General features: G+C 43.1%; 2 protein-coding genes, 1 long non-coding RNA gene, 206 other non-coding genes and 1 pseudogene across 216 annotated transcripts; 2 read left to right on the forward strand and 208 right to left on the reverse strand.

The window, feature by feature from the left end:
- Positions 1-5850: 5850 nt before the first annotated feature.
- LOC148325360 (uncharacterized) lies at positions 5851-15557 on the forward strand (annotated as a pseudogene).
- Positions 15558-21390: 5833 nt separating this feature from the next.
- trnal-uaa (transfer RNA leucine (anticodon UAA)) lies at positions 21391-21503 on the reverse strand. The gene is made up of 2 exons: positions 21466-21503; positions 21391-21436 (listed from the first exon to the last, which is right to left on the reverse strand). It is a non-coding gene; the product is annotated as a tRNA-Leu (tRNA).
- Positions 21504-22174: 671 nt separating this feature from the next.
- Positions 22175-22287, reverse strand: trnal-uaa (transfer RNA leucine (anticodon UAA)). Its single transcript has 2 exons — positions 22250-22287; positions 22175-22220 (listed from the first exon to the last, which is right to left on the reverse strand). It is a non-coding gene; the product is annotated as a tRNA-Leu (tRNA).
- A 1462-nt stretch (positions 22288-23749) lies between these two features.
- trnal-caa (transfer RNA leucine (anticodon CAA)) lies at positions 23750-23862 on the reverse strand. Its single transcript has 2 exons — positions 23825-23862; positions 23750-23795 (listed from the first exon to the last, which is right to left on the reverse strand). It is a non-coding gene; the product is annotated as a tRNA-Leu (tRNA).
- Positions 23863-24533: 671 nt separating this feature from the next.
- Positions 24534-24646, reverse strand: trnal-uaa (transfer RNA leucine (anticodon UAA)). Its single transcript has 2 exons — positions 24609-24646; positions 24534-24579 (listed from the first exon to the last, which is right to left on the reverse strand). It is a non-coding gene; the product is annotated as a tRNA-Leu (tRNA).
- A 671-nt stretch (positions 24647-25317) lies between these two features.
- On the reverse strand, positions 25318-25430 carry trnal-uaa (transfer RNA leucine (anticodon UAA)). The gene is made up of 2 exons: positions 25393-25430; positions 25318-25363 (listed from the first exon to the last, which is right to left on the reverse strand). It is a non-coding gene; the product is annotated as a tRNA-Leu (tRNA).
- A 672-nt stretch (positions 25431-26102) lies between these two features.
- Positions 26103-26214, reverse strand: trnal-caa (transfer RNA leucine (anticodon CAA)). Its single transcript has 2 exons — positions 26177-26214; positions 26103-26148 (listed from the first exon to the last, which is right to left on the reverse strand). It is a non-coding gene; the product is annotated as a tRNA-Leu (tRNA).
- A 671-nt stretch (positions 26215-26885) lies between these two features.
- trnal-uaa (transfer RNA leucine (anticodon UAA)) lies at positions 26886-26998 on the reverse strand. The gene is made up of 2 exons: positions 26961-26998; positions 26886-26931 (listed from the first exon to the last, which is right to left on the reverse strand). It is a non-coding gene; the product is annotated as a tRNA-Leu (tRNA).
- A 671-nt stretch (positions 26999-27669) lies between these two features.
- Positions 27670-27782, reverse strand: trnal-uaa (transfer RNA leucine (anticodon UAA)). The gene is made up of 2 exons: positions 27745-27782; positions 27670-27715 (listed from the first exon to the last, which is right to left on the reverse strand). It is a non-coding gene; the product is annotated as a tRNA-Leu (tRNA).
- Positions 27783-29238: 1456 nt separating this feature from the next.
- trnal-caa (transfer RNA leucine (anticodon CAA)) lies at positions 29239-29350 on the reverse strand. The gene is made up of 2 exons: positions 29313-29350; positions 29239-29284 (listed from the first exon to the last, which is right to left on the reverse strand). It is a non-coding gene; the product is annotated as a tRNA-Leu (tRNA).
- A 671-nt stretch (positions 29351-30021) lies between these two features.
- trnal-uaa (transfer RNA leucine (anticodon UAA)) lies at positions 30022-30134 on the reverse strand. The gene is made up of 2 exons: positions 30097-30134; positions 30022-30067 (listed from the first exon to the last, which is right to left on the reverse strand). It is a non-coding gene; the product is annotated as a tRNA-Leu (tRNA).
- A 1456-nt stretch (positions 30135-31590) lies between these two features.
- Positions 31591-31702, reverse strand: trnal-caa (transfer RNA leucine (anticodon CAA)). The gene is made up of 2 exons: positions 31665-31702; positions 31591-31636 (listed from the first exon to the last, which is right to left on the reverse strand). It is a non-coding gene; the product is annotated as a tRNA-Leu (tRNA).
- A 1456-nt stretch (positions 31703-33158) lies between these two features.
- trnal-caa (transfer RNA leucine (anticodon CAA)) lies at positions 33159-33270 on the reverse strand. Its single transcript has 2 exons — positions 33233-33270; positions 33159-33204 (listed from the first exon to the last, which is right to left on the reverse strand). It is a non-coding gene; the product is annotated as a tRNA-Leu (tRNA).
- A 671-nt stretch (positions 33271-33941) lies between these two features.
- Positions 33942-34054, reverse strand: trnal-uaa (transfer RNA leucine (anticodon UAA)). Its single transcript has 2 exons — positions 34017-34054; positions 33942-33987 (listed from the first exon to the last, which is right to left on the reverse strand). It is a non-coding gene; the product is annotated as a tRNA-Leu (tRNA).
- A 2241-nt stretch (positions 34055-36295) lies between these two features.
- Positions 36296-36408, reverse strand: trnal-caa (transfer RNA leucine (anticodon CAA)). The gene is made up of 2 exons: positions 36371-36408; positions 36296-36341 (listed from the first exon to the last, which is right to left on the reverse strand). It is a non-coding gene; the product is annotated as a tRNA-Leu (tRNA).
- Positions 36409-37080: 672 nt separating this feature from the next.
- Positions 37081-37192, reverse strand: trnal-caa (transfer RNA leucine (anticodon CAA)). The gene is made up of 2 exons: positions 37155-37192; positions 37081-37126 (listed from the first exon to the last, which is right to left on the reverse strand). It is a non-coding gene; the product is annotated as a tRNA-Leu (tRNA).
- Positions 37193-40217: 3025 nt separating this feature from the next.
- trnal-caa (transfer RNA leucine (anticodon CAA)) lies at positions 40218-40330 on the reverse strand. Its single transcript has 2 exons — positions 40293-40330; positions 40218-40263 (listed from the first exon to the last, which is right to left on the reverse strand). It is a non-coding gene; the product is annotated as a tRNA-Leu (tRNA).
- Positions 40331-42569: 2239 nt separating this feature from the next.
- trnal-uaa (transfer RNA leucine (anticodon UAA)) lies at positions 42570-42682 on the reverse strand. Its single transcript has 2 exons — positions 42645-42682; positions 42570-42615 (listed from the first exon to the last, which is right to left on the reverse strand). It is a non-coding gene; the product is annotated as a tRNA-Leu (tRNA).
- Positions 42683-43353: 671 nt separating this feature from the next.
- trnal-uaa (transfer RNA leucine (anticodon UAA)) lies at positions 43354-43466 on the reverse strand. The gene is made up of 2 exons: positions 43429-43466; positions 43354-43399 (listed from the first exon to the last, which is right to left on the reverse strand). It is a non-coding gene; the product is annotated as a tRNA-Leu (tRNA).
- A 1456-nt stretch (positions 43467-44922) lies between these two features.
- Positions 44923-45034, reverse strand: trnal-caa (transfer RNA leucine (anticodon CAA)). The gene is made up of 2 exons: positions 44997-45034; positions 44923-44968 (listed from the first exon to the last, which is right to left on the reverse strand). It is a non-coding gene; the product is annotated as a tRNA-Leu (tRNA).
- Positions 45035-45705: 671 nt separating this feature from the next.
- On the reverse strand, positions 45706-45818 carry trnal-uaa (transfer RNA leucine (anticodon UAA)). Its single transcript has 2 exons — positions 45781-45818; positions 45706-45751 (listed from the first exon to the last, which is right to left on the reverse strand). It is a non-coding gene; the product is annotated as a tRNA-Leu (tRNA).
- Positions 45819-46490: 672 nt separating this feature from the next.
- On the reverse strand, positions 46491-46602 carry trnal-caa (transfer RNA leucine (anticodon CAA)). The gene is made up of 2 exons: positions 46565-46602; positions 46491-46536 (listed from the first exon to the last, which is right to left on the reverse strand). It is a non-coding gene; the product is annotated as a tRNA-Leu (tRNA).
- Positions 46603-47273: 671 nt separating this feature from the next.
- trnal-caa (transfer RNA leucine (anticodon CAA)) lies at positions 47274-47386 on the reverse strand. The gene is made up of 2 exons: positions 47349-47386; positions 47274-47319 (listed from the first exon to the last, which is right to left on the reverse strand). It is a non-coding gene; the product is annotated as a tRNA-Leu (tRNA).
- A 2239-nt stretch (positions 47387-49625) lies between these two features.
- On the reverse strand, positions 49626-49738 carry trnal-uaa (transfer RNA leucine (anticodon UAA)). Its single transcript has 2 exons — positions 49701-49738; positions 49626-49671 (listed from the first exon to the last, which is right to left on the reverse strand). It is a non-coding gene; the product is annotated as a tRNA-Leu (tRNA).
- A 671-nt stretch (positions 49739-50409) lies between these two features.
- Positions 50410-50522, reverse strand: trnal-uaa (transfer RNA leucine (anticodon UAA)). Its single transcript has 2 exons — positions 50485-50522; positions 50410-50455 (listed from the first exon to the last, which is right to left on the reverse strand). It is a non-coding gene; the product is annotated as a tRNA-Leu (tRNA).
- A 1456-nt stretch (positions 50523-51978) lies between these two features.
- Positions 51979-52090, reverse strand: trnal-caa (transfer RNA leucine (anticodon CAA)). Its single transcript has 2 exons — positions 52053-52090; positions 51979-52024 (listed from the first exon to the last, which is right to left on the reverse strand). It is a non-coding gene; the product is annotated as a tRNA-Leu (tRNA).
- A 671-nt stretch (positions 52091-52761) lies between these two features.
- On the reverse strand, positions 52762-52874 carry trnal-uaa (transfer RNA leucine (anticodon UAA)). The gene is made up of 2 exons: positions 52837-52874; positions 52762-52807 (listed from the first exon to the last, which is right to left on the reverse strand). It is a non-coding gene; the product is annotated as a tRNA-Leu (tRNA).
- Positions 52875-54330: 1456 nt separating this feature from the next.
- Positions 54331-54442, reverse strand: trnal-caa (transfer RNA leucine (anticodon CAA)). The gene is made up of 2 exons: positions 54405-54442; positions 54331-54376 (listed from the first exon to the last, which is right to left on the reverse strand). It is a non-coding gene; the product is annotated as a tRNA-Leu (tRNA).
- A 671-nt stretch (positions 54443-55113) lies between these two features.
- On the reverse strand, positions 55114-55226 carry trnal-uaa (transfer RNA leucine (anticodon UAA)). The gene is made up of 2 exons: positions 55189-55226; positions 55114-55159 (listed from the first exon to the last, which is right to left on the reverse strand). It is a non-coding gene; the product is annotated as a tRNA-Leu (tRNA).
- Positions 55227-57467: 2241 nt separating this feature from the next.
- Positions 57468-57580, reverse strand: trnal-caa (transfer RNA leucine (anticodon CAA)). Its single transcript has 2 exons — positions 57543-57580; positions 57468-57513 (listed from the first exon to the last, which is right to left on the reverse strand). It is a non-coding gene; the product is annotated as a tRNA-Leu (tRNA).
- A 672-nt stretch (positions 57581-58252) lies between these two features.
- trnal-caa (transfer RNA leucine (anticodon CAA)) lies at positions 58253-58364 on the reverse strand. Its single transcript has 2 exons — positions 58327-58364; positions 58253-58298 (listed from the first exon to the last, which is right to left on the reverse strand). It is a non-coding gene; the product is annotated as a tRNA-Leu (tRNA).
- Positions 58365-61389: 3025 nt separating this feature from the next.
- Positions 61390-61502, reverse strand: trnal-caa (transfer RNA leucine (anticodon CAA)). Its single transcript has 2 exons — positions 61465-61502; positions 61390-61435 (listed from the first exon to the last, which is right to left on the reverse strand). It is a non-coding gene; the product is annotated as a tRNA-Leu (tRNA).
- A 2239-nt stretch (positions 61503-63741) lies between these two features.
- On the reverse strand, positions 63742-63854 carry trnal-uaa (transfer RNA leucine (anticodon UAA)). Its single transcript has 2 exons — positions 63817-63854; positions 63742-63787 (listed from the first exon to the last, which is right to left on the reverse strand). It is a non-coding gene; the product is annotated as a tRNA-Leu (tRNA).
- Positions 63855-64525: 671 nt separating this feature from the next.
- trnal-uaa (transfer RNA leucine (anticodon UAA)) lies at positions 64526-64638 on the reverse strand. The gene is made up of 2 exons: positions 64601-64638; positions 64526-64571 (listed from the first exon to the last, which is right to left on the reverse strand). It is a non-coding gene; the product is annotated as a tRNA-Leu (tRNA).
- Positions 64639-66094: 1456 nt separating this feature from the next.
- On the reverse strand, positions 66095-66206 carry trnal-caa (transfer RNA leucine (anticodon CAA)). Its single transcript has 2 exons — positions 66169-66206; positions 66095-66140 (listed from the first exon to the last, which is right to left on the reverse strand). It is a non-coding gene; the product is annotated as a tRNA-Leu (tRNA).
- Positions 66207-66877: 671 nt separating this feature from the next.
- On the reverse strand, positions 66878-66990 carry trnal-uaa (transfer RNA leucine (anticodon UAA)). The gene is made up of 2 exons: positions 66953-66990; positions 66878-66923 (listed from the first exon to the last, which is right to left on the reverse strand). It is a non-coding gene; the product is annotated as a tRNA-Leu (tRNA).
- Positions 66991-67662: 672 nt separating this feature from the next.
- trnal-caa (transfer RNA leucine (anticodon CAA)) lies at positions 67663-67774 on the reverse strand. The gene is made up of 2 exons: positions 67737-67774; positions 67663-67708 (listed from the first exon to the last, which is right to left on the reverse strand). It is a non-coding gene; the product is annotated as a tRNA-Leu (tRNA).
- A 671-nt stretch (positions 67775-68445) lies between these two features.
- On the reverse strand, positions 68446-68558 carry trnal-caa (transfer RNA leucine (anticodon CAA)). Its single transcript has 2 exons — positions 68521-68558; positions 68446-68491 (listed from the first exon to the last, which is right to left on the reverse strand). It is a non-coding gene; the product is annotated as a tRNA-Leu (tRNA).
- A 672-nt stretch (positions 68559-69230) lies between these two features.
- Positions 69231-69342, reverse strand: trnal-caa (transfer RNA leucine (anticodon CAA)). The gene is made up of 2 exons: positions 69305-69342; positions 69231-69276 (listed from the first exon to the last, which is right to left on the reverse strand). It is a non-coding gene; the product is annotated as a tRNA-Leu (tRNA).
- Positions 69343-70797: 1455 nt separating this feature from the next.
- Positions 70798-70910, reverse strand: trnal-caa (transfer RNA leucine (anticodon CAA)). The gene is made up of 2 exons: positions 70873-70910; positions 70798-70843 (listed from the first exon to the last, which is right to left on the reverse strand). It is a non-coding gene; the product is annotated as a tRNA-Leu (tRNA).
- A 2239-nt stretch (positions 70911-73149) lies between these two features.
- On the reverse strand, positions 73150-73262 carry trnal-uaa (transfer RNA leucine (anticodon UAA)). The gene is made up of 2 exons: positions 73225-73262; positions 73150-73195 (listed from the first exon to the last, which is right to left on the reverse strand). It is a non-coding gene; the product is annotated as a tRNA-Leu (tRNA).
- Positions 73263-73933: 671 nt separating this feature from the next.
- Positions 73934-74046, reverse strand: trnal-uaa (transfer RNA leucine (anticodon UAA)). The gene is made up of 2 exons: positions 74009-74046; positions 73934-73979 (listed from the first exon to the last, which is right to left on the reverse strand). It is a non-coding gene; the product is annotated as a tRNA-Leu (tRNA).
- A 1456-nt stretch (positions 74047-75502) lies between these two features.
- trnal-caa (transfer RNA leucine (anticodon CAA)) lies at positions 75503-75614 on the reverse strand. The gene is made up of 2 exons: positions 75577-75614; positions 75503-75548 (listed from the first exon to the last, which is right to left on the reverse strand). It is a non-coding gene; the product is annotated as a tRNA-Leu (tRNA).
- A 671-nt stretch (positions 75615-76285) lies between these two features.
- trnal-uaa (transfer RNA leucine (anticodon UAA)) lies at positions 76286-76398 on the reverse strand. The gene is made up of 2 exons: positions 76361-76398; positions 76286-76331 (listed from the first exon to the last, which is right to left on the reverse strand). It is a non-coding gene; the product is annotated as a tRNA-Leu (tRNA).
- A 672-nt stretch (positions 76399-77070) lies between these two features.
- On the reverse strand, positions 77071-77182 carry trnal-caa (transfer RNA leucine (anticodon CAA)). The gene is made up of 2 exons: positions 77145-77182; positions 77071-77116 (listed from the first exon to the last, which is right to left on the reverse strand). It is a non-coding gene; the product is annotated as a tRNA-Leu (tRNA).
- Positions 77183-77853: 671 nt separating this feature from the next.
- trnal-uaa (transfer RNA leucine (anticodon UAA)) lies at positions 77854-77966 on the reverse strand. Its single transcript has 2 exons — positions 77929-77966; positions 77854-77899 (listed from the first exon to the last, which is right to left on the reverse strand). It is a non-coding gene; the product is annotated as a tRNA-Leu (tRNA).
- A 2241-nt stretch (positions 77967-80207) lies between these two features.
- Positions 80208-80320, reverse strand: trnal-caa (transfer RNA leucine (anticodon CAA)). The gene is made up of 2 exons: positions 80283-80320; positions 80208-80253 (listed from the first exon to the last, which is right to left on the reverse strand). It is a non-coding gene; the product is annotated as a tRNA-Leu (tRNA).
- A 3025-nt stretch (positions 80321-83345) lies between these two features.
- Positions 83346-83458, reverse strand: trnal-caa (transfer RNA leucine (anticodon CAA)). The gene is made up of 2 exons: positions 83421-83458; positions 83346-83391 (listed from the first exon to the last, which is right to left on the reverse strand). It is a non-coding gene; the product is annotated as a tRNA-Leu (tRNA).
- A 3024-nt stretch (positions 83459-86482) lies between these two features.
- On the reverse strand, positions 86483-86594 carry trnal-caa (transfer RNA leucine (anticodon CAA)). Its single transcript has 2 exons — positions 86557-86594; positions 86483-86528 (listed from the first exon to the last, which is right to left on the reverse strand). It is a non-coding gene; the product is annotated as a tRNA-Leu (tRNA).
- A 671-nt stretch (positions 86595-87265) lies between these two features.
- On the reverse strand, positions 87266-87378 carry trnal-uaa (transfer RNA leucine (anticodon UAA)). Its single transcript has 2 exons — positions 87341-87378; positions 87266-87311 (listed from the first exon to the last, which is right to left on the reverse strand). It is a non-coding gene; the product is annotated as a tRNA-Leu (tRNA).
- Positions 87379-89623: 2245 nt separating this feature from the next.
- On the reverse strand, positions 89624-89736 carry trnal-caa (transfer RNA leucine (anticodon CAA)). The gene is made up of 2 exons: positions 89699-89736; positions 89624-89669 (listed from the first exon to the last, which is right to left on the reverse strand). It is a non-coding gene; the product is annotated as a tRNA-Leu (tRNA).
- A 2239-nt stretch (positions 89737-91975) lies between these two features.
- trnal-uaa (transfer RNA leucine (anticodon UAA)) lies at positions 91976-92088 on the reverse strand. The gene is made up of 2 exons: positions 92051-92088; positions 91976-92021 (listed from the first exon to the last, which is right to left on the reverse strand). It is a non-coding gene; the product is annotated as a tRNA-Leu (tRNA).
- A 671-nt stretch (positions 92089-92759) lies between these two features.
- On the reverse strand, positions 92760-92872 carry trnal-uaa (transfer RNA leucine (anticodon UAA)). The gene is made up of 2 exons: positions 92835-92872; positions 92760-92805 (listed from the first exon to the last, which is right to left on the reverse strand). It is a non-coding gene; the product is annotated as a tRNA-Leu (tRNA).
- A 1455-nt stretch (positions 92873-94327) lies between these two features.
- trnal-uaa (transfer RNA leucine (anticodon UAA)) lies at positions 94328-94440 on the reverse strand. Its single transcript has 2 exons — positions 94403-94440; positions 94328-94373 (listed from the first exon to the last, which is right to left on the reverse strand). It is a non-coding gene; the product is annotated as a tRNA-Leu (tRNA).
- A 1456-nt stretch (positions 94441-95896) lies between these two features.
- On the reverse strand, positions 95897-96008 carry trnal-caa (transfer RNA leucine (anticodon CAA)). The gene is made up of 2 exons: positions 95971-96008; positions 95897-95942 (listed from the first exon to the last, which is right to left on the reverse strand). It is a non-coding gene; the product is annotated as a tRNA-Leu (tRNA).
- Positions 96009-97464: 1456 nt separating this feature from the next.
- On the reverse strand, positions 97465-97576 carry trnal-caa (transfer RNA leucine (anticodon CAA)). The gene is made up of 2 exons: positions 97539-97576; positions 97465-97510 (listed from the first exon to the last, which is right to left on the reverse strand). It is a non-coding gene; the product is annotated as a tRNA-Leu (tRNA).
- A 673-nt stretch (positions 97577-98249) lies between these two features.
- Positions 98250-98362, reverse strand: trnal-caa (transfer RNA leucine (anticodon CAA)). Its single transcript has 2 exons — positions 98325-98362; positions 98250-98295 (listed from the first exon to the last, which is right to left on the reverse strand). It is a non-coding gene; the product is annotated as a tRNA-Leu (tRNA).
- Positions 98363-99033: 671 nt separating this feature from the next.
- On the reverse strand, positions 99034-99146 carry trnal-uaa (transfer RNA leucine (anticodon UAA)). Its single transcript has 2 exons — positions 99109-99146; positions 99034-99079 (listed from the first exon to the last, which is right to left on the reverse strand). It is a non-coding gene; the product is annotated as a tRNA-Leu (tRNA).
- Positions 99147-102169: 3023 nt separating this feature from the next.
- Positions 102170-102282, reverse strand: trnal-uaa (transfer RNA leucine (anticodon UAA)). Its single transcript has 2 exons — positions 102245-102282; positions 102170-102215 (listed from the first exon to the last, which is right to left on the reverse strand). It is a non-coding gene; the product is annotated as a tRNA-Leu (tRNA).
- A 670-nt stretch (positions 102283-102952) lies between these two features.
- Positions 102953-103065, reverse strand: trnal-uaa (transfer RNA leucine (anticodon UAA)). The gene is made up of 2 exons: positions 103028-103065; positions 102953-102998 (listed from the first exon to the last, which is right to left on the reverse strand). It is a non-coding gene; the product is annotated as a tRNA-Leu (tRNA).
- A 672-nt stretch (positions 103066-103737) lies between these two features.
- Positions 103738-103849, reverse strand: trnal-caa (transfer RNA leucine (anticodon CAA)). The gene is made up of 2 exons: positions 103812-103849; positions 103738-103783 (listed from the first exon to the last, which is right to left on the reverse strand). It is a non-coding gene; the product is annotated as a tRNA-Leu (tRNA).
- Positions 103850-104520: 671 nt separating this feature from the next.
- On the reverse strand, positions 104521-104633 carry trnal-uaa (transfer RNA leucine (anticodon UAA)). The gene is made up of 2 exons: positions 104596-104633; positions 104521-104566 (listed from the first exon to the last, which is right to left on the reverse strand). It is a non-coding gene; the product is annotated as a tRNA-Leu (tRNA).
- Positions 104634-105304: 671 nt separating this feature from the next.
- Positions 105305-105417, reverse strand: trnal-uaa (transfer RNA leucine (anticodon UAA)). Its single transcript has 2 exons — positions 105380-105417; positions 105305-105350 (listed from the first exon to the last, which is right to left on the reverse strand). It is a non-coding gene; the product is annotated as a tRNA-Leu (tRNA).
- A 1456-nt stretch (positions 105418-106873) lies between these two features.
- Positions 106874-106985, reverse strand: trnal-caa (transfer RNA leucine (anticodon CAA)). Its single transcript has 2 exons — positions 106948-106985; positions 106874-106919 (listed from the first exon to the last, which is right to left on the reverse strand). It is a non-coding gene; the product is annotated as a tRNA-Leu (tRNA).
- A 2240-nt stretch (positions 106986-109225) lies between these two features.
- trnal-caa (transfer RNA leucine (anticodon CAA)) lies at positions 109226-109337 on the reverse strand. The gene is made up of 2 exons: positions 109300-109337; positions 109226-109271 (listed from the first exon to the last, which is right to left on the reverse strand). It is a non-coding gene; the product is annotated as a tRNA-Leu (tRNA).
- A 671-nt stretch (positions 109338-110008) lies between these two features.
- On the reverse strand, positions 110009-110121 carry trnal-uaa (transfer RNA leucine (anticodon UAA)). Its single transcript has 2 exons — positions 110084-110121; positions 110009-110054 (listed from the first exon to the last, which is right to left on the reverse strand). It is a non-coding gene; the product is annotated as a tRNA-Leu (tRNA).
- Positions 110122-112361: 2240 nt separating this feature from the next.
- On the reverse strand, positions 112362-112474 carry trnal-uaa (transfer RNA leucine (anticodon UAA)). Its single transcript has 2 exons — positions 112437-112474; positions 112362-112407 (listed from the first exon to the last, which is right to left on the reverse strand). It is a non-coding gene; the product is annotated as a tRNA-Leu (tRNA).
- Positions 112475-113930: 1456 nt separating this feature from the next.
- Positions 113931-114042, reverse strand: trnal-caa (transfer RNA leucine (anticodon CAA)). Its single transcript has 2 exons — positions 114005-114042; positions 113931-113976 (listed from the first exon to the last, which is right to left on the reverse strand). It is a non-coding gene; the product is annotated as a tRNA-Leu (tRNA).
- Positions 114043-116282: 2240 nt separating this feature from the next.
- On the reverse strand, positions 116283-116394 carry trnal-caa (transfer RNA leucine (anticodon CAA)). Its single transcript has 2 exons — positions 116357-116394; positions 116283-116328 (listed from the first exon to the last, which is right to left on the reverse strand). It is a non-coding gene; the product is annotated as a tRNA-Leu (tRNA).
- A 671-nt stretch (positions 116395-117065) lies between these two features.
- On the reverse strand, positions 117066-117178 carry trnal-uaa (transfer RNA leucine (anticodon UAA)). Its single transcript has 2 exons — positions 117141-117178; positions 117066-117111 (listed from the first exon to the last, which is right to left on the reverse strand). It is a non-coding gene; the product is annotated as a tRNA-Leu (tRNA).
- Positions 117179-119419: 2241 nt separating this feature from the next.
- trnal-caa (transfer RNA leucine (anticodon CAA)) lies at positions 119420-119531 on the reverse strand. Its single transcript has 2 exons — positions 119494-119531; positions 119420-119465 (listed from the first exon to the last, which is right to left on the reverse strand). It is a non-coding gene; the product is annotated as a tRNA-Leu (tRNA).
- A 671-nt stretch (positions 119532-120202) lies between these two features.
- trnal-uaa (transfer RNA leucine (anticodon UAA)) lies at positions 120203-120315 on the reverse strand. Its single transcript has 2 exons — positions 120278-120315; positions 120203-120248 (listed from the first exon to the last, which is right to left on the reverse strand). It is a non-coding gene; the product is annotated as a tRNA-Leu (tRNA).
- Positions 120316-121771: 1456 nt separating this feature from the next.
- trnal-uaa (transfer RNA leucine (anticodon UAA)) lies at positions 121772-121884 on the reverse strand. The gene is made up of 2 exons: positions 121847-121884; positions 121772-121817 (listed from the first exon to the last, which is right to left on the reverse strand). It is a non-coding gene; the product is annotated as a tRNA-Leu (tRNA).
- Positions 121885-122556: 672 nt separating this feature from the next.
- trnal-caa (transfer RNA leucine (anticodon CAA)) lies at positions 122557-122668 on the reverse strand. Its single transcript has 2 exons — positions 122631-122668; positions 122557-122602 (listed from the first exon to the last, which is right to left on the reverse strand). It is a non-coding gene; the product is annotated as a tRNA-Leu (tRNA).
- A 671-nt stretch (positions 122669-123339) lies between these two features.
- On the reverse strand, positions 123340-123452 carry trnal-uaa (transfer RNA leucine (anticodon UAA)). Its single transcript has 2 exons — positions 123415-123452; positions 123340-123385 (listed from the first exon to the last, which is right to left on the reverse strand). It is a non-coding gene; the product is annotated as a tRNA-Leu (tRNA).
- A 672-nt stretch (positions 123453-124124) lies between these two features.
- trnal-caa (transfer RNA leucine (anticodon CAA)) lies at positions 124125-124236 on the reverse strand. Its single transcript has 2 exons — positions 124199-124236; positions 124125-124170 (listed from the first exon to the last, which is right to left on the reverse strand). It is a non-coding gene; the product is annotated as a tRNA-Leu (tRNA).
- A 1456-nt stretch (positions 124237-125692) lies between these two features.
- Positions 125693-125804, reverse strand: trnal-caa (transfer RNA leucine (anticodon CAA)). The gene is made up of 2 exons: positions 125767-125804; positions 125693-125738 (listed from the first exon to the last, which is right to left on the reverse strand). It is a non-coding gene; the product is annotated as a tRNA-Leu (tRNA).
- A 1457-nt stretch (positions 125805-127261) lies between these two features.
- On the reverse strand, positions 127262-127374 carry trnal-uaa (transfer RNA leucine (anticodon UAA)). The gene is made up of 2 exons: positions 127337-127374; positions 127262-127307 (listed from the first exon to the last, which is right to left on the reverse strand). It is a non-coding gene; the product is annotated as a tRNA-Leu (tRNA).
- Positions 127375-130397: 3023 nt separating this feature from the next.
- Positions 130398-130510, reverse strand: trnal-uaa (transfer RNA leucine (anticodon UAA)). Its single transcript has 2 exons — positions 130473-130510; positions 130398-130443 (listed from the first exon to the last, which is right to left on the reverse strand). It is a non-coding gene; the product is annotated as a tRNA-Leu (tRNA).
- A 671-nt stretch (positions 130511-131181) lies between these two features.
- trnal-uaa (transfer RNA leucine (anticodon UAA)) lies at positions 131182-131294 on the reverse strand. Its single transcript has 2 exons — positions 131257-131294; positions 131182-131227 (listed from the first exon to the last, which is right to left on the reverse strand). It is a non-coding gene; the product is annotated as a tRNA-Leu (tRNA).
- Positions 131295-131966: 672 nt separating this feature from the next.
- Positions 131967-132078, reverse strand: trnal-caa (transfer RNA leucine (anticodon CAA)). The gene is made up of 2 exons: positions 132041-132078; positions 131967-132012 (listed from the first exon to the last, which is right to left on the reverse strand). It is a non-coding gene; the product is annotated as a tRNA-Leu (tRNA).
- Positions 132079-132750: 672 nt separating this feature from the next.
- On the reverse strand, positions 132751-132862 carry trnal-caa (transfer RNA leucine (anticodon CAA)). The gene is made up of 2 exons: positions 132825-132862; positions 132751-132796 (listed from the first exon to the last, which is right to left on the reverse strand). It is a non-coding gene; the product is annotated as a tRNA-Leu (tRNA).
- A 1455-nt stretch (positions 132863-134317) lies between these two features.
- On the reverse strand, positions 134318-134430 carry trnal-uaa (transfer RNA leucine (anticodon UAA)). Its single transcript has 2 exons — positions 134393-134430; positions 134318-134363 (listed from the first exon to the last, which is right to left on the reverse strand). It is a non-coding gene; the product is annotated as a tRNA-Leu (tRNA).
- Positions 134431-135886: 1456 nt separating this feature from the next.
- On the reverse strand, positions 135887-135998 carry trnal-caa (transfer RNA leucine (anticodon CAA)). The gene is made up of 2 exons: positions 135961-135998; positions 135887-135932 (listed from the first exon to the last, which is right to left on the reverse strand). It is a non-coding gene; the product is annotated as a tRNA-Leu (tRNA).
- Positions 135999-138238: 2240 nt separating this feature from the next.
- On the reverse strand, positions 138239-138350 carry trnal-caa (transfer RNA leucine (anticodon CAA)). Its single transcript has 2 exons — positions 138313-138350; positions 138239-138284 (listed from the first exon to the last, which is right to left on the reverse strand). It is a non-coding gene; the product is annotated as a tRNA-Leu (tRNA).
- Positions 138351-139021: 671 nt separating this feature from the next.
- Positions 139022-139134, reverse strand: trnal-uaa (transfer RNA leucine (anticodon UAA)). The gene is made up of 2 exons: positions 139097-139134; positions 139022-139067 (listed from the first exon to the last, which is right to left on the reverse strand). It is a non-coding gene; the product is annotated as a tRNA-Leu (tRNA).
- A 2241-nt stretch (positions 139135-141375) lies between these two features.
- trnal-caa (transfer RNA leucine (anticodon CAA)) lies at positions 141376-141487 on the reverse strand. The gene is made up of 2 exons: positions 141450-141487; positions 141376-141421 (listed from the first exon to the last, which is right to left on the reverse strand). It is a non-coding gene; the product is annotated as a tRNA-Leu (tRNA).
- A 671-nt stretch (positions 141488-142158) lies between these two features.
- trnal-uaa (transfer RNA leucine (anticodon UAA)) lies at positions 142159-142271 on the reverse strand. The gene is made up of 2 exons: positions 142234-142271; positions 142159-142204 (listed from the first exon to the last, which is right to left on the reverse strand). It is a non-coding gene; the product is annotated as a tRNA-Leu (tRNA).
- Positions 142272-143727: 1456 nt separating this feature from the next.
- Positions 143728-143840, reverse strand: trnal-uaa (transfer RNA leucine (anticodon UAA)). The gene is made up of 2 exons: positions 143803-143840; positions 143728-143773 (listed from the first exon to the last, which is right to left on the reverse strand). It is a non-coding gene; the product is annotated as a tRNA-Leu (tRNA).
- A 672-nt stretch (positions 143841-144512) lies between these two features.
- trnal-caa (transfer RNA leucine (anticodon CAA)) lies at positions 144513-144624 on the reverse strand. Its single transcript has 2 exons — positions 144587-144624; positions 144513-144558 (listed from the first exon to the last, which is right to left on the reverse strand). It is a non-coding gene; the product is annotated as a tRNA-Leu (tRNA).
- Positions 144625-145295: 671 nt separating this feature from the next.
- Positions 145296-145408, reverse strand: trnal-uaa (transfer RNA leucine (anticodon UAA)). The gene is made up of 2 exons: positions 145371-145408; positions 145296-145341 (listed from the first exon to the last, which is right to left on the reverse strand). It is a non-coding gene; the product is annotated as a tRNA-Leu (tRNA).
- Positions 145409-146080: 672 nt separating this feature from the next.
- trnal-caa (transfer RNA leucine (anticodon CAA)) lies at positions 146081-146192 on the reverse strand. The gene is made up of 2 exons: positions 146155-146192; positions 146081-146126 (listed from the first exon to the last, which is right to left on the reverse strand). It is a non-coding gene; the product is annotated as a tRNA-Leu (tRNA).
- Positions 146193-147648: 1456 nt separating this feature from the next.
- Positions 147649-147760, reverse strand: trnal-caa (transfer RNA leucine (anticodon CAA)). The gene is made up of 2 exons: positions 147723-147760; positions 147649-147694 (listed from the first exon to the last, which is right to left on the reverse strand). It is a non-coding gene; the product is annotated as a tRNA-Leu (tRNA).
- A 3809-nt stretch (positions 147761-151569) lies between these two features.
- Positions 151570-151682, reverse strand: trnal-uaa (transfer RNA leucine (anticodon UAA)). Its single transcript has 2 exons — positions 151645-151682; positions 151570-151615 (listed from the first exon to the last, which is right to left on the reverse strand). It is a non-coding gene; the product is annotated as a tRNA-Leu (tRNA).
- A 671-nt stretch (positions 151683-152353) lies between these two features.
- trnal-uaa (transfer RNA leucine (anticodon UAA)) lies at positions 152354-152466 on the reverse strand. The gene is made up of 2 exons: positions 152429-152466; positions 152354-152399 (listed from the first exon to the last, which is right to left on the reverse strand). It is a non-coding gene; the product is annotated as a tRNA-Leu (tRNA).
- A 672-nt stretch (positions 152467-153138) lies between these two features.
- Positions 153139-153250, reverse strand: trnal-caa (transfer RNA leucine (anticodon CAA)). The gene is made up of 2 exons: positions 153213-153250; positions 153139-153184 (listed from the first exon to the last, which is right to left on the reverse strand). It is a non-coding gene; the product is annotated as a tRNA-Leu (tRNA).
- A 672-nt stretch (positions 153251-153922) lies between these two features.
- trnal-caa (transfer RNA leucine (anticodon CAA)) lies at positions 153923-154034 on the reverse strand. The gene is made up of 2 exons: positions 153997-154034; positions 153923-153968 (listed from the first exon to the last, which is right to left on the reverse strand). It is a non-coding gene; the product is annotated as a tRNA-Leu (tRNA).
- Positions 154035-156275: 2241 nt separating this feature from the next.
- On the reverse strand, positions 156276-156388 carry trnal-caa (transfer RNA leucine (anticodon CAA)). Its single transcript has 2 exons — positions 156351-156388; positions 156276-156321 (listed from the first exon to the last, which is right to left on the reverse strand). It is a non-coding gene; the product is annotated as a tRNA-Leu (tRNA).
- Positions 156389-157059: 671 nt separating this feature from the next.
- On the reverse strand, positions 157060-157172 carry trnal-uaa (transfer RNA leucine (anticodon UAA)). Its single transcript has 2 exons — positions 157135-157172; positions 157060-157105 (listed from the first exon to the last, which is right to left on the reverse strand). It is a non-coding gene; the product is annotated as a tRNA-Leu (tRNA).
- A 673-nt stretch (positions 157173-157845) lies between these two features.
- On the reverse strand, positions 157846-157958 carry trnal-caa (transfer RNA leucine (anticodon CAA)). Its single transcript has 2 exons — positions 157921-157958; positions 157846-157891 (listed from the first exon to the last, which is right to left on the reverse strand). It is a non-coding gene; the product is annotated as a tRNA-Leu (tRNA).
- A 1453-nt stretch (positions 157959-159411) lies between these two features.
- trnal-uaa (transfer RNA leucine (anticodon UAA)) lies at positions 159412-159524 on the reverse strand. Its single transcript has 2 exons — positions 159487-159524; positions 159412-159457 (listed from the first exon to the last, which is right to left on the reverse strand). It is a non-coding gene; the product is annotated as a tRNA-Leu (tRNA).
- Positions 159525-160195: 671 nt separating this feature from the next.
- Positions 160196-160308, reverse strand: trnal-uaa (transfer RNA leucine (anticodon UAA)). Its single transcript has 2 exons — positions 160271-160308; positions 160196-160241 (listed from the first exon to the last, which is right to left on the reverse strand). It is a non-coding gene; the product is annotated as a tRNA-Leu (tRNA).
- Positions 160309-160980: 672 nt separating this feature from the next.
- Positions 160981-161092, reverse strand: trnal-caa (transfer RNA leucine (anticodon CAA)). The gene is made up of 2 exons: positions 161055-161092; positions 160981-161026 (listed from the first exon to the last, which is right to left on the reverse strand). It is a non-coding gene; the product is annotated as a tRNA-Leu (tRNA).
- Positions 161093-161763: 671 nt separating this feature from the next.
- On the reverse strand, positions 161764-161876 carry trnal-uaa (transfer RNA leucine (anticodon UAA)). The gene is made up of 2 exons: positions 161839-161876; positions 161764-161809 (listed from the first exon to the last, which is right to left on the reverse strand). It is a non-coding gene; the product is annotated as a tRNA-Leu (tRNA).
- A 1455-nt stretch (positions 161877-163331) lies between these two features.
- trnal-uaa (transfer RNA leucine (anticodon UAA)) lies at positions 163332-163444 on the reverse strand. Its single transcript has 2 exons — positions 163407-163444; positions 163332-163377 (listed from the first exon to the last, which is right to left on the reverse strand). It is a non-coding gene; the product is annotated as a tRNA-Leu (tRNA).
- Positions 163445-165681: 2237 nt separating this feature from the next.
- On the reverse strand, positions 165682-165794 carry trnal-uaa (transfer RNA leucine (anticodon UAA)). Its single transcript has 2 exons — positions 165757-165794; positions 165682-165727 (listed from the first exon to the last, which is right to left on the reverse strand). It is a non-coding gene; the product is annotated as a tRNA-Leu (tRNA).
- A 2237-nt stretch (positions 165795-168031) lies between these two features.
- trnal-uaa (transfer RNA leucine (anticodon UAA)) lies at positions 168032-168144 on the reverse strand. Its single transcript has 2 exons — positions 168107-168144; positions 168032-168077 (listed from the first exon to the last, which is right to left on the reverse strand). It is a non-coding gene; the product is annotated as a tRNA-Leu (tRNA).
- Positions 168145-168815: 671 nt separating this feature from the next.
- Positions 168816-168928, reverse strand: trnal-uaa (transfer RNA leucine (anticodon UAA)). Its single transcript has 2 exons — positions 168891-168928; positions 168816-168861 (listed from the first exon to the last, which is right to left on the reverse strand). It is a non-coding gene; the product is annotated as a tRNA-Leu (tRNA).
- Positions 168929-169600: 672 nt separating this feature from the next.
- On the reverse strand, positions 169601-169712 carry trnal-caa (transfer RNA leucine (anticodon CAA)). The gene is made up of 2 exons: positions 169675-169712; positions 169601-169646 (listed from the first exon to the last, which is right to left on the reverse strand). It is a non-coding gene; the product is annotated as a tRNA-Leu (tRNA).
- A 672-nt stretch (positions 169713-170384) lies between these two features.
- Positions 170385-170496, reverse strand: trnal-caa (transfer RNA leucine (anticodon CAA)). Its single transcript has 2 exons — positions 170459-170496; positions 170385-170430 (listed from the first exon to the last, which is right to left on the reverse strand). It is a non-coding gene; the product is annotated as a tRNA-Leu (tRNA).
- A 2241-nt stretch (positions 170497-172737) lies between these two features.
- trnal-caa (transfer RNA leucine (anticodon CAA)) lies at positions 172738-172850 on the reverse strand. The gene is made up of 2 exons: positions 172813-172850; positions 172738-172783 (listed from the first exon to the last, which is right to left on the reverse strand). It is a non-coding gene; the product is annotated as a tRNA-Leu (tRNA).
- A 671-nt stretch (positions 172851-173521) lies between these two features.
- Positions 173522-173634, reverse strand: trnal-uaa (transfer RNA leucine (anticodon UAA)). The gene is made up of 2 exons: positions 173597-173634; positions 173522-173567 (listed from the first exon to the last, which is right to left on the reverse strand). It is a non-coding gene; the product is annotated as a tRNA-Leu (tRNA).
- A 673-nt stretch (positions 173635-174307) lies between these two features.
- trnal-caa (transfer RNA leucine (anticodon CAA)) lies at positions 174308-174420 on the reverse strand. Its single transcript has 2 exons — positions 174383-174420; positions 174308-174353 (listed from the first exon to the last, which is right to left on the reverse strand). It is a non-coding gene; the product is annotated as a tRNA-Leu (tRNA).
- A 1453-nt stretch (positions 174421-175873) lies between these two features.
- Positions 175874-175986, reverse strand: trnal-uaa (transfer RNA leucine (anticodon UAA)). The gene is made up of 2 exons: positions 175949-175986; positions 175874-175919 (listed from the first exon to the last, which is right to left on the reverse strand). It is a non-coding gene; the product is annotated as a tRNA-Leu (tRNA).
- Positions 175987-176657: 671 nt separating this feature from the next.
- Positions 176658-176770, reverse strand: trnal-uaa (transfer RNA leucine (anticodon UAA)). The gene is made up of 2 exons: positions 176733-176770; positions 176658-176703 (listed from the first exon to the last, which is right to left on the reverse strand). It is a non-coding gene; the product is annotated as a tRNA-Leu (tRNA).
- A 671-nt stretch (positions 176771-177441) lies between these two features.
- Positions 177442-177554, reverse strand: trnal-uaa (transfer RNA leucine (anticodon UAA)). Its single transcript has 2 exons — positions 177517-177554; positions 177442-177487 (listed from the first exon to the last, which is right to left on the reverse strand). It is a non-coding gene; the product is annotated as a tRNA-Leu (tRNA).
- A 672-nt stretch (positions 177555-178226) lies between these two features.
- On the reverse strand, positions 178227-178338 carry trnal-caa (transfer RNA leucine (anticodon CAA)). Its single transcript has 2 exons — positions 178301-178338; positions 178227-178272 (listed from the first exon to the last, which is right to left on the reverse strand). It is a non-coding gene; the product is annotated as a tRNA-Leu (tRNA).
- Positions 178339-179009: 671 nt separating this feature from the next.
- On the reverse strand, positions 179010-179122 carry trnal-uaa (transfer RNA leucine (anticodon UAA)). Its single transcript has 2 exons — positions 179085-179122; positions 179010-179055 (listed from the first exon to the last, which is right to left on the reverse strand). It is a non-coding gene; the product is annotated as a tRNA-Leu (tRNA).
- Positions 179123-181362: 2240 nt separating this feature from the next.
- Positions 181363-181474, reverse strand: trnal-caa (transfer RNA leucine (anticodon CAA)). The gene is made up of 2 exons: positions 181437-181474; positions 181363-181408 (listed from the first exon to the last, which is right to left on the reverse strand). It is a non-coding gene; the product is annotated as a tRNA-Leu (tRNA).
- A 1456-nt stretch (positions 181475-182930) lies between these two features.
- On the reverse strand, positions 182931-183042 carry trnal-caa (transfer RNA leucine (anticodon CAA)). Its single transcript has 2 exons — positions 183005-183042; positions 182931-182976 (listed from the first exon to the last, which is right to left on the reverse strand). It is a non-coding gene; the product is annotated as a tRNA-Leu (tRNA).
- Positions 183043-183715: 673 nt separating this feature from the next.
- trnal-caa (transfer RNA leucine (anticodon CAA)) lies at positions 183716-183828 on the reverse strand. Its single transcript has 2 exons — positions 183791-183828; positions 183716-183761 (listed from the first exon to the last, which is right to left on the reverse strand). It is a non-coding gene; the product is annotated as a tRNA-Leu (tRNA).
- Positions 183829-184499: 671 nt separating this feature from the next.
- Positions 184500-184612, reverse strand: trnal-uaa (transfer RNA leucine (anticodon UAA)). Its single transcript has 2 exons — positions 184575-184612; positions 184500-184545 (listed from the first exon to the last, which is right to left on the reverse strand). It is a non-coding gene; the product is annotated as a tRNA-Leu (tRNA).
- A 3024-nt stretch (positions 184613-187636) lies between these two features.
- trnal-caa (transfer RNA leucine (anticodon CAA)) lies at positions 187637-187749 on the reverse strand. The gene is made up of 2 exons: positions 187712-187749; positions 187637-187682 (listed from the first exon to the last, which is right to left on the reverse strand). It is a non-coding gene; the product is annotated as a tRNA-Leu (tRNA).
- A 671-nt stretch (positions 187750-188420) lies between these two features.
- Positions 188421-188533, reverse strand: trnal-uaa (transfer RNA leucine (anticodon UAA)). Its single transcript has 2 exons — positions 188496-188533; positions 188421-188466 (listed from the first exon to the last, which is right to left on the reverse strand). It is a non-coding gene; the product is annotated as a tRNA-Leu (tRNA).
- A 3023-nt stretch (positions 188534-191556) lies between these two features.
- On the reverse strand, positions 191557-191669 carry trnal-uaa (transfer RNA leucine (anticodon UAA)). The gene is made up of 2 exons: positions 191632-191669; positions 191557-191602 (listed from the first exon to the last, which is right to left on the reverse strand). It is a non-coding gene; the product is annotated as a tRNA-Leu (tRNA).
- Positions 191670-192340: 671 nt separating this feature from the next.
- Positions 192341-192453, reverse strand: trnal-uaa (transfer RNA leucine (anticodon UAA)). The gene is made up of 2 exons: positions 192416-192453; positions 192341-192386 (listed from the first exon to the last, which is right to left on the reverse strand). It is a non-coding gene; the product is annotated as a tRNA-Leu (tRNA).
- A 672-nt stretch (positions 192454-193125) lies between these two features.
- Positions 193126-193237, reverse strand: trnal-caa (transfer RNA leucine (anticodon CAA)). The gene is made up of 2 exons: positions 193200-193237; positions 193126-193171 (listed from the first exon to the last, which is right to left on the reverse strand). It is a non-coding gene; the product is annotated as a tRNA-Leu (tRNA).
- Positions 193238-193909: 672 nt separating this feature from the next.
- On the reverse strand, positions 193910-194021 carry trnal-caa (transfer RNA leucine (anticodon CAA)). Its single transcript has 2 exons — positions 193984-194021; positions 193910-193955 (listed from the first exon to the last, which is right to left on the reverse strand). It is a non-coding gene; the product is annotated as a tRNA-Leu (tRNA).
- Positions 194022-196262: 2241 nt separating this feature from the next.
- trnal-caa (transfer RNA leucine (anticodon CAA)) lies at positions 196263-196375 on the reverse strand. The gene is made up of 2 exons: positions 196338-196375; positions 196263-196308 (listed from the first exon to the last, which is right to left on the reverse strand). It is a non-coding gene; the product is annotated as a tRNA-Leu (tRNA).
- A 671-nt stretch (positions 196376-197046) lies between these two features.
- trnal-uaa (transfer RNA leucine (anticodon UAA)) lies at positions 197047-197159 on the reverse strand. The gene is made up of 2 exons: positions 197122-197159; positions 197047-197092 (listed from the first exon to the last, which is right to left on the reverse strand). It is a non-coding gene; the product is annotated as a tRNA-Leu (tRNA).
- A 673-nt stretch (positions 197160-197832) lies between these two features.
- trnal-caa (transfer RNA leucine (anticodon CAA)) lies at positions 197833-197945 on the reverse strand. The gene is made up of 2 exons: positions 197908-197945; positions 197833-197878 (listed from the first exon to the last, which is right to left on the reverse strand). It is a non-coding gene; the product is annotated as a tRNA-Leu (tRNA).
- A 1453-nt stretch (positions 197946-199398) lies between these two features.
- trnal-uaa (transfer RNA leucine (anticodon UAA)) lies at positions 199399-199511 on the reverse strand. Its single transcript has 2 exons — positions 199474-199511; positions 199399-199444 (listed from the first exon to the last, which is right to left on the reverse strand). It is a non-coding gene; the product is annotated as a tRNA-Leu (tRNA).
- A 671-nt stretch (positions 199512-200182) lies between these two features.
- On the reverse strand, positions 200183-200295 carry trnal-uaa (transfer RNA leucine (anticodon UAA)). Its single transcript has 2 exons — positions 200258-200295; positions 200183-200228 (listed from the first exon to the last, which is right to left on the reverse strand). It is a non-coding gene; the product is annotated as a tRNA-Leu (tRNA).
- A 672-nt stretch (positions 200296-200967) lies between these two features.
- trnal-caa (transfer RNA leucine (anticodon CAA)) lies at positions 200968-201079 on the reverse strand. Its single transcript has 2 exons — positions 201042-201079; positions 200968-201013 (listed from the first exon to the last, which is right to left on the reverse strand). It is a non-coding gene; the product is annotated as a tRNA-Leu (tRNA).
- Positions 201080-201750: 671 nt separating this feature from the next.
- trnal-uaa (transfer RNA leucine (anticodon UAA)) lies at positions 201751-201863 on the reverse strand. Its single transcript has 2 exons — positions 201826-201863; positions 201751-201796 (listed from the first exon to the last, which is right to left on the reverse strand). It is a non-coding gene; the product is annotated as a tRNA-Leu (tRNA).
- Positions 201864-202534: 671 nt separating this feature from the next.
- trnal-uaa (transfer RNA leucine (anticodon UAA)) lies at positions 202535-202647 on the reverse strand. Its single transcript has 2 exons — positions 202610-202647; positions 202535-202580 (listed from the first exon to the last, which is right to left on the reverse strand). It is a non-coding gene; the product is annotated as a tRNA-Leu (tRNA).
- Positions 202648-204103: 1456 nt separating this feature from the next.
- Positions 204104-204215, reverse strand: trnal-caa (transfer RNA leucine (anticodon CAA)). The gene is made up of 2 exons: positions 204178-204215; positions 204104-204149 (listed from the first exon to the last, which is right to left on the reverse strand). It is a non-coding gene; the product is annotated as a tRNA-Leu (tRNA).
- Positions 204216-206455: 2240 nt separating this feature from the next.
- trnal-caa (transfer RNA leucine (anticodon CAA)) lies at positions 206456-206567 on the reverse strand. Its single transcript has 2 exons — positions 206530-206567; positions 206456-206501 (listed from the first exon to the last, which is right to left on the reverse strand). It is a non-coding gene; the product is annotated as a tRNA-Leu (tRNA).
- A 671-nt stretch (positions 206568-207238) lies between these two features.
- trnal-uaa (transfer RNA leucine (anticodon UAA)) lies at positions 207239-207351 on the reverse strand. Its single transcript has 2 exons — positions 207314-207351; positions 207239-207284 (listed from the first exon to the last, which is right to left on the reverse strand). It is a non-coding gene; the product is annotated as a tRNA-Leu (tRNA).
- Positions 207352-208807: 1456 nt separating this feature from the next.
- trnal-uaa (transfer RNA leucine (anticodon UAA)) lies at positions 208808-208920 on the reverse strand. Its single transcript has 2 exons — positions 208883-208920; positions 208808-208853 (listed from the first exon to the last, which is right to left on the reverse strand). It is a non-coding gene; the product is annotated as a tRNA-Leu (tRNA).
- Positions 208921-209592: 672 nt separating this feature from the next.
- trnal-caa (transfer RNA leucine (anticodon CAA)) lies at positions 209593-209704 on the reverse strand. Its single transcript has 2 exons — positions 209667-209704; positions 209593-209638 (listed from the first exon to the last, which is right to left on the reverse strand). It is a non-coding gene; the product is annotated as a tRNA-Leu (tRNA).
- A 671-nt stretch (positions 209705-210375) lies between these two features.
- trnal-uaa (transfer RNA leucine (anticodon UAA)) lies at positions 210376-210488 on the reverse strand. Its single transcript has 2 exons — positions 210451-210488; positions 210376-210421 (listed from the first exon to the last, which is right to left on the reverse strand). It is a non-coding gene; the product is annotated as a tRNA-Leu (tRNA).
- A 672-nt stretch (positions 210489-211160) lies between these two features.
- On the reverse strand, positions 211161-211272 carry trnal-caa (transfer RNA leucine (anticodon CAA)). Its single transcript has 2 exons — positions 211235-211272; positions 211161-211206 (listed from the first exon to the last, which is right to left on the reverse strand). It is a non-coding gene; the product is annotated as a tRNA-Leu (tRNA).
- A 671-nt stretch (positions 211273-211943) lies between these two features.
- On the reverse strand, positions 211944-212056 carry trnal-uaa (transfer RNA leucine (anticodon UAA)). The gene is made up of 2 exons: positions 212019-212056; positions 211944-211989 (listed from the first exon to the last, which is right to left on the reverse strand). It is a non-coding gene; the product is annotated as a tRNA-Leu (tRNA).
- A 2242-nt stretch (positions 212057-214298) lies between these two features.
- On the reverse strand, positions 214299-214410 carry trnal-caa (transfer RNA leucine (anticodon CAA)). Its single transcript has 2 exons — positions 214373-214410; positions 214299-214344 (listed from the first exon to the last, which is right to left on the reverse strand). It is a non-coding gene; the product is annotated as a tRNA-Leu (tRNA).
- Positions 214411-215866: 1456 nt separating this feature from the next.
- Positions 215867-215978, reverse strand: trnal-caa (transfer RNA leucine (anticodon CAA)). Its single transcript has 2 exons — positions 215941-215978; positions 215867-215912 (listed from the first exon to the last, which is right to left on the reverse strand). It is a non-coding gene; the product is annotated as a tRNA-Leu (tRNA).
- A 671-nt stretch (positions 215979-216649) lies between these two features.
- Positions 216650-216762, reverse strand: trnal-uaa (transfer RNA leucine (anticodon UAA)). Its single transcript has 2 exons — positions 216725-216762; positions 216650-216695 (listed from the first exon to the last, which is right to left on the reverse strand). It is a non-coding gene; the product is annotated as a tRNA-Leu (tRNA).
- A 672-nt stretch (positions 216763-217434) lies between these two features.
- On the reverse strand, positions 217435-217546 carry trnal-caa (transfer RNA leucine (anticodon CAA)). The gene is made up of 2 exons: positions 217509-217546; positions 217435-217480 (listed from the first exon to the last, which is right to left on the reverse strand). It is a non-coding gene; the product is annotated as a tRNA-Leu (tRNA).
- A 3809-nt stretch (positions 217547-221355) lies between these two features.
- Positions 221356-221468, reverse strand: trnal-uaa (transfer RNA leucine (anticodon UAA)). The gene is made up of 2 exons: positions 221431-221468; positions 221356-221401 (listed from the first exon to the last, which is right to left on the reverse strand). It is a non-coding gene; the product is annotated as a tRNA-Leu (tRNA).
- Positions 221469-223710: 2242 nt separating this feature from the next.
- On the reverse strand, positions 223711-223822 carry trnal-caa (transfer RNA leucine (anticodon CAA)). The gene is made up of 2 exons: positions 223785-223822; positions 223711-223756 (listed from the first exon to the last, which is right to left on the reverse strand). It is a non-coding gene; the product is annotated as a tRNA-Leu (tRNA).
- A 2239-nt stretch (positions 223823-226061) lies between these two features.
- On the reverse strand, positions 226062-226174 carry trnal-uaa (transfer RNA leucine (anticodon UAA)). Its single transcript has 2 exons — positions 226137-226174; positions 226062-226107 (listed from the first exon to the last, which is right to left on the reverse strand). It is a non-coding gene; the product is annotated as a tRNA-Leu (tRNA).
- A 2241-nt stretch (positions 226175-228415) lies between these two features.
- On the reverse strand, positions 228416-228528 carry trnal-caa (transfer RNA leucine (anticodon CAA)). The gene is made up of 2 exons: positions 228491-228528; positions 228416-228461 (listed from the first exon to the last, which is right to left on the reverse strand). It is a non-coding gene; the product is annotated as a tRNA-Leu (tRNA).
- A 672-nt stretch (positions 228529-229200) lies between these two features.
- On the reverse strand, positions 229201-229312 carry trnal-caa (transfer RNA leucine (anticodon CAA)). Its single transcript has 2 exons — positions 229275-229312; positions 229201-229246 (listed from the first exon to the last, which is right to left on the reverse strand). It is a non-coding gene; the product is annotated as a tRNA-Leu (tRNA).
- Positions 229313-229983: 671 nt separating this feature from the next.
- On the reverse strand, positions 229984-230096 carry trnal-uaa (transfer RNA leucine (anticodon UAA)). The gene is made up of 2 exons: positions 230059-230096; positions 229984-230029 (listed from the first exon to the last, which is right to left on the reverse strand). It is a non-coding gene; the product is annotated as a tRNA-Leu (tRNA).
- Positions 230097-233121: 3025 nt separating this feature from the next.
- On the reverse strand, positions 233122-233234 carry trnal-uaa (transfer RNA leucine (anticodon UAA)). Its single transcript has 2 exons — positions 233197-233234; positions 233122-233167 (listed from the first exon to the last, which is right to left on the reverse strand). It is a non-coding gene; the product is annotated as a tRNA-Leu (tRNA).
- Positions 233235-235475: 2241 nt separating this feature from the next.
- On the reverse strand, positions 235476-235588 carry trnal-caa (transfer RNA leucine (anticodon CAA)). Its single transcript has 2 exons — positions 235551-235588; positions 235476-235521 (listed from the first exon to the last, which is right to left on the reverse strand). It is a non-coding gene; the product is annotated as a tRNA-Leu (tRNA).
- Positions 235589-236260: 672 nt separating this feature from the next.
- On the reverse strand, positions 236261-236372 carry trnal-caa (transfer RNA leucine (anticodon CAA)). The gene is made up of 2 exons: positions 236335-236372; positions 236261-236306 (listed from the first exon to the last, which is right to left on the reverse strand). It is a non-coding gene; the product is annotated as a tRNA-Leu (tRNA).
- Positions 236373-237043: 671 nt separating this feature from the next.
- Positions 237044-237156, reverse strand: trnal-uaa (transfer RNA leucine (anticodon UAA)). Its single transcript has 2 exons — positions 237119-237156; positions 237044-237089 (listed from the first exon to the last, which is right to left on the reverse strand). It is a non-coding gene; the product is annotated as a tRNA-Leu (tRNA).
- A 2241-nt stretch (positions 237157-239397) lies between these two features.
- Positions 239398-239510, reverse strand: trnal-uaa (transfer RNA leucine (anticodon UAA)). The gene is made up of 2 exons: positions 239473-239510; positions 239398-239443 (listed from the first exon to the last, which is right to left on the reverse strand). It is a non-coding gene; the product is annotated as a tRNA-Leu (tRNA).
- Positions 239511-242536: 3026 nt separating this feature from the next.
- trnal-caa (transfer RNA leucine (anticodon CAA)) lies at positions 242537-242649 on the reverse strand. The gene is made up of 2 exons: positions 242612-242649; positions 242537-242582 (listed from the first exon to the last, which is right to left on the reverse strand). It is a non-coding gene; the product is annotated as a tRNA-Leu (tRNA).
- A 3025-nt stretch (positions 242650-245674) lies between these two features.
- Positions 245675-245787, reverse strand: trnal-uaa (transfer RNA leucine (anticodon UAA)). Its single transcript has 2 exons — positions 245750-245787; positions 245675-245720 (listed from the first exon to the last, which is right to left on the reverse strand). It is a non-coding gene; the product is annotated as a tRNA-Leu (tRNA).
- A 672-nt stretch (positions 245788-246459) lies between these two features.
- On the reverse strand, positions 246460-246572 carry trnal-caa (transfer RNA leucine (anticodon CAA)). Its single transcript has 2 exons — positions 246535-246572; positions 246460-246505 (listed from the first exon to the last, which is right to left on the reverse strand). It is a non-coding gene; the product is annotated as a tRNA-Leu (tRNA).
- A 2240-nt stretch (positions 246573-248812) lies between these two features.
- trnal-uaa (transfer RNA leucine (anticodon UAA)) lies at positions 248813-248925 on the reverse strand. Its single transcript has 2 exons — positions 248888-248925; positions 248813-248858 (listed from the first exon to the last, which is right to left on the reverse strand). It is a non-coding gene; the product is annotated as a tRNA-Leu (tRNA).
- Positions 248926-251951: 3026 nt separating this feature from the next.
- Positions 251952-252064, reverse strand: trnal-caa (transfer RNA leucine (anticodon CAA)). The gene is made up of 2 exons: positions 252027-252064; positions 251952-251997 (listed from the first exon to the last, which is right to left on the reverse strand). It is a non-coding gene; the product is annotated as a tRNA-Leu (tRNA).
- A 3025-nt stretch (positions 252065-255089) lies between these two features.
- trnal-uaa (transfer RNA leucine (anticodon UAA)) lies at positions 255090-255202 on the reverse strand. Its single transcript has 2 exons — positions 255165-255202; positions 255090-255135 (listed from the first exon to the last, which is right to left on the reverse strand). It is a non-coding gene; the product is annotated as a tRNA-Leu (tRNA).
- Positions 255203-257443: 2241 nt separating this feature from the next.
- Positions 257444-257556, reverse strand: trnal-caa (transfer RNA leucine (anticodon CAA)). Its single transcript has 2 exons — positions 257519-257556; positions 257444-257489 (listed from the first exon to the last, which is right to left on the reverse strand). It is a non-coding gene; the product is annotated as a tRNA-Leu (tRNA).
- Positions 257557-258228: 672 nt separating this feature from the next.
- trnal-caa (transfer RNA leucine (anticodon CAA)) lies at positions 258229-258340 on the reverse strand. The gene is made up of 2 exons: positions 258303-258340; positions 258229-258274 (listed from the first exon to the last, which is right to left on the reverse strand). It is a non-coding gene; the product is annotated as a tRNA-Leu (tRNA).
- Positions 258341-259011: 671 nt separating this feature from the next.
- trnal-uaa (transfer RNA leucine (anticodon UAA)) lies at positions 259012-259124 on the reverse strand. The gene is made up of 2 exons: positions 259087-259124; positions 259012-259057 (listed from the first exon to the last, which is right to left on the reverse strand). It is a non-coding gene; the product is annotated as a tRNA-Leu (tRNA).
- A 2241-nt stretch (positions 259125-261365) lies between these two features.
- trnal-uaa (transfer RNA leucine (anticodon UAA)) lies at positions 261366-261478 on the reverse strand. The gene is made up of 2 exons: positions 261441-261478; positions 261366-261411 (listed from the first exon to the last, which is right to left on the reverse strand). It is a non-coding gene; the product is annotated as a tRNA-Leu (tRNA).
- A 3026-nt stretch (positions 261479-264504) lies between these two features.
- trnal-caa (transfer RNA leucine (anticodon CAA)) lies at positions 264505-264617 on the reverse strand. The gene is made up of 2 exons: positions 264580-264617; positions 264505-264550 (listed from the first exon to the last, which is right to left on the reverse strand). It is a non-coding gene; the product is annotated as a tRNA-Leu (tRNA).
- Positions 264618-267642: 3025 nt separating this feature from the next.
- trnal-uaa (transfer RNA leucine (anticodon UAA)) lies at positions 267643-267755 on the reverse strand. Its single transcript has 2 exons — positions 267718-267755; positions 267643-267688 (listed from the first exon to the last, which is right to left on the reverse strand). It is a non-coding gene; the product is annotated as a tRNA-Leu (tRNA).
- Positions 267756-270780: 3025 nt separating this feature from the next.
- Positions 270781-270893, reverse strand: trnal-uaa (transfer RNA leucine (anticodon UAA)). Its single transcript has 2 exons — positions 270856-270893; positions 270781-270826 (listed from the first exon to the last, which is right to left on the reverse strand). It is a non-coding gene; the product is annotated as a tRNA-Leu (tRNA).
- A 3026-nt stretch (positions 270894-273919) lies between these two features.
- trnal-caa (transfer RNA leucine (anticodon CAA)) lies at positions 273920-274032 on the reverse strand. Its single transcript has 2 exons — positions 273995-274032; positions 273920-273965 (listed from the first exon to the last, which is right to left on the reverse strand). It is a non-coding gene; the product is annotated as a tRNA-Leu (tRNA).
- A 3025-nt stretch (positions 274033-277057) lies between these two features.
- trnal-uaa (transfer RNA leucine (anticodon UAA)) lies at positions 277058-277170 on the reverse strand. The gene is made up of 2 exons: positions 277133-277170; positions 277058-277103 (listed from the first exon to the last, which is right to left on the reverse strand). It is a non-coding gene; the product is annotated as a tRNA-Leu (tRNA).
- Positions 277171-280196: 3026 nt separating this feature from the next.
- Positions 280197-280309, reverse strand: trnal-caa (transfer RNA leucine (anticodon CAA)). The gene is made up of 2 exons: positions 280272-280309; positions 280197-280242 (listed from the first exon to the last, which is right to left on the reverse strand). It is a non-coding gene; the product is annotated as a tRNA-Leu (tRNA).
- A 3025-nt stretch (positions 280310-283334) lies between these two features.
- On the reverse strand, positions 283335-283447 carry trnal-uaa (transfer RNA leucine (anticodon UAA)). Its single transcript has 2 exons — positions 283410-283447; positions 283335-283380 (listed from the first exon to the last, which is right to left on the reverse strand). It is a non-coding gene; the product is annotated as a tRNA-Leu (tRNA).
- Positions 283448-286473: 3026 nt separating this feature from the next.
- Positions 286474-286586, reverse strand: trnal-caa (transfer RNA leucine (anticodon CAA)). Its single transcript has 2 exons — positions 286549-286586; positions 286474-286519 (listed from the first exon to the last, which is right to left on the reverse strand). It is a non-coding gene; the product is annotated as a tRNA-Leu (tRNA).
- A 2240-nt stretch (positions 286587-288826) lies between these two features.
- trnal-uaa (transfer RNA leucine (anticodon UAA)) lies at positions 288827-288939 on the reverse strand. Its single transcript has 2 exons — positions 288902-288939; positions 288827-288872 (listed from the first exon to the last, which is right to left on the reverse strand). It is a non-coding gene; the product is annotated as a tRNA-Leu (tRNA).
- Positions 288940-291965: 3026 nt separating this feature from the next.
- Positions 291966-292078, reverse strand: trnal-caa (transfer RNA leucine (anticodon CAA)). The gene is made up of 2 exons: positions 292041-292078; positions 291966-292011 (listed from the first exon to the last, which is right to left on the reverse strand). It is a non-coding gene; the product is annotated as a tRNA-Leu (tRNA).
- Positions 292079-295103: 3025 nt separating this feature from the next.
- Positions 295104-295216, reverse strand: trnal-uaa (transfer RNA leucine (anticodon UAA)). The gene is made up of 2 exons: positions 295179-295216; positions 295104-295149 (listed from the first exon to the last, which is right to left on the reverse strand). It is a non-coding gene; the product is annotated as a tRNA-Leu (tRNA).
- Positions 295217-296673: 1457 nt separating this feature from the next.
- trnal-caa (transfer RNA leucine (anticodon CAA)) lies at positions 296674-296786 on the reverse strand. The gene is made up of 2 exons: positions 296749-296786; positions 296674-296719 (listed from the first exon to the last, which is right to left on the reverse strand). It is a non-coding gene; the product is annotated as a tRNA-Leu (tRNA).
- A 672-nt stretch (positions 296787-297458) lies between these two features.
- trnal-caa (transfer RNA leucine (anticodon CAA)) lies at positions 297459-297570 on the reverse strand. Its single transcript has 2 exons — positions 297533-297570; positions 297459-297504 (listed from the first exon to the last, which is right to left on the reverse strand). It is a non-coding gene; the product is annotated as a tRNA-Leu (tRNA).
- A 3024-nt stretch (positions 297571-300594) lies between these two features.
- Positions 300595-300706, reverse strand: trnal-caa (transfer RNA leucine (anticodon CAA)). Its single transcript has 2 exons — positions 300669-300706; positions 300595-300640 (listed from the first exon to the last, which is right to left on the reverse strand). It is a non-coding gene; the product is annotated as a tRNA-Leu (tRNA).
- A 671-nt stretch (positions 300707-301377) lies between these two features.
- trnal-uaa (transfer RNA leucine (anticodon UAA)) lies at positions 301378-301490 on the reverse strand. The gene is made up of 2 exons: positions 301453-301490; positions 301378-301423 (listed from the first exon to the last, which is right to left on the reverse strand). It is a non-coding gene; the product is annotated as a tRNA-Leu (tRNA).
- A 3023-nt stretch (positions 301491-304513) lies between these two features.
- trnal-caa (transfer RNA leucine (anticodon CAA)) lies at positions 304514-304626 on the reverse strand. Its single transcript has 2 exons — positions 304589-304626; positions 304514-304559 (listed from the first exon to the last, which is right to left on the reverse strand). It is a non-coding gene; the product is annotated as a tRNA-Leu (tRNA).
- Positions 304627-305298: 672 nt separating this feature from the next.
- trnal-caa (transfer RNA leucine (anticodon CAA)) lies at positions 305299-305410 on the reverse strand. The gene is made up of 2 exons: positions 305373-305410; positions 305299-305344 (listed from the first exon to the last, which is right to left on the reverse strand). It is a non-coding gene; the product is annotated as a tRNA-Leu (tRNA).
- Positions 305411-306081: 671 nt separating this feature from the next.
- trnal-uaa (transfer RNA leucine (anticodon UAA)) lies at positions 306082-306194 on the reverse strand. The gene is made up of 2 exons: positions 306157-306194; positions 306082-306127 (listed from the first exon to the last, which is right to left on the reverse strand). It is a non-coding gene; the product is annotated as a tRNA-Leu (tRNA).
- Positions 306195-307651: 1457 nt separating this feature from the next.
- trnal-uaa (transfer RNA leucine (anticodon UAA)) lies at positions 307652-307764 on the reverse strand. The gene is made up of 2 exons: positions 307727-307764; positions 307652-307697 (listed from the first exon to the last, which is right to left on the reverse strand). It is a non-coding gene; the product is annotated as a tRNA-Leu (tRNA).
- A 5258-nt stretch (positions 307765-313022) lies between these two features.
- On the reverse strand, positions 313023-313135 carry trnal-uaa (transfer RNA leucine (anticodon UAA)). Its single transcript has 2 exons — positions 313098-313135; positions 313023-313068 (listed from the first exon to the last, which is right to left on the reverse strand). It is a non-coding gene; the product is annotated as a tRNA-Leu (tRNA).
- Positions 313136-314590: 1455 nt separating this feature from the next.
- Positions 314591-314703, reverse strand: trnal-uaa (transfer RNA leucine (anticodon UAA)). The gene is made up of 2 exons: positions 314666-314703; positions 314591-314636 (listed from the first exon to the last, which is right to left on the reverse strand). It is a non-coding gene; the product is annotated as a tRNA-Leu (tRNA).
- A 672-nt stretch (positions 314704-315375) lies between these two features.
- trnal-caa (transfer RNA leucine (anticodon CAA)) lies at positions 315376-315487 on the reverse strand. Its single transcript has 2 exons — positions 315450-315487; positions 315376-315421 (listed from the first exon to the last, which is right to left on the reverse strand). It is a non-coding gene; the product is annotated as a tRNA-Leu (tRNA).
- Positions 315488-316158: 671 nt separating this feature from the next.
- trnal-uaa (transfer RNA leucine (anticodon UAA)) lies at positions 316159-316271 on the reverse strand. Its single transcript has 2 exons — positions 316234-316271; positions 316159-316204 (listed from the first exon to the last, which is right to left on the reverse strand). It is a non-coding gene; the product is annotated as a tRNA-Leu (tRNA).
- A 3025-nt stretch (positions 316272-319296) lies between these two features.
- On the reverse strand, positions 319297-319409 carry trnal-uaa (transfer RNA leucine (anticodon UAA)). Its single transcript has 2 exons — positions 319372-319409; positions 319297-319342 (listed from the first exon to the last, which is right to left on the reverse strand). It is a non-coding gene; the product is annotated as a tRNA-Leu (tRNA).
- Positions 319410-322434: 3025 nt separating this feature from the next.
- On the reverse strand, positions 322435-322547 carry trnal-uaa (transfer RNA leucine (anticodon UAA)). Its single transcript has 2 exons — positions 322510-322547; positions 322435-322480 (listed from the first exon to the last, which is right to left on the reverse strand). It is a non-coding gene; the product is annotated as a tRNA-Leu (tRNA).
- Positions 322548-324002: 1455 nt separating this feature from the next.
- trnal-uaa (transfer RNA leucine (anticodon UAA)) lies at positions 324003-324115 on the reverse strand. The gene is made up of 2 exons: positions 324078-324115; positions 324003-324048 (listed from the first exon to the last, which is right to left on the reverse strand). It is a non-coding gene; the product is annotated as a tRNA-Leu (tRNA).
- A 2241-nt stretch (positions 324116-326356) lies between these two features.
- Positions 326357-326469, reverse strand: trnal-caa (transfer RNA leucine (anticodon CAA)). The gene is made up of 2 exons: positions 326432-326469; positions 326357-326402 (listed from the first exon to the last, which is right to left on the reverse strand). It is a non-coding gene; the product is annotated as a tRNA-Leu (tRNA).
- A 672-nt stretch (positions 326470-327141) lies between these two features.
- On the reverse strand, positions 327142-327253 carry trnal-caa (transfer RNA leucine (anticodon CAA)). The gene is made up of 2 exons: positions 327216-327253; positions 327142-327187 (listed from the first exon to the last, which is right to left on the reverse strand). It is a non-coding gene; the product is annotated as a tRNA-Leu (tRNA).
- Positions 327254-330278: 3025 nt separating this feature from the next.
- On the reverse strand, positions 330279-330391 carry trnal-uaa (transfer RNA leucine (anticodon UAA)). Its single transcript has 2 exons — positions 330354-330391; positions 330279-330324 (listed from the first exon to the last, which is right to left on the reverse strand). It is a non-coding gene; the product is annotated as a tRNA-Leu (tRNA).
- A 2242-nt stretch (positions 330392-332633) lies between these two features.
- trnal-caa (transfer RNA leucine (anticodon CAA)) lies at positions 332634-332745 on the reverse strand. The gene is made up of 2 exons: positions 332708-332745; positions 332634-332679 (listed from the first exon to the last, which is right to left on the reverse strand). It is a non-coding gene; the product is annotated as a tRNA-Leu (tRNA).
- Positions 332746-335769: 3024 nt separating this feature from the next.
- Positions 335770-335881, reverse strand: trnal-caa (transfer RNA leucine (anticodon CAA)). The gene is made up of 2 exons: positions 335844-335881; positions 335770-335815 (listed from the first exon to the last, which is right to left on the reverse strand). It is a non-coding gene; the product is annotated as a tRNA-Leu (tRNA).
- A 671-nt stretch (positions 335882-336552) lies between these two features.
- On the reverse strand, positions 336553-336665 carry trnal-uaa (transfer RNA leucine (anticodon UAA)). The gene is made up of 2 exons: positions 336628-336665; positions 336553-336598 (listed from the first exon to the last, which is right to left on the reverse strand). It is a non-coding gene; the product is annotated as a tRNA-Leu (tRNA).
- A 3023-nt stretch (positions 336666-339688) lies between these two features.
- trnal-caa (transfer RNA leucine (anticodon CAA)) lies at positions 339689-339801 on the reverse strand. The gene is made up of 2 exons: positions 339764-339801; positions 339689-339734 (listed from the first exon to the last, which is right to left on the reverse strand). It is a non-coding gene; the product is annotated as a tRNA-Leu (tRNA).
- A 672-nt stretch (positions 339802-340473) lies between these two features.
- trnal-caa (transfer RNA leucine (anticodon CAA)) lies at positions 340474-340585 on the reverse strand. The gene is made up of 2 exons: positions 340548-340585; positions 340474-340519 (listed from the first exon to the last, which is right to left on the reverse strand). It is a non-coding gene; the product is annotated as a tRNA-Leu (tRNA).
- A 3958-nt stretch (positions 340586-344543) lies between these two features.
- On the reverse strand, positions 344544-344656 carry trnal-caa (transfer RNA leucine (anticodon CAA)). The gene is made up of 2 exons: positions 344619-344656; positions 344544-344589 (listed from the first exon to the last, which is right to left on the reverse strand). It is a non-coding gene; the product is annotated as a tRNA-Leu (tRNA).
- Positions 344657-345328: 672 nt separating this feature from the next.
- Positions 345329-345440, reverse strand: trnal-caa (transfer RNA leucine (anticodon CAA)). The gene is made up of 2 exons: positions 345403-345440; positions 345329-345374 (listed from the first exon to the last, which is right to left on the reverse strand). It is a non-coding gene; the product is annotated as a tRNA-Leu (tRNA).
- Positions 345441-349398: 3958 nt separating this feature from the next.
- trnal-caa (transfer RNA leucine (anticodon CAA)) lies at positions 349399-349511 on the reverse strand. Its single transcript has 2 exons — positions 349474-349511; positions 349399-349444 (listed from the first exon to the last, which is right to left on the reverse strand). It is a non-coding gene; the product is annotated as a tRNA-Leu (tRNA).
- A 1457-nt stretch (positions 349512-350968) lies between these two features.
- On the reverse strand, positions 350969-351081 carry trnal-caa (transfer RNA leucine (anticodon CAA)). The gene is made up of 2 exons: positions 351044-351081; positions 350969-351014 (listed from the first exon to the last, which is right to left on the reverse strand). It is a non-coding gene; the product is annotated as a tRNA-Leu (tRNA).
- Positions 351082-363448: 12367 nt separating this feature from the next.
- Positions 363449-378343, forward strand: LOC148325567 (uncharacterized). Its single transcript, XR_015846086.1, has 3 exons — positions 363449-363524; positions 376686-376849; positions 376934-378343. It is a non-coding gene; the product is annotated as an uncharacterized LOC148325567 (long non-coding RNA).
- LOC148325568 (sickle tail protein homolog) lies at positions 370118-458529 on the reverse strand. 8 transcript variants are annotated; one of them, XM_088310360.1, is made up of 24 exons: positions 457803-458529; positions 428198-428436; positions 415389-415557; positions 413403-413601; positions 411752-411845; positions 404455-404743; positions 402208-402478; positions 401571-401882; positions 401368-401472; positions 400448-400473; positions 398255-398424; positions 397792-397967; positions 390107-390243; positions 389119-389266; positions 388707-389019; positions 387629-387790; positions 386885-387149; positions 385699-385767; positions 385255-385417; positions 385107-385176; positions 381106-381270; positions 375315-377159; positions 373577-373693; positions 370118-372205 (listed from the first exon to the last, which is right to left on the reverse strand). In XM_088310360.1, the coding sequence occupies exons 1-24, from the start codon at positions 458077-458079 to the stop codon at positions 371327-371329; spliced, it is 6660 nt and encodes a 2219-aa protein (XP_088166486.1). In that variant the 5' UTR covers positions 458080-458529; the 3' UTR covers positions 370118-371326. The 8 variants fall into 8 exon arrangements, with proteins under 8 accessions (XP_088166486.1, XP_088166491.1, XP_088166488.1 ...); XM_088310363.1 differs by having other exon boundaries at positions 371547-371723; positions 428198-428475; XM_088310364.1 differs by having other exon boundaries at positions 372054-372538; positions 428198-428475.
- Positions 458530-544111: 85582 nt separating this feature from the next.
- ptf1a (pancreas associated transcription factor 1a) lies at positions 544112-545395 on the reverse strand. The gene is made up of 2 exons (XM_088311619.1): positions 544714-545395; positions 544112-544599 (listed from the first exon to the last, which is right to left on the reverse strand). The coding sequence occupies exons 1-2, from the start codon at positions 545321-545323 to the stop codon at positions 544397-544399; spliced, it is 813 nt and encodes a 270-aa protein (XP_088167745.1). The 5' UTR covers positions 545324-545395; the 3' UTR covers positions 544112-544396.
- Between the last annotated feature and the right edge of the window lie 11091 nt (positions 545396-556486).

Consider the following 556486-nt stretch of genomic DNA (forward strand, 5'->3'; position numbering starts at 1 on the left):
CTCCGTTTATTTGTTTAGGGTCATAGGCAGACTTCAGGTCAGAGGTGGGGTGCACCATGGATTGGTCGTCAACCTTTTGCAGAATTTAAAAATGCAACCATTCTCGCCTATGGAAAATTTAATCTTCAATGAACGGAACGTGCAAGTTTTGGGTAGATGGAATGAAGCTGGAGTATCTGCAAAAAAATAAAAAATGGAGAGAACATCCAAACTCCACACTGAAATTAGAATCCCAAATCTCACAACAATGAGGCAGACATGCAAACGCATAGTCCATTGCAGTTATAAATCAAATTTGAAATTAAAATGGTCGTCATAACATTGGGTTATTATTTAAAGCATTTATACTGTATGTAAAAGTGGAAATTGTGTATAGATCATGATTTATGATTTTCCAGTCACAATGTCCCACTGAGGGGGAAACCAATGTGATCGTCAAAGAGAATTAGGTTGACACCCCTGAGGAACACATCTCAGAAGGGACAGTTCACCTCAGGACATTTTACCCCATTTGAAACACAGCGTAAGGGTCAATTCAGTAGAAAATGGAATGAAGGAATGCATATTTAGTTGTCTTACAACCCAACAACCATAACATACACACAGTCAGAGTTTTTACCATTTTCCACATTTTTGATTGTCAAAGCCAAATATTGTTAAATATATTACAGACAAATATACAGTGCATTGGCAAATAAACCTCTAAGGCAAATCGGTAACAAGATTAAGAAGAATAAAAATCTGGGGACCACAGCTGAAAATGATTGTTCTATTTATATTATTGTGCAATACAATTAGGATGATCAAATTTGCGTGTGACTGCACCCCGTTTTAATGAGGTTTTTTTTAAATCAAACGCTGGTTTGAGTAGAGCAGAGAACACAGTGGATACTATCATCGGGGCCGATCGCGGGAAATGTGCGTGCGCGTGGGTGTTCGGGCGGGTTCTGCAAATCAAACAGCCGGGCGCACATAAAATGTTAGTTTTTTAGCACTTTTCTTTCATAAAATTCAGCTCAAAGTGTCATGTCATTATCCACACCGCTTATCCTGTACAGGGTCGCGGGAGGGTGCTGGAGCCTATCCCAGCTGACTACGGGCGAAAGGCACACTTACACCCTGAAATGGTCGCCAGCCAGTCACAGGGCAGACAGACACCGTCACTGAGTGGGAACTGAACCCACGCTGCCCACACACAACTCGGGCGAGTCTATCACTACACCATCAGTGACTCTCAGCTCAAAGTGCTTAACAATAAAAACATTCCAATTAGAACAAAAAATGTGAGGTGGGACTCACCGCTGGACACATTCACACGCACGCCTGAACACGCGTACTCACAAAACACGCGCATTCACACAACCTGATAAATGTGTCTTAACAGATAGACTGAAATAAATGGCAAGGCCCAGAGAAACCATATGAGGAAAGGGTACCCAGGGTAAGTCGTCAACGCTGAGAGGACCTGCAGCCAGGGGGGCAACTACCTACTTTCCCAAGGGGGGGGGGGGTGCAGACGCATAACAAGCTCCCGCCCCTCCCAAAAATAATGATATTGATACAAAATATTTCATTTTTTCTTATGTAGCCTGCAAATACAATTTATAGGGGAAGGTCACACTTTTGTTTAAAACTTTTATTGAATGTTTCATTGAGCCATTTGTTCTTACTATACGCTGCCACATCACAACAAACCTACCTTCTTTTAACCAATTTGAAAAGTTGGTTTTCATGCCCGCATAATCTTTCTATCTCGTTTTTGTGCCACTGAGCACTTTCTATTTTGCTTCTCCATCTTTAGCATCATCAGACGTTTGAATTGTAAATTTGTCGCTCGCGTAATCCAGTGCGCGCGCACTGGACTCTGTCTGTGTCTGTGTCTGTGTGTGCGCGCGGCGCGCAGGCGGGGGGGGGGCACCGGTGTCCGGGATTGAACCCACGACCGATGCTGTCTCTCACTGTGAGGCCATCGTGCTAACCAGTCGGGCCACCGTGCCGCCGCGTTTGTGAAATGCGCTATATAAATAAAATGGTATTGTATTGTATTGTATTGTGACAGGTGTCGTGCCAAAGTACTTACCCCCTGCCAAAATCTGTATCCCCTGTCGCGGGAGCGCGCACGCATTGAATGAAGGCGGTGCGATGTTATTACGTTTGTTTTCATTGAAAGGCACGAAGAATGTATGATTTTGTGTTTTTGATTTGCTGTAATTTAAACTAGGGTTTCCATAAAAGTGGTAGTCTTCGTCGGTGTGGTTTTCAGCACACCATTCGCTACAATTTAACACATAAAGTAAGCGTTTGACTGCGCCGAAATCGGGGGGGATTACCTGCATTTGCATTAGTTAGACCAAAGAAATTTCGCAATCAATGAAGCTACCATAAGGGAATTTCAGTGATCAAAAAACGATGGAAAGGGGAGAGGATGAGTGATTCCAGCGAGATCAAATTAAGTGGCAAAATACAGATAGGTGGTATCCTGTTAGAGAACACGTAATTGTCTTCCAATTGACCGATTTGTTTATTTTTTTTAAAACCACTGATAGCCGCGTCAAGAGTAGCAAAAGAATAAAAAAATAAATAAAGTCACTCGCGTTCTGCGTCGGACTCGAGGTGCATTCACTGACCACTTACGCAGTAGGAAAGTTACCAGGGGGGACTGATTCTGGCAGCACCTGCCAGAATAGGTACCCCCCCTCTAATCACAAAAATATTAACCCCAACCATCGAGTGACTTATTCTGTGTACTTATTGGATCATTTTGAGTATGTGTGGCAAATTTGAGCAGGATCCCTCTTTTCTAAGCAAAGTAGTAGTAGTAGTTTCGTGTGGTTTTCACACCTCCTGTCTCATCCCTGAAAGCCAATTCCATTTTTGAGGTGTGTAGTCGAGAGCAAGTTTTTACGCTTGGTTCGACCACCAGGGTGAGATTCCTCTTAGTCAGGCCCCCAGAGTTACCAGGGGGGACTGATTCTGGCAGCCCCTGCCACAATAAGTACCCCCCCCCTCTAAGCACTTTTTCACTCTCTCTCTCTACCCGTATATATATATATATTCATATATATATATATATATACGGTATATATATATATATATATATATATATATATATATATATATATATATATACGGTATATATATATATATATATATATATATATATATATATACGGGTAGAGAGAGAGAGGGAGTGAAATTCATGTTATAACAAAAAAACAAAACAAATTATTATTAAAACTTATTATTTTTTTATTCCCCAGCCATTATTTTTGTATTTATTCAATTACATATTTTTGTATTTATTTAATTACTTTGACTTTTACCTGCTGGTACGCCGTCCAGTGTGCCCTGTGAAATGAAAGGTGGCATTCTTCATTTATTTATTTATTCATTCATAACTGACAGCCTCGCGCTCCGCTCATGCCCGGGCGGAAGTTGTTCCTCTTCGGCTTAACTGCCACGCACGCCGGCCGGTCTCCTCCGGAGCTCTCGCACGGTCCCGAGCGAAGCGAAATGTCGCCGCGCTAGTGCCCGGGCGGAAGTTGTTCCTCTTCGGCTTAACTGCCACGCACGCCGGCCGGCCTCCTCCGGAGCTCTCGCACGGTCCCGAGCGAAGCGAAATGTAGCCGCGCTAGTGCCCGGGCGGAAGTTGTTCCTCTACGGCTTAACTGCCACGCACGCCGGCCTCCTCCGTAGCTCTGGTACGGTCCGAACCGCGCGAAACGTCGCCCCAAATCGTGCCCGGGGGAACGTGCTCTTCTTCGTCCACTCTCTTCTTCGTCCACTCTCCTCTTCGGCGCACGCCGACCGTCTAACCGCTCCAGCGCCCCCTCGTGCCGCTCGGCGAAACTACAATGCCCCCGAATATTTTTTAGACCAGCCAAGCACTGAAGCCGCGAAAGGTGAAGCGCAAAGTAGCGAGGGTTCACTGTACATGAGTTGTGATGGACATGACAGAAAGTGTTTCATCTGTGCTTTCCTGGAAGTGCATAGTGCTGCTACGGTGGAAACGTTCGAATTTACTGTAGTTGTTGTAGTTATACTTATTGTTTTGTTTTCTTTTTATGCTGTGGCTGTCTAATTTGAAGATAATTTGAATTGCAGTAGCCTGGCTTTTTTATAGAAGTATATTGTCTTTGCTACAGTAATAAATTATGATTGCACTTTATGCTCAACATCAGGAGTGTCAAACTAATTTTTGTGGACAGGCTTCATCGTAGTTAATGTTTCCCGCAGAGGTGATGAGTGTATTTGTGATTGATTGCATCTGCATTAATTTGATTACTGCATTTCTCAATGCACGTGCTGCCAGAATCAGTATCCCCTGGTAACTTTGCTTAGAAAAGAGGGATCCTGCTCAAATTTGCCACACATACTCAAGATGATCCAATAAGTGCACAGAATAAGTCACTTGATGGTTGGGGTTAATATTTTTGTGATTGGAGGGGGGTACTTATTGTGGCAGCACCTGCCAGAATCTGTATCCCCCAGTAACATTGCTTTGGAAAGAGGGATCCTGCTCAAATTTGCCACACTTACTCAAGAGGACCCAATAAGTACACAGAATAAGTCACTTGATGGGTTGGGTTAATATTTTTGTGATTGGAGGGGGGGTACCTATTCTGGCGTGTGCTGCCAGAATCAGTACCCCCTGGTAACCTTCCTACTGCGTAAGTGGTCAGTGAATGCACCTCGAGTCCGACGCAGAACGCGAGTGACTTTATTTATTTTTTTATTCTTTTGCTACTCTTGACGCGGCCATCAGCGGTTATAAAAAATAAACAAATCAGTCAATTGGAATACAATTACGTGTTCTCTAACAGGATACCACCTATCTGTATTTTGCCACTTAATTTGATCTCGCTGGAAACACAATAGCCCACTTCACTAATCCTCTCCCCTTTTCATTGTGTTTTGATCACTGAAATTAATTTATGGTAGCTTCATTGATTGGAAAATCTCTTTGGTCTAACAAATGCAAATGTGGGTAATTTCCTCCCCAATTTCGGCAGACTCAAACGCTCACTTTACGTGTTAAATTGTAGCGAATGGTGTGCTGAAAAACACACCGACGGATACTACCACTTTTATGCAAACCCTAGTTTAAATTACAGCAAATCAGAAACACAAAATTATACATTCTTCATGCCTTTCATGAAAACAAACGTAGTAACATCGCGCCGCCTTCAGTCAATGCGTGCGCGCTCCCACAAACAGGGGATACAGATTTTTTCGGGGTTAAGTACGTTGGCACGACACCTGTATATTGTGTCCAGTTGCCATCTCCCTGTGCGCATTTCGTATCAGAGGCCGGAATATTCTGTTACGAATATGTATTGTAGCACGGCGGACCCAAGAAAACAGACAGAGGCAGAAGTCAAACAAAATAGAGTTTTATTGAACAAAGGGAGCACGTCAGACGTGATTAGGAAAAACACACACAAAAAAACTACACTTAACCAAACGAGCCGCGATACGCAAAACAAACTAAAGGTGAACGAGTGGAAACGAGGAGCTTGCCGCCAAAAACAGGACTAACCAAAAAAAAAAAAAAAAACAAAGCGAATACTGTAAAGACAAAAAGAAAAACTCAGCCACCTGGGGAACACTAAATAACAATATATACAATAACAAATGACAACTAACCTAGGACTACCTCGAAAAACTATAGCCAGGAAAGACTACGTGGACGCTATCGACGAAACACAGGAAAATTCACTATACGAAATGCGCACTGGAAGATGGCACTGGACACAATATTCCAGTGACTAGCTCCTCTGTCTCCAGCGCTTAAGAAGCTCACTAACAATGATGACCATTAGGTGTGCGCTGGAGACTCCACCCATTCCAATGACTGAAAGAAAAAAAAAACAGATCTCACAACTAGCTGGATCACAACAGTATGGATATCACTTTGCAGTTCACACACACGCCCACGCACGCACACACATGTTCACTAATGTAAAATCCTAATTAATCCCAATTATAAATGCAAATCAGGAACATCTTTGATTAAGAAGTAGTCAGGTTCCTTGTTGGTTTGTAATGTCCTCCTCTGACGCAGCCCAGTTGTGGAGGAGGGAAGGCAAGACTAAAAAGTACTGGCACACAGCAAATGTTGTAATTAATATACAAGTGCTTCTTGTGAGATATTTCTAATTACTCCCCAGCCCCTCCCTCTGTTGCAACAGACACATTTTTGGCCCACCATCTTCCTCCCTAGTCCACAGGATGCAATGGAATTGCAGGCTAATTACACAGGCGGGAACTGGGATTCATCTGGCCTTACAATTTACATATGAACTAATTACGCTGTGATGGAACTAATTATTAATAATTTCGCCAATTATTGGTGCTTCCTCATTACATTTTTTAAAGGGAGTGTTATAGGAAAATGTATTGTTGTATGAAAGATAGAGACAAAGAAAAGATCAGAGGACTTATTTAACCTGGACCCGAAAATTATGTATTATATATATATATATATATATATATATATATATATATATATATACATATATATATACATATATACATATATACATATATATATATATATTAGTGCGGGGCGGCACGGTGGCCGACTGGTTAGCACGATGGCCTCGCAGTGAGAGACATCGGTGTGGGTTCAATCCTGGCTCCGGCCATCCTGTGTGGAGTTTGCATGTTCTCCCCGTGCTTGCGTGGGTTTCCTCCGGGTACTCCGGTTTCCTCCCACATTCCAAAAACATTCATGGCAGGCCGATCGAACACTCTAAATTGCCCCTAGGTATGAGTGTGAGCGCGGCTGGTTGTTCGTCTCTGTGTGCCCTGCAATTGGCTGGCAACCAGTTAAAGGTGTCCCCCGCCTACTGCCCGAAGATAGCTGGGATAGGCTCCAGCACCCCCCGCGACCCTAGTGAGGAGATGCGGTAGAGAAGATGGATGGATATATTAGTGCTGTCAAGTGATTAATTTTTTTAAACTAATTAATCACGAAAAATTCCATGATTAATTGTGACTAATATATATATATATATATATATGTATATGTATATATATATATGTATATATACATATATATATATATATATGTATATATATATATATATATATATATGTGTATATATATATATATATATATATATATATATATATATATATATATATATATATATATATATATATATCGAGAGAGAGAGAGAGAGAGATAGATTTGACCACCAGGCAGCCCGCGAGGGTCGTCTGTGGTCCTGTTGTAAAAAGGGCCCATCAGTGATTATTTTCTTCAATTATTGCACAAGTGATTTGAAGTGGTTCATATTATATTTGCTTCTTAATAATGAGAAATCATTAATATGTCCAATGCCTTTACCTGAATATTAATAATAACATATTAAGGTAATGTAAGCAAATTATTATGATTGTTATTTCAGAAGTGTGTAACAAACTGGTAGCCCTTCGCATTAGTCAGCTCACACTTTCATAAAGGTTGGTGACCCCTGGTTCTCAGCATGTGTTAGAAAGGTTCCTAGGTTGAATGTCGTCATTGTTTGTGTGCTTCTTGTGTGATTGGAGTCGCGTCGGTGCCGAGCTCTCGCGAGAAGCGCCCACATACGGGTTGTTGCTTGTTGCGCAGCAGTTGTTAGCCGACCACCACTAGTATGTGACGTGTTCGATGCCTCAGTGTCCGTGTGCGTTCCTGACCGCAAAACCACACACACACGAAAGCTCACTGCTTCCCACCCGCTCATTGCTTCACATGCTCACTCCTTCACGAGCTCACTGCCACAAGCTCACTACCCCATGTGCACTTGCACACTAGCCCACACTCTCACTAGCTCACATGCATCCCAGCATGCATGAGTACATCACCACCTCACTTTCATCTGTGCCCATGTTTGTTCGCCTGTTGCTTGTCCTGTTACATGTTGATTGAAGATACGCCATTAAACCCACATCTTGGACTCATCCTTGTGTTCTGACCGACACCCAGGGGTGAAAGGAGCATACCCCCTTTGAACCAAATAATCTATACAGTCCACCCCCTAGGCTCTCCAACAGCATGGTTTGATTGAACCTGATCATTTATGGCAGAGGTATTCAATTAAAAGTCACAGAGGTCCACGACTAAAATTTCTTCTAATTAAAAGGTCCGAACCAAAGTCCAACTTCCCTTAATGTCTAGCCTATGTTTACGTTTTTAGTTTCAATATTGAGTCATTTTCAACAGAGCGCACTTATATACTAAATATTTAGCAATGTTCACATTAAACACCTTTGCCAGTCAAACAAATATAAGGCGTGTATTTCACATTCAAGAAAATGTGGCTCCAGGAACCTAAGTTTGCCACTTCCAGAAAAAAAACAGTAAAATATCTCCTGCAGAAATATATCAAGTGCTGAGCATTGAGTTAACATCTTTTACCTTTTTTTTCTCAAATCGAAGAGTTATCAGGTAGATTATTTCACACATCTGGCCTTTGTGTTTTCCTTTAAATAATGTTTGTGCAACCGCATTTGGTTTTGAATCGGCTGCAGCCAGAACGAAACTAAATTTCTCCGTCCATTCATTTAAAACAATACGCATCGACCTTGCTAGCTTTTTAGCAAGGTATACTGTGAGCAGCACTCTCTTCTGGTCTGCTGCGCAATTGGCAGTGGATCGTAAACAAAAGATTTGATTGGCTCAAATCAGTGACGCCTTTTCCGTATTAACTAGAATTGCAACGCCAACGTTTGCGAATGCGCCCGGAAAAAAATTCATCGTAGATCGGTCATGGGTCCGGTCCGAACCATCGCGCGGTCCGGATGCCGACCGCGGTCCGCCATTTGGTGGTGCCTGATTTATGGTATCAAATCTTCTTCTTTTCAGTTTGGCTTTTCTTTTTAAGGGTCGCCACAGCGAATCAGTTGCCTCCATCTAACCCTGTCCTCTGCATCCTCTGCTCTCATCCCAACTACTTTCATGTTGTCTTTAACTACAGCCAAAAACCTCCTCTTTGGTCTTCCTCTAGACCTCTTGCCTGGCACTTGGAAACTCAGCATCCTTCTACCACTATACTCACTATTTCTTCTCTGGACATGTCCAAACCATCTCAGTCTGTCCTCTCTGACTTTATCTCCAAAGCCATCTGCTGTCCCTCTGATGTACTCATTCCTGACCCAATCCATTTTGGTCACTCCCAAAGAGAACCTCAGCATCTTCATCTCTGCCACTTCCAGCTCTCCCTCCTATCTTTTCTTCAGTGGCACTGTCTCCAGACCAGACAACATCGCTGGTCTCACCACATTTCTATAGATCTTTCCTTTCATTTTAGCTGAAACTCTTCTATTGCACACCACACCTGACACTTTTCTTCACCTGTTCCAGCCAACCTGCACACGCCTCTTCACTTCTTTGCCACACTCACCATTGCTCTGGACTGTTGATCCTAAATACTTAAACTCCTCCACGTTCTTGGTCTCTTCTCCCTGTAAGATCACTCTTCCTTTTGGGTCCCTCTCATTTACACACAGAAACTCCATCTTTCTTCGGCTAATCTTCATTCCCCTGCTTTCCAGGGCAAACCTCCATGCCTCCAGCTTCTCCTCCACCTGTTCCCTGCTCTCGCTACAGATCACAATGTCATCTGCAAACATCGTGGTCCATGGAGATTCCTGTCTAACCTCGTCTGTCTACCTGTCCATTACCATAGCGAACAAAAAGGGACTTAGAGCTGATCCCTGATGTAGTCCCACCTCCACCCTGAACTCCTCCGTCACACCTACAGCACACCTCACCACTGTCTTACAGTCCTCATACATGTCCTGCACTACCCGAACATACTTCTCCGCTACTCCAGACTTCCTCATACAAAAGTGCAGTACCTCTCTGGGCACCCTGCCATAAGCTTTCTCCAGATCCTCAAAGACACAATGCAGCTCGTTCTGACCTTCTCTGTACATCTCAATCAACATCCTCAAAGCATATATTGCATCTGTTGTACTTTTTTGTGTATAAATCCATAATGCTGCTCACAAATGTTCACCTTTTCCCTCAGTCTAGCTTGCCCCACTCTTTCCCACAGATTAATTGTGTGGCTCATTAGCTTTATTCCTCTGTAGTTGCCACAACTCTGCATGTCCCTTGTGTGCTTTCTGTAAATCAACAAATAGTCCTAAATTTCTTTTTGTCTATTGACTCCGGGATCGCTCTGGTGAGTTCTGCTAAAGCAAATACTCTTGACCGGTTTGCTCTAAATCCATATTGACTGTCAGAGAGTAGTTTTTGGTTTTCAATTAATTCATCGTGTCTATTATTGAAGAGTTTTTCAAGAATTTTGGAGAATTGTGGAAGAAGGAAGATGGGCCTATAATTTGTAAAGTTGTGTTTGTCAATAGTTTTGCAGATGCACTGAAAAAAGTGATTCAAAGAATATGTATCCTTTACATATGTTAAATTTGTAAACTTAAATAAAAATTTTAATTTGTATCTTTACATGAAAATGTCTTGTCTGCAAAAGATTTTTATTTGTATCAATTACTCCATATTTTGAGTTTGTTCTTTTACAAACACTATCCAATAGTACCAACTCATCTTTTCAAGTACAAATGGGCAATGAACAAGTAGTTTGTTACAGTTACGGTCTTCCAGTAACTTAACGTGCGTAATGCATTGATTCAAAGAATATGTATATTTTACATATGTTAAATTTGTAAACTTAACAATACAAATCTGAATTTGTATCTTTACATGAAAATGTCTTGTCTGCAAAAGATTTTTAGTTGTATCATTTACTCCATATTTTGAGTTTGTTCTTTTACAAACAGTATTTGATTGTACCAACTCATCTTTTCAAGTACAAACGCGCAACAAACAAGAAGCTTGTTACAGTTACGGTCTTCGAGTAACCTAACGTGCGCAGTGCATTATGGGTAGCGGCAACTGACAACATTTTCAAGCAGACTTCACCTACCAACTCTCCTTTTGGGTGAGCCACACTTTAAGGTAAGAATAATGTTTGCTCATAGTAAGAGACGTTTATAGGTTTTTGTTTTTACTATACTGGCTTTACAATATACAAAATGTACCTGCTTTTCAACTCTGGCTCGCAGCGACAACAGGACTGCCAGAAATTAGACGGCGCCACTATGCTAGTTTCTAACAGTTTTCATAAATGTATACTTAAAAAAATAATGCGAGTCTTTCCGTGTTCATTGTAAATAAACATTAGCAAGTAGCTGTATTCTAAGCCTCTTGTGTGACGATAACTTGTTCATGAATTTAAAGAATAAAATAGATGGGGTTTTTTCACGTGCGAAGGTCCAACAGTGTTAGACAGAGTCCATCTCTTGTGATGCCTGTTTGCAATGGAGCCCGTTCTCTCTTTTCTTTTTTTCCTTTTTGTATTTTGTTGCCGATTTCATAAAGTAATGTTTAGTAAGTAACATTCAACCATCACAATCAAGTTCATGAGTGTTACGTTATTGTGCGTTTAATTAATGAGAGCGAGAGAGAGGTTGACTTGCTTGTTAACTATTACTTTGACGACACTTATTTTCCTTACAACATCACGTTCCTGAAACAAGCCCTCTGATTGGCTGAGATAACAACATTAACTCTGATTGGTTACATTAACCTTTACACAACATCTCCCCCTTTTAAGTAAGAAACAACATGACTTCACTTCAAACATTTTTTTTTCACATAGGAACATTGATCATAACAGTCAGGAACTCTTTTCACACAATCACAAGTCCAGTCGTTTGGGTGGACGTAAATGTCTGCCTGAGCTTTTAACATAAGCAGCATTTGGCTCTGCTGCAGGTTGATTCATTCTAGGCAAGTCAGTTTCCTGCCTGTTGGTTGGAATGTATGCTGACTGCTGGATAGCTCGCAGGTGTGCACGGTTTCTCCTCAACAGTCCATCCTCTGTTCTGACTGGTATGATCTGGGGGTGTCTGTCTGCTGCACAACTGTCCCGTGAGTGCTTTCTGTAGTGGCCATACGTTCTGGCCACCAGACTGACTGACGGGCCCTAGCTCGGCACTTTCCTATCCCTTGATGACCCTGATGGAGGATGTTGAGCATGTCATCTCTGAAGAGCTGGGAATAACGATCCTTTGTCCTTTCAGGAGCAGGTCACCGGACATAGAAAGATAATTTCTCGCATACCAGTAAGGTCCGATATCAGCTGGAAAGTGAGCTTTGGTTTGACAGTACTGTCTCAAAGTACTGCAAAGTGGATCTTCTTTCTGCTTTTCTACGAGCTGTTGCAATCTTACTTCCATTGCTAGAAGACACTGTCTGATGGAGTCCACGAAGATTTGAACATCCGCCTCCATCTCTTTCTCTCTCTGTGTGGCTAAGTGACTCACTGGAGCTCTCGACAATGTGTCCGCCGTGATGAGTTGCTTCCCTGGCACATGCACAATGTCGTAGGTGAACCATAACAGTCTTAGTCGAAATCTCAAGACACGGGGGAGGAAACTCATCCAGCGCTTTGCAACTTAGCAAAGGGACCAATGGCTTGTGATCCGTCTCAATTGTTAAGTTCATCCCTAGCAAGTACGCCTGCAGGCGTTCACATGCCCAGGTTACAGCTCGTGCTTCCTTCTCAATCTGAGCATAACGTTTCTCTGCATCCGATAGCTGTCTAGTGATGAACACGACTGGTTTCCAGTCTCCACCCTCTGGCTGTTTCTGGATCAGGACTGCTCCAATCCCGAATGATGATGAATCAGCTAACACACGCGTCTCTGCATAAGGTGAGTATACAGCCAGGACTCTGGGTGAGCTCAGTTCTGATTTTAGCTTCTGAAAAGCTTCTCTTTGTGGTGTCCTTATTTACTTGTTTTTCTTTTTTTCCATAGATATCTCTACTGCGATACATTCTGCCATATTGTCCACCACTTGTGACGTTTTTTCTACGACCTAAAAACAAAGATTTCTGTCTATAAACAAAGCCACCCCATCTCCATACCTGTTTTCTCTATTCTTACAAACCATTTAATGAATAAATGCAATACATAAATAATGTATAAAGTACATAAAAACATGATCTGCCACAATACTCAGAAGCTGTTCGCAATGAGAGATAATTGTTACAACTTAAGGGGCACAAATTTGTATAAAAAAAACACACCAAGAACAAACATTACGCACAAGTGTGTTTCTCTAAAAGGTGTATTCTGTGGAATGATTTTGAAACGGACCTGAAAAGGTGTGAATCACTTGTTTGTGTTCAAAAACATGTTCAAAAGTAAAGTACAAAAAAACAATATAAATCAAATATGAGTAAATAAATTGCCTAAATCGTGAAATTTGCATTTTGTATAACACTGAGTGCAATGTAAATATTATTATATATTATTAGATTTTATATGGACGGTCTATTGTATTAATTTAAATTAAGTAAAAATGCACTGAGCACAGTGGGTAGGACTAGATAAGTTCTCTACTTCTTCCTACTCCCTATTGAACATGTAACTGTGCTTATGACATTTCTTTTTTTCTTCCATTTCCTTTTAAATCTTTTATTTATTACTATATTCATTTCTGTTCAGTTTGTATGTTCAATAAAAATCATCAAATCAAATCAATAATGTCCGTCCATTTTAAAGTCCATGCCTCTTTCATTGTTTATCCAAGATTCTAAGACTGCAATTATATTAAAGGGTTGTGTAACCTGGCATAAGTAAGATTTATTTTTATGGAAATTGGCATACAGGATGAATAATTTATATTTTTTTGTGCAGAGTCAATAGTGTTGTATTGTTCATCTGTGTAATACTTGCACATATTGTTGAAGGTAGCAAAAAAGTTGTTGTCTGGGTCAATGTCATTTTCTATGTTCTGTGAGTAGTGATCAATATATTGAAAATAATTTCGTTCTAGTTCTTTATAATTGTGTGTCACCGGTATGAGAATGTGATACGTTTGTCATTATCCGGAGAGTGAGAAACTAGTGTAGTCCATGAACAGGTCCTGGTTAATTTCCATGATGTGGTTTTGGTGTGCTGGTGTGGGCCCTGGTCTCTCCTATTGGAGGTAAGCACCTCTCTCTCTGGTCGCTTTCAGCTCAGGCATCAATTCCCTTTCACCTCCTAAAAGCCTCTGTATGGTTTTCATTTATATAAATGCTTGTACTTTTTAAATGTTTGGCTTGTTGGAGAATGTTTTTTGACTGGCGCTCGGAAGACAATTTTACCCTCTCTTCACTGGCTCCGAGTGCACTTTAGAGTTCGCTTTAAGATACTTCTATTCCTCTTCAAAGCTTTAAATGGCCTCGCCCCAGCGTACCTCTCTGAGCTCCTCCACCCCTGCGCACCTGTCCGCTGCCTCAGGTCTGTGGACCAAATGCTGCTGGAGGTGCCGAGGACTAAGCGGAGCCTCAGGGGGGATCGCGCCTTTTCTGTTGCCGGTCCTTTTCCTATGGAACAAATGTTAGGCAAGCCCCCTCTCTGTCCATTTTTAAAACCCTTTTGAAGACACATTTGTATTCTTCTCAACATGAGACTGTGACTGTTCTGCTGTTCTTCTGGTATCTATTGTAAATGTGTTTATGTGTTTTAATTTGTGTTCTTAATTCCTGCTAATTTATATTACACCATAAGGAAAGCACTTTGTTGCAGCTCCATCCATTGTGAAATGCGGTATAAAAATTGTATTGTATTGTATTATATTTAAGTAGTTTCATTACCAAACGCCTAGGTATATTCCCTTTCCTGGTTTCCCAATGCGATGTGCTCTATTTCCACTTCTTTCTGCAGCTTTCGCTATTCAGTCAGGATCCTCTTTACCTTCTCATCGGTTGTCATCCATGTCTCTCCTGGTGCCTCTGGAGTACCATCAAACATCAAATTGTTCCTCCTTGACTGGGTCTCCAGGTATTCCATTTTGTCTGTGACAGCCAGCAAGCTCTACACGAATGACTGCATCTCAACGCACCCAGCTGTCAAACTCCTGAAGACTGCATACAACACCACAGCCATCGGCCTCATTAAAGACGGTAACGAGTCTGCTTACAGACAGGAAGTGGAGCAGCTGGCGCACTGGTGCAGCCAACACAACCTGGAGCTGAACACGCTCAAGACTGTAGAGATGATCGTGGATTTCAGGAAAAATCCTTCGCTACAGTGGCTCCTCACATTGTCCAACTGCCCTGTGTTAACTGTCGACACCATCAAGTTCCTGTTAATTACAGTCTTTCTGGACCTGAAATTGGTCATCAACTCCATTCTGAAAAAGGCCCAGTAAATTATGAACTTCTTGAGGCTGCAAAGGAAGCAAGGCCTGCCAAAGGAGCTGTTGAGATAGTTCTACTCAGCAGTAATCGAATTAGTCCTTTTTTCTTCCATTGAGTCTGATCACGTTCCACCAAAAAGAAGGACAAGATCCGAATGCAACAGGTAGTACACCCACACCCACTCTTGAGGACACACTTCCAAAACCAAGACAAGAGTTCAGAAAATTCTCCTAGACCCGGGCCACCACCTCTTCCAGCTCCTATCCTCAGGTAGGCGCGATCGAAACATGCACACCAAAACCTGCAGATATTCAAATAGCCTCTTCCCTCGTGCCATTTACTCCTTAAACAGTCGATTCTAACTCTATAGTGGCACTACTCTAATGTTTGCCAACTTTGCACACCAGTGGGGCACAATTATCATTATTATTTTATTATTGTTATTACCGCATGAATCGTTGTAGCCTCAGCTTTCAACATACTCGATCAGCTGGTGTTGATCAATATTCCCCAGGACTGACACTTTAAAGCTCTCAAGGACCTTCTGTATAATTGCACAAACAAAGTTGCATTACATGTACTGGACCTGGACACTTAATTAAATAAGTATTTAAAGGATAATGTAATCATGGCAGTCAATCTAAACAGAACAAAGGGTAGACTGTTAGGAGCCACTTTTGTGATCCCGGCATGGAAGTCCATTGTTTCAGAGGGGTCTCGTTCACACCTCCTGTGTTGCAGCCTTGATCCAATCTTCCTGCATTCCTCTCCTGAGGGTCTTGTCATTAGCATGGTCCAAACTTCGGTTACACTTAAAGGATTTCATACATTTGACTATTAAAGGAAAATAAGAGTTTGAGCTTAACATAGTTCATTAGATGTTGCTGCATCCAGTGTATGAAAATGTGATACTGTAAAATGCTGAGAGTGTGTGTGGGGGTGAAACTGTGTGTGTGGGAGCATAAGCAACAGAATGGGGGTTGTGGGGGGTTGTGCAAGAATGGAATGTTGCAGGATCACCAGAAGGAGGGGAAAGCCGAGATGAACCAAGCACAACCAGGAGGAGCCACCACGGGATTCGGCGGGAGAAGAAAGACCAATAAGAGCAAGCTAAAGTTAACTGCAGGATACACATAGCCAATAGAATCATGCCAGGATGCCTTTGTCTCTGTGCCATTTGCATATTGTATAGTATGAATCATTACTGGGCAACTCGGGTAGTACATTCGCTGGTGGCAAGAGAGGTGTAGAGTTGTATTGAGAGGGACCCGAGACCCAGGTGCCATGTAGAAAATCTGAGTATTGGGAATAAATCCACTTGTGCGTGAAAATGCCGGCTTCCTGATACCTTTCTATTGCAGAACGAGCGCGCATATTGTTGGATGAGTGAGAGTTGGGTAAGGTCGCAAATTGGAGTCAGATTACTAATTTGAGGTTACATTGGTTTAAAATTAAATTCTAACATTAATTTAGAGCTAAATTCCAACATATTGCACCGCTGACCATCTCTGCTCTTATGACTTTCCTAATTGTTGCACGGCTTTCATTGAGGTAGTACTGAACAATGGTACCTCTACAATATGGAAAGATTTCTATACTTATATGTCATGTCTTTGTTTATTGTAGCTGCCCGATACTGTAATATGTGTGTAGCTCATACTGCCCGAGACAAATTCATTGTGTGTTTTACACAAAAAAAAGTTTGGCACTTTAGACCACTCTGGCGTCATGACAATATGTTGACGAATCTCTTTACTGGTAGGTGATTTAAAACATACCACAGAGATATGGAGGACTTGAAATTTATTGCATTTTATTTAGTATGTCCTTCTGACTATGTTCCAATCTTGAGACCAGAATTCCCAATTCACCATGGAAACTACACCTTGAATCTGGGGCCATGAACCACACTTTGCTGGTGAAGGTCTTTTCTGTGGTGAGAATTGAAAAATATATTACGGCAAACTGCCAAATACTTGAATTTTATATATTTTGTCTTTGTTACTCTGGTCCACAGTGGGCCTCAAACCTACAACTCTGCTGTCCCTAAGAAACTATCCCAAGAGTCAAGTCAATACCCATAATTTCAAACGAGCATACTTGTCAGGAGTGGGTTTGTATCCACAGGTGCATTCGGAGACCAGAAAGCCCAATTCATGGTGGAAAGATTTACACCAAGAGTCTGGTTCCTTAGATCACTTGGCCATCCCGACACATTGTTAATTAAACTCTTTACTGGCGGGTGGTTTAAAAACCTACTAAGGAGAACAAGGAATTAGATTTTATATAATTTGGCCTTTGGACTGTGCTCCAATCCTGAGCTCAGAAGCCCCAATTTGCTGTGGAAAGAAATAAAGCCTGACTCTGGGGCCTTAGACAGCTCGGCCATCCTAACAGTTATTGGTTGAAGGTCTTTATTGTTGGTTGGATTGAAACCTATAATACGACGAAGTGCAAAGCACTTGCATTCTATATATGTCTTCCTTGTTACTGTGGTACACAGTGGGGCTCAAAACTAAGACTGATCTGTCCCCAAGAAACTGTCCCAGCAGCCAACTCAATATCCATAGCGTCTAATGAGAGTACTTGTCCAAACTGGTATTTGAACCCACAAGTCCATTCGGAGACCAGAAGGCCTAATTCACCATGGAAAAGATTTACTCCTAAAGTCTGGCACCTTAGTGAACCACCATCCTAACAAGTTGTACCATCAAGAACTAAAGGGCTTATCCTATAAAATTTGTCCTTGTGACTGTGGTCCAATCTTGAGCCCAGAAGCCCAAATTCACTGCACTGAGCCCACTAATCCATTCTGACAGTTTTTGGATTCTGGTCTTTACTGTTTGTTGAATTGAAACCTATAATATGGTGAAGTGCCAAGCACTTGGATTTGATATATTTTGTCCTTGTTACTGTGGTACACAAACCTGGAACTGATCTGTCTTGAAGAAACTGGTGCAGCAGCCAACTCAATACCCATAACATCAAATGAGAGAAATTCTCAGGAGTGGGATTTGAACCAAGGGCTCCTTTCGAAGAGGAGAAGGCCTAATTCCTTTGCAGAAAGTTCCTGAGCCCGCTCATCCATCCTCACAGTTTTTGGTTGAAGGTTGTAACTGTTTGTTGGATTGAAACCTATACTATGGCGGAGTGACTGGGGCTTGAGCCACGTCAGCCGTCCTGACAGTTTTTGGTTTAGTGTCTTAACTGTTGGTTGGATTGAAACCTAAAAGAGGGCGCAATGCCAAGCACTTGTATTTTATATATTTTGTCCTTGTTACTGTGGAACACAAACGTGGAACTGATCAATCTTGAAGAAACTGTCACACAGCCAACTCCGTACACACAACATCAAATGAGAGAACTTGTCTGGAGTGGGATTTGAACCCACCGCTCCATTCAGAGACCAGAAGGACTAATTCCAAAGAGAAAGGGATACGTCCTAAGTCTGGCACATTAAAGCACTCGGCCATCCGGACACTCAATTTGGGTTTGTCTTCATTGTAGCTTGAATATACAAATTATACTCAGCAAACTGCCAAATAGATGCATCTTCTATATTTTGTCTTTTTTCCTATGGTCCACAGTGCGACTCAAACCTTCCACTGAGTTGTCCCCAAAAAGCCACCCCAACAGCCAAGATGTTACCCTTAAATTCAAACTAAGGTATCTGTCTGGAGTGGGATTTGAACTCACGCCTCAAACCGGAGACAAGATGCCACAATTTACCATTGGAAGATTAACTCCTTGAGTCTGGCGCCTTAGACAACTTGGCAATTCTGACTAGGCGTTAAGTAGTCTCTTTACATGAGGGTGGCTTAAAAATGGACCACGGAGAACTGAATGACTTGCATTTTACATAAATGATCCTTGTTACTGTGGTCCAATCTTGAGCCCAGAAGCCCCAATTCACCATGGAACGAATTACACCTTGTGTCTGGGGCCTGAGCCCACTCAGCCGTCCTGACAGTTTTTGGTCTAATGTATTAACTATTCGTTGGATTGAAACCTAAACGAGGGCGAAAGGCCAAGCACTTGCATTTGATCTATTTTGTCCTTGTTACTGCAACACAAACCTGGAACTAATCTATCTAGAAGAAACTGTCGCTGCAGCCAATTCAATACTCAGAACCTCAAATGAGAGAACTTGTCAGGAGTGTGATTTCAACCATGGTTCCATTCAAAGGCCTGTAGTGCTAATTCCCCAGAGAAAGGTAGACTTCTTAAGGCTGGCGCCTGCGACCACTCGGCCATCCTGACACATCATGGGTGAAGATCTTTATTGTAGGTTGAATATACAAATTATACTATGGCAAACTGCCAAATAGATGCATGTTCGATATTTTATCTTTTTTTCTATGGTCCACAGTGCCAAGATGATCCCCTTAAATTCAAACAAACGCATTTGTCAGGAGTGGGATTTGAACCCAAGCCTCAAACCGGAGACCAGAAGACCCAATTTACCATTGGAAGATTATCACCTTGAGTCTGGGCTCAAGATTGGTCTATCGTCACGAGGATAATTTATACGAAATGCAAGTCCTTCAGTACTCCGTGGTACATTTTTAAACCACCTAAATGTAAAGAATTTCATCAACACCTTGTCAGGATGGCCGAGTAAATTATAATACGGCAAACTGCCAAATAGATGCATCTTCTAGTGGGATTTGAACCCCCAGGTCCATTCAAAGACCAGAAGGCCTGATTCCTCAGAAAATGGGATACGTACCAAGTCTGGCACCATAGACCACTCGACCATCCTGACACTCAATTTGGGATGGTTTTTATTGTAGGTTGAATATACAAATTATACTACGGCAAACTACCAAATAGATGCATCTTCTATATTTTTTCTTTTTTTTCTATGGTCCACAGTGCGACTCAAACCTTCCACTGAGTTGCCCCCCAAAAATCTTCCAAACAGCCACGATGATCCCCTTAAATTCAAACAAATGTATTTGTCAGGAGTGGGATTAGAACCCATGGCTCCATTCGGAGACCAGAAGGCCTGATTCCTCAGAAAATGGGATACCTACCAAGTATGGCACCATAGACCACTCGACCATCCTGACACTCAATTTGGGGTGGTTTTCATTGTAGATTGAATATACAAATTACACTACGGCAAACTGCCAAATAGATGCATCTTCTATATTTTTTCTTTTTTTTCTATGGTCCATAGTGCGACTCAAACCTTCCACTGAGTTGTCCCCCAAAAAACTTCCAAACAGCCAAGATGATCCCCTTAAATTAAAAAAAATGCATTTGTCAGGAGTGGGATTGGCTGCCAGGATGGCCGAGTGGTATAAGGCGCCGCGTTCATGACCCAGTCTCCCCAGGAGGCCTGGGTTCGAATCTCGAATTTCCCCATTGTGGGACTAATAAAGGCAATATTATTATTATTATTATTATTTGAACCCACGCCTCCATCCGGAGACCAGAAGCCCCAATTTAATATTGGAAGATTAACACCTTGAGTCTGGCGCCTTAGACCGCTCGGCCATCCTGACAAGGTGTTGATTATGCTCTTTACATGTGGGTGGTTTAATAATGTACCACGGAGTATTGAAGGACTTGCACTTTATATAAATTATCCTCGTGACAGTCGTCCAATCTTTAGCCCAGAAGCCCCAATTCACTATGGAAAGAATTACAGCTTGTGACTGGGGCCTGAGCCAACTCAGTCGTCCTGTCAGTTTTTGGTTTTATGTCCTAACTGTTTGTTGGATTGAAAGCTAAAAGACGGCGCAATGCCAAACACTCGAATTTTATATATTTTGTACTTGTTATTATGGTACACAAACATGGAACTGATCAATATTGAAGAAACTGTCGCACAGCCAACACAGTACCCAAAACATCACATGAAAGAACTTGTTCGGAGTGGGATTTGAACCCACGGGTCCATTCAAAGACCAGAAGGCCTAATTCCTCAGAGAAAAGAGTACGTCTTGAGTCTGGCGACTTAGACCACTCGGGAAACCTGGCAGTCAATGGGAGTTGGTCTTTATTGTTGGTTGAATATACAAATTATACTTCGGCAAACTGCCAAATAGATGTATCTTCTATATTTTGTCTTTTTTTCTATGGTCCACAGTGCGACTCAAACCTTCCACTGAGTTGTCCCCAAAAAGCCATCCCAACAGCCAAGATGATCCCCTGAAATTCAAACTAAAGTATTTGTCAGGAGTGGGACTTGAACCCACGCCTCCATCTGGAGACCAGAAGCCCCAATTTAATGTTGGAAGATTAACACCTTAAGTCTGGCGCCTTAGACCGCTCGGCCATCCTGACAAGGTGTTGATTATGCTCTTCACATGTGGGTGGTTTAAAAATGGACCACGGAGTATTGAAGGACTTGCACTTTATATAAATTATCCTCGTGACAGTCGTCCAATCTTGAGCCCAGAAGCCCCAATTCACCATGGAAAGAATTACACCTTGTGACTGGGGCCTGAGCCAACTCAACCGTCCTGACAGTTTTTGGTTTAATGTCTTAACTGTTTGTTGGATTGAAAGCTAAAAGACGGCGCAATGCCAAACACTCGAATTTTATATATTTTGTACTTGTTATTATGGTACACAAACATGGAACTGATCAATATTGAAGAAACTGTCGCACAGCCAACACAGTACCCAAAACATCACATGAAAGAACTTGTCCGGAGTGGGATTTGAACCCACGGGTCCATTCAAAGACCAGAAGGCCTAATTCCTCAGAGAAAAGAGTACGTCTTGAGTCTGGCGACTTAGACCACTCGGGAAACCTGGCAGTCAATGGGAGTTGGTCTTTATTGTTGGTTGAATATACAAATTATACTTCGGCAAACTGCCAAATAGATGTATCTTCTATATTTTGTCTTTTTTTCTATGGTCCACAGTGCGACTCAAACCTTCCACTGAGTTGTCCCGAAAAAGCCATCCCAACAGCCAAGATGATCCCCTGAAATTCAAACTAAAGTATTTGTCAGGAGTGGGACTTGAACCCACACCTCCATCTGGAGACCAGAAGCCCCAATTTAATATTGGAAGATTAACACCTTAAGTCTGGCGCCTTAGACCGCTCGGCCATCCTGACAAGGTGTTGATTATGCTCTTCACATGTGGGTGGTTTAAAAATGTACCACGGAGTATTGAAGGACTTGCACTGCATATAAATTATCCTTGTGACAGTCGTCCAATCTTGAGCCCAGAAGCCCCAATTCACCATGGAAAGAATTACACCTTGTGACTGGGGCCTGAGCCAACTCAACCGTCCTGACAGTTTTTGGTTTAATGTCTTAACTGTTTGTTGGATTGAAAGCTAAAAGTCGGCGCAATGTCAAACACTCGAATTTTATATATTTTGTACTTGTTATTATGGTACACAAACATGGAACTGATCAATATTGAAGAAACTGTCGCACAGCCAACACAGTACCCAATACATCACATGAAAGAACTTGTCCGGAGTGGGATTTGAACCCACGGGTCCATTCAATGACCAGAAGGCCTAACCGCTCAGAGGAAGGGGATCGTCCTAAGTCCAGCGACTTAGACCACTCGACCATCCTGCCACTAAATCTTGGATGGTCTTCATTGTTGGTTGAATATACAAATTATACTACGGCAAACTGCCAAATTGATGTATCTTCTATATTTTGTCTTTTTTTCTATGGTCCACAGTGCGACTCAAACCTTCCACTGAGTTGTCCCCAAAAAGCCATCCCAACAGCCAAGATGATCCCCTTAAATTCAAACAAAAGTATTTGTCAGGAGTGGGACATGAACCCACGCCTCCATTTGGAGACCAGAAGATCCTATTTACCATTGCAAGATTACACCTTGAGTCTGGCGCCTTAGACCGCTCAGCCATCCTGACAAGATGTTCATGATCCTCTTTACATGTGGGTGGTTTAAAAATGTACCACGGAGTACTGAAGGACTTGCATTTTGTATAAATTATCCTCGTGACGACAGACCAATCTTGAGCCCAGAAGCCCATATTCACCATGGAAAGAATTACACCTTGTGACTGGGGCCTGAGCCAACTCAGCCGTCCTGACGGTTTTTGGTTAAATGTCTTTCCTGTTTGTTGGATTGAAACCTAAAAGGGGGTGCAATGCCAAGCACTTTTTTTCAAATATATTTTGTCCTTGTTCCTGTGGTACACAAACGTGGAACTGATCAATCTTGAAGAAACTGTCACACAGCCAACTCAGTTCCCAAAACATCAAATGAGCGAACTTGTCCGGAGTGGGATTTGAACCCATGGTTCCATTCGGAGACCTGAAGGCTTCATTCCTCAGAAAAAGGGATGCGTACTAAGTCTGCCACCTTAGACCACACGACCAGCTTACATTAAATTTGGGATGGTCTTCATTGTAGGTTGAATATACAAATTACACTACGGCAAACTGCCAAATAGATGCATCTTCTATATTTTTTCTTTTTTTTCTATGGTCCATAGTGCGACTCAAACCTTCCACTGAGTTGTCCCCCAAAAAACTACCAAACAGCCAAGATGATCCCCTTAAATTCAAAATTCAAACAAATGCATTTGTCAGGAGTGGGATTTGAACCCACGCCTCCATCCGGAGACCAGAAGCCCCAATTTAATATTGGAAGATTAACACCTTGAGTCTGGCGCCTTAGACCGCTCGGCCATCCTGACAAGGTGTTGACTATCCTCTTCACATGTGGGTGGTTTAAAAATGTACCACGGAGTATTGAAGGACTTGCACTTTATATAAATTATCCTCGTGACAGTCGTCCAATCTTGAGCCCAGAAGCCCCAATTCACCATGGAAAGAATTACACCTTGTGACTGGGGCCTGAGCCAACTCAGCCGTCCTGACAGTTTTTGGTTTAATGTCTTAACTGTTTGTTGGATTGAAAACTAGAAGACGGCGCAATGCCAAGTACTCGAATTTTATATATTTTGTACTTGTTATTATGGTACACAAACATGGAACTGATCAATATTGAAGAAACTGTCGCACAGCCAACACAGTACCCAAAACATCACATGAAAGAACTTGTTCGGAGTGGGATTTGAACCCACGGGTCCATTCAAAGACCAGAAGGCCTAATTCCTCAGAGAAAAGAGTACGTCTTGAGTCTGGCGACTTAGACCACTCGGGAAACCTGGCAGTCAATGGGAGTTGGTCTTTATTGTTGGTTGAATATACAAATTATACTTCGGCAAACTGCCAAATAGATGTATCTTCTATATTTTGTCTTTTTTTCTATGGTCCACAGTGCGACTCAAACCTTCCACTGAGTTGTCCCCAAAAAGCCATCCCAACAGCCAAGATGATCCCCTGAAATTCAAACTAAAGTATTTGTCAGGAGTGGGACTTGAACCCACGCCTCCATCTGGAGACCAGAAGCCCCAATTTAATGTTGGAAGATTAACACCTTAAGTCTGGCGCCTTAGACCGCTCGGCCATCCTGACAAGGTGTTGATTATGCTCTTCACATGTGGGTGGTTTAAAAATGGACCACGGAGTATTGAAGGACTTGCACTTTATATAAATTATCCTCGTGACAGTCGTCCAATCTTGAGCCCAGAAGCCCCAATTCACCATGGAAAGAATTACACCTTGTGACTGGGGCCTGAGCCAACTCAACCGTCCTGACAGTTTTTGGTTTAATGTCTTAACTGTTTGTTGGATTGAAAGCTAAAAGACGGCGCAATGCCAAACACTCGAATTTTATATATTTTGTACTTGTTATTATGGTACACAAACATGGAACTGATCAATATTGAAGAAACTGTCGCACAGCCAACACAGTACCCAAAACATCACATGAAAGAACTTGTCCGGAGTGGGATTTGAACCCACGGGTCCATTCAAAGACCAGAAGGCCTAATTCCTCAGAGAAAAGAGTACGTCTTGAGTCTGGCGACTTAGACCACTCGGGAAACCTGGCAGTCAATGGGAGTTGGTCTTTATTGTTGGTTGAATATACAAATTATACTTCGGCAAACTGCCAAATAGATGTATCTTCTATATTTTGTCTTTTTTTCTATGGTCCACAGTGCGACTCAAACCTTCCACTGAGTTGTCCCGAAAAAGCCATCCCAACAGCCAAGATGATCCCCTGAAATTCAAACTAAAGTATTTGTCAGGAGTGGGACTTGAACCCACACCTCCATCTGGAGACCAGAAGCCCCAATTTAATATTGGAAGATTAACACCTTAAGTCTGGCGCCTTAGACCGCTCGGCCATCCTGACAAGGTGTTGATTATGCTCTTCACATGTGGGTGGTTTAAAAATGTACCACGGAGTATTGAAGGACTTGCACTGCATATAAATTATCCTTGTGACAGTCGTCCAATCTTGAGCCCAGAAGCCCCAATTCACCATGGAAAGAATTACACCTTGTGACTGGGGCCTGAGCCAACTCAACCGTCCTGACAGTTTTTGGTTTAATGTCTTAACTGTTTGTTGGATTGAAAGCTAAAAGACGGCGCAATGCCAAACACTCGAATTTTATATATTTTGTACTTGTTATTATGGTACACAAACATGGAACTGATCAATATTGAAGAAACTGTCGCACAGCCAACACAGTACCCAAAACATCACATGAAAGAACTTGTCCGGAGTGGGATTAGAACCCACGGGTCCATTCAAAGACCAGAAGGCCTAACCGCTCAGAGGAAGGGGATCGTCCTAAGACCAGCGACTTAGACCACTCGACCATCCTGCCACTCAATTTGGGATGGTCTTCATTGTTGGTTGAATATACAAATTATACTACGGCAAACTGCCAAATTGATGTATCTTCTATATTTTGTCTTTTTTTTCTATGGTCCACAGTGCGACTCAAACCTTCCACTGAGTTGTCCCCAAAAAGCCATCCCAACAGCCAAGATGATCCCCTTAAATTCAAACAATAGTATTTGTCAGGAGTGGGACTTGAACCCACGCCTCCATTTGGAGACCAGAAGCCTCCATTTACCATTGGAAGATTACACCTTGAGTCTGGCGCCTTAGACCGCTCGGCCATCCTGACAAGATGTTGATGAGCCTCGTTACATGTGGGTGGTTTAAAAATGTACCACAGAGTACTGAAGGACTTGCATTTTGTATAAATTATCCTTGTGACGATAGACCAATCTTGAGCCCAGAAGCCCCAATTCACCATGGAAAGAATTACACCTTGTGACTGGGGCCTGAGCCAACTCAGCCGTCCTGACAGTTTTTGGTTTAATGTCTTAACTGTTTGTTGGATTGAAAGCTAGAAGACGGCGCAATGCCAAGCACTCGAATTTTATATATTTTGTACTTGTTATTATGGTACACAAACATGGAACTGATCAATATTGAAGAAACTGTCGCACAGCCAACACAGTACCCAAAACATCACATGAAAGAACTTGTCCGGAGTGGGATTTGAACCCACGGGTCCATTCAAAGACCAGAAGGCCTAATTCCTCAGAGAAAAGAGTACGTCTTGAGTCTGGCGACTTAGACCACTCGGGAAACCTGGCAGTCAATGGGAGTTGGTCTTTATTGTTGGTTGAATATACAAATTATACTTCGGCAAACTGCCAAATAGATGTATCTTCTATATTTTGTCTTTTTTTCTATGGTCCACAGTGCGACTCAAACCTTCCACTGAGTTGTCCCCAAAAAGCCATCCCAACAGCCAAGATGATCCCCTGAAATTCAAACTAAAGTATTTGTCAGGAGTGGGACTTGAACCCACGCCTCCATCTGGAGACCAGAAGCCCCAATTTAATATTGGAAGATTAACACCTTAAGTCTGGCGCCTTAGACCGCTCGGCCATCCTGACAAGGTGTTGATTATGCTCTTCACATGTGGGTGGTTTACAAATGTACCACGGAGTATTGAAGGACTTGCACTTTATATAAATTATCCTCGTGACAGTCGTCCAATCTTGAGCCCAGAAGCCCCAATTCACCATGGAAAGAATTACACCTTGTGACTGGGGCCTGAGCCAACTCAACCGTCCTGACAGTTTTTGGTTTAATGTCTTAACTGTTTGTTGGATTGAAAGCTAAAAGACGGCGCAATGCCAAACACTCGAATTTGATATATTTTGTACTTGTTATTGTGGTACACAAACATGGAACTGATCAATATTGAAGAAACTGTCGCACAGCCAACACAGTACCCAAAACATCACATGAAAGAACTTGTTCGGAGTGGGATTTGAACCCACGGGTCCATTCAAAGACCAGAAGGCCTAATTCCTCAGAGAAAAGAGTACGTCTTGAGTCTGGCGACTTAGACCACTCGGGAAACCTGGCAGTCAATGGGAGTTGGTCTTTATTGTTGGTTGAATATACAAATTATACTTCGGCAAACTGCCAAATAGATGTATCTTCTATATTTTGTCTTTTTTTCTATGGTCCACAGTGCGACTCAAACCTTCCACTGAGTTGTCCCCAAAAAGCCATCCCAACAGCCAAGATGATCCCCTGAAATTCAAACTAAAGTATTTGTCAGGAGTGGGACTCGAACCCACGCCTCCATCTGGAGACCAGAAGCCCCAATTTAATGTTGGAAGATTAACACCTTAAGTCTGGCGCCTTAGACCGCTCGGCCATCCTGACAAGGTGTTGATTATGCTCTTCACATGTGGGTGGTTTAAAAATGGACCACGGAGTATTGAAGGACTTGCACTTTATATAAATTATCCTCGTGACAGTCGTCCAATCTTGAGCCCAGAAGCCCCAATTCACCATGGAAAGAATTACACCTTGTGACTGGGGCCTGAGCCAACTCAACCGTCCTGACAATTTTTGGTTTAATGTCTTAACTGTTTGTTGGATTGAAAGCTAAAAGACGGCGCAATGCCAAACACTCAAATTTTATATATTTTGTACTTGTTATTATGGTACACAAACATGGAACTGATCAATATTGAAGAAACTGTCGCACAGCCAACACAGTACCCAAAACATCACATGAAAGAACTTGTCCGGAGTGGGATTTGAACCCACGGGTCCATTCAAAGACCAGAAGGCCTAATTCCTCAGAGAAAAGAGTACGTCTTGAGTCTGGCGACTTAGACCACTCGGGAAACCTGGCAGTCAATGGGAGTTGGTCTTTATTGTTGGTTGAATATACAAATTATACTTCGGCAAACTGCCAAATAGATGTATCTTCTATATTTTGTCTTTTTTTCTATGGTCCACAGTGCGACTCAAACCTTCCACTGAGTTGTCCCGAAAAAGCCATCCCAACAGCCAAGATGATCCCCTGAAATTCAAACTAAAGTATTTGTCAGGAGTGGGACTTGAACCCACACCTCCATCTGGAGACCAGAAGCCCCAATTTAATATTGGAAGATTAACACCTTAAGTCTGGCGCCTTAGACCGCTTGGCCATCCAGACAAGGTGTTGACTATGCTCTTCACATGTGGGTGGTTTAAAAATGTACCACGGAGTATTGAAGGACTTGCACTGCATATAAATTATCCTCGTGACAGTCGTCCAATCTTGAGCCCAGAAGCCCCAATTAACCATGGAAAGAATTACACCTTGTGACTGGGGCCTGAGCCAACTCAACCGTCCTGACAGTTTTTGGTTTAATGTCTTAACTGTTTGTTGGATTGAAAGCTAAAAGACGGCGCAATGCCAAACACTCGAATTTTATATATTTTGTACTTGTTATTATGGTACACAAACATGGAACTGATCAATATTGAAGAAACTGTCGCACAGCCAACACAGTACCCAAAACATCACATGAAAGAACTTGTCCGGAGTGGGATTTGAACCCACGGGTCCATTCAAAGACCAGAAGGCCTAACCGCTCAGAGGAAGGGGATCGTCCTAAGTCCAGCGACTTAGACCACTCGACCATCCTGCCACTCAATTTGGGATGGTCTTCATTGTTGGTTGAATATACAAATTATACTACGGCAAACTGCCAAATTGATGTATCTTCTATATTTTGTCTTTTTTTTCTATGGTCCACAGTGCGACTCAAACCTTCCACTGAGTTGTCCCCAAAAAGCCATCCCAACAGCCAAGATGATCCCCTTAAATTCAAACAATAGTATTTGTCAGGAGTGGGACTTGAACCCACGCCTCCATTTGGAGACCAGAAGCCTCCATTTACCATTGGAAGATTACACCTTGAGTCTGGCGCCTTAGACCGCTCGGCCATCCTGACAAGATGTTGATGAGCCTCGTTACATGTGGGTGGTTTAAAAATGTACCACAGAGTACTGAAGGACTTGCATTTTGTATAAATTATCCTTGTGACGATAGACCAATCTTGAGCCCAGAAGCCCCAATTCACCATGGAAAGAATTACACCTTGTGACTGGGGCCTGAGCCAACTCAGCCGTCCTGACAGTTTTTGGTTTAATGTCTTAACTGTTTGTTGGATTGAAAGCTAGAAGACGGCGCAATGCCAAGCACTCGAATTTTATATATTTTGTACTTCTTATTATGGTACACAAACATGGAACTGATCAATATTGAAGAAACTGTCGCACAGCCAACACAGTACCCAAAACATCACATGAAAGAATTTGTTCGGAGTGGGATTTGAACCGACGGGTCCATTCAAAGACCAGAAGGCCTAATTCCTCAGAGAAAAGAGTACGTCTTGAGTCTGGCGACTTAGACCACTCGGGAAACCTGGCAGTCAATGGGAGTTGGTCTTTATTGTTGGTTGAATATACAAATTATACTTCGGCAAACTGCCAAATAGATGTATCTTCTATATTTTGTCTTTTTTTCTATGGTCCACAGTGCTACTCAAACCTTCCACTGAGTTGTCCCCAAAAAGCCATCCCAACAGCCAAGATGATCCCCTGAAATTCAAACTAAAGTATTTGTCGGGAGTGGGACTTGAACCCACGCCTCCATCTGGAGACCAGAAGCCCCAATTTAATATTGGAAGATAAACACCTTAAGTCTGGCGCCTTAGACCGCTCGGCCATCCTGACAAGGTGTTGATTATGCTCTTCACATGTGGGTGGTTTAAAAATGTACCACGGAGTATTGAAGGACTTGCACTTTATATAAATTATCCTCGTGACAGTCGTCCAATCTTGAGCCCAGAAGCCCCAATTCACCATGGAAAGAATTACACCTTGTGACTGGGGCCTGAGCCAACTCAACCGTCCTGTCAGTTTTTGGTTTAATGTCTTAACTGTTTGTTGGATTGAAAGCTAAAAGACGGCGCAATGCCAAACACTCGAATTTTATATATTTTGTACTTGTTATTATGGTACACAAACATGGAACTGATCAATATTGAAGAAACTGTCGCACAGCCAACACAGTACCCAAAACATCACATGAAAGAACTTGTCCGGAGTGGGATTTGAACCCACGGGTCCATTCAAAGACCAGAAGGCCTAATTCCTCAGAGAAAAGAGTACGTCTTGAGTCTGGCGACTTAGACCACTCGGGAAACCTGGCAGTCAATGGGAGTTGGTCTTTATTGTTGGTTGAATATACAAATTATACTTCGGCAAACTGCCAAATAGATGTATCTTCTATATTTTGTCTTTTTTTCTATGGTCCACAGTGCGACTCAAACCTTCCACTGAGTTGTCCCGAAAAAGCCATCCCAACAGCCAAGATGATCCCCTGAAATTCAAACTAAAGTATTTGTCAGGAGTGGGACTTGAACCCACACCTCCATCTGGAGACCAGAAGCCCCAATTTAATATTGGAAGATTAACACCTTAAGTCTGGCGCCTTAGACCGCTTGGCCATCCAGACAAGGTGTTGACTATGCTCTTCACATGTGGGTGGTTTAAAAATGTACCACGGAGTATTGAAGGACTTGCACTGCATATAAATTATCCTCGTGACAGTCGTCCAATCTTGAGCCCAGAAGCCCCAATTAACCATGGAAAGAATTACACCTTGTGACTGGGGCCTGAGCCAACTCAACCGTCCTGACAGTTTTTGGTTTAATGTCTTAACTGTTTGTTGGATTGAAAGCTAAAAGACGGCGCAATGCCAAACACTCGAATTTTATATATTTTGTACTTGTTATTATGGTACACAAACATGGAACTGATCAATATTGAAGAAACTGTCGCACAGCCAACACAGTACCCAAAACATCACATGAAAGAACTTGTCCGGAGTGGGATTTGAACCCACGGGTCCATTCAAAGACCAGAAGGCCTAACCGCTCAGAGGAAGGGGATCGTCCTAAGTCCAGCGACTTAGACCACTCGACCATCCTGCCACTCAATTTGGGATGGTCTTCATTGTTGGTTGAATATACAAATTATACTACGGCAAACTGCCAAATTGATGTATCTTCTATATTTTGTCTTTTTTTTCTATGGTCCACAGTGCGACTCAAACCTTCCACTGAGTTGTCCCCAAAAAGCCATCCCAACAGCCAAGATGATCCCCTTAAATTCAAACAATAGTATTTGTCAGGAGTGGGACTTGAACCCACGCCTCCATTTGGAGACCAGAAGCCTCCATTTACCTTTGGAAGATTACACCTTGAGTCTGGCGCCTTAGACCGCTCGGCCATCCTGACAAGATGTTGATGAGCCTCGTTACATGTGGGTGGTTTAAAAATGTACCACAGAGTACTGAAGGACTTGCATTTTGTATAAATTATCCTTGTGACGATAGACCAATCTTGAGCCCAGAAGCCCCAATTCACCATGGAAAGAATTACACCTTGTGACTGGGGCCTGAGCCAACTCAGCCGTCCTGACAGTTTTTGGTTTAATGTCTTAACTGTTTGTTGGATTGAAAGCTAAAAGACGGCGCAATGCCAAACACTCGAATTTTATATATTTTGTACTTGTTATTATGGTACACAAACATGGAACTGATCAATATTGAAGAAACTGTCGCACAGCCAACACAGTACCCAAAACATCACATGAAAGAACTTGTCCGGAGTGGGATTTGAACCCACGGGTCCATTCAAAGACCAGAAGGCCTAATTCCTCAGAGAAAAGAGTACGTCTTGAGTCTGGCGACTTAGACCACTCGGGAAACCTGGCAGTCAATGGGAGTTGGTCTTTATTGTTGGTTGAATATACAAATTATACTTCGGCAAACTGCCAAATAGATGTATCTTCTATATTTTGTCTTTTTTTCTATGGTCCACAGTGCGACTCAAACCTTCCACTGAGTTGTCCCGAAAAAGCCATCCCAACAGCCAAGATGATCCCCTGAAATTCAAACTAAAGTATTTGTCAGGAGTGGGACTTGAACCCACACCTCCATCTGGAGACCAGAAGCCCCAATTTAATATTGGAAGATTAACACCTTAAGTCTGGCGCCTTAGACCGCTTGGCCATCCAGACAAGGTGTTGACTATGCTCTTCACATGTGGGTGGTTTAAAAATGTACCACGGAGTATTGAAGGACTTGCACTGCATATAAATTATCCTCGTGACAGTCGTCCAATCTTGAGCCCAGAAGCCCCAATTAACCATGGAAAGAATTACACCTTGTGACTGGGGCCTGAGCCAACTCAACCGTCCTGACAGTTTTTGGTTTAATGTCTTAACTGTTTGTTGGATTGAAAGCTAAAAGACGGCGCAATGCCAAACACTCGAATTTTATATATTTTGTACTTGTTATTATGGTACACAAACATGGAACTGATCAATATTGAAGAAACTGTCGCACAGCCAACACAGTACCCAAAACATCACATGAAAGAACTTGTCCGGAGTGGGATTTGAACCCACGGGTCCATTCAAAGACCAGAAGGCCTAACCGCTCAGAGGAAGGGGATCGTCCTAAGTCCAGCGACTTAGACCACTCGACCATCCTGCCACTCAATTTGGGATGGTCTTCATTGTTGGTTGAATATACAAATTATACTACGGCAAACTGCCAAATTGATGTATCTTCTATATTTTGTCTTTTTTTTCTATGGTCCACAGTGCGACTCAAACCTTCCACTGAGTTGTCCCCAAAAAGCCATCCCAACAGCCAAGATGATCCCCTTAAATTCAAACAATAGTATTTGTCAGGAGTGGGACTTGAACCCACGCCTCCATTTGGAGACCAGAAGCCTCCATTTACCATTGGAAGATTACACCTTGAGTCTGGCGCCTTAGACCGCTCGGCCATCCTGACAAGATGTTGATGAGCCTCGTTACATGTGGGTGGTTTAAAAATGTACCACAGAGTACTGAAGGACTTGCATTTTGTATAAATTATCCTTGTGACGATAGACCAATCTTGAGCCCAGAAGCCCCAATTCACCATGGAAAGAATTACACCTTGTGACTGGGGCCTGAGCCAACTCAGCCGTCCTGACAGTTTTTGGTTTAATGTCTTAACTGTTTGTTGGATTGAAAGCTAGAAGACGGCGCAATGCCAAGCACTCGAATTTTATATATTTTGTACTTCTTATTATGGTACACAAACATGGAACTGATCAATATTGAAGAAACTGTCGCACAGCCAACACAGTACCCAAAACATCACATGAAAGAATTTGTTCGGAGTGGGATTTGAACCGACGGGTCCATTCAAAGACCAGAAGGCCTAATTCCTCAGAGAAAAGAGTACGTCTTGAGTCTGGCGACTTAGACCACTCGGGAAACCTGGCAGTCAATGGGAGTTGGTCTTTATTGTTGGTTGAATATACAAATTATACTTCGGCAAACTGCCAAATAGATGTATCTTCTATATTTTGTCTTTTTTTCTATGGTCCACAGTGCTACTCAAACCTTCCACTGAGTTGTCCCCAAAAAGCCATCCCAACAGCCAAGATGATCCCCTGAAATTCAAACTAAAGTATTTGTCGGGAGTGGGACTTGAACCCACGCCTCCATCTGGAGACCAGAAGCCCCAATTTAATATTGGAAGATAAACACCTTAAGTCTGGCGCCTTAGACCGCTCGGCCATCCTGACAAGGTGTTGATTATGCTCTTCACATGTGGGTGGTTTAAAAATGTACCACGGAGTATTGAAGGACTTGCACTTTATATAAATTATCCTCGTGACAGTCGTCCAATCTTGAGCCCAGAAGCCCCAATTCACCATGGAAAGAATTACACCTTGTGACTGGGGCCTGAGCCAACTCAACCGTCCTGTCAGTTTTTGGTTTAATGTCTTAACTGTTTGTTGGATTGAAAGCTAAAAGACGGCGCAATGCCAAACACTCGAATTTTATATATTTTGTACTTGTTATTATGGTACACAAACATGGAACTGATCAATATTGAAGAAACTGTCGCACAGCCAACACAGTACCCAAAACATCACATGAAAGAACTTGTCCGGAGTGGGATTTGAACCCACGGGTCCATTCAAAGACCAGAAGGCCTAACCGCTCAGAGGAAGGGGATCGTCCTAAGTCCAGCGACTTAGACCACTCGACCATCCTGCCACTCAATTTGGGATGGTCTTCATTGTTGGTTGAATATACAAATTATACTACGGCAAACTGCCAAATTGATGTATCTTCTATATTTTGTCTTTTTTTTCTATGGTCCACAGTGCGACTCAAACCTTCCACTGAGTTGTCCCCAAAAAGCCATCCCAACAGCCAAGATGATCCCCTTAAATTCAAACAAAAGTATTTGTCAGGAGTGGGACATGAACCCACGCCTCCATTTGGAGACCAGAAGACCCTATTTACCATTGCAAGATTACACCTTGAGTCTGGCGCCTTAGACCGCTCGGCCATCCTGACAAGATGATCATGATCCTCTTTACATGTGGGTGGTTTAAAAATGTACCACGGAGTACTGAAGGACTTGCATTTTGTATAAATTATCCTCGTGACGACAGACCAATCTTGAGCCCAGAAGCCCATATTCACCATGGAAAGAATTACACCTTGTGACTGGGGCCTGAGCCAACTCAGCCGTCCTGACGGTTTTTGGTTAAATGTCTTAACTGTTTGTTGGATTGAAACCTAAAAGGGGGTGCAATGCCAAGCACTTTCTTTCAAATATATTTTGTCCTTGTTACTGTGGTACACAAACGTGGAACTGATCAATCTTGAAGAAACTGTCACACAGCCAACTCAATTCCCAAAACATCAAATGAGCGAACTTGTCCGGAGTGGGATTTGAACCCATGGTTCCATTCGGAGACCAGAAGGCCGAATTCCTCAGAAAAAGGGATGCGTACTAAGTCTGCCACCTTAGACCACACGACCAGGCTTACATTCAATTTGGGATGGTCTTCATTGTGGGTTGAATATACAAATTATCCTACGACAAACTGCCAAATAGATGCATCTTCTATATTTTTTCATTTTTTTCTATGGTCCACAGTGCGACTCAAACCTTCCACTGAGTTGTCCCCAAAAAACCTTCCAAACAGCCAAGATGATCCCCTTAAATTCAAACAAAAGAATTTGTCAGGAGTGGGATTTGAACCCACGCCTCCATCCGGAGACCAGAAGCCCCAATTTACTATTGGAAGATGAACGCCTTGAGTCTGGCGCCTCAGACCGCTCGGCCATCCTGACAAGGTGTTGATTGTCCTCTTCACATGTGGGTGGTTTAAAAATGTACCACGGAGTATTGAAGGATTTGCACTTTATATAAATTATCCTCGTGACAGTCGTCCAATCTTGAGCCCAGAAGCCCAAATTCACCATGGAAAGAATTACACCTTGTGACTGGGGCCTGAGCCAACTCAACCGTCCTGACAGTTTTTGGTTTAATGTCTTAACTGTTTGTTGGATTGAAAGCTAAAAGACGGCGCAATGCCAAGCACTTGAATTTTATATATTTTGTACTTGTTATGATGGTACACAAACATGGAACTGATCAATATTGAAGAAACTGTCGCACAGCCAACACAGTACCCAAAACATCACATGAAAGAACTTGTTCGGAGTGGGATTTGAGCCCACGGGTCCATTCAAAGACCAGAAGGCCAAATTCCTCAGAGAAAAGAGTACGTCTTGAGTCTGGCGACTTAGACCACTCGGGAAACCTGGCAGTCAATGGGAGTTGGTCTTTATTGTTGGTTGAATATACAAATTATACTTCGGCAAACTGCCAAATAGATGTATCTTCTATATTTTGTCTTTTTTTCTATGGTCCACAGTGCGACTCAAACCTTCCACTGAGTTGTCCCCAAAAAGCCATCCCAACAGCCAAGATGATCCCCTGAAATTCAAACTAAAGTATTTGTCAGGAGTGGGATTTGAACCCACGCCTCCATCCGGAGACCAGAAGTCCCAATTTAATATAGGAAGATTAACACCTTGAGTCTGGCGCCTTAGACCGCTCGGCCATCCTGACAAGGTGTTGACTATCCTCTTCACATGTGGGTGGTTTAAAAATGTACCACGGAGTATTGAAGGACTTGCACTTTATATAAATTATCCTCGTGATAGTCGTCCAATCTTGAGCCCAGAAGCCCCAATTCACCATGGAAAGAATTACACCTTGTGACTGGGGCCTGAGCCAACTCAACCGTCCTGACAGTTTTTGGTTTAATGTCTTAACTGTTTGTTGGATTGAAAGCTAAAAGACGGCGCAATGCCAAACACTCGAATTTTATATATTTAGTACTTGTTATTCTGGTACACAAACATGGAACTGATCAATATTGAAGAAACTGTCGCACAGCCAACACAGTACCCAAAACATCACATGAAAGAACTTGTCCGGAGTGGGATTTGAACCCACGGGTCCATTCAAAGACCAGAAGGCCTAACCGCTCAGAGGAAGGGGATCGTCCTAAGTCCAGCGACTTAGACCACTCGACCATCCTGCCACTCAATTTGGGATGGTCTTCATTGTTGGTTGAATATACAAATTATACTACGGCAAACTGCCAAATTGATGTATCTTCTATATTTTGTCTTTTTTTTCTATGGTCAACAGTGCGACTCAAACCTTCCACTGAGTTGTCCCCAAAAAGCCATCCCAACAGCCAAGATGATCCCCTTAAATTCAAACAATAGTATTTGTCAGGAGTGGGACTTGAACCCACGCCTCCATTTGGAGACCAGAAGCCTCCATTTACCATTGGAAGATTACACCTTGAGTCTGGCGCCTTAGACCGCTCGGCCATCCTGACAAGATGTTGATGAGCCTCGTTACATGTGGGTGGTTTAAAAATGTACCACAGAGTACTGAAGGACTTGCATTTTGTATAAATTATCCTTGTGACGATAGACCAATCTTGAGCCCAGAAGCCCCAATTCACCATGGAAAGAATTACACCTTGTGACTGGGGCCTGAGCCAACTCAGCCGTCCTGACGGTTTTTGGTTTAATGTCTTAACTGTTTGTTGGATTGAAAGCTAGAAGACGGCGCAATGCCGAGCACTCGAATTTTATATATTTTGTACTTGTTATTATGGTACACAAACATGGAACTGATCAATATTGAAGAAACTGTCGCACAGCCAACACAGTACCCAAAACATCACATGAAAGAACTTGTTCGGAGTGGGATTTGAACCCACGGGTCCATTCAAAGACCAGAAGGCCTAATTCCTCAGAGAAAAGAGTACGTCTTGAGTCTGGCGACTTAGACCACTCGGGAAACCTGGCAGTCAATGGGAGTTGGTCTTTATTGTTGGTTGAATATACAAATTATACTTCGGCAAACTGCCAAATAGATGTATCTTCTATATTTTGTCTTTTTTTCTATGGTCCACAGTGCGACTCAAACCTTCCACTGAGTTGTCCCCAAAAAGCCATCCCAACAGCCAAGATGATCCCCTGAAATTCAAACTAAAGTATTTGTCAGGAGTGGGACTTGAACCCACGCCTCCATCTAGAGACCAGAAGCCCCAATTTAATATTGGAAGATTAACACCTTAAGTCTGGCGCCTTAGACCGCTCCGCCATCCTGACAAGGTGTTGATTATGCTCTTCACATGTGGGTGGTTTAAAAATGGACCACGGAGTATTGAAGGACTTGCACTTTATATAAATTATCCTCGTGACAGTCGTCCAATCTTGAGCCCAGAAGCCCCAATTCACCATGGAAAGAATTACACCTTGTGACTGGGGCCTGAGCCAACTCAACCGTCCTGACAGTTTTTGGTTTAATGTCTTAACTGTTTGTTGGATTGAAAGCTAAAAGACGGCGCAATGCCAAACACTCGAATTTTATATATTTTGTACTTGTTATTATGGTACACAAACATGGAACTGATCAATATTGAAGAAACTGTCGCACAGCCAACACAGTACCCAAAACATCACATGAAAGAACTTGTCCGGAGTGGGATTTGAACCCACGGGTCCATTCAAAGACCAGAAGGCCTAACCGCTCAGAGGAAGGGGATCGTCCTAAGTCCAGCGACTTAGACCACTCGACCATCCTGCCACTCAATTTGGGATGGTCTTCATTGTTGGTTGAATATACAAATTATACTACGGCAAACTGCCAAATTGATGTATCTTCTATATTTTGTCTTTTTTTTCTATGGTCCACAGTGCGACTCAAACCTTCCACTGAGTTGTCCCCAAAAAGCCATCCCAACAGCCAAGATGATCCCCTTAAATTCAAACAAAAGTATTTGTCAGGAGTGGGACATGAACCCACGCCTCCATTTGGAGACCAGAAGACCCTATTTACCATTGCAAGATTACACCTTGAGTCTGGCGCCTTAGACCGCTCGGCCATCCTGACAAGATGTTCATGATCCTCTTTACATGTGGGTGGTTTAAAAATGTACCACGGAGTACTGAAGGACTTGCATTTTGTATAAATTATCCTCGTGACGACAGACCAATCTTGAGCCCAGAAGCCCATATTCACCATGGAAAGAATTACACCTTGTGACTGGGGCCTGAGCCAACTCAGCCGTCCTGACGGTTTTTGGTTAAATGTCTTAACTGTTTGTTGGATTGAAACCTAAAAGGGGGTGCAATGCCAAGCACTTTCTTTCAAATATATTTTGTCCTTGTTACTGTGGTACACAAACGTGGAACTGATCAATCTTGAAGAAACTGTCACACAGCCAACTCAATTCCCAAAACATCAAATGAGCGAACTTGTCCGGAGTGGGATTTGAACCCATGGTTCCATTCGGAGACCAGAAGGCCGAATTCCTCAGAAAAAGGGATGCGTACTAAGTCTGCCACCTTAGACCACACGACCAGGCTTACATTCAATTTGGGATGGTCTTCATTGTGGGTTGAATATACAAATTATCCTACGACAAACTGCCAAATAGATGCATCTTCTATATTTTTTCATTTTTTTCTATGGTCCACAGTGCGACTCAAACCTTCCACTGAGTTGTCCCCAAAAAACCTTCCAAACAGCCAAGATGATCCCCTTAAATTCAAACAAAAGAATTTGTCAGGAGTGGGATTTGAACCCACGCCTCCATCCGGAGACCAGAAGCCCCAATTTACTATTGGAAGATGAATGCCTTGAGTCTGGCGCCTCAGACCGCTCGGCCATCCTGACAAGGTGTTGATTGTCCTCTTCACATGTGGGTGGTTTAAAAATGTACCACGGAGTATTGAAGGACTTGCACTTTATATAAATTATCCTCGTGATAGTCGTCCAATCTTGAGCCCAGAAGCCCCAATTCACCATGGAAAGAATTACACCTTGTGACTGGGGCCTGAGCCAACTCAACCGTCCTGACAGTTTTTGGTTTAATGTCTTAACTGTTTGTTGGATTGAAAGCTAAAAGACGGCGCAATGCCAAGCACTTGAATTTTATATATTTTGTACTTGTTATGATGGTACACAAACATGGAACTGATCAATATTGAAGAAACTGTCGCACAGCCAACACAGTACCCAAAACATCACATGAAAGAACTTGTTCGGAGTGGGATTTGAGCCCACGGGTCCATTCAAAGACCAGAAGGCCAAATTCCTCAGAGAAAAGAGTACGTCTTGAGTCTGGCGACTTAGACCACTCGGGAAACCTGGCAGTCAATGGGAGTTGGTCTTTATTGTTGGTTGAATATACAAATTATACTTCGGCAAACTGCCAAATAGATGTATCTTCTATATTTTGTCTTTTTTTCTATGGTCCACAGTGCGACTCAAACCTTCCACTGAGTTGTCCCCAAAAAGCCATCCCAACAGCCAAGATGATCCCCTGAAATTCAAACTAAAGTATTTGTCAGGAGTGGGATTTGAACCCACGCCTCCATCCGGAGACCAGAAGTCCCAATTTAATATAGGAAGATTAACACCTTGAGTCTGGCGCCTTAGACCGCTCGGCCATCCTGACAAGGTGTTGACTATCCTCTTCACATGTGGGTGGTTTAAAAATGTACCACGGAGTATTGAAGGACTTGCACTTTATATAAATTATCCTCGTGATAGTCGTCCAATCTTGAGCCCAGAAGCCCCAATTCACCATGGAAAGAATTACACCTTGTGACTGGGGCCTGAGCCAACTCAACCGTCCTGACAGTTTTTGGTTTAATGTCTTAACTGTTTGTTGGATTGAAAGCTAAAAGACGGCGCAATGCCAAACACTCGAATTTTATATATTTAGTACTTGTTATTCTGGTACACAAACATGGAACTGATCAATATTGAAGAAACTGTCGCACAGCCAACACAGTACCCAAAACATCACATGAAAGAACTTGTCCGGAGTGGGATTTGAACCCACGGGTCCATTCAAAGACCAGAAGGCCTAACCGCTCAGAGGAAGGGGATCGTCCTAAGTCCAGTGACTTAGACCACTCGACCATCCTGCCACTCAATTTGGGATGGTCTTCTTTGTTGGTTGAATATACAAATTATACTACGGCAAACTGCCAAATTGATGTATCTTCTATATTTTGTCTTTTTTTTCTATGGTCAACAGTGCGACTCAAACCTTCCACTGAGTTGTCCCCAAAAAGCCATCCCAACAGCCAAGATGATCCCCTTAAATTCAAACAATAGTATTTGTCAGGAGTGGGACTTGAACCCACACCTCCATTTGGAGACCAGAAGCCTCCATTTACCATTGGAAGATTACACCTTGAGTCTGGCGCCTTAGACCGCTCGGCCATCCTGACAAGATGTTGATGAGCCTCGTTACATGTGGGTGGTTTAAAAATGTACCACAGAGTACTGAAGGACTTGCATTTTGTATAAATTATCCTTGTGACGATAGACCAATCTTGAGCCCAGAAGCCCCAATTCACCATGGAAAGAATTACACCTTGTGACTGGGGCCTGAGCCAACTCAGCCGTCCTGACGGTTTTTGGTTTAATGTCTTAACTGTTTGTTGGATTGAAAGCTAGAAGACGGCGCAATGCCGAGCACTCGAATTTTATATATTTTGTACTTGTTATTATGGTACACAAACATGGAACTGATCAATATTGAAGAAACTGTCGCACAGCCAACACAGTACCCAAAACATCACATGAAAGAACTTGTTCGGAGTGGGATTTGAACCCACGGGTCCATTCAAAGACCAGAAGGCCTAATTCCTCAGAGAAAAGAGTACGTCTTGAGTCTGGCGACTTAGACCACTCGGGAAACCTGGCAGTCAATGGGAGTTGGTCTTTATTGTTGGTTGAATATACAAATTATACTTCGGCAAACTGCCAAATAGATGTATCTTCTATATTATGTCTTTTTTTCTATGGTCCACAGTGCGACTCAAACCTTCCACTGAGTTGTCCCCAAAAAGCCATCCCAACAGCCAAGATGATCCCCTGAAATTCAAACTAAAGTATTTGTCAGGAGTGGGACTTGAACCCACGCCTCCATCTAGAGACCAGAAGCCCCAATTTAATATTGGAAGATTAACACCTTAAGTCTGGCGCCTTAGACCGCTCCGCCATCCTGACAAGGTGTTGATTATGCTCTTCACATGTGGGTGGTTTAAAAATGGACCACGGAGTATTGAAGGACTTGCACTTTATATAAATTATCCTCGTGACAGTCGTCCAATCTTGAGCCCAGAAGCCCCAATTCACCATGGAAAGAATTACACCTTGTGACTGGGGCCTGAGCCAACTCAACCGTCCTGACAGTTTTTGGTTTAATGTCTTAACTGTTTGTTGGATTGAAAGCTAAAAGACGGCGCAATGCCAAACACTCGAATTTTATATATTTTGTACTTGTTATTATGGTACACAAACATGGAACTGATCAATATTGAAGAAACTGTCGCACAGCCAACACAGTACCCAAAACATCACATGAAAGAACTTGTCCGGAGTGGGATTTGAACCCACGGGTCCATTCAAAGACCAGAAGGCCTAATTCCTCAGAGAAAAGAGTACGTCTTGAGTCTGGCGACTTAGACCACTCGGGAAACCTGGCAGTCAATGGGAGTTGGTCTTTATTGTTGGTTGAATATACAAATTATACTTCGGCAAACTGCCAAATAGATGTATCTTCTATATTTTGTCTTTTTTTCTATGGTCCACAGTGCGACTCAAACCTTCCACTGAGTTGTCCCCAAAAAGCCATCCCAACAGCCAAGATGATCCCCTGAAATTCAAACTAAAGTATTTGTCAGGAGTGGGACTTGAACCCACGCCTCCATCTGGAGACCAGAAGCCCCAATTTAATATTGGAAGATTAACACCTTAAGTCTGGCGCCTTAGACCGCTCGGCCATCCTGACAAGGTGTTGATTATGCTCTTCACATGTGGGTGGTTTACAAATGTACCACGGAGTATTGAAGGACTTGCACTTTATATAAATTATCCTCGTGACAGTCGTCCAATCTTGAGCCCAGAAGCCCCAATTCACCATGGAAAGAATTACACCTTGTGACTGGGGCCTGAGCCAACTCAACCGTCCTGACAGTTTTTGGTTTAATGTCTTAACTGTTTGTTGGATTGAAAGCTAAAAGACGGCGCAATGCCAAACACTCGAATTTGATATATTTTGTACTTGTTATTGTGGTACACAAACATGGAACTGATCAATATTGAAGAAACTGTCGCACAGCCAACACAGTACCCAAAACATCACATGAAAGAACTTGTTCGGAGTGGGATTTGAACCCACGGGTCCATTCAAAGACCAGAAGGCCTAATTCCTCAGAGAAAAGAGTACATCTTGAATCTGGCGACTTAGACCACTCGGGAAACCTGGCAGTCAATGGGAGCTGGTCTTTATTGTTGGTTGAATATACAAATTATACTTCGGCAAACTGCCAAATAGATGTATCTTCTATATTTTGTCTTTTTTTCTATGGTCCACAGTGCGACTCAAACCTTCCACTGAGTTGTCCCCAAAAAGCCATCCCAACAGCCAAGATGATCCCCTGAAATTCAAATTAAAGTATTTGTCAGGAGTGGGACTTGAACCCACGCCTCCATCTGGAGACAAGAAGCCCCAATTTAATGTTGGAAGATTAACACCTTAAGTCTGGCGCCTTAGACCGCTCGGCCATCCTGACAAGGTGTTGATTATGCTCTTCACATGTGGGTGGTTTAAAAATGGACCACGGAGTATTGAAGGACTTGCACTTTATATAAATTATCCTCGTGACAGTCGTCCAATCTTGAGCCCAGAAGCCCCAATTCACCATGGAAAGAATTACACCTTGTGACTGGGGCCTGAGCCAACTCAACCGTCCTGACAGTTTTTGGTTTAATGTCTTAACTGTTTGTTGGATTGAAAGCTAAAAGACGGCGCAATGCCAAACACTCGAATTTTATATATTTTGTACTTGTTATTATGGTACACAAACATGGAACTGATCAATATTGAAGAAACTGTCGCACAGCCAACACAGTACCCAAAACATCACATGAAAGAACTTGTCCGGAGTGGGATTTGAACCCACGGGTCCATTCAAAGACCAGAAGGCCTAATTCCTCAGAGAAAAGAGTACGTCTTGAGTCTGGCGACTTAGACCACTCGGGAAACCTGGCAGTCAATGGGAGTTGGTCTTTATTGTTGGTTGAATATACAAATTATACTTCGGCAAACTGCCAAATAGATGTATCTTCTATATTTTGTCTTTTTTTCTATGGTCCACAGTGCGACTCAAACCTTCCACTGAGTTGTCCCGAAAAAGCCATCCCAACAGCCAAGATGATCCCCTGAAATTCAAACTAAAGTATTTGTCAGGAGTGGGACTTGAACCCACACCTCCATCTGGAGACCAGAAGCCCCAATTTAATATTGGGAGATTAACACCTTAAGTCTGGCGCCTTAGACCGCTTGGCCATCCAGACAAGGTGTTGATTATGCTCTTCACATGTGGGTGGTTTAAAAATGTACCACGGAGTATTGAAGGACTTGCACTGCATATAAATTATCCTCGTGACAGTCGTCCAATCTTGAGCCCAGAAGCCCCAATTAACCATGGAAAGAATTACACCTTGTGACTGGGGCCTGAGCCAACTCAACCGTCCTGACAGTTTTTGGTTTAATGTCTTAACTGTTTGTTGGATTGAAAGCTAAAAGACGGCGCAATGCCAAACACTCGAATTTTATATATTTTGTACTTGTTATTATGGTACACAAACATGGAACTGATCAATATTGAAGAAACTGTCGCACAGCCAACACAGTACCCAAAACATCACATGAAAGAACTTGTCCGGAGTGGGATTTGAAGCCACGGGTCCATTCAAAGACCAGAAGGCCTAACCGCTCAGAGGAAGGGGATCGTCCTAAGTCCAGCGACTTAGACCACTCGACCATCCTGCCACTCAATTTGGGATGGTCTTCATTGTTGGTTGAATATACAAATTATACTACGGCAAACTGCCAAATTGATGTATCTTCTATATTTTGTCTTTTTTTTCTATGGTCCACAGTGCGACTCAAACCTTCCACTGAGTTGTCCCCAAAAAGCCATCCCAACAGCCAAGATGATCCCCTTAAATTCAAACAATAGTATTTGTCAGGAGTGGGACTTGAACCCACGCCTCCATTTGGAGACCAGAAGCCTCCATTTACCATTGGAAGATTACACCTTGAGTCTGGCGCCTTAGACCGCTCGGCCATCCTGACAAGATGTTGATGAGTCTCGTTACATGTGGGTGGTTTAAAAATGTACCACAGAGTACTGAAGGACTTGCATTTTGTATAAATTATCCTTGTGACGATAGACCAATCTTGAGCCCAGAAGCCCCAATTCACCATGGAAAGAATTACACCTTGTGACTGGGGCCTGAGCCAACTCAGCCGTCCTGACAGTTTTTGGTTTAATGTCTTAACTGTTTGTTGGATTGAAAGCTAGAAGACGGCGCAATGCCAAGCACTCGAATTTTATATATTTTGTACTTCTTATTATGGTACACAAACATGGAACTGATCAATATTGAAGAAACTGTCGCACAGCCAACACAGTACCCAAAACATCACATGAAAGAATTTGTTCGGAGTGGGATTTGAACCCACGGGTCCATTCAAAGACCAGAAGGCCTAATTCCTCAGAGAAAAGAGTACGTCTTGAGTCTGGCGACTTAGACCACTCGGGAAACCTGGCAGTCAATGGGAGTTGGTCTTTATTGTTGGTTGAATATACAAATTATACTTCGGCAAACTGCCAAATAGATGTATCTTCTATATTTTGTCTTTTTTTCTATGGTCCACAGTGCTACTCAAACCTTCCACTGAGTTGTCCCCAAAAAGCCATCCCAACAGCCAAGATGATCCCCTGAAATTCAAACTAAAGTATTTGTCGGGAGTGGGACTTGAACCCACGCCTCCATCTGGAGACCAGAAGCCCCAATTTAATATTGGAAGATAAACACCTTAAGTCTGGCGCCTTAGACCGCTCGGCCATCCTGACAAGGTGTTGATTATGCTCTTCACATGTGGGTGGTTTAAAAATGTACCACGGAGTATTGAAGGACTTGCACTTTATATAAATTATCCTCGTGACAGTCGTCCAATCTTGAGCCCAGAAGCCCCAATTAACCATGGAAAGAATTACACCTTGTGACTGGGGCCTGAGCCAACTCAACCGTCCTGACAGTTTTTGGTTTAATGTCTTAACTGTTTGTTGGATTGAAAGCTAAAAGACGGCGCAATGCCAAACACTCGAATTTTATATATTTTGTACTTGTTATTATGGTACACAAACATGGAACTGATCAATATTGAAGAAACTGTCGCACAGCCAACACAGTACCCAAAACATCACATGAAAGAACTTGTCCGGAGTGGGATTTGAACCCACGGGTCCATTCAAAGACCAGAAGGCCTAACCGCTCAGAGGAAGGGGATCGTCCTAAGTCCAGCGACTTAGACCACTCGACCATCCTGCCACTCAATTTGGGATGGTCTTCATTGTTGGTTGAATATACAAATTATACTACGGCAAACTGCCAAATTGATGTATCTTCTATATTTTGTCTTTTTTTTCTATGGTCCACAGTGCGACTCAAACCTTCCACTGAGTTGTCCCCAAAAAGCCATCCCAACAGCCAAGATGATCCCCTTAAATTCAAACAATAGTATTTGTCAGGAGTGGGACTTGAACCCACGCCTCCATTTGGAGACCAGAAGCCTCCATTTACCATTGGAAGATTACACCTTGAGTCTGGCGCCTTAGACCGCTCGGCCATCCTGACAAGATGTTGATGAGCCTCGTTACATGTGGGTGGTTTAAAAATGTACCACAGAGTACTGAAGGACTTGCATTTTGTATAAATTATCCTTGTGACGATAGACCAATCTTGAGCCCAGAAGCCCCAATTCACCATGGAAAGAATTACACCTTGTGACTGGGGCCTGAGCCAACTCAGCCGTCCTGACAGTTTTTGGTTTAATGTCTTAACTGTTTGTTGGATTGAAAGCTAGAAGACGGCGCAATGCCAAGCACTCGAATTTTATATATTTTGTACTTCTTATTATGGTACACAAACATGGAACTGATCAATATTGAAGAAACTGTCGCACAGCCAACACAGTACCCAAAACATCACATGAAAGAATTTGTTCGGAGTGGGATTTGAACCGACGGGTCCATTCAAAGACCAGAAGGCCTAATTCCTCAGAGAAAAGAGTACGTCTTGAGTCTGGCGACTTAGACCACTCGGGAAACCTGGCAGTCAATGGGAGTTGGTCTTTATTGTTGGTTGAATATACAAATTATACTTCGGCAAACTGCCAAATAGATGTATCTTCTATATTTTGTCTTTTTTTCTATGGTCCACAGTGCGACTCAAACCTTCCACTGAGTTGTCCCCAAAAAGCCATCCCAACAGCCAAGATGATCCCCTGAAATTCAAACTAAAGTATTTGTCAGGAGTGGGATTTGAACCCACGCCTCCATCCGGAGACCAGAAGTCCCAATTTAATATAGGAAGATTAACACCTTGAGTCTGGCGCCTTAGACCGCTCGGCCATCCTGACAAGGTGTTGACTATCCTCTTCACATGTGGGTGGTTTAAAAATGTACCACGGAGTATTGAAGGACTTGCACTTTATATAAATTATCCTCGTGATAGTCGTCCAATCTTGAGCCCAGAAGCCCCAATTCACCATGGAAAGAATTACACCTTGTGACTGGGGCCTGAGCCAACTCAACCGTCCTGACAGTTTTTGGTTTAATGTCTTAACTGTTTGTTGGATTGAAAGCTAAAAGACGGCGCAATGCCAAACACTCGAATTTTATATATTTAGTACTTGTTATTCTGGTACACAAACATGGAACTGATCAATATTGAAGAAACTGTCGCACAGCCAACACAGTACCCAAAACATCACATGAAAGAACTTGTCCGGAGTGGGATTTGAACCCACGGGTCCATTCAAAGACCAGAAGGCCTAACCGCTCAGAGGAAGGGGATCGTCCTAAGTCCAGTGACTTAGACCACTCGACCATCCTGCCACTCAATTTGGGATGGTCTTCATTGTTGGTTGAATATACAAATTATACTACGGCAAACTGCCAAATTGATGTATCTTCTATATTTTGTCTTTTTTTTCTATGGTCAACAGTGCGACTCAAACCTTCCACTGAGTTGTCCCCAAAAAGCCATCCCAACAGCCAAGATGATCCCCTTAAATTCAAACAATAGTATTTGTCAGGAGTGGGACTTGAACCCACACCTCCATTTGGAGACCAGAAGCCTCCATTTACCATTGGAAGATTACACCTTGAGTCTGGCGCCTTAGACCGCTCGGCCATCCTGACAAGATGTTGATGAGCCTCGTTACATGTGGGTGGTTTAAAAATGTACCACAGAGTACTGAAGGACTTGCATTTTGTATAAATTATCCTTGTGACGATAGACCAATCTTGAGCCCAGAAGCCCCAATTCACCATGGAAAGAATTACACCTTGTGACTGGGGCCTGAGCCAACTCAGCCGTCCTGACGGTTTTTGGTTTAATGTCTTAACTGTTTGTTGGATTGAAAGCTAGAAGACGGCGCAATGCCGAGCACTCGAATTTTATATATTTTGTACTTGTTATTATGGTACACAAACATGGAACTGATCAATATTGAAGAAACTGTCGCACAGCCAACACAGTACCCAAAACATCACATGAAAGAACTTGTTCGGAGTGGGATTTGAACCCACGGGTCCATTCAAAGACCAGAAGGCCTAATTCCTCAGAGAAAAGAGTACGTCTTGAGTCTGGCGACTTAGACCACTCGGGAAACCTGGCAGTCAATGGGAGTTGGTCTTTATTGTTGGTTGAATATACAAATTATACTTCGGCAAACTGCCAAATAGATGTATCTTCTATATTATGTCTTTTTTTCTATGGTCCACAGTGCGACTCAAACCTTCCACTGAGTTGTCCCCAAAAAGCCATCCCAACAGCCAAGATGATCCCCTGAAATTCAAACTAAAGTATTTGTCAGGAGTGGGACTTGAACCCACGCCTCCATCTAGAGACCAGAAGCCCCAATTTAATATTGGAAGATTAACACCTTAAGTCTGGCGCCTTAGACCGCTCCGCCATCCTGACAAGGTGTTGATTATGCTCTTCACATGTGGGTGGTTTAAAAATGGACCACGGAGTATTGAAGGACTTGCACTTTATATAAATTATCCTCGTGACAGTCGTCCAATCTTGAGCCCAGAAGCCCCAATTCACCATGGAAAGAATTACACCTTGTGACTGGGGCCTGAGCCAACTCAGCCGTCCTGACAGTTTTTGGTTTAATGTCTTAACTGTTTGTTGGATTGAAAGCTAAAAGACGGCGCAATGCCAAACACTCGAATTTTATATATTTTGTACTTGTTATTATGGTACACAAACATGGAACTGATCAATATTGAAGAAACTGTCGCACAGCCAACACAGTACCCAAAACATCACATGAAAGAACTTGTCCGGAGTGGGATTTGAACCCACGGGTCCATTCAAAGACCAGAAGGCCTAATTCCTCAGAGAAAAGAGTACGTCTTGAGTCTGGCGACTTAGACCACTCGGGAAACCTGGCAGTCAATGGGAGTTGGTCTTTATTGTTGGTTGAATATACAAATTATACTTCGGCAAACTGCCAAATAGATGTATCTTCTATATTTTGTCTTTTTTTCTATGGTCCACAGTGCGACTCAAACCTTCCACTGAGTTGTCCCCAAAAAGCCATCCCAACAGCCAAGATGATCCCCTGAAATTCAAACTAAAGTATTTGTCAGGAGTGGGACTTGAACCCACGCCTCCATCTGGAGACCAGAAGCCCCAATTTAATATTGGAAGATTAACACCTTAAGTCTGGCGCCTTAGACCGCTCGGCCATCCTGACAAGGTGTTGATTATGCTCTTCACATGTGGGTGGTTTACAAATGTACCACGGAGTATTGAAGGACTTGCACTTTATATAAATTATCCTCGTGACAGTCGTCCAATCTTGAGCCCAGAAGCCCCAATTCACCATGGAAAGAATTACACCTTGTGACTGGGGCCTGAGCCAACTCAACCGTCCTGACAGTTTTTGGTTTAATGTCTTAACTGTTTGTTGGATTGAAAGCTAAAAGACGGCGCAATGCCAAACACTCGAATTTGATATATTTTGTACTTGTTATTGTGGTACACAAACATGGAACTGATCAATATTGAAGAAACTGTCGCACAGCCAACACAGTACCCAAAACATCACATGAAAGAACTTGTTCGGAGTGGGATTTGAACCCACGGGTCCATTCAAAGACCAGAAGGCCTAATTCCTCAGAGAAAAGAGTACGTCTTGAGTCTGGCGACTTAGACCACTCGGGAAACCTGGCAGTCAATGGGAGTTGGTCTTTATTGTTGGTTGAATATACAAATTATACTTCGGCAAACTGCCAAATAGATGTATCTTCTATATTTTGTCTTTTTTTCTATGGTCCACAGTGCGACTCAAACCTTCCACTGAGTTGTCCCCAAAAAGCCATCTCAACAGCCAAGATGATCCCCTGAAATTCAAACTAAAGTATTTGTCAGGAGTGGGACTCGAACCCACGCCTCCATCTGGAGACCAGAAGCCCCAATTTAATGTTGGAAGATTAACACCTTAAGTCTGGCGCCTTAGACCGCTCGGCCATCCTGACAAGGTGTTGATTATGCTCTTCACATGTGGGTGGTTTAAAAATGGACCACGGAGTATTGAAGGACTTGCACTTTATATAAATTATCCTCGTGACAGTCGTCCAATCTTGAGCCCAGAAGCCCCAATTCACCATGGAAAGAATTACACCTTGTGACTGGGGCCTGAGCCAACTCAACCGTCCTGACAATTTTTGGTTTAATGTCTTAACTGTTTGTTGGATTGAAAGCTAAAAGACGGCGCAATGCCAAACACTCGAATTTTATATATTTTGTACTTGTTATTATGGTACACAAACATGGAACTGATCAATATTGAAGAAACTGTCGCACAGCCAACACAGTACCCAAAACATCACATGAAAGAACTTGTCCGGAGTGGGATTTGAACCCACGGGTCCATTCAAAGACCAGAAGGCCTAATTCCTCAGAGAAAAGAGTACGTCTTGAGTCTGGCGACTTAGACCACTCGGGAAACCTGGCAGTCAATGGGAGTTGGTCTTTATTGTTGGTTGAATATACAAATTATACTTCGGCAAACTGCCAAATAGATGTATCTTCTATATTTTGTCTTTTTTTCTATGGTCCACAGTGCGACTCAAACCTTCCACTGAGTTGTCCCGAAAAAGCCATCCCAACAGCCAAGATGATCCCCTGAAATTCAAACTAAAGTATTTGTCAGGAGTGGGACTTGAACCCACACCTCCATCTGGAGACCAGAAGCCCCAATTTAATATTGGAAGATTAACACCTTAAGTCTGGCGCCTTAGACCGCTTGGCCATCCAGACAAGGTGTTGACTATGCTCTTCACATGTGGGTGGTTTAAAAATGTACCACGGAGTATTGAAGGACTTGCACTGCATATAAATTATCCTCGTGACAGTCGTCCAATCTTGAGCCCAGAAGCCCCAATTAACCATGGAAAGAATTACACCTTGTGACTGGGGCCTGAGCCAACTCAACCGTCCTGACAGTTTTTGGTTTAATGTCTTAACTGTTTGTTGGATTGAAAGCTAAAAGACGGCGCAATGCCAAACACTCGAATTTTATATATTTTGTACTTGTTATTATGGTACACAAACATGGAACTGATCAATATTGAAGAAACTGTCGCACAGCCAACACAGTACCCAAAACATCACATGAAAGAACTTGTCCGGAGTGGGATTTGAACCCACGGGTCCATTCAAAGACCAGAAGGCCTAACCGCTCAGAGGAAGGGGATCGTCCTAAGTCCAGCGACTTAGACCACTCGACCATCCTGCCACTCAATTTGGGATGGTCTTCATTGTTGGTTGAATATACAAATTATACTACGGCAAACTGCCAAATTGATGTATCTTCTATATTTTGTCTTTTTTTTCTATGGTCCACAGTGCGACTCAAACCTTCCACTGAGTTGTCCCCAAAAAGCCATCCCAACAGCCAAGATGATCCCCTTAAATTCAAACAATAGTATTTGTCAGGAGTGGGACTTGAACCCACGCCTCCATTTGGAGACCAGAAGCCTCCATTTACCATTGGAAGATTACACCTTGAGTCTGGCGCCTTAGACCGCTCGGCCATCCTGACAAGATGTTGATGAGCCTCGTTACATGTGGGTGGTTTAAAAATGTACCACAGAGTACTGAAGGACTTGCATTTTGTATAAATTATCCTTGTGACGATAGACCAATCTTGAGCCCAGAAGCCCCAATTCACCATGGAAAGAATTACACCTTGTGACTGGGGCCTGAGCCAACTCAGCCGTCCTGACAGTTTTTGGTTTAATGTCTTAACTGTTTGTTGGATTGAAAGCTAGAAGACGGCGCAATGCCAAGCACTCGAATTTTATATATTTTGTACTTCTTATTATGGTACACAAACATGGAACTGATCAATATTGAAGAAACTGTCGCACAGCCAACACAGTACCCAAAACATCACATGAAAGAATTTGTTCGGAGTGGGATTTGAACCGACGGGTCCATTCAAAGACCAGAAGGCCTAATTCCTCAGAGAAAAGAGTACGTCTTGAGTCTGGCGACTTAGACCACTCGGGAAACCTGGCAGTCAATGGGAGTTGGTCTTTATTGTTGGTTGAATATACAAATTATACTTCGGCAAACTGCCAAATAGATGTATCTTCTATATTTTGTCTTTTTTTCTATGGTCCACAGTGCTACTCAAACCTTCCACTGAGTTGTCCCCAAAAAGCCATCCCAACAGCCAAGATGATCCCCTGAAATTCAAACTAAAGTATTTGTCGGGAGTGGGACTTGAACCCACGCCTCCATCTGGAGACCAGAAGCCCCAATTTAATATTGGAAGATAAACACCTTAAGTCTGGCGCCTTAGACCGCTCGGCCATCCTGACAAGGTGTTGATTATGCTCTTCACATGTGGGTGGTTTAAAAATGTACCACGGAGTATTGAAGGACTTGCACTTTATATAAATTATCCTCGTGACAGTCGTCCAATCTTGAGCCCAGAAGCCCCAATTCACCATGGAAAGAATTACACCTTGTGACTGGGGCCTGAGCCAACTCAACCGTCCTGTCAGTTTTTGGTTTAATGTCTTAACTGTTTGTTGGATTGAAAGCTAAAAGACGGCGCAATGCCAAACACTCGAATTTTATATATTTTGTACTTGTTATTATGGTACACAAACATGGAACTGATCAATATTGAAGAAACTGTCGCACAGCCAACACAGTACCCAAAACATCACATGAAAGAACTTGTCCGGAGTGGGATTTGAACCCACGGGTCCATTCAAAGACCAGAAGGCCTAATTCCTCAGAGAAAAGAGTACGTCTTGAGTCTGGCGACTTAGACCACTCGGGAAACCTGGCAGTCAATGGGAGTTGGTCTTTATTGTTGGTTGAATATACAAATTATACTTCGGCAAACTGCCAAATAGATGTATCTTCTATATTTTGTCTTTTTTTCTATGGTCCACAGTGCGACTCAAACCTTCCACTGAGTTGTCCCGAAAAAGCCATCCCAACAGCCAAGATGATCCCCTGAAATTCAAACTAAAGTATTTGTCAGGAGTGGGACTTGAACCCACACCTCCATCTGGAGACCAGAAGCCCCAATTTAATATTGGAAGATTAACACCTTAAGTCTGGCGCCTTAGACCGCTTGGCCATCCAGACAAGGTGTTGACTATGCTCTTCACATGTGGGTGGTTTAAAAATGTACCACGGAGTATTGAAGGACTTGCACTGCATATAAATTATCCTCGTGACAGTCGTCCAATCTTGAGCCCAGAAGCCCCAATTAACCATGGAAAGAATTACACCTTGTGACTGGGGCCTGAGCCAACTCAACCGTCCTGACAGTTTTTGGTTTAATGTCTTAACTGTTTGTTGGATTGAAAGCTAAAAGACGGCGCAATGCCAAACACTCGAATTTTATATATTTTGTACTTGTTATTATGGTACACAAACATGGAACTGATCAATATTGAAGAAACTGTCGCACAGCCAACACAGTACCCAAAACATCACATGAAAGAACTTGTCCGGAGTGGGATTTGAACCCACGGGTCCATTCAAAGACCAGAAGGCCTAACCGCTCAGAGGAAGGGGATCGTCCTAAGTCCAGCGACTTAGACCACTCGACCATCCTGCCACTCAATTTGGGATGGTCTTCATTGTTGGTTGAATATACAAATTATACTACGGCAAACTGCCAAATTGATGTATCTTCTATATTTTGTCTTTTTTTTCTATGGTCCACAGTGCGACTCAAACCTTCCACTGAGTTGTCCCCAAAAAGCCATCCCAACAGCCAAGATGATCCCCTTAAATTCAAACAATAGTATTTGTCAGGAGTGGGACTTGAACCCACGCCTCCATTTGGAGACCAGAAGCCTCCATTTACCATTGGAAGATTACACCTTGAGTCTGGCGCCTTAGACCGCTCGGCCATCCTGACAAGATGTTGATGAGCCTCGTTACATGTGGGTGGTTTAAAAATGTACCACAGAGTACTGAAGGACTTGCATTTTGTATAAATTATCCTTGTGACGATAGACCAATCTTGAGCCCAGAAGCCCCAATTCACCATGGAAAGAATTACACCTTGTGACTGGGGCCTGAGCCAACTCAGCCGTCCTGACAGTTTTTGGTTTAATGTCTTAACTGTTTGTTGGATTGAAAGCTAGAAGACGGCGCAATGCCAAGCACTCGAATTTTATATATTTTGTACTTCTTATTATGGTACACAAACATGGAACTGATCAATATTGAAGAAACTGTCGCACAGCCAACACAGTACCCAAAACATCACATGAAAGAATTTGTTCGGAGTGGGATTTGAACCGACGGGTCCATTCAAAGACCAGAAGGCCTAATTCCTCAGAGAAAAGAGTACGTCTTGAGTCTGGCGACTTAGACCACTCGGGAAACCTGGCAGTCAATGGGAGTTGGTCTTTATTGTTGGTTGAATATACAAATTATACTTCGGCAAACTGCCAAATAGATGTATCTTCTATATTTTGTCTTTTTTTCTATGGTCCACAGTGCTACTCAAACCTTCCACTGAGTTGTCCCCAAAAAGCCATCCCAACAGCCAAGATGATCCCCTGAAATTCAAACTAAAGTATTTGTCGGGAGTGGGACTTGAACCCACGCCTCCATCTGGAGACCAGAAGCCCCAATTTAATATTGGAAGATAAACACCTTAAGTCTGGCGCCTTAGACCGCTCGGCCATCCTGACAAGGTGTTGATTATGCTCTTCACATGTGGGTGGTTTAAAAATGTACCACGGAGTATTGAAGGACTTGCACTTTATATAAATTATCCTCGTGACAGTCGTCCAATCTTGAGCCCAGAAGCCCCAATTCACCATGGAAAGAATTACACCTTGTGACTGGGGCCTGAGCCAACTCAACCGTCCTGTCAGTTTTTGGTTTAATGTCTTAACTGTTTGTTGGATTGAAAGCTAAAAGACGGCGCAATGCCAAACACTCGAATTTTATATATTTTGTACTTGTTATTATGGTACACAAACATGGAACTGATCAATATTGAAGAAACTGTCGCACAGCCAACACAGTACCCAAAACATCACATGAAAGAACTTGTCCGGAGTGGGATTTGAACCCACGGGTCCATTCAAAGACCAGAAGGCCTAACCGCTCAGAGGAAGGGGATCGTCCTAAGTCCAGCGACTTAGACCACTCGACCATCCTGCCACTCAATTTGGGATGGTCTTCATTGTTGGTTGAATATACAAATTATACTACGGCAAACTGCCAAATTGATGTATCTTCTATATTTTGTCTTTTTTTTCTATGGTCCACAGTGCGACTCAAACCTTCCACTGAGTTGTCCCCAAAAAGCCATCCCAACAGCCAAGATGATCCCCTTAAATTCAAACAAAAGTATTTGTCAGGAGTGGGACATGAACCCACGCCTCCATTTGGAGACCAGAAGACCCTATTTACCATTGCAAGATTACACCTTGAGTCTGGCGCCTTAGACCGCTCGGCCATCCTGACAAGATGATCATGATCCTCTTTACATGTGGGTGGTTTAAAAATGTACCACGGAGTACTGAAGGACTTGCATTTTGTATAAATTATCCTCGTGACGACAGACCAATCTTGAGCCCAGAAGCCCATATTCACCATGGAAAGAATTACACCTTGTGACTGGGGCCTGAGCCAACTCAGCCGTCCTGACGGTTTTTGGTTAAATGTCTTAACTGTTTGTTGGATTGAAACCTAAAAGGGGGTGCAATGCCAAGCACTTTCTTTCAAATATATTTTGTCCTTGTTACTGTGGTACACAAACGTGGAACTGATCAATCTTGAAGAAACTGTCACACAGCCAACTCAATTCCCAAAACATCAAATGAGCGAACTTGTCCGGAGTGGGATTTGAACCCATGGTTCCATTCGGAGACCAGAAGGCCGAATTCCTCAGAAAAAGGGATGCGTACTAAGTCTGCCACCTTAGACCACACGACCAGGCTTACATTCAATTTGGGATGGTCTTCATTGTGGGTTGAATATACAAATTATCCTACGACAAACTGCCAAATAGATGCATCTTCTATATTTTTTCATTTTTTTCTATGGTCCACAGTGCGACTCAAACCTTCCACTGAGTTGTCCCCAAAAAACCTTCCAAACAGCCAAGATGATCCCCTTAAATTCAAACAAAAGAATTTGTCAGGAGTGGGATTTGAACCCACGCCTCCATCCGGAGACCAGAAGCCCCAATTTACTATTGGAAGATGAACGCCTTGAGTCTGGCGCCTCAGACCGCTCGGCCATCCTGACAAGGTGTTGATTGTCCTCTTCACATGTGGGTGGTTTAAAAATGTACCACGGAGTATTGAAGGATTTGCACTTTATATAAATTATCCTCGTGACAGTCGTCCAATCTTGAGCCCAGAAGCCCAAATTCACCATGGAAAGAATTACACCTTGTGACTGGGGCCTGAGCCAACTCAACCGTCCTGACAGTTTTTGGTTTAATGTCTTAACTGTTTGTTGGATTGAAAGCTAAAAGACGGCGCAATGCCAAGCACTTGAATTTTATATATTTTGTACTTGTTATGATGGTACACAAACATGGAACTGATCAATATTGAAGAAACTGTCGCACAGCCAACACAGTACCCAAAACATCACATGAAAGAACTTGTTCGGAGTGGGATTTGAGCCCACGGGTCCATTCAAAGACCAGAAGGCCAAATTCCTCAGAGAAAAGAGTACGTCTTGAGTCTGGCGACTTAGACCACTCGGGAAACCTGGCAGTCAATGGGAGTTGGTCTTTATTGTTGGTTGAATATACAAATTATACTTCGGCAAACTGCCAAATAGATGTATCTTCTATATTTTGTCTTTTTTTCTATGGTCCACAGTGCGACTCAAACCTTCCACTGAGTTGTCCCCAAAAAGCCATCCCAACAGCCAAGATGATCCCCTGAAATTCAAACTAAAGTATTTGTCAGGAGTGGGATTTGAACCCACGCCTCCATCCGGAGACCAGAAGTCCCAATTTAATATAGGAAGATTAACACCTTGAGTCTGGCGCCTTAGACCGCTCGGCCATCCTGACAAGGTGTTGACTATCCTCTTCACATGTGGGTGGTTTAAAAATGTACCACGGAGTATTGAAGGACTTGCACTTTATATAAATTATCCTCGTGATAGTCGTCCAATCTTGAGCCCAGAAGCCCCAATTCACCATGGAAAGAATTACACCTTGTGACTGGGGCCTGAGCCAACTCAACCGTCCTGACAGTTTTTGGTTTAATGTCTTAACTGTTTGTTGGATTGAAAGCTAAAAGACGGCGCAATGCCAAACACTCGAATTTTATATATTTAGTACTTGTTATTCTGGTACACAAACATGGAACTGATCAATATTGAAGAAACTGTCGCACAGCCAACACAGTACCCAAAACATCACATGAAAGAACTTGTCCGGAGTGGGATTTGAACCCACGGGTCCATTCAAAGACCAGAAGGCCTAACCGCTCAGAGGAAGGGGATCGTCCTAAGTCCAGCGACTTAGACCACTCGACCATCCTGCCACTCAATTTGGGATGGTCTTCATTGTTGGTTGAATATACAAATTATACTACGGCAAACTGCCAAATTGATGTATCTTCTATATTTTGTCTTTTTTTTCTATGGTCAACAGTGCGACTCAAACCTTCCACTGAGTTGTCCCCAAAAAGCCATCCCAACAGCCAAGATGATCCCCTTAAATTCAAACAATAGTATTTGTCAGGAGTGGGACTTGAACCCACGCCTCCATTTGGAGACCAGAAGCCTCCATTTACCATTGGAAGATTACACCTTGAGTCTGGCGCCTTAGACCGCTCGGCCATCCTGACAAGATGTTGATGAGCCTCGTTACATGTGGGTGGTTTAAAAATGTACCACAGAGTACTGAAGGACTTGCATTTTGTATAAATTATCCTTGTGACGATAGACCAATCTTGAGCCCAGAAGCCCCAATTCACCATGGAAAGAATTACACCTTGTGACTGGGGCCTGAGCCAACTCAGCCGTCCTGACGGTTTTTGGTTTAATGTCTTAACTGTTTGTTGGATTGAAAGCTAGAAGACGGCGCAATGCCGAGCACTCGAATTTTATATATTTTGTACTTGTTATTATGGTACACAAACATGGAACTGATCAATATTGAAGAAACTGTCGCACAGCCAACACAGTACCCAAAACATCACATGAAAGAACTTGTTCGGAGTGGGATTTGAACCCACGGGTCCATTCAAAGACCAGAAGGCCTAATTCCTCAGAGAAAAGAGTACGTCTTGAGTCTGGCGACTTAGACCACTCGGGAAACCTGGCAGTCAATGGGAGTTGGTCTTTATTGTTGGTTGAATATACAAATTATACTTCGGCAAACTGCCAAATAGATGTATCTTCTATATTTTGTCTTTTTTTCTATGGTCCACAGTGCGACTCAAACCTTCCACTGAGTTGTCCCCAAAAAGCCATCCCAACAGCCAAGATGATCCCCTGAAATTCAAACTAAAGTATTTGTCAGGAGTGGGACTTGAACCCACGCCTCCATCTAGAGACCAGAAGCCCCAATTTAATATTGGAAGATTAACACCTTAAGTCTGGCGCCTTAGACCGCTCCGCCATCCTGACAAGGTGTTGATTATGCTCTTCACATGTGGGTGGTTTAAAAATGGACCACGGAGTATTGAAGGACTTGCACTTTATATAAATTATCCTCGTGACAGTCGTCCAATCTTGAGCCCAGAAGCCCCAATTCACCATGGAAAGAATTACACCTTGTGACTGGGGCCTGAGCCAACTCAACCGTCCTGACAGTTTTTGGTTTAATGTCTTAACTGTTTGTTGGATTGAAAGCTAAAAGACGGCGCAATGCCAAACACTCGAATTTTATATATTTTGTACTTGTTATTATGGTACACAAACATGGAACTGATCAATATTGAAGAAACTGTCGCACAGCCAACACAGTACCCAAAACATCACATGAAAGAACTTGTCCGGAGTGGGATTTGAACCCACGGGTCCATTCAAAGACCAGAAGGCCTAACCGCTCAGAGGAAGGGGATCGTCCTAAGTCCAGCGACTTAGACCACTCGACCATCCTGCCACTCAATTTGGGATGGTCTTCATTGTTGGTTGAATATACAAATTATACTACGGCAAACTGCCAAATTGATGTATCTTCTATATTTTGTCTTTTTTTTCTATGGTCCACAGTGCGACTCAAACCTTCCACTGAGTTGTCCCCAAAAAGCCATCCCAACAGCCAAGATGATCCCCTTAAATTCAAACAAAAGTATTTGTCAGGAGTGGGACATGAACCCACGCCTCCATTTGGAGACCAGAAGACCCTATTTACCATTGCAAGATTACACCTTGAGTCTGGCGCCTTAGACCGCTCGGCCATCCTGACAAGATGTTCATGATCCTCTTTACATGTGGGTGGTTTAAAAATGTACCACGGAGTACTGAAGGACTTGCATTTTGTATAAATTATCCTCGTGACGACAGACCAATCTTGAGCCCAGAAGCCCATATTCACCATGGAAAGAATTACACCTTGTGACTGGGGCCTGAGCCAACTCAGCCGTCCTGACGGTTTTTGGTTAAATGTCTTAACTGTTTGTTGGATTGAAACCTAAAAGGGGGTGCAATGCCAAGCACTTTCTTTCAAATATATTTTGTCCTTGTTACTGTGGTACACAAACGTGGAACTGATCAATCTTGAAGAAACTGTCACACAGCCAACTCAATTCCCAAAACATCAAATGAGCGAACTTGTCCGGAGTGGGATTTGAACCCATGGTTCCATTCGGAGACCAGAAGGCCGAATTCCTCAGAAAAAGGGATGCGTACTAAGTCTGCCACCTTAGACCACACGACCAGGCTTACATTCAATTTGGGATGGTCTTCATTGTGGGTTGAATATACAAATTATCCTACGACAAACTGCCAAATAGATGCATCTTCTATATTTTTTCATTTTTTTCTATGGTCCACAGTGCGACTCAAACCTTCCACTGAGTTGTCCCCAAAAAACCTTCCAAACAGCCAAGATGATCCCCTTAAATTCAAACAAAAGAATTTGTCAGGAGTGGGATTTGAACCCACGCCTCCATCCGGAGACCAGAAGCCCCAATTTACTATTGGAAGATGAATGCCTTGAGTCTGGCGCCTCAGACCGCTCGGCCATCCTGACAAGGTGTTGATTGTCCTCTTCACATGTGGGTGGTTTAAAAATGTACCACGGAGTATTGAAGGATTTGCACTTTATATAAATTATCCTCGTGACAGTCGTCCAATCTTGAGCCCAGAAGCCCAAATTCACCATGGAAAGAATTACACCTTGTGACTGGGGCCTGAGCCAACTCAACCGTCCTGACAGTTTTTGGTTTAATGTCTTAACTGTTTGTTGGATTGAAAGCTAAAAGACGGCGCAATGCCAAGCACTTGAATTTTATATATTTTGTACTTGTTATGATGGTACACAAACATGGAACTGATCAATATTGAAGAAACTGTCGCACAGCCAACACAGTACCCAAAACATCACATGAAAGAACTTGTTCGGAGTGGGATTTGAGCCCACGGGTCCATTCAAAGACCAGAAGGCCAAATTCCTCAGAGAAAAGAGTACGTCTTGAGTCTGGCGACTTAGACCACTCGGGAAACCTGGCAGTCAATGGGAGTTGGTCTTTATTGTTGGTTGAATATACAAATTATACTTCGGCAAACTGCCAAATAGATGTATCTTCTATATTTTGTCTTTTTTTCTATGGTCCACAGTGCGACTCAAACCTTCCACTGAGTTGTCCCCAAAAAGCCATCCCAACAGCCAAGATGATCCCCTGAAATTCAAACTAAAGTATTTGTCAGGAGTGGGATTTGAACCCACGCCTCCATCCGGAGACCAGAAGTCCCAATTTAATATAGGAAGATTAACACCTTGAGTCTGGCGCCTTAGACCGCTCGGCCATCCTGACAAGGTGTTGACTATCCTCTTCACATGTGGGTGGTTTAAAAATGTACCACGGAGTATTGAAGGACTTGCACTTTATATAAATTATCCTCGTGATAGTCGTCCAATCTTGAGCCCAGAAGCCCCAATTCACCATGGAAAGAATTACACCTTGTGACTGGGGCCTGAGCCAACTCAACCGTCCTGACAGTTTTTGGTTTAATGTCTTAACTGTTTGTTGGATTGAAAGCTAAAAGACGGCGCAATGCCAAACACTCGAATTTTATATATTTAGTACTTGTTATTCTGGTACACAAACATGGAACTGATCAATATTGAAGAAACTGTCGCACAGCCAACACAGTACCCAAAACATCACATGAAAGAACTTGTCCGGAGTGGGATTTGAACCCACGGGTCCATTCAAAGACCAGAAGGCCTAACCGCTCAGAGGAAGGGGATCGTCCTAAGTCCAGTGACTTAGACCACTCGACCATCCTGCCACTCAATTTGGGATGGTCTTCATTGTTGGTTGAATATACAAATTATACTACGGCAAACTGCCAAATTGATGTATCTTCTATATTTTGTCTTTTTTTTCTATGGTCAACAGTGCGACTCAAACCTTCCACTGAGTTGTCCCCAAAAAGCCATCCCAACAGCCAAGATGATCCCCTTAAATTCAAACAATAGTATTTGTCAGGAGTGGGACTTGAACCCACACCTCCATTTGGAGACCAGAAGCCTCCATTTACCATTGGAAGATTACACCTTGAGTCTGGCGCCTTAGACCGCTCGGCCATCCTGACAAGATGTTGATGAGCCTCGTTACATGTGGGTGGTTTAAAAATGTACCACAGAGTACTGAAGGACTTGCATTTTGTATAAATTATCCTTGTGACGATAGACCAATCTTGAGCCCAGAAGCCCCAATTCACCATGGAAAGAATTACACCTTGTGACTGGGGCCTGAGCCAACTCAGCCGTCCTGACGGTTTTTGGTTTAATGTCTTAACTGTTTGTTGGATTGAAAGCTAGAAGACGGCGCAATGCCGAGCACTCGAATTTTATATATTTTGTACTTGTTATTATGGTACACAAACATGGAACTGATCAATATTGAAGAAACTGTCGCACAGCCAACACAGTACCCAAAACATCACATGAAAGAACTTGTTCGGAGTGGGATTTGAACCCACGGGTCCATTCAAAGACCAGAAGGCCTAATTCCTCAGAGAAAAGAGTACGTCTTGAGTCTGGCGACTTAGACCACTCGGGAAACCTGGCAGTCAATGGGAGTTGGTCTTTATTGTTGGTTGAATATACAAATTATACTTCGGCAAACTGCCAAATAGATGTATCTTCTATATTATGTCTTTTTTTCTATGGTCCACAGTGCGACTCAAACCTTCCACTGAGTTGTCCCCAAAAAGCCATCCCAACAGCCAAGATGATCCCCTGAAATTCAAACTAAAGTATTTGTCAGGAGTGGGACTTGAACCCACGCCTCCATCTAGAGACCAGAAGCCCCAATTTAATATTGGAAGATTAACACCTTAAGTCTGGCGCCTTAGACCGCTCCGCCATCCTGACAAGGTGTTGATTATGCTCTTCACATGTGGGTGGTTTAAAAATGGACCACGGAGTATTGAAGGACTTGCACTTTATATAAATTATCCTCGTGACAGTCGTCCAATCTTGAGCCCAGAAGCCCCAATTCACCATGGAAAGAATTACACCTTGTGACTGGGGCCTGAGCCAACTCAACCGTCCTGACAGTTTTTGGTTTAATGTCTTAACTGTTTGTTGGATTGAAAGCTAAAAGACGGCGCAATGCCAAACACTCGAATTTTATATATTTTGTACTTGTTATTATGGTACACAAACATGGAACTGATCAATATTGAAGAAACTGTCGCACAGCCAACACAGTACCCAAAACATCACATGAAAGAACTTGTCCGGAGTGGGATTTGAACCCACGGGTCCATTCAAAGACCAGAAGGCCTAATTCCTCAGAGAAAAGAGTACGTCTTGAGTCTGGCGACTTAGACCACTCGGGAAACCTGGCAGTCAATGGGAGTTGGTCTTTATTGTTGGTTGAATATACAAATTATACTTCGGCAAACTGCCAAATAGATGTATCTTCTATATTTTGTCTTTTTTTCTATGGTCCACAGTGCGACTCAAACCTTCCACTGAGTTGTCCCCAAAAAGCCATCCCAACAGCCAAGATGATCCCCTGAAATTCAAACTAAAGTATTTGTCAGGAGTGGGACTTGAACCCACGCCTCCATCTGGAGACCAGAAGCCCCAATTTAATATTGGAAGATTAACACCTTAAGTCTGGCGCCTTAGACCGCTCGGCCATCCTGACAAGGTGTTGATTATGCTCTTCACATGTGGGTGGTTTACAAATGTACCACGGAGTATTGAAGGACTTGCACTTTATATAAATTATCCTCGTGACAGTCGTCCAATCTTGAGCCCAGAAGCCCCAATTCACCATGGAAAGAATTACACCTTGTGACTGGGGCCTGAGCCAACTCAACCGTCCTGACAGTTTTTGGTTTAATGTCTTAACTGTTTGTTGGATTGAAAGCTAAAAGACGGCGCAATGCCAAACACTCGAATTTGATATATTTTGTACTTGTTATTGTGGTACACAAACATGGAACTGATCAATATTGAAGAAACTGTCGCACAGCCAACACAGTACCCAAAACATCACATGAAAGAACTTGTTCGGAGTGGGATTTGAACCCATGGGTCCATTCAAAGACCAGAAGGCCTAATTCCTCAGAGAAAAGAGTACGTCTTGAATCTGGCGACTTAGACCACTCGGGAAACCTGGCAGTCAATGGGAGCTGGTCTTTATTGTTGGTTGAATATACAAATTATACTTCGGCAAACTGCCAAATAGATGTATCTTCTATATTTTGTCTTTTTTTCTATGGTCCACAGTGCGACTCAAACCTTCCACTGAGTTGTCCCCAAAAAGCCATCCCAACAGCCAAGATGATCCCCTGAAATTCAAATTAAAGTATTTGTCAGGAGTGGGACTTGAACCCACGCCTCCATCTGGAGACAAGAAGCCCCAATTTAATGTTGGAAGATTAACACCTTAAGTCTGGCGCCTTAGACCGCTCGGCCATCCTGACAAGGTGTTGATTATGCTCTTCACATGTGGGTGGTTTAAAAATGGACCACGGAGTATTGAAGGACTTGCACTTTATATAAATTATCCTCGTGACAGTCGTCCAATCTTGAGCCCAGAAGCCCCAATTCACCATGGAAAGAATTACACCTTGTGACTGGGGCCTGAGCCAACTCAACCGTCCTGACAGTTTTTGGTTTAATGTCTTAACTGTTTGTTGGATTGCAAGCTAAAAGACGGCGCAATGCCAAACACTCGAATTTTATATATTTTGTACTTGTTATTATGGTACACAAACATGGAACTGATCAATATTGAAGAAACTGTCGCACAGCCAACACAGTACCCAAAACATCACATGAAAGAACTTGTCCGGAGTGGGATTTGAACCCACGGGTCCATTCAAAGACCAGAAGGCCTAATTCCTCAGAGAAAAGAGTACGTCTTGAGTCTGGCGACTTAGACCACTCGGGAAACCTGGCAGTCAATGGGAGTTGGTCTTTATTGTTGGTTGAATATACAAATTATACTTCGGCAAACTGCCAAATAGATGTATCTTCTATATTTTGTCTTTTTTTCTATGGTCCACAGTGCGACTCAAACCTTCCACTGAGTTGTCCCGAAAAAGCCATCCCAACAGCCAAGATGATCCCCTGAAATTCAAACTAAAGTATTTGTCAGGAGTGGGACTTGAACCCACACCTCCATCTGGAGACCAGAAGCCCCAATTTAATATTGGGAGATTAACACCTTAAGTCTGGCGCCTTAGACCGCTTGGCCATCCAGACAAGGTGTTGATTATGCTCTTCACATGTGGGTGGTTTAAAAATGTACCACGGAGTATTGAAGGACTTGCACTGCATATAAATTATCCTCGTGACAGTCGTCCAATCTTGAGCCCAGAAGCCCCAATTAACCATGGAAAGAATTACACCTTGTGACTGGGGCCTGAGCCAACTCAACCGTCCTGACAGTTTTTGGTTTAATGTCTTAACTGTTTGTTGGATTGAAAGCTAAAAGACGGCGCAATGCCAAACACTCGAATTTTATATATTTTGTACTTGTTATTATGGTACACAAACATGGAACTGATCAATATTGAAGAAACTGTCGCACAGCCAACACAGTACCCAAAACATCACATGAAAGAACTTGTCCGGAGTGGGATTTGAAGCCACGGGTCCATTCAAAGACCAGAAGGCCTAACCGCTCAGAGGAAGGGGATCGTCCTAAGTCCAGCGACTTAGACCACTCGACCATCCTGCCACTCAATTTGGGATGGTCTTCATTGTTGGTTGAATATACAAATTATACTACGGCAAACTGCCAAATTGATGTATCTTCTATATTTTGTCTTTTTTTTCTATGGTCCACAGTGCGACTCAAACCTTCCACTGAGTTGTCCCCAAAAAGCCATCCCAACAGCCAAGATGATCCCCTTAAATTCAAACAATAGTATTTGTCAGGAGTGGGACTTGAACCCACGCCTCCATTTGGAGACCAGAAGCCTCCATTTACCATTGGAAGATTACACCTTGAGTCTGGCGCCTTAGACCGCTCGGCCATCCTGACAAGATGTTGATGAGCCTCGTTACATGTGGGTGGTTTAAAAATGTACCACAGAGTACTGAAGGACTTGCATTTTGTATAAATTATCCTTGTGACGATAGACCAATCTTGAGCCCAGAAGCCCCAATTCACCATGGAAAGAATTACACCTTGTGACTGGGGCCTGAGCCAACTCAGCCGTCCTGACAGTTTTTGGTTTAATGTCTTAACTGTTTGTTGGATTGAAAGCTAGAAGACGGCGCAATGCCAAGCACTCGAATTTTATATATTTTGTACTTCTTATTATGGTACACAAACATGGAACTGATCAATATTGAAGAAACTGTCGCACAGCCAACACAGTACCCAAAACATCACATGAAAGAATTTGTTCGGAGTGGGATTTGAACCCACGGGTCCATTCAAAGACCAGAAGGCCTAATTCCTCAGAGAAAAGAGTACGTCTTGAGTCTGGCGACTTAGACCACTCGGGAAACCTGGCAGTCAATGGGAGTTGGTCTTTATTGTTGGTTGAATATACAAATTATACTTCGGCAAACTGCCAAATAGATGTATCTTCTATATTTTGTCTTTTTTTCTATGGTCCACAGTGCTACTCAAACCTTCCACTGAGTTGTCCCCAAAAAGCCATCCCAACAGCCAAGATGATCCCCTGAAATTCAAACTAAAGTATTTGTCGGGAGTGGGACTTGAACCCACGCCTCCATCTGGAGACCAGAAGCCCCAATTTAATATTGGAAGATAAACACCTTAAGTCTGGCGCCTTAGACCGCTCGGCCATCCTGACAAGGTGTTGATTATGCTCTTCACATGTGGGTGGTTTAAAAATGTACCACGGAGTATTGAAGGACTTGCACTTTATATAAATTATCCTCGTGACAGTCGTCCAATCTTGAGCCCAGAAGCCCCAATTAACCATGGAAAGAATTACACCTTGTGACTGGGGCCTGAGCCAACTCAACCGTCCTGACAGTTTTTGGTTTAATGTCTTAACTGTTTGTTGGATTGAAAGCTAAAAGACGGCGCAATGCCAAACACTCGAATTTTATATATTTTGTACTTGTTATTATGGTACACAAACATGGAACTGATCAATATTGAAGAAACTGTCGCACAGCCAACACAGTACCCAAAACATCACATGAAAGAACTTGTCCGGAGTGGGATTTGAACCCACGGGTCCATTCAAAGACCAGAAGGCCTAACCGCTCAGAGGAAGGGGATCGTCCTAAGTCCAGCGACTTAGACCACTCGACCATCCTGCCACTCAATTTGGGATGGTCTTCATTGTTGGTTGAATATACAAATTATACTACGGCAAACTGCCAAATTGATGTATCTTCTATATTTTGTCTTTTTTTTCTATGGTCCACAGTGCGACTCAAACCTTCCACTGAGTTGTCCCCAAAAAGCCATCCCAACAGCCAAGATGATCCCCTTAAATTCAAACAATAGTATTTGTCAGGAGTGGGACTTGAACCCACGCCTCCATTTGGAGACCAGAAGCCTCCATTTACCATTGGAAGATTACACCTTGAGTCTGGCGCCTTAGACCGCTCGGCCATCCTGACAAGATGTTGATGAGCCTCGTTACATGTGGGTGGTTTAAAAATGTACCACAGAGTACTGAAGGACTTGCATTTTGTATAAATTATCCTTGTGACGATAGACCAATCTTGAGCCCAGAAGCCCCAATTCACCATGGAAAGAATTACACCTTGTGACTGGGGCCTGAGCCAACTCAGCCGTCCTGACAGTTTTTGGTTTAATGTCTTAACTGTTTGTTGGATTGAAAGCTAGAAGACGGCGCAATGCCAAGCACTCGAATTTTATATATTTTGTACTTCTTATTATGGTACACAAACATGGAACTGATCAATATTGAAGAAACTGTCGCACAGCCAACACAGTACCCAAAACATCACATGAAAGAATTTGTTCGGAGTGGGATTTGAACCGACGGGTCCATTCAAAGACCAGAAGGCCTAATTCCTCAGAGAAAAGAGTACGTCTTGAGTCTGGCGACTTAGACCACTCGGGAAACCTGGCAGTCAATGGGAGTTGGTCTTTATTGTTGGTTGAATATACAAATTATACTTCGGCAAACTGCCAAATAGATGTATCTTCTATATTTTGTCTTTTTTTCTATGGTCCACAGTGCGACTCAAACCTTCCACTGAGTTGTCCCCAAAAAGCCATCCCAACAGCCAAGATGATCCCCTGAAATTCAAACTAAAGTATTTGTCAGGAGTGGGATTTGAACCCACGCCTCCATCCGGAGACCAGAAGTCCCAATTTAATATAGGAAGATTAACACCTTGAGTCTGGCGCCTTAGACCGCTCGGCCATCCTGACAAGGTGTTGACTATCCTCTTCACATGTGGGTGGTTTAAAAATGTACCACGGAGTATTGAAGGACTTGCACTTTATATAAATTATCCTCGTGATAGTCGTCCAATCTTGAGCCCAGAAGCCCCAATTCACCATGGAAAGAATTACACCTTGTGACTGGGGCCTGAGCCAACTCAACCGTCCTGACAGTTTTTGGTTTAATGTCTTAACTGTTTGTTGGATTGAAAGCTAAAAGACGGCGCAATGCCAAACACTCGAATTTTATATATTTAGTACTTGTTATTCTGGTACACAAACATGGAACTGATCAATATTGAAGAAACTGTCGCACAGCCAACACAGTACCCAAAACATCACATGAAAGAACTTGTCCGGAGTGGGATTTGAACCCACGGGTCCATTCAAAGACCAGAAGGCCTAACCGCTCAGAGGAAGGGGATCGTCCTAAGTCCAGCGACTTAGACCACTCGACCATCCTGCCACTCAATTTGGGATGGTCTTCATTGTTGGTTGAATATACAAATTATACTACGGCAAACTGCCAAATTGATGTATCTTCTATATTTTGTCTTTTTTTTCTATGGTCAACAGTGCGACTCAAACCTTCCACTGAGTTGTCCCCAAAAAGCCATCCCAACAGCCAAGATGATCCCCTTAAATTCAAACAATAGTATTTGTCAGGAGTGGGACTTGAACCCACGCCTCCATTTGGAGACCAGAAGCCTCCATTTACCATTGGAAGATTACACCTTGAGTCTGGCGCCTTAGACCGCTCGGCCATCCTGACAAGATGTTGATGAGCCTCGTTACATGTGGGTGGTTTAAAAATGTACCACAGAGTACTGAAGGACTTGCATTTTGTATAAATTATCCTTGTGACGATAGACCAATCTTGAGCCCAGAAGCCCCAATTCACCATGGAAAGAATTACACCTTGTGACTGGGGCCTGAGCCAACTCAGCCGTCCTGACGGTTTTTGGTTTAATGTCTTAACTGTTTGTTGGATTGAAAGCTAGAAGACGGCGCAATGCCGAGCACTCGAATTTTATATATTTTGTACTTGTTATTATGGTACACAAACATGGAACTGATCAATATTGAAGAAACTGTCGCACAGCCAACACAGTACCCAAAACATCACATGAAAGAATTTGTTCGGAGTGGGATTTGAACCGACGGGTCCATTCAAAGACCAGAAGGCCTAATTCCTCAGAGAAAAGAGTACGTCTTGAGTCTGGCGACTTAGACCACTCGGGAAACCTGGCAGTCAATGGGAGTTGGTCTTTATTGTTGGTTGAATATACAAATTATACTTCGGCAAACTGCCAAATAGATGTATCTTCTATATTTTGTCTTTTTTTCTATGGTCCACAGTGCTACTCAAACCTTCCACTGAGTTGTCCCCAAAAAGCCATCCCAACAGCCAAGATGATCCCCTGAAATTCAAACTAAAGTATTTGTCGGGAGTGGGACTTGAACCCACGCCTCCATCTGGAGACCAGAAGCCCCAATTTAATATTGGAAGATAAACACCTTAAGTCTGGCGCCTTAGACCGCTCCGCCATCCTGACAAGGTGTTGATTATGCTCTTCACATGTGGGTGGTTTAAAAATGTACCACGGAGTATTGAAGGACTTGCACTTTATATAAATTATCCTCGTGACAGTCGTCCAATCTTGAGCCCAGAAGCCCCAATTCACCATGGAAAGAATTACACCTTGTGACTGGGGCCTGAGCCAACTCAACCGTCCTGTCAGTTTTTGGTTTAATGTCTTAACTGTTTGTTGGATTGAAAGCTAAAAGACGGCGCAATGCCAAACACTCGAATTTTATATATTTTGTACTTGTTATTATGGTACACAAACATGGAACTGATCAATATTGAAGAAACTGTCGCACAGCCAACACAGTACCCAAAACATCACATGAAAGAACTTGTTCGGAGTGGGATTTGAACCCACGGGTCCATTCAAAGACCAGAAGGCCAAATTCCTCAGAGAAAAGAGTACGTCTTGAGTCTGGCGACTTAGACCACTCGGGAAACCTGGCAGTCAATGGGAGTTGGTCTTTATTGTTGGTTGAATATACAAATTATACTTCGGCAAACTGCCAAATAGATGTATCTTCTATATTTTGTCTTTTTTTCTATGGTCCACAGTGCGACTCAAACCTTCCACTGAGTTGTCCCCAAAAAGCCATCCCAACAGCCAAGATGATCCCCTGAAATTCAAACTAAAGTATTTGTCAGGAGTGGGATTTGAACCCACGCCTCCATCCGGAGACCAGAAGTCCCAATTTAATATAGGAAGATTAACACCTTGAGTCTGGCGCCTTAGACCGCTCGGCCATCCTGACAAGGTGTTGACTATCCTCTTCACATGTGGGTGGTTTAAAAATGTACCACGGAGTATTGAAGGACTTGCACTTTATATAAATTATCCTCGTGATAGTCGTCCAATCTTGAGCCCAGAAGCCCCAATTCACCATGGAAAGAATTACACCTTGTGACTGGGGCCTGAGCCAACTCAACCGTCCTGACAGTTTTTGGTTTAATGTCTTAACTGTTTGTTGGATTGAAAGCTAAAAGACGGTGCAATGCCAAACACTCGAATTTTATATATTTAGTACTTGTTATTCTGGTACACAAACATGGAACTGATCAATATTGAAGAAACTGTCGCACAGCCAACACAGTACCCAAAACATCACATGAAAGAACTTGTCCGGAGTGGGATTTGAACCCACGGGTCCATTCAAAGACCAGAAGGCCTAACCGCTCAGAGGAAGGGGATCGTCCTAAGTCCAGTGACTTAGACCACTCGACCATCCTGCCACTCAATTTGGGATGGTCTTCATTGTTGGTTGAATATACAAATTATACTACGGCAAACTGCCAAATTGATGTATCTTCTATATTTTGTCTTTTTTTTCTATGGTCAACAGTGCGACTCAAACCTTCCACTGAGTTGTCCCCAAAAAGCCATCCCAACAGCCAAGATGATCCCCTTAAATTCAAACAATAGTATTTGTCAGGAGTGGGACTTGAACCCACACCTCCATTTGGAGACCAGAAGCCTCCATTTACCATTGGAAGATTACACCTTGAGTCTGGCGCCTTAGACCGCTCGGCCATCCTGACAAGATGTTGATGAGCCTCGTTACATGTGGGTGGTTTAAAAATGTACCACAGAGTACTGAAGGACTTGCATTTTGTATAAATTATCCTTGTGACGATAGACCAATCTTGAGCCCAGAAGCCCCAATTCACCATGGAAAGAATTACACCTTGTGACTGGGGCCTGAGCCAACTCAGCCGTCCTGACGGTTTTTGGTTTAATGTCTTAACTGTTTGTTGGATTGAAAGCTAGAAGACGGCGCAATGCCGAGCACTCGAATTTTATATATTTTGTACTTGTTATTATGGTACACAAACATGGAACTGATCAATATTGAAGAAACTGTCGCACAGCCAACACAGTACCCAAAACATCACATGAAAGAACTTGTTCGGAGTGGGATTTGAACCCACGGGTCCATTCAAAGACCAGAAGGCCTAATTCCTCAGAGAAAAGAGTACGTCTTGAGTCTGGCGACTTAGACCACTCGGGAAACCTGGCAGTCAATGGGAGTTGGTCTTTATTGTTGGTTGAATATACAAATTATACTTCGGCAAACTGCCAAATAGATGTATCTTCTATATTATGTCTTTTTTTCTATGGTCCACAGTGCGACTCAAACCTTCCACTGAGTTGTCCCCAAAAAGCCATCCCAACAGCCAAGATGATCCCCTGAAATTCAAACTAAAGTATTTGTCAGGAGTGGGACTTGAACCCACGCCTCCATCTAGAGACCAGAAGCCCCAATTTAATATTGGAAGATTAACACCTTAAGTCTGGCGCCTTAGACCGCTCCGCCATCCTGACAAGGTGTTGATTATGCTCTTCACATGTGGGTGGTTTAAAAATGGACCACGGAGTATTGAAGGACTTGCACTTTATATAAATTATCCTCGTGACAGTCGTCCAATCTTGAGCCCAGAAGCCCCAATTCACCATGGAAAGAATTACACCTTGTGACTGGGGCCTGAGCCAACTCAACCGTCCTGACAGTTTTTGGTTTAATGTCTTAACTGTTTGTTGGATTGAAAGCTAAAAGACGGCGCAATGCCAAACACTCGAATTTTATATATTTTGTACTTGTTATTATGGTACACAAACATGGAACTGATCAATATTGAAGAAACTGTCGCACAGCCAACACAGTACCCAAAACATCACATGAAAGAACTTGTCCGGAGTGGGATTTGAACCCACGGGTCCATTCAAAGACCAGAAGGCCTAATTCCTCAGAGAAAAGAGTACGTCTTGAGTCTGGCGACTTAGACCACTCGGGAAACCTGGCAGTCAATGGGAGTTGGTCTTTATTGTTGGTTGAATATACAAATTATACTTCGGCAAACTGCCAAATAGATGTATCTTCTATATTTTGTCTTTTTTTCTATGGTCCACAGTGCGACTCAAACCTTCCACTGAGTTGTCCCCAAAAAGCCATCCCAACAGCCAAGATGATCCCCTGAAATTCAAACTAAAGTATTTGTCAGGAGTGGGACTTGAACCCACGCCTCCATCTGGAGACCAGAAGCCCCAATTTAATATTGGAAGATTAACACCTTAAGTCTGGCGCCTTAGACCGCTCGGCCATCCTGACAAGGTGTTGATTATGCTCTTCACATGTGGGTGGTTTACAAATGTACCACGGAGTATTGAAGGACTTGCACTTTATATAAATTATCCTCGTGACAGTCGTCCAATCTTGAGCCCAGAAGCCCCAATTCACCATGGAAAGAATTACACCTTGTGACTGGGGCCTGAGCCAACTCAACCGTCCTGACAGTTTTTGGTTTAATGTCTTAACTGTTTGTTGGATTGAAAGCTAAAAGACGGCGCAATGCCAAACACTCGAATTTGATATATTTTGTACTTGTTATTGTGGTACACAAACATGGAACTGATCAATATTGAAGAAACTGTCGCACAGCCAACACAGTACCCAAAACATCACATGAAAGAACTTGTTCGGAGTGGGATTTGAACCCACGGGTCCATTCAAAGACCAGAAGGCCTAATTCCTCAGAGAAAAGAGTACGTCTTGAATCTGGCGACTTAGACCACTCGGGAAACCTGGCAGTCAATGGGAGCTGGTCTTTATTGTTGGTTGAATATACAAATTATACTTCGGCAAACTGCCAAATAGATGTATCTTCTATATTTTGTCTTTTTTTCTATGGTCCACAGTGCGACTCAAACCTTCCACTGAGTTGTCCCCAAAAAGCCATCCCAACAGCCAAGATGATCCCCTGAAATTCAAACTAAAGTATTTGTCAGGAGTGGGACTTGAACCCACGCCTCCATCTGGAGACCAGAAGCCCCAATTTAATGTTGGAAGATTAACACCTTAAGTCTGGCGCCTTAGACCGCTCGGCCATCCTGACAAGGTGTTGATTATGCTCTTCACATGTGGGTGGTTTAAAAATGGACCACGGAGTATTGAAGGACTTGCACTTTATATAAATTATCCTCGTGACAGTCGTCCAATCTTGAGCCCAGAAGCCCCAATTCACCATGGAAAGAATTACACCTTGTGACTGGGGCCTGAGCCAACTCAACCGTCCTGACAGTTTTTGGTTTAATGTCTTAACTGTTTGTTGGATTGAAAGCTAAAAGACGGCGCAATGCCAAACACTCGAATTTTATATATTTTGTACTTGTTATTATGGTACACAAACATGGAACTGATCAATATTGAAGAAACTGTCGCACAGCCAACACAGTACCCAAAACATCACATGAAAGAACTTGTCCGGAGTGGGATTTGAACCCACGGGTCCATTCAAAGACCAGAAGGCCTAATTCCTCAGAGAAAAGAGTACGTCTTGAGTCTGGCGACTTAGACCACTCGGGAAACCTGGCAGTCAATGGGAGTTGGTCTTTATTGTTGGTTGAATATACAAATTATACTTCGGCAAACTGCCAAATAGATGTATCTTCTATATTTTGTCTTTTTTTCTATGGTCCACAGTGCGACTCAAACCTTCCACTGAGTTGTCCCGAAAAAGCCATCCCAACAGCCAAGATGATCCCCTGAAATTCAAACTAAAGTATTTGTCAGGAGTGGGACTTGAACCCACACCTCCATCTGGAGACCAGAAGCCCCAATTTAATATTGGGAGATTAACACCTTAAGTCTGGCGCCTTAGACCGCTTGGCCATCCAGACAAGGTGTTGATTATGCTCTTCACATGTGGGTGGTTTAAAAATGTACCACGGAGTATTGAAGGACTTGCACTGCATATAAATTATCCTCGTGACAGTCGTCCAATCTTGAGCCCAGAAGCCCCAATTAACCATGGAAAGAATTACACCTTGTGACTGGGGCCTGAGCCAACTCAACCGTCCTGACAGTTTTTGGTTTAATGTCTTAACTGTTTGTTGGATTGAAAGCTAAAAGACGGCGCAATGCCAAACACTCGAATTTTATATATTTTGTACTTGTTATTATGGTACACAAACATGGAACTGATCAATATTGAAGAAACTGTCGCACAGCCAACACAGTACCCAAAACATCACATGAAAGAACTTGTCCGGAGTGGGATTTGAACCCACGGGTCCATTCAAAGACCAGAAGGCCTAACCGCTCAGAGGAAGGGGATCGTCCTAAGTCCAGCGACTTAGACCACTCGACCATCCTGCCACTCAATTTGGGATGGTCTTCATTGTTGGTTGAATATACAAATTATACTACGGCAAACTGCCAAATTGATGTATCTTCTATATTTTGTCTTTTTTTTCTATGGTCCACAGTGCGACTCAAACCTTCCACTGAGTTGTCCCCAAAAAGCCATCCCAACAGCCAAGATGATCCCCTTAAATTCAAACAATAGTATTTGTCAGGAGTGGGACTTGAACCCACGCCTCCATTTGGAGACCAGAAGCCTCCATTTACCATTGGAAGATTACACCTTGAGTCTGGCGCCTTAGACCGCTCGGCCATCCTGACAAGATGTTGATGAGCCTCGTTACATGTGGGTGGTTTAAAAATGTACCACAGAGTACTGAAGGACTTGCATTTTGTATAAATTATCCTTGTGACGATAGACCAATCTTGAGCCCAGAAGCCCCAATTCACCATGGAAAGAATTACACCTTGTGACTGGGGCCTGAGCCAACTCAGCCGTCCTGACAGTTTTTGGTTTAATGTCTTAACTGTTTGTTGGATTGAAAGCTAGAAGACGGCGCAATGCCAAGCACTCGAATTGTATATATTTTGTACTTCTTATTATGGTACACAAACATGGAACTGATCAATATTGAAGAAACTGTCGCACAGCCAACACAGTACCCAAAACATCACATGAAAGAATTTGTTCGGAGTGGGATTTGAACCCACGGGTCCATTCAAAGACCAGAAGGCCTAATTCCTCAGAGAAAAGAGTACGTCTTGAGTCTGGCGACTTAGACCACTCGGGAAACCTGGCAGTCAATGGGAGTTGGTCTTTATTGTTGGTTGAATATACAAATTATACTTCGGCAAACTGCCAAATAGATGTATCTTCTATATTTTGTCTTTTTTTCTATGGTCCACAGTGCTACTCAAACCTTCCACTGAGTTGTCCCCAAAAAGCCATCCCAACAGCCAAGATGATCCCCTGAAATTCAAACTAAAGTATTTGTCGGGAGTGGGACTTGAACCCACGCCTCCATCTGGAGACCAGAAGCCCCAATTTAATATTGGAAGATAAACACCTTAAGTCTGGCGCCTTAGACCGCTCGGCCATCCTGACAAGGTGTTGATTATGCTCTTCACATGTGGGTGGTTTAAAAATGTACCACGGAGTATTGAAGGACTTGCACTTTATATAAATTATCCTCGTGACAGTCGTCCAATCTTGAGCCCAGAAGCCCCAATTAACCATGGAAAGAATTACACCTTGTGACTGGGGCCTGAGCCAACTCAACCGTCCTGACAGTTTTTGGTTTAATGTCTTAACTGTTTGTTGGATTGAAAGCTAAAAGACGGCGCAATGCCAAACACTCGAATTTTATATATTTTGTACTTGTTATTATGGTACACAAACATGGAACTGATCAATATTGAAGAAACTGTCGCACAGCCAACACAGTACCCAAAACATCACATGAAAGAACTTGTCCGGAGTGGGATTTGAACCCACGGGTCCATTCAAAGACCAGAAGGCCTAACCGCTCAGAGGAAGGGGATCGTCCTAAGTCCAGCGACTTAGACCACTCGACCATCCTGCCACTCAATTTGGGATGGTCTTCATTGTTGGTTGAATATACAAATTATACTACGGCAAACTGCCAAATTGATGTATCTTCTATATTTTGTCTTTTTTTTCTATGGTCCACAGTGCGACTCAAACCTTCCACTGAGTTGTCCCCAAAAAGCCATCCCAACAGCCAAGATGATCCCCTTAAATTCAAACAATAGTATTTGTCAGGAGTGGGACTTGAACCCACGCCTCCATTTGGAGACCAGAAGCCTCCATTTACCATTGGAAGATTACACCTTGAGTCTGGCGCCTTAGACCGCTCGGCCATCCTGACAAGATGTTGATGAGCCTCGTTACATGTGGGTGGTTTAAAAATGTACCACAGAGTACTGAAGGACTTGCATTTTGTATAAATTATCCTTGTGACGATAGACCAATCTTGAGCCCAGAAGCCCCAATTCACCATGGAAAGAATTACACCATGTGACTGGGGCCTGAGCCAACTCAGCCGTCCTGACAGTTTTTGGTTTAATGTCTTAACTGTTTGTTGGATTGAAAGCTAGAAGACGGCGCAATGCCAAGCACTCGAATTTTATATATTTTGTACTTCTTATTATGGTACACAAACATGGAACTGATCAATATTGAAGAAACTGTCGCACAGCCAACACAGTACCCAAAACATCACATGAAAGAATTTGTTCGGAGTGGGATTTGAACCGACGGGTCCATTCAAAGACCAGAAGGCCTAATTCCTCAGAGAAAAGAGTACGTCTTGAGTCTGGCGACTTAGACCACTCGGGAAACCTGGCAGTCAATGGGAGTTGGTCTTTATTGTTGGTTGAATATACAAATTATACTTCGGCAAACTGCCAAATAGATGTATCTTCTATATTTTGTCTTTTTTTCTATGGTCCACAGTGCTACTCAAACCTTCCACTGAGTTGTCCCCAAAAAGCCATCCCAACAGCCAAGATGATCCCCTGAAATTCAAACTAAAGTATTTGTCGGGAGTGGGACTTGAACCCACGCCTCCATCTGGAGACCAGAAGCCCCAATTTAATATTGGAAGATAAACACCTTAAGTCTGGCGCCTTAGACCGCTCGGCCATCCTGACAAGGTGTTGATTATGCTCTTCACATGTGGGTGGTTTAAAAATGTACCACGGAGTATTGAAGGACTTGCACTTTATATAAATTATCCTCGTGACAGTCGTCCAATCTTGAGCCCAGAAGCCCCAATTCACCATGGAAAGAATTACACCTTGTGACTGGGGCCTGAGCCAACTCAACCGTCCTGTCAGTTTTTGGTTTAATGTCTTAACTGTTTGTTGGATTGAAAGCTAAAAGACGGCGCAATGCCAAACACTCGAATTTTATATATTTTGTACTTGTTATTATGGTACACAAACATGGAACTGATCAATATTGAAGAAACTGTCGCACAGCCAACACAGTACCCAAAACATCACATGAAAGAACTTGTCCGGAGTGGGATTTGAACCCACGGGTCCATTCAAAGACCAGAAGGCCTAACCGCTCAGAGGAAGGGGATCGTCCTAAGTCCAGCGACTTAGACCACTCGACCATCCTGCCACTCAATTTGGGATGGTCTTCATTGTTGGTTGAATATACAAATTATACTACGGCAAACTGCCAAATTGATGTATCTTCTATATTTTGTCTTTTTTTTCTATGGTCCACAGTGCGACTCAAACCTTCCACTGAGTTGTCCCCAAAAAGCCATCCCAACAGCCAAGATGATCCCCTTAAATTCAAACAAAAGTATTTGTCAGGAGTGGGACATGAACCCACGCCTCCATTTGGAGACCAGAAGACCCTATTTACCATTGCAAGATTACACCTTGAGTCTGGCGCCTTAGACCGCTCGGCCATCCTGACAAGATGATCATGATCCTCTTTACATGTGGGTGGTTTAAAAATGTACCACGGAGTACTGAAGGACTTGCATTTTGTATAAATTATCCTCGTGACGACAGACCAATCTTGAGCCCAGAAGCCCATATTCACCATGGAAAGAATTACACCTTGTGACTGGGGCCTGAGCCAACTCAGCCGTCCTGACGGTTTTTGGTTAAATGTCTTAACTGTTTGTTGGATTGAAACCTAAAAGGGGGTGCAATGCCAAGCACTTTCTTTCAAATATATTTTGTCCTTGTTACTGTGGTACACAAACGTGGAACTGATCAATCTTGAAGAAACTGTCACACAGCCAACTCAATTCCCAAAACATCAAATGAGCGAACTTGTCCGGAGTGGGATTTGAACCCATGGTTCCATTCGGAGACCAGAAGGCCGAATTCCTCAGAAAAAGGGATGCGTACTAAGTCTGCCACCTTAGACCACACGACCAGGCTTACATTCAATTTGGGATGGTCTTCATTGTGGGTTGAATATACAAATTATCCTACGACAAACTGCCAAATAGATGCATCTTCTATATTTTTTCATTTTTTTCTATGGTCCACAGTGCGACTCAAACCTTCCACTGAGTTGTCCCCAAAAAACCTTCCAAACAGCCAAGATGATCCCCTTAAATTCAAACAAAAGAATTTGTCAGGAGTGGGATTTGAACCCACGCCTCCATCCGGAGACCAGAAGCCCCAATTTACTATTGGAAGATGAACGCCTTGAGTCTGGCGCCTCAGACCGCTCGGCCATCCTGACAAGGTGTTGATTGTCCTCTTCACATGTGGGTGGTTTAAAAATGTACCACGGAGTATTGAAGGATTTGCACTTTATATAAATTATCCTCGTGACAGTCGTCCAATCTTGAGCCCAGAAGCCCAAATTCACCATGGAAAGAATTACACCTTGTGACTGGGGCCTGAGCCAACTCAACCGTCCTGACAGTTTTTGGTTTAATGTCTTAACTGTTTGTTGGATTGAAAGCTAAAAGACGGCGCAATGCCAAGCACTTGAATTTTATATATTTTGTACTTGTTATGATGGTACACAAACATGGAACTGATCAATATTGAAGAAACTGTCGCACAGCCAACACAGTACCCAAAACATCACATGAAAGAACTTGTTCGGAGTGGGATTTGAGCCCACGGGTCCATTCAAAGACCAGAAGGCCAAATTCCTCAGAGAAAAGAGTACGTCTTGAGTCTGGCGACTTAGACCACTCGGGAAACCTGGCAGTCAATGGGAGTTGGTCTTTATTGTTGGTTGAATATACAAATTATACTTCGGCAAACTGCCAAATAGATGTATCTTCTATATTTTGTCTTTTTTTCTATGGTCCACAGTGCGACTCAAACCTTCCACTGAGTTGTCCCCAAAAAGCCATCCCAACAGCCAAGATGATCCCCTGAAATTCAAACTAAAGTATTTGTCAGGAGTGGGATTTGAACCCACGCCTCCATCCGGAGACCAGAAGTCCCAATTTAATATAGGAAGATTAACACCTTGAGTCTGGCGCCTTAGACCGCTCGGCCATCCTGACAAGGTGTTGACTATCCTCTTCACATGTGGGTGGTTTAAAAATGTACCACGGAGTATTGAAGGACTTGCACTTTATATAAATTATCCTCGTGATAGTCGTCCAATCTTGAGCCCAGAAGCCCCAATTCACCATGGAAAGAATTACACCTTGTGACTGGGGCCTGAGCCAACTCAACCGTCCTGACAGTTTTTGGTTTAATGTCTTAACTGTTTGTTGGATTGAAAGCTAAAAGACGGCGCAATGCCAAACACTCGAATTTTATATATTTAGTACTTGTTATTCTGGTACACAAACATGGAACTGATCAATATTGAAGAAACTGTCGCACAGCCAACACAGTACCCAAAACATCACATGAAAGAACTTGTCCGGAGTGGGATTTGAACCCACGGGTCCATTCAAAGACCAGAAGGCCTAACCGCTCAGAGGAAGGGGATCGTCCTAAGTCCAGCGACTTAGACCACTCGACCATCCTGCCACTCAATTTGGGATGGTCTTCATTGTTGGTTGAATATACAAATTATACTACGGCAAACTGCCAAATTGATGTATCTTCTATATTTTGTCTTTTTTTTCTATGGTCAACAGTGCGACTCAAACCTTCCACTGAGTTGTCCCCAAAAAGCCATCCCAACAGCCAAGATGATCCCCTTAAATTCAAACAATAGTATTTGTCAGGAGTGGGACTTGAACCCACACCTCCATTTGGAGACCAGAAGCCTCCATTTACCATTGGAAGATTACACCTTGAGTCTGGCGCCTTAGACCGCTCGGCCATCCTGACAAGATGTTGATGAGCCTCGTTACATGTGGGTGGTTTAAAAATGTACCACAGAGTACTGAAGGACTTGCATTTTGTATAAATTATCCTTGTGACGATAGACCAATCTTGAGCCCAGAAGCCCCAATTCACCATGGAAAGAATTACACCTTGTGACTGGGGCCTGAGCCAACTCAACCGTCCTGTCAGTTTTTGGTTTAATGTCTTAACTGTTTGTTGGATTGAAAGCTAAAAGACGGCGCAATGCCAAACACTCGAATTTTATATATTTTGTACTTGTTATTATGGTACACAAACATGGAACTGATCAATATTGAAGAAACTGTCGCACAGCCAACACAGTACCCAAAACATCACATGAAAGAACTTGTCCGGAGTGGGATTTGAACCCACGGGTCCATTCAAAGACCAGAAGGCCTAACCGCTCAGAGGAAGGGGATCGTCCTAAGTCCAGCGACTTAGACCACTCGACCATCCTGCCACTCAATTTGGGATGGTCTTCATTGTTGGTTGAATATACAAATTATACTACGGCAAACTGCCAAATTGATGTATCTTCTATATTTTGTCTTTTTTTTCTATGGTCCACAGTGCGACTCAAACCTTCCACTGAGTTGTCCCCAAAAAGCCATCCCAACAGCCAAGATGATCCCCTTAAATTCAAACAAAAGTATTTGTCAGGAGTGGGACATGAACCCACGCCTCCATTTGGAGACCAGAAGACCCTATTTACCATTGCAAGATTACACCTTGAGTCTGGCGCCTTAGACCGCTCGGCCATCCTGACAAGATGATCATGATCCTCTTTACATGTGGGTGGTTTAAAAATGTACCACGGAGTACTGAAGGACTTGCATTTTGTATAAATTATCCTCGTGACGACAGACCAATCTTGAGCCCAGAAGCCCATATTCACCATGGAAAGAATTACACCTTGTGACTGGGGCCTGAGCCAACTCAGCCGTCCTGACGGTTTTTGGTTAAATGTCTTAACTGTTTGTTGGATTGAAACCTAAAAGGGGGTGCAATGCCAAGCACTTTCTTTCAAATATATTTTGTCCTTGTTACTGTGGTACACAAACGTGGAACTGATCAATCTTGAAGAAACTGTCACACAGCCAACTCAATTCCCAAAACATCAAATGAGCGAACTTGTCCGGAGTGGGATTTGAACCCATGGTTCCATTCGGAGACCAGAAGGCCGAATTCCTCAGAAAAAGGGATGCGTACTAAGTCTGCCACCTTAGACCACACGACCAGGCTTACATTCAATTTGGGATGGTCTTCATTGTGGGTTGAATATACAAATTATCCTACGACAAACTGCCAAATAGATGCATCTTCTATATTTTTTCATTTTTTTCTATGGTCCACAGTGCGACTCAAACCTTCCACTGAGTTGTCCCCAAAAAACCTTCCAAACAGCCAAGATGATCCCCTTAAATTCAAACAAAAGAATTTGTCAGGAGTGGGATTTGAACCCACGCCTCCATCCGGAGACCAGAAGCCCCAATTTACTATTGGAAGATGAACGCCTTGAGTCTGGCGCCTCAGACCGCTCGGCCATCCTGACAAGGTGTTGATTGTCCTCTTCACATGTGGGTGGTTTAAAAATGTACCACGGAGTATTGAAGGATTTGCACTTTATATAAATTATCCTCGTGACAGTCGTCCAATCTTGAGCCCAGAAGCCCAAATTCACCATGGAAAGAATTACACCTTGTGACTGGGGCCTGAGCCAACTCAACCGTCCTGACAGTTTTTGGTTTAATGTCTTAACTGTTTGTTGGATTGAAAGCTAAAAGACGGCGCAATGCCAAGCACTTGAATTTTATATATTTTGTACTTGTTATGATGGTACACAAACATGGAACTGATCAATATTGAAGAAACTGTCGCACAGCCAACACAGTACCCAAAACATCACATGAAAGAACTTGTTCGGAGTGGGATTTGAGCCCACGGGTCCATTCAAAGACCAGAAGGCCAAATTCCTCAGAGAAAAGAGTACGTCTTGAGTCTGGCGACTTAGACCACTCGGGAAACCTGCCAGTCAATGGGAGTTGGTCTTTATTGTTGGTTGAATATACAAATTATACTTCGGCAAACTGCCAAATAGATGTATCTTCTATATTTTGTCTTTTTTTCTATGGTCCACAGTGCGACTCAAACCTTCCACTGAGTTGTCCCCAAAAAGCCATCCCAACAGCCAAGATGATCCCCTGAAATTCAAACTAAAGTATTTGTCAGGAGTGGGATTTGAACCCACGCCTCCATCCGGAGACCAGAAGTCCCAATTTAATATAGGAAGATTAACACCTTGAGTCTGGCGCCTTAGACCGCTCGGCCATCCTGACAAGGTGTTGACTATCCTCTTCACATGTGGGTGGTTTAAAAATGTACCACGGAGTATTGAAGGACTTGCACTTTATATAAATTATCCTCGTGATAGTCGTCCAATCTTGAGCCCAGAAGCCCCAATTCACCATGGAAAGAATTACACCTTGTGACTGGGGCCTGAGCCAACTCAACCGTCCTGACAGTTTTTGGTTTAATGTCTTAACTGTTTGTTGGATTGAAAGCTAAAAGACGGCGCAATGCCAAACACTCGAATTTTATATATTTAGTACTTGTTATTCTGGTACACAAACATGGAACTGATCAATATTGAAGAAACTGTCGCACAGCCAACACAGTACCCAAAACATCACATGAAAGAACTTGTCCGGAGTGGGATTTGAACCCACGGGTCCATTCAAAGACCAGAAGGCCTAACCGCTCAGAGGAAGGGGATCGTCCTAAGTCCAGTGACTTAGACCACTCGACCATCCTGCCACTCAATTTGGGATGGTCTTCATTGTTGGTTGAATATACAAATTATACTACGGCAAACTGCCAAATTGATGTATCTTCTATATTTTGTCTTTTTTTTCTATGGTCAACAGTGCGACTCAAACCTTCCACTGAGTTGTCCCCAAAAAGCCATCCCAACAGCCAAGATGATCCCCTTAAATTCAAACAATAGTATTTGTCAGGAGTGGGACTTGAACCCACACCTCCATTTGGAGACCAGAAGCCTCCATTTACCATTGGAAGATTACACCTTGAGTCTGGCGCCTTAGACCGCTCGGCCATCCTGACAAGATGTTGATGAGCCTCGTTACATGTGGGTGGTTTAAAAATGTACCACAGAGTACTGAAGGACTTGCATTTTGTATAAATTATCCTTGTGACGATAGACCAATCTTGAGCCCAGAAGCCCCAATTCACCATGGAAAGAATTACACCTTGTGACTGGGGCCTGAGCCAACTCAGCCGTCCTGACGGTTTTTGGTTTAATGTCTTAACTGTTTGTTGGATTGAAAGCTAGAAGACGGCGCAATGCCGAGCACTCGAATTTTATATATTTTGTACTTGTTATTATGGTACACAAACATGGAACTGATCAATATTGAAGAAACTGTCGCACAGCCAACACAGTACCCAAAACATCACATGAAAGAACTTGTTCGGAGTGGGATTTGAACCCACGGGTCCATTCAAAGACCAGAAGGCCTAATTCCTCAGAGAAAAGAGCACGTCTTGAGTCTGGCGACTTAGACCACTCGGGAAACCTGGCAGTCAATGGGAGTTGGTCTTTATTGTTGGTTGAATATACAAATTATACTTCGGCAAACTGCCAAATAGATGTATCTTCTATATTATGTCTTTTTTTCTATGGTCCACAGTGCGACTCAAACCTTCCACTGAGTTGTCCCCAAAAAGCCATCCCAACAGCCAAGATGATCCCCTGAAATTCAAACTAAAGTATTTGTCAGGAGTGGGACTTGAACCCACGCCTCCATCTAGAGACCAGAAGCCCCAAATTAATATTGGAAGATTAACACCTTAAGTCTGGCGCCTTAGACCGCTCCGCCATCCTGACAAGGTGTTGATTATGCTCTTCACATGTGGGTGGTTTAAAAATGGACCACGGAGTATTGAAGGACTTGCACTTTATATAAATTATCCTCGTGACAGTCGTCCAATCTTGAGCCCAGAAGCCCCAATTCACCATGGAAAGAATTACACCTTGTGACTGGGGCCTGAGCCAACTCAACCGTCCTGACAGTTTTTGGTTTAATGTCTTAACTGTTTGTTGGATTGAAAGCTAAAAGACGGCGCAATGCCAAACACTCGAATTTTATATATTTTGTACTTGTTATTATGGTACACAAACATGGAACTGATCAATATTGAAGAAACTGTCGCACAGCCAACACAGTACCCAAAACATCACATGAAAGAACTTGTCCGGAGTGGGATTTGAACCCACGGGTCCATTCAAAGACCAGAAGGCCTAATTCCTCAGAGAAAAGAGTACGTCTTGAGTCTGGCGACTTAGACCACTCGGGAAACCTGGCAGTCAATGGGAGTTGGTCTTTATTGTTGGTTGAATATACAAATTATACTTCGGCAAACTGCCAAATAGATGTATCTTCTATATTTTGTCTTTTTTTCTATGGTCCACAGTGCGACTCAAACCTTCCACTGAGTTGTCCCGAAAAAGCCATCCCAACAGCCAAGATGATCCCCTGAAATTCAAACTAAAGTATTTGTCAGGAGTGGGACTTGAACCCACACCTCCATCTGGAGACCAGAAGCCCCAATTTAATATTGGAAGATTAACACCTTAAGTCTGGCGCCTTAGACCGCTTGGCCATCCAGACAAGGTGTTGATTATGCTCTTCACATGTGGGTGGTTTAAAAATGTACCACGGAGTATTGAAGGACTTGCACTGCATATAAATTATCCTCGTGACAGTCGTCCAATCTTGAGCCCAGAAGCCCCAATTAACCATGGAAAGAATTACACCTTGTGACTGGGGCCTGAGCCAACTCAACCGTCCTGACAGTTTTTGGTTTAATGTCTTAACTGTTTGTTGGATTGAAAGCTAAAAGACGGCGCAATGCCAAACACTCGAATTTTATATATTTTGTACTTGTTATTATGGTACACAAACATGGAACTGATCAATATTGAAGAAACTGTCGCACAGCCAACACAGTACCCAAAACATCACATGAAAGAACTTGTCCGGAGTGGGATTTGAACCCACGGGTCCATTCAAAGACCAGAAGGCCTAACCGCTCAGAGGAAGGGGATCGTCCTAAGTTCAGCGACTTAGACCACTCGACCATCCTGCCACTCAATTTGGGATGGTCTTCATTGTTGGTTGAATATACAAATTATACTACGGCAAACTGCTAAATTGATGTATCTTCTATATTTTGTCTTTTTTTTCTATGGTCCACAGTGCGACTCAAACCTTCCACTGAGTTGTCCCCAAAAAGCCATCCCAACAGCCAAGATGATCCCCTTAAATTCAAACAATAGTATTTGTCAGGAGTGGGACTTGAACCCACGCCTCCATTTGGAGACCAGAAGCCTCCATTTACCATTGGAAGATTACACCTTGAGTCTGGCGCCTTAGACCGCTCGGCCATCCTGACAAGATGTTGATGAGCCTCGTTACATGTGGGTGGTTTAAAAATGTACCACAGAGTACTGAAGGACTTGCATTTTGTATAAATTATCCTTGTGACGATAGACCAATCTTGAGCCCAGAAGCCCCAATTCACCATGGAAAGAATTACACCTTGTGACTGGGGCCTGAGCCAACTCAGCCGTCCTGACAGTTTTTGGTTTAATGTCTTAACTGTTTGTTGGATTGAAAGCTAGAAGACGGCGCAATGCCAAGCACTCGAATTTTATATATTTTGTACTTCTTATTATGGTACACAAACATGGAACTGATCAATATTGAAGAAACTGTCGCACAGCCAACACAGTACCCAAAACATCACATGAAAGAATTTGTTCAGAGTGGGATTTGAACCCACGGGTCCATTCAAAGACCAGAAGGCCTAATTCCTCAGAGAAAAGAGTACGTCTTGAGTCTGGCGACTTAGACCACTCGGGAAACCTGGCAGTCAATGGGAGTTGGTCTTTATTGTTGGTTGAATATACAAATTATACTTCGGCAAACTGCCAAATAGATGTATCTTCTATATTTTGTCTTTTTTTCTATGGTCCACAGTGCTACTCAAACCTTCCACTGAGTTGTCCCCAAAAAGCCATCCCAACAGCCAAGATGATCCCCTGAAATTCAAACTAAAGTATTTGTCGGGAGTGGGACTTGAACCCACGCCTCCATCTGGAGACCAGAAGCCCCAATTTAATATTGGAAGATAAACACCTTAAGTCTGGCGCCTTAGACCGCTCGGCCATCCTGACAAGGTGTTGATTATGCTCTTCACATGTGGGTGGTTTAAAAATGTACCACGGAGTATTGAAGGACTTGCACTTTATATAAATTATCCTCGTGACAGTCGTCCAATCTTGAGCCCAGAAGCCCCAATTCACCATGGAAAGAATTACACCTTGTGACTGGGGCCTGAGCCAACTCAACCGTCCTGTCAGTTTTTGGTTTAATGTCTTAACTGTTTGTTGGATTGAAAGCTAAAAGACGGCGCAATGCCAAACACTCGAATTTTATATATTTTGTACTTGTTATTATGGTACACAAACATGGAACTGATCAATATTGAAGAAACTGTCGCACAGCCAACACAGTACCCAAAACATCACATGAAAGAACTTGTCCGGAGTGGGATTTGAACCCACGGGTCCATTCAAAGACCAGAAGGCCTAACCGCTCAGAGGAAGGGGATCGTCCTAAGTCCAGCGACTTAGACCACTCAACCATCCTGCCACTCAATTTGGGATGGTCTTCATTGTTGGTTGAATATACAAATTATACTACGGCAAACTGCCAAATTGATGTATCTTCTATATTTTGTCTTTTTTTTCTATGGTCCACAGTGCGACTCAAACCTTCCACTGAGTTGTCCCCAAAAAGCCATCCCAACAGCCAAGATGATCCCCTTAAATTCAAACAAAAGTATTTGTCAGGAGTGGGACATGAACCCACGCCTCCATTTGGAGACCAGAAGACCCTATTTACCATTGCAAGATTACACCTTGAGTCTGGCGCCTTAGACCGCTCGGCCATCCTGACAAGATGTTCATGATCCTCTTTACATGTGGGTGGTTTAAAAATGTACCACGGAGTACTGAAGGACTTGCATTTTGTATAAATTATCCTCGTGACGACAGACCAATCTTGAGCCCTGAAGCCCATATTCACCATGGAAAGAATTACACCTTGTGACTGGGGCCTGAGCCAACTCAGCCGTCCTGACGGTTTTTGGTTAAATGTCTTAACTGTTTGTTGGATTGAAACCTAAAAGGGGGTGCAATGCCAAGCACTTTCTTTCAAATATATTTTGTCCTTGTTTCTGTGGTACACAAACGTGGAACTGATCAATCTTGAAGAAACTGTCACACAGCCAACTCAATTCCCAATACATCAAATGAGCGAACTTGTCCGGAGTGGGATTTGAACCCATGGTTCCATTCGGAGACCAGAAGGCCGAATTCCTCAGAAAAAGGGATGCGTACTAAGTCTGCCACCTTAGACCACACGACCAGGCTTACATTCAATTTGGGATGGTCTTCATTGTGGGTTGAATATACAAATTATCCTACGACAAACTGCCAAATAGATGCATCTTCTATATTTTTTCATTTTTTTCTATGGTCCACAGTGCGACTCAAACCTTCCACTGAGTTGTCCCCAAAAAACCTTCCAAACAGCCAAGATGATCCCCTTAAATTCAAACAAAAGAATTTGTCAGGAGTGGGATTTGAACCCACGCCTCCATCCGGAGACCAGAAGCCCCAATTTACTATTGGAAGATGAACGCCTTGAGTCTGGCGCCTCAGACCGCTCGGCCATCCTGACAAGGTGTTGATTGTCCTCTTCACATGTGGGTGGTTTAAAAATGTACCACGGAGTATTGAAGGATTTGCACTTTATATAAATTATCCTCGTGACAGTCGTCCAATCTTGAGCCCAGAAGCCCAAATTCACCATGGAAAGAATTACACCTTGTGACTGGGGCCTGAGCCAACTCAACCGTCCTGACAGTTTTTGGTTTAATGTCTTAACTGTTTGTTGGATTGAAAGAAAGCTAAAAGACGGCGCAATGCCAAGCACTTGAATTTTATATATTTTGTACTTGTTATGATGGTACACAAACATGGAACTGATCAATATTGAAGAAACTGTCGCACAGCCAACACAGTACCCAAAACATCACATGAAAGAACTTGTTCGGAGTGGGATTTGAGCCCACGGGTCCATTCAAAGACCAGAAGGCCAAATTCCTCAGAGAAAAGAGTACGTCTTGAGTCTGGCGACTTAGACCACTCGGGAAACCTGGCAGTCAATGGGAGTTGGTCTTTATTGTTGGTTGAATATACAAATTATACTTCGGCAAACTGCCAAATAGATGTATCTTCTATATTTTGTCTTTTTTTCTATGGTCCACAGTGCGACTCAAACCTTCCACTGAGTTGTCCCCAAAAAGCCATCCCAACAGCCAAGATGATCCCCTGAAATTCAAACTAAAGTATTTGTCAGGAGTGGGATTTGAACCCACGCCTCCATCCGGAGACCAGAAGTCCCAATTTAATATAGGAAGATTAACACCTTGAGTCTGGCGCCTTAGACCGCTCGGCCATCCTGACAAGGTGTTGACTATCCTCTTCACATGTGGGTGGTTTAAAAATGTACCACGGAGTATTGAAGGACTTGCACTTTATATAAATTATCCTCGTGATAGTCGTCCAATCTTGAGCCCAGAAGCCCCAATTCACCATGGAAAGAATTACACCTTGTGACTGGGGCCTGAGCCAACTCAACCGTCCTGACAGTTTTTGGTTTAATGTCTTAACTGTTTGTTGGATTGAAAGCTAAAAGACGGCGCAATGCCAAACACTCGAATTTTATATATTTAGTACTTGTTATTCTGGTACACAAACATGGAACTGATCAATATTGAAGAAACTGTCGCACAGCCAACACAGTACCCAAAACATCACATGAAAGAACTTGTCCGGAGTGGGATTTGAACCCACGGGTCCATTCAAAGACCAGAAGGCCTAACCGCTCAGAGGAAGGGGATCGTCCTAAGTCCAGCGACTTAGACCACTCGACCATCCTGCCACTCAATTTGGGATGGTCTTCATTGTTGGTTGAATATACAAATTATACTACGGCAAACTGCCAAATTGATGTATCTTCTATATTTTGTCTTTTTTTTCTATGGTCAACAGTGCGACTCAAACCTTCCACTGAGTTGTCCCCAAAAAGCCATCCCAACAGCCAAGATGATCCCCTTAAATTCAAACAATAGTATTTGTCAGGAGTGGGACTTGAACCCACGCCTCCATTTGGAGACCAGAAGCCTCCATTTACCATTGGAAGATTACACCTTGAGTCTGGCGCCTTAGACCGCTCGGTCATCCTGACAAGATGTTGATGAGCCTCGTTACATGTGGGTGGTTTAAAAATGTACCACAGAGTACTGAAGGACTTGCATTTTGTATAAATTATCCTTGTGACGATAGACCAATCTTGAGCCCAGAAGCCCCAATTCACCATGGAAAGAATTACACCTTGTGACTGGGGCCTGAGCCAACTCAGCCGTCCTGACGGTTTTTGGTTTAATGTCTTAACTGTTTGTTGGATTGAAAGCTAGAAGACGGCGCAATGCCGAGCACTCGAATTTTATATATTTTGTACTTGTTATTATGGTACACAAACATGGAACTGATCAATATTGAAGAAACTGTCGCACAGCCAACACAGTACCCAAAACATCACATGAAAGAACTTGTTCGGAGTGGGATTTGAACCCATGGGTCCATTCAAAGACCAGAAGGCCTAATTCCTCAGAGAAAAGAGTACGTCTTGAGTCTGGCGACTTAGACCACTCGGGAAACCTGGCAGTCAATGGGAGTTGGTCTTTATTGTTGGTTGAATATACAAATTATACTTCGGCAAACTGCCAAATAGATGTATCTTCTATATTTTGTCTTTTTTTCTATGGTCCACAGTGCGACTCAAACCTTCCACTGAGTTGTCCCCAAAAAGCCATCCCAACAGCCAAGATGATCCCCTGAAATTCAAACTAAAGTATTTGTCAGGAGTGGGACTTGAACCCACGCCTCCATCTAGAGACCAGAAGCCCCAATTTAATATTGGAAGATTAACACCTTAAGTCAGGCGCCTTAGACCGCTCGGCCATCCTGACAAGGTGTTGATTATGCTCTTCACATGTGGGTGGTTTAAAAATGGACCACGGAGTATTGAAGGACTTGCACTTTATATAAATTATCCTCGTGACAGTCGTCCAATCTTGAGCCCAGAAGCCCCAATTCACCATGGAAAGAATTACACCTTGTGACTGGGGCCTGAGCCAACTCAACCGTCCTGACAGTTTTTGGTTTAATGTCTTAACTGTTTGTTGGATTGAAAGCTAAAAGACGGCGCAATGCCAAACACTCGAATTTTATATATTTTGTACTTGTTATTATGGTACACAAACATGGAACTGATCAATATTGAAGAAACTGTCGCACAGCCAACACAGTACCCAAAACATCACATGAAAGAACTTGTCCGGAGTGGGATTTGAACCCACGGGTCCATTCAAAGACCAGAAGGCCTAATTCCTCAGAGAAAAGAGTACGTCTTGAGTCTGGCGACTTAGACCACTCGGGAAACCTGGCAGTCAATGGGAGTTGGTCTTTATTGTTGGTTGAATATACAAATTATACTTCGGCAAACTGCCAAATAGATGTATCTTCTATATTTTGTCTTTTTTTCTATGGTCCACAGTGCGACTCAAACCTTCCACTGAGTTGTCCCCAAAAAGCCATCCCAACAGCCAAGATGATCCCCTGAAATTCAAACTAAAGTATTTGTCAGGAGTGGGACTTGAACCCACGCCTCCATCTGGAGACCAGAAGCCCCAATTTAATATTGGAAGATTAACACCTTAAGTCTGGCGCCTTAGACCGCTCGGCCATCCTGACAAGGTGTTGATTATGCTCTTCACATGTGGGTGGTTTACAAATGTACCACGGAGTATTGAAGGACTTGCACTTTATATAAATTATCCTCGTGACAGTCGTCCAATCTTGAGCCCAGAAGCCCCAATTCACCATGGAAAGAATTACACCTTGTGACTGGGGCCTGAGCCAACTCAACCGTCCTGACAGTTTTTGGTTTAATGTCTTAACTGTTTGTTGGATTGAAAGCTAAAAGACGGCGCAATGCCAAACACTCGAATTTGATATATTTTGTACTTGTTATTGTGGTACACAAACATGGAACTGATCAATATTGAAGAAACTGTCGCACAGCCAACACAGTACCCAAAACATCACATGAAAGAACTTGTTCGGAGTGGGATTTGAACCCACGGGTCCATTCAAAGACCAGAAGGCCTAATTCCTCAGAGAAAAGAGTACGTCTTGAATCTGGCGACTTAGACCACTCGGGAAACCTGGCAGTCAATGGGAGTTGGTCTTTATTGTTGGTTGAATATACAAATTATACTTCGGCAAACTGCCAAATAGATGTATCTTCTATATTTTGTCTTTTTTTCTATGGTCCACAGTGCGACTCAAACCTTCCACTGAGTTGTCCCCAAAAAGCCATCCCAACAGCCAAGATGATCCCCTGAAATTCAAACTAAAGTATTTGTCAGGAGTGGGACTTGAACCCACGCCTCCATCTGGAGACCAGAAGCCCCAATTTAATGTTGGAAGATTAACACCTTAAGTCTGGCGCCTTAGACCGCTCGGCCATCCTGACAAGGTGTTGATTATGCTCTTCACATGTGGGTGGTTTAAAAATGGACCACGGAGTATTGAAGGACTTGCACTTTATATAAATTATCCTCGTGACAGTCGTCCAATCTTGAGCCCAGAAGCCCCAATTCACCATGGAAAGAATTACACCTTGTGACTGGGGCCTGAGCCAACTCAACCGTCCTGACAGTTTTTGGTTTAATGTCTTAACTGTTTGTTGGATTGAAAGCTAAAAGACGGCGCAATGCCAAACACTCGAATTTTATATATTTTGTACTTGTTATTATGGTACACAAACATGGAACTGATCAATATTGAAGAAACTGTCGCACAGCCAACACAGTACCCAAAACATCACATGAAAGAACTTGTCCGGAGTGGGATTTGAACCCACGGGTCCATTCAAAGACCAGAAGGCCTAATTCCTCAGAGAAAAGAGTACGTCTTGAGTCTGGCGACTTAGACCACTCGGGAAACCTGGCAGTCAATGGGAGTTGGTCTTTATTGTTGGTTGAATATACAAATTATACTTCGGCAAACTGCCAAATAGATGTATCTTCTATATTTTGTCTTTTTTTCTATGGTCCACAGTGCGACTCAAACCTTCCACTGAGTTGTCCCGAAAAAGCCATCCCAACAGCCAAGATGATCCCCTGAAATTCAAACTAAAGTATTTGTCAGGAGTGGGACTTGAACCCACACCTCCATCTGGAGACCAGAAGCCCCAATTTAATATTGGAAGATTAACACCTTAAGCCTGGCGCCTTAGACCGCTTGGCCATCCAGACAAGGTGTTGATTATGCTCTTCACATGTGGGTGGTTTAAAAATGTACCACGGAGTATTGAAGGACTTGCACTGCATATAAATTATTCTCGTGACAGTCGTCCAATCTTGAGCCCAGAAGCCCCAATTCACCATGGAAAGAATTACACCTTGTGACTGGGGCCTGAGCCAACTCAACCGTCCTGACAGTTTTTGGTTTAATGTCTTAACTGTTTGTTGGATTGAAAGCTAAAAGACGGCGCAATGCCAAACACTCGAATTTTATATATTTTGTACTTGTTATTATGGTACACAAACATGGAACTGATCAATATTGAAGAAACTGTCGCACAGCCAACACAGTACCCAAAACATCACATGAAAGAACTTGTCCGGAGTGGGATTTGAACCCACGGGTCCATTCAAAGACCAGAAGGCCTCATTCCTCAGAGAAAAGAGTAGGTCTTGAGTCTGGCGACTTAGACCACTCGGGAAACCTGGCAGTCAATGGGAGTTGGTCTTTATTGTTGGTTGAATATACAAATTATACTTCGGCAAACTGCCAAATACATGTATCTTCTATATTTTGTCTTTTTTTCTATGGTCCACAGTGCGACTCAAACCTTCCACTGAGTTGTCCCGAAAAAGCCATCCCAACAGCCAAGATGATCCCCTGAAATTCAAACTAAAGTATTTGTCAGGAGTGGGACTTGAACCCACACCTCCATCTGGAGACCAAAAGCCCCAATTTAATATTGGAAGATTAACACCTTAAGTCTGGCGCCTTAGACCGCTCGGCCATCCTGACAAGGTGTTGATTATGCTCTTCACATGTGGGTGGTTTAAAAATGTACCACGGAGTATTGAAGGACTTGCACTGCATATAAATTATCCTTGTGACAGTCGTCCAATCTTGAGCCCAGAAGCCCCAATTCACCATGGAAAGAATTACACCTTGTGACTGGGGCCTGAGCCAACTCAACCGTCCTGACAGTTTTTGGTTTAATGTCTTAACTGTTTGTTGGATTGAAAGCTAAAAGACGGCGCAATGCCAAACACTCGAATTTTATATATTTTGTACTTGTTATTATGGTACACAAACATGGAACTGATCAATATTGAAGAAACTGTCGCACAGCCAACACAGTACCCAAAACATCACATGAAAGAACTTGTCCGGAGTGGGATTAGAACCCACGGGTCCATTCAAAGACCAGAAGGCCTAACCGCTCAGAGGAAGGGGATCGTCCTAAGTCCAGCGACTTAGACCACTCGACCATCCTGCCACTCAATTTGGGATGGTCTTCATTGTTGGTTGAATATACAAATTATACTACGGCAAACTGCCAAATTGATGTATCTTCTATATTTTGTCTTTTTTTTCTATGGTCCACAGTGCGACTCAAACCTTCCACTGAGTTGTCCCCAAAAAGCCATCCCAACAGCCAAGATGATCCCCTTAAATTCAAACAATAGTATTGGTCAGGAGTGGGACTTGAACCCACACCTCCATTTGGAGACCAGAAGCCTCCATTTACCATTGGAAGATTACACCTTGAGTCTGGCGCCTTAGACCGCTCGGCCATCCTGACAAGATGTTGATGAGCCTCGTTACATGTGGGTGGTTTAAAAATGTACCACAGAGTACTGAAGGACTTGCATTTTGTATAAATTATCCTTGTGACGATAGACCAATCTTGAGCCCAGAAGCCCCAATTCACCATGGAAAGAATTACACCTTGTGACTGGGGCCTGAGCCAACTCAACCGTCCTGACAGTTTTTGGTTTAATGTCTTAACTGTTTGTTGGATTGAAAGCTAAAAGACGGCGCAATGCCAAACACTCGAATTTTATATATTTTGTACTTGTTATTATGGTACACAAACATGGAACTGATCAATATTGAAGAAACTGTCGCACAGCCAACACAGTACCCAAAACATCACATGAAAGAACTTGTCCGGAGTGGGATTTGAACCCACGGGTCCATTCAAAGACCAGAAGGCCTAACCGCGCAGAGGAAGGGGATCGTCCTAAGTCCAGCGACTTAGACCACTCGACCATCCTGCCACTCAATTTGGGATGGTCTTCATTGTTGGTTGAATATACAAATTATACTACGGCAAACTGCCAAATTGATGTATCTTCTATATTTTGTCTTTTTTTTCTATGATCCACAGTGCGACTCAAACCTTCCACTGAGTTGTCCCCAAAAAGCCATCCCAACAGCCAAGATGATCCCCTTAAATTCAAACAATAGTATTTGTCAGGAGTGGGACTTGAACCCACGCCTCCATTTGGAGACCAGAAGCCTCCATTTACCATTGGAAGATTACACCTTGAGTCTGGCGCCTTAGACCGCTCGGCCATCCTGACAAGATGTTGATGACCCTCGTTACATGTGGGTGGTTTAAAAATGTACCACAGAGTACTGAAGGACTTGCACTTTATATAAATTATCCTCGTGACAGTCGTCCAATCTTGAGCCCAGAAGCCCCAATTCACCATGGAAAGAATTACACCTTGTGACTGGGGCCTGAGCCAACACAACCGTCCTGACAGTTTTTGGTTTAATGTCTTAACTGTTTGTTGGATTGAAAGCTAAAAGACGGCGCAATGCCAAACACTCGAATTTTATATATTTTGTACTTGTTATTATGGTACACAAACATGGAACTGATCAATATTGAAGAAACTGTCGCACAGCCAACACAGTACCCAAAACATCACATGAAAGAACTTGTCCGGAGTGGGATTTGAACCCACGGGTCCATTCAAAGACCAGAAGGCCTAATTCCTCAGAGAAAAGAGTACAACTTGAGTCTGGCGACTTAGACCACTCGGGAAACCTGGCAGTCAATGGGAGTTGGTCTTTATTGTTGGTTGAATATACAAATTATACTTCGGCAAACTGCCAAATAGATGTATCTTCTATATTTTGTCTTTTTTTCTATGGTCCACAGTGCGACTCAAACCTTCCACTGAGTTGTCCCCAAAAAGCCATCCCAACAGCCAAGATGATCCCCTGAAATTCAAACTAAAGTATTTGTCAGGAGTGGGACTTGAACCCACGCCTCCATCTGGAGACCAGAAGCCCCAATTTAATATAGGAAGATTAACACCTTAAGTCTGGCGCCTTAGACCGCTCGGCCATCCTGAGAAGGTGTTGATTATGCTCTTCACATGTGGGTGGTTTAAAAATGGACCACGGAGTATTGAAGGACTTGCACTTTATATAAATTATCCTCGTGACAGTCGTCCAATCTTGAGCCCAGAAGCCCCAATTCACCATGGAAAGAATTACACCTTGTGACTGGGGCCTGAGCCAACTCAACCGTCCTGACAGTTTTTGGTTTAATGTCTTAACTGTTTGTTGGATTGAAAGCTAAAAGACGGCGCAATGCCAAACACTCGAATTTTATATATTTTGTACTTGTTATTATGGTACACAAACATGGAACTGATCAATATTGAAGAAACTGTCGCACAGCCAACACAGTACCTAAAACATCACATGAAAGAACTTGTCCGGAGTGGGATTTGAACCCACGGGTCCATTCAAAGACCAGAAGGCCTAACCGCTCAGAGGAAGGGGATCGTCCTAAGTCCAGCGACTTAGACCACTCGACCATCCTGCCACTCAATTTGGGATGGTCTTCATTGTTGGTTGAATATACAAATTATACTACGGCAAACTGCCAAATTGATGTATCTTCTATATTTTGTCTTTTTTTTCTATGGTCCACAGTGCGACTCAAACCTTCCACTGAGTTGTCCCCAAAAAGCCATCCCAACAGCCAAGATGATCCCCTTAAATTCAAACAATAGTATTTGTCAGGAGTGGGACTTGAACCCACGCCTCCATTTGGAGACAAGAAGCCTCCATTTACCATTGGAAGATTACACCTTGAGTCTGGCGCCTTAGACCACTCGGCCATCCTGACAAGATGTCGATGAGCCTCGTTACATGTGGGTGGTTTAAAAATGTACCACAGAGTACTGAAGGACTTGCATTTTGTATAAATTATCCTTGTGACGATAGACCAATCTTGAGCCCAGAAGCCCATATTCATCATGGAAACAATTACACCTTGTGACTGGGGCCTGAGCCAACTCAGACGTCCTGACGGTTTTTGGTTAAATATCTTTACTGTTTGTTGGATTGAAACCTAAAAGGGGGTACAATGCCAAGCACTTTTTTTCAAATATATTTTATCCTTGTTACTGTGGTACACAAACGTGGAACTGATCAATCTTGAAGAAACTGTCACACAGCCAACTCAGTTCCCAAAACATCAAATGAGCGAACTTGTCCGGAGTGGGATTTGAACCCATGGTTCCATTTGGAGACCTGAAGGCTTAATTCCTCAGAAAAAGGGATGCGTACTAAGTCTGCCACCTTAGACCACACGACCAGGGTTACATTAAATTTGGGATGGTCTTCATTGTGGGTTGAATATACAAATGATCCTACGACAAACTGCCAAATAGATGCATCTTCTATATTTTTTCATTTTTTTCTATGGTCCACAGTGCGACTCAAACCTTCCACTGAGTTGTCCCCAAAAAACCTTCCAAACAGCCAAGATGATCCCCTTAAATTCAAACAAAAGAATTTGTCAGGAGTGGGATTTGAACCCACGCCTCCATCCGGAGACCAGAAGCCCCAATTTAATATTGGAAGATTAATGCCTTGAGTCTGGCGCCTTAGACCGCTCGGCCATCCTGACAAGGTGTTGATTGTCCTCTTCACATGTGGGTGGTTTAAAAATGTACCACGGAGTATTGAAGGATTTGCACTTTATATAAATTATCCTCGTGACAGTCGTCCAATCTTGAGCCCAGAAGCCCAAATTCACCATGGAAAGAATTACACCTTGTGACTGGGGCCTGAGCAAACTCAGCCGTCCTGACAGTTTTTGGTTTAATGTCTTAACTGTTTGTTGGATTGAAAGCTAAACGACGGCGCAATGCCAAGCACTTGAATTTGATATATTTTGTACTTGTTATGATGGTACACAAACATGGAACTGATCAATATTGAAGAAACTGTCGCACAGCCAACACAGTACCCAAAACATCACATGAAAGAACTTGTTCGGAGTGGGATTTGAACCCACGGGTCCATTCAAAGACCAGAAGGCCTAATTCCTCAGAGAAGAGAGTACGTCTTGAGTCTGGCGACTTAGACCACTCGGGAAACCTGGCAGTCAATGGGAGTTGGTCTTTATTGTTGGTTGAATATACAAATTATACTTCGGCAAACTGCCAAATAGATGTATCTTCTATATTTTGTCTTTTTTTCTATGGTCCACAGTGCGACTCAAACCTTCCACTGAGTTGTCCCCAAAAAGCCATCCCAACAGCCAAGAAGATCCCCTGAAATTCAAACTGAAGTATTTGTCAGGAGTGGGACTTGAACCCACGCCTCCATCTGGAGACCAGAAGCCACAATTTAATATTGGAAGATTAACACCTTAAGTCTGGCGCCTTAGACCGCTCGGCCATCCTGACAAGGTGTTGATTATGCTCTTCACATGTGGGTGGTTTAAAAATGTACCACGGAGTATTGAAGGACTTGCACTTTATATAAATTATCCTCGTGACAGTCGTCCAATCTTGAGCCCAGAAGCCCCAATTCACCATGGAAAGAATTACACCTTGTGACTGGGGCCTGAGCCAACTCAACCGTCCTGACGGTTTTTGGTTAAATGTCTTCACTGTTTGTTGGATTGAAACCTAAAAGGGGGTGCAATGCCAAGCACTTTCTTTCAAATATATTTTGTCCTTGTTACTGTGGTACACAAACGTGGAACTGATCAATCTTGAAGAAACTGTCACACAGCCAACTCAGTTCCCAAAACATCAAATGAACGAACTTGTCCGGAGTGGGATTTGAACCCATGGTTCCATTCGGAGACCAGAAGGCCTAATTCCTCAGAATAAGGGATGCGTACTAAGTCTGCCACCTTAGACCACACGACCATGCTTACATTCAATCTGGGATGGTCTTCATTGTGGGTTGAATATACAAATTATCCTACGACAAACTGCCAAATAGATGCATCTTCTATATTTTTTCATTTTTTTCTATGGTCCACAGTGCGACTCAAACCTTCCACTGAGTTGTCCCCAAAAAACCTTCCAAACAGCCAAGATGAACCCCTTAAATTCAAACAAAAGAATTTGTCAGGAGTGGGATTTGAACCCACGCCTCCACCCGGAGACCAGAAGCCCCAATTTACTATTGGAAGATGAACGCCTTGAGTCTGGCGGCTCAGACCGCTCGGCCATCCTGACAAGGTGTTGATTGTCCTCTTCACATGTGGGTGGTTTAAAAATGTACCACGGAGTATTGAAGGATTTGCACTTTATATAAATTATCCTCGTGACAGTCGTCCAATCTTGAGCCCAGAAGCCCAAATTCACCATGGAAAGAATTACACCTTGTGACTGGGGCCTGAGCCAACTCAACCGTCCTGACAGTTTTTGGTTTAATGTCTTAACTGTTTGTTGGATTGAAAGCTAAAAGACGGCGCAATGCCAAGCACTTGAATTTGATATATTTTGTACTTGTTATTATGGTACACAAACATGGAACTGATCAATATTGAAGAAACTGTCGCACAGCCAACACAGTACCCAAAACATTACATGAAAGAACTTGTTCGGAGTGGGATTTGAACCCACGGGTCCATTCAAAGACCAGAAGGCCAAATTCCTCAGAGAAAAGAGTACGCCTTGAGTCTGGCGACTTAGACCACTCGGGAAACCTGGCAGTCAATGGGAGTTGGTCTTTATTGTTGGTTGAATATACAAATTATACTTCGGCAAACTGCCAAATAGATGTATCTTCTATATTTTGTCTTTTTTTCTATGGTCCACAGTGCGACTCAAACCTTCCACTGAGTTGTCCCCAAAAAGCCATCCCAACAGCCAAGATGATCCCCTGAAATTCAAACTAAAGTATTTGTCAGGAGTGGGATTTGAACCCACGCCTCCATCCGGAGACCAGAAGTCCCAATTTAATATTGGAAGATTAACACCTTAAGCCTGGCGCCTTAGACCGCTTGGCCATCCAGACAAGGTGTTGATTATGCTCTTCACATGTGGGTGGTTTAAAAATGTACCACGGAGTATTGAAGGACTTGCACTGCATATAAATTATTCTCGTGACAGTCGTCCAATCTTGAGCCCAGAAGCCCCAATTCACCATGGAAAGAATTACACCTTGTGACTGGGGCCTGAGCCAACTCAACCGTCCTGACAGTTTTTGGTTTAATGTCTTAACTGTTTGTTGGATTGAAAGCTAAAAGACGGCGCAATGCCAAACACTCGAATTTTATATATTTTGTACTTGTTATTATGGTACACAAACATGGAACTGATCAATATTGAAGAAACTGTCGGACAGCCAACACAGTACCCAAAACATCACATGAAAGAACTTGTCCGGAGTGGGATTTGAACCCACGGGTCCATTCAAAGACTAGAAGGCCTAACCGCTCAGAGGAAGGGGATCATCCTAAGTCCAGCAACTTAGACCACTCGACCATCCTGCCACTCAATTTGGGATGGTCTTCATTGTTGGTTGAATATACAAATTATACTACGGCAAACTGCCAAATTGATGTATCTTCTATATTTTGTCTTTTTTTTCTATGGTCCACAGTGCGACTCAAACCTTCCACTGAGTTGTCCCCAAAAAGCCATCCCAACAGCCAAGATGATCCCCTGAAATTCAAACTAAAGTATTTGTCAGGAGTGGGACTTGAACCCACGCCTCCATTTGGAGACCAGAAGCCTCCATTTACCATTGGAAGATTACACCTTGAGTCTGGCGCCTTAGACCGCTCAGCCATCCTGACAAGATGTTGATGAGCCTCGTTACATGTGGGTGGTTTAAAAATGTACCACAGAGTACTGAAGAACGCATTTTGTATAAATTATCCTTGTGACGATAGACCAATCTTGAGCCCAGAAGCCCCAATTCACCATGGAAAGAATTACACCTTGTGACTGGGGCCTGAGCCAACTCAGCCGTCCTGACAGTTTTTGGTTTAATGTCTTAACTGTTTGTTGGATTGAAAGCTAGAAGACGGCGCAATGCCAAGCACTCGAATTTTATATATTTTGTACTTGTTATTATGGTACACAAACATGGAACTGATCAATATTGAAGAAACTGTCGCACAGCCAACACAGTACCCAAAACATCACATGAAAGAACTTGTTCGGAGTGGGATTTGAACCCACGGGTCCATTCAAAGACCAGAAGGCCTAATTCCTCAGAGAAAAGAGTACGTCTTGAGTCTGGCGACTTAGACCACTCGGGAAACCTGGCAGTCAATGGGAGTTGGTCTTTATTGTTGGTTGAATATACAAATTATACTTCGGCAAACTGCCAAATAGATGTATCTTCTATATTTTGTCTTTTTTTCTATGGTCCACAGTGCGACTCAAACCTTCCACTGAGTTGTCCCCAAAAAGCCATCCCAACAGCCAAGATGATCCCCTGAAATTCAAACTAAAGTATTTGTCGGGAGTGGGACTTGAACCCACGCCTCCATCTGGAGACCAGAAGCCCCAATTTAATATTGGAAGATTAACACCTTAAGTCTGGCGCCTTAGACCCCTCGGCCATCCTGACAAGGTGTTGATTATGCTCTTCACATGTGGGTGGTTAAAAATGTACCACGGAGTATTGAAGGACTTGCACTTTATATAAATTATCCTCGTGACAGTCGTCCAATCTTGAGCCCAGAAGCCCCAATTCACCATGGAAAGAATTACACCTTGTGACTGGGGCCTGAGCCAACTCAACCGTCCTGACAGTTTTTGGTTTAATGTCTTAACTGTTTGTTGGATTGAAAGCTAAAAGACGGCGCAATGCCAAACACTCGAATTTGATATATTTTGTACTTGTTATTGTGGTACACAAACATGGAACTGATCAATATTGAAGAAACTGTCGCACAGCCAACACAGTACCCAAAACATCACATGAAAGAACTTGTCCGGAGTGGGATTTGAACCCACGGGTCCATTCAAAGACCAGAAGGCCTAATTCCTCAGAGAAAAGAGTACGTCTTGAGTCTGGCGACTTAGACCACTCGGGAAACCTGGCAGTCAATGGGAGTTGGTCTTTATTGTTGGTTGAATATACAAATTATACTTCGGCAAACTGCCAAATAGATGTATCTTCTATATTTTGTCTTTTTTTCTATGGTCCACAGTGCGACTCAAACCTTCCACTGAGTTGTCCCGAAAAAGCCATCCCAACAGCCAAGATGATCCCCTGAAATTCAAACTAAAGTATTTGTCAGGAGTGGGACTTGAACCCACACCTCCATCTGGAGACCAGAAGCCCCAATTCAATATTGGAAGATTAACACCTTAAGTCTGGCGCCTTAGACCGCTCGGCCATCCTGACAAGGTGTTGATTATGCTCTTCACATGTGGGTGGTTTAAAAATGTACCACGGAGTATTGAAGGACTTGCACTGCATATAAATTATCCTTGTGACAGTCGTCCAATCTTGAGCCCAGAAGCCCCAATTCACCATGGAAAGAATTACACCTTGTGACTGGGGCCTGAGCCAACTCAACCGTCCTGACAGTTTTTGGTTTAATGTCTTAACTGTTTGTTGGATTGAAAGCTAAAAGACGGCGCAATGCCAAACACTCGAATTTTATATATTTTGTACTTGTTATTATGGTACACAAACATGGAACTGATCAATATTGAAGAAACTGTCGCACAGCCAACACAGTACCCAAAACATCACATGAAAGAACTTGTCCGGAGTGGGATTAGAACCCACGGGTCGATTCAAAGACCAGAAGGCCTAACCGCTCAGAGGAAGGGGATCGTCCTAAGTCCAGCGACTTAGACCACTCGACCATCCTGCCACTCAATTTGGGATGGTCTTCATTGTTGGTTGAATATACAAATTATACTACGGCAAACTGCCAAATTGATGTATCTTCTATATTTTGTCTTTTTTTTCTATGGTCCACAGTGCGACTCAAACCTTCCACTGAGTTGTCCTCAAAAAGCCATCCCAACAGCCAAGATGATCCCCTTAAATTCAAACAATAGTATTTGTCAGGAGTGGGACTTGAACCCACGCCTCCATTTGGAGACCAGAAGCCTCCATTTACCATTGGAAGATTACACCTTGAGTCTGGCGCCTTAGACCGCTCGGCCATCCTGACAAGATGTTGATGAGCCTCGTTACATGTGGGTGGTTTAAAAATGTACCACAGAGTACTGAAGGACTTGCATTTTGTATAAATTATCCTTGTGACGATAGACCAATCTTGAGCCCAGAAGCCCCAATTCACCATGGAAAGAATTACACCTTGTGACTGGGGCCTGAGCCAACTCAGCCGTCCTGACAGTTTTTGGTTTAATGTCTTAACTGTTTGTTGGATTGAAAGCTAGAAGACGGCGCAATGCCAAGCACTCGAATTTTATATATTTTGTACTTGTTATTATGGTACACAAACATGGAACTGATCAATATTGAAGAAACTGTCGCACAGCCAACACAGTACCCAAAACATCACATGAAAGAACTTGTCCGGAGTGGGATTTTAACCCACGGGTCCATTCAAAGACCAGAAGGCCTAATTCCTCAGAGAAAAGAGTACGTCTTGAGTCTGGCGACTTAGACCACTCGGGAAACCTGGCAGTCAATGGGAGTTGGTCTTTATTGTTGGTTGAATATACAAATTATACTTCGGCAAACTGCCAAATAGATGTATCTTCTATATTTTGTCTTTTTTTCTATGGTCCACAGTGCGACTCAAACCTTCCACTGAGTTGTCCCCAAAAAGCCATCCCAACAGCCAAGATGATCCCCTGAAATTCAAACTAAAGTATTTGTCAGGAGTGGGACTTGAACCCACGCCTCCATCTGGAGACCAGAAGCCCCAATTTAATATTGGAAGATTAACACCTTAAGTCTGGCGCCTTAGACCGCTCGGCCATCCTGACAAGGTGTTGATTATGCTCTTCACATGTGGGTGGTTTACAAATGTACCACGGAGTATTGAAGGACTTGCACTTTATATAAATTATCCTCGTGACAGTCGTCCAATCTTGAGCCCAGAAGCCCCAATTCACCATGGAAAGAATTACACCTTGTGACTGGGGCCTGAGCCAACTCAACCGTCCTGACAGTTTTTGGTTTAATGTCTTAACTGTTTGTTGGATTGAAAGCTAAAAGACGGCGCAATGCCAAACACTCGAATTTGATATATTTTGTACTTGTTATTGTGGTACACAAACATGGAACTGATCAATATTGAAGAAACTGTCGCACAGCCAACACAGTACCCAAAACATCACATGAAAGAACTTGTTCGGAGTGGGATTTGAACCCACGGGTCCATTCAAAGACCAGAAGGCCTAATTCCTCAGAGAAAAGAGTACGTCTTGAATCTGGCGACTTAGACCACTCGGGAAACCTGGCAGTCAATGGAAGTTGGTCTTTATTGTTGGTTGAATATACAAATTATACTTCGGCAAACTGCCAAATAGATGTATCTTCTATATTTTGTCTTTTTTTCTATGGTCCACAGTGCGACTCAAACCTTCCACTGAGTTGTCCCCAAAAAGCCATCCCAACAGCAAAGATGATCCCCTGAAATTCAAACTAAAGTATTTGTCAGGAGTGGGACTTGAACCCACGCCTCCATCTGGAGACCAGAAGCCCCAATTTAATGTTGGAAGATTAACACCTTAAGTCTGGCGCCTTAGACCGCTCGGCCATCCTGACAAGGTGTTGATTATGCTCTTCACATGTGGGTGGTTTAAAAATGGACCACGGAGTATTGAAGGACTTGCACTTTATATAAATTATCCTCGTGACAGTCGTCCAATCTTGAGCCCAGAAGCCCCAATTCACCATGGAAAGAATTACACCTTGTGACTGGGGCCTGAGCCAACTCAACCGTCCTGACAGTTTTTGGTTTAATGTCTTAACTGTTTGTTGGATTGAAAGCTAAAAGACGGCGCAATGCCAAACACTCGAATTTTATATATTTTGTACTTGTTATTATGGTACACAAACATGGAACTGATCAATATTGAAGAAACTGTCGCACAGCCAACACAGTACCCAAAACATCACATGAAAGAACTTGTCCGGAGTGGGATTTGAACCCACGGGTCCATTCAAAGACCAGAAGGCCTAATTCCTCAGAGAAAAGAGTACGTCTTGAGTCTGGCGACTTAGACCACTCGGGAAACCTGGCAGTCAATGGGAGTTGGTCTTTATTGTTGGTTGAATATACAAATTATACTTCGGCAAACTGCCAAATAGATGTATCTTCTACATTTTGTCTTTTTTTCTATGGTCCACAGTGCGACTCAAACCTTCCACTGAGTTGTCCCGAAAAAGCCATCCCAACAGCCAAGATGATCCCCTGAAATTCAAACTAAAGTATTTGTCAGGAGTGGGACTTGAACCCACACCTCCATCTGGAGACCAGAAGCCCCAATTTAATATTGGAAGATTAACACCTTAAGTCTGGCGCCTTAGACCGCTTGGCCATCCAGACAAGGTGTTGATTATGCTCTTCACATGTGGGTGGTTTAAAAATGTACCACGGAGTATTGAAGGACTTGCACTGCATATAAATTATTCTCGTGACAGTCGTCCAATCTTGAGCCCAGAAGCCCCAATTCACCATGGAAAGAATTACACCTTGTGACTGGGGCCTGAGCCAACTCAACCGTCCTGACAGTTTTTGGTTTAATGTCTTAACTGTTTGTTGGATTGAAAGCTAAAAGACGGCGCAATGCCAAACACTCGAATTTTATATATTTTGTACTTGTTATTATGGTACACAAACATGGAACTGATCAATATTGAAGAAACTGTCGCACAGCCAACACAGTACCCAAAACATCACATGAAAGAACTTGTCCGGAGTGGGATTTGAACCCACGGGTCCATTCAAAGACCAGAAGGCCTAACCGCTCTGAGGAAGGGGATCGTCCTAAGTCCAGCGACTTAGACCACTCGACCATCCTGCCACTCAACTTGGGATGGTCTTCATTGTTGGTTGAATATACAAATTATACTACGGCAAACTGCCAAATTGATGTATCTTCTATATTTTGTCTTTTTTTTCTATGGTCCACAGTGCGACTCAAACCTTCCACTGAGTTGTCCCCAAAAAGCCATCCCAACAGCCAAGATGATCCCCTTAAATTCAAACAATAGTATTTGTCAGGAGTGGGACTTGAACCCACGCCTCCATTTGGAGACCAGAAGCCTCCATTTACCATTGGAAGATTACACCTTGAGTCTGGCGCCTTAGACCGCTCGGCCATCCTGACAAGATGTTGATGAGCCTCGTTACATGTGGGTGGTTTAAAAATGTACCACAGAGTACTGAAGGACTTGCATTTTGTATAAATTATCCTTGTGACGATAGACCAATCTTGAGCCCAGAAGCCCCAATTCACCATGGAAAGAATTACACCTTGTGACTGGGGCCTGAGCCAACTCAGCCGTCCTGACAGTTTTTGGTTTAATGTCTTAACTGTTTGTTGGATTGAAAGCTAGAAGACGGCGCAATGCCAAGCACTCGAATTTTATATATTTTGTACTTCTTATTATGGTACACAAACATGGAACTGATCAATATTGAAGAAACTGTCGCACAGCCAACACAGTACCCAAAACATCACATGAAAGAACTTGTTCGGAGTGGGATTTGAACCCACGGGTCCATTCAAAGACCAGAAGGCCTAATTCCTCAGAGAAAAGAGTACGTCTTGAGTCTGGCGACTTAGACCACTCGGTAAACCTGGCAGTCAATGGGAGTTGGTCTTTATTGTTGGTTGAATATACAAATTATACTTCGGCAAACTGCCAAATAGATGTATCTTCTATATTTTGTCTTTTTTTCTATGGTCCACAGTGCTACTCAAACCTTCCACTGAGTTGTCCCCAAAAAGCCATCCCAACAGCCAAGATGATCCCCTGAAATTGAAACTAAAGTATTTGTCGGGAGTGGGACTTGAACCCACGCCTCCATCTGGAGACCAGAAGCCCCAATTTAATATTGGAAGATAAACACCTTAAGTCTGGCGCCTTAGAGCGCTCGGCCATCCTGACAAGGTGTTGATTATGCTCTTCACATGTGGGTGGTTTAAAAATGTACCACGGAGTATTGAAGGACTTGCACTTTATATAAATTATCCTCATGACAGTCGTCCAATCTTGAGCCCAGAAGCCCCAATTCACCATGGAAAGAATTACACCTTGTGACTGGGGCCTGAGCCAACTCAACCGTCCTGTCAGTTTTTGGTTTAATGTCTTAACTGTTTGTTGGATTGAAAGCTAAAAGACGGCGCAATGCCAAACACTCGAATTTTATATATTTTGTACTTGTTATTATGGTACACAAACATGGAACTGATCAATATTGAAGAAACTGTCGCACAGCCAACACAGTACCCAAAACATCACATGAAAGAACTTGTCTGGAGTGGGATTTGAACCCACGGGTCCATTCAAAGACCAGAAGGCCTAATTCCTCAGAGAAAAGAGTACGTCTTGAGTCTGGCGACTTAGACCACTCGGGAAACCTGGCAGTCAATGGGAGTTGGTCTTTATTGTTGGTTGAATATACAAATTATACTTCGGCAAACTGCCAAATAGATGTATCTTCTATATTTTGTCTTTTTTTCTATGGTCCACAGTGCGACTCAAACCTTCCACTGAGTTGTCCCGAAAAAGCCATCCCAACAGCCAAGATGATCCCCTGAAATTCAAACTAAAGTATTTGTCAGGAGTGGGACTTGAACCCACACCTCCATCTGGAGACCAGAAGCCCCAATTTAATATTGGAAGATTAACACCTTAAGTCTGGCGCCTTAGACCGCTTGGCCATCCAGACAAGGTGTTGATTATGCTCTTCACATGTGGGTGGTTTAAAAATGTACCACGGAGTATTGAAGGACTTGCACTGCATATAAATTATTCTCGTGACAGTCGTCCAATCTTGAGCCCAGAAGCCCCAATTCACCATGGAAAGAATTACACCTTGTGACTGGGGCCTGAGCCAACTCAACCGTCCTGACAGTTTTTGGTTTAATGTCTTAACTGTTTGTTGGATTGAAAGCTAAAAGACGGCGCAATGCCAAACACTCGAATTTTATATATTTTGTACTTGTTATTATGGTACACAAACATGGAACTGATCAATATTGAAGAAACTGTCGCACAGCCAACACAGTACCCAAAACATCACATGAAAGAACTTGTCCGGAGTGGGATTTGAACCCACGGGTCCATTCAAAGACCAGAAGGCCTAACCGCTCAGAGGAAGGGGATCGTCCTAAGTCCAGCGACTTAGACCACTCGACCATCCTGCCAGTCAATTTGGGATGGTCTTCATTGTTGGTTGAATATACAAATTATACTACGGCAAACTGCCAAATTGATGTATCTTCTATATTTTGTCTTTTTTTTCTATGGTCCACAGTGCGACTCAAACCTTCCACTGAGTTGTCCCCAAAAAGCCATCCCAACAGCCAAGATGATCCCCTTAAATTCAAACAATAGTATTTGTCAGGAGTGGGACTTGAACCCACGCCTCCATTTGGAGACCAGAAGCCTCCATTTACCATTGGAAGATTACACCTTGAGTCTGGCGCCTTAGACCGCTCGGCCATCCTGACAAGATGTTGATGAGCCTCGTTACATGTGGGTGGTTTAAAAATGTACCACAGAGTACTGAAGGACTTGCATTTTGTATAAATTATCCTTGTGACGATAGACCAATCTTGAGCCCAGAAGCCCCAATTCACCATGGAAAGAATTACACCTTGTGACTGGGGCCTGAGCCAACTCAGCCGTCCTGACAGTTTTTGGTTTAATGTCTTAACTGTTTGTTGGATTGAAAGCTAGAAGACGCCGCAATGCCAAGCACTCGAATTTTATATATTTTGTACTTGTTATTATGGTACACAAACATGGAACTGATCAATATTGAAGAAACTGTCGCACAGCCAACACAGTACCCAAAACATCACATGAAAGAACTTGTCCGGAGTGGGATTTGAACCCACGGGTCCATTCAAAGACCAGAAGGCCTAATTCCTCAGAGAAAAGAGTACGTCTTGAGTCTGGCGACTTAGACCACTCGGGAAACCTGGCAGTCAATGGGAGTTGGTCTTTATTGTTGGTTGAATATACAAATTATACTTCGGCAAACTGCCAAATAGATGTATCTTCTATATTTTGTCTTTTTTTCTATGGTCCACAGTGCGACTCAAACCTTCCACTGAGTTGTCCCCAAAAAGCCATCCCAACAGCCAAGATGATCCCCTGAAATTCAAACTAAAGTATTTGTCAGGAGTGGGACTTGAACCCACGCCTCCATCTGGAGACCAGAAGCCCCAATTTAATATTGGAAGATTAACACCTTAAGTCTGGCGCCTTAGACCGCTCGGCCATCCTGACAAGGTGTTGATTACGCTCTTCACATGTGGGTGGTTTAAAAATGTACCACGGAGTATTGAAGGACTTGCACTTTATATAAATTATCCTCGTGACAGTCGTCCAATCTTGAGCCCAGAAGCCCCAATTCACCATGGAAAGAATTACACCTTGTGACTGGGGCCTGAGCCAACTCAACCGTCCTGACAGTTTTTGGTTTAATGTCTTAACTGTTTGTTGGATTGAAAGCTAAAAGACGGCGCAATGCCAAACACTCGAATTTTATATATTTTGTACTTGTTATTATGGTACACAAACATGGAACTGATCAATATTGAAGAAACTGTCGCACAGCCAACACAGTACCCAAAACATCACATGAAAGAACTTGTCCGGAGTGGGATTTGAACCCACGGGTCCATTCAAAGACCAGAAGGCCTAACCGCTCAGAGGAAGGGGATCGTCCTAAGTCCAGCGACTTAGACCACTCGACCATCCTGCCAGTCAATTTGGGATGGTCTTCATTGTTGGTTGAATATACAAATTATACTACGGCAAACTGCCAAATTGATGTATCTTCTATATTTTGTCTTTTTTTTTCTATGGTCCACAGTGCGACTCAAACCTTCCACTGAGTTGTCCCCAAAAAGCCATCCCAACAGCCAAGATGATCCCCTTAAATTCAAACAATAGTATTTGTCAGGAGTGGGACTTGAACCCACGCCTCCATTTGGAGACCAGAAGCCTCCATTTACCATTGGAAGATTACACCTTGAGTCTGGCGCCTTAGACCGCTCGGCCATCCTGGCAAGATGTTGATGAGCCTCGTTACATGTGGGTGGTTTAAAAATGTACCACAGAGTACTGAAGGACTTGCATTTTGTATAAATTATCCTTGTGACGATAGACCAATCTTGAGCCCAGAAGCCCCAATTCACCATGGAAAGAATTACACCTTGTGACTGGGGCCTGAGCCAACTCAGCCGTCCTGACAGTTTTTGGTTTAATGTCTTAACTGTTTGTTGGATTGAAAGCTAGAAGACGCCGCAATGCCAAGCACTCGAATTTTATATATTTTGTACTTGTTATTATGGTACACAAACATGGAACTGATCAATATTGAAGAAACTGTCGCACAGCCAACACAGTACCCAAAACATCACATGAAAGAACTTGTCCGGAGTGGGATTTGAACCCACGGGTCCATTCAAAGACCAGAAGGCCTAATTCCTCAGAGAAAAGAGTACGTCTTGAGTCTGGCGACTTAGACCACTCGGGAAACCTGGCAGTCAATGGGAGTTGGTCTTTATTGTTGGTTGAATATACAAATTATACTTCGGCAAACTGCCAAATAGATGTATCTTCTATATTTTGTCTTTTTTTCTATGGTCCACAGTGCGACTCAAACCTTCCACTGAGTTGTCCCGAAAAAGCCATCCCAACAGCCAAGATGATCCCCTGAAATTCAAACTAAAGTATTTGTCAGGAGTGGGAATTGAACCCACACCTCCATCTGGAGACCAGAAGCCCCAATTTAATATTGGAAGATTAACACCTTAAGTCTGGCGCCTTAGACCGCTTGGCCATCCAGACAAGGTGTTGATTATGCTCTTCACATGTGGGTGGTTTAAAAATGTACCACGGAGTATTGAAGGACTTGCACTGCATATAAATTATTCTCGTGACAGTCGTCCAATCTTGAGCCCAGAAGCCCCAATTCACCATGGAAAGAATTACACCTTGTGACTGGGGCCTGAGCCAACTCAACCGTCCTGACAGTTTTTGGTTTAATGTCTTAACTGTTTGTTGGATTGAAAGCTAAAAGACGGCGCAATGCCAAACACTCGAATTTGATATATTTTGTACTTGTTATTGTGGTACACAAACATGGAACTGATCAATATTGAAGAAACTGTCGCACAGCCAACACAGTACCCAAAACATCACATGAAAGAACTTGTTCGGAGTGGGATTTGAACCCACGGGTCCATTCAAAGACCAGAAGGCCTAATTCCTCAGAGAAAAGAGTACGTCTTGAATCTGGCGACTTAGACCACTCGGGAAACCTGGCAGTCAATGGAAGTTGGTCTTTATTGTTGGTTGAATATACAAATTATACTTCGGCAAACTGCCAAATAGATGTATCTTCTATATTTTGTCTTTTTTTCTATGGTCCACAGTGCGACTCAAACCTTCCACTGAGTTGTCCCCAAAAAGCCATCCCAACAGCAAAGATGATCCCCTGAAATTCAAACTAAAGTATTTGTCAGGAGTGGGACTTGAACCCACGCCTCCATCTGGAGACCAGAAGCCCCAATTTAATGTTGGAAGATTAACACCTTAAGTCTGGCGCCTTAGACCGCTCGGCCATCCTGACAAGGTGTTGATTATGCTCTTCACATGTGGGTGGTTTAAAAATGGACCACGGAGTATTGAAGGACTTGCACTTTATATAAATTATCCTCGTGACAGTCGTCCAATCTTGAGCCCAGAAGCCCCAATTCACCATGGAAAGAATTACACCTTGTGACTGGGGCCTGAGCCAACTCAACCGTCCTGACAGTTTTTGGTTTAATGTCTTAACTGTTTGTTGGATTGAAAGCTAAAAGACGGCGCAATGCCAAACACTCGAATTTTATATATTTTGTACTTGTTATTATGGTACACAAACATGGAACTGATCAATATTGAAGAAACTGTCGCACAGCCAACACAGTACCCAAAACATCACATGAAAGAACTTGTCCGGAGTGGGATTTGAACCCACGGGTCCATTCAAAGACCAGAAGGCCTAATTCCTCAGAGAAAAGAGTACGTCTTGAGTCTGGCGACTTAGACCACTCGGGAAACCTGGCAGTCAATGGGAGTTGGTCTTTATTGTTGGTTGAATATACAAATTATACTTCGGCAAACTGCCAAATAGATGTATCTTCTACATTTTGTCTTTTTTTCTATGGTCCACAGTGCGACTCAAACCTTCCACTGAGTTGTCCCGAAAAAGCCATCCCAACAGCCAAGATGATCCCCTGAAATTCAAACTAAAGTATTTGTCAGGAGTGGGACTTGAACCCACACCTCCATCTGGAGACCAGAAGCCCCAATTTAATATTGGAAGATTAACACCTTAAGTCTGGCGCCTTAGACCGCTTGGCCATCCAGACAAGGTGTTGATTATGCTCTTCACATGTGGGTGGTTTAAAAATGTACCACGGAGTATTGAAGGACTTGCACTGCATATAAATTATTCTCGTGACAGTCGTCCAATCTTGAGCCCAGAAGCCCCAATTCACCATGGAAAGAATTACACCTTGTGACTGGGGCCTGAGCCAACTCAACCGTCCTGACAGTTTTTGGTTTAATGTCTTAACTGTTTGTTGGATTGAAAGCTAAAAGACGGCGCAATGCCAAACACTCGAATTTTATATATTTTGTACTTGTTATTATGGTACACAAACATGGAACTGATCAATATTGAAGAAACTGTCGCACAGCCAACACAGTACCCAAAACATCACATGAAAGAACTTGTCCGGAGTGGGATTTGAACCCACGGGTCCATTCAAAGACCAGAAGGCCTAACCGCTCTGAGGAAGGGGATCGTCCTAAGTCCAGCGACTTAGACCACTCGACCATCCTGCCACTCAACTTGGGATGGTCTTCATTGTTGGTTGAATATACAAATTATACTACGGCAAACTGCCAAATTGATGTATCTTCTATATTTTGTCTTTTTTTTCTATGGTCCACAGTGCGACTCAAACCTTCCACTGAGTTGTCCCCAAAAAGCCATCCCAACAGCCAAGATGATCCCCTTAAATTCAAACAATAGTATTTGTCAGGAGTGGGACTTGAACCCACGCCTCCATTTGGAGACCAGAAGCCTCCATTTACCATTGGAAGATTACACCTTGAGTCTGGCGCCTTAGACCGCTCGGCCATCCTGACAAGATGTTGATGAGCCTCGTTACATGTGGGTGGTTTAAAAATGTACCACAGAGTACTGAAGGACTTGCATTTTGTATAAATTATCCTTGTGACGATAGACCAATCTTGAGCCCAGAAGCCCCAATTCACCATGGAAAGAATTACACCTTGTGACTGGGGCCTGAGCCAACTCAGCCGTCCTGACAGTTTTTGGTTTAATGTCTTAACTGTTTGTTGGATTGAAAGCTAGAAGACGGCGCAATGCCAAGCACTCGAATTTTATATATTTTGTACTTCTTATTATGGTACACAAACATGGAACTGATCAATATTGAAGAAACTGTCGCACAGCCAACACAGTACCCAAAACATCACATGAAAGAACTTGTTCGGAGTGGGATTTGAACCCACGGGTCCATTCAAAGACCAGAAGGCCTAATTCCTCAGAGAAAAGAGTACGTCTTGAGTCTGGCGACTTAGACCACTCGGTAAACCTGGCAGTCAATGGGAGTTGGTCTTTATTGTTGGTTGAATATACAAATTATACTTCGGCAAACTGCCAAATAGATGTATCTTCTATATTTTGTCTTTTTTTCTATGGTCCACAGTGCTACTCAAACCTTCCACTGAGTTGTCCCCAAAAAGCCATCCCAACAGCCAAGATGATCCCCTGAAATTGAAACTAAAGTATTTGTCGGGAGTGGGACTTGAACCCACGCCTCCATCTGGAGACCAGAAGCCCCAATTTAATATTGGAAGATAAACACCTTAAGTCTGGCGCCTTAGAGCGCTCGGCCATCCTGACAAGGTGTTGATTATGCTCTTCACATGTGGGTGGTTTAAAAATGTACCACGGAGTATTGAAGGACTTGCACTTTATATAAATTATCCTCATGACAGTCGTCCAATCTTGAGCCCAGAAGCCCCAATTCACCATGGAAAGAATTACACCTTGTGACTGGGGCCTGAGCCAACTCAACCGTCCTGTCAGTTTTTGGTTTAATGTCTTAACTGTTTGTTGGATTGAAAGCTAAAAGACGGCGCAATGCCAAACACTCGAATTTTATATATTTTGTACTTGTTATTATGGTACACAAACATGGAACTGATCAATATTGAAGAAACTGTCGCACAGCCAACACAGTACCCAAAACATCACATGAAAGAACTTGTCTGGAGTGGGATTTGAACCCACGGGTCCATTCAAAGACCAGAAGGCCTAATTCCTCAGAGAAAAGAGTACGTCTTGAGTCTGGCGACTTAGACCACTCGGGAAACCTGGCAGTCAATGGGAGTTGGTCTTTATTGTTGGTTGAATATACAAATTATACTTCGGCAAACTGCCAAATAGATGTATCTTCTATATTTTGTCTTTTTTTCTATGGTCCACAGTGCGACTCAAACCTTCCACTGAGTTGTCCCGAAAAAGCCATCCCAACAGCCAAGATGATCCCCTGAAATTCAAACTAAAGTATTTGTCAGGAGTGGGACTTGAACCCACACCTCCATCTGGAGACCAGAAGCCCCAATTTAATATTGGAAGATTAACACCTTAAGTCTGGCGCCTTAGACCGCTTGGCCATCCAGACAAGGTGTTGATTATGCTCTTCACATGTGGGTGGTTTAAAAATGTACCACGGAGTATTGAAGGACTTGCACTGCATATAAATTATTCTCGTGACAGTCGTCCAATCTTGAGCCCAGAAGCCCCAATTCACCATGGAAAGAATTACACCTTGTGACTGGGGCCTGAGCCAACTCAACCGTCCTGACAGTTTTTGGTTTAATGTCTTAACTGTTTGTTGGATTGAAAGCTAAAAGACGGCGCAATGCCAAACACTCGAATTTTATATATTTTGTACTTGTTATTATGGTACACAAACATGGAACTGATCAATATTGAAGAAACTGTCGCACAGCCAACACAGTACCCAAAACATCACATGAAAGAACTTGTCCGGAGTGGGATTTGAACCCACGGGTCCATTCAAAGACCAGAAGGCCTAACCGCTCAGAGGAAGGGGATCGTCCTAAGTCCAGCGACTTAGACCACTCGACCATCCTGCCAGTCAATTTGGGATGGTCTTCATTGTTGGTTGAATATACAAATTATACTACGGCAAACTGCCAAATTGATGTATCTTCTATATTTTGTCTTTTTTTTCTATGGTCCACAGTGCGACTCAAACCTTCCACTGAGTTGTCCCCAAAAAGCCATCCCAACAGCCAAGATGATCCCCTTAAATTCAAACAATAGTATTTGTCAGGAGTGGGACTTGAACCCACGCCTCCATTTGGAGACCAGAAGCCTCCATTTACCATTGGAAGATTACACCTTGAGTCTGGCGCCTTAGACCGCTCGGCCATCCTGACAAGATGTTGATGAGCCTCGTTACATGTGGGTGGTTTAAAAATGTACCACAGAGTACTGAAGGACTTGCATTTTGTATAAATTATCCTTGTGACGATAGACCAATCTTGAGCCCAGAAGCCCCAATTCACCATGGAAAGAATTACACCTTGTGACTGGGGCCTGAGCCAACTCAGCCGTCCTGACAGTTTTTGGTTTAATGTCTTAACTGTTTGTTGGATTGAAAGCTAGAAGACGCCGCAATGCCAAGCACTCGAATTTTATATATTTTGTACTTGTTATTATGGTACACAAACATGGAACTGATCAATATTGAAGAAACTGTCGCACAGCCAACACAGTACCCAAAACATCACATGAAAGAACTTGTCCGGAGTGGGATTTGAACCCACGGGTCCATTCAAAGACCAGAAGGCCTAATTCCTCAGAGAAAAGAGTACGTCTTGAGTCTGGCGACTTAGACCACTCGGGAAACCTGGCAGTCAATGGGAGTTGGTCTTTATTGTTGGTTGAATATACAAATTATACTTCGGCAAACTGCCAAATAGATGTATCTTCTATATTTTGTCTTTTTTTCTATGGTCCACAGTGCGACTCAAACCTTCCACTGAGTTGTCCCCAAAAAGCCATCCCAACAGCCAAGATGATCCCCTGAAATTCAAACTAAAGTATTTGTCAGGAGTGGGACTTGAACCCACGCCTCCATCTGGAGACCAGAAGCCCCAATTTAATATTGGAAGATTAACACCTTAAGTCTGGCGCCTTAGACCGCTCGGCCATCCTGACAAGGTGTTGATTACGCTCTTCACATGTGGGTGGTTTAAAAATGTACCACGGAGTATTGAAGGACTTGCACTTTATATAAATTATCCTCGTGACAGTCGTCCAATCTTGAGCCCAGAAGCCCCAATTCACCATGGAAAGAATTACACCTTGTGACTGGGGCCTGAGCCAACTCAACCGTCCTGACAGTTTTTGGTTTAATGTCTTAACTGTTTGTTGGATTGAAAGCTAAAAGACGGCGCAATGCCAAACACTCGAATTTTATATATTTTGTACTTGTTATTATGGTACACAAACATGGAACTGATCAATATTGAAGAAACTGTCGCACAGCCAACACAGTACCCAAAACATCACATGAAAGAACTTGTCCGGAGTGGGATTTGAACCCACGGGTCCATTCAAAGACCAGAAGGCCTAACCGCTCAGAGGAAGGGGATCGTCCTAAGTCCAGCGACTTAGACCACTCGACCATCCTGCCAGTCAATTTGGGATGGTCTTCATTGTTGGTTGAATATACAAATTATACTACGGCAAACTGCCAAATTGATGTATCTTCTATATTTTGTCTTTTTTTTTCTATGGTCCACAGTGCGACTCAAACCTTCCACTGAGTTGTCCCCAAAAAGCCATCCCAACAGCCAAGATGATCCCCTTAAATTCAAACAATAGTATTTGTCAGGAGTGGGACTTGAACCCACGCCTCCATTTGGAGACCAGAAGCCTCCATTTACCATTGGAAGATTACACCTTGAGTCTGGCGCCTTAGACCGCTCGGCCATCCTGGCAAGATGTTGATGAGCCTCGTTACATGTGGGTGGTTTAAAAATGTACCACAGAGTACTGAAGGACTTGCATTTTGTATAAATTATCCTTGTGACGATAGACCAATCTTGAGCCCAGAAGCCCCAATTCACCATGGAAAGAATTACACCTTGTGACTGGGGCCTGAGCCAACTCAGCCGTCCTGACAGTTTTTGGTTTAATGTCTTAACTGTTTGTTGGATTGAAAGCTAGAAGACGCCGCAATGCCAAGCACTCGAATTTTATATATTTTGTACTTGTTATTATGGTACACAAACATGGAACTGATCAATATTGAAGAAACTGTCGCACAGCCAACACAGTACCCAAAACATCACATGAAAGAACTTGTCCGGAGTGGGATTTGAACCCACGGGTCCATTCAAAGACCAGAAGGCCTAATTCCTCAGAGAAAAGAGTACGTCTTGAGTCTGGCGACTTAGACCACTCGGGAAACCTGGCAGTCAATGGGAGTTGGTCTTTATTGTTGGTTGAATATACAAATTATACTTCGGCAAACTGCCAAATAGATGTATCTTCTATATTTTGTCTTTTTTTCTATGGTCCACAGTGCGACTCAAACCTTCCACTGAGTTGTCCCGAAAAAGCCATCCCAACAGCCAAGATGATCCCCTGAAATTCAAACTAAAGTATTTGTCAGGAGTGGGAATTGAACCCACACCTCCATCTGGAGACCAGAAGCCCCAATTTAATATTGGAAGATTAACACCTTAAGTCTGGCGCCTTAGACCGCTTGGCCATCCAGACAAGGTGTTGATTATGCTCTTCACATGTGGGTGGTTTAAAAATGTACCACGGAGTATTGAAGGACTTGCACTGCATATAAATTATTCTCGTGACAGTCGTCCAATCTTGAGCCCAGAAGCCCCAATTCACCATGGAAAGAATTACACCTTGTGACTGGGGCCTGAGCCAACTCAACCGTCCTGACAGTTTTTGGTTTAATGTCTTAACTGTTTGTTGGATTGAAAGCTAAAAGACGGCGCAATGCCAAACACTCGAATTTTATATATTTTGTACTTGTTATTATGGTACACAAACATGGAACTGATCAATATTGAAGAAACTGTCGCACAGCCAACACAGTACCCAAAACATCACATGAAAGAACTTGTCCGGAGTGGGATTTGAACCCACGGGTCCATTCAAAGACCAGAAGGCCTAACCGCTCAGAGGAAGGGGATCGTCCTAAGTCCAGCGACTTAGACCACTCGACCATCCTGCCAGTCAATTTGGGATGGTCTTCATTGTTGGTTGAATATACAAATTATACTACGGCAAACTGCCAAATTGATGTATCTTCTATATTTTGTCTTTTTTTTCTATGGTCCACAGTGCGACTCAAACCTTCCACTGAGTTGTCCCCAAAAAGCCATCCCAACAGCCAAGATGATCCCCTTAAATTCAAACAATAGTATTTGTCAGGAGTGGGACTTGAACCCACGCCTCCATTTGGAGACCAGAAGCCTCCATTTACCATTGGAAGATTACACCTTGAGTCTGGCGCCTTAGACCGCTCGGCCATCCTGACAAGATGTTGATGAGCCTCGTTACATGTGGGTGGTTTAAAAATGTACCACAGAGTACTGAAGGACTTGCATTTTGTATAAATTATCCTTGTGACGATAGACCAATCTTGAGCCCAGAAGCCCCAATTCACCATGGAAAGAATTACACCTTGTGACTGGGGCCTGAGCCAACTCAGCCGTCCTGACAGTTTTTGGTTTAATGTCTTAACTGTTTGTTGGATTGAAAGCTAGAAGACGCCGCAATGCCAAGCACTCGAATTTTATATATTTTGTACTTGTTATTATGGTACACAAACATGGAACTGATCAATATTGAAGAAACTGTCGCACAGCCAACACAGTACCCAAAACATCACATGAAAGAACTTGTCCGGAGTGGGATTTGAACCCACGGGTCCATTCAAAGACCAGAAGGCCTAATTCCTCAGAGAAAAGAGTACGTCTTGAGTCTGGCGACTTAGACCACTCGGGAAACCTGGCAGTCAATGGGAGTTGGTCTTTATTGTTGGTTGAATATACAAATTATACTTCGGCAAACTGCCAAATAGATGTATCTTCTATATTTTGTCTTTTTTTCTATGGTCCACAGTGCGACTCAAACCTTCCACTGAGTTGTCCCCAAAAAGCCATCCCAACAGCCAAGATGATCCCCTGAAATTCAAACTAAAGTATTTGTCAGGAGTGGGACTTGAACCCACGCCTCCATCTGGAGACCAGAAGCCCCAATTTAATATTGGAAGATTAACACCTTAAGTCTGGCGCCTTAGACCGCTCGGCCATCCTGACAAGGTGTTGATTACGCTCTTCACATGTGGGTGGTTTAAAAATGTACCACGGAGTATTGAAGGACTTGCACTTTATATAAATTATCCTCGTGACAGTCGTCCAATCTTGAGCCCAGAAGCCCCAATTCACCATGGAAAGAATTACACCTTGTGACTGGGGCCTGAGCCAACTCAACCGTCCTGACAGTTTTTGGTTTAATGTCTTAACTGTTTGTTGGATTGAAAGCTAAAAGACGGCGCAATGCCAAACACTCGAATTTTATATATTTTGTACTTGTTATTATGGTACACAAACATGGAACTGATCAATATTGAAGAAACTGTCGCACAGCCAACACAGTACCCAAAACATCACATGAAAGAACTTGTCCGGAGTGGGATTTGAACCCACGGGTCCATTCAAAGACCAGAAGGCCTAACCGCTCAGAGGAAGGGGATCGTCCTAAGTCCAGCGACTTAGACCACTCGACCATCCTGCCAGTCAATTTGGGATGGTCTTCATTGTTGGTTGAATATACAAATTATACTACGGCAAACTGCCAAATTGATGTATCTTCTATATTTTGTCTTTTTTTTTCTATGGTCCACAGTGCGACTCAAACCTTCCACTGAGTTGTCCCCAAAAAGCCATCCCAACAGCCAAGATGATCCCCTTAAATTCAAACAATAGTATTTGTCAGGAGTGGGACTTGAACCCACGCCTCCATTTGGAGACCAGAAGCCTCCATTTACCATTGGAAGATTACACCTTGAGTCTGGCGCCTTAGACCGCTCGGCCATCCTGGCAAGATGTTGATGAGCCTCGTTACATGTGGGTGGTTTAAAAATGTACCACAGAGTACTGAAGGACTTGCATTTTGTATAAATTATCCTTGTGACGATAGACCAATCTTGAGCCCAGAAGCCCCAATTCACCATGGAAAGAATTACACCTTGTGACTGGGGCCTGAGCCAACTCAGCCGTCCTGACAGTTTTTGGTTTAATGTCTTAACTGTTTGTTGGATTGAAAGCTAGAAGACGCCGCAATGCCAAGCACTCGAATTTTATATATTTTGTACTTGTTATTATGGTACACAAACATGGAACTGATCAATATTGAAGAAACTGTCGCACAGCCAACACAGTACCCAAAACATCACATGAAAGAACTTGTCCGGAGTGGGATTTGAACCCACGGGTCCATTCAAAGACCAGAAGGCCTAATTCCTCAGAGAAAAGAGTACGTCTTGAGTCTGGCGACTTAGACCACTCGGGAAACCTGGCAGTCAATGGGAGTTGGTCTTTATTGTTGGTTGAATATACAAATTATACTTCGGCAAACTGCCAAATAGATGTATCTTCTATATTTTGTCTTTTTTTCTATGGTCCACAGTGCGACTCAAACCTTCCACTGAGTTGTCCCCAAAAAGCCATCCCAACAGCCAAGATGATCCCCTGAAATTCAAACTAAAGTATTTGTCAGGAGTGGGACTTGAACCCACGCCTCCATCTGGAGACCAGAAGCCCCAATTTAATATTGGAAGATTAACACCTTAAGTCTGGCGCCTTAGACCGCTCGGCCATCCTGACAAGGTGTTGATTACGCTCTTCACATGTGGGTGGTTTAAAAATGTACCACGGAGTATTGAAGGACTTGCACTTTATATAAATTATCCTCGTGACAGTCGTCCAATCTTGAGCCCAGAAGCCCCAATTCACCATGGAAAGAATTACACCTTGTGACTGGGGCCTGAGCCAACTCAACCGTCCTGACAGTTTTTGGTTTAATGTCTTAACTGTTTGTTGGATTGAAAGCTAAAAGACGGCGCAATGCCAAACACTCGAATTTTATATATTTTGTACTTGTTATTATGGTACACAAACATGGAACTGATCAATATTGAAGAAACTGTCGCACAGCCAACACAGTACCCAAAACATCACATGAAAGAACTTGTCCGGAGTGGGATTTGAACCCACGGGTCCATTCAAAGACCAGAAGGCCTAACCGCTCAGAGGAAGGGGATCGTCCTAAGTCCAGCGACTTAGACCACTCGACCATCCTGCCACTCAATTTGGGATGGTCTTCATTGTTGGTTGAATATACAAATTATACTACGGCAAACTGCCAAATTGATGTATCTTCTATATTTTGTCTTTTTTTTCTATGGTCCACAGTGCGACTCAAACCTTCCACTGAGTTGTCCCCAAAAAGCCATCCCAACAGCCAAGATGATCCCCTTAAATTCAAACAATAGTATTTGTCAGGAGTGGGACTTGAACCCACGCCTCCATTTGGAGACCAGAGGCCTCCATTTACCATTGGAAGATTACACCTTGAGTCTGGCGCCTTAGACCGCTCGGCCATCCTGACAAGATGTTGATGAGCCTCGTTACATGTGGGTGGTTTAAAAATGTACCACAGAGTACTGAAGGACTTGCATTTTGTATAAATTATCCTTGTGACGATAGACCAATCTTGAGCCCAGAAGCCCCAATTCACCATGGAAAGAATTACACCTTGTGACTGGGGCCTGAGCCAACTCAGCCGTCCTGACAGTTTTTGGTTTAATGTCTTAACTGTTTGTTGGATTGAAAGCTAGAAGACGGCGCAATGCCAAGCACTCGAATTTTATATATTTTGTACTTGTTATTATGGTACACAAACATGGAACTGATCAATATTGAAGAAACTGTCGCACAGCCAACACAGTACCCAAAACATCACATGAAAGAACTTGTTCGGAGTGGGATTTGAACCCACGGGTCCATTCAAAGACCAGAAGGCCTAATTCCTCAGAGAAAAGAGTACGTCTTGAGTCTGGCGACTTAGACCACTCGGGAAACCTGGCAGTCAATGGGAGTTGGTCTTTATTGTTGGTTGAATATACAAATTATACTTCGGCAAACTGCCAAATAGATGTATCTTCTATATTTTGTCTTTTTTTCTATGGTCCACAGTGCGACTCAAACCTTCCACTGAGTTGTCCCCAAAAAGCCATCCCAACAGCCAAGATGATCCCCTGAAATTCAAACTAAAGTATTTGTCAGGAGTGGGACTTGAACCCACACCTCCATCTGGAGACCAGAAGCCCCAATTTAATATTGGAAGATTAACACCTTAAGTCTGGCGCCTTAGACCGCTCGGCCATCCTGACAAGGTGTTGATTATGCTCTTCACATGTGGGTGGTTTAAAAATGTACCACGGAGTATTGAAGGACTTGCACTTTATATAAATTATCCTTGTGACAGTCGTCCAATCTTGAGCCCAGAAGCCCCAATTCACCATGGAAAGAATTACACCTTGTGACTGGGGCCTGAGCCAACTCAACCGTCCTGACAGTTTTTGGTTTAATGTCTTAACTGTTTGTTGGATTGAAAGCTAAAAGACGGCGCAATGCCAAACACTCGAATTTTATATATTTCGTACTTGTTATTATGGTACACAAACATGGAACTGATCAATATTGAAGAAACTGTCGCACAGCCAACACAGTACCCAAAACATCACATGAAAGAACTTGTCCGGAGTGGGATTTGAACCCACGGGTCCATTCAAAGACCAGAAGGCCTAACCGCTCAGTGGAAGGGGATCGTCCTAAGTCCAGCGACTTAGACCACTCGACCATCCTGCCACTCAATTTGGGATGGTCTTCATTGTTGGTTGAATATACAAATTATACTACGGCAAACTGCCAAATTGATGTATCTTCTATATTTTGTCTTTTTTTTCTATGGTCCACAGTGCGACTCAAACCTTCCACTGAGTTGTCCCCAAAAAGCCATCCCAACAGCCAAGATGATCCCCTTAAATTCAAACAATAGTATTTGTCAGGAGTGGGACTTGAACCCACGCCTCCATTTGGAGACCAGAAGCCTCCATTTACCATTGGAAGATTACACCTTGAGTCTGGCGCCTTAGACCGCTCGGCCATCCTGACAAGATGTGGATGAGCCTCGTTACATGTGGGTGGTTTAAAAATGTACCACAGAGTACTGAAGGACTTGCATTTTGTATAAATTATCCTTGTGACGATAGACCAATCTTGAGCCCAGAAGCCCCAATTCACCATGGAAAGAATTACACCTTGTGACTGGGGCCTGAGCCAACTCAGCCGTCCTGACAGTTTTTGGTTTAATGTCTTAACTGTTTGTTGGATTGAAAGCTAGAAGACGGCGCAATGCCAAGCACTCGAATTTTATATATTTTGTACTTGTTATTATGGTACACAAACATGGAACTGATCAATATTGAAGAAACTGTCGCACAGCCAACACAGTACCCAAAACATCACATGAAAGAACTTGTCCGGAGTGGGATTTGAACCCACGGGTCCATTCAAAGACCAGAAGGCCTAATTCCTCAGAGATAAGAGTACAACTTGAGTCTGGCGACTTAGACCACTCGGGAAACCTGGCAGTCAATGGGAGTTGGTCTTTATTGTTGGTTGAATATACAAATTATACTTCGGCAAACTGCCAAATAGATGTATCTTCTATATTTTGTCTTTTTTTCTATGGTCCACAGTGCGACTCAAACCTTCCACTGAGTTGTCCCCAAAAAGCCATCCCAACAGCCAAGATGATCCCCTGAAATTCAAACTAAAGTATTTGTCAGGAGTGGGACTTGAACCCACGCCTCCATCTGGAGACCAGAAGCCCCAATTTAATATAGGAAGATTAACACCTTAAGTCTGGCGCCTTAGACCGCTCGGCCATCCTGAGAAGGTGTTGATTATGCTCTTCACATGTGGGTGGTTTAAAAATGGACCACGGAGTATTGAAGGACTTGCACTTTATATAAATTATCCTCGTGACAGTCGTCCAATCTTGAGCCCAGAAGCCCCAATTCACCATGGAAAGAATTACACCTTGTGACTGGGGCCTGAGCCAACTCAACCGTCCTGACAGTTTTTGGTTTAATGTCTTAACTGTTTGTTGGATTGAAAGCTAAAAGACGGCGCAATGCCAAACACTCGAATTTTATATATTTTGTACTTGTTATTATGGTACACAAACATGGAACTGATCAATATTGAAGAAACTGTCGCACAGCCAACACAGTACCTAAAACATCACATGAAAGAACTTGTCCGGAGTGGGATTTGAACCCACGGGTCCATTCAAAGACCAGAAGGCCTAACCGCTCAGAGGAAGGGGATCGTCCTAAGTCCAGCGACTTAGACCACTCGACCATCCTGCCACTCAATTTGGGATGGTCTTCATTGTTGGTTGAATATACAAATTATACTACGGCAAACTGCCAAATTGATGTATCTTCTATATTTTGTCTTTTTTTTCTATGGTCCACAGTGCGACTCAAACCTTCCACTGAGTTGTCCCCAAAAAGCCATCCCAACAGCCAAGATGATCCCCTTAAATTCAAACAATAGTATTTGTCAGGAGTGGGACTTGAACCCACGCCTCCATTTGGAGACAAGAAGCCTCCATTTACCATTGGAAGATTACACCTTGAGTCTGGCGCCTTAGACCACTCGGCCATCCTGACAAGATGTCGATGAGCCTCGTTACATGTGGGTGGTTTAAAAATGTACCACAGAGTACTGAAGGACTTGCATTTTGTATAAATTATCCTTGTGACGATAGACCAATCTTGAGCCCAGAAGCCCATATTCATCATGGAAACAATTACACCTTGTGACTGGGGCCTGAGCCAACTCAGACGTCCTGACGGTTTTTGGTTAAATATCTTTACTGTTTGTTGGATTGAAACCTAAAAGGGGGTACAATGCCAAGCACTTTTTTTCAAATATATTTTATCCTTGTTACTGTGGTACACAAACGTGGAACTGATCAATCTTGAAGAAACTGTCACACAGCCAACTCAGTTCCCAAAACATCAAATGAGCGAACTTGTCCGGAGTGGGATTTGAACCCATGGTTCCATTTGGAGACCTGAAGGCTTAATTCCTCAGAAAAAGGGATGCGTACTAAGTCTGCCACCTTAGACCACACGACCAGGGTTACATTAAATTTGGGATGGTCTTCATTGTGGGTTGAATATACAAATGATCCTACGACAAACTGCCAAATAGATGCATCTTCTATATTTTTTCATTTTTTTCTATGGTCCACAGTGCGACTCAAACCTTCCACTGAGTTGTCCCCAAAAAACCTTCCAAACAGCCAAGATGATCCCCTTAAATTCAAACAAAAGAATTTGTCAGGACTGGGATTTGAACCCACGCCTCCATCCGGAGACCAGAAGCCCCAATTTAATATTGGAAGATTAATGCCTTGAGTCTGGCGCCTTAGACCGCTCGGCCATCCTGACAAGGTGTTGATTGTCCTCTTCACATGTGGGTGGTTTAAAAATGTACCACGGAGTATTGAAGGATTTGCACTTTATATAAATTATCCTCGTGACAGTCGTCCAATCTTGAGCCCAGAAGCCCAAATTCACCATGGAAAGAATTACACCTTGTGACTGGGGCCTGAGCAAACTCAGCCGTCCTGACAGTTTTTGGTTTAATGTCTTAACTGTTTGTTGGATTGAAAGCTAAACGACGGCGCAATGCCAAGCACTTGAATTTGATATATTTTGTACTTGTTATGATGGTACACAAACATGGAACTGATCAATATTGAAGAAACTGTCGCACAGCCAACACAGTACCCAAAACATCACATGAAAGAATTTGTTCGGAGTGGGATTTGAACCCACGGGTCCATTCAAAGACCAGAAGGCCTAATTCCTCAGAGAAGAGAGTACGTCTTGAGTCTGGCGACTTAGACCACTCGGGAAACCTGGCAGTCAATGGGAGTTGGTCTTTATTGTTGGTTGAATATACAAATTATACTTCGGCAAACTGCCAAATAGATGTATCTTCTATATTTTGTCTTTTTTTCTATGGTCCACAGTGCGACTCAAACCTTCCACTGAGTTGTCCCCAAAAAGCCATCCCAACAGCCAAGAAGATCCCCTGAAATTCAAACTGAAGTATTTGTCAGGAGTGGGACTTGAACCCACGCCTCCATCTGGAGACCAGAAGCCACAATTTAATATTGGAAGATTAACACCTTAAGTCTGGCGCCTTAGACCGCTCGGCCATCCTGACAAGGTGTTGATTATGCTCTTCACATGTGGGTGGTTTAAAAATGTACCACGGAGTATTGAAGGACTTGCACTTTATATAAATTATCCTCGTGACAGTCGTCCAATCTTGAGCCCAGAAGCCCCAATTCACCATGGAAAGAATTACACCTTGTGACTGGGGCCTGAGCCAACTCAACCGTCCTGACGGTTTTTGGTTAAATGTCTTCACTGTTTGTTGGATTGAAACCTAAAAGGGGGTGCAATGCCAAGCACTTTCTTTCAAATATATTTTGTCCTTGTTACTGTGGTACACAAACGTGGAACTGATCAATCTTGAAGAAACTGTCACACAGCCAACTCAGTTCCCAAAACATCACATGAACGAACTTGTCCGGAGTGGGATTTGAACCCATGGTTCCATTCGGAGACCAGAAGGCCTAATTCCTCAGAATAAGGGATGCGTACTAAGTCTGCCACCTTAGACCACACGACCATGCTTACATTCAATCTGGGATGGTCTTCATTGTGGGTTGAATATACAAATTATCCTACGACAAACTGCCAAATAGATGCATCTTCTATATTTTTTCATTTTTTTCTATGGTCCACAGTGCGACTCAAACCTTCCACTGAGTTGTCCCCAAAAAACCTTCCAAACAGCCAAGATGAACCCCTTAAATTCAAACAAAAGAATTTGTCAGGAGTGGGATTTGAACCCACGCCTCCACCCGGAGACCAGAAGCCCCAATTTACTATTGGAAGATGAACGCCTTGAGTCTGGCGGCTCAGACCGCTCGGCCATCCTGACAAGGTGTTGATTGTCCTCTTCACATGTGGGTGGTTTAAAAATGTACCACAGAGTATTGAAGGATTTGCACTTTATATAAATTATCCTCGTGACAGTCGTCCAATCTTGAGCCCAGAAGCCCAAATTCACCATGGAAAGAATTACACCTTGTGACTGGGGCCTGAGCCAACTCAACCGTCCTGACAGTTTTTGGTTTAATGTCTTAACTGTTTGTTGGATTGAAAGCTAAAAGACGGCGCAATGCCAAGCACTTGAATTTGATATATTTTGTACTTGTTATTATGGTACACAAACATGGAACTGATCAATATTGAAGAAACTGTCGCACAGCCAACACAGTACCCAAAACATTACATGAAAGAACTTGTTCGGAGTGGGATTTGAACCCACGGGTCCATTCAAAGACCAGAAGGCCAAATTCCTCAGAGAAAAGAGTACGCCTTGAGTCTGGCGACTTAGACCACTCGGGAAACCTGGCAGTCAATGGGAGTTGGTCTTTATTGTTGGTTGAATATACAAATTATACTTCGGCAAACTGCCAAATAGATGTATCTTCTATATTTTGTCTTTTTTTCTATGGTCCACAGTGCGACTCAAACCTTCCACTGAGTTGTCCCCAAAAAGCCATCCCAACAGCCAAGATGATCCCCTGAAATTCAAACTAAAGTATTTGTCAGGAGTGGGATTTGAACCCACGCCTCCATCCGGAGACCAGAAGTCCCAATTTAATATTGGAAGATTAACACCTTAAGCCTGGCGCCTTAGACCGCTTGGCCATCCAGACAAGGTGTTGATTATGCTCTTCACATGTGGGTGGTTTAAAAATGTACCACGGAGTATTGAAGGACTTGCACTGCATATAAATTATTCTCGTGACAGTCGTCCAATCTTGAGCCCAGAAGCCCCAATTCACCATGGAAAGAATTACACCTTGTGACTGGGGCCTGAGCCAACTCAACCGTCCTGACAGTTTTTGGTTTAATGTCTTAACTGTTTGTTGGATTGAAAGCTAAAAGACGGCGCAATGCCAAACACTCGAATTTTATATATTTTGTACTTGTTATTATGGTACACAAACATGGAACTGATCAATATTGAAGAAACTGTCGGACAGCCAACACAGTACCCAAAACATCACATGAAAGAACTTGTCCGGAGTGGGATTTGAACCCACGGGTCCATTCAAAGACTAGAAGGCCTAACCGCTCAGAGGAAGGGGATCATCCTAAGTCCAGCGACTTAGACCACTCGACCATCCTGCCACTCAATTTGGGATGGTCTTCATTGTTGGTTGAATATACAAATTATACTACGGCAAACTGCCAAATTGATGTATCTTCTATATTTTGTCTTTTTTTTCTATGGTCCACAGTGCGACTCAAACCTTCCACTGAGTTGTCCCCAAAAAGCCATCCCAACAGCCAAGATGATCCCCTTAAATTCAAACAAAATTATTTGTCAGGAGTGGGACTTGAACCCACGCCTCCATTTGGAGACCAGAAGCCTCCATTTACCATTGGAAGATTACACCTTGAGTCTGGCGCCTTAGACCGCTCAGCCATCCTGACAAGATGTTGATGAGCCTCGTTACATGTGGGTGGTTTAAAAATGTACCACAGAGTACTGAAGAACGCATTTTGTATAAATTATCCTTGTGACGATAGACCAATCTTGAGCCCAGAAGCCCCAATTCACCATGGAAAGAATTACACCTTGTGACTGGGGCCTGAGCCAACTCAGCCGTCCTGACAGTTTTTGGTTTAATGTCTTAACTGTTTGTTGGATTGAAAGCTAGAAGACGGCGCAATGCCAAGCACTCGAATTTTATATATTTTGTACTTGTTATTATGGTACACAAACATGGAACTGATCAATATTGAAGAAACTGTCGCACAGCCAACACAGTACCCAAAACATCACATGAAAGAACTTGTTCGGAGTGGGATTTGAACCCACGGGTCCATTCAAAGACCAGAAGGCCTAATTCCTCAGAGAAAAGAGTACGTCTTGAGTCTGGCGACTTAGACCACTCGGGAAACCTGGCAGTCAATGGGAGTTGGTCTTTATTGTTGGTTGAATATACAAATTATACTTCGGCAAACTGCCAAATAGATGTATCTTCTATATTTTGTCTTTTTTTCTATGGTCCACAGTGCGACTCAAACCTTCCACTGAGTTGTCCCCAAAAAGCCATCCCAACAGCCAAGATGATCCCCTGAAATTCAAACTAAAGTATTTGTCGGGAGTGGGACTTGAACCCACGCCTCCATCTGGAGACCAGAAGCCCCAATTTAATATTGGAAGATTAACACCTTAAGTCTGGCGCCTTAGACCCCTCGGCCATCCTGACAAAGTGTTGATTATGCTCTTCACATGTGGGTGGTTTAAAAATGTACCACGGAGTATTGAAGGACTTGCACTTTATATAAATTATCCTCGTGACAGTCGTCCAATCTTGAGCCCAGAAGCCCCAATTCACCATGGAAAGAATTACACCTTGTGACTGGGGCCTGAGCCAACTCAACCGTCCTGACAGTTTTTGGTTTAATGTCTTAACTGTTTGTTGGATTGAAAGCTAAAAGACGGCGCAATGCCAAACACTCGAATTTGATATATTTTGTACTTGTTATTGTGGTACACAAACATGGAACTGATCAATATTGAAGAAACTGTCGCACAGCCAACACAGTACCCAAAACATCACATGAAAGAACTTGTCCGGAGTGGGATTTGAACCCACGGGTCCATTCAAAGACCAGAAGGCCTAATTCCTCAGAGAAAAGAGTACGTCTTGAGTCTGGCGACTTAGACCACTCGGGAAACCTGGCAGTCAATGGGAGTTGGTCTTTATTGTTGGTTGAATATACAAATTATACTTCGGCAAACTGCCAAATAGATGTATCTTCTATATTTTGTCTTTTTTTCTATGGTCCACAGTGCGACTCAAACCTTCCACTGAGTTGTCCCGAAAAAGCCATCCCAACAGCCAAGATGATCCCCTGAAATTCAAACTAAAGTATTTGTCAGGAGTGGGACTTGAACCCACACCTCCATCTGGAGACCAGAAGCCCCAATTCAATATTGGAAGATTAACACCTTAAGTCTGGCGCCTTAGACCGCTCGGCCATCCTGACAAGGTGTTGATTATGCTCTTCACATGTGGGTGGTTTAAAAATGTACCACGGAGTATTGAATGACTTGCACTGCATATAAATTATCCTTGTGACAGTCGTCCAATCTTGAGCCCAGAAGCCCCAATTCAACATGGAAAGAATTACACCTTGTGACTGGGGCCTGAGCCAACTCAACCGTCCTGACAGTTTTTGGTTTAATGTCTTAACTGTTTGTTGGATTGAAAGCTAAAAGACGGCGCAATGCCAAACACTCGAATTTTATATATTTTGTACTTGTTATTATGGTACACAAACATGGAACTGATCAATATTGAAGAAACTGTCGCACAGCCAACACAGTACCCAAAACATCACATGAAAGAACTTGTCCGGAGTGGGATTAGAACCCACGGGTCGATTCAAAGACCAGAAGGCCTAACCGCTCAGAGGAAGGGGATCGTCCTAAGTCCAGCGACTTAGACCACTCGACCATCCTGCCACTCAATTTGGGATGGTCTTCATTGTTGGTTGAATATACAAATTATACTACGGCAAACTGCCAAATTGATGTATCTTCTATATTTTGTCTTTTTTTTCTATGGTCCACAGTGCGACTCAAACCTTCCACTGAGTTGTCCCCAAAAAGCCATCCCAACAGCCAAGATGATCCCCTTAAATTCAAACAATAGTATTTGTCAGGAGTGGGACTTGAACCCACGCCTCCATTTGGAGACCAGAAGCCTCCATTTACCATTGGAAGATTACACCTTGAGTCTGGCGCCTTAGACCGCTCGGCCATCCTGACAAGATGTTGATGAGCCTCGTTACATGTGGGTGGTTTAAAAATGTACCACAGAGTACTGAAGGACTTGCATTTTGTATAAATTATCCTTGTGACGATAGACCAATCTTGAGCCCAGAAGCCCCAATTCACCATGGAAAGAATTACACCTTGTGACTGGGGCCTGAGCCAACTCAGCCGTCCTGACAGTTTTTGGTTTAATGTCTTAACTGTTTGTTGGATTGAAAGCTAGAAGACGGCGCAATGCCAAGCACTCGAATTTTATATATTTTGTACTTGTTATTATGGTACACAAACATGGAACTGATCAATATTGAAGAAACTGTCGCACAGCCAACACAGTACCCAAAACATCACATGAAAGAACTTGTCCGGAGTGGGATTTGAACCCACGGGTCCATTCAAAGACCAGAAGGCCTAACCGCGCAGAGGAAGGGGATCGTCCTAAGTCCAGCGACTTAGACCACTCGACCATCCTGCCACTCAATTTGGGATGGTCTTCATTGTTGGTTGAATATACAAATTATACTACGGCAAACTGCCAAATTGATGTATCTTCTATATTTTGTCTTTTTTTTCTATGATCCACAGTGCGACTCAAACCTTCCACTGAGTTGTCCCCAAAAAGCCATCCCAACAGCCAAGATGATCCCCTTAAATTCAAACAATAGTATTTGTCAGGAGTGGGACTTGAACCCACGCCTCCATTTGGAGACCAGAAGCCTCCATTTACCATTGGAAGATTACACCTTGAGTCTGGCGCCTTAGACCGCTCGGCCATCCTGACAAGATGTTGATGACCCTCGTTACATGTGGGTGGTTTAAAAATGTACCACAGAGTACTGAAGGACTTGCACTTTATATAAATTATCCTCGTGACAGTCGTCCAATCTTGAGCCCAGAAGCCCCAATTCACCATGGAAAGAATTACACCTTGTGACTGGGGCCTGAGCCAACTCAACCGTCCTGACAGTTTTTGGTTTAATGTCTTAACTGTTTGTTGGATTGAAAGCTAAAAGACGGCGCAATGCCAAACACTCGAATTTTATATATTTTGTACTTGTTATTATGGTACACAAACATGGAACTGATCAATATTGAAGAAACTGTCGCACAGCCAACACAGTACCCAAAACATCACATGAAAGAACTTGTCCGGAGTGGGATTTGAACCCACGGGTCCATTCAAAGACCAGAAGGCCTAATTCCTCAGAGAAAAGAGTACGTCTTGAGTCTGGCGACTTAGACCACTCGGGAAACCTGGCAGTCAATGGGAGTTGGTCTTTATTGTTGGTTGAATATACAAATTATACTTCGGCAAACTGCCAAATAGATGTATCTTCTATATTTTGTCTTTTTTTCTATGGTCCACAGTGCGACTCAAACCTTCCACTGAGTTGTCCCGAAAAAGCCATCCCAACAGCCAAGATGATCCCCTGAAATTCAAACTAAAGTATTTGTCAGGAGTGGGAATTGAACCCACACCTCCATCTGGAGACCAGAAGCCCCAATTTAATATTGGAAGATTAACACCTTAAGTCTGGCGCCTTAGACCGCTTGGCCATCCAGACAAGGTGTTGATTATGCTCTTCACATGTGGGTGGTTTAAAAATGTACCACGGAGTATTGAAGGACTTGCACTGCATATAAATTATTCTCGTGACAGTCGTCCAATCTTGAGCCCAGAAGCCCCAATTCACCATGGAAAGAATTACACCTTGTGACTGGGGCCTGAGCCAACTCAACCGTCCTGACAGTTTTTGGTTTAATGTCTTAACTGTTTGTTGGATTGAAAGCTAAAAGACGGCGCAATGCCAAACACTCGAATTTGATATATTTTGTACTTGTTATTGTGGTACACAAACATGGAACTGATCAATATTGAAGAAACTGTCGCACAGCCAACACAGTACCCAAAACATCACATGAAAGAACTTGTTCGGAGTGGGATTTGAACCCACGGGTCCATTCAAAGACCAGAAGGCCTAATTCCTCAGAGAAAAGAGTACGTCTTGAATCTGGCGACTTAGACCACTCGGGAAACCTGGCAGTCAATGGAAGTTGGTCTTTATTGTTGGTTGAATATACAAATTATACTTCGGCAAACTGCCAAATAGATGTATCTTCTATATTTTGTCTTTTTTTCTATGGTCCACAGTGCGACTCAAACCTTCCACTGAGTTGTCCCCAAAAAGCCATCCCAACAGCAAAGATGATCCCCTGAAATTCAAACTAAAGTATTTGTCAGGAGTGGGACTTGAACCCACACCTCCATCTGGAGACCAGAAGCCCCAATTTAATGTTGGAAGATCAACACCTTAAGTCTGGCGCCTTAGACCGCTCGGCCATCCTGACAAGGTGTTGATTATGCTCTTCACATGTGGGTGGTTTAAAAATGGACCACGGAGTATTGAAGGACTTGCACTTTATATAAATTATCCTCGTGACAGTCGTCCAATCTTGAGCCCAGAAGCCCCAATTCACCATGGAAAGAATTACACCTTGTGACTGGGGCCTGAGCCAACTCAACCGTCCTGACAGTTTTTGGTTTAATGTCTTAACTGTTTGTTGGATTGAAAGCTAAAAGACGGCGCAATGCCAAACACTCGAATTTTATATATTTTGTACTTGTTATTATGGTACACAAACATGGAACTGATCAATATTGAAGAAACTGTCGCACAGCCAACACAGTACCCAAAACATCACATGAAAGAACTTGTCCGGAGTGGGATTTGAACCCACGGGTCCATTCAAAGACCAGAAGGCCTAATTCCTCAGAGAAAAGAGTACGTCTTGAGTCTGGCGACTTAGACCACTCGGGAAACCTGGCAGTCAATGGGAGTTGGTCTTTATTGTTGGTTGAATATACAAATTATACTTCGGCAAACTGCCAAATAGATGTATCTTCTACATTTTGTCTTTTTTTCTATGGTCCACAGTGCGACTCAAACCTTCCACTGAGTTGTCCCGAAAAAGCCATCCCAACAGCCAAGATGATCCCCTGAAATTCAAACTAAAGTATTTGTCAGGAGTGGGACTTGAACCCACACCTCCATCTGGAGACCAGAAGCCCCAATTTAATATTGGAAGATTAACACCTTAAGTCTGGCGCCTTAGACCGCTTGGCCATCCAGACAAGGTGTTGATTATGCTCTTCACATGTGGGTGGTTTAAAAATGTACCACGGAGTATTGAAGGACTTGCACTGCATATAAATTATTCTCGTGACAGTCGTCCAATCTTGAGCCCAGAAGCCCCAATTCACCATGGAAAGAATTACACCTTGTGACTGGGGCCTGAGCCAACTCAACCGTCCTGACAGTTTTTGGTTTAATGTCTTAACTGTTTGTTGGATTGAAAGCTAAAAGACGGCGCAATGCCAAACACTCGAATTTTATATATTTTGTACTTGTTATTATGGTACACAAACATGGAACTGATCAATATTGAAGAAACTGTCGCACAGCCAACACAGTACCCAAAACATCACATGAAAGAACTTGTCCGGAGTGGGATTTGAACCCACGGGTCCATTCAAAGACCAGAAGGCCTAACCGCTCTGAGGAAGGGGATCGTCCTAAGTCCAGCGACTTAGACCACTCGACCATCCTGCCACTCAACTTGGGATGGTCTTCATTGTTGGTTGAATATACAAATTATACTACGGCAAACTGCCAAATTGATGTATCTTCTATATTTTGTCTTTTTTTTCTATGGTCCACAGTGCGACTCAAACCTTCCACTGAGTTGTCCCCAAAAAGCCATCCCAACAGCCAAGATGATCCCCTTAAATTCAAACAATAGTATTTGTCAGGAGTGGGACTTGAACCCACGCCTCCATTTGGAGACCAGAAGCCTCCATTTACCATTGGAAGATTACACCTTGAGTCTGGCGCCTTAGACCGCTCGGCCATCCTGACAAGATGTTGATGAGCCTCGTTACATGTGGGTGGTTTAAAAATGTACCACAGAGTACTGAAGGACTTGCATTTTGTATAAATTATCCTTGTGACGATAGACCAATCTTGAGCCCAGAAGCCCCAATTCACCATGGAAAGAATTACACCTTGTGACTGGGGCCTGAGCCAACTCAGCCGTCCTGACAGTTTTTGGTTTAATGTCTTAACTGTTTGTTGGATTGAAAGCTAGAAGACGGCGCAATGCCAAGCACTCGAATTTTATATATTTTGTACTTCTTATTATGGTACACAAACATGGAACTGATCAATATTGAAGAAACTGTCGCACAGCCAACACAGTACCCAAAACATCACATGAAAGAACTTGTTCGGAGTGGGATTTGAACCCACGGGTCCATTCAAAGACCAGAAGGCCTAATTCCTCAGAGAAAAGAGTACGTCTTGAGTCTGGCGACTTAGACCACTCGGTAAACCTGGCAGTCAATGGGAGTTGGTCTTTATTGTTGGTTGAATATACAAATTATACTTCGGCAAACTGCCAAATAGATGTATCTTCTATATTTTGTCTTTTTTTCTATGGTCCACAGTGCTACTCAAACCTTCCACTGAGTTGTCCCCAAAAAGCCATCCCAACAGCCAAGATGATCCCCTGAAATTGAAACTAAAGTATTTGTCGGGAGTGGGACTTGAACCCACGCCTCCATCTGGAGACCAGAAGCCCCAATTTAATATTGGAAGATAAACACCTTAAGTCTGGCGCCTTAGAGCGCTCGGCCATCCTGACAAGGTGTTGATTATGCTCTTCACATGTGGGTGGTTTAAAAATGTACCACGGAGTATTGAAGGACTTGCACTTTATATAAATTATCCTCATGACAGTCGTCCAATCTTGAGCCCAGAAGCCCCAATTCACCATGGAAAGAATTACACCTTGTGACTGGGGCCTGAGCCAACTCAACCGTCCTGTCAGTTTTTGGTTTAATGTCTTAACTGTTTGTTGGATTGAAAGCTAAAAGACGGCGCAATGCCAAACACTCGAATTTTATATATTTTGTACTTGTTATTATGGTACACAAACATGGAACTGATCAATATTGAAGAAACTGTCGCACAGCCAACACAGTACCCAAAACATCACATGAAAGAACTTGTCTGGAGTGGGATTTGAACCCACGGGTCCATTCAAAGACCAGAAGGCCTAATTCCTCAGAGAAAAGAGTACGTCTTGAGTCTGGCGACTTAGACCACTCGGGAAACCTGGCAGTCAATGGGAGTTGGTCTTTATTGTTGGTTGAATATACAAATTATACTTCGGCAAACTGCCAAATAGATGTATCTTCTATATTTTGTCTTTTTTTCTATGGTCCACAGTGCGACTCAAACCTTCCACTGAGTTGTCCCGAAAAAGCCATCCCAACAGCCAAGATGATCCCCTGAAATTCAAACTAAAGTATTTGTCAGGAGTGGGACTTGAACCCACACCTCCATCTGGAGACCAGAAGCCCCAATTTAATATTGGAAGATTAACACCTTAAGTCTGGCGCCTTAGACCGCTTGGCCATCCAGACAAGGTGTTGATTATGCTCTTCACATGTGGGTGGTTTAAAAATGTACCACGGAGTATTGAAGGACTTGCACTGCATATAAATTATTCTCGTGACAGTCGTCCAATCTTGAGCCCAGAAGCCCCAATTCACCATGGAAAGAATTACACCTTGTGACTGGGGCCTGAGCCAACTCAACCGTCCTGACAGTTTTTGGTTTAATGTCTTAACTGTTTGTTGGATTGAAAGCTAAAAGACGGCGCAATGCCAAACACTCGAATTTTATATATTTTGTACTTGTTATTATGGTACACAAACATGGAACTGATCAATATTGAAGAAACTGTCGCACAGCCAACACAGTACCCAAAACATCACATGAAAGAACTTGTCCGGAGTGGGATTTGAACCCACGGGTCCATTCAAAGACCAGAAGGCCTAACCGCTCAGAGGAAGGGGATCGTCCTAAGTCCAGCGACTTAGACCACTCGACCATCCTGCCAGTCAATTTGGGATGGTCTTCATTGTTGGTTGAATATACAAATTATACTACGGCAAACTGCCAAATTGATGTATCTTCTATATTTTGTCTTTTTTTTCTATGGTCCACAGTGCGACTCAAACCTTCCACTGAGTTGTCCCCAAAAAGCCATCCCAACAGCCAAGATGATCCCCTTAAATTCAAACAATAGTATTTGTCAGGAGTGGGACTTGAACCCACGCCTCCATTTGGAGACCAGAAGCCTCCATTTACCATTGGAAGATTACACCTTGAGTCTGGCGCCTTAGACCGCTCGGCCATCCTGACAAGATGTTGATGAGCCTCGTTACATGTGGGTGGTTTAAAAATGTACCACAGAGTACTGAAGGACTTGCATTTTGTATAAATTATCCTTGTGACGATAGACCAATCTTGAGCCCAGAAGCCCCAATTCACCATGGAAAGAATTACACCTTGTGACTGGGGCCTGAGCCAACTCAGCCGTCCTGACAGTTTTTGGTTTAATGTCTTAACTGTTTGTTGGATTGAAAGCTAGAAGACGCCGCAATGCCAAGCACTCGAATTTTATATATTTTGTACTTGTTATTATGGTACACAAACATGGAACTGATCAATATTGAAGAAACTGTCGCACAGCCAACACAGTACCCAAAACATCACATGAAAGAACTTGTCCGGAGTGGGATTTGAACCCACGGGTCCATTCAAAGACCAGAAGGCCTAATTCCTCAGAGAAAAGAGTACGTCTTGAGTCTGGCGACTTAGACCACTCGGGAAACCTGGCAGTCAATGGGAGTTGGTCTTTATTGTTGGTTGAATATACAAATTATACTTCGGCAAACTGCCAAATAGATGTATCTTCTATATTTTGTCTTTTTTTCTATGGTCCACAGTGCGACTCAAACCTTCCACTGAGTTGTCCCCAAAAAGCCATCCCAACAGCCAAGATGATCCCCTGAAATTCAAACTAAAGTATTTGTCAGGAGTGGGACTTGAACCCACGCCTCCATCTGGAGACCAGAAGCCCCAATTTAATATTGGAAGATTAACACCTTAAGTCTGGCGCCTTAGACCGCTCGGCCATCCTGACAAGGTGTTGATTACGCTCTTCACATGTGGGTGGTTTAAAAATGTACCACGGAGTATTGAAGGACTTGCACTTTATATAAATTATCCTCGTGACAGTCGTCCAATCTTGAGCCCAGAAGCCCCAATTCACCATGGAAAGAATTACACCTTGTGACTGGGGCCTGAGCCAACTCAACCGTCCTGACAGTTTTTGGTTTAATGTCTTAACTGTTTGTTGGATTGAAAGCTAAAAGACGGCGCAATGCCAAACACTCGAATTTTATATATTTTGTACTTGTTATTATGGTACACAAACATGGAACTGATCAATATTGAAGAAACTGTCGCACAGCCAACACAGTACCCAAAACATCACATGAAAGAACTTGTCCGGAGTGGGATTTGAACCCACGGGTCCATTCAAAGACCAGAAGGCCTAACCGCTCAGAGGAAGGGGATCGTCCTAAGTCCAGCGACTTAGACCACTCGACCATCCTGCCAGTCAATTTGGGATGGTCTTCATTGTTGGTTGAATATACAAATTATACTACGGCAAACTGCCAAATTGATGTATCTTCTATATTTTGTCTTTTTTTTTCTATGGTCCACAGTGCGACTCAAACCTTCCACTGAGTTGTCCCCAAAAAGCCATCCCAACAGCCAAGATGATCCCCTTAAATTCAAACAATAGTATTTGTCAGGAGTGGGACTTGAACCCACGCCTCCATTTGGAGACCAGAAGCCTCCATTTACCATTGGAAGATTACACCTTGAGTCTGGCGCCTTAGACCGCTCGGCCATCCTGGCAAGATGTTGATGAGCCTCGTTACATGTGGGTGGTTTAAAAATGTACCACAGAGTACTGAAGGACTTGCATTTTGTATAAATTATCCTTGTGACGATAGACCAATCTTGAGCCCAGAAGCCCCAATTCACCATGGAAAGAATTACACCTTGTGACTGGGGCCTGAGCCAACTCAGCCGTCCTGACAGTTTTTGGTTTAATGTCTTAACTGTTTGTTGGATTGAAAGCTAGAAGACGCCGCAATGCCAAGCACTCGAATTTTATATATTTTGTACTTGTTATTATGGTACACAAACATGGAACTGATCAATATTGAAGAAACTGTCGCACAGCCAACACAGTACCCAAAACATCACATGAAAGAACTTGTCCGGAGTGGGATTTGAACCCACGGGTCCATTCAAAGACCAGAAGGCCTAATTCCTCAGAGAAAAGAGTACGTCTTGAGTCTGGCGACTTAGACCACTCGGGAAACCTGGCAGTCAATGGGAGTTGGTCTTTATTGTTGGTTGAATATACAAATTATACTTCGGCAAACTGCCAAATAGATGTATCTTCTATATTTTGTCTTTTTTTCTATGGTCCACAGTGCGACTCAAACCTTCCACTGAGTTGTCCCGAAAAAGCCATCCCAACAGCCAAGATGATCCCCTGAAATTCAAACTAAAGTATTTGTCAGGAGTGGGAATTGAACCCACACCTCCATCTGGAGACCAGAAGCCCCAATTTAATATTGGAAGATTAACACCTTAAGTCTGGCGCCTTAGACCGCTTGGCCATCCAGACAAGGTGTTGATTATGCTCTTCACATGTGGGTGGTTTAAAAATGTACCACGGAGTATTGAAGGACTTGCACTGCATATAAATTATTCTCGTGACAGTCGTCCAATCTTGAGCCCAGAAGCCCCAATTCACCATGGAAAGAATTACACCTTGTGACTGGGGCCTGAGCCAACTCAACCGTCCTGACAGTTTTTGGTTTAATGTCTTAACTGTTTGTTGGATTGAAAGCTAAAAGACGGCGCAATGCCAAACACTCGAATTTTATATATTTTGTACTTGTTATTATGGTACACAAACATGGAACTGATCAATATTGAAGAAACTGTCGCACAGCCAACACAGTACCCAAAACATCACATGAAAGAACTTGTCCGGAGTGGGATTTGAACCCACGGGTCCATTCAAAGACCAGAAGGCCTAACCGCTCAGAGGAAGGGGATCGTCCTAAGTCCAGCGACTTAGACCACTCGACCATCCTGCCAGTCAATTTGGGATGGTCTTCATTGTTGGTTGAATATACAAATTATACTACGGCAAACTGCCAAATTGATGTATCTTCTATATTTTGTCTTTTTTTTCTATGGTCCACAGTGCGACTCAAACCTTCCACTGAGTTGTCCCCAAAAAGCCATCCCAACAGCCAAGATGATCCCCTTAAATTCAAACAATAGTATTTGTCAGGAGTGGGACTTGAACCCACGCCTCCATTTGGAGACCAGAAGCCTCCATTTACCATTGGAAGATTACACCTTGAGTCTGGCGCCTTAGACCGCTCGGCCATCCTGACAAGATGTTGATGAGCCTCGTTACATGTGGGTGGTTTAAAAATGTACCACAGAGTACTGAAGGACTTGCATTTTGTATAAATTATCCTTGTGACGATAGACCAATCTTGAGCCCAGAAGCCCCAATTCACCATGGAAAGAATTACACCTTGTGACTGGGGCCTGAGCCAACTCAGCCGTCCTGACAGTTTTTGGTTTAATGTCTTAACTGTTTGTTGGATTGAAAGCTAGAAGACGCCGCAATGCCAAGCACTCGAATTTTATATATTTTGTACTTGTTATTATGGTACACAAACATGGAACTGATCAATATTGAAGAAACTGTCGCACAGCCAACACAGTACCCAAAACATCACATGAAAGAACTTGTCCGGAGTGGGATTTGAACCCACGGGTCCATTCAAAGACCAGAAGGCCTAATTCCTCAGAGAAAAGAGTACGTCTTGAGTCTGGCGACTTAGACCACTCGGGAAACCTGGCAGTCAATGGGAGTTGGTCTTTATTGTTGGTTGAATATACAAATTATACTTCGGCAAACTGCCAAATAGATGTATCTTCTATATTTTGTCTTTTTTTCTATGGTCCACAGTGCGACTCAAACCTTCCACTGAGTTGTCCCCAAAAAGCCATCCCAACAGCCAAGATGATCCCCTGAAATTCAAACTAAAGTATTTGTCAGGAGTGGGACTTGAACCCACGCCTCCATCTGGAGACCAGAAGCCCCAATTTAATATTGGAAGATTAACACCTTAAGTCTGGCGCCTTAGACCGCTCGGCCATCCTGACAAGGTGTTGATTACGCTCTTCACATGTGGGTGGTTTAAAAATGTACCACGGAGTATTGAAGGACTTGCACTTTATATAAATTATCCTCGTGACAGTCGTCCAATCTTGAGCCCAGAAGCCCCAATTCACCATGGAAAGAATTACACCTTGTGACTGGGGCCTGAGCCAACTCAACCGTCCTGACAGTTTTTGGTTTAATGTCTTAACTGTTTGTTGGATTGAAAGCTAAAAGACGGCGCAATGCCAAACACTCGAATTTTATATATTTTGTACTTGTTATTATGGTACACAAACATGGAACTGATCAATATTGAAGAAACTGTCGCACAGCCAACACAGTACCCAAAACATCACATGAAAGAACTTGTCCGGAGTGGGATTTGAACCCACGGGTCCATTCAAAGACCAGAAGGCCTAACCGCTCAGAGGAAGGGGATCGTCCTAAGTCCAGCGACTTAGACCACTCGACCATCCTGCCAGTCAATTTGGGATGGTCTTCATTGTTGGTTGAATATACAAATTATACTACGGCAAACTGCCAAATTGATGTATCTTCTATATTTTGTCTTTTTTTTTCTATGGTCCACAGTGCGACTCAAACCTTCCACTGAGTTGTCCCCAAAAAGCCATCCCAACAGCCAAGATGATCCCCTTAAATTCAAACAATAGTATTTGTCAGGAGTGGGACTTGAACCCACGCCTCCATTTGGAGACCAGAAGCCTCCATTTACCATTGGAAGATTACACCTTGAGTCTGGCGCCTTAGACCGCTCGGCCATCCTGGCAAGATGTTGATGAGCCTCGTTACATGTGGGTGGTTTAAAAATGTACCACAGAGTACTGAAGGACTTGCATTTTGTATAAATTATCCTTGTGACGATAGACCAATCTTGAGCCCAGAAGCCCCAATTCACCATGGAAAGAATTACACCTTGTGACTGGGGCCTGAGCCAACTCAGCCGTCCTGACAGTTTTTGGTTTAATGTCTTAACTGTTTGTTGGATTGAAAGCTAGAAGACGCCGCAATGCCAAGCACTCGAATTTTATATATTTTGTACTTGTTATTATGGTACACAAACATGGAACTGATCAATATTGAAGAAACTGTCGCACAGCCAACACAGTACCCAAAACATCACATGAAAGAACTTGTCCGGAGTGGGATTTGAACCCACGGGTCCATTCAAAGACCAGAAGGCCTAATTCCTCAGAGAAAAGAGTACGTCTTGAGTCTGGCGACTTAGACCACTCGGGAAACCTGGCAGTCAATGGGAGTTGGTCTTTATTGTTGGTTGAATATACAAATTATACTTCGGCAAACTGCCAAATAGATGTATCTTCTATATTTTGTCTTTTTTTCTATGGTCCACAGTGCGACTCAAACCTTCCACTGAGTTGTCCCCAAAAAGCCATCCCAACAGCCAAGATGATCCCCTGAAATTCAAACTAAAGTATTTGTCAGGAGTGGGACTTGAACCCACGCCTCCATCTGGAGACCAGAAGCCCCAATTTAATATTGGAAGATTAACACCTTAAGTCTGGCGCCTTAGACCGCTCGGCCATCCTGACAAGGTGTTGATTACGCTCTTCACATGTGGGTGGTTTAAAAATGTACCACGGAGTATTGAAGGACTTGCACTTTATATAAATTATCCTCGTGACAGTCGTCCAATCTTGAGCCCAGAAGCCCCAATTCACCATGGAAAGAATTACACCTTGTGACTGGGGCCTGAGCCAACTCAACCGTCCTGACAGTTTTTGGTTTAATGTCTTAACTGTTTGTTGGATTGAAAGCTAAAAGACGGCGCAATGCCAAACACTCGAATTTTATATATTTTGTACTTGTTATTATGGTACACAAACATGGAACTGATCAATATTGAAGAAACTGTCGCACAGCCAACACAGTACCCAAAACATCACATGAAAGAACTTGTCCGGAGTGGGATTTGAACCCACGGGTCCATTCAAAGACCAGAAGGCCTAACCGCTCAGAGGAAGGGGATCGTCCTAAGTCCAGCGACTTAGACCACTCGACCATCCTGCCACTCAATTTGGGATGGTCTTCATTGTTGGTTGAATATACAAATTATACTACGGCAAACTGCCAAATTGATGTATCTTCTATATTTTGTCTTTTTTTTCTATGGTCCACAGTGCGACTCAAACCTTCCACTGAGTTGTCCCCAAAAAGCCATCCCAACAGCCAAGATGATCCCCTTAAATTCAAACAATAGTATTTGTCAGGAGTGGGACTTGAACCCACGCCTCCATTTGGAGACCAGAGGCCTCCATTTACCATTGGAAGATTACACCTTGAGTCTGGCGCCTTAGACCGCTCGGCCATCCTGACAAGATGTTGATGAGCCTCGTTACATGTGGGTGGTTTAAAAATGTACCACAGAGTACTGAAGGACTTGCATTTTGTATAAATTATCCTTGTGACGATAGACCAATCTTGAGCCCAGAAGCCCCAATTCACCATGGAAAGAATTACACCTTGTGACTGGGGCCTGAGCCAACTCAGCCGTCCTGACAGTTTTTGGTTTAATGTCTTAACTGTTTGTTGGATTGAAAGCTAGAAGACGGCGCAATGCCAAGCACTCGAATTTTATATATTTTGTACTTGTTATTATGGTACACAAACATGGAACTGATCAATATTGAAGAAACTGTCGCACAGCCAACACAGTACCCAAAACATCACATGAAAGAACTTGTTCGGAGTGGGATTTGAACCCACGGGTCCATTCAAAGACCAGAAGGCCTAATTCCTCAGAGAAAAGAGTACGTCTTGAGTCTGGCGACTTAGACCACTCGGGAAACCTGGCAGTCAATGGGAGTTGGTCTTTATTGTTGGTTGAATATACAAATTATACTTCGGCAAACTGCCAAATAGATGTATCTTCTATATTTTGTCTTTTTTTCTATGGTCCACAGTGCGACTCAAACCTTCCACTGAGTTGTCCCCAAAAAGCCATCCCAACAGCCAAGATGATCCCCTGAAATTCAAACTAAAGTATTTGTCAGGAGTGGGACTTGAACCCACACCTCCATCTGGAGACCAGAAGCCCCAATTTAATATTGGAAGATTAACACCTTAAGTCTGGCGCCTTAGACCGCTCGGCCATCCTGACAAGGTGTTGATTATGCTCTTCACATGTGGGTGGTTTAAAAATGTACCACGGAGTATTGAAGGACTTGCACTTTATATAAATTATCCTTGTGACAGTCGTCCAATCTTGAGCCCAGAAGCCCCAATTCACCATGGAAAGAATTACACCTTGTGACTGGGGCCTGAGCCAACTCAACCGTCCTGACAGTTTTTGGTTTAATGTCTTAACTGTTTGTTGGATTGAAAGCTAAAAGACGGCGCAATGCCAAACACTCGAATTTTATATATTTCGTACTTGTTATTATGGTACACAAACATGGAACTGATCAATATTGAAGAAACTGTCGCACAGCCAACACAGTACCCAAAACATCACATGAAAGAACTTGTCCGGAGTGGGATTTGAACCCACGGGTCCATTCAAAGACCAGAAGGCCTAACCGCTCAGTGGAAGGGGATCGTCCTAAGTCCAGCGACTTAGACCACTCGACCATCCTGCCACTCAATTTGGGATGGTCTTCATTGTTGGTTGAATATACAAATTATACTACGGCAAACTGCCAAATTGATGTATCTTCTATATTTTGTCTTTTTTTTCTATGGTCCACAGTGCGACTCAAACCTTCCACTGAGTTGTCCCCAAAAAGCCATCCCAACAGCCAAGATGATCCCCTTAAATTCAAACAATAGTATTTGTCAGGAGTGGGACTTGAACCCACGCCTCCATTTGGAGACCAGAAGCCTCCATTTACCATTGGAAGATTACACCTTGAGTCTGGCGCCTTAGACCGCTCGGCCATCCTGACAAGATGTTGATGAGCCTCGTTACATGTGGGTGGTTTAAAAATGTACCACAGAGTACTGAAGGACTTGCATTTTGTATAAATTATCCTTGTGACGATAGACCAATCTTGAGCCCAGAAGCCCCAATTCACCATGGAAAGAATTACACCTTGTGACTGGGGCCTGAGCCAACTCAGCCGTCCTGACAGTTTTTGGTTTAATGTCTTAACTGTTTGTTGGATTGAAAGCTAGAAGACGGCGCAATGCCAAGCACTCGAATTTTATATATTTTGTACTTGTTATTATGGTACACAAACATGGAACTGATCAATATTGAAGAAACTGTCGCACAGCCAACACAGTACCCAAAACATCACATGAAAGAACTTGTCCGGAGTGGGATTTGAACCCACGGGTCCATTCAAAGACCAGAAGGCCTAATTCCTCAGAGATAAGAGTACAACTTGAGTCTGGCGACTTAGACCACTCGGGAAACCTGGCAGTCAATGGGAGTTGGTCTTTATTGTTGGTTGAATATACAAATTATACTTCGGCAAACTGCCAAATAGATGTATCTTCTATATTTTGTCTTTTTTTCTATGGTCCACAGTGCGACTCAAACCTTCCACTGAGTTGTCCCCAAAAAGCCATCCCAACAGCCAAGATGATCCCCTGAAATTCAAACTAAAGTATTTGTCAGGAGTGGGACTTGAACCCACGCCTCCATCTGGAGACCAGAAGCCCCAATTTAATATAGGAAGATTAACACCTTAAGTCTGGCGCCTTAGACCGCTCGGCCATCCTGAGAAGGTGTTGATTATGCTCTTCACATGTGGGTGGTTTAAAAATGGACCACGGAGTATTGAAGGACTTGCACTTTATATAAATTATCCTCGTGACAGTCGTCCAATCTTGAGCCCAGAAGCCCCAATTCACCATGGAAAGAATTACACCTTGTGACTGGGGCCTGAGCCAACTCAACCGTCCTGACAGTTTTTGGTTTAATGTCTTAACTGTTTGTTGGATTGAAAGCTAAAAGACGGCGCAATGCCAAACACTCGAATTTTATATATTTTGTACTTGTTATTATGGTACACAAACATGGAACTGATCAATATTGAAGAAACTGTCGCACAGCCAACACAGTACCTAAAACATCACATGAAAGAACTTGTCCGGAGTGGGATTTGAACCCACGGGTCCATTCAAAGACCAGAAGGCCTAACCGCTCAGAGGAAGGGGATCGTCCTAAGTCCAGCGACTTAGACCACTCGACCATCCTGCCACTCAATTTGGGATGGTCTTCATTGTTGGTTGAATATACAAATTATACTACGGCAAACTGCCAAATTGATGTATCTTCTATATTTTGTCTTTTTTTTCTATGGTCCACAGTGCGACTCAAACCTTCCACTGAGTTGTCCCCAAAAAGCCATCCCAACAGCCAAGATGATCCCCTTAAATTCAAACAATAGTATTTGTCAGGAGTGGGACTTGAACCCACGCCTCCATTTGGAGACAAGAAGCCTCCATTTACCATTGGAAGATTACACCTTGAGTCTGGCGCCTTAGACCACTCGGCCATCCTGACAAGATGTCGATGAGCCTCGTTACATGTGGGTGGTTTAAAAATGTACCACAGAGTACTGAAGGACTTGCATTTTGTATAAATTATCCTTGTGACGATAGACCAATCTTGAGCCCAGAAGCCCATATTCATCATGGAAACAATTACACCTTGTGACTGGGGCCTGAGCCAACTCAGACGTCCTGACGGTTTTTGGTTAAATATCTTTACTGTTTGTTGGATTGAAACCTAAAAGGGGGTACAATGCCAAGCACTTTTTTTCAAATATATTTTATCCTTGTTACTGTGGTACACAAACGTGGAACTGATCAATCTTGAAGAAACTGTCACACAGCCAACTCAGTTCCCAAAACATCAAATGAGCGAACTTGTCCGGAGTGGGATTTGAACCCATGGTTCCATTTGGAGACCTGAAGGCTTAATTCCTCAGAAAAAGGGATGCGTACTAAGTCTGCCACCTTAGACCACACGACCAGGGTTACATTAAATTTGGGATGGTCTTCATTGTGGGTTGAATATACAAATGATCCTACGACAAACTGCCAAATAGATGCATCTTCTATATTTTTTCATTTTTTTCTATGGTCCACAGTGCGACTCAAACCTTCCACTGAGTTGTCCCCAAAAAACCTTCCAAACAGCCAAGATGATCCCCTTAAATTCAAACAAAAGAATTTGTCAGGACTGGGATTTGAACCCACGCCTCCATCCGGAGACCAGAAGCCCCAATTTAATATTGGAAGATTAATGCCTTGAGTCTGGCGCCTTAGACCGCTCGGCCATCCTGACAAGGTGTTGATTGTCCTCTTCACATGTGGGTGGTTTAAAAATGTACCACGGAGTATTGAAGGATTTGCACTTTATATAAATTATCCTCGTGACAGTCGTCCAATCTTGAGCCCAGAAGCCCCAATTCACCATGGAAAGAATTACACCTTGTGACTGGGGCCTGAGCCAACTCAACCGTCCTGACAGTTTTTGGTTTAATGTCTTCACTGTTTGTTGGATTGAAACCTAAAAGGGGGTGCAATGCCAAGCACTTTCTTTCAAATATATTTTGTCCTTGTTACTGTGGTACACAAACGTGGAACTGATCAATCTTGAAGAAACTGTCACACAGCCAACTCAGTTCCCAAAACATCACATGAACGAACTTGTCCGGAGTGGGATTTGAACCCATGGTTCCATTCGGAGACCAGAAGGCCTAATTCCTCAGAATAAGGGATGCGTACTAAGTCTGCCACCTTAGACCACACGACCATGCTTACATTCAATCTGGGATGGTCTTCATTGTGGGTTGAATATACAAATTATCCTACGACAAACTGCCAAATAGATGCATCTTCTATATTTTTTCATTTTTTTCTATGGTCCACAGTGCGACTCAAACCTTCCACTGAGTTGTCCCCAAAAAACCTTCCAAACAGCCAAGATGAACCCCTTAAATTCAAACAAAAGAATTTGTCAGGAGTGGGATTTGAACCCACGCCTCCACCCGGAGACCAGAAGCCCCAATTTACTATTGGAAGATGAACGCCTTGAGTCTGGCGGCTCAGACCGCTCGGCCATCCTGACAAGGTGTTGATTGTCCTCTTCACATGTGGGTGGTTTAAAAATGTACCACAGAGTATTGAAGGATTTGCACTTTATATAAATTATCCTCGTGACAGTCGTCCAATCTTGAGCCCAGAAGCCCAAATTCACCATGGAAAGAATTACACCTTGTGACTGGGGCCTGAGCCAACTCAACCGTCCTGACAGTTTTTGGTTTAATGTCTTAACTGTTTGTTGGATTGAAAGCTAAAAGACGGCGCAATGCCAAGCACTTGAATTTGATATATTTTGTACTTGTTATTATGGTACACAAACATGGAACTGATCAATATTGAAGAAACTGTCGCACAGCCAACACAGTACCCAAAACATTACATGAAAGAACTTGTTCGGAGTGGGATTTGAACCCACGGGTCCATTCAAAGACCAGAAGGCCAAATTCCTCAGAGAAAAGAGTACGCCTTGAGTCTGGCGACTTAGACCACTCGGGAAACCTGGCAGTCAATGGGAGTTGGTCTTTATTGTTGGTTGAATATACAAATTATACTTCGGCAAACTGCCAAATAGATGTATCTTCTATATTTTGTCTTTTTTTCTATGGTCCACAGTGCGACTCAAACCTTCCACTGAGTTGTCCCCAAAAAGCCATCCCAACAGCCAAGATGATCCCCTGAAATTCAAACTAAAGTATTTGTCAGGAGTGGGATTTGAACCCACGCCTCCATCCGGAGACCAGAAGTCCCAATTTAATATTGGAAGATTAACACCTTAAGCCTGGCGCCTTAGACCGCTTGGCCATCCAGACAAGGTGTTGATTATGCTCTTCACATGTGGGTGGTTTAAAAATGTACCACGGAGTATTGAAGGACTTGCACTGCATATAAATTATTCTCGTGACAGTCGTCCAATCTTGAGCCCAGAAGCCCCAATTCACCATGGAAAGAATTACACCTTGTGACTGGGGCCTGAGCCAACTCAACCGTCCTGACAGTTTTTGGTTTAATGTCTTAACTGTTTGTTGGATTGAAAGCTAAAAGACGGCGCAATGCCAAACACTCGAATTTTATATATTTTGTACTTGTTATTATGGTACACAAACATGGAACTGATCAATATTGAAGAAACTGTCGGACAGCCAACACAGTACCCAAAACATCACATGAAAGAACTTGTCCGGAGTGGGATTTGAACCCACGGGTCCATTCAAAGACTAGAAGGCCTAACCGCTCAGAGGAAGGGGATCATCCTAAGTCCAGCGACTTAGACCACTCGACCATCCTGCCACTCAATTTGGGATGGTCTTCATTGTTGGTTGAATATACAAATTATACTACGGCAAACTGCCAAATTGATGTATCTTCTATATTTTGTCTTTTTTTTCTATGGTCCACAGTGCGACTCAAACCTTCCACTGAGTTGTCCCCAAAAAGCCATCCCAACAGCCAAGATGATCCCCTTAAATTCAAACAAAATTATTTGTCAGGAGTGGGACTTGAACCCACGCCTCCATTTGGAGACCAGAAGCCTCCATTTACCATTGGAAGATTACACCTTGAGTCTGGCGCCTTAGACCGCTCAGCCATCCTGACAAGATGTTGATGAGCCTCGTTACATGTGGGTGGTTTAAAAATGTACCACAGAGTACTGAAGAACGCATTTTGTATAAATTATCCTTGTGACGATAGACCAATCTTGAGCCCAGAAGCCCCAATTCACCATGGAAAGAATTACACCTTGTGACTGGGGCCTGAGCCAACTCAGCCGTCCTGACAGTTTTTGGTTTAATGTCTTAACTGTTTGTTGGATTGAAAGCTAGAAGACGGCGCAATGCCAAGCACTCGAATTTTATATATTTTGTACTTGTTATTATGGTACACAAACATGGAACTGATCAATATTGAAGAAACTGTCGCACAGCCAACACAGTACCCAAAACATCACATGAAAGAACTTGTTCGGAGTGGGATTTGAACCCACGGGTCCATTCAAAGACCAGAAGGCCTAATTCCTCAGAGAAAAGAGTACGTCTTGAGTCTGGCGACTTAGACCACTCGGGAAACCTGGCAGTCAATGGGAGTTGGTCTTTATTGTTGGTTGAATATACAAATTATACTTCGGCAAACTGCCAAATAGATGTATCTTCTATATTTTGTCTTTTTTTCTATGGTCCACAGTGCGACTCAAACCTTCCACTGAGTTGTCCCCAAAAAGCCATCCCAACAGCCAAGATGATCCCCTGAAATTCAAACTAAAGTATTTGTCGGGAGTGGGACTTGAACCCACGCCTCCATCTGGAGACCAGAAGCCCCAATTTAATATTGGAAGATTAACACCTTAAGTCTGGCGCCTTAGACCCCTCGGCCATCCTGACAAAGTGTTGATTATGCTCTTCACATGTGGGTGGTTTAAAAATGTACCACGGAGTATTGAAGGACTTGCACTTTATATAAATTATCCTCGTGACAGTCGTCCAATCTTGAGCCCAGAAGCCCCAATTCACCATGGAAAGAATTACACCTTGTGACTGGGGCCTGAGCCAACTCAACCGTCCTGACAGTTTTTGGTTTAATGTCTTAACTGTTTGTTGGATTGAAAGCTAAAAGACGGCGCAATGCCAAACACTCGAATTTGATATATTTTGTACTTGTTATTGTGGTACACAAACATGGAACTGATCAATATTGAAGAAACTGTCGCACAGCCAACACAGTACCCAAAACATCACATGAAAGAACTTGTCCGGAGTGGGATTTGAACCCACGGGTCCATTCAAAGACCAGAAGGCCTAATTCCTCAGAGAAAAGAGTACGTCTTGAGTCTGGCGACTTAGACCACTCGGGAAACCTGGCAGTCAATGGGAGTTGGTCTTTATTGTTGGTTGAATATACAAATTATACTTCGGCAAACTGCCAAATAGATGTATCTTCTATATTTTGTCTTTTTTTCTATGGTCCACAGTGCGACTCAAACCTTCCACTGAGTTGTCCCGAAAAAGCCATCCCAACAGCCAAGATGATCCCCTGAAATTCAAACTAAAGTATTTGTCAGGAGTGGGACTTGAACCCACACCTCCATCTGGAGACCAGAAGCCCCAATTCAATATTGGAAGATTAACACCTTAAGTCTGGCGCCTTAGACCGCTCGGCCATCCTGACAAGGTGTTGATTATGCTCTTCACATGTGGGTGGTTTAAAAATGTACCACGGAGTATTGAATGACTTGCACTGCATATAAATTATCCTTGTGACAGTCGTCCAATCTTGAGCCCAGAAGCCCCAATTCAACATGGAAAGAATTACACCTTGTGACTGGGGCCTGAGCCAACTCAACCGTCCTGACAGTTTTTGGTTTAATGTCTTAACTGTTTGTTGGATTGAAAGCTAAAAGACGGCGCAATGCCAAACACTCGAATTTTATATATTTTGTACTTGTTATTATGGTACACAAACATGGAACTGATCAATATTGAAGAAACTGTCGCACAGCCAACACAGTACCCAAAACATCACATGAAAGAACTTGTCCGGAGTGGGATTAGAACCCACGGGTCGATTCAAAGACCAGAAGGCCTAACCGCTCAGAGGAAGGGGATCGTCCTAAGTCCAGCGACTTAGACCACTCGACCATCCTGCCACTCAATTTGGGATGGTCTTCATTGTTGGTTGAATATACAAATTATACTACGGCAAACTGCCAAATTGATGTATCTTCTATATTTTGTCTTTTTTTTCTATGGTCCACAGTGCGACTCAAACCTTCCACTGAGTTGTCCCCAAAAAGCCATCCCAACAGCCAAGATGATCCCCTTAAATTCAAACAATAGTATTTGTCAGGAGTGGGACTTGAACCCACGCCTCCATTTGGAGACCAGAAGCCTCCATTTACCATTGGAAGATTACACCTTGAGTCTGGCGCCTTAGACCGCTCGGCCATCCTGACAAGATGTTGATGAGCCTCGTTACATGTGGGTGGTTTAAAAATGTACCACAGAGTACTGAAGGACTTGCATTTTGTATAAATTATCCTTGTGACGATAGACCAATCTTGAGCCCAGAAGCCCCAATTCACCATGGAAAGAATTACACCTTGTGACTGGGGCCTGAGCCAACTCAGCCGTCCTGACAGTTTTTGGTTTAATGTCTTAACTGTTTGTTGGATTGAAAGCTAGAAGACGGCGCAATGCCAAGCACTCGAATTTTATATATTTTGTACTTGTTATTATGGTACACAAACATGGAACTGATCAATATTGAAGAAACTGTCGCACAGCCAACACAGTACCCAAAACATCACATGAAAGAACTTGTCCGGAGTGGGATTTGAACCCACGGGTCCATTCAAAGACCAGAAGGCCTAACCGCGCAGAGGAAGGGGATCGTCCTAAGTCCAGCGACTTAGACCACTCGACCATCCTGCCACTCAATTTGGGATGGTCTTCATTGTTGGTTGAATATACAAATTATACTACGGCAAACTGCCAAATTGATGTATCTTCTATATTTTGTCTTTTTTTTCTATGATCCACAGTGCGACTCAAACCTTCCACTGAGTTGTCCCCAAAAAGCCATCCCAACAGCCAAGATGATCCCCTTAAATTCAAACAATAGTATTTGTCAGGAGTGGGACTTGAACCCACGCCTCCATTTGGAGACCAGAAGCCTCCATTTACCATTGGAAGATTACACCTTGAGTCTGGCGCCTTAGACCGCTCGGCCATCCTGACAAGATGTTGATGACCCTCGTTACATGTGGGTGGTTTAAAAATGTACCACAGAGTACTGAAGGACTTGCACTTTATATAAATTATCCTCGTGACAGTCGTCCAATCTTGAGCCCAGAAGCCCCAATTCACCATGGAAAGAATTACACCTTGTGACTGGGGCCTGAGCCAACTCAACCGTCCTGACAGTTTTTGGTTTAATGTCTTAACTGTTTGTTGGATTGAAAGCTAAAAGACGGCGCAATGCCAAACACTCGAATTTTATATATTTTGTACTTGTTATTATGGTACACAAACATGGAACTGATCAATATTGAAGAAACTGTCGCACAGCCAACACAGTACCCAAAACATCACATGAAAGAACTTGTCCGGAGTGGGATTTGAACCCACGGGTCCATTCAAAGACCAGAAGGCCTAATTCCTCAGAGAAAAGAGTACGACTTGAGTCTGGCGACTTAGACCACTCGGGAAACCTGGCAGTCAATGGGAGTTGGTCTTTATTGTTGGTTGAATATACAAATTATACTTCGGCAAACTGCCAAATAGATGTATCTTCTATATTTTGTCTTTTTTTCTATGGTCCACAGTGCGACTCAAACCTTCCACTGAGTTGTCCCCAAAAAGCCATCCCAACAGCCAAGATGATCCCCTGAAATTCAAACTAAAGTATTTGTCAGGAGTGGGACTTGAACCCACGCCTCCATCTGGAGACCAGAAGCCCCAATTTAATATAGGAAGATTAACACCTTAAGTCTGGCGCCTTAGACCGCTCGGCCATCCTGAGAAGGTGTTGATTATGCTCTTCACATGTGGGTGGTTTAAAAATGGACCACGGAGTATTGAAGGACTTGCACTTTATATAAATTATCCTCGTGACAGTCGTCCAATCTTGAGCCCAGAAGCCCCAATTCACCATGGAAAGAATTACACCTTGTGACTGGGGCCTGAGCCAACTCAACCGTCCTGACAGTTTTTGGTTTAATGTCTTAACTGTTTGTTGGATTGAAAGCTAAAAGACGGCGCAATGCCAAACACTCGAATTTTATATATTTTGTACTTGTTATTATGGTACACAAACATGGAACTGATCAATATTGAAGAAACTGTCGCACAGCCAACACAGTACCTAAAACATCACATGAAAGAACTTGTCCGGAGTGGGATTTGAACCCACGGGTCCATTCAAAGACCAGAAGGCCTAACCGCTCAGAGGAAGGGGATCGTCCTAAGTCCAGCGACTTAGACCACTCGACCATCCTGCCACTCAATTTGGGATGGTCTTCATTGTTGGTTGAATATACAAATTATACTACGGCAAACTGCCAAATTGATGTATCTTCTATATTTTGTCTTTTTTTTCTATGGTCCACAGTGCGACTCAAACCTTCCACTGAGTTGTCCCCAAAAAGCCATCCCAACAGCCAAGATGATCCCCTTAAATTCAAACAATAGTATTTGTCAGGAGTGGGACTTGAACTCACGCCTCCATTTGGAGACAAGAAGCCTCCATTTACCATTGGAAGATTACACCTTGAGTCTGGCGCCTTAGACCACTCGGCCATCCTGACAAGATGTCGATGAGCCTCGTTACATGTGGGTGGTTTAAAAATGTACCACAGAGTACTGAAGGACTTGCATTTTGTATAAATTATCCTTGTGACGATAGACCAATCTTGAGCCCAGAAGCCCATATTCATCATGGAAACAATTACACCTTGTGACTGGGGCCTGAGCCAACTCAGACGTCCTGACGGTTTTTGGTTAAATATCTTTACTGTTTGTTGGATTGAAACCTAAAAGGGGGTACAATGCCAAGCACTTTTTTTCAAATATATTTTATCCTTGTTACTGTGGTACACAAACGTGGAACTGATCAATCTTGAAGAAACTGTCACACAGCCAACTCAGTTCCCAAAACATCAAATGAGCGAACTTGTCCGGAGTGGGATTTGAACCCATGGTTCCATTCGGAGACCTGAAGGCTTAATTCCTCAGAAAAAGGGATGCGTACTAAGTCTGCCACCTTAGACCACACGACCAGGGTTACATTAAATTTGGGATGGTCTTCATTGTGGGTTGAATATACAAATTATCCTACGACAAACTGCCAAATAGATGCATCTTCTATATTTTTTCATTTTTTTCTATGGTCCACAGTGCGACTCAAACCTTCCACTGAGTTGTCCCCAAAAAACCTTCCAAACAGCCAAGATGATCCCCTTAAATTCAAACAAAAGAATTTGTCAGGAGTGGGATTTGAACCCACGCCTCCATCCGGAGACCAGAAGCCCCAATTTAATATTGGAAGATTAATGCCTTGAGTCTGGCGCCTTAGACCGCTCGGCCATCCTGACAAGGTGTTGATTGTCCTCTTCACATGTGGGTGGTTTAAAAATGTACCACGGAGTATTGAAGGATTTGCACTTTATATAAATTATCCTCGTGACAGTCGTCCAATCTTGAGCCCAGAAGCCCAAATTCACCATGGAAAGAATTACACCTTGTGACTGGGGCCTGAGCAAACTCAGCCGTCCTGACAGTTTTTGGTTTAATGTCTTAACTGTTTGTTGGATTGAAAGCTAAACGACGGCGCAATGCCAAGCACTTGAATTTGATATATTTTGTACTTGTTATGATGGTACACAAACATGGAACTGATCAATATTGAAGAAACTGTCGCACAGCCAACACAGTACCCAAAACATCACATGAAAGAACTTGTTCGGAGTGGGATTTGAACCCACGGGTCCATTCAAAGACCAGAAGGCCTAATTCCTCAGAGAAGAGAGTACGTCTTGAGTCTGGCGACTTAGACCACTCGGGAAACCTGGCAGTCAATGGGAGTTGGTCTTTATTGTTGGTTGAATATACAAATTATACTTCGGCAAACTGCCAAATAGATGTATCTTCTATATTTTGTCTTTTTTTCTATGGTCCACAGTGCGACTCAAACCTTCCACTGAGTTGTCCCCAAAAAGCCATCCCAACAGCCAAGAAGATCCCCTGAAATTCAAACTGAAGTATTTGTCAGGAGTGGGACTTGAACCCACGCCTCCATCTGGAGACCAGAAGCCCCAATTTAATATTGGAAGATTAACACCTTAAGTCTGGCGCCTTAGACCGCTCGGCCATCCTGACAAGGTGTTGATTATGCTCTTCACATGTGGGTGGTTTAAAAATGTACCACGGAGTATTGAAGGACTTGCACTTTATATAAATTATCCTCGTGACAGTCGTCCAATCTTGAGCCCAGAAGCCCCAATTCACCATGGAAAGAATTACACCTTGTGACTGGGGCCTGAGCCAACTCAACCGTCCTGACGGTTTTTGGTTAAATGTCTTCACTGTTTGTTGGATTGAAACCTAAAAGGGGGTGCAATGCCAAGCACTTTCTTTCAAATATATTTTGTCCTTGTTACTGTGGTACACAAACGTGGAACTGATCAATCTTGAAGAAACTGTCACACAGCCAACTCAGTTCCCAAAACATCAAATGAGCGAACTTGTCCGGAGTGGGATTTGAACCCATGGTTCCATTCGGAGACCAGAAGGCCTAATTCCTCAGAATAAGGGATGCGTACTAAGTCTGCCACCTTAGACCACACGACCATGCTTACATTCAATCTGGGATGGTCTTCATTGTGGGTTGAATATACAAATTATCCTACGACAAACTGCCAAATAGATGCATCTTCTATATTTTTTCATTTTTTTCTATGGTCCACAGTGCGACTCAAACCTTCCACTGAGTTGTCCCCAAAAAACCTTCCAAACAGCCAAGATGAACCCCTTAAATTCAAACAAAAGAATTTGTCAGGAGTGGGATTTGAACCCACGCCTCCACCCGGAGACCAGAAGCCCCAATTTAATATTGGAAGATTAACACCTTGAGTCTGGCGCCTTAGACCGCTCGGCCATCCTGACAAGGTGTTGACTATCCTCTTCACATGTGGGTGGTTTAAAAATGTACCACGGAGTATTGAAGGACTTGCACTTTATATAAATTATCCTCGTGACAGTCGTCCAATCTTGAGCCCAGAAGCCCCAATTCACCATGGAAAGAATTACACCTTGTGACTGGGGCCTGAGCCAACTCAACCGTCCTGACAGTTTTTGGTTTAATGTCTTAACTGTTTGTTGGATTGAAAGCTAAAAGACGGCGCAATGCCAAACACTCGAATTTTATATATTTTGTACTTGTTATTATGGTACACAAACATGGAACTGATCAATATTGAAGAAACTGTCGGACAGCCAACACAGTACCCAAAACATCACATGAAAGAACTTGTCCGGAGTGGGATTTGAACCCACGGGTCCATTCAAAGACTAGAAGGCCTAACCGCTCAGAGGAAGGGGATCGTCCTAAGTCCAGCGACTTAGACCACTCGACCATCCTGCCACTCAATTTGGGATGGTCTTCATTGTTGGTTGAATATACAAATTATACTACGGCAAACTGCCAAATTGATGTATCTTCTATATTTTGTCTTTTTTTTCTATGGTCCACAGTGCGACTCAAACCTTCCACTGAGTTGTCCCCAAAAAGCCATCCCAACAGCCAAGATGATCCCCTGAAATTCAAACTAAAGTATTTGTCAGGAGTGGGACTTGAACCCACGCCTCCATTTGGAGACCAGAAGCCTCCATTTACCATTGGAAGATTACACCTTGAGTCTGGCGCCTTAGACCGCTCAGCCATCCTGACAAGATGTTGATGAGCCTCGTTACATGTGGGTGGTTTAAAAATGTACCACAGAGTACTGAAGAACGCATTTTGTATAAATTATCCTTGTGACGATAGACCAATCTTGAGCCCAGAAGCCCCAATTCACCATGGAAAGAATTACACCTTGTGACTGGGGCCTGAGCCAACTCAGCCGTCCTGACAGTTTTTGGTTTAATGTCTTAACTGTTTGTTGGATTGAAAGCTAGAAGACGGCGCAATGCCAAGCACTCGAATTTTATATATTTTGTACTTGTTATTATGGTACACAAACATGGAACTGATCAATATTGAAGAAACTGTCGCACAGCCAACACAGTACCCAAAACATCACATGAAAGAACTTGTTCGGAGTGGGATTTGAACCCACGGGTCCATTCAAAGACCAGAAGGCCTAATTCCTCAGAGAAAAGAGTACGTCTTGAGTCTGGCGACTTAGACCACTCGGGAAACCTGGCAGTCAATGGGAGTTGGTCTTTATTGTTGGTTGAATATACAAATTATACTTCGGCAAACTGCCAAATAGATGTATCTTCTATATTTTGTCTTTTTTTCTATGGTCCACAGTGCGACTCAAACCTTCCACTGAGTTGTCCCCAAAAAGCCATCCCAACAGCCAAGATGATCCCCTGAAATTCAAACTAAAGTATTTGTCAGGAGTGGGACTTGAACCCACGCCTCCATCTGGAGACCAGAAGCCCCAATTTAATATTGGAAGATTAACACCTTAAGTCTGGCGCCTTAGACCCCTCGGCCATCCTGACAAGGTGTTGATTATGCTCTTCACATGTGGGTGGTTTAAAAATGTACCACGGAGTATTGAAGGACTTGCACTTTATATAAATTATCCTCGTGACAGTCGTCCAATCTTGAGCCCAGAAGCCCCAATTCACCATGGAAAGAATTACACCTTGTGACTGGGGCCTGAGCCAACTCAACCGTCCTGACAGTTTTTGGTTTAATGTCTTAACTGTTTGTTGGATTGAAAGCTAAAAGACGGCGCAATGCCAAACACTCGAATTTGATATATTTTGTACTTGTTATTGTGGTACACAAACATGGAACTGATCAATATTGAAGAAACTGTCGCACAGCCAACACAGTACCCAAAACATCACATGAAAGAACTTGTCCGGAGTGGGATTTGAACCCACGGGTCCATTCAAAGACCAGAAGGCCTAATTCCTCAGAGAAAAGAGTACGTCTTGAGTCTGGCGACTTAGACCACTCGGGAAACCTGGCAGTCAATGGGAGTTGGTCTTTATTGTTGGTTGAATATACAAATTATACTTCGGCAAACTGCCAAATAGATGTATCTTCTATATTTTGTCTTTTTTTCTATGGTCCACAGTGCGACTCAAACCTTCCACTGAGTTGTCCCGAAAAAGCCATCCCAACAGCCAAGATGATCCCCTGAAATTCAAACTAAAGTATTTGTCAGGAGTGGGACTTGAACCCACACCTCCATCTGGAGACCAGAAGCCCCAATTCAATATTGGAAGATTAACACCTTAAGTCTGGCGCCTTAGACCGCTCGGCCATCCTGACAAGGTGTTGATTATGCTCTTCACATGTGGGTGGTTTAAAAATGTACCACGGAGTATTGAAGGACTTGCACTGCATATAAATTATCCTTGTGACAGTCGTCCAATCTTGAGCCCAGAAGCCCCAATTCACCATGGAAAGAATTACACCTTGTGACTGGGGCCTGAGCCAACTCAACCGTCCTGACAGTTTTTGGTTTAATGTCTTAACTGTTTGTTGGATTGAAAGCTAAAAGACGGCGCAATGCCAAACACTCGAATTTTATATATTTTGTACTTGTTATTATGGTACACAAACATGGAACTGATCAATATTGAAGAAACTGTCGCACAGCCAACACAGTACCCAAAACATCACATGAAAGAACTTGTCCGGAGTGGGATTAGAACCCACGGGTCGATTCAAAGACCAGAAGGCCTAACCGCTCAGAGGAAGGGGATCGTCCTAAGTCCAGCGACTTAGACCACTCGACCATCCTGCCACTCAATTTGGGATGGTCTTCATTGTTGGTTGAATATACAAATTATACTACGGCAAACTGCCAAATTGATGTATCTTCTATATTTTGTCTTTTTTTTCTATGGTCCACAGTGCGACTCAAACCTTCCACTGAGTTGTCCTCAAAAAGCCATCCCAACAGCCAAGATGATCCCCTTAAATTCAAACAATAGTATTTGTCAGGAGTGGGACTTGAACCCACGCCTCCATTTGGAGACCAGAAGCCTCCATTTACCATTGGAAGATTACACCTTGAGTCTGGCGCCTTAGACCGCTCGGCCATCCTGACAAGATGTTGATGAGCCTCGTTACATGTGGGTGGTTTAAAAATGTACCACAGAGTACTGAAGGACTTGCATTTTGTATAAATTATCCTTGTGACGATAGACCAATCTTGAGCCCAGAAGCCCCAATTCACCATGGAAAGAATTACACCTTGTGACTGGGGCCTGAGCCAACTCAGCCGTCCTGACAGTTTTTGGTTTAATGTCTTAACTGTTTGTTGGATTGAAAGCTAGAAGACGGCGCAATGCCAAGCACTCGAATTTTATATATTTTGTACTTGTTATTATGGTACACAAACATGGAACTGATCAATATTGAAGAAACTGTCGCACAGCCAACACAGTACCCAAAACATCACATGAAAGAACTTGTTCGGAGTGGGATTTGAACCCACGGGTCCATTCAAAGACCAGAAGGCCTAATTCCTCAGAGAAAAGAGTACGTCTTGAATCTGGCGACTTAGACCACTCGGGAAACCTGGCAGTCAATGGGAGTTGGTCTTTATTGTTGGTTGAATATACAAATTATACTTCGGCAAACTGCCAAATAGATGTATCTTCTATATTTTGTCTTTTTTTCTATGGTCCACAGTGCGACTCAAACCTTCCACTGAGTTGTCCCCAAAAAGCCATCCCAACAGCCAAGATGATCCCCTGAAATTCAAACTAAAGTATTTGTCAGGAGTGGGACTTGAACCCACGCCTCCATCTGGAGACCAGAAGCCCCAATTTAATGTTGGAAGATTAACACCTTAAGTCTGGCGCCTTAGACCGCTCGGCCATCCTGACAAGGTGTTGATTATGCTCTTCACATGTGGGTGGTTTAAAAATGGACCACGGAGTATTGAAGGACTTGCACTTTATATAAATTATCCTCGTGACAGTCGTCCAATCTTGAGCCCAGAAGCCCCAATTCACCATGGAAAGAATTACACCTTGTGACTGGGGCCTGAGCCAACTCAACCGTCCTGACAGTTTTTGGTTTAATGTCTTAACTGTTTGTTGGATTGAAAGCTAAAAGACGGCGCAATGCCAAACACTCGAATTTTATATATTTTGTACTTGTTATTATGGTACACAAACATGGAACTGATCAATATTGAAGAAACTGTCGCACAGCCAACACAGTACCCAAAACATCACATGAAAGAACTTGTCCGGAGTGGGATTTGAACCCACGGGTCCATTCAAAGACCAGAAGGCCTAATTCCTCAGAGAAAAGAGTACGTCTTGAGTCTGGCGACTTAGACCACTCGGGAAACCTGGCAGTCAATGGGAGTTGGTCTTTATTGTTGGTTGAATATACAAATTATACTTCGGCAAACTGCCAAATAGATGTATCTTCTATATTTTGTCTTTTTTTCTATGGTCCACAGTGCGACTCAAACCTTCCACTGAGTTGTCCCGAAAAAGCCATCCCAACAGCCAAGATGATCCCCTGAAATTCAAACTAAAGTATTTGTCAGGAGTGGGACTTGAACCCACACCTCCATCTGGAGACCAGAAGCCCCAATTTAATATTGGAAGATTAACACCTTAAGCCTGGCGCCTTAGACCGCTTGGCCATCCAGACAAGGTGTTGATTATGCTCTTCACATGTGGGTGGTTTAAAAATGTACCACGGAGTATTGAAGGACTTGCACTGCATATAAATTATTCTCGTGACAGTCGTCCAATCTTGAGCCCAGAAGCCCCAATTCACCATGGAAAGAATTACACCTTGTGACTGGGGCCTGAGCCAACTCAACCGTCCTGACAGTTTTTGGTTTAATGTCTTAACTGTTTGTTGGATTGAAAGCTAAAAGACGGCGCAATGCCAAACACTCGAATTTTATATATTTTGTACTTGTTATTATGGTACACAAACATGGAACTGATCAATATTGAAGAAACTGTCGCACAGCCAACACAGTACCCAAAACATCACATGAAAGAACTTGTCCGGAGTGGGATTTGAACCCACGGGTCCATTCAAAGACCAGAAGGCCTCATTCCTCAGAGAAAAGAGTACGTCTTGAGTCTGGCGACTTAGACCACTCGGGAAACCTGGCAGTCAATGGGAGTTGGTCTTTATTGTTGGTTGAATATACAAATTATACTTCGGCAAACTGCCAAATACATGTATCTTCTATATTTTGTCTTTTTTTCTATGGTCCACAGTGCGACTCAAACCTTCCACTGAGTTGTCCCGAAAAAGCCATCCCAACAGCCAAGATGATCCCCTGAAATTCAAACTAAAGTATTTGTCAGGAGTGGGACTTGAACCCACACCTCCATCTGGAGACCAAAAGCCCCAATTTAATATTGGAAGATTAACACCTTAAGTCTGGCGCCTTAGACCGCTCGGCCATCCTGACAAGGTGTTGATTATGCTCTTCACATGTGGGTGGTTTAAAAATGTACCACGGAGTATTGAAGGACTTGCACTGCATATAAATTATCCTTGTGACAGTCGTCCAATCTTGAGCCCAGAAGCCCCAATTCACCATGGAAAGAATTACACCTTGTGACTGGGGCCTGAGCCAACTCAACCGTCCTGACAGTTTTTGGTTTAATGTCTTAACTGTTTGTTGGATTGAAAGCTAAAAGACGGCGCAATGCCAAGCACTTGAATTTGATATATTTTGTACTTGTTATTATGGTACACAAACATGGAACTGATCAATATTGAAGAAACTGTCGCACAGCCAACACAGTACCCAAAACATTACATGAAAGAACTTGTTCGGAGTGGGATTTGAACCCACGGGTCCATTCAAAGACCAGAAGGCCAAATTCCTCAGAGAAAAGAGTACGCCTTGAGTCTGGCGACTTAGACCACTCGGGAAACCTGGCAGTCAATGGGAGTTGGTCTTTATTGTTGGTTGAATATACAAATTATACTTCGGCAAACTGCCAAATAGATGTATCTTCTATATTTTGTCTTTTTTTCTATGGTCCACAGTGCGACTCAAACCTTCCACTGAGTTGTCCCCAAAAAGCCATCCCAACAGCCAAGATGATCCCCTGAAATTCAAACTAAAGTATTTGTCAGGAGTGGGATTTGAACCCACGCCTCCATCCGGAGACCAGAAGTCCCAATTTAATATTGGAAGATTAACACCTTAAGCCTGGCGCCTTAGACCGCTTGGCCATCCAGACAAGGTGTTGATTATGCTCTTCACATGTGGGTGGTTTAAAAATGTACCACGGAGTATTGAAGGACTTGCACTGCATATAAATTATTCTCGTGACAGTCGTCCAATCTTGAGCCCAGAAGCCCCAATTCACCATGGAAAGAATTACACCTTGTGACTGGGGCCTGAGCCAACTCAACCGTCCTGACAGTTTTTGGTTTAATGTCTTAACTGTTTGTTGGATTGAAAGCTAAAAGACGGCGCAATGCCAAACACTCGAATTTTATATATTTTGTACTTGTTATTATGGTACACAAACATGGAACTGATCAATATTGAAGAAACTGTCGGACAGCCAACACAGTACCCAAAACATCACATGAAAGAACTTGTCCGGAGTGGGATTTGAACCCACGGGTCCATTCAAAGACTAGAAGGCCTAACCGCTCAGAGGAAGGGGATCATCCTAAGTCCAGCGACTTAGACCACTCGACCATCCTGCCACTCAATTTGGGATGGTCTTCATTGTTGGTTGAATATACAAATTATACTACGGCAAACTGCCAAATTGATGTATCTTCTATATTTTGTCTTTTTTTTCTATGGTCCACAGTGCGACTCAAACCTTCCACTGAGTTGTCCCCAAAAAGCCATCCCAACAGCCAAGATGATCCCCTTAAATTCAAACAAAATTATTTGTCAGGAGTGGGACTTGAACCCACGCCTCCATTTGGAGACCAGAAGCCTCCATTTACCATTGGAAGATTACACCTTGAGTCTGGCGCCTTAGACCGCTCAGCCATCCTGACAAGATGTTGATGAGCCTCGTTACATGTGGGTGGTTTAAAAATGTACCACAGAGTACTGAAGAACGCATTTTGTATAAATTATCCTTGTGACGATAGACCAATCTTGAGCCCAGAAGCCCCAATTCACCATGGAAAGAATTACACCTTGTGACTGGGGCCTGAGCCAACTCAGCCGTCCTGACAGTTTTTGGTTTAATGTCTTAACTGTTTGTTGGATTGAAAGCTAGAAGACGGCGCAATGCCAAGCACTCGAATTTTATATATTTTGTACTTGTTATTATGGTACACAAACATGGAACTGATCAATATTGAAGAAACTGTCGCACAGCCAACACAGTACCCAAAACATCACATGAAAGAACTTGTTCGGAGTGGGATTTGAACCCACGGGTCCATTCAAAGACCAGAAGGCCTAATTCCTCAGAGAAAAGAGTACGTCTTGAGTCTGGCGACTTAGACCACTCGGGAAACCTGGCAGTCAATGGGAGTTGGTCTTTATTGTTGGTTGAATATACAAATTATACTTCGGCAAACTGCCAAATAGATGTATCATCTATATTTTGTCTTTTTTTCTATGGTCCACAGTGCGACTCAAACCTTCCACTGAGTTGTCCCCAAAAAGCCATCCCAACAGCCAAGATGATCCCCTGAAATTCAAACTAAAGTATTTGTCGGGAGTGGGACTTGAACCCACGCCTCCATCTGGAGACCAGAAGCCCCAATTTAATATTGGAAGATTAACACCTTAAGTCTGGCGCCTTAGACCCCTCGGCCATCCTGACAAAGTGTTGATTATGCTCTTCACATGTGGGTGGTTTAAAAATGTACCACGGAGTATTGAAGGACTTGCACTTTATATAAATTATCCTCGTGACAGTCGTCCAATCTTGAGCCCAGAAGCCCCAATTCACCATGGAAAGAATTACACCTTGTGACTGGGGCCTGAGCCAACTCAACCGTCCTGACAGTTTTTGGTTTAATGTCTTAACTGTTTGTTGGATTGAAAGCTAAAAGACGGCGCAATGCCAAGCACTTGAATTTGATATATTTTGTACTTGTTATTATGGTACACAAACATGGAACTGATCAATATTGAAGAAACTGTCGCACAGCCAACACAGTACCCAAAACATTACATGAAAGAACTTGTTCGGAGTGGGATTTGAACCCACGGGTCCATTCAAAGACCAGAAGGCCAAATTCCTCAGAGAAAAGAGTACGCCTTGAGTCTGGCGACTTAGACCACTCGGGAAACCTGGCAGTCAATGGGAGTTGGTCTTTATTGTTGGTTGAATATACAAATTATACTTCGGCAAACTGCCAAATAGATGTATCTTCTATATTTTGTCTTTTTTTCTATGGTCCACAGTGCGACTCAAACCTTCCACTGAGTTGTCCCCAAAAAGCCATCCCAACAGCCAAGATGATCCCCTGAAATTCAAACTAAAGTATTTGTCAGGAGTGGGATTTGAACCCACGCCTCCATCCGGAGACCAGAAGTCCCAATTTAATATTGGAAGATTAACACCTTAAGCCTGGCGCCTTAGACCGCTTGGCCATCCAGACAAGGTGTTGATTATGCTCTTCACATGTGGGTGGTTTAAAAATGTACCACGGAGTATTGAAGGACTTGCACTGCATATAAATTATTCTCGTGACAGTCGTCCAATCTTGAGCCCAGAAGCCCCAATTCACCATGGAAAGAATTACACCTTGTGACTGGGGCCTGAGCCAACTCAACCGTCCTGACAGTTTTTGGTTTAATGTCTTAACTGTTTGTTGGATTGAAAGCTAAAAGACGGCGCAATGCCAAACACTCGAATTTTATATATTTTGTACTTGTTATTATGGTACACAAACATGGAACTGATCAATATTGAAGAAACTGTCGGACAGCCAACACAGTACCCAAAACATCACATGAAAGAACTTGTCCGGAGTGGGATTTGAACCCACGGGTCCATTCAAAGACTAGAAGGCCTAACCGCTCAGAGGAAGGGGATCATCCTAAGTCCAGCGACTTAGACCACTCGACCATCCTGCCACTCAATTTGGGATGGTCTTCATTGTTGGTTGAATATACAAATTATACTACGGCAAACTGCCAAATTGATGTATCTTCTATATTTTGTCTTTTTTTTCTATGGTCCACAGTGCGACTCAAACCTTCCACTGAGTTGTCCCCAAAAAGCCATCCCAACAGCCAAGATGATCCCCTTAAATTCAAACAAAATTATTTGTCAGGAGTGGGACTTGAACCCACGCCTCCATTTGGAGACCAGAAGCCTCCATTTACCATTGGAAGATTACACCTTGAGTCTGGCGCCTTAGACCGCTCAGCCATCCTGACAAGATGTTGATGAGCCTCGTTACATGTGGGTGGTTTAAAAATGTACCACAGAGTACTGAAGAACGCATTTTGTATAAATTATCCTTGTGACGATAGACCAATCTTGAGCCCAGAAGCCCCAATTCACCATGGAAAGAATTACACCTTGTGACTGGGGCCTGAGCCAACTCAGCCGTCCTGACAGTTTTTGGTTTAATGTCTTAACTGTTTGTTGGATTGAAAGCTAGAAGACGGCGCAATGCCAAGCACTCGAATTTTATATATTTTGTACTTGTTATTATGGTACACAAACATGGAACTGATCAATATTGAAGAAACTGTCGCACAGCCAACACAGTACCCAAAACATCACATGAAAGAACTTGTTCGGAGTGGGATTTGAACCCACGGGTCCATTCAAAGACCAGAAGGCCTAATTCCTCAGAGAAAAGAGTACGTCTTGAGTCTGGCGACTTAGACCACTCGGGAAACCTGGCAGTCAATGGGAGTTGGTCTTTATTGTTGGTTGAATATACAAATTATACTTCGGCAAACTGCCAAATAGATGTATCATCTATATTTTGTCTTTTTTTCTATGGTCCACAGTGCGACTCAAACCTTCCACTGAGTTGTCCCCAAAAAGCCATCCCAACAGCCAAGATGATCCCCTGAAATTCAAACTAAAGTATTTGTCGGGAGTGGGACTTGAACCCACGCCTCCATCTGGAGACCAGAAGCCCCAATTTAATATTGGAAGATTAACACCTTAAGTCTGGCGCCTTAGACCCCTCGGCCATCCTGACAAAGTGTTGATTATGCTCTTCACATGTGGGTGGTTTAAAAATGTACCACGGAGTATTGAAGGACTTGCACTTTATATAAATTATCCTCGTGACAGTCGTCCAATCTTGAGCCCAGAAGCCCCAATTCACCATGGAAAGAATTACACCTTGTGACTGGGGCCTGAGCCAACTCAACCGTCCTGACAGTTTTTGGTTTAATGTCTTAACTGTTTGTTGGATTGAAAGCTAAAAGACGGCGCAATGCCAAACACTCGAATTTGATATATTTTGTACTTGTTATTGTGGTACACAAACATGGAACTGATCAATATTGAAGAAACTGTCGCACAGCCAACACAGTACCCAAAACATCACATGAAAGAACTTGTCCGGAGTGGGATTTGAACCCACGGGTCCATTCAAAGACCAGAAGGCCTAATTCCTCAGAGAAAAGAGTACGTCTTGAGTCTGGCGACTTAGACCACTCGGGAAACCTGGCAGTCAATGGGAGTTGGTCTTTATTGTTGGTTGAATATACAAATTATACTTCGGCAAACTGCCAAATAGATGTATCTTCTATATTTTGTCTTTTTTTCTATGGTCCACAGTGCGACTCAAACCTTCCACTGAGTTGTCCCGAAAAAGCCATCCCAACAGCCAAGATGATCCCCTGAAATTCAAACTAAAGTATTTGTCAGGAGTGGGACTTGAACCCACACCTCCATCTGGAGACCAGAAGCCCCAATTCAATATTGGAAGATTAACACCTTAAGTCTGGCGCCTTAGACCGCTCGGCCATCCTGACAAGGTGTTGATTATGCTCTTCACATGTGGGTGGTTTAAAAATGTACCACGGAGTATTGAATGACTTGCACTGCATATAAATTATCCTTGTGACAGTCGTCCAATCTTGAGCCCAGAAGCCCCAATTCAACATGGAAAGAATTACACCTTGTGACTGGGGCCTGAGCCAACTCAACCGTCCTGACAGTTTTTGGTTTAATGTCTTAACTGTTTGTTGGATTGAAAGCTAAAAGACGGCGCAATGCCAAACACTCGAATTTTATATATTTTGTACTTGTTATTATGGTACACAAACATGGAACTGATCAATATTGAAGAAACTGTCGCACAGCCAACACAGTACCCAAAACATCACATGAAAGAACTTGTCCGGAGTGGGATTAGAACCCACGGGTCGATTCAAAGACCAGAAGGCCTAACCGCTCAGAGGAAGGGGATCGTCCTAAGTCCAGCGACTTAGACCACTCGACCATCCTGCCACTCAATTTGGGATGGTCTTCATTGTTGGTTGAATATACAAATTATACTACGGCAAACTGCCAAATTGATGTATCTTCTATATTTTGTCTTTTTTTTCTATGGTCCACAGTGCGACTCAAACCTTCCACTGAGTTGTCCCCAAAAAGCCATCCCAACAGCCAAGATGATCCCCTTAAATTCAAACAATAGTATTTGTCAGGAGTGGGACTTGAACCCACGCCTCCATTTGGAGACCAGAAGCCTCCATTTACCATTGGAAGATTACACCTTGAGTCTGGCGCCTTAGACCGCTCGGCCATCCTGACAAGATGTTGATGAGCCTCGTTACATGTGGGTGGTTTAAAAATGTACCACAGAGTACTGAAGGACTTGCATTTTGTATAAATTATCCTTGTGACGATAGACCAATCTTGAGCCCAGAAGCCCCAATTCACCATGGAAAGAATTACACCTTGTGACTGGGGCCTGAGCCAACTCAGCCGTCCTGACAGTTTTTGGTTTAATGTCTTAACTGTTTGTTGGATTGAAAGCTAGAAGACGGCGCAATGCCAAGCACTCGAATTTTATATATTTTGTACTTGTTATTATGGTACACAAACATGGAACTGATCAATATTGAAGAAACTGTCGCACAGCCAACACAGTACCCAAAACATCACATGAAAGAACTTGTCCGGAGTGGGATTTGAACCCACGGGTCCATTCAAAGACCAGAAGGCCTAACCGCGCAGAGGAAGGGGATCGTCCTAAGTCCAGCGACTTAGACCACTCGACCATCCTGCCACTCAATTTGGGATGGTCTTCATTGTTGGTTGAATATACAAATTATACTACGGCAAACTGCCAAATTGATGTATCTTCTATATTTTGTCTTTTTTTTCTATGATCCACAGTGCGACTCAAACCTTCCACTGAGTTGTCCCCAAAAAGCCATCCCAACAGCCAAGATGATCCCCTTAAATTCAAACAATAGTATTTGTCAGGAGTGGGACTTGAACCCACGCCTCCATTTGGAGACCAGAAGCCTCCATTTACCATTGGAAGATTACACCTTGAGTCTGGCGCCTTAGACCGCTCGGCCATCCTGACAAGATGTTGATGACCCTCGTTACATGTGGGTGGTTTAAAAATGTACCACAGAGTACTGAAGGACTTGCACTTTATATAAATTATCCTCGTGACAGTCGTCCAATCTTGAGCCCAGAAGCCCCAATTCACCATGGAAAGAATTACACCTTGTGACTGGGGCCTGAGCCAACTCAACCGTCCTGACAGTTTTTGGTTTAATGTCTTAACTGTTTGTTGGATTGAAAGCTAAAAGACGGCGCAATGCCAAACACTCGAATTTTATATATTTTGTACTTGTTATTATGGTACACAAACATGGAACTGATCAATATTGAAGAAACTGTCGCACAGCCAACACAGTACCCAAAACATCACATGAAAGAACTTGTCCGGAGTGGGATTTGAACCCACGGGTCCATTCAAAGACCAGAAGGCCTAATTCCTCAGAGAAAAGAGTACGACTTGAGTCTGGCGACTTAGACCACTCGGGAAACCTGGCAGTCAATGGGAGTTGGTCTTTATTGTTGGTTGAATATACAAATTATACTTCGGCAAACTGCCAAATAGATGTATCTTCTATATTTTGTCTTTTTTTCTATGGTCCACAGTGCGACTCAAACCTTCCACTGAGTTGTCCCCAAAAAGCCATCCCAACAGCCAAGATGATCCCCTGAAATTCAAACTAAAGTATTTGTCAGGAGTGGGACTTGAACCCACGCCTCCATCTGGAGACCAGAAGCCCCAATTTAATATAGGAAGATTAACACCTTAAGTCTGGCGCCTTAGACCGCTCGGCCATCCTGAGAAGGTGTTGATTATGCTCTTCACATGTGGGTGGTTTAAAAATGGACCACGGAGTATTGAAGGACTTGCACTTTATATAAATTATCCTCGTGACAGTCGTCCAATCTTGAGCCCAGAAGCCCCAATTCACCATGGAAAGAATTACACCTTGTGACTGGGGCCTGAGCCAACTCAACCGTCCTGACAGTTTTTGGTTTAATGTCTTAACTGTTTGTTGGATTGAAAGCTAAAAGACGGCGCAATGCCAAACACTCGAATTTTATATATTTTGTACTTGTTATTATGGTACACAAACATGGAACTGATCAATATTGAAGAAACTGTCGCACAGCCAACACAGTACCTAAAACATCACATGAAAGAACTTGTCCGGAGTGGGATTTGAACCCACGGGTCCATTCAAAGACCAGAAGGCCTAACCGCTCAGAGGAAGGGGATCGTCCTAAGTCCAGCGACTTAGACCACTCGACCATCCTGCCACTCAATTTGGGATGGTCTTCATTGTTGGTTGAATATACAAATTATACTACGGCAAACTGCCAAATTGATGTATCTTCTATATTTTGTCTTTTTTTTCTATGGTCCACAGTGCGACTCAAACCTTCCACTGAGTTGTCCCCAAAAAGCCATCCCAACAGCCAAGATGATCCCCTTAAATTCAAACAATAGTATTTGTCAGGAGTGGGACTTGAACTCACGCCTCCATTTGGAGACAAGAAGCCTCCATTTACCATTGGAAGATTACACCTTGAGTCTGGCGCCTTAGACCACTCGGCCATCCTGACAAGATGTCGATGAGCCTCGTTACATGTGGGTGGTTTAAAAATGTACCACAGAGTACTGAAGGACTTGCATTTTGTATAAATTATCCTTGTGACGATAGACCAATCTTGAGCCCAGAAGCCCATATTCATCATGGAAACAATTACACCTTGTGACTGGGGCCTGAGCCAACTCAGACGTCCTGACGGTTTTTGGTTAAATATCTTTACTGTTTGTTGGATTGAAACCTAAAAGGGGGTACAATGCCAAGCACTTTTTTTCAAATATATTTTATCCTTGTTACTGTGGTACACAAACGTGGAACTGATCAATCTTGAAGAAACTGTCACACAGCCAACTCAGTTCCCAAAACATCAAATGAGCGAACTTGTCCGGAGTGGGATTTGAACCCATGGTTCCATTCGGAGACCTGAAGGCTTAATTCCTCAGAAAAAGGGATGCGTACTAAGTCTGCCACCTTAGACCACACGACCAGGGTTACATTAAATTTGGGATGGTCTTCATTGTGGGTTGAATATACAAATTATCCTACGACAAACTGCCAAATAGATGCATCTTCTATATTTTTTCATTTTTTTCTATGGTCCACAGTGCGACTCAAACCTTCCACTGAGTTGTCCCCAAAAAACCTTCCAAACAGCCAAGATGATCCCCTTAAATTCAAACAAAAGAATTTGTCAGGAGTGGGATTTGAACCCACGCCTCCATCCGGAGACCAGAAGCCCCAATTTAATATTGGAAGATTAATGCCTTGAGTCTGGCGCCTTAGACCGCTCGGCCATCCTGACAAGGTGTTGATTGTCCTCTTCACATGTGGGTGGTTTAAAAATGTACCACGGAGTATTGAAGGATTTGCACTTTATATAAATTATCCTCGTGACAGTCGTCCAATCTTGAGCCCAGAAGCCCAAATTCACCATGGAAAGAATTACACCTTGTGACTGGGGCCTGAGCAAACTCAGCCGTCCTGACAGTTTTTGGTTTAATGTCTTAACTGTTTGTTGGATTGAAAGCTAAACGACGGCGCAATGCCAAGCACTTGAATTTGATATATTTTGTACTTGTTATGATGGTACACAAACATGGAACTGATCAATATTGAAGAAACTGTCGCACAGCCAACACAGTACCCAAAACATCACATGAAAGAACTTGTTCGGAGTGGGATTTGAACCCACGGGTCCATTCAAAGACCAGAAGGCCTAATTCCTCAGAGAAGAGAGTACGTCTTGAGTCTGGCGACTTAGACCACTCGGGAAACCTGGCAGTCAATGGGAGTTGGTCTTTATTGTTGGTTGAATATACAAATTATACTTCGGCAAACTGCCAAATAGATGTATCTTCTATATTTTGTCTTTTTTTCTATGGTCCACAGTGCGACTCAAACCTTCCACTGAGTTGTCCCCAAAAAGCCATCCCAACAGCCAAGAAGATCCCCTGAAATTCAAACTGAAGTATTTGTCAGGAGTGGGACTTGAACCCACGCCTCCATCTGGAGACCAGAAGCCCCAATTTAATATTGGAAGATTAACACCTTAAGTCTGGCGCCTTAGACCGCTCGGCCATCCTGACAAGGTGTTGATTATGCTCTTCACATGTGGGTGGTTTAAAAATGTACCACGGAGTATTGAAGGACTTGCACTTTATATAAATTATCCTCGTGACAGTCGTCCAATCTTGAGCCCAGAAGCCCCAATTCACCATGGAAAGAATTACACCTTGTGACTGGGGCCTGAGCCAACTCAACCGTCCTGACGGTTTTTGGTTAAATGTCTTCACTGTTTGTTGGATTGAAACCTAAAAGGGGGTGCAATGCCAAGCACTTTCTTTCAAATATATTTTGTCCTTGTTACTGTGGTACACAAACGTGGAACTGATCAATCTTGAAGAAACTGTCACACAGCCAACTCAGTTCCCAAAACATCAAATGAGCGAACTTGTCCGGAGTGGGATTTGAACCCATGGTTCCATTCGGAGACCAGAAGGCCTAATTCCTCAGAATAAGGGATGCGTACTAAGTCTGCCACCTTAGACCACACGACCATGCTTACATTCAATCTGGGATGGTCTTCATTGTGGGTTGAATATACAAATTATCCTACGACAAACTGCCAAATAGATGCATCTTCTATATTTTTTCATTTTTTTCTATGGTCCACAGTGCGACTCAAACCTTCCACTGAGTTGTCCCCAAAAAACCTTCCAAACAGCCAAGATGAACCCCTTAAATTCAAACAAAAGAATTTGTCAGGAGTGGGATTTGAACCCACGCCTCCACCCGGAGACCAGAAGCCCCAATTTAATATTGGAAGATTAACACCTTGAGTCTGGCGCCTTAGACCGCTCGGCCATCCTGACAAGGTGTTGACTATCCTCTTCACATGTGGGTGGTTTAAAAATGTACCACGGAGTATTGAAGGACTTGCACTTTATATAAATTATCCTCGTGACAGTCGTCCAATCTTGAGCCCAGAAGCCCCAATTCACCATGGAAAGAATTACACCTTGTGACTGGGGCCTGAGCCAACTCAACCGTCCTGACAGTTTTTGGTTTAATGTCTTAACTGTTTGTTGGATTGAAAGCTAAAAGACGGCGCAATGCCAAACACTCGAATTTTATATATTTTGTACTTGTTATTATGGTACACAAACATGGAACTGATCAATATTGAAGAAACTGTCGGACAGCCAACACAGTACCCAAAACATCACATGAAAGAACTTGTCCGGAGTGGGATTTGAACCCACGGGTCCATTCAAAGACTAGAAGGCCTAACCGCTCAGAGGAAGGGGATCGTCCTAAGTCCAGCGACTTAGACCACTCGACCATCCTGCCACTCAATTTGGGATGGTCTTCATTGTTGGTTGAATATACAAATTATACTACGGCAAACTGCCAAATTGATGTATCTTCTATATTTTGTCTTTTTTTTCTATGGTCCACAGTGCGACTCAAACCTTCCACTGAGTTGTCCCCAAAAAGCCATCCCAACAGCCAAGATGATCCCCTGAAATTCAAACTAAAGTATTTGTCAGGAGTGGGACTTGAACCCACGCCTCCATTTGGAGACCAGAAGCCTCCATTTACCATTGGAAGATTACACCTTGAGTCTGGCGCCTTAGACCGCTCAGCCATCCTGACAAGATGTTGATGAGCCTCGTTACATGTGGGTGGTTTAAAAATGTACCACAGAGTACTGAAGAACGCATTTTGTATAAATTATCCTTGTGACGATAGACCAATCTTGAGCCCAGAAGCCCCAATTCACCATGGAAAGAATTACACCTTGTGACTGGGGCCTGAGCCAACTCAGCCGTCCTGACAGTTTTTGGTTTAATGTCTTAACTGTTTGTTGGATTGAAAGCTAGAAGACGGCGCAATGCCAAGCACTCGAATTTTATATATTTTGTACTTGTTATTATGGTACACAAACATGGAACTGATCAATATTGAAGAAACTGTCGCACAGCCAACACAGTACCCAAAACATCACATGAAAGAACTTGTTCGGAGTGGGATTTGAACCCACGGGTCCATTCAAAGACCAGAAGGCCTAATTCCTCAGAGAAAAGAGTACGTCTTGAGTCTGGCGACTTAGACCACTCGGGAAACCTGGCAGTCAATGGGAGTTGGTCTTTATTGTTGGTTGAATATACAAATTATACTTCGGCAAACTGCCAAATAGATGTATCTTCTATATTTTGTCTTTTTTTCTATGGTCCACAGTGCGACTCAAACCTTCCACTGAGTTGTCCCCAAAAAGCCATCCCAACAGCCAAGATGATCCCCTGAAATTCAAACTAAAGTATTTGTCGGGAGTGGGACTTGAACCCACGCCTCCATCTGGAGACCAGAAGCCCCAATTTAATATTGGAAGATTAACACCTTAAGTCTGGCGCCTTAGACCCCTCGGCCATCCTGACAAGGTGTTGATTATGCTCTTCACATGTGGGTGGTTTAAAAATGTACCACGGAGTATTGAAGGACTTGCACTTTATATAAATTATCCTCGTGACAGTCGTCCAATCTTGAGCCCAGAAGCCCCAATTCACCATGGAAAGAATTACACCTTGTGACTGGGGCCTGAGCCAACTCAGCCGTCCTGACAGTTTTTGGTTTAATGTCTTAACTGTTTGTTGGATTGAAAGCTAGAAGACGGCGCAATGCCAAGCACTCGAATTTTATATATTTTGTACTTGTTATTATGGTACACAAACATGGAACTGATCAATATTGAAGAAACTGTCGCACAGCCAACACAGTACCCAAAACATCACATGAAAGAACTTGTTCGGAGTGGGATTTGAACCCACGGGTCCATTCAAAGACCAGAAGGCCTAATTCCTCAGAGAAAAGAGTACGTCTTGAGTCTGGCGACTTAGACCACTCGGGAAACCTGGCAGTCAATGGGAGTTGGTCTTTATTGTTGGTTGAATATACAAATTATACTTCGGCAAACTGCCAAATAGATGTATCTTCTATATTTTGTCTTTTTTTCTATGGTCCACAGTGCGACTCAAACCTTCCACTGAGTTGTCCCCAAAAAGCCATCCCAACAGCCAAGATGATCCCCTGAAATTCAAACTAAAGTATTTGTCGGGAGTGGGACTTGAACCCACGCCTCCATCTGGAGACCAGAAGCCCCAATTTAATATTGGAAGATTAACACCTTAAGTCTGGCGCCTTAGACCCCTCGGCCATCCTGACAAGGTGTTGATTATGCTCTTCACATGTGGGTGGTTTAAAAATGTACCACGGAGTATTGAAGGACTTGCACTTTATATAAATTATCCTCGTGACAGTCGTCCAATCTTGAGCCCAGAAGCCCCAATTCACCATGGAAAGAATTACACCTTGTGACTGGGGCCTGAGCCAACTCAACCGTCCTGACAGTTTTTGGTTTAATGTCTTAACTGTTTGTTGGATTGAAAGCTAAAAGACGGCGCAATGCCAAACACTCGAATTTGATATATTTTGTACTTGTTATTGTGGTACACAAACATGGAACTGATCAATATTGAAGAAACTGTCGCACAGCCAACACAGTACCCAAAACATCACATGAAAGAACTTGTCCGGAGTGGGATTTGAACCCACGGGTCCATTCAAAGACCAGAAGGCCTAATTCCTCAGAGAAAAGAGTACGTCTTGAGTCTGGCGACTTAGACCACTCGGGAAACCTGGCAGTCAATGGGAGTTGGTCTTTATTGTTGGTTGAATATACAAATTATACTTCGGCAAACTGCCAAATAGATGTATCTTCTATATTTTGTCTTTTTTTCTATGGTCCACAGTGCGACTCAAACCTTCCACTGAGTTGTCCCGAAAAAGCCATCCCAACAGCCAAGATGATCCCCTGAAATTCAAACTAAAGTATTTGTCAGGAGTGGGACTTGAACCCACACCTCCATCTGGAGACCAGAAGCCCCAATTCAATATTGGAAGATTAACACCTTAAGTCTGGCGCCTTAGACCGCTCGGCCATCCTGACAAGGTGTTGATTATGCTCTTCACATGTGGGTGGTTTAAAAATGTACCACGGAGTATTGAAGGACTTGCACTGCATATAAATTATCCTTGTGACAGTCGTCCAATCTTGAGCCCAGAAGCCCCAATTCACCATGGAAAGAATTACACCTTGTGACTGGGGCCTGAGCCAACTCAACCGTCCTGACAGTTTTTGGTTTAATGTCTTAACTGTTTGTTGGATTGAAAGCTAAAAGACGGCGCAATGCCAAACACTCGAATTTTATATATTTTGTACTTGTTATTATGGTACACAAACATGGAACTGATCAATATTGAAGAAACTGTCGCACAGCCAACACAGTACCCAAAACATCACATGAAAGAACTTGTCCGGAGTGGGATTAGAACCCACGGGTCGATTCAAAGACCAGAAGGCCTAACCGCTCAGAGGAAGGGGATCGTCCTAAGTCCAGCGACTTAGACCACTCGACCATCCTGCCACTCAATTTGGGATGGTCTTCATTGTTGGTTGAATATACAAATTATACTACGGCAAACTGCCAAATTGATGTATCTTCTATATTTTGTCTTTTTTTTCTATGGTCCACAGTGCGACTCAAACCTTCCACTGAGTTGTCCTCAAAAAGCCATCCCAACAGCCAAGATGATCCCCTTAAATTCAAACAATAGTATTTGTCAGGAGTGGGACTTGAACCCACGCCTCCATTTGGAGACCAGAAGCCTCCATTTACCATTGGAAGATTACACCTTGAGTCTGGCGCCTTAGACCGCTCGGCCATCCTGACAAGATGTTGATGAGCCTCGTTACATGTGGGTGGTTTAAAAATGTACCACAGAGTACTGAAGGACTTGCATTTTGTATAAATTATCCTTGTGACGATAGACCAATCTTGAGCCCAGAAGCCCCAATTCACCATGGAAAGAATTACACCTTGTGACTGGGGCCTGAGCCAACTCAGCCGTCCTGACAGTTTTTGGTTTAATGTCTTAACTGTTTGTTGGATTGAAAGCTAGAAGACGGCGCAATGCCAAGCACTCGAATTTTATATATTTTGTACTTGTTATTATGGTACACAAACATGGAACTGATCAATATTGAAGAAACTGTCGCACAGCCAACACAGTACCCAAAACATCACATGAAAGAACTTGTTCGGAGTGGGATTTGAACCCACGGGTCCATTCAAAGACCAGAAGGCCTAATTCCTCAGAGAAAAGAGTACGTCTTGAATCTGGCGACTTAGACCACTCGGGAAACCTGGCAGTCAATGGGAGTTGGTCTTTATTGTTGGTTGAATATACAAATTATACTTCGGCAAACTGCCAAATAGATGTATCTTCTATATTTTGTCTTTTTTTCTATGGTCCACAGTGCGACTCAAACCTTCCACTGAGTTGTCCCCAAAAAGCCATCCCAACAGCCAAGATGATCCCCTGAAATTCAAACTAAAGTATTTGTCAGGAGTGGGACTTGAACCCACGCCTCCATCTGGAGACCAGAAGCCCCAATTTAATGTTGGAAGATTAACACCTTAAGTCTGGCGCCTTAGACCGCTCGGCCATCCTGACAAGGTGTTGATTATGCTCTTCACATGTGGGTGGTTTAAAAATGGACCACGGAGTATTGAAGGACTTGCACTTTATATAAATTATCCTCGTGACAGTCGTCCAATCTTGAGCCCAGAAGCCCCAATTCACCATGGAAAGAATTACACCTTGTGACTGGGGCCTGAGCCAACTCAACCGTCCTGACAGTTTTTGGTTTAATGTCTTAACTGTTTGTTGGATTGAAAGCTAAAAGACGGCGCAATGCCAAACACTCGAATTTTATATATTTTGTACTTGTTATTATGGTACACAAACATGGAACTGATCAATATTGAAGAAACTGTCGCACAGCCAACACAGTACCCAAAACATCACATGAAAGAACTTGTCCGGAGTGGGATTTGAACCCACGGGTCCATTCAAAGACCAGAAGGCCTAATTCCTCAGAGAAAAGAGTACGTCTTGAGTCTGGCGACTTAGACCACTCGGGAAACCTGGCAGTCAATGGGAGTTGGTCTTTATTGTTGGTTGAATATACAAATTATACTTCGGCAAACTGCCAAATAGATGTATCTTCTATATTTTGTCTTTTTTTCTATGGTCCACAGTGCGACTCAAACCTTCCACTGAGTTGTCCCGAAAAAGCCATCCCAACAGCCAAGATGATCCCCTGAAATTCAAACTAAAGTATTTGTCAGGAGTGGGACTTGAACCCACACCTCCATCTGGAGACCAGAAGCCCCAATTTAATATTGGAAGATTAACACCTTAAGCCTGGCGCCTTAGACCGCTTGGCCATCCAGACAAGGTGTTGATTATGCTCTTCACATGTGGGTGGTTTAAAAATGTACCACGGAGTATTGAAGGACTTGCACTGCATATAAATTATTCTCGTGACAGTCGTCCAATCTTGAGCCCAGAAGCCCCAATTCACCATGGAAAGAATTACACCTTGTGACTGGGGCCTGAGCCAACTCAACCGTCCTGACAGTTTTTGGTTTAATGTCTTAACTGTTTGTTGGATTGAAAGCTAAAAGACGGCGCAATGCCAAACACTCGAATTTTATATATTTTGTACTTGTTATTATGGTACACAAACATGGAACTGATCAATATTGAAGAAACTGTCGCACAGCCAACACAGTACCCAAAACATCACATGAAAGAACTTGTCCGGAGTGGGATTTGAACCCACGGGTCCATTCAAAGACCAGAAGGCCTCATTCCTCAGAGAAAAGAGTACGTCTTGAGTCTGGCGACTTAGACCACTCGGGAAACCTGGCAGTCAATGGGAGTTGGTCTTTATTGTTGGTTGAATATACAAATTATACTTCGGCAAACTGCCAAATACATGTATCTTCTATATTTTGTCTTTTTTTCTATGGTCCACAGTGCGACTCAAACCTTCCACTGAGTTGTCCCGAAAAAGCCATCCCAACAGCCAAGATGATCCCCTGAAATTCAAACTAAAGTATTTGTCAGGAGTGGGACTTGAACCCACACCTCCATCTGGAGACCAGAAGCCCCAATTTAATATTGGAAGATTAACACCTTAAGCCTGGCGCCTTAGACCGCTTGGCCATCCAGACAAGGTGTTGATTATGCTCTTCACATGTGGGTGGTTTAAAAATGTACCACAGAGTACTGAAGGACTTGCATTTTGTATAAATTATCCTTGTGACGATAGACCAATCTTGAGCCCAGAAGCCCCAATTCACCATGGAAAGAATTACACCTTGTGACTGGGGCCTGAGCCAACTCAACCGTCCTGACAGTTTTTGGTTTAATGTCTTAACTGTTTGTTGGATTGAAAGCTAAAAGACGGCGCAATGCCAAACACTCGAATTTTATATATTTTGTACTTGTTATTATGGTACACAAACATGGAACTGATCAATATTGAAGAAACTGTCGCACAGCCAACACAGTACCCAAAACATCACATGAAAGAACTTGTCCGGAGTGGGATTTGAACCCACGGGTCCATTCAAAGACCAGAAGGCCTAACCGCGCAGAGGAAGGGGATCGTCCTAAGTCCAGCGACTTAGACCACTCGACCATCCTGCCACTCAATTTGGGATGGTCTTCATTGTTGGTTGAATATACAAATTATACTACGGCAAACTGCCAAATTGATGTATCTTCTATATTTTGTCTTTTTTTTCTATGATCCACAGTGCGACTCAAACCTTCCACTGAGTTGTCCCCAAAAAGCCATCCCAACAGCCAAGATGATCCCCTTAAATTCAAACAATAGTATTTGTCAGGAGTGGGACTTGAACCCACGCCTCCATTTGGAGACCAGAAGCCTCCATTTACCATTGGAAGATTACACCTTGAGTCTGGCGCCTTAGACCGCTCGGCCATCCTGACAAGATGTTGATGACCCTCGTTACATGTGGGTGGTTTAAAAATGTACCACAGAGTACTGAAGGACTTGCACTTTATATAAATTATCCTCGTGACAGTCGTCCAATCTTGAGCCCAGAAGCCCCAATTCACCATGGAAAGAATTACACCTTGTGACTGGGGCCTGAGCCAACACAACCGTCCTGACAGTTTTTGGTTTAATGTCTTAACTGTTTGTTGGATTGAAAGCTAAAAGACGGCGCAATGCCAAACACTCGAATTTTATATATTTTGTACTTGTTATTATGGTACACAAACATGGAACTGATCAATATTGAAGAAACTGTCGCACAGCCAACACAGTACCCAAAACATCACATGAAAGAACTTGTCCGGAGTGGGATTTGAACCCACGGGTCCATTCAAAGACCAGAAGGCCTAATTCCTCAGAGATAAGAGTACAACTTGAGTCTGGCGACTTAGACCACTCGGGAAACCTGGCAGTCAATGGGAGTTGGTCTTTATTGTTGGTTGAATATACAAATTATACTTCGGCAAACTGCCAAATAGATGTATCTTCTATATTTTGTCTTTTTTTCTATGGTCCACAGTGCGACTCAAACCTTCCACTGAGTTGTCCCCAAAAAGCCATCCCAACAGCCAAGATGATCCCCTGAAATTCAAACTAAAGTATTTGTCAGGAGTGGGACTTGAACCCACGCCTCCATCTGGAGACCAGAAGCCCCAATTTAATATAGGAAGATTAACACCTTAAGTCTGGCGCCTTAGACCGCTCGGCCATCCTGAGAAGGTGTTGATTATGCTCTTCACATGTGGGTGGTTTAAAAATGGACCACGGAGTATTGAAGGACTTGCACTTTATATAAATTATCCTCGTGACAGTCGTCCAATCTTGAGCCCAGAAGCCCCAATTCACCATGGAAAGAATTACACCTTGTGACTGGGGCCTGAGCCAACTCAACCGTCCTGACAGTTTTTGGTTTAATGTCTTAACTGTTTGTTGGATTGAAAGCTAAAAGACGGCGCAATGCCAAACACTCGAATTTTATATATTTTGTACTTGTTATTATGGTACACAAACATGGAACTGATCAATATTGAAGAAACTGTCGCACAGCCAACACAGTACCTAAAACATCACATGAAAGAACTTGTGCGGAGTGGGATTTGAACCCACGGGTCCATTCAAAGACCAGAAGGCCTAACCGCTCAGAGGAAGGGGATCGTCCTAAGTCCAGCGACTTAGACCACTCGACCATCCTGCCACTCAATTTGGGATGGTCTTCATTGTTGGTTGAATATACAAATTATACTACGGCAAACTGCCAAATTGATGTATCTTCTATATTTTGTCTTTTTTTTCTATGGTCCACAGTGCGACTCAAACCTTCCACTGAGTTGTCCCCAAAAAGCCATCCCAACAGCCAAGATGATCCCCTTAAATTCAAACAATAGTATTTGTCAGGAGTGGGACTTGAACCCACGCCTCCATTTGGAGACAAGAAGCCTCCATTTACCATTGGAAGATTACACCTTGAGTCTGGCGCCTTAGACCACTCGGCCATCCTGACAAGATGTCGATGAGCCTCGTTACATGTGGGTGGTTTAAAAATGTACCACAGAGTACTGAAGGACTTGCATTTTGTATAAATTATCCTTGTGACGATAGACCAATCTTGAGCCCAGAAGCCCATATTCATCATGGAAACAATTACACCTTGTGACTGGGGCCTGAGCCAACTCAGACGTCCTGACGGTTTTTGGTTAAATATCTTTACTGTTTGTTGGATTGAAACCTAAAAGGGGGTACAATGCCAAGCACTTTTTTTCAAATATATTTTATCCTTGTTACTGTGGTACACAAACGTGGAACTGATCAATCTTGAAGAAACTGTCACACAGCCAACTCAGTTCCCAAAACATCAAATGAGCGAACTTGTCCGGAGTGGGATTTGAACCCATGGTTCCATTTGGAGACCTGAAGGCTTAATTCCTCAGAAAAAGGGATGCGTACTAAGTCTGCCACCTTAGACCACACGACCAGGGTTACATTAAATTTGGGATGGTCTTCATTGTGGGTTGAATATACAAATGATCCTACGACAAACTGCCAAATAGATGCATCTTCTATATTTTTTCATTTTTTTCTATGGTCCACAGTGCGACTCAAACCTTCCACTGAGTTGTCCCCAAAAAACCTTCCAAACAGCCAAGATGATCCCCTTAAATTCAAACAAAAGAATTTGTCAGGAGTGGGATTTGAACCCACGCCTCCATCCGGAGACCAGAAGCCCCAATTTAATATTGGAAGATTAATGCCTTGAGTCTGGCGCCTTAGACCGCTCGGCCATCCTGACAAGGTGTTGATTGTCCTCTTCACATGTGGGTGGTTTAAAAATGTACCACGGAGTATTGAAGGATTTGCACTTTATATAAATTATCCTCGTGACAGTCGTCCAATCTTGAGCCCAGAAGCCCAAATTCACCATGGAAAGAATTACACCTTGTGACTGGGGCCTGAGCAAACTCAGCCGTCCTGACAGTTTTTGGTTTAATGTCTTAACTGTTTGTTGGATTGAAAGCTAAACGACGGCGCAATGCCAAGCACTTGAATTTGATATATTTTGTACTTGTTATGATGGTACACAAACATGGAACTGATCAATATTGAAGAAACTGTCGCACAGCCAACACAGTACCCAAAACATCACATGAAAGAATTTGTTCGGAGTGGGATTTGAACCCACGGGTCCATTCAAAGACCAGAAGGCCTAATTCCTCAGAGAAGAGAGTACGTCTTGAGTCTGGCGACTTAGACCACTCGGGAAACCTGGCAGTCAATGGGAGTTGGTCTTTATTGTTGGTTGAATATACAAATTATACTTCGGCAAACTGCCAAATAGATGTATCTTCTATATTTTGTCTTTTTTTCTATGGTCCACAGTGCGACTCAAACCTTCCACTGAGTTGTCCCCAAAAAGCCATCCCAACAGCCAAGAAGATCCCCTGAAATTCAAACTGAAGTATTTGTCAGGAGTGGGACTTGAACCCACGCCTCCATCTGGAGACCAGAAGCCACAATTTAATATTGGAAGATTAACACCTTAAGTCTGGCGCCTTAGACCGCTCGGCCATCCTGACAAGGTGTTGATTATGCTCTTCACATGTGGGTGGTTTAAAAATGTACCACGGAGTATTGAAGGACTTGCACTTTATATAAATTATCCTCGTGACAGTCGTCCAATCTTGAGCCCAGAAGCCCCAATTCACCATGGAAAGAATTACACCTTGTGACTGGGGCCTGAGCCAACTCAACCGTCCTGACGGTTTTTGGTTAAATGTCTTCACTGTTTGTTGGATTGAAACCTAAAAGGGGGTGCAATGCCAAGCACTTTCTTTCAAATATATTTTGTCCTTGTTACTGTGGTACACAAACGTGGAACTGATCAATCTTGAAGAAACTGTCACACAGCCAACTCAGTTCCCAAAACATCAAATGAACGAACTTGTCCGGAGTGGGATTTGAACCCATGGTTCCATTCGGAGACCAGAAGGCCTAATTCCTCAGAATAAGGGATGCGTACTAAGTCTGCCACCTTAGACCACACGACCATGCTTACATTCAATCTGGGATGGTCTTCATTGTGGGTTGAATATACAAATTATCCTACGACAAACTGCCAAATAGATGCATCTTCTATATTTTTTCATTTTTTTCTATGGTCCACAGTGCGACTCAAACCTTCCACTGAGTTGTCCCCAAAAAACCTTCCAAACAGCCAAGATGAACCCCTTAAATTCAAACAAAAGAATTTGTCAGGAGTGGGATTTGAACCCACGCCTCCACCCGGAGACCAGAAGCCCCAATTTACTATTGGAAGATGAACGCCTTGAGTCTGGCGGCTCAGACCGCTCGGCCATCCTGACAAGGTGTTGATTGTCCTCTTCACATGTGGGTGGTTTAAAAATGTACCACGGAGTATTGAAGGATTTGCACTTTATATAAATTATCCTCGTGACAGTCGTCCAATCTTGAGCCCAGAAGCCCAAATTCACCATGGAAAGAATTACACCTTGTGACTGGGGCCTGAGCCAACTCAACCGTCCTGACAGTTTTTGGTTTAATGTCTTAACTGTTTGTTGGATTGAAAGCTAAAAGACGGCGCAATGCCAAGCACTTGAATTTGATATATTTTGTACTTGTTATTATGGTACACAAACATGGAACTGATCAATATTGAAGAAACTGTCGCACAGCCAACACAGTACCCAAAACATTACATGAAAGAACTTGTTCGGAGTGGGATTTGAACCCACGGGTCCATTCAAAGACCAGAAGGCCAAATTCCTCAGAGAAAAGAGTACGCCTTGAGTCTGGCGACTTAGACCACTCGGGAAACCTGGCAGTCAATGGGAGTTGGTCTTTATTGTTGGTTGAATATACAAATTATACTTCGGCAAACTGCCAAATAGATGTATCTTCTATATTTTGTCTTTTTTTCTATGGTCCACAGTGCGACTCAAACCTTCCACTGAGTTGTCCCCAAAAAGCCATCCCAACAGCCAAGATGATCCCCTGAAATTCAAACTAAAGTATTTGTCAGGAGTGGGATTTGAACCCACGCCTCCATCCGGAGACCAGAAGTCCCAATTTAATATTGGAAGATTAACACCTTAAGCCTGGCGCCTTAGACCGCTTGGCCATCCAGACAAGGTGTTGATTATGCTCTTCACATGTGGGTGGTTTAAAAATGTACCACGGAGTATTGAAGGACTTGCACTGCATATAAATTATTCTCGTGACAGTCGTCCAATCTTGAGCCCAGAAGCCCCAATTCACCATGGAAAGAATTACACCTTGTGACTGGGGCCTGAGCCAACTCAACCGTCCTGACAGTTTTTGGTTTAATGTCTTAACTGTTTGTTGGATTGAAAGCTAAAAGACGGCGCAATGCCAAACACTCGAATTTTATATATTTTGTACTTGTTATTATGGTACACAAACATGGAACTGATCAATATTGAAGAAACTGTCGGACAGCCAACACAGTACCCAAAACATCACATGAAAGAACTTGTCCGGAGTGGGATTTGAACCCACGGGTCCATTCAAAGACTAGAAGGCCTAACCGCTCAGAGGAAGGGGATCATCCTAAGTCCAGCGACTTAGACCACTCGACCATCCTGCCACTCAATTTGGGATGGTCTTCATTGTTGGTTGAATATACAAATTATACTACGGCAAACTGCCAAATTGATGTATCTTCTATATTTTGTCTTTTTTTTCTATGGTCCACAGTGCGACTCAAACCTTCCACTGAGTTGTCCCCAAAAAGCCATCCCAACAGCCAAGATGATCCCCTTAAATTCAAACAAAATTATTTGTCAGGAGTGGGACTTGAACCCACGCCTCCATTTGGAGACCAGAAGCCTCCATTTACCATTGGAAGATTACACCTTGAGTCTGGCGCCTTAGACCGCTCAGCCATCCTGACAAGATGTTGATGAGCCTCGTTACATGTGGGTGGTTTAAAAATGTACCACAGAGTACTGAAGAACGCATTTTGTATAAATTATCCTTGTGACGATAGACCAATCTTGAGCCCAGAAGCCCCAATTCACCATGGAAAGAATTACACCTTGTGACTGGGGCCTGAGCCAACTCAGCCGTCCTGACAGTTTTTGGTTTAATGTCTTAACTGTTTGTTGGATTGAAAGCTAGAAGACGGCGCAATGCCAAGCACTCGAATTTTATATATTTTGTACTTGTTATTATGGTACACAAACATGGAACTGATCAATATTGAAGAAACTGTCGCACAGCCAACACAGTACCTAAAACATCACATGAAAGAACTTGTGCGGAGTGGGATTTGAACCCACGGGTCCATTCAAAGACCAGAAGGCCTAACCGCTCAGAGGAAGGGGATCGTCCTAAGTCCAGCGACTTAGACCACTCGACCATCCTGCCACTCAATTTGGGATGGTCTTCATTGTTGGTTGAATATACAAATTATACTACGGCAAACTGCCAAATTGATGTATCTTCTATATTTTGTCTTTTTTTTCTATGGTCCACAGTGCGACTCAAACCTTCCACTGAGTTGTCCCCAAAAAGCCATCCCAACAGCCAAGATGATCCCCTTAAATTCAAACAAAAGAATTTGTCAGGAGTGGGATTTGAACCCACGCCTCCATCCGGAGACCAGAAGCCCCAATTTAATATTGGAAGATTAATGCCTTGAGTCTGGCGCCTTAGACCGCTCGGCCATCCTGACAAGGTGTTGATTGTCCTCTTCACATGTGGGTGGTTTAAAAATGTACCACGGAGTATTGAAGGATTTGCACTTTATATAAATTATCCTCGTGACAGTCGTCCAATCTTGAGCCCAGAAGCCCAAATTCACCATGGAAAGAATTACACCTTGTGACTGGGGCCTGAGCAAACTCAGCCGTCCTGACAGTTTTTGGTTTAATGTCTTAACTGTTTGTTGGATTGAAAGCTAAACGACGGCGCAATGCCAAGCACTTGAATTTGATATATTTTGTACTTGTTATGATGGTACACAAACATGGAACTGATCAATATTGAAGAAACTGTCGCACAGCCAACACAGTACCCAAAACATCACATGAAAGAATTTGTTCGGAGTGGGATTTGAACCCACGGGTCCATTCAAAGACCAGAAGGCCTAATTCCTCAGAGAAGAGAGTACGTCTTGAGTCTGGCGACTTAGACCACTCGGGAAACCTGGCAGTCAATGGGAGTTGGTCTTTATTGTTGGTTGAATATACAAATTATACTTCGGCAAACTGCCAAATAGATGTATCTTCTATATTTTGTCTTTTTTTCTATGGTCCACAGTGCGACTCAAACCTTCCACTGAGTTGTCCCCAAAAAGCCATCCCAACAGCCAAGAAGATCCCCTGAAATTCAAACTGAAGTATTTGTCAGGAGTGGGACTTGAACCCACGCCTCCATCTGGAGACCAGAAGCCACAATTTAATATTGGAAGATTAACACCTTAAGTCTGGCGCCTTAGACCGCTCGGCCATCCTGACAAGGTGTTGATTATGCTCTTCACATGTGGGTGGTTTAAAAATGTACCACGGAGTATTGAAGGACTTGCACTTTATATAAATTATCCTCGTGACAGTCGTCCAATCTTGAGCCCAGAAGCCCCAATTCACCATGGAAAGAATTACACCTTGTGACTGGGGCCTGAGCCAACTCAACCGTCCTGACGGTTTTTGGTTAAATGTCTTCACTGTTTGTTGGATTGAAACCTAAAAGGGGGTGCAATGCCAAGCACTTTCTTTCAAATATATTTTGTCCTTGTTACTGTGGTACACAAACGTGGAACTGATCAATCTTGAAGAAACTGTCACACAGCCAACTCAGTTCCCAAAACATCAAATGAACGAACTTGTCCGGAGTGGGATTTGAACCCATGGTTCCATTCGGAGACCAGAAGGCCTAATTCCTCAGAATAAGGGATGCGTACTAAGTCTGCCACCTTAGACCACACGACCATGCTTACATTCAATCTGGGATGGTCTTCATTGTGGGTTGAATATACAAATTATCCTACGACAAACTGCCAAATAGATGCATCTTCTATATTTTTTCATTTTTTTCTATGGTCCACAGTGCGACTCAAACCTTCCACTGAGTTGTCCCCAAAAAACCTTCCAAACAGCCAAGATGAACCCCTTAAATTCAAACAAAAGAATTTGTCAGGAGTGGGATTTGAACCCACGCCTCCACCCGGAGACCAGAAGCCCCAATTTACTATTGGAAGATGAACGCCTTGAGTCTGGCGGCTCAGACCGCTCGGCCATCCTGACAAGGTGTTGATTGTCCTCTTCACATGTGGGTGGTTTAAAAATGTACCACGGAGTATTGAAGGATTTGCACTTTATATAAATTATCCTCGTGACAGTCGTCCAATCTTGAGCCCAGAAGCCCAAATTCACCATGGAAAGAATTACACCTTGTGACTGGGGCCTGAGCCAACTCAACCGTCCTGACAGTTTTTGGTTTAATGTCTTAACTGTTTGTTGGATTGAAAGCTAAAAGACGGCGCAATGCCAAGCACTTGAATTTGATATATTTTGTACTTGTTATTATGGTACACAAACATGGAACTGATCAATATTGAAGAAACTGTCGCACAGCCAACACAGTACCCAAAACATTACATGAAAGAACTTGTTCGGAGTGGGATTTGAACCCACGGGTCCATTCAAAGACCAGAAGGCCAAATTCCTCAGAGAAAAGAGTACGCCTTGAGTCTGGCGACTTAGACCACTCGGGAAACCTGGCAGTCAATGGGAGTTGGTCTTTATTGTTGGTTGAATATACAAATTATACTTCGGCAAACTGCCAAATAGATGTATCTTCTATATTTTGTCTTTTTTTCTATGGTCCACAGTGCGACTCAAACCTTCCACTGAGTTGTCCCCAAAAAGCCATCCCAACAGCCAAGATGATCCCCTGAAATTCAAACTAAAGTATTTGTCAGGAGTGGGATTTGAACCCACGCCTCCATCCGGAGACCAGAAGTCCCAATTTAATATTGGAAGATTAACACCTTAAGCCTGGCGCCTTAGACCGCTTGGCCATCCAGACAAGGTGTTGATTATGCTCTTCACATGTGGGTGGTTTAAAAATGTACCACGGAGTATTGAAGGACTTGCACTGCATATAAATTATTCTCGTGACAGTCGTCCAATCTTGAGCCCAGAAGCCCCAATTCACCATGGAAAGAATTACACCTTGTGACTGGGGCCTGAGCCAACTCAACCGTCCTGACAGTTTTTGGTTTAATGTCTTAACTGTTTGTTGGATTGAAAGCTAAAAGACGGCGCAATGCCAAACACTCGAATTTTATATATTTTGTACTTGTTATTATGGTACACAAACATGGAACTGATCAATATTGAAGAAACTGTCGGACAGCCAACACAGTACCCAAAACATCACATGAAAGAACTTGTCCGGAGTGGGATTTGAACCCACGGGTCCATTCAAAGACTAGAAGGCCTAACCGCTCAGAGGAAGGGGATCATCCTAAGTCCAGCGACTTAGACCACTCGACCATCCTGCCACTCAATTTGGGATGGTCTTCATTGTTGGTTGAATATACAAATTATACTACGGCAAACTGCCAAATTGATGTATCTTCTATATTTTGTCTTTTTTTTCTATGGTCCACAGTGCGACTCAAACCTTCCACTGAGTTGTCCCCAAAAAGCCATCCCAACAGCCAAGATGATCCCCTTAAATTCAAACAAAATTATTTGTCAGGAGTGGGACTTGAACCCACGCCTCCATTTGGAGACCAGAAGCCTCCATTTACCATTGGAAGATTACACCTTGAGTCTGGCGCCTTAGACCGCTCAGCCATCCTGACAAGATGTTGATGAGCCTCGTTACATGTGGGTGGTTTAAAAATGTACCACAGAGTACTGAAGAACGCATTTTGTATAAATTATCCTTGTGACGATAGACCAATCTTGAGCCCAGAAGCCCCAATTCACCATGGAAAGAATTACACCTTGTGACTGGGGCCTGAGCCAACTCAGCCGTCCTGACAGTTTTTGGTTTAATGTCTTAACTGTTTGTTGGATTGAAAGCTAGAAGACGGCGCAATGCCAAGCACTCGAATTTTATATATTTTGTACTTGTTATTATGGTACACAAACATGGAACTGATCAATATTGAAGAAACTGTCGCACAGCCAACACAGTACCCAAAACATCACATGAAAGAACTTGTTCGGAGTGGGATTTGAACCCACGGGTCCATTCAAAGACCAGAAGGCCTAATTCCTCAGAGAAAAGAGTACGTCTTGAGTCTGGCGACTTAGACCACTCGGGAAACCTGGCAGTCAATGGGAGTTGGTCTTTATTGTTGGTTGAATATACAAATTATACTTCGGCAAACTGCCAAATAGATGTATCTTCTATATTTTGTCTTTTTTTCTATGGTCCACAGTGCGACTCAAACCTTCCACTGAGTTGTCCCCAAAAAGCCATCCCAACAGCCAAGATGATCCCCTGAAATTCAAACTAAAGTATTTGTCGGGAGTGGGACTTGAACCCACGCCTCCATCTGGAGACCAGAAGCCCCAATTTAATATTGGAAGATTAACACCTTAAGTCTGGCGCCTTAGACCCCTCGGCCATCCTGACAAGGTGTTGATTATGCTCTTCACATGTGGGTGGTTTAAAAATGTACCACGGAGTATTGAAGGACTTGCACTTTATATAAATTATCCTCGTGACAGTCGTCCAATCTTGAGCCCAGAAGCCCCAATTCACCATGGAAAGAATTACACCTTGTGACTGGGGCCTGAGCCAACTCAACCGTCCTGACAGTTTTTGGTTTAATGTCTTAACTGTTTGTTGGATTGAAAGCTAAAAGACGGCGCAATGCCAAACACTCGAATTTGATATATTTTGTACTTGTTATTGTGGTACACAAACATGGAACTGATCAATATTGAAGAAACTGTCGCACAGCCAACACAGTACCCAAAACATCACATGAAAGAACTTGTCCGGAGTGGGATTTGAACCCACGGGTCCATTCAAAGACCAGAAGGCCTAATTCCTCAGAGAAAAGAGTACGTCTTGAGTCTGGCGACTTAGACCACTCGGGAAACCTGGCAGTCAATGGGAGTTGGTCTTTATTGTTGGTTGAATATACAAATTATACTTCGGCAAACTGCCAAATAGATGTATCTTCTATATTTTGTCTTTTTTTCTATGGTCCACAGTGCGACTCAAACCTTCCACTGAGTTGTCCCGAAAAAGCCATCCCAACAGCCAAGATGATCCCCTGAAATTCAAACTAAAGTATTTGTCAGGAGTGGGACTTGAACCCACACCTCCATCTGGAGACCAGAAGCCCCAATTCAATATTGGAAGATTAACACCTTAAGTCTGGCGCCTTAGACCGCTCGGCCATCCTGACAAGGTGTTGATTATGCTCTTCACATGTGGGTGGTTTAAAAATGTACCACGGAGTATTGAATGACTTGCACTGCATATAAATTATCCTTGTGACAGTCGTCCAATCTTGAGCCCAGAAGCCCCAATTCAACATGGAAAGAATTACACCTTGTGACTGGGGCCTGAGCCAACTCAACCGTCCTGACAGTTTTTGGTTTAATGTCTTAACTGTTTGTTGGATTGAAAGCTAAAAGACGGCGCAATGCCAAACACTCGAATTTTATATATTTTGTACTTGTTATTATGGTACACAAACATGGAACTGATCAATATTGAAGAAACTGTCGCACAGCCAACACAGTACCCAAAACATCACATGAAAGAACTTGTCCGGAGTGGGATTAGAACCCACGGGTCGATTCAAAGACCAGAAGGCCTAACCGCTCAGAGGAAGGGGATCGTCCTAAGTCCAGCGACTTAGACCACTCGACCATCCTGCCACTCAATTTGGGATGGTCTTCATTGTTGGTTGAATATACAAATTATACTACGGCAAACTGCCAAATTGATGTATCTTCTATATTTTGTCTTTTTTTTCTATGGTCCACAGTGCGACTCAAACCTTCCACTGAGTTGTCCCCAAAAAGCCATCCCAACAGCCAAGATGATCCCCTTAAATTCAAACAATAGTATTTGTCAGGAGTGGGACTTGAACCCACGCCTCCATTTGGAGACCAGAAGCCTCCATTTACCATTGGAAGATTACACCTTGAGTCTGGCGCCTTAGACCGCTCGGCCATCCTGACAAGATGTTGATGAGCCTCGTTACATGTGGGTGGTTTAAAAATGTACCACAGAGTACTGAAGGACTTGCATTTTGTATAAATTATCCTTGTGACGATAGACCAATCTTGAGCCCAGAAGCCCCAATTCACCATGGAAAGAATTACACCTTGTGACTGGGGCCTGAGCCAACTCAGCCGTCCTGACAGTTTTTGGTTTAATGTCTTAACTGTTTGTTGGATTGAAAGCTAGAAGACGGCGCAATGCCAAGCACTCGAATTTTATATATTTTGTACTTGTTATTATGGTACACAAACATGGAACTGATCAATATTGAAGAAACTGTCGCACAGCCAACACAGTACCCAAAACATCACATGAAAGAACTTGTCCGGAGTGGGATTTGAACCCACGGGTCCATTCAAAGACCAGAAGGCCTAACCGCGCAGAGGAAGGGGATCGTCCTAAGTCCAGCGACTTAGACCACTCGACCATCCTGCCACTCAATTTGGGATGGTCTTCATTGTTGGTTGAATATACAAATTATACTACGGCAAACTGCCAAATTGATGTATCTTCTATATTTTGTCTTTTTTTTCTATGATCCACAGTGCGACTCAAACCTTCCACTGAGTTGTCCCCAAAAAGCCATCCCAACAGCCAAGATGATCCCCTTAAATTCAAACAATAGTATTTGTCAGGAGTGGGACTTGAACCCACGCCTCCATTTGGAGACCAGAAGCCTCCATTTACCATTGGAAGATTACACCTTGAGTCTGGCGCCTTAGACCGCTCGGCCATCCTGACAAGATGTTGATGACCCTCGTTACATGTGGGTGGTTTAAAAATGTACCACAGAGTACTGAAGGACTTGCACTTTATATAAATTATCCTCGTGACAGTCGTCCAATCTTGAGCCCAGAAGCCCCAATTCACCATGGAAAGAATTACACCTTGTGACTGGGGCCTGAGCCAACTCAACCGTCCTGACAGTTTTTGGTTTAATGTCTTAACTGTTTGTTGGATTGAAAGCTAAAAGACGGCGCAATGCCAAACACTCGAATTTTATATATTTTGTACTTGTTATTATGGTACACAAACATGGAACTGATCAATATTGAAGAAACTGTCGCACAGCCAACACAGTACCCAAAACATCACATGAAAGAACTTGTCCGGAGTGGGATTTGAACCCACGGGTCCATTCAAAGACCAGAAGGCCTAATTCCTCAGAGAAAAGAGTACGACTTGAGTCTGGCGACTTAGACCACTCGGGAAACCTGGCAGTCAATGGGAGTTGGTCTTTATTGTTGGTTGAATATACAAATTATACTTCGGCAAACTGCCAAATAGATGTATCTTCTATATTTTGTCTTTTTTTCTATGGTCCACAGTGCGACTCAAACCTTCCACTGAGTTGTCCCCAAAAAGCCATCCCAACAGCCAAGATGATCCCCTGAAATTCAAACTAAAGTATTTGTCAGGAGTGGGACTTGAACCCACGCCTCCATCTGGAGACCAGAAGCCCCAATTTAATATAGGAAGATTAACACCTTAAGTCTGGCGCCTTAGACCGCTCGGCCATCCTGAGAAGGTGTTGATTATGCTCTTCACATGTGGGTGGTTTAAAAATGGACCACGGAGTATTGAAGGACTTGCACTTTATATAAATTATCCTCGTGACAGTCGTCCAATCTTGAGCCCAGAAGCCCCAATTCACCATGGAAAGAATTACACCTTGTGACTGGGGCCTGAGCCAACTCAACCGTCCTGACAGTTTTTGGTTTAATGTCTTAACTGTTTGTTGGATTGAAAGCTAAAAGACGGCGCAATGCCAAACACTCGAATTTTATATATTTTGTACTTGTTATTATGGTACACAAACATGGAACTGATCAATATTGAAGAAACTGTCGCACAGCCAACACAGTACCTAAAACATCACATGAAAGAACTTGTCCGGAGTGGGATTTGAACCCACGGGTCCATTCAAAGACCAGAAGGCCTAACCGCTCAGAGGAAGGGGATCGTCCTAAGTCCAGCGACTTAGACCACTCGACCATCCTGCCACTCAATTTGGGATGGTCTTCATTGTTGGTTGAATATACAAATTATACTACGGCAAACTGCCAAATTGATGTATCTTCTATATTTTGTCTTTTTTTTCTATGGTCCACAGTGCGACTCAAACCTTCCACTGAGTTGTCCCCAAAAAGCCATCCCAACAGCCAAGATGATCCCCTTAAATTCAAACAATAGTATTTGTCAGGAGTGGGACTTGAACTCACGCCTCCATTTGGAGACAAGAAGCCTCCATTTACCATTGGAAGATTACACCTTGAGTCTGGCGCCTTAGACCACTCGGCCATCCTGACAAGATGTCGATGAGCCTCGTTACATGTGGGTGGTTTAAAAATGTACCACAGAGTACTGAAGGACTTGCATTTTGTATAAATTATCCTTGTGACGATAGACCAATCTTGAGCCCAGAAGCCCATATTCATCATGGAAACAATTACACCTTGTGACTGGGGCCTGAGCCAACTCAGACGTCCTGACGGTTTTTGGTTAAATATCTTTACTGTTTGTTGGATTGAAACCTAAAAGGGGGTACAATGCCAAGCACTTTTTTTCAAATATATTTTATCCTTGTTACTGTGGTACACAAACGTGGAACTGATCAATCTTGAAGAAACTGTCACACAGCCAACTCAGTTCCCAAAACATCAAATGAGCGAACTTGTCCGGAGTGGGATTTGAACCCATGGTTCCATTCGGAGACCTGAAGGCTTAATTCCTCAGAAAAAGGGATGCGTACTAAGTCTGCCACCTTAGACCACACGACCAGGGTTACATTAAATTTGGGATGGTCTTCATTGTGGGTTGAATATACAAATTATCCTACGACAAACTGCCAAATAGATGCATCTTCTATATTTTTTCATTTTTTTCTATGGTCCACAGTGCGACTCAAACCTTCCACTGAGTTGTCCCCAAAAAACCTTCCAAACAGCCAAGATGATCCCCTTAAATTCAAACAAAAGAATTTGTCAGGAGTGGGATTTGAACCCACGCCTCCATCCGGAGACCAGAAGCCCCAATTTAATATTGGAAGATTAATGCCTTGAGTCTGGCGCCTTAGACCGCTCGGCCATCCTGACAAGGTGTTGATTGTCCTCTTCACATGTGGGTGGTTTAAAAATGTACCACGGAGTATTGAAGGATTTGCACTTTATATAAATTATCCTCGTGACAGTCGTCCAATCTTGAGCCCAGAAGCCCAAATTCACCATGGAAAGAATTACACCTTGTGACTGGGGCCTGAGCAAACTCAGCCGTCCTGACAGTTTTTGGTTTAATGTCTTAACTGTTTGTTGGATTGAAAGCTAAACGACGGCGCAATGCCAAGCACTTGAATTTGATATATTTTGTACTTGTTATGATGGTACACAAACATGGAACTGATCAATATTGAAGAAACTGTCGCACAGCCAACACAGTACCCAAAACATCACATGAAAGAACTTGTTCGGAGTGGGATTTGAACCCACGGGTCCATTCAAAGACCAGAAGGCCTAATTCCTCAGAGAAGAGAGTACGTCTTGAGTCTGGCGACTTAGACCACTCGGGAAACCTGGCAGTCAATGGGAGTTGGTCTTTATTGTTGGTTGAATATACAAATTATACTTCGGCAAACTGCCAAATAGATGTATCTTCTATATTTTGTCTTTTTTTCTATGGTCCACAGTGCGACTCAAACCTTCCACTGAGTTGTCCCCAAAAAGCCATCCCAACAGCCAAGAAGATCCCCTGAAATTCAAACTGAAGTATTTGTCAGGAGTGGGACTTGAACCCACGCCTCCATCTGGAGACCAGAAGCCCCAATTTAATATTGGAAGATTAACACCTTAAGTCTGGCGCCTTAGACCGCTCGGCCATCCTGACAAGGTGTTGATTATGCTCTTCACATGTGGGTGGTTTAAAAATGTACCACGGAGTATTGAAGGACTTGCACTTTATATAAATTATCCTCGTGACAGTCGTCCAATCTTGAGCCCAGAAGCCCCAATTCACCATGGAAAGAATTACACCTTGTGACTGGGGCCTGAGCCAACTCAACCGTCCTGACGGTTTTTGGTTAAATGTCTTCACTGTTTGTTGGATTGAAACCTAAAAGGGGGTGCAATGCCAAGCACTTTCTTTCAAATATATTTTGTCCTTGTTACTGTGGTACACAAACGTGGAACTGATCAATCTTGAAGAAACTGTCACACAGCCAACTCAGTTCCCAAAACATCAAATGAGCGAACTTGTCCGGAGTGGGATTTGAACCCATGGTTCCATTCGGAGACCAGAAGGCCTAATTCCTCAGAATAAGGGATGCGTACTAAGTCTGCCACCTTAGACCACACGACCATGCTTACATTCAATCTGGGATGGTCTTCATTGTGGGTTGAATATACAAATTATCCTACGACAAACTGCCAAATAGATGCATCTTCTATATTTTTTCATTTTTTTCTATGGTCCACAGTGCGACTCAAACCTTCCACTGAGTTGTCCCCAAAAAACCTTCCAAACAGCCAAGATGAACCCCTTAAATTCAAACAAAAGAATTTGTCAGGAGTGGGATTTGAACCCACGCCTCCACCCGGAGACCAGAAGCCCCAATTTAATATTGGAAGATTAACACCTTGAGTCTGGCGCCTTAGACCGCTCGGCCATCCTGACAAGGTGTTGACTATCCTCTTCACATGTGGGTGGTTTAAAAATGTACCACGGAGTATTGAAGGACTTGCACTTTATATAAATTATCCTCGTGACAGTCGTCCAATCTTGAGCCCAGAAGCCCCAATTCACCATGGAAAGAATTACACCTTGTGACTGGGGCCTGAGCCAACTCAACCGTCCTGACAGTTTTTGGTTTAATGTCTTAACTGTTTGTTGGATTGAAAGCTAAAAGACGGCGCAATGCCAAACACTCGAATTTTATATATTTTGTACTTGTTATTATGGTACACAAACATGGAACTGATCAATATTGAAGAAACTGTCGGACAGCCAACACAGTACCCAAAACATCACATGAAAGAACTTGTCCGGAGTGGGATTTGAACCCACGGGTCCATTCAAAGACTAGAAGGCCTAACCGCTCAGAGGAAGGGGATCGTCCTAAGTCCAGCGACTTAGACCACTCGACCATCCTGCCACTCAATTTGGGATGGTCTTCATTGTTGGTTGAATATACAAATTATACTACGGCAAACTGCCAAATTGATGTATCTTCTATATTTTGTCTTTTTTTTCTATGGTCCACAGTGCGACTCAAACCTTCCACTGAGTTGTCCCCAAAAAGCCATCCCAACAGCCAAGATGATCCCCTGAAATTCAAACTAAAGTATTTGTCAGGAGTGGGACTTGAACCCACGCCTCCATTTGGAGACCAGAAGCCTCCATTTACCATTGGAAGATTACACCTTGAGTCTGGCGCCTTAGACCGCTCAGCCATCCTGACAAGATGTTGATGAGCCTCGTTACATGTGGGTGGTTTAAAAATGTACCACAGAGTACTGAAGAACGCATTTTGTATAAATTATCCTTGTGACGATAGACCAATCTTGAGCCCAGAAGCCCCAATTCACCATGGAAAGAATTACACCTTGTGACTGGGGCCTGAGCCAACTCAGCCGTCCTGACAGTTTTTGGTTTAATGTCTTAACTGTTTGTTGGATTGAAAGCTAGAAGACGGCGCAATGCCAAGCACTCGAATTTTATATATTTTGTACTTGTTATTATGGTACACAAACATGGAACTGATCAATATTGAAGAAACTGTCGCACAGCCAACACAGTACCCAAAACATCACATGAAAGAACTTGTTCGGAGTGGGATTTGAACCCACGGGTCCATTCAAAGACCAGAAGGCCTAATTCCTCAGAGAAAAGAGTACGTCTTGAGTCTGGCGACTTAGACCACTCGGGAAACCTGGCAGTCAATGGGAGTTGGTCTTTATTGTTGGTTGAATATACAAATTATACTTCGGCAAACTGCCAAATAGATGTATCTTCTATATTTTGTCTTTTTTTCTATGGTCCACAGTGCGACTCAAACCTTCCACTGAGTTGTCCCCAAAAAGCCATCCCAACAGCCAAGATGATCCCCTGAAATTCAAACTAAAGTATTTGTCGGGAGTGGGACTTGAACCCACGCCTCCATCTGGAGACCAGAAGCCCCAATTTAATATTGGAAGATTAACACCTTAAGTCTGGCGCCTTAGACCCCTCGGCCATCCTGACAAGGTGTTGATTATGCTCTTCACATGTGGGTGGTTTAAAAATGTACCACGGAGTATTGAAGGACTTGCACTTTATATAAATTATCCTCGTGACAGTCGTCCAATCTTGAGCCCAGAAGCCCCAATTCACCATGGAAAGAATTACACCTTGTGACTGGGGCCTGAGCCAACTCAACCGTCCTGACAGTTTTTGGTTTAATGTCTTAACTGTTTGTTGGATTGAAAGCTAAAAGACGGCGCAATGCCAAACACTCGAATTTGATATATTTTGTACTTGTTATTGTGGTACACAAACATGGAACTGATCAATATTGAAGAAACTGTCGCACAGCCAACACAGTACCCAAAACATCACATGAAAGAACTTGTCCGGAGTGGGATTTGAACCCACGGGTCCATTCAAAGACCAGAAGGCCTAATTCCTCAGAGAAAAGAGTACGTCTTGAGTCTGGCGACTTAGACCACTCGGGAAACCTGGCAGTCAATGGGAGTTGGTCTTTATTGTTGGTTGAATATACAAATTATACTTCGGCAAACTGCCAAATAGATGTATCTTCTATATTTTGTCTTTTTTTCTATGGTCCACAGTGCGACTCAAACCTTCCACTGAGTTGTCCCGAAAAAGCCATCCCAACAGCCAAGATGATCCCCTGAAATTCAAACTAAAGTATTTGTCAGGAGTGGGACTTGAACCCACACCTCCATCTGGAGACCAGAAGCCCCAATTCAATATTGGAAGATTAACACCTTAAGTCTGGCGCCTTAGACCGCTCGGCCATCCTGACAAGGGGTTGATTATGCTCTTCACATGTGGGTGGTTTAAAAATGTACCACGGAGTATTGAAGGACTTGCACTGCATATAAATTATCCTTGTGACAGTCGTCCAATCTTGAGCCCAGAAGCCCCAATTCACCATGGAAAGAATTACACCTTGTGACTGGGGCCTGAGCCAACTCAACCGTCCTGACAGTTTTTGGTTTAATGTCTTAACTGTTTGTTGGATTGAAAGCTAAAAGACGGCGCAATGCCAAACACTCGAATTTTATATATTTTGTACTTGTTATTATGGTACACAAACATGGAACTGATCAATATTGAAGAAACTGTCGCACAGCCAACACAGTACCCAAAACATCACATGAAAGAACTTGTCCGGAGTGGGATTAGAACCCACGGGTCGATTCAAAGACCAGAAGGCCTAACCGCTCAGAGGAAGGGGATCGTCCTAAGTCCAGCGACTTAGACCACTCGACCATCCTGCCACTCAATTTGGGATGGTCTTCATTGTTGGTTGAATATACAAATTATACTACGGCAAACTGCCAAATTGATGTATCTTCTATATTTTGTCTTTTTTTTCTATTGTCCACAGTGCGACTCAAACCTTCCACTGAGTTGTCCTCAAAAAGCCATCCCAACAGCCAAGATGATCCCCTTAAATTCAAACAATAGTATTTGTCAGGAGTGGGACTTGAACCCACGCCTCCATTTGGAGACCAGAAGCCTCCATTTACCATTGGAAGATTACACCTTGAGTCTGGCGCCTTAGACCGCTCGGCCATCCTGACAAGATGTTGATGAGCCTCGTTACATGTGGGTGGTTTAAAAATGTACCACAGAGTACTGAAGGACTTGCATTTTGTATAAATTATCCTTGTGACGATAGACCAATCTTGAGCCCAGAAGCCCCAATTCACCATGGAAAGAATTACACCTTGTGACTGGGGCCTGAGCCAACTCAGCCGTCCTGACAGTTTTTGGTTTAATGTCTTAACTGTTTGTTGGATTGAAAGCTAGAAGACGGCGCAATGCCAAGCACTCGAATTTTATATATTTTGTACTTGTTATTATGGTACACAAACATGGAACTGATCAATATTGAAGAAACTGTCGCACAGCCAACACAGTACCCAAAACATCACATGAAAGAACTTGTCCGGAGTGGGATTTTAACCCACGGGTCCATTCAAAGACCAGAAGGCCTAATTCCTCAGAGAAAAGAGTACGTCTTGAGTCTGGCGACTTAGACCACTCGGGAAACCTGGCAGTCAATGGGAGTTGGTCTTTATTGTTGGTTGAATATACAAATTATACTTCGGCAAACTGCCAAATAGATGTATCTTCTATATTTTGTCTTTTTTTCTATGGTCCACAGTGCGACTCAAACCTTCCACTGAGTTGTCCCCAAAAAGCCATCCCAACAGCCAAGATGATCCCCTGAAATTCAAACTAAAGTATTTGTCAGGAGTGGGACTTGAACCCACGCCTCCATCTGGAGACCAGAAGCCCCAATTTAATATTGGAAGATTAACACCTTAAGTCTGGCGCCTTAGACCGCTCGGCCATCCTGACAAGGTGTTGATTATGCTCTTCACATGTGGGTGGTTTACAAATGTACCACGGAGTATTGAAGGACTTGCACTTTATATAAATTATCCTCGTGACAGTCGTCCAATCTTGAGCCCAGAAGCCCCAATTCACCATGGAAAGAATTACACCTTGTGACTGGGGCCTGAGCCAACTCAACCGTCCTGACAGTTTTTGGTTTAATGTCTTAACTGTTTGTTGGATTGAAAGCTAAAAGACGGCGCAATGCCAAACACTCGAATTTGATATATTTTGTACTTGTTATTGTGGTACACAAACATGGAACTGATCAATATTGAAGAAACTGTCGCACAGCCAACACAGTACCCAAAACATCACATGAAAGAACTTGTTCGGAGTGGGATTTGAACCCACGGGTCCATTCAAAGACCAGAAGGCCTAATTCCTCAGAGAAAAGAGTACGTCTTGAATCTGGCGACTTAGACCACTCGGGAAACCTGGCAGTCAATGGAAGTTGGTCTTTATTGTTGGTTGAATATACAAATTATACTTCGGCAAACTGCCAAATAGATGTATCTTCTATATTTTGTCTTTTTTTCTATGGTCCACAGTGCGACTCAAACCTTCCACTGAGTTGTCCCCAAAAAGCCATCCCAACAGCAAAGATGATCCCCTGAAATTCAAACTAAAGTATTTGTCAGGAGTGGGACTTGAACCCACGCCTCCATCTGGAGACCAGAAGCCCCAATTTAATGTTGGAAGATTAACACCTTAAGTCTGGCGCCTTAGACCGCTCGGCCATCCTGACAAGGTGTTGATTATGCTCTTCACATGTGGGTGGTTTAAAAATGGACCACGGAGTATTGAAGGACTTGCACTTTATATAAATTATCCTCGTGACAGTCGTCCAATCTTGAGCCCAGAAGCCCCAATTCACCATGGAAAGAATTACACCTTGTGACTGGGGCCTGAGCCAACTCAACCGTCCTGACAGTTTTTGGTTTAATGTCTTAACTGTTTGTTGGATTGAAAGCTAAAAGACGGCGCAATGCCAAACACTCGAATTTTATATATTTTGTACTTGTTATTATGGTACACAAACATGGAACTGATCAATATTGAAGAAACTGTCGCACAGCCAACACAGTACCCAAAACATCACATGAAAGAACTTGTCCGGAGTGGGATTTGAACCCACGGGTCCATTCAAAGACCAGAAGGCCTAATTCCTCAGAGAAAAGAGTACGTCTTGAGTCTGGCGACTTAGACCACTCGGGAAACCTGGCAGTCAATGGGAGTTGGTCTTTATTGTTGGTTGAATATACAAATTATACTTCGGCAAACTGCCAAATAGATGTATCTTCTACATTTTGTCTTTTTTTCTATGGTCCACAGTGCGACTCAAACCTTCCACTGAGTTGTCCCGAAAAAGCCATCCCAACAGCCAAGATGATCCCCTGAAATTCAAACTAAAGTATTTGTCAGGAGTGGGACTTGAACCCACACCTCCATCTGGAGACCAGAAGCCCCAATTTAATATTGGAAGATTAACACCTTAAGTCTGGCGCCTTAGACCGCTTGGCCATCCAGACAAGGTGTTGATTATGCTCTTCACATGTGGGTGGTTTAAAAATGTACCACGGAGTATTGAAGGACTTGCACTGCATATAAATTATTCTCGTGACAGTCGTCCAATCTTGAGCCCAGAAGCCCCAATTCACCATGGAAAGAATTACACCTTGTGACTGGGGCCTGAGCCAACTCAACCGTCCTGACAGTTTTTGGTTTAATGTCTTAACTGTTTGTTGGATTGAAAGCTAAAAGACGGCGCAATGCCAAACACTCGAATTTTATATATTTTGTACTTGTTATTATGGTACACAAACATGGAACTGATCAATATTGAAGAAACTGTCGCACAGCCAACACAGTACCCAAAACATCACATGAAAGAACTTGTCCGGAGTGGGATTTGAACCCACGGGTCCATTCAAAGACCAGAAGGCCTAACCGCTCTGAGGAAGGGGATCGTCCTAAGTCCAGCGACTTAGACCACTCGACCATCCTGCCACTCAACTTGGGATGGTCTTCATTGTTGGTTGAATATACAAATTATACTACGGCAAACTGCCAAATTGATGTATCTTCTATATTTTGTCTTTTTTTTCTATGGTCCACAGTGCGACTCAAACCTTCCACTGAGTTGTCCCCAAAAAGCCATCCCAACAGCCAAGATGATCCCCTTAAATTCAAACAATAGTATTTGTCAGGAGTGGGACTTGAACCCACGCCTCCATTTGGAGACCAGAAGCCTCCATTTACCATTGGAAGATTACACCTTGAGTCTGGCGCCTTAGACCGCTCGGCCATCCTGACAAGATGTTGATGAGCCTCGTTACATGTGGGTGGTTTAAAAATGTACCACAGAGTACTGAAGGACTTGCATTTTGTATAAATTATCCTTGTGACGATAGACCAATCTTGAGCCCAGAAGCCCCAATTCACCATGGAAAGAATTACACCTTGTGACTGGGGCCTGAGCCAACTCAGCCGTCCTGACAGTTTTTGGTTTAATGTCTTAACTGTTTGTTGGGTTGAAAGCTAGAAGACGGCGCAATGCCAAGCACTCGAATTTTATATATTTTGTACTTCTTATTATGGTACACAAACATGGAACTGATCAATATTGAAGAAACTGTCGCACAGCCAACACAGTACCCAAAACATCACATGAAAGAACTTGTTCGGAGTGGGATTTGAACCCACGGGTCCATTCAAAGACCAGAAGGCCTAATTCCTCAGAGAAAAGAGTACGTCTTGAGTCTGGCGACTTAGACCACTCGGTAAACCTGGCAGTCAATGGGAGTTGGTCTTTATTGTTGGTTGAATATACAAATTATACTTCGGCAAACTGCCAAATAGATGTATCTTCTATATTTTGTCTTTTTTTCTATGGTCCACAGTGCTACTCAAACCTTCCACTGAGTTGTCCCCAAAAAGCCATCCCAACAGCCAAGATGATCCCCTGAAATTCAAACTAAAGTATTTGTCGGGAGTGGGACTTGAACCCACGCCTCCATCTGGAGACCAGAAGCCCCAATTTAATATTGGAAGATAAACACCTTAAGTCTGGCGCCTTAGAGCGCTCGGCCATCCTGACAAGGTGTTGATTATGCTCTTCACATGTGGGTGGTTTAAAAATGTACCACGGAGTATTGAAGGACTTGCACTTTATATAAATTATCCTCATGACAGTCGTCCAATCTTGAGCCCAGAAGCCCCAATTCACCATGGAAAGAATTACACCTTGTGACTGGGGCCTGAGCCAACTCAACCGTCCTGTCAGTTTTTGGTTTAATGTCTTAACTGTTTGTTGGATTGAAAGCTAAAAGACGGCGCAATGCCAAACACTCGAATTTTATATATTTTGTACTTGTTATTATGGTACACAAACATGGAACTGATCAATATTGAAGAAACTGTCGCACAGCCAACACAGTACCCAAAACATCACATGAAAGAACTTGTCTGGAGTGGGATTTGAACCCACGGGTCCATTCAAAGACCAGAAGGCCTAATTCCTCAGAGAAAAGAGTACGTCTTGAGTCTGGCGACTTAGACCACTCGGGAAACCTGGCAGTCAATGGGAGTTGGTCTTTATTGTTGGTTGAATATACAAATTATACTTCGGCAAACTGCCAAATAGATGTATCTTCTATATTTTGTCTTTTTTTCTATGGTCCACAGTGCGACTCAAACCTTCCACTGAGTTGTCCCGAAAAAGCCATCCCAACAGCCAAGATGATCCCCTGAAATTCAAACTAAAGTATTTGTCAGGAGTGGGACTTGAACCCACACCTCCATCTGGAGACCAGAAGCCCCAATTTAATATTGGAAGATTAACACCTTAAGTCTGGCGCCTTAGACCGCTTGGCCATCCAGACAAGGTGTTGATTATGCTCTTCACATGTGGGTGGTTTAAAAATGTACCACGGAGTATTGAAGGACTTGCACTGCATATAAATTATTCTCGTGACAGTCGTCCAATCTTGAGCCCAGAAGCCCCAATTCACCATGGAAAGAATTACACCTTGTGACTGGGGCCTGAGCCAACTCAACCGTCCTGACAGTTTTTGGTTTAATGTCTTAACTGTTTGTTGGATTGAAAGCTAAAAGACGGCGCAATGCCAAACACTCGAATTTTATATATTTTGTACTTGTTATTATGGTACACAAACATGGAACTGATCAATATTGAAGAAACTGTCGCACAGCCAACACAGTACCCAAAACATCACATGAAAGAACTTGTCCGGAGTGGGATTTGAACCCACGGGTCCATTCAAAGACCAGAAGGCCTAACCGCTCAGACGAAGGGGATCGTCCTAAGTCCAGCGACTTAGACCACTCGACCATCCTGCCAGTCAATTTGGGATGGTCTTCATTGTTGGTTGAATATACAAATTATACTACGGCAAACTGCCAAATTGATGTATCTTCTATATTTTGTCTTTTTTTTCTATGGTCCACAGTGCGACTCAAACCTTCCACTGAGTTGTCCCCAAAAAGCCATCCCAACAGCCAAGATGATCCCCTTAAATTCAAACAATAGTATTTGTCAGGAGTGGGACTTGAACCCACGCCTCCATTTGGAGACCAGAAGCCTCCATTTACCATTGGAAGATTACACCTTGAGTCTGGCGCCTTAGACCGCTCGGCCATCCTGACAAGATGTTGATGAGCCTCGTTACATGTGGGTGGTTTAAAAATGTACCACAGAGTACTGAAGGACTTGCATTTTGTATAAATTATCCTTGTGACGATAGACCAATCTTGAGCCCAGAAGCCCCAATTCACCATGGAAAGAATTACACCTTGTGACTGGGGCCTGAGCCAACTCAGCCGTCCTGACAGTTTTTGGTTTAATGTCTTAACTGTTTGTTGGATTGAAAGCTAGAAGACGCCGCAATGCCAAGCACTCGAATTTTATATATTTTGTACTTGTTATTATGGTACACAAACATGGAACTGATCAATATTGAAGAAACTGTCGCACAGCCAACACAGTACCCAAAACATCACATGAAAGAACTTGTCCGGAGTGGGATTTGAACCCACGGGTCCATTCAAAGACCAGAAGGCCTAATTCCTCAGAGAAAAGAGTACGTCTTGAGTCTGGCGACTTAGACCACTCGGGAAACCTGGCAGTCAATGGGAGTTGGTCTTTATTGTTGGTTGAATATACAAATTATACTTCGGCAAACTGCCAAATAGATGTATCTTCTATATTTTGTCTTTTTTTCTATGGTCCACAGTGCGACTCAAACCTTCCACTGAGTTGTCCCCAAAAAGCCATCCCAACAGCCAAGATGATCCCCTGAAATTCAAACTAAAGTATTTGTCAGGAGTGGGACTTGAACCCACGCCTCCATCTGGAGACCAGAAGCCCCAATTTAATATTGGAAGATTAACACCTTAAGTCTGGCGCCTTAGACCGCTCGGCCATCCTGACAAGGTGTTGATTACGCTCTTCACATGTGGGTGGTTTAAAAATGTACCACGGAGTATTGAAGGACTTGCACTTTATATAAATTATCCTCGTGACAGTCGTCCAATCTTGAGCCCAGAAGCCCCAATTCACCATGGAAAGAATTACACCTTGTGACTGGGGCCTGAGCCAACTCAACCGTCCTGACAGTTTTTGGTTTAATGTCTTAACTGTTTGTTGGATTGAAAGCTAAAAGACGGCGCAATGCCAAACACTCGAATTTTATATATTTTGTACTTGTTATTATGGTACACAAACATGGAACTGATCAATATTGAAGAAACTGTCGCACAGCCAACACAGTACCCAAAACATCACATGAAAGAACTTGTCCGGAGTGGGATTTGAACCCACGGGTCCATTCAAAGACCAGAAGGCCTAACCGCTCAGAGGAAGGGGATCGTCCTAAGTCCAGCGACTTAGACCACTCGACCATCCTGCCAGTCAATTTGGGATGGTCTTCATTGTTGGTTGAATATACAAATTATACTACGGCAAACTGCCAAATTGATGTATCTTCTATATTTTGTCTTTTTTTTTCTATGGTCCACAGTGCGACTCAAACCTTCCACTGAGTTGTCCCCAAAAAGCCATCCCAACAGCCAAGATGATCCCCTTAAATTCAAACAATAGTATTTGTCAGGAGTGGGACTTGAACCCACGCCTCCATTTGGAGACCAGAAGCCTCCATTTACCATTGGAAGATTACACCTTGAGTCTGGCGCCTTAGACCGCTCGGCCATCCTGGCAAGATGTTGATGAGCCTCGTTACATGTGGGTGGTTTAAAAATGTACCACAGAGTACTGAAGGACTTGCATTTTGTATAAATTATCCTTGTGACGATAGACCAATCTTGAGCCCAGAAGCCCCAATTCACCATGGAAAGAATTACACCTTGTGACTGGGGCCTGAGCCAACTCAGCCGTCCTGACAGTTTTTGGTTTAATGTCTTAACTGTTTGTTGGATTGAAAGCTAGAAGACGCCGCAATGCCAAGCACTCGAATTTTATATATTTTGTACTTGTTATTATGGTACACAAACATGGAACTGATCAATATTGAAGAAACTGTCGCACAGCCAACACAGTACCCAAAACATCACATGAAAGAACTTGTCCGGAGTGGGATTTGAACCCACGGGTCCATTCAAAGACCAGAAGGCCTAATTCCTCAGAGAAAAGAGTACGTCTTGAGTCTGTCGACTTAGACCACTCGGGAAACCTGGCAGTCAATGGGAGTTGGTCTTTATTGTTGGTTGAATATACAAATTATACTTCGGCAAACTGCCAAATAGATGTATCTTCTATATTTTGTCTTTTTTTCTATGGTCCACAGTGCGACTCAAACCTTCCACTGAGTTGTCCCCAAAAAGCCATCCCAACAGCCAAGATGATCCCCTGAAATTCAAACTAAAGTATTTGTCAGGAGTGGGACTTGAACCCACGCCTCCATCTGGAGACCAGAAGCCCCAATTTAATATTGGAAGATTAACACCTTAAGTCTGGCGCCTTAGACCGCTCGGCCATCCTGACAAGGTGTTGATTACGCTCTTCACATGTGGGTGGTTTAAAAATGTACCACGGAGTATTGAAGGACTTGCACTTTATATAAATTATCCTCGTGACAGTCGTCCAATCTTGAGCCCAGAAGCCCCAATTCACCATGGAAAGAATTACACCTTGTGACTGGGGCCTGAGCCAACTCAACCGTCCTGACAGTTTTTGGTTTAATGTCTTAACTGTTTGTTGGATTGAAAGCTAAACGACGGCGCAATGCCAAACACTCGAATTTTATATATTTTGTACTTGTTATTATGGTACACAAACATGGAACTGATCAATATTGAAGAAACTGTCGCACAGCCAACACAGTACCCAAAACATCACATGAAAGAACTTGTCCGGAGTGGGATTTGAACCCACGGGTCCATTCAAAGACCAGAAGGCCTAACCGCTCAGAGGAAGGGGATCGTCCTAAGTCCAGCGACTTAGACCACTCGACCATCCTGCCACTCAATTTGGGATGGTCTTCATTGTTGGTTGAATATACAAATTATACTACGGCAAACTGCCAAATTGATGTATCTTCTATATTTTGTCTTTTTTTTCTATGGTCCACAGTGCGACTCAAACCTTCCACTGAGTTGTCCCCAAAAAGCCATCCCAACAGCCAAGATGATCCCCTTAAATTCAAACAATAGTATTTGTCAGGAGTGGGACTTGAACCCACGCCTCCATTTGGAGACCAGAGGCCTCCATTTACCATTGGAAGATTACACCTTGAGTCTGGCGCCTTAGACCGCTCGGCCATCCTGACAAGATGTTGATGAGCCTCGTTACATGTGGGTGGTTTAAAAATGTACCACAGAGTACTGAAGGACTTGCATTTTGTATAAATTATCCTTGTGACGATAGACCAATCTTGAGCCCAGAAGCCCCAATTCACCATGGAAAGAATTACACCTTGTGACTGGGGCCTGAGCCAACTCAGCCGTCCTGACAGTTTTTGGTTTAATGTCTTAACTGTTTGTTGGATTGAAAGCTAGAAGACGGCGCAATGCCAAGCACTCGAATTTTATATATTTTGTACTTGTTATTATGGTACACAAACATGGAACTGATCAATATTGAAGAAACTGTCGCACAGCCAACACAGTACCCAAAACATCACATGAAAGAACTTGTTCGGAGTGGGATTTGAACCCACGGGTCCATTCAAAGACCAGAAGGCCTAATTCCTCAGAGAAAAGAGTACGTCTTGAGTCTGGCGACTTAGACCACTCGGGAAACCTGGCAGTCAATGGGAGTTGGTCTTTATTGTTGGTTGAATATACAAATTATACTTCGGCAAACTGCCAAATAGATGTATCTTCTATATTTTGTCTTTTTTTCTATGGTCCACAGTGCGACTCAAACCTTCCACTGAGTTGTCCCCAAAAAGCCATCCCAACAGCCAAGATGATCCCCTGAAATTCAAACTAAAGTATTTGTCAGGAGTGGGACTTGAACCCACACCTCCATCTGGAGACCAGAAGCCCCAATTTAATATTGGAAGATTAACACCTTAAGTCTGGCGCCTTAGACCGCTCGGCCATCCTGACAAGGTGTTGATTATGCTCTTCACATGTGGGTGGTTTAAAAATGTACCACGGAGTATTGAAGGACTTGCACTTTATATAAATTATCCTTGTGACAGTCGTCCAATCTTGAGCCCAGAAGCCCCAATTCACCATGGAAAGAATTACACCTTGTGACTGGGGCCTGAGCCAACTCAACCGTCCTGACAGTTTTTGGTTTAATGTCTTAACTGTTTGTTGGATTGAAAGCTAAAAGACGGCGCAATGCCAAACACTCGAATTTTATATATTTCGTACTTGTTATTATGGTACACAAACATGGAACTGATCAATATTGAAGAAACTGTCGCACAGCCAACACAGTACCCAAAACATCACATGAAAGAACTTGTCCGGAGTGGGATTTGAACCCACGGGTCCATTCAAAGACCAGAAGGCCTAACCGCTCAGTGGAAGGGGATCGTCCTAAGTCCAGCGACTTAGACCACTCGACCATCCTGCCACTCAATTTGGGATGGTCTTCATTGTTGGTTGAATATACAAATTATACTACGGCAAACTGCCAAATTGATGTATCTTCTATATTTTGTCTTTTTTTTCTATGGTCCACAGTGCGACTCAAACCTTCCACTGAGTTGTCCCCAAAAAGCCATCCCAACAGCCAAGATGATCCCCTTAAATTCAAACAATAGTATTTGTCAGGAGTGGGACTTGAACCCACGCCTCCATTTGGAGACCAGAAGCCTCCATTTACCATTGGAAGATTACACCTTGAGTCTGGCGCCTTAGACCGCTCGGCCATCCTGACAAGATGTTGATGAGCCTCGTTACATGTGGGTGGTTTAAAAATGTACCACAGAGTACTGAAGGACTTGCATTTTGTATAAATTATCCTTGTGACGATAGACCAATCTTGAGCCCAGAAGCCCCAATTCACCATGGAAAGAATTACACCTTGTGACTGGGGCCTGAGCCAACTCAGCCGTCCTGACAGTTTTTGGTTTAATGTCTTAACTGTTTGTTGGATTGAAAGCTAGAAGACGGCGCAATGCCAAGCACTCGAATTTTATATATTTTGTACTTGTTATTATGGTACACAAACATGGAACTGATCATTATTGAAGAAACTGTCGCACAGCCAACCCAGTACCCAAAACATCAAATGAAAGAACTTGTTCGGAGTGGGATTTGAACCCACGGGTCCATTCAAAGACCAGAAGGCCTAATTCCTCAGAGAAAAGAGTACGTCTTGAGTCTGGCGACTTAGACCACTCGGGAAACCTGGCAGTCAATGGGAGTTGGTCTTTATTGTTGGTTGAATATACAAATTATACTTCGGCAAACTGCCAAATAGATGTATCTTCTATATTTTGTCTTTTTTTCTATGGTCCACAGTGCGACTCAAACCTTCCACTGAGTTGTCCCCAAAAAGCCATCCCAACAGCCAAGATGATCCCCTGAAATTCAAACTAAAGTATTTGTCAGGAGTGGGACTTGAACCCACGCCTCCATCTGGAGACCAGAAGCCCCAATTTAATATTGGAATATTAACACCTTAAGTCTGGCGCCTTAGACCGCTCGGCCATCCTGACAAGGTGTTGATTATGCTCTTCACATGTGGGTGGTTTAAAAATGTACCACGGAGTATTGAAGGACTTGCACTTTATATAAATTATCCTCGTGACAGTCGTCCAATCTTGAGCCCAGAAACCCCAATTCACCATGGAAAGAATTACACCTTGTGACTGGGGCCTGAGCCAACTCAACCGTCCTGACAGTTTTTGGTTTAATGTCTTAACTGTTTGTTGGATTGAAAGCTAAAAGACGGCGCAATGCCAAACACTCGAATTTTATATATTTTGTACTTGTTATTATGGTACACAAACATGGAACTGATCAATATTGAAGAAACTGTCGCACAGCCAACACAGTACCCAAAACATCACATGAAAGAACTTGTCCGGAGTGGGATTTGAACCCACGGGTCCATTCAAAGACCAGAAGGCCGAACCGCTCAGAGGAAGGGGATCGTCCTAAGTCCAGCGACTTAGACCACTCGACCATCCTGCCACTCAATTTGGGATGGTCTTCATTGTTGGTTGAATATACAAATTATACTACGGCAAACTGCCAAATTGATGTATCTTCTATATTTTGTCTTTTTTTTCTATGGTCCACAGTGCGACTCAAACCTTCCACTGAGTTGTCCCCAAAAAGCCATCCCAACAGCCAAGATGATCCCCTTAAATTCAAACAAAAGTATTTGTCAGGAGTGGGACATGAACCCACGCCTCCATTTGGAGACCAGAAGACCCTATTTACCATTGCAAGATTACACCTTGAGTCTGGCGCCTAAGACCGCTCGGCCATCCTGACAAGATGTTCATGATCCTCTTTACATGTGGGTGGTTTAAAAATGTACCACGGAGTACTGAAGGACTTGCATTTTGTATAAATTATCCTCGTGACGACAGACCAATCTTGAGCCCAGAAGCCCATATTCACCATGGAAAGAATTACACCTTGTGACTGGGGCCTGAGCCAACTCAGCCGTCCTGACGGTTTTTGGTTAAATGTCTTTACTATTTGTTGGATTGAAACCTAAAAGGGGGTGCAATGCCAAGAACTTTCTTTCAAATATATTTTGTCCTTGTTACTGTGGTACACAAACGTGGAACTGATCAATCTTGAAGAAACTGTCACACAGCCAACTCAGTTCCCAAAACATCAAATGAGCGAACTTGTCCGGAGTGGGATTTGAACCCATGGTTCCATTCGGAGACCAGAAGGCCTAATTCCTCAGAAAAAGGGATGCGTACTAAGTCTGCCACCTTAGACCACACGACCAGGCTTACATTCAATTTGGGATGGTCTTCATTGTGGGTTGAATATACAAATTATCCTACGACAAACTGCCAAATAGATGCATCTTCTATATTTTTTCATTTTTTTCTATGGTCCACAGTGCGACTCAAACCTTCCACTGAGTTGTCCCCAAAAAACCTTCCAAACAGCCAAGATGATCCCCTTAAATTCAAACAAAAGAATTTGTCAGGAGTGGGATTTGAACCCACGCCTCCATCCGGAGACCAGAAGCCCCAATTTACTATTGGAAGATGAACGCCTTGAGTCTGGCGCCTCAGACCGCTCGGCCATCCTGACAAGGTGTTGATTGTCCTCTTCACATGTGGGTGGTTTAAAAATGTACCACGGAGTATTGAAGGATTTGCACTTTATATAAATTATCCTCGTGACAGTCGTCCAATCTTGAGCCCAGAAGCCCAAATTCACCATGGAAAGAATTACACCTTGTGACTGGGGCCTGAGCCAACTCAACCGTCCTGACAGTTTTTGGTTTAATGTCTTAACTGTTTGTTGGATTGAAAGCTAAAAGACGGCGCAATGCCAAACACTCGAATTTTATATATTTTGTACTTGTTATTATGGTACACAAACATGGAACTGATCAATATTGAAGAAACTGTCGCACAGCCAACACAGTACCCAAAACATCACATGAAAGAACTTGTCCGGAGTGGGATTTGAACCCACGGGTCCATTCAAAGACCAGAAGGCCGAACCGCTCAGAGGAAGGGGATCGTCCTAAGTCCAGCGACTTAGACCACTCGACCATCCTGCCACTCAATTTGGGATGGTCTTCATTGTTGGTTGAATATACAAATTATACTACGGCAAACTGCCAAATTGATGTATCTTCTATATTTTGTCTTTTTTTTCTATGGTCCACAGTGCGACTCAAACCTTCCACTGAGTTGTCCCCAAAAAGCCATCCCAACAGCCAAGATGATCCCCTTAAATTCAAACAATAGTATTTGTCAGGAGTGGGACTTGAACCCACGCCTCCATTTGGAGACCAGAAGCCTCCATTTACCATTGGAAGATTACACCTTGAGTCTGGCGCCTTAGACCGCTCGGCCATCCTGACAAGATGTTGATGAGCCTCGTTACATGTGGGTGGTTTAAAAATGTACCACAGAGTACTGAAGGACTTGCATTTTGTATAAATTATCCTTGTGACGATAGACCAATCTTGAGCCCAGAAGCCCCAATTCACCATGGAAAGAATTACACCTTGTGACTGGGGCCTGAGCCAACTCAGCCGTCCTGACAGTTTTTGGTTTAATGTCTTAACTGTTTGTTGGATTGAAAGCTAGAAGACGGCGCAATGCCAAGCACTCGAATTTTATATATTTTGTACTTGTTATTATGGTACACAAACATGGAACTGATCAATATTGAAGAAACTGTCGCACAGCCAACACAGTACCCAAAACATCACATGAAAGAACTTGTTCGGAGTGGGATTTGAACCCACGGGTCCATTCAAAGACCAGAAGGCCTAATTCCTCAGAGAAAAGAGTACGTCTTGAGTCTGGCGACTTAGACCACTCGGGAAACCTGGCAGTCAATGGGAGTTGGTCTTTATTGTTGGTTGAATATACAAATTATACTTCGGCAAACTGCCAAATAGATGTATCTTCTATATTTTGTCTTTTTTTCTATGGTCCACAGTGCGACTCAAACCTTCCACTGAGTTGTCCCCAAAAAGCCATCCCAACAGCCAAGATGATCCCCTGAAATTCAAACTAAAGTATTTGTCAGGAGTGGGACTTGGACCCACACCTCCATCTGGAGACCAGAAGCCCCAATTTAATATTGGAAGATTAACACCTTAAGTCTGGCGCCTTAGACCGCTCGGCCATCCTGACAAGGTGTTGATTATGCTCTTCACATGTGGGTGGTTTAAAAATGTACCACGGAGTATTGAAGGACTTGCACTTTATATAAATTATCCTTGTGACAGTCGTCCAATCTTGAGCCCAGAAGCCCCAATTCACCATGGAAAGAATTACACCTTGTGACTGGGGCCTGAGCCAACTCAACCGTCCTGACAGTTTTTGGTTTAATGTCTTAACTGTTTGTTGGATTGAAAGCTAAAAGACGGCGCAATGCCAAACACTCGAATTTTATATATTTTGTACTTGTTATTATGGTACACAAACATGGAACTGATCAATATTGAAGAAACTGTCGCACAGCCAACACAGTACCCAAAACATCACATGAAAGAACTTGTCCGGAGTGGGATTAGAACCCACGGGTCCATTCAAAGACCAGAAGGCCTAACCGCTCAGAGGAAGGGGATCGTCCTAAGTCCAGCGACTTAGACCACTCGACCATCCTGCCACTCATTTTGGGATGGTCTTCATTGTTGGTTGAATATACAAATTATACTACAACAAACTGCCAAATTGATGTATCTTCTATATTTTGTCTTTTTTTTCTATGGTCCACAGTGCGACTCAAACCTTCCACTGAGTTGTCCCCAAAAAGCCATCCCAACAGCCAAGATGATCCCCTTAAATTCAAACAATAGTATTTGTCAGGAGTGGGACTTGAACCCACGCCTCCATTTGGAGACCAGAAGCCTCCATTTACCATTGGAAGATTACACCTTGAGTCTGGCGCCTTAGACCGCTCGGCCATCCTGACAAGATGTTGATGAGCCTCGTTACATGTGGGTGGTTTAAAAATGTACCACAGAGTACTGAAGGACTTGCATTTTGTATAAATTATCCTTGTGACGATAGACCAATCTTGAGCCCAGAAGCCCCAATTCACCATGGAAAGAATTACACCTTGTGACTGGGGCCTGAGCCAACTCAGCCGTCCTGACAGTTTTTGGTTTAATGTCTTAACTGTTTGTTGGATTGAAAGCTAGAAGACGGCGCAATGCCAAGCACTCGAATTTTATATATTTTGTACTTGTTATTATGGTACACAAACATGGAACTGATCAATATTGAAGAAACTGTCGCACAGCCAACACAGTACCCAAAACATCACATGAAAGAACTTGTTCGGAGTGGGATTTGAACCCACGGGTCCATTCAAAGACCAGAAGGCCTAATTCCTCAGAGAAAAGAGTACGTCTTGAGTCTGGCGACTTAGACCACTCGGGAAACCTGGCAGTCAATGGGAGTTGGTCTTTATTGTTGGTTGAATATACAAATTATACTTCGGCAAACTGCCAAATAGATGTATCTTCTATATTTTGTCTTTTTTTCTATGGTCCACAGTGCGACTCAAACCTTCCACTGAGTTGTCCCCAAAAAGCCATCCCAACAGCCAAGATGATCCCCTGAAATTCAAACTAAAGTATTTGTCAGGAGTGGGACTTGAACCCACGCCTCCATCTGGAGACCAGAAGCCCCAATTTAATATTGGAATATTAACACCTTAAGTCTGGCGCCTTAGACCGCTCGGCCATCCTGACAAGGTGTTGATTATGCTCTTCACATGTGGGTGGTTTAAAAATGTACCACGGAGTATTGAAGGACTTGCACTTTATATAAATTATCCTTGTGACAGTCGTCCAATCTTGAGCCCAGAAGCCCCAATTCACCATGGAAAGAATTACACCTTGTGACTGGGGCCTGAGCCAACTCAACCGTCCTGACAGTTTTTGGTTTAATGTCTTAACTGTTTGTTGGATTGAAAGCTAAAAGACGGCGCAATGCCAAACACTCGAATTTTATATATTTCGTACTTGTTATTATGGTACACAAACATGGAACTGATCAATATTGAAGAAACTGTCGCACAGCCAACACAGTACCCAAAGCATCACATGAAAGAACTTGTCCGGAGTGGGATTTGAACCCACGGGTCCATTCAAAGACCAGAAGGCCTAACCGCTCAGTGGAAGGGGATCGTCCTAAGTCCAGCAACTTAGACCACTCGACCATCCTGCCACTCAATTTGGGATGGTCTTCATTGTTGGTTGAATATACAAATTATACTACGGCAAACTGCCAAATTGATGTATCTTCTATATTTTGTCTTTTTTTTCTATGGTCCACAGTGCGACTCAAACCTTCCACTGAGTTGTCCCCAAAAAGCCATCCCAACAGCCAAGATGATCCCCTTAAATTCAAACAATAGTATTTGTCAGGAGTGGGACTTGAACCCACGCCTCCATTTGGAGACCAGAAGCCTCCATTTACCATTGGAAGATTACACCTTGAGTCTGGCGCCTTAGACCGCTCGGCCATCCTGACAAGATGTTGATGAGCCTCGTTACATGTGGGTGGTTTAAAAATGTACCACAGAGTACTGAAGGACTTGCATTTTGTATAAATTATCCTTGTGACGATAGACCAATCTTGAGCCCAGAAGCCCCAATTCACCATGGAAAGAATTACACCTTGTGACTGGGGCCTGAGCCAACTCAGCCGTCCTGACAGTTTTTGGTTTAATGTCTTAACTGTTTGTTGGATTGAAAGCTAGAAGACGGCGCAATGCCAAGCACTCGAATTTTATATATTTTGTACTTGTTATTATGGTACACAAACATGGAACTGATCAATATTGAAGAAACTGTCGCACAGCCAACACAGTACCCAAAACATCAAATGAAAGAACTTGTTTGGAGTGGGATTTGAACCCACGGGTCCATTCAAAGACCAGAAGGCCTAATTCCTCAGAGAAAAGAGTACGTCTTGAGTCTGGCGACTTAGACCAATCGGGAAACCTGGCAGTCAATGGGAGTTGGTCTTTATTGTTGGTTGAATATACAAATTATACTTCGGCAAACTGCCAAATAGATGTATCTTCTATATTTTGTCTTTTTTTCTATGGTCCACAGTGCGACTCAAACCTTCCACTGAGTTGTCCCCAAAAAGCCATCCCAACAGCCAAGATGATCCCCTGAAATTCAAACTAAAGTATTTGTCAGGAGTGGGACTTGAAACCACGCCTCCATCTGGAGACCAGAAGCCCCAATTTAATATTGGAATATTAACACCTTAAGTCTGGCGCCTTAGACCGCTCGGCCATCCTGACAAGGTGTTGATTATGCTCTTCACATGTGGGTGGTTTAAAAATGTACCACGGAGTATTGAAGGACTTGCACTTTATATAAATTATCCTCGTGACAGTCGTCCAATCTTGAGCCCAGAAGCCCCAATTCACCATGGAAAGAATTACACCTTGTGACTGGGGCCTGAGCCAACTCAACCGTCCTGACAGTTTTTGGTTTAATGTCTTAACTGTTTGTTGGATTGAAAGCTAAAAGACGGCGCAATGCCAAACACTCGAATTTTATATATTTTGTACTTGTTATTATGGTACACAAACATGGAACTGATCAATATTGAAGAAACTGTCGCACAGCCAACACAGTACCCAAAACATCACATGAAAGAACTTGTCCGGAGTGGGATTTGAACCCACGGGTCCATTCAAAGACCAGAAGGCCGAACCGCTCAGAGGAAGGGGATCGTCCTAAGTCCAGCGACTTAGACCACTCGACCATCCTGCCACTCAATTTGGGATGGTCTTCATTGTTGGTTGAATATACAAATTATACTACGGCAAACTGCCAAATTGATGTATCTTCTATATTTTGTCTTTTTTTTCTATGGTCCACAGTGCGACTCAAACCTTCCACTGAGTTGTCCCCAAAAAGCCATCCCAACAGCCAAGATGATCCCCTTAAATTCAAACATAAGTATTTGTCAGGAGTGGGACATGAACCCACGCCTCCATTTGGAGACCAGAAGACCCTATTTACCATTGCAAGATTACACCTTGAGTCTGGCGCCTAAGACCGCTCGGCCATCCTGACAAGATGTTCATGATCCTCTTTACATGTGGGTGGTTTAAAAATGTACCACGGAGTACTGAAGGACTTGCATTTTGTATAAATTATCCTCGTGACGACAGACCAATCTTGAGCCCAGAAGCCCATATTCACCATGGAAAGAATTACACCTTGTGACTGGGGCCTGAGCCAACTCAGCCGTCCTGACGGTTTTTGGTTAAATGTCTTTACTATTTGTTGGATTGAAACCTAAAAGGGGGTGCAATGCCAAGCACTTTCTTTCAAATATATTTTGTCCTTGTTACTGTGGTACACAAACGTGGAACTGATCAATCTTGAAGAAACTGTCACACAGCCAACTCAGTTCCCAAAACATCAAATGAGCGAACTTGTCCGGAGTGGGATTTGAACCCATGGTTCCATTCGGAGACCAGAAGGCCTAATTCCTCAGAAAAAGGGATGCGTACTAAGTCTGCCACCTTAGACCACACGACCAGGCTTACATTCAATTTGGGATGGTCTTCATTGTGGGTTGAATATACAAATTATCCTACGACAAACTGCCAAATAGATGCATCTTCTATATTTTTTCATTTTTTTCTATGGTCCACAGTGCGACTCAAACCTTCCACTGAGTTGTCCCCAAAAAACCTTCCAAACAGCCAAGATGATCCCCTTAAATTCAAACAAAAGAATTTGTCAGGAGTGGGATTTGAACCCACGCCTCCATCCGGAGACCAGAAGCCCCAATTTACTATTGGAAGATGAACGCCTTGAGTCTGGCACCTCAGACCGCTCGGCCATCCTGACAAGGTGTTGATTGTCCTCTTCACATGTGGGTGGTTTAAAAATGTACCACGGAGTATTGAAGGATTTGCACTTTATATAAATAATCCTCGTGACAGTCGTCCAATCTTGAGCCCAGAAGCCCAAATTCACCATGGAAAGAATTACACCTTGTGACTGGGGCCTGAGCCAACTCAACCGTCCTGACAGTTTTTGGTTTAATGTCTTAACTGTTTGTTGGATTGAAAGCTAAAAGACGGCGCAATGCCAAACACTCGAATTTTATATATTTTGTACTTGTTATTATGGTACACAAACATGGAACTGATCAATATTGAAGAAACTGTCGCACAGCCAACACAGTACCCAAAACATCACATGAAAGAACTTGTCCGGAGTGGGATTTGAACCCACGGGTCCATTCAAAGACCAGAAGGCCGAACCGCTCAGAGGAAGGGGATCGTCCTAAGTCCAGCGACTTAGACCACTCGACCATCCTGCCACTCAATTTGGGATGGTCTTCATTGTTGGTTGAATATACAAATTATACTACGGCAAACTGCCAAATTGATGTATCTTCTATATTTTGTCTTTTTTTTCTATGGTCCACAGTGCGACTCAAACCTTCCACTGAGTTGTCCCCAAAAAGCCATCCCAACAGCCAAGATGATCCCCTTAAATTCAAACAATAGTATTTGTCAGGAGTGGGACTTGAACCCACACCTCCATTTGGAGACCAGAAGCCTCCATTTACCATTGGAAGATTACACCTTGAGTCTGGCGCCTTAGACCGCTCGGCCATCCTGACAAGATGTTGATGAGCCTCGTTACATGTGGGTGGTTTAAAAATGTACCACAGAGTACTGAAGGACTTGCATTTTGTATAAATTATCCTTGTGACGATAGACCAATCTTGAGCCCAGAAGCCCCAATTCACCATGGAAAGAATTACACCTTGTGACTGGGGCCTGAGCCAACTCAGCCGTCCTGACAGTTTTTGGTTTAATGTCTTAACTGTTTGTTGGATTGAAAGCTAGAAGACGGCGCAATGCCAAGCACTCGAATTTTATATATTTTGTACTTGTTATTATGGTACACAAACATGGAACTGATCAATATTGAAGAAACTGTCGCACAGCCAACACAGTACCCAAAACATCACATGAAAGAACTTGTTCGGAGTGGGATTTGAACCCACGGGTCCATTCAAAGACCAGAAGGCCTAATTCCTCAGAGAAAAGAGTACGTCTTGAGTCTGGCGACTTAGACCACTCGGGAAACCTGGCAGTCAATGGGAGTTGGTCTTTATTGTTGGTTGAATATACAAATTATACTTCGGCAAACTGCCAAATAGATTTATCTTCTATATTTTGTCTTTTTTTCTATGGTCCACAGTGCGACTCAAACCTTCCACTGAGTTGTCCCCAAAAAGCCATCCCAACAGCCAAGATGATCCCCTGAAATTCAAACTAAAGTATTTGTCAGGAGTGGGACTTGAACCCACGCCTCCATCTGGAGACCAGAAGCCCCAATTTAATATTGGAATATTAACACCTTAAGTCTGGCGCCTTAGACCGCTCGGCCATCCTGACAAGGTGTTGATTATGCTCTTCACATGTGGGTGGTTTAAAAATGTACCACGGAGTATTGAAGGACTTGCACTTTATATAAATTATCCTCGTGACAGTCGTCCAATCTTGAGCCCAGAAGCCCCAATTCACCATGGAAAGAATTACACCTTGTGACTGGGGCCTGAGCCAACTCAACCGTCCTGACAGTTTTTGGTTTAATGTCTTAACTGTTTGTTGGATTGAAAGCTAAAAGACGGCGCAATGCCAAACACTCGAATTTTATATATTTTGTACTTGTTATTATGGTACACAAACATGGAACTGATCAATATTGAAGAAACTGTCGCACAGCCAACACAGTACCCAAAACATCACATGAAAGAACTTGTCCGGAGTGGGATTTGAACCCACGGGTCCATTCAAAGACCAGAAGGCCGAACCGCTCAGAGGAAGGGGATCGTCCTAAGTCCAGCGACTTAGACCACTCGACCATCCTGCCACTCAATTTGGGATGGTCTTCATTGTTGGTTGAATATACAAATTATACTACGGCAAACTGCCAAATTGATGTATCTTCTATATTTTGTCTTTTTTTTCTATGGTCCACAGTGCGACTCAAACCTTCCACTGAGTTGTCCCCAAAAAGCCATCCCAACAGCCAAGATGATCCCCTTAAATTCAAACAAAAGTATTTGTCAGGAGTGGGACATGAACCCACGCCTCCATTTGGAGACCAGAAGACCCTATTTACCATTGCAAGATTACACCTTGAGTCTGGCGCCTAAGACCGCTCGGCCATCCTGACAAGATGTTCATGATCCTCTTTACATGTGGGTGGTTTAAAAATGTACCACGGAGTACTGAAGGACTTGCATTTTGTATAAATTATCCTCGTGACGACAGACCAATCTTGAGCCCAGAAGCCCATATTCACCATGGAAAGAATTACACCTTGTGACTGGGGCCTGAGCCAACTCAGCCGTCCTGACGGTTTTTGGTTAAATGTCTTTACTATTTGTTGGATTGAAACCTAAAAGGGGGTGCAATGCCAAGAACTTTCTTTCAAATATATTTTGTCCTTGTTACTGTGGTACACAAACGTGGAACTGATCAATCTTGAAGAAACTGTCACACAGCCAACTCAGTTCCCAAAACATCAAATGAGCGAACTTGTCCGGAGTGGGATTTGAACCCATGGTTCCATTCGGAGACCAGAAGGCCTAATTCCTCAGAAAAAGGGATGCGTACTAAGTCTGCCACCTTAGACCACACGACCAGGCTTACATTCAATTTGGAATGGTCTTCATTGTGGGTTGAATATACAAATTATCCTACGACAAACTGCCAAATAGATGCATCTTCTATATTTTTTCATTTTTTTCTATGGTCCACAGTGCGACTCAAACCTTCCACTGAGTTGTCCCCAAAAAACCTTCCAAACAGCCAAGATGATCCCCTTAAATTCAAACAAAAGAATTTGTCAGGAGTGGGATTTGAACCCACGCCTCCATCCGGAGACCAGAAGCCCCAATTTACTATTGGAAGATGAACGCCTTGAGTCTGGCGCCTCAGACCGCTCGGCCATCCTGACAAGGTGTTGATTGTCCTCTTCACATGTGGGTGGTTTAAAAATGTACCACGGAGTATTGAAGGATTTGCACTTTATATAAATTATCCTCGTGACAGTCGTCCAATCTTGAGCCCAGAAGCCCAAATTCACCATGGAAAGAATTACACCTTGTGACTGGGGCCTGAGCCAACTCAACCGTCCTGACAGTTTTTGGTTTAATGTCTTAACTGTTTGTTGGATTGAAAGCTAAAAGACGGCGCAATGCCAAACACTCGAATTTTATATATTTTGTACTTGTTATTATGGTACACAAACATGGAACTGATCAATATTGAAGAAACTGTCGCACAGCCAACACAGTACCCAAAACATCACATGAAAGAACTTGTCCGGAGTGGGATTTGAACCCACGGGTCCATTCAAAGACCAGAAGGCCGAACCGCTCAGAGGAAGGGGATCGTCCTAAGTCCAGCGACTTAGACCACTCGACCATCCTGCCACTCAATTTGGGATGGTCTTCATTGTTGGTTGAATATACAAATTATACTACGGCAAACTGCCAAATTGATGTATCTTCTATATTTTGTCTTTTTTTTCTATGGTCCACAGTGCGACTCAAACCTTCCACTGAGTTGTCCCCAAAAAGCCATCCCAACAGCCAAGATGATCCCCTTAAATTCAAACAATAGTATTTGTCAGGAGTGGGACTTGAACCCACGCCTCCATTTGGAGACCAGAAGCCTCCATTTACCATTGGAAAATTACACCTTGAGTCTGGCGCCTTAGACCGCTCGGCCATCCTGACAAGATGTTGATGAGCCTCGTTACATGTGGGTGGTTTAAAAATGTACCACAGAGTACTGAAGGACTTGCATTTTGTATAAATTATCCTTGTGACGATAGACCAATCTTGAGCCCAGAAGCCCCAATTCACCATGGAAAGAATTACACCTTGTGACTGGGGCCTGAGCCAACTCAGCCGTCCTGACAGTTTTTGGTTTAATGTCTTAACTGTTTGTTGGATTGAAAGCTAGAAGACGGCGCAATGCCAAGCACTCGAATTTTATATATTTTGTACTTGTTATTATGGTACACAAACATGGAACTGATCAATATTGAAGAAACTGTCGCACAGCCAACACAGTACCCAAAACATCACATGAAAGAACTTGTTCGGAGTGGGATTTGAACCCACGGGTCCATTCAAAGACCAGAAGGCCTAATTCCTCAGAGAAAAGAGTACGTCTTGAGTCTGGCGACTTAGACCACTCGGGAAACCTGGCAGTCAATGGGAGTTGGTCTTTATTGTTGGTTGAATATACAAATTATACTTCGGCAAACTGCCAAATAGATGTATCTTCTATATTTTGTCTTTTTTTCTATGGTCCACAGTGCGACTCAAACCTTCCACTGAGTTGTCCCCAAAAAGCCATCCCAACAGCCAAGATGATCCCCTGAAATTCAAACTAAAGTATTTGTCAGGAGATGGACTTGAACCCACACCTCCATCTGGAGACCAGAAGCCCCAAATTAATATTGGAAGATTAACACCTTAAGTCTGGCGCCTTAGACCGCTCGGCCATCCTGACAAGGTGTTGACTATGCTCTTCACATGTGGGTGGTTTAAAAATGTACCACGGAGTATTGAAGGACTTGCACTTTATATAAATTATCCTTGTGACAGTCGTCCAATCTTGAGCCCAGAAGCCCCAATTCACCATGGAAAGAATTACACCTTGTGACTGGGGCCTGAGCCAACTCAACCGTCCTGACAGTTTTTGGTTTAATGTCTTAACTGTTTGTTGGATTGAAAGCTAAAAGACAGCGCAATGCCAAACACTCGAATTTTATATATTTTGTACTTGTTATTATGGTACACAAACATGGAACTGATCAATATTGAAGAAACTGTCGCACAGCCAACACAGTACCCAAAACATCACATGAAAGAACTTGTCCGGAGTGGGATTTGAACCCACGGGTCCATTCAAAGACCAGAAGGCCTAACCGCTCAGTGGAAGGGGATCGTCCTAAGTCCAGCGACTTAGACCACTCGACCATCCTGCCACTCAATTTGGGATGGTCTTCATTGTTGGTTGAATATACAAATTATACTACGGCAAACTGCCAAATTGATGTATCTTCTATATTTTGTCTTTTTTTTCTATGGTCCACAGTGCGACTCAAACCTTCCACTGAGTTGTCCCCAAAAAGCCATCCCAACAGCCAAGATGATCCCCTTAAATTCAAACAATAGTATTTGTCAGGAGTGGGACATGAACCCACGCCTCCATTTGGAGACCAGAAGCCTCCATTTACCATTGGAAGATTACACCTTGAGTCTGGCGCCTTAGACCGCTGGGCCATCCTTACAAGATGTTGATGAGCCTCGTTACATGTGGGTGGTTTAAAAATGTACCACAGAGTACTGAAGGACTTGCATTTTGTATAAATTATCCTTGTGACGATAGACCAATCTTGAGCCCAGAAGCCCCAATTCACCATGGAAAGAATTACACCTTGTGACTGGGGCCTGAGCCAACTCAGCCGTCCTGACAGTTTTTGGTTTAATGTCTTAACTGTTTGTTGGATTGAAAGCTAGAAGACGGCGCAATGCCAAGCACTCGAATTTTATATATTTTGTACTTGTTATTATGGTACACAAACATGGAACTGATCAATATTGAAGAAACTGTCGCACAGCCAACACAGTACCCAAAACATCAAATGAAAGAACTTGTTCGGAGTGGGATTTGAACCCACGGGTCCATTCAAAGACCAGAAGGCCTAATTCCTCAGAGAAAAGAGTACGTCTTGAGTCTGGCGACTTAGACCACTCGGGAAACCTGGCAGTCAATGGGAGTTGGTCTTTATTGTTGGTTGAATATACAAATTATACTTCGGCAAACTGCCAAATAGATGTATCTTCTATATTTTGTCTTTTTTTCTATGGTCCACAGTGCGACTCAAACCTTCCACTGAGTTGTCCCCAAAAAGCCATCCCAACAGCCAAGATGATCCCCTGAAATTCAAACTAAAGTATTTGTCAGGAGTGGGACTTGAACCCACGCCTCCATCTGGAGACCAGAAGCCCCAATTTAATATTGGAATATTAACACCTTAAGTCTGGCGCCTTAGACCGCTCGGCCATCCTGACAAGGTGTTGATTATGCTCTTCACATGTGGGTGGTTTAAAAATGTACCACGGAGTATTGAAGGACTTGCACTTTATATAAATTATCCTCGTGACAGTCGTCCAATCTTGAGCCCAGAAGCCCCAATTCACCATGGAAAGAATTACACCTTGTGACTGGGGCCTGAGCCAACTCAACCGTCCTGACAGTTTTTGGTTTAATGTCTTAACTGTTTGTTGGATTGAAAGCTAAAAGACGGCGCAATGCCAAACACTCGAATTTTATATATTTTGTACTTGTTATTATGGTACACAAACATGGAACTGATCAATATTGAAGAAACTGTCGCACAGCCAACACAGTACCCAAAACATCACATGAAAGAACTTGTCCGGAGTGGGATTTGAACCCACGGGTCCATTCAAAGACCAGAAGGCCTAACCGCTCAGAGGAAGGGGATCGTCCTAAGTCCAGCGACTTAGACCACTCGACCATCCTGCCACTCAATTTGGGATGGTCTTCATTGTTGGTTGAATATACAAATTATACTACGGCAAAGTGCCAAATTGATGTATCTTCTATATTTTGTCTTTTTTTTCTATGGTCCACAGTGCGACTCAAACCTTCCACTGAGTTGTCCCCAAAAAGCCATCCCAACAGCCAAGATGATCCCCTTAAATTCAAACAAAAGTATTTGTCAGGAGTGGGACATGAACCCACGCCTCCATTTGGAGACCAGAAGACCCTATTTACCATTGCAAGATTACACCTTGAGTCTGGCGCCTTAGACCGCTCGGCCATCCTGACAAGATGTTCATGATCCTCTTTGCATGTGGGTGGTTTAAAAATGTACCACGGAGTACTGAAGGACTTGCATTTTGTATAAATTATCCTCGTGACGACAGACCAATCTTGAGCCCAGAAGCCCATATTCACCATGGAAAGAATTACACCTTGTGACTGGGGCCTGAGCCAACTCAGCCGTCCTGACGGTTTTTGGTTAAATGTCTTTACTGTTTGTTGGATTGAAACCTAAAAGGGGGTGCAATGCCAAGCACTTTCTTTCAAATATATTTTGTCCTTGTTACTGTGGTACACAAACGTGGAACTGATCAATCTTGAAGAAACTGTCACACAGCCAACTCAGTTCCCAAAACATCAAATGAGCGAACTTGTCCGGAGTGGGATTTGAACCCATGGTTCCATTCGGAGACCAGAAGGCCTAATTCCTCAGAAAAAGGGATGCGTACTAAGTCTGCCACCTTAGACCACACGACCAGGCTTACATTCAATTTGGGATGGTCTTCATTGTGGGTTTAATATACAAATGATCCTACGACAAACTGCCAAATAGATGCATCTTCTATATTTTTTCATTTTTTTCTATGGTCCACAGTGCGACTCAAACCTTCCACTGAGTTGTCCCCAAAAAACCTTCCAAACAGCCAAGATGATCCCCTTAAATTCAAACAAAAGAATTTGTCAGGAGTGGGATTTGAACCCACGCCTCCATCCGGAGACCAGAAGCCCCAATTTACTATTGGAAGATGAACGCCTTGAGTCTGGCGCCTCAGACCGCTCGGCCATCCTGACAAGGTGTTGATTGTCCTCTTCACATGTGGGTGGTTTAAAAATGTACCACGGAGTATTGAAGGATTTGCACTTTATATAAATTATCCTCGTGACAGTCGTCCAATCTTGAGCCCAGAAGCCCAAATTCACCATGGAAAGAATTACACCTTGTGACTGGGGCCTGAGCCAACTCAACCGTCCTGACAGTTTTTGGTTTAATGTCTTAACTGTTTGTTGGATTGAAAGCTAAAAGACGGCGCAATGCCAAGCACTTGAAATTTATATATTTTGTACTTGTTATGATGGTACACAAACATGGAACTGATCAATATTGAAGAAACTGTCGCACAGCCAACACAGTACCCAAAACATCACATGAAAGAACTTGTTCGGAGTGGGATTTGAACCCACGGGTCCATGCAAAGACCAGAAGGCCAAATTCCTCAGAGAAAAGAGTACGTCTTGAGTCTGGCGACTTAGACCACTCGGGAAACCTGGCAGTCAATGGGAGTTGGTCTTTATTGTTGGTTGAATATACAAATTATACTTCGGCAAACTGCCAAATAGATGTATCTTCTATATTTTGTCTTTTTTTCTATGGTCCACAGTGCGACTCAAACCTTCCACTGAGTTGTCCCCAAAAAGCCATCCCAACAGCCAAGATGATCCCCTGAAATTCAAACTAAAGTATTTGTCAGGAGTGGGATTTGAACCCACGCCTCCATCCGGAGACCAGAAGTCCCAATTTAATATTGGAAGATTAACACCTTGAGTCTGGCGCCTTAGACCGCTCGGCCATCCTGACAAGGTGTTGACTATCCTCTTCACATGTGGGTGGTTTAAAAATGTACCACGGAGTATTGAAGGACTTGCACTTTATATAAATTATCCTCGTGACAGTCGTCCAATCTTGAGCCCTGAAGCCCCAATTCACCATGGAAAGAATTACACCTTGTGACTGGGGCCTGAGCCAACTCAACCGTCCTGACAGTTTTTGGTTTAATGTCTTAACTGTTTGTTGGATTGAAAGCTAAAAGACGGCGCAATGCCAAACACTCGAATTTTATATATTTTGTACTTGTTATTATGGTACACAAACATGGAACTGATCAATATTGAAGAAACTGTCGCACAGCCAACACAGTACCCAAAACATCACATGAAAGAACTTGTCCGGAGTGGGATTTGAACCCACGGGTCCATTCAAAGACCAGAAGGCCTAACCGCGCAGAGGAAGGGGATCGTCCTAAGTCCAGCGACTTAGACCACTCGACCATCCTGCCACTCAATTTGGGATGGTCTTCATTGTTGGTTGAATATACAAATTATACTACGGCAAACTGCCAAATTGATGTATCTTCTATATTTTGTCTTTTTTTTCTATGGTACACAGTGCGACTCAAATCTTCCACTGAGTTGTCCCCAAAAAGCCATCCCAACAGCCAAGATGATCCCCTTAAATTCAAACAATAGTATTTGTCAGGAGTGGGACTTGAACCCACGCCTCCATTTGGAGACCAGAAGCCTCCATTTACCATTGGAAGATTACACCTTGAGTCTGGCGCCTTAGACCGCTCGGCCATCCTGACAAGATGTTGATGAGCCTCGTTACATGTGGGTGGTTTAAAAATGTACCACAGAGTACTGAAGGACTTGCATTTTGTATAAATTATCCTTGTGACGATAGACCAATCTTGAGCCCAGAAGCCCCAATTCACCATGGAAAGAATTACACCTTGTGACTGGGGCCTGAGCCAACTCAGCCGTCCTGACAGTTTTTGGTTTAATGTCTTAACTGTTTGTTGGATTGAAAGCTAGAAGACGGCGCAATGCCAAGCACTCGAATTTTATATATTTTGTACTTGTTATTATGGTACACAAACATGGAACTGATCAATATTGAAGAAACTGTCGCACAGCCAACACAGTACCCAAAACATCACATGAAAGAACTTGTTCGGAGTGGGATTTGAACCCACAGGTCCATTCAAAGACCAGAAGGCCTAATTCCTCAGAGAAAAGAGTACGTCTTGAGTCTGGCGACTTAGACCACTCGGGAAACCTGGCAGTCAATGGGAGTTGGTCTTTATTGTTGGTTGAATATACAAATTATACTTCGGCAGACTGCCAAATAGATGTATCTTCTATATTTTGTCTTTTTTTCTATGGTCCACAGTGCGACTCAAACCTTCCACTGAGTTGTCCCCAAAAAGCCATCCCAACAGCCAAGATGATCCCCTGAAATTCAAACTAAAGTATTTGTCAGGAGTGGGACTTGAACCCACGCCTCCATCTGGAGACCAGAAGCCCCAATTTAATATTGGAAGATTAACACCTTAAGTCTGGCGCCTTAGACCGCTCGGCCATCCTGACAAGGTGTTGATTATGCTCTTCACATGTGGGTGGTTTAAAAATGTACCACGGAGTATTGAAGGACTTGCACTTTATATAAATTATCCTCGTGACAGTCGTCCAATCTTGAGCCCAGAAGCCCCAATTCACCATGGAAAGAATTACACCTTGTGACTGGGGCCTGAGCCAACTCAACCGTCCTGACAGTTTTTGGTTTAATGTCTTAACTGTTTGTTGGATTGAAAGCTAAAAGACGGCGCAATGCCAAACACTCGAATTTTATATATTTTGTACTTGTTATTATGGTACACAAACATGGAACTGATCAATATTGAAGAAACTGTCGCACAGCCAACACAGTACCCAAAACATCACATGAAAGAACTTGTCCGGAGTGGGATTTGAACCCACGGGTCCATTCAAAGACCAGAAGGCCTAACCGCTCAGAGGAAGGGGATCGTCCTAAGTCCAGCGACTTAGACCACTCGACCATCCTGCCACTCAATTTGGGATGGTCTTCATTGTTGGTTGAATATACAAATTATACTACGGCAAACTACCAAATTGATGTATCTTCTATATTTTGTCTTTTTTTTCTATGGTCCACAGTACGACTCAAACCTTCCACTGAGTTGTCCCCAAAAAGCCATCCCAACAGCCAAGATGATCCCCTTAAATTCAAACAAAAGTAATTGTCAGGAGTGGGACATGAACCCACGCCTCCATTTGGAGACCAGAAGACCCTATTTACCATTGCAAGAGTACACTTTGAGTCTGGCGCCTTAGACCGCTCGGCCATCCTGACAAGATGTTCATGATCCTCTTTACATGTGGGTGGTTTAAAAATGTACCACGGAGTACTGAAGGACTTGCATTTTGTATAAATTATCCTCGTGACGACAGACCAATCTTGAGCCCAGAAGCCCATATTCACCATGGAAAGAATTACACCTTGTGACTGGGGCCTGAGCCAACTCAGCCGTCCTGACGGTTTTTGGTTAAATGTCTTTACTGTTTGTTGGATTGAAACCTAAAAGGGGGTGCAATGCCAAGCACTTTCTTTCAAATATATTTTGTCCTTGTTACTGTGGTACACAAACGTGGAACTGATCAATCTTGAAGAAACTGTCACACAGCCAACTCAGTTCCCAAAACATCAAATGAGCGAACTTGTCCGGAGTGGGATTTGAACCCATGGTTCCATTCGGAGACCAGAAGGCCTAATTCCTCAGAAAAAGGGATGCGTACTAAGTCTGCCACCTTAGACCACACGACCAGGCTTACATTCAATTTGGGATGGTCTTCATTGTGGGTTGAATATACAAATTATCCTACGACAAACTGCCAAATAGATGCATCTTCTATATTTTTTCATTTTTTTCTATGGTCCACAGTGCGACTCAAACCTTCCACTGAGTTGTCCCCAAAAAACCTTCCAAACAGCCAAGATGATCCCCTTAAATTCAAACAAAAGAATTTGTCAGGAGTGGGATTTGAACCCACGCCTCCATCCGGAGACCAGAAGCCCCAATTTACTATTGGAAGATGAACGCCTTGAGTCTGGCGCCTCAGACCGCTCGGCCATCCTGACAAGGTGTTGATTGTCCTCTTCACATGTGGGTGGTTTAAAAATGTACCACGGAGTATTGAAGGATTTGCACTTTATATAAATTATCCTCGTGACAGTCGTCCAATCTTGAGCCCAGAAGCCCAAATTCACCATGGAAAGAATTACACCTTGTGACTGGGGCCTGAGCCAACTCAACCGTCCTGACAGTTTTTGGTTTAATGTCTTAACTGTTTGTTGGATTGAAAGCTAAAAGACGGCGCAATGCCAAGCACTTGAAATTTATATATTTTGTACTTGTTATGATGGTACACAAACATGGAACTGATCAATATTGAAGAAACTGTCGCACAGCCAACACAGTACCCAAAACATCACATGAAAGAACTTGTTCGGAGTGGGATTTGAACCCACGGGTCCATTCAAAGACCAGAAGGCCAAATTCCGCAGAGAAAAGAGTACGTCTTGAGTCTGGCGACTTAGACCACTCGGGAAACCTGGCAGTCAATGGGAGTTGGTCTTTATTGTTGGTTGAATATACAAATTATACTTCGGCAAACTGCCAAATAGATGTATCTTCTATATTTTGTCTTTTTTTCTATGGTCCACAGTGCGACTCAAACCTTCCACTGAGTTGTCCCCAAAAAGCCATCCCAACAGCCAAGATGATCCCCTGAAATTCAAACTAAAGTATTTGTCAGGAGTGGGATTTGAACCCACGCCTCCATCCAGAGACCAGAAGTCCCAATTTAATATTGGAAGATTAACACCTTGAGTCTGGCGCCTTAGACCGCTCGGCCATCCTGACAAGGTGTTGACTATCCTCTTCACATGTGGGTGGTTTAAAAATGTACCACGGAGTATTGAAGGACTTGCACTTTATATAAATTATCCTCGTGACAGTCGTCCAATCTTGAGCCCAGAAGCCCCAATTCACCATGGAAAGAATTACACCTTGTGACTGGGGCCTGAGCCAACTCAACCGTCCTGACAGTTTTTGGTTTAATGTCTTAACTGTTTGTTGGATTGAAAGCTAAAAGACGGCGCAATGCCAAACACTCGAATTTTATATATTTTGTACTTGTTATTATGGTACACAAACATGGAACTGATCAATATTGAAGAAACTGTTGCACAGCCAACACAGTACCCAAAACATCACATGAAAGAACTTGTCCGGAGTGGGATTTGAACCCACGGGTCCATTCAAAGACCAGAAGGCCAAATTCCTCAGAGAAAAGAGTACGTCTTGAGTCTGGCGACTTAGACCACTCGGGAAACCTGGCAGTCAATGGGAGTTGGTCTTTATTGTTGGTTGAATATACAAATTATACTTCGGCAAACTGCCAAATAGATGTATCTTCTATATTTTGTCTTTTTTTCTATGGTCCACAGTGCGACTCAAACCTTCCACTGAGTTGTCCCCAAAAAGCCATCCCAACAGCCAAGATGATCCCCTGAAATTCAAACTAAAGTATTTGTCAGGAGTGGGACTTGAACCCACGCCTCCATCTGGAGACCAGAAGCCCCAATTTAATATTGGAAGATTAACACCTTAAGTCTGGCGCCTTAGACCGCTCGGCCATCCTGACAAGGTGTTGATTATGCTCTTCACATGTGGGTGGTTTAAAAATGTACCACGGAGTATTGAAGGACTTGCACTTTATATAAATTATCCTCGTGACAGTCGTCCAATCTTGAGCCCAGAAGCCCCAATTCACCATGGAAAGAATTACACCTTGTGACTGGGGCCTGAGCCAACTCAACCGTCCTGACAGTTTTTGGTTTAATGTCTTAACTGTTTGTTGGATTGAAAGCTAAAAGACGGCGCAATGCCAAACACTCGATTTTTATATATTTTGTACTTGTTATTATGGTACACAAACATGGAACTGATCAATATTGAAGAAACTGTCGCACAGCCAACACAGTACCCAAAACATCACATGAAAGAACTTGTCCGGAGTGGGATTTGAACCCACGGGTCCATTCAAAGACCAGAAGGCCTAACCGCTCAGAGGAAGGGGATCGTCCTAAGTCCAGCGACTTAGACCACTCGACCATCCTGCCACTCAATTTGGGATGGTCTTCATTGTTGGTTGAATATACAAATTATACTACGGCAAACTGCCAAATTGATGTATCTTCTATATTTTGTCTTTTTTTTCTATGGTCCACAGTACGACTCAAACCTTCCACTGAGTTGTCCCCAAAAAGCCATCCCAACAGCCAAGATGATCCCCTTAAATTCAAACAAAAGTATTTGTCAGGAGTGGGACATGAACCCACGCCTCCATTTGGAGACCAGAAGACCCTATTTACCATTGCAAGAGTACACCTTGAGTCTGGCGCCTTAGACCGCTCGGCCATCCTGACAAGATGTTCATGATCCTCTTTACATGTGGGTGGTTTAAAAATGTACCACGGAGTACTGAAGGACTTGCATTTTGTATAAATTATCCTCGTGACGACAGACCAATCTTGAGCCCAGAAGCCCATATTCACCATGGAAAGAATTACACCTTGTGACTGGGGCCTGAGCCAACTCAGCCGTCCTGACGGTTTTTGGTTAAATGTCTTTACTGTTTGTTGGATTGAAACCTAAAAGGGGGTGCAATGCCAAGCACTTTCTTTCAAATATATTTTGTCCTTGTTACTGTGGTACACAAACGTGGAACTGATCAATCTTGAAGAAACTGTCACACAGCCAACTCAGTTCCCAAAACATCAAATGAGCGAACTTGTCCGGAGTGGGATTTGAACCCATGGTTCCATTCGGAGACCAGAAGGCCTAATTCCTCAGAAAAAGGGATGCGTACTAAGTCTGCCACCTTAGACCACACGACCAGGCTTACATTCAATTTGGGATGGTCTTCATTGTGGGTTGAATATACAAATGATCCTACGACAAACTGCCAAATAGATGCATCTTCTATATTTTTTCATTTTTTTCTATGGTCCACAGTGCGACTCAAACCTTCCACTGAGTTGTCCCCAAAAAACCTTCCAAACAGCCAAGATGATCCCCTTAAATTCAAACAAAAGAATTTGTCAGGAGTGGGATTTGAACCCACGCCTCCATCCGGAGACCAGAAGCCCCAATTTACTATTGGAAGATGAACGCCTTGAGTCTGGCGCCTCAGACCGCTCGGCCATCCTGACAAGGTGTTGATTGTCCTCTTCACATGTGGGTGGTTTAAAAATGTACCACGGAGTATTGAAGGATTTGCACTTTATATAAATTATCCTCGTGACAGTCGTCCAATCTTGAGCCCAGAAGCCCAAATTCACCATGGAAAGAATTACACCTTGTGACTGGGGCCTGAGCCAACTCAACCGTCCTGACAGTTTTTGGTTTAATGTCTTAACTGTTTGTTGGATTGAAAGCTAAAAGACGGCGCAATGCCAAGCACTTGAAATTTATATATTTTGTACTTGTTATGATGGTACACAAACATGGAACTGATCAATATTGAAGAAACTGTCGCACAGCCAACACAGTACCCAAAACATCACATGAAAGAACTTGTTCGGAGTGGGATTTGAACCCACGGGTCCATTCAAAGACCAGAAGGCCAAATTCCTCAGAGAAAAGAGTACGTCTTGAGTCTGGCGACTTAGACCACTCGGGAAACCTGGCAGTCAATGGGAGTTGGTCTTTATTGTTGGTTGAATATACAAATTATACTTCGGCAAACTGCCAAATAGATGTATCTTCTATATTTTGTCTTTTTTTCTATGGTCCACAGTGCGACTCAAACCTTCCACTGAGTTGTCCCCAAAAAGCCATCCCAACAGCCAAGATGATCCCCTGAAATTCAAACTAAAGTATTTGTCAGGAGTGGGATTTGAACCCACGCCTCCATCCGGAGACCAGAAGTCCCAATTTAATATTGGAAGATTAACACCTTGAGTCTGGCGCCTTAGACCGCTCGGCCATCCTGACAAGGTGTTGACTATCCTCTTCACATGTGGGTGGTTTAAAAATGTACCACGGAGTATTGAAGGACTTGCACTTTATATAAATTATCCTCGTGACAGTCGTCCAATCTTGAGCCCTGAAGCCCCAATTCACCATGGAAAGAATTACACCTTGTGACTGGGGCCTGAGCCAACTCAACCGTCCTGACAGTTTTTGGTTTAATGTCTTAACTGTTTGTTGGATTGAAAGCTAAAAGACGGCGCAATGCCAAACACTCGAATTTTATATATTTTGTACTTGTTATTATGGTACACAAACATGGAACTGATCAATATTGAAGAAACTGTCGCACAGCCAACACAGTACCCAAAACATCACATGAAAGAACTTGTCCGGAGTGGGATTTGAACCCACGGGTCCATTCAAAGACCAGAAGGCCTAACCGCGCAGAGGAAGGGGATCGTCCTAAGTCCAGCGACTTAGACCACTCGACCATCCTGCCACTCAATTTGGGATGGTCTTCATTGTTGGTTGAATATACAAATTATACTACGGCAAACTGCCAAATTGATGTATCTTCTATATTTTGTCTTTTTTTTCTATGGTACACAGTGCGACTCAAACCTTCCACTGAGTTGTCCCCAAAAAGCCATCCCAACAGCCAAGATGATCCCCTTAAATTCAAACAATAGTATTTGTCAGGAGTGGGACTTGAACCCACGCCTCCATTTGGAGACCAGAAGCCTCCATTTACCATTGGAAGATTACACCTTGAGTCTGGCGCCTTAGACCGCTCGGCCATCCTGACAAGATGTTGATGAGCCTCGTTACATGTGGGTGGTTTAAAAATGTACCACAGAGTACTGAAGGACTTGCATTTTGTATAAATTATCCTTGTGACGATAGACCAATCTTGAGCCCAGAAGCCCCAATTCACCATGGAAAGAATTACACCTTGTGACTGGGGCCTGAGCCAACTCAGCCGTCCTGACAGTTTTTGGTTTAATGTCTTAACTGTTTGTTGGATTGAAAGCTAGAAGACGGCGCAATGCCAAGCACTCGAATTTTATATATTTTGTACTTGTTATTATGGTACACAAACATGGAACTGATCAATATTGAAGAAACTGTCGCACAGCCAACACAGTACCCAAAACATCACATGAAAGAACTTGTTCGGAGTGGGATTTGAACCCACGGGTCCATTCAAAGACCAGAAGGCCTAATTCCTCAGAGAAAAGAGTACGTCTTGAGTCTGGCGACTTAGACCACTCGGGAAACCTGGCAGTCAATGGGAGTTGGTCTTTATTGTTGGTTGAATATACAAATTATACTTCGGCAGACTGCCAAATAGATGTATCTTCTATATTTTGTCTTTTTTTCTATGGTCCACAGTGCGACTCAAACCTTCCACTGAGTTGTCCCCAAAAAGCCATCCCAACAGCCAAGATGATCCCCTGAAATTCAAACTAAAGTATTTGTCAGGAGTGGGACTTGAACCCACGCCTCCATCTGGAGACCAGAAGCCCCAATTTAATATTGGAAGATTAACACCTTAAGTCTGGCGCCTTAGACCGCTCGGCCATCCTGACAAGGTGTTGATTATGCTCTTCACATGTGGGTGGTTTAAAAATGTACCACGGAGTATTGAAGGACTTGCACTTTATATAAATTATCCTCGTGACAGTCGTCCAATCTTGAGCCCAGAAGCCCCAATTCACCATGGAAAGAATTACACCTTGTGACTGGGGCCTGAGCCAACTCAACCGTCCTGACAGTTTTTGGTTTAATGTCTTAACTGTTTGTTGGATTGAAAGCTAAAAGACGGCGCAATGCCAAACACTCGAATTTTATATATTTTGTACTTGTTATTATGGTACACAAACATGGAACTGATCAATATTGAAGAAACTGTCGCACAGCCAACACAGTACCCAAAACATCACATGAAAGAACTTGTCCGGAGTGGGATTTGAACCCACGGGTCCATTCAAAGACCAGAAGGCCTAACCGCTCAGAGGAAGGGGATCGTCCTAAGTCCAGCGACTTAGACCACTCGACCATCCTGCCACTCAATTTGGGATGGTCTTCATTGTTGGTTGAATATACAAATTATACTACGGCAAACTACCAAATTGATGTATCTTCTATATTTTGTCTTTTTTTTCTATGGTCCACAGTACGACTCAAACCTTCCACTGAGTTGTCCCCAAAAAGCCATCCCAACAGCCAAGATGATCCCCTTAAATTCAAACAAAAGTAATTGTCAGGAGTGGGACATGAACCCACGCCTCCATTTGGAGACCAGAAGACCCTATTTACCATTGCAAGAGTACACTTTGAGTCTGGCGCCTTAGACCGCTCGGCCATCCTGACAAGATGTTCATGATCCTCTTTACATGTGGGTGGTTTAAAAATGTACCACGGAGTACTGAAGGACTTGCATTTTGTATAAATTATCCTCGTGACGACAGACCAATCTTGAGCCCAGAAGCCCATATTCACCATGGAAAGAATTACACCTTGTGACTGGGGCCTGAGCCAACTCAGCCGTCCTGACGGTTTTTGGTTAAATGTCTTTACTGTTTGTTGGATTGAAACCTAAAAGGGGGTGCAATGCCAAGCACTTTCTTTCAAATATATTTTGTCCTTGTTACTGTGGTACACAAACGTGGAACTGATCAATCTTGAAGAAACTGTCACACAGCCAACTCAGTTCCCAAAACATCAAATGAGCGAACTTGTCCGGAGTGGGATTTGAACCCATGGTTCCATTCGGAGACCAGAAGGCCTAATTCCTCAGAAAAAGGGATGCGTACTAAGTCTGCCACCTTAGACCACACGACCAGGCTTACATTCAATTTGGGATGGTCTTCATTGTGGGTTGAATATACAAATTATCCTACGACAAACTGCCAAATAGATGCATCTTCTATATTTTTTCATTTTTTTCTATGGTCCACAGTGCGACTCAAACCTTCCACTGAGTTGTCCCCAAAAAACCTTCCAAACAGCCAAGATGATCCCCTTAAATTCAAACAAAAGAATTTGTCAGGAGTGGGATTTGAACCCACGCCTCCATCCGGAGACCAGAAGCCCCAATTTACTATTGGAAGATGAACGCCTTGAGTCTGGCGCCTCAGACCGCTCGGCCATCCTGACAAGGTGTTGATTGTCCTCTTCACATGTGGGTGGTTTAAAAATGTACCACGGAGTATTGAAGGATTTGCACTTTATATAAATTATCCTCGTGACAGTCGTCCAATCTTGAGCCCAGAAGCCCAAATTCACCATGGAAAGAATTACACCTTGTGACTGGGGCCTGAGCCAACTCAACCGTCCTGACAGTTTTTGGTTTAATGTCTTAACTGTTTGTTGGATTGAAAGCTAAAAGACGGCGCAATGCCAAACACTCGAATTTTATATATTTTGTACTTGTTATTATGGTACACAAACATGGAACTGATCAATATTGAAGAAACTGTTGCACAGCCAACACAGTACCCAAAACATCACATGAAAGAACTTGTCCGGAGTGGGATTTGAACCCACGGGTCCATTCAAAGACCAGAAGGCCAAATTCCTCAGAGAAAAGAGTACGTCTTGAGTCTGGCGACTTAGACCACTCGGGAAACCTGGCAGTCAATGGGAGTTGGTCTTTATTGTTGGTTGAATATACAAATTATACTTCGGCAAACTGCCAAATAGATGTATCTTCTATATTTTGTCTTTTTTTCTATGGTCCACAGTGCGACTCAAACCTTCCACTGAGTTGTCCCCAAAAAGCCATCCCAACAGCCAAGATGATCCCCTGAAATTCAAACTAAAGTATTTGTCAGGAGTGGGACTTGAACCCACGCCTCCATCTGGAGACCAGAAGCCCCAATTTAATATTGGAAGATTAACACCTTAAGTCTGGCGCCTTAGACCGCTCGGCCATCCTGACAAGGTGTTGATTATGCTCTTCACATGTGGGTGGTTTAAAAATGTACCACGGAGTATTGAAGGACTTGCACTTTATATAAATTATCCTCGTGACAGTCGTCCAATCTTGAGCCCAGAAGCCCCAATTCACCATGGAAAGAATTACACCTTGTGACTGGGGCCTGAGCCAACTCAACCGTCCTGACAGTTTTTGGTTTAATGTCTTAACTGTTTGTTGGATTGAAAGCTAAAAGACGGCGCAATGCCAAACACTCGAATTTTATATATTTTGTACTTGTTATTATGGTACACAAACATGGAACTGATCAATATTGAAGAAACTGTCGCACAGCCAACACAGTACCCAAAACATCACATGAAAGAACTTGTCCGGAGTGGGATTTGAACCCACGGGTCCATTCAAAGACCAGAAGGCCTAACCGCTCAGAGGAAGGGGATCGTCCTAAGTCCAGCGACTTAGACCACTCGACCATCCTGCCACTCAATTTGGGATGGTCTTCATTGTTGGTTGAATATACAAATTATACTACGGCAAACTGCCAAATTGATGTATCTTCTATATTTTGTCTTTTTTTTCTATGGTCCACAGTACGACTCAAACCTTCCACTGAGTTGTCCCCAAAAAGCCATCCCAACAGCCAAGATGATCCCCTTAAATTCAAACAAAAGTATTTGTCAGGAGTGGGACATGAACCCACGCCTCCATTTGGAGACCAGAAGACCCTATTTACCATTGCAAGAGTACACCTTGAGTCTGGCGCCTTAGACCGCTCGGCCATCCTGACAAGATGTTCATGATCCTCTTTACATGTGGGTGGTTTAAAAATGTACCACGGAGTACTGAAGGACTTGCATTTTGTATAAATTATCCTCGTGACGACAGACCAATCTTGAGCCCAGAAGCCCATATTCACCATGGAAAGAATTACACCTTGTGACTGGGGCCTGAGCCAACTCAGCCGTCCTGACGGTTTTTGGTTAAATGTCTTTACTGTTTGTTGGATTGAAACCTAAAAGGGGGTGCAATGCCAAGCACTTTCTTTCAAATATATTTTGTCCTTGTTACTGTGGTACACAAACGTGGAACTGATCAATCTTGAAGAAACTGTCACACAGCCAACTCAGTTCCCAAAACATCAAATGAGCGAACTTGTCCGGAGTGGGATTTGAACCCATGGTTCCATTCGGAGACCAGAAGGCCTAATTCCTCAGAAAAAGGGATGCGTACTAAGTCTGCCACCTTAGACCACACGACCAGGCTTACATTCAATTTGGGATGGTCTTCATTGTGGGTTGAATATACAAATTATCCTACGACAAACTGCCAAATAGATGCATCTTCTATATTTTTTCATTTTTTTCTATGGTCCACAGTGCGACTCAAACCTTCCACTGAGTTGTCCCCAAAAAACCTTCCAAACAGCCAAGATGATCCCCTTAAATTCAAACAAAAGAATTTGTCAGGAGTGGGATTTGAACCCACGCCTCCATCCGGAGACCAGAAGCCCCAATTTACTATTGGAAGATGAACGCCTTGAGTCTGGCGCCTCAGACCGCTCGGCCATCCTGACAAGGTGTTGATTGTCCTCTTCACATGTGGGTGGTTTAAAAATGTACCACGGAGTATTGAAGGATTTGCACTTTATATAAATTATCCTCGTGACAGTCGTCCAATCTTGAGCCCAGAAGCCCAAATTCACCATGGAAAGAATTACACCTTGTGACTGGGGCCTGAGCCAACTCAACCGTCCTGACAGTTTTTGGTTTAATGTCTTAACTGTTTGTTGGATTGAAAGCTAAAAGACGGCGCAATGCCAAGCACTTGAAATTTATATATTTTGTACTTGTTATGATGGTACACAAACATGGAACTGATCAATATTGAAGAAACTGTCGCACAGCCAACACAGTACCCAAAACATCACATGAAAGAACTTGTTCGGAGTGGGATTTGAACCCACGGGTCCATTCAAAGACCAGAAGGCCAAATTCCTCAGAGAAAAGAGTACGTCTTGAGTCTGGCGACTTAGACCACTCGGGAAACCTGGCAGTCAATGGGAGTTGGTCTTTATTGTTGGTTGAATATACAAATTATACTTCGGCAAACTGCCAAATAGATGTATCTTCTATATTTTGTCTTTTTTTCTATGGTCCACAGTGCGACTCAAACCTTCCACTGAGTTGTCCCCAAAAAGCCATCCCAACAGCCAAGATGATCCCCTGAAATTCAAACTAAAGTATTTGTCAGGAGTGGGATTTGAACCCACGCCTCCATCCAGAGACCAGAAGTCCCAATTTAATATTGGAAGATTAACACCTTGAGTCTGGCGCCTTAGACCGCTCGGCCATCCTGACAAGGTGTTGACTATCCTCTTCACATGTGGGTGGTTTAAAAATGTACCACGGAGTATTGAAGGACTTGCACTTTATATAAATTATCCTCGTGACAGTCGTCCAATCTTGAGCCCAGAAGCCCCAATTCACCATGGAAAGAATTACACCTTGTGACTGGGGCCTGAGCCAACTCAACCGTCCTGACAGTTTTTGGTTTAATGTCTTAACTGTTTGTTGGATTGAAAGCTAAAAGACGGCGCAATGCCAAACACTCGAATTTTATATATTTTGTACTTGTTATTATGGTACACAAACATGGAACTGATCAATATTGAAGAAACTGTCGCACAGCCAACACAGTACCCAAAACATCACATGAAATAACTTGTCCGGAGTGGGATTTGAACCCACGGGTCCATTCAAAGACCAGAAGGCCTAACCGCGCAGAGGAAGGGGATCGTCCTAAGTCCAGCGACTTAGACCACTCGACCATCCTGCCACTCAATTTGGGATGGTCTTCATTGTTGGTTGAATATACAAATTATACTACGGCAAACTGCCAAATTGATGTATCTTCTATATTTTGTCTTTTTTTTCTATGATCCACAGTGCGACTCAAACCTTCCACTGAGTTGTCCCCAAAAAGCCATCCCAACAGCCAAGATGATCCCCTTAAATTCAAACAATAGTATTTGTCAGGAGTGGGACTTGAACCCACGCCTCCATTTGGAGACCAGAAGCCTCAAATTTACCATTGGAAGATTACACCTTGAGTCTGGCGCCTTAGACCGCTCGGCCATCCTGACAAGATGTTGATGAGCCTCGTTACATGTGGGTGGTTTAAAAATGTACCACAGAGTACTGAAGGACTTGCACTTTATATAAATTATCCTCGTGACAGTCGTCCAATCTTGAGCCCAGAAGCCCCAATTCACCATGGAAAGAATTTCACCTTGTGACTGGGGCCTGAGCCAACACAACCGTCCTGACAGTTTTTGGTTTAATGTCTTAACTGTTTGTTGGATTGAAAGCTAAAAGACGGCGCAATGCCAAACACTTGAATTTTATATATTTTGTACTTGTTATTATGGTACACAAACATGGAACTGATCAATATTGAAGAAACTGTCGCACAGCCAACACAGTACCCAAAACATCACATGAAAGAACTTGTCCGGAGTGGGATTTGAACCCACGGGTCCATTCAAAGACCAGAAGGCCTAATTCCTCAGAGAAAAGAGTACGACTTGAGTCTGGCGACTTAGACCACTCGGGAAACCTGGCAGTCAATGGGAGTTGGTCTTTATTGTTGGTTGAATATACAAATTATACTTCGGCAAACTGCCAAATAGATGTATCTTCTATATTTTGTCTTTTTTTCTATGGTCCACAGTGCGACTCAAACCTTCCACTGAGTTGTCCCCAAAAAGCCATCCCAACAGCCAAGATGATCCCCTGAAATTCAAACTAAAGTATTTGTCAGGAGTGGGACTTGAACCCACGCCTCCATCTGGAGACCAGAAGCCCCAATTTAATATAGGAAGATTAACACCTTAAGTCTGGCGCCTTAGACCGCTCGGCCATCCTGAGAAGGTGTTGATTATGCTCTTCACATGTGGGTGGTTTAAAAATGGACCACGGAGTATTGAAGGACTTGCACTTTATATAAATTATCCTCGTGACAGTCGTCCAATCTTGAGCCCAGAAGCCCCAATTCACCATGGAAAGAATTACACCTTGTGACTGGGGCCTGAGCCAACTCAACCGTCCTGACAGTTTTTGGTTTAATGTCTTAACTGTTTGTTGGATTGAAAGCTAAAAGACGGCGCAATGCCAAACACTCGAATTTTATATATTTTGTACTTGTTATTATGGTACACAAACATGGAACTGATCAATATTGAAGAAACTGTCGCACAGCCAACACAGTACCTAAAACATCACATGAAAGAACTTGTCCGGAGTGGGATTTGAACCCACGGGTCCATTCAAAGACCAGAAGGCCTCACCGCTCAGAGGAAGGGGATCGTCCTAAGTCCAGCGACTTAGACCACTCGACCATCCTGCCACTCAATTTGGGATGGTCTTCATTGTTGGTTGAATATACAAATTATACTACGGCAAACTGCCAAATTGATGTATCTTCTATATTTTGTCTTTTTTTTCTATGGTCCACAGTGCGACTCAAACCTTCCACTGAGTTGTCCCCAAAAAGCCATCCCAACAGCCAAGATGATCCCCTTAAATTCAAACAATAGTATTCGTCAGGAGTGGGACTTGAACCCACGCCTCCATTTGGAGACAAGAAGCCTCCATTTACCATTGGAAGATTACACCTTGAGTCTGGCGCCTTAGACCACTCGGCCATCCTGACAAGATGTCGATGAGCCTCGTTACATGTGGGTGGTTTAAAAATGTACCACAGAGTACTGAAGGACTTGCATTTTGTATAAATTATCCTTGTGACGATAGACCAATCTTGAGCCCAGAAGCCCATATTCATCATGGAAACAATTACACCTTGTGACTGGGGCCTGAGCCAACTCAGACGTCCTGACGGTTTTTGGTTAAATATCTTTACTGTTTGTTGGATTGAAACCTAAAAGGGGGTACAATGCCAAGCACTTTTTTTCAAATATATTTTATCCTTGTTACTGTGGTACACAAACGTGGAACTGATCAATCTTGAAGAAACTGTCACACAGCCAACTCAGTTCCCAAAACGTCAAATGAGCGAACTTGTCCGGAGTGGGATTTGAACCCATGGTTCCATTCGGAGACCTGAAGGCTTAATTCCTTAGAAAAAGGGATGCGTACTAAGTCTGCCACCTTAGACCACACGACCAGGGTTACATTAAATTTGGGATGGTCTTCATTGTGGGTTGAATATACAAATTATCCTACGACAAACTGCCAAATCGATGCATCTTCTATATTTTTTCATTTTTTTCTATGGTCCACAGTGCGACTCAAACCTTCCACTGAGTTGTCCCCAAAAAACCTTCCAAACAGCCAAGATGATCCCCTTAAATTCAAACAAAAGAATTTGTCAGGAGTGGGATTTGAACCCACGCCTCCATCCGGAGACCAGAAGCCCCAATTTACTATTGGAAGATGAACGCCTTGAGTCTGGCGCCTCAGACCGCTCGGCCATCCTGACAAGGTGTTGATTGTCCTCTTCACATGTGGGTGGTTTAAAAATGTACCACGGAGTATTGAAGGATTTGCACTTTATATAAATTATCCTCGTGACAGTCGTCCAATCTTGAGCCCAGAAGCCCAAATTCACCATGGAAAGAATTACACCTTGTGACTGGGGCCTGAGCAAACTCAGCCGTCCTGACAGTTTTTGGTTTAATGTCTTAACTGTTTGTTGGATTGAAAGCTAAACGACGGCGCAATGCCAAGCACTTGAATTTGATATATTTTGTACTTGTTATGATGGTACACAAACATGGAACTGATCAATATTGAAGAAACTGTCGCACAGCCAACACAGTACCCAAAACATCACATGAAAGAACTTGTTCGGAGTGGGATTTGAACCCACGGGTCCATTCAAAGACCAGAAGGCCTAATTCCTCAGAGAAGAGAGTACGTCTTGAGTCTGGCGACTTAGACCACTTGGGAAACCTGGCAGTCAATGGGAGTTGGTCTTTATTGTTGGTTGAATATACAAATTATACTTCGGCAAACTGCCAAATAGATGTATCTTCTATATTTTGTCTTTTTTTCTATGGTCCACAGTGCGACTCAAACCTTCCACTGAGTTGTCCCCAAAAAGCCATCCCAACAGCCAAGAAGATCCCCTGAAATTCAAACTAAAGTATTTGTCAGGAGTGGGACTTGAACCCACGCCTCCATCTGGAGACCAGAAGCCCCAATTTAATATTGGAAGATTAACACCTTAAGTCTGGCGCCTTAGACCGCTCGGCCATCCTGACAAGGTTTTGATTATGCTCTTCACATGTGGGTGGTTTAAAAATGTACCACGGAGTATTGAAGGACTTGCACTTTATATAAATTATCCTCGTGACAGTCGTCCAATCTTGAGCCCAGAAGCCCCAATTCACCATGGAAAGAATTACACCTTGTGACTGGGGCCTGAGCCAACTCAACCGTCCTGACAGTTTTTGGTTTAATGTCTTAACTGTTTGTTGGATTGAAAGCTAAAAGACGGCGCAATGCCAAACACTCGAATTTTATATATTTTGTACTTGTTATTATGGTACACAAACATGGAACTGATCAATATTGAAGAAACTGTCGCACAGCCAACACAGTACCCAAAACATCACATGAAAGAACTTGTCCGGAGTGGGATTTGAACCCACGGGTCCATTCAAAGACCAGAAGGCCTAACCGCTCAGAGGAAGGGGATCGTCCTAAGTCCAGCGACTTAGACCACTCGACCATCCTGCCACTCAATTTGGGATGGTCTTCATTGTTGGTTGAATATACAAATTATACTACGGCAAACTGCCAAATTGATGTATCTTCTATATTTTGTCTTTTTTTTCTATGATCCACAGTGCGACTCAAACCTTCCACTGAGTTGTCCCCAAAAAGCCATCCCAACAGCCAAGATGATCCCCTTAAATTCAAACAATAGTATTTGTCAGGAGTGGGACTTGAACCCACGCCTCCATTTGGAGACCAGAAGCCTCAAATTTACCATTGGAAGATTACACCTTGAGTCTGGCGCCTTAGACCGCTCGGCCATCCTGACAAGATGTTGATGAGCCTCGTTACATGTGGGTGGTTTAAAAATGTACCACAGAGTACTGAAGGACTTGCACTTTATATAAATTATCCTCGTGACAGTCGTCCAATCTTGAGCCCAGAAGCCCCAATTCACCATGGAAAGAATTTCACCTTGTGACTGGGGCCTGAGCCAACACAACCGTCCTGACAGTTTTTGGTTTAATGTCTTAACTGTTTGTTGGATTGAAAGCTAAAAGACGGCGCAATGCCAAACACTTGAATTTTATATATTTTGTACTTGTTATTATGGTACACAAACATGGAACTGATCAATATTGAAGAAACTGTCGCACAGCCAACACAGTACCCAAAACATCACATGAAAGAACTTGTCCGGAGTGGGATTTGAACCCACGGGTCCATTCAAAGACCAGAAGGCCTAATTCCTCAGAGAAAAGAGTACGACTTGAGTCTGGCGACTTAGACCACTCGGGAAACCTGGCAGTCAATGGGAGTTGGTCTTTATTGTTGGTTGAATATACAAATTATACTTCGGCAAACTGCCAAATAGATGTATCTTCTATATTTTGTCTTTTTTTCTATGGTCCACAGTGCGACTCAAACCTTCCACTGAGTTGTCCCCAAAAAGCCATCCCAACAGCCAAGATGATCCCCTGAAATTCAAACTAAAGTATTTGTCAGGAGTGGGACTTGAACCCACGCCTCCATCTGGAGACCAGAAGCCCCAATTTAATATAGGAAGATTAACACCTTAAGTCTGGCGCCTTAGACCGCTCGGCCATCCTGAGAAGGTGTTGATTATGCTCTTCACATGTGGGTGGTTTAAAAATGGACCACGGAGTATTGAAGGACTTGCACTTTATATAAATTATCCTCGTGACAGTCGTCCAATCTTGAGCCCAGAAGCCCCAATTCACCATGGAAAGAATTACACCTTGTGACTGGGGCCTGAGCCAACTCAACCGTCCTGACAGTTTTTGGTTTAATGTCTTAACTGTTTGTTGGATTGAAAGCTAAAAGACGGCGCAATGCCAAACACTCGAATTTTATATATTTTGTACTTGTTATTATGGTACACAAACATGGAACTGATCAATATTGAAGAAACTGTCGCACAGCCAACACAGTACCTAAAACATCACATGAAAGAACTTGTCCGGAGTGGGATTTGAACCCACGGGTCCATTCAAAGACCAGAAGGCCTAACCGCTCAGAGGAAGGGGATCGTCCTAAGTCCAGCGACTTAGACCACTCGACCATCCTGCCACTCAATTTGGGATGGTCTTCATTGTTGGTTGAATATACAAATTATACTACGGCAAACTGCCAAATTGATGTATCTTCTATATTTTGTCTTTTTTTTCTATGGTCCACAGTGCGACTCAAACCTTCCACTGAGTTGTCCCCAAAAAGCCATCCCAACAGCCAAGATGATCCCCTTAAATTCAAACAATAGTATTCGGCAGGAGTGGGACTTGAACCCACGCCTCCATTTGGAGACAAGAAGCCTCCATTTACCATTGGAAGATTACACCTTGAGTCTGGCGCCTTAGACCACTCGGCCATCCTGACAAGATGTCGATGAGCCTCGTTACATGTGGGTGGTTTAAAAATGTACCACAGAGTACTGAAGGACTTGCATTTTGTATAAATTATCCTTGTGACGATAGACCAATCTTGAGCCCAGAAGCCCATATTCATCATGGAAACAATTACACCTTGTGACTGGGGCCTGAGCCAACTCAGACGTCCTGACGGTTTTTGGTTAAATATCTTTACTGTTTGTTGGATTGAAACCTAAAAGGGGGTACAATGCCAAGCACTTTTTTTCAAATATATTTTATCCTTGTTACTGTGGTACACAAACGTGGAACTGATCAATCTTGAAGAAACTGTCACACAGCCAACTCAGTTCCCAAAACATCAAATGAGCGAACTTGTCCGGAGTGGGATTTGAACCCATGGTTCCATTCGGAGACCTGAAGGCTTAATTCCTCAGAAAAAGGGATGCGTACTAAGTCTGCCACCTTAGACCACACGACCAGGCTTACATTCAATTTGGGATGGTCTTCATTGTTGGTTGAATATACAAATTATACTTCGGCAAACTGCCAAATAGATGTATCTTCTATATTTTGTCTTTTTTTCTATGGTCCACAGTGCGACTCAAACCTTCCACTGAGTTGTCCCCAAAAAGCCATCCCAACAGCCAAGAAGATCCCCTGAAATTCAAACTAAAGTATTTGTCAGGAGTGGGACTTGAACCCACGCCTCCATCTGGAGACCAGAAGCCCCAATTTAATATTGGAAGATTAACACCTTAAGTCTGGCGCCTTAGACCGCTCGGCCATCCTGACAAGGTGTTGATTATGCTCTTCACATGTGGGTGGTTTAAAAATGTACCACGGAGTATTGAAGGACTTGCACTTTATATAAATTATCCTCGTGACAGTCGTCCAATCTTGAGCCCAGAAGCCCCAATTCACCATGGAAAGAATTACACCTTGTGACTGGGGCCTGAGCCAACTCAACCGTCCTGACAGTTTTTGGTTTAATGTCTTAACTGTTTGTTGGATTGAAAGCTAAAAGACGGCGCAATGCCAAACACTCGAATTTTATATATTTTGTACTTGTTATTATGGTACACAAACATGGAACTGATCAATATTGAAGAAACTGTCGCACAGCCAACACAGTACCCAAAACATCACATGAAAGAACTTGTCCGGAGTGGGATTTGAACCCACGGGTCCATTCAAAGACCAGAAGGCCTAACCGCTCAGAGGAAGGGGATCGTCCTAAGTCCAGCGACTTAGACCACTCGACCATCCTGCCACTCAATTTGGGATGGTCTTCATTGTTGGTTGAATATACAAATTATACTACGGCAAACTACCAAATTGATGTATCTTCTATATTTTGTCTTTTTTTTCTATGGTCCACAGTACGACTCAAACCTTCCACTGAGTTGTCCCCAAAAAGCCATCCCAACAGCCAAGATGATCCCCTTAAATTCAAACAAAAGTAATTGTCAGGAGTGGGACATGAACCCACGCCTCCATTTGGAGACCAGAAGACCCTATTTACCATTGCAAGAGTACACCTTGAGTCTGGCGCCTTAGACCGCTCGGCCATCCTGACAAGATGTTCATGATCCTCTTTACATGTGGGTGGTTTAAAAATGTACCACGGAGTACTGAAGGACTTGCATTTTGTATAAATTATCCTCGTGACGACAGACCAATCTTGAGCCCAGAAGCCCATATTCACCATGGAAAGAATTACACCTTGTGACTGGGGCCTGAGCCAACTCAGCCGTCCTGACGGTTTTTGGTTAAATGTCTTTACTGTTTGTTGGATTGAAACCTAAAAGGGGGTGCAATGCCAAGCACTTTCTTTCAAATATATTTTGTCCTTGTTACTGTGGTACACAAACGTGGAACTGATCAATCTTGAAGAAACTGTCACACAGCCAACTCAGTTCCCAAAACATCAAATGAGCGAACTTGTCCGGAGTGGGATTTGAACCCATGGTTCCATTCGGAGACCAGAAGGCCTAATTCCTCAGAAAAAGGGATGCGTACTAAGTCTGCCACCTTAGACCACACGACCAGGCTTACATTCAATTTGGGATGGTCTTCATTGTGGGTTGAATATACAAATTATCCTACGACAAACTGCCAAATAGATGCATCTTCTATATTTTTTCATTTTTTTCTATGGTCCACAGTGCGACTCAAACCTTCCACTGAGTTGTCCCCAAAAAACCTTCCAAACAGCCAAGATGATCCCCTTAAATTCAAACAAAAGAATTTGTCAGGAGTGGGATTTGAACCCACGCCTCCATCCGGAGACCAGAAGCCCCAATTTACTATTGGAAGATGAACGCCTTGAGTCTGGCGCCTCAGACCGCTCGGCCATCCTGACAAGGTGTTGATTGTCCTCTTCACATGTGGGTGGTTTAAAAATGTACCACGGAGTATTGAAGGATTTGCACTTTATATAAATGATCCTCGTGACAGTCGTCCAATCTTGAGCCCAGAAGCCCAAATTCACCATGGAAAGAATTACACCTTGTGACTGGGGCCTGAGCCAACTCAACCGTCCTGACAGTTTTTGGTTTAATGTCTTAACTGTTTGTTGGATTGAAAGCTAAAAGACGGCGCAATGCCAAGCACTTGAAATTTATATATTTTGTACTTGTTATGATGGTACACAAACATGGAACTGATCAATATTGAAGAAACTGTCGCACAGCCAACACAGTACCCAAAACATCACATGAAAGAACTTGTTTGGAGTGGGATTTGAACCCACGGGTCCATTCAAAGACCAGAAGGCCAAATTCCTCAGAGAAAAGAGTACGTCTTGAGTCTGGCGACTTAGACCACTCGGGAAACCTGGCAGTCAATGGGAGTTGGTCTTTATTGTTGGTTGAATATACAAATTATACTTCGGCAAACTGCCAAATAGATGTATCTTCTATATTTTGTCTTTTTTTCTATGGTCCACAGTGCGACTCAAACCTTCCACTGAGTTGTCCCCAAAAAGCCATCCCAACAGCCAAGATGATCCCCTGAAATTCAAACTAAAGTATTTGTCAGGAGTGGGATTTGAACCCACGCCTCCATCCAGAGACCAGAAGTCCCAATTTAATATTGGAAGATTAACACCTTGAGTCTGGCGCCTTAGACCGCTCGGCCATCCTGACAAGGTGTTGACTATCCTCTTCACATGTGGGTGGTTTAAAAATGTACCACGGAGTATTGAAGGACTTGCACTTTATATAAATTATCCTCGTGACAGTCGTCCAATCTTGAGCCCAGAAGCCCCAATTCACCATGGAAAGAATTACACCTTGTGACTGGGGCCTGAGCCAACTCAACCGTCCTGACAGTTTTTGGTTTAATGTCTTAACTGTTTGTTGGATTGAAAGCTAAAAGACGGCGCAATGCCAAACACTCGAATTTTATATATTTTGTACTTGTTATTATGGTACACAAACATGGAACTGATCAATATTGAAGAAACTGTCGCACAGCCAACACAGTACCCAAAACATCACATGAAAGAACTTGTCCGGAGTGGGATTTGAACCCACGGGTCCATTCAAAGACCAGAAGGCCTAACCGCGCAGAGGAAGGGGATCGTCCTAAGTCCAGCGACTTAGACCACTCGACCATCCTGCCACTCAATTTGGGATGGTCTTCATTGTTGGTTGAATATACAAATTATACTACGGCAAACTGCCAAATTGATGTATCTTCTATATTTTGTCTTTTTTTTCTATGATCCACAGTGCGACTCAAACCTTCCACTGAGTTGTCCCCAAAAAGCCATCCCAACAGCCAAGATGATCCCCTTAAATTCAAACAATAGTATTTGTCAGGAGTGGGACTTGAACCCACGCCTCCATTTGGAGACCAGAAGCCTCAAATTTACCATTGGAAGATTACACCTTGAGTCTGGCGCCTTAGACCGCTCGGCCATCCTGACAAGATGTTGATGAGCCTCGTTACATGTGGGTGGTTTAAAAATGTACCACAGAGTACTGAAGGACTTGCACTTTATATAAATTATCCTCGTGACAGTCGTCCAATCTTGAGCCCAGAAGCCCCAATTCACCATGGAAAGAATTTCACCTTGTGACTGGGGCCTGAGCCAACACAACCGTCCTGACAGTTTTTGGTTTAATGTCTTAACTGTTTGTTGGATTGAAAGCTAAAAGACGGCGCAATGCCAAACACTTGAATTTTATATATTTTGTACTTGTTATTATGGTACACAAACATGGAACTGATCAATATTGAAGAAACTGTCGCACAGCCAACACAGTACCCAAAACATCACATGAAAGAACTTGTCCGGAGTGGGATTTGAACCCACGGGTCCATTCAAAGACCAGAAGGCCTAATTCCTCAGAGAAAAGAGTACGACTTGAGTCTGGCGACTTAGACCACTCGGGAAACCTGGCAGTCAATGGGAGTTGGTCTTTATTGTTGGTTGAATATACAAATTATACTTCGGCAAACTGCCAAATAGATGTATCTTCTATATTTTGTCTTTTTTTCTATGGTCCACAGTGCGACTCAAACCTTCCACTGAGTTGTCCCCAAAAAGCCATCCCAACAGCCAAGATGATCCCCTGAAATTCAAACTAAAGTATTTGTCAGGAGTGGGACTTGAACCCACGCCTCCATCTGGAGACCAGAAGCCCCAATTTAATATAGGAAGATTAACACCTTAAGTCTGGCGCCTTAGACCGCTCGGCCATCCTGAGAAGGTGTTGATTATGCTCTTCACATGTGGGTGGTTTAAAAATGGACCACAGAGTATTGAAGGACTTGCACTTTATATAAATTATCCTCGTGACAGTCGTCCAATCTTGAGCCCAGAAGCCCCAATTCACCATGGAAAGAATTACACCTTGTGACTGGGGCCTGAGCCAACTCAACCGTCCTGACAGTTTTTGGTTTAATGTCTTAACTGTTTGTTGGATTGAAAGCTAAAAGACGGCGCAATGCCAAACACTCGAATTTTATATATTTTGTACTTGTTATTATGGTACACAAACATGGAACTGATCAATATTGAAGAAACTGTCGCACAGCCAACACAGTACCTAAAACATCACATGAAAGAACTTGTCCGGAGTGGGATTTGAACCCACGGGTCCATTCAAAGACCAGAAGGCCTCACCGCTCAGAGGAAGGGGATCGTCCTAAGTCCAGCGACTTAGACCACTCGACCATCCTGCCACTCAATTTGGGATGGTCTTCATTGTTGGTTGAATATACAAATTATACTACGGCAAACTGCCAAATTGATGTATCTTCTATATTTTGTCTTTTTTTTCTATGGTCCACAGTGCGACTCAAACCTTCCACTGAGTTGTCCCCAAAAAGCCATCCCAACAGCCAAGATGATCCCCTTAAATTCAAACAATAGTATTCGTCAGGAGTGGGACTTGAACCCACGCCTCCATTTGGAGACAAGAAGCCTCCATTTACCATTGGAAGATTACACCTTGAGTCTGGCGCCTTAGACCACTCGGCCATCCTGACAAGATGTCGATGAGCCTCGTTACATGTGGGTGGTTTAAAAATGTACCACAGAGTACTGAAGGACTTGCATTTTGTATAAATTATCCTTGTGACGATAGACCAATCTTGAGCCCAGAAGCCCATATTCATCATGGAAACAATTACACCTTGTGACTGGGGCCTGAGCCAACTCAGACGTCCTGACGGTTTTTGGTTAAATATCTTTACTGTTTGTTGGATTGAAACCTAAAAGGGGGTACAATGCCAAGCACTTTTTTTCAAATATATTTTATCCTTGTTACTGTGGTACACAAACGTGGAACTGATCAATCTTGAAGAAACTGTCACACAGCCAACTCAGTTCCCAAAACGTCAAATGAGCGAACTTGTCCGGAGTGGGATTTGAACCCATGGTTCCATTCGGAGACCTGAAGGCTTAATTCCTTAGAAAAAGGGATGCGTACTAAGTCTGCCACCTTAGACCACACGACCAGGGTTACATTAAATTTGGGATGGTCTTCATTGTGGGTTGAATATACAAATTATCCTACGACAAACTGCCAAATCGATGCATCTTCTATATTTTTTCATTTTTTTCTATGGTCCACAGTGCGACTCAAACCTTCCACTGAGTTGTCCCCAAAAAACCTTCCAAACAGCCAAGATGATCCCCTTAAATTCAAACAAAAGAATTTGTCAGGAGTGGGATTTGAACCCACGCCTCCATCCGGAGACCAGAAGCCCCAATTTACTATTGGAAGATGAACGCCTTGAGTCTGGCGCCTCAGACCGCTCGGCCATCCTGACAAGGTGTTGATTGTCCTCTTCACATGTGGGTGGTTTAAAAATGTACCACGGAGTATTGAAGGATTTGCACTTTATATAAATTATCCTCGTGACAGTCGTCCAATCTTGAGCCCAGAAGCCCAAATTCACCATGGAAAGAATTACACCTTGTGACTGGGGCCTGAGCAAACTCAGCCGTCCTGACAGTTTTTGGTTTAATGTCTTAACTGTTTGTTGGATTGAAAGCTAAACGACGGCGCAATGCCAAGCACTTGAATTTGATATATTTTGTACTTGTTATGATGGTACACAAACATGGAACTGATCAATATTGAAGAAACTGTCGCACAGCCAACACAGTACCCAAAACATCACATGAAAGAACTTGTTCGGAGTGGGATTTGAACCCACGGGTCCATTCAAAGACCAGAAGGCCTAATTCCTCAGAGAAGAGAGTACGTCTTGAGTCTGGCGACTTAGACCACTTGGGAAACCTGGCAGTCAATGGGAGTTGGTCTTTATTGTTGGTTGAATATACAAATTATACTTCGGCAAACTGCCAAATAGATGTATCTTCTATATTTTGTCTTTTTTTCTATGGTCCACAGTGCGACTCAAACCTTCCACTGAGTTGTCCCCAAAAAGCCATCCCAACAGCCAAGAAGATCCCCTGAAATTCAAACTAAAGTATTTGTCAGGAGTGGGACTTGAACCCACGCCTCCATCTGGAGACCAGAAGCCCCAATTTAATATTGGAAGATTAACACCTTAAGTCTGGCGCCTTAGACCGCTCGGCCATCCTGACAAGGTGTTGATTATGCTCTTCACATGTGGGTGGTTTAAAAATGTACCACGGAGTATTGAAGGACTTGCACTTTATATAAATTATCCTCGTGACAGTCGTCCAATCTTGAGCCCAGAAGCCCCAATTCACCATGGAAAGAATTACACCTTGTGACTGGGGCCTGAGCCAACTCAACCGTCCTGACAGTTTTTGGTTTAATGTCTTAACTGTTTGTTGGATTGAAAGCTAAAAGACGGCGCAATGCCAAACACTCGATTTTTATATATTTTGTACTTGTTATTATGGTACACAAACATGGAACTGATCAATATTGAAGAAACTGTCGCACAGCCAACACAGTACCCAAAACATCACATGAAAGAACTTGTCCGGAGTGGGATTTGAACCCACGGGTCCATTCAAAGACCAGAAGGCCTAACCGCTCAGAGGAAGGGGATCGTCCTAAGTCCAGCGACTTAGACCACTCGACCATCCTGCCACTCAATTTGGGATGGTCTTCATTGTTGGTTGAATATACAAATTATACTACGGCAAACTGCCAAATTGATGTATCTTCTATATTTTGTCTTTTTTTTCTATGGTCCACAGTACGACTCAAACCTTCCACTGAGTTGTCCCCAAAAAGCCATCCCAACAGCCAAGATGATCCCCTTAAATTCAAACAAAAGTATTTGTCAGGAGTGGGACATGAACCCACGCCTCCATTTGGAGACCAGAAGACCCTATTTACCATTGCAAGAGTACACCTTGAGTCTGGCGCCTTAGACCGCTCGGCCATCCTGACAAGATGTTCATGATCCTCTTTACATGTGGGTGGTTTAAAAATGTACCACGGAGTACTGAAGGACTTGCATTTTGTATAAATTATCCTCGTGACGACAGACCAATCTTGAGCCCAGAAGCCCATATTCACCATGGAAAGAATTACACCTTGTGACTGGGGCCTGAGCCAACTCAGCCGTCCTGACGGTTTTTGGTTAAATGTCTTTACTGTTTGTTGGATTGAAACCTAAAAGGGGGTGCAATGCCAAGCACTTTCTTTCAAATATATTTTGTCCTTGTTACTGTGGTACACAAACGTGGAACTGATCAATCTTGAAGAAACTGTCACACAGCCAACTCAGTTCCCAAAACATCAAATGAGCGAACTTGTCCGGAGTGGGATTTGAACCCATGGTTCCATTCGGAGACCAGAAGGCCTAATTCCTCAGAAAAAGGGATGCGTACTAAGTCTGCCACCTTAGACCACACGACCAGGCTTACATTCAATTTGGGATGGTCTTCATTGTGGGTTGAATATACAAATGATCCTACGACAAACTGCCAAATAGATGCATCTTCTATATTTTTTCATTTTTTTCTATGGTCCACAGTGCGACTCAAACCTTCCACTGAGTTGTCCCCAAAAAACCTTCCAAACAGCCAAGATGATCCCCTTAAATTCAAACAAAAGAATTTGTCAGGAGTGGGATTTGAACCCACGCCTCCATCCGGAGACCAGAAGCCCCAATTTACTATTGGAAGATGAACGCCTTGAGTCTGGCGCCTCAGACCGCTCGGCCATCCTGACAAGGTGTTGATTGTCCTCTTCACATGTGGGTGGTTTAAAAATGTACCACGGAGTATTGAAGGATTTGCACTTTATATAAATTATCCTCGTGACAGTCGTCCAATCTTGAGCCCAGAAGCCCAAATTCACCATGGAAAGAATTACACCTTGTGACTGGGGCCTGAGCCAACTCAACCGTCCTGACAGTTTTTGGTTTAATGTCTTAACTGTTTGTTGGATTGAAAGCTAAAAGACGGCGCAATGCCAAGCACTTGAAATTTATATATTTTGTACTTGTTATGATGGTACACAAACATGGAACTGATCAATATTGAAGAAACTGTCGCACAGCCAACACAGTACCCAAAACATCACATGAAAGAACTTGTTCGGAGTGGGATTTGAACCCACGGGTCCATTCAAAGACCAGAAGGCCAAATTCCTCAGAGAAAAGAGTACGTCTTGAGTCTGGCGACTTAGACCACTCGGGAAACCTGGCAGTCAATGGGAGTTGGTCTTTATTGTTGGTTGAATATACAAATTATACTTCGGCAAACTGCCAAATAGATGTATCTTCTATATTTTGTCTTTTTTTCTATGGTCCACAGTGCGACTCAAACCTTCCACTGAGTTGTCCCCAAAAAGCCATCCCAACAGCCAAGATGATCCCCTGAAATTCAAACTAAAGTATTTGTCAGGAGTGGGATTTGAACCCACGCCTCCATCCGGAGACCAGAAGTCCCAATTTAATATTGGAAGATTAACACCTTGAGTCTGGCGCCTTAGACCGCTCGGCCATCCTGACAAGGTGTTGACTATCCTCTTCACATGTGGGTGGTTTAAAAATGTACCACGGAGTATTGAAGGACTTGCACTTTATATAAATTATCCTCGTGACAGTCGTCCAATCTTGAGCCCTGAAGCCCCAATTCACCATGGAAAGAATTACACCTTGTGACTGGGGCCTGAGCCAACTCAACCGTCCTGACAGTTTTTGGTTTAATGTCTTAACTGTTTGTTGGATTGAAAGCTAAAAGACGGCGCAATGCCAAACACTCGAATTTTATATATTTTGTACTTGTTATTATGGTACACAAACATGGAACTGATCAATATTGAAGAAACTGTCGCACAGCCAACACAGTACCCAAAACATCACATGAAAGAACTTGTCCGGAGTGGGATTTGAACCCACGGGTCCATTCAAAGACCAGAAGGCCTAACCGCGCAGAGGAAGGGGATCGTCCTAAGTCCAGCGACTTAGACCACTCGACCATCCTGCCACTCAATTTGGGATGGTCTTCATTGTTGGTTGAATATACAAATTATACTACGGCAAACTGCCAAATTGATGTATCTTCTATATTTTGTCTTTTTTTTCTATGGTACACAGTGCGACTCAAACCTTCCACTGAGTTGTCCCCAAAAAGCCATCCCAACAGCCAAGATGATCCCCTTAAATTCAAACAATAGTATTTGTCAGGAGTGGGACTTGAACCCACGCCTCCATTTGGAGACCAGAAGCCTCCATTTACCATTGGAAGATTACACCTTGAGTCTGGCGCCTTAGACCGCTCGGCCATCCTGACAAGATGTTGATGAGCCTCGTTACATGTGGGTGGTTTAAAAATGTACCACAGAGTACTGAAGGACTTGCATTTTGTATAAATTATCCTTGTGACGATAGACCAATCTTGAGCCCAGAAGCCCCAATTCACCATGGAAAGAATTACACCTTGTGACTGGGGCCTGAGCCAACTCAGCCGTCCTGACAGTTTTTGGTTTAATGTCTTAACTGTTTGTTGGATTGAAAGCTAGAAGACGGCGCAATGCCAAGCACTCGAATTTTATATATTTTGTACTTGTTATTATGGTACACAAACATGGAACTGATCAATATTGAAGAAACTGTCGCACAGCCAACACAGTACCCAAAACATCACATGAAAGAACTTGTTCGGAGTGGGATTTGAACCCACGGGTCCATTCAAAGACCAGAAGGCCTAATTCCTCAGAGAAAAGAGTACGTCTTGAGTCTGGCGACTTAGACCACTCGGGAAACCTGGCAGTCAATGGGAGTTGGTCTTTATTGTTGGTTGAATATACAAATTATACTTCGGCAGACTGCCAAATAGATGTATCTTCTATATTTTGTCTTTTTTTCTATGGTCCACAGTGCGACTCAAACCTTCCACTGAGTTGTCCCCAAAAAGCCATCCCAACAGCCAAGATGATCCCCTGAAATTCAAACTAAAGTATTTGTCAGGAGTGGGACTTGAACCCACGCCTCCATCTGGAGACCAGAAGCCCCAATTTAATATTGGAAGATTAACACCTTAAGTCTGGCGCCTTAGACCGCTCGGCCATCCTGACAAGGTGTTGATTATGCTCTTCACATGTGGGTGGTTTAAAAATGTACCACGGAGTATTGAAGGACTTGCACTTTATATAAATTATCCTCGTGACAGTCGTCCAATCTTGAGCCCAGAAGCCCCAATTCACCATGGAAAGAATTACACCTTGTGACTGGGGCCTGAGCCAACTCAACCGTCCTGACAGTTTTTGGTTTAATGTCTTAACTGTTTGTTGGATTGAAAGCTAAAAGACGGCGCAATGCCAAACACTCGAATTTTATATATTTTGTACTTGTTATTATGGTACACAAACATGGAACTGATCAATATTGAAGAAACTGTCGCACAGCCAACACAGTACCCAAAACATCACATGAAAGAACTTGTCCGGAGTGGGATTTGAACCCACGGGTCCATTCAAAGACCAGAAGGCCTAACCGCTCAGAGGAAGGGGATCGTCCTAAGTCCAGCGACTTAGACCACTCGACCATCCTGCCACTCAATTTGGGATGGTCTTCATTGTTGGTTGAATATACAAATTATACTACGGCAAACTACCAAATTGATGTATCTTCTATATTTTGTCTTTTTTTTCTATGGTCCACAGTACGACTCAAACCTTCCACTGAGTTGTCCCCAAAAAGCCATCCCAACAGCCAAGATGATCCCCTTAAATTCAAACAAAAGTAATTGTCAGGAGTGGGACATGAACCCACGCCTCCATTTGGAGACCAGAAGACCCTATTTACCATTGCAAGAGTACACTTTGAGTCTGGCGCCTTAGACCGCTCGGCCATCCTGACAAGATGTTCATGATCCTCTTTACATGTGGGTGGTTTAAAAATGTACCACGGAGTACTGAAGGACTTGCATTTTGTATAAATTATCCTCGTGACGACAGACCAATCTTGAGCCCAGAAGCCCATATTCACCATGGAAAGAATTACACCTTGTGACTGGGGCCTGAGCCAACTCAGCCGTCCTGACGGTTTTTGGTTAAATGTCTTTACTGTTTGTTGGATTGAAACCTAAAAGGGGGTGCAATGCCAAGCACTTTCTTTCAAATATATTTTGTCCTTGTTACTGTGGTACACAAACGTGGAACTGATCAATCTTGAAGAAACTGTCACACAGCCAACTCAGTTCCCAAAACATCAAATGAGCGAACTTGTCCGGAGTGGGATTTGAACCCATGGTTCCATTCGGAGACCAGAAGGCCTAATTCCTCAGAAAAAGGGATGCGTACTAAGTCTGCCACCTTAGACCACACGACCAGGCTTACATTCAATTTGGGATGGTCTTCATTGTGGGTTGAATATACAAATTATCCTACGACAAACTGCCAAATAGATGCATCTTCTATATTTTTTCATTTTTTTCTATGGTCCACAGTGCGACTCAAACCTTCCACTGAGTTGTCCCCAAAAAACCTTCCAAACAGCCAAGATGATCCCCTTAAATTCAAACAAAAGAATTTGTCAGGAGTGGGATTTGAACCCACGCCTCCATCCGGAGACCAGAAGCCCCAATTTACTATTGGAAGATGAACGCCTTGAGTCTGGCGCCTCAGACCGCTCGGCCATCCTGACAAGGTGTTGATTGTCCTCTTCACATGTGGGTGGTTTAAAAATGTACCACGGAGTATTGAAGGATTTGCACTTTATATAAATTATCCTCGTGACAGTCGTCCAATCTTGAGCCCAGAAGCCCAAATTCACCATGGAAAGAATTACACCTTGTGACTGGGGCCTGAGCCAACTCAACCGTCCTGACAGTTTTTGGTTTAATGTCTTAACTGTTTGTTGGATTGAAAGCTAAAAGACGGCGCAATGCCAAACACTCGAATTTTATATATTTTGTACTTGTTATTATGGTACACAAACATGGAACTGATCAATATTGAAGAAACTGTTGCACAGCCAACACAGTACCCAAAACATCACATGAAAGAACTTGTCCGGAGTGGGATTTGAACCCACGGGTCCATTCAAAGACCAGAAGGCCAAATTCCTCAGAGAAAAGAGTACGTCTTGAGTCTGGCGACTTAGACCACTCGGGAAACCTGGCAGTCAATGGGAGTTGGTCTTTATTGTTGGTTGAATATACAAATTATACTTCGGCAAACTGCCAAATAGATGTATCTTCTATATTTTGTCTTTTTTTCTATGGTCCACAGTGCGACTCAAACCTTCCACTGAGTTGTCCCCAAAAAGCCATCCCAACAGCCAAGATGATCCCCTGAAATTCAAACTAAAGTATTTGTCAGGAGTGGGACTTGAACCCACGCCTCCATCTGGAGACCAGAAGCCCCAATTTAATATTGGAAGATTAACACCTTAAGTCTGGCGCCTTAGACCGCTCGGCCATCCTGACAAGGTGTTGATTATGCTCTTCACATGTGGGTGGTTTAAAAATGTACCACGGAGTATTGAAGGACTTGCACTTTATATAAATTATCCTCGTGACAGTCGTCCAATCTTGAGCCCAGAAGCCCCAATTCACCATGGAAAGAATTACACCTTGTGACTGGGGCCTGAGCCAACTCAACCGTCCTGACAGTTTTTGGTTTAATGTCTTAACTGTTTGTTGGATTGAAAGCTAAAAGACGGCGCAATGCCAAACACTCGAATTTTATATATTTTGTACTTGTTATTATGGTACACAAACATGGAACTGATCAATATTGAAGAAACTGTCGCACAGCCAACACAGTACCCAAAACATCACATGAAAGAACTTGTCCGGAGTGGGATTTGAACCCACGGGTCCATTCAAAGACCAGAAGGCCTAACCGCTCAGAGGAAGGGGATCGTCCTAAGTCCAGCGACTTAGACCACTCGACCATCCTGCCACTCAATTTGGGATGGTCTTCATTGTTGGTTGAATATACAAATTATACTACGGCAAACTGCCAAATTGATGTATCTTCTATATTTTGTCTTTTTTTTCTATGGTCCACAGTACGACTCAAACCTTCCACTGAGTTGTCCCCAAAAAGCCATCCCAACAGCCAAGATGATCCCCTTAAATTCAAACAAAAGTATTTGTCAGGAGTGGGACATGAACCCACGCCTCCATTTGGAGACCAGAAGACCCTATTTACCATTGCAAGAGTACACCTTGAGTCTGGCGCCTTAGACCGCTCGGCCATCCTGACAAGATGTTCATGATCCTCTTTACATGTGGGTGGTTTAAAAATGTACCACGGAGTACTGAAGGACTTGCATTTTGTATAAATTATCCTCGTGACGACAGACCAATCTTGAGCCCAGAAGCCCATATTCACCATGGAAAGAATTACACCTTGTGACTGGGGCCTGAGCCAACTCAGCCGTCCTGACGGTTTTTGGTTAAATGTCTTTACTGTTTGTTGGATTGAAACCTAAAAGGGGGTGCAATGCCAAGCACTTTCTTTCAAATATATTTTGTCCTTGTTACTGTGGTACACAAACGTGGAACTGATCAATCTTGAAGAAACTGTCACACAGCCAACTCAGTTCCCAAAACATCAAATGAGCGAACTTGTCCGGAGTGGGATTTGAACCCATGGTTCCATTCGGAGACCAGAAGGCCTAATTCCTCAGAAAAAGGGATGCGTACTAAGTCTGCCACCTTAGACCACACGACCAGGCTTACATTCAATTTGGGATGGTCTTCATTGTGGGTTGAATATACAAATTATCCTACGACAAACTGCCAAATAGATGCATCTTCTATATTTTTTCATTTTTTTCTATGGTCCACAGTGCGACTCAAACCTTCCACTGAGTTGTCCCCAAAAAACCTTCCAAACAGCCAAGATGATCCCCTTAAATTCAAACAAAAGAATTTGTCAGGAGTGGGATTTGAACCCACGCCTCCATCCGGAGACCAGAAGCCCCAATTTACTATTGGAAGATGAACGCCTTGAGTCTGGCGCCTCAGACCGCTCGGCCATCCTGACAAGGTGTTGATTGTCCTCTTCACATGTGGGTGGTTTAAAAATGTACCACGGAGTATTGAAGGATTTGCACTTTATATAAATTATCCTCGTGACAGTCGTCCAATCTTGAGCCCAGAAGCCCAAATTCACCATGGAAAGAATTACACCTTGTGACTGGGGCCTGAGCCAACTCAACCGTCCTGACAGTTTTTGGTTTAATGTCTTAACTGTTTGTTGGATTGAAAGCTAAAAGACGGCGCAATGCCAAGCACTTGAAATTTATATATTTTGTACTTGTTATGATGGTACACAAACATGGAACTGATCAATATTGAAGAAACTGTCGCACAGCCAACACAGTACCCAAAACATCACATGAAAGAACTTGTTCGGAGTGGGATTTGAACCCACGGGTCCATTCAAAGACCAGAAGGCCAAATTCCTCAGAGAAAAGAGTACGTCTTGAGTCTGGCGACTTAGACCACTCGGGAAACCTGGCAGTCAATGGGAGTTGGTCTTTATTGTTGGTTGAATATACAAATTATACTTCGGCAAACTGCCAAATAGATGTATCTTCTATATTTTGTCTTTTTTTCTATGGTCCACAGTGCGACTCAAACCTTCCACTGAGTTGTCCCCAAAAAGCCATCCCAACAGCCAAGATGATCCCCTGAAATTCAAACTAAAGTATTTGTCAGGAGTGGGATTTGAACCCACGCCTCCATCCAGAGACCAGAAGTCCCAATTTAATATTGGAAGATTAACACCTTGAGTCTGGCGCCTTAGACCGCTCGGCCATCCTGACAAGGTGTTGACTATCCTCTTCACATGTGGGTGGTTTAAAAATGTACCACGGAGTATTGAAGGACTTGCACTTTATATAAATTATCCTCGTGACAGTCGTCCAATCTTGAGCCCAGAAGCCCCAATTCACCATGGAAAGAATTACACCTTGTGACTGGGGCCTGAGCCAACTCAACCGTCCTGACAGTTTTTGGTTTAATGTCTTAACTGTTTGTTGGATTGAAAGCTAAAAGACGGCGCAATGCCAAACACTCGAATTTTATATATTTTGTACTTGTTATTATGGTACACAAACATGGAACTGATCAATATTGAAGAAACTGTCGCACAGCCAACACAGTACCCAAAACATCACATGAAATAACTTGTCCGGAGTGGGATTTGAACCCACGGGTCCATTCAAAGACCAGAAGGCCTAACCGCGCAGAGGAAGGGGATCGTCCTAAGTCCAGCGACTTAGACCACTCGACCATCCTGCCACTCAATTTGGGATGGTCTTCATTGTTGGTTGAATATACAAATTATACTACGGCAAACTGCCAAATTGATGTATCTTCTATATTTTGTCTTTTTTTTCTATGATCCACAGTGCGACTCAAACCTTCCACTGAGTTGTCCCCAAAAAGCCATCCCAACAGCCAAGATGATCCCCTTAAATTCAAACAATAGTATTTGTCAGGAGTGGGACTTGAACCCACGCCTCCATTTGGAGACCAGAAGCCTCAAATTTACCATTGGAAGATTACACCTTGAGTCTGGCGCCTTAGACCGCTCGGCCATCCTGACAAGATGTTGATGAGCCTCGTTACATGTGGGTGGTTTAAAAATGTACCACAGAGTACTGAAGGACTTGCACTTTATATAAATTATCCTCGTGACAGTCGTCCAATCTTGAGCCCAGAAGCCCCAATTCACCATGGAAAGAATTTCACCTTGTGACTGGGGCCTGAGCCAACACAACCGTCCTGACAGTTTTTGGTTTAATGTCTTAACTGTTTGTTGGATTGAAAGCTAAAAGACGGCGCAATGCCAAACACTTGAATTTTATATATTTTGTACTTGTTATTATGGTACACAAACATGGAACTGATCAATATTGAAGAAACTGTCGCACAGCCAACACAGTACCCAAAACATCACATGAAAGAACTTGTCCGGAGTGGGATTTGAACCCACGGGTCCATTCAAAGACCAGAAGGCCTAATTCCTCAGAGAAAAGAGTACGACTTGAGTCTGGCGACTTAGACCACTCGGGAAACCTGGCAGTCAATGGGAGTTGGTCTTTATTGTTGGTTGAATATACAAATTATACTTCGGCAAACTGCCAAATAGATGTATCTTCTATATTTTGTCTTTTTTTCTATGGTCCACAGTGCGACTCAAACCTTCCACTGAGTTGTCCCCAAAAAGCCATCCCAACAGCCAAGATGATCCCCTGAAATTCAAACTAAAGTATTTGTCAGGAGTGGGACTTGAACCCACGCCTCCATCTGGAGACCAGAAGCCCCAATTTAATATAGGAAGATTAACACCTTAAGTCTGGCGCCTTAGACCGCTCGGCCATCCTGAGAAGGTGTTGATTATGCTCTTCACATGTGGGTGGTTTAAAAATGGACCACGGAGTATTGAAGGACTTGCACTTTATATAAATTATCCTCGTGACAGTCGTCCAATCTTGAGCCCAGAAGCCCCAATTCACCATGGAAAGAATTACACCTTGTGACTGGGGCCTGAGCCAACTCAACCGTCCTGACAGTTTTTGGTTTAATGTCTTAACTGTTTGTTGGATTGAAAGCTAAAAGACGGCGCAATGCCAAACACTCGAATTTTATATATTTTGTACTTGTTATTATGGTACACAAACATGGAACTGATCAATATTGAAGAAACTGTCGCACAGCCAACACAGTACCTAAAACATCACATGAAAGAACTTGTCCGGAGTGGGATTTGAACCCACGGGTCCATTCAAAGACCAGAAGGCCTCACCGCTCAGAGGAAGGGGATCGTCCTAAGTCCAGCGACTTAGACCACTCGACCATCCTGCCACTCAATTTGGGATGGTCTTCATTGTTGGTTGAATATACAAATTATACTACGGCAAACTGCCAAATTGATGTATCTTCTATATTTTGTCTTTTTTTTCTATGGTCCACAGTGCGACTCAAACCTTCCACTGAGTTGTCCCCAAAAAGCCATCCCAACAGCCAAGATGATCCCCTTAAATTCAAACAATAGTATTCGTCAGGAGTGGGACTTGAACCCACGCCTCCATTTGGAGACAAGAAGCCTCCATTTACCATTGGAAGATTACACCTTGAGTCTGGCGCCTTAGACCACTCGGCCATCCTGACAAGATGTCGATGAGCCTCGTTACATGTGGGTGGTTTAAAAATGTACCACAGAGTACTGAAGGACTTGCATTTTGTATAAATTATCCTTGTGACGATAGACCAATCTTGAGCCCAGAAGCCCATATTCATCATGGAAACAATTACACCTTGTGACTGGGGCCTGAGCCAACTCAGACGTCCTGACGGTTTTTGGTTAAATATCTTTACTGTTTGTTGGATTGAAACCTAAAAGGGGGTACAATGCCAAGCACTTTTTTTCAAATATATTTTATCCTTGTTACTGTGGTACACAAACGTGGAACTGATCAATCTTGAAGAAACTGTCACACAGCCAACTCAGTTCCCAAAACGTCAAATGAGCGAACTTGTCCGGAGTGGGATTTGAACCCATGGTTCCATTCGGAGACCTGAAGGCTTAATTCCTTAGAAAAAGGGATGCGTACTAAGTCTGCCACCTTAGACCACACGACCAGGGTTACATTAAATTTGGGATGGTCTTCATTGTGGGTTGAATATACAAATTATCCTACGACAAACTGCCAAATCGATGCATCTTCTATATTTTTTCATTTTTTTCTATGGTCCACAGTGCGACTCAAACCTTCCACTGAGTTGTCCCCAAAAAACCTTCCAAACAGCCAAGATGATCCCCTTAAATTCAAACAAAAGAATTTGTCAGGAGTGGGATTTGAACCCACGCCTCCATCCGGAGACCAGAAGCCCCAATTTACTATTGGAAGATGAACGCCTTGAGTCTGGCGCCTCAGACCGCTCGGCCATCCTGACAAGGTGTTGATTGTCCTCTTCACATGTGGGTGGTTTAAAAATGTACCACGGAGTATTGAAGGATTTGCACTTTATATAAATTATCCTCGTGACAGTCGTCCAATCTTGAGCCCAGAAGCCCAAATTCACCATGGAAAGAATTACACCTTGTGACTGGGGCCTGAGCAAACTCAGCCGTCCTGACAGTTTTTGGTTTAATGTCTTAACTGTTTGTTGGATTGAAAGCTAAACGACGGCGCAATGCCAAGCACTTGAATTTGATATATTTTGTACTTGTTATGATGGTACACAAACATGGAACTGATCAATATTGAAGAAACTGTCGCACAGCCAACACAGTACCCAAAACATCACATGAAAGAACTTGTTCGGAGTGGGATTTGAACCCACGGGTCCATTCAAAGACCAGAAGGCCTAATTCCTCAGAGAAGAGAGTACGTCTTGAGTCTGGCGACTTAGACCACTTGGGAAACCTGGCAGTCAATGGGAGTTGGTCTTTATTGTTGGTTGAATATACAAATTATACTTCGGCAAACTGCCAAATAGATGTATCTTCTATATTTTGTCTTTTTTTCTATGGTCCACAGTGCGACTCAAACCTTCCACTGAGTTGTCCCCAAAAAGCCATCCCAACAGCCAAGAAGATCCCCTGAAATTCAAACTAAAGTATTTGTCAGGAGTGGGACTTGAACCCACGCCTCCATCTGGAGACCAGAAGCCCCAATTTAATATTGGAAGATTAACACCTTAAGTCTGGCGCCTTAGACCGCTCGGCCATCCTGACAAGGTTTTGATTATGCTCTTCACATGTGGGTGGTTTAAAAATGTACCACGGAGTATTGAAGGACTTGCACTTTATATAAATTATCCTCGTGACAGTCGTCCAATCTTGAGCCCAGAAGCCCCAATTCACCATGGAAAGAATTACACCTTGTGACTGGGGCCTGAGCCAACTCAACCGTCCTGACAGTTTTTGGTTTAATGTCTTAACTGTTTGTTGGATTGAAAGCTAAAAGACGGCGCAATGCCAAACACTCGAATTTTATATATTTTGTACTTGTTATTATGGTACACAAACATGGAACTGATCAATATTGAAGAAACTGTCGCACAGCCAACACAGTACCCAAAACATCACATGAAAGAACTTGTCCGGAGTGGGATTTGAACCCACGGGTCCATTCAAAGACCAGAAGGCCTAACCGCTCAGAGGAAGGGGATCGTCCTAAGTCCAGCGACTTAGACCACTCGACCATCCTGCCACTCAATTTGGGATGGTCTTCATTGTTGGTTGAATATACAAATTATACTACGGCAAACTGCCAAATTGATGTATCTTCTATATTTTGTCTTTTTTTTCTATGATCCACAGTGCGACTCAAACCTTCCACTGAGTTGTCCCCAAAAAGCCATCCCAACAGCCAAGATGATCCCCTTAAATTCAAACAATAGTATTTGTCAGGAGTGGGACTTGAACCCACGCCTCCATTTGGAGACCAGAAGCCTCAAATTTACCATTGGAAGATTACACCTTGAGTCTGGCACCTTAGACCGCTCGGCCATCCTGACAAGATGTTGATGAGCCTCGTTACATGTGGGTGGTTTAAAAATGTACCACAGAGTACTGAAGGACTTGCACTTTATATAAATTATCCTCGTGACAGTCGTCCAATCTTGAGCCCAGAAGCCCCAATTCACCATGGAAAGAATTTCACCTTGTGACTGGGGCCTGAGCCAACACAACCGTCCTGACAGTTTTTGGTTTAATGTCTTAACTGTTTGTTGGATTGAAAGCTAAAAGACGGCGCAATGCCAAACACTTGAATTTTATATATTTTGTACTTGTTATTATGGTACACAAACATGGAACTGATCAATATTGAAGAAACTGTCGCACAGCCAACACAGTACCCAAAACATCACATGAAAGAACTTGTCCGGAGTGGGATTTGAACCCACGGGTCCATTCAAAGACCAGAAGGCCTAATTCCTCAGAGAAAAGAGTACGACTTGAGTCTGGCGACTTAGACCACTCGGGAAACCTGGCAGTCAATGGGAGTTGGTCTTTATTGTTGGTTGAATATACAAATTATACTTCGGCAAACTGCCAAATAGATGTATCTTCTATATTTTGTCTTTTTTTCTATGGTCCACAGTGCGACTCAAACCTTCCACTGAGTTGTCCCCAAAAAGCCATCCCAACAGCCAAGATGATCCCCTGAAATTCAAACTAAAGTATTTGTCAGGAGTGGGACTTGAACCCACGCCTCCATCTGGAGACCAGAAGCCCCAATTTAATATAGGAAGATTAACACCTTAAGTCTGGCGCCTTAGACCGCTCGGCCATCCTGAGAAGGTGTTGATTATGCTCTTCACATGTGGGTGGTTTAAAAATGGACCACGGAGTATTGAAGGACTTGCACTTTATATAAATTATCCTCGTGACAGTCGTCCAATCTTGAGCCCAGAAGCCCCAATTCACCATGGAAAGAATTACACCTTGTGACTGGGGCCTGAGCCAACTCAACCGTCCTGACAGTTTTTGGTTTAATGTCTTAACTGTTTGTTGGATTGAAAGCTAAAAGACGGCGCAATGCCAAACACTCGAATTTTATATATTTTGTACTTGTTATTATGGTACACAAACATGGAACTGATCAATATTGAAGAAACTGTCGCACAGCCAACACAGTACCTAAAACATCACATGAAAGAACTTGTCCGGAGTGGGATTTGAACCCACGGGTCCATTCAAAGACCAGAAGGCCTAACCGCTCAGAGGAAGGGGATCGTCCTAAGTCCAGCGACTTAGACCACTCGACCATCCTGCCACTCAATTTGGGATGGTCTTCATTGTTGGTTGAATATACAAATTATACTACGGCAAACTGCCAAATTGATGTATCTTCTATATTTTGTCTTTTTTTTCTATGGTCCACAGTGCGACTCAAACCTTCCACTGAGTTGTCCCCAAAAAGCCATCCCAACAGCCAAGATGATCCCCTTAAATTCAAACAATAGTATTCGGCAGGAGTGGGACTTGAACCCACGCCTCCATTTGGAGACAAGAAGCCTCCATTTACCATTGGAAGATTACACCTTGAGTCTGGCGCCTTAGACCACTCGGCCATCCTGACAAGATGTCGATGAGCCTCGTTACATGTGGGTGGTTTAAAAATGTACCACAGAGTACTGAAGGACTTGCATTTTGTATAAATTATCCTTGTGACGATAGACCAATCTTGAGCCCAGAAGCCCATATTCATCATGGAAACAATTACACCTTGTGACTGGGGCCTGAGCCAACTCAGACGTCCTGACGGTTTTTGGTTAAATATCTTTACTGTTTGTTGGATTGAAACCTAAAAGGGGGTACAATGCCAAGCACTTTTTTTCAAATATATTTTATCCTTGTTACTGTGGTACACAAACGTGGAACTGATCAATCTTGAAGAAACTGTCACACAGCCAACTCAGTTCCCAAAACATCAAATGAGCGAACTTGTCCGGAGTGGGATTTGAACCCATGGTTCCATTCGGAGACCTGAAGGCTTAATTCCTCAGAAAAAGGGATGCGTACTAAGTCTGCCACCTTAGACCACACGACCAGGCTTACATTCAATTTGGGATGGTCTTCATTGTTGGTTGAATATACAAATTATACTTCGGCAAACTGCCAAATAGATGTATCTTCTATATTTTGTCTTTTTTTCTATGGTCCACAGTGCGACTCAAACCTTCCACTGAGTTGTCCCCAAAAAGCCATCCCAACAGCCAAGAAGATCCCCTGAAATTCAAACTAAAGTATTTGTCAGGAGTGGGACTTGAACCCACGCCTCCATCTGGAGACCAGAAGCCCCAATTTAATATTGGAAGATTAACACCTTAAGTCTGGCGCCTTAGACCGCTCGGCCATCCTGACAAGGTGTTGATTATGCTCTTCACATGTGGGTGGTTTAAAAATGTACCACGGAGTATTGAAGGACTTGCACTTTATATAAATTATCCTCGTGACAGTCGTCCAATCTTGAGCCCAGAAGCCCCAATTCACCATGGAAAGAATTACACCTTGTGACTGGGGCCTGAGCCAACTCAACCGTCCTGACAGTTTTTGGTTTAATGTCTTAACTGTTTGTTGGATTGAAAGCTAAAAGACGGCGCAATGCCAAACACTCGAATTTTATATATTTTGTACTTGTTATTATGGTACACAAACATGGAACTGATCAATATTGAAGAAACTGTCGCACAGCCAACACAGTACCCAAAACATCACATGAAAGAACTTGTCCGGAGTGGGATTTGAACCCACGGGTCCATTCAAAGACCAGAAGGCCTAACCGCTCAGAGGAAGGGGATCGTCCTAAGTCCAGCGACTTAGACCACTCGACCATCCTGCCACTCAATTTGGGATGGTCTTCATTGTTGGTTGAATATACAAATTATACTACGGCAAACTACCAAATTGATGTATCTTCTATATTTTGTCTTTTTTTTCTATGGTCCACAGTACGACTCAAACCTTCCACTGAGTTGTCCCCAAAAAGCCATCCCAACAGCCAAGATGATCCCCTTAAATTCAAACAAAAGTAATTGTCAGGAGTGGGACATGAACCCACGCCTCCATTTGGAGACCAGAAGACCCTATTTACCATTGCAAGAGTACACCTTGAGTCTGGCGCCTTAGACCGCTCGGCCATCCTGACAAGATGTTCATGATCCTCTTTACATGTGGGTGGTTTAAAAATGTACCACGGAGTACTGAAGGACTTGCATTTTGTATAAATTATCCTCGTGACGACAGACCAATCTTGAGCCCAGAAGCCCATATTCACCATGGAAAGAATTACACCTTGTGACTGGGGCCTGAGCCAACTCAGCCGTCCTGACGGTTTTTGGTTAAATGTCTTTACTGTTTGTTGGATTGAAACCTAAAAGGGGGTGCAATGCCAAGCACTTTCTTTCAAATATATTTTGTCCTTGTTACTGTGGTACACAAACGTGGAACTGATCAATCTTGAAGAAACTGTCACACAGCCAACTCAGTTCCCAAAACATCAAATGAGCGAACTTGTCCGGAGTGGGATTTGAACCCATGGTTCCATTCGGAGACCAGAAGGCCTAATTCCTCAGAAAAAGGGATGCGTACTAAGTCTGCCACCTTAGACCACACGACCAGGCTTACATTCAATTTGGGATGGTCTTCATTGTGGGTTGAATATACAAATTATCCTACGACAAACTGCCAAATAGATGCATCTTCTATATTTTTTCATTTTTTTCTATGGTCCACAGTGCGACTCAAACCTTCCACTGAGTTGTCCCCAAAAAACCTTCCAAACAGCCAAGATGATCCCCTTAAATTCAAACAAAAGAATTTGTCAGGAGTGGGATTTGAACCCACGCCTCCATCCGGAGACCAGAAGCCCCAATTTACTATTGGAAGATGAACGCCTTGAGTCTGGCGCCTCAGACCGCTCGGCCATCCTGACAAGGTGTTGATTGTCCTCTTCACATGTGGGTGGTTTAAAAATGTACCACGGAGTATTGAAGGATTTGCACTTTATATAAATGATCCTCGTGACAGTCGTCCAATCTTGAGCCCAGAAGCCCAAATTCACCATGGAAAGAATTACACCTTGTGACTGGGGCCTGAGCCAACTCAACCGTCCTGACAGTTTTTGGTTTAATGTCTTAACTGTTTGTTGGATTGAAAGCTAAAAGACGGCGCAATGCCAAGCACTTGAAATTTATATATTTTGTACTTGTTATGATGGTACACAAACATGGAACTGATCAATATTGAAGAAACTGTCGCACAGCCAACACAGTACCCAAAACATCACATGAAAGAACTTGTTTGGAGTGGGATTTGAACCCACGGGTCCATTCAAAGACCAGAAGGCCAAATTCCTCAGAGAAAAGAGTACGTCTTGAGTCTGGCGACTTAGACCACTCGGGAAACCTGGCAGTCAATGGGAGTTGGTCTTTATTGTTGGTTGAATATACAAATTATACTTCGGCAAACTGCCAAATAGATGTATCTTCTATATTTTGTCTTTTTTTCTATGGTCCACAGTGCGACTCAAACCTTCCACTGAGTTGTCCCCAAAAAGCCATCCCAACAGCCAAGATGATCCCCTGAAATTCAAACTAAAGTATTTGTCAGGAGTGGGATTTGAACCCACGCCTCCATCCAGAGACCAGAAGTCCCAATTTAATATTGGAAGATTAACACCTTGAGTCTGGCGCCTTAGACCGCTCGGCCATCCTGACAAGGTGTTGACTATCCTCTTCACATGTGGGTGGTTTAAAAATGTACCACGGAGTATTGAAGGACTTGCACTTTATATAAATTATCCTCGTGACAGTCGTCCAATCTTGAGCCCAGAAGCCCCAATTCACCATGGAAAGAATTACACCTTGTGACTGGGGCCTGAGCCAACTCAACCGTCCTGACAGTTTTTGGTTTAATGTCTTAACTGTTTGTTGGATTGAAAGCTAAAAGACGGCGCAATGCCAAACACTCGAATTTTATATATTTTGTACTTGTTATTATGGTACACAAACATGGAACTGATCAATATTGAAGAAACTGTCGCACAGCCAACACAGTACCCAAAACATCACATGAAAGAACTTGTCCGGAGTGGGATTTGAACCCACGGGTCCATTCAAAGACCAGAAGGCCTAACCGCGCAGAGGAAGGGGATCGTCCTAAGTCCAGCGACTTAGACCACTCGACCATCCTGCCACTCAATTTGGGATGGTCTTCATTGTTGGTTGAATATACAAATTATACTACGGCAAACTGCCAAATTGATGTATCTTCTATATTTTGTCTTTTTTTTCTATGATCCACAGTGCGACTCAAACCTTCCACTGAGTTGTCCCCAAAAAGCCATCCCAACAGCCAAGATGATCCCCTTAAATTCAAACAATAGTATTTGTCAGGAGTGGGACTTGAACCCACGCCTCCATTTGGAGACCAGAAGCCTCAAATTTACCATTGGAAGATTACACCTTGAGTCTGGCGCCTTAGACCGCTCGGCCATCCTGACAAGATGTTGATGAGCCTCGTTACATGTGGGTGGTTTAAAAATGTACCACAGAGTACTGAAGGACTTGCACTTTATATAAATTATCCTCGTGACAGTCGTCCAATCTTGAGCCCAGAAGCCCCAATTCACCATGGAAAGAATTTCACCTTGTGACTGGGGCCTGAGCCAACACAACCGTCCTGACAGTTTTTGGTTTAATGTCTTAACTGTTTGTTGGATTGAAAGCTAAAAGACGGCGCAATGCCAAACACTTGAATTTTATATATTTTGTACTTGTTATTATGGTACACAAACATGGAACTGATCAATATTGAAGAAACTGTCGCACAGCCAACACAGTACCCAAAACATCACATGAAAGAACTTGTCCGGAGTGGGATTTGAACCCACGGGTCCATTCAAAGACCAGAAGGCCTAATTCCTCAGAGAAAAGAGTACGACTTGAGTCTGGCGACTTAGACCACTCGGGAAACCTGGCAGTCAATGGGAGTTGGTCTTTATTGTTGGTTGAATATACAAATTATACTTCGGCAAACTGCCAAATAGATGTATCTTCTATATTTTGTCTTTTTTTCTATGGTCCACAGTGCGACTCAAACCTTCCACTGAGTTGTCCCCAAAAAGCCATCCCAACAGCCAAGATGATCCCCTGAAATTCAAACTAAAGTATTTGTCAGGAGTGGGACTTGAACCCACGCCTCCATCTGGAGACCAGAAGCCCCAATTTAATATAGGAAGATTAACACCTTAAGTCTGGCGCCTTAGACCGCTCGGCCATCCTGAGAAGGTGTTGATTATGCTCTTCACATGTGGGTGGTTTAAAAATGGACCACAGAGTATTGAAGGACTTGCACTTTATATAAATTATCCTCGTGACAGTCGTCCAATCTTGAGCCCAGAAGCCCCAATTCACCATGGAAAGAATTACACCTTGTGACTGGGGCCTGAGCCAACTCAACCGTCCTGACAGTTTTTGGTTTAATGTCTTAACTGTTTGTTGGATTGAAAGCTAAAAGACGGCGCAATGCCAAACACTCGAATTTTATATATTTTGTACTTGTTATTATGGTACACAAACATGGAACTGATCAATATTGAAGAAACTGTCGCACAGCCAACACAGTACCTAAAACATCACATGAAAGAACTTGTCCGGAGTGGGATTTGAACCCACGGGTCCATTCAAAGACCAGAAGGCCTCACCGCTCAGAGGAAGGGGATCGTCCTAAGTCCAGCGACTTAGACCACTCGACCATCCTGCCACTCAATTTGGGATGGTCTTCATTGTTGGTTGAATATACAAATTATACTACGGCAAACTGCCAAATTGATGTATCTTCTATATTTTGTCTTTTTTTTCTATGGTCCACAGTGCGACTCAAACCTTCCACTGAGTTGTCCCCAAAAAGCCATCCCAACAGCCAAGATGATCCCCTTAAATTCAAACAATAGTATTCGTCAGGAGTGGGACTTGAACCCACGCCTCCATTTGGAGACAAGAAGCCTCCATTTACCATTGGAAGATTACACCTTGAGTCTGGCGCCTTAGACCACTCGGCCATCCTGACAAGATGTCGATGAGCCTCGTTACATGTGGGTGGTTTAAAAATGTACCACAGAGTACTGAAGGACTTGCATTTTGTATAAATTATCCTTGTGACGATAGACCAATCTTGAGCCCAGAAGCCCATATTCATCATGGAAACAATTACACCTTGTGACTGGGGCCTGAGCCAACTCAGACGTCCTGACGGTTTTTGGTTAAATATCTTTACTGTTTGTTGGATTGAAACCTAAAAGGGGGTACAATGCCAAGCACTTTTTTTCAAATATATTTTATCCTTGTTACTGTGGTACACAAACGTGGAACTGATCAATCTTGAAGAAACTGTCACACAGCCAACTCAGTTCCCAAAACGTCAAATGAGCGAACTTGTCCGGAGTGGGATTTGAACCCATGGTTCCATTCGGAGACCTGAAGGCTTAATTCCTTAGAAAAAGGGATGCGTACTAAGTCTGCCACCTTAGACCACACGACCAGGGTTACATTAAATTTGGGATGGTCTTCATTGTGGGTTGAATATACAAATTATCCTACGACAAACTGCCAAATCGATGCATCTTCTATATTTTTTCATTTTTTTCTATGGTCCACAGTGCGACTCAAACCTTCCACTGAGTTGTCCCCAAAAAACCTTCCAAACAGCCAAGATGATCCCCTTAAATTCAAACAAAAGAATTTGTCAGGAGTGGGATTTGAACCCACGCCTCCATCCGGAGACCAGAAGCCCCAATTTACTATTGGAAGATGAACGCCTTGAGTCTGGCGCCTCAGACCGCTCGGCCATCCTGACAAGGTGTTGATTGTCCTCTTCACATGTGGGTGGTTTAAAAATGTACCACGGAGTATTGAAGGATTTGCACTTTATATAAATTATCCTCGTGACAGTCGTCCAATCTTGAGCCCAGAAGCCCAAATTCACCATGGAAAGAATTACACCTTGTGACTGGGGCCTGAGCAAACTCAGCCGTCCTGACAGTTTTTGGTTTAATGTCTTAACTGTTTGTTGGATTGAAAGCTAAACGACGGCGCAATGCCAAGCACTTGAATTTGATATATTTTGTACTTGTTATGATGGTACACAAACATGGAACTGATCAATATTGAAGAAACTGTCGCACAGCCAACACAGTACCCAAAACATCACATGAAAGAACTTGTTCGGAGTGGGATTTGAACCCACGGGTCCATTCAAAGACCAGAAGGCCTAATTCCTCAGAGAAGAGAGTACGTCTTGAGTCTGGCGACTTAGACCACTTGGGAAACCTGGCAGTCAATGGGAGTTGGTCTTTATTGTTGGTTGAATATACAAATTATACTTCGGCAAACTGCCAAATAGATGTATCTTCTATATTTTGTCTTTTTTTCTATGGTCCACAGTGCGACTCAAACCTTCCACTGAGTTGTCCCCAAAAAGCCATCCCAACAGCCAAGAAGATCCCCTGAAATTCAAACTAAAGTATTTGTCAGGAGTGGGACTTGAACCCACGCCTCCATCTGGAGACCAGAAGCCCCAATTTAATATTGGAAGATTAACACCTTAAGTCTGGCGCCTTAGACCGCTCGGCCATCCTGACAAGGTGTTGATTATGCTCTTCACATGTGGGTGGTTTAAAAATGTACCACGGAGTATTGAAGGACTTGCACTTTATATAAATTATCCTCGTGACAGTCGTCCAATCTTGAGCCCAGAAGCCCCAATTCACCATGGAAAGAATTACACCTTGTGACTGGGGCCTGAGCCAACTCAACCGTCCTGACAGTTTTTGGTTTAATGTCTTAACTGTTTGTTGGATTGAAAGCTAAAAGACGGCGCAATGCCAAACACTCGAATTTTATATATTTTGTACTTGTTATTATGGTACACAAACATGGAACTGATCAATATTGAAGAAACTGTCGCACAGCCAACACAGTACCCAAAACATCACATGAAAGAACTTGTCCGGAGTGGGATTTGAACCCACGGGTCCATTCAAAGACCAGAAGGCCTAACCGCTCAGAGGAAGGGGATCGTCCTAAGTCCAGCGACTTAGACCACTCGACCATCCTGCCACTCAATTTGGGATGGTCTTCATTGTTGGTTGAATATACAAATTATACTACGGCAAACTACCAAATTGATGTATCTTCTATATTTTGTCTTTTTTTTCTATGGTCCACAGTACGACTCAAACCTTCCACTGAGTTGTCCCCAAAAAGCCATCCCAACAGCCAAGATGATCCCCTTAAATTCAAACAAAAGTAATTGTCAGGAGTGGGACATGAACCCACGCCTCCATTTGGAGACCAGAAGACCCTATTTACCATTGCAAGAGTACACCTTGAGTCTGGCGCCTTAGACCGCTCGGCCATCCTGACAAGATGTTCATGATCCTCTTTACATGTGGGTGGTTTAAAAATGTACCACGGAGTACTGAAGGACTTGCATTTTGTATAAATTATCCTCGTGACGACAGACCAATCTTGAGCCCAGAAGCCCATATTCACCATGGAAAGAATTACACCTTGTGACTGGGGCCTGAGCCAACTCAGCCGTCCTGACGGTTTTTGGTTAAATGTCTTTACTGTTTGTTGGATTGAAACCTAAAAGGGGGTGCAATGCCAAGCACTTTCTTTCAAATATATTTTGTCCTTGTTACTGTGGTACACAAACGTGGAACTGATCAATCTTGAAGAAACTGTCACACAGCCAACTCAGTTCCCAAAACATCAAATGAGCGAACTTGTCCGGAGTGGGATTTGAACCCATGGTTCCATTCGGAGACCAGAAGGCCTAATTCCTCAGAAAAAGGGATGCGTACTAAGTCTGCCACCTTAGACCACACGACCAGGCTTACATTCAATTTGGGATGGTCTTCATTGTGGGTTGAATATACAAATTATCCTACGACAAACTGCCAAATAGATGCATCTTCTATATTTTTTCATTTTTTTCTATGGTCCACAGTGCGACTCAAACCTTCCACTGAGTTGTCCCCAAAAAACCTTCCAAACAGCCAAGATGATCCCCTTAAATTCAAACAAAAGAATTTGTCAGGAGTGGGATTTGAACCCACGCCTCCATCCGGAGACCAGAAGCCCCAATTTACTATTGGAAGATGAACGCCTTGAGTCTGGCGCCTCAGACCGCTCGGCCATCCTGACAAGGTGTTGATTGTCCTCTTCACATGTGGGTGGTTTAAAAATGTACCACGGAGTATTGAAGGATTTGCACTTTATATAAATTATCCTCGTGACAGTCGTCCAATCTTGAGCCCAGAAGCCCAAATTCACCATGGAAAGAATTACACCTTGTGACTGGGGCCTGAGCCAACTCAACCGTCCTGACAGTTTTTGGTTTAATGTCTTAACTGTTTGTTGGATTGAAAGCTAAAAGACGGCGCAATGCCAAGCACTTGAAATTTATATATTTTGTACTTGTTATGATGGTACACAAACATGGAACTGATCAATATTGAAGAAACTGTCGCACAGCCAACACAGTACCCAAAACATCACATGAAAGAACTTGTTCGGAGTGGGATTTGAACCCACGGGTCCATTCAAAGACCAGAAGGCCAAATTCCTCAGAGAAAAGAGTACATCTTGAGTCTGGCGACTTAGACCACTCGGGAAACCTGGCAGTCAATGGGAGTTGGTCTTTATTGTTGGTTGAATATACAAATTATACTTCGGCAAACTGCCAAATAGATGTATCTTCTATATTTTGTCTTTTTTTCTATGGTCCACAGTGCGACTCAAACCTTCCACTGAGTTGTCCCCAAAAAGCCATCCCAACAGCCAAGATGATCCCCTGAAATTCAAACTAAAGTATTTGTCAGGAGTGGGATTTGAACCCACGCCTCCATCCAGAGACCAGAAGTCCCAATTTAATATTGGAAGATTAACACCTTGAGTCTGGCGCCTTAGACCGCTCGGCCATCCTGACAAGGTGTTGACTATCCTCTTCACATGTGGGTGGTTTAAAAATGTACCACGGAGTATTGAAGGACTTGCACTTTATATAAATTATCCTCGTGACAGTCGTCCAATCTTGAGCCCAGAAGCCCCAATTCACCATGGAAAGAATTACACCTTGTGACTGGGGCCTGAGCCAACTCAACCGTCCTGACAGTTTTTGGTTTAATGTCTTAACTGTTTGTTGGATTGAAAGCTAAAAGACGGCGCAATGCCAAACACTCGAATTTTATATATTTTGTACTTGTTATTATGGTACACAAACATGGAACTGATCAATATTGAAGAAACTGTCGCACAGCCAACACAGTACCCAAAACATCACATGAAAGAACTTGTCCGGAGTGGGATTTGAACCCACGGGTCCATTCAAAGACCAGAAGGCCTAACCGCGCAGAGGAAGGGGATCGTCCTAAGTCCAGCGACTTAGACCACTCGACCATCCTGCCACTCAATTTGGGATGGTCTTCATTGTTGGTTGAATATACAAATTATACTACGGCAAACTGCCAAATTGATGTATCTTCTATATTTTGTCTTTTTTTTCTATGATCCACAGTGCGACTCAAACCTTCCACTGAGTTGTCCCCAAAAAGCCATCCCAACAGCCAAGATGATCCCCTTAAATTCAAACAATAGTATTTGTCAGGAGTGGGACTTGAACCCACGCCTCCATTTGGAGACCAGAAGCCTCAAATTTACCATTGGAAGATTACACCTTGAGTCTGGCGCCTTAGACCGCTCGGCCATCCTGACAAGATGTTGATGAGCCTCGTTACATGTGGGTGGTTTAAAAATGTACCACAGAGTACTGAAGGACTTGCACTTTATATAAATTATCCTCGTGACAGTCGTCCAATCTTGAGCCCAGAAGCCCCAATTCACCATGGAAAGAATTTCACCTTGTGACTGGGGCCTGAGCCAACACAACCGTCCTGACAGTTTTTGGTTTAATGTCTTAACTGTTTGTTGGATTGAAAGCTAAAAGACGGCGCAATGCCAAACACTTGAATTTTATATATTTTGTACTTGTTATTATGGTACACAAACATGGAACTGATCAATATTGAAGAAACTGTCGCACAGCCAACACAGTACCCAAAACATCACATGAAAGAACTTGTCCGGAGTGGGATTTGAACCCACGGGTCCATTCAAAGACCAGAAGGCCTAATTCCTCAGAGAAAAGAGTACGACTTGAGTCTGGCGACTTAGACCACTCGGGAAACCTGGCAGTCAATGGGAGTTGGTCTTTATTGTTGGTTGAATATACAAATTATACTTCGGCAAACTGCCAAATAGATGTATCTTCTATATTTTGTCTTTTTTTCTATGGTCCACAGTGCGACTCAAACCTTCCACTGAGTTGTCCCCAAAAAGCCATCCCAACAGCCAAGATGATCCCCTGAAATTCAAACTAAAGTATTTGTCAGGAGTGGGACTTGAACCCACGCCTCCATCTGGAGACCAGAAGCCCCAATTTAATATAGGAAGATTAACACCTTAAGTCTGGCGCCTTAGACCGCTCGGCCATCCTGAGAAGGTGTTGATTATGCTCTTCACATGTGGGTGGTTTAAAAATGGACCACAGAGTATTGAAGGACTTGCACTTTATATAAATTATCCTCGTGACAGTCGTCCAATCTTGAGCCCAGAAGCCCCAATTCACCATGGAAAGAATTACACCTTGTGACTGGGGCCTGAGCCAACTCAACCGTCCTGACAGTTTTTGGTTTAATGTCTTAACTGTTTGTTGGATTGAAAGCTAAAAGACGGCGCAATGCCAAACACTCGAATTTTATATATTTTGTACTTGTTATTATGGTACACAAACATGGAACTGATCAATATTGAAGAAACTGTCGCACAGCCAACACAGTACCTAAAACATCACATGAAAGAACTTGTCCGGAGTGGGATTTGAACCCACGGGTCCATTCAAAGACCAGAAGGCCTCACCGCTCAGAGGAAGGGGATCGTCCTAAGTCCAGCGACTTAGACCACTCGACCATCCTGCCACTCAATTTGGGATGGTCTTCATTGTTGGTTGAATATACAAATTATACTACGGCAAACTGCCAAATTGATGTATCTTCTATATTTTGTCTTTTTTTTCTATGGTCCACAGTGCGACTCAAACCTTCCACTGAGTTGTCCCCAAAAAGCCATCCCAACAGCCAAGATGATCCCCTTAAATTCAAACAATAGTATTCGTCAGGAGTGGGACTTGAACCCACGCCTCCATTTGGAGACAAGAAGCCTCCATTTACCATTGGAAGATTACACCTTGAGTCTGGCGCCTTAGACCACTCGGCCATCCTGACAAGATGTCGATGAGCCTCGTTACATGTGGGTGGTTTAAAAATGTACCACAGAGTACTGAAGGACTTGCATTTTGTATAAATTATCCTTGTGACGATAGACCAATCTTGAGCCCAGAAGCCCATATTCATCATGGAAACAATTACACCTTGTGACTGGGGCCTGAGCCAACTCAGACGTCCTGACGGTTTTTGGTTAAATATCTTTACTGTTTGTTGGATTGAAACCTAAAAGGGGGTACAATGCCAAGCACTTTTTTTCAAATATATTTTATCCTTGTTACTGTGGTACACAAACGTGGAACTGATCAATCTTGAAGAAACTGTCACACAGCCAACTCAGTTCCCAAAACGTCAAATGAGCGAACTTGTCCGGAGTGGGATTTGAACCCATGGTTCCATTCGGAGACCTGAAGGCTTAATTCCTTAGAAAAAGGGATGCGTACTAAGTCTGCCACCTTAGACCACACGACCAGGGTTACATTAAATTTGGGATGGTCTTCATTGTGGGTTGAATATACAAATTATCCTACGACAAACTGCCAAATCGATGCATCTTCTATATTTTTTCATTTTTTTCTATGGTCCACAGTGCGACTCAAACCTTCCACTGAGTTGTCCCCAAAAAACCTTCCAAACAGCCAAGATGATCCCCTTAAATTCAAACAAAAGAATTTGTCAGGAGTGGGATTTGAACCCACGCCTCCATCCGGAGACCAGAAGCCCCAATTTACTATTGGAAGATGAACGCCTTGAGTCTGGCGCCTCAGACCGCTCGGCCATCCTGACAAGGTGTTGATTGTCCTCTTCACATGTGGGTGGTTTAAAAATGTACCACGGAGTATTGAAGGATTTGCACTTTATATAAATTATCCTCGTGACAGTCGTCCAATCTTGAGCCCAGAAGCCCAAATTCACCATGGAAAGAATTACACCTTGTGACTGGGGCCTGAGCAAACTCAGCCGTCCTGACAGTTTTTGGTTTAATGTCTTAACTGTTTGTTGGATTGAAAGCTAAACGACGGCGCAATGCCAAGCACTTGAATTTGATATATTTTGTACTTGTTATGATGGTACACAAACATGGAACTGATCAATATTGAAGAAACTGTCGCACAGCCAACACAGTACCCAAAACATCACATGAAAGAACTTGTTCGGAGTGGGATTTGAACCCACGGGTCCATTCAAAGACCAGAAGGCCTAATTCCTCAGAGAAGAGAGTACGTCTTGAGTCTGGCGACTTAGACCACTTGGGAAACCTGGCAGTCAATGGGAGTTGGTCTTTATTGTTGGTTGAATATACAAATTATACTTCGGCAAACTGCCAAATAGATGTATCTTCTATATTTTGTCTTTTTTTCTATGGTCCACAGTGCGACTCAAACCTTCCACTGAGTTGTCCCCAAAAAGCCATCCCAACAGCCAAGAAGATCCCCTGAAATTCAAACTAAAGTATTTGTCAGGAGTGGGACTTGAACCCACGCCTCCATCTGGAGACCAGAAGCCCCAATTTAATATTGGAAGATTAACACCTTAAGTCTGGCGCCTTAGACCGCTCGGCCATCCTGACAAGGTGTTGATTATGCTCTTCACATGTGGGTGGTTTAAAAATGTACCACGGAGTATTGAAGGACTTGCACTTTATATAAATTATCCTCGTGACAGTCGTCCAATCTTGAGCCCAGAAGCCCCAATTCACCATGGAAAGAATTACACCTTGTGACTGGGGCCTGAGCCAACTCAACCGTCCTGACAGTTTTTGGTTTAATGTCTTAACTGTTTGTTGGATTGAAAGCTAAAAGACGGCGCAATGCCAAACACTCGAATTTTATATATTTTGTACTTGTTATTATGGTACACAAACATGGAACTGATCAATATTGAAGAAACTGTCGCACAGCCAACACAGTACCCAAAACATCACATGAAAGAACTTGTCCGGAGTGGGATTTGAACCCACGGGTCCATTCAAAGACCAGAAGGCCTAACCGCTCAGAGGAAGGGGATCGTCCTAAGTCCAGCGACTTAGACCACTCGACCATCCTGCCACTCAATTTGGGATGGTCTTCATTGTTGGTTGAATATACAAATTATACTACGGCAAACTACCAAATTGATGTATCTTCTATATTTTGTCTTTTTTTTCTATGGTCCACAGTACGACTCAAACCTTCCACTGAGTTGTCCCCAAAAAGCCATCCCAACAGCCAAGATGATCCCCTTAAATTCAAACAAAAGTAATTGTCAGGAGTGGGACATGAACCCACGCCTCCATTTGGAGACCAGAAGACCCTATTTACCATTGCAAGAGTACACCTTGAGTCTGGCGCCTTAGACCGCTCGGCCATCCTGACAAGATGTTCATGATCCTCTTTACATGTGGGTGGTTTAAAAATGTACCACGGAGTACTGAAGGACTTGCATTTTGTATAAATTATCCTCGTGACGACAGACCAATCTTGAGCCCAGAAGCCCATATTCACCATGGAAAGAATTACACCTTGTGACTGGGGCCTGAGCCAACTCAGCCGTCCTGACGGTTTTTGGTTAAATGTCTTTACTGTTTGTTGGATTGAAACCTAAAAGGGGGTGCAATGCCAAGCACTTTCTTTCAAATATATTTTGTCCTTGTTACTGTGGTACACAAACGTGGAACTGATCAATCTTGAAGAAACTGTCACACAGCCAACTCAGTTCCCAAAACATCAAATGAGCGAACTTGTCCGGAGTGGGATTTGAACCCATGGTTCCATTCGGAGACCAGAAGGCCTAATTCCTCAGAAAAAGGGATGCGTACTAAGTCTGCCACCTTAGACCACACGACCAGGCTTACATTCAATTTGGGATGGTCTTCATTGTGGGTTGAATATACAAATTATCCTACGACAAACTGCCAAATAGATGCATCTTCTATATTTTTTCATTTTTTTCTATGGTCCACAGTGCGACTCAAACCTTCCACTGAGTTGTCCCCAAAAAACCTTCCAAACAGCCAAGATGATCCCCTTAAATTCAAACAAAAGAATTTGTCAGGAGTGGGATTTGAACCCACGCCTCCATCCGGAGACCAGAAGCCCCAATTTCCTATTGGAAGATGAACGCCTTGAGTCTGGCGCCTCAGACCGCTCGGCCATCCTGACAAGGTGTTGATTGTCCTCTTCACATGTGGGTGGTTTAAAAATGTACCACGGAGTATTGAAGGATTTGCACTTTATATAAATTATCCTCGTGACAGTCGTCCAATCTTGAGCCCAGAAGCCCAAATTCACCATGGAAAGAATTACACCTTGTGACTGGGGCCTGAGCCAACTCAACCGTCCTGACAGTTTTTGGTTTAATGTCTTAACTGTTTGTTGGATTGAAAGCTAAAAGACGGCGCAATGCCAAGCACTTGAAATTTATATATTTTGTACTTGTTATGATGGTACACAAACATGGAACTGATCAATATTGAAGAAACTGTCGCACAGCCAACACAGTACCCAAAACATCACATGAAAGAACTTGTTCGGAGTGGGATTTGAACCCACGGGTCCATTCAAAGACCAGAAGGCCAAATTCCTCAGAGAAAAGAGTACATCTTGAGTCTGGCGACTTAGACCACTCGGGAAACCTGGCAGTCAATGGGAGTTGGTCTTTATTGTTGGTTGAATATACAAATTATACTTCGGCAAACTGCCAAATAGATGTATCTTCTATATTTTGTCTTTTTTTCTATGGTCCACAGTGCGACTCAAACCTTCCACTGAGTTGTCCCCAAAAAGCCATCCCAACAGCCAAGATGATCCCCTGAAATTCAAACTAAAGTATTTGTCAGGAGTGGGATTTGAACCCACGCCTCCATCCAGAGACCAGAAGTCCCAATTTAATATTGGAAGATTAACACCTTGAGTCTGGCGCCTTAGACCGCTCGGCCATCCTGACAAGGTGTTGACTATCCTCTTCACATGTGGGTGGTTTAAAAATGTACCACGGAGTATTGAAGGACTTGCACTTTATATAAATTATCCTCGTGACAGTCGTCCAATCTTGAGCCCAGAAGCCCCAATTCACCATGGAAAGAATTACACCTTGTGACTGGGGCCTGAGCCAACTCAACCGTCCTGACAGTTTTTGGTTTAATGTCTTAACTGTTTGTTGGATTGAAAGCTAAAAGACGGCGCAATGCCAAACACTCGAATTTTATATATTTTGTACTTGTTATTATGGTACACAAACATGGAACTGATCAATATTGAAGAAACTGTCGCACAGCCAACACAGTACCCAAAACATCACATGAAAGAACTTGTCCGGAGTGGGATTTGAACCCACGGGTCCATTCAAAGACCAGAAGGCCTAACCGCGCAGAGGAAGGGGATCGTCCTAAGTCCAGCGACTTAGACCACTCGACCATCCTGCCACTCAATTTGGGATGGTCTTCATTGTTGGTTGAATATACAAATTATACTACGGCAAACTGCCAAATTGATGTATCTTCTATATTTTGTCTTTTTTTTCTATGATCCACAGTGCGACTCAAACCTTCCACTGAGTTGTCCCCAAAAAGCCATCCCAACAGCCAAGATGATCCCCTTAAATTCAAACAATAGTATTTGTCAGGAGTGGGACTTGAACCCACGCCTCCATTTGGAGACCAGAAGCCTCAAATTTACCATTGGAAGATTACACCTTGAGTCTGGCGCCTTAGACCGCTCGGCCATCCTGACAAGATGTTGATGAGCCTCGTTACATGTGGGTGGTTTAAAAATGTACCACAGAGTACTGAAGGACTTGCACTTTATATAAATTATCCTCGTGACAGTCGTCCAATCTTGAGCCCAGAAGCCCCAATTCACCATGGAAAGAATTTCACCTTGTGACTGGGGCCTGAGCCAACACAACCGTCCTGACAGTTTTTGGTTTAATGTCTTAACTGTTTGTTGGATTGAAAGCTAAAAGACGGCGCAATGCCAAACACTTGAATTTTATATATTTTGTACTTGTTATTATGGTACACAAACATGGAACTGATCAATATTGAAGAAACTGTCGCACAGCCAACACAGTACCCAAAACATCACATGAAAGAACTTGTCCGGAGTGGGATTTGAACCCACGGGTCCATTCAAAGACCAGAAGGCCTAATTCCTCAGAGAAAAGAGTACGACTTGAGTCTGGCGACTTAGACCACTCGGGAAACCTGGCAGTCAATGGGAGTTGGTCTTTATTGTTGGTTGAATATACAAATTATACTTCGGCAAACTGCCAAATAGATGTATCTTCTATATTTTGTCTTTTTTTCTATGGTCCACAGTGCGACTCAAACCTTCCACTGAGTTGTCCCCAAAAAGCCATCCCAACAGCCAAGATGATCCCCTGAAATTCAAACTAAAGTATTTGTCAGGAGTGGGACTTGAACCCACGCCTCCATCTGGAGACCAGAAGCCCCAATTTAATATAGGAAGATTAACACCTTAAGTCTGGCGCCTTAGACCGCTCGGCCATCCTGAGAAGGTGTTGATTATGCTCTTCACATGTGGGTGGTTTAAAAATGGACCACGGAGTATTGAAGGACTTGCACTTTATATAAATTATCCTCGTGACAGTCGTCCAATCTTGAGCCCAGAAGCCCCAATTCACCATGGAAAGAATTACACCTTGTGACTGGGGCCTGAGCCAACTCAACCGTCCTGACAGTTTTTGGTTTAATGTCTTAACTGTTTGTTGGATTGAAAGCTAAAAGACGGCGCAATGCCAAACACTCGAATTTTATATATTTTGTACTTGTTATTATGGTACACAAACATGGAACTGATCAATATTGAAGAAACTGTCGCACAGCCAACACAGTACCTAAAACATCACATGAAAGAACTTGTCCGGAGTGGGATTTGAACCCACGGGTCCATTCAAAGACCAGAAGGCCTAACCGCTCAGAGGAAGGGGATCGTCCTAAGTCCAGCGACTTAGACCACTCGACCATCCTGCCACTCAATTTGGGATGGTCTTCATTGTTGGTTGAATATACAAATTATACTACGGCAAACTGCCAAATTGATGTATCTTCTATATTTTGTCTTTTTTTTCTATGGTCCACAGTGCGACTCAAACCTTCCACTGAGTTGTCCCCAAAAAGCCATCCCAACAGCCAAGATGATCCCCTTAAATTCAAACAATAGTATTCGTCAGGAGTGGGACTTGAACCCACGCCTCCATTTGGAGACAAGAAGCCTCCATTTACCATTGGAAGATTACACCTTGAGTCTGGCGCCTTAGACCACTCGGCCATCCTGACAAGATGTCGATGAGCCTCGTTACATGTGGGTGGTTTAAAAATGTACCACAGAGTACTGAAGGACTTGCATTTTGTATAAATTATCCTTGTGACGATAGACCAATCTTGAGCCCAGAAGCCCATATTCATCATGGAAACAATTACACCTTGTGACTGGGGCCTGAGCCAACTCAGACGTCCTGACGGTTTTTGGTTAAATATCTTTACTGTTTGTTGGATTGAAACCTAAAAGGGGGTACAATGCCAAGCACTTTTTTTCAAATATATTTTATCCTTGTTACTGTGGTACACAAACGTGGAACTGATCAATCTTGAAGAAACTGTCACACAGCCAACTCAGTTCCCAAAACATCAAATGAGCGAACTTGTCCGGAGTGGGATTTGAACCCATGGTTCCATTCGGAGACCTGAAGGCTTAATTCCTCAGAAAAAGGGATGCGTACTAAGTCTGCCACCTTAGACCACACGACCAGGCTTACATTCAATTTGGGATGGTCTTCATTGTTGGTTGAATATACAAATTATACTTCGGCAAACTGCCAAATAGATGTATCTTCTATATTTTGTCTTTTTTTCTATGGTCCACAGTGCGACTCAAACCTTCCACTGAGTTGTCCCCAAAAAGCCATCCCAACAGCCAAGAAGATCCCCTGAAATTCAAACTAAAGTATTTGTCAGGAGTGGGACTTGAACCCACGCCTCCATCTGGAGACCAGAAGCCCCAATTTAATATTGGAAGATTAACACCTTAAGTCTGGCGCCTTAGACCGCTCGGCCATCCTGACAAGGTGTTGATTATGCTCTTCACATGTGGGTGGTTTAAAAATGTACCACGGAGTATTGAAGGACTTGCACTTTATATAAATTATCCTCGTGACAGTCGTCCAATCTTGAGCCCAGAAGCCCCAATTCACCATGGAAAGAATTACACCTTGTGACTGGGGCCTGAGCCAACTCAACCGTCCTGACAGTTTTTGGTTTAATGTCTTAACTGTTTGTTGGATTGAAAGCTAAAAGACGGCGCAATGCCAAACACTCGAATTTTATATATTTTGTACTTGTTATTATGGTACACAAACATGGAACTGATCAATATTGAAGAAACTGTCGCACAGCCAACACAGTACCCAAAACATCACATGAAAGAACTTGTCCGGAGTGGGATTTGAACCCACGGGTCCATTCAAAGACCAGAAGGCCTAACCGCTCAGAGGAAGGGGATCGTCCTAAGTCCAGCGACTTAGACCACTCGACCATCCTGCCACTCAATTTGGGATGGTCTTCATTGTTGGTTGAATATACAAATTATACTACGGCAAACTACCAAATTGATGTATCTTCTATATTTTGTCTTTTTTTTCTATGGTCCACAGTACGACTCAAACCTTCCACTGAGTTGTCCCCAAAAAGCCATCCCAACAGCCAAGATGATCCCCTTAAATTCAAACAAAAGTAATTGTCAGGAGTGGGACATGAACCCACGCCTCCATTTGGAGACCAGAAGACCCTATTTACCATTGCAAGAGTACACCTTGAGTCTGGCGCCTTAGACCGCTCGGCCATCCTGACAAGATGTTCATGATCCTCTTTACATGTGGGTGGTTTAAAAATGTACCACGGAGTACTGAAGGACTTGCATTTTGTATAAATTATCCTCGTGACGACAGACCAATCTTGAGCCCAGAAGCCCATATTCACCATGGAAAGAATTACACCTTGTGACTGGGGCCTGAGCCAACTCAGCCGTCCTGACGGTTTTTGGTTAAATGTCTTTACTGTTTGTTGGATTGAAACCTAAAAGGGGGTGCAATGCCAAGCACTTTCTTTCAAATATATTTTGTCCTTGTTACTGTGGTACACAAACGTGGAACTGATCAATCTTGAAGAAACTGTCACACAGCCAACTCAGTTCCCAAAACATCAAATGAGCGAACTTGTCCGGAGTGGGATTTGAACCCATGGTTCCATTCGGAGACCAGAAGGCCTAATTCCTCAGAAAAAGGGATGCGTACTAAGTCTGCCACCTTAGACCACACGACCAGGCTTACATTCAATTTGGGATGGTCTTCATTGTGGGTTGAATATACAAATTATCCTACGACAAACTGCCAAATAGATGCATCTTCTATATTTTTTCATTTTTTTCTATGGTCCACAGTGCGACTCAAACCTTCCACTGAGTTGTCCCCAAAAAACCTTCCAAACAGCCAAGATGATCCCCTTAAATTCAAACAAAAGAATTTGTCAGGAGTGGGATTTGAACCCACGCCTCCATCCGGAGACCAGAAGCCCCAATTTACTATTGGAAGATGAACGCCTTGAGTCTGGCGCCTCAGACCGCTCGGCCATCCTGACAAGGTGTTGATTGTCCTCTTCACATGTGGGTGGTTTAAAAATGTACCACGGAGTATTGAAGGATTTGCACTTTATATAAATGATCCTCGTGACAGTCGTCCAATCTTGAGCCCAGAAGCCCAAATTCACCATGGAAAGAATTACACCTTGTGACTGGGGCCTGAGCCAACTCAACCGTCCTGACAGTTTTTGGTTTAATGTCTTAACTGTTTGTTGGATTGAAAGCTAAAAGACGGCGCAATGCCAAGCACTTGAAATTTATATATTTTGTACTTGTTATGATGGTACACAAACATGGAACTGATCAATATTGAAGAAACTGTCGCACAGCCAACACAGTACCCAAAACATCACATGAAAGAACTTGTTCGGAGTGGGATTTGAACCCACGGGTCCATTCAAAGACCAGAAGGCCAAATTCCTCAGAGAAAAGAGTACGTCTTGAGTCTGGCGACTTAGACCACTCGGGAAACCTGGCAGTCAATGGGAGTTGGTCTTTATTGTTGGTTGAATATACAAATTATACTTCGGCAAACTGCCAAATAGATGTATCTTCTATATTTTGTCTTTTTTTCTATGGTCCACAGTGCGACTCAAACCTTCCACTGAGTTGTCCCCAAAAAGCCATCCCAACAGCCAAGATGATCCCCTGAAATTCAAACTAAAGTATTTGTCAGGAGTGGGATTTGAACCCACGCCTCCATCCAGAGACCAGAAGTCCCAATTTAATATTGGAAGATTAACACCTTGAGTCTGGCGCCTTAGACCGCTCGGCCATCCTGACAAGGTGTTGACTATCCTCTTCACATGTGGGTGGTTTAAAAATGTACCACGGAGTATTGAAGGACTTGCACTTTATATAAATTATCCTCGTGACAGTCGTCCAATCTTGAGCCCAGAAGCCCCAATTCACCATGGAAAGAATTACACCTTGTGACTGGGGCCTGAGCCAACTCAACCGTCCTGACAGTTTTTGGTTTAATGTCTTAACTGTTTGTTGGATTGAAAGCTAAAAGACGGCGCAATGCCAAACACTCGAATTTTATATATTTTGTACTTGTTATTATGGTACACAAACATGGAACTGATCAATATTGAAGAAACTGTCGCACAGCCAACACAGTACCCAAAACATCACATGAAAGAACTTGTCCGGAGTGGGATTTGAACCCACGGGTCCATTCAAAGACCAGAAGGCCTAACCGCGCAGAGGAAGGGGATCGTCCTAAGTCCAGCGACTTAGACCACTCGACCATCCTGCCACTCAATTTGGGATGGTCTTCATTGTTGGTTGAATATACAAATTATACTACGGCAAACTGCCAAATTGATGTATCTTCTATATTTTGTCTTTTTTTTCTATGATCCACAGTGCGACTCAAACCTTCCACTGAGTTGTCCCCAAAAAGCCATCCCAACAGCCAAGATGATCCCCTTAAATTCAAACAATAGTATTTGTCAGGAGTGGGACTTGAACCCACGCCTCCATTTGGAGACCAGAAGCCTCAAATTTACCATTGGAAGATTACACCTTGAGTCTGGCGCCTTAGACCGCTCGGCCATCCTGACAAGATGTTGATGAGCCTCGTTACATGTGGGTGGTTTAAAAATGTACCACAGAGTACTGAAGGACTTGCACTTTATATAAATTATCCTCGTGACAGTCGTCCAATCTTGAGCCCAGAAGCCCCAATTCACCATGGAAAGAATTTCACCTTGTGACTGGGGCCTGAGCCAACACAACCGTCCTGACAGTTTTTGGTTTAATGTCTTAACTGTTTGTTGGATTGAAAGCTAAAAGACGGCGCAATGCCAAACACTTGAATTTTATATATTTTGTACTTGTTATTATGGTACACAAACATGGAACTGATCAATATTGAAGAAACTGTCGCACAGCCAACACAGTACCCAAAACATCACATGAAAGAACTTGTCCGGAGTGGGATTTGAACCCACGGGTCCATTCAAAGACCAGAAGGCCTAATTCCTCAGAGAAAAGAGTACGACTTGAGTCTGGCGACTTAGACCACTCGGGAAACCTGGCAGTCAATGGGAGTTGGTCTTTATTGTTGGTTGAATATACAAATTATACTTCGGCAAACTGCCAAATAGATGTATCTTCTATATTTTGTCTTTTTTTCTATGGTCCACAGTGCGACTCAAACCTTCCACTGAGTTGTCCCCAAAAAGCCATCCCAACAGCCAAGATGATCCCCTGAAATTCAAACTAAAGTATTTGTCAGGAGTGGGACTTGAACCCACGCCTCCATCTGGAGACCAGAAGCCCCAATTTAATATAGGAAGATTAACACCTTAAGTCTGGCGCCTTAGACCGCTCGGCCATCCTGAGAAGGTGTTGATTATGCTCTTCACATGTGGGTGGTTTAAAAATGGACCACGGAGTATTGAAGGACTTGCACTTTATATAAATTATCCTCGTGACAGTCGTCCAATCTTGAGCCCAGAAGCCCCAATTCACCATGGAAAGAATTACACCTTGTGACTGGGGCCTGAGCCAACTCAACCGTCCTGACAGTTTTTGGTTTAATGTCTTAACTGTTTGTTGGATTGAAAGCTAAAAGACGGCGCAATGCCAAACACTCGAATTTTATATATTTTGTACTTGTTATTATGGTACACAAACATGGAACTGATCAATATTGAAGAAACTGTCGCACAGCCAACACAGTACCTAAAACATCACATGAAAGAACTTGTCCGGAGTGGGATTTGAACCCACGGGTCCATTCAAAGACCAGAAGGCCTAACCGCTCAGAGGAAGGGGATCGTCCTAAGTCCAGCGACTTAGACCACTCGACCATCCTGCCACTCAATTTGGGATGGTCTTCATTGTTGGTTGAATATACAAATTATACTACGGCAAACTGCCAAATTGATGTATCTTCTATATTTTGTCTTTTTTTTCTATGGTCCACAGTGCGACTCAAACCTTCCACTGAGTTGTCCCCAAAAAGCCATCCCAACAGCCAAGATGATCCCCTTAAATTCAAACAATAGTATTCGTCAGGAGTGGGACTTGAACCCACGCCTCCATTTGGAGACAAGAAGCCTCCATTTACCATTGGAAGATTACACCTTGAGTCTGGCGCCTTAGACCACTCGGCCATCCTGACAAGATGTCGATGAGCCTCGTTACATGTGGGTGGTTTAAAAATGTACCACAGAGTACTGAAGGACTTGCATTTTGTATAAATTATCCTTGTGACGATAGACCAATCTTGAGCCCAGAAGCCCATATTCATCATGGAAACAATTACACCTTGTGACTGGGGCCTGAGCCAACTCAGACGTCCTGACGGTTTTTGGTTAAATATCTTTACTGTTTGTTGGATTGAAACCTAAAAGGGGGTACAATGCCAAGCACTTTTTTTCAAATATATTTTATCCTTGTTACTGTGGTACACAAACGTGGAACTGATCAATCTTGAAGAAACTGTCACACAGCCAACTCAGTTCCCAAAACGTCAAATGAGCGAACTTGTCCGGAGTGGGATTTGAACCCATGGTTCCATTCGGAGACCTGAAGGCTTAATTCCTTAGAAAAAGGGATGCGTACTAAGTCTGCCACCTTAGACCACACGACCAGGGTTACATTAAATTTGGGATGGTCTTCATTGTGGGTTGAATATACAAATTATCCTACGACAAACTGCCAAATCGATGCATCTTCTATATTTTTTCATTTTTTTCTATGGTCCACAGTGCGACTCAAACCTTCCACTGAGTTGTCCCCAAAAAACCTTCCAAACAGCCAAGATGATCCCCTTAAATTCAAACAAAAGAATTTGTCAGGAGTGGGATTTGAACCCACGCCTCCATCCGGAGACCAGAAGCCCCAATTTACTATTGGAAGATGAACGCCTTGAGTCTGGCGCCTCAGACCGCTCGGCCATCCTGACAAGGTGTTGATTGTCCTCTTCACATGTGGGTGGTTTAAAAATGTACCACGGAGTATTGAAGGATTTGCACTTTATATAAATTATCCTCGTGACAGTCGTCCAATCTTGAGCCCAGAAGCCCAAATTCACCATGGAAAGAATTACACCTTGTGACTGGGGCCTGAGCAAACTCAGCCGTCCTGACAGTTTTTGGTTTAATGTCTTAACTGTTTGTTGGATTGAAAGCTAAACGACGGCGCAATGCCAAGCACTTGAATTTGATATATTTTGTACTTGTTATGATGGTACACAAACATGGAACTGATCAATATTGAAGAAACTGTCGCACAGCCAACACAGTACCCAAAACATCACATGAAAGAACTTGTTCGGAGTGGGATTTGAACCCACGGGTCCATTCAAAGACCAGAAGGCCTAATTCCTCAGAGAAGAGAGTACGTCTTGAGTCTGGCGACTTAGACCACTTGGGAAACCTGGCAGTCAATGGGAGTTGGTCTTTATTGTTGGTTGAATATACAAATTATACTTCGGCAAACTGCCAAATAGATGTATCTTCTATATTTTGTCTTTTTTTCTATGGTCCACAGTGCGACTCAAACCTTCCACTGAGTTGTCCCCAAAAAGCCATCCCAACAGCCAAGAAGATCCCCTGAAATTCAAACTAAAGTATTTGTCAGGAGTGGGACTTGAACCCACGCCTCCATCTGGAGACCAGAAGCCCCAATTTAATATTGGAAGATTAACACCTTAAGTCTGGCGCCTTAGACCGCTCGGCCATCCTGACAAGGTGTTGATTATGCTCTTCACATGTGGGTGGTTTAAAAATGTACCACGGAGTATTGAAGGACTTGCACTTTATATAAATTATCCTCGTGACAGTCGTCCAATCTTGAGCCCAGAAGCCCCAATTCACCATGGAAAGAATTACACCTTGTGACTGGGGCCTGAGCCAACTCAACCGTCCTGACGGTTTTTGGTTAAATGTCTTCACTGTTTGTTGGATTGAAACCTAAAAGGGGGTGCAATGCCAAGCACTTTCTTTCAAATATATTTTGTCCTTGTTACTGTGGTACACAAACGTGGAACTGATCAATCTTGAAGAAACTGTCACACAGCCAACTCAGTTCCCAAAACATCAAATGAGCGAACTTGTCTGGAGTGGGATTTGAACCCATGGTTCCATTCGGAGACCAGAAGGCCTAATTCCTCAGAATAAGGGATGCGTACTAAGTCTGCCACCTTAGACCACACGACCATGCTTACATTCAATCTGGGATGGTCTTCATTGTGGGTTGAATATACAAATTATCCTACGACAAACTGCCAAATAGATGCATCTTCTATATTTTTTCATTTTTTTCTATGGTCCACAGTGCGACTCAAACCTTCCACTGAGTTGTCCCCCAAAAACCTTCCAAACAGCCAAGATGAACCCCTTAAATTCAAACAAAAGAATTTGTCAGGAGTGGGATTTGAACCCACGCCTCCACCCGGAGACCAGAAGCCCCAATTTACTATTGGAAGATGAACGCCTTGAGTCTGGCGGCTCAGACCGCTCGGCCATCCTGACAAGGTGTTGATTGTCCTCTTCACATGTGGGTGGTTTAAAAATGTACCACGGAGTATTGAAGGATTTGCACTTTATATAAATTATCCTCGTGACAGTCGTCCAATCATGAGCCCAGAAGCCCAAATTCACCATGGAAAGAATTACACCTTGTGACTGGGGCCTGAGCCAACTCAACCGTCCTGACAGTTTTTGGTTTAATGTCTTAACTGTTTGTTGGATTGAAAGCTAAAAGACGGCGCAATGCCAAGCACTTGAATTTGATATATTTTGTACTTGTTATTATGGTACACAAACATGGAACTGATCAATATTGAAGAAACTGTCGCACAGCCAACACAGTACCCAAAACATCACATGAAAGAACTTGTTCGGAGTGGGATTTGAACCCACGGGTCCATTCAAAGACCAGAAGGCCAAATTCCTCAGAGAAAAGAGTACGTCTTGAGTCTGGCGACTTAGACCACTCGGGAAACCTGGCAGTCAATGGGAGTTGGTCTTTATTGTTGGTTGAATATACAAATTATACTTCGGCAAACTGCCAAATAGATGTATCTTCTATATTTTGTCTTTTTTTCTATGGTCCACAGTGCGACTCAAACCTTCCACTGAGTTGTCCCCAAAAAGCCATCCCAACAGCCAAGATGATCCCCTGAAATTCAAACTAAAGTATTTGTCAGGAGTGGGATTTGAACCCACGCCTCCATCCGGAGACCAGAAGTCCCAATTTAATATTGGAAGATTAACACCTTGAGTCTGGCGCCTTAGACCGCTCGGCCATCCTGACAAGGTGTTGACTATCCTCTTCACATGTGGGTGGTTTAAAAATGTACCACGGAGTATTGAAGGACTTGCAATTTATATAAATTATCCTCGTGACAGTCGTCCAATCTTGAGCCCAGAAGCCCCAATTCACCATGGAAAGAATTACACCTTGTGACTGGGGCCTGAGCCAACTCAACCGTCCTGACAGTTTTTGGTTTAATGTCTTAACTGTTTGTTGGATTGAAAGCTAAAAGACGGCGCAATGCCAAACACTCGAATTTTATATATTTTGTACTTGTTATTATGGTACACAAACATGGAACTGATCAATATTGAAGAAACTGTCGGACAGCCAACACAGTACCCAAAACATCACATGAAAGAACTTGTCCGGAGTGGGATTTGAACCCACGGGTCCATTCAAAGACTAGAAGGACTAACCGCTCAGAGGAAGGGGATCGTCCTAAGTCCAGCGACTTAGACCACTCGACCATCCTGCCACTCAATTTGTGATGGTCTTCATTGTTGGTTGAATATACAAATTATACTACGGCAAACTGCCAAATTGATGTATCTTCTATATTTTGTCTTTTTTTTCTATGGTCCACAGTGCGACTCAAACCTTCCACTGAGTTGTCCCCAAAAAGCCATCCCAACAGCCAAGATGATCCCCTTAAATTCAAACAAAAGTATTTGTCAGGAGTGGGACTTGAACCCACGCCTCCATTTGGAGACCAGAAGCCTCCATTTACCATTAGAAGATTACACCTTGAGTCTGGCGCCTTAGACCGCTCGGCCATCCTGACAAGATGTTGATGAGCCTCGTTACATGTGGGTGGTTTAAAAATGTACCACAGAGTACTGAAGAACGCATTTTGTATAAATTATCCTTGTGACGATAGACCAATCTTGAGCCCAGAAGCCCCAATTCACCATGGAAAGAATTACACCTTGTGACTGGGGCCTGAGCCAACTCTGCCGTCCTGACAGTTTTTGGTTTAATGTCTTAACTGTTTGTTGGATTGAAAGCTAGAAGACGGCGCAATGCCAAGCACTCGAATTTTATATATTTTGTACTTGTTATTATGGTACACAAACATGGAACTGATCAATATTGAAGAAACTGTCGCACAGCCAACACAGTACCCAAAACATCACATGAAAGAACTTGTTCGGAGTGGGATTTGAACCCATGGGTCCATTCAAAGACCAGAAGGCCCAATTCCTCAGAGAAAAGAGTACGTCTTGAGTCTGGCGACTTAGACCACTCGGGAAACCTGGCAGTCAATGGGAGTTGGTCTTTATTGTTGGTTGAATATACAAATTATACTTCGGCAAACTGCCAAATAGATGTATCTTCTATATTTTGTCTTTTTTTCTATGGTCCACAGTGCGACTCAAACCTTCCACTGAGTTGTCCCCAAAAAGCCATCCCAACAGCCAAGAAGATCCCCTGAAATTCAAACTAAAGTATTTGTCAGGAGTGGGACTTGAACCCACGCCTCCATCTGGAGACCAGAAGCCCCAATTTAATATTGGAAGATTAACACCTTAAGTCTGGCGCCTCAGACCGCTCGGCCATCCTGACAAGGTGTTGATTATGCTCTTCACATGTGGGTGGTTTAAAAATGTACCACGGAGTATTGAAGGACTTGCACTTTATATAAATTATCCTCGTGACAGTCGTCCAATCTTGAGCCCAGAAGCCCCAATTCACCATGGAAAGAATTACATCTTGTGACTGGGGCCTGAGCCAACTCAACCGTCCTGACGGTTTTTGGTTAAATGTCTTCACTGTTTGTTGGATTGAAACCTAAAAGGGGGTGCAATGCCAAGCACTTTCTTTCAAATATATTTTGTCCTTGTTACTGTGGTACACAAACGTGGAACTGATCAATCTTGAAGAAACTGTCACACAGCCAACTCAGTTCCCAAAACATCAAATGAGCGAACTTGTCCGGAGTGGGATTTGAACCCATGGTTCCATTCGGAGACCAGAAGGCCTAATTCCTCAGAATAAGGGATGCGTACTAAGTCTGCCACCTTAGACCACACGACCATGCTTACATTCAATCTGGGATGGTCTTCATTGTGGGTTGAATATACAAATTATCCTACGACAAACTGCCAAATAGATGCATCTTCTATATTTTTTCATTTTTTTCTATGGTCCACAGTGCGACTCAAACCTTCCACTGAGTTGTCCCCAAAAAACCTTCCAAACAGCCAAGATGAACCCCTTAAATTCAAACAAAAGAATTTGTCAGGAGTGGGATTTGAACCCACGCCTCCACCCGGAGACCAGAAGCCCCAATTTACTATTGGAAGATGAACGCCTTGAGTCTGGCGGCTCAGACCGCTCGGCCATCCTGACAAGGTGTTGATTGTCCTCTTCACATGTGGGTGGTTTAAAAATGTACCACGGAGTATTGAAGGATTTGCACTTTATATAAATTATCCTCGTGACAGTCGTCCAATCTTGAGCCCAGAAGCCCAAATTCACCATGGAAAGAATTACACCTTGTGACTGGGGCCTGAGCCAACTCAACCGTCCTGACAGTTTTTGGTTTAATGTCTTAACTGTTTGTTGGATTGAAAGCTAAAAGACGGCGCAATGCCAAGCACTTGAATTTGATATATTTTGTACTTGTTATTATGGTACACAAACATGGAACTGATCAATATTGAAGAAACTGTCGCACAGCCAACACAGTACCCAAAACATCACATGAAAGAACTTGTTCGGAGTGGGATTTGAACCCACGGGTCCATTCAAAGACCAGAAGGCCAAATTCCTCAGAGAAAAGAGTACGTCTTGAGTCTGGCGACTTAGACCACTCGGGAAACCTGGCAGTCAATGGGAGTTGGTCTTTATTGTTGGTTGAATATACAAATTATACTTCGGCAAACTGCCACATAGATGTATCTTCTATATTTTGTCTTTTTTTCTATGGTCCACAGTGCGACTCAAACCTTCCACTGAGTTGTCCCCAAAAAGCAATCCCAACAGCCAAGATGATCCCCTGAAATTCAAACTAAAGTATTTGTCTGGAGTGGGATTTGAACCCACGCCTCCATCCGGAGACCAGAAGTCCCAATTTAATATTGGAAGATTAACACCTTGAGTCTGGCGCCTTAGACCGCTCGGCCATCCTGACAAGGTGTTGACTATCCTCTTCACATGTGGGTGGTTTAAAAATGTACCACGGAGTATTGAAGGACTTGCAATTTATATAAATTATCCTCGTGACAGTCGTCCAATCTTGAGCCCAGAAGCCCCAATTCACCATGGAAAGAATTACACCTTGTGACTGGGGCCTGAGCCAACTCAACCGTCCTGACAGTTTTTGGTTTAATGTCTAAACTGTTTGTTGGATTGAAAGCTAAAAGACGGCGCAATGCCAAACACTCGAATTTTATATATTTTGTACTTGTTATTATGGTACACAAACATGGAACTAATCAATATTGAAAAAACTGTCGGACAGCCAACACAGTACCCAAAACATCACATGAAAGAACTTGTCCGGAGTGGGATTTGAACCCACGGGTCCATTCAAAGACTAGAAGGCCTAACCGCTCAGAGGAAGGGGATCGTCCTAAGTCCAGCGACTTAGACCACTCGACCATCCTGCCACTCAATTTGGGGTGGTCTTCATTGTTGGTTGAATATACAAATTATACTACGGCAAACTGCCAAATTGATGTATCTTCTATATTTTGTCTTTTTTTTCTATGGTCCACAGTGCGACTCAAACCTTCCACTGAGTTGTCCCCAAAAAGCCATCCCAACAGCCAAGATGATCCCCTTAAATTCAAACAAAAGTATTTGTCAGGAGTGGGACTTGAACCCACGCCTCCATTTGGAGACCAGAAGCCTCCATTTACCATTGGAAGATTACACCTTGAGTCTGGCGCCTTAGACCACTCGGCCATCCTGACAAGATGTTGATGAGCCTCGTTACATGTGGGTGGTTTAAAAATGTACCACAGAGTACTGAAGGACTTGCATTTTGTATAAATTATCCTTGTGACGATAGACCAATCTTGAGCCCAGAAGCCCCAATTCACCATGGAAAGAATTACACCTTGTGACTGGGGCCTGAGCCAACTCAGCCGTCCTGACAGTTTTTGGTTTAATGTCTTAACTGTTTGTTGGATTGAAAGCTAGAAGACGGCGCAATGCCAAGCACTCGAATTTTATATATTTTGTACTTGTTATTATGGTACACAAACATGGAACTGATCAATATTGAAGAAACTGTCGCACAGCCAACACAGTACCCAAAACATCACATGAAAGAACTTGTTCGGAGTGGGATTTGAACCCACGGGTCCATTCAAAGACCAGAAGGCCTAATTCCTCAGAGAAAAGAGTACGTCTTGAGTCTGGCGACTTAGACCACTCGGGAAACCTGGCAGTCAATGGGAGTTGGTCTTTATTGTTGGTTGAATATACAAATTATACTTCGGCAAACTGCCAAATAGATGTATCTTCTATATTTTGTCTTTTTTTCTATGGTCCACAGTGCGACTCAAACCTTCCACTGAGTTGTCCCCAAAAAGCCATCCCAACAGCCAAGAAGATCCCCTGAAATTCAAACTAAAGTATTTGTCAGGAGTGGGACTTGAACCCACGCCTCCATCTGGAGACCAGAAGCCCCAATTTAATATTGGAAGATTAACACCTTAAGTCTGGCGCCTTAGACCGCTCGGCCATCCTGACAAGGTGTTGATTATGCTCTTCACATGTGGGTGGTTTAAAAATGTACCACGGAGTATTGAAGGACTTGCACTTTATATAAATTATCCTCGTGACAGTCGTCCAATCTTGAGCCCAGAAGCCCCAATTCACCATGGAAAGAATTACACCTTGTGACTGGGGCCTGAGCCAACTCAACCGTCCTGACGGTTTTTGGCTAAATGTCTTCACTGTTTGTTGGATTGAAACCTAAAAGGGGGTGCAATGCCAAGCACTTTCTTTCAAATATATTTTGTCCTTGTTACTGTGGTACACAAACGTGGAACTGATCAATCTTGAAGAAACTGTCACACAGCCAACTCAGTTCCCAAAACATCAAATGAGCGAACTTGTCCGGAGTGGGATTTGAACCCATGGTTCCATTCGGAGACCAGAAGGCCTAATTCCTCAGAATAAGGGATGCGTACTAAGTCTGCCACCTTAGACCACATGACCATGCTTACATTCAATCTGGGATGGTCTTCATTGTGGGTTGAATATACAAATTATCCTACGACAAACTGCCAAATAGATGCATCTTCTATATTTTTTCATTTTTTTCTATGGTCCACAGTGCGACTCAAACCTTCCACTGAGTTGTCCCCAAAAAACCTTCCAAACAGCCAAGATGAACCCCTTAAATTCAAACAAAAGAATTTGTCAGGAGTGGGATTTGAACCCACGCCTCCATCCGGAGACCAGAAGCCCCAATTTACTATTGGAAGATGCACGCCTTGAGTCTGGCGGCTCAGACCGCTCGGCCATCCTGACAAGGTGTTGATTGTCCTCTTCACATGTGGGTGGTTTAAAAATGTACCACGGAGTATTGAAGGATTTGCACTTTATATAAATTATCCTCGTGACAGTCGTCCAATCTTGAGCCCAGAAGCCCAAATTCACCATGGAAAGAATTACACCTTGTGACTGGGGCCTGAGCGAACTCAACCGTCCTGACAGTTTTTGGTTTAATGTCTTAACTGTTTGTTGGATTGAAAGCTAAAAGACGGCGCAATGCCAAGCACTTGAATTTTATATATTTTGTACTTGTTATTATGGTACACAAACATGGAACTGATCAATATTGAAGAAACTGTCGCACAGCCAACACAGTACCCAAAACATCACATGAAAGAACTTGTTCGGAGTGGGATTTGAACCCACGGGTCCATTCAAAGACCAGAAGGCCAAATTCCTCAGAGAAAAGAGAACGTCTTGAGTCTGGCGACTTAGACCACTCGGGAAACCTGACAGTCAATGGGAGTTGGTCTTTATTGTTGGTTGAATATACAAATTATACTTCGGCAAACTGCCAAATAGATGTATCTTCTATATTTTGTCTTTTTTTCTATGGTCCACAGTGCGACTCAAACCTTCCACTGAGTTGTCCCCAAAAAGCCATCCCAACAGCCAAGATGATCCCCTGAAATTCAAACTAAAGTATTTGTCAGGAGTGGGATTTGAACCCACGCCTCCATCCGGAGACCAGAAGTCCCAATTTAATATTGGAAGATTAACACCTTGAGTCTGGCGCCTTAGACCGCTCGGCCATCCTGAGAAGGTGTTGACTATCCTCTTCACATGTGGGTGGTTTAAAAATGTACCACGGAGTATTGAAGGACTTGCAATTTATATAAATTATCCTCGTGACAGTCGTCCAATCTTGAGCCCAGAAGCCCCAATTCACCATGGAAAGAATTACACCTTGTGACTGGGGCCTGAGCCAACTCAACCGTCCTGACAGTTTTTGGTTTAATGTCTTAACTGTTTGTTGGATTGAAAGCTAAAAGACGGCGCAATGCCAAACACTCGAATTTTATATATTTTGTACTTGTTATTATGGTACACAAACATGGAACTGATCGATATTGAAGAAACTGTCGGACAGCCAACACAGTACCCAAAACATCACATGAAAGAACTTGTCCGGAGTGGGATTTGAACCCACGGGTCCATTCAAAGACTAGAAGGCCTAACCACTCAGAGGAAGGGGATCGTCCTAAGTCCAGCGACTTAGACCACTCGACCATCCTGCCACTCAATTTGGGATGGTCTTCATTGTTGGTTGAATATACAAATTATACTACGGCAAACTGCCAAATTGATGTATCTTCTATATTTTGTCTTTTTTTTCTATGGTCCACAGTGCGACTCAAACCTTCCACTGAGTTGTCCCCAAAAAGCCATCCCAACAGCCAAGATGATCCCCTTAAATTCAAACAAAAGTATTTGTCAGGAGTGGGACTTGAACCCACGCCTCCATTTGGAGACCAGAAGCCTCCATTTACCATTGGAAGATTACACCTTGAGTCTGGCGCCTTAGACCGCTCAGCCATCCTGACAAGATGTTGATGAGCCTCGTTACATGTGGGTGGTTTAAAAATGTACCACAGAGTACTGAAGAACGCATTTTGTATAAATTATCCTTGTGACGATAGACCAATCTTGAGCCCAGAAGCCCCAATTCACCATGGAAAGAATTACACCTTGTGACTGGGGCCTGAGCCAACTCTGCCGTCCTGACAGTTTTTGGTTTAATGTCTTAACTGTTTGTTGGATTGAAAGCTAGAAGACGGCGCAATGCCAAGCACTTGAATTTTATATATTTTGTACTTCTTATTATGGTACACAAACATGGAACTGATCAATTTTAAAGAAACTGTCGCACAGCCAACACAGTACCCAAAACATCACATGAAAGAACTTGTTCGGAGTGGGATTTGAACCCATGGGTCCATTCAAAGACCAGAAGGCCTAATTCCTCAGAGAAAAGAGTACGTCTTGAGTCTGGCGACTTAGACCACTCGGGAAACCTGGCAGTCAATGGGAGTTGGTCTTTATTGTTGGTTGAATATACAAATTATACTTCGGCAAACTGCCAAATAGATGTATCTTCTATATTTTTTCTTTTTTTCTATGGTCCACAGTGCGACTCAAACCTTCCACTGAGTTGTCCCCAAAAAGCCATCCCAACAGCCAAGATGATCCCCTGAAATTCAAACTAAAGTATTTGTCAGGAGTGGGATTTGAACCCACGCCTCCATCCGGAGACCAGAAGTCCCAGTTTAATATTGGAAGATTAACACCTTGAGTCTGGCGCCTTAGACCGCTCGGCCATCCTGACAAGGTGTTGACTATCCTCTTCACATGTGGGTGGTTTAAAAATGTACCACGGAGTATTGAAGGACTTGCACTTTATATAAATTATCCTCGTGACAGTCGTCCAATCTTGAGCCCAGAAGCCCCAATTCACCATGGAAAGAATTACACCTTGTGATTGGGGACTGAGCCAACTCAACCGTCCTGACAGTTTTTGGTTTAATGTCTTAACTGTTTGTTGGATTGAAAGCTAAAAGACGGCGCAATGCCAAACACTCGAATTTTATATATTTTGTACTTGTTATTATGGTACACAAACATGGAACTGATCTATATTGAAGAAACTGTCGCACAGCCAACACAGTACCCAAAACATCACATGAAAGAACTTGTCCGGAGTGGGATTTGAACCCACGGGTCCATTCAAAGACCAGAAGGCCTAACCGCTCAGAGGAAGGGGATCGTCCTAAGTCCAGCGACTTAGACCACTCGACCATCCTGCCACTCAATTTGGGATGGTCTTCATTGTTGGTTGAATATACAAATTATACTACGGCAAACTGCCAAATTGATGTATCTTCTATATTTTGTCTTTTTTTTCTATGGTCCACAGTGCGACTCAAACCTTCCACTGAGTTGTCCCCAAAAAGCCATCCCAACAGCCAAGATGATCCCCTTAAATTCAAACAATAGTATTTGTCAGGAGTGGGACTTGAACCCACGCCTCCATTTGGAGACCAGAAGCCTCCATTTACCATTGGAAGATTACACCTTGAGTCTGGCGCCTTAGACCACTCGGCCATCCTGACAAGATGTTGATGAGCCTCGTTACATGTGGGTGGTTTAAAAATGTACCACAGAGTACTGAAGGACTTGCATTTTGTATAAATTATCCTTGTGACGATAGACCAATCTTGAGCCCAGAAGCCCCAATTCACCATGGAAAGAATTACACCTTGTGACTGGGGCCTGAGCCAACTCAGCCGTCCTGACAGTTTTTGGTTTAATGTCTTAACTGTTTGTTGGATTGAAAGCTAGAAGACGGCGCAATGCCAAGCACTCGAATTTTATATATTTTGTACTTGTTATTATGGTACACAAACATGGAACTGATCAATATTGAAGAAACTGTCGCACAGCCAACACAGTACCCAAAACATCACATGAAAGAACTTGTTCGGAGTGGGATTTGAACCCACGGGTCCATTCAAAGACCAGAAGGCCTAATTCCTCAGAGAAAAGAGTACGTCTTGAGTCTGGCGACTTAGACCACTCGGGAAACCTGGCAGTCAATGGGAGTTGGTCTTTATTGTTGGTTGAATATACAAATTATACTTCGGCAAACTGCCAAATAGATGTATCTTCTATATTTTGTCTTTTTTTCTATGGTCCACAGTGCGACTCAAACCTTCCACTGAGTTGTCCCCAAAAAGCCATCCCAACAGCCAAGAAGATCCCCTGAAATTCAAACTAAAGTATTTGTCAGGAGTGGGACTTGAACCCACGCCTCCATCTGGAGACCAGAAGCCCCAATTTAATATTGGAAGATTAACACCTTAAGTCTGGCGCCTTAGACCGCTCGGCCATCCTGACAAGGTGTTGATTATGCTCTTCACATGTGGGTGGTTTAAAAATTTACCACGGAGTATTGAAGGACTTGCACTTTATATAAATTATCCTCGTGACAGTCGTCCAATCTTGAGCCCAGAAGCCCCAATTCACCATGGAAAGAATTACACCTTGTGACTGGGGCCTGAGCCAACTCAACCGTCCTGACGGTTTTTGGCTAAATGTCTTCACTGTTTGTTGGATTGAAACCTAAAAGGGGGTGCAATGCCAAGCACTTTCTTTCAAATATATTTTGTCCTTGTTACTGTGGTACACAAACGTGGAACTGATCAATCTTGAAGAAACTGTCACACAGCCAACTCAGTTCCCAAAACATCAAATGAGCGAACTTGTCCGGAGTGGGATTTGAACCCATGGTTCCATTCGGAGACCAGAAGGCCTAATTCCTCAGAATAAGGGATGCGTACTAAGTCTGCCACCTTAGACCACACGACCATGCTTACATTCAATCTGGGATGGTCTTCATTGTGGGTTGAATATACAAATTATCCTACGACAAACTGCCAAATAGATGCATCTTCTATATTTTTTCATTTTTTTCTATGGTCCACAGTGCGACTCAAACCTTCCACTGAGTTGTCCCCAAAAAACCTTCCAAACAGCCAAGATGAACCCCTTAAATTCAAACAAAAGAATTTGTCAGGAGTGGGATTTGAACCCACGCCTCCATCCGGAGACCAGAAGCCCCAATTTACTATTGGAAGATGAACGCCTTGAGTCTGGCGGCTCAGACCGCTCGGCCATCCTGACAAGGTGTTGATTGTCCTCTTCACATGTGGGTGGTTTAAAAATGTACCACGGAGTATTGAAGGATTTGCACTTTATATAAATTATCCTCGTGACAGTCGTCCAATCTTGAGCCCAGAAGCCCAAATTCACCATGGAAAGAATTACACCTTGTGACTGGGGCCTGAGCCAACTCAACCGTCCTGACAGTTTTTGGTTTAATGTCTTAACTGTTTGTTGGATTGAAAGCTAAAAGACGGCGCAATGCCAAGCACTTGAATTTTATATATTTTGTACTTGTTATTATGGTACACAAACATGGAACTGATCAATATTGAAGAAACTGTCGCACAGCCAACACAGTACCCAAAACATCACATGAAAGAACTTGTTCGGAGTGGGATTTGAACCCACGGGATCATTCAAAGACCAGAAGGCCAAATTCCTCAGAGAAAAGAGAACGTCTTGAGTCTGGCGACTTAGACCACTCGGGAAACCTGACAGTCAATGGGAGTTGGTCTTTATTGTTGGTTGAATATACAAATTATACTTCGGCAAACTGCCAAATAGATGTATCTTCTATATTTTGTCTTTTTTTCTATGGTCCACAGTGCGACTCAAACCTTCCACTGAGTTGTCCCCAAAAAGCCATCCCAACAGCCAAGATGATCCCCTGAAATTCAAACTAAAGTATTTGTCAGGAGTGGGATTTGAACCCACGCCTCCATCCGGAGACCAGAAGTCCCAATTTAATATTGGAAGATTAACACCTTAAGTCTGGCGCCTTAGACCGCTCGGCCATCCTGACAAGGTGTCGATTATGCTCTTCACATGTGGGCGGTTTAAAAATGGACCACGGAGTATTGAAGGACTTGCACTTTATATAAATTATCCTCGTGACAGTCGTCCAATCTTGAGCCCAGAAGCCCCAATTCACCATGGAAAGAATTTACCCCTTGTGACTGGGGCCTGAGCCAACTCAACCGTCCTGACAGTTTTTGGTTTAATGTCTTAACTGTTTGTTGGATTGAAAGCTAAAAGACGGCGCAATGCCAAACACTCGAATTTTATATATTTTGTACTTGTTATGATGGTACACAAACATGGAACTGATCAATATCGAAGAAACTGTCGCACAGCCAACACAGTACCCAAAATATCACATGAAAGAACTTGTCCGGAGTGGGATTTGAACCCACGGGTCCATTCAAAGACCAGAAGGCCTAACCGCTCAGAGGAAGGGGATCGTCCTAAGTCCAGCGACTTAGACCGCTCGACCATCCTGCCACTCAATTTGGGATGGTCTTCATTGTTTGTTGAATATACAAATTATACTACGGCAAACTGCCAAATTGATGTATCTTCTATATTTTGTCTTTTTTTTCTATGGTCCACAGTGCGACTCAAACCTTCCACTGAGTTGTCCCCAAAAAGCCATCCCAACAGCCAAGATGATCCCCTTAAATTCAAACAAAAGTATTTGTCAGGAGTGAGACATGAACCCACGCCTCCATTTGGAGACCAGAAGACCCTATTTACCATTGCAAGATTACACCTTGAGTCTGGCGCCTTAGACCGCTCGGCCATCCTGACAAGATGTTCACGATCCTCTTTACATGTGGGTGGTCTAAAAATGTACCACGGAGTACTGAAGGACTTGCATTTTGTATAAATTATCCTCGTGACGACAGACCAATCTTGAGCCCAGAAGCCCCAATTCACCATGGAAAGAATTTACCCCTTGTGACTGGGGCCTGAGCCAACTCAACCGTCCTGACAGTTTTTGGTTTAATGTCTTAACTGTTTGTTGGATTGAAAGCTAAAAGACGGCGCAATGCCAAACACTCGAATTTTATATATTTTGTACTTGTTATTATGGTACACAAACATGGAACTGATCAATATTGAAGAAACTGTCGCACAGCCAACACAGTACCCAAAACATCACATGAAAGAACTTGTCCGGAGTGGGATTTGAACCCACGGGTCCATTCAAAGACCAGAAGGCCTAACCGCTCAGTGGAAGGGGATCGTCCTAAGTCCAGCGACTTAGACCACTCGACCATCCTGCCACACAATTTGGGATGGTCTTCATTGTTGGTTGAATATACAAATTATACTACGGCAAACTGCCAAATTGATGTATCTTCTATATTTTGTCTTTTTTTTCTATGGTCCACAGTGCGACTCAAACCTTCCACTGAGTTGTCCCCAAAAAGCCATCCCAACAGCCAAGATGATCCCCTTAAATTCAAACAATAGTATTTGTCAGGAGTGGGAGTTGAACCCACGCCTCCATTTGGAGACCAGAAGCCTCCATTTACCATTGGAAGATTACACCTTGAGTCTGGCGCCTTAGACCGCTCGGCCATCCTGACAAGATGTTGGTGAGCCTCGTTACATGTGGGTGGTTTAAAAATGTACCACAGAGTACTGAAGGACTTGCATTTTGTATAAATTATCCTTGTGACGATAGACCAATCTTGAGCCCAGAAGCCCATATTCACCATGGAAACAATTACACCTTGTGACTGGGGCCTGAGCCAACTCAGACGTCCTGACGGTTTTTGGTTAAATGTCTTTACTGTTTGTTGGATTGAAACCTAAAAGGGGGTGCAATGCCAAGCACTTTTTTTCAAATATATTTTGTCCTTGTTACTGTGGTACACAAACGTGTAACTGATCAATCTTGAAGAAACTGTCACACAGCCAACTCAGTTCCCAAAACATCAAATGAGCGAACTTGTCCGGAGTGGGATTTTAACCCATGGTTCCATTCGGAGACCAGAAGGCCTAATTCCTCAGAAAAAGGGATGCTTACTAAGTCTGCCACCTTAGACCACACGACCAGGCTTACATTAAATTTGGGATGGTCTTCATTGTAGATTGAATATACAAATTATCCTACGACAAACTGCCAAATAGATGCATCTTCTATATTTTTTCATTTTTTTCTATGGTCCACAGTGCGACTCAAACCTTCCACTGAGTTGTCCCCAAAAAACCTTCCAAACAGCCAAGATGATCCCCTTAAATTCAAACAAGAGAATTTGTCCGGAGTGGGATTTGAACCCACGCCTCCATCCAGAGAGCAGAAGCCCCAATTTAATATTGGAAGATTAATGCCTTGAGTCTGGCGCCTTAGACCGCTCGGCCATCCTGACAAGGTGTTGATTGTCCTCTTCACATGTGGGTGGTTTAAAAATGTACCACGGAGTATTGAAGGACTTGCACTTTATATAAATTATCCTCGTGACAGTCGTCCAATCTTGAGCCCAGAAGCCCAAATTCACCATGGAAAGAATTACACCTTGTGACTGGGGCCTGAGCCAACTCAACCGTCCTGACAGTTTTTGGTTTAATGTCTTAACTGTTTGTTGGATTGAAAGCTAAAAGACGGCGCAATGCCAAGCACTTGAATTTTATATATTTTGTACTTGTTATGATGGTACACAAACATGGAACTGATCAATATTGAAGAAACTGTCGCACAGCCAACACAGTACCCAAAACATCACATGAAAGAACTTGTTCGGAGTGGGATTTGAACCCACGGGTCCATTCAAAGACCAGAAGGCCTAATTCCTCAGAGAAAAGAGTACGTCTTGAGTCTGGCGACTTAGACCACTCGGGAAACCTGGCAGTCAATGGGAGTTGGTCTTTATTGTTGGTTGAATATACAAATTATACTTCGGCAAACTGCCAAATAGATTTATCTTCTATATTTTGTCTTTTTTTCTATGGTCCACAGTGCGACTCAAACCTTCCACTGAGTTGTCCCCAAAAAACCTTCCAAACAGCCAAGATGATCCCCTTAAATTCAAACAAAAGAATTTGTCAGGAGTGGGATTTGAACCCACGTCTCCATCCAGAGACCAGAAGCCCCAATTTAATATTGGAAGATTAACGCCTTGAGTCTGGCGCCTTAGACCGCTCGGCCATCCTGACAAGGTGTTGATTGTCCTCTTCACTTGTGGGTGGTTTAAAAATGTACCACGGAGTACTGAAGGACTTGCATTTTGTATAAATCATCCTCGTGACGACAGACCAATCTTGGGCCCAGAAGCCCATATTCACCATGGAAAGAATTACACCTTGTGACTGGGGCCTGAGCCAACTCAGCCGTCCTGACGGTTTTTGGTTAAATTTCTTTAGTGTTTGTTGGATTGAAACCTAAAAGGGGGTGCAATGCCAAGCACTTTTTTTCAAATATATTTTGTTCTTGTTACTGTGGTACACAAACGTGGAACTGATCAATCTTGAAGAAACTGTCACACAGCCAACTCAGTTCCCAAAACATCCAATGAGCGAACTTGTCCGGAGTGGGATTTGAACCCATGGTTCCATTCGGAGACCAGAAGGACTAATTCCTCTGAAAAAGGGATGCGTACTAAGTCTGCCACTTTAGACCACACGACCAGGCTGTCATTCAATTTGAGATGGTCTTCATTGTAGGTTGAATATACAAATTATCCTACGACAAACTGCCAAATAGATGCATCTTCTATATTTTTTCTTTTTTTTTCTATGGTCCACAGTGCGACTCAAACCTTCCACTGAGTTGTCCCCAAAAAACCTTCCAAACAGCCAAGATGATCCCCTTAAATTCAAACAAAAGAATTTGTCAGGAGTGGGATTTGAACCCACGCCTCCATCCAGAGACCAGAAGGACTTGCACTTTATATAAATTATCCTCGTGACAGTCGTCCAATCTTGAGCCCAGCAGCCCAAATTCACCATGGAAAGAATTACACCTTGTGACTGGGGCCTGAGCCAACTCAACCGTCCTGACAGTTTTTGGTTTAATGTTTTAACTGTTTGTTGGATTGAAAGCTAAAAGACAGCGCAATGCCAAGCACTTGAATTTTATATATTTTGTACTTGTCATGATGGTACACAAACATGGAACTGATCAATATTGAAGAAACTGTCGCACAGCCAACACAGTACCCAAAACATCACATGAAAGAACTTGTCCGGAGTGCAATTTGAACCCATGGGTCCATTCAAAGACCAGAAGGCCTAATTCCTCAAAGAAAGGGGCACGTCCTACGTCTGGCGACTTAGACCACTTGACCATCCTGCCACTCAATTTGCGATGGTCTTCATTGTTGGTTGAATATACAAATTATACTTCGGCAAACTGCCAAATAGATGTATCTTCTAGATTTTGTCTTTTTTTCTATGGTCCACAGTGCGACTCAAACCTTCCACTGAGTTGTCCCCAAAAAACCTTCCAAACAGCCAAGATGATCCCCTTAAATTCAAACAAAAGAATTTGTCAGGAGTGGGATTTGAACCCACGCCTCCATGCGGAGACCAGAAGCCCCAATTTAATATTGGCAGATTAACACCTTGAGTCTGGAGCCTTAGACCGCTCGGCCATCCAGACAAGGGGTTTAATATCCTCTTTACATGTGGGTGGTTTAAAAATGTACCACGGAGTATTGAAGGACTTGCATTTTATATAAATTATCCTCGTGACAGTGGTCCAATCTTGATCCCAGAAGCCCCAATTCATCATGGAAAGAATTACACCTTGTGACTGGGGCCTGAGCCAACTCAGCCGTGCTGACAGTTTTTTGTTAAATGTCTTAACTGTTTGTTGGATTGAAACCTGAAAGAGGGCGCAATGCTAAGCAGTTTTTTTTTCATATATTTTGTCCTTGTTACTGTGGTACACAAACGTGGAACTGATAAATCTTGAAGAAACTGTCACACAGCCAACTCAGTACCCAAAACATCCAATGAGAGAACTTGTCCGGAGTGGGATTTGGACCCATGGCTCCATTCCGAGACCAGAAGGCCTCATTCCTCAGAAAAAGTGATACGTAATAAGTCTGGCACCTTAGACCACTCGACCATCCTGACACTCAACTGGGGATGGTCTTCATTGTAGGTTGAATATACAAATTATACTACGACAAACTGCCAAATAGATGCATCTTCTATATTTTTTCTTTTTTTTTCTATGGTCCACAGTGCGACTCAAACCTTCCACTGAGTTGTCCCCAAAAAGCCATCCCAACAGCCAAGATGATCCCCTGAAATTCAAACTAAAGTATTTGTCGGGAGTGGGACTTGAACCCACGCCTCCATCTGGAGACCAGAAGCCCCAATTTAATATTGGAAGATAAACACCTTAAGTCTGGCGCCTTAGACCGCTCGGCCATCCTGACAAGATGTTGATGAGCCCCGTTACATGTGGGTGGTTTAAAAATGTACCACAGAGTACTGAAGGACTTGCATTTTGTATAAATTATCCTTGTGACGATAGACCAATCTTGAGCCCAGAAGCCCCAATTCACCATGGAAAGAATTACACCTTGTGACTGGGGCCTGAGCCAACTCAGCCGTCCTGACAGTTTTTGGTTTAATGTCTTAACTGTTTGTTGGATTGAAAGCTCGAAGACGGCGCAATGCCAAGCACTCGAATTTTATATATTTTGTACTTCTTATTATGGTACACAAACATGGAACTGATCAATATTGAAGAAACTGTCGCACAGCCAACACAGTACCCAAAACATCACATGAAAGAACTTGTTCGGAGTGGGATTTGAACCCACGGGTCCATTCAAAGACCAGAAGGCCTAATTCCTCAGAGAATAGAGTACGTCTTGAGTCTGGCGACTTAGACCACTCGGGAAACCTGGCAGTCAATGGGAGTTGGTCTTTATTGTTGGTTGAATATACAAATTATACTTCGGCAAACTGCCAAATAGATGTATCTTCTATATTTTGTCTTTTTTTCTATGGTCCACAGTGCTACTCAAACCTTCCACTGAGTTGTCCCCAAAAAGCCATCCCAACAGCCAAGATGATCCCCTGAAATTCAAACTAAAGTATTTGTCGGGAGTGGGACTTGAACCCACGCCTCCATCTGGAGACCAGAAGCCCCAATTTAATATTGGAAGATAAACACCTTAAGTCTGGCGCCTTAGAGCGCTAGGCCATCCTGACAAGGTGTTGATTATGCTCTTCACATGTGGGTGGTTTAAAAATGTACCACGGAGTATTGAAGGACTTGCACTTTATATAAATTATCCTCATGACAGTCGTCCAATCTTGAGCCCAGAAGCCCCAATTCACCATGGAAAGAATTACACCTTGTGACTGGGGCCTGAGCCAACTCAACCGTTCTGTCAGTTTTTGGTTTAATGTCTTAACTGTTTGTTGGATTGAAAGCTAAAAGACGGCGCAATGCCAAACACTCGAATTTTATATATTTTGTACTTGTTATTATGGTACACAAACATGGAACTGATCAATATTGAAGAAACTGTCGCACAGCCAACACAGTACCCAAAACATCACATGAAAGAACTTGTCCGGAGTGGGATTTGAACCCACGGGTCCATTCAAAGACCAGAAGGCCTAATTCCTCAGAGAAAAGAGTACGTCTTGAGTCTGGCGACTCAGACCACTCGGGAAACCTGGCAGTCAATGGGAGTTGGTCTTTATTGTTGGTTGAATATACAAATTATACTTCGGCAAACTGCCAAATAGATGTATCTTCTATATTTTGTCTTTTTTTCTATGGTCCACAGTGCGACTCAAACCTTCCACTGAGTTGTCCCGAAAAAGCCATCCCAACAGCCAAGATGATCCCCTGAAATTCAAACTAAAGTATTTGTCAGGAGTGGGACTTGAACCCACACCTCCATCTGGAGACCAAAAGCCCCAATTTAATATTGGAAGATTAACACCTTAAGTCTGGCGCCTTAGACCGCTCGGCCATCCTGACAAGGTGTTGATTATGCTCTTCACATGTGGGTGGTTTAAAAATGTACCACGGAGTATTGAAGGACTTGCACTGCATATAAATTATCCTTGTGACAGTCGTCCAATCTTGAGCCCAGAAGCCCCAATTCACCATGGAAAGAATTACACCTTGTGACTGGGGCCTGAGCCAACTCAACCGTCCTGACAGTTTTTGGTTTAATGTCTTAACTGTTTGTTGGATTGAAAGCTAAAAGACGGCGCAATGCCAAACACTCGAATTTTATATATTTTGTACTTGTTATTATGGTACACAAACATGGAACTGATCAATATTGAAGAAACTGTCGCACAGCCAACACAGTACCCAAAACATCACATGAAAGAACTTGTCCGGAGTGGGATTAGAACCCACGGGTCCATTCAAAGACCAGAAGGCCTAACCGCTCAGAGGAAGGGGATCGTCCTAAGTCCAGCGACTTAGACCACTCGACCATCCTGCCACTCATTTTGGGATGGTCTTCATTGTTGGTTGAATATACAAATTATACTACAACAAACTGCCAAATTGATGTATCTTCTATATTTTGTCTTTTTTTTCTATGGTCCACAGTGCGACTCAAACCTTCCACTGAGTTGTCCCCAAAAAGCCATCCCAACAGCCAAGATGATCCCCTTAAATTCAAACAATAGTATTTGTCAGGAGTGGGACTTGAACCCACGCCTCCATTTGGAGACCAGAAGCCTCCATTTACCATTGGAAGATTACACCTTGAGTCTGGCGCCTTAGACCGCTCGGCCATCCTGACAAGATGTTGATGAGCCTCGTTACATGTGGGTGGTTTAAAAATGTACCACAGAGTACTGAAGGACTTGCATTTTGTATAAATTATCCTTGTGACGATAGACCAATCTTGAGCCCAGAAGCCCCAATTCACCATGGAAAGAATTACACCTTGTGACTGGGGCCTGAGCCAACTCAGCCGTCCTGACAGTTTTTGGTTTAATGTCTTAACTGTTTGTTGGATTGAAAGCTAGAAGACGGCGCAATGCCAAGCACTCGAATTTTATATATTTTGTACTTGTTATTATGGTACACAAACATGGAACTGATCAATATTGAAGAAACTGTCGCACAGCCAACACAGTACCCAAAACATCACATGAAAGAACTTGTTCGGAGTGGGATTTGAACCCACGGGTCCATTCAAAGACCAGAAGGCCTAATTCCTCAGAGAAAAGAGTACGTCTTGAGTCTGGCGACTTAGACCACTCGGGAAACCTGGCAGTCAATGGGAGTTGGTCTTTATTGTTGGTTGAATATACAAATTATACTTCGGCAAACTGCCAAATAGATGTATCTTCTATATTTTGTCTTTTTTTCTATGGTCCACAGTGCGACTCAAACCTTCCACTGAGTTGTCCCCAAAAAGCCATCCCAACAGCCAAGATGATCCCCTGAAATTCAAACTAAAGTATTTGTCAGGAGTGGGACTTGAACCCACACCTCCATCTGAAGACCAGAAGCCCCAATTTAATATTGGAAGATTAACACCTTAAGTCTGGCGCCTTAGACCGCTCGGCCATCCTGACAAGGTGTTGATTATGCTCTTCACATGTGGGTGGTTTAAAAATGTACCACGGAGTATTGAAGGACTTGCACTTTATATAAATTATCCTCGTGACAGTCGTCCAATCTTGAGCCCAGAAGCCCCAATTCACCATGGAAAGAATTACACCTTGTGACTGGGGCCTGAGCCAACTCAACCGTCCTGACAGTTTTTGGTTTAATGTCTTAACTGTTTGTTGGATTGAAAGCTAAAAGACGGCGCAATGCCAAACACTCGAATTTTATATATTTTGTACTTGTTATTATGGTACACAAACATGGAACTGATCAATATTGAAGAAACTGTCGCACAGCCAACACAGTACCCAAAACATCACATGAAAGAACTTGTCCGGAGTGGGATTTGAACCCACGGGTCCATTCAAAGACCAGAAGGCCGAACCGCTCAGAGGAAGGGGATCGTCCTAAGTCCAGCGACTTAGACCACTCGACCATCCTGCCATTCAATTTGGGATGGTCTTCATTGTTGGTTGAATATACAAATTATACTACGGCAAACTGCCAAATTGATGTATCTTCTATATTTTGTCTTTTTTTTCTATGGTCCACAGTGCGACTCAAACCTTCCACTGAGTTGTCCCCAAAAAGCCATCCCAACAGCCAAGATGATCCCCTTAAATTCAAACAAAAGTATTTGTCAGGAGTGGGACATGAACCCACGCCTCCATTTGGAGACCAGAAGACCCTATTTACCATTGCAAGATTACACCTTGAGTCTGGCGCCTAAGACCGCTCGGCCATCCTGACAAGATGTTCATGATCCTCTTTACATGTGGGTGGTTTAAAAATGTACCACGGAGTACTGAAGGACTTGCATTTTGTATAAATTATCCTCGTGACGACAGACCAATCTTGAGCCCAGAAGCCCATATTCACCATGGAAAGAATTACACCTTGTGACTGGGGCCTGAGCCAACTCAGCCGTCCTGACGGTTTTTGGTTAAATGTCTTTACTATTTGTTGGATTGAAACCTAAAAGGGGGTGCAATGTCAAGCACTTTCTTTCAAATATATTTTGTCCTTGTTACTGTGGTACACAAACGTGGAACTGATCAATCTTGAAGAAACTGTCACACAGCCAACTCAGTTCCCAAAACATCAAATGAGCGAACTTGTCCGGAGTGGGATTTGAACCCATGGTTCCATTCGGAGACCAGAAGGCCTAATTCCTCAGAAAAAGGGATGCGTACTAAGTCTGCCACCTTAGACCACACGACCAGGCTTACATTCAATTTGGGATGGTCTTCATTGTGGGTTGAATATACAAATTATCCTACGACAAACTGCCAAATAGATGCATCTTCTATATTTTTTCATTTTTTTCTATGGTCCACAGTGCGACTCAAACCTTCCACTGAGTTGTCCCCAAAAAACCTTCCAAACAGCCAAGATGATCCCCTTAAATTCAAACAAAAGAATTTGTCAGGAGTGGGATTTGAACCCACGCCTCCATCCGGAGACCAGAAGCCCCAATTTACTATTGGAAGATGAACGCCTTGAGTCTGGCGCCTCAGACCGCTCGGCCATCCTGACAAGGTGTTGATTGTCCTCTTCACATGTGGGTGGTTTAAAAATGTACCACGGAGTATTGAAGGATTTGCACTTTATATAAATAATCCTCGTGACAGTCGTCCAATCTTGAGCCCAGAAGCCCAAATTCACCATGGAAAGAATTACACCTTGTGACTGGGGCCTGAGCCAACTCAACCGTCCTGACAGTTTTTGGTTTAATGTCTTAACTGTTTGTTGGATTGAAAGCTAAAAGACGGCGCAATGCCAAACACTCGAATTTTATATATTTTGTACTTGTTATTATGGTACACAAACATGGAACTGATCAATATTGAAGAAACTGTCGCACAGCCAACACAGTACCCAAAACATCACATGAAAGAACTTGTCCGGAGTGGGATTTGAACCCACGGGTCCATTCAAAGACCAGAAGGCCGAACCGCTCAGAGGAAGGGGATCGTCCTAAGTCCAGCGACTTAGACCACTCGACCATCCTGCCACTCAATTTGGGATGGTCTTCATTGTTGGTTGAATATACAAATTATACTACGGCAAACTGCCAAATTGATGTATCTTCTATATTTTGTCTTTTTTTTCTATGGTCCACAGTGCGACTCAAACCTTCCACTGAGTTGTCCCCAAAAAGCCATCCCAACAGCCAAGATGATCCCCTTAAATTCAAACAATAGTATTTGTCAGGAGTGGGACTTGAACCCACACCTCCATTTGGAGACCAGAAGCCTCCATTTACCATTGGAAGATTACACCTTGAGTCTGGCGCCTTAGACCGCTCGGCCATCCTGACAAGATGTTGATGAGCCTTGTTACATGTGGGTGGTTTAAAAATGTACCACAGAGTACTGAAGGACTTGCATTTTGTATAAATTATCCTTGTGACGATAGACCAATCTTGAGCCCAGAAGCCCCAATTCACCATGGAAAGAATTACACCTTGTGACTGGGGCCTGAGCCAACTCAGCCGTCCTGACAGTTTTTGGTTTAATGTCTTAACTGTTTGTTGGATTGAAAGCTAGAAGACGGCGCAATGCCAAGCACTCGAATTTTATATATTTTGTACTTGTTATTATGGTACACAAACATGGAACTGATCAATATTGAAGAAACTGTCGCACAGCCAACACAGTACCCAAAACATCACATGAAAGAACTTGTTCGGAGTGGGATTTGAACCCACGGGTCCATTCAAAGACCAGAAGGCCTAATTCCTCAGAGAAAAGAGTACGTCTTGAGTCTGGCGACTTAGACCACTCGGGAAACCTGGCAGTCAATGGGAGTTGGTCTTTATTGTTGGTTGAATATACAAATTATACTTCGGCAAACTGCCAAATAGATTTATCTTCTATATTTTGTCTTTTTTTCTATGGTCCACAGTGCGACTCAAACCTTCCACTGAGTTGTCCCCAAAAAGCCATCCCAACAGCCAAGATGATCCCCTGAAATTCAAACTAAAGTATTTGTCAGGAGTGGGACTTGAACCCACGCCTCCATCTGGAGACCAGAAGCCCCAATTTAATATTGGAATATTAACACCTTAAGTCTGGCGCCTTAGACCGCTCGGCCATCCTGACAAGGTGTTGATTATGCTCTTCACATGTGGGTGGTTTAAAAATGTACCACGGAGTATTGAAGGACTTGCACTTTATATAAATTATCCTCGTGACAGTCGTCCAATCTTGAGCCCAGAAGCCCCAATTCACCATGGAAAGAATTACACCTTGTGACTGGGGCCTGAGCCAACTCAACCGTCCTGACAGTTTTTGGTTTAATGTCTTAACTGTTTGTTGGATTGAAAGCTAAAAGACGGCGCAATGCCAAACACTCGAATTTTATATATTTTGTACTTGTTATTATGGTACACAAACATGGAACTGATCAATATTGAAGAAACTGTCGCACAGCCAACACAGTACCCAAAACATCACATGAAAGAACTTGTCCGGAGTGGGATTTGAACCCACGGGTCCATTCAAAGACCAGAAGGCCGAACCGCTCAGAGGAAGGGGATCGTCCTAAGTCCAGCGACTTAGACCACTCGACCATCCTGCCACTCAATTTGGGATGGTCTTCATTGTTGGTTGAATATACAAATTATACTACGGCAAACTGCCAAATTGATGTATCTTCTATATTTTGTCTTTTTTTTCTATGGTCCACAGTGCGACTCAAACCTTCCACTGAGTTGTCCCCAAAAAGCCATCCCAACAGCCAAGATGATCCCCTTAAATTCAAACAAAAGTATTTGTCAGGAGTGGGACATGAACCCACGCCTCCATTTGGAGACCAGAAGACCCTATTTACCATTGCAAGATTACACCTTGAGTCTGGCGCCTAAGACCGCTCGGCCATCCTGACAAGATGTTCATGATCCTCTTTACATGTGGGTGGTTTAAAAATGTACCACGGAGTACTGAAGGACTTGCATTTTGTATAAATTATCCTCGTGACGACAGACCAATCTTGAGCCCAGAAGCCCATATTCACCATGGAAAGAATTACACCTTGTGACTGGGGCCTGAGCCAACTCAGCCGTCCTGACGGTTTTTGGTTAAATGTCTTTACTATTTGTTGGATTGAAACCTAAAAGGGGGTGCAATGCCAAGCACTTTCTTTCAAATATATTTTGTCCTTGTTACTGTGGTACACAAACGTGGAACTGATCAATCTTGAAGAAACTGTCACACAGCCAACTCAGTTCCCAAAACATCAAATGAGCGAACTTGTCCGGAGTGGGATTTGAACCCATGGTTCCATTCGGAGACCAGAAGGCCTAATTCCTCAGAAAAAGGGATGCGTACTAAGTCTGCCACCTTAGACCACACGACCAGGCTTACATTCAATTTGGGATGGTCTTCATTGTGGGTTGAATATACAAATTATCCTACGACAAACTGCCAAATAGATGCATCTTCTATATTTTTTCATTTTTTTCTATGGTCCACAGTGCGACTCAAACCTTCCACTGAGTTGTCCCCAAAAAACCTTCCAAACAGCCAAGATGATCCCCTTAAATTCAAACAAAAGAATTTGTCAGGAGTGGGATTTGAACCCACGCCTCCATCCGGAGACCAGAAGCCCCAATTTACTATTGGAAGATGAACGCCTTGAGTCTGGCGCCTCAGACCGCTCGGCCATCCTGACAAGGTGTTGATTGTCCTCTTCACATGTGGGTGGTTTAAAAATGTACCACGGAGTATTGAAGGATTTGCACTTTATATAAATTATCCTCGTGACAGTCGTCCAATCTTGAGCCCAGAAGCCCAAATTCACCATGGAAAGAATTACACCTTGTGACTGGGGCCTGAGCCAACTCAACCGTCCTGACAGTTTTTGGTTTAATGTCTTAACTGTTTGTTGGATTGAAAGCTAAAAGACGGCGCAATGCCAAACACTCGAATTTGATATATTTTGTACTTGTTATTATGGTACACAAACATGGAACTGATCAATATTGAAGAAACTGTCGCACAGCCAACACAGTACCCAAAACATCACATGAAAGAACTTGTCCGGAGTGGGATTTGAACCCACGGGTCCATTCAAAGACCAGAAGGCCGAACCGCTCAGAGGAAGGGGATCGTCCTAAGTCCAGCGACTTAGACCACTCGACCATCCTGCCACTCAATTTGGGATGGTCTTCATTGTTGGTTGAATATACAAATTATACTACGGCAAACTGCCAAATTGATGTATCTTCTATATTTTGTCTTTTTTTTCTATGGTCCACAGTGCGACTCAAACCTTCCACTGAGTTGTCCCCAAAAAGCCATCCCAACAGCCAAGATGATCCCCTTAAATTCAAACAATAGTATTTGTCAGGAGTGGGACTTGAACCCACACCTCCATTTGGAGACCAGAAGCCTCCATTTACCATTGGAAAATTACACCTTGAGTCTGGCGCCTTAGACCGCTCGGCCATCCTGACAAGATGTTGATGAGCCTCGTTACATGTGGGTGGTTTAAAAATGTACCACAGAGTACTGAAGGACTTGCATTTTGTATAAATTATCCTTGTGACGATAGACCAATCTTGAGCCCAGAAGCCCCAATTCACCATGGAAAGAATTACACCTTGTGACTGGGGCCTGAGCCAACTCAGCCGTCCTGACAGTTTTTGGTTTAATGTCTTAACTGTTTGTTGGATTGAAAGCTAGAAGACGGCGCAATGCCAAGCACTCGAATTTTATATATTTTGTACTTGTTATTATGGTACACAAACATGGAACTGATCAATATTGAAGAAACTGTCGCACAGCCAACACAGTACCCAAAACATCACATGAAAGAACTTGTTCGGAGTGGGATTTGAACCCACGGGTCCATTCAAAGACCAGAAGGCCTAATTCCTCAGAGAAAAGAGTACGTCTTGAGTCTGGCGACTTAGACCACTCGGGAAACCTGGCAGTCAATGGGAGTTGGTCTTTATTGTTGGTTGAATATACAAATTATACTTCGGCAAACTGCCAAATAGATGTATCTTCTATATTTTGTCTTTTTTTCTATGGTCCACAGTGCGACTCAAACCTTCCACTGAGTTGTCCCCAAAAAGCCATCCCAACAGCCAAGATGATCCCCTGAAATTCAAACTAAAGTATTTGTCAGGAGTGGGACTTGAACCCACACCTCCATCTGGAGACCAGAAGCCCCAAATTAATATTGGAAGATTAACACCTTAAGTCTGGCGCCTTAGACCGCTCGGCCATCCTGACAAGGTGTTGATTATGCTCTTCACATGTGGGTGGTTTAAAAATGTACCACGGAGTATTGAAGGACTTGCACTTTATATAAATTATCCTTGTGACAGTCGTCCAATCTTGAGCCCAGAAGCCCCAATTCACCATGGAAAGAATTACACCTTGTGACTGGGGCCTGAGCCAACTCAACCGTCCTGACAGTTTTTGGTTTAATGTCTTAACTGTTTGTTGGATTGAAAGCTAAAAGACAGCGCAATGCCAAACACTCGAATTTTATATATTTTGTACTTGTTATTATGGTACACAAACATGGAACTGATCAATATTGAAGAAACTGTCGCACAGCCAACACAGTACCCGAAACATCACATGAAAGAACTTGTCCGGAGTGGGATTTGAACCCACGGGTCCATTCAAAGACCAGAAGGCCTAACCGCTCAGTGGAAGGGGATCGTCCTAAGTCCAGCGACTTAGACCACTCGACCATCCTGCCACTCAATTTGGGATGGTCTTCATTGTTGGTTGAATATACAAATTATACTACGGCAAACTGCCAAATTGATGTATCTTCTATATTTTGTCTTTTTTTTCTATGGTCCACAGTGCGACTCAAACCTTCCACTGAGTTGTCCCCAAAAAGCCATCCCAACAGCCAAGATGATCCCCTTAAATTCAAACAATAGTATTTGTCAGGAGTGGGACATGAACCCACGCCTCCATTTGGAGACCAGAAGCCTCCATTTACCATTGGAAGATTACACCTTGAGTCTGGCGCCTTAGACCGCTGGGCCATCCTTACAAGATGTTGATGAGCCTCGTTACATGTGGGTGGTTTAAAAATGTACCACAGAGTACTGAAGGACTTGCATTTTGTATAAATTATCCTTGTGACGATAGACCAATCTTGAGCCCAGAAGCCCCAATTCACCATGGAAAGAATTACACCTTGTGACTGGGGCCTGAGCCAACTCAGCCGTCCTGACAGTTTTTGGTTTAATGTCTTAACTGTTTGTTGGATTGAAAGCTAGAAGACGGCGCAATGCCAAGCACTCGAATTTTATATATTTTGTACTTGTTATTATGGTACACAAACATGGAACTGATCAATATTGAAGAAACTGTCGCACAGCCAACACAGTACCCAAAACATCAAATGAAAGAACTTGTTCGGAGTGGGATTTGAACCCACGGGTCCATTCAAAGACCAGAAGGCCTAATTCCTCAGAGAAAAGAGTACGTCTTGAGTCTGGCGACTTAGACCACTCGGGAAACCTGGCAGTCAATGGGAGTTGGTCTTTATTGTTGGTTGAATATACAAATTATACTTCGGCAAACTGCCAAATAGATGTATCTTCTATATTTTGTCTTTTTTTCTATGGTCCACAGTGCGACTCAAACCTTCCACTGAGTTGTCCCCAAAAAGCCATCCCAACAGCCAAGATGATCCCCTGAAATTCAAACTAAAGTATTTGTCAGGAGTGGGACTTGAACCCACGCCTCCATCTGGAGACCAGAAGCCCCAATTTAATATTGGAATATTAACACCTTAAATCTGGCGCCTTAGACCGCTCGGCCATCCTGACAAGGTGTTGATTATGCTCTTCACATGTGGGTGGTTTAAAAATGTACCACGGAGTATTGAAGGACTTGCACTTTATATAAATTATCCTCGTGACAGTCGTCCAATCTTGAGCCCAGAAGCCCCAATTCACCATGGAAAGAATTACACCTTGTGACTGGGGCCTGAGCCAACTCAACCGTCCTGACAGTTTTTGGTTTAATGTCTTAACTGTTTGTTGGATTGAAAGCTAAAAGACGGCGCAATGCCAAACACTCGAATTTTATATATTTTGTACTTGTTATTATGGTACACAAACATGGAACTGATCAATATTGAAGAAACTGTCGCACAGCCAACACAGTACCCAAAACATCACATGAAAGAACTTGTCCGGAGTGGGATTTGAACCCACGGGTCCATTCAAAGACCAGAAGGCCTAACCGCTCAGAGGAAGGGGATCGTCCTAAGTCCAGCGACTTAGACCACTCGACCATCCTGCCACTCAATTTGGGATGGTCTTCATTGTTGGTTGAATATACAAATTATACTACGGCAAACTGCCAAATTGATGTATCTTCTATATTTTGTCTTTTTTTTCTATGGTCCACAGTGCGACTCAAACCTTCCACTGAGTTGTCCCCAAAAAGCCATCCCAACAGCCAAGATGATCCCCTTAAATTCAAACAAAAGTATTTGTCAGGAGTGGGACATGAACCCACGCCTCCATTTGGAGACCAGAAGACCCTATTTACCATTGCAAGATTACACCTTGAGTCTGGCGCCTTAGACCGCTCGGCCATCCTGACAAGATGTTCATGATCCTCTTTGCATGTGGGTGGTTTAAAAATGTACCACGGAGTACTGAAGGACTTGCATTTTGTATAAATTATCCTCGTGACGACAGACCAATCTTGAGCCCAGAAGCCCATATTCACCATGGAAAGAATTACACCTTGTGACTGGGGCCTGAGCCAACTCAGCCGTCCTGACGGTTTTTGGTTAAATGTCTTTACTGTTTGTTGGATTGAAACCTAAAAGGGGGTGCAATGCCAAGCACTTTCTTTCAAATATATTTTGTCCTTGTTACTGTGGTACACAAACGTGGAACTGATCAATCTTGAAGAAACTGTCACACAGCCAACTCAGTTCCCAAAACATCAAATGAGCGAACTTGTCCGGAGTGGGATTTGAACCCATGGTTCCATTCGGAGACCAGAAGGCCTAATTCCTCAGAAAAAGGGATGCGTACTAAGTCTGCCACCTTAGACCACACGACCAGGCTTACATTCAATTTGGGATGGTCTTCATTGTGGGTTTAATATACAAATGATCCTACGACAAACTGCCAAATAGATGCATCTTCTATATTTTTTCATTTTTTTCTATGGTCCACAGTGCGACTCAAACCTTCCACTGAGTTGTCCCCAAAAAACCTTCCAAACAGCCAAGATGATCCCCTTAAATTCAAACAAAAGAATTTGTCAGGAGTGGGATTTGAACCCACGCCTCCATCCGGAGACCAGAAGCCCCAATTTACTATTGGAAGATGAACGCCTTGAGTCTGGCGCCTCAGACCGCTCGGCCATCCTGACAAGGTGTTGATTGTCCTCTTCACATGTGGGTGGTTTAAAAATGTACCACGGAGTATTGAAGGATTTGCACTTTATATAAATTATCCTCGTGACAGTCGTCCAATCTTGAGCCCAGAAGCCCAAATTCACCATGGAAAGAATTACACCTTGTGACTGGGGCCTGAGCCAACTCAACCGTCCTGACAGTTTTTGGTTTAATGTCTTAACTGTTTGTTGGATTGAAAGCTAAAAGACGGCGCAATGCCAAGCACTTGAAATTTATATATTTTGTACTTGTTATGATGGTACACAAACATGGAACTGATCAATATTGAAGAAACTGTCGCACAGCCAACACAGTACCCAAAACATCACATGAAAGAACTTGTTCGGAGTGGGATTTGAACCCACGGGTCCATTCAAAGACCAGAAGGCCAAATTCCTCAGAGAAAAGAGTACGTCTTGAGTCTGGCGACTTAGACCACTCGGGAAACCTGGCAGTCAATGGGAGTTGGTCTTTATTGTTGGTTGAATATACAAATTATACTTCGGCAAACTGCCAAATAGATGTGTCTTCTATATTTTGTCTTTTTTTCTATGGTCCACAGTGCAACTCAAACCTTCCACTGAGTTGTCCCCAAAAAGCCATCCCAACAGCCAAGATGATCCCCTGAAATTCAAACTAAAGTATTTGTCAGGAGTGGGATTTGAACCCACGCCTCCATCCGGAGACCAGAAGTCCCAATTTAATATTGGAAGATTAACACCTTGAGTCTGGCGCCTTAGACCGCTCGGCCATCCTGACAAGGTGTTGACTATCCTCTTCACATGTGGGTGGTTTAAAAATGTACCACGGAGTATTGAAGGACTTGCACTTTATATAAATTATCCTCGTGACAGTCGTCCAATCTTGAGCCCTGAAGCCCCAATTCACCATGGAAAGAATTACACCTTGTGACTGGGGCCTGAGCCAACTCAACCGTCCTGACAGTTTTTGGTTTAATGTCTTAACTGTTTGTTGGATTGAAAGCTAAAAGACGGCGCAATGCCAAACACTCGAATTTTATATATTTTGTACTTGTTATTATGGTACACAAACATGGAACTGATCAATATTGAAGAAACTGTCGCACAGCCAACACAGTACCCAAAACATCACATGAAAGAACTTGTCCGGAGTGGGATTTGAACCCACGGGTCCATTCAAAGACCAGAAGGCCTAACCGCGCAGAGGAAGGGGATCGTCCTAAGTCCAGCGACTTAGACCACTCGACCATCCTGCCACTCAATTTGGGATGGTCTTCATTGTTGGTTGAATATACAAATTATACTACGGCAAACTGCCAAATTGATGTATCTTCTATATTTTGTCTTTTTTTTCTATGGTACACAGTGCGACTCAAACCTTCCACTGAGTTGTCCCCAAAAAGCCATCCCAACAGCCAAGATGATCCCCTTAAATTCAAACAATAGTATTTGTCAGGAGTGGGACTTGAACCCACGCCTCCATTTGGAGACCAGAAGCCTCCATTTACCATTGGAAGATTACACCTTGAGTCTGGCGCCTTAGACCGCTCGGCCATCCTGACAAGATGTTGATGAGCCTCGTTACATGTGGGTGGTTTAAAAATGTACCACAGAGTACTGAAGGACTTGCACTTTATATAAATTATCCTCGTGACAGTCGTCCAATCTTGAGCCCAGAAGCCCCAATTCACCATGGAAAGAATTTCACCTTGTGACTGGGGCCTGAGCCAACACAACCGTCCTGACAGTTTTTGGTTTAATGTCTTAACTGTTTGTTGGATTGAAAGCTAAAAGACGGCGCAATGCCAAACACTTGAATTTTATATATTTTGTACTTGTTATTATGGTACACAAACATGGAACTGATCAATATTGAAGAAACTGTCGCACAGCCAACACAGTACCCAAAACATCACATGAAAGAACTTGTCCGGAGTGGGATTTGAACCCACGGGTCCATTCAAAGACCAGAAGGCCTAATTCCTCAGAGAAAAGAGTACGACTTGAGTCTGGCGACTTAGACCACTCGGGAAACCTGGCAGTCAATGGGAGTTGGTCTTTATTGTTGGTTGAATATACAAATTATACTTCGGCAAACTGCCAAATAGATGTATCTTCTATATTTTGTCTTTTTTTCTATGGTCCACAGTGCGACTCAAACCTTCCACTGAGTTGTCCCCAAAAAGCCATCCCAACAGCCAAGATGATCCCCTGAAATTCAAACTAAAGTATTTGTCAGGAGTGGGACTTGAACCCACGCCTCCATCTGGAGACCAGAAGCCCCAATTTAATATAGGAAGATTAAGACCTTAAGTCTGGCGCCTTAGACCGCTCGGCCATCCTGAGAAGGTGTTGATTATGCTCTTCACATGTGGGTGGTTTAAAAATGGACCACGGAGTATTGAAGGACTTGCACTTTATATAAATTATCCTCGTGACAGTCGTCCAATCTTGAGCCCAGAAGCCCCAATTCACCATGGAAAGAATTACACCTTGTGACTGGGGCCTGAGCCAACTCAACCGTCCTGACAGTTTTTGGTTTAATGTCTTAACTGTTTGTTGGATTGAAAGCTAAAAGACGGCGCAATGCCAAACACTCGAATTTTATATATTTTGTACTTGTTATTATGGTACACAAACATGGAACTGATCAATATTGAAGAAACTGTCGCACAGCCAACACAGTACCTAAAACATCACATGAAAGAACTTGTCCGGAGTGGGATTTGAACCCACGGGTCCATTCAAAGACCAGAAGGCCTAACCGCTCAGAGGAAGGGGATCGTCCTAAGTCCAGCGACTTAGACCACTCGACCATCCTGCCACTCAATTTGGGATGGTCTTCATTGTTGGTTGAATATACAAATTATACTACGGCAAACTGCCAAATTGATGTATCTTCTATATTTTGTCTTTTTTTTCTATGGTCCACAGTGCGACTCAAACCTTCCACTGAGTTGTCCCCAAAAAGCCATCCCAACAGCCAAGATGATCCCCTTAAATTCAAACAATAGTATTCGTCAGGAGTGGGACTTGAACCCACGCCTCCATTTGGAGACAAGAAGCCTCCATTTACCATTGGAAGATTACACCTTGAGTCTGGCGCCTTAGACCACTCGGCCATCCTGACAAGATGTCGATGAGCCTCGTTACATGTGGGTGGTTTAAAAATGTACCACAGAGTACTGAAGGACTTGCATTTTGTATAAATTATCCTTGTGACGATAGACCAATCTTGAGCCCAGAAGCCCATATTCATCATGGAAACAATTACACCTTGTGACTGGGACCTGAGCCAACTCAGACGTCCTGACGGTTTTTGGTTAAATATCTTTACTGTTTGTTGGATTGAAACCTAAAAGGGGGTACAATGCCAAGCACTTTTTTTCAAATATATTTTATCCTTGTTACTGTGGTACACAAACGTGGAACTGATCAATCTTGAAGAAACTGTCACACAGCCAACTCAGTTCCCAAAACGTCAAATGAGCGAACTTGTCCGGAGTGGGATTTGAACCCATGGTTCCATTCGGAGACCTGAAGGCTTAATTCCTTAGAAAAAGGGATGCGTACTAAGTCTGCCACCTTAGACCACACGACCAGGGTTACATTCAATCTGGGATGGTCTTCATTGTGGGTTGAATATACAAATTATCCTACGACAAACTGCCAAATCGATGCATCTTCTATATTTTTTCATTTTTTTCTATGGTCCACAGTGCGACTCAAACCTTCCACTGAGTTGTCCCCAAAAAACCTTCCAAACAGCCAAGATGATCCCCTTAAATTCAAACAAAAGAATTTGTCAGGAGTGGGATTTGAACCCACGCCTCCATCCGGAGACCAGAAGCCCCAATTTACTATTGGAAGATGAACGCCTTGAGTCTGGCGCCTCAGACCGCTCGGCCATCCTGACAAGGTGTTGATTGTCCTCTTCACATGTGGGTGGTTTAAAAATGTACCACGGAGTATTGAAGGATTTGCACTTTATATAAATTATCCTCGTGACAGTCGTCCAATCTTGAGCCCAGAAGCCCAAATTCACCATGGAAAGAATTACACCTTGTGACTGGGGCCTGAGCAAACTCAGCCGTCCTGACAGTTTTTGGTTTAATGTCTTAACTGTTTGTTGGATTGAAAGCTAAACGACGGCGCAATGCCAAGCACTTGAATTTGATATATTTTGTACTTGTTATGATGGTACACAAACATGGAACTGATCAATATTGAAGAAACTGTCGCACAGCCAACACAGTACCCAAAACATCACATGAAAGAACTTGTTCGGAGTGGGATTTGAACCCACGGGTCCATTCAAAGACCAGAAGGCCTAATTCCTCAGAGAAGAGAGTACGTCTTGAGTCTGGCGACTTAGACCACTTGGGAAACCTGGCAGTCAATGGGAGTTGGTCTTTATTGTTGGTTGAATATACAAATTATACTTCGGCAAACTGCCAAATAGATGTATCTTCTATATTTTGTCTTTTTTTCTATGGTCCACAGTGCGACTCAAACCTTCCACTGAGTTGTCCCCAAAAAGCCATCCCAACAGCCAAGAAGATCCCCTGAAATTCAAACTAAAGTATTTGTCAGGAGTGGGACTTGAACCCACGCCTCCATCTGGAGACCAGAAGCCCCAATTTAATATTGGAAGATTAACACCTTAAGTCTGGCGCCTTAGACCGCTCGGCCATCCTGACAAGGTGTTGATTATGCTCTTCACATGTGGGTGGTTTAAAAATGTACCACGGAGTATTGAAGGACTTGCACTTTATATAAATTATCCTCGTGACAGTCGTCCAATCTTGAGCCCAGAAGCCCCAATTCACCATGGAAAGAATTACACCTTGTGACTGGGGCCTGAGCCAACTCAACCGTCCTGACGGTTTTTGGTTAAATGTCTTCACTGTTTGTTGGATTGAAACCTAAAAGGGGGTGCAATGCCAAGCACTTTCTTTCAAATATATTTTGTCCTTGTTACTGTGGTACACAAACGTGGAACTGATCAATCTTGAAGAAACTGTCACACAGCCAACTCAGTTCCCAAAACATCAAATGAGCGAACTTGTCCGGAGTGGGATTTGAACCCATGGTTCCATTCGGAGACCAGAAGGCCTAATTCCTCAGAATAAGGGATGCGTACTAAGTCTGCCACCTTAGACCACACGACCATGCTTACATTCAATCTGGGATGGTCTTCATTGTGGGTTGAATATACAAATTATCCTACGACAAACTGCCAAATAGATGCATCTTCTATATTTTTTCATTTTTTTCTATGGTCCACAGTGCGACTCAAACCTTCCACTGAGTTGTCCCCCAAAAACCTTCCAAACAGCCAAGATGAACCCCTTAAATTCAAACAAAGGAATTTGTCAGGAGTGGGATTTGAACCCACGCCTCCACCCGGAGACCAGAAGCCCCAATTTACTATTGGAAGATGAACGCCTTGAGTCTGGCGGCTCAGACCGCTCGGCCATCCTGACAAGGTGTTGATTGTCCTCTTCACATGTGGGTGGTTTAAAAATGTACCACGGAGTATTGAAGGATTTGCACTTTATATAAATTATCCTCGTGACAGTCGTCCAATCTTGAGCCCAGAAGCCCAAATTCACCATGGAAAGAATTACACCTTGTGACTGGGGCCTGAGCCAACTCAACCGTCCTGACAGTTTTTGGTTTAATGTCTTAACTGTTTGTTGGATTGAAAGCTAAACGACGGCGCAATGCCAAGCACTTGAATTTGATATATTTTGTACTTGTTATTATGGTACACAAACATGGAACTGATCAATATTGAAGAAACTGTCGCACAGCCAACACAGTACCCAAAACATCACATGAAAGAACTTGTTCGGAGTGGGATTTGAACCCACGGGTCCATTCAAAGACCAGAAGGCCAAATTCCTCAGAGAAAAGAGTACGTCTTGAGTCTGGCGACTTAGACCACTCGGGAAACCTGGCAGTCAATGGGAGTTGGTCTTTATTGTTGGTTGAATATACAAATTATACTTCGGCAAACTGCCAAATAGATGTATCTTCTATATTTTGTCTTTTTTTCTATGGTCCACAGTGCGACTCAAACCTTCCACTGAGTTGTCCCCAAAAAGCCATCCCAACAGCCAAGATGATCCCCTGAAATTCAAACTAAAGTATTTGTCAGGAGTGGGATTTGAACCCACGCCTCCATCCGGAGACCAGAAGTCCCAATTTAATATTGGAAGATTAACACCTTGAGTCTGGCGCCTTAGACTGCTCGGCCATCCTGACAAGGTGTTGACTATCCTCTTCACATGTGGGTGGTTTAAAAATGTACCACGGAGTATTGAAGGACTTGCAATTTATATAAATTATCCTCGTGACAGTCGTCCAATCTTGAGCCCAGAAGCCCCAATTCACCATGGAAAGAATTACACCTTGTGACTGGGGCCTGAGCCAACTCAACCGTCCTGACAGTTTTTGGTTTAATGTCTTAACTGTTTGTTGGATTGAAAGCTAAAAGACGGCGCAATGCCAAACACTCGAATTTTATATATTTTGTACTTGTTATTATGGTACACAAACATGGAACTGATCAATATTGAAGAAACTGTCGGACAGCCAACACAGTACCCAAAACATCACATGAAAGAACTTGTCCGGAGTGGGATTTGAACCCACGGGTCCATTCAAAGACTAGAAGGACTAACCGCTCAGAGGAAGGGGATCGTCCTAAGTCCAGCGACTTAGACCACTCGACCATCCTGCCACTCAATTTGTGATGGTCTTCATTGTTGGTTGAATATACAAATTATACTACGGCAAACTGCCAAATTGATGTATCTTCTATATTTTGTCTTTTTTTTCTATGGTCCACAGTGCGACTCAAACCTTCCACTGAGTTGTCCCCAAAAAGCCATCCCAACAGCCAAGATGATCCCCTTAAATTCAAACAAAAGTATTTGTCAGGAGTGGGACTTGAACCCACGCCTCCATTTGGAGACCAGAAGCCTCCATTTACCATTAGAAGATTACACCTTGAGTCTGGCGCCTTAGACCGCTCGGCCATCCTGACAAGATGTTGATGAGCCTCGTTACATGTGGGTGGTTTAAAAATGTACCACAGAGTACTGAAGAACGCATTTTGTATAAATTATCCTTGTGACGATAGACCAATCTTGAGCCCAGAAGCCCCAATTCACCATGGAAAGAATTACACCTTGTGACTGGGGCCTGAGCCAACTCTGCCGTCCTGACAGTTTTTGGTTTAATGTCTTAACTGTTTGTTGGATTGAAAGCTAGAAGACGGCGCAATGCCAAGCACTCGAATTTTATATATTTTGTACTTGTTATTATGGTACACAAACATGGAACTGATCAATATTGAAGAAACTGTCGCACAGCCAACACAGTACCCAAAACATCACATGAAAGAACTTGTTCGGAGTGGGATTTGAACCCATGGGTCCATTCAAAGACCAGAAGGCCCAATTCCTCAGAGAAAAGAGTACGTCTTGAGTCTGGCGACTTAGACCACTCGGGAAACCTGGCAGTCAATGGGAGTTGGTCTTTATTGTTGGTTGAATATACAAATTATACTTCGGCAAACTGCCAAATAGATGTATCTTCTATATTTTGTCTTTTTTTCTATGGTCCACAGTGCGACTCAAACCTTCCACTGAGTTGTCCCCAAAAAGCCATCCCAACAGCCAAGAAGATCCCCTGAAATTCAAACTAAAGTATTTGTCAGGAGTGGGACTTGAACCCACGCCTCCATCTGGAGACCAGAAGCCCCAATTTAATATTGGAAGATTAACACCTTAAGTCTGGCGCCTCAGACCGCTCGGCCATCCTGACAAGGTGTTGATTATGCTCTTCACATGTGGGTGGTTTAAAAATGTACCACGGAGTATTGAAGGACTTGCACTTTATATAAATTATCCTCGTGACAGTCGTCCAATCTTGAGCCCAGAAGCCCCAATTCACCATGGAAAGAATTACATCTTGTGACTGGGGCCTGAGCCAACTCAACCGTCCTGACGGTTTTTGGTTAAATGTCTTCACTGTTTGTTGGATTGAAACCTAAAAGGGGGTGCAATGCCAAGCACTTTCTTTCAAATATATTTTGTCCTTGTTACTGTGGTACACAAACGTGGAACTGATCAATCTTGAAGAAACTGTCACACAGCCAACTCAGTTCCCAAAACATCAAATGAGCGAACTTGTCCGGAGTGGGATTTGAACCCATGGTTCCATTCGGAGACCAGAAGGCCTAATTCCTCAGAATAAGGGATGCGTACTAAGTCTGCCACCTTAGACCACACGACCATGCTTACATTCAATCTGGGATGGTCTTCATTGTGGGTTGAATATACAAATTATCCTACGACAAACTGCCAAATAGATGCATCTTCTATATTTTTTCATTTTTTTCTATGGTCCACAGTGCGACTCAAACCTTCCACTGAGTTGTCCCCAAAAAACCTTCCAAACAGCCAAGATGAACCCCTTAAATTCAAACAAAAGAATTTGTCAGGAGTGGGATTTGAACCCACGCCTCCACCCGGAGACCAGAAGCCCCAATTTACTATTGGAAGATGAACGCCTTGAGTCTGGCGGCTCAGACCGCTCGGCCATCCTGACAAGGTGTTGATTGTCCTCTTCACATGTGGGTGGTTTAAAAATGTACCACGGAGTATTGAAGGATTTGCACTTTATATAAATTATCCTCGTGACAGTCGTCCAATCTTGAGCCCAGAAGCCCAAATTCACCATGGAAAGAATTACACCTTGTGACTGGGGCCTGAGCCAACTCAACCGTCCTGACAGTTTTTGGTTTAATGTCTTAACTGTTTGTTGGATTGAAAGCTAAAAGACGGCGCAATGCCAAGCACTTGAATTTGATATATTTTGTACTTGTTATTATGGTACACAAACATGGAACTGATCAATATTGAAGAAACTGTCGCACAGCCAACACAGTACCCAAAACATCACATGAAAGAACTTGTTCGGAGTGGGATTTGAACCCACGGGTCCATTCAAAGACCAGAAGGCCAAATTCCTCAGAGAAAAGAGTACGTCTTGAGTCTGGCGACTTAGACCACTCGGGAAACCTGGCAGTCAATGGGAGTTGGTCTTTATTGTTGGTTGAATATACAAATTATACTTCGGCAAACTGCCACATAGATGTATCTTCTATATTTTGTCTTTTTTTCTATGGTCCACAGTGCGACTCAAACCTTCCACTGAGTTGTCCCCAAAAAGCAATCCCAACAGCCAAGATGATCCCCTGAAATTCAAACTAAAGTATTTGTCTGGAGTGGGATTTGAACCCACGCCTCCATCCGGAGACCAGAAGTCCCAATTTAATATTGGAAGATTAACACCTTGAGTCTGGCGCCTTAGACCGCTCGGCCATCCTGACAAGGTGTTTACTATCCTCTTCACATGTGGGTGGTTTAAAAATGTACCACGGAGTATTGAAGGACTTGCAATTTATATAAATTATCCTCGTGACAGTCGTCCAATCTTGAGCCCAGAAGCCCCAATTCACCATGGAAAGAATTACACCTTGTGACTGGGGCCTGAGCCAACTCAACCGTCCTGACAGTTTTTGGTTTAATGTCTAAACTGTTTGTTGGATTGAAAGCTAAAAGACGGCGCAATGCCAAACACTCGAATTTTATATATTTTGTACTTGTTATTATGGTACACAAACATGGAACTAATCAATATTGAAAAAACTGTCGGACAGCCAACACAGTACCCAAAACATCACATGAAAGAACTTGTCCGGAGTGGGATTTGAACCCACGGGTCCATTCAAAGACTAGAAGGCCTAACCGCTCAGAGGAAGGGGATCGTCCTAAGTCCAGCGACTTAGACCACTCGACCATCCTGCCACTCAATTTGGGGTGGTCTTCATTGTTGGTTGAATATACAAATTATACTACGGCAAACTGCCAAATTGATGTATCTTCTATATTTTGTCTTTTTTTTCTATGGTCCACAGTGCGACTCAAACCTTCCACTGAGTTGTCCCCAAAAAGCCATCCCAACAGCCAAGATGATCCCCTTAAATTCAAACAAAAGTATTTGTCAGGAGTGGGACTTGAACCCACGCCTCCATTTGGAGACCAGAAGCCTCCATTTACCATTGGAAGATTACACCTTGAGTCTGGCGCCTTAGACCACTCGGCCATCCTGACAAGATGTTGATGAGCCTCGTTACATGTGGGTGGTTTAAAAATGTACCACAGAGTACTGAAGGACTTGCATTTTGTATAAATTATCCTTGTGACGATAGACCAATCTTGAGCCCAGAAGCCCCAATTCACCATGGAAAGAATTACACCTTGTGACTGGGGCCTGAGCCAACTCAGCCGTCCTGACAGTTTTTGGTTTAATGTCTTAACTGTTTGTTGGATTGAAAGCTAGAAGACGGCGCAATGCCAAGCACTCGAATTTTATATATTTTGTACTTGTTATTATGGTACACAAACATGGAACTGATCAATATTGAAGAAACTGTCGCACAGCCAACACAGTACCCAAAACATCACATGAAAGAACTTGTTCGGAGTGGGATTTGAACCCACGGGTCCATTCAAAGACCAGAAGGCCTAATTCCTCAGAGAAAAGAGTACGTCTTGAGTCTGGCGACTTAGACCACTCGGGAAACCTGGCAGTCAATGGGAGTTGGTCTTTATTGTTGGTTGAATATACAAATTATACTTCGGCAAACTGCCAAATAGATGTATCTTCTATATTTTGTCTTTTTTTCTATGGTCCACAGTGCGACTCAAACCTTCCACTGAGTTGTCCCCAAAAAGCCATCCCAACAGCCAAGAAGATCCCCTGAAATTCAAACTAAAGTATTTGTCAGGAGTGGGACTTGAACCCACGCCTCCATCTGGAGACCAGAAGCCCCAATTTAATATTGGAAGATTAACACCTTAAGTCTGGCGCCTTAGACCGCTCGGCCATCCTGACAAGGTGTTGATTATGCTCTTCGCATGTGGGTGGTTTAAAAATGTACCACGGAGTATTGAAGGACTTGCACTTTATATAAATTATCCTCGTGACAGTCGTCCAATCTTGAGCCCAGAAGCCCCAATTCACCATGGAAAGAATTACACCTTGTGACTGGGGCCTGAGCCAACTCAACCGTCCTGACGGTTTTTGGCTAAATGTCTTCACTGTTTGTTGGATTGAAACCTAAAAGGGGGTGCAATGCCAAGCACTTTCTTTCAAATATATTTTGTCCTTGTTACTGTGGTACACAAACGTGGAACTGATCAATCTTGAAGAAACTGTCACACAGCCAACTCAGTTCCCAAAACATCAAATGAGCGAACTTGTCCGGAGTGGGATTTGAACCCATGGTTCCATTCGGAGACCAGAAGGCCTAATTCCTCAGAATAAGGGATGCGTACTAAGTCTGCCACCTTAGACCACACGACCATGCTTACATTCAATCTGGGATGGTCTTCATTGTGGGTTGAATATACAAATTATCCTACGACAAACTGCCAAATAGATGCATCTTCTATATTTTTTCATTTTTTTCTATGGTCCACAGTGCGACTCAAACCTTCCACTGAGTTGTCCCCAAAAAACCTTCCAAACAGCCAAGATGAACCCCTTAAATTCAAACAAAAGAATTTGTCAGGAGTGGGATTTGAACCCACGCCTCCATCCGGAGACCAGAAGCCCCAATTTACTATTGGAAGATGAACGCCTTGAGTCTGGCGGCTCAGACCGCTCTGCCATCCTGACAAGGTGTTGATTGTCCTCTTCACATGTGGGTGGTTTAAAAATGTACCACGGAGTATTGAAGGATTTGCACTTTATATAAATTATCCTCGTGACAGTCGTCCAATCTTGAGCCCAGAAGCCCAAATTCACCATGGAAAGAATTACACCTTGTGACTGGGGCCTGAGCCAACTCAACCGTCCTGACAGTTTTTGGTTTAATGTCTTAACTGTTTGTTGGATTGAAAGCTAAAAGACGGCGCAATGCCAAGCACTTGAATTTTATATATTTTGTACTTGTTATTATGGTACACAAACATGGAACTGATCAATATTGAAGAAACTGTCGCACAGCCAACACAGTACCCAAAACATCACATGAAAGAACTTGTTCGGAGTGGGATTTGAACCCACGGGTCCATTCAAAGACCAGAAGGCCAAATTCCTCAGAGAAAAGAGAACGTCTTGAGTCTGGCGACTTAGACCACTCGGGAAACCTGACAGTCAATGGGAGTTGGTCTTTATTGTTGGTTGAATATACAAATTATACTTCGGCAAACTGCCAAATAGATGTATCTTCTATATTTTGTCTTTTTTTCTATGGTCCACAGTGCGACTCAAACCTTCCACTGAGTTGTCCCCAAAAAGCCATCCCAACAGCCAAGATGATCCCCTGAAATTCAAACTAAAGTATTTGTCAGGAGTGGGATTTGAACCCACGCCTCCATCCGGAGACCAGAAGTCCCAATTTAATATTGGAAGATTAACACCTTGAGTCTGGCGCCTTAGACCGCTCGGCCATCCTGAGAAGGTGTTGACTATCCTCTTCACATGTGGGTGGTTTAAAAATGTACCACGGAGTATTGAAGGACTTGCAATTTATATAAATTATCCTCGTGACAGTCGTCCAATCTTGAGCCCAGAAGCCCCAATTCACCATGGAAAGAATTACACCTTGTGACTGGGGCCTGAGCCAACTCAACCGTCCTGACAGTTTTTGGTTTAATGTCTTAACTGTTTGTTGGATTGAAAGCTAAAAGACGGCGCAATGCCAAACACTCGAATTTTATATATTTTGTACTTGTTATTATGGTACACAAACATGGAACTGATCGATATTGAAGAAACTGTCGGACAGCCAACACAGTACCCAAAACATCACATGAAAGAACTTGTCCGGAGTGGGATTTGAACCCACGGGTCCATTCAAAGACTAGAAGGCCTAACCGCTCAGAGGAAGGGGATCGTCCTAAGTCCAGCGACTTAGACCACTCGACCATCCTGCCACTCAATTTGGGATGGTCTTCATTGTTGGTTGAATATACAAATTATACTACGGCAAACTGCCAAATTGATGTATCTTCTATATTTTGTCTTTTTTTTCTATGGTCCACAGTGCGACTCAAACCTTCCACTGAGTTGTCCCCAAAAAGCCATCCCAACAGCCAAGATGATCCCCTTAAATTCAAACAAAAGTATTTGTCAGGAGTGGGACTTGAACCCACGCCTCCATTTGGAGACCAGAAGCCTCCATTTACCATTGGAAGATTACACCTTGAGTCTGGCGCCTTAGACCGCTCAGCCATCCTGACAAGATGTTGATGAGCCTCGTTACATGTGGGTGGTTTAAAAATGTACCACAGAGTACTGAAGAACGCATTTTGTATAAATTATCCTTGTGACGATAGACCAATCTTGAGCCCAGAAGCCCCAATTCACCATGGAAAGAATTACACCTTGTGACTGGGGCCTGAGCCAACTCTGCCGTCCTGACAGTTTTTGGTTTAATGTCTTAACTGTTTGTTGGATTGAAAGCTAGAAGACGGCGCAATGCCAAGCACTTGAATTTTATATATTTTGTACTTGTTATTATGGTACACAAACATGGAACTGATCAATTTTAAAGAAACTGTCGCACAGCCAACACAGTACCCAAAACATCACATGAAAGAACTTGTTCGGAGTGGGATTTGAACCCATGGGTCCATTCAAAGACCAGAAGGCCTAATTCCTCAGAGAAAAGAGTACGTCTTGAGTCTGGCGACTTAGACCACTCGGGAAACCTGGCAGTCAATGGGAGTTGGTCTTTATTGTTGGTTGAATATACAAATTATACTTCGGCAAACTGCCAAATAGATGTATCTTCTATATTTTTTCTTTTTTTCTATGGTCCACAGTGCGACTCAAACCTTCCACTGAGTTGTCCCCAAAAAGCCATCCCAACAGCCAAGATGATCCCCTGAAATTCAAACTAAAGTATTTGTCAGGAGTGGGATTTGAACCCACGCCTCCATCCGGAGACCAGAAGTCCCAGTTTAATATTGGAAGATTAACACCTTGAGTCTGGCGCCTTAGACCGCTCGGCCATCCTGACAAGGTGTTGACTATCCTCTTCACATGTGGGTGGTTTAAAAATGTACCACGGAGTATTGAAGGACTTGCACTTTATATAAATTATCCTCGTGACAGTCGTCCAATCTTGAGCCCAGAAGCCCCAATTCACCATGGAAAGAATTACACCTTGTGATTGGGGACTGAGCCAACTCAACCGTCCTGACAGTTTTTGGTTTAATGTCTTAACTGTTTGTTGGATTGAAAGCTAAAAGACGGCGCAATGCCAAACACTCGAATTTTATATATTTTGTACTTGTTATTATGGTACACAAACATGGAACTGATCTATATTGAAGAAACTGTCGCACAGCCAACACAGTACCCAAAACATCACATGAAAGAACTTGTCCGGAGTGGGATTTGAACCCACGGGTCCATTCAAAGACCAGAAGGCCTAACCGCTCAGAGGAAGGGGATCGTCCTAAGTCCAGCGACTTAGACCACTCGACCATCCTGCCACTCAATTTGGGATGGTCTTCATTGTTGGTTGAATATACAAATTATACTACGGCAAACTGCCAAATTGATGTATCTTCTATATTTTGTCTTTTTTTTCTATGGTCCACAGTGCGACTCAAACCTTCCACTGAGTTGTCCCCAAAAAGCCATCCCAACAGCCAAGATGATCCCCTTAAATTCAAACAATAGTATTTGTCAGGAGTGGGACTTGAACCCACGCCTCCATTTGGAGACCAGAAGCCTCCATTTACCATTGGAAGATTACACCTTGAGTCTGGCGCCTTAGACCACTCGGCCATCCTGACAAGATGTTGATGAGCCTCGTTACATGTGGGTGGTTTAAAAATGTACCACAGAGTACTGAAGGACTTGCATTTTGTATAAATTATCCTTGTGACGATAGACCAATCTTGAGCCCAGAAGCCCCAATTCACCATGGAAAGAATTACACCTTGTGACTGGGGCCTGAGCCAACTCAGCCGTCCTGACAGTTTTTGGTTTAATGTCTTAACTGTTTGTTGGATTGAAAGCTAGAAGACGGCGCAATGCCAAGCACTCGAATTTTATATATTTTGTACTTGTTATTATGGTACACAAACATGGAACTGATCAATATTGAAGAAACTGTCGCACAGCCAACACAGTACCCAAAACATCACATGAAAGAACTTGTTCGGAGTGGGATTTGAACCCACGGGTCCATTCAAAGACCAGAAGGCCTAATTCCTCAGAGAAAAGAGTACGTCTTGAGTCTGGCGACTTAGACCACTCGGGAAACCTGGCAGTCAATGGGAGTTGGTCTTTATTGTTGGTTGAATATACAAATTATACTTCGGCAAACTGCCAAATAGATGTATCTTCTATATTTTGTCTTTTTTTCTATGGTCCACAGTGCGACTCAAACCTTCCACTGAGTTGTCCCCAAAAAGCCATCCCAACAGCCAAGAAGATCCCCTGAAATTCAAACTAAAGTATTTGTCAGGAGTGGGACTTGAACCCACGCCTCCATCTGGAGACCAGAAGCCCCAATTTAATGGTCCACAGTGCGACTCAAACCTTCCACTGAGTTGTCCCCAAAAAGCCATCCCAACAGCCAAGATGATCCCCTTAAATTCAAACAATAGTATTTGTCAGGAGTGGGAGTTGAACCCACGCCTCCATTTGGAGACCAGAAGCCTCCATTTACCATTGGAAGATTACACCTTGAGTCTGGCGCCTTAGACCGCTCGGCCATCCTGACAAGATGTTGGTGAGCCTCGTTACATGTGGGTGGTTTAAAAATGTACCACAGAGTACTGAAGGACTTGCATTTTGTATAAATTATCCTTGTGACGATAGACCAATCTTGAGCCCAGAAGCCCATATTCACCATGGAAACAATTACACCTTGTGACTGGGGCCTGAGCCAACTCAGACGTCCTGACGGTTTTTGGTTAAATGTCTTTACTGTTTGTTGGATTGAAACCTAAAAGGGGGTGCAATGCCAAGCACTTTTTTTCAAATATATTTTGTCCTTGTTACTGTGGTACACAAACGTGTAACTGATCAATCTTGAAGAAACTGTCACACAGCCAACTCAGTTCCCAAAACATCAAATGAGCGAACTTGTCCGGAGTGGGATTTTAACCCATGGTTCCATTCGGAGACCAGAAGGCCTAATTCCTCAGAAAAAGGGATGCTTACTAAGTCTGCCACCTTAGACCACACGACCAGGCTTACATTAAATTTGGGATGATCTTCATTGTAGATTGAATATACAAATTATCCTACGACAAACTGCCAAATAGATGCATCTTCTATATTTTTTCATTTTTTTCTATGGTCCACAGTGCGACTCAAACCTTCCACTGAGTTGTCCCCAAAAAACCTTCCAAACAGCCAAGATGATCCCCTTAAATTCAAACAAGAGAATTTGTCCGGAGTGGGATTTGAACCCACGCCTCCATCCAGAGAGCAGAAGCCCCAATTTAATATTGGAAGATTAATGCCTTGAGTCTGGCGCCTTAGACCGCTCGGCCATCCTGACAAGGTGTTGATTGTCCTCTTCACATGTGGGTGGTTTAAAAATGTACCACGGAGTATTGAAGGACTTGCACTTTATATAAATTATCCTCGTGACAGTCGTCCAATCTTGAGCCCAGAAGCCCAAATTCACCATGGAAAGAATTACACCTTGTGACTGGGGCCTGAGCCAACTCAACCGTCCTGACAGTTTTTGGTTTAATGTCTTAACTGTTTGTTGGATTGAAAGCTAAAAGACGGCGCAATGCCAAGCACTTGAATTTTATATATTTTGTACTTGTTATTATGGTACACAAACATGGAACTGATCAATATTGAAGAAACTGTCGCACAGCCAACACAGTACCCAAAACATCACATGAAAGAACTTGTTCGGAGTGGGATTTGAACCCACGGGTCCATTCAAAGACCAGAAGGCCAAATTCCTCAGAGAAAAGAGAACGTCTTGAGTCTGGCGACTTAGACCACTCGGGAAACCTGACAGTCAATGGGAGTTGGTCTTTATTGTTGGTTGAATATACAAATTATACTTCGGCAAACTGCCAAATAGATGTATCTTCTATATTTTGTCTTTTTTTCTATGGTCCACAGTGCGACTCAAACCTTCCACTGAGTTGTCCCCAAAAAGCCATCCCAACAGCCAAGATGATCCCCTGAAATTCAAACTAAAGTATTTGTCAGGAGTGGGATTTGAACCCACGCCTCCATCCGGAGACCAGAAGTCCCAATTTAATATTGGAAGATTAACACCTTGAGTCTGGCGCCTTAGACCGCTCGGCCATCCTGAGAAGGTGTTGACTATCCTCTTCACATGTGGGTGGTTTAAAAATGTACCACGGAGTATTGAAGGACTTGCAATTTATATAAATTATCCTCGTGACAGTCGTCCAATCTTGAGCCCAGAAGCCCCAATTCACCATGGAAAGAATTACACCTTGTGACTGGGGCCTGAGCCAACTCAACCGTCCTGACAGTTTTTGGTTTAATGTCTTAACTGTTTGTTGGATTGAAAGCTAAAAGACGGCGCAATGCCAAACACTCGAATTTTATATATTTTGTACTTGTTATTATGGTACACAAACATGGAACTGATCGATATTGAAGAAACTGTCGGACAGCCAACACAGTACCCAAAACATCACATGAAAGAACTTGTCCGGAGTGGGATTTGAACCCACGGGTCCATTCAAAGACTAGAAGGCCTAACCGCTCAGAGGAAGGGGATCGTCCTAAGTCCAGCGACTTAGACCACTCGACCATCCTGCCACTCAATTTGGGATGGTCTTCATTGTTGGTTGAATATACAAATTATACTACGGCAAACTGCCAAATTGATGTATCTTCTATATTTTGTCTTTTTTTTCTATGGTCCACAGTGCGACTCAAACCTTCCACTGAGTTGTCCCCAAAAAGCCATCCCAACAGCCAAGATGATCCCCTTAAATTCAAACAAAAGTATTTGTCAGGAGTGGGACTTGAACCCACGCCTCCATTTGGAGACCAGAAGCCTCCATTTACCATTGGAAGATTACACCTTGAGTCTGGCGCCTTAGACCGCTCAGCCATCCTGACAAGATGTTGATGAGCCTCGTTACATGTGGGTGGTTTAAAAATGTACCACAGAGTACTGAAGAACGCATTTTGTATAAATTATCCTTGTGACGATAGACCAATCTTGAGCCCAGAAGCCCCAATTCACCATGGAAAGAATTACACCTTGTGACTGGGGCCTGAGCCAACTCTGCCGTCCTGACAGTTTTTGGTTTAATGTCTTAACTGTTTGTTGGATTGAAAGCTAGAAGACGGCGCAATGCCAAGCACTTGAATTTTATATATTTTGTACTTGTTATTATGGTACACAAACATGGAACTGATCAATTTTAAAGAAACTGTCGCACAGCCAACACAGTACCCAAAACATCACATGAAAGAACTTGTTCGGAGTGGGATTTGAACCCATGGGTCCATTCAAAGACCAGAAGGCCTAATTCCTCAGAGAAAAGAGTACGTCTTGAGTCTGGCGACTTAGACCACTCGGGAAACCTGGCAGTCAATGGGAGTTGGTCTTTATTGTTGGTTGAATATACAAATTATACTTCGGCAAACTGCCAAATAGATGTATCTTCTATATTTTTTCTTTTTTTCTATGGTCCACAGTGCGACTCAAACCTTCCACTGAGTTGTCCCCAAAAAGCCATCCCAACAGCCAAGATGATCCCCTGAAATTCAAACTAAAGTATTTGTCAGGAGTGGGATTTGAACCCACGCCTCCATCCGGAGACCAGAAGTCCCAGTTTAATATTGGAAGATTAACACCTTGAGTCTGGCGCCTTAGACCGCTCGGCCATCCTGACAAGGTGTTGACTATCCTCTTCACATGTGGGTGGTTTAAAAATGTACCACGGAGTATTGAAGGACTTGCACTTTATATAAATTATCCTCGTGACAGTCGTCCAATCTTGAGCCCAGAAGCCCCAATTCACCATGGAAAGAATTACACCTTGTGATTGGGGACTGAGCCAACTCAACCGTCCTGACAGTTTTTGGTTTAATGTCTTAACTGTTTGTTGGATTGAAAGCTAAAAGACGGCGCAATGCCAAACACTCGAATTTTATATATTTTGTACTTGTTATTATGGTACACAAACATGGAACTGATCTATATTGAAGAAACTGTCGCACAGCCAACACAGTACCCAAAACATCACATGAAAGAACTTGTCCGGAGTGGGATTTGAACCCACGGGTCCATTCAAAGACCAGAAGGCCTAACCGCTCAGAGGAAGGGGATCGTCCTAAGTCCAGCGACTTAGACCACTCGACCATCCTGCCACTCAATTTGGGATGGTCTTCATTGTTGGTTGAATATACAAATTATACTACGGCAAACTGCCAAATTGATGTATCTTCTATATTTTGTCTTTTTTTTCTATGGTCCACAGTGCGACTCAAACCTTCCACTGAGTTGTCCCCAAAAAGCCATCCCAACAGCCAAGATGATCCCCTTAAATTCAAACAATAGTATTTGTCAGGAGTGGGACTTGAACCCACGCCTCCATTTGGAGACCAGAAGCCTCCATTTACCATTGGAAGATTACACCTTGAGTCTGGCGCCTTAGACCACTCGGCCATCCTGACAAGATGTTGATGAGCCTCGTTACATGTGGGTGGTTTAAAAATGTACCACAGAGTACTGAAGGACTTGCATTTTGTATAAATTATCCTTGTGACGATAGACCAATCTTGAGCCCAGAAGCCCCAATTCACCATGGAAAGAATTACACCTTGTGACTGGGGCCTGAGCCAACTCAGCCGTCCTGACAGTTTTTGGTTTAATGTCTTAACTGTTTGTTGGATTGAAAGCTAGAAGACGGCGCAATGCCAAGCACTCGAATTTTATATATTTTGTACTTGTTATTATGGTACACAAACATGGAACTGATCAATATTGAAGAAACTGTCGCACAGCCAACACAGTACCCAAAACATCACATGAAAGAACTTGTTCGGAGTGGGATTTGAACCCACGGGTCCATTCAAAGACCAGAAGGCCTAATTCCTCAGAGAAAAGAGTACGTCTTGAGTCTGGCGACTTAGACCACTCGGGAAACCTGGCAGTCAATGGGAGTTGGTCTTTATTGTTGGTTGAATATACAAATTATACTTCGGCAAACTGCCAAATAGATGTATCTTCTATATTTTGTCTTTTTTTCTATGGTCCACAGTGCGACTCAAACCTTCCACTGAGTTGTCCCCAAAAAGCCATCCCAACAGCCAAGAAGATCCCCTGAAATTCAAACTAAAGTATTTGTCAGGAGTGGGACTTGAACCCACGCCTCCATCTGGAGACCAGAAGCCCCAATTTAATGGTCCACAGTGCGACTCAAACCTTCCACTGAGTTGTCCCCAAAAAGCCATCCCAACAGCCAAGATGATCCCCTTAAATTCAAACAATAGTATTTGTCAGGAGTGGGAGTTGAACCCACGCCTCCATTTGGAGACCAGAAGCCTCCATTTACCATTGGAAGATTACACCTTGAGTCTGGCGCCTTAGACCGCTCGGCCATCCTGACAAGATGTTGGTGAGCCTCGTTACATGTGGGTGGTTTAAAAATGTACCACAGAGTACTGAAGGACTTGCATTTTGTATAAATTATCCTTGTGACGATAGACCAATCTTGAGCCCAGAAGCCCATATTCACCATGGAAACAATTACACCTTGTGACTGGGGCCTGAGCCAACTCAGACGTCCTGACGGTTTTTGGTTAAATGTCTTTACTGTTTGTTGGATTGAAACCTAAAAGGGGGTGCAATGCCAAGCACTTTTTTTCAAATATATTTTGTCCTTGTTACTGTGGTACACAAACGTGTAACTGATCAATCTTGAAGAAACTGTCACACAGCCAACTCAGTTCCCAAAACATCAAATGAGCGAACTTGTCCGGAGTGGGATTTTAACCCATGGTTCCATTCGGAGACCAGAAGGCCTAATTCCTCAGAAAAAGGGATGCTTACTAAGTCTGCCACCTTAGACCACACGACCAGGCTTACATTAAATTTGGGATGATCTTCATTGTAGATTGAATATACAAATTATCCTACGACAAACTGCCAAATAGATGCATCTTCTATATTTTTTCATTTTTTTCTATGGTCCACAGTGCGACTCAAACCTTCCACTGAGTTGTCCCCAAAAAACCTTCCAAACAGCCAAGATGATCCCCTTAAATTCAAACAAGAGAATTTGTCCGGAGTGGGATTTGAACCCACGCCTCCATCCAGAGAGCAGAAGCCCCAATTTAATATTGGAAGATTAATGCCTTGAGTCTGGCGCCTTAGACCGCTCGGCCATCCTGACAAGGTGTTGATTGTCCTCTTCACATGTGGGTGGTTTAAAAATGTACCACGGAGTATTGAAGGACTTGCACTTTATATAAATTATCCTCGTGACAGTCGTCCAATCTTGAGCCCAGAAGCCCAAATTCACCATGGAAAGAATTACACCTTGTGACTGGGGCCTGAGCCAACTCAACCGTCCTGACAGTTTTTGGTTTAATGTCTTAACTGTTTGTTGGATTGAAAGCTAAAAGACGGCGCAATGCCAAGCACTTGAATTTTATATATTTTGTACTTGTTATTATGGTACACAAACATGGAACTGATCAATATTGAAGAAACTGTCGCACAGCCAACACAGTACCCAAAACATCACATGAAAGAACTTGTTCGGAGTGGGATTTGAACCCACGGGTCCATTCAAAGACCAGAAGGCCAAATTCCTCAGAGAAAAGAGAACGTCTTGAGTCTGGCGACTTAGACCACTCGGGAAACCTGACAGTCAATGGGAGTTGGTCTTTATTGTTGGTTGAATATACAAATTATACTTCGGCAAACTGCCAAATAGATGTATCTTCTATATTTTGTCTTTTTTTCTATGGTCCACAGTGCGACTCAAACCTTCCACTGAGTTGTCCCCAAAAAGCCATCCCAACAGCCAAGATGATCCCCTGAAATTCAAACTAAAGTATTTGTCAGGAGTGGGATTTGAACCCACGCCTCCATCCGGAGACCAGAAGTCCCAATTTAATATTGGAAGATTAACACCTTGAGTCTGGCGCCTTAGACCGCTCGGCCATCCTGAGAAGGTGTTGACTATCCTCTTCACATGTGGGTGGTTTAAAAATGTACCACGGAGTATTGAAGGACTTGCAATTTATATAAATTATCCTCGTGACAGTCGTCCAATCTTGAGCCCAGAAGCCCCAATTCACCATGGAAAGAATTACACCTTGTGACTGGGGCCTGAGCCAACTCAACCGTCCTGACAGTTTTTGGTTTAATGTCTTAACTGTTTGTTGGATTGAAAGCTAAAAGACGGCGCAATGCCAAACACTCGAATTTTATATATTTTGTACTTGTTATTATGGTACACAAACATGGAACTGATCGATATTGAAGAAACTGTCGGACAGCCAACACAGTACCCAAAACATCACATGAAAGAACTTGTCCGGAGTGGGATTTGAACCCACGGGTCCATTCAAAGACTAGAAGGCCTAACCGCTCAGAGGAAGGGGATCGTCCTAAGTCCAGCGACTTAGACCACTCGACCATCCTGCCACTCAATTTGGGATGGTCTTCATTGTTGGTTGAATATACAAATTATACTACGGCAAACTGCCAAATTGATGTATCTTCTATATTTTGTCTTTTTTTTCTATGGTCCACAGTGCGACTCAAACCTTCCACTGAGTTGTCCCCAAAAAGCCATCCCAACAGCCAAGATGATCCCCTTAAATTCAAACAAAAGTATTTGTCAGGAGTGGGACTTGAACCCACGCCTCCATTTGGAGACCAGAAGCCTCCATTTACCATTGGAAGATTACACCTTGAGTCTGGCGCCTTAGACCGCTCAGCCATCCTGACAAGATGTTGATGAGCCTCGTTACATGTGGGTGGTTTAAAAATGTACCACAGAGTACTGAAGAACGCATTTTGTATAAATTATCCTTGTGACGATAGACCAATCTTGAGCCCAGAAGCCCCAATTCACCATGGAAAGAATTACACCTTGTGACTGGGGCCTGAGCCAACTCTGCCGTCCTGACAGTTTTTGGTTTAATGTCTTAACTGTTTGTTGGATTGAAAGCTAGAAGACGGCGCAATGCCAAGCACTTGAATTTTATATATTTTGTACTTGTTATTATGGTACACAAACATGGAACTGATCAATTTTAAAGAAACTGTCGCACAGCCAACACAGTACCCAAAACATCACATGAAAGAACTTGTTCGGAGTGGGATTTGAACCCATGGGTCCATTCAAAGACCAGAAGGCCTAATTCCTCAGAGAAAAGAGTACGTCTTGAGTCTGGCGACTTAGACCACTCGGGAAACCTGGCAGTCAATGGGAGTTGGTCTTTATTGTTGGTTGAATATACAAATTATACTTCGGCAAACTGCCAAATAGATGTATCTTCTATATTTTGTCTTTTTTTCTATGGTCCACAGTGCGACTCAAACCTTCCACTGAGTTGTCCCCAAAAAGCCATCCCAACAGCCAAGATGATCCCCTGAAATTCAAACTAAAGTATTTGTCAGGAGTGGGATTTGAACCCACGCCTCCATCCGGAGACCAGAAGTCCCAGTTTAATATTGGAAGATTAACACCTTGAGTCTGGCGCCTTAGACCGCTCGGCCATCCTGACAAGGTGTTGACTATCCTCTTCACATGTGGGTGGTTTAAAAATGTACCACGGAGTATTGAAGGACTTGCACTTTATATAAATTATCCTCGTGACAGTCGTCCAATCTTGAGCCCAGAAGCCCCAATTCACCATGGAAAGAATTACACCTTGTGACTGGGGCCTGAGCCAACTCAACCGTCCTGACGGTTTTTGGCTAAATGTCTTCACTGTTTGTTGGATTGAAACCTAAAAGGGGGTGCAATGCCAAGCACTTTCTTTCAAATATATTTTGTCCTTGTTACTGTGGTACACAAACGTGGAACTGATCAATCTTGAAGAAACTGTCACACAGCCAACTCAGTTCCCAAAACATCAAATGAGCGAACTTGTCCGGAGTGGGATTTGAACCCATGGTTCCATTCGGAGACCAGAAGGCCTAATTCCTCAGAATAAGGGATGCGTACTAAGTCTGCCACCTTAGACCACACGACCATGCTTACATTCAATCTGGGATGGTCTTCATTGTGGGTTGAATATACAAATTATCCTACGACAAACTGCCAAATAGATGCATCTTCTATATTTTTTCATTTTTTTCTATGGTCCACAGTGCGACTCAAACCTTCCACTGAGTTGTCCCCAAAAAACCTTCCAAACAGCCAAGATGAACCCCTTAAATTCAAACAAAAGAATTTGTCAGGAGTGGGATTTGAACCCACGCCTCCATCCGGAGACCAGAAGCCCCAATTTACTATTGGAAGATGAACGCCTTGAGTCTGGCGGCTCAGACCGCTCGGCCATCCTGACAAGGTGTTGATTGTCCTCTTCACATGTGGGTGGTTTAAAAATGTACCACGGAGTATTGAAGGATTTGCACTTTATATAAATTATCCTCGTGACAGTCGTCCAATCTTGAGCCCAGAAGCCCAAATTCACCATGGAAAGAATTACACCTTGTGACTGGGGCCTGAGCCAACTCAACCGTCCTGACAGTTTTTGGTTTAATGTCTTAACTGTTTGTTGGATTGAAAGCTAAAAGACGGCGCAATGCCAAGCACTTGAATTTTATATATTTTGTACTTGTTATTATGGTACACAAACATGGAACTGATCAATATTGAAGAAACTGTCGCACAGCCAACACAGTACCCAAAACATCACATGAAAGAACTTGTTCGGAGTGGGATTTGAACCCACGGGTCCATTCAAAGACCAGAAGGCCAAATTCCTCAGAGAAAAGAGAACGTCTTGAGTCTGGCGACTTAGACCACTCGGGAAACCTGACAGTCAATGGGAGTTGGTCTTTATTGTTGGTTGAATATACAAATTATACTTCGGCAAACTGCCAAATAGATGTATCTTCTATATTTTGTCTTTTTTTCTATGGTCCACAGTGCGACTCAAACCTTCCACTGAGTTGTCCCCAAAAAGCCATCCCAACAGCCAAGATGATCCCCTGAAATTCAAACTAAAGTATTTGTCAGGAGTGGGATTTGAACCCACGCCTCCATCCGGAGACCAGAAGTCCCAATTTAATATTGGAAGATTAACACCTTGAGTCTGGCGCCTTAGACCGCTCGGCCATCCTGACAAGGTGTTGACTATCCTCTTCACATGTGGGTGGTTTAAAAATGTACCACGGAGTATTGAAGGACTTGCAATTTATATAAATTATCCTCGTGACAGTCGTCCAATCTTGAGCCCAGAAGCCCCAATTCACCATGGAAAGAATTACACCTTGTGACTGGGGCCTGAGCCAACTCAACCGTCCTGACAGTTTTTGGTTTAATGTCTTAACTGTTTGTTGGATTGAAAGCTAAAAGACGGCGCAATGCCAAACACTCGAATTTTATATATTTTGTACTTGTTATTATGGTACACAAACATGGAACTGATCAATATCGAAGAAACTGTCGCACAGCCAACACAGTACCCAAAATATCACATGAAAGAACTTGTCCGGAGTGGGATTTGAACCCACGGGTCCATTCAAAGACCAGAAGGCCTAACCGCTCAGAGGAAGGGGATCGTCCTAAGTCCAGCGACTTAGACCGCTCGACCATCCTGCCACTCAATTTGGGATGGTCTTCATTGTTTGTTGAATATACAAATTATACTACGGCAAACTGCCAAATTGATGTATCTTCTATATTTTGTCTTTTTTTTCTATGGTCCACAGTGCGACTCAAACCTTCCACTGAGTTGTCCCCAAAAAGCCATCCCAACAGCCAAGATGATCCCCTTAAATTCAAACAAAAGTATTTGTCAGGAGTGAGACATGAACCCACGCCTCCATTTGGAGACCAGAAGACCCTATTTACCATTGCAAGATTACACCTTGAGTCTGGCGCCTTAGACCGCTCGGCCATCCTGACAAGATGTTCACGATCCTCTTTACATGTGGGTGGTCTAAAAATGTACCACGGAGTACTGAAGGACTTGCATTTTGTATAAATTATCCTCGTGACGACAGACCAATCTTGAGCCCAGAAGCCCCAATTCACCATGGAAAGAATTTACCCCTTGTGACTGGGGCCTGAGCCAACTCAACCGTCCTGACAGTTTTTGGTTTAATGTCTTAACTGTTTGTTGGATTGAAAGCTAAAAGACGGCGCAATGCCAAACACTCGAATTTTATATATTTTGTACTTGTTATTATGGTACACAAACATGGAACTGATCAATATTGAAGAAACTGTCGCACAGCCAACACAGTACCCAAAACATCACATGAAAGAACTTGTCCGGAGTGGGATTTGAACCCACGGGTCCATTCAAAGACCAGAAGGCCTAACCGCTCAGTGGAAGGGGATCGTCCTAAGTCCAGCGACTTAGACCACTCGACCATCCTGCCACACAATTTGGGATGGTCTTCATTGTTGGTTGAATATACAAATTATACTACGGCAAACTGCCAAATTGATGTATCTTCTATATTTTGTCTTTTTTTTCTATGGTCCACAGTGCGACTCAAACCTTCCACTGAGTTGTCCCCAAAAAGCCATCCCAACAGCCAAGATGATCCCCTTAAATTCAAACAACAGTATTTGTCAGGAGTGGGAGTTGAACCCACGCCTCCATTTGGAGACCAGAAGCCTCCATTTACCATTGGAAGATTACACCTTGAGTCTGGCGCCTTAGACCGCTCGGCCATCCTGACAAGATGTTGGTGAGCCTCGTTACATGTGGGTGGTTTAAAAATGTACCACAGAGTACTGAAGGACTTGCATTTTGTATAAATTATCCTTGTGACGATAGACCAATCTTGAGCCCAGAAGCCCATATTCACCATGGAAACAATTACACCTTGTGACTGGGGCCTGAGCCAACTCAGACGTCCTGACGGTTTTTGGTTAAATGTCTTTACTGTTTGTTGGATTGAAACCTAAAAGGGGGTGCAATGCCAAGCACTTTTTTTCAAATATATTTTGTCCTTGTTACTGTGGTACACAAACGTGTAACTGATCAATCTTGAAGAAACTGTCACACAGCCAACTCAGTTCCCAAAACATCAAATGAGCGAACTTGTCCGGAGTGGGATTTTAACCCATGGTTCCATTCGGAGACCAGAAGGCCTAATTCCTCAGAAAAAGGGATGCTTACTAAGTCTGCCACCTTAGACCACACGACCAGGCTTACATTAAATTTGGGATGGTCTTCATTGTAGATTGAATATACAAATTATCCTACGACAAACTGCCAAATAGATGCATCTTCTATATTTTTTCATTTTTTTCTATGGTCCACAGTGCGACTCAAACCTTCCACTGAGTTGTCCCCAAAAAACCTTCCAAACAGCCAAGATGATCCCCTTAAATTCAAACAAGAGAATTTGTCCGGAGTGGGATTTGAACCCACGCCTCCATCCAGAGAGCAGAAGCCCCAATTTAATATTGGAAGATTAATGCCTTGAGTCTGGCGCCTTAGACCGCTCGGCCATCCTGACAAGGTGTTGATTGTTCTCTTCACATGTGGGTGGTTTAAAAATGTACCACGGAGTATTGAAGGACTTGCACTTTATATAAATTATCCTCGTGACAGTCGTCCAATCTTGAGCCCAGAAGCCCCAATTCACCATGGAAAGAATTACACCTTGTGACTGGGGCCTGAGCCAACTCAACCGTCCTGACAGTTTTTGGTTTAATGTCTTAACTGTTTGTTGGATTGAAAGCTAAAAGACGGCGCAATGCCAAGCACTTGAATTTTATATATTTTGTACTTGTTATGATGGTACACAAACATGGAACTGATCAATATTGAAGAAACTGTCGCACAGCCAACACAGTACCCAAAACATCACATGAAAGAACTTGTTCGGAGTGGGATTTGAACCCACGGGTCCATTCAAAGACCAGAAGGCCTAATTCCTCAGAGAAAAGAGTACGTCTTGAGTCTGGCGACTTAGACCACTCGGGAAACCTGGCAGTCAATGGGAGTTGGTCTTTATTGTTGGTTGAATATACAAATTATACTTCGGCAAACTGCCAAATAGATTTATCTTCTATATTTTGTCTTTTTTTCTATGGTCCACAGTGCGACTCAAACCTTCCACTGAGTTGTCCCCAAAAAACCTTCCAAACAGCCAAGATGATCCCCTTAAATTCAAACAAAAGAATTTGTCAGGAGTGGGATTTGAACCCACGTCTCCATCCAGAGACCAGAAGCCCCAATTTAATATTGGAAGATTAACGCCTTGAGTCTGGCGCCTTAGACCGCTCGGCCATCCTGACAAGGTGTTGATTGTCCTCTTCACTTGTGGGTGGTTTAAAAATGTACCACGGAGTACTGAAGGACTTGCATTTTGTATAAATCATCCTCGTGACGACAGACCAATCTTGGGCCCAGAAGCCCATATTCACCATGGAAAGAATTACACCTTGTGACTGGGGCCTGAGCCAACTCAGCCGTCCTGACGGTTTTTGGTTAAATTTCTTTAGTGTTTGTTGGATTGAAACCTAAAAGGGGGTGCAATGCCAAGCACTTTTTTTCAAATATATTTTGTTCTTGTTACTGTGGTACACAAACGTGGAACTGATCAATCTTGAAGAAACTGTCACACAGCCAACTCAGTTCCCAAAACATCCAATGAGCGAACTTGTCCGGAGTGGGATTTGAACCCATGGTTCCATTCGGAGACCAGAAGGACTAATTCCTCTGAAAAAGGGATGCGTACTAAGTCTGCCACTTTAGACCACACGACCAGGCTGTCATTCAATTTGAGATGGTCTTCATTGTAGGTTGAATATACAAATTATCCTACGACAAACTGCCAAATAGATGCATCTTCTATATTTTTTCTTTTTTTTTCTATGGTCCACAGTGCGACTCAAACCTTCCACTGAGTTGTCCCCAAAAAACCTTCCAAACAGCCAAGATGATCCCCTTAAATTCAAACAAAAGAATTTGTCAGGAGTGGGATTTGAACCCACGCCTCCATCCAGAGACCAGAAGGACTTGCACTTTATATAAATTATCCTCGTGACAGTCGTCCAATCTTGAGCCCAGCAGCCCAAATTCACCATGGAAAGAATTACACCTTGTGACTGGGGCCTGAGCCAACTCAACCGTCCTGACAGTTTTTGGTTTAATGTTTTAACTGTTTGTTGGATTGAAAGCTAAAAGACAGCGCAATGCCAAGCACTTGAATTTTATATATTTTGTACTTGTCATGATGGTACACAAACATGGAACTGATCAATATTGAAGAAACTGTCGCACAGCCAACACAGTACCCAAAACATCACATGAAAGAACTTGTCCGGAGTGCAATTTGAACCCATGGGTCCATTCAAAGACCAGAAGGCCTAATTCCTCAAAGAAAGGGGCACGTCCTACGTCTGGCGACTTAGACCACTTGACCATCCTGCCACTCAATTTGCGATGGTCTTCATTGTTGGTTGAATATACAAATTATACTTCGGCAAACTGCCAAATAGATGTATCTTCTAGATTTTTTCTTTTTTTTTCTATGGTCCACAGTGCGACTCAAACCTTCCACTGAGTTGTCCCCAAAAAACCTTCCCAACAGCCAAGATGATCCCCTTAAATTCAAACAAAAGGTTATGTCAGGAGTGGGATTTGAACACACATCACCATTCGGAGAACAGAATGCCTAAATCCACAGAGAAAGGGATACGTCTTAAGTCAGTTGACTCAGACCACTCGGCCATCCTGACACTCAATGGGTGCTGGGGTTAATTGTAGGTTGAATATATAAATTATACTACGGCAATCTGCCAAATTGATGCATCTTCTATATTTTGTCTTTTTTTTCCATGGTCCACAGTGCGGCTCAAACCTTCCACTTAGTTGTCCCCAAAAAAAACATACCAACAGCCAAGACGATCCCCTTAAATTCAAACAAATGTAAATGTAAATCTCCCCCCCCCCAAGATGTAGAGGTTTGACAGGCTATTTATATTACCATACCTGGGATTTGGGAACCATTATGTTCTTAATCTTTCTTCCTTGAGCACCACCTTTTTTGCCAAGCATCCTTATCAAGTCTTGTGAGCAACCATCCAGTCCAGAGAAGAACTTTGACACCAAACTAACTGTTGTGATCCTCTTGAATTCTGCAGTTACCTTCGCACAAAAGCAAGTTCAACCATTAATAAACATTGTAAATGACATTTAAATTGTAATCTTTCACCAAATCAAATCTTGAAACACTTTACCAGTTATTCTCCTGACATGCTGATATGTAGCACATTGTACATTCGACCTGAAGGTAATGTAAATGATCATAATCCAAACATGAACACGCATGATAAACTCACTGCAAATGACACCAAACAGGAAATTAAGTGAAACAAATACACTCTCACCTGAGCTATACTTTTGGCAGGCTAGTTAACAAAGACGTGATTTATTTCCCACTCGGTCATCCATCAATCCATCCATCCATCTTCTGTACCGCTTCTCCCCACTAGGGTCGCAGGGGGGGGGGGCCTGGAGCCTATCCCAGCTATCTTCAGGTTGTAGGCGGGGGACACCCTGAACTGGTTGCCAGCCAATTGCAGAGCACAGAGAGACGGACAACCATCCACACTCACACTCATACCTAGGGGCAATTTAGAGTGTTCAATCGGCCTGCCATGCATGTTTTTGGAATGTGGGAGGAAACCGGATTATCCGGAGGAAACCCACGCTGGAACGAGGAGAACATGCAAACTCCACACAGGATGGACTGAACCCACACCCGATGCTGTCCCTCACTGTGAGACCATCATGCTAACCAGTCGGCCACCGTGTCGCCCCCCCATTCGGTCAAATAATATTAAATATGTCTATAAACTATTAGGCTAGTAGAACTTGCCTATTATACACTCATGCTGAGTTGTTAAGACAAAATGATCAACTCTTTTTGTGCACTTAAACTGTACATGACCACGTTGGCTTCAGTTGTTTTTAACCTAACATGTAATTCTCAAGTTATTCTTACAGGCATGTCAACAACAAATTGTTGTTAAATTATTAATGTACCTTAGTACCGATAAAATTACTTCCATCGGTCTATTTTACGCACCGTGTTTAACAGGTGACAGCTTGTGTTGTTGCCTTTTAGCTAAACATAGGTTTAGCTAAAAGGCAACAACACTCAGCTAAAACTAGTGGACATAAATCTTAAATAATTTTCCAAAACAAAAATAAACATCACAGAGAATAAAAAGTGAAAATGAACTTACTGATTTAGATGTTTCTTCCTATAGATGGTTTAATTATTGATTGATGCAAGCGGATTCAATCGGTGTGAGTGAAATGTCAGCCCTTTCTGTCATGGGTCTTCTTTCCACAATGGCGCGAATTCTTACCTGATGAAAAGGGTCTGTTGCACATTCCTGCCACATTCTGCACTGAAGAGGTATTGCATATCTAAACCCATTAGGTTGCATTGACATAAAGCAATCATGCAGTTTTCATGATTTTGCCTGTTATGTTGAAACTACATGATTAGAAAATGTTTAACCAGACTTTCGGGCGGACTTAAGGCAGCTTAAAGAACAAACTCTCCGACATTTGAACCAAGAAAGCCTGATGGTCAAGTCGATTTGAGAAATTGATAACTAATATAAGAGTGTGATAGTAAGGGCGATGAGAAATAATAAGGAAAGAAGTCGAAGGTAAAAAAAAAAACATGGATTTCATCTTTGAGGAGAACGAGTCGGCTAAGCTAACAGGCCAGCTAGCGAAGTCAACTAGCGAGGCAGCCAAACTCGTAGGAGAGGGCATTAAGCTAGCTGGAGAACAGACTGAGTCTACAGGTGCGGAAAAGGTAGCCAAGAGGAAAACGCGAGCAATCCAAGAAATAGAAGAAACGCGGCGACCTTTGGAGAATATGGCAAACATGGGCACTATTCTGCAGGAAATACGGGAATTTCGCCGGGAGAACTCTGAGAGTTTGCAAGAAATAAAGGAGGACATTGAGAAGACAAACAACAGAATCGATGACATTCAGAGGCGGGTTGTGGAAGCGGAGGCGCACACTCAAAGTCTGGGGGAAGCTATGATGGAGCTCGTCGAGATGCAGAGGCGAGATTGACGCATTTGGAGGGCCGCGAACGCAGGGAGAATGTCCGGATTCACGGAGTGAACGAAGGAGCAGAGAGAAGCGCTGAATCAATGATTGTTTTTGTCGAGAAACTCCTCCAAGAGAGACTGGACCTGCCTTCTTCGTTTGAGATGAGGATAGAAAGAGCACAAGGAGTGCTTGTGTCCCAGCCCCCCAAAGATTCACCGCCAAGGTCCATCGTGATGAAGTTACAAAGTTACCGGAGTAAAGAGGAACTTATCAAGATAGCATGGCAGAAAAGGGGAGTCGTCTACGAGGGGAGAAAGGTGTTTCTTGATCACGATAATGCTCCTGAGGTACTGAAAAGATAAAATACACGGAGGCAAAGAGGGCACAACGAGGGAAACAGATCCGCTTCCAGACGCCTTTTCTGGCAAACCTCTGGGTGTTCTAGGAGGAAGAAACACGCGTCTACAACAAGGCGGCGGAGGCGACGAAAGATCTGGTGGCGTGAGGTCGTGAAGACACCGGAGACTTGTACGGAGCGGATCAAACGACTTATGTAGACGAAGACCCGTACGGCGGAAGCAAGTGGAACAACGGCGATTCCGATTGGATATAAACAGAAACTGCAAGCTTTTCGAAAAAAGCGGGACACTACATGAAAAGGTGAACATTTGATTATGTCAAGGGATTGAGGAGAGATAAACCGTTCGGGACGATAGAGGTGAGAGACGTGTATTCAATTTTCTTCTGGATGCCGCGTTTTGTTCTGGTGTTTTTCTTTCTTTCATGTGTGTGTTCTTTCATGTGTATATCATTACAAGCAATGTGCTTTCAGTTTTCTTCAGGTTGCGACGATCTATACGAGTGTTTTTTTTTTCTCGTAGGCGTGTTTTTTTCAAATCCCCACAAGCAATGTGCTTTCAGTTCTCTTAATGTTGCAGCGTTTTATACGGGGTCTTCTCGTGTGTTTTGCTTTCTTCTCTAATGTTTATCCTCACAAGCAAAGGACGTAGGAGTAGCACTTTAGCTGCAGATTTATGGACAGGGCTGTTCTTAACAGCAAGGGCCCTCTGCACCCCGGGGGCAGAGGACATCCCTCTGAGCGGACTGAAAATCAAAGCTTAGATAAGGTCAACATTCAGACCTCACTTGAGGAAGTTCGTTTTGTGAATGTTTTGTTATATATTTGTTCAACATTGTATATAGTTCAACATTGTGTCTGTAGCGAAAGGGGGTTAAATATGACAGGGAGAACGAGTCAAATGTCACTTGGTCCGAAGGACAATGGCGTCCAAAAATAGCATTAGAGTAGTCTCATATAATGTGAATGGTGTACTCAACCCAACAAAAAAGAGTAAGATATTGAATAAGATGAAAAAAAGATGAAGCTGGGGTGGTATTTTAGCAGGTGACCCAACTGAAAGAGAAGGAACATGCTAAACTTAAAAGAAATGTTTATACCCAAATATTTTCCTCTTCTTACAAATTAGGGCACCGGAGAGGGGTGGCTATTTTGATTTCGGGGAAAATCTCATTTGAAAAAGTATCAGTGATTGGTGATGGTTAAAAGGAAACTTGAAGGTGAGATGGGGTCTCTTCTTAATATATGTGCACCACCGGGCTCAGAGTGGAATTTTTACTGTTTGATTTGATGAAGCCCTCTGATTGCTGGAGGGGATTTGAACCCAAGACTACACCCGCAGCTAGACTCCTCGGGAAAAGCAACACAAAAAAACTTGACTAGCAAAAAAAATAAAGGGTCTATAAAGTGAACTGGGAATGGTGGATGTATGGAGAGATATACATCCCTCCAGTAAGGACTACACTTATTAGTCATCGCCGCACAATGTATATTCAAGGATTGATTATTTCTTCATGTATTCTAAGGATATGAATTGAGTTGAAACATGTGATATTGGGGCAATGGATCTTTCAGACCACAGTCCTCTTTATTTAACATTTTGCCTGGCCAGTGAGAAAAAAACAACAATCTGGAGATTAAACCCAAATATATTAAAAGGACAAACAAAGAATGAAATTGAGAAAGAACTTGAGATGTATATAAAAGAAAACGATAATGGGGAGGTTTCCGCGGCGATGATATGGGATGCATGTAAGGCTGTTATGAGGGAAAATAATAGCTAAATCTGCTTATCTTAAAAAGTTAAGGCAAGTAAAACTAGACACTCTGAGGTCAGATTTAAAGCTGCTAGAGAGTAAGCATGAGGAGAATTTCAACACAGCACAAATCAAGAAATTAAAAAAGTGAGAGTGGAAATAAATGAAATTTATACGCAGGAGATTCAAAAAAAGTTTTTTTTTATAAAACAAAGCTATTATGAAATTGGGGGTAAATCAACAAAATGGTTGGCATATAAATGGAAGAAAGAGGAGGCAAAGAACTCCATTTACAAAATAAGAGACACACAAACAAGGTCAGTGGTTTCTAAAACTAAGGAAATACAAAGATGTTTTGAAAGTTATTATACAAATGTATATGCTCAAACAAAAACGGGTAGTGAAATCCAGATGGACCAATTTTTTGAAAACTTAAATTTACCCCAAGTGACAAGAGAAGAGAATGAGTCTTTGATGGCTGAAATTACAGTTGAGATAAACAGAGCAATTTCTAATCTTAAACTCAATAAATCTCCTGGAACTGATGGGTATACTGAAGTGTGGTATAAATCGCTGAGGCTAACATTGATACCACTTTTACACAAAACATTTAACTGGGTGTTAAAGGAGGGAGAAATTCCCTACTCACGAAGAGAGGCTATTATATCGGTGATTCCACAGGAGGGAAAGGATGGAAAGGAATACTCCAATTACAGGCCCATCAGTGTTCTTAACCAAGACTATAGATTGTTCACAGCTATTTTAGCCAGACGTCTCGAAAACATTTTGCCAGGCATAATCCAGTTGGACCAGATAGATTTATGTTTTATAAAACGGAGACAGATGCAGGATAATATCAGGCGCACCCTCCACATGCTTCACTATTTGGTAAAAGATCGGATGGAAGCAATAGTGGTAGGGATAGACGGGGAAAAAGCGTTTGATTCAGTCCGGTGGGATTTTCTATATAAAGTACTGGAAAAGTTTTAGTTCCACCATACAGCCTTTATACAACACACCTATAGCTAGGATTAGGGTTAACGGGAGTCTGTCGAACTTTATTACACTGGAACGAGGATGTCGACAAGGATGTGCGGCGAGTCCTTTACTCTTTGCCATCTTTCTTGAACCTCTGAGTAGTTGGATAAAATAAAATGAGAATATAACCGGTATTGCTATGGGGGGAGGAGTACAAAAAAATAGCCCTTTTTGCAGACGATGTTTTATTGTACTTATCCAGCCGGGACACATCCTTTCCTGCACTCATGTCAACCCTTATAGATTATGGGCATCTTTCAGGATATAAAATTAATATACAAAAAACCCAAGTCATCGCCTTCAATTATAGACTATCCCAGGAGATTATGGGCAAATCTGAGTTAAAATGGGACTCCGAAGCAATCAAATATCAGGGCGTAAATCTTCCCCAAAATTTAGGACAATTGAAAGCCATTAACTTTGATCCATTGATTAGAAGGATTAAATTAGATATTTCCAGATCTAATCTGTTACCCTATAGGACCATATCACAAAGGGTAGAGGCGATTAAAATCAATATATTGCCAAGGTTTCTGTACCTGTTTCAGAGTCTGCCAGTGGAGGTAACAGGAGGGGAATTTAGGGAATGGGATAAAATGATTTCAAGATTCGTCTGGCAGGGGCAGAGACCGAGGATTAGGTACAGAACGTTGCAGTTACCTAAAAATAAAGGAGGGCTGGGACTCCCATGCTTGGAGAGCTACTATCAGGCGGCCCAATGAAAGATATTATTGACTCAGCTAGATGGAAAGATATTGAAGAAAGTACAACCGATGGTGTTCCTGTACAAGCTATAATAGTGGACACCGACCTGAAAAAACATATTATGGAAGGGTCAAACCCATGGCTGAATTTATCACTCAAGATTTGGTCTGACATCCTTACCAGAAACAATTTGAAAACCCAAAGAAAATTTCAAAGATGGATTGTGTATGCTTCAGACTTTATTTCCAACAGAACGGACGGGAGTTTTAGAAACTGGAAAAGTGGACCTATAATATTTTGGGAACTCTTAAATAAGGAAGTCATTAAGAGTTTTCAAGAGCTAAAAGAGCAATATGGTTGATCAAATCAGGATCATTTCAGATACTTGCAAATGCGGCATTATCTAACTCAAACAAGGGGGAGAACCTCGGAGGTTAGCTGGCCCAATATTATTGTGCTGTTCACTTCAGCACAGCAGTGCAGACTGGGGAAACAGCTCATTTCAAAGCTTTATAAGGGAATTGATGACCTAAAGGGGACTGATACATTGTTTAAAAAGGAGAAGTGGGAGAGAGACGCGAATGTTGTCATATTGGTAGAAGAATGGGAAGAGATGAATAAACAGCAGTGGAGTACAACTTCTTCTTTGTCTTGCTGGCAATTCAGGTGGAAAAATGTTGTGAGATTTTTTAGGACACCGTCACAGACGAAATACTGTGATACAAAGTGTTGGCGATTGTGTGGTGCGGAAAAAGCAGACCAATATTATGTGTTTTGGGGGTGTCCCTACATTGGCAATTATTGGCAAGAGCTGAAGAAACATATGGATATAATACTGATGATAGAGCTCCCACTTACATTTAAAGCATTTTATTTGGAAAAACCTGGAATTGATTTGACCAGATTTGGGGATAAATGTATGTATAAAATAATGTTGGTGGCAAGTAAAAAAGCGATTACCAGAAAGTGGAAGAACAATGAGATACCAAGGTTTGAAGATTGGGTTGAAGTGATACATAATATATATGTGATGGAAAGGTTGACATTTACACTGAGATTAGAGGAGGATAAATTTAACAGAATTTGGGAATGTTGGAAGGACTACATAGCACCAATCAGATTGGATTTTATTTGACTGATCCCTAATTAAAAGCTACAGAAGTTGACAGGTTCACTGTTCATTTTGTTACAGTTATCTTTGGGTGTGTGTTGTCTGTCTTTTTTTTTCCTTTTTGTTTTTCCTCCAAATATCAATTGGTGAAAATTTGGTTGGACTGTCTGTACAAACGGGCATTGGTTTTGAAATGTAGGAAGGTGGAAATACCATGTCTTTTTTGTTTGTATTCTTATTTATTTATTTAGAATTTTTACATTAGTATTTGTTTGGGTGGGAGATTATATATATATATATATATATATATATATATATATATATGTGTTTTGGCCGTTATTATCTTTTCAATTGTTTATAGGTAAGAGACTGTTGCATGCCATTCCCCTTTAAGTCCCAGTTTGGTGGTGCACTGTCCCTTTAAGAGAGTGTCAAAAGTCAGCGCGAGAACAAGCGCTTCCTGCTCACACAAAGTCTGTTATACACGAAGCCAAGTAGCAGTTAGGTTGTGTCTGATGCTTAAGTCCATAAAACGGCATTCCTTGTAAGTGCTTTCCAAATATTTAACCATTGATTGATGCTAATTAGTAGAGTTTGTAAATCGCAAATTAGGATGTGAACTATTTCCATTGCCGACCGTGCCGCCATTTTATTTATTGTTGTGATGTATTTGTTACAGTTTCACACCTGCCATATAAAGAGAAGGTCTAAACCCATCCTGGCGTCAGTGACTGATTGTGTGGAGGTGTTTAACTAACTGGTTAGCAGAAAGGTTCTGTGAGGCCAGTACAATATGTTTTAAAAAAAGGAAATATACTGTCAGATATTATGTTTGTTAGACTGAGGTATGTGTTCAATCAAGAAAAAGTTACAAAAAAAAGAAAATGTTTAACCGCTAAACATCAATAAATTAAATAGAAGCTACATGTTACGCTTTTGTTGTTATAACAGACACTCATGTTGCTTTTTTTGAGTGTAGATGGTATACGTTGCACGGGGTTCGTGGGCCGACAGTGCCCCCTCCTGAAAAGCCTTTGTAGAAGCAGCTATAGTTGCAATAGTCTGGAAGACCTTTTATATGAAAGCAAACCTTACGCCTTACAGCCTTCAATGACAAATAAATATTTACACCTATTTCAGATCTTATATTTCAAAGAAAAAGTGAAACACTCAACAGGCATGCAGAGGTTCCGCTATCGCAGCAAATCAACCAAAGTATACTGAATTGTATATATAAAAGTGTATTTCACATTGAACACAGTAAAAGGTCCATGCAGTGTGTTTTACAAAGAGGCGTCTGTCCAGCACAACTGTGTTTCATTGTATTCTACTGAAAATTATTCTTTTATAGGCAAAAACTGTCAAATGTGTTATTACCCACTAAATTGTACTAAAAGGAGGACGGTTGAAAGCAATTCTGATCATGTCTCATACACGTTAATCTTCCACTAATCATCAACCATCAGACTTTATTTTTCAACAGATGAATGAAATGTTAGATTATGTATAATCGTAATAAAAATATCACTGATTGAACTGTTATTCATTCCGAAGTTAAAAAGGTGTATCTTGGCTGTAAAGGCTTCATTTAAATTTTTAGCAGTAGAGTCAAGATTAGTTTCCACTGTGGGTTCCCCAATCTATTTTAAACCACCCTACAAAATAAATGTGTCACAGTTATTTCGACAAATCATGATTGCAGCATGAACATGATTTTAAGCTTCTTACATATTGCATTTATTCCATGGTCATAACAAGTCATGAATGGACATAAACTGAGTAAGGTATAAACATTTGGGGAATTTTACAGTGGAAATTAACTGAAATACATGGAATGTATTGGAGTCAATGAGAATAAATTGAAAATTACTTATGTGAACCAGCAACATGTAGAATTACAGATGAAAATGATTGCATTGTAGTTCACAAGCAAAAAATAAAGCAAATAATCAACAGTAACACCAAAAACATTTATTTATTTCAGCTCAATGTTTTTCAGTTCAATTATTATTATTTTTTTTTTTAAAGTCAACAATATCTTAAAATGGCCACTACACCCCAGATTATAAATTTGCGTGCATGTCTTCCTGGTCATCTTAGTTTATGATTTCCCATCAAATTTCCTTATTTCCTTCCATTTTTTTTTTTTATAATAATCAGCAAATCATTAAAGATTTTTCCCTCAAAGCTGGGTGGGTTACACATCGCCAAATGTCACATCAACTCGATACTATACAAGCAATCAACTGAGTGAACACAATAGCTATTATATATTTTATATACAGGAGTACTAAAAAAATGGAGACATGATGTCATGACCCGTGTCTGCCACGTCAGTGTTTTTGTTGTTATTTTCTTCCCTCCTTCCTGCCATGTGCCTTTTGTTATTGTTTTCATCACCTCCCTGCCATGTGCCTTTGTTATTGTTTTCGTTCTCACCAGCTACGCACCTGTTCCTAGTCATCATCACGCACCTGTTCCTAGTCATCATCACGCACCTGCTTCCCATCTGCTCCCCTAAGTACCCGGACTATTTAAACCTTCCAGACCGACAACGCAGTGTCGGGTCATTACCCTGTTTGCCTCCTGTTGCCACGTCACCTCGGACTCTCACGACTTGCTCCCGTTGTTGCACTTGTCTTCGTTCCCTGTCCGCCTGGCTCGTTCCCGTCTCGTGTTTGGTCCTTGTCATCGTCCAGTTAGTCTCGTTCAGTTGCCTGTGTTGTTTCTTTGCCCACGCCCCGTTGTTCGTCCCCACCAAGCTCCACAATAAATTTCCTTAAAGCTTCACCTACCCCTGCTTCCTCGCTTCTTGGGTCCACCTCCTCATCGCCGCAAGGCGACTCCTGACAGAATGACCCGACCCCGAAAAAAGGACCCAGCGAGGGGCTCGCGGCGGCGTCATGGACACCGCCGCACGGACCCCCCCCACCAACCCGCCGATCAGCTCAGCGCCACGTCTGCCACGCTACCCGCTTCCCCAGATTACGAGGACTTGTTCGAAAAGACCGGCTACCTTTTGGACTCCCGCCGCGCTGAGCTGGGCGCACGACTGGCCCAGATAGCGGAGCAGGTAGCCTCGATCGCGGAGAAGGGCGCCGCCGCGGTACCACCCCGGGAGACTATCATGGAGCTGACAGCTCAGATGGTGGAGCTGGAGGTCAAGATGGTGGAGAGCATGAGGCTGGCACAGCTGGCCGACCGACAGCTGGCTGAAAGGCGTCCCGCCTCCACGTCATCTGCAGCAACCCACGTCGCCTCCACGTCCGTAGCAGCAACCCCCGTCGCCTCCACGTCAGCTGCAGCAACCCATGCAGCCCCCACGTCAGCTGCACCGACCGTGCAGCCTCCGGTGCCTGCCCCTCACCAGCCTGCCGACCAGCCCCGTACCTCGTCTTCCTTTCACGGTAACGCCCTCGTCTTCCTTCCCGACCTTCCTCCACACTGTACCATTGATTCCGATTACGACGACAATTTTGATCACCAGGCCAATTCACCCACTCACGCTTTAGTTGATAATGATTTAGCAGATGATTCTGAGCACTATGCCCCGCACGTTTTTGTCGACTCGGATCACGAGTACGATGCAGACCACATCTACGCCTTGTTAGACGCTCAGCGCCACCCGGACACAGTTAGTACCAGTCACTTTTCCCCCCCCGAACCATTCCTGACACCCTTTTCGTTTGAGTCTTCCAAGACCACCTCCCAATCCACCTCGCGCACTTCACGTCCCAAATCACGTAGATCACGGCCACGTCGTTCCCCTCGTTCACCATCGGTTTTAGTACCTGCTCACGTCCCCCTGGCACCCCCTAGCTCGCGTTCACCAGCCCCTGTAACCTTGGTCCCGCGTGTTCCCCATTCCCCTGATTCCCTATGGCGGCAGGCTGATAGGGATCAGGGCCCCCGGTTCGGCTGTGCCCGGACCGACTGCTGCATCCGGCCCTCTGTCGCCCCCCCGCCAGCTACTGAGCTTTGTCCCGGCTCCTCTCCAGCCGCAGCGTCCCATCCCGGCTCTCTGCCAGCTGCTGAGCCCCGTCTCAGCTCCCCGCTAGCTGCTGAGCCCCGTTCCGGTTCCTCCCCAGCTGCTGAGCCCCTTTTCGGCTCCCCGCCAGCTGCTGAGTCCCGTCCCGGCTCCTTGCCAGCCGCAGCGTCCCGTCCGGGCTCCCTGTCAGCTGCTGAGCCCCGTCTCAGCTCCCCGCTAGCTGCTGAGCCCCGTTCCGGCTCCTCCCCAGCTGCTGAGCGCCTTCCCGGCTCCCCGCCAGCTGCTGAGCCCCTTCCCGGCTCCCCGCCAGCTGCCGAGCCCCGTTCCGGTTCCCCGCCAGCTGCCGCGCCCCGTGCCGGCTCCCCGCCAGCAGATGAGTCCCGTTCCGGCTCCCCGCCAGATGATAAGCCCCGTCCCGGTTCCCCCCGAGCTGCTGGGGCCTGTTCTGGCCTCCCGAGAGCTGCTGACCCCCGCTCCGGCGCCTCGCCAGCGCTTCAAGTTCCTGTTCCGGCGGAGCACGTCCTGTGTCCGCCACCGGTCCCTGTTCCGGCGGAGCACGTCCTGCGTCCGCCACAAGTCCCTGTTCCGGCGGAGCACGTCCTGCGTCCGCCACAAGTCCCTATCCCGGCGGAGCACGCCCTGTGTCCGCCATCAGTCCCTGTTCCGGCGGAGCACGCCCTGCGTCCGCCACCAGTCCCTGTTCCGGCGGAGCACGCCCTGCGTCCGCCACCAGTCCCTGTTCCGGCGGAGCACGCCATGCGTCCGCCACAAGTCCCAGTTCTGGCGGAGCACGTTCGGCGTCCGCCACAAGTCCCTGGTCCGGCGGAGCACGCCCTGCGTCCGCCACCAGTCCCTGTTCCGGCGGAGCACGTCCTGCGTCCGCCACAAGTCCCTATCCCGGCGGAGCACGCCCTGTGTCCGCCATCAGTCCCTGTTCCTGCGGAGCACGCCATGCGTCCGCCACAAGTCCCTGTTCTGGCGGAGCACGTTCTGTGTCCGCCACAAGTCCCTGTTCTGGCGGAGCACGTCCTGCGTCCGCCACCAGTCCCTGTTCCGGCGGAGCACTCCATGCGTCCGCCCCAAGTCCCTGTTCCGGCGGAGCACGCCATGCCTCCGCCACAAGTCCCTGTTCCGGCGGAGCACGTCCTGCGTCCGCCACAAGTCCCTGTTCCGGCGGAGCACGCCATGCGTCCGCCACAAGTCCCTATCCCGGCGGAGCACGTTCTGCGTCCGTCCCCAGTCCCTGTTCCGGCGGAGCAGGCCCCGCGTCTGCCACAAGTCCCAGTTCTGGCGGAGCACGCCTTGCGTCCGTCACAAGTCCCTGTCGCGGCGGAGCACGCCCTGCGTCCGCTACCAGTCCCGGTCCCCGCTGCGCCCGGCCCGCCGCGGCTCCAAGTCCCGTTCTCGGCGGCGTCCGATGAACCGCCGTCGCCTCTCGCCTCTGGCCCTGCGGTGCCAGATGAACCACCGCCACTTCTCGCCTCCGTGTCGGCGGCGTCCGACGATCCACTACCGCTCCAGATTCCTGCCTCAGCGGTGGACGATGACCAGCCGCCGCCTGCCGCCCTTGCCTCGGCGGCATCCGACGAACCGCCGCCACTCCACGTTCCTGTCTCAGCGGGGTTGGAGGACCAGCCGCCGTGCCACGTTCCGGTCTCGGCGGGGTTCGAGGACCAGCCGCCGCTCCACGTTCCTGTCTCGGCGGGGTTCGAGGACCAGCCGCCGCTCCACGTTCCTGTCCCGGCGGGGTGCGATGACCTGCCGCCGCTCCACGTTCCTGTCTCAGCGGGGTTCGAGGACCAGCCGCCGTGCCACGTTCCGGTCTCGGCGGGGTTCGAGGACCAGCCGCCACTCCACGTTCCTGTCTCGGCGGGGTTCGAGGACCAGCCGCCGCTCCACGTTCCTGTCTCGGCGGGGTTCGAGGACCAGCCGCCGCTCCACGTTCCTGTCCCGCGGGCACTCGACGATCATCCGCCGCTCCAAGTTCCCGTCCCGCCGGCGTTCGACGACCAGCCACAGCTCCACGTTCCTGCTTCGGCGGGGCTCGACGACCTGCCGCCGCTCCACGTTCCTGTCTCGGCGGGGTTCGACGACCAGCCGCCGCTCCACGTTCCTGACTCGGCGGGGCTGGACGACCAGCCGCCGCTCCACGTTCCGGTCTCGGGTGCGCCCGGACGTCCGCCTGAGTGTTCACGGGTGGACTTGTTGATCGGGCCTCCCGGACGCCCGCCTGAATGGCCCCGTCGGGACTCGCTGGTCTGGCCCCCTGGACATCCGCCAGACTGGCCTAGTTCGCGGGCCTTGGTCCCGCCTCCCGGACGTCCGCCCGAATGGCCCCGTCGGGACTCGCTGGTCTGGCCCCCTGGACATCCGCCAGACCAGCCTAGTTCGCGGGCCTTGGTCCCGCCTCCCGGACGTCCGCCCGAATGGCCCCGTCGGGGCTCGCTGGTCTGGCCCCCTGGACATCCGCCAGACCGGCCTAGTTCGCGGGCCTTGGTCCCACCTACCGGCCCCCTTCCGCCCACCCTCGTTCTTGGACTTGGTTTCATTTTTGACTGTTTTCGTTTGGGACGTCTGGAAGCCGTCCCTTGAGGGGGGGGTACTGTCATGACCCGTGTCTGCCACGTCAGTGTTTTTGTTGTTATTTTCTTCCCTCCTTCCTGCCATGTGCCTTTTGTTATTGTTTTCATCACCTCCCTGCCATGTGCCTTTGTTATTGTTTTCGTTCTCACCAGCTACGCACCTGTTCCTAGTCATCATCACGCACCTGTTCCTAGTCATCATCACGCACCTGCTTCCCATCTGCTCCCCTAAGTACCCGGACTATTTAAACCTTCCAGACCGACAACGCAGTGTCGGGTCATTACCCTGTTTGCCTCCTGTTGCCACGTCACCTCGGACTCTCACGACTTGCTCCCGTTGTTGCACTTGTCTTCGTTCCCTGTCCGCCTGGCTCGTTCCCGTCTCGTGTTTGGTCCTTGTCATCGTCCAGTTAGTCTCGTTCAGTTGCCTGTGTTGTTTCTTTGCCCACGCCCCGTTGTTCGTCCCCACCAAGCTCCACAATAAATTTCCTTAAAGCTTCACCTACCCCTGCTTCCTCGCTTCTTGGGTCCACCTCCTCATCGCCGCAAGGCGACTCCTGACACATGAACTTTACACATTTTTAATCATAAGTCATTAGGATTGTAATCGGACCTACTCTGTATGTCCAAGACAGTAAACAGTGTATACTCATCATCCCAATAAGAACATTTAAATATTTTTTTATAGAAATACAATACGTCACACACTGATGTTACACAAAAAAGTAGGATGAAGAAAACACACTGTGCTCACATAATAGTTTATCATTTTTCACCAGGACCTGTGGTATTAGCATAAAAAAAAAAAAAAAACATATAATAGGCCATTTCATCCTTGGTCCATTGTAAAGCTTCAAATTCTTTATGTTATAGATGACGGGGAGAAAATGAGGAAAATAAAAGGACAGTTTGGAAAAGGAGGTTCTTAAATGTTCTTTTTGTTAAGGTTGCTTATTGCTCTAATACTATAGTGGCCCAAACTATCAGAGACAAATTACTTGTCGATTTTTACGTACTTAGCCTATAAAGACAATTCTGTTTCTGAATAAGGAACAAGATCTACATGATACTAACTAAATACTGAGTGCTGTAGAAATATTTTAGTAACAATACAATACATTCTCTGAGTTGCCAATTATTAAATGAACCTCGCCAACTGTAACAAATTCTTCAGTCGCAAAACATACTGAAGAGGAATTTAGGTTTCACCTATCAATACCAACCAAAAAGGGAAAGACTGTCATCGTGCATCAGGGCTGGAAAATTTTTAATTTTAAATAAAAGACAATTTGTGTTGCTGAGATTTGATCGCAATTGTGCTTTAAGTAACAGACAAGCAAATGCTAATCAATTACAAAAAAGAATACAAAGACAATAGGATTGCTGGTGGACATAAACTATGTAATGCGATGTCTCGTGTGATGGCAAAAAAAAATTCAAAACAGTTGTACAAGTCAGCTTTAGCTGATCCCAACAATAATGGTGACAGCCAATGATGACTGTTTCGCACACTTTGAAATTGAACTGAAAATATCTACAGGCAAAACGTGGCTTCAACTCCTTTAACTTTAGTGGCAAACAGCACCAATTGCTAACAAATGAATTGTATTATCATAGTGGTTAAAATAGTGTTATTATGTATTATAGAAGTTTTTTAGATTATTATATTAGATAAAATTGCCAAACAAATCATGCAAGTCCTGCATTGATATTTTTTGCATGCAACAATGCGCTAGCATTGTGTCGGATACCTTGTGTTTTATCATAAGTTAACTGTCACCCTATCTCTTTTGTAGCTACCACCACTGTGTGTTGGGTGTGGCTGCTTTGGGTCTGACTGAATTTCTTGCTGCAATTGGGAGAACCGGGGTTGGACATGGATGTTTGGCTGCTCCTCCCACCATGACTTAGTCCTGGGTGGTGGAAGGAGGAAGATGGGGACAGTGGAGACGATGAAGAGGAGGTGGGCGAAAGGGAGGAGGAAGTTGAGGAAGAGGACGGTGATGACGAGGAGTATGATGATGAAGAGTAGGATGTGAGCTGAGACATGGCGGCGGTGGCAGTGGCGAGCGTGAGGCCGTGATGCTGCCTTTTGCTGCTGCTGCGAGACCCTCTTTGGGGGGGGGCTGGGGTCGCCGGGTCGCCACTAGCGAGGGATGCTGACGTGACTTTGCTAGATGAGGGGAGCAGATGACTCAAATTCAGAGAAGGGATTAGAGACTTGTGAGGAGGCTGGAAGGATGCATGTGAAGAGGAGGACACTGACGAGATACAATGTAGGGAGTTTACTGAGTTTTTAAGCACTGAGGAGCAGGATGGAGGGCAAAAGCACGCCTGCTTGGGGCGTTGAGTGCAGGAAGGAGAAGACAAACCGGAGGTGCACATGGAGGCTTTGGAAGGAGGAGGCGAAAGAAGTAAGTGTTTTCCAGAGGATGAAGTGGACATAGCTGCGGGTGATGAAGCAGAAGAAGTGAAGGAGGAAGAGGTGAAGGTCTGGAGGCTATCTGTAGCATCTGTGCAGTGAGGAGTGGACAAAGAGGTGGAAGACGAAGGGTGTTTTCCAGAATTTTGGCACAAGGCTGGAATCTTAGAGGCACGCAAAGCAACTACGGAATGGTTAATATCCCCGGCTGCTTTTGTGCCTCTGCTGTCAGCCTGAAAACAGGAATATTGGATGTCAACACCAGCATAAAGTCCACACTCAAGGGGAATAACAATAACGTATTGCCGTTGTCGAATTAAAAATACTGTTTTTCGTGTACATACGTGCACACACGCACACGCACACACACGCCCCCCCCCCTCCCTCCCCCACACACACATACACATACACACACATTCTTACATACATACATACAACCAGTTCAGGGTGTACCCTGCCAACTGCCCGAAGACAGCTGGGATAGCTCCAGCATCCCCGCGACTCCCTTGAGTAGAAGCGGTATGGTATAATGGATGGATGGATTACCACTCCACAGTTGAAGTGTACTGCAAATTCAAATGACACTATGTATTTAAAAACTGACAGATGGCTTAGCCTTTCAGACTTAATGCTAAGCAAGGTGGTGCTAAGCAAGACACACAATATGACAATACTGGCAGTCATGTACTGTAATCTTGCCTCTATGCGAGGGCTGAAAAATATTACTGCTGTACTGATGAACTGCGTGAACTTTCGGCTCAATTAACATTTGTCTTTTTGTCTGTCTTAAACTGCCCTCAGCTGGCCAATAAATGTAATGTGACAAAAACTTTTTTTTTTTTTAACTTCATTGGAGATACAAGTGTTTTGAGCTATGAGCATGGTCATGGAATACATTAAAGTAAACCTATAACTAAATGCATCCAGTAACTATAATAATTTCACCATTTGCGCAAAATGAGGCAAGAAATATCATTTACACTTTGGCCCTGATGCCTTTTTAGGTGTACACTGAATGATTAAGAAGTGTATGTTTAATATTAATTTAAACAAATGAAATTAAAATTATATTGAAATGGACCATTATCAAAAAACATGCGTGCAGTACTGACTGGCATTGATATTAGTGATACATTTAGATTATTTTGTTCAAAATACTTTTGACACAGACATATCCACAACTCACTAGATGCTGCTAGATAGAGAAAGAATTGCCATTTCCAGTGATCATGCAGGATTACAAAGATTCAGTAGATACACTCTGTTACGTGACGGCAAAATCACTGAGTGTATCTTAGGAGAGGAATGCCAGAATGAAAATTTCGTGCAAATAAAGACAGAAAAAGATGACATAAACAATCAATATCTTATAAGATTGATGGATAAACATGCAAAATATAAAACATTGAATAGCATACTAAAATGAATCTGTACAAACTCACGAATAGGGTTCCACTTTTAATGGGTGAGCATCAATTATTTTTGCTTCTGGTGTACAGATTCATAATACCTGTCTTTCCCAAGATTCTTGGGAAATGGCTGCAATTTCTCTCTTGCCTGTGCTTTTTCTGAGTTACTAAAGTCTCATGGGGCCAAATCTTTACCTGGCTGGGTTTCTTGGGGGAAGCTTGTTGCAGCACTTTGGTTATCTCAGGTGAGCCAGAAGAGGGAGAAGAGTGACGTAACCTGGTGTGAGTTCGCTGAGTACAAGAGCTGGAAGTCTGGGGAGGATTTATAAACAAAAGGAGACACGTTTAGGCAAATCCAAACAATGTAAGGAAAGATGCAATGTAAACAGAAGGGAAGTAATGACGACTAATAAGTTATAAAGTAGAGCAAAAATGAAACAAAAACAAACAAAAAAAACTGTTGAAAGAAACTCGTGAAAACCAAAAGGAAAGACTTTGTCCTGTAAAACACCAAATAGTTAGAAGTGCAGTACAGATTTAGTGGCATTACCATATTGATTGAAACTTGATTGAAATCCCATAAAGCACCTTTTACATCATGATTCTGAAATTTAAAAAAAGGGTTCGATTAACTAATTCACTGCCAGCCCAGGTTAAAATGAATGGACAGTTTGACTTCTAATCCCGTCAATGGCACTGAATTAGTTAACAAAGGCCGGAGCTTGATTTTAGTCCAGCCCATGAACCAGCCCTCGTGCGTGTGATGAACCTACTCACAAAATGACCAAACAACAAAAATTGACTCCAAACGCGTCAAAAGCTACCAACTGTTTGTGTATGAAGACATGTGAGACAGCAGTGTGGGTTCAAGCATGCCTGTATTTCCTGATTGTGACATCACGTAACCCGTGGCTCCTACAGCCTACTCGGGCATACTATTACAAGTGGGTTTGCGGGGGGTGGGGTGGGGGGGGGTGCAATAACTCAATCGTGCAAATTTACTTGGATTGGGCACTTTTATGCAGAATAAGAAAATAGAAAAATGATACGAAGGAGACAAATAATAAGAAGACGCATAAGACCATGATAGGCCCATAATTAGGTAAGCAGATCTGAATTGTAAATCAGCCAGCTAATGATGTTTATATAAAACTCTGCCATTAGCATCTCTCCCGGCGACAATTTTAATGAATAAGGATGGAGGGTTGAGGCCAGAGCAGTACCAGGATTGCGGCCGGAGTGCGGAGGACTGATGAAAAAAAAAAGGGTCAAGGGCCCAGCTCTGCCAATACATATGAACATTACATCCCTATAATCACAACATGAATAAAACATGTTCACAGTGAGCATCACATACAATCGAAACCTTTAGTGTGTTAATATTTTCAGCAGCAAATGCTAACTAAACTTAGTTAGAGCTTCCCATGTGATAACATCCGGTCCACCCATGTGCACTTACCACATACAAACACACAAAACAATTACAAGTCAAGAGACTTTGAATACAAAAGCACAGCTTTCAAAATAAAAGCACTGCAGCAAATTAATTTAGTTTCATTTTGACTTCATAATAATCCAGTGATAGCTGGTTAGGGACTGATCTCTGGCTGGATCTGACTCGCTGGCCAAACAATGCACAGCTTCGTTCTAAAGGCACCGAAGGTTTTACTTTGATGAAGGGATCTTTTTCTCTTGACTGGTTGAAAATTCACACCAATGGCCTTTCATACAATGTAGTTCTCTGGCAGTACACCTAACCTACTTATTGACAGATGAAAAATAATGAATGTTGTTGACAGAAATCTATTTGGCTTGTCTGGTTAAAAAAATAAATAAGAAACTCACAAAACCACTAAGTAAAATGACTGCACAGTCAGAGTAAAAAAGCCCATCACCAATGAAGCAAAGCAGCTATATGCAGTAGATGTCAGACCTGTTTCTTGGTGGAGGATTTCACACAGTTAGGTGGTGGCTGTGCTTTGACTCTCTTGCTCTGGGGTGAATTTAAGTTCTTGAGGATCTGAGAGGCTGGTCTCTTTGACGGGCTTCCCTCTCGCTGTTGCTTGAGCTCGTCTGAAAGATGAGCTCTGTCACTGTTCTCGGGAGGAGGTGAAGATTTAATGGAGAAGGAAGAAGGAGGACTTTTTTCACGGTCCATGCTGATTTCCAACAGTTTGATTGACTCATCTAAACTGCCAATTGGGTGATGTGCTCTCTTGCGCAGATCTTCTACATCCACTACTGGGCTATGTGACTTGGCGTTGGATATTTGTTTCACGGCAACAGGAGAAGATGGACTTATTTCAATGAGATTTCCTTTGTTGCCCTCATTTTGGTTTTGTTTGGTACTGTGGCTCCTAAAGATGCTTGATTGCTTATTTTGCTTCTTGGGTGCTTTTATTGGGTCTTGGTCAAGTATCTTCTTTTCCTCTTCTTTAAGGACCACCACTTCAACAGTCTTCGTTGCAGTTTTTGTTGTCCCTGAGTGTATCGCTTGGCTAATTGCTAACAATTTGTTTTTGGGGAATTTAAAATTTAATTTACGGTTTGACTCTGTTTTATTGGGTAATTCCGATTCAGTCTTTTCTTGTTTTTTATCAAGTGAATCATTACTATGAGATAAATTATGCTGCGAATGTTGACCACTGTCTGAAATGTTGTTGAGGTGTAAGCCTTTATTTTCTTCCATTATTTCCTGTGTCGCTGCCTTCTCTTCCACAATACCCTCTGGAGAAACAATCCGGTGAAGATCCTCCTCATGCTCATAGATAGTTGACAGGCGCTTGAAGTCTGACTCTGAATGCACAGGCTCATTCAAGTTAATGATGGGTTCCCTGTCGCAGGAATCATTGTCCTCAAAACCTTGGTTCTCATAAGCCTGACACACTGGTTGGTCTGTTGTCTCCTCAGCTGCCATTTTTATGTCAGAGCATTTCATTTTGTCCAGATCTTGTTTACACTGTGTTTTCATTCTAATCTTTGTGAGTTGTTGTGCAATCTTACCAGCTGGAAGTGGTGGGGGAGGAGGTCCCCCATCATCAAAAATATCAGGACTCAAACTACCTTCTTCTTCCGGGCATTGCTCTTTGTTGCTAGATCGCTGTAACTTCCCCTCTTGGATTTGACATAAATCTGTATTTGTTCTTGGATCCTGCTTGCCATTTAGTAATTCTTGTTTAGAAGACTCAGAAGTGTTTTCTATTGGTAATGTTTTATTAAAATTTGACTCTTTAGTTGGCACCTGTTTGGCATCATTTGTGTCCATCTGACCAGTGTCATTTGATTGGATATTGTCTTTTTGCAGAGAGGTGATGGTTGTCAACATCTTATTTTCTTTTGCGGGAGGTGAATATCGGAATTCCTGATTACAGCTGAGAGCGAAGCTGGAAGATTCATCTTTATCTGGGCTTGTAATTCCTTCAGTTGTCTCTCTATGTAAGAGCACACTGTCACAGATCTGAATATATTGTGAGTCGACATTTGGAGAATTCTCACTATTTAAGTTTGCTATTGATTGATTTTTAACCATCTTCCCTTTTTCTTTCCATTCAGGAGCCACCAGACCATGTTGAGATTCACCCAATTCTTCTGGTAGGAGAGACATTGAATGGTTAGCAAGACAACCGTTAGTCGGTCCTAAATGAGGCGCTGACGGGGCAGTAATTGTAAGGATGGGCTTCTGGCCAGCCACCGCAGATTTTGGAGGTGTCTTTTGTTGTCCTTCGAATAGTTTTTTTTCAATATGCAACTTATCACTGCTTGATGCCTCTACTGTCACCTAAAAAAGGAAATGGAGATTGAATAACTCATATCTATTAATATTCATGGTTTTTTTTGTATGTTATATCCAACACAGTTTGAAAGTAGCTGAGATTTTTATGTTGCTTGGGTGAATGAACAGACGGCTTAGGCTATGTCCACAAACCAATATTTCTTTCTTTCTTGTACACCTGTACAGTTATATGGTCATTCAGAATGGTGTATCAATTTGCTCTTTTCTGCTGGAATAGTTTTGCTATGTAACAAGGGTATTTGGAATACTCCGTTGGTGGCTGTTTACATTGTGAAGTTTACGGAGAAGACAGCCCAACAGAAAATGGTTTGAGCAGACAGAAAGCCAGAACAGAACAGACATGGGAAATATATAGAAAATCACAGCATGACTAATATGTTACACAGGGATGGTGTTCTTATCTGTGAATTAAATGTGAGGAAGGAATTCAACAAGAGGACAGCACGGCAGAGAACTGGAAAGGAGGAGGCAGGAGAGGATGGTACAAGCTGTGTCAATTGTTCGTGGTCTCAGGACCAGCGACTCAGCGAATTATTAGTGAATAAACACCACCAAACATGTATGGTAGACATCTAGTGTAATTGCCCCACATGCACACCAGCGAAGGGCGGACTCAGACTCGCCCACCTGAACGGGAGCCAGGACGGCAAGCACAGTGTGACGGATCCAGTTGAAACAACATCACCCACGTCACGGGACCCAAGGCAGTCTGCCAGTTCCACCGTGGTGCCCTGACCAAGCCTGAGAGAGAGAAAATGGGGCCAGACCACCGCTGACCCCAGGTCACCCATGCGCTACCACCATCCCACTAGGAGAGCAGGGGGGCCCGACCACCAACAGGGCCTGATTTGGGCGGGAGGCACCACCTGGGACTGTGACAACCCATCACTGGCAAGTATATGCCTTGCACCAGCGGTAATTGAGGACAGGCAAGGGCACCCAGAGAGAGGATACTAAGCTGTGGGCCCAAGGAGGCACAGCCAGCTAACCAGAATGTTATTGTAGGGCAAACATAAAGAGCGATCTCCATCTACCTGGGTCATTTGTTTGAGTATGTTTACATCACACTGGCTTTTTATTTTCTGTTTTTGGTGAGCTATTTGGTTCTGCGTCTCTTACAATTGCACTCCTACCTGGCATACTGTATGTATAAAAGCAATTCAACCATTTGGTGTGGACAGACATTTCTTGAAACGATTCCATGTTCATGAGAAATGAAAAAAAAAAATAAGAAAAGAAAGAAACTAGCTCAAATGAATTCACCATGCATCTCCCTCAAAACATAAAATGACTTTTTTTTACTGGATTGTATTGCCCTTTAATGGATTTGAACGGGTAGAGTTGAATAGACTGTTTAGGGGATTCATAATAAGTTCACATAGCTTGTGCAAGAAAAAAAGGTCTAGCTAGTTGTCGTGAGTATGATGAAAAGTTAGTATTTTTGGAAAATAATCATGATTAATTTGATTGAGAATGAAACCACGATTATTAAAACAGTTCTTCATTGATTTCAAAACTTAATATTCAACATCTTCCTTTTAATATTCAAAACTCAAAACAATCATCAAAGCCTCCATTCATCCCTGCACTGTGAAGACTATATTCTTGAACATTCTATGTAAGCAAAATTGTGTATTCAGGGTTCTTTCAACAGGAACTAGTAAACGTAGCAAGCTATTCCACACTTGAATCGATTTTAAAGATCAAGAAAAGCCAAAATCTGAATCACGATTTAAATTTTGATTTATTGAACAGGCCAACTTTGGTAACTGTGGTGGTGCTCTGCTGTCTATTTTGAAACATGGATATTACGAACATTGTTTCCCATGAAACCTTTTCTTAACTGTAAATTGAGCAACAGCATTTATATTTGATTGTCACCAAGTTCTATTAAATTTTTTTTTTATCTGAATTTCTTTATATCATACGTACTGACTGCATATCTTTGTTATTTAGGGTGTCAGTAGAAGTCACAATAATTTAATACGAAAAGTAACATTATTCAATACATGTCTAAAGCAACACATTATGTCACTATATTACACCTTGCCTGTCCATTTACATGCATTTGTATAATGTTCTTGGGTGAGTTTAGTTCGAGTAACTTGCGCATGCTCAGTGGCACGTGTGAAGCAGTCAGAATCTGAGGGTGGCTGTCATGGATTTATTGTATAGGGGCAATCCCGATACTTGCACTTCCACTCCGGTGCCCCTCAATTGCGCGATCTCGTTGAGGGTGCAAGTGTCTCTTCAGTGATCTGTTGCCCTGGCCCTTTTGCGCCCTTAAACCACACTTGGGTTGATCCCACATTCACGGTAGCTCAGCCAAAACATTTTATCCACTATTCATGGCAGATTTGACGAAAATAGCAGGAAACTGGGGGCTTTCGGTGGAATGCCTGTGTCGAAAAATTGTTGTGTAAATATTGAATTATTACATTCTTTATCATTTGTACATCTGTAATTTGAATGTATGTTTTTTTGTCCAAGTATAGTTTCAACACATAGCAACTAGTGCATATGAAAGCCTGAGCCAGAGTTATTACTGCATTACTACTTTACTGCGGTTTTAATATGATTTTAAGCAAAAGAACAACCGGTGCCACCATGATGTATGATGACAGATCCAACATAGTGACGTCAATCGATGACGTAACGCACTGTCCCAATTCTGCAATCCAACACTACGTGCACATCTACTACATCTACACTTCATTGAGGGTGTAGTGTGGACATTTTTTATTCTTCCATATATGAACGGACTAAATTTTAGCCAGTATCCCACTAAGTGGAAAACGTTTGCGAGTGCTGGCGAAGGTAGCCAATATTCACGTTAGGGTTCATTCAAGGTTGCAATACTTCACTAAATCCTCTCCAGAATTCCACCAACAGTTTTCATGTTTTTTATTGTTGCAAGGAAATGCAGAATTCAAAATTGCGACACGAGAAGTATAGGCGGCCTTTGCAAACACAATGTTCACCCCTCAGTGGGATACGGTACTCTATGCCGCTTCAGCGCCATAGCGAGACGTGAAGCCAGTGGCGGCCATCTGACCACTCGCCTAACTCAAATACATTTTTTACATTATTTACTTTCTCTACGGCAAAAATACCACAGCGTGTAGGCTACGGTTGTACTAATAAGTCAGGGAGAAGCGCTACATGCGCATTTCATCAGTAAGAATGCGATGAATGATATATATTCTCTCAGAGCGCTACTCAAATATTTATCTGCATTATGATATCAATAATGAAATAAAACAAAGCCCTTGGCTTCAGCAACAAGGGGCCAATTGTTCCATTCATATTTAAATCCCTGGTAGCTATGCACACACTGTTGTGACTTTGTTCTGCGTCATAGACCAGTAAGTTGTGTCCATGTAATTCACGCGCATGAAAAAAATTCATACATAAATAAATATAATTAATTGAGAAGTCAGCCTTAGTGAGCAACAGTAAGGAGCGCGCTGGAAGTGGTATTAATTGGTTTCAAATGAGAGCGCAAACAGTACAAGTTAGCGGCCTATATTATGCTGGCTTCACGTAAATAAATCAAAAAGAATCATCAAGAAGGAAGAAATTGGAGGTATCCAAGTTAAAAAACTTTTTGCAATAAAAAATATGAAAAAAAAAACAAACCATGACAATAACCTTATCTCTCTCTCTCTCTCTCTCTCTCTCTCTATATATATATATATATATGTATATATATATATATAAATATATATATATATGTTTTCTGAATTTGTGACATTTGCAAGATGAGTCATGATTAGTCGTGACCTGAGCCCTGAGCAACTGTAATGTCATTTTCAGTCAATAACAAGTGGCAAAATGGCTTGTTGCTCAATTCATATTACACAAATGCAAAGGCACATATTCAAAAGGAACATGTGAGGTTCAATTGACAAACTCAATGAAGTGAACATACCTGGAGTTCTTTGAGTAATCTATTATTGTCATCTTTCTCTTCATCCATATTTTCTGAGGCAGTAGATGGAGTGGTGCCTGAAGGTTTAGGTTTGGGTTTGACCTCCGGTGGTTGTCTCAGAGGTTTGGGTTGAGGAATAACAGATGGGTCTTTCTCACTGACACCCTTACAATGATTAAACAGACAAAACAGAATGAATTGTTATTTTTTTTGTATAATACATTATTTATTAACCGATCATATCCACAGTGAAATTTAAGCTTGAAAAAAACATGGGCTCTCAAAATAAAAGCGTTCGCTCAAGATTATTTTTTTTTTAAATTCACGTGATTAAGTATTTTAAGTCAGTTAACACAGTTTTATTTCCTTCAAAATTTTATTTCCATATCTTGCAAAGCCAAATTTGAACACTGTACCTTATTAGCTGGACAGCTTTAGCAAGTGTTTTAAGTTTGGAGAATTGTTTCTCAGTAAAATTCCTGTCAAGATGACTCCATTTAGATTGTATACAAAGATCAAAGAAAACTATTGGAAAAGTCTTGGATTTAAAATACACTTCATATTTGGTGATTTTACATTAATTAAAATATATTATTCAAGTAAATACCTGTTAAAAGCTTCACAAAAAATAAAAGTGCAAAAAATTTGATTAATCACAATTAACATATGACTTTTTTGCAATTAATTAGTTTAAAAAAATAATCACTTGACAGCACAAAAACAACATATACAATTTAGAGGCGCCTTGTCATGCGACGCACCTATTCTATAGACTGAACAATTCTCTCGGCCTATTCTATAGACCAGGCATCACCAAATGGCGGACCGCGTTCGGACCGGACCCATGACCAATCTATGATGAATTTTTTTCAGGGCGCATTCGCAAACGTTGACGCTGCAATTCTAGTTAATACGGAAAAGGCGTCACTGATATGAGCCAATCAAATCTTTTGTTTACGATCCACTGCCAATTGCGCAGCAGACCGGAAGAGAGTGCTGCTGACAGTATGCCTTGCTAAAAAGTTAGCGAGGTTGATGCGTCTTGTTTTAAATGAATGGATGGAGAAATGTAATTTCGTTCTGGCTGCAGCCGATTCAAAGCCAGTGTGCATCATATGCTCCGAAACCGTCGCAACATTGCGAAGCGCCACTACGAAACAAAGCACCGCCCTTTTTTGCAAAGTTATCCGCAGAAGTTTGAGGTGAGCGCACGCAAAAACATCGAACTTCGAGTTCAGTATAACAGATTTTTACATTTTTGTTTACAGCCCAGCGGCATGCAAACGAATATTCAGTAAAAGTATCATGAATTTTGGGGAAACATAAAAAACGTTCAAGTGATGGGAAGTTGTGAAGGAGTGCTTAAATGCGGTTGCACAAACATTATTTAAAGGAAAACACTAAGCCCAGATGTGTGAAATAATCTACCAAATCCCAATGGCCCTGACTCTGTTCCAACCCAGATTTAAGTCACTGGCAGGGCAGTCACAAACTCATTTTTCTCATTAAGAGAAGTTGAAAAAATGTTCAAAAGAAAAGGTGGTGTCAAAGCTCATTTTGAATTAGTTTTTCATGAGGACAGCCATTTTTATTGATTGCGTACTGAACACGTTGACCTGTTTTACTTGAATAATTGGGCTTTCCGTTTTTATTAGGCTGATAACTCTTTGATTTAAGAAAAAAAGGTAAAAGATGTTAACTCATTAGCACTTGATATATTTCTGCAGGAGATATTTTACTGTTTTTTTCTGGAAGCGGCACCCTTAAATTCCTGGAGCCACATTTTCTTGAATGTGAAATAAACGCCTTATATTTGTTTGACTGGCAAAGGTGTTTAATGGGAACATTGCTAAATATTTAGTATATAAGTGTGCTCTGTTGAAAATGACTAATTATTGAAACTATATAATAATGTGAACATAGGTGTCAGGATTGCCTTACGGCAAGGAGGAGGTGGACCCAATAGGCGAGGAGGCAGGGAGGTGGATAGGGTTAAGGGAATTTATTGAAGGGATCGAACATGGACAAACAACGTGGCAGGATACAAAACAACAAGGGCAAAGTGAACACGACTAACTGGGACAAGGATAAAGGGCATGAACGAGAGCGGGGGAGTGAACGAGAGCGGAACGAGAATCAGAGCATGAACGAGAACAAGGAACGAGGAACGAGAACAAACGTGGTCGTGGAAGTCCGTAAGGTAGCGGCAAGAAGGAACAATGACCCGACACTGCGTTGTCGGTCTGGGAGGTTTAAGTAGTCCGAGAATTAGGGGAGCAGATATAAATCAGGTGCGTGATGAGGGTAACGGGGAACAGGTGCGTGGCTGGTGAGGACGAGTGCTGAGGGGAAACGCTATCACAGCAGACAAAACAATAACAGAAAGCACATGGCAGGAAGGAGGGAAGAAAATATCAACACAAACACTGACATGCCCGACGCGGGTCATGACAATAGGCTAAACATTAAGGGAAGTTGGACTTTGGTTTGGACCTTTTAATTGGAAGAAATTTTAGTCGTGGACCTCTGCTACAGAATTAACAATTCTCTCGGCCGTTGAGCCTGTCCCTTTGGGGTATTGCAGAGTACATGTTAGCACACCCTGCTGGCCAAAGTCTGAGAGGTCTATGCTACAAATTGAGTGTGACAAATTACGCGACATCACGCGAGTATGTTTTTTCGGTGATGGTGCAAGAGAAAGCTGGAAAAAAAGGGCAGCTGTCCACAATGTGGTAGTCTGTCTTATCATTCATGTTATTGCAAGCAAGAAACATCACAGGTTTAGACAACAGACACACTAGAAAAAAAAAATAGAAAAAAAAAAAAAATAAAAATAACACCACTCACATCTCTCTAACAAAGGGGTGCTCACACTTTTTCAGCATACGAGCTACTTATAAAATGACCAAGGCAAAATGATCTACCTACTATAAAAATGCAAAGGTATATATATATATATATATATATATAGAGAGAGAGAGAGAGAGAGAGAGAGAGACTGCGAGAGAGAGAGAAAGAGAGAGCGGATTTTTTTTTGTACAATGTATGTAGATGTAGCCAATCTCGGTGGCGGCTTTCGCTTTTCAAGTAAGTTGTCTGAAAAATGAAACTGGCTTTTTAATTCCTTCACCTTTCTCTTCCTCAGCTCGCTTTTTGGCGGAAAGTTGATATCATATTTTCCATGAACAGTCCGAAAATCTTTGGTATTGCGATGGTAGACTGGCAAAATGTCATTGTGAAAAACAACTCCTCCCCCCAATCCGCGATCTACCCAAACTACCTTTGCGATCGTCTGGTCGAACGTGATCAACGTAATGAGCACCCCAGCTCTAACCTGATAAGGCTGATAATCTCCCAGAATGCCTCAGTGTGATAATTTCCCTGAATGCCTCAGTACTGTTTTGTGTTAATTTCATTTCTTTGTTTCATTATTTGCTTGTATGCTGTTCAGAGATATTTATGGTTTTGATTTGAAACCATGACTCTAAGGAGTATGGTGACCAGTGACATCCCTCCCCTGACATAGTTAATTAGAGTTAGAACCTGCTTTTCAACTGATTGAAGATTTAGTCTATTTTCTGTAATTAAAATGTCAGGTATACTGGTGGTGTGAAAGAAAACAACCTTGGTCCACTGGATGGCCCATCATGGCGCAGCGCGGTCTGCCAAATGTGTAAAAACGTAAATTAAGATGTGCCAGTTTATGCTGAGCGCAATTGAGTCCGTCTATGAAAATAGAGCCTTTCATGTATTTTGATTTATTTATTTTACAAGTACCTTCATTCAATGGATAATGTATTATGAAAACTGAAGAAACTATTCCTTTGAACATCACAACATGCTGGTGCCCCTGAAAATAAATTCTGCAATATTAGGGATTCTTTCAGCAGGAATTAACTCAATTGTTTCTGAACACTATTGCCCTATTTGATGTGAGAATCATGGACAATTCTGTTAAAAAGTATAATACACACACAGACACCACCCCTGCGTGCACACACCTGTTCGCCACCAGATTCTTTCCTGGTAGTATAGATTACCTCTCCAGTCCTTTCAGTGGCTGAATGGGATCTGAGAATATAATGAACAATTTCACAATGGAGTCGCCAGTTTGGAGACTGTAAATGAATATGTTACAGTGATAAACACCTTCTTGAGAGAGCTGGAGGAGACTGGCCACTCCTATCAGGACCCTGTTTCTTTTCCACACTGGAGCGTCTAGGTTTTTCCATCTGTGGACGAGTGCTCCATTTTGCACACGGAGAGGCTGATGGAGAAGCTGATGGTGGCGGTTCCACTGTTGCTTGAGAAGCTAAATGCAATCAAGAGCAGATTTCATGGCTGAGATATTATATACCGTATTTTAATAGATTGGGCTGTTCAATTGTAATGTGGTTTAATACAGCTGTAATAATATTAAATGTGTGTTTGAAGTCCAGGATTTTAACTAAATAATGAAGAAAAGAAAATCATTGAAAAAAAGTCTGGGTACACCAATTCTTTGAAATATTGTACTTTATTAGGTAATCACAAAGACAGCATATTGTTGGTCTAAAGCAAAAAACAAAACAAAAATATTATCAGATTTATTACCAGAGGGCTGCAGCAGGCAGAAATCCTTTTGCCATGCCTGTTTTTGATCCTGAGTTCCAGACACAGAAGCTGCAGAAAAGAAACACAAGATGTCATCGCTACTACAAGTGTAACATACAATTAGGGCATCAAAATTTAACATTAGATTAAACGAATGGTTATCTGCAAAAGGGAATCCCTTTTAAAAATGAAAGATTTTTTTTGTTATGCTACCAATACTGCTCTTTTCATGCACCGTATGTGTTTGTGCACCAAGCAACGCTCAATATGCTTTATTAGAGTTGGTCTTTTTGCATATGTTCACACTTAAAAGTCATACATTGTACAAATAGCACAGATAAAAAGTCTGTGCACCCCAGTTTTTTTTTTTAATCGAAAAGGAGACCAAGATAACAGTATTTTTTCAAATGAGATAATGTGGTGGCACAGTGTGCACGCCATGTTATAAGTGGGGATGCGGTTATGTCCACAATTAACCAATCATATTTAAATTCATCTAAATAATGCCAAATCAAGTTCAGCTGTTGAAATCAGCTTTTCCTGGCATTTTCTGTCATCAAATGTTAGGACACAAGCCACTGTCTGCATCTTCCATTGATATAAAGGCAAGAAGAGCTGCAGGGTTTTTTGGCAAGTACAGGGGCTGTACAATTGATCAATCTACCTTCCGTCTGCATATGTATCGGCTATGGCGGCGAGATACATTATGCAAAAACACACATGAAATCTCAGCCAAATTTACATGTGAAAAGTCGAGCAAAATATGAAACCCCCCAAAAAAAGTCCACCCATGCGCGCAGTTACATTGCTTGCGCTGGGAGGGAAAATAGGATCAATTATCTCGGTTGTTTATTTGTACACCCCGCTCTTAAAGATTCCCCCACCTCCATTTGATTTGAAGATGTTTTAGATCACATTAATGGGCGATGGTTTTCATTATTTTATAATACAAAATATTTATATTCGAACAAGGGTGTTTGATTTTTTTTTTTAATATCCACTGTTTACAAATACATTATTATTACTGTGGGGTAGAAATACAGAAGACAAGTTCCTGTCCTATAACATTTGTTAACCTAATTGGTGACAAATTCACACAGCTCAAAATTCCCTTTCCAGTCCATCCAATAAGCATTTGTGCTACTTCAGGTTACGTGCTTATGACTTTAATATAATCAAAATCAACCTTGCAGTGTGTCCCGAGGTTTCTCCACGTCTGCCTTGGAAGTACAGGGATTTGTCTCTTCGGAAGCCAAATCTGAGTGACCGACTTTTGTATCTGACAGATCCAGATCAGGAATGGAATTTATCTGACTGTCCTGGGCTTCCTGCAAGACCTGGTCTAAATTTTGAGTGGCAGTTGAGGGCTGGTTTGTTTGATGGGTGCTTGGCTGGCATACATTGCTGGCTTCTTGACTCAAACTTCCTTCCGGAGATTGTCGTTCAGTATTCTGTCAAAGAGTCACACTGAGTTAATTGACACTTCACTTAATAGCGCACATTATTAAGACTTTAGGATTAATTACAATTAGATGACAATATTTAATACAGAATTGATTTGGTATGTGAAGATTGTATTTTTGAAGAAAATTATTCTCCTTTATAAAAATGGGCCAGAGTGTTTTTAAATTATATTTAAAAAAATTCAAATATTTTGAAATGTGAAATAACAAACCCACAAAAACAATTCACAAACATTGGTAATTACGTGGTCAATCTAATAATGTACAACTTGAAAATTACAACAGAACAAAACTGCTCATAATAGGCTTATTAAAAAATGATTACCATACCATTCTTGAAATTCAAAGGACCTTCATTACCTAAACATAAAAATGCAATCTGTCCAGTAAGTATTATATAAAAACAAAGACTACTATAATCTACATGTACCTGTAATCATCTTCAGCTCAGTGAAATTCATGCTCACCTCAATTGGTTTGGCAGGTGCTTTCAATAAGGTTTTGACTTGGTTTGTTGTGTGATTCTCTTGAGTTGATTCTGGCACACCCGATCTGTGAAGTGCATTCGACTGGAGAGGAGCCGGTCGCTTCTGCGGGGCAGGGCTGCCCTCTCTGCTACGAGGACTCACCTTCACAACACATGATATTTGCAACAGTATATTCAATCCAAATGTCTTAAACCATGAATACAATACAGTAGAACCTTGGTTTACAATTGCCGATGTTCACAAATAGGTTTTCAGAGAAATACTGCTTCCGTTGATGAACGATACTTCAGTTCGTGAACACTCACTGCAACTAATCAGAGAACTTCGCAGTGCTTTCACTTGAACAGAGTGAATGTCGTTTCTGTATCTCACATACAAGGACAAAGCTTTCTGATTTTTTATGTAAAATTAGGCCTCTGTATGGTTTTCAAAAAGTGAAAAGCACTAATTATTCTCCTACTTGGAAGCGCTAAAAAGTAGGGTGGTTGAGCATGTGCCACAACTGGGGGGGCAGCTGACTAGTCTTGCTTCCATTCTTTTTAAAGGGAAAATATTTTGGTTCAAATTCCTTTTCAAATCGTGCATCTTCCATCTATCCATCCATTATCTGCACTGCTTTTCCTCACAAGGGTCGCGGGGATGCTGGAGCCTATCCCAGCTATTTTCGGGCAGTAGGCGGGGTACACCCTGAACTGGTTGCCAGACAAACGACCATCCGCGCTCACACTCATACCTAGGGGCAATTTAGAGTGTTCAATCGACCTGCCATACATGTTTTTTTGGGGGGGGGAATGTGGGAGGAAACCGGAGTATCCGGAGGAAACCCACGCAGGCATGGGTGGTAACGGGTAAATCCACACAGGAAGGCCGGAGCCGGAATCGAACCCACAACCCACCCAAAAAATATGACACTAGAGTGGGACAATCCCTCTGAAACACTGTAGAATTCAACTGAATGGATTATAGCCATCATTATTTTTAAAAATAATTCAATAGCACCCCTGGGCATCCATCTGGGAGTGGGCATCCACAGCCCCGCACCCTCTGGCGATAGTACCTTGGCCACAGTTGGTAGGTCTCTTCCATGGGTTGGGTTCAGCGGTGGGCTGTGTTGGTGGGCCTGGATCACAGTGGCTTGCATCGACTTAACTCTGCGTGCCGTGGCTGGGGATGCTGAGGCTGCATATTTGAGCTCATGCTGAGTTAAAGCGGATGATGGAACGGGTTGAGGGCCTCTGACTGAGGATCGAGTCTGTGGTTGTGGTGATGACTGAGGACTCTGGGTCACCAGGGACTCTTGATCTGCTTCAGAGACTTTTAGAGATTCCACTTGGGTACCTTTGTATGGGGAAGTTGATTCTGAGACACATCTGTTAACCACAGATGTACAATATGACAGCTGTATGTTGCAACTTATCTAACGTTTTACTGTGTTGCGCGTGAAAAAATAAGTTGAAGCAGTACAGTACCTGCGGAGAGAGCTAAGAGCTTCAGTTAGGGCTTTGACTCTTTTTAACATACAGTCCATTTTATGAGGCTCCTCCTTCAGAAAGCGAACTGCATCCATCTCCAGCCTAAGCACGGCACGCATCTTTACCTGCAGTTCTGGAAACTCGCCTGGGGGAAAACCAGACACCTCATCATTGCAACAAACATTAATACTGTTTATCTCCATTTCACATGTACATGTACACTGCAATGTGAAGGCCGTTTCACACTGCACTTAGCACCATTGACCAATCTCTTCATTGTGTATGTGTTGCTGCGTGCCGCAACCACTTGCTTGCACAATTATGTGACCCAAGATTTTAGAAAATACCTGGAACAATCAACATTATCGGTGTAACGCAAACTTGGGATCAAAACTAGGGACAGAAATTTTAAAACTAGTACAGGAGACTTAGATTATTTCCTGTTTCAATCAGTACCCAATGCCCCACCTACCAACAACCATGGAAAAAATTATGAGACCACCATGTTTTCTTAAATTTCATGTTTATTTTAAGGTCAGATTCCACTAAAAGTGTATCAAATGACTAACTGGCAAAAGAAAGGATGGAATGCCTCAAACCACCGCTTTTGTCAGTAGAATGCCTTGGCTATTAATGCAAGAACTTGATTGCAATTTTTAATATCAAGAAAAGTTTTAGAAATGTCTCCATCGGCCGATAAATTCAACTCTTATGAGCTATTTTGGTTGTAATTAGCAAGTTCCTTTAGTTGTACTAGGCCTTTAAAATGAACAGGACACTTAAGAAACAAGGGTGGTCTCCCATTTTTTCCCATGGCAGTATACTGTATGTCCCCGTCACTGACTGTCAACCAGTCCAAGGTGTACTCCGCTTTTAGCCCTACGAAAGCTAGAATAGGCTCAAGCTCCATTTGATTCTAATCCGGATAAGCGGTATTAATAAAATAAAAAATAAATTTAAGATGAATGGATATCCTATCACTGACCTTTAAGGATGGCCAGAGTCTCCCCAACTCTGCGCAAGTTCACAGCTCCCTCTTCTACATCACTCAGATTGATTGGCAACTGGCCAGGGAGAGATGCAGTAGTTGTTCGTAAATGATTCACGTAATCCTCCAGTTCACTGGGACATGCAGAGAAAGAACAGTCAGAGACGTACAGTACACTGGCACACAAGACACATCAGAAGCAGCAGAGAATGAATGAGGAGAACTTTGTTATAGATACCACAAACACGGTTCGCTTCTTAAACAGTAGAACATACTACCTGACCTGCAGTTTGACAGACTCTTAGGCCCTATACACACCGAGCGACAAAACCAAATGGGGCAACCGCAAACAAATTAGTTGGCGACTGAACTTGCACACCCAGTGGTTGACGCTTAACTCACTTGCTGCAAATGAAAAAAAACCCTCACTCTCTTATCTTGATATATTTTGAAGCGTCACATACTGTATTATTATCATATACTGTTAGAATAATATTTAGAGGTTATTATACATTTGCCATGACGCAGCATTATTTCAATACATGTTGCAAATTAGTGGAGTGGACTATGCTTGAGTGTTTACAGTCAGAGTGGAGGTACAGGAGGACATCTCTACTGCAGAGAGGTGTCTGCAATTGGCAGGGTGGTGGCACTTCTTCAGAAGTGAGGATGAAGTAAACAACATCGTGAGGAGCCCTGATAAGTTGGCATCGAAGTCTGAAGCAAGCAACATCGTGCTGGGTCCTGATAAAAGATGTTGACGTCAAAGTCAGCTGCGACCCATGGCGGCACGCCAATGATAAACCGGACTAAACCAGCTTTTGAGAAGACGAACTGTACCACCCTTGAATGTAATCTGATTCCTCGATGTTATAAAGGGGAATGTGTGAAAAACATCGAGGAACAGAAGGGAGATGAAGTTGCCAAATAAACTTTATTGACCTCTCTGTATCCACTTGAGCTGAGTGCCTCTCTTCTTTCAGCTATGAACCCTATATGTCAAATTGGCGAACCTGACATATACAACATGGCGCAATCGTCAAGGAAGAAGCAACTTGCCCTCGCTGCTCTGGCTTCTATATATTATCATAGTACAGAGAGAGGACAGTCATTGTTATCGTTGGAACTTTTGGCTTATCCTATCAGGGTACACCACTTCAAGTTACTCATGTGATTTGTTTGACACAGTTTTATGCACGTTACTCACGTGATTTGTTTGACACCATTTTCACGCTATTGGTGAGAGTGAAGGAAGGTGTATATTTGAGGGTAAAAAAGAAGTAGAGGCATTGGTGAGCCATTTGCAGCAGTCAGGAAGGGTTTTGCCTCCTAGTAAGGTCCTCGGAAAGGTGTAACCCAAGGTACTTGTAGCCGGAGATCACTTCCACTAATGCTTCTTCACTGTGCAAGGGTCAGGAGGCGTCTGTTCCTCCTGAATTCCATCACCACCTCCTTCATCTCTTTCACATCAATGCAGAGGTTATCTTTGTGATAAATGGTGTTGAAGGCTGAGGGGGAAATCCACGAAGAGCAGGTGGACGAAGGAGATCCTGCGTTCCAGGTGGATGAAGGTTGTGTGGACCACTGATGGAATGGCTTCAGCAGAGGAGCGGTTCTTCCTGTCAGCGTACTGATGAGTCCTGAATTCCATCACCACCTCCTTCATCTCTTTCACATCAATGCAGAGGTTATCTTTGTGATAAATGGTGTTGAAGGCTGAGGGGGAAATCCACGAAGAGCAGGTGGACGAAGGAGATCCTGCGTTCCAGGTGGATGAAGGTTGTGTGGACCACTGATGGAATGGCTTCAGCAGAGGAGCGGTTCTTCCTGTCAGCGTACTGATGAGTGTCCAGAGTGATGTTGGTGGAGTTTTTGATCTGCGCCATTCTCAAAGCACTTCATGATTATCAGAATGAGGGCTAATGGAAAATAGTCATTCACTTTGGAGGTCTTGGATATGGGGATGATGTCTTTAGACAGGTTGGGACAGTTCCTAGTTGGAGTGAGCGTTTGAAAATGTCTGTTACCTTGGTCAGCAGGTGGGCACAGTCCACATTACACACCCTGGGGTACTGTCAGGGCCTTCAGTTTTGCGGTGGTTAATCCCTTGCAGCGTTCTCGTCATGTCTGCTAGGGATAAACTGAGGGGCATGTTAAAAGATAGTGGTGTGAGTCTGATGTAGGAGATGTCATTGTAGGGGTTACCAAAGTGGCCATCGAACTTTTTGAGGGTATCTGGTAGGAAGGGGTCTTTTGAGCACTGTGCACCCTTGATGATTTGTGATGGATTTGTTGCGTTTCCACATACTCCGAGGGCGACTGGAGGTAAAGTGGCCCTGGATTTTCTGAGCATAGGAGTACTTTGCCTTCCTGATGCCCACAGCCAGCTCTCTTCTTGCTGGCATGAATGCTGATGCTTCTTGCGGCCTGAAGGCAGCATACCTAGCCTTCATCAAACTGGTGAGGAGGGCCAGCTCTGTCCTGGGCTGCTCCCTGGACTCTGTGGACTCAGTGGGGGGCAGGAGGATGACAGCAAAACTGTCATCAATGCTGGACAAACCAGCCCACCCATTCAATGACACTCTGAGAACACTTTACAGCTCCTTCAGTGACAGACTTTTACACCCTCGCTGTACCAAAGAGAGATTTCGCCGCTCCTTCCTGCCGACTGCTGTCAGACTTTTTAACAAGAACATTGGGTCAGGCCTACAAACAGGAGGGCATTAGTGCAATTGTGCAGTCCTAGGATGCAATATACACTACTACTGTACTTTCAGCCAAGGGTGTACTTAAACATCGACCAATGATGTATTTTGTTTACCATTACAGTATTCTTATTACAATACTTCTATCACTGTATATTTCTACCACTGCAGGATGTTCACTATTACAGTACTTTTATCATTGCAGTACTTTTATAATTCCGGTATTTCCTACCATTGCGGTACTTTTACTATTACAATACTTTCATCATTGCAGTATTTTTCCATCGTTGCAGTACTTCTACCATTATAGTACTTTTATCATTGCAGTACTTTTACCATTACAGTACTTTATCATTGCAGTATTTTCTATCATTGCAGTACTTTCCTGTCATTTCAGTACTCTCACCATTACAGTACTTTTATCAGTGTAATATCTTTATCATTGCAGTATTTTCAATCATTCAGTAGTTTTTATCATTACAGTGTTTCCCCCTCTGTATAATGGACAGGCATTAGGAGTGTTTCCTTACACTTAGATACGTTTATACTGTGTATATTTGCATGCTTTTTATGAATGTCTGCTGCTAATGTTATACATTAACGGCTACATTACGCCGCCGACTCTGTGTGATCTATATCTTTGCTGCTGTAACACTTCAAATTTCCCCATTGTGGGACTAATAAAGGACATCTTTATCTTTATCTTTATCAGTGCTACCACCTGTGCATTCAGCCAGGGCCTCTGGTTCAAGTATATAGTGACAGGCTTATTGGTAGAGACATCATCAGCAGATTGGATGGATGAAGGGTGCCTCTCCAGGTGCACTTCTCTTTCCTGAGTAGCTCTTCACTGAACATTTGCCAGTTTGCACACTGAAAACAGTCTTGAAGCAGTCACTAGGCCACGCCTTGATGCTCCTGACTGTGGGCTTGGACTGTTTCCCCATTGGCTTATAGGGTGGTAGTGGGCTATAGAGTGGCAAGCAATTCGCCTTGTGATTGGGTGTTTCCCCAAAGTAATGGCTTCCAATAAGTACACTGTTTGTGCACTAACCTTTGTGGGACAGAGCCCTCTCTCGCCTTTCTTCTCGAAATGGGAGTCATGGTCGGTACAATATAGCTGTGGGCCATCAATGTCGAAGGCTGAGTTGGGAATGTTGTCCTTTATCTACATGTCCACCAAACACATCATGGAACTGGTCCTCATCTCGCTCGAACTACCCGACCTCAGGCGAAGTCCATTTTATTGTCCAGTGAGTGAACGTTGACTAGCAATAGTGATAGTAATGGTGGCTTACTGGCCTTTAGCTGAGTTAGGCATACTGCAACCACGCTTTCGTCTTTGCGAGGAACCAGAGCCACTGGCTGACCGTACTGTGTACTGTTCTGTTCAGAGGATCTACAGCCTGCCGAATGTACTTTTCAACATAGATGATAATGGAAGGATGAAATAGCTGTCATTGAACTCTCTGAGCTGGGATGGTACTACAAGATGCGTTATAAGCATTGAAATGTCACTAAAATTGGCTTCAAAGTTATTGTAAAGGCGCTTAAGCATGGGAGCTGCTGCACTACGAAGCACCGACATCTTAAGTGTCCATGTGTCTACATGTGCGTGATCACTTGCCTTTTTCTTGTTGATATTTTTAATGGGAAAGGAACAAAATAAAAAACTAATCGATGTATTTTAAACGGTGACACTGGTACACTACTTGTTAACATTTGAAGCGATATGTTTTGACATTTGCTGATGCTAATGTACGGAGCCCGCCAGGGGACATCGGGAAAATATTTAAGATTGCGTTATAATGCATTATAATATATTGCAATAGTTAAGGCAAAAAAACGCAATACTATTGCATTATAATTAGTTTTCCATTTTTATTGCATGATATTGCAATTAAAAATAATAATTGCAATATAACGCAATGTTGTTTTACGAGGGAAAGACGTACACTTCCGGGTCCTAGACTTGTACAGTGGCAATGTTGGGAGCATGGATGCCGGTGTTGTGCCAAAGTACTTACCCCCCAAAAAATCTGTATCCCCTGACGCGGGAGCGCGCACGCATTGACTGAAGGCGGCACAATGTTAGTACGTTTGTTTTCATTGAAAGGCGTGAGGAATGCATAATTTTGTGTTTTTGATTTTCTGTAATTTAAACTAGGTTTTGCATAAAAGTGGTAGTATCCGTCGGTATGGTTTTCAGCACACCATTCGCTACAATTTAACACATAAAGTAAGCGTTTGACTCCGCCGAAATTGGGGGGAAATTACTTGCTTTTGCATTTGTTTGGCCAAAGAAGTTTTGCAATCAATGAAGCGACTTTAATGAATTTCAGTGATCGAACACAATAAAAAAGGGAGAGGATAAGTGAAGTGGGCTATCATGTTTCCAGATTGATCAAATTTAAGTGGGAAGATACATCCAGGTGGTCTCCTGGTAGAGAACATGTAATTGTATTCCAATTGCCAGTTTGATTTTTTTGTAACCATCGACAGCCGCGTCAAGAGTAGCAAAAGAAAAACAAAATAGTCACTTGCGTCATGCGTCGGACTCGAGATGCATTCAAAGACCACTTACACAGTAGGACATCCATATACGTCTTCAAAGCATCAAACAACTACACAACTCAAAACAATATGGATATGATAGCAGGCAGTAACCTCATAGGTGATCAAACAGGTGAAGCCCAACAATCAAAGGACTAACTGTGTATTCCTGAGATCATTTTGAGGAACTGCAGCAAGTATGAGCAGGATCCCTCTTTCTTAGGCAAAGTTACCAGGGGATACTGATTCTGGCAGGTGCTGCCAGAATAAGTACCCCCCCTTCCAATCACAAAATTTTTAACCCCAACCATCAAGTGACTTATTCTGTGTATTTCTAGGATCATTTAGAGCACATGTGTCAAACCCAAGGCCCGGGGGCCAGATCTGGCCCGCAACCTCATTTTGTGTGGCCCGCAAAGGGCAAATCATCTGCATCAACTTCCTGTTTCTAGCATATTTTCTTCACTTTGAACAACACTGAGATATGAGATATTGCCATTTATTTGTTACCAATCCTCCCCTTTTAAAATAAATTGAAAAATTGTTGAACAATTACTTACTAGCTTCTGATTTCAAAACTGGCTTTCCAATCAATTTATATAGGTTCACGTCATACCGGCCCTCTGAGGGAAACCACAACTACGATGTGGCCCGTCCACAAAAATTAGTTTGACACACCTGATTTAGAATAAGTGTAGCAAATTTGAGCAGGATCCCTTTTTTCTAAGCTAAGTTACTAGGGGTAGGCAACCCGGAAGTGGAATCTCTCGTTCCATCACAAATGGTTTGCGTTATTTTGCAATTAAAAAAAAAATCATTGCAATATAACGCAAAGCTATTGCGTTATATTTTAATAGTATTGCGTTATAACGCAATTAGTATTGCAATATAACGCAATAGTATTGCTTTTTTTTGCATTAACTATTGCAATATATTGCAAGGTATTGCATTATAACGCAATCTTACAGCGGTGTCCGCCTGCATCTCCACTCAAACTGCAAACACTCAAGCATAGTCCAATATATAATATTTTCCCGATGTCCCCTGGCGGACTCCGTACTAATGACGTACTGCATGCAATTTGAATTGGTGGTTTGAGAAATCACAAATACATTATGAAATGTACGAAAGTTTTTGACAAACGCCATCCACTGGGGTATGAACTATGTCATCTTCACTGACATATATGTCAAGTTTGGGAACTGTTGGCTTTTCAGAACAAATCACTTTCTGTTGTCCTGACTCAACTAAAAACTGTATGTTACTTCACATTTTCTTTCTCTCTGGCTTGTTAGAGCATTGTGTCATGTTTGCCACCCAAGATTAACTATAGCTGTGGGCATATAGCATTGGGCATCAAGTCTGTGTGGGTGTAAGAATTTATAAAAGGCTAAATAACCACTTCAGAAATAATCAAATCAAAGCCTGCCCCGGTCCTGGTATAACGGATTTGATTTACAATTTCAATTTCACTTTGTAACTTAAATAGCTTATTACATTTTTTGGGGGATGGTGTACTGGATTAAGATGGCATATATTTTTGCCCTTTGTAAAATATATCTTTTGCATGCAAAGACAAAATGTACAGGAATAGAATAGGCATCTTTTTTCATGAAATATTTAGAAGAGATTGTGTGTTGAATATCCACTACAGCAGTGGTTCTCAGCCTTATTTCAGTGATGTACCCCCTGTGAAATATTTTTTTCAGCCAATTACCCCTTAACCAGCGCAAAGCATTTTTGGGTAAAAAAAAAAAAGCTTTAAAATATGCCATCAGTGTCTCACTTATTAAACTTTATAACCGTTCAAACTTCATTAGTCCACAAAAATAATCAACATAAAGTGTCCTCTTTTGGATCATAGAAGAGACCTGCAACTTGTGGGCGTAAATCCAAATAAAACGTAATCTTCAATTTACAACTGGAATTTTGCCGACTCTGGTTTGGCCTTCTTTTGCACTTGTGCTTAAGTTTTACAAAAGGCTTAAGCTTTTACCACGACTCCATTGTTAGCGTCTTCAAGTGATTGACAGGTAAACATGGCACGTGACAAGTTAGGTCGAACCATTATAGTGTGGGGGAGAATCAGAGTTTTTAAAATAATGAAATTGAATATAAAATTTGTTTTAGGAACTTGCTTTTCCTTAAACATTAATTCAATAATTATTTTGAAAGGATTTTTGTATGTTTGTTTCTTGTATTTAAGATGCCGCGTACCCCCTGGAGTTCCTCCAAGTATGTTCAAAGTGTGAGGTTGTGTTGTGCAAAAGTTTGCTAAGGACGTGTCTTGGCCAAAAGAACAAACATTCAGTTTTGGTAGAGCTAAGGATAATGGAGCCAGAATAATGCTTGAGTTGTTTGTCAGCTGTCAACGACACATTTAAACAATTTTGTTCAAGTGATGAACAATTGTAGAAATATCACCTGAGCTGTTTGCATATTTTCTCTTCTGTAGCAAGGTATAGAATCCGTTCCTCCTCAATCTCTGCTCTTCGGCCACATGCCCTCTCCTCAGACTGAACCAGGCGATCACACATCAACAACACCAGCTCCTGACCAGCCATGCGAAACATGGACCTCATGGTTTGCTGGTGTGATACCTGTGATTACAACAGTAATGGGTTAATTGTGAGGCATGTGGACAGGTTCCCCATCCAACATGACTACTATGTTCTGTTTCCTTAGAATGATTATGTAATTTACATAGATGTACTTTAATGGCTTCTCAACCAATACTTTAAAATATTCAAAACAGAGATGTCTTGGTATTAAATTAATTTTCTGTATTGAAAAAACATACATTTAACAAACCATAAGTATGATAATTAGTGATTAATGCTTTATTTGACATACAGCTGATTATACACCAACCATGATGGACAGTTACCTGTAAATTTCTGAGTTGATTTAATTGCAGTCTTAGTTCAGACACACTGCTCTTAACTTGTACTAAGCGATGGTGCAGCTCACTTTCAGCAGTCGGAGCCTGAAGAGCTAGGGAGGCAGAGCTGATCAGATCATCTACTGTACTTGTCACCTGTGACTCAGACAGAACTGCTGGAAATCGAAGACAGACAATATTTACAATTTGCTAAAATGGGACAAATGTAGCAATTTTCTTTTATAACAACATAATGAAATAATGCAGTACTTTTACTGGACAGTGGTACCTTGAAGGTCGAACAAATGTACAATTTGGATTTCAAGTTTCATAAAGAAAATTGTCCTCAGCATAACACGTGAACCACAAGAACAATAAGAGAAGAGAAGAATGCACGACTCTCAAGATTAGAAGTGTATTGGCCCCTGCGTCTTCCTGAGGAGAGGGAAGACGGTGATGTGGTGCTCTGAGCCGTGGATAGGGGTGGTGGTCACCTCTGGGGGTGGCTAGATAGTAGCCAACTATGATGGGGCTGGAGGAAACCATGGGACCTTGAGCGCGGATGGTGTCTTCTTGATCTGGCTTTTGCTTTCCCCTTTTGGATTGAGTCCAAGTATGACTGTCGTCATTGTGTCAGCACAGCAACGCCAGACACTAAATAGCTAATGTGTAACGTTGTTAATTCACTAATTTATCTCCATATAAATGCCTGTAGGATTTAGTTGCTTGAAGTGGGGGTGGGGCACAGAAAACGACAGACTAAGCACTGTTAGTGTAATCGTCACTAACTCGGTCAAGTACCGATGGACCTCTCAATCTGTCATTGATTGGCACCCCAATTGAGATCTACCACTCTGCCTGCATGACCTGACGGATTGAGGTAATTCTACTGTAGACTGAAAATATTTGTGTTGGACATCAAAAGATGATATCAGATAAGAGATCATCATCTGAGTTTTTATTTCCAGATGTTCCTAATTTTCACAGAGGGGCATTGAGGCTGACGAACGCCTGTTTTGCTGCCTTTCTACAATAGACGGGAAACTTTAAAATAATAAATAAATAAATAAAAAAGACGGACTAAGCACTGACTGAAGTGGGTTTTCTTCTGTCAGTGTAATCGTCACAAACCGGGTCAAGTACCGACAGACCTCTCAGTCTCTCAATGATGGATGCCTGTTTTGCTCACGACTGACAGAAACACACCCCGCTTGTCCTGTGTGTTTGCGTGCGGGGACTGCATTGACTATACCAGGGTCACTGATGGTGTAGTGGTACATTCGCCTGACTTGTGTGCGGGCAGCGTGGGTTTCTTTTCCCACTCAGTGACGATGTCTATGTCTGCCCTGTGACTGGCTGGAGACCAGTTCAGGGTGTGGTGCGCCTTTCGCCCGCTGTCAGCTGGGATAGGCTGCGGCACCCTCCCGCGACCCTGTACAGGATAAGCGGTGTGAATAATGACATGACATGACATTGTCTATACCATATGTGTGAGTGAGTGCTCCTGTTTTCACTAGAATATCAGCGAGGACTGTGATTGGATAAAGAGACGGAACCAGAAGAAGTCAGTTCAATTTGCTATGACAACACAGAATGTTTGATTGAGTCCAATACTTTATGTATGTGTATTTGCAATGCGTAGCAGTTTTCAGGTTAAGGTAAGCCATTTTAAACTGTTTGGCATTTTAAGAGTCAAAACAGCTGCAGGCAGCCATCAGATCACTAAATTAGTCAATAAGTACATGTGAAATTTGAGTGTAAGCGTGTGTGTCGCTCTTTGGCTGCATTTACCATTTTAATCACATTTAATTTTTTACCTGTTGGACTTTGAAATATATTTTTTTAAATGAGGTGGAGTAACAGAGCGACGAACCAACTGACTATTACTAAGCGGTTCAGCTAGAAAGAAATGACAGATGACAGACAGGTACCCAGGCCAGTGATGTACTGCGAATAACGGCCTGGCAAAATTTTGTAAAATATCCACCTCTGAACATTTACAACAGTTACGATAGTGATGGAATGATGGTTAGGACGCTGCATCAAAAATATTCCCAAAATGATTGTCAATGAGACCATGTTAAACATTGTTTTGAAAGTCAACCAAATCGACGTTAGACCATTATCACAGAATGGCTTGCGTTCAATCTTCAAGGTATTATTGTAATGTGGATTGAGATTACATCATCAAAAACTCACCAGGGTGACTTTTCCCAGAGCTTCCACTGCAAACACACATGTTGAGGAGTTAATTAATATTTGAAAGCTACAGAACTATATGGTTAATTAACTCAGATTTGAAATTATCGTAATTTACTGACTATAGGCAGCTACTTTTTGTCACACGCTTTGAACCCTGCTTCTTGAACAATGATGGAGCTAATTTCGGTATTTTTACGGGCTAACAAGCTAACGAAGGGGTGTCCCATTTCTCAGAGGGCTTGGTCTCACATCAGTAAGCTGCGACAGTTCTGAGATACAGCCGACTCGTGACCAAGGTTCAGCCCGATGCAGGACCAAGCCTTCTCTTTTCGTGTGATGCTACATGAAAAGAACTGAATACCTCAGATGTTTGTGAAAGGGCGCTGTGCTTTGGAAAATACTTATCGCCACCTGGGGAATTCATTTTTATATAAAACACATCATCAGGTAAGATAGTTTTACTTTTATTTACAGCCATATCCTTGTTCCTCACACCTGCCCGTTTTGGGACAAATTGACTCATGAGCTTTAATGATTCTTGGTGAGCTGCAAAAAAAGTGAAAAGTGTTGGCACGATAACAGAACATTTCATTCCGCAAGAAACTCCAATCGATCTATCTATCTCATAACTTGCTGTGGGTGATTTATGTGTGCATCTGAACGAAATGTTTTTAAAAACTTCGTGAAATTTCTTTCAGATTAAATAGCTCACATTACAAAGTGGAAATTTGCCACTTACAGTCCAAAATCTTATTCTTTTTAAAATGTAATGAGTGCAGCTTATTGCGGTCCGTTAAATAGCAGTAATTCTTTTTTTTTCAAATGCGCAAGAAAGTCGATTGTAAAAGGTATTTGTATTTCTGTGTATATTACATTCGTAGTTCTGCAAGAATGTGTGTGTGTCTGTGTGTGCAGACCTGATAAATCCTTTATCCCTTGGAATATCTCCTCCGACAGACAACGCATGGTGAACCAGCCCTGCCAGATTGGCTATTTGCTCCTCCATTGTTTTCATTCTTTCACTGAAAAACAACATTCATAGAAATACATGAACTAATCAAATTTAACAAAAAAACCCAGATGGAATCATGAAATTCCATTTCTCTTTATCTGCATTCACCTCTGAGCATCAAAGGCAGTCATGTGACCATGAATCAGCATTTCTGGCTGTGTCAGGGGGCTGTCCACAAACACGGACGAAGTGGACGATGATGAACCACTCCCTCTGCTTCTGTTTATAATCTCCACATTTGCCCCATTATTTTCCCGCCGCAGGGATCGATGAATCGGAGACATTCGCTCAGAGGAGATCAGGCCCATGCCGCCAATAATGTGTCCCTCATTCATTCTGGCTTCATTTAATCTGTGTGGGGAGGGAGGCGGGGTTGCTAGTTGAGGAAGTTGGCTGTCACCATATTTCCTACTTTTTTGTCTGTAGGAACAAAAAGAACAGATCAGGCGGACAAGTTAATTCATATATTGTCTACTGTATCTCTGTCAAGCCATTGATGCCGAACATTTTAATTGTTGAACTTCTACTTGTTTTATATACATTAATTTGGTAAAATATTTTTATACAACCGCATATTTTGATTTTTAAATATTTTTCTTCTCATTCGATTAAAAGATGCATAGGGAGCCATTTATTGTATCAGGGTTGAGGCATTTAATTATCCATGTAAGCCATTAGAAAACCTTTGAACACCTTTTAAAGTATCTCTCGGACCTTATAAACAAAATTGCTTAAGTCTGCATACCTGTGCAAGGATTGTGTGTGATGCTCCATGATGTCCCCATAGCCCATCAGAGGCTTGATGGATGCGCGGTACTGCTTTAAGCCCCCAGGAATCCCAGAGACCCCATCATCTACCATTTCTGCAGCATGGTCCAAAGAACCACTACACTGGGAGGATGCAAAACTGCTCCTCCCTCTTTCTTGTATTGAGGAGCAGTAGGAGTCTGGGTAACGTGGGACACCCTCTCCGTGGACCACAAGGGTCAAGCTCTTGCAGCTGCCAGCATCTTCATCTAAGGCACACATTAATAGACTTGTAAATGTCTAATTCTGTCCAAAACATCACAGAGAATACATGCAACACCATCATTGCAATTGGCCAAGTTGTGACTGCAAATAATTTCTTGGTTGACGTTACCATTTTAAAGAAAACATCCATCCATCCATCAAAACATTGATTATCTATGCCACTTATGCTCACAGTTTGAGTTGAGTGGGAGCCTATCCCAGCTGACTTTGGGGCAGAGGCGGGGTACACGTTGAATTCGTTACCATCCATTCTCAAGGCACGTAAAAACAAGAATTCACACTTAAATTCATTCATAAGGGCAATTTAGAGTCTATAATAAACCACATGCAAGAACAGGGAGGACAAGCAAACTCCACACAGGAAGGTTGAGCCCGGATTCGAAACCAAATCCCTAATCAGTATCAAATGAGTTGCAGCAAATAATCAACTGTTCACCATCAGTGATGTGCGTTTTCTAAACCCCTGAAATTAGCTGTCGCCCAGTCAACTCTAAAAAGGAGAATGTTGGATTCTTCAAATTATAGAGTCATCTCAAACCTTTTCATCTTAACCAAGAACGTCGAGAAAGTTGTTTTTAATTAATTCAACAAATTATATGTATTTTTTTTAACTCAAATGGATTCCTTGATGAACTTCAATCGGGTTTCAAACCTCATCACAGTCCAAAAAGAGATTTTTTTTCAAGTACTAAATGATATAGAATTAAAGACTGATGCAGGGAAGTTGTCAGCAGTCTAAGAGTAGAGTTTGATACATTTGCTCATAAAATACTCTTGAACAGGTTGGAAACATGGTTAGAATTAAAAGGAACACTCCTAAAATAGTTCAGGTCCTACTTGGAGGATGGGAGTAATTTCTGACAATTTTTTGGAAGTTTGGAATCTGATCGAATGGCCATGACATATGGGTTTCCTCAAAGGTCAATCCTTAGACCCCTTTTGTTCAGTCTATATGTTACTCTTGTGTCAATTGATTCAGAACGCTAATGTTTGCCATCATGGCTATGTAAATGACACACAGTTCTATTGAGAAATTTCCCCCAATGACAGCAGTCCAATAATGTGTTGTGTCACTGTCGAATGAAAATTAACAAATGCAACAACAGAAATTTTCTTCAGCCAAATCAAAACTAAGGCTGAGGTAAATGTTTTTGAAATGAAGAAATGTCGGTTGCTGTTAGTTAACACTTGGCGTCACTGTCTTTAAAAAAAACAAAGACCAGTCTGAAATTGTGGGGTACTGATAAACTCAGACCGGACTTACAGCAACCATGTGAAATTAATCACTTAAACAGCCTTTTATGAGCTGAAAAACATACTGAATGCAATTGAAAGTTTGCATGGTCCGATGAGAAGCTTATCTTAGCTTGGGATGCGGGTGTACGAACTTGTGTTTGTACGAACGTCTGCCTGGAAATAGTATCATTGTCTTTACAGGCACTCGCTTTTCTCATGCAAATAGAGTAGAGGGCACAGCGCACACTCGCCGGCTCTGTCTCATCTTCTCATTGGTGAGATCCAACCTGCTGTTACACATGCACTGCCTGGTGAGATCAGCCTGCAATGTTGCATACACTTGCCAGTGAGATGACAGGGGGCAAAGGCTCTCTCGTCGCAAAGCTCAACCTTCATTCACCCCTGGTCCAAATAGTAACAAAAGCCTGACATTGACACAGCACTATATGTGGATGTTTAAAGGCTGGCTAACTCACATGAGAAGGGAAAGCAAAAATCTGGGCTGTCTTTCAGCAAGACAAGAAATTGGGATTTTTGTTAAAGTATGTCACGTTTTAAATTATGCCAGTAATGAAGCAAAATGTTATAGTGTTCATATACAATGTTGGATATTATATAATCTTTTCTAACCAATGATTACACTTTGAGTTTACAGATAGTGATGAGGGAATTGTGGGTGTGTATATGTGGATGTATTAATACATTTTTTATTTATTTATTTTACCAGGCTTGACATCTCTCCTCTCCAGTATGGCACTGCTGCTGGTGCATAAACTGCTGGAACGTCCTACGCCTGATAGCCGATCTCGGGGTAATGTGGTGCTGCCTGCATCCATCAGTCCCACTAAGCCTTGGGTGCTCTTTCCACTGTATGCCATCCTGGATGGAGAGGAGGGCATGGAACGCACCATGGGTGGGGACATAGAGCCTTGCAAGCTCTGAAGGGTGCCACGACTGGACGATGACAGTCTGTGGACTGGACTGTGGCTGCCATAGAGTACTTCTTTGGAGATCTGCCAAAACAAAATAGCAGGCTTTGAAATGTTTCTAGTAATAATAAAGACATAATAAACTAGGACATATTTTAATTATCAAAACTAGAATTTATTAATTCAGTTTGTCAAAATGACACTGCAAGGTTTTAGTCATGCTATAGTACTCATTTTTATTTATGTACTGTACTTGTTTCGACCCCAACAGATAGCAGGTAATTTCATGTTCTTTTATTTTGTTAGTATCGTTATGTCACTCCCCAGCCTCCACTAATTCGGATCGGTTTGGTACATGGGAACTCAGTCAGAAAAATAATAAGGTAATAATATAGGTAATAATAATAGGTAACAAAAAAGATGAGGCAAAAAGAAAAGGTCAAGTGATCTGGTTGCGAGACAGAATGAAACGCGTTTAAATAAATACGATAACCAGGAGTGACAAGGTGAGTGCAAGGCACGCACGGACACACACGCACACGTGCACACGCATGCACGCACACACGCACATGCACGAACACATGCGCACACACACACACACGCGGACACACACCCGCACTTACATGATTGCCTGAAACAACTATGGACAAAACTGGCTGCTGTGGCCGCTGGGAATATAGAGCTATATTCTTCCGTTATTTTATTTTCTTCTTTGCTTTTGCTTTTCCAAACCCAGTGCTTGACAATTTCTACCGGAAGTCTCCCTTAAATACACAGAAGTATTTCATTATGTTAGCTTGGCCATATCTAATGTGATTCATCTTCTTTTGCTCTAATAATCTTGTTAACAGGCATTCAAACATCACTGTGCAAATTTAACCCAACAGCACATGGTAATTGAGTATATTTCATTTGGCACTTGCTCATTCCTATTCATTTCAACATTAACAGAAAAGACATGGGCTATAAAGCTGAAAAACAACTGTAAAATTAATTGCATATATTTTTGGTTCAATTTTGAGCCACTGCCCAACTTACTATAATTTTGTATATTAGCTTCATTTGTGACATTTAAGAACCTACGACTGTTTAGCAATAAAAAGAAGAATGTACAGGATTTATCCAGTGCCTTTCAAGGGTGACCCAAGAACGCTTAAGAGTACAGTGTTACAGCACTAAAGAGGGTAAAAGGGGAGGACTACAGCTTCGTCAATGAAAGGAGTATTCTTCCATGATAACAACGAAAATGGTCTGTTTCTATAAAACAAAAATCATTACGTGGTATATGAGGGTGTCGTTTAAAACATTTGATAAGAATTTCTTTTGAACATTTTTATACATTTTTGATTGCCTCGGTTACGCCATCACCAGTGACTGCTTTCTCATCTGTCTGTTTAATAAAAAAAATCTCAACTACAACAGTTCCGTAGTCTGGTTACAAAACATCTTTAGTCCTTTATTTACGTGTTCGGCAAAAGTTCAACGTGTCTGTTAACACATGACAAGCTTCAGTATTCATTCAGCACGGCCGCTTCTGGCATCTGTGATTGGGTATTGCATGTAGGTTGTGCCTCGCGACAACATGCGGACACGGGGATATACTGTGATCCCACAGACTTTAACTGTTTGCTCTTGTAATTACACACTTCATTTAAATAAATAACATACACGCTGGACATATTTTTTTATTATTTCATGCAATGCAATGAAGTGATTTCTTTAACCACATCATTCATAAGCAGAATGGCTATTAGATTGTGATTGGATGATCAAAGATGCAGAGGTGGAAATTCCACCTACATATCCAACGGCGTATGACCAAGTCTCTCCTTGTATCAAAAATACTACGTAAATAGAGGTCATTTTTCTACGAAGATTTGGTGCATATCTTGAATTTTATGTAAAAAGGGGCATTCGTAACTCGAGGTCACACTGTATCCATCCATCCATCCATTATCCACGCCGCTTCGCCTCACAAGAGTCGCGGGGGTGCTGGAGCCTATCCCAGCTATCTTCGTCTTTCGGGGGAGAGGGGGCATTTTAGGACTGATGCCATTTTTACATGCAAACCTATTATATAAGTACCAATGTTAAGGTCAATGAAGCGTCCCTTTAATATTTGTCAACTGTGGTTGTGGCACTTTGAGACTCTATGGTGATTAAGAAAATTTGACTTGACTACTTTCAAAACACGCAACACAAAAAATTACAACTAAATATGAATTATATAAATTATACACACACACACGCACGTGCACACCCATGCACACACACCCCCACGCGCACACACATACACGATTACATGAATGAATGGAAAGAACCAAGGTTTAAATCAAGTCCCAACTGTGCGGCATGTGTAAGACACTGCAATTGCATGCTGCTCATCAAGTCCATAATGTAGTAATTTGTTTAGGAAGCCTTAGGTGTAAAAATCCGCCAAGAAAAAAAAGCCGTCAGTGTCAAGCATGATAAGTTACTTGAGGAGAACAGGCTGTCAATCATGTTTGTTCTAGCAGGGAGTTATTTCCTCACAAAATCTGAATCTAGACTCTTGGTGGTTTTTGACGGGTTTAAAAAAAAATCTTACCTAAGATTTTTAAAGACCATTTGGAAAGAATTCAAGACCTACAATATATCCCGATATAAAACTAGACAAATATGTTAAGAAAATGAAGTACTTGCAAAGAAAATGTATTCAAATTGAATGCATTATTTAAGTAGGTCAGTTGTCCTGCTAAACAAACTCAAATTCCTTGTAATATTTTTTACTTAAAAGCAAACCTATTAGGAATACTGTAGTCTAAATCATAACGTGAAATATGTGGTCTTGCTTTCAGTTATAAAACAATAATACATAATTGCATGAAATATTAATAGAATAAAAATGACTAACATTATGGCAATATTATGTTAAAGATGGATATATTTCAAATGTGCCTTCCATCAAATGGCGCAAACTTGTCTCAATACTTAATTCATGAATTAAACAAGGCTTAGTATTGTCACGGTTCGCCTTACGGCGAGGAGGAGGTGGACCCAAAAGGCGAGGAGGCAGAGAGGTGAGTAACGTGAAGGGAATTTATTAACTGAAACAAACAAGGACAAACAACGTGGCATGGGGCTAGGGAACAAGGGCAACCAGAACGTGACTAACAGAAAAGGAGGACGAGGAACAGAAGCCGGGGCAAAACGCTGAGGGACGTAACGGGAACGAGAGCATGAACTTGACAGTAACAAACGTGGTCGTGGAAGTCCGGAAAGTGCGGCAATGACCCGACACTGCGTTGTCGGTATGGGAAGCTTAAATAGTCCGAGTGATCAGGGGAGCAGATGGGAAACAGGTGTGTGATGAGGGTAACGGGGAACAGGTGCGTGGCTGGTGAGGACGAGTGCTGAGGGGAGGCGCTATCACAGCTGACCAAAACAAAAACAAAGTGCACATGGCAGGGAGGTGACGAAAACAATAACAAAACCGCATGACACGAAAACAATACAAAAACCCCTGTCATGCCTGACGCGGATCATGACAGTACCCCCCCCTTAAGGGACGGATTCCAGACGTCCCACAAAAAGAACAAAAAGAAAAACCATGTCCAAAAACGAGGGTGGGCGGAAGGGGTCGGGCGGTGGGTCAACGACCCGTGATCGAAGCCGGTCTGGCGGATGTCCGGGAGGCCAGACCAGCGCGTCCTTTCGTGGCCATTCAGGCGGCCGTCCGGGTGGCCGAACCCGCAAGTCCAGTCGTGGCCATTCGGGCGGGCGTCCGGGAGGCCAAACCAGGGAGTCCGACTGTGGCCATTCAGGCGGGCGTCCGGGAGGCCCAGATCGCCTCATCGAGTGCGCCGCCGAGGCTAAGACGAGAAGCGGCGGCGGGTCGAGGGGCTCAGCCGAGGCAGAGGCTTGGAGCGGCGGCGGACCGGGCGCAGCCGAGACAGGAACTTGGAGCGACGGCTGGTCGTCCAGCCCCGCCGAGTCAGGGACGTGGAGCGGCGGCTGGTCGTCGAGCGTCGATGAGACCGGAACGTGGATCGGCGGCTGGTCGTCGAGCGTCGACGAGACAGGAACGTGGATCGGCGGCAGGTCGTCGAGCGTTGCCGAGACAGGAACGTGGAGTGGCGGCTGGCCGTCGAGCCCCGCCGAGACAGGAACGTGGATCGGCGGCTGGTCGTCGAGCCTCGACGAGACAGGAACTTGCGACGGGTGCAGGACGTGCTCCGCCGGGACATGAGCTTGAGGCGGACGCAGGACGTGCTCCGCCGGGACGTGAACTTGGGACGGACGCAGGGAGTGCTCCGCCTGAACCTGGACTTGAAACGGACACACAGCGTGCTCCGCTGGATCGGGTACTTGGGACTCGGCCGAGGCGCCGGAAGGGGGCTCGGCCGCTGGTGAGGAGCTGGTACAGGACTCTGGAGGTTGCAGCTGGTGAGGAAGCGGCGTAGATTGCTGCAGCTGACGTGGAGGCGGCATGGTCTGCGCAGCTGACGTGGCGGCGACATGGGTTGCTGCAGCTGACGTGGAGGTGATTGCGGGCCGGGCGCAGCCACGACGGGGGACCTGATCAGCGTCAGCCCTCTTCATGTCGATCAGCTGGGCTTGAAGTGAGGAGAGCTGCTTCTCCGCGTTCCTCTTGCCCTCCTCTGCCTCAGCCAGCATCTTCCGCAGAGCGTTCCGCTCATCCTCCTGCTGCCGCAAGCGAGTGGAGAGGCTCAGCTTTTGGCGGGTCTCCTCTTGAAGCAATTCCTGTGCATCCTGCAGCTGCGACTCCATTGAACACAGGTCTTGGCTGACTTTGATGTTTCTGCCCTCGGCTTCAGTCAGCAGACTGTTGGTATTGTCCAGCTCCGACTGCATCTTGGCCAACTTGTCAGCCATCTCCCGCCTCTGCTGTTCGCTCTCTCCAAATTTGACCTGTAGCTCTTGCTGTGCTGCAGTTGAGTCTAAAACGTCCTCCAACTCAGTCTTGAGAGCTTCCAGCTCCTCTCCAAGGTCTCTGCGCCCCTCATCTGCCTTGTTGCGAGCCTGTCTCTCCGCTTCCAGATCCTCCTGCAGCTCCGAGATCTGAGCTTCCAGTTCCCGGGTCCTCTTCTGGGCGAGGTTCTCCTCCTCCCTCCTTGCCAGTACAGTCAGCAGCTCCTCCTCTTTCTGGGCCATGCGAGCTTCCAGTTTAGCAAGGTGGGCCTGAAGTTCAGAAATCTGGTCACTGATTGAGTCCGGGTTGCGCTGGGCGTCTGGAAGACGGTAGAAATACTCGAGATCGTCCTCGTGATCCGAGTCGATGATCAGATGGGGTGGAATGACGGGTAAACCATCGATGACGTAACCTGGAGACGAGGGGAGTGTAGCAGACGTGGCGCTGAGGTGATCGGCAGGTTGAGGGAGGTTGTCCGTGCGGTGGTGTCCATGACGCCGCCGCGAGCCCCTCGCTGGGTCCTTCTTTCTCGGTCGGGTCATTCTGTCACGGTTCGCCTTACGGCGAGGAGGAGGTGGACCCAAAAGGCGAGGAGGCAGAGAGGTGAGTAACGTGAAGGGAATTTATTAACTGAAACAAACAAGGACAAACAACGTGGCATGGGGCTAGGGAACAAGGGCAACCAGAACGTGACTAACAGAAAAGGAGGACGAGGAACAGAAGCCGGGGCAAAACGCTGAGGGACGTAACGGGAACGAGAGCATGAACTTGACAGTAACAAACGTGGTCGTGGAAGTCCGGAAAGTGCGGCAATGACCCGACACTGCGTTGTCGGTATGGGAAGCTTAAATAGTCCGAGTGATCAGGGGAGCAGATGGGAAACAGGTGTGTGATGAGGGTAACGGGGAACAGGTGCGTGGCTGGTGAGGACGAGTGCTGAGGGGAGGCGCTATCACAGCTGACCAAAACAAAAACAAAGTGCACATGGCAGGGAGGTGACGAAAACAATAACAAAACCGCATGACACGAAAACAATACAAAAACCCCTGTCATGCCTGACGCGGATCATGACAAGTATGTCACAACACATACGATATACATGTATTCTCTGTAACGAAAATAATACAAAAAAATGAGTAGATGATTCCATTAAATGAGATTGATGATGATGATGTTATACTGAATTTGCAAAATGCAGAGATAAACAAATCATACTGGATAGTGGAGGAAACCGACAATGAGGCTGCTTTCTTTCAATGTCTGTCAGATGAGTTGGCATAAAAAAGCTTGGAACGGAAAGTGACAAAGAATTAGACCTCCTTTCTGACAGAAATTCTCAGTAATCCCAACAACTGGCTCCAAGTGATAGCGTATAACTGAGCATTTTGTAAACATTTATAATTCAGCAGCCCTGAGGACATGTACAAAAAGTAGCTTGCCCTCTTACAGCGACTGTGGGAGGCTCAAACAGAAAATGTAACTTTAATTCACCCCAGTTTTCTTTAATGATGAAATATGGACTCATTAATGGGGACATTTGGTGTTGTGTTCACACTCGCAGATGCAATATTCTGTGTTCGCTAACCCCATTCGACCAACTGCTCTGAAAATGTTCACCTGAGCTTGCTACATTGAGATGCTAATGGTTTAATGCTGTCCTGGGTTTGACTTAAAAAGGATTAGATACACTCACCAGCCACAGGGCCGGTTTTGGATATCACACTCAAGTGTGGGCCTGTTTTTGCATGTGAAAACCTTTAGTAAATTAGGTTAGTGGACTCTTAAAGTAACAGTATTGTTATAATCCTTTTTTAATAACTCACAACAGGTTAATGTCTCTTTTTGATTGTGGATTGTTTTAGAAAAAGAATTAAGCCAATCTTTTAATGAACACAAACCCACTCAAAAGGGAAATATTGTTGTCAAAGCTGCCGTAATTAGACATCACTGGTAGAATGAGGCATGCAGTCAGATTCGTAAATTTACCATGATCAATTCTATATTGCACTTAACTGAAGAAGTCATTGTTCAGATTGTCATTAATCATGTTAGTTACGTGTGAAACAGACAGAAAAGCCTTAAGAATTAAGTGACGGGAAATAATTAGGTACAAGTTAAAAAAAATATCGTAAAATGCAGGGATGTGAACAAAAATATGGAGCATGTATGGAGGGACTCACCCTTCCTTCTGTGTTGGGAGGCCTAGTGTGGTGGTTGAACACATGTGATGGATCTTTATGATAGACCTTCAGACAGGAGTGGGTTGTAATATTTCTGAAAGCAGATAACACATGATGTGACATGCATGTGTGATGCCAAGGGTGCAATGTCAAAGTTTTTCGGCATTGGATTTGTGCAGCAGCTGCCACTTCAAAGCTTGTTTTGTCTCACTAAGTACAAAACAAAACAGATCCATCATGCACATAAATCACACAGGCTTAGATGTTTTTATTTTGAGGTTGTATAAAATTCACAAAAATGAGAGAACAGACTGACAGGACTTTTGAGGGACACATTTGTATATATATATATATATATATATAAATCTATATATCTATATCTATATATATTATTTTTTTTCTCCTGGCATTCCAGTATCTTCCAAGGTATATGAGTTTCAGCTCACCCAAGTCCTAAATGCACATAGTATTGAAAATGGATTGAGTTTTCCTTCTGTAAATCAGTGGCGGGTGGTAGATTTTAGACATGGGCCTTCAGTGGGGACTTAAAGTGTAACAAATGTAATATTTTGTATTAAACAATAATGTTGCAATGAATGGTTTCTCAAATTAAGGCACCATAACCGAGTATGAACTTAGCGTTATCGATCACACCTAGGGACAATTTGCATGTTTGTGGAATGTGGGAGGAAGATGGAGCACCCGGGCAAAACCACACGGGCAAACCCCACACAGGAAGGCTGGAACCCAGATTTGAACCCTGCACCTCTAAACTGTGAGGCGGACATGTCAGTCAGCCGCCCGGCACCTGTATATGTGCCCAAATTTTATTTTAAAATAATACTGTGTTTTAACATCTTTGTTTTTTTTCTCTATTATAAAGCAACAAAATGCTTTTGGACAAAAGTCAAGAACAGTGGCAGTCGTTATTTGATTAAAAGGACATAGTAAGGGTAACACTAATTCATTTTCTTTTTTCAACGTTTTTGCAGCCAACAATACAATAAGGTAAAAATAAGAATACCATTTGTTGCTTTTTTTTTAAATTCAGAGCTATATTCATCAATGTTATAATTTTGTTATTTTAATGATTTAATTACATGTTCATGTAATATAAGTTACCATCATCTTCAACAAAATACTAGGCATGATAAATATTTTCAAATTACACCCTAAACTGGTTGTCAGCCAATCGCAGGGAACACATAGATGAACAACCACCCACGCTTACACTCATATAGGGGCAATTTAGAGTGTCCAATTGACCTGCCATGCATGTTTTTGGAATGTGGGAGGAAACTAAAGCACCCGGAGGAAACCCACGCAGGCATGGAGAGAACATGTAAACTCCATCCACAGGAAAGCCGGAGCCGGAATCGAACCCACGACCTCTCCACTGTGAGGTGGAAAAGTCGTTATGATTGTTTATATATCATGGGCCAGTATATACAGCATTGAATGCCCTGCACAGATTCCAACGACATAGCAACACTGCGGGTGAAATTCGATTGGACCAAAAAAACAAACAAAGGGCAGCCAATACATACTATGATGGTAATATACTGTTGGAAATAATGGAATACTATTTCATGTAAGTTGTACATGGAGCTCAGAACCTTTCATTATGTTAAGGATATCCTGATCCCCTCACCTTATGTCCTCCAGGTCAAAATAAACATTGCGACGTGTGTCTTTGATGTAAATAGCCATGTTTGGAGATTGAAGCTTCTTCATGCTGAGCTGCTGAGGAAAAGCAGTGACAAAGAGAGCCCGCAGCGTATCCTCACTGCTGATCTCTGCAGGCATTCGGATCTGCTTTGTCTCATCTCCATATTGTAGGTACAGCACACCTGGAAAGGAAATTAATAGAGTCATATTCAAAGTCCTTGATGAACTAAAATTATTGTTACAGTGAAACACTCTTCACAAACAAAGACCATTTACAAACACCATTTTTGGATGTGCTTCTGTTAGGAATCGGCGGGTAGAGGTAGAGGAGGACCCAAAATGCAGGGAAGCCGGGCAAGGGTGACTTAAAGGGAATTTAATTAACCAAAAAAAACGAAAGGCAAACAAGGTACTTGGAACAAACAAACATAACAAAGTGCAAAACAACGACTACTAAGAAAACTAGTGATGGGTCCAGTGACACTGAGGCGTCGATGCGCGCGCCGAGCTTCCAGGGCAAACCCCATGTCGGTGCGTGTACCGCTTTAAGAAAGTCACGTGACCACTACCAGAATCGTGTCGACACAGCGGTCGCGCGCCAAACTGTGTTCATAAGGAAGCGCATCTGTCAACAGGATGGACGCTCAAAACAAGCATTGAGTTATTGGCGCGTTACTTTGCGTTAAATATCCGCAAGATGGAAGACGTCACTGTTGATGCGCACTCAGAGGTGCAGCGCTATATGTCAGCAGGACACGTTGCACGTACGGAAGACCCGCTCTTATACTGGAAGTCCATGGAGGCAACGTTCCCTCACCTATTTATATTAGCCACACAGGCGTTGTGCACACCGGCCTCTTCAGTGCCTTGTGAGAGGATTTTCTCAAAGGCGGGGGAAATTGCCTAAAAAAAACCTAATAAACTGAATAACAAAACGTTGGAGAAACAATTTTTCTTTAATAAAAATCTTTAATTACAATGAGCCCATTGTCATTCACAACACTTTTACTTGGGCATTCAGACAGATGTTCACTTAATTTATCAACTGCGTCTCGAATATCAAAGATTTTTTTAATGAAATTGCATGTATGTAAAAATAATGTGAAAGCAAATGCCTAATCAGAATCAGAAATCACTTTGTCATTGTACTCAAGTGTGCAACGAGATGAGAGAGCTCCCCTCTCCAGTGCAATACAACTATAATTCAGTTAAATATATAAATTAGATAAATAAGAGAATAATTAGTGCGATGGAAAGTAATACGAAATAGGATATATAAAAACACATCACGTCGCTAATCAATGGAATTGGATAAAATTAGTTTGACAGATCAGTGTCAGATGACCCTGTCAAATGTTTCCTGCAAGTCCACCAGGTGTCAGTATTCAGCAACACAGTGTCAACACAGTGTCAATACATTGTGTCACTGTGTCGAAACGATACAGGATGCCTCCTCTACCCATCACTAAAGAAAACACGGCTGGGCAGAACTAAACTTGACTAAGACACAGGGACAGGAACCAGGGATAAGCGACCGTGACAATGACGCATGAACCATGAGCTAGGACGATGAACAAGGGGCAACACTGACATCCAACAAAGGGGTAATGCACCGAAACCGAGTAGTCAGCGCGGGGTGTTTAAGTAGCGAGGTAATCAGTAGAGTCAATGAGAAACAGGTGCGTGGCAGGTGGGCTCGTCTCTCCAGCAGCGAGGTAATCAAGGAGTCAACGAGTAACAGGTGCGTGGCTGGTGGGCGCGTCTCTCCAGCCAAAACGACACGACAGGACACGCGCTGGAAGGAAACGCCCCCACGCCAGTTGAGCAAACATAAACAAAAACAAGACATGACGGAAACGGACCATGACAGCTTCAGTCACACCATCCATGCAGAACACTCTGTTTTGCTTTCTGTCACATATGGAGGAATGGATGAATGCAATCATTTGAAATTTAGTTAAGGACGTACCAACTGATTCTCTAGTCTGACTGCTGGACCGTCCAATTGGTAAACTTGATCGAGCTTTACAACCCCTCGAGAAAGGAACTGTCATGTTCAGCAACTCTCCATCAGACATATTCTCTGCAGCCAACACACCTTCACAGATGGTGCTATCAGTAGGTCGAGAGCTTCTCAACTAGATGGAACACAGAAGCACACAGATGGATGAAAATGTATTCAATCACAGTGCGAAAATGCTAGATCTGTATAGATTAATTGTTTCTATGTTTTAAAAAGCCTAACAAATGACAGTACTGCCTTGTCAATTTATGTCAGCAGGGAGGGTAAATTCTGGCCAACCTCCAATCAGAAGAACTGGCCCAGTGTGTGTGTATGCATGCTTACTTTAAAAATCCATATCGTAACACAGCAGATATTTCCCAAACAGCTAAATTGTGTTGTGTCTTCAATCTGGAGCACCTTGAAGGCTCACCTCTCACCGTGAAAACAGCTGATTTAGGTTACACCGAAAGGTAACATTCCATTCTCCAGTACGTGCTATACAACAAATGTAAAATATGCATTACATTTCTGCATCTGACCAAAAAATGTGATGCTATAATTGAAATACCTGCCAAGACATTTTTCAATCAAATGCAAGACAGCTGTCACTTATGATTACTCAAACAATTGTGATTGCGTTTGGGCTTGGAGACCAGGGTGCCATGTTTAATTTGTCGGATAAAATGAGTTGTCTTGGTACTCATAACTGCTGACATCGGGCAAATATATTCTCACAGACAAAAATTTGAGGGAAGGGCTGTGTCAGATACAAGTTTACCGAAAAAATATGTCATGAGAAATTTCACAGTTCCACAAAATTTCTAAAACCACAATCATCACTTCATTAAAATTGGATATTTATTTCAGTCTAATAGCAAATCTGTACAAATGGCTTTACCTTCTTTTTAGAGCCCCTCTGGGATTCATCTGTTTTCAGGACGCAATCCCGTGTTATATCAACGAGCCACTATTTACACGCCTACCCCGCTTTATTGTGCTGATAAAAGTTTAACTTTGCATGAAAACAACCATTGAGCAAAGGGGTAGCTATCTTCAAACTCGCCCAGGTCAGAAGAAAAAAACCTAATCATCACTAATCCATTGAATCAGATCAGCTCCAGCGAGCATGGCCTCATCATCGATCCAGCCATGCGCTAGTTTGGGTTGTCAGTAACTACATTCCTTGGCCACCATGTCACACACCCCTTCCCGCCACTATGGAAGCAGTTTTCCACGCCACTCCACAATGACGTCGCTGCAGAAGTTCTTGGGCATGGTGAACATTTATAACATGTTCATTCACCATGCAGCTAACATCATGTGGCCCTTGTATAAGGACCAGCGGTTAAAGGGCCCAAGCAGGAAGTAGACGGACCCCTAGGGATGGACCGAGCTTTCAACTCTCCCAAGGCTGCTTTGGCCAATGCGGCTCTGCTAGTGCCACTGCTTCGGTCGCCCTCACAACCGAAGCATCAGACCTTGCAGAGGGCGCAATAGTTGCGGCCTGCCAATTCATGGCCTTATTCAGCAGCCAGCTCCATGACAACGAAAGGAAGTACAGAACCTTTGACAGAATGGCTCCTGGATGAGTTGTCGCTTTGCTATTGGGGTAATTTCTGTAGACTGGCCACTCCAGGGAAGGTTCACCACTGTTACATGATTTCTCAATTTGTGTATAATAGTCAGTCTAGAGAAGTCAAATTTATCTATATAGGCCTTAATCACAAGAAAGTCTCAAAGGGCTTCACATGTGCACAGTTGACAAATAACTAATGACATCCCTTGATCTTAACCCCCAGGAGGGCAAAGAAAAACTAAAAAACAAAAATGTCTTTCACCATGATTAACTAAAGTCCTATAGCTTTAAGAACGGCGTAACCCTTTCCAGACTGATGGATGTCAATTTATTTAATTCTCATCCTTTGTTGTTTGAAAATGAATGTTTTTTTTTAATTGATCTAGTTTGAGAGATATTGATGTATATATTTTTTAAATGATTCATAGTTCATTCGGGGGATATCAAAAAGGCTTATTGTTTACTGCTAACATTTGAAAATGTTCAAATTATTATCATTATTTTTAGATTTTCACATGAAAGATAATTTCCATATAGAAGGCTCTCTGTTGTAACGATTGCCGTCTTTCACAATGTTGCATCAAAAATAAAAAAATACTGTATGGACATGTATGAAAAGACAAAAACAACCTCAGACATTTAGCATAAAGAGAATGTGTGTATTTTTATCCCCTTTGTAAAACAAAAACATTGAATAGGCTGCACGGTGGTGGAAACTGGCTATCACATCCGCCTCACAGTACAGAGGAGCAGGGTTCGACTCGGGCTCCAGACTTCCTGTGTGGAATTTGCATGTTCTCCCTGTGTCTGTGTGGGTTTTCTCCTGGTACTCCCATTTCCTCCCACTGACTGTGAGTGTGTCTGGTTCCTATTTCTTTGTGTGCCCTGCGATTGGCTGGCAACCAGTTCATGGTGTTCCACGCCTACTACCCGAAGATAGGTGGGATAGGATCCAGCACCCCCCACAACCCTTGTGAGAAACAGGACAGATAATGGATGTGTCAGGATTTTAGCAAGTCATTTTTGTTCTTTTAAACTTCCTTCGAAAAATAATCTGACGTCTCTCACAGTCTTGCGTGCTTAGCCGGTAGCTGCTAACGATGGTACTGCAAACACTGAAGCCTCTAATGCTGGAACTGACGCTAAATGATGGCAAAAGGCACTGTATAATTCAATGTCAGCATAATTGACTGTTATTTTTAGCATCCTTAACATATTTTTTTCTTTACATCTCGCTACCAGTATTATCGATCATCTTCCATTATCTACCACTTCTCCTCACGAGGGTCGCGGGGGGTGATGGAGCCTATCCCAGCTTTCGGGCAGTAGGTGGGGTAAGCCCTGAACTGTTGTCCAGCCAATCGCAGGGCTCTATATAATTTTAAAATATATATAATATATATAAATATTCATTTTTTTCTCAAATTTTTATGAATCCATGTATAATATGGTGGGACAATTTCAGATCATTTTATATGATTACAAATCCATGTTATTGACATGATTTTGCAGTACTTTTCCAGTCAGGGGTCAGATATATTTTAATATTTTTGGAAAATTTGATTGAAAATTTTGATTGACCATCCATACGTCTGTTTTCTGTTTGATATCATGCTGGGGTCACATTAAGGTGTATTTCAACTTCTGTTGATTGCTCTGTCCATTCATATATAAATAATTGATGAAGTGACCTTGGAGGCAAGGAACTACGGGGCAGTTTTAGGCAGCTAGCTATTATCAGTCAAATACAAGCACTAGCGTTCTTATTTACGGCGCACGTCTACTAATGTCTACTAATTCTCATAAACTTCGACTACGATTTTAACCTTTGGGCTGCAGGAAAATGGAAAAAAAAAAGACTGCAAGGAGGGTATTTAAATTTCTTTTTTTAAAAAAGTAAAAATGGATATTTTTGACCAAACTATTTTTGTTAATGACTCAAAACTGATCTCCACAACATACACCTGAATAAAACTGCACCTTCTGTGTGCTTTGTGTCAAGAGAGCTTATTCATCTATCCATCCATTCTCCGAACCGCTTATCTTCAAGACTGTCACGGTCGGGCTAGTGCCTACTGTCTTCAGGCAGTAGGCAGGATACACTCTGAATTGGTTGCCAGCCAATTGCAGGGCACACAAAAATTGCCAAAACTACAAAAACAGTCTTTCAATCTCACATAGGGAAAATTTCAAATGTTCAAATTACCTACCCTGCATGTTCTTTTTGGGAATGTGGGAAAAAAACAGAGCACCCACAGAAAACCCGCGCAGGCCCAGGGAGAACAAGCAAACTCCACACAGGAAGGTCGGAGCCCGGAATCAAACCCTGAACCTCTACTCTGGGAGGCCAATACGCAGTCGGCCACTGTGCCGCCCCAAGAGAGCTATTGTATATTATAATTAGACAATATTTTAATTAGCTATGTGCAATAGCATTACTGGGAAACTATTAATAATGTGAAACAAGTTATTTCTCAGAGTGACATTTACATAAGAAATATTGAGATGAACAATTAACACAAGAAGGTGTTTGAAATTGGATGAGCGGTTTTAAAGGATTGCATAAATTCACAGATGATGTGTATAGAAGTGAATAGAAGCGTGTGCATGAGGCTTACACACTCTGACACTCTCTTTTCTTGTTTGTTGTTGACAAGCATGCCCAAAAAAATGAATACAAAAAAATTTTAGTAATGCTTTGACTTTCTTTACCAGCATTGTGAAGTTCCTCCTTATTGATATGTGACTCAATGTTTGACAACATGATTATCTGATCATTTAGAGTGAGGAATTCCCACCTGCAGGTCCTTTTACAGTACACTAATTTGTATATTGACAGTATATGGAGGCATGGAGAGAGCGGAGCCTGGAACTCCAACAAGTGCAATCAATTCCGCATTGATAGAGAAGTGCAAAAGGAATGTGTTTCGTAAATCTGGATATTTGTTGTGTGTGCGACATTTTGTGGATTTGGCCGTACGGCGTGTTTAAGTATGACACAGGTGAGCTGTTGCCATTTCCAGCTCACTTTGGGTACAGAAACGGGACACCCTGGATTGGTTAACAGTCATTTGCAGGGGATAAAAAAAAAACCTGTGCAATTCATAGAACTAAATTAAGCTAAGAAACAAGCATCGGAAATGTGGGAAGAAGCCAACACACACATACATGGTGAAAATTCACAAAATCCCCCAAGAGTAAAACAGCTATCCATGACTTCTTCAAATACTGCAAATTATTACAGCAAGACATAATGCTTAAGCCATATTTACATTTGGGGAAAAATAAATCAAACATGTTTGTTCATTCAATTTAAATATTATTATTAACCAATCATGACACAGGTTTCTGTGCCATGATTGGTTAAAGAAAAAAAATTAAGGATGTTCGTTAAAAATCTATGGAAGAGAGCAGAAAATCATATCTTGTTCCAACAGCTTACCAAATGCGTGATGTGACGTCACTTCCAATTGTTAGTCGTCAGGTAACACTAGTATGAGTTAAAAGAATTATTATCTTGGGTTCCAGCGCGCTGTATTCTAAACAGCGGTATGTATGCGTAGGTTTTGTGTCCGCATTCGATGCATTGACAAACCCCACCTCTTCTCTGTGACAACAAACCTCCCCTTGGTTAAATAATGCTGGCTTTTCCAGTTTGACTAGCAGCGCAACTGTCATATTTCATGTTATGGCATGACAAGACTCAGAAACGAGTCATTGAGAAATCTTCAGATTGGAGCAGCGGCACACGCGACACTCGTGCAAACGCACTTACGCACGCAGCACCAACACACACGCACACAGAGGAATACACACAGAAACTCACACGAGTACGCTTAATTCAAATTTCCCGTAAATTTGAAAAATAATTGTTGCAATTACTAATTTTCTGTTCATAAATCTGAAAACTCTGCAGTCTATCATTGACAGTGTCATGTTCAGTGACTAACTGTTGTTTTTTTCCAGTCCTTGGGCCTGGTGGATGGGCGGAGCCTCCAGTACACATCTGCTTATCATCCCAGGGGATAAATCTTGTGGAATGGCCTTAAATCAGTAACTAACTACAGGCAACCATTCCATCAAGCAGTGAACAATAAGACCCTAGTTGACGATCTCAGTATGTTCTACTGCAGATTTGGAAAAAAAACAAAACAAAACTACACCCAGCCACCGCCAAAACCAACAGAAACACCACATTCTCACCCCAGACTCCTTTCCCAGCCCTGAATATCCACAAACAGGATGTGAGACGGCTGTTCAAGCAGCAGAAAATCAAGACGGCTGCACGGCTGGATGGGGTGTTGACCCCCTGCCTTAAAATTTGCCCTCATCAGCTGGCTCTGTCCGGTCTTCACTCAGTTCTTCAACCTCAATAACATGCACCACCAACACTGGGGTCCCTCAAGCATGCATGCATGCTCTCTCCGATGCTCTTCTCCTTCTACATGAACGACTCCACCTCAACACACCTGGCTGTCAAACTCCTGAAGTTTGCAGACGACAGCACAGTCATCGGCCTCAGCAAAGTCGGTGACCAGTCTGCGTACCAAAAGGAAGTGGAGCAGCAGCCGCACTGCTGCAGCCAACACAACCTGGAGCTGCGCTCAAGACTGTAGAGATGATCCTGGACTTCAGAAAACATCCTTTACAACAGCGGCCCCTCACGTTGTCCAACTGCCCTTTGTCAACTGTCGAGACCTTCAAATTTTCGGGAATTACAGTCTCTCAGACCTAAAATGGGAGGCCAACTTCAACTCCATCCTGAAAAAGGCCCGGCAAAGAACATACTTCCTCAGGCTGCTGAGGATGCCACAGGAACTGTTAAGATGGTTCTGAACAGAAGTGTATCCCTCGCTATATCGCGCTTCTCCTATCGCTGCTTCGCGGATTTTTTTTTACAGTGGTATTGTGCTCTGTGTAGCGGCCCCTTGGATTTCGAATAAGGACGCAGAGAGTTTCAAACGGGTGTCGATAATCTTTTGTCTCTGAACCAGCATGTTCAGCATTCTGCACCGTGAAAACTACAGAACAACAGAAAAACACAAATTGTAATAGTAGTTTCACAAATAATTCACACATCAATCATGTATACACAACGCTCCTGTAACGAAAGAAATTCACCTTTCTCGTGAGCTTCGTTAATCAGTGCGGGCAGTCGAAGGTCGTTCTGACGCATCCGTAGGGCACATCATTTTATCCACAGCTTTCACTTTCATTCAAGTACTCACTCAGACCCAAAGGAACTCTTTTGTCTTCTTGTATTAAAAGTTTCACAACCCAGTACAGTGAGCAATGTCATTCAGCACAACGAATGGATAACATTTGCTTGAACTATGAGAACGCTACGGGAACGGTCAAAAGCTGTTTCGCTTCCACAACTACCAGCACTGTGGTGTATTGTATTGTTTTGTGAACGACAGTGCTGTAGATGGGACTGGTTCATCTTGTCTACAACTGATCTTTGGTTTCGTAATGGACAGGATATATTGCGCAAGCGCTGTTGCTTTGTATGTGATGTGTAGCAGAGACAAGTAAAAGCCACCGACAAGCTAGCAGTTGTCCCACGTTTATTTTGTTCCACTGCAGAACACGACAAGCACATCGTCTAATCTTTCTCTGTATGCACTGGGGAGATCTCGCCACGCGCACGTGTGCAGTCAATCACGAATCAGAATTCATCATTATTTACAACACAGTAAATTCTAAATTCTAAATCCCATAGTTTACTTATAAGCACTAAACATGAATCTTTGTAAATTCCTAACATAAAATAAAATATAGCACAATAAGAACTGGCTCTTGCAGCTCCTATCAACTCAATACAAAGGAATGAAGAAACATGAATGAATCAAATGACACCATTTCAATTTGCCATCCAACAAATAATTTACATTTACATTAATATATTTAACATTTTATACACTACTGTACCTCATTCCGCTCTCCAAGGGCGCTAGTTAACAGTTCCGACAGTCAGCTATTTTGCATTAACTTAGGATACACATCGAGATTCTGAGCTACGGACAATGTAAAATAACAAAAAATCACAATGTCAATTCTTTCCCAAAACAATCGAATTAGTGCTCTATACCTAGTGTGTGTTAGTATAGAAGGCTCTGTCAACATATGTGCACACGTCTCAAAGTGAAGCAACCCGGAAGTTGAATAACAAAAAAAAAGATAGAAGAAGAAATAACACCCTTAAAACGAACGCAGCAATGCCACAAGGTGGCAATGCAGGACCACAACTTCCCATTTACACGTATAAACAAACCACAACAATGCATCATATCAGATGCATTGTAAAATAATAAAATAAAAATAAAGCGGACGACTTCGTGGATCTCACCTATCGCCGGTTATTTTTGGAATGTATCCCCCGTGATAAATGAGGGATTACTGTATATATATTTATATATATATATATATATATATATATATAGATATATATATATATATAGGTATATATATATATATAGATATAGGGTGACCCCCACCCTCCAAAAAAATGGGCCCCAACTCTAATTATAATAATTTCTTAGTGTGTTTTGTCCGAATGAAAACTTTGGTCATAACTAGTTTATCAAAACATCACATCAAAACACTGGGGTCTTTGGATGTTTTTTCTCCGTTCTACAGCATATGTTCTAGATGGCCTCCATCAAGCTCCGTGCATTCATTGAGGTGCAGCACATGACGTTCTAACAGACTGAATTTGTAATGGCTCTCATCTCCTCCCTGATGGCTTTCTTGAGTTCTGTGGTGGTTCTGGGTTTCCCTGTGTAGACTCTGTCCTTAAGATAGCCCCAAAGAAAAAAATCAGGTGGGCTTAGATCTGGGCTATGAGGTGCTTACTCAAAATCAGTCTTGAGACTGATCACTCGGTTTCCGAAGTTCTCTTTCAGCCAATCTCGGGACAGGTTTTAGGTGTGAGAACTTGCTCCGTCTTGCTGGAACCAGAACTTGCTCATGAGCGACGGGTAGATGATCTGGAGCTCATTCTTGAAGGCTTTGAGGACCTCCACATACTGCTCCTTGGTGACTGTCACTGCTGCGCCAGATTCTTCGATGAAGATTGGTCCAATGATGCCTCTGGCCGAGATTGCAGCCCACACCGTGCACTTGGGAGAAAGCAGGGGCTCGGTGGCTTCTTCATTGGGTCTGGAGGACCCCCAGAAGACATTTGTCTTGGAGTTCGCCTTTCCATCAAGATGGAAGTGGGCTTCATCTGAGTTCCAAAGGAGGTTAAGGAAACTTGGTATCGCCTCGATCTTCTCGAGCATCTTGACTGCCATTGTCATGATCCGTGTCGGTCATGGCAGGGCTTTGTTGTCATTTTTCACGTCCCATGCCTTGTCCTTGGTTTTGTTTACCCCTGTCAGCTGAGTAGGGGCGTTTCCCCTCAGCACTCCGTCCCCACCAGCAACGCACCTGTTCCCCGTTAGCCCCGCACACCTGACTCCCATCTGCTCCCCTCATCAATGGACTACTTAACCACCCCGTGCCGACAGCTCAGCGTCGGTGCATTGCCCCATTTGCGGACATCACTGCCCTCGCTGTTTGCGATCCTTCATTCCACTGCTACTCTCGCTCCCGTTCATGTCCCCAGCTCATGTTCTCGTTTACGATCCCGTCTCATAGCCTCGTTAAGTTTATCCCTAGTGTTTGTCACGGTCCGCTTTGCTGATCATTTTTGTTCAGTTTGGTCACGTTTAGTTTGTCATTGTTATTTTGCACCCTGCCACGTTTGTTTGTCCACGCCACGTTGTTTGTCCTCGTCTGAGTAATTTAATAAATTCCCTTTACGTTACACCATTCCCTGCTTCCTCGCCTTTTGGATCCACCTCCTTCTCGCCGTCTGGCGCACCCTGACAGCCATAGCCCTCTGGTTCTTGTCTGTGGCTGTAAGGGTCTGCAGCGTCTGTATTCTGTATGGGTAAGCCCTGATATCGTTCACCAGCACGCTCCTGCAAGTCTCATGGGACATAACGAGGGACTGACTTCGCTTACGCGGAGAGCGTTTTGGACTCTGCTGGAGAGACTCTCTCACGCTTTCAAACAGCTCGGCTGTTCGCTTCTTGGGACGTCCCAAGCAGCTTGGACAGTTCTCACTGGCAGCGTTGAGGTTCTCCACAGTCCCATACTTCTCGAAGTGGTCCACCCAGTTCTGAATTCTGCTTTTGGATGGAGCCTTTTCACATTCGAACTAACACTTAAACAAGCCTGTCTTGTAGTAAAATTTGTCTTGGTGTACTCACGGTCGTTGATTCTGCCATGTCCTTTAAAATTAGGGCAATCGGTGAATAAGTAAAGGATATAGCACACAAAGTGTGTTTTTTTGGGGTCACCCTATATATATCTATATATCTATATATATATCTATATATATATATATGTATATGTATGTATGTATATATATATATATGTATATATATATATATATACATATATGTGTGGGCGGCACGGTGGTCCGACTGGTTAGCACGATGGCCTCACAGTGAGAGACAGCAGCGGTCGTGGGTTCGATCCCGGCTCCGGACTTCCTGTGTGGAGTTTGCATGTTCTCCCCGTGCTTCGTGGGTTTCCTCCGAGTACTCCGGTTTCCTCCCACTTTTCAAAAACATGGCAGGTCGATTGAACACTCTAAATTGCCCCTAGGTATGAGTGTGAGCACGGATGGTTGTTCGAGAGCAAAGTCGCAAGGGAACACAGTAATGTTTATTTTGTGATATTTACTACTCACACAGAGGAGATATAATTTAAATTAGGGCTGTACAATATATTGACATTGTGATAATGGCACACAGTGTACAGTGTTGTGTAATAAATTCATATGGCATTGTATGCTTTAATCTAACTTTGAACAATCAGATGCAACCTTAAATGTGCATCGCCATCCAATAGGAAAGCAGTATCTAATGGCGTAACGTACACTAAATAATAGCGTCATAGCGTTCATCTTGTCTTCTTTGAAGTAGGTTTGAAATTTTTCTTTCATTCCAGACAAAAATACTTTTTTCTCAGTGAAGAGCAAAAACACTTACCTGGCTGACAGTTTCAGCTATTACTTCCGTGCGACGTGTCTAAAAAACAGCTGATCGGGTTGGGGGACCTTCAAAATAAGGCTTTTCATACAACATGTTCTCACCCGCTGCCAATACCCCAAATGGGCCATCAACAAAGGGAACATAAACTCGCCAGGAAAAATTAACAAAAGGAAAGCTAAGAACAACCAACTACATATGTCAGAATATTAAGGGAACCCATACACAGGCTCATGAGTGTGCACCTAAATACACCACACCAAAAACTCAGACAACAAAGGGTGCTCCCACAAGACCGGATAACACCGGAAAACAAATGCAACAAAATTCCATGCAAATCCGGTCATAAACATACATTGGGAAACACATCAGAAACAAATAAATTCTAAAGATGGGTTATGGAGGTCATGGAAATAAGAATACTTGGAGACAGGACCATCAACAGGGACCCTCAAGAACCTGCACACCTGGGACACCATCCTTCAGCGGCAGCGGGGGGATGTAACGTAGTTTTGATCGTGTCTTGAAGGTTCCAAAACCCGTTCAGTTGTTTTTTTAGACATGGCACACACAAGTGTGACAGCTCTGACAAAGGGTGAAATGACAGCTGAAACTGTCAGCAAAGTAAGTTTTTGCTCTTCACAAGAAAAAAAAAATATCTGGGGGAAAGAAAAGTATCTAACACTAAATAACTTAAATAAATAAGAATGCATTAATATTTTTCTGCAAGAAAAAATGTTGGAAAATGATTCTTCATAATATCCATAGTGCAAAACATTTAAAATTCAGGAGGATTTGTTCACGTTATTGATGTGTCAGAAGTGATTTTATTATTGCCACCACGGTGGACAGTTTTGACTTGAAAATTATTTAAGGACATGCACTACATACATTGTGCCCTATTGTTCTCTATGAACTGTCTTTTTTAATTAACACCTTGTAATGTTTGTTTTGTAACATTTAGAAGTGTCATTACTGTCACGATCCGCCGGGGCGCGAGTTGGAGGTGGATCCAAAAGGCGAGGAAGCAGGGAAATGGGTAACTTAAAGGGAATTTATTAAGGGAATCAAAACAAGGATAACCAACGTAGCAGGGTGCAAAATAACAGAGGCAAACCAAACGTGACTTAACTGAACCACGGTCAAAGAACAAAACAAGACGGGAACAAACTAAGTGGGGATATGAAACGGGACAGGGACAGGTGACAAGAGCTGGGGGCATGAACGAGGCAAGGATATTAGAGGCGTGCAGAATCGCTAAAGCGAGGGCAGCGATGTCGGGAAAGGAAGGCAATGCACCGACGCTGAGCTGTCGGCATGGGGTGGTTAAATAGTCCGTAATTATGGGAGCAGATGGGAGTCAGGTGTGCGAGGCTAACGGGGAACAGGTGCGTGGCTGGTGGGGACGGAGTGCTGAGGGGAAAACGCCCCACTCAGCTGACAAAGTAAACAAAACGAAGACATGGCAGGAAGGTCCATCCATCCATCATCTATACCGCTTCTCCTCACTAGGGTCGCGGGGGTGCTGGAGCCTATCCCAGCTATCTTTGGGCAGTAGGCGGGGGACACCCTGAATTGGTTGCCAGCCAATTGCAGGGCACACAAAGACCAACAACCATCGGCGCTCACACTCATACCTAGGGGCAATTTAGAGTGTTCAATCGGCCTACAATGGCAGGAAGGTGACAAATAATAACAAAACCACCTGTCATGACCGACACGGGTCATGACAATTACTGCACTTTCAACATTACATTTTGTTGCTATAAACATACTAGTGGGTGGTGAACATTTCATTCTTTTGTAAATGTTACTTTAACACCAGGTAGTGTGGATGATTATAGACATATAGTGTTAAGTCAACAACCTTGGTGCTGAATCAACACCAGCTTATTTGCGGCGTGGCAACACTGATTAGGACTCAGCAGGAGGAGCAAATAGAGACTTTATATATTAGTAGTCAAACTTCAAGAAAGCCTATCTTAATGTGTTTAGACGTTGTCCAGGTCCAGTTTTTATTATTTTTCGTACTTCAGAGTAAAGTCATGGCTCAAAAACAACATACAATAATAGCGACTATTTTTTTATCAGGGCACATACATCACAAATTTAGACTTAATTCTTAGATAATAGATAATTAATCAAGACCTTACCTGGTCTTTCATGATGGCAGCATGTTGTGGATACTTCTGTCTCAGGTGATCCAGGAAGACTTCCTTCTTTCTCTCAACTTCAGAGTGCTGCATTAACAGGCTCTCCAGGTCACAGTCTCTACTGTTGGCAGCATGGCTTCGGGGTATGGTGCAAGGAGAGTGTGGTGTTCCATCCGGGTTGCACAGAAGGTTGTTGTTCGTATGATGTTTCTTCAGGAGTTGGTACTCAGTTTTTCTGTCTACAGTGGAAGAGGATTGGGTAGTTGATGGTGCATGCCCTTTGATGAATAGGGTTGATGGCAGGATGAGACAAGAACAATGAGAATACAAAAAAAATGAAAAGGACAAAAGAGATGAAATGTTATAATGATTGTGCGAGAGGGTAAACTAAATCACAATTAACATTTTTGCTGGATGTCTCAGGGTGCAACTAATTTAATAACTATGTGCGATATAACTAATGGATTTGTAATATATACATAACGAAAAGTAAAATTATAATTCCATTGACATGGACATTTGGAGATGCATCACATATATGATAAATGGGTAGCTCAGTGGCCATTTTTTTGTAGATGTACCAACAATCTTGTGCCATAGAAATCTTTTCTGTATTTAACTTTATCCACCCATCCATTACCTAAGCCGCGTGTCCTCTCAAGGTCACGGGGGTGCTGGAGCCAAGATGGCGGCGCGCATGGACGCAGCGGCTAACAGCTCTCCCTCCCAGTGCTCCTTATTGCTTTTTATTAGTGTTTGCTTGCTCTTATTGGCACCAACTGAGGCACAGCATCGATATACCCGCCAGGACATCGGATATCGATGCGAAATAACCATCACAGAGGAATTTTGCTATGATCGCAAAATTCCGGACGAACTGGCGAGGCCACCCGGCTCACCGTGGCGTGTCATCGGGACCGGGAGGCGGCGCAGGCGACGCAGAGAGAGGAAGCAGAAGCGGGGCTGCAGGTCCGGTGTCTTGCTACGGCTGCGACGGCGGCCCCACAGGCAACCACTGCCGAGTCTCTACCTCACCAACGCCAGATCCGTGGTCCACGAAATCGTCGAGCTGGGATTACAAATCCTGGGAAACCGCTATGTGCGAGACAGCAGTGTGATCGTTGTCACGGAATCCTGGCTGCACGCCGACGTCCCTGACGCTAGCATCCAGCTGACTGGGCGCTCGCTACATCGCGCGGATCGGACGAGGGCCACCGGTAAGAGAAGGGGCGGGGAGCTCTGTGTTTACGTGCATGAGAACTGGTGCGGCGATAGCACGATCGTCGAGAAGCACTCTTCCCCGACATCGAGTTCATGTCCGTTAAATGCCGGCCTTATTTTCTCCCGAGGGAGCTAACGGTAGTGATCGTCACAGCTCTTTACATCCCTCCCGACGCTAGCATTAGCACGGCGCTCTCGCTGCTCGCGTGCGTCATCAATAAACATCAGCGGGCCCACCCTGATGGCGTTCACATTGTAGCGGGAGACTTTAATAAGGCCAATTTAAAGACTGGACTCCCAGAGTTTCACCAGCATGTCAAGTGCCCAACGAGGGGAGACAACATTCTCAACCATGTGTACTCGAACATCAAGCACGCATACAGGGCCCTCCCACTCGCCCCCCTCGGCCAGTCAGACCACCTGTCCTTGCAGCTCGCACCTGCGTACACCCCTCTCAGGCGCAGATTCAGGCCCACCACAAACACTGTGAAAACCTGGCGTGATGACGCCATGAATGAGTTACAGGACTGCTTTCAAGACACCAACTGGGACCTCTTTGATCATCAGGACCTTGATGTCTACGCGCACTGTACTGGACTACATCAAGTTCTGCATGGAAACTGTGTGAAACTTCCCAAATGCGAAGCTCTGGATGTCCAGCAGGGTCCGCTCTCTCCTCAAGGCCCGTGACGCTGCCTTCAGGTCGGGCGACAAAGCCCAGTACAGGGTGGCTCGTGCTGACCTGAGCAAAGGCATCAAGCTAGCCAAGGCAATCTACAAGGGGAGGCTGGAGGCCCACCTTGCCAGCAACAGACCACGGGAGGTGTGGCAGGGTCTACGGAGCATCACCAACTTCCGTGGCAGCAGCACGACCTCTGTAGACCCAAGTGCATCGCTGGCAGAGGAGCTTAACTGCTTCTTCGCTCGCTTTGACTCGCCCCAACCGTCACACCCCTGCAATTCATGCTCCAACTCCCCCCCACTCACCGTAGAGGAACACGATGTGAGGCGCGCGCTCCTGGCTGTTAACCCCAGGAAAGCTACTGGACCCGACGGAATACCAGGCAAGGTCCTCAGAGCATGTGCCCACCAACTGTCACATGTTTTCTGCAGGATCTTGAACCGCTCCCTGGCTCAAGCAGTCATCCCCTCCTGCTTGAAAACTTCCACCATTATTCCTGTCCCCAAAAAGTCACCCGCCGTCCACCTGACTGACTACCGTCCTGTTGCTCTCACACCAGTCATCATGAAGTGCTTCGAGAGGCTGGTTCTCCAGCACATCAGGGACTGCCTTCCTCCCACTCTGGACCCCTACCAGTTTGCATACCGGGCTAACAGATCCACTGAGGACGCCATCGACACTGCTCTGCATGTTGTGCTGGGCCACCTGGAACCACAGCAGAGCTATGCAAGGATGCTCTTTGTGGACTACAGCTTGGCATTCAACACGATCATCCCAGACATCCTCGTCGCCAAACTAGACATTCTCGGCCTCCCTGCCCTCACAAGCATCTGGATTAAGGACTTTCTGACCAACAGACCCCAGACTGTGTTGCTCGGCCCCTACACGTCCTCCACCCGCACGCTAAGCACCGGTTCCCCTCAAGGATGCGTGCTGAGCCCTCTCCTATACGCCCTCTACACCTACGACTGCAGCCCGGCCCACGGTAACAACACCATCGTCAAGTTTGCTGACGACACGACAGTGGTCGGTCTGATCTCGGAAGGTGACGAGACAGCCTACAGAGAGGAGGTAAAGACGCTGACGGCTTGGTGCGAGGACAACAGACTGCAACTCAACATTGCAAAAACAAAGGAGATCGTCGTCGACTTCAGGAGGAACAAGAGTTCAGATCTCCGATGACCTTTCCTGGACTCACAACACCACAGCAGTGGTAAAGACAACCTGGACAGGAAGCTGCTGCTGGCCTTCTACCACTCGTCCATCGAGAGCCTGTTGACGTACTGTGTCTCCACCTGGTACAGCGGCTGCACTGAGGCGGAAAGAGCGAGGCTCCAGAGGACGGTCAAAACAGCGCAAAGGATTATTGGCTGCCCTCTCCCCTCACTGTCGGACATCTACACCGCCCGGTGCCTCAGAAGGGCTCTCAACATCGTCAAAGACAATACCCACCCAAACTCACACCTGTTCGACCTGATGCCCTCTGGCAGGCGCTACAGATGCATCAAATCGAGGACCAATAGACTGAGAAACAGTTTCTTTCCGAGAGCCATCTCTATTCTGAACTCTCACACACACACACGAGACCACCCTTACCTTGCAGAACAGCATCGTGATGTGTTTTTATATACCCTATTCAGTATTATTTTCCATTGCACTCTCTTATTTATCTAATTTATATATTTGTCTGTATTATTGTTGTATTGCACTGGAGAGGGGAGCTCTCTAATCTCGTTGCACTCTTGAGTACAATGACAATAAAGGGATTTCTAATTCTAATTCTTCAGGCACTAGACAGGGTATACCCTGAAATGATTGCCAGCCAATCTCAGGGCACACAAAGACAAAGAACCATCTGCACACTGGGAGAACATGCAAACTCCACACAGAAAGGCCGGAATCAAACCCACAACCTCTGTACTGTGAGGCCATCATGCCAACCAGTCATTCACCGTGCCGCCTTGCATTTAACGTTATGTCTGTCATTAAAGTATGAGTCATTTTTACTATTACATGAAAAAACACCCCAAACAGGCATTAGATTGCATGTACCTTCATTAAGATTGAAAATTAAAAAAAACACCATCATGAAGTACAACTATGACCACATAGTCTCTCCAGTGTGTCCTGGGTCATCCCCGGGGATCATCTGACTCCTATCAATGTGGAGGAACATTGTGGCCTGATGAAGCCAAGAGTAAGCAACATCTGCAAAAAGCAGAGATACAGAACTGAGACCATCAAATTGACCCCCCCATTATTTGGCTGTGTCGAGAAATTCTGTCTAAAGAGGTTATGAACAGCGTCAAAGACAAAGGACAGGCTTGGTAGAGTCCAACCATCACTGAAAAAAAAAATCAGATGTACCGCGGAACAAACTCTGACATTGGCCGTACAGGGACCAAACAGCCTGTATCAGAGGGCTTGGGACACTATACTCCCGAAGCACCCCCCACAGACCTCCCCAAAGGACAGGGTGGAATGCCTTCTACTATTCCACAAAATACATGCAGCCTGACTGGCCAAACTTGAGTACCCTGGTGAGGGTGTCGAGCTGGTCCTTCGTTCCATGATAAGGATGAAAGCAACACTGCTCCTTCAGGATCTAAGATTCAACTTCTTGACGGACCCTCCGTTCCATCACCCCTGAATAGACCTTCTCAGGGAGGATGAAGAGTGCGATCCCCCAATAGTTGGAACACACCCTCCGGTCCCCCTTCTTAAAATATGAGACCACTATCCTGGTCTGTCAATCTGCCAGTTCCAGATGTCTGTGCAATGTCAGCTGCCTCCAGTGCATCACACGCCAGAAAGGTCTGATGGTACTCCGTCTTCAGCTTGATGGCATATTGCACACATATTTGAAGGGCTCTTTTCCAAATGCAGCTGGGACATTTTTCAAACCTGTTCATATGACTTAATGGCACTGTTGGTATTTTGTAATTTTTTTTTGTATTTTTTGTTTGTCTTTTTGAAAAGAGTAGCACACATGGTTGGTATTGTCAACCTTTTTCGCACTGTGAGGTGTACAAGTTTACAATACAACTTCATTTATGCAGCGCAGTTCACAACAGCTGGAGCTGTAGTGAAGTGCTTTCCGTATGGTGTAATATAAATTAGAAAAACACAAACACATATACAGTAGACACCAGAAGAACAACAGAACAGCATCTGCCTGCACATGTGATGGGATTATGTGCTGATAGTTTGTCCAGAATGTATACTGTATTGTAGTGTGAATTATCATCTATGAATGCAGATTACTATAAATTAAATTTAATTACGACAACTTTCCGGAGTGTAAAACGCCTGTATGTAGTCCGCAAGAGCTGGTGCGACAAGAACAAAGTTTTTCTTGACAGGAAATGTCATGCTTCATGGGCAACTCGAAGCTTTGACAGCTCCCAAAACAGGACTGAAAGAAAAGAATGACAATTCTTTTAGCTATGATGATTAAGGTAAGGTAAGGTAAATTAAATTAAATTAAATAAATACAAAAATGTGCCATTTGTGGTGGCATTTAGAGAACCAATACAGTATTATGTTCTCTTCTATTCTAACACACATGAGGCAAGGCAATTCTGCCATGCTATAGAATATGCTGCCCCAGGAAATTCAGACTCAACCTTTGGTCTTTTCACATTCTAACACAAGCTGCAGTGACTGAATACACATTGTTCAAATCAGAATTCTCTAGCACATGCATGCAAGAAAGGGAAGATCCAGAAGTTGATGTTTGGAATCAACTCCTTTTACTGTCATTATTCATCTGTTTTGATGTTTGTTGTTGTATGACTTACTTTTGTGCCATATAGAGCAATTTGTATACACTGGTGGTTGTCTGAAAGTGCTTTATAAATACAGTTGAGTTGAGTTTTGTCCGTACATTGTACAGGAGTTAGTATTGACTGCGACACAGATGGCTAAATTTTGTAGGGGAATTTGAAGTCAAAACCCCCCCCAAAAACTACCAGCAGAAGTGCTAGTGCAGGACCATTGCGGCACTGAATTTACATCATGTAACATCTGGTGTGTATTTCTAAATAGCTCTTGTCTTGTTGGCACCGGTCTTCCTTTGGGAATGTTTAAAAAAAAAACAGAAAATACACAGATAATTCTTCGTACCATTCTAATAATTCAGATCACATCAAATATGCTGAAGGATAGTATGTAACACACTATTCCCCCAAACTCTCAGGATTAACAACTCCGACTGTCCTTTTCACACCTTTCCATTGACTTTAGAAAACACACTTAAAATTCAGGGAGAGCTGCAGAGGAAAGGGAATATACACATTGCTCCATAAGTAATCCTTAAATGTTACTCCTCTTCTTCACATGATCCCCAAAGGCTTAAACCGCCCTATACTACGCATTTATAGACTACATCTTGCCATGTGTAAAGCCAATATAAATTTCTGCTGATGTGGGTGGATTAAAAAGAAGGTGCGCCTGCTGATGTCAAGGGCCCGTAACATAGAAAATCAATATTTTGTGAACTTTTAGCCATGTTAAAGTGGCAATTCCTAACAAAAAAAACTAAATTGTGTTTTGCTCAATTTAGCCATTTCTGAGCCCGGTGCCTCAGAAGGGCTCTCAACATCGTCAAAGACAATACCCACCCAAACTCACACCTGTTCGACCTGATGCCCTCTGGCAGGCGCTACAGATGCATCAAATCGAGGACCAATAGACTGAGAAACAGTTTCTTTCCGAGAGCCATCTCCATTCTGAACTCTCACACACACACGAGAACACCCTTACCTTGCAGAACAGCATTGTGATGTGTTTTTATATACCCTATTCAGTACTAAATTCCATTGCACTCTCTTATTTATTTATCTAATTTATATATTTGTCTGTATTATTGTTGTATTGCACTGGAGGGGGGAGCCCTCTAATCTCGTTGCACACTTGAGTACAATGACAATAAAGGGATTTCTAATTCTAATTTTAATTCTAAATGTGGAAACCATAAATGTTTATACCAATAAAAATAAATCATCAATAATAAACTGATGGCTCAGAAATTCTAGTGCATGAAGTACACGTTCCTTTGCAAAAACAAACTTGTGGGCTTCAGTGACATTTGAAAAAGAAATTCAGGCCCAGCAGTGTTTGATGCACTCAACAGAGACTTCTCATGACTGCCTTGTCACGTTCAGTTCTTTGCTGCAAAGGTCATATAGTGAGATCTTGTCTTAATGTTGTCACTTCTGCTTGTTATGTCCTCAGTTCAACCACCAAGTCTCACAACACATCAATTTGATAAGAACACAAAGCTGAATTAGAACATGTAATGTAATCTGTAATAATGGGACATTATTTTGTATCACCATCTCATTCACTTATTGTAAGTAATATAGAGTAATTCGCCAAAACTATAACACGATAAAACTTACATAAAAACAGTTATAAGCAGTGTCAGGGAAGTTTCTATTAAACAAGCCAGGACAAATGAGTCAACCAGCCAAGATTGTCTTTGTGTCTCGCGCAGAGCAGCCCCCTGAAGTCAGAGGTGAAGCTCCTGCTTCCTGTTCCTGCAAGGCTTTTATTGTATCGCAGCAAAGCAATTTGAATATGCAACTCATACAGAAAAGAAACACCCCTTGCATAACGGTCAGTGTGACTTCAGTTTGCGTCCTTGGATCTCAGACACTTTTACTTCGTATCATTCTGGAATGAGCGCCTGGCTTGTCTCTTTCTATCAGTACAGGCACTTCTGTCAACACTGGATAACAAGGGTACACTGTTCACTTGAAAATCAAATGACCTGAAAGCATAGTTTGGAACTTGATAATATGACAACCTAATTTCTTTGACAAGCAGTAAAATAGAAACTGTAATAATAGTGTGCTCCCCTTCTTTTAGTCCTTATTTTATTTCCCACCCTCACTAAGGTAGTGGGTGAGCATGAGGCTATCCCATCTGACTTTGGGCGGCAAGCAGGTAAAACTATAGACTTATCGCCAGCCAATTGAAGAGACTGTGCAAACAACCTTTCACAGTTTTCCACCTATCCACAATGACAAATTCAAGTCTTGAGTTAACTTTTACAGTACATGTTTGTCAGGGACATGGACAAGAAACTGACTATCCAAAACTTTTACTTTTGTTGAATTTATTAAATTTTGCTCCAGATAAATATTTTAAGTAGATGTGTCGTTTACTTAAAAAGTGTATCTGGATCCAAATGATTTGATTTTGTGCAACCATTTAAGAAAATGAAATTGGGTAAATTCAACACACCATTTTTTTTTCAGTGCACCTGGAAATAACCTTAGAAAGCTCAGGAATAATGTGTAAACTCCACAAGAGTTGAAATCTACGGATAGAATGAAACAACTTTTTTTGTTACTTAATATGTGAATGAGTTTTCTCCTGTTTCATTTTAAGCGACACTGAAAAAATAGTATGTTAAAGTTATCAATTTTATTTCGTCAAGTCGTTCCACGAAATAAAATGTTTTGGAGGCATTTTTTTAAGTAGACCATCCATCCATTATCTGAACCGCTTCTCCTCACTAGGGTCACGGGTGGTGCTGGAGCCTATCCCAGCTATCTTCAGGCAGTAGGCGGGGGACACCCTGAACTGGTTGCCAGCCAATCGCAGGGCACACAAAGACGAATAACCATCCGCGCTCACACTCACACCTAGGAGCAATTTAGAGTGTCCAATCAACCTGCCATGCATGTTTTTGGAATGTGGGAGGAAACCGTAGTACCCGAAGGAAACCCACGCAGGCACGGGGATAACATGCAAACTCCACACAGGAAGGCCGGAGCCGGAATCAAACCCACAACCTCTGCACCTGTGAGGCCATTGTGCTCACCAGTCATCCACCGTGCCGCTCAGACCATACATCTACTTAAAAATTGTATCTGGATTTAGTGATTTTACAAAGTTTTTCATACAATCACGATGAAATAAAATGGAGTGAACTTAACAAAAAAATATTTTTAGTGTGTACAATATTCAAATTTAAAGTGCATGAATGCAAATGAGTGAAATTCTGGTGTGCTTCTCAAAGTTGATTACTAAAATATAGATTACAATAGTCAATTGCTTCCTTGACCCACCATGAGACTTGTTCATCTCAAAGATATTTTGAAAAGGGAACAAGGGAGTGGGCATCAAACCTGCAACCTTCAATTTGAGAGCTCAACCTGATCCAAGCTGGCCCCTTTGGCAAAGTATAGACGTGCAAGACCTGAGCAAACACAGTATATATATATATATATATATTATGTATATATATATATATATATATTATGTGTATATATATATATATATATACACATAATATATATATATTATATATATATATACATAATATATATATATTATATATATATATATATACATAATATATATATATATATATGTGTTTGTTCTTTTTTTTTTTTTGGGCCCACATCCTTACCAGAAATGTACCCGTATGATTTTCCATGAAGATAAAAATGAAAAGTGACAAAGGATCCTTGACAATCTTGATGCTGCATGTACCATCCCAATTGTCCATCCCCTTCCTCTCATTCCCTCCTCCCCAATCCTTGACAAAGTAGATTTGATTGATCTAGTTCAGTGAAGGCCTGGAGGGAAATTGTAGCTTTTTACTGTGATGGCCAGCACTGTGTGGATATGTGGCACACAATTTGCCATTCCATCAATTAGCCAGTTAGTTTGCTGACATTGTCCAATTAGACTGTTCTGGTACTAAACCAAAAAAGAGTGGTCAGTAGTCTATGTGTTGCTGTGAGTCCTCACAAATAGTGCAACATTACCACCCTATATATGTGGGAATATACCCAATTAAATACTATATCTTGTATATAAGCGAAAGAAATATACTAGATTTCCATAATACATGTCACATCGGCCTTCAATATTTTCAACAAACAAGTACGACCCTCTCCAGATGTTTAGAAAGTTTAAGGCAAATACATTTTTATTTTTTCTGTAGACCTGAAACATTTGGGTTTGGCAAGATAAATATGATAAGTGTAAAAGTAGTGTTTCTGATTCAAACAAGTCTCTGCACGTTCTTGATCTTCTCTACATACATTGCCCTGATGACTTGCGTGTCATGCTGAAAGACATGCACACGCACAACATTTTTTTGTATTAAAACTCTTGGTATTACCTGACTGAGTAGAATATTGTTTTAATGCAATCATCTTAATTGTCCTTATTATTAATTACTATATAGCTTACAAAATTTGGGCTGTAAGATAATGATGGTTATATAAGCGCCCCTGCTTGTTGGAACTAAATCCTCAGATTTACATATGCAAATATATTTACATTTGTAAATATGTAAATATACTTACTTATGTATGTATATATATATATATATATATATATATTAGTCGACTAATTGCAACTACTATCTGTGGCTATTCAACTAGCAAAATAATCATCCGTCGCAGTCCTAGTTCAGGAGGTTTAATTTGCATCGCAGGTGATCGAACGCAATTTCGATATATTTGATCAAGGCACAAGCAGACAAATTTGGTGCTGCCCAGTGCAAAGTCTCGCAAGATACCATTAGAAATAAGACTCCACCATTGCACACAATTACTTTGCATATGACTTGTGCCTAAAACAAAAATAGGGCCCTTAGTATTTTGTCACACTCCATCAGTAAATAATTAAGTAAGTGGCTTTGGTCAGAGACTCAAGGGATGTGGGGGTGTAAACTGACACTATAGTCAAATCTTGAGAGCAGTTTCAAAATGATGCAGGGTAGGAATGACCTAACAAATTAACAGTGGAACCTGAGAAAATATTGTATTAACTTATTTATTTCTGAAGCATTTGCCTTCAGTTTCCACTGATGAACCACAATAAATTCTTAGAATTAAAAATCATTGATGATGGTCATTTAAACATAGGAAGGTTTAATATAAGGAGCATGACCGAAGAAATTATAGTGTAAATAAAAGCAATAAATATGTAGGCCTGAGTACCAAATGAGCTTGGCCTCCATAGTGTACATAAAAACAAAACCTCTCTTCCAGGAAAAACTTTAAAATCTTGTTTATCACTCCAAATTTACCGAAATCGCACAGACAGTATTTCAAACACTTAATGAAGTGCAAGCTGAAGTTGCCGTTTTCTTCTTCTTCTTCACTGGGACAATACATTTCATCATTTCCACCAGAAACATGTAAAACATAGCCACACTGTGGGTATGCCTAAAAATAAGTGTATGAGTTTTATCTAAAGAGACAGCTCAATGCATTGCCTGGATTATAAAAAAAAAAAAATGCTCTCCGAAGATGTTTCCAGACCAAGCAGCTGTTTCCCAGGGCACTCATTGCTCAGTGATGTGGAGTGTACCAGATTTGGACAATAATACACAAAAAACCCAACGTTCTTTGGAATAGGACTTAGGAATGGAAAGATGTCCCATATGAAATTGTACAACTGCTGCTGTCGAGTCAAATTAGGAAGATGGTAAAGCAGTATCCACTGGCATATTTAAAAAGTGTACAAGAGAAAGAAATTGTGCTTTGAGAGCAGTGTTGGGCAAGTTACACCCATTATGTCATATATTTCTTGGTACTTGCATTTGAAAGTAATATAGGGTTTCTTTATAATAGCGCCATCTGTGTAGAGCATGGATAGGCAATTGAAATGCTTTGGCGTCACAATTTGTCACCAGTGTTAATTTTCTTCTTACCAGTCTAAGGTGATTTTGTTTCTCGTATCAACGGTCTAACACTAATTACAGCCCTGACAGCGACAGTGGTTCGAGGGGGGCTAAATGCTGCCTGCCTGCTTAAGGAGTCTAACAAAACTTGAAAGTATTTCTCCAGCCAAGATGGCCCATTTTTCACTATCTAGCTCAGGTTATATATTTTTGAAAAAGTAAAGATACATGCCCCCCTGCTGCCTGCTGTCAGCCGTTGTCTGCCTCCTGAGAGTTGACTCGACTTTACCGTACCTAAATGTCTGAAATATGACCAGTTGAGGTTTGTGTGCTCATTCATGCTCTTGTCTGCTTCAGTCTGTGTAAGTGGAGAATTGTAAAAGTAAAAGTATTTTTGATTTTGTGGAGGTGATCACATATGAGCTCACATTTGATGTCAATGAATCCAAACTATTGTGCAAAACTTTATACTTCCACAGGTTGAAGAGGACACAAATAGTAATGTGCATTTGCATTTCGGTGGCGATTGGTCGTTTAAAACAACAGAACTGACAATTCGAGCTATATTACCTTGCTTACCTCCTTGGTGGGACCTAGACGCTGAAACAAAAAAAACAAAAACAAAACAGCCGAGCTCCAAAAGGACCGTCCCAATTTGTCGTAAATCTTATCACAAAGAAAAAAAAACCTTAAATCACTACAGAGTCTTTTAGGTGGGGACATTTTAGGACTGATGTCATTTTTACACGCAAACCTAGTATATAAGTGCCAATTTTAACATCAATCAAGTGTCGCTTTAAATAAAAAAATGTCTAACCAATCACCGCAAAAATGCAAATGAACATTCCCACGCTTGTCCACTTAAACCTGTAAAAATACATTTCATTTTCAATTTTGTGTCATGACCCGTTTGCTCTTGCCATGCCTCACGTGTTCTTTGTTTGTGTTTTCCCAACTGACGTGGGGGCGTTTCTCCAGCGCTCTTCCCCGGGCATGCCGCCACGCCTGGAGAGGCGCGCCCACCAGCCACGCACCTGATCCTGATCATGTCATGATTACGTTCCCCTTCTTAAACCCTCCGCGCTGACGGTTCAGCGTCGGATTATTCCCTTGCTCACGACTCATGTGCCAAGTGTTTATTCTCGCAATCCTTGTTATGTGCTTCACGTGTTTTTCGGCACCTCGTTTCATTCCTGATTGTTTTCCCTTTGTAAATACTGATCTCTGCCGGAATAATAAATTCCTTGTTAACATCTTGGGCTTGTCCTTGTCTGCGCTTAAAGAGTCCACCTCGGCGTTTCCGGCACTGCCGGCGACGCCATCCTTACAGAATAATCCGACCATGGACTCTGCAGACTCGGAGAGGCTATTTAGAGCTGTGGCCAGCCAAGGGCAGCTCGTGGGACAGCAGTCGACGGAGCTCGCGGAGCTTCGCAGCGCCGTCGGCCAGCTGTCCCACCGCCTGGCACATCTTGATGCGCACCTTGGTAGCCTCCAGCCCGGCACCGTTCCGGGTTCCGTCCCGCCGGTTACTACAACCGGTCCTTCCCCACCTGTACCTCTCGTGCGGGAGCCAAATTTGCCACACCCCGCCCGCTACGGGGGCGAGCCAGACCAGTGCGGCCAGTTCATTCATCAGTGCCGCTTAATCCTAGACCAGCAGCCACTTACCTACGCTCATGACAGTTCCAGGGTGGCGTTTGTGATGAGCCTTTTGACTGGTCAAGCTAGCGCTTGGGCCATGGCCGTGAGCAATGCCCGACCGGACCTCCGATCGTCGTTCCCGGCGTTCTTGGCGGAATTCGAGCGCGTGTTTCACCACCCGACTCAGGGGAAGGAGTTGGGGGGCGAACTACTTGATTGTGTCCAAGGCGACCGTTCTGTGGCCGATTACTCCATCGACTTCCGCATTCGCGCCGCCGAGAGCGGTTTCAATGACTGTGCCCTACGGACATTGTTCCGCCGTGGACTCAGCTTGGCACTCAAAGACGAGCTAGCCGTCCGCGAGGATTCGGCGTCCCTGGAGGAACTCATCGGGTTGGCCATTCGTCTCGACAATCGTCAGCGCGAAAGGCATCGGGAGAAGGGAGTGGAGCGGTCGCGCCGCGTGCCGGAACGACAGCTGGTGCCAGTTCCCCGCACCGTCGACGAGCCCATGCAACTAGGCGGTGGACGGCTCGACAGGACTGAACGACAGCGGAGATTCCAGACCGGTGCCTGCTTCTACTGCGGCTCACCAGGCCACCGGCTCTCCTCCTGCCCTACACGTCCGCCAGGCCGGTCGCTACCCGACCGGTCCCACGAACACTGTAAGTCCACTACCGACCATCCCGGCCACCCTGAGCTCCGCACGGAGGTTCCGGAAGCCGAGCATCCGGATCCCGGAGACCATCGGGCTGAGACCCCAAAGAGACTTGAGGTGGACGGCGAGGTAGTGGGAGTGGGGGGTAGTTTTCGAATTCGGGCTCTGGTTGATTCGGGGGCGGACGACTGCTTTATCGATCCCGGAATGGTCGCCAAATTAGGATGCGAGGCTCGGGAGCTCGAGAAGTCCGAGCCGGTCTGCGATTTAGACGGGCGGCTTCTGGCCGACGTAAGACTTGTTACGCAGCCCCTTACGTTAAGGTTGTCGGGCAACCACGTGGAAATGCGGTCGTTCTTTGTTATGCCCTCGCGAGCAGCCCCGATCGTTCTCGGACTTCCCTGGTTAAAGTTCCACCAACCGGCGATTGACTGGGGTAGGATGTGCGTAGAAAACTGGAGTCCTCACTGCCACGTGCATTGCCTACGCTCGGCCGAGGGGGGGGTAAGTCCTCGGGTCGCTCCACCCGAGAAGATTTGCCTAGACGGTGTGCCACTGATATACCACGACCTCCGCGCCGTTTTTAGTAAGGACAGGGCCCAGTCTTTGCCGCCCCACCGGCCTTACGATTGCGCGATCGAGCTCGTTCCGGGCTCCCCCTTACCGGCCGCCCGCCTGTATAAGATCTCCCAGCCTGAGCAGGAGGCCATGAACAAATATATCTCAGAGTCCCTCGCGGCGGGGTTGATTAAGCCGTCAAAGTCCCCAGTAGGCTCGGGGTTTTTCTTTGTCCCAAAGAAAGATAAGACCTTACGCCCGTGCGTGGATTATAAGGGGCTGAACGCTATCACAGTTAAGAATCGTTACCCGCTCGCGTTACTCGACTCCGCCTTCGCCCCGCTGCAAACGGCAGCAGTCTTTTCTAAACTCGACCTGAGATCCGCCTACCACCTGGTAAGAATTCAGGAGGGAGACGAGTGGAAGACCGCGTTCAAGACTCCCCTAGGGCATTTCGAATACCTGGTCATGCCAGTCGGACTGACCAACGCACCCGCAGTTTTTCAGAGCCTAATCAATGACGTACTCCGCGACATGCTCAACGTCTGTTGCTTTGTTTATCTTGACGACATTTTAATTTTCTCGCGGTCGATAGAGGAGCACCACCGACACGTCCGGACGATATTACAACGCCTATTAGAGAATCGACTCTACGTCAAAACAGAGAAGTGCGAGTTTCACACGAGCTCGGTTCAGTTTTTGGGGTTCATCGTAGAGAAGGGACAAATCAAGGCCGATCCGGCCAAGACGCGCGCCGTATTAGAGTGGCCTACGCCTACTACCCGTAAGCACCTACAGCGCTTTCTAGGGTTCGCGAATTTTTACCGGCGCTTCATCAAGGATTATAGCCGCTGCGCTTTGCCCCTTACTCGCCTCACGTCTGTCAAGACCCGTTTCGCGTGGGACCCAGAGGCAGAAGCGGCCTTTGGCGATCTCAAGCGCGCGTTCATAAGTCCGCCTGTGTTGCGCCATCCTGACCCTGAGTTATCCTTTTCCGTAGAGGTCGACGCATCCGATTCAGGAGTGGGGGCGGTGCTGTCCCAGCTGTCTCCGGTCGACCAGAAGCTCCACCCTTGCGCCTTCTTCTCCCGCCGCCTCACTCCGGCCGAGGCCAACTACGATGTGGGAAACCGGGAGCTGCTGGCAGTCGTCCTCGCACTACAGGAATGGAGACACTGGCTGGAGGGCACCCGCGAGCCGTTCACCGTGTACACCGACCACAAGAACCTGGCCTACATCCGGACCATCAAGAGACTCAACCCCAGACAGGCCCGGTGGGTCTTGTTCCTCAGTCGGTTCGAGTACACACTGACTTACCGGCCGGGGGCCAGGAACACTAAGCCCGATGCCCTGTCACGAATTCATGACCCGGTCGAGGAGGAGCCGGGCCCCGACAACGTGGTTCCCGACCACCGCCTGGTGGGGGCCGTTCGGTGGGAGGTCGAGCAGCGGGTCCAGGAGGCCCAGGAGGAGGCGGGCACCCCATCCGGCTGTCCCGAGGGCCGGTTATATGTGCCGGTCCAGTTGCGCCCTGAGGTGCTCAAGTGGGGGCACTCCTCTCGAGTGGCGTGTCATCCCGGCGTTCGCCGCACCCTCGGTCTCGTTGCTCAACGCTTCTGGTGGCCGGAGATGACGAAGGATATCACCGACTTCGTCAAGGCCTGTCCCGCCTGCGCGTCAAGTAAGGCCTCGCACCAACCGCCAGCGGGACTATTACACCCCTTGCCGATACCACCACGACCCTGGTCTCACATAGCCCTGGACTTCATCACGGGCTTGCCCGTCTCAAGGGGCAAGTCTGTCATACTAACCATTGTCGACCGCTTCTCCAAGTCCACTCACTTCATCGCTCTGCCTAAGCTCCCGTCAGCCCTTGAGACTGCCAATCTCCTTGTCATTCATGTTTTCAGGCTCCATGGACTGCCGATCGATGTAGTGTCCGACCGAGGCCCGCAGTTCGTATCACGTGTTTGGAAGCGCTTCTGCCGGTCCCTGGGGGCCACGTCGAGCCTGTCCTCGGGTTACCATCCGCAATCCAATGGGCAGTCTGAAAGGGCGAACCAGGACCTGGAGGCCGTCCTACGGTGCGTGTGCGCTGATCAACCGGCCACTTGGGCTGACCATCTTCCTTGGGCGGTGTACGCGCAAAACACCTTGGTATCCTCGGCCACCGGTCAGTCCCCATTCATGATTGCTTATGGCTACCAGCCGCCGCTGTTCCCATCGCAGGAGGGGCTGGTTGAGGTCCCGTCCGTCCAGCTGCACCTGAAGCGGGCGCATCGCGTTTGGCCAGGTCGGCCTTGTCCCGCACATCTGAACGCAACCGACGGATCGCCGACCGTCGCCGCCGCCCGGCTCCGACGTACCAACCCGGGGACAAGGTATGGTTGTCCACCCGCGATCTTAACCTGGCGGGAACCTCCCGCAAGCTGGGTCCACGCTTCGTGGGCCCTCTGGAGGTGGACTCCATCGTCAACCCTGTGGCCGTCAAGCTCAAGCTCCCGCCCACCATGAAGGTCCATCCCGTTTTCCACGTGTCCTTGCTCAAGCCGGCCTCATCGTCGCCTCTGGTTCCGCCATCCACCCCGCCTCCGCCACCACAGATCGTCGAGGGCGGTCCGGTGTACACGGTGCGGGAGATCTTGGACTCCAGACGCAGGGGCAGGGGCTTCCAGTATCTGGTCGACTGGGAGGGCTACGGACCGGAGGAGCGCCAGTGGATCCCCCGCTCCTGGATCCTTTGTACCGATCTCATCTGGGATTTTTACGCCGCACACCCGGGCAAGCCTGGTGGTCCGCCAGGAGGCGTCCATTAAAGGGGGGGGTACTGTCATGACCCGTTTGCTCTTGCCATGCCTCACGTGTTCTTTGTTTGTGTTTTCCCAGCTGACGTGGGGGCGTTTCTCCAGCGCTCTTCCCCGGGCATGCCGCCACGCCTGGAGAGGCGCGCCCACCAGCCACGCACCTGATCCTGATCATGTCATGATTACGTTCCCCTTCTTAAACCCTCCGCGCTGACGGTTCAGCGTCGAATTATTCCCTTGCTCACGACTCATGTGCCAAGTGTTTATACTCGCAATCCTTGTTCTGTGCTTCACGTGTTTTTCGGCACCTCGTTTCATTCCTGATTGTTTTCCCTTTGTAAATACTGATCTCTGCCGGAATAATAAATTCCTTGTTAACATTTTGGGCTTGTCCTTGTCTGCGCTTAAAGAGTCCACCTCGGAGTTTCCGGCACTGCCGGCGACGCCATCCTTACATTTTGTGGAAGTTAGACTGGCTTTCCCTCGTTGGAGCGCAATAAAATCTCAAATATGCTGCCGTACGCTTTTTTTATTTTCACAGGTTGAAGCAACATGAGGAGAGCTGTGCATATGATTTTGATGCCAATTGGTCACCATTTTAAGACACTAAGTGACAACAGAATGTGACAATAAAAGCCAGCAAACGCATTACAATGCTTGCCTCCTTCCTTCACTGTTTGAGATGAAAAAAAACCTAAAGCATCCCATGGCCATAAAAATTGGCATCATTAACATGTGTTGAATGTAGTCATAAAAAATGCATTGAATCACTACTGATGTGCTGATGTTAAGTGTTGACATCATTTTGCCATACAGACCTATTATATGAGTATCAATGTTCAGCAAAATCACCTTAATGCACATGACAGCCAGATATATTATTTTTTTACAATAGTTTTATTTAAGTTCTTAAATCTATCCATTATCTGAACCGCTTGTCCTCACAAGGGTCACGGGGGGTGCTGGAGCTTATCCCAGCTGTCTTTGGGCAGTAGGCGGGGGACATCCTGAACTGGTTACTAGCCAATCGCAGGCCAAACAATCATCAAGAACAATCATCTGCTCTCACACTCATACCTAGGGGCAATTTAGAGTGTCCAATCAACCCCGCGATGCATGTTTTTCGATTGTGGGAGGAAACCGGAGTTCCCGGAGGAAATCCACAGAGGCACGAGGAGAACATACAAACTCCACACAGGAAGGCCGGAGCTGGAATCGATCCCTCGACCTCTGCAAGTTATTAAACGTACATGAAAAATAATGAAGTTATCAAATTAATTACAGGCAAATATTTATTTACTGGTTTGCATGTTCTCCCCGTGCCATGATTTTGAATGGTACAGACAAAAATAATTAAAAGACAAGAAAACTAAATAAAAACTATGTAAACTATCTATCTATATATATATATATATTTATATATCTATATATATATATATATATATATGTATTTATAAATCTGATTTTGATTTCTTTATATATATAAATATATATATAGGTGAGGTGCAGGGTTTGATTCCTGCTGCGGCTTTCCTGTGTGGAGTAGGCATGTTCTCCCTGTGCCTGCGTGGGTTTCCTCCGGGTACTCCAGTTTCCTCCCACATTCCAAAGACAAGCATGGCAGGTTGATTGGAAATTCTAAAATTGCCCCTAGCTGTGAGTGTGAGCGCGCAAGGTTGTTCGTCTGTGTGATTGGCTGGCAACCAGTTCAGGGTGTACCCCGCCTACTGCCAGAAGACAGCGAGGACAGGCTCCAGCATACCCGTGACCCTCGTAAGGAGAGGCGGTACAGATGATGGATGAATGGACTTTAGTCTCAAGTTTTGCCTTGTGTGGGTGTCTCATCAAGCTAATTCTGTCCACCTGTGTTCAGTGACCCAACACTTATCTTTGCCAATCACCTCCATCAAACCGTTTGAGTCTTGTCCATGTGTTTATCATTCTCTCGTTAATTTGACTGTATTTAGTTCCCTGCTTTCTTTTCGTCATTGTTGGTTCATTCTACTAACTATGGCATTAGTCAAGTTGTTACTTTGATTCCTGCTATTTTGAGCTTTTGTACTTTTTTTCCCAGTAACTTGTTTGCCTTTTTTTCCCCCCTTAAATTAAATACCCTTTAAATGACCCCTGCCTTGCTTATTTTCATTTGGGTCCTCCACTCCACTTTGCCGTGACAGACAAGAAATTAAAAAAAGTAAATTAATAAAATACAAATCAGAGAAAACATTGGTGCATTGCACAAATGAAAATACAAAATTTTACACATGTATCTACAAAAAATGTTATTTGCTTGTTAGCAAAATAGAGTCGTTTTACTTTTGACTCTTGAAATTTATGTGATTTAGTAGACTTTCTTTTTCTTTACTACAATTAAAAACAAAATTATAAAAGTCTAATTCATCCATATACAAGGTTCGTATGAGTGCTTAAAACGTTGAAAGTGCTTTTAATGCTGAGTTTTAAATGTTTGAAAAGTGCTTGAATTGTGGGTGAGATGGTTGTAAATGCTTGAAAGTGTTCATATTTCTCGGCAGTCTGACTCAGTAAGCTAATTACAAAATGCAAAAAAATAAAAGAGGTTTCCTTCCAAATGAAAACTACACGCTTGATCTGTTGGCACGAGCCTTTGTTAGGCTATACAGCTCTGTCATGCAGCCCAGAAGGCATTAATCGTAACGGATTCTGGCGTCACCTTCTTATCTAAATGAATAAAAACTACATAGTAATGTTTGATCACTTGGCAGTTTGATTAGTCGTTGCTAAAAAACATGCACAGTTTGGAATAATGCATTCTTTGGTAAGTGTAATCAGTGATTTACAGAAAGAATAATCAACATAAAAAACATTTCCCCCCCCAAAACAAAAACTGAAATATTTAACTTCAGTACTACATGCATTTTAATTAAATAATAATTAAATAAATGGAGTGAGTGGAACATGGCGGCGAGTGAGTAAGACGGCAGTAACTCTCTCCATTCAAAACTTTGCCTAAAGCTATTTTATCGCCAACCCACCGCACTGAAGCCTGAACTCCAAGCAGCTAACTAAAGACTTTCCTCACAATGCCTCCAAAACAACTAAAGCAATCAAACAAGGACCGCAATAGAGCAGAATTTTCATCATTCTCATCTTAACGCCTGTCCCAACTTGGGCAACGACAGTGCAAATGCTCATGCTAGGCCTTCAACTACCGCTGTTCCGATAACGGAGACTTTGCTTAAAAGTATTTCAGCGGCTGTGGCCGAGCAAGGGCAGAGTATTCTAAAAGCTGTGAATGAGACAATGGGGAAGCTCGAAGCGAAAATAGATGACATGGTGAAGCGCATTGACGATGCTGTTGCCACTACAGCGGCACTTGTTGCGCGCCAAATGGAGGCTGAAACACGCGTTTCTCGCTTGGAAGACGATATGGTTCCGATAAAAAAGCAAATTGATGCTTTGGAGAAAACTAACAAGGATCTCCGGGCCAAAGTAACTGACCTGGAAGGTCGACAAAGACAGAAGAACATCAGGCTGCTAAACCTAAACGAGTCAATCGAAGGGGGAGACCTGCTTGAATTTTTCGAGGGGTTTATTCCCAATCTACTGCAGCTACCTGTTGCGTCTGTGGCCATCGAGAGTGCCCATCGGGCTTTTGGAATACCTGGTGATGGTCGTCCACGCCCCGTTGTGGTGAAACCTCAGCGCTCTCGAGATGTCTCCATTGTGTTTGCGGCTGTGAAACGCCTTGGGAATCTTCAGCATGAGGGGCGACCAGTGCGAATTACCCGTGACATTCCACCTGATGTCCAGGCTGCGAGGCGAGCCTTCAATACCGTGTGCGCGAAGCTCATCAAAAAAAAATACTCGCTTCAGAATGGCATATCCTGCAATCCTGTCCTTCAAAACAAATGGAGTACTGAAGACATTTAAGGATCCGAACGAGGCTGAAGCTTTCCTCTTAACCATCCCGTAACTGGTAGAGTAGCCTATGTCTCTGTGAATATTGTCCCCGGTGTTGAGTGCTCATTTGCCCCTCAGAACTGATTGAACTGTGATATTGTATATTATGGGCTAAACTTTCTTTGTTGTATGGCGACACAATATATGGAGAGTATGACAACAACTAAGTTTTGAGTGGTAGTTAGAGGTTATGTTTTGTGTAATTTTATTTTTATCTTAATTCACATGGTGCTCAAATATACAATAGAAAGGTCCTAGGCTCAATTAATTGTAATGTTCTGAATAGGTTAAAAAAAAAAAAAATATATATATATATATATTAAAAAAAAGGTATGGGATTAATTGATATAAATTGTAGTAGAGAGTATGAGAAATTTGAACAGTACCATCATGACACTACAAATTGTACCTGTGAATACTATAACCCTGAAGATCTAAAACAAAATGATTTTTCATTTTCAGTCATGCACCTAAATATACAAAGTCTTAAAAAACAACATGATGAGCTGGTTTCGTTGCTTGCTAATACAGCCACAAATTTTGATGTTATTGCATGCAGCGAAACTTGGATGAATGACCGAACATATATAGATATTTATAACTTAGATGTATACATATCGCATTACAAGAATAGAATTGGTAAAATAGGTGGGGGGGTTGTCTTTATGTAAATTCAAATTACTTAGTAAAAGTGCGAAATGATATGACTATTGATGATGGTTACTCTGATTCATTATTTCTCGAAATAAAAATGACAAAGGGGAAAAGTCTCATTATCGGAGCAACATACCGGCCACCCAATTCTGACTATGGTTCATTTAGAGTTCACCTTGAAAGTCTTCTCCATCTTCTAAATCAGACAAATATAAACTGCATTATTATGCAAGACTTTAATATCAACATATCAAATAAGGATACAATAGGAATGGACTTTCAAAATATTCTCTTCTCCTCATCCTTTTATGCAACTATTGATAAATATACCCGAGTAACAGAGAAAAGTGGGTCCATTATTGACAACATTATTACCAATATACAAAACTCTGGAGGTAAATCTGGTGTATTATATTCAGATATAACAGATCATTATCCCATTGTGTTTTTTATGAACTGGACCAAAAGGCCATTTGTCCCATGTACCAAGAGAAAAGTCCAGAGTCTAACTGACAAAACCCTTAAAAACCTAACTCAACATCTCCAAACAAAAAACTGGGATGCTATTTATTGTTCTAATGATCCAAACAAGGCATTTGACTACCTAACTCATGAAATAAGAGCTTCTATTAATTAAACTATTCCAGAAAGGATATAAAACAAAATGAAATAAAAAATCCCTGGATTACAGAAGGAATTCTACAGTTTATTGAAAAGAAGACTAAACTTTATAAACAGTATAAAAGTCCAAATAATATAAATAAATGCAAATACACAAGATATAAAAATAAATGAACAAATCTAATACGAGTTAGTAAGCAAAACTATTTTTCTGGCCGATTTAAAAATGCTTCTGGCGATCAGAAGAAATCTTGGAAGGTGCTGAATGAGGTAATTGGCCGAAATGCAAAATCACCAGTTTTTCCTGAAGTCGTAATGCAGACCCAATCAAATAAAACGACTAAGGCAGATAATTTACCAGACAATTTTAACATTTTTTTTTGCCTCTGTTGGAAAAAATCTATCAAAACAAATTTCTACCACAGGAGGCTCACATTACAAATATGATCTAAAAAAGAATTACCCCAACTCATGCTATTTTACTCCTACTTGTAAAATAGAAATAACCAATATTATAAACAAGATGAAATGTTCACACACAACTGGTGCTGATGGTATTAGTAGTAAGATTCTTAAAACTATTGTGCATGTGATAGCTGAGCCACTTGCTCATATAATAAATTTCTCTCTCCAGCTCAGCGTTGTTCCAAAGCAAATGAAGGTGTCAAAAATAATACCTGTATATAAGTCTGGGAACATAAATGAAATGCAAAATTATAGGCCCATATCAATATTACCAACCCTTTCCAAAGTACTAGAAAGAGCAATCCACTTGTGACTGGTAGCCTACTTAAAAAACAAAATATACTGTTTTTTTTTCACAGTATGGCTTCAGGGAACAGAGCAATACATGCATGGCGACTTTGTATTTGCTTGAGAAAGTAAATGATGCTTTTGAGAAGGGAGAAATTGGTATTGGCGTTTTTCTCGATCTCACAAAGGCATTTGATACGATTGATCACTCTACTTTACTTGGGAAGTTGGAGCATTATGGTGTCAGGGGTATAGCACTACAGTGGTTCAAGGACTATCTTCAGGATAGACTACAATATGTAAATGGAATATGGAATGAATTGGATAATGAAATAAAACAATCTGTTACGCTTTCTATATTTAAAAGAAATCTGAAACACAAGCTACTGGAGAAATATGTATCTAAAGATTTTGCAGCCAAATGAACTCAGAGTTAAACTTTTCTCTTTTACATGGATTACTGAGTTATCATTGGTTATCATTTAAGTTGAAATCTACATGAACTGGTCCATCATATCTGTTTTAGCACCACACAGAAATCTTGATGTTTTTTTTTTTATAAACTATGAGCCGTTGCCCAGCACTGTAAACATCTTGTAAATTACATTTATATTGAATTGATTACGTCAGTACAAGATAAATCTTTTGTTTGGTGGTGGTGTGCTGGATCCCTGTTCATAAGCTTTTAGCTTCAGAGGGAGTCCATTTTTCACATTGTAAACGCAGTATTTTGTTTGCATACATTATGTGTGTGTGAAAATAAACACTTCAAATCAAATCAAATATAGAACCATTACATGTATTCCTGTTGTGACTTAAATCTCTACGATTTTTTTTTTTCATTCCAATTCAGACCCTTACTAATCTGTAGCCTCTGATACAATGAGAGTGACAATAGAACAGGGAGGGCAAACTTTTGATTGGTGGGCCACAATGGGTTCCAAAATTTGAGAGAGGGGCCGGACCAGGAGCAGATGGATGGAGTGTTTTGGTAACCTCACCTCATCAGAGAAACAAAATACATTTAATTTAAAATGAAAATGAACAAAATGTCAGGATACGTGGTGAAGTGGAGGATGAGGAGGACCCAAACGGATTGGGTAACTTAAAGGGTATTTAATTAACAAAAACAAAAGGCAAACCAGGAACTGAGAAAAACTAACATATCAAAAGTTCAAAACAACATCCATCCATCTTGTGTAACGCTTCTCCTCACTGGGGTCGCAGGGGGTGCTGGAGCCTATCCCAGCTATCTTCGGGCAGTAGGCGGGGGACACCCTGAACTGGTTGCCAGCCAATTGCAGGGCACACAGAGACGAACAACTATCTGCGCTCACACTCATACCTAGGGGCAATTTAGAGTGTCCAATCAACCTGCCATGCATGTTTTTGGAATGTGGGAGGAAACCGGAGTACCCGGAGGAAACCCACGGAAGCACGGGGAGAACATGCAAACTCCACACAGGATGGCCGGAGCCAGGATTGAACCCACACCAATGCGGTCTCTCACTGTGAGGCCATCGCGCTAACCAGTCGTCCACCGTGCCGCCCTTCAAAGCAACAGAGAAGAAGAAAGCACAATGACTTGACTTAACTAAACTTGACTGTGAGACAGGTCTGAAGACATGGACATGAACATCTGACACTGGCAGCGACGATGGACCAACAAGGACTGAAAGCAATCAGGGAACTAATTACAAACAAAGTAAAGAGATAATGAGGAGCACCTGGACAAGACACAAAGGATTGGAGGGAGCTGATTGGTTCACACTAGGGAGTGAGACGACAAGCACAGGTGAACACAATCAGAGCACAAGACTCACACTAAACAAGGAAAAATATTAAGCTAAATACTAAATCAAAAACAACAAAATACAGACCATGACACAAAAGCATTCCAACAAAAGATCTGTGTTTGACATACGAGACTATTTAGAAAATAAAACATTAAGAATTCAGGTTTATTCATTTAATTTGTTTGAAGTTTGGTTGTCCGGATTAAAACTTTTAATCGGCCGCAAGTGGCCCCCGGGCCGTTGTTTGCCTGCAATAGATGCAACCCTGGCTGCTCTAATTACCGTTGACATCACTGTTGCCTTCACTTTTAGTGTACACTCTCACATTGCTGACGCTGCATTGGGAAGAATTTCGTTTTTTAACGTTCATGTCTTTTATGTCACCATTTAGGCATCTTATTAGACTAGCATTTTTTCTGATGACGAGCATTTCAATTCTATTTCGATGGTGCGAAATCACAACCGAAGTTGTCTTTGGACATTTAACACATGGACCAGGTTTTGAACCACACGTCTCATTTATTAAGAAAAAAAGCCAACAGAATCCAGAAGGCGTGCGTGCGTGCGAGCAAGCAGGGGGCGAATGAGCAGGGGGCGAGAAAGAGAGAGAGAGTTATGGTTGCAGCCTTCACTTAACCAACTGTATCAGTAACAGCAATGGTACAATGACCAGCAGCAACAATAGTATTAGCAGCAAAAGTGTTTTTCACTGCACTTGTGGAAACACAGTTGACTACAATTACTGGGAGGGAAAGAGAGAGGTTAGTGGCATCAAGGCAGAACTAGAGGCAAACAATGCAGGCATACAACAGTCAAGCAGTTCAACTAGGGACTGGAGAGCAACCTAGAAACCAGCAAAAGAGAACCAAGATCAATAAGAAACTAAAATAGGAACATCAACACTCGGATATGGTGCATCGTTAACAGCGAGCTCCCACATCAGTCTGACACGCGGAACATTAAGACAAAACAGTAGAATGTGGTGGTATAGTCACAGCGGTCTATTCAACATTCTACACCTGGAACAGTAAGCCAGGAGGCCTCTAACTACAGAATTGCATCATATAAGTCATATTTTAGAGAAGTTGGAAAAGTAAAACACATTTTACATATATATATATATATACATATATATATATATACATATATATATATATACATATATATATGTATATATACATATATATGTATATATATATATATATATATATATATACATATAGATATATACATATTATAAATATATATACACATATATATACATACATTATAAATATATATACATTTTATATATATACACATATATATAGATATACATATATATATATATTATAATATATATATTATAATATATATATTATAATATATATATATATATACATAAAACCAATCCATGAATGGCACTGAGCCAGTGGTCCACTGTAATGCAGGAAGTATGTTTAGAATTTTTTTGTTGTTGTTTAAAATGTGTTTATAACTAATTAGGGCAGCACGGTGGCCTCACAGTGCAGAGGCGCACGACTCGATTCCAGCTCTGGCCTCCTTGTGTGGTGTTTGCGTTTTTCCCTGCGTGGGTTTTCTCCGGGTGCTCCAGTTTCCTCTCACCTTCCAAAGACATGTGTGGTAGGTTTAATTGAAAACACCAAATCATTCCCAGGTGTGAGCGTAAGTGGCTGCTCGTCCATGTGTACCCTGCAGTTGGCTTGCAACCAGTTCGGGTTATAGCCCGCCTACTGCACGGAGGCAGCTGGGATTGGCTCCAGCATGTGGAATAGATAATTGATGGATGGCCATTTTTAATTATCAAGGTGCCACCCCATTTGTGGTCACGGGGAAAATGCAGCCAGGCCCACTGGGAGCAATTCGAGTTTAGAATCTCGCCAAAGGACATGATAATCATGTGCAGTCTTAGCCAGGATTTGAGCAAGCAATCCTTATGGACAACCTGCTTTACCTACTGAGCCACAGCCATCCCTGTGAAATTAACTAGCTTTGGTTAGTAAAGCCAAGAAGGAAAAATATTTTAATTGCATTCCTAGTGTAAACATTCCCTCATTACTGAAAATATTTTGTAGAATACATTCAGCATTTTTAGAACAATGTTATCATTCATTTGATGTACATCACTCATCCGTGTTTGTTGTGTATAATAATATTCTTTGTATGATTTGCCAAAGTTTGCAGTGTTGTAATACTATTATTATTAGTAGTAAATGTGATCGTATTTAGCTGACAGAACATATCCAAAGATAAGAAAGAGGTTAGGAAAACATTTGATCACCCAGCTGCATGTTCATCGTCTATCTGGACCTTGATGTAATGAGTAACATTTTAAAATGTGTATTCACCACTTCCAAATGCCCCCAGTGACCTCATAAAGTCAGCATAATCAGTGAACCCTGGGACATGTCATGCATTAATTCAAACCTTTAATAACTCTTGACTTCATCTGCAAAGTCCTGCACGTAGCAACACATTAGCATATGACTTAGTCATGTTACCTAATTACTGTAAAACGTGCTGCTGGAGAAGTCTATTTGTGCACCCAAACAAATCTCCACCACCACAGAAATACACACATGCACATATTGCTCTGGGCTGTTTGACTCATGGGCGCGTGTTTGTAAGTTACATACGCTGACTGCTTCAAGAAGAACAGGAATGCGATTGAAAAAGAACACTGAAAAACATGAACTTCGACAAATGCTAACGTCAGTGAGAGGCAAACACTTTTGATTCCAATGCTAATGCAGATAAGCGCATTATATAACATCTAGTCATTACTTTTTCCATCTCATTTACAGTATATATGTGGATATTTACATATAATACTTTGCCTCCGTCATAGTTTTTTTGGTGAACATACAACAATACAACGACTGTGGCAATTCTGGTGCGATAAATACTCATGGGTTGTCCTGGTCTGTGTTTGTTGTTTTTGGTTTAGTAATTGATTTCATGTTTTTCCTTGTGTTCTTCTAGTGTTGACCAATCAGCTCCCTCCAACCCTTTGTATCTTGTCCAAGTGTTCCTTGTTGTCTTGTCAATCTGTTTGTATTTAGTTCCCCGGTTCCTTTCAGTCTTAGTTGATTCATTGTCTTCTGTCGCATGTCCTCTGTCCTGTCTCCCTTAGTCAATTCAAGTTAAGTCAAGTCCTTGTGTTTTGGTGATGCCTAGTATTTTGTACTTTAGTATTCTGTTCATCCAAGTATCTAGTTTGCCTTTTTTTTCTTTACATTTATAATATTTTGACATATTATTTGCTTACTATTATTGAAAATGATCGCACACAAAAAGATAAATAAATCAAATACATTTATGATACTTTTTCAAAGAAACACTACTTTCGAGAGATGTGAAACAGTATTTGTGCTGTGCCGTGTCAGGGATGACAATAAGCCAAACCACTTCAGTTAGTGAGGTTATCACTCACTTTCCACTTGTCCAGGATGAAGAATTATAAACAGACAGTGATGGGCATTCTGGCCCAGGGACGGAATGGGATCGACAGATGACCATTTTGGGGATGGAGGAATTTTTTATTTTTTTTTAAGAACGATGGAATAAGCTAGGATGTAAGTGCATTTTTGTCCATCCCTGTGACCATCGCTAACCGGGACAAGTAACATGTGTATAGAATTCAAATATTTGCACTTGGAGTACAATGAAATCTTGTAATGCTGTTGCATGTAATGACCCTTTAACTGAGAGAGAGAGAGAGAGAAAGAGAGAGAGAGAAAGAGTAAGAAAGAGAAAGAGCGGGAGAGAGAGAGAGATAGACTCGAAATGGGCAAAAACAAGCAGAAATAAGCATAAGCATTTAGTCCCTGGGACGGAACGGTCATGGCAAAGGAAAAAAATTGTTTTGGCATCTTCTGTTCTAATAGCACATACTTGAACAAAAAGTACAGTAAAACTCCTGAAAGTTAGTTGACAAATGGCAAGGTCTGAATTATTTTCAATATATAGACATCAAGATGTTTTTTTTTTTTGCATATAATTATAGTCATTGACCAAATTCACTCAGTCACTAAGTTCGTCTTATGAACTGAGATTCATTGTAAATCTTTAAATAAGCAGATTCATGTTTTAAAAGAGTCCCACCATGTGGGGGCCGTGATACCACTCCCACCGCCTCAAATGAGTTACTGTGCCACCCGTGGAGGGCAGCCTTTTCATGCCAAACTTTACTGTACTACATGTGTTGATAATTTGCATATGGTCATATCATAAGTGAGTGTTGTGTCATGTTTCTATTAAAGGTGCATACATTTCTTTTTTTATTTTTTGTAAAAGAGCAATCTTGAAGTCAGAGTTCATGACTACTAAATCATAAGGGTCAACAAACTGGAGCTAAATGAATGAGACTGATTTATAGAACTTAATTTACTTGACAAAAACATTTTATTGGTACTGACAATAAACCGGACTTTTGAACTCTCTGCGTTGTTGACACACAGGATGTGAGGAAATACTATATTTCCAACATCAATTGTTTGTCACCATTTCTAACAGTAGTTTAACTTCAAATATAATAAATAAGCGTACAAAAGTGACTTGCCCTATATTGGCCGTCACACTTTGTTGCATTATACTAATTTGTTTGTGCGAGCTTACCTTCATTGCAATACTTCTCAGCAGGCTCAGGGACTTTGTCCTCACCGTCAACTTTGGTTGCTCCGTTTCGTCCTTGTCCTAATACAGACACCTTGCTTTGGTTCTGGCTCTGGACTGGTAAGGGTCTTTGGACCAAGTTTCCCTCACTGCCTGCTCTCATTAGCCTCTCTCCGATGCGCAGCATGCATGAGCGGTTACCTTGGAGGTCCTTTCTTAAATTGCAGTTCTGGGTTCCGGCTGATCCGGGTCGACCCAAACGGGATGAGGACTTGGACATCTTGCCCACTGGGTTGTGGAGAACGCTTGTTAGTTACTCCAGGATTTATCGGTCTTCCTCCTTTCTGGAGCTTTTCTGAGAAAAACTGCTTTTACATTGGCTTTATAGCTACACTTTCTTCTTGTACTTGTCTTTTTCTTCACATCCCCTGCAATTTTCTCATTTCTGTCCCGGTCAGTCAGTTTCTTATCCAGTCTTCTGTCACCTCTCTTTGGGATGATGCTTGTCCCAATATTTGTATCAACTTGCGCCCACTCTTGCCTCACTGAGATTCCTGATTAATGTCTTGCAGCTGTAAATTCTGTACCACCGAATCGTCTTCATTCAAAAATGGTGTGTTTTTTTTTTTTGCTTCCTTCCTAGCATGGCCTCTGAATCTGAACTCCTCTGAGAGAGCTCTGTGTCTCCCTACACTCTGTCTCCCTCGTTCTCAGTCATCTCCTGCTCCCTCCCACCAATCTTTCCTGCTTTTAATCTTTCCCCCCTTTAATCCCCGTCATGTACTTGACTCGCTCTCACTCTCTCTCTTTCTCGCTCTCACACTCTCACGGTCTTTCTTTCGTCGTATTCAGGCTATGTTGGCAATTTATGTGACACTATAAATTCATGCTGATATCTCTATTGTCACATTGTACAAGAAACAATTTCTGCCTTTTAGCCATTCCTTATTATTACTCAGAAAGAAACTCCCTTTTTTATGTTTGCACTGGGCAATCTTGGTGTTATTCCCTGCAGCTTTTGCAGAAGATGCTTTTTATCACTTGTTCATTGAAGCATAACAACAGTGAGTTGCATGTTTGTGGGAGATCTTATGGATTGAATGAGTCATTGGTCAGAAACAAAATTGTTATAATGCCAGAGCAAATTTTATGCATTCTGATCTCAACATAGACCATTGAACCAAAATTTTAATTGATTCTGGAATAACCAGTTTGGGGTGCAGCATCACATTTTCAAGGGTGTTCCAAAATCACACACACAGCGTTGATAACATAAACAGCATTACAGAACAAAACATGAATATTACGAATAAAAGAAAACGACAAAGTGGGAAATTAAAATCATACTTAAACTAGAGTTGCGAGCTGCTATGAAGGACCCTGACGGCGTGGGCCACTTTGGGGTACTGACACATTAGAATTGGAATTTTGCAAAAATGGCATAATAAAACTTTAAAATATGGATTTTTTTTTGCCTGGCCTGATGAGAGTTTATGTGCATTTATAAACCTACAAAACAACTGTTTTCTTGTCAAACAACAACCGCATTTCATGAAAAATGTTAACATCATGAAGGCCTAATCACTCTTACGACCAAATTTCCCCATTGTGGGACTAATAAAGGACATCTTTATCTTTATCTTTAAATATGAGATGTCTCATTAAGCCTCAAGGAAATCAGATTAAATCTTTTGGGGTAGTTCATATATATTAGTGCTGTCAAGCGATTAAAATATTTAATATTTTTCATAGTTAACTCAATTAATCGCACATTTTATTAATTGTAAAAAATCCCTTTATTCTGTCATGATTTGTATTTGTTATTTTTGGTTTAGTATTTAGTTTCATGTTTTGGCCTTGTGTTTCTGTGTCTTGTCTATTGTGTCCACCTGTGTTCGTTTACCCAAGCCCTTGTGTTACCCAATCCGGTTTTTCCAACCCTCCATGTGCTCCTCTTTGTCTCGTCAATTTGTGTGTATTTAGTTCCCTGGTTGCTTTCAGTTCTTGTTGGTCCATTGTCATTGTTGCTTGTCCCTGTCGTCGGTTTCCTGTCGTTGTCCAGTTTTTCCAAGTTCCTCGTTTGTCTTTTGTTTTCTGTTTATTAGTGATGGGTAGATGAGGCATCCTGTATCGTTTCGACACAGTGACACAATGTATTGACACTGTGTTGCTGAATACGGACACCTGGTGGACTTGCAGGAACCATTTGACAGGGTCATCTGACACTGATATGTCAAACTAATTTTATCCAATTCCATTGATTAGCGACGTGATGTGTTTTTATATATCCTATTTCGTATTACTTTCCATCGCACTAATTATTCTCTTATTTATCTAATTTATATATTTAACTGAATTATTGTTGTATTGCACTGGAGAGGGGAGCTCTCTAATCTCGTTGCACACTTGAGTACAATGACAAAGGGATTTCTGATTCTGATTAGGCATTTGCTTTCACATTATTTTTACATACACGCAATTTCATAAAAAAAATCTTTGATATTCGAGACGCAGTTGATAAATTAAGTGAACATCTGTCTGAATGCCCAAGTAAAAGTGTTGTGACTGACAATGGACTCAATGTAATTAAAGATTTTTATTTAAAAAAATTAGTTTCTTCAGCATTTTGTTATTCAGTGTCTTTCTTTTTTGAGGCAATTTCCCCCGCCTTTGAGAAGATCCTCTCACAAGGCACTGAAGAGGCCGGTGTGCACAACGCCTGTGTGGCTAATATAAATAGGTGAGGGAACGTTGCCTCCATGGACTTCCAGTATAAGAGCGGGTCTACCGTACGTGCAACGTGTCCTGCTGACATATAGCGCTGCACCTCTGCGCATCAACAGTGACGTCTTCCATCTTGCGGATATTTAATGCAAAGTAACGCGCCAATAACTCAATGCTTGTTTTGAGCGTCCATCCTGTTGACAGATGCGCTTCCTTATGAACACAGTTTGGCGCGCGACAGCTGTGTCGACACGATTCTGGTAGTGGTCACGTGACTTTTTTAAAGCGGTACGCGCACCGACACAGGGTTTGCCCTGGAAGCTCGGCGCGCGCATCAACGCCTCAGTGTCGCTGGACCCATCACTACTGTTTATTAAATGCCCTTTAAGTTACCCCTGCCTGGCTTCCCTGTGTTTGGGTCCTCACCAAGCTCAACCCGGTACGTGACAGAATGGACCAACCTGTCATGGACCCAGCGGGAAGCTCACGGCGGCGTGTTCGACGTCGCCGCTCGGCCTTCTACCCCCCTCAGCCTGCCGACCAACCCCAAACTCTTCACGTAGGTTCTGCTTTTTGTTTCAAGCCTGTTTCTCCCTATTTTTAGCTGTCCTGCAGATCTGCTATGGTGCCTTTCGGTATCCCTTCTCTCGCCTAGATCTCATTCAGCCACACTTATCTTGTCCTAATGACAATCCAATGTCATTGCTGTATATCCTTGTGAGGTGAGTTAGGGAGTCGATGTCACGCTTGTTCTAACAATACAACTTGATGTCATGTAGAGGAAGTGGCTGATCTTTCTTTCACTTTTGGACCAGTACCAGAAACCACTCTTGGTTGTAAGGTGACTGAGCGGGTTCAGACTACTAGGAATATGCCACAGTCGATATATATACAGTGCTTTACAGTGTCTCTTCTTGATTTCTGTGTTTTTTGCATATTCATCACTCATAATGGTTTCAGTTCATCAAACTAATGATAATACCACACTGTAACAATACAGAGCTATCTGGTCCAATGTGAAAATGCAATTGCCCCCTTTTGATAAATCACCGTCGTGTGACTTACCACAGTTTTGGGAAAGCTGAGTTCAATTTCACAGGTACCATCCAACCACCTTCTTTGTTGAATCAAGAAATCACTTCAATAGAAACTGTTCGACAAAGTGATTTTTGTTTTAAAAGAGTGATTCAAATAGATCAATCTGGATAAGCTTAGAAAGCCATTACCAAGGCCGTGGGGCTGCAGCAAACCACTGTCAGAGCCATTATTCATAAATGGAGAAAACTGAATAGTGGCAAACCTTCTCAGGAGTGATCAACCAACGAAGATTACTTCAAGAGTGGAATGACGACTCATGCAGGAGGTCACAAAACAACCTAGAAAACCATCCAAAGAACTGCAGGCCTCGCTGGCCTCAGTTAAGGTCAGTGTTCACAACTCCACAACAAGAAACGACTCCACAACAAGAAAGACACTGGTCAAAAATGGCATCCATGGGAGGGTTCCCTGGCAAAAACCAATTCTGTCACAAAAGGACACAAAGCTATGTCTCACATTTGCGAAAAAGCATCCTGATGATCCTCAAGATTTGTGGAGAAATATTCTGTTGACTGTTGAGTGAAAAATTTTACTTTTTGGTGGGGTGCAGTCCGTTACATCTGCCGTAAAATTGCCACAGCATCTGAGGAAAAGAGCATGATGCCATCAGGAAAGCATGGTGGTGGTAGTGTGATGTTCTGGGGCTGCCTAGCTTCCTCAGGAGCGTGTCAACTTGCTGTGATTGGCGGAAAAATTAATTATGCCGTTTACCATACGTTCCTGAAGGAGAACGTACGACCATAGGTTGTGCCCTCAAATTTAAGCGCTCTTGGATTATGCAGCAGGACAACGATCCAAAATAGCCAACAAGTCCACCAAAGAAGGGCTCAAAAAGAAAAAAATTAACATTGTAAAGTCCAGATTTAAATCCAATTGAGATACTGTGGTGTGATATTCAATGAAGAGTTTGTGCTAGAAAACCCTCCAATATGGTAGGTTGAAACTATTCTGCAAAGAAGAGGGATGCAAAATTCCTCCACAGCGGCGCAAAAGACTCATCTGCAATTATTGCAAATGTTTGAGTTCAGTTATTGCTGAAGTATAAGGTGGCAAATCTCGCTATGTTGAGGGGGAAATTACTTTTTCACATAGGGCCAGATAGGTTTGTGTTGTTTTCCCCCCTTGGTAAATCATTTGTGGACAATGACTCTCACAGATGTTCACTGGAGTCACAAAGCTTTAGAAACACTTTATAATCTTTACCAGACTGATAGATCTCAATTGTTATTTCTCATTTGTGCTTGAATTTCTTTTGATTTTGGCATGTTGTCTAGCTTTTGAGAATCTTTTCGTCTAATTCACTTTGTCAGGCAGGCCCCATTTAAATGATGTTTTTTATTGTGAACAGGTGTGGCAGTAATCAAGCCTGGGTGTGGCTAGATAAATTGAACTCTAGTATGATCAAGAACAGTTATGTTTAACACGGTTTTGTCAGGTTTTGCGTGATGGTTGAGGAAGAGGAGGACCCAAAATGCAGGTGTGGCAGGAGAAACTTAAAGGGGTATTTCATTTAAAAAACCAAGAAGGCAAGCAAGGGAATCAAAAAAAGTTAAAATTAACAAAGATCAAGTTAACAAAATAAATGCTGGAAAAATAACTATGACTGAAAACTGGACAGGAGTCATCGAGATGGATGCTGACAAGAACATCTGACAGGGACAATGCACCAACAAGAACTGAACGTAAACAGGGAACTAAATACAAACTAATTAATGAGACAACAAGGAGCACCTGGACAAGACACAAAAGGTTGGAAGGCCTTCATTGGTCAACACTGGAGCTTGAGTCAATGAACACAGGTGGACACAATAAACATGACGAGACACACCAAAGACAAGGAAAAAACATGTAACTAAATATAAAACCAAAAACAACCAAGACAAATCATGACACTTTTCACACAGGGCCATGTAGGGTTGGATTTTTTTTCTTCTTCAGTAATGATGACCTTCCTTTAAAAACTACATTTTGCGTTTTCTTGTGTGATCTTTGACTATATATATATGTGTGTGTATATATATATATATATATATATGTGTGTATATATATATATAGATATATGTGTATATATATATATAGATATATATATGTGTATACAGTAATACCCCGCTACTTCGCGGTTCACCTTTCGCGGGTTCAGTGCTTCGCGGGTCTAAAAAATATTCGGGGGCATTGTAGTTTCGCCGAGCGGCACGAGGGGGCGCTGGAGCGGTTAGACGGCCGGCGTGCGCCCAAGAAGAGCATGGGCGAAGAGGAGAGTGGACGAAGAAGAGCACGTTCCCCCGGGCACGATCCGGGGCGACGTTTCCCGCGGTTCGGACCGTACGAGAGCTCCGGAGGAGGCCGGCCGGCGTGCGTGACAGTTACGCCGAATAGGAGCACCTTCCCCGGGCACGGGCGGTGTCAAGCGGCCCCTAAGTTTAACCGAATGGAAGCTCCGGAGGAGGAGGGCATGCTCGCGTCACAGTAAGCCGAAGAGGAGCACCTTCCCCGGGCACGGGCGGTGTCAAGCGGCCCCTAAGTTTAACCGAATGGAAGCTCCGGAGGAGGAGGGCATGCTCGCGTCACAGTAAGCCGAAGAGGAGCACCTTCCCCGGGCACGGGCGGTGTCAAGCGGCCCCTAAGTTGAACCGAATGGAAGCTCCGGGGGAGGAGGGCGGGCATGTGTCACAGTTAAGCCAAATAGGAGCACCTTCCCCGGGCACGGGCGGGGCGAAATGAAACCGAGTTCAACCGAACGGAGACACGCTTCGGGGGAGCAGGTCCGGCGTGCGTGACAATTAAGGCGGAGAGGAGCACCTCTTCCGCCCGGGCACGAGCGCAGCTGTCAGTTCTGAAAGAATTTTGTTTGTTTTTGTTTTTATTTTTTTGAGAGTATACAGGGACAGTGCATATTAATAAAACAGTTTCCTGTAAATATGCCAGATTATAGCCAATGGCTAATTTGCATCCGTTGTCCCTGTAGCAGGTTGATGTTAGACTGTACAATAGAAAACATATAACTTTAAAATACAGTACAGTTTCAAGAAACACACTAATGGACATATAAATACATTGAATGCAACCAAGTATGAGTATGAGTTGTAAAGTGCTGCAGTGCTAGCTTTCATGCTTGTTAAAGTGTTGTAGTGCAAAAGTGCTTGACTGTTAAAATGCTACAAGTCAGATGATGTCTCAAGTAGTAAAAACCAAAAACAGATAACAGCGCGACAGACAATTCCAAAAAACATATTCACAAACATAAATTACAAACAGAGGGTTTCCTACTCAATGGTAATCATGTAAACTGAGAACAAATATGATTACAGACTTGATTCTCTAGAAGCCAGGTTTTTAGGTGTTTACCAAAGGAAGTGAGAGTGGGTAAGTCTCGTACGGCATTTGGTATTGTGTTCCAGGTGTGAGATGCTCTGTATGAGAACACTGACTGGCCAAAGGTACTTTTTCTGAATGGAACTGTACAGTCACCTCTAGACCCTGCTCTGGTTGACCTGTTCATATTCTTCTGCACATATTTATTTAGTGGAGGTGGAGCCAAACCATTGAGAATTTTATACATAAGAATACAATCAGAATATTTTTGTATGTTTTCCCAGCTCAGGAGTTCATATTTCTTCAGAATTTGACAGTGGTGGTATGTGTTCGGCTTTTTATCCAAGATTTTCAAGGACTGTTTGTATGCAATTTCAACAGGCTTTAGTGTGGCTTTACATGCCATTGCCCAACTAGTTAGACAATAAGTCATATGTGATATTATTATGGCATTTAAAAATAGTTTTGATGAATCGAGAGTTAAATTATTCCTAATATTGTCTTTTTATTCCTAAAAAGTTAGAGAGATTAAGTTTCATGTGATTCATTAATCTTTCTATTTGTTGCCTAAACTGTAACTGCGAGTCCAACATGATTCCTAGATATTTAAACTCTTGTACAACCTCAATTTTTGTTCCTTGCACATATACGTTCGGATTTGTATCAGCACACCTCCTAATTGAAAAGAACATACAGACAGTCTTTGATACATTAAGATGTAAGTGAGAACGTTCTTGCCAATTTGACACATCAGACATGGCTGCTGATAGATATTGTGCAGCTTGATATTTTGTTTTTGCATGTACATAAATAACTGCATCGTCAGCGTACATCTGACAAGTAACATAAGATGGACAATGTTGTGGAAGGTCGTTTATGAACAGGCTAAACAGCAGCGGTCCCAAAACCGACCCTTGAGGTACACCGGATGAATTCTCTATTGTTGCAGATGTAATATTGTGTATTTTAACACACTGTTTTCTGTTTTTAAGGTATGATTCAATCCATTTCATCAAGTCGGAGGAGAAATTAAAGTATGACAGTTTAGTCATTAAAATGCTATGATTTACAGTGTCAAATGCTTTGTGCAAGTCAAGAAACACTGCTCCTATTACACCACCTGTATCTAATTTTGATTTAAAGTTTTCCAATAGATAGCAGATGGCCGTCTCCGTAGAGTGATTTTTTTCTGAAGCCAAACTGCATTTCATGGAGGGAATATGGACTGTTATTCAAATACCTAATGAGTTGTTCAGCCACCAATTTTTCGGCTATTTTGGAGACTACAGGGAGAATACTTATCGGTCTATAGTTACTCATCATTGTAGGATCTCCAGATTTCAAAACAGGAGTAATGATTGCAGATTTCCAAGAAACAGGGAAGATACCTGTCTTTATCAATTGATTAATGATGCGAGCAATTGGGGCAATAAGAGGTTGTTTGAGACTTTTTAATAACACAGTATCCATATGAAAAATATCTTTGGCTCTGGAATTCCTCAGACCACATATGATTCTGTCAACTTCCAGATGCGTAACTTCGTTCAAATTAAAAGCTCCAACATGGGTATTTGCAGTCCTATTTTTTTTTGTGTCAGGTGAGAATATTTTTGAGTAAGACTGTTTATAGAATCTATAAAGTATGTGTTTAGGGCTGTTGCAATCTCATTTGAATCTTGAGTCGTATTTCCATTTAGCTGGAGTTCCTTAATATCTCTATTTGCAGCATTCTGTCCTGTTAGTTTCTTTATGTTTGTCCATATTTCCTTGGCATTACCTCTTGCATTTCTTATTACCTCAATGAAGAACTTTGCCTTTGCATTCCTCAGAGCTTTAGTGACTTTATTTCTTAGGGAAGTGAATATTTGTCGATCATGTGTCATTTTTGTCTTTTGGAATATTTTAAGTGCGTGATCCCGCTGTTTCATCATCAACCAAATTCCACTGTTTAGCCAAGGAAGATTTCCTTTTCTTGGTTTCAATTTCACCTTTCTCAAGAAACTGTTCATAGTTTGCTGCACTATTGTCATGAATATATGACAGTTATTGTCAATGTGTTCATGATTTAGATGATCGGACCAACTTATTTGATTTAAGGCATTTTCTAAATTGTTCATTTCATTCTTAGGTATCCTTAATTGTGCTGTAGTTTTACAGTTGGAGTAATTAAACCTATTTTTGGACAGTTTTCTTGAGAAGAGTATTATGTTATGATCAGATAGACCTGTTATCATATTATATATTTTTTGTATTCTTTCACTTTTGTTACTAAAGACCAGATCTATGCATGTTTCTGTTGATGTCCTTATTCTAGTAGGCTCTTTAACAACTTGTAAGAGGTCGAGGCTGTCTGTCAATGACTTAAGTTGTTTTCGATTTACTCTGTCATTCCAGTTAACATTAAAATCCCCAAGTAAAATTATTTATTTTTTAAGATCGAGTTCTTTAAGAATGGCCAGCAAATGCTCATAAAAAATACTGTGAGCTGATGGAGGTCTATAGATTCCAATCAATATGAAGGACATTTGTGGGGAAACTGTTATGTTTAACCCCACACATTCCAGATTGTTCACAAATGACCAATGAATCTGTTTACATTTAATATGATCCCGAATGTAAAACATAACCCCTCCTCCCCTACCCTCCTGCCTATCTTTTTTGAAGATGTTGTAGCCCGGTACATGTATCACAGAAGTTGGTGAGCTGGCTTGCAGCCACGTTTCAGACAGACATAAGAAATCTAGATTTGACTCACTCAATAGATGCTGCACTTGAATATGTTTTGATATAATACTTCTAATATTCAAGTGTCCACCCAATAGCCCCTTTGGTTTAGCTTTTGGGTCCCATACAACACGAGCATGGTTAATAAATGAATGAATAAATGAAGAATGCCACCTTTCATTTAACAGGGCACACCGGACGGCGTACCAGCAGGTAAAAGTCGAAGTAATTAAATAAATACAAAAAGAAGTAATTGAATAAATACAAAAATAATGGCTGGGGAATAAAAAAATAATAAGTTTTAATAATAATTTTTTTTTTTTTGTTATAACATGAATTTCACTCTTTCTCTCTCTCTCTACCCATATATATATATATATATATATATATATATATATATATATTTTTTTTAAAGCATTTTTGAAGTTGCGCCGCTACTTCGCACTTTATTTTTTTTTTAAGCATTTTTGAAGGTGCGCCGCTACTTCGCGGATTTTCAGTTTTCGCGGGTGGTCTCGGTCCCCATTAACCGCGATAACCGGGGTATTACTGTATATAGCGGCACGGTGGCCGATTGGTTAGCACGATGGCCTCACAGTGAGAGACAGCATCGGGCGTGGGTTTGATCCCGGTTCCGGCCATCCTGTGTGGAGTTTGCATGTTCTCCCCGTGCTTGCGTGGGTTTCCTCCGGGTACTCGGTTTCCTCCCACATTCCAAAAACATGCATGGCAGGTTGATTGGACACTCTAAATTGCCCCTAGGTGTGAGTGTGAGCGCGGATGGTTGTTCGTCTCTGTGTGCCCTGCGATTGGCTGGCAACCAGTTCAGGGTGTCCCCCGCCTACTGCCCGAAGATAGCTGGGATAGGCTCCAGCACCCCCCGCGACCCTAGTGAGGAGAAGCGGTACAGAAGATGGATGTGTATACAGTGAACCCCCGCTACTTCGCGGTTCACCTTTCGCGGGTTCAGTGCTTCGCGGGTCTAAAAAATATTCGGGGGCATTGTAGTTTCGCCGAGCGGCACAAGGGGGCGCTGAAGCGGTTAAACGGTCGGCGTGCGCCGAAGAGGAGAGTGGACGAAGAAGAGAGTGGTCGAAGAAGAGCAGGTTCCCCCGGACACGATTGGTGGCGACGGACACGATTGGTGGCGACGTTTCGCGCGGTTCGGACCGTATCAGAGCTCCGGCCGGCGTGCGTGGCAGTTAAGCCGTAGATGAGCAGCTTCCCCGGGCACGGGCGGTGCCAAACGGCCCCTAAGTTTAACCGAATGGAAGCTCCCAAGGAGGAGGGCATGCTCGCGTCACAGTAAGCCGAAGAGGAGCACCTTCTCCGGGCACCGGCGGAGCGCGAGGCTGTCAGTTATGAATGAATAAATAAATAAATAAATGAAGAATGCCACCTTTCATTTCACTGTCATGATCCGTGCCTGTCATGCCGCGTGTGTTTTTGTTTTTTCAGCTGTGTGTGCGTTCCTCCAGCGATCGTCTCGTGCTGCGAGACGCGCTGATTACACTGACTATATTGTGATTATAATAAATATCTTTGTTTCACCACCTTTTTTCCCGGGTCTGCGTTTGGAGAGTCCTGTTCAATCCTCCAGCTCTGCTGGAGGATCATAACATTCACAGGGCACACTGGACGGCGTACCAGCAGGTAAAAGTCGAAGTAATTAAATAAATACAAAAAGAAGTAATTGAATAAATACAAAAACAATGGCTGGGGAATAAAAAAATAATAAGTTTGAATAATAATTAGTTTTTTTGTTATAACATGAATTTCACTCTCTCTCTCTCTACCCGTATTCTATATGGTGTACTGTATACAGGGGGGTATATAATTGCATCATTTTGCAAAATTTTAAAACGCAAAGAAATGCACATACAATACGGTAAGCACCACGGGCAATTGGTCAATTGGCCAATTCACTACAGTAGCCCAAGCTTCTCCCGATGCCCATCAGTCCACGCTCATCTCGTATACGTATGTACAATACGCTTCTGGCCATAGATCGCGGTTAGTTAGTCTTTGTCTCGCAGTAATTTTTTAAGTGTAAAGGTTTTGTGGAGCCATTCGTGATGCCTCCCAAACGCTCTTTATCCCTTGGTGCATCTAGTGAACCGAAGAGGAGCAGTAAAGCTCTTAATGCCCCTGCGCAAAACGACGGACTAATTATGTTAGTGTTTGCTTGTTTTTGTATGTTTGTTTTGTTTTTGATTGGTTGTTTGTAAGTAAATTGTTTGGTAGAACAGTGTTCTAGTGTGTTCACTCTCTCTCTCTCTACCCGTATATTTTTTTTTAATATATATTTTTTTAAGCATTTTTGAAGGTGCGCCGCTATATATAATTTATTTATTTATTTTTTTTTTTTTTAAGGTGCGACGCTACTTCGCGGATTTTCAGTTTCGCGGGTGGTCTCGGTCCCCATTAACCGCGAAAACCGTTTTTTTTTTTTTTTTTTTTTGAAGGTGCGACGCTACTTCGCGGATTTTCAGTTTTCGCGGGTGGTCTCGGTCCCCATTAACCGCGATAACCGGGGGTTCACTGTATATATATATATATATATATATATATGTGTATATATGTATATATGCATATATATGTATATATGCGTATATGTATGTATATATGTATATATATATATATATGTGTGTGTATATATATATATGTATATATATATGTATATATATGTGTATATATATATATATATGTGTATATATGTATATATATGTGTATATATATATATATATATATATGTGTGTGTATATATGTATATATATGTGTATATATGCATCTATATATATATGTATGTATATATATATATATATATATATATGTATGTATATATATATATATGTATCAGAATCAGAAATCCCTTTATTGTCATTGTACTCAAGTGTGCAACAAGATTAGAGAGCTCCCCTCTCCAGTGCAATACAACAATAATTCAGATAAATATATAAATAAGAGAATAGTTAGTGCAATGGAAAATAATACTGAATAGAATATATAAAAACACATCACGTTGCTGTTCTGCAAGGTAAGGGTGGTCGTGTGTGTGTGTGAGAGTTTAGAATGGAGATGGCTCTTGGAAAGAAACTGTTTCTCAGTCTATTGGTCCTTGATTTGATGCACCTGTAGCGCCTGCCAGAGGGCATCAGGTCGAACAGGTGTGAGTTTGGGTGGGTATTGTCTTTGACGATGTTGAGAGCCCTTCTCAGGCACCGGGCGGTGTAGATGTCCGACAGTGAGGGGAGAGGGCAGCCAATAATCCTTTGCGTTGTTTTGACCGTCCTCTGGAACCTCACTCTGTCCGCCTCAGTGCAGCCGCTGTACCAGGTGGAGACACAGTACGTCAGCAGGCTCTCGATGGACGAGTGGTAGAAGGCCAGCAGCAGCTTCCTGCCCAGGTTGAATTTCCTGAGGACTCTCAGGAAGTGCAGACGCTGGTGGACCTTCTTTACCACTGCTGTAGTGTTGTGTGTCCAAGGAAGGTCGTCGGAGATCTGTACTCCCAGGAACTTGAACGTGTGGACCCTCTCCACACACACGCCTTCGATGCAGAGGGGGGGCGGCACCATCTTGTTCCTCCTGAAGTCGACGACAATCTCCTTTGTTTTTGCAATGTTGAGTTGCAGTCTGTTGTCCTCGCACCAAGCCGTCAGTCTCTGGACCTCCTCTCTGTAGGCTGTCTCGTCACCTTCCGAGATCAGACCGACCACTGTCGTGTCGTCAGCAAACTTGACGATGCTGTTGTTACCGTGGGCCGGGCTGCAGTCGTAGGTGTAGAGGGCGTATAGGAGAGGGGTCAGCACGCATCCTTGGGGGGAACCTGTGCTCAGCGTACGGGTGGAGGACTGGTAGGGGCCGAGCAACACAGTCTGGGGTCTGTTGGTCAGAAAGTCCTTAATCCAGATGCGTGTGAGGGCAGGGAGGCTGAGAATGTCCAGTTTGGCGACGAGGATGTCCGAGATGATTGTGTTGAATGCTGAGCTGTTGTCCACAAAGAGCATCCTTGCATAGCTCTGCTGTTGTTCCAGGTGGCGCAGCACAACATCCAGAGCAGTGTCGATGGCGTCCTCAGTGGATCTGTTAGCCCGGTATGCAAACTGGTAGGGGTCCAGAGTGGGAGGAAGGCAGTCCCTGATGTGCTGGAGAACCAGCCTCTCGAAGCACTTCATGATGACTGGCGTGAGAGCAACAGAACGATAGTCATTCAGGAGGACTGCGGGTGATTTTTTGGGGACAGGAATAATGGTGGAGGTTTTCAAGCAGGAGGGGATGACTGCTTGAGCCAGGGAGCGGTTGAAGACCCTGCAGAAAACATGTGACAGTTGGTGGGCACATGCTCTGAGGACCTTGCCTGGTATTCCGTCGGGTCCAGTAGCTTTCCTGGGGTTAATAGCCAGGAGCGCGCGCCTCACATCGTGTTCCTCTACGGTGAGTGGGGGGGAGTTGAGGCATGGGGGTGTGACGGTTGGGGCGAGTCAAAGCGAGCGATGAAGCAGTTAAGCTCCTTTGCCAGCGATGCACTCGGGTCTGCAGAGGTCGTGCTGCTGCCTCGGAAGTTGGTAATGCTCCGTAGACCCTGCCACACCTCCCTTGGTCTGTTGCTGGCAAGGTGGGACTCCAGCCTCCTCTTGTAGTTTGCCTTGGCTAGCTTGATGCCTTTGCTCAGGTCAGCACGAGCCACCCTGTACTGGGCTTTGTCGCCTGACCTGAAGGCAGCATCACGGGCCTTGAGGAGAGAGCGGACCTGGCTGGACATCCAGGGCTTCGCATTTGGGAAGGTCCGTATGGTCCTGTTTAGGGACACAATTTCCATGCAGAACTTGATGTAGTCCAGTACACAATGCGTGTAAACATCAAGGTCCTGATGATCAAAGAGGTCCCAGTTGGTGTCTTGAAAGCAGTCCTGTAATTCACTCATGGCGTCATCACGCCAGGTTTTCACAGTCTTTGTGGTGGGCCTGAATCTGCGCCTGAGAGGGGTGTACGCAGGTGCGAGCTGCAAGGACAGGTGGTCTGACTGGCCGAGTGGGAGGGCCCTGTATGCGTGCTTGATGTTCGAGTACACATGGTCGAGAGTGTTGTCTCCCCTCGTTGGGCACTTGACATGCTGGTGGAACTCTGGGAGTACAGTCTTTAAATTGGCCTTATTAAAGTCCCCCGCTACTATGTGAACGCCATCAGGGTGGGCCCGCTGATGTTTATTGATGACGCACGCGAGTAGCGAGAGCGCCGTGCTAGTGTTAGCGTCGGGAGGGATGTAAACAGCTGTGACGATCACTACCATTAGCTCCCTCGGGAGAAAATAAGGCCGGCATTGAACGGACATGTACTCGATGTCAGGGGAAGAGTGCTTCTCAACGATCGTGCTATCGCCGCACCAGTTCTCATGCACGTAAACACAGAGCCCCCCGCCCCTGGTCTTACCGGTGTCCCTCGTCCGATCCGCGCGATGTAGCGAGCGCCCAGCCAGCTGGATGCTAGCGTCGGGGACGTTGGCGTGCAGCCAGGATTCCGTGATGACGATCACACTGCTGTCTCGCACATAGCGGTTTCCCAGGATTTGTAATCCCAGATCGTCAATTTTATGGACCACGGATCTGGCGTTGGTGAGGTAGAGACTCGGCAGTGGTTGCCTGTGGGGCTGCCGTCGCAGCCGTAGCAAGACACCGGACCTGCAGCCCCGCTTCTGCTTCCTCTCTCTGCGTCGCCGTCGCCGCCTCCCGGTCCCGATGACAAGCCATGTATGTATGTATATATGTATATGTATATATATATATATATGTATATAATACAGTGAACCCTCGGTTATCGCGGTTAATGGGGACCGAGACCACCCGCGAAAACTGAAAATCCGCGAAGTAGCGGCGTACCTTCAAAAATGCTGAAAAAAAAAAAGTGCGAAGTAGCGGCGCACCTTCAAAAATGCTTTAAAAAAAAAAGAATATATATATATATATGTGTATATATATATACGGGTAGAGAGAGAGAGAGTGAAATTCATGTTATAACAAAAAATTATATATATATTATTAAAACTTATTATTTTTTTATTCCCCAGCCATTATTTTTGTATTTATTCAATTACTTCTTTTTCTATTTATTTAATTACTTCGACTTTTACCTGCTGGTACGCCGTCCGGTGTGCCCTGTGAAATGAAAGGTGGCATTCTTCATTTATTTATTTATTCATTCATAACTGACAGCCTCACGCTCCGCTCATGCCCGGGCGGAAGGTGTTCCTCTTCGGCTTAACTACCACGCACGCCGGCCGGTCTCCTCCGGAGCTCTCGCACGGTCCCGAACGGAGCGAAATGTCGCCCCGCTAGTGCCCGGGCGGAAAGTGCTCGTATTCAGCTTAACTGTGACACACGCCCGCCCTCCTCCCCCGGAGCTTCCATTCGGTTAAACTTAGGGGCCGCTTGACACCGCCGGTGCCCGGGGAAGGTGCTCCTCTTCGGCTTAACTGTGACGCGAGCATGCTCTCCTCCTCCGGAGCTTCCATTCGGTTAAACTTAGGGGCCGCTTGACACCGCCCGTGCCCGGGCGGGAAGTGCTCCTCTTCGGCTTAACTGCCACGCACACCGGCCGGCCTCCTCCGGAGCTCTGGTACGGTCCGAACCGCGCGAAACGTCGCCCCAAATCGTGCCCGGGGGAACGTGCTCTTCTTCATCCACTCTCCTCTTTGCCCACGCTCTTCTTCGGCGCACGCCGGCCGTCTAACCGCTCCAGCGCCCCGTCGTGCCGCTTGGCGAAACTACAATGCCCCCGAATATTTTTTAGACCCGCGAAGCACTGAACCCGCGAAAGGTGAACCGCGAAGTAGCGAGTGTTCACTGTATATATATATATATATATATACATGTGTATATATATATATATATATATATATATGTGTATATATATATATGTGTATATATATATATATATATATATATGTATGTATGTATGTATGTATGTGTGTGCGTCTGCGTGTGCGTACAACTTCTGGATCTGGTAGAGGACTACTGTCCCATTTTCCCAAACAAAAATCTGAAAATTGTATAAAGCTTTTGCGTTGAACGGTTTGAACTGGTCAGGTAAGAAAGGACCATATAGCATTACAGAGCTCTCGTGGTAGTCCGCCATCTTCCATTCCTCTTCTTTCCAATTTGAATTTATTTTTAACTCAGAAACATTCCAGTAAAGTATGAATGTGACTGTGAGTCAGGTCATCCAGGGTGCAGCCTGTTGGGGTGAATGTTCATCATACCAGTGGACATTCGTTGTGGCCAAACCTTCCTCTGTTACAAATGAAGGCCGACAGAGCCCAATTTGGCCCAGAGAGAGAGAAATATGTGGGGGGTGTGGGGGGTTTAGGATTGCAGGGACGTGAGAGAGTGGTATCTCATTTGACTCGTGCATTTTTCTGTTCTTTTCCTCTACAGTCAGGTCGTATTCAGTATGTTTTGGAAACAAGTGAGTTCTGTCAGTCTCTTGAAGCTTGCGAAGAGTTATGGTGAACTGACCCTGTTCAATCACATTATGAACAATAACAAGAAAATCACCCTTGCTCCTTGTTATGCCTCGTTTGAATCCCCCACTCTATTCAATACAATAATAACAACAGATTGTCAAAAATCTTGGGGAATTGTTGTGCTTTCAGTCATCACAATGACAAAACTTTCACTTTCACAAAAATTTCCATTTCATTATTTATTCTTCAATCAATCTAATTTATATATTTAATTAAATTATTGTTGTATTGCACTGGAGAGGGGAGCTCTCTAATCTCGTTGCACACTGTACAATGACAATAAAGGGATTTCTGATTCTGACCTGAAATCATGCACTGGCCAAAATAAAAGGTACAGATAATTATCACAATGCTGTTGTCACAATTTTAATCAGTTGCATCATAAGAAGCAATAACAATTGTGAGTCAGTTTCATTCCACCTGCTTTTGTGCAAATGGGAGACAAGAGGACTAGTGGAAAGGAGAAATTAGCAAGACAAACGGCAGGTGCGTAGGGGCTGAGGAGCTCGGAGAGGCACGCTGGGGCAAGGCCATTCATAGATTTGAAGACGAACAGAAGTAACATAAAGCGAATTCTTAAAGTGCACTGGGAGCCAGTGAAGAGAGGCCAAGATTGGGGTTATGTTATCCGTCTATATAGATAAAGTTGTGTTGTATTGCAGTTTTTCATTGATCACACTTAAGTTGTCAAGAAACAATATTTTTGATTGTAATAGTATTAGGACCTTTCATTTCTGTCTTTTTTCAACAGTGTTATTTCCTATTCCCTATCCCGCAATACACCATAGCATATAGCTATAACAGATGTTATTTTTCTTTTAGTGCTGTTTTTTTTTTTTTTTGCTTGTTTTTTTTATGCTGTATTTGAAGTTTTTGTATATCTGGCTGTCATTTTGAGGCCCATGAAGAAAATTGCTTTAATTCTACAGTGTATACAGTATGTCATCCTGCACATGATGGGTTATTTTTAGCGGTTCAACCTCCAGGCAACAAGCAGAGCTTAAACAGACACCTTAGATAGCAAAGGAGGTGCACTGGAGCTGAGTAACTGTTACAGTGTGACAAAAAAAAGTAACCTCAGGGCAGAACAAGAGAGACGGGGGAAGCAAATTAGACTTGATGTTTAGTAGAATAGGAAAGTACTTGAAGTTATTTGGGATATAATGGGAATTTGCTGAGGGCGGGTCAGCTGACTCATACTGAAAGTGAAAGCACAAATTCATAATGTTATCTCTTATAACCCTTACAATATTGATTAAAAAATATGTAATAACCAGGACATGACATTGAATTTTGTGTTCACCAGTCACTGTGGCAAGTGATTCCGAGTTAAGAGCCATTCTGCATTTTCTATAGCCACATTTTTTTTTTGCTTTATGCGCAACCAAATTCTGCATTTCGTAAAACATGTCAGAGTACCTTTTCCTGTGACTGGTGGAGCCAGATAGCAGAAGACTGGGACAATCTAAAAATAATATATTGAACACTGCACTCTGCACTGTTTTTTATTTTCATTTACACAACATGACTTTAAGATGAGCAACCTTCTTGTTAACATATATCATATCTCATCAAAACACCTTGTGCTTAGATCACAGCTTTGCACATCATGGTTCTTTGGGTGTTTGCCCAACTAGTCTTGACGTGATTTGTGGACTGGACAAGCTGATCGACCATATCCTTCAGGGAGGTCTGTGCTTCGTGGGTACAGGGTACCAAATCTCCTGATATGGGCAGTTCAGTCCCTATACCACCGATGGCAGATTTTGGCCCGTATTGCTTGGAATAATTCCAATTATTTTCCAGTGTGGTTTGGAGGCCACCAAAGTGGCCCTTTTTCACTGATTCTGTTCATAACCCTTTGAGACACGATTTCTAGAGTTCAACCAAGGCGTTGAGGGAGTCCAGTTTCGTGCTCACAATATTTCATCTCTACTTTTTGATGACGTCGTACTGTTGACTTCATCAAGCCACAATATCCAACTCTCATTGGTGCGGTTCACAGCGGAGTATGAAGCAGTTGGGATGAAAATCAGCACCTCTGAATCTGAGATCATTGTCCTCAGTTGGAGCAAGACCTCTGCTGGGTTTTCAGGCTCTCCCTTGGCTCCGTCATCCTGGAGGGACTCAAGAGTCGAACCGCTGGTCCTCCACATTGAGAGGAGCCAGCTAGTAGCTCGTGCATTTGCGTAGGATGGCTCCTGGACGCGTCCCTTGTGAGGTGTTCCGGACATGTCGCAGGAGCCCCCGAGGATGACCCAAGACAGGCTGGAGAGACTCATAGGAACACATCTGTATCCCCTCTGGAAGAGTTGAAAGGAGTGACTGGGGAGAGCGAAGTCTGAGCTTCTCTGCTTAAGCTGCTGCTCTTACAACCTGACCCTGATACGTGGTAGAAAATGGATGGATAGATGGACTACAACATGACAACTCCTGTGAAGGCGGCCTGCACGCAGTGTTCACACATTCGTCCAGTCATGAACCCTTTGACTCACATTACTGAAAGGAGGTCGGAGAGAACGGTGGTGATGTTTTATTACTGCTTACTGAAGCCTATCAATGCTTTCGAGATGTGGGACAAGCAACTTAAAGGTCAAAACAATTAAGAACCATGAATATATATATATATATATATATATATATATATATTGATTTATTTATTAGTGCTGTCAAGTGATTAATTTTTTTAACTAATTAGTCACAAGAAATTGATTAATCACATTTTTCAACTACAATTTACAAAGCTTGTAACAGATATTTGCTTGAATAATATTTAAAATTATAATAATATATATAATCCGTTCCAGAACCCTGTTCGAAAAGCGATTTGTTCGAACACCGAAATCATTCCTTTGCTGCTTGCACTGACTTTCTTTGGAGGCATGATTAGGGGCTAAAACACTTCGTACACCTATATAAAACGCGAGAGCAAAACGCAGCACGTACGCACGCGACAACAGTTGGTCACGAAGAGAGCGATCGACACCCGTACGCCGCTCAGCATCCCACCCTCGCGTACGTAGCGGCGTTCGAACTCCGATTTTTGTTCGAACTACGAAGCAAGAATTTCTCAAAAAATTTTTTCGGACTCCGATTTGATCGTACTGTGAGTCGTTCGAAAACCGAGGTTCCACTGTATATATATATATATAAATATATATATATTTATTAGTGCTGTCAAGTGATTTTTTTTTTAACTAATTAATCACAAAAAAATTATTAATCATGATTAATCACATTTTTCAACTACAATTTTTTGCGAAGCTTGTAACAGATATTTGCTTGAATAATATTTAAAATTGATGCAAAATCACCAAATATGACGTAGATTTAATTCAAAGACAGTTCTAATAGCTTTATTTGATTTTTGAATATGATCTAAATGGAGAAATCTTTACAGGCATTTTTCATTCCAGCAGTGTTAGTTTGGAAGGCCCAGAGGAAAGATGTCCAGATAATGTGGCCCAATAATTGCAAAGCATGCAAATTATTTTTGAAGTAAATCAACCTGAGTTAACACTTTAATTTTGACAGCCCTAATATATATATATATATATATATATATATATATATATATATAGCTGTCACGTGTGGAGTGGGGTTTGGACCCAAAAGCAGACAGGAGACGGAGGTGGCGACGTAAAAGTCTTTATATACAAACTTCCAAGGAATAACAAGCAGGCCTGGATTCAGAACACATGGAAAATGGCTGACATCCTCACACGAAGAAAGCTTGACGTACTGACAATGTGTCTCTGAATAACTTGCTCTTAAATACTCAAGGAATCAAGCCTATATGACATCATAAAAGACCAGAGCATAAAAGGACCATAGCAACTGTGTAGCAACGGACACATTAAGGTATATCACAACAGTACCCCCCCTCAACGGGCACCACCTGGTGCCTTTCCTGGCTTGTGAGGGAACTCACGGTAGAAGTCCCGTAGCAGAGAGGGTGTCAGGATGAGGGATCTCGAAATCCAGTAACGCTCCTCAGGGCCGTAACCCTCCCAGTCAACTAAATATTGAAAACCCCGACCACGCCGACAGACATCCAAAATCTTCTTCACAATGTAAGCGGGGTGACCATCAACGTCCAGTGGCGGAGGGGGGATCTCGGGAGGAGGACTGAGGGGGCTGGAGGAGACCGGCTTCAGGAGGGAGACATGAAAAGTTGGGTGGACCTGGAGGGAGGCCGGGAGCTTCAAACGGACAGCAGAAGGGTTAATGACCTTCTCAATTTCAAACGGTCCAATGACGGGAATTCAGGCGCTTGGCAGATTGCAGATACGTGAGGTTCTTGTGATCTGTTAGTACCAGGAAGGGGTGCTCAGCTCCCTCCAGCCAATGTCTCCACTCTTGAAGTGCGGCCACCACAGCCAACAATTCACGGTTACCAACATCATAGTTTCTCTCTGCGGGTGACAACTTGCGTGAAAAGAATGCACATGGATGCACCTTTTTATCTTTGGAACTTCTTTGGGAGAGCACGGCTCCGACCCCGGAGTTGGACGCATCCACCTCGACGATGAACTGTAGAGCAGGATCAGGATAAATGAGGACCGGGGCAGAGGTTAAAGGATAATGTAAATGGCAGTCAATTTAAAACTGAACAAAGGTTAGACTGCTCGGAGCCACTTTTGTGATCCTGGCATGGAAGTCCATTGTTTCAGAGGGGTCTCGTTCACACCTCCTGTGGTGCAGCTGTGATCTAATCTTCCTGCATTCCTCTCCTGAGTGTCTGGTCATTAGCATGGTCTAAACTTCAGTTACACTTAAAGGATTTCATACTTTTGACTATTAAAGGAATATAAGAGTTTGAGCTTAACATAGGTCATTAGATGTTGGTGCATCCAATGTATGAAAATGTGATATTGTAAAATGCTGAGAGTGTGACTGGTGGCGCGAAACTGGTGGCGGGGGTTGTGCATGAATGGAATGTTTTAGAAGCAGATGGTGCTGAGCGAGACGAGATGACTCCGGGACCAGTGGACGAAGGAGAGGCCATCGGGGGATAGCACAAGCAGGAGGAGTCGCCACGGGATTCGGCGGGAGGAGAAAGACCAATGAGAGCGAGCTAAAGTTAACTGCAATACACATAGCCAATAGAATCATGCCAGGATGCCTTTGTCTGTGCCATTTGCATGTTGTATAGTATGAATCAGTACTGGGCAACTCGGAGGTAGAACACATTCGCTGGTGGCATGAGAGGTGTAGAGTTGTATTGAGAGGGACTCGAGATCCAGGTGCCATGTAGAAATCTGTGTATTGGGAATAAATCCATTCGTGCGTGAAAATGCCGGCTTCCTGATACCTTTCTATTGCAGAACGAGCGCGCATATTGTTGGATGAGTGAGAGTTGGGTAAGGTCGCAAATTGGAGTCAGATTACTTATTTGAGTTTACATTGGGTTAAAGTTAAATTCTAACATTGATATAAAGATAAATTCCAACAAGGTGAACAGTCGTTTGAGGCTTTTGAAGGCAGCATCAGCTTTGGGGTTCCATGCGAATGCAGAAGCTGTGGAGGTGAGTTGGGTGAGGGGTGCAGCGACCTTGCTGTAGTCACGGATGAACCTTCTGTAGAAGTTTGCAAACCCCAGGAACTGCTGGAGTTGTTTGCGTGAAGAAGGGACTTGCCAATTAGCCACTGCCTCAATTTTAGCGGGATCGGGCCTAAGTTGACCCTGGGCGAGAATATAGCCAAGGAAGCTAACAAAAGGGACTCCAAACTCACATTTCTCTGCTTTGACAAAGAGTTTGTTTTCTAGGAGGCGCTGCAGAACTAATCTAACGTGTTGGACATGTTCTTCTGGGGTTCGAGAAAAAATCAAAATGTCATCGAGATAAACATACACAAACTGATTAAGCATATCTCGGAGAACGTCATTGATCAGTGCCTGAAACACGGCTGGAGCATTAGTGAGACCAAAAGGCATGACTAAATATTCAAAATGTCCAAGGGGAGTCTTAAAGGCTGTTTTCCATTCATCTCCCTCCCGCACTCGCACCAAATGATAAGCGTTGCGAAGGTCTAATTTGGTGAAAATGGCGGCTTTATTGAGAGGCTCAAAACAAGGGTCAATGAGGGGGAGTGGATACTTATTCTTAATCGTGATGTCATTTAGTCCTCTAAAGTCAATGCATGGTCGTAGGGTCTTGTCTTTCTTGTCCACAAAAAAGAATCCAGCCCCAAGAGGAGAGGAGGAAGGACGGATAATACCGGCAGCCAAAGAGTCACTGATATATCTCTCCATGGCCTCCCTCTCAGGGCGCGACAAGTTGTAAAGTCTACTAGAAGGTAGGGGAGCCCCGGGGAGTAAGTCAATGGCACAGTCGTACGGTCTGTGAGGGGGAAGGGAAAGTGCCTGAGACTTGCTAAACACCTCCCCCAAGTCGTGATATTCAGGGGGGACCAAAGCAAGATCAGGGGGAGAAACAGGGCTACAAGGATAGGATGTTGGAGGTGCAGAACGCAAACAGTGTGCATGACAGAAAGTGCTCCAGCTAACTATGGATGAGGAAGTCCAGTCTATGTGCGGGTTATGAAGTTGTAACCAGGGTATTCCAAGAACTACAGGGGAAGAAGGAGAAGAAATGATTAAAAACCTAATGAGCTCTTGATGGTTACCCGAAATGGTAAGAGAGTGAAACAGTCTGGTGTGTAACAGTACCTAGGGGGCTTCCATCAATGGCGCTGATCGGCCATGGCGAGTCTAAAGGGGACATGGAGAATTTAGCCTTAGTAACAAATTCTTTGTCAATAAAATTTTCATCTGCCCCTGAATCAACCATCACTTTAAGTGAGACAGAGTAGTTGGGGGAGGAGACAGTGGCATGCAAGTTAATGCGACGAGGAGGTTCAGTAGAGGTTCTAGTGTCACTCACCCTAAGGCAGCGTTCTGTGGTATCAAGAGGACCCCTGGGTACGAGTGAGCACTGATTGATAAAGTGCCCAGGCTTTCCACAGTAGAGACAAAGACCCTGCGCAACCCGCCTGGCGCGTTCCTCCTGGGAGAGGTGTGTTCTGCCGAGTTGCATGGGTTCTTCCCCGGCAGAAGCAGGCGTCAAGGTGCTTGTGAAAGGCTGGGCGATCCGTCGCGGAATGGCCGGGTGAGGGGAGTTAGGGTGGGCAGGTCTGGCACTCCGACGGCGTTCTCTGATGCGGTTGTCAATCCGAATCACTAAGGAGATTAATTGCTCGAGGGACTCAGGCTCATCCCGTGTAGACAGTTCATCTTGAAGCTCTTCGGACAGTCCGCAAATGAAGGCTGTTCTCTGTCCTGCCTCATTCCATCCTGTTTCGGAGGCTAAAATCCTGAACTATATGGCATATTCTGCAGCTGACTGCGAGCTCTGACGTAATGCCCATAGTCGTTTGCCTGAAGACTCGGTACGGAAGGGCTGATCAAAGACTCTGCGCATCTCCTCAGAAAAAGCAGAAAATGATCTCAATGTTTCTGACTTTGACTCCCACAAGGAATTGGCCCACTTCCCTGCTTTTCCCCGAAGCAAGTTAATGACATAGGCCAGCTTGGCGCGATCATCCAAAAAAGCGCTAGGTTGCTGCTCAAAAACCAAGGAACAGTTTACTAGGAATTGGCCACAGGCTCCTACCTCCCCAGAATAATGTTCAGGTGGCGGAATGTTGGGTTCACGGTGAAAAGGCACAGCAGTAGCGGGTGAGTCGGTCACTCCTTGATTGGACGTGTGGGCCGGAGTGGGTGATGACGATTGTGGTGGAGCGCTGGATGTCATCTGGGTAGTCAATGAGTTGACGGTGTTGGAGAGGTTCTGAATAGATTCGATAACCTCCCTCAGGATTTGGTCGTGTTGGCCGAGCAGTGCCCCTTGTGCCCTCATGGCGCGGTGGATTGGGTCCTCTGGGTCTGCTGGGTCCATGATGGTCAGTACGTGCTGTCACGTGTGGAGTGGGGTTTGGACCCAAAAGCAGACAGGAGACGGAGGTGGCGACGTAAAAGTCTTTATATACAAACTTCCAAGGAATAACAAGCAGGCCTGGATTCAGAACACATGGAAAATGGCTGACATCCTCACACGAAGAAAGCTTGACGTACTGACGATGTGTCTTTGAAATAACTTGCTCTTAAATACTCAAGGAATCAAGCCTATATGACATCATAAAAGACCAGAGCATAAAAGGACCATAGCAACTGTGTAGCAACGAACACATTGATTAAGGTATATCACAACAATATATATACACATATATGTGTATATATATATATATATATATATATATATATATACATATATATATACATATATATACAGTGAACCCTCGCTACTTCGCGCTTCACGTTTCGCGGCTTCAGTGCTTCGCGGGTCTAAAAAATATTCGGGGGCATAGTAGTTTCGCCGAGCGGCACGAGGGGGCGCTGGAGCGGTTAGACGGCCGGCGTGCGCCGAAGAGGAGAGTGGACGAAGAAGAGAGTAGACGAAGAAGAGCAGGTTCCCCCGGACACGATTGGTGTGGCGACGTTTCGCGCGGTTCGGACCGTACCAGAGCTTCGGCCGGCGTGCGTGGCAGTTAAGCCGTAGAGGAGCACCTTCCCCGGGCACGGGCGGTGTCAAGCGGCCCCTAAGTTTAACCGAATGGAAGCTCCGCAGGAGGAGGGCATGCTCGCGTCACAGTAAGCCGAAGAGGAGCACCTTCCCCGGGCACGGGCGGTTCCAAGCGGCCCCTAAGTTTAACCGAATGGAAGCTCCGCAGGAGGAGGGCGGGCGTTTGTCACAGTTAAGCCGAATAGGAGCACCTTCCGCCCGGGGCACGGGCGGGGCGCGAGGCTGTCAGTTATGAATGAATAAATAAATAAATGAAGAATGCCACCTTTCATTTCACTGTCATGATCCGTGCCTGTCATGCCGCGTGTGTTTTTGTTTTTTCAGCTGTGTGGGCGTTCCTCCAGCGATCGTCTCGCGCCATGCCGTCAGCTGCTGCGAGACGCGCTGATTACACTGACTATATTGTGATTATAATAAATATCTTTGTATCACCACCTTTTTTCCCCGTGTCTGCGTTTGGAGAGTCCTGCTCAATCCTCCAGCTCTGCTGGAGTATCATAACATTCACAGGGCACACCGGACGGCGTACCAGCAGGTAAAAGTCGAAGTAATTAAATAAATACAAAAAGAAGTAATTGAATAAATACAAAAATAATGGCTGGGGAATAAAAAAAGAAGTTTTAATAATAATTTGGTTTTTTTTTGTTAGAACATGAATTTCACTCTCTCTCTCTCTACCCATATATATATATATATATATATATATTATATATATTTTTTTTTTTACGCATTTTTGAAGGTGCGCCGCTACTTCGCGGATTTTCAGTTTTCGCGGGTGGTCTCGGTCCCCATTAACCGCGATAACCGAGGGTTCACTGTCTACATATATATATATACATATATATACACGTGTATATATATATATATATATATATATACGTATATATATATATATATGTATGTAGTTGGAATTAGTCGCCAAATAGATGCAAATTACTAGGTAATAAAACCTTACCCTAAATGTACTCAATGCGTGAAGGTCATGAAAATATTAAGAGTGTGTGTGTGTTGCAAGTGTGAGTGCAATTCATGAAATCTATGGAATAAAACAAGATTGCCCAGTCGCCAGACCGTCTTGCCCAAGCAGAGAGAAAACCTGTGGAAGAAAAAACATCAGAGCAGCCAAAGAAAAAAGTCAAGCCTTTTAGCTGCTTCATCTGAGTCTGATTAGGATGAAGACTCAGTCGAGAACAGTGTGCGTCGATACAGAGCAGAGCCCACCATTAGTTCAGACTCCTGTCCATGCATGCAGCTTCACACACCAAGCTGGCATGCAATGCACCAAAGTGCTTAGCCACCTGCAACATCCGTTCCCTGTGAAAGGTTGTTTTCTCTTGCTGGTTATATTGTACAAACGAAGAGAGATTCTTTATGACCTGAAAATGTCAATCTATCATGTTTTATCAACTGGTTTATTGCAGAGGAGTAAAATGTGTGTTTGCCTGATTTGACCAATTGGTTACGCTGCTGCTACCTCAGAATTTGCCTGTGAGAATGTTAGGATGTGTGGGCATTTTTTAAAATTCATTTATTTATATTTTAACAAATCGGATAACTTTCCCCTGGCACTGGCAATACGTTGTTTTTTTTTTTGATTGGCTTTGATTCTGTACTTTAAATTGAAATTTACAGCGAATATTTTATTTGACTGCTAGCGTATTAAAAATGTGTTGGCACAACAAATGTTCTATGAATACAGTTGAATTGTTATGGCACTTTATTGATTGACAATGCAATTAAAAATAAAAGTGTCTTTATACACCAGTCCTACTTAAAAGTCATCGTGAAAGTTGCTGTTCCCCAATATCATGCAGCATGTTGCTGTAGGCGAGTAGAAAATACACATGTAAGAATTAATCAACTAATCATTGCTCCAGCTTTTTTATGAACATTTATGAACAGACTGCTATAATAAATATAATTGACAGGACTATTTTTTTAGACTTGCTATCAATGGAAAAGGCAACCACAATTATTATTTATAATAACCTCATCTGAATAAATGCCTGATAATTTTATTTCTTTTTATGCAAAGTATAACTATTATAAAGAATATTATTGAACGACTTGCTGAGTGTGATGATGAGACTGGCATGACGACAATAACTAACATAATGGAGAGATGGCTTGGCACAATCATCTCCAAAGTTTATCTGCACCAACCCCCACGTCCCTCCTATTTTATCTTCTTCACCTGTGTGCCATTGTAATACATCGTTTGTTTTGCTGTTTTCTGTTTTTGCTGTAGTGTCTGTATTTTTTCTCTACTTTGTAAAAAAAAAAAAAAAAGAAATAAGATAACGGTTCGCTCTTTTTATTTTTAAACTATATTGTAATGACACTGAGAGGCAGAGACACTCCCAGCATGCTTTGCGGCATTTGAGATCGGACATGTGGAAATACGAATTTTCATTTAGTTTTATTTATTTGATCCTTGTTTTGGTTGTTTGTTATTGTTAGTATGTTTCATAAAACAAAATGTAACCTCATAAAAACTAGTAATGGTGAGATGAAGCCCCATTAAGCATTGAGGCTTTCCATGCAATTGGTTTGACTCATGTGTCGAAGCCTCCCATGTGGTTCAATGCCCTCTGGTACCACCAAGTGGACATAAAGTGTATGGGCATGCAAGAAAGAGGTTTTCTTGTGCTAAATTTTAACTAGGATTACACACACATTATGACATGAAATTGACATTGAAAGGGTGAAGGAAAAGGTATTAATTGGGTCAGTGTTGTTGTGGATAAAAAAAGTCCTCACACAAAAAGTTTTATCACTCATTTTAATTCAAAAATGGAAGTTTTTCAACTGTTTTTGGGCTGAGTCTGTTTCTTTTTTTTTTTTGAAAGAATCTCACCCACCTTTGAAAAACCCTTTCACGTGGAACAGACCTAGTGGGTATGCGGGTATACCTTAGTGCAAGTTTAAAAATGTTTGGGTAAAGTTGTTTATTCTCGCTCCAATATTGCAGGGGGTCATCATGCCGGTGAATATTTGAGCGGGGACAAATCAGTCCTCAAACCAGCCAACGCCACTCCAACAGGGTCCTTCATGACCTGCAGCCGCTGGCGCATAAGGTATGTGCTGTTTCACCGGGTGTCATCCTCCTGCATGAGTTTCATTGGTGTGCAGCCCATTTATAATTGCACTTGGGTTAACCGCTCCTACAAGATTTGCCAACAATTGTGATTACCATGTGTCACCTATCAAGGAAAAATTATTATCAATAACATTGTGATGAAAAGAAGGCTGCCACCTTTGCAGTTGTGCTGCTCTTAAAGTATCGCACTAATTTCCGTGCACTAGTGCAGATGTCTAGGTCGAAAGCTTTCTTAATTATTAGGTTCAATGAATGTGCGACACAAATTGTGTGGCGCAAATGAAGCTGACGGCTGCATGCACCCATGTTTGCCGCCCCATCCGACACCATACAAGTGAGTCTGTGATGCCCCACTCCAACATGAGCCTGGATTTGGCATGAGACAGATTTTCCACTGTCTGGGTTTGCGGAAAATTAACCACACCAAGAACAATCGTTTTCAAAGTTGTGCTGGTATCAATAAAATGCCCAGTCACCGCCAAATATGCATGCATGTTAATGGATGTTCACATGTGGGACGTGAGGCTAACTGCTGACGCAGTTGATACCAGCTCCTTGGGCCTCGCCATGGACTCTACGTACCTCTTGTCAAACATAACTTTCAAACACTAAACATAGGAGGGAACACGTAATAAAACTGGAAACATGGCTTTCATTTCATAACCATCCATATACACCTGTCTGGTTAGGTAGAACATAGCTGGGGTTCAAAGCAGCAACAAGCTTCCATGGGCCTATATCGCTCTACCGCTGTACCACCACTGGCTGAGTATGATGAGTTTACATGAAGACATCTAAATTTCTTGACTACAAACATGCCTAACGTTCTAAATGAGATTCCTTGTCATAATTTGATGACGTGTAACTTAACCAAGTCATCATGTGGGTTCGTGCTGGCTTTTGTTGAAGCATGTGTGACCGGCAGTGCAATTAAGATACTCGTAAATCAAAATTAATCTACAAAACAGAGACATAGTGAGTCATTTTAAAATAGCGCATTAGCAATCTCTAAAATGCATTTTAGAGTTACAAGTATACTGGGTATGCGCGAAGGAAAGTGGCTTGATAATACATAACCGCTCCGTGATTGGTGGCCGTTTTACATAACCAAATGTCACTGAATCTATTCAGGAAATCATTGCTTTTACTAATGGTTATATTCACATGAAGCATTATTCCTCTTAAACGGTGCTGGGTTGTTCATGGCCTCCTTATTCTCATGCAGGACTCAGTAATGCCTCCGCATGGATGAAGTGTTGTTGTTGTATACGAGCTCTTTGGAACATAACAGGCACTTCACCTTAAAATTAAAAGATAGGCTATATAGTAAAAATTTATCCTACGAAAATACACAATTGTAGTGTTTTTTCTCATACCATTTTCGGAGAAAAAAGGTCAACGTGTTCCCAAACAGGTGAAAACGTTCTCTTCCTCAATGGCCCCATAAGAGTGTTAGTTGATAACAGTAATCGAATAGCGAATCACGAATTGATCACAAAATTTACCCAAATACTCACAAAACGTGGCAATACGGGGAACCTCCATCCCGCTTCGTTGCCGTTTAAATAAGGATTTGAACTTCTCGAATCTCGATACACTTCCTGAATCCGTCACGTGGTACGACCGGTTTCGAGGCTTCATAGATCATCTGTCACCAACTACGTCATCGGAGTAGTTACTCGGTGCGCGCTTCAAATACTCGCATCGGAGACTCGACACAGAGGACACATCACAAATAAAAACTATGCATTGCGGCTTTATTAACCTTTCTAATTCATGGTTTATCACAAAAGCATATAATTTCAATGAAGGAGTGATCTGGGGCTGGAAGTAGTCAAAGTCGCAGTAATGCATCATAGACACTAGAGGGAGACAAGACACAATTGACCTCTTGAATAGTCGAGTCGTGGAACTGTGGCTTGACAGGCTAATTTTCATCAACAATCCGTCTGAGTGTCCGTCTGCCAACACTTCTTGCTCTCTGCCCTCCACCCCTCCACCCCTACTTCGCTAACCCCAGCCCCTTTCTATCTGGCTAAACTATGGTGACATTAGAATTGTTCTTGACCACAGATGGTCTATTGTTCTCAGACAGTGGGGTCTGAACAAACATAGCCCTCCCGATTCGAGACCCCAATAATAATAATAATAAGCCATAAACAACAAAAATAAATGAATGCAATAAAATATAGACACGCATACTGGTAAAATTAACTAACTAACTAAACAATGAAAGGTTAATGTGCTTTTTTTTATACTGCATATATACATTCCTGGGTTTAATACAATGCATTTTAAAACATGCACTCTTCTATTTGCAGCTATGATGCACCCATTTGTATACACGGACACTTTTTTTTGTCAACTAAATATTAAATTACAGGTAGCAGCAGCTCCCCCCACGACTGTAGTGACGTTCAGAATTGAAAATACACCCATTAGCCACTAGAGGGTGCTTTTAAATCATCCATCCATCCATCATCTGTACCGCTCCTCCTCACTCGGGTCGCTGGAGCCTATCCCAACCATCTTCGGGCAGGAGGCGGGGGACACCCTGATTTGGTTGCCAGCCAATCGCAAGGCACACAGAGACGAACAACCACCGGGCTCACACTCATTCCTAGGGGCAAATTACAGTATCCATAGAACATGCATGTTTTTGGAATGTGGGAGGTACCCGGAGGGAACCCACGCAGAGACGGGGAGAACATGCAAGCTCCCCACAGGATGGCCGGAGACGAGATCGATCTATCGTTCCTGCTGTTTGTTTAATTTCAGCTTGTTGGTGCAGTATATATGCAGTATTATAGGCAAGGCAGGGCAAGGCACCTTTATTTATTTGCCGCATTTCACCGGCTAGTTGCTCCATATAACTAAAGAAACTCTAAACAAACAAAACAGTTCACAACATTTAAAACAAATGCTATGAAATAAAAGTAGATTACTAAAATTACCAACAGAATGTATAGTGCAAGAACGTGATTTTAAAAATACTTCGAAAGACCTTCATCATAGGAATGGGAAAAGAGCATAGTTTTTAACCTGGATTTAAAAGCATTTACAATTGGGGCTGACTTTACTTCTGTTGGAAACTTATTTCATTCACGTGTAGCAGAAGGAGCAACATTCAACTCAGGATGTGTCAAAAACTGTGATTCTTTTTAAATAAATGTAATTCTTTAAATCACTGTATATTTTAATAAAGTGCAATGTTATGGAGTGTTAGATTTCCTCATTAAAATGTCCATGCAACAATTTTTGTTGTTTTTGCGGGTGAAGGACTCGATTCATTTCAAAGTGAAAATATGATTTGAGCGACAACATTCCTATGCAAAGTATCGGATTTATCAATTTGGACTTCTGCTTGAGGATGTGTGTGAATTTGCACACAGCTCTGTTCTATACACACAAAACTTTGTGGTAAAACAATGAAACTACTTGGAAATCATCTTTTATATTTAGGTTGAAATTGGGAGTTCCCATTCGTGTACAAGTAATATTGTATGCATCTATTTCTGATTATTGACTTCAAAAACAAAGTCACGGTTTCCATGATATGTGGACTTAGTAAGAAATAACTTGCAGTAGTTTAATCATCTCAATTATAGACAGCCAGTATACTATGCTTATTTTCACACTGCACTCAACACTGGGTCAGGGCACGACTCCACTGTTCATGTGAGCATGAGGAAGGTTGCGTCTGGTAATTTTATTATAGAAAAGGGAGGACAAAATGGATGAATGATTGGATGTGAATAAAGATGCATTCTATGTTTACAATGAATTATGACATGCAGTCTAAGAGTTTGGGCAATCGGGACAGGAGAGGATAAAAACAAAGACAAGTGGCAGGGGACAAAAAGGTGGGGCTGGGGGGGCAGAGGTGAGGATGGAGGGAGTGAAAGAGTGTACAACATTGGTAAAAGAGGACTGAGAAAAGACCAAACCGTGCGTTTACTCAACACACACAACAAACATCACAGATGAAAATCACACGACAGACTGTGGAGGTACACAGATTTAAGATTGTTTAATTAAGAAAAATAGAAGCATATTGTTTACCCCCCAGGGCAGACTCATACAGTAGAGAAGCTACGCCAGAGGAGACGGGGGTGGGGCCACATCTCCAGCCAGTGGAGATACCCAATAAATGCACGAGGGGCAGTGGGGGGGAGGGGGTTGGTTGGACTGTTCCTCATGCAGGGATTATGCAGCTCAATCAGACTCTGGCAGATTATGTCTGACCGAAACAGACTCGACATGGGAATGAGATTAACAGCTATTTTCTAAATAATTTTGTTGGGTGAGAACAATCAGCTTTGTGATTAAGGGGAGCGCTGCAGGCATCAAATGGCTCACAGATGTAAAAGCGATGATTTAAGAAGATAAGTCTGCCACGCAAATCCTCACAGATCCATTTGTTTCAATATGTTGGGAAGGTTTGTTTGTAATTAGTCTGATTTTACTAATCCAAAAACTTTAACAGAGAGTTTCCATAAACCAATTAGGAGCTTTGAAATGCGTTCCCCGAGAGCATAATTACGACCTCCAATCCCAGCTAAATGAATATGTAGACACCAGTAGTTCACCCACAACATTGAATTACCTTGTTAAGTATTTTACAGACTTGTTCACACTCTGTTGAATCAACAGTTCAAAATACTTCCATAGAAACTGTTGCATGCTAAAATCTCAACAAAATTGTTACTCCAGAAAAGTTTTTAAAACACAGTCAAGATAAATGTTTTTGTCGGAATCTGTGTCCGTTGTGGTTTCAACGTCCATCTCAGAAATAACTCGGGGTTTATAGGCAATAAACAATTTGTGTTCCAAAAGGCAATAAGAAAAAAAAAATCATAGTAATTTTCTCATTTATTATTTACGCTACTCGGTGACTCGTTTTGTCAAAAAAATGAAGCGTGATCATTGTTGCTTGTTGTTGATATAAAACACAGACCAATTGTCTGTTCCACTGTCACTATCATTAAACCTTTGTTCACTGTGCAGGCTTTTTAAAAGTAACATTTGTCATTCATGTCACCTACCTATCTGGGATTAAGACCAGTATTTAATGAATTTTCATTTTTTTTAAACACAAACACGCTCACATATACTGAAACTCGATTAATAAGCGATCATGTGATTTGTCAATATTTTTGCTCCTTTGAATGTGAATCTGCCTACTTCACAAATATCGGTGTGCATTATTCTTCTCTCACGCTATTCCATCCTTAACTTGCTTTGTGTCCCAAAAAGATCACAAAAAGCAACAGAACTTTTGTCCAATTTTAAGATGTTTTACCATGAAGCACCATTCCGCTTTGAATGATACCAATGATGAGAATTCAAATAAATTCCTTGTGGAAATGTAACAATTTTTTTTATTTCATTAAATTTTTTAAAATTTTTAATTAATTGGGTTTTTGCATTATAGACATCCCATTAATGTGATTTTTTTAAATGATAAAATTGGACATTGGACATGTTTTTCACTGGACAGTGACAATATATTAGTTTGTCGGTCTGTCCATATTTTAGTTTATTGGCTCCTCTCTGCCTCATGTGTTAATGGTTGCATGTTTTTTTTTTGCCAGGCACATTTTTGCATTATCCTGTGAATAAACAATCAAATAAAGCTTTTTAACTTGTTCCCACTCCTTTTCATACCAGCAATACAGAGAGTTTAAAAATTGGATATTTATACTTTTAATTTTTACTTTTTTGTTTTATTTGTACTTATTGATTTTCTTGCTTCTTACTGCAGCTTCTTCTATAAGTCACATCAAACAACAAAGCTCTGGCTTACTAGTCATTAACTGGTAGCAGTTGAAGGATAACTTCTCGACGATATCTCGTATGTACAGAATATGTGATAACATTTGAATTCTTGCACAAATCTCTGTCTTGGCACTTATGATTGTTATGGTACCAAAAGGTGTGATTGTGCCAACAAGACCACACTTTGTGAGCACTCTAACCACAAAGGTTGTAAATGATAAAAATAGTCTATGCGCCATTCTTAGATTGAATAGAGTAGATTGCAATACGTCTTAGAGATGGTTCACTATTTTATTTTCACTGCAACTTTCCTACGTGGCAGAGATGCCAGTGGGAAATTGTGACTGTTTGCCAGCGTTATTTTATATTATTGTATTCATATTCTCTTGTGATTTGAATGGAATCCGACTACCAGATTAGTTCACTGATCTGGTAGTCGGATTTCTTTGTGGTTTTCTGATTTCTTTGTGGTTTTCCACTATAATCGTCAACAAGGATTTACCAATGGTGGAAACAGATAAATATACACATGCAACACTTATTTCTAGAAATCTCTGCACTAGTTTTCATTAAAAATAGAAAACATCTTTTTAACAACATTCCTAGGAAAAAACAAGGTGTCATCACTGGTGAGATATTTTTCGAACAGTTCCACAGTTTTATATTATTGGGTGCTTGCTGGTGGCCAAGGGTGTTGGTGACCCCTGCATTACATAGATGTGATGTAGGCATTTCTTTTTCTCCATTTGGTAGTGAAAACATTTTTTTTTCAATTGGGTTTTTCAAAAATGTTGTACAGCTTGCAAAGTTTTGTATCAAAGACAACAACGCATTAACACATTCAATTCTTGCGTTTATCAGTTAATGTCACAATTCAAAGGATGGTTGAATTAATTCTGTCGGGCTGGAGTTTTTTTTTTATAATATGTTAGACATGATATCTGATCTAAAAACATGTCATCCTTCAATGGTTACAATTTCAAATTACATAACCCGTCTTAACATATTATGTATGTATAGTATATGATATTATTAATCTAACTTCATAATATTTTGCAAAATTTCACAAATAACACACTCCCTTAGACCAAACCAGTCTTAAATAAAATTTTAATTTGTGGAAGCAATGGCCATAAAAAAAAGTTTCATTCCAGAATTATACTACAAATAAACCATGTCAATCCTATGCTGCTTGTTCATGAGTCATGACCAAGACTTGTTAACAATAATGAAAATAGGATTAGGCTTGTTAATTCATGTTATTATGGTGAAATTGTATGAACCCCCATGCGATTGAAGTGTCTTTAGTTGTTGGTGTTGCAGGCCAGCTGATAAGAGTGCGGACTGGAGGCAAAGCTCGGATGATGACTGACACCCTGAATGTGCATTCCACTTGATTTGCTCTGTGCTTCAATTCACTGATGGTAGTCCTTTCATCCTATTAGTTCCAAATTCCTATAACGGGGTCTCTAAATGCACGGGCCCCCATATCAAGGCCGATCCCTGCTGGGAGGGCATATGGGCTGCTTTGTTGTCAGGAAGGGAGTGTGTGTACAGGGTCCACCAATCGCTGCCCTCGCCTGGGGAGTTAAACAAATTGATTGGCAGGCTAGTGGCGGCCAGTTCCAGACACTGTGGTCCCCATTCATCGCAACACACAGCTCAGAACGCTCTATGGTGAGCCAGCTGAAAGGATGGGCCTGAGGCCACTTTGAGGAGTCAAATAGGCTGAGGTGGGAGTAAGTCACAACTGTAAGAGCAAGCCAAGTTCTCATTTAGGTTAATCAAGTCACAAATCAAGTCAAGCCACGTTGTTCATAGAGTGATAATAAAATGTTTATTTTCACTGATCATGACACAAAAACAGTCCATATATACATTCCAAAAGGTTATACCTCAGGGTATAAAATGTGTGTATACAAAGCACTAGGGCTATACACATCACTGGGCTGAAACGGGTCCTCGAGGAATTTGAGTACCTTGGAGAATGTACTGACGTGTTAAAAATGTTGAACTGTGAACTAAGATAACATTTAGCATTTGCCAAAGTTTTTCAACACTATGCAAGTGATCGACTCATGATGTGCAATCCTTCCTTCTGTCGTCGGAGAAGGGAGTTGTTACTCCGTGTCAAATGCATGTGAGACCAACGAGACAAAGCAAAATTTCAAATTCGGTCTGAAGCTTTATTTGTTGAAAAGTCACTGGAGAGTTGCTCCGAATTTCCCCATTGTCACCCCGCCCCTGGCAGACATTCCATTCTTTTCAACACTGTACATGCCAGGGAACCATCAAGATGACTTTGAATGTGTTATTTTGGGGAAGACTAAAAATTTAATTTATTGTATCAATTGATCTCTTGTGTTAACACAAAAGTTAGCATATAAATAGCACTTAGCAATAAGAAAAAAAAACACTTCAGAGTAAGGCAATGAATTACATCTGAGCTGTAAAGAGTTGTCTCTTCTTATTATGATCTCCTCTTATTCTTAGCTGTGTCATACGAGGTCCAACTCTGCGTTGTAGTCATGTACAAAAAGGCCTGATTCCAACATAGCCACATAGCCTATGTCATCCGCCTGTGCCAAGGTGAATGGCTCGTTGCCCATGCACATTAAACACACCAGCAATTAGCCATGGCCAGCCAGTCATCCACTAAGAGACCAACAAATGAATAACAACTTCCTGTGATCTACCATGCCAGAAAAGTAGACAACACTCAAGAATGGATCCAAGCATTGCAGGTGCATCACATGAAACACAGTCCTTGGCAGTATGTTTTTTTTTTCTTCCAAGAACAGAATACGAGGCTCAGTCACGCTTCAGACAGTTAGCACCATTCACGCTCATAACCTAATGAGTGTGACTTCTAACACTGACTGAAACATTTTTTCCTCCCTTCATTCTCATGTCCCGCTTTTTTTTTTTTTAAATCTTTGTATTTGACTCTGTCAGTTTTTTAACCTGAATGCAAGTTGGCGTTACAGAGGGCTTTGTCTGCTTTCCTGTATTTGAAAGGACTCTGGACTCCTTCCAGAGGAGCAAGAAAAGCCCATTCAATTCAGAGGTTGTTTTTTTTTCTTTAGTCAAATATGATCTCTACTTGAAAAACACAGTTGATGGACTTCTGGGTGAATGAAGTCAAACTCAAAACTGTGGGAGGTTTGGAGAAAGGAGGGGGCACACAGACCCATACATGCACACACATGCATGCACGTGCGCACACACCAACACTTTCATTGGGAAAAAAAATAAAAGCATGGATTTCTTCAGTGATATTGCTTATAGTGATGATACCCATTCAATTATCTATAACTACATGGATAAAGAGCAGAGAGCATTAAAAACTGACGGTTGAAAATGACAATTGACTGCAATTATAAAATGGACATGTTGTTATAAAATGTTTTTCCTTTCCTTTCCTCTCCCACGTATAGTACAGCCCATACACGACATTTTGCAAAGGCAGTGGGGTGCATAAATGGGCACTTGACCCAGTCCATCCTCCATCCCAGACCTGGCCACCCTTCCATTATCGTTCCTCCATCCTTATTTATAAAAATAATGGTCCTCAGTCATTGTCCGTCTTCATCTTTTTAAAGCGCTTCTGTTCTTACTTTGCACCAGTACAAATCGAAATCCCACTTCTACATGTGCTTAGTCTGTCCTTTTGAAAACTTTGTTGTTCTCCAGCCAAATATTGGTCTCCAGCCATCCGTCCATGGGATGGAATGAATGCCCATCGCTGCGCTGGTAGTGCGCGAGATGGCTTATGCATAGTGTGCAGACAAAGAATATAGTAACATAATCATAACTGTACAATAAAGTCTTAACTCTCTTTTGCACATTTATTCAAAAGGATATTATTTGCAATTCTTAATCTAAATGCTATGCTTCGCTCCATTCCCCATGGTAATTGCTTCTGTTTCAAGTCGTTTGCTATCTGTGTCTGTTATGGTACAACCTAAATAAATAAAAGCTTCAGACTCAGGGCAATTTGAAAAAGATTAATCAGTCCTCGTCGCGTTTGACACCAATTTTATTTGACAATTGTCAGACTAACTGTGGGAGCTTTCTGAGAGTAGATAAACAAAATACAGGTGGATTAACAGCTTTCAAGGGCTTCTTTATCTAGCACAAATGTTTGACTGCTGTTCAACATGCTTATGTAACTTGGCTGGCTTCCTCAAGGGCTCCGGTAGAACTGCTAACAAGACGTGTTTAAAGCATTTCTGTCAGTGATTGATTAATCATTCGCACAGACATAGCCATAACTGTCATGGATGAAAACACATGAGGTAAAAGTTAAAAAAAGACACCGTATGATCTGGATTGCCTTGTCACTTTACATATATTCTCATTGCCTGTATGTCTGTGTCAAGTGTAAAATATTGTATGTTCAAGCAAATGCAGAATCATACAGTAATTATATTGTTGAGTAATTTGAAGTTTAGCCTCTGGCTCTGCCTCAACTCAAAAGCAGCCAACGACAACAGGGACTGGAGGTGATAAAAGAAAATGACGTAGATGCCGAAACTTGACTTGGCACCTTTACGGGCAGCATGTTCACAACACCCTCAGTTTTGTTGAGGGGAGAACAATGCATTGTTGGATTGGCTGCGGCGGTTGCAAAGAGCTGTGAATGCGAGGTGCTTCTCCCCCCCAACGAAGAGCAGAATGCCCTGAAGAGAGAGGGATGAGCGTCTGTGGTGGAGAGTGAAGTGAAGTCAAACGAGAGAGTCGACTAGATGTGGTCAGAAGATTTGGGACAATCAGCTGTTAGAAAACTACTTACTTTCAAACTTAGCTTGTGCCAAACATGAGAGACATCTTAAGTGTGAGTCTCTGCAAACAAAGCTTGCAGCCTCTGAAAGTTGAGGAGTAAAAAAATAAGCACTGAATCCTGACGTGGCTGACCTCTTTCTAGAATAGCAGCAAGTCTACACGTCATATTAATTTTAAGAATTATGAAACAATTAAGAAAGAAAGTAGTTTTTAGAAGCCACTTGTTCTAGATCTGTTTATGTGAAGTTTAGTTTGATTCTGAAACACCCTCAGATGGCTCCCGTGAAACCTGTTGCGTCAAACAGACAGCGAAATGAACCAATCAGTGAAGAGTGGACGAAGAGTGGCGATTAAAAAAAAAAAAGTCTTCTTATAAAATAAACAGTGCTGGGCACTTGACCCTTTTTTGTCGGTCAGTCTCCCGCCCTGTGGCTATCTCGGTATTGTACAGGCCTCAACCCTACAGCCTTATTCCTTAATATTGTCGACCACCTGTTTTAATGCAGAAGTGGCTTTCATCTCTTGCCCCATCCAGTGTTGAGTGTTCCTGAGAATTTGCGCCACAAACAGTAGGTCAACACATTTGCATTTAAAATGTATTTTGTTGCCGGCTGGAAATCGGAAAAATTTTGGCATTAATAAATGATGTGTTGCCCCGACGCTTATGTATACAATTACACATAGTTGCTATCCTACACTGCTACCACACTGATGTAACAAAATAGTGCTACAAAAGTTAAGAAATAAAAAGATTCAAAAGCTATATAAGCAAAATAATATGCGTACATTGAATGGAAAATGGGGGTGAGATCAAATACATTTTCTTCTCCCTAGCCCCGTTAAAGAAAAAATTACTTTTGTTAACAATTTTTGTAATTTGTTTGAATAAGACATTGACTGAAAAAATATCAGTGGTGAAAGGTCTTAATCTAGCGTCACTGCAGTGACAGGTAACAATCTTCACCACTTTGCCTCGGCTGCCCTCACTAGTCTATCATCCTGCCCTCACCCCTGATATCTGCGTTATGGCCTCTGTATGTAACTGTCACTTTGTCTCCAGTATATGTCTCCACTTCTTGAAGTTCACTTCCTCCTGTCCCCTACTCTCACCGCAGATCACAGTATCGTTTGCAAACATCATGGTCCTGAGAGACTCCCACATGACCTCATCTGTCAATCTGTCCATTACGACGGCAAACAAGAAGGGCTCAGAGCCAAGTCTTGATGCAGTGCCACCACCACCTTGAATTCTTCAGTCACTCTGGGAGCACGCCTCACTACTGTCTTTTGGTTCTCATAACATGATTTACAAACTTGCATTATTATTAACTTAAGAAAATCATATAAATCATAGGTAGTCAAGGCCTTCTCTGCTGGCTTAACATAATCAAGGATTTATTAAAGAAGTTACTTTTATTATATATATATATTAATATATATATATATATTAATATATATATATATATATATATATATATATATATATATATATATATATATATATTCTTGACATTGATGTCATATTATAGCCTAGTGTTGTATTTTTCCAGATCTCGCTGCTTCCCCTCTTCCCGTACCAATAAAACCTCTTCACCTCTCCCCGGTTGCTCTTGGGTCCTGTTTTCCCGCCACACGGTTCACCAAACCATCACAGGGGAGTGTTATTTACTTGAAAAATCTTTTTTCACTCTGAAATTCTAAGTAAATTTTTTAGTACATTTTACAAGTTCATTAAATTTAAAAAGTTACTCCAAGGTTGAACCCAATTTATGTCTTTGTACACACATTTCAAACACAATGGAGCTCATTGCAACATAAGATTGAACTTATAGCCTCTGTGCCATACCACTGCTATGTTCTGCTGATATATTATTGGTGACAGGCTCAAACCTCAGAATCCTACCTGCAAAGCGAGTTTTAAACCTCAATGACTGAAGGATGGAAACGTGGAGATTTGACTGCAGATACACTTGCGAGGCAATTTTCAAGACGGACCTTTCAAGATAGTAGTGTGTAAGTGCATGTTTGAATATTGTGAAATGCGCTATTTAAATAAACTTCTATTGTATTGTTTTGTATTTCTCCAGCAGTGTTGTCATAAATTATGGTGGAATGAGGAGTATTTATTTAAGTCGGACTAAGTAGGACTTCACTGAAAGCCTATGTGTGCAATGCACACCCCGCCACTGACATTATGTATATTTTCCCAAGAATTATTTTGTTGTGGCTTATTAATGTCATATGATTATTCTTTTTTTGGCCTATTTTGCTGTAAAACCTTTTTTCACTTAAAATATTCTTTCAATAGACTTTGTATTAAGGGGAACTCAACCCGCGAAAATTATTTGAAATAACATGTTGCAAGTGCCTTCACTAGTCTAAACATAGCATTACGATTAAAATTGCGTTTGTAGAGTATGAGATAGGCAGCAAAATCCACTAGTTTTTGCTATCTCAGGTGCGGGCAATGTTGTCGCTTCTGTTGACTGAAAATAACATTATAGTTACTCAGATAACAACCAATCACGGCTTACCTTTTTCTTTTTTTTCTAAGAAGAGCCATGATTGGTCGTTCTCTGAGCCCTGAACAACTGTGATGTAATGTTTAGTCGACAGACTTGAACAAATAGCCCCCTGACATGGCTAAAAACAGGTGGATTTTACTGCTTAACTCAGAATACGCAAACACAATATTAATCAAAATGCCATTTTTCGACTAGTCGGCCTGCTTAGAACATATTTATGAAAAGAAAATTTTGGCGTTGACTTCCCCTTTAAGAACCATTTCACCAACATAAGCAATAAAACGGCAAAAAAACTGTGAATTTTACTAAATAATTATATTTCAATAAAATTTAAAAACTGAGTCTTCCTTCAGTACTGTTTTCACATAGTAGTGCAACGCTTCATAATAATTTTCTGTTACACCCTCAAGCATCTCGTCAACAGCACCATGCTTGCTAATTACAAAAAAAACATAATTGGCAGCAGCCCAAAACTGACTTTATCAAAGTGAACATATGTATTTTTTCACAAACATATACTATTTATTAGTCCACATTTTTATTTTATTTATTTATTTATTCAGAAATTATTACCCAAGTTAAAGTGTAGAAAATGGCCTGCTATCTCTGATGATGCAATTTTAATTTTTGAACAACAATTGGTTTCCTGTAAACTGATGATGGAGGTGCAATGATTCCATCCGCCGCCAATGTTGTCATATTAGTGAAAGCGTCTCCTACTCCATGTGTCAGCTTGTATTTGAACAGCCAGTCATCTATTACAATTGATGCCAATAGAATGGCGCATGTGTTACAGCAAACCAAGAGGCAAATAACAGAGTGACACACCAAATGACTTTATTGGGTTTTATCTGCATTTCCATGCCAGCACAGAGCTAGTTAATGATTAACATCCATGCACCTGATTGATTTCTGAAACACATGGTAAATAGGTGACATTGAGTCGTAATTTACTGTTTTATGGGGCTACCAGTTCTTGGCTGGCCAATATCGATGGGGGCAACACAGCATAGCATGCTCTCATTATCACGTACCATATACAATACTTTCCACTTTTTTTTTAGCTCTGTTTTTATCCTTGGTATTTGTTTAGCTTCTGGTGTCGTATTTCTTGATGTTACTATTGCTTGGATGACACATTGGTCGCAGCTGCCTTCTTGTGCTGTTTGTCACCAGCCTGGTATCTCCAAAATCATCACTTTCCATGAGACCCTAAAACCAGCATGTCTGTGCAACCATTAACATTACTTAATGCATTTACTAATCTCAGCCATTTTCACATATTATTGTGTTCTAATGCTATAAAAACTTGAAGCCAACCAAAATAAAGATTAAACTCTTTTCTTTCATCCGAAAAACAGTATATGTCTATCTTTTTCCATTTTTTTAGCTGACGTTAGAAAATAGCTAAATTTGTCACAATTCCCATTCCTAACAAAAAAAACCAAACAAACAAAAAAAAAACGGAGAAAAGGACCTTTTTGTAAAAACAAACATTTCGAGAACAACTTTGACTTTAACACATTTTTTTCTTTTGTGAAGGCGCAAGATCTTGACAGTTCATCTCCTCCACGACCGAGATTCCCACGTTGCCGTCGTGTGGAGGCTTGAGCGGCTCCCTGGAGTGCAGCTAGCACTCTGGGGGCCTGACTAAGAGGAATCTCACCCTGGTGGTCGAACTAAGCGTTAAAACTTGCTCTCGACTACACACCTCAAAAATGGCATGGCTTTCAGGGATGAGACAGGAGGTGTGAAAACCACACGAAACTACTACTACAGTTCATCTTCAAATCTTTAAATGGCCTCGCCCCAGCGTGCCTCTCTGAGCTCCTCCACCCCTATGCACCTGCCCATGCCTCAGGTCTGCGGACCAAATGCTGCTGGAGTGCCGAGGACTACGCGGAGCATCAGGAGCGATCATGCTTTTCTGTTGCTGGTCCTTCCCTATTGGATGAGCTTCTATGAAATGTTAAGCAAGCCCCCTTTCTGTCCACTTTTAAAACCTGTTTCAAGACACATTTTTATTCTTTAGCTTTTGACTCAACATGAGACTGTCACTGTTCTGCTGTTCTTCTGGTATCTATTTTATACGTGTTTGTGTTTTAATTTCCCGTTAATTTATATTACACCATATACATAGCGCTTTCTTAGTGCTCCAGCTGTCGTGAAATGCGCTATATAAATAAAGTTGCATTGTATTGTATAAAATGTAGGTTAAAGTGTTTTTCAATTATGTGCCATATTATTTTAGTTTATTTTATCGAGAGGAATTGTTTAATGCTACATTTGAGGACAATAGGAATTTGGATTTATCCCACTGGAATTTTCCGATTTCTATCCTCAAAGTGTAAAAAACAACGATGGCAGATTCTGATACATTTTTCATTTTGGTAAATCACAATACATTTTGACGTCCAGCAAACTTTTGTAATTTCATAATTTTTTATAAATAAAGGAACATTTATCATCAAGTATTTTGTTCAATAAATAAAATAACCTAATGCACGGATATAACGTCAAATCAGTATCACATTGTGTTATGCGCTGTTGGTGTCGTGGTACACTCGCCCGAGTTGTGTGCGGGCAGCGTCGGTTCAGTTCCCACTCAGTGATGGTGTCTATGTCTGCCCTGTGACTGGCTGGCGACCAGTTCACGGTGTAGTGCGCCTTTCGCCCGTAGTCAGCTGGGATAGGCTCCAGCACCCTCCCGCGACCCTGTACAGGATAAGCGGTGTGGATAATGACATGACATGACATTGTGTTATGTGAACTGATTTTGATTTAATTGTAATAATCTTTGTGGACTACAGCTCGGCATTTAATACAATCATCCCGGACATCCTCATTAACAACCTGGACATTCTCTGCGTCCCTGCCCTCACAGGCACCTGGATTAAGGACTTTTGGACCGACAGGCCCCAGGCTGTGACACTCGGCCCCTACACATCCTCCACCCGAATGCTAAGCACCGGTTCCCCTCAGGGATGCATACTGAGCACTCTCTTGTACGCTCTATACACCTATGACTGCAGCCCAGCCCCTAGAAACGACACCATCGTCAAATTTGCTGACGATACAACAGTGGTCGGTCTGATCTCAAAAGGAGACGAGACAGTTTACAGGGAGGAGGTCCAGAGACTAACGGCTTGGTGTGAGGACCCTGGGGAACATGCTTTTTTCCCCACCATAGTATGGCTGAACGATGCATCGTTTTGGGACTGAAAAAGGCGATAACAGACAACGCGAGTTTGAGCTCGTCAAAGTTGTTTGCGCCCCTAGTTCACGCAGTACTGATAAAAAAAAAACTTCGCTCTGTCACGCAGTACCGATTTAAAAAAAAAAAGCGTCGCCCTGTTGCTCGTTGTCCCGGAAGTGATTTATTTCGCTGCTACTTAAATGCTCTGTGCCAAGCTATCTTGCGTCGCAGCAGAACGGTCTTTATTTGAACTATATGTAAGTCCGTGCACAGCAGCAGCAACAAGCTACGTGATGGCAAATAAACTAAACTGCTAAACGAGGAAGCGAGTAAGGAGGCGCTAAGCGCGCTAATCGCTAAAATAAATTATAGAGTAATAAGTGCTTCGATGTATGCTCGACTTTTAACAGAAGTCTGACTCGAAGCGCGTTTGGGCGGAGAGCCAGCAGCTATGAACAGAAATGTTGTATTGCAACCATTACGTATCTAAACATCAAATAAGACGACGGCTACGTTAGCAATTTAGCAGACGCTCTCAGGCTGGAACACGGAAATGGATGACGTCATCACAACGTAGAGGTTCAACGTCAAACATATTGTAAACATGAAAAAAAAAACCTATGGTACACATATTAAAACTGTTGCTTTATGTTATTTATGTAGAATTTTTGTTTAAAATCCCCCTGGCTCTTTTTGTCATTTCTATATTATGTACGTATTAAAAACTGTATGGTTTGTTCATGTTAATAAAGTTAAAAAAAAAAAGGACGTATGGTAAATATTTATCATCTCATCAATATTTGCACAACAGTACTGAGTTTTGAGATCCTCACAATAATCGTTCTCAAAATTATATTTTTTGTCAAATTAGCTTTGTAAAGGGATATTTTATTGACAATCTAACAGCAATATACAAAGAACATGTACATAGTACGAAATGTAAAAAGAAATGGTGATGAGGGGGCGTGAATTGTTTTCTTCTTGGTGGGGGGGGGCGTGACAGGAAATAATTGAGAAGCACTGCGTTAACCAGTCGGCCACCGTGCCGGCCCTTATTTATTTTATTTGATACTTGTTTTATTAAATAATTATTAATTATTTTATTAAATAATAATAATTAATAATGATTTAATCTTTAATTAATTGATACATTTAATTAAATTATTGTTATATTGCACTGGAGAGGGGAGCTCACCAATCTTGTTGTACACTGAATGCAATGACAATAAAGAGCATTCTGCGTGGGTTTCCTCCGGGTATGCCGGTTTCCTCCCACATTCCAAAAAACATGCATGGTAGGCTGATTGGACACTCTAAATTGCCCCGAGGTATGAGTGTGAGCGCAAATGGTTGTTTGCCTACGTGTGCCCTGCGATTGGCTGGCAACCAGTTCAGGGTGTCCCCCGCCTACTGCCCGAAGATAGCTGGGATAGGCTCCAGCGCCCCCCGCGACCCTAGTGAGGAGAAGCGGTCCAGAAGATGGATGGATGGAACTTAACATAATGTAAAATAAATATGATAACTATATGTTTACAACCATGTATGTTTAGCAAATTTATGCTCTGTTATATCCATGGGGTCGCCATTGTCAAGTGATGTCACGATGAAGTCGATCAGTAAACTTGGTGTCCTTTTTTCAACTTCACAACTCGGACCGTCCTGTTCAAAGGGTCGCTATAGTGTACTTTTATACATACATACTTCTCCGATTTGATCATAAAACGTTACAACTCAGACAAAGCTATCCTTCAAGTGGTCTATTAAAGTACAAAATGTGCACAGTATTCAGAGAGGTAAATATTAAGAGAATGGAGATTGTTATACTCACAAATGGGGAGATGTAATTGGTACTCAGTAGTATCATGTGACAGCGTAAAAGTAAAACCTAACTACACACACAGTGAACATAGTAAAAGACAGATTGGTTTAAGATGCACCCCACTATCGAGACCCAAGTACTTATACGAGTTAATTGATGGACGCATGAACATTTGTGGTGTTGATACCTATGACCACTACTTTACGCTGCTCCAGCCCATCTCTGTCTTGCCTTGCACAACTTTTTTGAAACAGCTACATGGTGTCAAACGATATGATAATGATTAATTTAAATAATTATATTTCTTCGCTAAGAACTGCAAGTGCAAGCAAGGTAATGTTCATTGCCAATGATCGAGGTTAATGACCCTGCTTCCAAGGTAAGAATATATATTTCTTTTAAGGTGTGGACAGACAGGCAGGTGCAGCCTTTTAACCATAGTATATCTTGGCTCTCCCCCACAGTATTATGTTGGACCTTTGTGTCCTAATGGTGGGCCTCTCAGTCTTAGAGTGCAAACAAATATATACATCTACAACCTAGTGACAACATTACGCTTGTAACAATAGAACATTTATTCAATAATCAGTCCCCTTCCTTCCTTTCGTTGATTTTAAATAGAAAACTTATTTTTTGTACTTGACTCGAGTGGCTCGTTCTTAAGTGTATTAGGAGTAAACATGCACATCCCTCAAGATCTCTTTGGCCACTAACCATCCTTATGAGGACAATGTAGCTTTACTAATAGGTGCTATATTCAAAGAAGTGGTCAGTCTCTGCGGGGCCTCAGCACAAGGGTTCATGATGGCAAGGGCTTAGAGCTGGGTGTGAATGGTGCTTTATTATTATACAACACAATTGCCATGTCAGAGACAAAACAACAGGCACATTATTGTTTTTAGAACCACTGATTCTGGTGATGAACACAATGAAGCAGGTGAGTCATACGAAGAACATGACTCAATCATCTCTAATAAATAAAATACGACAAAAACAATTACTATAGAGAAAAAAAAAGAATTGAATCGATATTTTCATTATTTTTTATTTTATTTAGTATTGTAGTGTTTAGAAAGTTTCTTCACAATTTTCAGTGCCTTCTGTGTTTTATATTGATTCATTCTATCATTTGCAACAATGCTAATAGTGTTTGATTGATGCTTGATATTTCGGCTTTTTCCCTGTTTTTGGTGATTGCTGCTTTATTTGCGTACTCTCTACTGGTGTCTGATTGCCATTCTTTGTTAGACTTACGGTGCAGCGTTGGAGGTTTGGGTGCATTCAAGCATGGTTGGTGGAAGACGTTGCCTGCTGACATCCAGGCGGATCTCTTCAGTGTCCATGCGCTCAGAGCGGAAGCGGCACCGTGGCAAACACGGTGGCCAGCAAACAAAGCTAAAAAGAGCGCAAACACACAGCTCGTTGCTTGCTCATTCCAGAACTCATAGATGCACCCCGTTGTGGTGCGTTTGAGACCCTATGGTCTCCTGCTTGCTACAAATCATAGACTGTCACAGGGAGCTTCAGCTGTGCTGCAGATGCGGCGAGGACCTCCTCACCGATCAGTCGAGCTACCTGTTATGTATTGATTGTAGTCGTTGCTCGTCGAGAATGCAGCGGTGCCCCCTGGGTAACTTGTTGATGACGTAAGTTGTTGTTGAGTGCGGAACAAAAATATACAGACGTAGTTGAAATGGCTTCCTGTCTCCCGAGTCTTTACTTTGGATATTAACCCTCCTACCCAAGTTATAACAAACTGGCGACGAGGTACGGCCCTGCGCTGATTGTTTTTGGCCGTGAACCGACGTTGTCGAGTTTTTTTTTTCTCGCCGAGTGTGCGGCGCGTCGTCGCGGCTAGCCAAACGGCTAACTGCCGCCTCCGTCTTTCGGGAGTCGCCGCTGCCTCGGTGGAGGAGGGATCCCCGCGGTGGACGTGAGGAGTGTTCGTTGCTGAAGGAGGAGGAGAAATCTCCGGGAAAAAGAGAAAGAAAAAAAAAAAAAAAGACATTTTCCGGAACTAACTGTTGAAGGAATATAACCGAGGATGGCTCTGGTCGGACATATGGGGCCATTTGACGAAACTGAGGAACAATGGACTTCATACACTGAGAGGTTTGAATACTTTATTCTGGCTAACAAGATAGAAGAGAATCTTGTCGTTCCAACGTTCCTAAGTATTGTGGGAGGAAAGACATTCAACCTACTGCGTAGTCTTGTTCAACCTGACAAGCCAGGGAACAAGACTTATGTCGAGATTGTGACTATACTGAAAAATCATTATGCACCAAAACCGTTGGTCATAGCAGAGAGGTTTAGATTCCATAAGAGAAACCAGGAAGAGGGGGAATCTGTTTCACAATTTGTAGCTGTATTGAAACAGTTATCTGAACATTGTGAATTTGGACTTTCACTAAATGACACTATACGTGACCGGCTGGTGTGTGGTCTGCGCTGTGAGTCAATTCAAAAACGACTATTGACAGAAGCTAACCTGCGACTGGAGAAGGCGGTGGAAATTAGCACATCAATGGAGATGGCTACCAAAGAAGCACAGTTGTTAAGCACTTCCACCCAAATACACAAGGTGGCAACGGAATTTACAAAGAAAACAGCATCAAACCAACCCTGTTATCGTTGCGGAAAATCAGGGCATCAGCCAACAGAGTGCTGGTGTAAGGACTTGGACTGTAGAAATTGTGGTAAGAAGGGCCACATTGAACGCGTCTGTAGAAGTAAGAAGATTCAGTCACACAAACAACATAATGAGAGACAAAGAGGTGGTGTGACCCGGAGGAAATATGTAAATAAGATGGTACATGAAGAGGATGGACACAGTGATTGTGAGTCAGAAGGAGATACAGTACATGTCTTATCTGTTATGGATGACCCGGATGATGGATATTGGGTCACACCGTTACTTGAGAATGTGCCAGTCCGAATGCAGCTGGACACGGGTACACGTGTGTCCATGATATCGGAAGTTGTTTACAAAGAAAAATTCCAACACCTTGTCCTCCAAAAGACTAGACTGAAGTTAAGAACATACACTGGTGCGCCTGTCCCAGTGCTAGGAGTTGTGTATGTGATGGTGGAACATAACAAACAGAAAAAGACTCTTCCCTTGAATGTTGTAAAAGGAAATTATCCAGCTTTGCTGGGCCGCTGGTGGCTCAAGAAGATCAAATTGAATTGGCAACAAGTGTTCATAATCAGGGAAGGAGAAACAACCTGCCTACAGAAGATCTTGAAAAAGCATTCCAAGGTTTTTGATGGTGAACTTGGCAGCATGAAAGACATTACTATTACGCTGAAGGTTAAACCTGGGAGTTCCCCAAGGTGTCTAAAAGCTAGACCCGTCCCATATGCCATCAAACCGAAAGTGGAAGCAGAATTGGATAGATTGGTAAAGAGTGGGGTCCTAGCCCCTGTAAGCACAAGTGACTGGGCTACCCCAATTGTTCCTGTCATAAAAAAAGATGGCAGTCCCAGAATTTGTGGTGATTTCAAAGTCACTTTGAATCCAGTTTTGTCAATTGAAAAGTATCCATTACCCCTCATTGATGATCTTTTCTCATGCCTGGCTGGAGGGAAGAAATTCAGCAAAATTGACTTATCGCAAGCATACCTCCAAATGAATGTGGAACGTGAGTCACAGGAGCTGTTGACCATTGTGACTCACAAAGGACTTTACCGGTATCAGAGACTCCCTTTCGGAATCACCTCTGCTCCAGCACTGTTCCAAAGGGCAATGGACCAGATACTGAGTGGTCTTTCTGGGGTTCAGTGCTACCTGGATGACCTGCTTATCACCGGACCTGATGAACAGTCCCATTTACAAAATCTGGACGCGACCCTACAGCGACTGGAAGAATATGGATTGAAGGTCAGACGAGACAAATGTGAATTTTTCAGACCAAATGTTGAATATTTAGGACATGTGATTGACAGCACAGGACTGCACAAAGCACCGTCAAAGGTAAAGGCTATTGTAGGGGCTCCAGCTCCCAAGATTGTGACCCAGTTGAGATCTTTTCTGGGGTTGTTGACATATTATGCCAAGTTTGTGCCCAACCTTGCGAATATGTTAAAACCACTACATGTGCTACTTAATAAAACCACGCCATGGAAGTGGACGGCCAGATGTGAGTCGGCATTCCAGAATGTGAAGACGGCCCTTGTCGACTCTCGGGCCCTCGCCCATTTTGACCCCAAACTCCCTCTTCAGCTGGCTTGTGATGCTTCGCCTTACGGGGTGGGTGCTGTCGTGTCACATATCATGCCGTCTGGGGAAGAGAGACCGATTGCTTTTGCGTCAAGGACGCTTAACAAGGCGGAAAGCAATTATGCACAGATTGAGCGTGAGGCACTTTCTATAGTCTTTGGAGTAAAAAAATTTCATCAGTACCTATATGGCAGGAAATTCACGCTTCTGACAGACCATCGACCCCTGACCTCTATTTTTGGTTCGCATAAGGGCATTCCGTCACTGGCAGCCAGTCGCATGCAGCGTTGGGCTCTGCTGTTATCTGCCCACCAGTATGTCATCAAGTATAGGAAGTCGGACCTTCATCAGAATGCTGACGGGCTTTCGAGACTCCCCTTGCCTGTCACGCGCCCAGAGCCTGCGAACGCCGAAGTGTTTTACTTTGAGGAATTGTCTGTTACTCCAGTTACCTCGACGCAGGTGAAGAAAAAGACTCGCACTGACCCAGTCTTGTCCGAGATCGTGGATATCATCACTCGGGGAAGGGGAGGAGAGATGACACCAACCTTCAAGCCTTACTTAGTGAGACGAGATGAGCTTTCAGTCCAGAATGGATGCTTATTGTGGGGCTATCGTGTAATAATTCCACCACCCCTCAGAGAGAAACTACTTGCGGAGTTGCATGTTGGACACTGCGGTGTGGTTAGGATGAAGGAAATTGCACGCAGTTATTTTTGGTGGCCAGGCTTAGATGCAGCCATTGAGGAGAAAGCAAGATCGTGCATTGACTGCCAGAAATCGAGAAACCTCCCACAGCTTGCACCTTTACACCCATGGGACTGGCCTGAGGAACCGTGGCAAAGAGTCCATATTGATTTTGCTGGACCACTCGAGGGCCACATGTTCCTAGTGGTAGTCGATGCTCATAGCAAATGGCCTGAAGTCGCTGTCATGAAAAGCACCTCTTCAGAGAGAACTGTCGAAGAGTTAAGGTCTATGTTCTGCAGGTTTGGTCTTCCTCAACAGCTTGTCAGTGACAATGGCCCACAGCTGGTGTCGGAAGAGTTCAGAATGTTCATGGAAGAGAATGGTATTCAGCACATCAGGTCTGCACCGTATCATCCTGCTACAAATGGGCTTGCTGAAAGATTCATACAAACCATGAAGCAAGCGCTAAAGTCCTCCCCAAGTACCCAATCTCTAAACCGTCGCCTCAACAGATTTCTGTTGTCATACCGAAACACGCCCCACGCCACAACTAAGGTGTCTCCGGCCGCATCAATGTTCAAGAAAACACTCCGCACACGACTTGACCTCTTAAGACCTCAAAAGACAAAAGACATTGTTCATCACCAACAGGAAGCTCAAATGGGACAACGGGCGAAAGCCAAGTTACGGTCCTTAACGGCGGGGGATAAGGTTCTTGCTCTGAACTATGCCCGCGGTGATAAGTGGACACCTGCAACAGTTGTTGCGAAAACAGGCCCAGTATCATATACAGTGAAGACCCATGATCACCTCGTTTGGAGACGACATATTGATCAATTGCTCCTGGCTTCCGGCCTTGGGGAAGACTCATCTCGTGCTACGCCCTTCAATCCAGCGCCAGCGGTCTATCAAGAGCTACATCCACCTTCAGAGGAACCTCAGGAGCAACCCTCTGAAATGGACAATGTCCACGGAACACCTAAGCCTGCTCAGGGGACTATGCCCGGTACCCCTCTCAACCCAGGAGTCATTCAGCCATCTTCAACAGACACTGTAACTGACTTATTGATCAGTCGTACTTATCCTAAAAGACAAAGACGACCCCCTGACAGACTGACGTTGTAGTGTAGTGACTAACCCATTTTATGGGGCAGAATAATCCCCAGGGTTTAGTCCGGATTGAGATAGTCCACCCTCTCTCCGTAGTTAGCGCCCGGTTTGAGGGCTAGTTAAAATTGTTGTGTGTTGAATCACAATCTTTACATGGAAAAAAAAAATAATAAAAAAAATAAAAAAAAATAATAATAAGGTTGACTTTTGCTAAGGGGACCTTAACAGTAAGGGGGAAGGAATATGTTATGTATTGATTGTAGTCGTTGCTCGTCGAGAATGCAGCGGTGCCCCCTGGGTAACTTGTTGATGACGTAAGTTGTTGTTGAGTGCGGAACAAAAATATACAGACGTAGTTGAAATGGCTTCCTGTCTCCCGAGTCTTTACTTTGGATATTAACCCTCCTACCCAAGTTATAACACTACCCACACCTGCTACTGCCGGAAGGATAGTGATGATAAATGCCCGGTTGTTAGCAAACAGAACATTTATTCTGAGGGAGCTATCTATTTCCAATGACCTGGATTTCCTCTACCTGACGGAGACTTGGACTGACGCCTTTGAGTGGAGTGCACTATAATTACTGCCTGCATGTTCTTACCTGGACGCGCCGTGAACTTTGGGTCTCGTGGAGAAATTACAAATATTTTTAAAAAACAGAAAATGCTTCCATTCGTACCAAAATAGGATGATAATGTGATCTGCATAATAGGTAGTTTATATTAACAGCCAAGTAATACAACCAAAAGTTGTAAGAAAATATATTTGAGTCAATTTTTTTAAATGTGAGCCAGTAATGAAAACAGGAAAACATTTAGACAGGGCAGAACCATAGAGGTGGTCATCAATCACCGGAAATTGAGAGTAACCGGTACTAACATGCCAAGAATTGATCAGATTTGATAGGTGCTAAATTAAAATTTCTATTTGACCACTCGTAAAAAGCATGAATGAACAAGGACGTGCAACACTTCCCGCCACCGAAGCTGCGGCACAGGTGCACGCAGCTCAGCCAGGGCCCGTCCCAGTGGCTGCTCTTCTTTCCGGCCGCATTATGGGTCCTCAAAAAGTTCTTGTGGAAAAAAATATATATATAGTGGTTAAAAATAGTCGTTTGAGTAACTAATAGTTAAGTTCATAAACAACATTGAGAGAAAAAAAACTGAGAAGCGCACATGATTTGTCCAATAATTGAACAGAATTGTTTGGGAACCGGTATCAAATCGAAGAACCAGAATCTGAACCAGAATCATCCAAATTCAAACAGTACCGTCATCTTTATTGTGTTAAACCATGCCACTCACAAGATGGGACCAGCCCGTAATTTAGAACATAATTTGCAATTTCAACCTTTGTAAAACCACAATTTTAAACCAGTGACACAATGCAAAGTTAAAAAATTAACTGCAAATCAAATGAGCTTCTCGTTTTGCCTAAGTGAAGTTAAGATTTGAGTGTTATACTGTTATTTATTGTTTGATTTTTTCACAGTAGTAAGCTTCTTTTTTTGTTCAATTTTATAGCAGTTGCATGTTAAAACATGAGTTAAAACATTACTTGCATACCAAAACTAATGAGTTCCTAAGAAAAAAGTGTTAAACTGAATGTTTTCTAACCATTTTCCTCTGGAACTCTCCCAAAAAACAATTTGGGGTACAGTCAAACATCACTTTCACGGCTCGTCAAATTAATTTAAAACACTTTCTCCTTTGCATCTACAAAAGCGTTTACCTCCATGTATGAATATAATGATTCTATATTTTTGTTCTAAAGGGACTGATGGTTGCAATGTTGACACAATGGCGGTGAAATGTGCCAGAAATCCACTGTCAATGTGTCACTGGTGCCCTCATGATAGCTAGGTTAACGTCTATCCGTCTCTTTAATGCTTAATCAACAACACCTCCCGAGACGTGGCTACTGCATTAGTACTATCAGAAAAGTAAAAGAAAAAAGAACTGTGGCTGCTGCACACATACACCGTTCTCGCCATTATTGATTTATTTGTTAATGTGCAACTGCTGGTTCGGCACAGAGTCAACAATGAAGGTCATTCATTGGCTTTGTCCAATCAGCATTTACCAACAACATCAGGACTGTGTGCACAAGCTGTTAAACGAATTCTTGTAATACTTTTATGAATCCCAAAACTCGTGCCTTTTAATTATAATTAGGAAAGAATTTCCTGCATTATATTTGAATTGAGATGATAATGTGATATTTTCACTCAGTTGCATGTATTATAAAACACAAGCTGGACATGGATTACAAAATAAATTAGGTGAGAAAAATGCATTCATACAGCATCATTTTGTCATAATTTTGTTAATAACACGATGGGATAGTAATAAAGAAGGAGAAGGTGCTCTAAGTACCATCTATGTTCCTTATCCTCCCTAGAGAATTGCAGAGGAGCTGGAGTTTATCTCAAGTAAGGCAAGGTGCACCCCGGACTTTTGCCATGAAACTTGAACTCCTCATCTTGGGGCAAGATCTCACCCCAGGCCTGGTGAGGGCACTCCATCGTTTGCCGACTGATGACCAAGGTCTCACCTTTGGTGATTTTCATCCCAATAACGCTTCAGCTACCAACTGCTTCAAGTCAGCGTTGGAGATTGTCGTTTGATCAGGCCAAGAGAACCACATCATCCAAACCCGATAACCTTAACATTTTGACTGCTTCGGGGAATTCTGTCCATAAAGATTATGAACAGAATTAGTGACAAAGTGCAGCCTTGGTGGAGTCCAACCATCACGAGAAACAAATCCGACTTACTGCCGACCAAACTCTGACATTGGTTGAACAATCAGTGTCAGGAGGGTTTGGAACGGTCTACTCTTGAAAACCGGGGCACGGTCTGAATATTTGTCTCTCGTATAATTGATATAAAGATGAATCCAATGCACAGAATTCCTTTAGGTATTCATAAAGATTCACTCCCGGTTATCAACTGAGCAGGATGCTGCTGCACTTTTTGCAGCCTTTTGTCCGTTCCAAACACCTACACATTTACTGTCCTGAGTGATTAAACAAAGCCTGTCAGCTCCTGAATGAGTAGTGGGTTGTTTCAATTATCTATCCGTTCTTGCTTTCTTTCTTCTCTATACTCTCCTGCCTGTTCCCTGTAAATAAAATTGATTTGAGTCGAGCTTTGTTGATTCCCTTCCACAGCAAGGTCTTAAAAGTATTATTTCAATTCCTTGAATTGTGATGCATGCCCACTTTACGATGGCCGAGTGGTCTAAGGCGCCGCGTTCAGGACCCAGTCTCCCCAGGAGGCCTGGGTTTGAATCTCGAATTTCCCCATTGTGGGACTAATAAAGGGAATATTATTATTATTATTATTTACACACAAGCAAGCTATTGGTCATACTGTTACTCTGAATACTGTGTGCACATTTCTATTAAAAACAATAATTGGTTGAACCCCGAGAATGAAAAAGATGAATCCTTTAAGAAGAGAACAGCAAACATAATGTTTGGAAATTTCATTTGTAGTTGAATGTATGAGTGTGGAATGGAGTGTGTTTACAACTAGAATCTTTGTTGTTGTTTCCGAAGTTGTTTAGATGGCCCATTTTTCACTAACAGGTTCAGTTTATATATTTATTGATCAGGAAACTGAAATTAGTTGTCATTATATTTTTTATGCATTAATTTATGAGAAATTAGGAAATAATTGACGACTTGAAAAACACCTACTTTTAATGAGGAGTAGGGCCATGCCGCCCTCCGCCCTCGCCACGTTTTGCTCGAGTCATGTAAGAGAGCGATTACAAACTCTCCATTGGAAATGATTGTACTTTCATTGCTTAGAATTCCAAAAATGGTGATCGATTGGCACCCAAGTCCATGTGGACCCCCCTGCATATAACCATTAAAACATATAAAAAGGATATAGAGCCATGCACATTTGCCGGTCGCTGTCAACTACCGTCTGCCTCCTGAGAGTTGACAAGACTTTAGCGAAGCTAAATGTCCAAAATATAACCAGTCGGAGTTTGTGTGCAAGAGTAGTAATGTGCATTTGCATTTTGGTGGCGATCGGTCGCCGTTTTAGACAACATAACTTTTTAAGCGAGCAATATTACTTTGCTTGCCTCCCAGATGTGACATTGAGAATGAAACCGGAAGACAATAACAAGCCGAGCTCCAAAAGGGGGAGTGCCAATTTGTCGTAAATCTCATCACAAAAAAAAAAAATAAATAAACTCAAATAACTACAGAGTCTTATAGGGGGCATTTTAAGTACTGATGTCATTTTTACATGCACGCCTATTATATAAGTGCCAATGTTGACGTCAATCAAGCGTCACTTTACGGCCCAAGCAAATTATTACCTTTGTCCAACTTTGTTCAGTGATGCTCTCATTCAAAACCCATTTTCTTAAAAAAATGCTAAGCAATTATAATAGAACAAAATGAAAAATAAATGTTATTATTATTATTATTATTAGTAGTAGTAGTAGTAGTAGTATTTTCGCGATAAAATATAGATTTGTTCATTATTCTTCATTCCACCTGTTCGACAGTTTATGAGTCACGTTCCAATAAAACTTTGCTAGCACTAGGTAAGCTCATGCAGCATGGGTTGAAAGGTTCACAATGACATTTTTTTTTTAAAAACCATTGTCTGCAAATACTGATTACAAGCAACATCCCTCCTCTGAAAGCTCTACATCATGTGTGACAGTCTGCTGGCTGCCCTGGCCAACTGCATCAGTCTTAATGGTCATTACAACTCCATCTATGTGACTGCAAGCATATTGAAATTGGCTAAATCGGATGTTACGGTGTTGACCTCTACTGCCCTGACCTTCACCTGCTTCTCTGACCACATGCTTTAAACAGCCCCATTCAGAGTGGTGGCAGAAGTCCTGACGAAAGGGCAGCATAACCTTTCACAATGCAGGACCATGGGCCATGAGAAAGGACTGGGCTAGCGAGGTCAAATGAGTCTTTTTGTGTATGCAGCAACTAGGCACAGCAAGCACAAAACCACAAAAATGCCCATTATTTGAGTGGACCATAAAAAATGGAGGAAAACTCTCAAATGATTTTAAGAAACATATGTGGCAATGCCTCTATAATAACAAACCAATCTTAACCTGAACAATGCCTGAATGTAATCCATTGTTGAAATATTAACTTGCACAGTGGAGGATATGCATGTATGGCATTGATAATACGTATTAAGAGACGTCGCAATGGGGTAAGCATACTGGGCCATTGCCTAAGGCCCTGAACAGAAAGAGGCCCGCAGTAAAGCGCTGACATTGGTCCTTTTGTCAATAATAAAATAACTGAACTTATAGACAATTGACGCATTGGGAAAAAAACAGAAAGAAAAGGAAAGAAAACCAAAATAGGTTATTGTTTATCCATTTTCAATTGTATGTCACGTCCTTTAATATCAATACAATATACACAATCCAACTTTCTTTATATAGCGCATTTCACCTCAATTGCAGCTGTAACAAAGCACTTTATATGAAGTATTACATAATATAGCAAAAATACAACAACAAAGACAATGAAAGCAGTAAATTAAAACACAAATTAATGCTATTAACACATGTACAGTAGACACCAGAAAACAGTAGATCAGTGCCAGTGTCTCACGTTGGGTTGAAAGCCAAAGAATAAAAATGTGTCTTTAGAGAGGGACTTGTCAAACATTCAATGGAAAATTATTACAGAGATGAATGACAACAGAAATGGCGACAGAAAATGCTCAATTCCGTCTGAAGCTTCCCTCCATCCTCTGCACCTCCAGTCGCATTTGTTCCGCAGACCTGAGGCACTGTGCAGGTGCAGAGGGAAGACCTTTTGTCAAGTAAACTTGGGCAACCATCTTTTAAGTACCGCTAACAGCTAAAACTATGTTGGACAATCTCTGGCAAGTGACATCATTTCAAGAAGGCAGAGTCACCAGTCAATCGGTGTACTGCATTGTAGATTGTCCCGTTAAGTGAAATGCATTGGCGCTGTGTGGCATTGTTCACATTCAGGCCAACCGTTGTTTGAGTGGCCAAAAGATAAGAATAGAGCATGAATTTCACCCCTGTTGTCGACGAGTATTCTTTGTTACTAGCACTTGAAGAATGTCTGTTTTATTAACCGTTTTGCTTACAATAAAGAGTTTGCAAAAAGGTAAGTGGGATTACAATCAATTTTGAAAACTGGTGTCCTAGGATTTTTGTTTTTCTCATGAACATCCCACATCCTCTTGGAAAACTTACTGTGAATGGGTCATGGTCCGTTCCTGTCATGCCATGTTGTTGTTTTGTGTTTGTCCAGCTGAGTGGGGGCGTTTCCTCCAGCGCTCGTTCCCGGTTCATGTCGTCATGGCTGGAGAGCCGCGCCCACCAGCCACGCACCTGTCACTCGTCAACTCACTAATTACTGCACTATTTAAACTCCCTACGCTGACTACTCAGCGTCGGAATATTCTCCTTCCTTGCTCATGCTCATGCTCATGCTCATGCTCATGCTCATGCTCATGCTCATGCTCATGCTCATGCTCATGCTCATGCTCATGCTCATGCTCATGCTCATGCTCATGCTCATGCTCATGCTCATGCTCATGCTCATGCTCATGCTCATGCTCATGCTCATGCTCAGAATCAGAAATCCCTTTGTCGTCATTGTACTCAAGTGTGCAACGAGATTAGAGAGCTCCCCTCTCCAGTGCAATACAACAATAATTCAGATAAATATATAAATTAGATAAATAAGAGAATAGTTAGTGCAATGGAAAATAATACTGAATAGGATATATAAAAACACATCACATTGCTGTTCTGCAAGGTACGGGTGGTCGTGTGTGTGTGTGTGTGAGTTTAGAATGGAGATGGCTCTTGGGAAGAAACTGTTTCTCAGTCTATTGGTCCTTGATTTGATGCACCTGTAGCGCCTGCCAGAGGGCATCAGGTCGAACAGGTGTGAGTTTGGTTGGGTATTGTCTTTGACGATGTTGAGAGCCCTTCTGAGGCACCGGGCGGTGTAGATGTCCGACAGTGAGGGGAGAGGGCAGCCAATAATCTTTTGCGCTGTTTTGACTGTTCTCTGGAGCCTCACTCTGTCCGCCTCAGTGCAGCCGCTGTACCAGGTGGAGACACAGTACGTCAGCAGGCTCTCGATGGACGAGTGGTAGAAGGCCAGCAGCAGCTTCCTGTCCAGGTTGAATTTCCTGAGGACTCTCAGGAAGTGCAGACGCTGGTGGACCTTCTTTACCACTGCTGTGGTGTTGTGAGTCCAAGAAAGGTCATCGGAGATCTGTACTCCCAGGAACTTGAACGTGTGGACCCTCTCCACACACACGCCTTCGATGCAGAGGGGGGGCGGTACCGTCTTGTTCCTCCTGAAGTTGACGACGATCTCCTTTGTTTTTGCAATGTTGAGTTGCAGTCTGTTGTCCTCGCACCAAGCCGTCAGCCTCTTTACCTCCTCTCTGTAGGCTGTCTCGTCACCTTCCGAGATCAGACCGACCACTGTCGTGTCGTCAGCAAACTTGACGATGGTGTTGTTACCGTGGGCCGGGCTGCAGTCGTAGGTGTAGAGGGCGTATAGGAGAGGGCTCAGCACGCATCCTTGAGGGGAACCGGTGCTCAGCGTACGGGTGGAGGACGTGTAGGGGCCGAGCAACACAGTCTGGGGTCTGTTGGTCAGAAAGTCCTTAATCCAGATGCGTGTGAGGGCAGGGAGGCCGAGAATGTCCAGTTTGGCGACGAGGATGTCCGGCATGATTGTGTTGAATGCCGAGCTGTAGTCCACAAAGAGCATCCTTGCATAGCTCTGCTGTTGTTCGAGGTGGCCCATGGCTCATGCTCATGCTCATGCTCCAAGTGGTGAATTCTAGACGTCTTGTTATTGCATTCTACGTATCGTGGTTTCGTTCGTTGTAAGTATTTCCGTTTTCAGTTAGTGTTTATCTATTGGTCTTCCTTGCCCTTCTGTGGTAAGCGATTTACGTTCATTGTGTTCCTTGTGTCATGATTTGTATTTATTATTTTTGGTTTAGTATTTAGTTTCATGTTTTGGCCTTGTGTTCCTGTGTCTTGTCGCGTCTTGTCTATTGTGTCCACCTGTGTTCGTTTACCCAAGGCCTTGTGTTAACCAATCCGGTCCTTCCAACCCTCCAGGTCTTGTCCAGGTGCTCCTCGTTGTCTCGTCAATTTGTGTGTATTTAGCTCCCTGGTTGCTTTCATTTCTGGTTGGTCCATTGGCATTGTCCCAGTCGCTCGTCCCTGTCGCCTGTCCCTGTCGTTGGTTTCCTGTCGTTGTCCAGTTTTTCCAAGTTCCTCGTTTGCCTTTTGTTTTCTGTTTATTAAATGCCCTTTAAGTTACCCCTGCCTGGCTTCCCTGCGTTTGGGTCCTCACCAACCTCTACCCGTTACGTTGACAGAATGGACCAACCAGTACTGGACCCAGCAGGAAGCTCACTGCGACGAGTTCGCCGTCGCTGCTCAAGCTGGTACCCCCCTCAGCCTGCCGACCAACCCCTTCGTGTGAGTTCTATATGTTCCGCCAAGCCAGTTTCCCACTCTTCTTTGGCTCGTGTTAACATCTTTGATTACGACACCATTTTGTCCCCCCATGTTTTTGTTAATTCAGATTTAGATGATGACCCCTATTTTCATTTGTCTGATTCAGAGTTTGACCCAGATTTTGAGTTTTCTTCTCCCAGTCAGTTTTTGTCACGGTTTCCTTTTGAGTCCACCCCTGAATCCCACCCATCAGACCTTTACTTGGGCACCGCGGGGGGGGTCAACAACGGCGCCCAAGTAAAGGATCTGCCACCTGTCGTAATGACACCCGATTTTTACACCCTGAGCCACATTCTTCACAGCCACTTCGTTCACCTCGTCCACAGTCTGTTTCTGCACCTCCTTCCGTTCGACCCACGTTTTGTAGCGCACGTTCACCAGCCCCCGACCCGGCTCCTCGCGAGCTGAAGCGTCCCGGCTCCTCGCCAGCCGCCGAGCTGAAGCGTCCCGGCTCCTCGCGAGCTGAAGCGTCCCGGCTCCTCGCGAGCTGAAGCGTCCCGGTTCCTCGCGGGCTGAAGATTCCCGGCTCCTCGCCAGCCGCCGAGCTGAAGCGTCCCGGCTCCTCGCGAGCTGAAGCGTCCCGGCTCCTCGCGAGCTGAAGCGTCCCGGTTCCTCGCGGGCTGAAGATTCCCGGCTCCTCGCCAGCCGCCGAGCTGAAGCGTCCCGGCTCCTCGCCAGCCGCCGAGCTGAAGCGTCCCGGCTCCTCGCCAGCCGCCGAGCCCCCCGTCCCGGCTCCTCGCCAGCCGCCGAGTCCCTGTCCCGGCCAAGGATGTCCCGTTCCTCGTTTGCCTTTTGTTTTCTGTTTATTAAATGCCTTTAAGTTACCCCTGCCTGACTTCCCTGCGTTTGGGTCCTCACCAACCTCAACCTGTTACGTTGACGCCTTGCCTTTTGCAAGCGCTTTTTGTTCTTGTCGTTATTTCCCTGGTGTGAGTTTTTCCACCCGCGCTTTTTGTTGAACTTTGTCGGTATTGCGTTTTGGTTATATATAGATATATAGTGTTCCTGTTTTGCTTCGTTTGTAATAATAAATACCTTTGTTAAATTCAATCTCTCTGTGTCTGCGTTTGAAGAGTCCCGCTCCTATTTTCCAGCGGTTCTAGAAAATATTCCTAAGAGAATGTGCTTGCATTTTATAATTTCTTAAATATACCTTATTCATGCTTACTAGTATTATGACAAAAAAGTTAATTTGACCACAACCCACTATGGCGTGTGCTCTCAATGCTGGCAGAATAAATGGGCTGACATTGTGCCTAATTTACAATACACTAACACGAGGCTAATGTCCGCAGCCTATATTTATCTCCAGTCTCATCTCCGCTTCATATTTGGTCACAACTTTTTTGTCATTCAGAGCATCGGGCTCGTACATGTAAGGTCCAACATACATCATGCAAACATCCTCCTCTTCCTCCAACCCTTGGATTACCTGGACACCTGGATCCCCTCAAATAAGTTTGAAATATCTTACGTTTGGTCGCATTATTTTAAATGGAGCCACAGAATCCAAAATAGTACAGCAAGATGAGTGGAAGAGGCATTTCACATATTCCAGTTACTGATCATTAAAGTAAACATCTCTGGTGTCTAATTGATGTCTATCCACCTTGGGGCAAAAAATCTTTTACAGTAATTCTTGTTTAAAAGTTAGAAATGCGCAGTATCTCCCCTTCAATACAAAAAAAAAAAAACATGATTTGCCTCGCGCTAATCACAAAAATAGATCATGTCTCCTTGATGAAGGCTGTATGGATCTTTAAGCACAATGAGGGTGTTGACAGAAACAGGCCTATCCTATCTAAAATGTAGTCCAAGTCAAGTTATGTGGTGCATTAGAACTTGCACTGCACGGCCATTGTGAAAGTGAAAACTCAGAAACTTCACATGTTTTTGGAGGATTGGTGAATTTTGTTGCAACACTTAGGTACAGCTTTGCATAAGCACCTGCTGCCACAGAGTTTAAGGCAGGTGTGGGCAAACTATGGCCTGGGGACCACATGCGGCCCGTTAAACGTTTTTATCCCGCCCGCCGAACTTGAAAAAAATTATATGAATAAACTTTGTTGATGTTTTATTTTCTAAATACTGTGGTTTCATTTCAAATTGAACGTATTTGTTATCTCCGATGAGGTGAGGTTACCAAAACACTCCATCCATCTGCTCCTGGTCCTGTCAAATTTTAGAACCCATTGTGGCCCGCCAATCAAAAACTTTGCCCACACCTGGTTTAAGGGAACATCTCCAGAAATTAATTCCTTGACTGCATGCTGTCTGTGTTGAGAGAGGGCATCCTTGGAGAAATCAGAAGAGGAGATGTTGCTTCTGCCCAAGCTGATGAAAGGATGGTGTCCAACTGGTGTCCTACTTTGCTGTTGCTTTTTGCTATATTGTACGAGTATGCTAATTTAGGACCCCTTCCGCCCCCTCTACAAAAACGGTATGAAAAACCATCGGCAGCACTTGATCCATTGGAGAAAAAAAAATATCACAAACATGCACACACACGTTCACACTATTTTTTTAATTAATTTCTGTTAGTTGTTAACAGTTGAAGTTTGCCCAGGTGCAGATCCTGATAAACCCTACTCATCTCAGCCAGCTTTTCACACATCCAATGAATATTCATAGTACTGTGTCGGCCCTTCTTCATTAAGACTTTAATTTGTTGCCTCAGCCACTTGAAGCCAAATATATTCATGTGCGTGCGCGTACCCACGAACTCACACAAACACACGCACATCCATATCACATATGCACGCACATGCACACTCACGCACGCACACACTCACACACACACCTAAATTAAAAGAAAGAGGAAAAAACATTGATTTATTATGTAGTGGTAATACAATGTCAAAATCATTAAAGATACTGCGCAGTAAACAGTCATGTTTAATTTTAGTGTTATTTCTTCATAATAGATTTTTTGTACTTATTTCTACAGTATAACACACGTATATTTTTAACCATAGAGTGATAAAAGGTTGGCATAGCTTAATTTTGAGGCAGGAAAGGACCAACTGCATTTCCGCTGTTTTCGATGGAAAACATTACTTCATTTTACCAACGCTTCAGGGGTTACAGTAGAGGTTAAGTTGGTAACCTGAGGTTCCAATGAGTGACATACAGATGAGAAAAACATAATTGATAATGCTGGGGGACAACATTCAACTTGTATAATTTTGTTAAGAAAAAAAATCCAACAGTTTTGCTTTAAAGCCTTTTGATGGATCAATATGTGAAGTCCCTAAATCTAAATCTAAAGTCTCCAAACCTACTTTGAGCTTTGTAAATCTTTGTCATATCTATCTAAACTTCCAGTCAACACTGGCACCACACAGTGGTGTCCTTGTTCTTTTGATGAAGTGAGAAAGGAGCAAAGATCACAGCTGGGTTTACTGCTAAATCTGTTGCTGAAGAAGCTATGGGACTTGCATTGACCAAGGCGGCTGAGTTAAGACAGCAATAATCTGCTGGTCTGATATTGACTTGGAGATAATTGGCTGTGGTCTTAACGAGCTTAGGTGTCATGACTAAGTCTGGGGGTCGTCGGTAAAAGCTCACCCTTTTGTCAATAGCTCACAGCACGGAAAGCCCTATCAGATGCACAGAAGCCAGCCTATTAATCAGACCAGATTATGTATTTGTTTTTAAAATGGGATCTTAAAATATCAACAAAAGGATCACGATTAAACCATTTGCAAAGCTCAGGACCAACTTGGTTTGTGCATTCTCAACTGTGTGGAAGACTCTTAAGAATGTCACCTCAAACACCTTCAATGAACTTCCTTGAAAACAGTTGCTGGAAACTGACCATTGCTCTTGTGTGTCACAGGTGTGTGACAATTAAAAAAAAAAGACAGAAACTCCAATTTAACATGTGACATTTAATCATTGTAACTGCAGCAGGCCCTCACAGGCCAATGGAACTGCTAATCCAAATGTCTGTTTTCCACAAACTTTCCAAGATACAATACATTTTTGGGCATCAATTTCATGTTTTCCTCCTGTCCCACTGTTATCAACACAGAAGTGGAAATGTTCTGTTGCTCGTTTAACACCAACCAACACAAGCAAACAACACAGTATAGCAAATTATCACCCACAAAAAAAGGTGATAAATAAGACGCATACATAATTTATATGCCGTATTTTGGAAGCCTTTACAATAGCACTTAACTGAACCATACTGCCTGGACGTCCATTCTGTTGAGTAAAGGTCATGGGTCATTGGTGAGACAAATCTTTAAGTTTCCATCCATCCATTAGTCAATCTGTTTCTCCTCACGAGGGTCGCAGGCATGCTGGAGCCTATCCCAGTTTAGCTTTCTTCGCACAGTAGGTGGGGGCCAAACATATATAGAGGAGAATTTTTAAGATGTTCAAAATTTCCTTGAGACAAGAAAATCACTACAACTGTTGGCGGACATAATTGCAACATTGAACGCATCTTGGCGAACTCTGACCAGGCAACATTTGCTGCCTTTGAACACACTCGCAGTTATTCGCCGCTCTGTGTGATATGGGCGTAATTGAGATGCTCAAATCATTATTGTTAACAGTGATAAGCTGTTCAATATGCATATTTAAACATTTCAGATTTTTTTTCAAATAGAATAGCTAACAAATCAAAAGGTTCAGTCACTATACCTTTTACAAAGCAATAGTCATATTCCAAACACTTCTACGAATAAAATCCATATATTCATTAGTATTGCACTGATATAACGATAACTGAACTCAACCAAATTAGCACACTTAGTGCACTTGTTGTAGTGACGAAGAAACTGAGTCGAAAGGCGAAACTCTCAAATTACCAGTCAATCTACTCTCCGTTACTACCCTCATCTATGGTCACGATCTGTTGAATCTGAATCGAAATGCTATCCATATCCATTTTGGGCCTTGGGCCTTTTATTGTTTAACAATTACTACACTACCTCCCTGCACATTTCCATCCATGTTATGAGCGAATCCGTTCGAGCTTTGCCGGTCCACGTTGTGCTGTGCAGTCCAGCAGTCAAGGAGAAGTCCTGAGACCTGACAGAGAGCATGCCAGAGGAGAGCCACCCACTGAAATGGTAGCTTCCTTCATGCACATCCTGAAAAACAGAGCATGACCCTTTTCAGCAGCAACTATTTACCCCTCACCCCCGCCCTTCTCCATGCGCAAGACCAGTCATTGGTATGCTCATACTGCACTAGTCCACACACACTCCTCTAACATGACCTGACCATGTGGTCTCAAGCCACCTCCAGCCAAGCCCCGGCCTTTTCATCCCTTACTCAGTCTGCTTTCTGACCCCAACGCCCACCCCACCCCCGCAACCCACTCATCCAAGGATAAACCAAGAGGGTCCAAGCTCATAGATCACTGCTGACACATCAGTAATTGAGCTAGGATAGATAAGGGCCAGCAGTCCAGGTCCTGGGGTCTTGACACGGTTGAAAAGTCAAGAACAAACATTGTGTGTCACCACACAACCTGTTTTGCTCTGCTGCCACTGGTCTACATGCTTCCCTTGTTACTCGCTTGCTCAGTCGCTCTTGAAGAGTTTGATCTTTGGTCTGAGCTCAGGGCCCAATGCACCTGTCATTTCTTCACTGCTGACGTTCTACTGGCAGAGTTATATATTTCCTCTATCACTAATTTTCCTCACTCCATGATTTGTTTTAGACCTGTGAGTTATTAGTTAGTTTGAATAAATTGTAATTGTATTTTCTGTTAAATTTTTAGCTATATTTATCTGTTTGGCATATACTATTACGTTATCGCTTAAAAATGTTGTATCAAATTACATGTGTAAGTTTTGAACATTGTTTAACAGAATTTTGGAATGTCGATACGATAGTGAAAATATTGTATAATGAAAAAAGGCCATGCTGACCTCACTTAAAAAAAAATTTCCAAATTGTATAAAAATATGATCTCCTCCTTGGATATAAACATTTAAGAATGCACATATGTAGAACAAAATCTATTGCTTATGAATGGAGATTGTTTGCAAATAAACACCTGAATGAACATGACCACAGCCAAAAGATATTATCACAACCCTATGAGATCCATCAGCATTATCCGTTCGTCAGGCCTCAAAGAAAACCAGGATGAAAAAAAAAAAAAACAGGACACGTTGTTAGCAGGACATACAAGTGTGATAAATTTCCGTTCGTCTTTTGTCAGTGAATACGTCTGGGCCCATATGCTAGAATATAAAGAAAAGTGAAAGCAGCATTTAAAAAGCCAGGCCTACCGCATTAAAGCTTATAACAATCTGCGTTCATGGTAAGTTATCACTCTCAATTAATCACCTCCCACAATAGGATTTCTGATGTGCTCAAGCACTCTGAAAGCTGCGGGTCAGGCTGAGGGCAGACCCCATTTTCCATCTCCTCATTCTCCCCACCCTCCCCTTCCCCTTTCACTTTGTCACATCCCGCATCCACTGCCAACTGAAGTGCCTTCACATTTTTCTTTTTGCTGTTCTCTGTAAGAATGTGAGTAAAGCATCACATAGACCAAAACAAACACTGACACATGGCTGTAGATGTGAAGATGTGCGCTTTATGTTTCGTCTGAGGAGCTGACTGGCTGGCTTCATGCCTGACAGCCTTTCTGCCTGATTAAACACCTCCCTTGTCATTCCTCTGCTTGTGTTATCCTATGAATAGTATTGTATTGTAAGAGCGCTCCCCGTTCCACCACTGCTCAATAGATTTAACTACTTAGTTTAGATTCAGTTACACGGCTATGGATGAAAGTGTACCCCTCCCATCGCTTTGGACTCCATGGTTCCCTTGGTTGACCTGCTTAGAAGCTGCCGTGGAAATGTCATGTCGCCCCTCCCATGGGGTGGACCCAACATTCACTTTGATAGGTGACAAAAAATGACTTGGGAAGGGATCAAACCGATGACTTTTTTTCACCGCGATGAACTCATGATTTAGAGTAGAGCATTATACAGTGGCAGTTCTGCTCTTTAAAGTCAAGGGTTCAACTTTTTTTTTTTTGTCAATGAAAGGTGATCGCAGCAAGGTCATGGTAAAATGAATTAATCTTGCGATTGTAATATGTTATTATTTTAAGATGCCACAGCATATCAGCATTAAAGTCAAATTCAGGATTATTCATAACCTGATATTGTGTCAAGTTCCAATGAATTTATTTGGTGAATGGGTATCTTTTATCAGGTAAAGACATAAGAAAGCGAAAAAGGCACTTGTTTTGGAAGACACAAATTCAAAACCAACAACTGTACTACTTCTATGCTGTGATACAGTACTGTATTTTACAGGCTTCAAGTAGGAAAAGGAAGTCAGCAGCCGCTCTATGCTTTCGAAACAAATGACTGCGCAGTCAAGTCCCCTGACATGAAAAGACAAAAAAAGTGTAAAAAGCTCTGTACATTAGCAGGAAAAGAAGAAAAATTACTAAATTAAAACGGTGTCGTCTTTTAAATCAAGAAGCTGTGTAGGTACTGCTGTGTCAAATACATATACGTATTTGTATTGTTGACTTTCTTTTTTTAATTTTAATTTATTTGGATTTTCTTTTTTTTAACCCTCCTGCTATGCTGCGGGTGTTATGTACAAACGCTGAAAAGAAAAAGCAAGAATTAGAACGTAAAATTGAGAGAATAAATCTAGGTGTTTTTGAGAAAACCCCCCTTTGGTGAGGTCACATTAAGTCTTGTGAACAATGTTTTCATAATTTTTAAGATGTTGCCCAAGACTGTGACGTCAGAGCCCAAAACTGAACTTGTACAAAACCACTTAAAAATTAGATATGCTTCAAATCAAACCTTCCTGCAGGGTACTATGAATAAACTTAGCAACTTTGTTCGCAGAAGAATGTTGAATGTTATGGTCTACTCTCTTGTTACATGTTGGTACTGTTGCTACATCGACACCAAACAATGAGCACTTAAGTACCAAATTATTTTTAAATTAATTACTTTTGCACTTGAGTAGCTTCTCTTCCAGCATACAACGATATTGAGTATTAATGCTGGCACAAGTAACCGATTACCATTCGAAAATGATCTCTGAACAGAAAGAAAGACACAATGGCAAACATGTATAATTGTTCTCATGCGCAAGAATACAGTTACAAAAAAAAAGTAGTGTGTGCTTCCATTTTATTGTCATGTTGCTTACAATAAAACTGGACATCAAATGCATGAACTATAAATAACACAAAAGTTAAACATCATATTTTAAAGTGAAACAATTCAACTTCCTGTTTTAGTGTCCAAAGCAGTTCCAGCAAACGTATAAGGTCAAGTAAAATCTTGGCAAGTACAGAAACATGAAATGACATAACAGGATTTTTTCTGCCAAAGTATTGTGAAATTATGGATAGGGTGAAATTTGATTTAATGGTATTGTTTTGCGATTTCATTCTCCCAGTTTGTTTTAGAAACTGATGCATTTTAAAGGGAAGTCGACCCAAAACAATTCTTCACAAAAATATTCTATGGAATGCCCACTAGTCGAAACGCGACATTTATATTGCATTTGTGGAATATAATAATACAACCAAGGGAGCAGCTATTTTTCCACTTGCTATAATGATAGCAGTTATATCATTACTCACTAGTTGGCAGTATTGCCTGATGTGTGTTATCAGAACTCAGAAATCCCTTTATTGTCATTGTACTCAAGTGTGCAACGAGATTAGAGAGCTCCCCTCTCCGGGGCTGTTTTTTGTAGAAAAGAAGGATAAAACCCTCCGGCCGTGCGTAGATTATAAAGAATTAAACGCGATTACGGTCAAGAATCGCTACCCGCTCCCGCTGCTAGATTCCGCGTTCGCTCCCTTACAAGCAGCCACCATCTTCTCCAAATTGGACCTTCGCATTGCCTATCACTTGGTCCGTATTAGGAAGGGCGACTGTCATGATCCGTTCTGTCATGCTATGTCTTGTTATTGTTTTCCCAGCTGAGTGGGCGTTCCATTCAGCAACTCGTTCCCCGACTCGGGGCGTCATGTCTGCAAAGACGCGCCCTCCGGCCGCGCACCTGACTCTCGTCAGCACCATGATTGCGGGACTACAAAAGCTGACGACGCGGACCACGCGGCGTTGGAAAATTCTCCTGCCTCGCTCACGTTCATGTTCCCAAGCTACCAATTGTATTGCCTTCTCGCTCTGCACTTTGCAGTTGACGCTTTTCTGTTTCTCGCTTTGGTCACGCTAAGGCTTTGCCCGTTTCTGTTTTCGTTCGTTGAATTGGTTTTCTCCTTGCCCTTCCGTGGCAAGCAATTTAAGTTTTTCCGTTCCTTGCCTTTTGCAAGCGCTTTCTGTTCCGCCGTCAGTTTTCCTTTTCCTGGTGTTTGTCCACCAGCGTTTTCCGTTGCTAGTTGTCGGCGCCTATAATTAATGATTGACTTGTGCTCTCTATTATAATAATAAATATCTTGTTAAATTACATCTTGCTGTGTCTGCGATTCTGGAGTCCACCTCGTATTTCCCAGCGATCGCCGGGAAATACGCATGACAGAGACGAGTGGAAAACCGTGTTTAAGACGCCCCTGGGCCACTTTGAGTACTTAGTCATGCCTTTCGGCCAATCGAACGCCCCCGCGGTGTTCCAGGCGCTCATAAATGACGTGCTGAGGGACATGCTCAACGTCTGCTGCTTCGTATATCTCGATGACGTTCTCATATTCTCCCGCTCCGCTCAAGAACATCAACAGCACGTCCGGTCCATTCAACAACGCCTTCTCGAGAATAAGCTCTTCGTGAAAGCCGAGAAGTGCGAGTTTATAAGACCTCAATCCAATTTCTCGCGTTCGTGGTGGAAAACGGGCAGCTCAAGGCCGATCCGGCCAAGACTCGCGCGGTGGTGGACTGGCCGACGCCAACGACGCGAAAACAGCTGCAGAGATTCCTGGGCTTCGCTAATTTCTACCGGCGCTTTATCAAGGACTATAGTCGCAAGGCCCTACCCCTCACTTGCCTCACGTCCACCAAGACCCGTTTTGCGTGGGATCGCCAAGCCGAAGTGGCGTTCACGAACCTAAAGAAAGCCTTCACAAACCCGCCCGTGTTGCATCATCCTAACCCAGATCTTTCTTTTGTTGTAGAGGTGGACTCATCGGATTCTGGAGTGGGGGCCGTTCTTTCTCAGCGTTCTCCGGTCGACCAGAAACTCCACCCCTGCGCCTTTTTCTCCCGCCGGCTCTCTCCTGCTGAATCCAACTACGACGTTGGAAACCGGGAACTTTTGGCAGTGGTCCTGACGCTGCAGGAATGGCGGTACTGGCTGGAGGGCACCACGGAGCCGTTCACTGTCTACACAGATCACAAGAATCCACTGGCGCTCCTCCGGTCCGTAGCCTTCCCAGTCGACCAGGTACTGCACACCCCTGCCCCTGCGCCTAGAGTCCAGAATCTCCAGCACCGTGTACACCGGGCCTCCCTCGATGATTCTCGGCGGTGGAGGTGGGGCGGATGGAGGAAGCAGTGGGCATGAGGAAACGGGTTTGATGAGGGACACGTGGAAGACGGGGTGGACCTTCATGGTTGCGGGGAGCTTGAGCTTGACCGCCACCGGGTTGATGATGGCCTCGACCTCGAACGGCCCCAGGAAGCGTAGGCCCATCTTGCGTGAGGAGCCTGCGAGATTGAGATCGCGGGTTGAGAGCCATACCTTGTCGCCTGGGTGGTAGGTCGGGGCCGGTCGGCGACGGCGATCAGCAATCTGCCGGTTGCGTTCGGCGGTGCAGGACAAGGCCGCTCGGGCCTCCCGCCAGACGTGGTGGGCGCGCTTGAGGTGCAGCTGGACGGAGGGTACCTCGACCATCCCCTCCTGGGATGGGAAGAGCGGCGGCTGGTAGCCGTAGGCCGCCATGAAGGGCGACTGTCCCGTGGCCGACGACACCAGCGTATTGTGGGCGTATTCCACCCAGGACAAGTGGTCAGACCAAGACGACGGGCGGTCGCCGCACACGCACCGTAGGGTGGCCTCTAGGTCCTGGTTGGCCCTCTCGGACTGGCCGTTCGACTGGGGGTGGTATCCGGAGGACAGGCTTGACGTGGCCCCCAGCGCACGGCAGAAAAGCTTCCACACCCGAGAGACGAATTGCGGACCTCGGTCCGACACTAGGTCGGCAGGAATCCCGTGAAGCCTGAACACATGCAACATAAGCAGTTTAGCAGTCTCAAGAGCAGATGGGAGTTTCGGCAGGGCGACAAAATGAGCGGACTTGGAGAAACGATCGACGATGGTGAGAATGACAGAGTTGCCCCTTGAGGCGGGCAGACCGGTCACAAAGTCCAGGGCGATGTGTGACCACGTCGGGTAGGAATGGGTAACGGGTGAAGTAACCCCGCCGGCGGCTGATGCGACGCCTTGCTCGTCGCGCAGGCGGGGCAGGCTTTGACATAGTCTTGGACATCTTTCTTTAAGTCGGGCCACCAGAAGCGTTGGGCGACGAGGCCGAGGGTGCGGCGAATTCCGGGGTGACAGGCCACCCGTGAGGAGTGTCCCCACTTCAGCACCTCCGCGCGGAACCGGGCCGGCACGAACAGCCGGCCCGCTGGGCACCCGGACGGTTCGCCCTTGTCCTCCTGTGCCCGCTGAATGCGCTGCTCGATCTCCCAGGGCAGGGATCCCAGCAGGCGGTGGTCAGGGACGACGCTGTCCGGCTCAGGCTCCTCCTCTACGGGATCGTGGACTCTGGACAGGGCATCGGACTTGACGTTCTGGGAGCCGGGTCGGTAGGTCATAACGTAGTCATAGCGGCTGAGAAGCAGGGACCACCGTGCCAGGCGTGGGCTAAGTCTTTTGACGGATCGTATGTACGACAGGTTCTTGTGGTCGGTGTACACGGTGAACGGATGAGCTGCGCCCTCCAGCCAGTGCCGCCATTCCTGGAGGGCGAGAACGACGGCCAGGAGCTCCCGGTTCCCCACGTCGTAGTTGGCCTCTGCAGGGGTGAGGCGGCGAGAGAAGAAGGCGCAGGGATGGAGCTTCTGGTCGACCGGGGAACGCTGGGACAGCACCGCCCCCACTCCCGAATCAGAAGCGTCCACTTCTACGATGAAGGGGAGATCGGTGTTAACATGGCGTAACACGGGGGGGTTAGTGAAAGCCCTTTTGAGGGCCGAAAACGCCTTCTCGGCCTCCCGATCCCATTCGAAGCGTATCTTGGTGGATGTGAGCCGAGTGAGGGGTAGCGCTCGGCGACTATAGTCCTGAATGAAACGTCGGTAAAAGTTCGCAAACCCGAGAAATCGCTGTAACTGTTTGCGGTTTATGGGTGTCGGCCAATCCACCACGGCGCTTATCTTGGCTGGGTCGGCCTTAAGCTGTCCCTCATCTACTATGAAACCCAAAAATTGGACCGAGCGTGCGTGAAACTCGCACTTCTCCGCTTTAACATATAGGCGATTCTGGAGAAGGCGCTGCAGAACGGCCCGAACGTGCTGCTGGTGCTCCTCGATGGAGCGCGAGAAAATCAGTATATCGTCGAGGTATACAAAGCACGAGATGTTTAGCATGTCGCGGAGCACGTCGTTAATCAGATTTTGGAACACCGCGGGAGCGTTAGTCAACCCAAAAGGCATGACCCGGTACTAGAAATGCCCTATGGGGGTCTTGAACGCGGTCTTCCACTCGTCCCTCTCCCGAATGCGCACTAGGTGATAGGCACTGCGCAGATCTAATTTGGTGAAAACGGTGGCGGACTGCAACGGGGCAAAAGCGGAGTCGAGCAGCGGAAGAGGGTAACAGTTCTTGACAGTGATGTCGTTTAACCCCTTGTAGTCTACGCATGGACGTAACGTCTTATCTTTCTTCGGCACAAAGAAGAACCCCGAACCTACCGGAGACTTGGACGGCCTAATCAGCCCCGCCGCGAGGGACTCTGAGATATACTCCTTCATGGCTGCTTGCTCCGGCTGAGACAGCTTGTATAGGCGCGCCGACGGGAGGGGCGCGCCGGGCACCAAATCTATGGCGCAATCGTACGGACGGTGGGGAGGCAAGGACTGAGCCCTGTCCTTACTGAAAACCCCCCTGAGGTCGTGGTAGACCCGGGGCACATTATTTAAACAGATCACCTCGGGGGTTGAGGAACGGGGACTTGGCCCCTCCTCCGCCGCGCGTAAACAATGGGCATGACAGTGGGAACTCCAGTTGTCGATCGACAACCTGTCCCAATCTATTACGGGCTGGTGGCACCGTAACCAGGGAAGACCCAGAACGATAGGCGCAGCTCTGGAAGGCATAACAAAAAACGCCCGTCTCTCAACATGGTTGCCTAATAGTCTTAGCGTGAGAGGTGGGGTCACCTGCCTAATCTCTGCCAGGAGCCGTCCGTCGAGGTCACAAACCCTCTTGGGCTTCGCGAGAGTGTCGACCGCGCAGCCTAGCTTGGTGACCAACCCGGGGTCAATAAAACAGTCGTCGGCGCCGGAGTCCACTAAGGACTGGATGCTGATCCGGGCGCTCGGACCGATTACCTCTCCACTCAGCTCAAGTCTCTTAGCCCTCTCTGCCCCCAGGTCCCCGAGATCAGCAGGCGGGTCGTCGTCGACCTCCTCGCGAGAGGAGGGAGGCTCGGGTGGAACGGCGGGTGACTTACAGAGTTCGTTGGGAGTTGCTTGAGGGCACCCGCGTGGAGAACGTGCCGGGCAGGAGGACACGCGGTGGCCAGATGCGCCACAGTAGAAGCAGGCCCCTGAACGCAGGTGTCTCTGGCGTTCCGTCGAATCCAGCCGGCCTCCTCCCAGCTGCATCGGCTCGTCGGCAGGGCGGAATGTGACGACCGGCTGACGCGCTGACTCGGTGCGTGGCTGCTCCGCTCCCCTTTCCCGGCGCCTCTCTCGCAGGCAATTGTCCAGGCGGATTGCCAGGGTGATGAGCTCCTCCAGGGAAGAGGCGTCCTCGCGAACGGCGAGCTCGTCCTTCAGGACCGTACTGAGTCCGCGGCGGAACAAAGCCCGTAAGGCACAGTCATTAAATCCGCTCTCCACCGCGCAAATGCGGAAAGCGATCGAGTAGTCGGCCACGGATCGGCTGCCCTGAGTGCATTCAAGGAGTTCCCCCCCCGCCGCCCTCCCCTGAACCGGATGGTGGAACACCCGCTGGAATTCCTCCAGGAATGAGGGAAAGGAGGAACGAAGGTCGGAACGGGTGTTGCTCACGGCCACGGCCCAGGCGCTGGCTTGGCCGGTCAACAGGCTCATCATGAAGGCCACCTTGGCGCTGTCGTGAGCATAGGTAAGTGGTTGCTGATCGAAGATCAGACGGCACTGGTGAATGAATTGCGCGCAGGTGCCGGGCTCCCCTCCGTAGCGAGGGAGATGCGGTAAATTTGGCTCCCGTCCGTAAAAAGCGGTTGGGGAGGCTCCGGTCGCGGGAGCCGTCGGTTCGGGGGTCCCGACGGTCCGCGGCAGGAGACTGCCAAGGTGGGCGTCGAGAGTCTCCAGGTGGTGGGCCAGCTGGCCGACGGCGCTGCGGAGCTCCGCAAGTTCCGCCGACTGGTTTCCCACCATCTGTCCTTGACTGGCCAAGGCTCTGTGAACTCTCGCCGCGTCCGCAGAGTCCATGTTGGTCGGATTATTCTGTAAGGGGCTGCTCTTCCAGCCGCGACTGGAAAAGCAGCGATGATGGAACTCTTCAAACGCGGACACGGGAGATGGAGTGCTTAACAGGAAATTTATTATTACAAAAATACTTAAAGAACAAAAGGGCGCGGAGCCGACAAAGTCCAACATAAATCGCTGGAGGGAAAATCCGCTCCAGGAAGAAAACAACAATGGGAACGAAAAACGCTTGCCAATGCAAGGGAAAAGAACATGAAACGAAATCGCTTGCCGCGGAAGGGCAAGGGGAAACAAATGAACCGAGCAAAGGAATCCGACAAGTACAAGGCGTGAGGCGTAGTCAATGGGCGAAGCAATGGTCATAACAAATGGGAATCGAGAAAACGAGGAATCAATACAAAACACAGACGTGGTACGTGGCGGGAGCAATGGGAAGGAATAATCCGACGCTGAGGAGTCAGCGTCGGTGGTTTAAATACACAAGGAATCAAGGCTTAACATGAAACAGCTGTGTGGCCGGTGGGCGTGTCTCTGCGGCCGTGAAAACATGACATGACGAGAGTGCCGGGAGGCACGCCCACGCGCCAGCTGAGAAAACATAAACAAAGGCACGTGGCATGACGGGAACAGATCATGACAATAAGATGGCAAATGTGTCTAGTATCATGCATGTCTGATGTTTCTGACAAACCAATCCATGTTCTGTAATCGGTAAAGAATTTGATGAGTTATGATTTATTTATTGGAGCCAGTAACCTTTGTACCACCATAAAAGTGAAAGGCTAAAATGGGCGGCTCGGTCCGCACATCCTCAACCAGTGTGAAAGTTTAACAAGTCCTCCAAGTCATTTGCCAAAATACTAGGAAAAGATCTGGCAAGCGATTTCATCATTAATGTCATTATCTGATAAACTTTGACATCTGTGAATCCTCCTTGGTATCTTACAGCAGTCTGTGTGTCCTGTGGAACCAAGCTTTTCTCTCACCGGTCAGACCTGACTTATGGTTTGGGGGACAAATTGTTATTGCACCAACAACTTAACAAAAATAATTAGACTTGTTTTATGTGTATTTCTGGGGTCTGTCTTTTCTGTTCTTCTAAAAGTATGGAGGAAGAGGATGGAAAGAAAAAAGTCTAATGAAAAAGTGTAAAAACAAAAGTGTATGCGATTGGTTGTTGGTGAGAACCTTTTGGTAAAGGTTCACTGAACAGGGGAAACTTCCCAGCACTACCATGAAAGATTATTATTTTTTTAATATAACAAAATATTAACTCCAATGGTGTCTTTAGCAATGTGATGGCAAAGAAAAAAAGTGTGATGGTGACCATGTTGAAATGGAAGCGATTGAGACATAGCAGTAGCTTTTCACTGGGATAGCGTCTACATCCTTAAGACCTCATGGCTCTCATGACACAATTTAATTTTAAAAACTTGAAAAGTGCAGCTATTTACTTATTATGATACGATATATGTCTTTTAAAAAAGACGGTTGTCTATGCAACTGTTTGTTCCTGCCATTGTGCAAGAGAAACAGTTGGAATGCCAAAAAGGTTTGACAAAGGTGGGAGGAGGAGATGTCACATTCTTCTTGTTACAGTTTATTTAGAACTGGAAAAGCAGAAGCAAAATGATGAACACTCTGCTTTTGTGTGACTGAGTTTGAAAACATTGGGACTGCCCACTGTGTAGGAGGGCTTTTCCAGAACAAAAACTGAAAGAGACCGCTTGGATTGAAACACCCTCAAAACTCTGTACATAGAAAAGAAGGAACTGACTTCAGAAAAGACTTCTTCTTGACACACAAGCACACAAACACACCCTTCAGTTGCTCAGTAAGTTCAAATAGGACAAGCCTATAATCAATTAACTGCTCTCCCTTCGTGTGGCTGTCAATTATCCAAGCAGCAATTGGGATTTGACTGTTATATGAGTTGAGACAGCGGCCTTTCCATTCTATTTACAACATAACTAACAACCACTAACTTAATAACAGCATTTGTAATTGATGTCCAACTAACTGAGTCACTAACTGAACAACAAATGTGAAAAGGCAAGACAAGAGAAGAGATTTGAGTTTTTGGGGTTTTTTTTTGGAATAAATCTTTATAGACATTTTGAAATAAAAATGGGCAATCTCTCATTAATAGATCGGAATACATTTTAAAACAAAAAACTCTGAAAGTCTGAAACTCCGCTTATAGCAGGTTATGTTTTTGTTAATCAAGTTTAGTCTTAGTTTGTCATCTTTGTTTTCTCCCCAGTGTGTGGACTTTAATAAGATTCAATATACAGTATGATATACATGGTCTTATCTAAACTATGTGTTGTGTCTAGTCAACTAAACTGGATCAAATGCAGATTTTTATTTCTTTGTTTTTGCTTTGCGTTTTACTCCCTCTTGAGCAGGGATGTGCATATTAAATGAGAGGGACCACAATTTTTTTTATCAATGCACCCGCGGAGGCGAGGGGGTCACATAGGACCACCCACTTTCTAACCAGATATATGACAAACATGCAATTTTAAATACGGACAAAATACATACATATATGCAAAATATCCGCTCTTAATGTATTTCATTTTTGATAATACACTTTTTGAAACAAATATAAAAATCCACTGTCAGAAACCAACAACAGTGTTTGAAGCAAAATAACAACATTGGCTCTTGCATAAAATTATCCATTCAAGGATGGCACACAATTACTCAACAAGAAACCAACATTAAGTACAAGACCTCATTTTGAAAAAAAAATTAAAATAAAAAATAAATTCACAAAGATCAACCTACCCAATATTCTAATATGATTGAGGTACTATGTTTGTCCTGTATATCATTCCAAATAAGTAAAAAAAATATTAGGCCTACTCACATTGTGGGATAGGCCAGTATAAGAACCATTGAAAGCGCAACAATGACATGTCGGTCATCTAGAGGTGTTTGGTGACATTACAACATAAAAATACAGTCGATTACGGCATATTAGGAGTTCAGCACCCTCAGCACCCTTTGCATGTCCACAAATGTTTCCCTTTATTCTCCAGTGTTTTTCCGTATTTGGGATTTTTATCAATTTTCCGGGATTTTTTTCCTCTAATTTTATTTTATTTATTATTATAATATAATTAATTCACTTTCAAACCCCTTTTCTTGTTGTGCAAATAAGAGTTATAGTCATGAATTATCCTATGGCTGCTGCTGTTTCTTCTTCGTTGTCTTGTTATTTTTCATTGTCATCTTCTCTCCGCTCTTCTTTTCAACCCACGAAGAAGAAGCACTGCAACTTTGGATAAAATGCAATTAGGGATCTAGTTAAGGTAAGCTGTTTTCAGACAAACTTTAACAAACACTAACATTTTATTTGCCAATTTCGTCGCCCTTGTGTCGAACGAGCCGCTTGCTCGGTGTGGCTGCGATGACGCGTAGCCAAGTAGCTCACGGGATAAATCCACTGGTGCTCTCATTGGTCGATATCACGGCTGGGAACCAGCCTCATGTGAGTGCCTGGAAAAAATTGTCTTTTAATATCACTGTATTTTTTTTATTAACAGAGGAGCCAGATGAGGTGGCTTGGGCATCTTGTCATCTTGGTGAGGTGTTCCGGGCATGTCCCACTGGAAGGAGGCCCCAAGAACGACCTGGGACACGCTGGAGAGAGGTGGCTTGGGAACGCCTTGGAATCCCCCAGGAAGAGCTGGACGAAGTGGCTGGGAGGAGAGAAGTCTGGGCTTCCCTGCTTAAGCTGTGCCCCCGCAACCTGACCTTGGATAAGCAGAAGAGAATGAATGAATGAATTTATTTATGTGGGAGGCACTCACAGAGGAACAAATGACAGAAGACAATAATGCTGTGCTTCTTTTAATTTGAACAATTCCAGTTCCTTGTTTCAATTCCAGTTCCAAACAATTCTCAATTTCAACTCTTTTCGGGGTGTCCTACTGCAGCCAATTATTTTTAGTGGCTCGCAGCACAGACAAATATTACATTTGACAGCGCAGGAGAAGGAGATTGTTCTCATCTCTCACTTCCTTGTATTCAACCACTCAGTCATCATTTTGTAGAACCAGCGGCCAAGCCAAAATCTTGAAAAATCCCTGTAATACTTTATTGCCTTTTTTTCCATCTTTACAGTATATAAAAAAATATATTCTAACTTCACATACCTAGACCGATGAAAAATGTACGAACTGGAGTCTCTACAAAAGTCAACAACCTTTTAAAAACGCTGTGTTCAAATAGTAAAAAGCAGCGATGATACTTTGTATATACTTTATAAAGGACTTTGTGTGGCCTTCAAGCTGCTCTTATACAAGTGTGAGTCTCCATGGAAACTGGCCTGTTATATTTTACAGCCTGTTGACGTAGCTCAGGAGGGTTTCCTACTCAGTGTCTGCTACTTCTTTTACAGCCACATCCTATTGGTCTGTCAGAACAACACCTAACGGGTTGGTGAAGCGGCTTGCTGTAAGTAAATTGTTTTTTATTGGAAAGTGGATAAAAAGCGTGGCTGGTTGGAGTGGGTTTCCTGCCGAGTTTGACTGCTCCTGGGTTAATCATGGTCCTTGTGGCTGGATAATTTCCCAGTCAGTACTGGCCACCAGCCACTTGTGGAAGCTTGAAGCTGTCTGGAAGATGAACTGCAGAGAAAGGATGAAAGGAGTTTCAGGCTTGTTTTGTTGTTGGACAGACGTAATCTAACAAAAACTAAAATATACTCAATCAGCGTATAATATAATGAATAACTTGGGCTTTCAAAATATTTTACTTTAGGTTTTCCTATATGTATACACACATTCAGTGGTCCAACTCGTATCATGGTCGCTACAAAAAGTCAAATAACACATGCCCAGAGTTACTCAAGTTACTCACTTTGAAATTAGCTGAAGTTGAGCAAAATGCCAACGTTTTACACACAAATTGTGCCTAGCAACAAATGGCCAAACATGACTAGAACAGAGAAACAATTCTGTAGCCTATTCCGCACCAATAGACATATAGGTGCTCATTGCACCCAGACAGTTTTCTAATACAAACAACGAACGGTATTTAGCAGGTTGCCATTCCACCGGGATAAACTATATTCAGCATGCAGCTCGGCTTTTGTTTTTGATTGATTTGACGGGCGCATAATGCTGACTTTCTCCATTCCATCGGCAGACTGAAACGGCCTTTTTGTGCCACTTGACTCCCTCGCACACACACTGTTGCATTTGTCTTGCAAATCCATCCCCGCTGCGCTGCGTTGAGACGAGGAAAAGGGAGCAGCCGGACATCAGTGAAGTTCAAGCCAGCGAGCAAGCACTTCCTTACTGGCTGCTTTTGTCGATAGCAAAACGGAGAGCTGGTGAAAAATGATGCCTGCTTTTATACATTTGAATCCTGGCAACGATAGATTATAGCGAGGGCGTGATGGAGGGTTAAACTACTTGGGAAAAAAACGGAAAAAACAGCAACTTCATTTCGTTCCCATTGGGCTCAAAAGTCAGAGTTGTAGGGAACAAAAGAGCACGAAATGGTTGAGTCTCCTCTTGTGCATCAGTGTGACTGAAATTGGCATATAAGCAATTCATCACTTTTTGGTGAAATATTCTTTTTTCCTTTTTCTTTCTTTTCTTTTTCTTTTTTTTTTTTTTTTAACGCTGGGGCTACAATTTACAAGTTGCGTACCAAGCAAGATTCTCCCCAAAACAATTTGCATAAGAAGTTAAATTATTTCTGCTTCTGTAGCCATCACGTCATTTTTTTTTTTTTTAAACATATTTATTCCTTTATTTGCCAGCTGATTTATTCGTTCAAATCAATCCAGTCTACTTCATTTCCATATCTTTTCATGTGGACTTCTTTTGTGAATAGACTGTAATATTTCATGATGGGGCACGCAAAAGCTGTGCACAATGCCTCTCATATCCACCGGTCTTTCAGGAGCAACAAAGATCATAGCAAGACGTCTTTATGGCTAATTCAGTCAAAAGCGCTTCTCCCGCCCACTTGCGTCGGGGTCAATCCACCGTGTTCCGTCCCGTGTAGGGGGGCTGGGAGGGGATGTGGTTGGTTGGTTTCAAAAGCAAGTGCCGGCCCCATACACAAACCCATTGCCTATGTTTTTCGTTTAAGTATACCCCACCACCCACGCACACACACCATCACCCCTCAGCAATGACAAGGAGGGCTCGCTGTTATGTCTAATAACGCACGGTCGACTATGATAATTTATCTTTTTAATTCGCTGATATTGTGTCCATCTACCACACATTTTAACACAATTGACGTGTGGTCATACGTGCGTTCGTGGATTAAAAAAAAAACTCCGTGCGCACCACAAACCTGCAGCGTGTCACGTGTAAAAAAATGTACATTCAAAAATGTTGCTAATCTCTTCTTAAGGATAATATAAAATGATTATATGGTAACTGTGGACCCACGATGAGCACGAGTCCTTTGTGCGCAAAACTACACAGTTGTTCTGTTTTACCCATTACGTTCTGTTCATTAAAATACATCGACACCGTACATGACATCCTCCAAATCCTGTTCGTGTCTTTAGTCTCTATCAACAGACGCCAATGTGGTTGGTGATTGCGAGGGCGTGAGCTTGTCGTGCGCCCTGGCCACTTGTTGGCGCGTCAAGTTGGAGCAATTGAAAAGTGACATATTCCCAAAAAGAACACACTCTCAAAGGCTTCGCACAAACTAAAGACCGGTGCCTTAGCACCATATGCTGAATGGTCACAGTCGTCAGCCTATTATTAAGGCAAAAGGTGGCCCTTTAAAAGTTGGAAAGGCCCCTTTATTTGCGTTAGATGAAGCACTTGCGCACCCAACCAGAGACGCACATTGACTCATTCCCTTTCTCTTTCTTTTGGGAGGCTGGAGCGGCCACCGTCAGCGTTTATTTCACTCCCCGCATAAGCTTTTCATCACCCGGCTTTGTTCTTGGTGAAAGTAATGCCTCGAATCAAAGAGATGACAATATTTTCCATCAGCTTGAAGACCCTGGACAAGAGCCCTCGAGCTTTGGCAAAAATCGGAGCCGGTCATTCATCCTGTCACTGCGCACCTGTGCTCCCGCATTCAAAGTATACAAACCTGTCCCTATTAACATGAATTATTCACAAACAACACAAAGGCTGAAATAGAGCAGGTTGAAGTCTGTTTATGGCTGCAATATGTTTTATTCCTCTGAAGATGTGCCCAAAAGCTGTCTTGCTCGCAACTCTCTTTTCAGTCTTGAGTAGCTCTACACTTTGGATTGGACAATTGCAGCATCTGCTAAATGTTGCGGATCAAAATATGACACAAAACAGACTTAAATCCCTGTATAATGAATGATCAAGGCGGGAGACAATGGCACAGGATGGGGACAGCCGTATGGTTGCGGGGGCACCAAAGAAGACAGTTTGCTCTCTTGTGCCGAGAGCGCCAGGTGATGGCAAGAAAACGCCGTTTGGAGAAGGAGAGAATACTCCAAATCCTCCTCCTTTCTCTCCTTGAGAAAATGGCACACATAAATTTAATTGTCTTACCGAGGCGCGGCGAAAAGACCTTGCTGTTAATTGGCCGGGACGCACAAAACAAACGCAGAGACGTGTTTAGTCTGGCTCTCCTGCGCTGCTTGCGCTTTGAGCCCGGTGTCACGTCATTGAAACCGTGTTTTATTATTGCAAAACGTCAAGCTTTACAGTTGCCATATTGTGCCCTGCACAAAGGCTAATGGAACATTAAAGACGTGGAAAACGGTGCCAACCCGTCTCGAAGACTCTTTGCTTGTTTTTAGGCAGCTGCTCTCCACAGACTCGGGCGCAAAGACGTGGAAAAAAAAGTTGAAACTACCAGGTGCATCCTCGAAGAACACGGCAGAGATCCGCTTCAGTGGGGTTAGCGCTCATAAAGATGTAATTGAAATTGAAAGGTCAAGTCGAGAAGAAAAGAGCGCGCAGCAAGCGAAGATGATGCTCTCAAGCTCCCCTCGCGTCTCACCTCCCCCTATCCTCCCTTGTCTTTTGCACCATACAAACCTTTGGGCCATAAAGATTTAAGATGACAGTTGACACTAGGCTAGGGGGAAAAACATTTAAAACTATAATGCCTACTCTGGGGTCATTGAATCCGCAACATTGAGCAACTCTTCTCTCCCTGCGGCCTGTAAAAAAACTTTAAAAGGATTAAACAGCATTAAGGGCAAAAGCCGATATCATTTCCATCCATTAAACATGTTTAAAAAAAATTCACGCCTTCTCTAAACTGTCTTAATAACAAACCTACACCCAATGGCCACTATACTGGATATGAAATACGAATTTATTCATTATCATTAGAAAATATTAATCCACCGAGCCGTATTTTGTACAATACAAAAGTAAATTTCCATAAAATAGCGATTGTGTTTGTTTCTGAAGAATAAACTTTGTTACAAATAGTAAAAAAAAATAGTTTGTCTTTTCTGACTGTGCTGGTATATGTGCCTTATCGTATTATTGCTTTTTGAGTAATTTTTACCGCATACAGGCAACGTATTTAAACGTGAATACTTACTACTGTCATAACAATTTTGTAAATAAAACTTTTTTATTTTTTCTGCTCATAAATAACATTAGGGTAAGCAGTAAAGAAAATAGATGGTTTGAAAACCTAAATTATTCCGCTTGAATGGATTTAAATTCAAATCAATCTCACGCGCTTGTGTGGGCCTTAAATCGTCTTTTTTAAATCAATTATGTTTTTCTATATAGGCTACACAGCCACGCTAGTTTAATACTTTACCCCACTTCCGGCCCCCCAAGATTTGTTTCAAAGTCGTTTTTCTTGTTGTAGAGCATGAGATCCACTGCTTACGAAATTCACCTCTCGGTGAATAAGTATATGGAACTTTACGTAAAGAGCAGGGGCCTTTCTCGAACAAATGGCTGCTCGGCATGTCCATAAAGGAAATAAAACCCATCAAACGCTGAAACGATCCTTTAACGCGTTTCCAAACACGCAGCCGCGGACTGACAAGAAAGCCGATTTCTGAGCGCCCCATGCTTGACTGAGAGCACATCAAAAGATATTTTGGGGCGCTTTGCAAAACCGCGTTAAGGTGCGAGGAAACACAATGCGACGATTGTTTAAAAAAACCGCTCCAGCCCCTCACATGCAGTCAAACTACATGGAACAGAAGAGAGTTCAGAACAGAAGTTGCTCAGCATTGAGTTGCTCACACCTGACTTTCTAATGTGTGTAATCGGATTACATTATCCCGTCGCTCCGTTAATAACAAGCGGATTGAAGAGCTGATGCGCTCGAACGCAAATGTTTGGCATCCATCGTCATAGCAACAGGAAAAATAACAATGTAATGGAATCTGAACTATACTACTGACAAAATGAAAGATACAACCAACCTGATGTAGTTTACTTTACATTTCACCATGTCATCATCAAACAGTTGTGATATCGTTTGCCTCGCAACAAGGTTGGCTAGCACTGGTGGTGGGGCGGTGTCCCAAAAGGACGTTCGAGACTCGAATTCAAAGGTCTCTACCACGGGAAAAAGTGTCCTGCCAACACCTGGCAGCACCGACCAACATTCAGAAGCCTGCCACCATGCTGCTGCGCGTCTATGTGCACTTTAAACACCTTCAGCTGTTGCGGGTAGCCTATACCGTGCCCCCCTTCCCAACAACCCCCTTCCCCATCCCTCAGCAGCATATCATTAACATAGCGCTGTCCTCAATGTAGTGCAATACGCTCGATTTTTGCTTGTGCAATAGGTTTGTTTGTTTTGCTTGCAGCTCTCACCTGCGCTTTGAAAGGCAATTGTGTTTTTTTATTTTTCATTTTGGGTGAATTTTTGTTTTTATTTTTGCATTTTGGGTGAATCGTCATCTTTTACATTTTTCCACGTTCTAAATCTTTCAGACACATTACTTGGTTCCAAAATGTTTTTTTGTTTTTAGCTCTGGATACATAAATCCGCACGCACCAGTTGTATTTTCTGATCACGTGTCCACAAAAAAAGCAAGACGCGGTGGCTACTGTATTTTAATTTATTTCATTGGATAAAAAAAATAACTTATCATCAGTGTAAAAAAATAAATATCATCCCATTCTTTGTATTTAAATTACAAAATATATTATTACAAACATTAAATACATGATTGCCAGGAACCTGAATTAAAAAAATAATAATGCAAAAATAAGAAATTATGTACAATACATACAATACCGCGAAATAGTTTTTACAATGCATCACCAGAATCATTTAAATTATCCACTTCATGGTCGTATAATATTGGTTCGGTTTCTGTTCTGACAGTTTTAGGCCACGAGGCCGAAAGGAGGTTCGTTCTCTATATCCGTGAGGACGGATTTGTTGTGCAGTTTTCGGGGGTCCTCAGGCGTCCACACCTTAGCGGTGCGGATAATATTCTGGTCCCGAAGTTGCTTCTCATCCGACCAGGATAAAGAGTGACCTGCCAAAGGGGGGAGACCAAAGTCGGGGTCACTCGGCGAGGGAGACCCTAAGAGAAAATGACAAATAAGTTAATAGTTGCATTTAATTTTACAGGCATTAAAACGTAAAAAGAAATCCTCTGTATGCTGAAATACTGTTTAACAGTCAATCCTAAACTTACTTGTGCCTCTGTGGCAGATAATTATTTTCCTTGGCTGCACGTGCGTGTCACTGCTGGAGTTCCGTATGGGCAGGTCGGACTGAACCAGTTCGGCTAGGAAGTTAATGTAACCGATGGCCAAGCGCAGAGTGTCCACTTTAGAGAGTCTCTTCTCGTAGGGCAAAGTAGGGATGTGTGAGCGCAGCCCCTCGAACGCGTCATTAATCGACTGCATCCTGCGCCTCTCCCTGATGTTGGCCGCCTGCCTCAGCTGCTGCATCTCCATGTCAGACCTCATCCGACGCCGCCTTTTCAGCAGGGGCCCACCGTGAGGGGACAGCTCCGTGATGCTGTCGGCGCAGCTGTACGAGAAGGTAGACGAGGAAGAGGAGAAGGACATGTTTCCGATGTCGTACTCGCCATCGGGGCCGTGGGCGGCTCTGCTTCCACCCTCCTTGCTGTAATAGTCTTGAAAATGACTGGTGAAGAAATCGACATCATCGTCCAAGAAGTCATCTGTGTCCAGGTTTCCGTCCTTCGAGGACTGGTCGGTGAAAAAGTCGTCGTCGTTGAAATAAGGAGGGGAAGAGAAAGAGTCAAGTGCTGAGAAAGGGTCCAACACGCCGTCCATCTTTGTCGGTTTTCCCCTTGTGGCGGAAACAATGGCACTTTGTTGACTCGGTGCTCCGTGGTTGCCGCTCGCGGTCACCACTTAACTTTTAGATGGGGAACAGGCACGCACGCGAGGTGGCTTTATAGTGACATCCAGAGTCGCGTGCCGCTTGCTCAAAGCGCCAACCAATCACAGCTCTGTCCGCGAAGCGCACATCTTGATAATTCACTGCAAAGCCACGCCCACGTGCCTCTGCTGCAACTCAAGGCGCTTCCAGAGAGCCAGCAAAACATGCTGTCAAGTACTCTCGTGCTTTCCAACGATTACATTTACATTTATGATAAGTAAGTCATATTTTCTCTATATGATTTTGTTAATCTGTCTGACCAAATTTAAAACAGTACGAGCAGTGAAAAAATATGTATTTCTGAGATATCACAGATAGACAGATATTCACATTTACAATAAACCATCCGCCAAAGACAAACGAATAAAAAAAATCACAAAAATGACATTTGAGGGACACAAGGAAAAATTTACATCATACTGCAGCCGAAGAAACCAATTTTCCGTAAAAGGTTACAGTTTAAATACAGCCCTATTGCCACCTAAACTTAAATATTAATAGTAATGCCAGTTAATATGTTGGTGAGTTAAATACACCAGTATGCGCATGTTTCAAGACAATCTACTTTTGCTGATTGCTCCTGTGAATGGTTGCACGTAATGCACAGTGTTCTGACACTGAGGATTTGCGCAATGAAAAGATTAAGTTAAAATCCAGTCCACATATATATATATATATATATATATATATATATATATATATATATATATATATATAAACCGAAAGGGAGCGCGAACACGTGCATGTGCTGCTGTTAAGTGACAGGTCTTCGTCCCTTGCCTGTTGAGCACATCCACCCGCGCATCTCAAGAGCCCTCAGCGCGCTCATTTATTTCGCAGTAAGTGGGAAGCACTACTGCCATAAATACACACACTAGCAGAGTGGTCGATGCGCCACTTGTGCCGGCCAGTGCGGTTTTGATTGGGAGAACTGGTTGACAAATAAAAGCACAGTGGTGGCCCCGGGGTGCGCGCCTCCCTGACACCTCACGCAACAAATTAATGCTCCCCGGTATACCGAGAGGATACTGCCCACCGGTCTGGTTGTGTAAGGACTCATCTATTCAGGCCATTCAATGAAAGGAGTGACTTTGTTCCGGGGAGAAAATAGACCATTGAAGGAGGATTGTGTGTGCGCGCGCGCGCCCCACGCGTGCTATTGGTGGTGCGCTTGAAAGCTGCAAGCGGCCGTGGGAAGAAGGCCACTTGCGCCGCTATCGCCAAATGCAACATGTCGCGTCATAAACGAGACTTGTGCTGCTGTCTCGATGATGAAGCTGTAGCACATGCCTCAAAACAAGACACACAATGCACATGCAACCTGTCAGGCAACAAACAGGCCATTCAAGACATCCCATGAAAAATTGACATATATAGCCATCACGTTGACAACCCCAGATTCGTCTTGTAAATTTTACGCCAAATGACTAAAATTTATTAGCCTATCGATATGCTACCGCATGATTCACAAGCATTTGATTATAGTTCTGATATTGTATTGTCTGCAGTCCAACCAATACCAACCGCTACCACTCATTGCGCAATAGTTTAAAGTTAAGAAGGAATGGCATATTGTGTCAAATGTATGATTGTTATTTATATACACTAAATGCAACAATAGCGTTTAAAAGCCACTTTTTGAATGCGACCCGCATTACACGTATCTCAAGATCACCAGGCAAGTACGTCACTGGTTCGGTATGAGTTTATTAAAATACAATGAAATTTAATTAAAAAAATTGATGGTTTACAATACTTTCACATTGTGCACTTTAAAATCACTATATTATCTAAATGGCGTGGTAACATTTTCAATTCAAGCTGAAAGTCTACACTTGAATCACAATTTTGTGCACGTTTGATTTCAAATTCGCCGCGATAGTGTACAGGGAAAGGGAAAATAATAAGTGTACCCCCAGTCAAATTATTACATTGGGCACAAAAGCTGAGTATGAATGAGGTGGAGTTATTCTAAACTCGATGAGCACAAACGTTTAGGGCTGGATTTGGTCTCATCGCGACATGTCAAACAACTGATTTGCAGTAGTCTCACGTTGGGCCATTTTATATGGCTGTGCCTGCATGTGTTTACACCGCCTTTCCCTTTGCGCGTGATAATTTGAACCGTGCAAGTTTTTAACGCGGCGTGACCGAGCGCTCCACGCACCTCATTGATGAGCGTGCTGCCATTCTGATGGAGCAGACCTGCTCAAACAGAACAAGTGTTTCGGTTCCCATGCAGCCCCTCGCTTTGCAGCATGCACCAAGCTGGACGCTGCATTAAAAACCGGCCACGTCGCTGCGGGTGAGCACTTTGGGGTTACTGCACGCACGCTCACACACATTAAACAGTTAAGATTAGCCTACTAATGAGATTCTGCGTGTGCACAGAATTTAATCATAATAATAACAATTATTATTATTATTATTATTATACAATATTAGAGTAATAAAATCTGAATCGTTACACGCAAATGTATTTTGTATCGAGAACGGACTTTTAAAATACAAATCTAATATAAATCATGTATTCTAAATATAAGGGATACAACATTTGCGCATATACATTTTAAGATAAGATAAGATAAGATGTCCTTTATTAGTCCCACAATGGGGAAATTTAAGGTGTTACAGCAGCAAAGATATAGAACTACTACCTACTACTTTACACTAAAAAGTGTATTTGCTCCTATAGTAAACAGTAACATTTGAGGGTACAATTTTCATCATAAAATTCAGTGTAAAATTTAGTCTGAGAATTTTACGATGTACAATTTACTCTCAATTCCTACCAGTCTTCAGAGTAAAATGAATTCTACTTTACAGATGCACAGCAAAAATATATTGACTGCAGTCAATATCAGTATACTAATCATAAATAAAAGCATCAACTAATAATTTCTATGTATATTGTGAACGTATAAATGGTCCGATTTATATCAATGCCGTTCTGTTTTGCGTATACTGCACGAAATTTAGTCTGTGTATATCTTCTAACCTAGTTGTCGTGTTTTTTTTATATATGTTATGATCGTTTTATTTGTTCTTAAAATAATTTAAAACATATATTCACACCTGTTGATCAGGACTACCATATATGTTCGAACTGCTAATTGTCCTCCTTTTGAGAAAATGTGTTATTGTGCAACCTGTTGAGCAGGGCTATCATATTTGTTTTTGGAGGGATCGGGAAATTGCAGTCATTATTTAAAAAAAAGATGCACGACGCGGTGCTTATGAGCATGCTGTCCAGAAGGAAAGGAAGAAAAAGGAAATCCAGAAAGTGAACTACAGCAGACAAACGTGTGGAATTAGATCTGGCGATAATCCCACACAGAGATTCTCTTTTAATCCCTTTATAATCCGGGTTTACATGGGATTATCCATCTGGATGACTACCTAACAAATTGAGATTTGAACAACAGATAGCTAAACAAGTTGATTAGATGTATTTTAAACCTTCACTGTAACTTTTGCTCTCTTGCCTTTGACTGTCTGCCTGCGCCAACATTAATGCCAGTGCTTTTGAAATAACCAAGATGTATTTTCTCCAGTTACAGATACCTACAGTTATTTTTCAGTGTACAAGAGATGAAATAGATTACATGCACTTACATAACTGTTAACTGGTGAATCTGAAGTATAAATCGCTATTCCACACAATGAATTAAAAAAAAAACTCAATTTGTTCTGCCTTCATGTTTAATCTTTGTCGGTACTCCCCTCTCTCTCTCTCTGGTTCTCTCTCTCATCAGCGCGAGCAGACGCACGCGAGATCACACACAAACATACGCGCGCGCGCACGCACACACACGCACACACTGTTGAAAGCAGGTCACAGTTAGTCTGGACATGAGTAGCACTGTGCTACAGCACCAGGAGGCCTGGGAAACGTGACACTTGGTGCTTGATTATGGACAGACAGATAGACAGATGCACAGATGTTGGGAAGGCAATAATTAATTATATAGGCTGATATCCAACTAAACGCAACATTTACAGAATATATGAATACAAGGCTCTATTGATTCTGACCAAATGTTTCCATACAAATACATACTTGAGACAAATCGAAGATGTAGTACTACCACGTTTTGATTGACATTGTCTACAATGTAATTAGTAACCTATTTTTTTTTATTTATTTAGCAATGCCCTAATGATCATTAAGAAATAGAATGCCAGGTAAAAGAAAAGAAAGAAAATAATAATGCACCCTTGCACATTCATTACCAAAAAGTATATTTCATAAAATTTACAGTAATTGGATATTGAAATGTCCTGGTTGCTTTTTCACACTTTCCGTTGCATTTTTTATTTTTGGATTCATTAGTTTATTATTCATTTTTTTTATTTATTCATAAGGCTGTGGCGAAGCTTTGCACATCGTGTTGTCTTATACTTTTTAAAAGGGTCACAATATTGGTGGCCTAAGATCTTTTTCATGGTCCTGTAAATATATTAATACCCTTGTACTGAATATAGTGCTTGTATTGCATCTCATTTGTACAAGTGGTTGTGCTGTATGGTCAGCGTACTAAAAAAAACTGACCCAAGACCTTCTTTAGTGTGACACATTTAATTTCTGTTTCTACCTACTTCCTTTCATTAGTAATTAGAGGTTGAACATACCCAACTTTCACCAAAAAAAAAAAAAACGAAGAAAAAATTCCTTTTCGTGAAAAGATTCATTTAAATATGGACTCAGACACTAATATTATTTTCTTTCGTGACATCTAAACATTGCTTTCAATCTTTACTGTTTTACAAAACCAACCACATTTCTGTTGCGACATAACCAACAAGTTATTTTGATGGCGAAATGTTTTCTTTACAATACAGTATTTTAAATTTCCAAATTTGACCATACTGTATGAACTTTGAACTATTTGCAAGTAGGTGCGTGCGCTTGTTCACCACAATTATAATCATTTACAAGTTTTACATTTGGAAAAACAATATTTACTTTAAGTTTGAACTATATAAAAGTTGGTGTGTCTCATCCAAAATATGTTGGAGCATCTCTGTGAGAAACAGCTCCCAGTAGTCAACGGAACGGTTAGAGTCCAACCCTGCAGCAACTCTTCTGGCTTCCAGCTGGCTCGATGCCAACCTGTGAATTAGAGAAAAAAAAACAATTACCACAAATGATTTATTTTTATTCATTTTTTTTATTATGGCAGTGATTTTTTTTACCTCCTTTTTTGCTCTGCTAGCGGGAATGGGGAGAACGTTCTTGCTTGGATGCACAATCTGAAAATTGTAGAAATATATATAATTCTAATTAGCTAAAATATTTGTATTGCTGCAGCATGCAAGCATCTGCTTCTTGTCCACACGCTTTTTACATTTCTTAACCACACATAACAAAATCGCCTACACTTTATACACTTATATTTACAGTCATTTTCTCCTCATTGCTACAAATGTTTGTCTGGGCGATGACTGAAACTACCTGAATAAAGTTTGGCCGTGATCACGTTAGGAGTAGTCTTGCTACCACTCCCAGTTCGGTGTTTATATATATATATATATATATATATATTAGGGCTGTCAAAATGAAAGCGTTAACTCAGGTTATTAATCTAAAATTTTTTACCTCAGTTAAATATTTTAACTCAATTAACTCAGTTTGATTTACTTAAAAAAAATAAAAAATTGCGCCAAATTATCTGTACATCTTTAGCAAGTCTCAAAACAAAACACCATGTTAAAGTTACCACTGGGCCTTGTAAACCAACACTGTTGGAGTGTGGCGCTTGTGGGCAGTTTTGAGAAATGTTTAGAAGAAAAATGCCTGTAAAGATGTCTCAATTTTGATCGTATTCAAGAATAAAAAAAAAAAAAACTATTAGATCAGTCTTGGAATTAAATAAACTTCTTATTTGGTGATTTAGCATCAATTCCAAGATACTCTTCAAGTAATTATCTGTTACAAGCTTTGCAAAAAATAGTAGTTGAAAATTGTGATTAATCATAATTAATCATGGAATTTTTTGTGATTAAACACTTGACAGCACTAATATATATATATATATATATATATATATATATATATATATACAGTGAACCCCCCGGTTAATGGGGACCGAGACCACCCGCAAAAACTGAAAATCCGCGAAGTAGCGTCGCACCTTCAAAAAAAAAAAAAAAAAAAAAAAAAACACCGTGTATATATATTTATCTTATTTATTTATTTTTTTTTGCCACATGCTGCTGCATGATTCATACCACAATAATTAGCTGGCGGATTTACTATTCAAATCTTCTTACCTTATTATTGTCATGATCCGTCTGTTTCTCTGTCCAGCAGTAGGCGTTCCCTCCGCGCGCTCCCCGTCGCACGTCACCGGGCAGGCGCGCCCAGCCGCGCAGCTGACGCTCATCACCTGCTGATTACCGTGACTACATAAACCGTCGCCGAGGATCGCTCGGCGTCGGATAATTATCCCGCAATGCTCATGCTCATAGTTTATGCTCCATGTTGCTCCATGTTGCTCCATGTTGCTCCATGTTGCTCCATGTTGCTCCATGTTGCTCCATGTTGCTCCATGTTGCTCCATGTTGCTCCATGTTGCTCCATGTTGCTCCATGTTGCTCCATGTTGCTCCATGTTGCTCCATGTTGCTCCATGTTGCTCCATGTTGTTCCGTGTCTTGATTTTCTCGTTCATAGTGTTTCTTGATTCAGCTACTTTACGGCTCGCCCTTGGTTCTCGTTTTCGTTATTTGGATTCATCTTTCCCTTCTGTGGTAAGACCATTATCGTTTTGTAGTTTATCCTTGCTATGCAAGCGCTTTAAGTTAAATCTCGTTTTTGGTTCCTGGTGCGACCCGGTCCACCAGCGTTTTCTGTTCTCGTCGCTCGCGACGCTTGTAATTGTATATATACTCCTAAATCTATGTTTGTCACTAGTCCATATCCTAGTGAGGATATGGATTGATTGTTCTCTGTCGGCCCCAATAAACACCTGGTCTGAAACTCTTCTTGTGGTCAGCGTTTGTGGAGTTCACTCTTCGCTTCCGGCCTCGGCCGGACAGCGACCCTATCAATTATGGGCTTATTATGGTGTTAAGTGTTTCGTCAAACCGAAGTGAGTTAACGGTTTGACTTACCCTCTGTTCTCTTCATAATATAAGAGCTAATGTTAACATCAATGAAGTGTCCCTTTAAGCGTGATTTCTGTGTTGGTTAGTCCTTTGCAGTGGACGATTCAGAGAGGGACTTCGCCACTGGATTCATGGGAGAGTTACAAAATCCAAATAGATGGATATGTGGAGTCAGAGGACGTGAAAGTTGTGGTTGAGGGCATGTAAGTTCTCAACAATGTCAAACGTGTCACTGCGGGGTCCATCATGCTGTTTGTGATCATTTATTCCCTTGATCTAGCCTTTTTTTAAAAACCTAGACTGTACTTGAGTTTTTCCAGATGGTCCTTATGGACTTGCATGGACACAAGCTGAATACAATTATACAGCAGCTCAAAATGAAGTTGTTTTCTTAAAGCGCCTGTGTGCACACAATGAAAGACGTTCAACAATGTTTTTTTTTTCACTATGTTAATCACTTGTGTAGTGGATCTTAAAGTGTGTTTTCATAGATAAAGATCAATAAAAAATACTCTACATCATTTATTATAGTGTTTTACTGTAGCTCCAATAATCCATTTGACATCAATATTGTGCTGACAAACATAATCTAGTTTACATTGATATAGAAATATTTCCTTGTTTATTTCAGCACTCTGTGTTTCTTCTTATTTTATAATTTCAATCATTTCCTTTCATTACAGTTGAGTATAGCCATAGCATTATTGGGTATCAAATAATATCTCAATTTTATCAACAATTCACCATGCAAAATTAAATAAAATCTTCACTCCGGATTACAAAATAACAGAAAAACATTTTCATTTTGTCAGTTAAGTATTCATAAATACCTCATTACTGATCAATGTCATATTACTTGTACATTGTGTACTTTTCAAACAAATGTCAATCATGAAGCCCAAAGGATTTATCTTCCTCTCCTTGGCACTCCATCATGACAGGCATGAATACCGCAGTATTAAGATCTATGATAATCCTCCTAAAACCATGAGGTGGGGTGGGGTTGTGGTCTTCTTGCCCTGAGACTGTGTGTGTATGTGAATATGGGTGGCTTTTGAGGATGCTAGTGGGGTTGTAATTAACTCATCTGTTGCTGGCTCTAATTGAGTTGGGCATTAATCTGATGGCTCTAGTCTAGAGTTAGGCTAATATGTGTGGAGACTGGAGAGAGTCCAACCCTGCCTCGGGGCTGTTGACGGCTGCAGGGAGGATTGGGGAAGATTAGCAAGAGATTTCTGAGCGTCCTGATCGTACAAACTCCACAACTGTCTGTCTGCAAGAGGAACACGATTCTGTCCAGGAAGAAAATTGAGTCGAGCATCAGCTTTGAAAAGTCATTTTAGTCAAGACAAGGCAATTTTATTTATAGAGCAACAATTCACAGCAGAGGTTATCACAGGAATCTTTGCACATTGAGAAGGTTAAGAACATCACTCATCCATGGTGCCTTGATATACGAGAAGAAGAATCGTGATTTATCATATAGACAATTAGATGAAAGTTCTCCACCGCAGAGTTGTATTTTAATTCCGGGCGCGAGTCTAGCGTAAAGCGCAGTCTAACTGCACGTATGCATTTTTCTTTGTGTGAGTGATTTGATGAATGTGGTTGTTGCTTTGTTGTTGGCGTTGGACCACAGTAGCCATGTTGTAATAATAAAATGAAATAACTAAATTAATGTTTTATCTTTGTCAGACATCACAGTATATTCTTCATCATCTTTAAAGTTGTTTTTTTTTCTGGCACATATCACATTTTGAATGTGATTATATTATGCATACTAGAGAAGCAAGCACGTTTTGTCTCAAGGTTAAATAAAAACGAAAGTCTAAATCAATTCAAGTGTTTTAGTTTTTTACAGGTATTGTTTACAAGCATTTCTTTTAGTATTTTTAAGAAGTTTTATAGTAATAATGCAACTCAGCATATTGCCATTCTTCATGTTTTACCACACATATATGCACTCGTTGATATTGAGCAGTTTGTATAATATTGTAAGATTTATTTTCACGAGAATGTCTATATTTGTATAGATCTATTTTATTTCTTATTGAGGGGAACTATTGTTTTGTTATATTGGCGGAGGGATATGGAGTGTAAAGAGGAACGAGCGAGAGGGAGGCTCGATGTTATGGAGGAAGCGGACGAATGAATAAAGTCGTATGTGGAGCTATTCCCTCTCCGTGTGCTGTTCTTTCTCCCACGAACCCCGATGTCGGACTAGCACTCACCACCCCCAGGGAATAGAGTGTTACACTGGTGGCAGCGGTTTGTGGACTTTCAGCATTCGGTGAGGTTGAACTTTTGCTCGGACTTCGATGCTAATGCTATGCTAGCGGCGCCCGATGACAACTGCGAGTGGCCCGATATTCCCCTCACAACGAAGGAAGACGCGACGCTGTGTGGCTCACGTCTTGTTTTCTTCTGTTGTCGATTCGACTGAGAAGAGCCGCGTTTGTCAAGGAACGGAGGTGGACACTTTATAGATTGTATTTTCGGGGCTAACGTGGAGCTATGGCAAATTATTTTTGGAACGAGCTCCCCTTTCAGTCAAATAGTAACCGCGCCATTCCACAATGCCGCCAAATCTTCATGGGGGACGGAAAAGAAGATTTTGCAAAATGGTGCAGACATTTTGAAGTGACTATGAGTGCTCATCCTGATGCTGACGAGGACAGTTGGGCAAAGCTGTTACCAACGTGCTTGGGTGGAGCTGCTTTTAGTTACTGGGACAGTTTATCTGATGCTGAGAAGAACAACTATGCAACGGCTAAAGAGAAACTGAAGGCTGTTTTTGGACAAACAGCATATTTGTCTACATTTCAAAGCTACATTAATGCTCGCAGTCGCCTTCCTGGTGAGGCTCTCCCTGTGTTCGCTGCAGAAATCAGCCGCCTGGTAGACGAAGCTTTTCCAACATATGGCGATGATGCTAAGCGAGGAGAAAAATTTAGACGCTTCATTGCTGGACTTGATCCTTATCTACAACTGCGATGTCACGAACAGGGTGTTGCGACGCTGGAGGATGCTCTGAAGTTTGCTATACAAATTGAGACTGCCCATCAGGCGAGCAGAGTGTTTGCTGCTCCTGCACCTCTTCACCCTTTTCCTGCAGTGCCAACGTACCCAGTTGTTTCACCCATCTTAACACCCCATCTGCCGAATGCTTCCTCGGGTGTCCACTCAGCCACTGCTGATGAGATGACAAAGATGTTAAAGACTATTGAGACATTATCAGACAAGGTGGAACAGCTTCGATTGGCTGTTAACCGGCAAGGTCAGGATTCGCATCGTGATGGCCCTGGCCATGGATTTCGTCACAGGAGTTCCACGCCGGATGGACTACGTCGAGATCGTTTTCCTTCGGAATGGCACCACGGGTCACCACCTCGTCGCAGAGATTCTTCCTACGAGCGCGACTTCACTCATCGCGGCTCATACCGGAGGCCCAAACGTGAGGAGGATGAGTACAACCGACGAGGTCCGCGCACTCAATCTGACTTGTCACGTCGCTACACAAGAGGCCGCAGTCCTTCACCGAGGGCGTACACCGACTATGGCCGTTCTCCTGATCGTTATTCCGGCGGACACCGTCGGCGTTCTCCTAGCCCGGCTGGACGTGTACTTTTCCAGTCTCCTTCACATCCTCAGTCGGATATGGGAAACTGCGAGTAGTTGGCAATGAGGGCCAATTGTCGACTGCTTGCTCCCAGGCCCAGAAGGACATCGACACGCCATTTGATTCACCTGTAAGTGATGATACATCTCTGTCTGACAATGAGAGGAGATATGTTTCAATCATTATTGAGGACACTGTTGTGCATGCATTTGTCGACACAGGGGCGGACATTTCTGTTGTCAGTGAGGATTTTAGAATGCGTTCACCTGCTCTACAGAGGAAACCGATTTTGAGACAATTTATTCCTCTCACTGGGGTCACAGGTG

Source organism: Idiotropiscis lumnitzeri, chromosome 12 (genome assembly GCF_059441095.1).
Source record: "Idiotropiscis lumnitzeri isolate Australia: NSW breed Sydney's pygmy pipehorse chromosome 12, RoL_Ilum_1.0, whole genome shotgun sequence".
NCBI classification, from domain to species: Eukaryota; Metazoa; Chordata; class Actinopteri; order Syngnathiformes; family Syngnathidae; genus Idiotropiscis; species Idiotropiscis lumnitzeri.

Coding starts and splice junctions, on each gene's coding strand:
- LOC148325568 (XM_088310360.1), bottom strand. CDS start 458,079: ATGTCCAAGTCCTCATCCCGTTTGGGTCGACCCGGATCAGCCGGAACC. Junction 402,479..404,454: donor GAGGAGAGATGTCAAGCCTG/GTAAAATAAATA, acceptor TGTGTGCCTTAG/ATGAAGATGCTGGCAGCTGC. Junction 385,768..386,884: donor ACCTCGGGACACACTGCAAG/GTTGATTTTGAT, acceptor TCTTTTCTGCAG/CTTCTGTGTCTGGAACTCAG.
- ptf1a (XM_088311619.1), bottom strand. CDS start 545,323: ATGGACGGCGTGTTGGACCCTTTCTCAGCACTTGACTCTTTCTCTTCC. Junction 544,600..544,713: donor TATCTGCCACAGAGGCACAA/GTAAGTTTAGGA, acceptor ATTTTCTCTTAG/GGTCTCCCTCGCCGAGTGAC.